The sequence below is a fragment of the Mya arenaria genome, chromosome 6, assembly GCF_026914265.1.
Source record: "Mya arenaria isolate MELC-2E11 chromosome 6, ASM2691426v1".
Classification (NCBI taxonomy): domain Eukaryota; kingdom Metazoa; phylum Mollusca; class Bivalvia; order Myida; family Myidae; genus Mya; species Mya arenaria.
The window spans coordinates 69,926,223-70,347,524 of NC_069127.1; the positions used below are offsets into that span (position 1 = coordinate 69,926,223).

General features: G+C 34.9%; 15 protein-coding genes, 2 long non-coding RNA genes, 23 other non-coding genes and 1 pseudogene across 45 annotated transcripts; 27 read left to right on the plus strand and 14 right to left on the minus strand.

Moving 5' to 3' along the window:
• Positions 1 to 9,081: 9,081 nt before the first annotated feature.
• Positions 9,082 to 11,805, minus strand: LOC128238008 (zinc finger MYM-type protein 1-like). Its single transcript, XM_052953578.1, has 3 exons — positions 11,246 to 11,805; positions 10,124 to 10,343; positions 9,082 to 9,351 (listed from the first exon to the last, which is right to left on the minus strand). The coding sequence occupies exons 1-3, from the start codon at positions 11,803 to 11,805 to the stop codon at positions 9,082 to 9,084; spliced, it is 1,050 nt and encodes a 349-aa protein (XP_052809538.1).
• A 22,523-nt stretch (positions 11,806 to 34,328) lies between these two features.
• On the minus strand, positions 34,329 to 110,973 carry LOC128238356 (tyrosine-protein phosphatase 10D-like). Of its 4 annotated transcripts, none has more exons than XM_052954202.1 (45): positions 110,571 to 110,973; positions 101,550 to 101,799; positions 86,811 to 86,981; positions 85,436 to 85,609; positions 83,951 to 84,013; positions 77,192 to 77,362; positions 76,421 to 76,591; positions 75,650 to 75,820; positions 74,879 to 75,049; positions 74,109 to 74,279; positions 73,338 to 73,508; positions 72,568 to 72,738; positions 71,751 to 71,900; positions 68,026 to 68,319; positions 66,528 to 66,842; positions 66,061 to 66,342; positions 65,448 to 65,777; positions 64,858 to 65,109; positions 64,435 to 64,737; positions 58,713 to 58,970; positions 57,894 to 58,208; positions 56,300 to 56,508; positions 54,556 to 54,727; positions 54,020 to 54,328; positions 53,551 to 53,853; positions 52,627 to 52,803; positions 52,285 to 52,428; positions 51,888 to 52,033; positions 51,628 to 51,702; positions 50,204 to 50,270; positions 49,504 to 49,683; positions 48,797 to 48,937; positions 48,359 to 48,485; positions 48,021 to 48,088; positions 46,940 to 47,042; positions 46,581 to 46,682; positions 45,969 to 46,056; positions 45,536 to 45,626; positions 41,394 to 41,470; positions 40,573 to 40,707; positions 39,811 to 39,933; positions 39,057 to 39,208; positions 37,888 to 38,023; positions 37,328 to 37,412; positions 34,329 to 35,490 (listed from the first exon to the last, which is right to left on the minus strand). In XM_052954202.1, the coding sequence occupies exons 1-45, from the start codon at positions 110,577 to 110,579 to the stop codon at positions 35,417 to 35,419; spliced, it is 7,647 nt and encodes a 2,548-aa protein (XP_052810162.1). In that variant the 5' UTR covers positions 110,580 to 110,973; the 3' UTR covers positions 34,329 to 35,416. The 4 variants fall into 4 exon arrangements, with proteins under 4 accessions (XP_052810162.1, XP_052810161.1, XP_052810160.1 ...); XM_052954201.1 differs by lacking the exon at positions 39,057 to 39,208 and adding an exon at positions 38,474 to 38,637 and having other exon boundaries at positions 46,581 to 46,673; positions 110,571 to 110,970; XM_052954200.1 differs by lacking the exon at positions 39,057 to 39,208 and adding an exon at positions 38,474 to 38,637 and having other exon boundaries at positions 110,571 to 110,969.
• A 10,106-nt stretch (positions 110,974 to 121,079) lies between these two features.
• Positions 121,080 to 142,552, minus strand: LOC128239459 (uncharacterized). Of its 3 annotated transcripts, none has more exons than XM_052956099.1 (8): positions 142,234 to 142,552; positions 139,516 to 139,594; positions 138,554 to 138,616; positions 137,719 to 137,750; positions 136,691 to 136,757; positions 133,393 to 133,584; positions 127,876 to 127,946; positions 121,080 to 125,964 (listed from the first exon to the last, which is right to left on the minus strand). In XM_052956099.1, the coding sequence occupies exons 1-8, from the start codon at positions 142,318 to 142,320 to the stop codon at positions 121,699 to 121,701; spliced, it is 4,857 nt and encodes a 1,618-aa protein (XP_052812059.1). In that variant the 5' UTR covers positions 142,321 to 142,552; the 3' UTR covers positions 121,080 to 121,698. The 3 variants fall into 3 exon arrangements, with proteins under 3 accessions (XP_052812059.1, XP_052812060.1, XP_052812061.1); XM_052956100.1 differs by lacking the exon at positions 142,234 to 142,552 and adding an exon at positions 142,001 to 142,101; XM_052956101.1 differs by lacking the exon at positions 139,516 to 139,594 and having other exon boundaries at positions 142,234 to 142,310.
• Positions 142,553 to 143,068: 516 nt separating this feature from the next.
• Positions 143,069 to 150,595, plus strand: LOC128239460 (serine-rich adhesin for platelets-like). Its single transcript, XM_052956102.1, has 7 exons — positions 143,069 to 143,087; positions 146,873 to 147,119; positions 147,885 to 147,997; positions 148,286 to 148,696; positions 148,808 to 149,524; positions 149,748 to 149,853; positions 149,983 to 150,595. The coding sequence occupies exons 3-7, from the start codon at positions 147,976 to 147,978 to the stop codon at positions 150,449 to 150,451; spliced, it is 1,725 nt and encodes a 574-aa protein (XP_052812062.1). The 5' UTR covers positions 143,069 to 143,087; positions 146,873 to 147,119; positions 147,885 to 147,975; the 3' UTR covers positions 150,452 to 150,595.
• An 826-nt stretch (positions 150,596 to 151,421) lies between these two features.
• LOC128236965 (uncharacterized) lies at positions 151,422 to 170,581 on the minus strand. The gene is made up of 16 exons (XM_052952109.1): positions 170,512 to 170,581; positions 167,301 to 167,483; positions 166,881 to 167,042; positions 165,959 to 166,046; positions 165,361 to 165,478; positions 164,482 to 164,602; positions 163,586 to 163,729; positions 162,693 to 162,890; positions 161,904 to 162,038; positions 161,016 to 161,183; positions 160,508 to 160,672; positions 158,752 to 158,975; positions 157,776 to 157,896; positions 156,181 to 156,342; positions 155,626 to 155,808; positions 151,422 to 154,892 (listed from the first exon to the last, which is right to left on the minus strand). The coding sequence occupies exons 2-16, from the start codon at positions 167,473 to 167,475 to the stop codon at positions 154,528 to 154,530; spliced, it is 2,529 nt and encodes an 842-aa protein (XP_052808069.1). The 5' UTR covers positions 167,476 to 167,483; positions 170,512 to 170,581; the 3' UTR covers positions 151,422 to 154,527.
• Positions 170,582 to 170,703: 122 nt separating this feature from the next.
• Positions 170,704 to 176,789, plus strand: LOC128236667 (uncharacterized). The gene is made up of 2 exons (XM_052951679.1): positions 170,704 to 170,837; positions 172,988 to 176,789. The coding sequence occupies exons 1-2, from the start codon at positions 170,754 to 170,756 to the stop codon at positions 173,984 to 173,986; spliced, it is 1,083 nt and encodes a 360-aa protein (XP_052807639.1). The 5' UTR covers positions 170,704 to 170,753; the 3' UTR covers positions 173,987 to 176,789.
• Positions 176,790 to 183,999: 7,210 nt separating this feature from the next.
• Positions 184,000 to 188,227, minus strand: LOC128237002 (uncharacterized). Its single transcript, XM_052952173.1, has 5 exons — positions 188,119 to 188,227; positions 186,962 to 187,064; positions 185,815 to 185,852; positions 185,074 to 185,161; positions 184,000 to 184,182 (listed from the first exon to the last, which is right to left on the minus strand). The coding sequence occupies exons 1-5, from the start codon at positions 188,162 to 188,164 to the stop codon at positions 184,116 to 184,118; spliced, it is 342 nt and encodes a 113-aa protein (XP_052808133.1). The 5' UTR covers positions 188,165 to 188,227; the 3' UTR covers positions 184,000 to 184,115.
• A 3,835-nt stretch (positions 188,228 to 192,062) lies between these two features.
• Positions 192,063 to 196,524, plus strand: LOC128238597 (biogenesis of lysosome-related organelles complex 1 subunit 3-like). Its single transcript, XM_052954678.1, has 6 exons — positions 192,063 to 192,187; positions 193,223 to 193,364; positions 193,517 to 193,607; positions 194,357 to 194,376; positions 194,747 to 194,868; positions 195,171 to 196,524. The coding sequence occupies exons 1-6, from the start codon at positions 192,080 to 192,082 to the stop codon at positions 195,390 to 195,392; spliced, it is 705 nt and encodes a 234-aa protein (XP_052810638.1). The 5' UTR covers positions 192,063 to 192,079; the 3' UTR covers positions 195,393 to 196,524.
• A 1,800-nt stretch (positions 196,525 to 198,324) lies between these two features.
• On the minus strand, positions 198,325 to 216,236 carry LOC128236718 (splicing factor 3A subunit 3-like). Its single transcript, XM_052951786.1, has 17 exons — positions 216,079 to 216,236; positions 211,915 to 211,962; positions 211,521 to 211,573; positions 210,838 to 210,943; positions 210,038 to 210,107; positions 207,120 to 207,211; positions 206,472 to 206,554; positions 205,809 to 205,881; positions 205,084 to 205,149; positions 204,583 to 204,651; positions 203,931 to 203,998; positions 202,690 to 202,800; positions 201,661 to 201,892; positions 201,037 to 201,147; positions 200,498 to 200,588; positions 199,159 to 199,214; positions 198,325 to 198,852 (listed from the first exon to the last, which is right to left on the minus strand). Exons 1-17 carry the CDS (start codon positions 216,172 to 216,174, stop codon positions 198,775 to 198,777), a joined length of 1,503 nt encoding a protein of 500 aa, XP_052807746.1. The 5' UTR covers positions 216,175 to 216,236; the 3' UTR covers positions 198,325 to 198,774.
• A 198-nt stretch (positions 216,237 to 216,434) lies between these two features.
• On the plus strand, positions 216,435 to 216,506 carry Trnaw-cca (transfer RNA tryptophan (anticodon CCA)). The gene has a single exon. It is a non-coding gene; the product is annotated as a tRNA-Trp (tRNA).
• Positions 216,507 to 217,294: 788 nt separating this feature from the next.
• On the plus strand, positions 217,295 to 217,366 carry Trnaw-cca (transfer RNA tryptophan (anticodon CCA)). The gene has a single exon. It is a non-coding gene; the product is annotated as a tRNA-Trp (tRNA).
• A 184-nt stretch (positions 217,367 to 217,550) lies between these two features.
• Trnaw-cca (transfer RNA tryptophan (anticodon CCA)) lies at positions 217,551 to 217,622 on the plus strand. The gene has a single exon. It is a non-coding gene; the product is annotated as a tRNA-Trp (tRNA).
• Positions 217,623 to 217,807: 185 nt separating this feature from the next.
• Trnaw-cca (transfer RNA tryptophan (anticodon CCA)) lies at positions 217,808 to 217,879 on the plus strand. Its single transcript has one exon. It is a non-coding gene; the product is annotated as a tRNA-Trp (tRNA).
• Positions 217,880 to 218,065: 186 nt separating this feature from the next.
• Trnaw-cca (transfer RNA tryptophan (anticodon CCA)) lies at positions 218,066 to 218,137 on the plus strand. The gene has a single exon. It is a non-coding gene; the product is annotated as a tRNA-Trp (tRNA).
• Positions 218,138 to 218,334: 197 nt separating this feature from the next.
• Trnaw-cca (transfer RNA tryptophan (anticodon CCA)) lies at positions 218,335 to 218,406 on the plus strand. Its single transcript has one exon. It is a non-coding gene; the product is annotated as a tRNA-Trp (tRNA).
• Positions 218,407 to 218,995: 589 nt separating this feature from the next.
• Positions 218,996 to 219,067, plus strand: Trnaw-cca (transfer RNA tryptophan (anticodon CCA)). The gene has a single exon. It is a non-coding gene; the product is annotated as a tRNA-Trp (tRNA).
• A 2,505-nt stretch (positions 219,068 to 221,572) lies between these two features.
• Trnaw-cca (transfer RNA tryptophan (anticodon CCA)) lies at positions 221,573 to 221,644 on the plus strand. The gene has a single exon. It is a non-coding gene; the product is annotated as a tRNA-Trp (tRNA).
• A 1,159-nt stretch (positions 221,645 to 222,803) lies between these two features.
• Positions 222,804 to 222,875, plus strand: Trnaw-cca (transfer RNA tryptophan (anticodon CCA)). Its single transcript has one exon. It is a non-coding gene; the product is annotated as a tRNA-Trp (tRNA).
• A 395-nt stretch (positions 222,876 to 223,270) lies between these two features.
• On the plus strand, positions 223,271 to 223,342 carry Trnaw-cca (transfer RNA tryptophan (anticodon CCA)). The gene has a single exon. It is a non-coding gene; the product is annotated as a tRNA-Trp (tRNA).
• Positions 223,343 to 223,533: 191 nt separating this feature from the next.
• Trnaw-cca (transfer RNA tryptophan (anticodon CCA)) lies at positions 223,534 to 223,605 on the plus strand. The gene has a single exon. It is a non-coding gene; the product is annotated as a tRNA-Trp (tRNA).
• A 184-nt stretch (positions 223,606 to 223,789) lies between these two features.
• Positions 223,790 to 223,861, plus strand: Trnaw-cca (transfer RNA tryptophan (anticodon CCA)). The gene has a single exon. It is a non-coding gene; the product is annotated as a tRNA-Trp (tRNA).
• Positions 223,862 to 224,053: 192 nt separating this feature from the next.
• Trnaw-cca (transfer RNA tryptophan (anticodon CCA)) lies at positions 224,054 to 224,125 on the plus strand. The gene has a single exon. It is a non-coding gene; the product is annotated as a tRNA-Trp (tRNA).
• Positions 224,126 to 226,231: 2,106 nt separating this feature from the next.
• Positions 226,232 to 228,769, minus strand: LOC128239368 (protein CEPU-1-like). Its single transcript, XM_052955989.1, has 2 exons — positions 228,631 to 228,769; positions 226,232 to 227,886 (listed from the first exon to the last, which is right to left on the minus strand). Exons 1-2 carry the CDS (start codon positions 228,665 to 228,667, stop codon positions 226,976 to 226,978), a joined length of 948 nt encoding a protein of 315 aa, XP_052811949.1. The 5' UTR covers positions 228,668 to 228,769; the 3' UTR covers positions 226,232 to 226,975.
• A 4,541-nt stretch (positions 228,770 to 233,310) lies between these two features.
• On the plus strand, positions 233,311 to 233,382 carry Trnaw-cca (transfer RNA tryptophan (anticodon CCA)). Its single transcript has one exon. It is a non-coding gene; the product is annotated as a tRNA-Trp (tRNA).
• Positions 233,383 to 233,998: 616 nt separating this feature from the next.
• Trnaw-cca (transfer RNA tryptophan (anticodon CCA)) lies at positions 233,999 to 234,070 on the plus strand. Its single transcript has one exon. It is a non-coding gene; the product is annotated as a tRNA-Trp (tRNA).
• A 1,160-nt stretch (positions 234,071 to 235,230) lies between these two features.
• Trnaw-cca (transfer RNA tryptophan (anticodon CCA)) lies at positions 235,231 to 235,302 on the plus strand. Its single transcript has one exon. It is a non-coding gene; the product is annotated as a tRNA-Trp (tRNA).
• Positions 235,303 to 235,698: 396 nt separating this feature from the next.
• Positions 235,699 to 235,770, plus strand: Trnaw-cca (transfer RNA tryptophan (anticodon CCA)). Its single transcript has one exon. It is a non-coding gene; the product is annotated as a tRNA-Trp (tRNA).
• A 187-nt stretch (positions 235,771 to 235,957) lies between these two features.
• Positions 235,958 to 236,029, plus strand: Trnaw-cca (transfer RNA tryptophan (anticodon CCA)). The gene has a single exon. It is a non-coding gene; the product is annotated as a tRNA-Trp (tRNA).
• Positions 236,030 to 238,136: 2,107 nt separating this feature from the next.
• On the minus strand, positions 238,137 to 242,064 carry LOC128238800 (hemicentin-2-like). Its single transcript, XM_052955053.1, has 2 exons — positions 241,938 to 242,064; positions 238,137 to 241,185 (listed from the first exon to the last, which is right to left on the minus strand). Exons 1-2 carry the CDS (start codon positions 241,972 to 241,974, stop codon positions 240,275 to 240,277), a joined length of 948 nt encoding a protein of 315 aa, XP_052811013.1. The 5' UTR covers positions 241,975 to 242,064; the 3' UTR covers positions 238,137 to 240,274.
• LOC128238799 (uncharacterized) lies at positions 241,726 to 244,693 on the plus strand. The gene is made up of 2 exons (XM_052955052.1): positions 241,726 to 242,454; positions 242,766 to 244,693. Exon 2 carries the CDS (start codon positions 242,859 to 242,861, stop codon positions 244,242 to 244,244), a length of 1,386 nt encoding a protein of 461 aa, XP_052811012.1. The 5' UTR covers positions 241,726 to 242,454; positions 242,766 to 242,858; the 3' UTR covers positions 244,245 to 244,693.
• Positions 244,694 to 255,246: 10,553 nt separating this feature from the next.
• Positions 255,247 to 264,212, minus strand: LOC128239416 (uncharacterized). The gene is made up of 4 exons (XR_008261877.1): positions 264,078 to 264,212; positions 261,554 to 261,712; positions 261,125 to 261,312; positions 255,247 to 260,425 (listed from the first exon to the last, which is right to left on the minus strand). It is a non-coding gene; the product is annotated as an uncharacterized LOC128239416 (long non-coding RNA).
• Positions 264,213 to 269,456: 5,244 nt separating this feature from the next.
• On the minus strand, positions 269,457 to 271,140 carry LOC128237061 (uncharacterized). Its single transcript, XR_008261491.1, has 3 exons — positions 271,016 to 271,140; positions 270,307 to 270,377; positions 269,457 to 269,646 (listed from the first exon to the last, which is right to left on the minus strand). It is a non-coding gene; the product is annotated as an uncharacterized LOC128237061 (long non-coding RNA).
• A 17,577-nt stretch (positions 271,141 to 288,717) lies between these two features.
• LOC128239255 (opioid-binding protein/cell adhesion molecule-like) lies at positions 288,718 to 293,454 on the minus strand. Its single transcript, XM_052955819.1, has 2 exons — positions 293,331 to 293,454; positions 288,718 to 291,105 (listed from the first exon to the last, which is right to left on the minus strand). The coding sequence occupies exons 1-2, from the start codon at positions 293,377 to 293,379 to the stop codon at positions 290,195 to 290,197; spliced, it is 960 nt and encodes a 319-aa protein (XP_052811779.1). The 5' UTR covers positions 293,380 to 293,454; the 3' UTR covers positions 288,718 to 290,194.
• A 13,399-nt stretch (positions 293,455 to 306,853) lies between these two features.
• Positions 306,854 to 306,925, plus strand: Trnaw-cca (transfer RNA tryptophan (anticodon CCA)). Its single transcript has one exon. It is a non-coding gene; the product is annotated as a tRNA-Trp (tRNA).
• A 181-nt stretch (positions 306,926 to 307,106) lies between these two features.
• Positions 307,107 to 307,177, plus strand: Trnaw-cca (transfer RNA tryptophan (anticodon CCA)). Its single transcript has one exon. It is a non-coding gene; the product is annotated as a tRNA-Trp (tRNA).
• Positions 307,178 to 322,722: 15,545 nt separating this feature from the next.
• LOC128236938 (hemicentin-1-like) lies at positions 322,723 to 327,052 on the minus strand. Its single transcript, XM_052952075.1, has 2 exons — positions 326,972 to 327,052; positions 322,723 to 326,098 (listed from the first exon to the last, which is right to left on the minus strand). The coding sequence occupies exons 1-2, from the start codon at positions 327,018 to 327,020 to the stop codon at positions 325,203 to 325,205; spliced, it is 945 nt and encodes a 314-aa protein (XP_052808035.1). The 5' UTR covers positions 327,021 to 327,052; the 3' UTR covers positions 322,723 to 325,202.
• A 7,792-nt stretch (positions 327,053 to 334,844) lies between these two features.
• Positions 334,845 to 334,916, plus strand: Trnaw-cca (transfer RNA tryptophan (anticodon CCA)). Its single transcript has one exon. It is a non-coding gene; the product is annotated as a tRNA-Trp (tRNA).
• Positions 334,917 to 342,167: 7,251 nt separating this feature from the next.
• On the minus strand, positions 342,168 to 345,352 carry LOC128238009 (hemicentin-1-like; annotated as a pseudogene).
• Positions 345,353 to 361,178: 15,826 nt separating this feature from the next.
• LOC128238942 (hemicentin-2-like) lies at positions 361,179 to 365,983 on the minus strand. Its single transcript, XM_052955280.1, has 2 exons — positions 365,862 to 365,983; positions 361,179 to 363,757 (listed from the first exon to the last, which is right to left on the minus strand). The coding sequence occupies exons 1-2, from the start codon at positions 365,908 to 365,910 to the stop codon at positions 362,802 to 362,804; spliced, it is 1,005 nt and encodes a 334-aa protein (XP_052811240.1). The 5' UTR covers positions 365,911 to 365,983; the 3' UTR covers positions 361,179 to 362,801.
• Positions 365,984 to 391,161: 25,178 nt separating this feature from the next.
• Trnaw-cca (transfer RNA tryptophan (anticodon CCA)) lies at positions 391,162 to 391,233 on the plus strand. Its single transcript has one exon. It is a non-coding gene; the product is annotated as a tRNA-Trp (tRNA).
• An 18,254-nt stretch (positions 391,234 to 409,487) lies between these two features.
• Trnaw-cca (transfer RNA tryptophan (anticodon CCA)) lies at positions 409,488 to 409,559 on the plus strand. Its single transcript has one exon. It is a non-coding gene; the product is annotated as a tRNA-Trp (tRNA).
• Positions 409,560 to 421,302: the final 11,743 nt, after the last annotated feature.

Consider the following 421,302-nt stretch of genomic DNA (forward strand, 5'->3'; position numbering starts at 1 on the left):
TCCCTTCGTTGAACACCCGGCTGTCGTGGACCGAGCTAGGCCATTTTGTGACGAGGTCCGAATTGAAATTGTTGGCCTCACAAACAATCTGTAAACCAAATTGTGTTTTATGATTTCTCGCTGTCATTTTGAGCAGAGTTAACATTTTTTCAAAAGTTTCCATTGATCAATTTCATCACCGATGTTAATTCTATCTGTCATGTGTTTCCCTTCCGGATAAAAAAATCATTAAAAAAGCCTAATTATGGCGTTTCTTCTTAATGCCATGCACAACACAGCGCAAATAATCTGAAATTCAAAAGCGCATTCATTTTCATTCCCGTATAACTTTTTGTTGTCTATTACGAAACTCTTAAAGCCATTTTTACGTGACCTAAATGGAGCCCATGTCCATTAAGGCACCACCACAGTGCCTTTGCAATGCAGCAATCATCTCGTTCAAAGATCTAACAATATGATTCGGTGGCGATTATTAATATTATAATGGTGTGTTGCAAATGTATCAACTGTTAATGGTCCCCATTTTGTGTCTACAAATTTAAAAATATTATCGGTAATTGACCAATCATCTGAATCCATGTATCTACTTATATGATCCGTTTCAGCCTTTCCTTGTCTTGGGACCCATTCTACAAAAAGAAATATATAGTTGAATAGCAACACAAATACGGTGAATATAAAGACATAGTTCGTTTAAATCATATCAAATTGTACATTGTAATTATCTGTGAAATGCTTAACATATTTTCCAACTAAATTATGCAAGTAACTATGCATGATTCGTAAAGCTTCTAATTCTCGACAAGTAACACTTTTTATCATCTCTGCATCTGACCAAGACCCGTGTATCTTTGACACTTGTGGATTCATTCCCGGGAGAGTCATAGGCTCACGTCCGGGAGCCTGCCTTTGTGACAGAAACCGTCTCTAGCTAACATATCGAACAAGCTTATTCCTGGGAGCATGCGTCCGAGACTCAACCGGTTTCGCGTTATCTAAGCGCCTTGACCACTTCAGGGGGCTATGTTCAAATGAACAAACTACTGTTCTAGCTATATCTCTTTTGCGAGAGCAAATAGTCACAAACACTGTCTATGCGTGTGTTGCAATTCGTTATGTCATGCGATTACGTCATTTCCGGGTCCCCTTGTAAACCTGAGGTACAATTACTTTTATGATATAAACCTTCAAGTGATCGCTTATATAACGCTACTTCGCTTACCACCCGCCGTAACCTACACTGCTTGCGTCTTACTAAATACTTAACTCGGTTGTGACTGTGATGTAATTGTGAAGTAACAGCCTGATTGGTTAACGAGGGGTAGATAACTGTGGTGTTGAGCGCATTTAAGTAATACGTTTGCCACAATAGAGTAAACACTTGCTTAGGTTTGATTTAAGGCTGAAAGCAATATATACTTAAAGAGTATACTTAATACTTAAAGATTGAGAAAAGTTTTAGAATTTGTGGTATTAATTCAAAGCAGAAATAGCAGAAATAGTCATATTGGTCAAACGAAAAGCAGTCATTATTTCCTTTGATAAATGCATTGTAAGAATGAAATCATTTTAGGTTTGCCGAGTAGATTTCAATGGTGTCTTTGCACATATACAACTGGCTCTTTAAAAAAAAAATTCGATTTAGCGAAATTAGATTTTTCCACTTGTTAAATCAGCTTAAATCTTAACGTAAAAGATGACAGAGTCAAATTAGATGGATTCAACTTGTGCGCTTCTAAGATTCATTCATATACATATTTAACAGAACTGATTGATTTCACAAAATGTCAAAATTTATAATTGTTCTTAGACTATATGCCAAATTCAATATGTTCTCGGGCAAATGGCGCAAGAAGTGAAATGAAAAGAAAGCACACAAAATGAAAGATTCATTATAACAGCTTGTGCTGAATGCTAGATTTGGCCTAAATATTTAAGATAACAGTACTTTCCCTTTGTTTATATGATGCTAACTAATATGAACTAAGGCGCTGCCTCTACGGGCTTGAAGTGTTATTGCCGGAATCGTAGTTCTTTTTATGAAACACGTGTTCTACAATACATCGCGGCCGGCATATTTGGCATCTCGGGCCATCAACAACAACTAGCTGTTTTATATAGACAAGTCGAAAAACATTTCAGTACATGTTCTTTAAAGTTAAGTACAGAGCCTTAAGTTATGAATATTCATGTGGCAAGGACGAAGAGGCTTTTTTGAATGTGCTTTTCAGCTGTATAATTATTTTGATATCGGGTCTACACTCCAGTTACCAGAAAAACATTTTTTTGAAGAAGTAAAAGATACAGACCATTATTTGTCCATGATTTAATGAATACTAGTATGATAATACAGGTACATATCTCTATTGTTCGCCATCTTCCTTGCCACATACTTTGCATGATCTCTCAGTATTTTGATTAGTAATTAAGACCATAGTGAAAGAAATCGGCTAAGTAGTGTGAAGGAAATCATTCCTATTACCAGATGTAAATCCTTATAAGTATTGGTCTTTCACACCTTCCATAAAGCAAGCAGTAAGTGTGTCACAGTTTATTTATGAGTCCTTAATTTACATAGATACACTATCTACATACATTTATAAACTAAAGCTATAAAATATGAGATAAATATGCACATGGCCATTGTAAATGAGTAATGTGATATTCATACAGTTATGTTGCAGTAGACAAATCATTAATTATTATAAACAAGAACTAGGTAGCATATAATTATAATGAGGATAAAACATGAGCATTCAGCTGATACTGAAGACATTTTTAAAAAAAGTAAAAGATGAGTATATGGTCACCTTAGTGCAAGAACTCAAAATCTGCTTCTATATCTATATGCAATTATTGAGTTATTGCACTAAGGTAATTTATTATATTCTTGTAACAATAACATTCAATACTCATATTTGAAGATTTAACTTCAACACTATCCATTTCATAAAATATGTCGATTTAACTGCAACATCAGTAAAACATTCCTTTGACCAAATGCATGAGTATAATCCCTGATTAACAGTAAATAAAACAATTCATTTTAATATCACATGTCAAAAGCATTATCACATTTGAAAAATAACTATATTGTTTACACAGAAAAAAATAAAAATAAAATAATAGTTAAGAAAAATATGAATGCAATAAATGGCCCATTGAGGTCATACATAAGAACATTACTCAACTTTTATTAAAACTTCATTTTTTCAAACCAAAAGAGTTAAGGGGTTTACTTCCAATTTCAAAAACTAGTAACTAGTATTATTTTTTAAAGCACATTTCAATATCTGCAATATATTTCCATCACGTAAGTGTTTTGTTTATAGTAAGTATAATTGTAGAATAAGTCTGTAATTAGAAAATAAATATATAAAAAAGTAACAGAAAAAATGCATGGATTTTTTTTAATTGAAAATGAAAACAAAAGTGAGCCTTACAATTTTCAACAAAAATGTTTTATCATTTGAATGTGGAGGGCAACATAAGTGAATGAATAAGTTAATGCTAAAATATATTTGAGGCTTATACTAAGAATAACTGATAATCTATTGAAAAATAATGGATTGAAAGTAAATACATGGTCTTAATTAAGCAGTGTAATGTACATGTTTGTTAAGTTTAGAAGTTATTAATAACTTTCATGTTTGTACATGATCTAAAGCAAGTACTTTTTGCTTTTGATTGTTTTCCTTTAAAGCATTGATATATAATAAAGAAAAATCCACTAATTTGAGGTTGTCATTTCTGCACACACTTGATTATGGAGGAAAATATCAAAATGCCATAAAAGTTTTGCTGTTACTTAAAGCTGCACTCTCACAGATTTACTGTTTTGACAACTTTTTTTATTCTTTGTCTTGGAATTAGATTTTGTTTTTGTAAATATCTGCTTACCAGTGATGAAAGACTGCTGACAGAAGATCAGATCGCAGATTTTCATATTTCCATTCCAAATTTAATGTTTTATGACTTAAACCGTTACTAACGGTTTAATAAAAATCCATAACACATCGTTTTTTGGTCGGAAATATGAAAAGCTGCGATCTGATCTTTTGTCAGAAGTCTTTTATTATTGGTTTGCATATATTTATGCAAAAACTTGTTCTTTCAAAGTCAAAAAATAAAAAAAGTTGTCAAAACGTTAATCTGTGAGAGTGCAGCTTTAACATCAGATATCACAATAAATGGAAAAAAACAGGTATCACACATGTCAGAAAATAAATTACATAAAAAGCTGTTTAATTTCTGATAAAAAAAGGATAGAAACTCTATTATTTAGAATTTCTAAATTTAGAAGTTGTTAATAACTTTCCTGTTTGAACATGAACTAAAGCAAGTACTTTTTGCTTTTGATTGTTTTCCTTTAAAGCATTGATATATAATAAAGAAAAATCCACTAATTTGAGGTTGTCATTTCTGCACACACTTGATTATGGAGAAAAATATCAAAATGCCATAAAAGTTTTGCTGTTACTTAAAGCTGCACTCTCACAGATTTACTGTTTTGACAACTTTTTTTATTCTTTGTCTTGGAATTAGATAATTTTTTTGTAAATATCTGCTTACCAGTGATGAAAGACTGCTGACAAAAGATCAGATCGCAGATTTTCCTATTTCCATTCCAAATTTAATGTTTTATGACTTAAACCGTTACTAACGGTTTAATAAAAAAATATAAAACATCGTTTTTGGGACGGAAATATGAAAAGCTGCGATCTGATCTTTGTCAGAAGTCTTTTATCATTGGTTTGCAGATATTTATGCAAAAACTTGTTCGTTCAAAGACAAAAATAAAAAAAGTTGTCAAAACGTTAATCCGTGAGAGTGCAGCTTTAACGTCATATATCACAATAGATGGGAAAAAACAGGTATCACACATGTCAGAAAATAAATTACATAAAAAGCGGTTTAATTTCTGATAAAAATAGGATAGAAACTCTATTGCTAAACTATGACAAAACAGTGCTATTACTTTGATATAAAGTCTTCTTGATGTTTTTGTTCTGAGTAATATCCCAAAATATGACATTATATAAATATTGCATGGCTTCCAGTGTGACAGTACAGTATTTACCCGAATGTTGACAATATGTACTGTCACACTGGAAGCCATGCAATATTTATTTTATTATACCGAATCCAGTTACATTTATATACATATATAAGATTTTTACCATAACACAACTTTCAAGTTTAATCAATTCATTCTGTAATTATTGTTGGTTTACATTAGCTGTCATTTTTTTGGAAATGTCGTTTAGAAATAAGTCAAACACCATTTGTAACCAGATTCACAACACATTTTAATACATGTTAGCAATTTTCACAGTTCCACAGGCAATGATTTTTCCACTGAAAACTATCAGTTTTTGCAATACAGTGTCAAATTATGTTAAGCTCTATGCCACCTGTTTCTTCTCTTTCATTCAACTTTAATAAAATATTGATACTTAAACACAAGCACTTTTTTCTGTATTCACATCCGGATCTTGGTCAATGGGGGGCAGATAACTGTGGTCTTGAGCCTATTGAAGCAACATTTTTTTTCAGAAACATACTTCAAAACTCCTATAGTTCAACTTCAGGCTATATACAGGCTATATGCAACACATACTGAAAGTTTAACAATGATTAATTAAACGCTAAATGAATGAGACAAATATTAACACCTGTGGTATTTTCATAAAAAAAAACAGAAACAGCCATTTCCCTCAAATGGTAAGCCGCAAACCTTTGAAGAGCCATTATTTCCTTATGCATTGGAATAATTTGACCAAGTAAAGTTTTCATTATAGCTTTCAATAGTGTCTATAGACAGGGCCAGGTGACTGCGGAGATTGGGCCTTATATAGAATCTCTGGGGTGCGGGGGCATTTGGCCGGGATTTAACCATCAGTTTGTCCTCGCAGGCCGGGATTTTACCCGGGGTTGGTTGGACCAAAAGTCAAAGTCCCGGATATTCCCCGGACCTGGGGGGGGGGGCGTGGTAACAATTGACTGGTGCATGAAGAAAACATCATGCTGCATCAAATGTGTAGTAAGTTTTGATTAATGGCTGATAGAATTTGCAATTAATGTAATGTTTGCTTAAAAGAGCAAACAAAATGTGCGAATAGATGCACAATACAGACCAAAGACTAATACAAGTCAGCCGTTACATTAGAAAATAATATTATTTATAATTATCAAAGCCGCACCAGAAATGATTGACAAACAACATGAAAGAAATTCATTAGGAATTGAACAAACAGTATCAATGGTCTTATATGACCAAACTTACTCACTTTATACTTCAGTTTGGATACAATTTTCCATTATAAGATCTTGAAGTGCTAACAAATTTTAAATCGGCATGTTGGCATACACCAAGTACAGCTCGGCCGGGTGGCGGGCGGGCTGTCTGGCTGGTTCATCATCGTTTCCTCCCGGGTCTGTTTAAAATAATAAGAATTGAAAATAAATAACCGCACAACACCTACTCGAACATACAATCATTGACACCCTTATAGCCTATACAACATACTCAATCAACACATTTCTGGCAAACCAGTTTAAATTGATGGGATTCAATATCTATTTGAGAGCTGGCTTTAATTTCAAACAGTAAAAAATATATCAATATGTTTGAAATAGTGAAAGATTGTTTTTATTGTTTATAAATGTCTATAAATCACCACAAAGCATATATAATAAAAATGTTTTAAATTTTGCTATGCCTATGCTTTACTATATTAGAGCTGGCATTGTAAATGTCTTGTTAATTTTACATGAACAATATTGCTTTTTTAGTAATTCATATAGACTGTGTTTTAAGAACAAATTGAGAAGAAAATATTTCTCTACCATATTCTATCTCAAGTCAAAACAGCTGTTAGGAAGAGTAAATTGCACACCTACAAGCATGTTAAAAACTTCTGAAAAATATTGCCAAAACCGCCACTGTTTTTGTGCTGAACTGATGACCCCGCATTTTCTGATTATATGCAGGAGAAAAAATGTTTATTAACCCACCCCATTTACAAAATTAATAACTTAACTGTCATTTTTTACTTTGTAGGAAAGAGTTTGTCTAAAACTGTCTTGCATGCTTATACATGCCTTCAGCTGAATGATTTTAAAAAGAGGTAAACTTAAAGTTAGAAATTCTGTGCGGAAATATGAGCCAGTTTAAGCACGACATGTCAATACATTTCATCTCGCCTAAAGATATCCTTCTGAAAACCTTTGTAAAAAAATCACCAGTAAGACACTGTAGCTCTAGTGTTATCATGTGTTATCATGTAATTCTGCCAATAAGAAACACTGCCTTTTATGCTGAAGCCTCCCCTGGGTTCATAACCTATAATACTCACATTATAATGCTTGCTGAAACCAGGTCAAACATGCCAAATTTGATGGTTGAACCCTCCCCTCTAAAACAAATTATGAATTACTAAACTTTTTTACAGTAAGCACCAAAATTTTTTTTTTTCTATAACGAATCTCAGGACACCCACTAGCTTATCATGCATAAGGAATGAATTCTACCTGGTATTCTTTTTTAATGGAAAAATATGAAATATCTCCTGAACTTAAATAAATTGTAAACTATGTGATACTTCAGTAAGTAAGTTTCAATGCATTGTACACATTGATGCCAAATTTATGATATTTTCGAGAATTTTCATTTTTTTTCCGCTATTTTATCATCTGTGAGGCAGCCCCTTTAATGGGCGGACGAGTCTAGTTCTGTGTGAGTTGAAACCAGCTGCCCATTTAACTCAGTTGGCAAGAGCGCCGTGCTAGTGTTCCTGCGGTCGTGAGTCTGACTTTTCAGGCTCACTTTTCTTCTCAGGTTTACCATAAGCATGCACAATGATTTTTAATGGAAAAGGAATTTTTTTTTAGATTTATTTTCACTACTTATATTTTAACATTTTTTATTGATTACTTTAATTTAACAAAACAATAAACGAAGTAAACAATCGCACAGTTAACAGTTAGTTTGGCATGTATAGTGATGAGTCATAAATTATGACATGAAGGTCATATCTGGACACCGATTGCATCAACTTAGCTTGTTCATCCGTAAAAACCAACGTTATGTCATTATGGTGTCCAAACAGCAACGTATGAATGATTGAATTTACAATAACAAGTATAATTCTTAGTACAACTCACCGTGAAAGCAACGTTAAATCCGTGTTATTGCATCATGATGAAAGTTTCTATATAATAGACACATTGAAGGAAGACGTCACGCGCACCTGCAATGTGCCTATATGCAAATCATTGTTTACATCAGCTGTCGTAAAATGTGCATAAATACATTTAACTTAATTATTTAGATATCCAGATTAAACGGTATTTTTTAAGATGTGGGGTATAAAAACACAATTGTTATGACAAACGCTGTTCGTTTTGTATTATTTTTGCAGAGTTATGAAATATAATTTCCGGTCAAAAGAAGTACTCTTTAGACGTGTATTCATTATATGTGTTATCCACACCTTTTATGGAAGTGCCGAAGGTGGATTGTACATGTACCTCGGGTATTTCCGTATTGTTTTTCATTGGTTAACGGAGGTCAAACCCCGCCCTAAACATGTACAATTTGCTTGCCGGCATGCACGCGCTTTATATGAACAATGTATGACGAGCTTTTCTGGTTCTCATTTTCACGGTTCAGTGGTGCCCAAAATTTTTAATGCCTATCACTCCGGCAAAAAAAGAAGTAGTACCTTGCATACACGTACCGTAAGAGGGCTTGTACAGACAAACGCTTCGCTTTTGTCTTCAAGCCCGTATTAACCCGTTCACTGGCAGGCAAGTCGTGTACATGCGCGATATTTTTTCAACTTCCGATTTTGTTTTCTCACACTTCCTCGACCTTTTGGTAATATCATTGTGAAAATGTCAAACAACTTTGATCCAAATGAGACGCCGAGCTACTCGGCGTCTCATTCGGATCTAAGTTGTTTGAATATATAACGATACTCTGGGTAAGGCAGTGAACGGGTTAAAACCTACATGGTATTACCAATGTAGTTTTATGATTGGTGCATTGCAGCACAAATTATTCGTTTTATTCCTTGATTACACTACCTTTGGAGGCAGCAGATACTGTGCCTTGTACCGTCCATTGCCTTTCAACAGCCGTGCGTCTAGATCAACAAGCAAATGGTCTACGAACGGCAGGTACATGTTTGTCTTCCAGTACTGGGAAGGGGTCTCTGCTGGGGCGTTCGGTCTGTGAACTTGACGTCCAAATCGCCGTGGGACCGACGACTCTACATCGACGTCGTGTGCAGTTGATACTGACTTGTCGTAAAGCGCATCCCATACGTCGGCATAGTTACGTTCAGCCTAAACAGGAATATATACAGGATGTACTACACAAAAACAACCGTAAACGCATATTTAATAGCTGTAGAAAATGGCAGCTCTGAATATCTACTAGATGAACAAAATGACACCTTGTGTCAGAAGCTGTGTAAATGCTTATTAAAACTATTTGAGAAAATACGATCCGTCATGGGTTTTCTTTGGAGATCAACATTTCTTAAATGGGTCTAGAAATTAACAGCTATTAACCGAGACAATTTGCGAGGTAATAAATGTCTTTCTCGAGACGAACTTAAGAAATCTGGATCTCAAAAGAAAACGAGTGACGGATTATTGTTATTACCTAAACAGTTTTGTGTCTGAAATGCGGTGCGTACGAATTCACTTCGTTTTTTGTTATCACACATGTTCCGTGAATGGTTCTCAAATCGAAGATAAGAGTATTTATGTGATAAAAGGGCATCTCAAAAGTAGATTGAAGGTCTTGCAGGGCACACCACATGCAAAACAAACAGCCACCCAATCAGATCAAGACCAGACGGCACAGAAAGGCGGTGCAACGTGAATACTCTGGTCGCACATAGCAAACGGGCGTTCCTGCTGCGCTGCGCATAAAACTATAACTGGTAGCCCTTTAAAAAGTATATAATCGTTTAAACCCATTCACTAGAAGTTTGACGCCTTTGCCGTTTAGCTTGTTGTCGCTCTTTCTGCTAGATAGTTTTCCTTGTCTTCATATATGTTATTGTAAAAGAGTCTAACAATGTTTATGAAGAGAAGGTTTAAAGATTACCTGTAGCATCGCTATGACAACACGAGCTTCACTGGCAGCTTCTAAGAGGTCACACGACTTGTCATGCAAAAGCTTAGACAGGCGTACCAATCCGGACAACACATGCTCAACAGCAACCAAGGTGACGATGAAGCTGAAATTCTGGATTGAATGGTTATATCCTGCTGCCTTCGAGTCACCATAGTTGTTAGCTAGCTCTTCGACGGATGTCACCACAGTTCTGGAAAAAAAGCTTTACCATATACATATATTCACGATGTAGCTTGTGTTGAAACACTAATGTGGATATGGTTTCGTTTTTGGTTTCGCAGCTTTCAAAATTATTTCAGTTAATTTTTGGTTGGTTAGTGATACTAGAAAATTTGATCTATAATTAAAAATGAACTATAATTGTATTGACTATTAAACAGCTGTAGATGGCATAAACACAATAATGCGTATCCTGTTAAGCACGACTTTAAACGCAATAACAAGCCCTACGCTATGAAGACCGAGATCAGCCTGCTTAACCCTTTCGCCACCGAAGTTGCTTAAATGCGCATTTGGACAGGTGCAGTCACAGACCAGACACCGCCATAAAAGGTGGCGTCTGATCGGGGACTGCACTAGTTTTCAACAACTTTTATTCCCGCGTTAACCATTTCGGAATGGTCAAAGTTAATTTATTCCTCCACGTTTCAGAATAGTCAAAGTTTATTTATACATCCCATCATTTATTTTCGTTAAAATATTGTATCTAAAACTAGTCCCGACCGCAACCTTAAAATATGTCAGCGACAGAATAACCATGTAATTTATTCCTCATTGTTCCAATAACAGTTTTAAGAGATGAGCTCAGACATTGGTAAGAGATAAGCAGCTATGATGACATATCTGTTTTTAATTCAAAAGTATATATGGGTTATGTCATATGAAAAACCAATTTCGGAAATTTGCGAACAGTGAAGAAACAGATCAGTTGGCGGCTCATCACAGTTTGAAAAATATATCCCCTGTTCTTCATATAGATTTTAAATCGTAATTTACGAGTATTAAGAATGAGTGTGACCAACATTCAGCGATTGCCTCACTAAGTGTGTGTGTTTGTTTAATGCGGCTGATAACAATATTAGCAAAGCGTACCTGTAAGAACAGAGGAATGTATGCAAGGCGTCGGATCTGGCGGCCCACCGAGTCTCGCACAAGGACTGCAACTTCGTTCGTCTTTCCAATTCTTCACGGCACACGTTGTCGTTGTTGAGGTTTTCATTGAAATGAAGCAATCTCTTTGCCGAGTAATTGAAGGCGAACGCTATCGTCTGTACTACGGACATCATGTTTCTGGCAAATACCTCTTCCAACGCATGTATGATGGCCAGGTTAAGGCTGTGTGCCTTGCAGTGAGTATATACTGCACCTGGAATACGGGCACTAATCCTGGCTTGAACCCCTTTGTGAATTCCGGACATGTTTGCCGCTCCATCATACCCTTGACCTCTCATTTTCTCAATCTGTACGTTTGCGCCAAGCAGATTGGCAATAAAGGCATCTGCCAGTGCTTCCCCTGTAGTGGACTGACACCCTCCGAAACCAAGAAATTCTTCACAAAGCTCATGTTTTGACGAATCGTAAAACCTTAAACAGAGCGCCTTTGCTCCATCGTGCTGGCATCTGTGGCTTCGTCGGCGATAAACCCGAAACATTGGGACTTGTTGCAGGCAGACACGATTTCATCGGATATTTGTTTACCACAGATGCTTATTAACTCGTTCTGAATCTTTGGTGAAAGGTATATTGATCTTGGGTCCCCATACTCAAGGTGTTCTCTGAGAACCGAGTCGTGTTTTGCTTTGAATTTGAGTAATGCAGTGAAGTTCCCCTTTTCGTTTTCATGTCCCCGTAGTGCAATGTTCTGTTTGCCGCAGAAAATTATAGCCTCGACAATACTAACTAGAATTTGTCGATTTTTCTCAAAAACGGAATTATACTGACTGGACAAACAGCGCTCTATATCTTTCTTCTGGCCACTCATGACTGCGATGAAGTTATCAGCCGCCTCACATTGAGAAAGGTGACCCTCTGACTTGTCGTGGTTTCCAACTACTTTACGACATTGCTCCAGTCCATCAGCTGATGTTTTACTAGAGCTTTACTCTGTGGATCTGGCCCAGAAAAAACGTGGCATGGTGCACAGTAGAGCCCGTCGTCTTTGACGGAGTATCTCAGCCATTGGTATGTGGAAAAATACTTAGCCTGAAGAGATCTGTATCTTCCTTGTGCATATCTAAAACACAAAAAGGGAATCCATATAGTTGAGCAAATTCGTTTTAAATCTTAATTTACAGTAAAAGGTTCCAGTTTACTTAACTTCTTGAGCAGAGAGCTTGCTCAATCTGAACTTCTTAAAGTCAGAACATATAAAATGCACCGGTAGTCAATACTTTGACTAGAACAAACGGTAAATGAAATTCAGGGATTAATTCGATTTTTATTTTAGATTGAACAAGAATCTTAGCTTGAGATGGGCAAGGTAAAAGTCAGACATGGTCCGACTTTTACAAAGTTACTCGAGTCGTAATCGTGCTGAAATCACCATGATCAAAGAAGTTATGATGAGCCCTGTCATCTGGATTTAGCTTTTTACATTACAATATTATGATTTGGGTTTACTAGCAATGTATTTTATCACATGACATCGCTTATCTCCGGGTTTATAGTATAACGAGTTCGTATTTCTTATACGTAACACGTTTAATATAAGATGACGTTGACGTCATCGCGTATGCATATTGACGTAGTTAAAGGTAGCATGCACGACGGCGCGTTTAGCTGTAATGATGACGATAGTTTATGTTGTATGTGTTTGTTTTGTCATGTGATAACAAGAATCTTACACTCGTTGTCAATTGATATCAAGGTTTATTAAACTCGTTCTGGAAAATGTAATTAAACCCGCCAGACGCTCGTTTAATAACCTTTTCCCGAACTCGTTTCATATAACTTGATATCAATAGACAACTCATGTAAGATCCTCTATTTATCTGTCGTCATTTTAGTATGTCATTAGGTTCGTGGTGTAATTATTATGACGTCACAGAAAAACCGATGAGTTACTAAGACAGACAATTATAGAATGACGCAAAAAACACACCATGAAACAGCTTTTTTATATAACGTTATATTCATGCTTAGTAATGTAAGATTCTAAAAGGTGAATATCAGGTAAGCTATATAGATATAATGTAAAGAATACATACAGCTCAATTTATCTAAACAACCAAACTATTCCCATCCATGACGTGAAATAATAGTTTTTGGCTGACGAATTTGAGTGATCAGCACGTAATTGAATATATGAATTTTAGAAATATATGACTTTTAGAAATGAGGGAGACGAACAATTGCGCATGCAAAAAATTGCTATGACGTGAACAGATCACATTTTCTCAGTATATTAGACATAATTGTGATCGTATATGAAACAAGGATTTAAACGGTGTCAGACACGACTATTGCATCTTATGCTAGGTTGATGACATTTCTTATTTAAATGTGTTGTATCTATTTTAATGGGGGGGGGGGGGGGGGGGGTAGCCTTGCCAATACATTATGCTTGCGTTTTCTTATAGTAAATTGAAAGCATCTCTTAAATACATACCAGTTCTAATAATAAACTATTACACTGAATGCCCAGTTGTTTTTATTTATTATTTACATAATCATTGCATTGTTTCATAAAAATATCATACATAAATGTGATCCTTGATTTTACATTATGTTTCCTTGCAAATTGTTGATAGAGGGAACCTTCCAATCTCACTGTCGACATTAGACAGCTATTCTACAACAATGAGTGTCGCGTCACTGTGGGCTTTCCCAGCTATGATGTCAGTTAATGATGTCAGTTAAATGACGTCATACTAAAAATGACTCTGCGATGACGAATCTACTCCTCGAGCCGAGATAGTAAACAAACGGTTGTGGATAAGCTAAGAGAAGAATTTCGATAAGGATGTTTTAATAAACCATGCAAGATATATCATAACATTATATAGTACTGACCTGGAAGGGAACTTATACTGGTGAACGTTGTTCCAAGTTGCGGTTAATAGCTCTTTCTTCTCACTGTCGTCTAGTTTTTGCCCGAAAATATCACCGTAAGGCGGATTAAATGTCTGTTCAGTCATTTTTAAAAGTCCCGCCTTGTAAACATCATTCGGATCATTTACCAGGAGGTCAACAGGATCCACACCGATTTGGCAGGTTATGGGAAAATAACGCGTGTATAACTAAAGTTGAGATCTACATCGTGATCACCTTTTTTGAATTTAGGTATTACACTATAAAAACCAACAAACGATAAAGTTCTGACGTAATTATTTCTTATACCCCCCCCCAAGCCTTTACTTTTTATTGCATTTTTGGACCTTTTATTTTTTCGCTTTTTTTCTGACGAAGTGTACGCATTGGCGTATGCCTGGGTACACGCCTGAATTATTATGGATACCGATTGCATCAACTTAGCTTGTTCATTATCCGTAAAAACCAACGTTATGTCATTATGGTGTCCAAACAGCAACGTATGAACGATTAAATTTACAATAACAAGTATTATTCTTAGTACAACTCACCGTGAAAGCAACGTTAAATCCGTGTTATTGCATCATGATGAAAGTTTCAATATAATAGACACATTGAAGGAAGACGTCACGCGCACCTGCAATGTGCCTATATGCAAATCATTGTTTACATCAGCTGTCGTAAAATGCGCATAAATACATTTAACTTAATTATTTAGATATCCAGTTTAAACGGTATTTTTTAAGATGTGGGGTAAAAAAACACAATTGTTATGACAAACCCTGTTTGTTTTGTATTATTATTTCAGAGTTATGAAATATAATTTCCGGTCAAAAGAAGTACTCTTTAGACGTGTATTCATTATATGTGTTCTCCACTCCTTTTATGGAAGTGCCGAAGGTGGATTGTACATGTACCTCGGGTATTTCCGTATTGATTTTCATTGGTTAACGGAGGTCAAACCCCGCCCTAAACATATACAATTTGCTTGCCGGCATGCACGCGCTTTATATGAACAATGTATGACGAGCTTTTCTGGTTCTCATTTTCACGGTTCAGTGGTGCCCAAATTTTTTAATGCCTATCACTCCGGCAAAAAAGAAGTAGTCCCTTGCATACACGTACAAACCGTAAGAGGGCTTGTACAGACAAACGCTTCGCTTTTGTCTTCAAGCCCGTAATAACTGCTTTGATGTAATAGTCACTCTTTTGAATCATTCAGTCACAAATAAGTCCTACAGGGGTGACTAACATCTTCATTCTCCTGAAACATTGGGTACTCATCTCATTGTCTCAGGTTGCTCAGACAGCTTTGTGGAAAAATGTCGTAGCTTCTTAGCTAGAATTTAAAGAGAAGACAATAGAGCATTGTTTTACACAGACGAAAACTACTGTTAAAGAATAAAATAATAACTGCAAACATTCACTTGAGGCATAAACTACTGAATATGTAGCCATACATTTGATAAATAGTCCAGAAAAGTTCCTTAATTCAAATATTTTGAAGATAAAAATCATGAAATGTATAATATTTTAGACGTATTGTTTTTAACAAGTCAAAGATTAGACTCCACTTATCAACTACAAAGAAGTATTTTGGACGAGTCATAAATACACATGCTTCGAATCTCATCTTGCTTAGAGACCAGATTTCATTCTTGGAAGCCCTTGCAATAAAGAGGTATGGAGTAATGTACCTGACCACTCTTTGATCAGCAGGTTCTTGTCATTGAAAGTCTCTGCAGATCAGCAATCTGGTAGGCTATAGATATATACAGAACATTCGTGTTTTATGCATTTTGAATGTATCAAAGTGTCATTAAGATATATGGAGAAAAAGGTCACTAATCATAATGTAACCGGCACACTTTTGATACCCTTTGCCGTGAAACTTTTCAGGTAATATAATGAAAAAAATGAAAGTTCAAATATGTATTTATGATTGGAAATGTATGAATAATTAAATTTAAAATAATGTTCACCTGAAAAGAGAACACAAAATATGTGAACAGATTCTAAACACAGACCAATGATCAATACTAAGATTACATCTTCTCCAGTAATATTAGAAGATAATATTATCTCAAAATATAAATTAACTTTGAGGTTAGGAGTTAGAGTAAGGGTTATCTTAAGTGCTCTAGTTTGCATACAATAGGGTTACATGAACTGTGTTTTGAGCCCGGAGTTTGTGTTTGACTCGAGTGGATTTTTGTATATTCTAAAATCACAAGGCGCAACTAAAAAGACACATGATTTTATAAAAAAATATCATTTCGATGTCAAACTATTTTGTTATTAACGTCATTTTAATATCACGCAATGATACGTCTAAGGCGGTTTATAATGTGGCATCAACAAAGTGGAATACCGCCGTATTGCACTGGAGGTGAATACAGACTGTCGTATTCTGTGACATTTATTTAGTGTGAATTTATAATGGGTATATATTACAGTTCCTTACAGCTGTCGTGAAATACTAAATACTTACCACAAGTTATGTAACACCAGTTAAAGCTCGGGCTGGATGGTTCGTCGTTATTTCCCCACGGGACTTTTCAAAACAATAAGGTAGTAATATATATGGATATTACATAGATGCACAATCACAAAATAGTACCATTCAAGCGCTAATGGCAATACCTTCTTAATACATATCTGGCATTCCAGGTTCAACTGATAGTGCTCAACACTAAGACACAAAATGGCTCATGGCAACTCTAAACCTGGCTAAAAAGCCTGAATTTGGAGATGAACCAATTACCTCAACCTTTGAAATGTAAGTCATGAAACTTGCTGTTGTGAGATAACGTGGACTTGACAACAAATACCTTATTGGAACTCACACGAGATTACTAAAACATATGCAGCATCGATTGACGTTTGGCCGTGATTTTACATCAATTTATTTAATTTTGTTTAAAAGAATCCCTCCGATTTTACTGTGGATTTGAAATTTAGGCTTTTTTACATTACTAACAGGTCTTTGAACCTATTTCCAACCTTTAATTAAAAAGAGAAAGAAGTCCTTTTCGTAAATGACACTATATATAAGAACATTATATAGTTTAAGTTTATTTCATGAAATGTTCAATTTACAAATTTCATACTCAGATCAAACATCAATAGTCAATGGTATAGCAATGTAAACTGGCCAAATTTCAACCAGACTCTATCCCAGTTATAGTTATAGTTAAAAAATCATAAGGAATTAAAATTGATCACCTCTCCACAATTTACGTCTTTCTTTCTCATGCTTCTTCCATTCGATGTTTCGTTTGTGAATGGTCTCCTTGGGGTGTATCATTCTTGTTTGACCTCTATCTTTTGGCATCTTTTAATTTTGACCCAGGAAGTGGACTTTTCTATTTTTCAAACGACAACTTTCAGGCAGGACAAACATAGGTCGAATAAAAAAAGCCAGACAATCCTTTCTGCAAGTGTAAAAAAACAATCAGAATTTAGAAAAAAACATGTCAACCATAAGTAATTTAGTGAACGCTTTTTAATATTTGCAGTAATTAGCTATGTTGTTGTAAGATTAAAACAAGGTTAGAAGATACAGTCAAAAGATTTTATCAATACATTCATTTTCATTTCTTTTTAACTCATAACAGTCAATAGTTAAGTTTTAAACTAATGCTGGTTATTTCTGCCAATATTTGTCTTCTTTTCGCGGCTGGTTTATTATGAGTTTGACCTGAATACGGCAGCTTTTCTCTTAGTGGTATGAAGGTGCGTACTATTGCCGGTGTAACAGGACCACTCCAAACAGGATCAGGCTACTAATCCGTAGGTTGTCCTGCGAAGTGCTTGAATGCATCGTCACCTTGGTGCAAGAACCCAATATCTGTATTTTCTATATGCAGTTATTAAGTTATTGCACTGAGGTTATGACATGATGATATTCCAAGTTGAACTTAAAACACAATATGAAAATAACTTCTCAAACGCATTAACTAGGTGACGTAGTGTGTCTTAAGAACAACCTGCCCGGTTAGCTCAGTTGGTTATTGTGCCGTGATAGTGTTCCTGCAGTCGTCGGGTCGATTCCTACTACGGGCATCCTTTTCCTCCCACGCTTACACTAATGGTGACAGCAGTAAGCAGCATGACTGCCTCTGCTTGCCTAAACCGGAGGAGGAGTATAGTGTTTTTGGGTGAGAACCGGTTAGCTCAGTTGGTAAGAGCACGGTGCTACTGATCTGGCGATTATCAGTTCGAGCCCCAAACCCGACGTAATTTTTTTCCCGAGGTTACTTTAAATAAATAACTTTGTAATATAATTTTGATTTGATTTGACTTTCGATCAGGTTCTATAATGTACAAACAATAGCAATTGACAATTCCAGGATAGCATGCAAGTAAATTTACTATGTTCATCTCTGTACATTTATCTTTATCTCAATATCTAGATCTGTTGAATAACTCGGTACACTTGACGGCATCAAGTACACTAATAACTATTTGATAATTTAGTATTACCGAAAATGCACCGTGAAAAAAAACATATCTAGAATTCATCTGGGTCGAAAAAATTGGCTACATGTATGTTTACATATTAACATATTTGGAAATAAGCAAGATGTGGAAGGACGAAGCCGCTTTGCAATTGGTCCCTTATGACCTCGAGGATTCTAAAATTAATATCAAGCACCACTCGAGATTGAGTGTATACAAACTGCACCGTATACCTTGATTCACACAACCCATATGGTAGTTCCCGTCTATGTTCTGTACTGTACATTGGTTGTTCAGGGCTACCGCTACCCTTGACCCACCGCTTGCATGTTAAAATGGACATGTACCTCGGGTGCTTCCGTATTGACTTTCATTAGTTAACGGAGATTAAATCCGCCTAGAACATGTACATTTGCTTACCGGCCTGCACGCGCCTCATATGAGCGATAAATGACAAGCTTTTCTGGATCACATGTTATGCTTTATGATTCCCAAACAAAATATACCTATCACTCCGGCAAAGAAAAAAGTATTCCCTTTCACACAATAACCGTACGGGATATTGTAGTCGAACGGTACGCGTTCGACCTCAAGCCCGTACTAACCTTTATAACATTATTACACTTAATATACATAGCTTGAAGAAATATTTAACCTCATGTGAGATTATCAAGTTTTGTTCAAGGTATGACGTAATAAGTTTCAATGAAACAAGACAAATCTCAAAAACGATTTTAATGATTAACTCGATTGCTATATGAGAAATTACTTTGTGGATTGTGTTATACTGCATATGTCTGATACCTTATCTTATCTCCAAAACGAGATTATTCTAAATGTTCACGTATGTTTTATCTGAACTATCACATATGAGACTGTGAACGTAAATGGCATTTTACTTTTAAATGATGAGGTGACGTTCATTCTGTCTGACTTTCCTACGGCACAATATATGATACCGGGTGATTTAAAGGTACGCATAGGAATAGACGGTTTTTATTTGATAATGTAAAAATATACAGTGGATATTTTTGAAGCATAAGATCTGCTCAACACAAGGATTGGCCATGGAGTGTTTCCGCCTGAATGGAAGAACATTATATAGTTACCTCGATAAACAAGAAAGGTTAAAAAAGGAAATGTTATAACTATAGCGCTATAACATTATTGAACCTTAATAAAATATTCGCGACTATTCTGCCAAAGGGACGGACATCCTGGTGTCAATTTGATGAAATTATTGATAATTCGTAAGCAGGCCTTAGAAAAAGTACTCAACTGTTTTTTTTTAATTTACAAGTGCTGATACAAAAATATCTATCTTAAAAGTGCGGTCGTTTCCATGTTATTAAGGTCGTTTTTCTTAAAACATTTGATGGTTGCTTGTACGATACATTATGGTAGTCCATGTACAGAGCGATGATTTGTAGAAAATGTATATAAATTTTTAAAAGCAATGTATGGACAACATAAATCGTGCATAAAACTCTCAGAGTGCTTCCCTTGTCAAATATGACAAGAATGCTTCACATCGCCCGGTTTTGTTTTCATTCTAAATGAATTAATTATAAACGTTCTCAAAGAAAATTTATCAAATTGAACCGATGTAACAGAGGAGAGGGGGACGTTGCATGCGTGTATGTTTGTCGATGATGTTGCTAGATTTGTTGATAGAGTCCGAATCCTACAAGCTTAAATACACCTTATCGATTGTTTTTGTAAAACACTTTAATACGGACAAATCAAAAGTAATGGTATTTCGGAGCGGGAGCCCGTCGCGGCCTTATGAACGTTGTTTCTACTGGGAAATACAACTTGTAGTTGTATCGTCATATAAATACATTGGCTCATTTATTACGCATAAACTAAGATGCACTATGGCAACATACTTTCTTTTAAAACAAGCAATTAAAGCAATTTCAGTTATATTTCGCTACCACAATCATTTCATTCATTTTCATATCAAAGATGCGTTTAAAGTTTACACGCATATTTGATATGAAAATGACCAAGATGATTTTCAACTATTCGACTATAAAGTAACGCCAATTCTCGCTTGCCTGTCCAAAATTTGGGGATACAAATACTGCCAAAACATAGAAAGAGTGCAACTTCGTAAGAAACTGTTTGGGCTAAAAGGAACAAAGACTAACGTTATTGCTCTGAGCAGCGAGACTACCAATACTGACAATTTATTTTTCAATTGTGTAAGATATTGGATCAAAATTATACACGGATCAAAATCATACACATTACCAGTACTAGATATCCACGGCAGTATTACATAATGCTTTTGAATATGGATTATGAAGGTCGTTATGAAGGTCGTATTAGTTTGACAGACAACACACCTTAAAATATCATATTTTAACACGGCTTCGGATACGCATGGATAGCACTTCCATGATGTTGGCCACCAGACATATTTATGACATTTTGCACAAACAGGCTGAATGATTGCTATCAGTTGCATGCAGATATAGAATCGATACCGAAAGCTGAAAATTATAAAATCTATAAAACTCTCCTTGGTCCAGAGTGCTTTTTATCAATAGACTTACCATATCCTCGGAAGAGGTGTTTGGCAAACTTAAGATGCTCAGATACAAGTATAAGATAAGAAGGAAGACACTTAATTATTTTATGAAAATATCGATTATGTCAAATATGTTCAACAACATGAATAATGTCACAGAAGACTAGTACCACTTGCTACTCGTCTGTACCTCTTACGATGGTGAACAATGTCAGTTGTTCCGGAATACCTCGCTCACGCTTTTGATTTTTAAATAATATGATGAGAACACATGCTTTTATCGGTATATTATTTTTTATGTAAAGTATTCGATTTAAAAAAAGCAACTGATGTAACACGAAAAATATATGTATATGTGTGTGTATGTTTGTATGTAAATAAAGATACTTTATATGAAATAGAACCTGATATATTTATAGCCACTACATTAATTTGTTTTATTTATGTTACAACATAGATGCATGTTTTGTAAATATGTAATACACTTTATTTTTTATGTAATTAATGCTACGATTTGTAATATGTATTCTGGGCTTGTGGCATTTAATTATAGTACCAATATGTATTGTAGTGTTGTTTTATCATGTATCTTGCATTTACCGTATGCGTTCAATCGTCTGACATTTTTCCTCTAAAACATCTTGTTATAATCAGATATGAAAGAGGTAATTTTTGTTAAGCGGAAGAAATTGCCGTGGTCGTTTTCTATATAGATACATAGGAATGTCATAAAAACTAAATACACTTTGTTAGTCTATTTTTCATCAATTACGCAAACTACTTTGAAATGTTTTCTTTAGTTTACAATGACACAAATTGATTTCTCAAGACATCTTTAAATTGAGCAGAAATTATGCAATTGGGCATTTTTAATACAAACAACATACTAGTATTGGGCATTGAATTTGTAGCTAAATTGTAGAAAAACTCCAATGTCAAACAATAGGGCCATGATGGTCCTAGATCACTAACCTATAAAATGGTCTAACAAGGTTTTCCATATTTGGGCTTTGTGACCTTATACATGACCCCAGATGACCCATATTCCACTTGAGCTAGAAATCAACGAACCAACCTATTTGACAAATTTCGAGGAATAAGTCTAAGGTGAGCTAAAAATCCAATGGGTTACTCATTTTACCAGTATTCATATCAAACTAAGTCATATGAAGTTTGACAGACAATAATTCTATAAGTTATATCAACAGAAAACTTCCTTTTCAGCCATGTTCTGTTTGTAAGTTCAGAGCCTCCACAAATGGGGAAAGTAGCATTAAACATGAAATGCATATTAAAATTGAGTCAAAATTGCACTCAAAAGATCCTTGTATTTTTTTAATAAAGCTTAGTTTAATGTGTGTTCCTTCTGCAAACCACTATAAACTAATGATAACAAGTCAGACTGAACAATATTTGGTGTCCTCAGTACAATAATTATTCCTTATGTTCAGATATGTAACTCTTGAGGAGAAATTGTGTGCTAAAACAAATCTTTACATTGAGTGGTATTACATATTGATTGTCAACTTTAAAAATGCATCTTTATCTAACAAGGTTTATCTAGTTACATGTTATTGAGTTTTGTTCTAGTTTAAGCCAAAGATCTTTTGGATAGTTTGGCACAAATGTTTTAACAATGGATTAAGTCTGGGTTTTTTCCACTTGTCCAAACCCATAAGATAGCTATGGATTTTTTCTGAAGAATAGTCTGTTCAGTATTGAACCATCTCTTCCTCCTACCTGAAATTCAAAAAAGAAACAATTATTGTATTGGCTTCTGGCTTACAAGCTGTATACAGAGATCATCTAAGTTTTTACTCATATTCCTTAAGAAAAATAAAGTGAAAAACAGAGGTAACAAAAATGGGTCACTTTTCACTACTGTTACAAACATTTTTGGTGGCATTGCATCCGAAGGTTTAAAATGGCAGCCTTATAAAATATTTCCAAAGAAAATAAAATTGTTTTAAGGTAAATGTAAAATAGTTCATTTTTAGGCTATCCTTGAAAATAATCTGTTTTTCACTGTTTTGTGAATTGAAATTTGACACAACGAATAATTTTAATATTTAATCATAACCAACATCAGTCAAATTTGGTAAGTATATAAATATAGCAGGAACTCCACAGAGCGGGAAATATACACTGGACACAGTATTATAAGGTTTGACCTTTGACCTCTATTTGTGACCTTGATCATATCATCATGGTCAGGATTATTTTTAAGGAGATTTTAAAATCTTTCAGTGTGTGAGATATACGCTGGACAAAGTATAATACTATTAATGACCTTGACCTTTGATTACAGGCATGCAAGTTGCACTAATACACCATCCTATCATGATTATGAATTGAGTCTGGTGATTTTTAAATCAAGCTCATAGGAATGTGAGAAAGTAACAGCCAGGACAGAGAATTGTCCACTAGACTGGCCACTGAAACCATAACATAATATGAAACATTATGACTCAGGCTTTAAAAAATTGCAATTTAAATACAATGAACAAAGAAAACTTACTACAGGTGGAGCAACTTTGATAATTTGGAGCAGAGCCACTGTTGTATGGGGTTGGGGCCACTCAATTCCAATTTCTTTTTCAGGATCAAGTTTGAAGGTTCCATATCATAGGTTTAATCATTAATTGCCAACACAATTAATCAAACCTAAAAGTAAGACAAAGGACCAGAACGACCCAATGCTATTAGTGTTATAAAAATCACCAAGTATGTCAACAAAAGTTATGGCTACATAAAATGCATCACAAATATGAAAGCTCTAGACTGGCACTAAGCTTTCTGATAAGAATTTTAGAAGATATCTTTATACTAGATATTCAGTGCCTTACAATAAAAGAAAGACATATCATGTTGTATGGCCTTAAAGGATAAAATGCTCATTTTTAGGATAATTGAAAAATAAATCATTGGGGAAAGAACAAACTCATCACTGTTTGTGGAATTGAAACTTCACAAATATAAATTTCATTAATAGTTACCACTATCTGTAATTAGTCAGTATCAATTTAAATGTATCTGAATTTTAATCCATTAAATTGATTTCATGAATGCATATTCGTAAAATGTTTGAAAAAATAAAACTCCAAGCAGGATGGGATTCTGACTCAAGTCTGAGGAGCGTGAGCAATTTCAACGCCATCACTTTACCAACTAAGCTATGTAGCTTTGTGACTTCACGAGAGCTTAGTATATCCATAATTCTACAGATAACTCTTAATTTAGATGTCAAGATGTAAATAATGAAAAGACCAAACAAGCATGACCCACTGTATTAATTGAATTTCAACTCAAAAAGTGTTTTAAAAGGCAGTGATTGAAATGGTGAACTAAGCAATGAACAACCTGATTTATAAAAGAATTTAGTTGTGAATGAATGAGAGTATTACCTGACTAAATATATGCAGTTGTTGTTTTACAGTCAAAGAAATTGTACAAATCAGCATAATTATTTTGTGGAGGAGGTCAACCTAATGAGTTTTGGGATCATTACCTAAATGAGTAGCCAACATTTTAGTCAAGTTAAAAGACATGTCCAGAATCTGAAAAAAAATCACAAAAAACGAGTCATATTAGTTACTTATTGCTTGATATAACCAAAGCTTGATGCAGAATAGCACAAGATACAGCTTTCATGGAGCTAGGCAAAAATAAGCCAAGGACGAGAAAGATGTAAATCTGTAACGCAGGCCCTAAGCCGACCACAGGTGATACAGACATATTTTCTTTTGCCATTTCAATTATGTTTGGATACCTTTCTAAACACATTCTTTCTTCTGTCCTTATTTTCAACTCCAAACTTTTTGAGAGTCCTCATAAATTGAACTCACAGGTGTTTAACCCATTTCATTCTGAGACCCAGATATATATGATACCTTGAATATCTTGGCGTTTTCCAATTACTGATAAGCCATCTGGAAGTGTATGACCTGTTGTATAAACACATATAAAATCTTAAATATCGGTAAAATACCCAATAAAGTATACATACATGTATTTGGAAAGGAAATAGCGGCCTACCTACTAAGATTGCCAATACCAACAGTGATAGCCATAAAACCAATAGCTTGGAAACAATGTTTCAGTTTTAAAGAATGTTTAGCTGTAACATATTTCAATAAATTCACTTCCACGAATATGTCTGTTCAGAATGTAGGGCATTGCGGTCATCGAAATTAGACTTTTTGATGAACGAGCCTGAATTCTTATATTCTTTCTTGGCATCAATTTTTTTAACAAGCCCTGCTATAAACAATTCAAAATTTATCCTATAATAATTAAAACCATGATTGGACCCAATATGCACATGTAGTTGTATGAACATTTACTGGACCAAATATGTGAGTGTATGACACTTTACTGGACCAAATATGTAGCTGTATGAACATGACTATAAATTGGACCCAATAGGTTAATGAACACCATTCTATACTGGACCCAAGATGTAGGTGTATGAACACCATTTAATATACTGGACCCAATAGGAAGTTTAATGAACAACATTATATACTGGAACCAATATACATTTATTATATGGCGGGGCCTTTTCACATTCTTTGCAAGGGGCTGTATTTCGACTACTTCACAATTGCGAAAAATGGTAATTTTTCCCCATTTTCCAGATATTTTTTCCAAAAAGAAAATCCTATTCCAATGCCCCTGCAAGCGTTCGTTAATATTTCGCCTGTTGGAAAAAGTCAAAAATTGTCACCTTTCACCCTTTAAATTATACCGTGTTTGAAATTATTGGCCCTTTGATGACGTTATGTGAGGATCGCTGAAAACAGAGTGCTAGTTCTGCGAGATGATCAATTTTCAGAGTTGGAATGTGATAAACGGTACAAATAATATTTAATGTCTTTTGAAATATATTAATTTATAGAAGTAGAATACGTTTCTTATATTAATTAGCTGAATAGCCACGCTTTCATGCAAATAATCAGCTTGTCACTTTTTTTGCAACTTAGTTTATTGTTTAGTATTAAACATTCATCAAGGCCATTGCAAATATATGTTTCACACCATATTCTAATTATATAAAATAATATTTGACACATATCTAAAAATAAGGTTTGTTGCTTTTCTTCATTTTTGTCTTCTGTTTGCCATCAAACAGAATCTGCTTTGTTCCTGAAAGCCATACGACATGATAAAATATCTGGTAAATAACTAACATTGAAGCGAAAAGGACCAGAAGTATTGCAGCTGAAATGATTAATTTGGAAAGAGCCAATAATAAATCTAATAGCTTTTACGTGTGATTTAATTGTCACCTTCGGTTGCCGCAAACAGATTATGAACATGTTTATATACCGGACTCAATATATAGGTCTATGACCAAGATTGCATACTGGACATACTGGACCCAATATCACAGTGTAAACTGCAGTCATTGGGAATGTCGCATAGTCGAAACTTCTGTTTTGGTTGGTCACAATGTCTGGTGTTAAAAGGTCAGAACCGTTCAGTTTTTCACAAAAAAAAATACTTTTATTTTCTATTTTTTGTTTTCAATAAAAGTTATTTAACTACTATATCATTATTATTATAATATAATTAAAATCATGATTTAGGCTGATGTTATTAAATTCTGTTTTGAAACATAGGGACAGGCAAAACATTGTTGTGACACCAGCCGCAATGTCCTGTAAAGATATTTTTGCGTTCACTGATACTGGACCCAATATGTAGGTGTATGAAAAACCATTATATACTCAACCCAATATGCAGGTGTAAGAAAACCATTACTAGTTTATACATATACTGGACTGAATAGGGAGATTAATAAACATCATTATATGCTGGACCCAATATGTAGGTCTAACATGGTTATATATATATATATATATATATATATACATGTACAACTTCTATTCCTTCAATGAACGGCCTTTTGGTTACTGCGTTTATCATCAGATTAACGCAACACCTTTTGATGTTCGAATCGCAATTCATCGCATAGCAATATACATGAAAATTGTTCATCTTATTAATATTTGTTTGTCTTGTCTCAGCGGGTCCCATAAAATATAAAATCAACATTTAAGAAAGTGTTTATTTGTGACATATGTTAACTGTATTGTTGCCAGTGTTTCAATTTAAAGTTTAATTGGATTTCATGTGGTTGATATTTTCCCAAGTCCTTGTGGAGTCATTTGACAAAATGTATCCGGTTACAGTCCGGTCGTTTCATTTACAGAATGTGTAAGAAAATATTACTGAAAGCTTTTCTTATATGAATTAAAGTATTGTTTTAACAATTCTTGAATTAAATATTGAACTATTGGTTTAAATATAACTAATGAATTGCTGGTTTGATGTCATTAACGGGGATATGAACGCAATTGGGCTGGTCAAAATACGCGTGAAGTCCTTTGGACTCCACACACTTTGGCCTGCCCAATTGCGCTCATATCTCGATAATGACATCAAACCCGTAATTCATTCCTTAAATGATACTAGACACAATATGTAGGTGTATTAACACCATTATATACGGGACCCAACATGTCGGTCTATGAACCATTTATATATTATACAAGACACAATATGTTAAGTGTATAAAAACCATAATATACTGGACCCAACATGTAGGTCTATGAACACGTGTATATATAATACTAGACCCGATATGTAGGTGTATAAACACTTTTATACACTGGACCCAATATAAAGGTCTATGAACATGTTTTTATACTTGACCCAATAAAATTAGGTAGGTGTATGAACACCATTATATGCTGGACCCAAGAGGACCCAAAATTTAAACATGACAGAACGATGCAACGCTGTTTGCGCTTAAATTTTTGCGTTTGATTAAAAATGGAGTACATCCATCAATAGACACACAGTACAATTCGAAAATCGAAGACCAATAATGTTCCCCTTGCAGAAAATGCCCAGGCAGGCGATTGTACAGCTGACATGCCTACTTGCTAAACAGCAAGGATACAACTCAAAGGCAAAAATCACACGTGGCCCCTAGATAACTGGATTTTCCGCTCATTTCCCTACTAACTTAATATCAAACATGCTGAAAATGCAAAGTTGCGGTACTGGAAAACAAATCCCAAGTCCGGTATCCCTGTACTGTATATAACAATGCCAATCTTCACTTAAAACATTGACATTTTGTCTGATTTAAAGCCAAACCTTTGATCGATTCATTATCATGTTACATGACAGTACCAGCTGTAACTTAAATACTTTTCAGGAGTTAAAACAAACCTTTTAAGGAACATTACACAAGCTTCAAACAGGCAATGTTTCAAATTTTAAGAGCCAAAACTCTAGTTGTTGGTCCAACACAATAATATGCAAAAACCATTAAACCTGGCCGACATGCATGTAAAGTTTCAAAATAAAATGCATTTGGACTACGAAAAACACAATTTTAATAGGGAGAGATGGATGTACAAGTGATTTTATTTTTAAACAAAATGGAGACAGAAAATAGTGCTAGCTAGAAGTTTGGTTATATTTGAATAACAAGGAGGAAAATGAGCAGCTTGACCTACCTCCCTATTGCCATATCAGTTGACTCTATAGGAAAGATAGCTAATTCCTTATCTTTCTGAGTGACCTCCACTGACCCACATACCTTGCCTGAAAAACATAAATTACCTTTTCAGAGTTTTAGATGAACCCTTATCATTAATGGTTTGTTTTTTAATAAATCTTTCTTCCTAGACAGGCAAAACTTATTGAAACGGGACAATAGAAAGTATTGGCTAATGAATGAAAACGAGGTATTGAACATAAAATAATGTAGGAACACCTGCTTCGAAAGTGACTGCTATAAAAAATATTTTCGATCAATATAGATGCTCATGTTAACAACGTAGTGTACACAACTTATAGTAGGAAGCAAACCAGTTTTTATCTATTTTTTTGACAAATGACATTGGGAAAAGCTCAAAATCGCTAGTGGTGATCAATGTTATAAAGCATGATCAATATGCAGGGGCCTCGTTTTCATGATTTTTAACATTTAAATATCTTTATTGCCATAAAATCAAAATCAAAAAGCAACTGCATATACATTAAGAAATATGTGCTGTAGAACTACATTAGAAGCATTGAAGTAATAGGGTTATATAAGCCATAACCTCCCTGACTCAAACACCTTGGGCTGACAACTAGGCCCTGGTAGATGTCACTGCTATTCATGCTTGATGCCGGGTTTCTGTCTGGGGAGAATATATGTTCATTGCCGGACACTAACAAGATAGTCACGCTGTACACAAAATCCTGTGACTTCAGGTTTGTGTGCGCAATCATGTGCTGATGGAACATTAGGCGCAGTTGCGGTGACAGTATCTTGTCGCTGGGAGATCGGGGCATTCCTGTAGACACACAAATTACTCAGGCTGCTCTTCTGAGACAGATCTGTTCACAGACAGAAAAGTGTGTAATACACACATTACACACTATTAATGTATCGTTGTATTATTATACAAACAACAATTATGCTTCAAAATGTATCAGTTGTTGCTCCTTATATACATATGCATACAAGTTTGTGCATTGCATGTGGGTTAAAAATTGAATTATAACCCAATTGATAATTCAGCTGGTTTATGTTCTATGAATGGGAAAAAAGTAATATTTTAAAAAATTCTTGATTTGCAGGTGACATAAAAGCTTATTTTTTGAACTGATAAAAGTCCCATTTGTATGTAAACTTATATAAAAGCGATGATTTTTTTTTATCAAAATGACATATTAAATATAGTTAAACAATAACGGCAATTGTTATGCAGCAGACATGAAGTGCTTTCTGACATTATCAACAGTTAAAAGTTAGTCAAGATAAAATGACGCTTCAGAGTATTTGACAATTTTTATTTTAACGACTCTACGTAACCATATCCCACACAATACATGTATATGCATGAATATTAAAATCTCACCTTTCTTTTTTTATTTGAATTGCCTTTCGGCATTTGGGAATATTTTTCGATGAACACAACATCTTCGGATATGTTCGGATTGCGAATCATCTCTAATTAAGATACATGTAAATTGAAAATTGCTGACCATGTTATTGTTTGTATTGTGTCTGCAGGCTATAAAAACTTCAATCAACATGTTGGAAAGAATTATATGACGTTAAAACGTGATTTAAAGTGATTACCTTTTTTCTGCGTTATTGTGACGTTGTTTAATAAACTGTTTCCGGTTACGATCGTGTCGTTCTATTGACAGCATGATGAGAAAGAATTACTTTAAGGCTTTCCAAAAGGAAATGAAGTATTTTTCAAACAATTCTGGAAATAAATAATGACCTTTTAGTGTACACTTCGGACTCCACACACTTGAACACTTGAAGCAGCCCAATCACGTTTATACCCTGAAAAAAACATTAATCACGCAATTAATTTCTTAAATAAACGCCTTCTACCTATTCAGCTCGTGCCATTGTCTTTTCCGTCTCATAGCAAAACATCACTATTGATCGATAGGTGGGTTAAAAGTGGCCAACGGTACGAAATTTCACGATGACCGAAAATTAAACGGTACAAGATGATTAGGGTACTAAATGACTAAGTTCCACTATGAATACTCCTCTTTATGGAGGTGACTTAAACAAAATTTCGCGCCTATTCCGTGCCATATACCAGCTAGGGCATCACTTGATGCCTCACTGGCGGACACGATCAAAGGAGGGGAAGCAGATATACTGGTCTGCCGTGCCATATAACCTGTCCAACCTGTAAGCATACTCTGCTGACTGTTGGCATGTCATAGGTTGACAGTGTCACCAAAAGTCGACTAGAATGCTCCGGTTGTCAAATAGCGCATATATCTGGAAACGCACAGCACCAGAGGTATGGCGAGACTTGACGCTACCTGACACAACGCCTATAGAAAGTAAATCGTACCCGACCTAAAACGATACTTCAAGGTTACTCCTGTCCTGAAAGACCCGGGGACGTTGCCTCTGATTTATTATATTTTGCATGACTGCTCTATGTTCAGCATTTTTGATGGTTGCTTTAGCTTCTAAATTATCGATTCAGCATTTGAGACTCTGATTTTGGACACAGAAACTTAAGTGTCACTCGTTTTTCCTGCCCTGAGTCTGAGTCCTGAGTCCAAAGTCTAGATATGAGTCTAAGACATTTACATAAACACGGCACCAGGGCCAACAATTTTCGTAAAGGACGACTACATGAGGCTACATACCAAAATTGTCTGAGCCTTGCGGTTTCAAAGAAGTATGTTTTCAAAGATTTTTCTATAAAAGTTCAGGGAACACCTAAGACGCTCGAGTAGGTACCATCCTTAACCCTAGACCATAATTTGAACAACCTAGGACCATTATGAGCCTGTATACAAATATCGAGGGTGTGTGTCTTGCGGTTTCAGAGAAGACGGTTTTCAAAGTTTTCACTATATAAGAATAAAGAAAACCTGGGAACCCCGGAGCAGAGCCAGCTACAACCCCAGGGACATACTTTCAACCATGTTCAGTAAAGGGACAATTTATACCAAATATCAAAGTATTTGATATGCGGTTTCTGAGAAGAAGACTATTTAAATGTATACGAGTCCTGAAAGCCCTGTAGCGGGGCCACATTCCACCGCAGGGATATGATTTGAACACTCTTGGTAAAGAACCATAAAAAGATGCTGCATTCCAAATATGCCCTGCGTTCTCAGAGAAAAACAAACAAACTTGTTTTAATATAAGTATAAACAAAACGTGTATCCCTGGGGCGTGGAACGTATGACCATAGGGACATCATTTGAACAATCTTGTTAAATGACCGTTACATAAGACTAAATTACAAATATCAAAGGTACAGTCCTTATGGTTAAAGACAAGAATATTTTAAAGTGTTAAAATTTTGACGACGGACATAATCACTTTTACTATGTATCAATATTTTAATAAAGAGGCAGTTTCCGTTCTTTGGTTATCAGTATGTATACATTTATACAGGTCCTATTCCAAAGTGTCAATATTAAACATTATTATTAAGTTTCTATTTCGAACAGAAAATATTTAGATTTCTGACAATCAAAAAACGGGAACAATCGACATTTGTAAATGCCGACATTCGTTATTCCGGAACATTCTTCACTTTAAAATGTTGACATTCGTAATATTATACCTTTATTTATGTTTATATTATGGCATTGGCTATACGGGAATATGGTTCATGTTTAATGGGGACATCGGTAAAGCTCAAACTGGTTAATGTGAAATGAATACATATCTTAAATGACAAAGCATTTAAAACTTCAAAACGTGACTTGTTAAAGCGGAAACTTTGGTCATATATAAATAGAGACTTTTGTAAAATGGGTATGCTTTTGATGGTTAAATTTTGTTTAACTTAATGTTTAGATATTGACACTCAGAAACTTAGAATTGTCTGAATATTTAAATATTGACATCTGTCTTAGTATTTAATTAAATGGTGACATTCATAAAAGAGGTAACATCTACTACTAAAAGAGGTACTTTTATAAAATCTAAATGCTGACTTTCATTTAACAAGAGCTGTCTGGATGAATAAATGATTATATTTAGAAAATGACAATCGTATAATCATTATATTTTTTTATGTCATTCATAAAACGGTTATTATCAAAATGTGTAGATGTTGACACTCGGGACCTAGGAACTGTATTGATGTTGAACAATTTGACTCATAAAACGGAGCTATCTCAATATTTAAATATTACCACTCGGATAAAGGGAACTGTCTAAATGTTTAAAAAGGTATATACATAAAATAAAAAATAACAATTTAATGTGAATAAATTCATGAAGTTTGAAGTTGGTACCTTCAATGATTTTAAAACAGTTAAATAACAATAAAAACACAGATGACCAATATTCAAACTTGACCTAAAAATTAACAAAACAACCTTTCTGATAAATTTACGGGATATTTGGGCTGAAAATGTTACCTCTAGAGTGTTTACAAGGTTTTTTCTATATTTAGGCTCACTGACCTAGTTTTGACCCCAGATGACCCATATTCGAACTTGAGCTAAAAATCATTGAAACAACCGTTCTGACAAATTTCCAGGATATCTGGGCTGAAAATGTTACTCTAGAGTGTTAACTATGGTTTTCCATATTTGGGCTCCGTGACCTAGGTTTTGACCCCATATGACCAATATTCAAACTTGAGCTAGAAATCATTGAAACAACCTTTCTGACAAATTTCCTGGATATTTGGGCTGAAAAATTACCTCTAGAGTGTTAACAAGGTGTTTCCATGTTTGGGCTCTGTGACCAAATTCTTAACCCCAGATGACCCATATTCGAACTTGAGCTTGAAAATATTAAACCGACGTTTCTGACAAATTTTGAGGATATTTGGGCTGAAAATGTTACCTCTAGAGTGTAAACAAGGTTTTCCATATTTGGGCTCTGTGACCTAGTTTTTGACCCCAAATTACCCATATTCGAACCTGAGCTAGAAATCATCGAAACAACCTTTCTGACAAATTCCCAGGATATTTGGACTGAAAAAGTAGCCTCTAGAGTGTTAACAAGATTTTTCTATTTTTGGTTCATGTCACCGAGTTTTTCATCCCAGATGACCCATATTCGAACTCGTCCGAGTTATTACTGCGAGAAACATCCTGACCAAGTTTCGTGACAAGTGATTTAAAAACGTGACCACTAGAGTGTTAACAAACTAAGTGTGGACGGACGAAGGACGACGGACATTCATCGATCCTTATAGCTCACCCTCATCCTACGTCTTAGGTGAGCTAAAAAGGGAACTGTTTAAATGTGGAAATTCATGGGTTCTGCCTTTACGTTAAAATCTTGATAATCCTAAATTGGGAACTGTCTATATGTCATGGAGCATTATTACAGTGGCATCATGTTTATTTTGTGCTTTGTACACAAATCACTACTTAGTAACAAAGTAAAAAAGCGGTATTGGAAAAAATGCCCAGCATAAACGAAACAAACCTTTTATTTGTTTGTTATGTCAAGGAAGGAGAAGAGAAATTTGTCATAAATGCTTGCTTATTCCAGTGACTAACAGACTGTTTGACTTGATGTATCAAATTGACAGATGTGTGCTTCGTCATTTGGATATACAAATCCAAGTGCAATATTAAGGATTGGAAAAATGTCATCAATGACTCTTCTGTCTGTTTAATCCATTTATTATGCATAGGTTAGAGTATATTTCATTATCATTATATATAGCGACAATAAATTCGAATTAAATTAGATATCAATGAATCACATAAAGAGGCATTTACAGTATGACCAGAACAAAGCAAAACAGAAATGAATTTTATCTGCGTAAACTATAGAAAAAATAATATTGTCATTAATAAACACACAGAACTCATACAATAAAACAAGACAAATGGTAATAGAACATTACAATGATGGATCTTATTTCGGAAAAATAAAACATGTACGCGTTTTCATGATGTAAAAAAAGTCACAATTTACATGACAAAGTTGATAGATGAATGCTGAATAAATACCATTCCGCTTTGCATTGTTTGTGTATAAGACAAACCGCACACAGAGTCTTTCATACTTTTAGTCTTGATTAATTTGGAGCAATTATATCAGCCCCTTCGTAAAAAACGGAAGAGTAAACTCGAATACATTTTTACAGGATGAAATAAAATATACAGTCGAACTGGTTTTCTTCTTATTTGCAAATTAATGCTATCTTTTAGAAGAAAAAAATGCATGTTAACGTTTTGAAAAAAATCATATATTGAACTGATTGTTTTCAAATAAACAATCATCGAGTTGACTTGTATGCTTCTTGAGGTCACACGCTCCCTTTTCCTTAACCTTACATGAACAAGGCGTGGTCAACATCGTATAACTTAGCTAACATCGACACGGTTCATTAATGACACATCACATACGATCATACATAAAGAAAGAATAAAATAATAAGTCGTTAAGAAATAAATGTACATAGTAATATTTTCATGGAATGTGTTGTTTTTATCAAATGAATGTCATATAAGGAAAGAAGCATAACACAGTTTAACAATGCTTAATACATCTCGTAGAAAAGTTGATCCATAACAGTATGTTAATACAAACGAAACAAATGCATTTCAAATGTCAAAATATATCAAATTGTAAGCCGATATATCAATGTAGAATGGATAGTTGATGTGTCAAATTCGAACATGTTCTCATTACTGTTTTCAAGTTTTGACATTATCTCAGCTTATGCTGCCGAACAAGCCAAATGTAATTATAATGAATCGTTCTGATATGCCGTGTTTTCGTAGATATTGTCTTCCCCCATTCGTGTATTTTCGTATAGGTCTGAAAAATAACAATATCAAACACAACATGAAAGTCATATTATTCCAATATGTTTTATGTCAGAACGCACAACAGTCTCAACTCCGCTTTACTTTTAATATTATTAAACAGAAATTTCACGGATGCGAGCAATGTTAAGCTCAGCTCCCACTGTCACGAAGAGAAATTACGAAATAACTACACTCGTTACTCGGGTAAACAATTTAGGCATTCGTACAGCAAACAACTCTACCCCCGAAATCATGTCGGATTGGTCTCGAAACGATTTTTACCATGCTATATAAAATATGTATACTTATCTTCATTAAAATATACTTTGGGCAATATCACGATTTACCATATGTGGATACGATTGTTTAAATGGTGAAGACTATTAAAGTTTATCAACGACAAGTCGCTTTAAACTGGGCACAATTGTTTAATACTTACAAAAGACGATCGGACGACAACTAAAGAGTGATTTAAATGAATGATAAAAAAATCATCCACAATTACATCAATTGTAACTTTCGTACGCTAGGATACGATTGTCGACTATTGCTGACGGGAGTCAGTGACCTGTTGACTATTTGCATTCGCATGTTTTCCCATCAAACCGGCTAAGCATGATGCTTTAATATTATCACGTTTTATTAGGATTTTTTTAAAAATACGGACAGTCTGTGGCCAAACAATCGACAGTGAGAGTCAGTCTTTAACCCGTTTTTATCCTAAACGAGAAGACATCAACAAGAAAATTCGTTGAATTGATATCCCCTGCCAGATAAGGCAAACTAGAGGGCATTGATAAATGTGTTGGTGAAATATTCCAATAAAACCAAGCAATACGGCTGCAGAGTGATAGAATCTTATGAACATTGGATTTGAGTTGGTTTTCTTGTAACTGTTAAAAAATATCGTTCATAGTGAGATTTGACCTAGTAATCTACTTTTTTTCCACACGTTACCCAGATTTAAACTAAAATAATATTTCCTTAAGACCAAAAAGGACCAGAAATATTGCAAAGATATAGCCTTTAGAGTGTTTCCAAGTTTTTTGCAAGATTTGACTTAGTAACCAGGTTTTTGTCCTAGTTTCAAACTCAGCCAAGAATTCATCAAGGCAAACTCTGATTAAGTTTCATCAAGATTGGGGCGGAAGTATTGCAAATGTTTGTTGACAAGTTTTCTTTAAGATTTGACCGTAAGACCTTTTTTGCCCCATGTGACCCACTTTTATTTCTACCAATATTACATCAAGGGAACCATGTTGACTATAGTTTGAACAAAGTTTGGAGAATCAATACCAATACTTGGTTTCAGACAAGGTTTTTGAAGATCGAACCATAATGACCTAGTTTCTGACCTCATGTCAATGTTTTCTTACATAATGCCTCTAGAATGCTCCTAAGACAAGTTTAAGATCCGACCTAGTGACCTAGTTTTTTGACACCACGTGACCTAGTTTCAAATAATTCATGGAGTTCATCATAGAAAATATCCTGAAAAGTTTCATAAATATTGTATATTGAGTGTTTCGAATATTTTCATAAGATGTGACCTATTTTCTGACCCCATTTGACCCACACTTACAAGTGGTCGTGATTTTCTTAAGGCAAGCATTCTAAGCAAGTTTGATAATCATCTGACCAATGCGTAGATCAGTATGGTTCTAGATAGAAAAAAAATGTGACGGGCGGGCGGACGGATGGACGGACGACCGAGCGGATGGAATGAAGGACGTACGGACAACACCAACAAACAATACCCTCCTCCCGAAATATTTGATTAGACGGGGGATGGCAAACAGTACCACGAACAAACATTCAATATACGTTACTTAAAGTAGTGAACTTACGTTCATCTTCCGGCTCCTCCTCTTCTTCATCCTCGTCCGTGGTTATAAACGCCTTTAGACACTCATGGATATAAATGAACTGGTCCTAGACATTTAAAGGAAAGGAAATAGTAAAACCTGTTGAATTATTTAAATGTTTATATCTAAAAATAAACTTGACATACAGGCACTATTAAGTTCACACACACACACACACACACACACGCACACACGCACACACGCACACACACACACACACACACACATATATATATATATATATTGAAAACGTTGCACATAAGTTGCGTCATGGAGACAGAGTGTTGAGACACCAAGGGTAGTATAGAGCGACCCATCACATACATTAACCCACTTTCTTGCTGCAGAAATTCAACCACGTGAGTTAGAAACAAGAGCATACGAAAGCCCACCTAAGTGTAGACCATGTTGCTTAAGGTGGTCAACCACAGGAAGTATAGACAGAGCATGCGCATATGTTAATCAAGCCCAGTTTAGGCAATATTGCTTCAAATGCTTTATCACGGAAAGTAAACCCAGAATAAGCATATACATTAACAAACCTCAGTTTGGACCATGTTGCATCGATGGTTCCGCATATCAAGCACGAGTTTGTATACGTCCACTTCGTCATGATCACGGATGTGCTGCAGTACGTGGTCCACCACGATAAACGTCCCCGTCCGACCCACACCAGCGCTGTAGGGAGGATGTTGATTAGAGTTTGAAATTGTATGACTCTCAATAATAAAAATATAATGAGTATATAGCATTGCAATGTTTATCGTAAATTGTACAGAAGTGTTTTACAGCATCCCTAATGTCAGTATAATAAAACAATCCAGCAACTGCTTCAAAGTACACTATAAGTTAATCGAGGTGTTATGCACGTACATAATTGTATTGATTTAATCACAGAACATGATTGCGAAAAGCAAAATGGACATTTTCTAACATGGAAATTTGCATAAAACAAACAAAACTATAGCTATAGTAAAAGCTATATATAAGTCACGTTTTGGGGTACGGCGTGATGCATGAAGAGGGGGGTTCAGCATACTATCAAATGTAAGAGAAATATTTGGAGGAAACAGCGCATTAACAAGAACAAAACATTATTTATATTTCCCTTATCCGATTCTTCCCAACCTGCAGTGCACAATCATAGGCCCAGCATTCTGAACACCGGGTGGACGCTTGTTGTGCTCCTTTACCGACTTCACAAACTCCAGGAGCATTTCCGGATCCTCAGGGCAGCCCATATCTGGCCACTTCAGGTAAGCAAACTGACGAACAGAACGCTGTTCACCCTTCTGAAATGGGAGCATGCGGGATGTTGACATGCGGAGATCAGGACAAACACTCATGCATTGCATTTACATGTTTATTGTTCCAACAAAGGCATTCATGATAACTGGCTCGACACGTACCGAAACTATTTGTCTACTTCATTAAGTGTTTATTGCATGCCATGTCCTATAAAACATGTACAAGGACATCAGCTCTTGGTAGAGTACAAATTGGAACACTTCAAGTACGTAATGATACACTTTTTTGACTTTACTGAAATGTTTCATTCTCGACAACCTACAAACACCTACAAATTAAAATCCTACATGCTATTATACTAGGTAGATGCACTTGAGCAGACTTTGGAAACCATGAAACAACATCAATACACTATATCGGTATAAATGACAAGTATAACCAATGCATTTTGACATTCCTATACCTGCAGTGTACCAACAAAGGGCCAGTTGGAAACAGCGGCCTATATTGGCGGACCAGGATGACGAAGTTTATCAAGAGCCAATGCCGCTCCGGACACCCAAAGTCAGGCCATTGAAGGTAATGGAAGTGCTTTAACTTCCTTTTTTTACTTCCCTGTTGTTTGTACAGTTTATGTTTTAGTCAGATTAACTTGTTTAGTGATATAGGCTTCATGTCTAGTAAATCGATTTTTTTTTTAATTCCGAAAAAATGTCTTTTTAAAAACATGTTATTCTTTTTGACAGATTGCAAGTGTCAGGTTCCCATTAAAGGGGCTGTAATCCGTATCATGAAATAGCGGAAAAAGTAAATTGTCAAAAACTGACATAAACTTGTTGTCGATGTGTACAATGCATTGAAACTTTCTTACTGAAGTACCTCATAGTTTACAATTTATTGTTTATTCGCAATTTTTTTCGTATATTTCTAATAATAAGATTGCTAGGTATGCCATTCCATATGCGTGATTGGCTAGTCGATGTTATCACGTGATATTACCAAGTATCATAAAGCTTAGATAATCCAACTGTTTAGAGTAAGCATTCGTAGCACAGTGGATACAACACTGGATTGTAATTTTGGCGACACCGGTTCGAACCCGGTCTCCGCCAATCTGGTGTACAGTCCATTTAACAACACATTCTGAAAACTACTTCCAAAATAACATTTGACAACTGACACATTGTTTCTACGAAATGATAAATGCAAAAACTCACCATTTTGATTTCGAAGATTCTAAGTGTGTAGTCTGAGAGGTTGGACTCTGACGTTATGGAGACAACCAGGTCCCCGTAATAAACTGGTTCGTTTACATCCGGCCAGTACTTATCACACTTGATCTGCAGAAAATAGAGTAGTTTTATGTAAATAGCTAATGTTGCCTCTAAATGAAATCATTAAAGCGTTAATGCCCGAAAAGGGGAAGGAATGATACACGGTGTAGTTATGATTTAAGCAGAACGTTAATGTAAATATGGTGACAATCAAAGATGGCGTACAACACAGCAGCCTTGAAATAAACATGACACCAATATTACAAGTATTTTTATAGTTTAAAGTGTAATTTATGTGTAATAATTGTTTTATTGGTAATTAAATACACGTTATTTGTATTTAATTTTGAAAATCAAATTTAAATTCATTGGTGAATATGACCTCATTTTCACAGATACACATATTTCTAATCACATTTGATAACTTGTATATATACCTGGAAAACGTGAGCAACCATACCCCCCCCCCCCCCACTGATATATAACAGAAGAAAACAAGTGTTGTGGATGTCAACCAGAAGAAACATTTAATTAATCCGTCAACCAGTATCATCAATGCTTATACTTATAAAAATCCACCTTTCTTTTTAGATTTCAGACCAATGAAGAACTTTTAGATTAGCGAAACTATTATTTAGAATGGGGTGAGTCAACTCAAGCATGATGTGATGAATAGGGTTCAAATAAAAAATGTGAATATGTTACCCTTCCTTTTTCCACGAGTTTCGTCAGCATAACAATCGTGTCAACATTTTGCTCCCACACCATTCGCCAGAAATCGTCAAATGTCGCCTGCATCGGACCCTGGGTGGCAATATACTCGCGTGGGGATGTGTAGCCCTGATAATAGTTACAGTCATTAGAACCTTTTCTCCAAATTTAATAATAATTTTATAAATATGTACCGTACTGTTAATGGATCTCTTTGCGCCCGGAAACGGAGATTTATTTTGAAGAAACTCGAGAAATACTGAATATTTTAAAATGAAATTACGTAGGGAAAATGTAATGCCTCTGATCTAGAACTCAGTATTATAAGGTCTATAATGTAGTTTATTATTTAAAAAATAACGAATTCATGTGCCAATCATTCTCAGTAAAATATACTGAAGTGTACTGTTACATTGATTTACCCACTTAAGAAGCATATTATTTAAAATAGAATAAAAAAATGTTCTAAACTATTTTGTTTCCTTTTTTCTATGAAGTTTAATATTTTATTCTGTTAAACGTGTAAGTTGGGATTGAATATTTTCTATTTTGTTGTGTGGTAAAAATCAATAACCCCCGCTGGAAGAAACATGGCGCAACCTGGTGCGTTTCCAATATATCTAAATTTTATTGCTAGTATTTCAGAGAAAAATAATAGTTTTTCCAATTTTGAAGCTACATTTCAACACAAACTATCGCTTGTATGAAAGAAATCATAAAATATTTGGTAACCATAGGATTTGCAGTGTGGGCAATTAATTCGTATTGGTCAGTGGTCCCGTACCAATACATGTAATTTAATAAATTTGACGTACCGGTATGTAGTTTGCATTTATAAAGTCGGATCCGTCAACATCGTCGGACGGCCGAAGTTTTACTCGAGAGTGGTCAACTGCAAATATAATTAACCAATGGAAGCTTTAGGACAAGCCGAGAAGCCTAAAATTTAAACAAGATCCTGTTCAAAACTGCAAACACGATTGTAAATGTGTTTATTTACTTTTAAAGAAATGAATTAAGCTGGTTGCTTAACATTTTCAAGAATTTGAACTTTATTCAAAAGTTTGATCGAGAAATCTACAAAACATAAACATAAATGGGTCAATAAAATGACGTTTGCTCCTATGTTTAACAGTTTTCTGAAATTGGGAAAGTGTGTTGATATGTCTCATTACATAAACTCTTCTTAAGGCATCGGAGTGTATGGTGTAGAGGTTATACTCTTTGTGTGTAGACCGCAAAAGCTATGGTTCGATTCCTGCTGCCGACGTATCACAATGGTATGTTTTTTCAATATTTTAAGATATATTTTATATTTGATCATATTGCAGCTAATGTTTATTTAAAGACACAAGAATTAAAACCAAACAAGAGACAAAACGCTACAAGACAAAACATCTTAAACACATATCAAAATATCGTAATTTATAAATGTTGGTGTAACCGCATTGGTACGGTCAGCGAAAGGGCTCACAAGGGGTGTAAGCCAAATTGCTGTTACTTATCTCCACACTTGCCTCATCATTTTTGAATCAGTGCACACCTATAAACATTAAACTTGAAACTTGTTTATTTGATTAAACGCCTAATTTTGTAAGTATGCTCAATGGCGTTGTACACAGTAATGTAAACAAATATAAAATCAACATCAATACAATTTCATAAAACACATGAAACATACTTAAGACAGGTAAATGCGACATTATAAAAATAAAATGCGATTGTGTACATATAAAAAGAATAAGTTAAATTAAAACTTATGTGTGTCTACTATAAAACATGAAAGCGTCATACACAAAAGCGTCATATACCACTATGTGAGTACCGTGTGGCCCATTTTTAAGATTATCATATAATATATTTTTAAAATATGCATAAAGGAATTAAATAATATAAAAATAAATGTTGAACAAAACAGAAAATGATTTGGGTTAAAACAGTCCGCCCACCAACACTGTGTTTATTTAGAATAATGCATAGTAGTCCCTGAAGTAATGCGTTTTCAAGTTTTTCTTAAAACAGTCTGAATATACTGAGTTCCTGGTGTTACTTGGAAGCTCGTTCCAGAGTTTCGGACCAACGGTACTGAAACTCCTATCGGCGAAAGTCTTTCTTTTATTGGATGGTATTTTATAACATCCTGAAGTTTGTGTTGTGTTTGAAGATTTCGCTTAGGTCGTTCTTCAAGAAGTTCGGTAAGGTACTCTGGAGCGTTTCCAACTGAGCAGCTGTACATAAAAGTTAAAATTTTGAACGTGATTCAAGCTTTCACAGGTAACCAGTGCAGAACGTATAAAGCTTGTTTGGAACTATCATATCGAGAGCGAGATAGAACGAGTTTTGCGCACATATTTTGTATACGCTGCATTTTTTGTATGTCGCACTGGGCTATTCCATAGAGAATGACGTTGCAATAGTCAAGGTGGGACATGACTGGCGATAACACTAGAATTTCTGTTGCTTCTTTCGTCAAATATTGTCTAATGCTCTTTATTCTCATGTAATTCAAAATAGCAGTGCGGCATTTTCTTTTCAAGTGTTTTTTTTAAAAATTCAATGTTTCGCCAAGGAACGCCACTAGGTATCTTACACATTTAACTGCTTCGATGACAACTTTGATTGAATTTGTTTTGCATTAACATAGTTGAGTATGACTACCAAACTTGATAAACTCCGCTTTGGACGCGCTCATCTTTAATTTGTTCTGGTTCATCCATTCATTGATTATTAAGGAACATTGTTTGAGTTCGTGTTTAGCATTTGCTTCGGTGCTAGGATCGCTCGGGAAGAATTGTTTATCGGCAGTGTGATCAATTGCGAAACCACGCACAGTGATAAATGGCGGTATGACGTCGAATAACGTCCCCGCATATGCTAGGTACAACCAAGGGCCGAGACAGCTTCCTTGTGGGACACTACATTCAATTGCACGTGACCTGGAATAAGCTGAACTGACATTGACCCTACAACTTCGAGGACGCAAATAGGAGTCGATTCAGTTCAGTGCTGCAGAACAGATTCCATACTGTTTGTTCAGTACCTCTGTTAGAATGTCGTGATCGACTGTATCGAAAGCCGCACTCAGATCGATCGCTATTAAGGCTGTAACTTCTTGTTTTTTCCATACCACCAAGTATGTCATTCACCAGTCTCAAAGGCGCAGATTCGCAAGAATGAAAACGTCTGTAAGCACTTTGGTTTTTTGGCAATAAATTATGTTGGTTGACATGAAAATTCAATCTCAGTAGCGCAGCTTTTTGATGACTTTAGAGAGAAAGGAGAGATTGCTTACTGGTCGATAGTTGGAGTATATCTGTTCAAAACCAACCTTCTTAAGTAAAGGTCGTACAACAGCCCGCTTCTGTTTCTCAGGAAATATGCCCTGACTGAGTGAAAGGTTAACAAGCTTGGTTATTAAAGGCAATAGTTTATTCAGGAACATTATCAAGATATTGGTTTGAAGAATGTCAAGTTCACATGATTTTGATTGCATTTGATTGATCAGTTTACGTATTTCATCATCAGTAAGATGTTCAAAATTTTCAAAAGATTCTAAAAATTTTGGTTCTGGTTTGTAGCTGTCAAACTTGCTTTTAACGTTTTCCTTTTGAACTTGTGTTACGATTTTAACAACACAATGATCCGAGATGAAGGGACATTGTTCACATGAACGTACTTGAACACCATTTTCTACTTCCGAGATGACAGAATCGACAACGTTTCCTTCTTTATGTGTACTGAAATTAACGTGTTTTTCAAGTCCAAGTGCATATAAAGAGTTTGTGGATTCAGATGTTGCATGGGTTCCATCATTTAAATGTAAATTGAAATCTCCCATTATCATCAAGTTAGAATGTTGAGATATTATTTCTTCTAAGAACTCACAGAACTCGGAGACAAATCGAGAGTCTGTGTAAAGGGACGGTGGTCTATAAACGCCAACGACGGTCACTGAGATGTTCTTAAATATGACCTTCCATAGCGCATGTTCCAAAGAATTTCTGACCTGACTAGTAAATCTATGGACATTTACCCCGGACCGATAGACTAGACCGGACCCACCATCTGTTCTGTTTGGTCTATTTACAGCTTTGAATGTATAACCATTTTGCTTCAAATCAGACGTATAAATTTGATATTGTTTTTCGTCATTGTTTCAGTCAGCAATGCAAAGTCTATATTTTCTTCTCTAAGATATTGGCCAACAATAACATCTTTTCGGACAACTGAATGGCAATTTAAAGTCATACTTGTTATTTTTCCATTGTATGTATTTAGTGTTATGGTTTTCTTTGGATATGTCAAACTATTAAGATTTTCCCCTCAAGGTCTATCAAAGGCCTTTAATTGTCCACATTGTTTACCCCTAGGCTTTCTATACTGAGCGATGTTTAATCCATTTATTTTACATGCCGCTGAAGGATCAAGTGTGTAAAGGTTTCTATTGTTTAATACGTTTTGTCCAATTTCCAATAGTTTTCCCCCAAGGGTAAATGCGATTTGTATGCGAATAATCAAGTTTAAAAATGTCCGATCGATTTTCATGTAAAAAAATGTCTAAAACCTTCACAATTTTCTTTTGATTTTACCCAGTCCACCACCGATATTGCAAATAAATAAACACACATGAAGATGCACAGTAACTTCATAGTTCCATTTGTTCAATTTTATTAAAATACAAATAGAAACACAAAAGAAATATATATAAATCCGAGAGCTAGGTTTAACACGTCTACCTCATACGGCGACTATCGAAATCTTAAACATTAGTTATATCGTCGTGATTTGGAAGTATTAGCATGACGTGGTATGAATTATGACTGAGGTAACTCAAAAAATGTATTATGAACACTTGCATGATAGAATGTTTGTTTAGCGAGTTTTCAGGGAATTTCAAACTTAAATGAGAACTTATATTATATCGATATATTGATCGGTCAATAACATACGCACTTACATGACAGAATGTTGGTATATCGATTTTTCGCTCTGCAGTTCTGAGATTCAGCAGTTGTACAAGGATGTTTAGGGCTCTTTTCCTTGATAGCCTGGAACGTATGAAACAAACGTGTTGTTATATTTATAATAAACTGAAATTGGATGATAAAAAATTAACAATTTTCTTAGTTTTGGTAAAAAATTGCACTTGTGTGCTTTGTATGTTTTAAAAAGTAATTATATGCAAAACGGATGATTGTATCAGACATTTACTCGTCGGTTCTATTAATACCTTAAATACACATTGTATATAGAAATTATTATGATATATACTACTATCTAAACGGTTTATTCAAAACATAACGATAGTAATTGAGAGATATGTGTGAATATGATGTTTGTAGTTTTAGTTTGCGATATGATTAATGTTTGTGATTCAAAAGGAAATCAACCTTGTAAGCATCAGCAAAGAGAAGATCACTGTCTTTGTGCATTTTCTCCACAAAGTCTGGAAAATTAGTTAGTTTAACTGGACCAGGTCTGAAATAGAGTCAATGAGAGGCTCGTTTGCTTCCATCTCAATTACAAGAATAGTCGAAACACAAAATTGACATAAAATATAAGTGTAGTTAAATTAATTGACAGTGCATTAGGGAATTATTTTTACAAGTACCGCCTTTAGGTCAAAATATGCCTTGTTGCGGCACATATTATTCTAAATGCTCAGCTGACCCAATTGTTCTCGAAAAAGACATTGCTTCACGTGCTTAATTATCTTATTTATAGTTAGCCAAATTCAATAACAAAATTCTTTTATCATTATTATCTTCAAATTATACAATATAATCATTTTGAACTGTACCCAAGCTTTAAAACCTTATACCAACACAACAAAGAGTATACGTAGCTTCATCTTTGTTTAAGAGACTTTGTTTGGGTAACTGAGGCCTGCTCGGACCAAAGTTAATACCCTATCACGATATCCATCAAAATAATACACATCTAAGAACTAGTTAAAAAGGATATATACAGTATTCAAAAAGCCAATAGCAAAGCAATATTACTTGTAAACAGCAACCGGTTTTTCCTTTGTTTGCAATTTTCCCATTTCACCGAATTGTTCACTGGAAGTATGTGTAATGCTTTCTGTGTCCTTTCTGAAACACCTTAATATAGGAAATTGTTTCTTATGTAAAATCTATATCATATAGATAAAGAAAACATAGATTAATCTTTGAGTTTGGCGTGTGCGAATCAAAACCCTTACAACCATGAACAGTGTGTCGTGTGTTCAAGCTAAATGGTTATAATTATGATCAGTATCTAGTGTCGTAGAGTAGCAACTTGTCTAAATGATGGAATTGGGGAGTAAATGATTTAAAATGTTCAGACTAAAACATTAAACGCAATTAGATTTTCTTACGCTGCCTGTCTCCGTCTCATAAAGAAGATAACTGTTATAACTAGGACCAGCACAACGACACCTGACACCGTTCCGCCCACAAACGCCGCAGTCATATTAGGTGCTACAATTAGAGATTGTACAGTCCTTGTTATCTTTGTGAATAAAAAGGCTACCCATCATATAATAAAAATGTTATTGAAATAATTATACATTAAAACTATCATTTTAAAATTCATTTCAAAAGCTATAAATGAAACTTCAAACAAACAAACATTGAACATCTAACACAATAAATTTTCATCTTAAGAAGCAGTTTTCTTTGATTTAAAGTATTTATAATAATTGAATTTATTTAAATATGTGCTGCATGAAAAATTAAATATGCCAATGCACCTTAGAAATAACTTCAGTATTGTACCATACATGATTGCTTTTGATTGAAAGTAATCGATATAAACGATATGTATTGATATGTCTTTAATAGAGAAAACATGGGTAGAGCGTTCCTCGTGCACTCATGAAATTATTTGTAAGTGTAGTTAGTATAGAGACCATATATCAAATCATAGTAATGATATTGTCTTTGTTGTCACAACCCATCACTGGTTACGTGTATGTGATAAAACTATGTATAAACTTCATAATGTGAGTCTACGGATGATTTAAGTGGATGTTTACATGCATATGTTAATACCGTTACAAAAGCATCGCTGTGCATTGTATATTTTGTTTTAATTAGTTATATACAGTTCATAATCATATATTATCAGATTCAATCAGACCCATTTTGTTTCAAACAACAAGAAAACTATCTATAGTTTTAAGCAATACTGTGGGTTTCCATGCAGTGAAAAAGCTTTGTCGTCATTCACTTTACCTTTTAACGATAAAGAGTTTCTTTAATGTATATATGCAGAAGAATAAACATTCACGTTCATAGCGCTTGTTAAGACATTCAGTAGCAAAACAGTATTTAAATAGAATATCATTTTTCATTCATCTTTAAACACAGTGACTTATTTTTTGAAAACAACACATAATTTGAAAATGCTTTAATGCTAAATGGAGACGAAGGAATATCTCGTAATTATTTAAATACCTGTTTCTATCGGTTGTGAGTATACGGATTCACTGCAGCCGTAGTCCGTACAAACAAAGGATTTTACTCTGAAAGAAACCCAATCGCATTTGTGAATAATGACGAACATTGCGGCATGCGACAAATTTACTTATAGAAATGTACCTGCATAGGGTTTATCATTGACGTTTGAAGCGTATGAAAGCAAAGGAATCGTCCCCGAGAATGCAAAATATGAGTATTTATTTCGTTTAAACTTATCATAAACGATATAATTAGTTTAAACTCGCATTCGCCCAGGCGGATAATTTAACGTATTGAACTGTTATAATGGCATTGAAAATTGAAAAGCTATGTACTTGAAAGAGCGTCCATCGGGTAAAGGCCCATTGCAATATTCGTTCAAAGTAGAAGAACCATGGCATGCTTCATTTCCAATAACAAATATGTTCGAACCATCTGTTGCAGAACGCTTACGCCGATTTCCTGAATAAATTTAAACATATGTTTGAGCATTGAAACTCATGATATTATTGATTAAACGAATCAATGAAAAGTTTAACTACTTCATATGTTTCATAACAGGAGGTCAAAAGAGTAATTGTCAATATATGTTTGTGTCTTGTAATGGAAAATTGAAAAAAAAAGTGTTTGCTTTTCTGAGCTTTCTATTAATACACTATGACCTTCACGTAATGGCGTTAACAACGATATCGTATTCCCAGTAGGCGTCCAGTCCATGCACATTGCATTCAGTCGCCAGCTTGTATGTTGTATATAATATTATTTTTAGTTACCGTTTGTGCATGGTGGCTTCCAATTTAGCTTTGTTACAATATATGGAGGAATATTGTTTAAGCCGTCTACTTGAAACCAGTTCTTGTACGTGTCATGGATCTTCTTTTGAAAGTCGTCCTTTTTACCAGCAAATTGTGTATCTTAAATGCAAAACAATGGAATTTGAATGTATCAAGCAATGCAAGTTTATGTTATAACGATATGCTATCTTTGCTATTAGATATGCTTATAAAGCATGGACTTGAGTTAGTTAGTGTAAAGGATTGGTTAATTTAAGAACTCATTAAAGCCAAAAAATTAACAGTCTAATTCAACTGATTTGTTACACAATTTATGTCGTTGCTCTGAACGAATAACCTGTTAGTTGCAATAAGAAGGTGGTAAAACAGACATATTAGTGAATTAGTTTTGCCAAGTCTGTATTTTAATTTTCAAACGGATCTTTTACGAATGAAGATGTTGTTCTTTAAAAAGATAATTCTTGAATGGTCTGTTCTTTTTTAGGTTTCGCTAAGGGTTTTATAACAAAAACAAACGACAGCACAAGGTAACGAAGTCGGCAGAATTTCCGTCAAAACAAATATTACAAATTTTTGGTGAACAGTTATATGTTTATGCACTTTCATTGTATCTGCGAAACAGCATATATAAAAAGCTATATCACCACAAACACATATTTATGAAAGCTTTATTGGAAACCGTAAACCTCTAGCTGCCTCATCGGCTTCTGCAACTACAATGCCCCACATAGTTGGTGGTCCGTTACTGCTATTGCAGAGAAACTGTGCAAGTGGAAGAGCTACTGCTATCTGCTTCTCATCATTGTCAACAGACACGGACGCCTTTAGCATCAATGGATTCTTGCTTTCGTCAACCTTTATCGGAGCTGTAAAAGAGTTATATGTATGTTTTCCATGCGTAATTTAAAACTGTTATAAAGTTATGATATATGATATATTAAATTGATCACTTATCTTTATCAGGCTAGTTAATATCTTACCGTTGACATATTTATATATATTATTATTATTATTTTTTGACACTGAATATACAAGCATAAACAATAAATACGTAATTTCAAACAATGAGTTTGACTTTTCTTAATAATTTACAAAAACATCAGTTGTTACATGTACATGTAAATTAAATTAGTGTTTCATTGGTTGGTTGTTTGGTTTCATTGTTTGATGAACTAGATCCATCTAAGGGAATAAATCTGTACACAATTATTTAGTTAACTCGTTCTTGACGTGTCGGCCTAATGGCCTTTTTCAAAGGATTAGAAAAAATGTAACATTTATTAACTTTGCATTTCAAACAAAAAAAATGCAATGGAACACTCCAAATATACATAATAGCTCTTACTCAGAATCGAACTCAGGTATACTTATAAAGACATGTTTTACCTCCAGGATTCACAGTAATCTCTTTATGGACAGGTGCACCAGGCCCTACACTTGTACGAGCTTGTATCTGTGATGGCATATACTAGTAATTTAAGTTAAGTTTGTTAAACGATTTAATGCAGTGAAAATAAAAAACAAAAAAAGAAATCAGATATACATCGAGCTACAAGTAGAAATTCATATAAAACCAAACTCTAGTTGCATCATCGAGACATACGTAAGACAAAAATATAATTTGTAATTTAATGCGTACTTTTCACGTTCTTTGGCACGATGTTGCGCGATAATATATATAGGATATTTATTGATTTTAGAGTAAGATCGTATTCTATTTCATGAGTGGTCAAAATTAACAAAATTTCTGTTTCTTTTATGCTTATTTTTGGACATTTATTAGAACTTTTGTTATTTATTTTTCTAAATATCCCCGTTTTGAAAAAGAGGTTTTCTACGCCGCTACTCGTGGGACGCCCCTCACTCAAAATTATAGCTGATGACGCATCTATCTTTTTTCTGTTCCAGTTCGTGGACAAAAAGTTTTCCGATATTTTCTTTTATAGTTAATAACTAACTTGTTTGTAGTGCAAACGTTTTATGAGCAGTAATAAATGAACCTTTATAAATGCATGTTTGTTCCAAATAATAACAGTTGGTGCAAGAAAGCACTTTTCAGATAAACAGGGCATGAATACATACCGAATAACCTTGCGCCATTTATTGAATGAAAATATGAAAGGTCGAACATAATAGCAAATTAATTGCGGATAGTCATTGGATTAAAACATGTGTATTTAGTTTTAGAGTTTGCTTCATGAAACATGTATAATTCCAGGTAAAAAGTGAAGACCACGCTTGGTTGTTGGCAATTCTTAGGCGTGTTTGGAAAACAAATCATCAGTTAATCTGTTTATTGTTGAGTTAATTTTCCGGGAAGTTCGCATAACGTTTTACCACGACAAAGAGTTCAAAATATATGTGAACGCTGATATAACATCGTATTTATGTTTTAGTAGTTGTTTTCATCTGTAATGTGTTGTATGAAAGCAAATGTTCGAACATTCAGATTCAAAGTTCAAGAAAACGTTTGAAAAGAGGATTTTTATATTCATTTTAAACAATATGTTGTTTATTTCCAAATATATCTTTATTTGAACTAATGCAACATTTTTTATAATATCCATTTTATTTGTTTGGCAACATTTACTTGCTCAAAAGTGGCGTGTTTAGTTTTGATCAAGAGGAAGTACCTACAATGGATTTTAAAAGTAGTTTTAAAGTTGATAGGTTCAAACTTTAGTTTGCAGTAATTATACCAAATAAATATTTTCACTTTTGTTATTTCACTGAAAAAAACCTCCTTATTTCACCAAAAAGCATGAACGAAAGCTTTGTATTATGAGGAAAGAATGCTAAATCAAACATACCGACACATTGTAGCTACCAATTACATCGTGTAATACCGTCTTGCTCCTTGTGTTTGGACCAACAGTTACCTCTATCTGAAACAATATGAAATGATGTGTGCTTTGCACGATTACCAACTTTTTTTTATTACAAATCCCGGTCAATACTTTTACAAAACAATCACTGCCTTACAGTTGTCGAGCAAGTTTTTCTGGGTAAAAGCTTATATAGGAAGAGTGAATAGTATTTATTCGTTTATAATATGCAAACGTTTACTTACCTTTTCACTTTGATAGTGAATAACAAATCCTGTTATGACGCCGTTTAAATCCCGTTCTGCAGGCTCAGTCCAGTCAATACGAAAGTTCCTTTCCTCCAACACGTCCTCTTCCGGTTTTACATCGAAATGCGCTACAGGTCCAGGAACTACGATGTTTATAAATAAAAATTCCATTCACGATTTATATGTTTGCTATGCAGATACAGATTACTTAAGCCTTAACTATTTATCATATAGCTATTTTATCAACATACTACGTTACACACACAAGCGAGACCGCACACACGCATACTGGTACATATTCCATATTATGATATAAACAATAACATGTTGAGGACTTATCTGTATGAATGTATATTTTCACAAATACACACCGTCGTCAACATAAAAACCTCACCTGCCTCGGCAGTTCGAAATGTTTGCTTTTCTGAGCTTTTTATTAATTCACCATAACCTTCATCAAACGTAATGGCGTCAACAACGATATCGTATTCCCAGTAGGCGTCCAGTCCATGCACATTGCATTCGGTCGCCAGCTTGTCTGTAATATATAAAAATGAGCTTGATATGCATTTTATACATTTTCCCGCAGTCAATATTTAATATTATACTACATTTGAATAACACGTAGAAGTTGATTTAATTGTCCCTTCTAATACACTTCATTTTTATTTACTTTCTAGATCGCTACTTTAAATGTGATCACATAACGTGTGTTTATATAAAGATTGAAACTCACCAGTCCAATTAGCAACATCAGTTGTGCATGTCTCAATACTGATGGTACTATTAACTGAATCGTTTATATGAACCATATATTTAGTTGGACCATTAAAATCGGCAGCCTTCTTCCATTCAATCAGGAGAGATGACGAGGTTTTATCTCTTGTGGAAACGTTGGTTGGTTTGTCTGGATCTTTAAAATATCAATAATAATAATATTTAAAATAAATCATCCAAATAAGGATGATGCTTTGTTGGAAAAAATACATATTTGCATGGAAAAGCAACTTCAGGAACTATGTCAAATTTTGGAAGTTTCGCTATATAACCATTTGTAAGAACAAAAAAACAAAACCATATATACATGTTTGTAAGTAAGGGAATTGAGCATGGCTTACAAAACAAATCTTCATCAACAGGTATTCAATAATACAATGGAAACTAAAGCGACAATCCCAGTCATAGATAATTCAAAAGTAAACCCTGTTAAGAGGTACAAGGTAAGGGTCATAACTTGTTAGCATCCAAACGAAAGACTCCTCTACCAATAAACATACATTGTTTGATTAAATGTTTCTGACCATCAGTTGAACAAAAAAATAATTGGGGCTTTTTTTTAGTATGTTTTCAAAAGAATAATAATTTGATTTCAATTAATGCTACAAAGCTGAAAAAACCCCATATGAAACGAGAAATGCATTTTGTTTTATAACTTTGAATTGCAGCCAACATGCGTTTGAATGCAAATTGTTATTCAAATTTCTTATACGTATTACTGTCCAAACGCAAAACATCCTACACTTTCAATCACATTTAAACTTATACAAAAACGAAACACTATGGTATGCTGGAGATGAGTATACATGTTACATGGATTTTAAATTACAAGTTTTGTCCCTTCAAAATCCATATGTATTTTGAGGATATTCCATAAACTTACAGTCAATTTTCGTCCTGAACGAAACATTCGATGATTCGCCATCACCTGCGCTGTTTAATGCATATACTTCAACCTTATAGTTTCTGTATGGGAGTAAATCATATATGGACATTGACTCGTTGGCTACATCTATTTCGTACGTTTTAGAATACGAATTTTCTTCTTGTCCGTGTGATAACCACTGTTTAATGTTAACTGAATAGCCTGTAATTATTCCATTTCCAAAACAAGGCTCCGTCCATGACAAGCCGACACTTTTTGAAGAAACATCTTGGTACCGAAGTTGTTGCACTGATCCGGAGTCTATTAAAAGAGAAATTAAATGATTATTCAGAACTTGTTAAGTAACGAAATTTGCTTTTCCTACTGACTTCTTCAACCAGGTTGACTATCGTTTGTGTTTGAATTTCAGTTTACAACTTAACCGAATCTTATTCAACTGCTTATCAAATGTTAAATCTATACATACTCGTTTCCTTTGTCATAACTGATATTATATCAGACGGTTTTCCTGTGGCAATTGCGTTAGTTGCTTCTACTGTAAGATTGTATTGCCAAAATGGATACAGATCGTTCTGACTGAACTTTGTTACCGGATCTAATTCGACACCATAACTATGCCTTTGCAGAGCGCCAAAACCTCCGCAATCGTGTTCATAGTAAGTAGCCTTAACAGTGTAATTTATCACTTTGCCATTGCGTTCCTCAGGAGGATTCCATTGAAGCGTGAACGAGTCGTGGGTCGTGCTTGCATTGAGTTCGACTGGCTTACCGGGAACTTTTAGTGAATAGAAAAGAAGTTGTATACACTGATTTTTCATAGTTGTGTGTTAGAGGTAAACATATGACTGCATATAAATAAATAAGTCGTACAATGCAATAATTCAAAATCGAAATAATTATTTTGTGCAATAAAAATAAAACATCGCACTATATACTACATATAATTTGGCATATTTTTTATTCAATTGTTGCAAGATACGTGTGGTCGTAGTTAAGCTGTACCGTCTTCAAGTGTCTCAAACGTAATTGTCGAAACACTCCCTGGTTTAGTCGTGTAAATAACAACATGCGCTGAGTAATCTCGGAACGGGTGAAGCTGCTCGATGTTCCAAGAGAAAGTCGTGTTTGCTTTAGAAAACATCTCATAATAAAAATTGGTACACGTGTCTGGAACCTAAAAATCATATTTGACAACTTTATATTATCACTTTATATTAAAAGACATGTATTTCACAACAAAAAAGGCATTCAACATCAGTCAAATCATTCATGGTACTTACAGACTGAAGATACGTTTTTTTCATGGTTATGTATAGCACAAACGAGGGACATTTAATATTTAATAATATCGACCCTTTTATTGTCGGACAGTTTTTACTGTAATACATGTATAATCTTCTATGAAAACAATCATGAATGTATCACGAGATAACAAAAGATTGGATATCAAGTAATCATTTGTCTAAACATATCGGTGAACAATCACGGGGACAATGCGATTTTGTCATTTTCATGTAGTAAGTATAGCGTCATACGTTTTTGTATTTTTTTGTTAAATCATATGTCTTGTCACGGGAGGAAATATGACTGAAACATAAACATTTACTAAAATTTGATTCGCCTAATTTGAATGATTTGAGCTTTCTGAAATGGATTTTTTTGGCTTAAATTGGTTATGCACTGTTGGATGCGATCATCCTTTATATTCGTCTGGTACATGTCATTAATAAGAACAACACATAAATATGTCAATACGACTTTACGTTCTCATAAATTTGGTAAGGTAAAGTATTTTTTTTCAATAAGTATAAAATTGACGATTTTCCCGGTGTAGAAAATGTAAGGATATTTCCTTTTTGTTTCGTTCTTGTACAGTAAATGGATTTCCGATATATATAAAGGTAACTTGGTAAACTATTTTTCATCTTGTTTCAAATCTCTGGGTTGCTGAACCAGTTTAAATTTGCTTTCTTTGTTTAAACAAGAAATACATCAAAAACATAACTTAGTGGTAATTGAGTGGATCTACAAAAGCCGTCCGAAATTCCTCACTCATAGGAAAAGATTGGTAGTTTACATTATTAAAAGAGAGTTCGAGAAGCTGGTAGCAATTCCAAATTAGTTTGACAATTAATTACATAATATAACGTATCATCTTATTGAACGCATCTCGTTGTTGATGTGGTCAGGTACAATCAGTGAAATAATAGTGAAGATACAAATTATGCCGAAAGAAAGTAGTTTTTTTAATCAAGTTCCTATTTACATTGTTAGCCTCGTTTGTTTATTATATACTTATTTTTTTGTTTTGTTGCTGTTGGCTGATAATGTGCAAACCACTTAATAATGTTTTTTGATAAAAGGTGAATGTCAGAACTGCATTCAAAACCAGCAACACATTAACTGTGAAATCCAATAGCAATTATTCAGCTATTAAAATATAGTGTTAATTGGATAAATGGGTTTCACCAAATTTAAGTACATTCTTAGCAAAATGTTTAGTTTGTTAGAAGTACTGCTTTCATAGATATACAAGTTCTTTGAAATATCATGAATGTTAATGTTATCAAATGTCTATTCGATTTCAACAAAATAGAAACATATCCAACTCAATTTCACAAGACATAGGGATTTTTTAACTTTTAACTTTTACTAAAAGCCTACAAATATCTTAATAATTAACATACTGCTGTATTTTCAAATGAATGTTAATTTCATCGTTTTACTAATATGCAAAACAGCGTACCGAATCTGAAACATTTGGCGAAGATCCTTCACAATCCTTACACTCGTACGTCATCCATTGCTCACATGTGGTTGTTTCATTTTGTTGTTTCATGACCCAAATATCATATCTTCTAAGAATACCATTTCTTTCCGTCGGCTCTTGCAACTCAATTTTAGTTGTCGTTGAGGTCAAATCTGTGTTTTCTAGGGTCTCTGGGATTCCAGGAGCTGAAAGGTAATCTGTATGTTAATATGTTTTTGTCTGCCAGATATAAGTAGTAGTTACATATTCAGAACGTTGATTTTGATCGAACGAAGGCCAAAGCATTGTATACTGGTTAAATTATTATATGATTGAACTCCCGCCATATTGGTCAACACAACACATGTTTAAAAACAAAATATTCATTTTAAACGCCTTCTAGAAAATATATTCCATGTACGAGAGCCATTCAAAAAACATGAATATTTGTGCGAAAAACTACAGAACAAGCTCAGTAGCAAAATGTTAAAACATAAACAGGTTTATTGGTACTGGGTTAACGCCAAAGACATATAACATTATAACAAACAATCACAAACAAGAAACATTGACGAACAGCACAAATCTCCACAAACAGCACATTGCATACATACTTTATATAAAAAATAGGTATGTTTATCAAGGATTGTTAGGAATACTTTATTTATAACTTATTATGATATTCACGACTTCATAAACTATTTTGTAAAAACATAAACTAAGGTATTATTTTAAAGAACCTTCAATAAAAATAGACAAAAATGCTTTTACCAATTGGTTATTTCATGATATTTTTAACAATAAAATGCTAAGACTGAGTGAATGTTTAAAATAGGTTTTTAGGTAGACGTTTAGTAACATATATACATGCGTATGATGCTCCTAAACTTTACGACTAAAAGCATGTATGTTCAAATGCTCAAACGTAGGAATAATAAACAAATTTAATAAAAACTGTCTGTAAATCAGGCTTGTCTTACCGTATTGAGTGATAGAAAAGGATGACGTCGAAATATGTACTGACAAACAAATGCTAAATGTATTTTTCATAAGTGTTCCGTTCCACTGAAGTATTCCAATCAACTAACAAAGAGTGGATGTGTGGGAGGTTAGGTTTTCCGAATAAGTTATAATAATACATTTAGTGAGCGTTGTCATCTGCCATTTCCTTTGCCCAAAATCTACGTTATTACTCAAATACATATTATTATTTTTTTAAACTTACGGCAACTGCTAGTAAATTACTAAATTTTGACTTTCTTAACGAAGAACCTACGTTAACTAATAAACTTATTAAGGTTTAATCTGCTAGCTTATAAGGAAGAATATGATTATGCATTTTCAGTAGAATAGGACGTTAATTCCATAAAATGATCATTGAAAATGTATCACAATTACCATGTTTTGACAGATTCGCAAACAATGAGTAAAAAAATCAGCTTGAAAAAATCCCCAACCCAAGAACCATTGAAAACGAGGTTGCAATCAAATGTTAAAGGTTTTAAACTTACAAAGTGAATATGCTATTAAAAAACAACAACAAACCATTGATATCAAATATCAGAAACATGCTCATGCAGCACTCTCGTACCTTCTTCAAATGTGCTGCTAGAAATCTCTTTAAAAACACTTGTTGCTTGAAGAGTAGCGTTATCATAGTTTGTTATATATGCCGTTATCGTAACATTGCAAAATGTCCCTGGATCAAGATTTGAAGCAGTAGCTGATAGCAACTGGGTAATTTGAGTCTGATCTTTAACGATACTTGTGCCAATATTTGGGCTTTCACAGTTCCATCGTATTTCGTATCCATCCGTGTGTGCTATCGGTTTCTCCCAGACAACAGTGAGAGTTGAGTTGGTTACCGCATGAATGCCTATTTTATCCACCTCCACTGGATTAGGCTCTGAAATGTTGTCATAAAAATGAGAAATAAAACCTAGACCCGATGACATTTAATTGAATAGGTATTACATATTTAACAAAAAAGGGTCCAAAGCAAATGTTGTTGTTTTTCTAAAATATCATTGTTTACATTTTTAAGTTTATAACGCAGGCAATTAAAACACAAAACAGTCTTAAACTTTAAAGTCCAGGCATGCATATTTTTGTGTGCATGTGTCTTTGTCTTTTATGGTTATAGACGTGTCATAATTCTCTGAAACATTTACACATATTGCAACGATTAATTTATTGGTAAAAACCCTCAGAGCAAGCATCGTGCTTTCTCAAATAGTTCATCAGACTCATTTTTTTTATCTGATAATGGAATAATTGGATATATAAAGAACGTGCCATGTTTGTTTTTGTGGTTCTTGTCTTAATTTTTGGGGCGATTCTTCTTTTTGACTTAATGACGATACGTGGAAGGCGAAAGGAAAAAGCTATTAACAAACACTATTTTACTTACTAGTAAATGTCTTGATTTCTTTAAACCCTTCACTTTCAATTTCATTCCAAACTGTATAAACTTTCAGGGAATAATTTTGACCAGCATGTAGGTTAGAAACAATAATGATTCCAGGCGTGTCAAGATCAATCTCATAGCAACTCGATGAATTCAATTTTATGCAGTACTTGTCAAATGCTAGATCACTGTTTCCAGTCACATTTAACTCAATCCTAGTTTCCTCTACAGATTTCAAATCAACACTTGGAGGATGGGGAGCTGAAATATAAATGTCATTCAAATAAGATATGTAATAAGTGTTGTGCCAAGCTATTTAGTTCGAGTGAGAGTTGTTTCGTTGGTAGAAATTAGTACTAGTGACCTTTATCATGGGTCCCCTCTCACATTCATTTTGTTGCAAGTACAATAATCACCTTAACATAAAATGTTACAAAAGAGAGTTATTTAAGGAACCTTACGAGTCTTTATCATTATATATAATACCTTAGATAAAAGCGTCCCTTCTTTGTGTATATAAAGTTGATCGGTCAGTATATTACTGTATTATAATAAAAATGCAGTTTTTATGACGACAACGGCTAATATCATATTTTGGCCGGTCCGGACATCGCCAAAAATATAATATTGACCGCTGACGTCATATTACATGGACCGCTGACGTTATAAAACTGGTCAGTGCGCCTTGATTTTTCACAAACTAAGGAGAAAATAATTCTGAAGTAAACATTATAAGCTTTGTTCAATGAAACACACCAAAAGCGTTTTAAAAAGATTAAGTGGTAAAATATATTAACTAAGGCGCTGCCTCTACGGGCTTGAAGTGTTATTGCCGGACACTTTAAGTTTACTTAATGACTAAGTTAAACATACTAGGAGCAAAAGGGAAACGTTTTTTGTATATGTTAATGAAACTTTTTAAATAACAAGCAGTTCTGTTGCTGTTAGCAATTTATTTAGTATATACACAACCAACTACAATAATGTAGTAGTGTATACAGTATATATAATGCATTACGATAAAATTTAAAATTTAAGTTTGGAGTTGTTCTTCTTATTTAAGTTAAATAAAGCTACTATGCATTTGAGATCAAGTACAAAAACACATTTGAAGAATATTTTTCAAACAGAAAATAAACAAAAATGATCACATACCAATAATGTTTCACTGAAGTATACTACAATCAGGGGTATAGCTATCACTATAATTGAATGGGCAAAATTCTATCTAAATATGATGGTAAAACATGGCAAAACATTTACTCATTTACTAATAACTATCAAACAAAACTCCAAAACCAAAAACATTGTTGAATTATTGATTGTACATGCAGCTCCAGCAAATTGTCTGCAAAACATCTCAGTGAGAATACAGAATAAATTCTGGTTTGTTTGTTACAGAAAAATACCCCCCCCCCCCTCAAAAAAAAGAAAGTTGCAATTTGTTAATGATGAACAAATGTGTTGTTTAGATTTTAAGGGCAAATACAAATACTGCTTTCATTATAGAATTATCTAAACGATGCTTTCAATAAACTTTAAAATAATTTGTGTCATTATGTCTAATGATCAACATTATCTAAAATTCAATTAATTAATATTTTAAACAGCTTTGCTGAACTTTTAGCAATCAGGTTTACACGAAAATAGATCTGTTTTAGACCTTTTACAGTTAAAGATGCAAGTACACATGTATTTTTTACAGATCACCAACAGTGGTTTTGTTTTATGATAAAAGGGTTGTTGTCTTTTTACATCTGGTGGGAAATAAAATTGTATGAATAAAAAAAATGTTAAAATTTTCTAGACTTTTAAAGGCCCAATATGTTACGACCTCTCATAACATTTTTGACATGAAGTATATTTTAAATTAAGCATGGAAATAGTCAAACCAAATTTCCTTATCATGGGACTTTCATAAAGACCCAGGATGTTAAAGTAGTTTAAACTCATCAAGGTGCAATAACAAACAAATGACTCGTAACCATTAAATAATATTTTAACCAACAGAGTGATCTTAAAAGAAATGATAAATTGCAATTACATTCAACAGAGCTGAAAATATATTCTAAACTTAGCGCATATATAGCATATACAAAAAAGTTATCAAGTCAGTGATATTGTTGGAACACACTGTCAGCTGAGTGTACCAGCATATAGAGCAAGCCCAAATTTCCATTCCAAAACCATTTCAATATGAAAATAATTAAAACAATTAAATTGATTATATTACATTATTTATACAGAATGCCATCATAAGACTATTAAATAATTCACATATGCTAGTATGCACAAATTAATGCTACAGTTATCTTCTATTTATTTATATAGATTTATCTGAAAAAATGCTTGCAATATGTACAGTGTCAAATTATGTTAATAAAATCAGTGTTCTCAAAAGCACAATCACTGATTCTGTACTGACAGCTGGATCTTAAATATTTAACATATCAATTCAATTATATACAAATAGTGATCTTTGAATTTGATTCATTGACTGTCAAAACACCATAACTACTATATACTGAACTGATTGCTTCATGCAATAAAAGTAACCGAACAAACAAGCAAAAACTGATAGTTTCTTGTTTTAAATGCTAAATTTGGCACAAATAGTTTTGCAATTGTCTATATGTTGCTCAATTATTACATATTTGCTGTAAATGTCACATTTTGTATTATTTACACTAAACAAGGGGTGACTAACATCTGCATTCTCTTGAAATGGGATTCTGTCACTTCAAGATTTAGATGGTTTGACCACTTCAGGCTGCTGGCACATCAAGATCTGCAAATAAAATAAATGCAATGTTTTAACAGAATAATAATACTAACTACTACTGTGAAGGTACATGTGTGCAAGTTAACAATCATTTGAGGCATACATAATTCTATATGTAGTCATAAATTTGATATAGGCACATAGTGTAATTTCATGGATTCAAAGATCAAGAAAAAATGATGAAATATATTATGTTTGAATATATGGAATGAGTATTTAACTCTCCAAGGTAATTGACAACAAAGAAGCATTTTGGAGGAGTCAGAAATGCACTTGCTTAGAATCTTTTCTTACTTGAAGACATTTTCCATTCTCTGGAGACGGTATGGAATTCCAGAGAGAACTATCTTGAACAGCATTTTTGCCCATTAAGGTCCTCTAGACCTTCTGCAACCAGGTGGCTATAAAAAAAGAAACAATACATTTGTGTTTTTACAGAATGTTGAAATGTATTAAGAAGTATTGAGTTAAAGGTAAAAAACCTTGATGTTACTGACACACTTTTAATCCTATTTGCCTTGTTTCAGTCATCGAAAATAGACTTTTGGATGAACAAGCCCGAATTCTTATACTATTGCTTCAGCCTTGGTATCAACTGTTTGAACAAGCCCTGCTATATAAAATTCAGAATTTGAGCAAGCCCGAAAGACATTTTAGCAGTGCAGGGCTTGCGAGCTTGTGCTAGCCTAATTTCAACCACTGTTGGTGACATTTTAAGTTTTGTTTAACTGCTTATAGAATCAGTTCTTAATGTAATGCTCCAACAGAAGAGCAAACAAAATAGAAAAATTGACAAACACGCAGAGGTTGTTGTTTCATTAGAAAATGACATAATCTCATGGCCGCGACCGGAAATAATTTATAGCTGGCATGAAACAAAATCATTTAGGAATGAAACAAACAGAAAAGATAAACTTAAAAGAATCAAATCTGCTCAAACAATGCTTCTGTTTGGATACATTTTCATTAAGTGATTGTGAAATACTATTAAATTACCGCATGATGTCTGCTCCAATTTAAGTTTGGCTGGGTAGTCTGTCATCATCCCCTTCTCCAACCTCGCAAACAATAACAATTTTTTAAGTTACTTAAAAGATGCACTATTCTTGGTTGATGGAATTACTAAAAACTTATTCTTATAAGGACATTCACTTTTTAAAGTCTTCGAGTTGGGTTGGTGAAGCTGGCGCTTACACCTAGATTGTGTTTGATGGAGGGGGATGGATATTAAATATATGTGTGGGGGGGGGGCGCACAAGAGCTTTAAAAGGGTCTCAATGGAGCGGTTACAACTGACTAGTGCATAAATTGTTTATATAAGATCAAAAAGGCACTTGAGTATTCTATAAATACAACATACATGTATAAAATTAGGTCTAAATGAACGCTTAATAGTTTCTCTTTCTCTATCACATTTTGCAATGTTTACCTGTCAATTAAAAACAATACAGCAATAAGTACGACTAGCCCAATCACTGTTAATTTATAGCATTCAGTAATACATTCAATCTTAAAAACATCATTGTGACTCACGAATTAAAAAAAATGCAGAAAGTAACGTTTCTGGTTTGTTATTGTGTGTTATGGGTCATAATGCAGATCGTTCATAATATTTAAAATGGCCGCATGACATGAACAAATACTGTTTCACCAACTTTTAGATTTATTTAGCAGCTTAATATCCCAAACAATCGTTGTAAAACCGATACTTAACCGTTTAATTTGATGCTAACAAACAAAAAATAATAAAACCCTGAAAAATAAAAGTAGAAATGGCATTATTTACATAGTGTCAGAAGCGTTAACGAATGATGGAGAATTGGTACCCATTCAATATCGTACCGGTATTACTAGTTAGAGGAAAGTGCACTTTCCGCGGAAAGTACGAAATCGGTGAATGCTCCTGAAACGATAATTTAGTGGTGACTGGTACTAAATCTCCATTAATCTGGGAAAACCCGTACCTCGATTGGAACGCGGAGATAGATGAAACGTGAAGTTCCTAGTAAACACATTTAAAAATATGAAATTCAATAAAAAAAACATGCATCTCGGATAAACTCACCTTTACAATTAAATCAGACTCATTTGCTCTCCAAAATGGCATTAGGATTTGTTATGGCTCCATTCGTTGTTGTTTTATATTAACAAAATGGCGTCCAATGCTCGCTTGAAATCTTCATCAAGTTTATTGTAGCGTGAAATGCGGATGAATATATTCAAGTTTGATTCCAAAAGCATTTAGTTTCAGCAATACGTAGTGAATTTGTTGGATGTAATAACTGCATAAATGACAAAAACCATTTTGCTACTTACTGCAATTCACAGAATTGAAACAGGCTTTTCTATTAAATGCAGTACTATTTTTAACGCATATCCAAATATGGAAATTCCGATCCAAAAAGTACATGTACCTAGGGCGTTTCCGTACTGAATTTTCATTGGTTAACGGAGGTCAAACCCCGCCCAAAACATGTATAATTTGCTTGCCGGCATGCACGCGCATTATATAAACAATGTATGACGAGCTTTTCGGATTCTCATTTTCATGGTTCAGTGGTGCCCAAATATTTTAATGCCTATCACTCAGGCAAAAAGAAGTAGTCCCTTGCATACACGTACAGACCGTATGAGGGCTTGTACAGATAAACGCTTTGCGTTTGTCTTCAAGCCCGTATAAAGAGTTCGGTATAATATAAGAAATATAACACTTTGGGCCATATTGCATGATAAGGACCGGTCAGTCAGCCCCCGAAGGTGAATGGACCTCGCTTTATACCTATACATATTCAGGGGCTGACTGGCCGGTCCTTATAATGTCATATGACCCTCAGTGATGTTATATTTCTTAAACATATCATTGTTATTCATATTCTTGACATAGTTTAGGTATAGTGTAAAATACTGCAGGCAATAAGGTGTTATCATCATGTATACGTTTACCTGTATGCATGTAATATATCGATGATGCCATGCTTCCTACGTCGCTGGTCAAAGCGGTTTTAGCAGTAATGCTGTAATTTGTTGCTGCTGATAAATTCTCAACAGATAAAAGCTTCGTTACATTTAAGTCAGCATTACAATATGTGTTGGTAACAGCATTGGTTATGCATGTCAAATTTGAAACCCCACAGACAGTAATACTCAAATTGTAGAATCGCTGATCTGGCACCGTGACCTTAACTTTGAAGCTCATCTCTTTTATATATTCCACCGGAAATTGAAGGAACGAAGGTGTTGAAGGCACTAAAATTATGAATGGCATTATTATGTAGTCTTATTATAAAGCATTAAAACCATATTTATAAAAGAGACACACGATATTCATACGATTAACCACCTATTGCTTTATGTTATAATACTTACAAGTGAAGATGGTTTCTGAATAATTCTCGCTTGAAATGAAACCATCTACTTCAGTGAATATGTCGAGATCATATTGGTAACCCGAAAGAAGGTTTTCAAACCTGTAAGAAAGGTTAGATCGCGGTACTTTGAAGGAAGTTCCGTTAACACCGATTATATTCCACCAGAGAAAGTGTGTTGGCATCTCGTTAAGACCCACAACAAAACCAATCGATGAAATATTTTCGACAAAGAAATCTGGTAGGACAGGCACTATCAAATAAGCGTAAATAAACATTGATTAGAAAGTATAAAACATAATATAATAATAAGGGTTTCGCATTTTAAATTCAAGTATACTATGAGACATGAAATAGGTTAATCATTTAATTAAATTTTAGCAATTTTAATATACTAGGAAAAATGTAAATACAATTTTGTTAAAGGTGTAATAATCTTCAATAAAATTATACGAGTAACGGAGATTAAGAAAATATACGATGAATAACAAATAACTTCATGGTTCAATATTGCGTATTGTTTTGTATTTTTGCAATTTTTTCAGGCAATGGACATTCTTAATTTTGAGTACTATTTTAAAGATCGTATACCTGTGTACGAGGACAAATCTTGTGATTCAAGGCTTGGTAATCCATTAAATCTAGAATAAAGATGTAATGGGTAAAATGTTCCGGACGTTAGGTTTTTTATTGTTATTTTCGTTGAGAAATTTAAGGTTCGTTGGAAGGTGCAGTTATCTCCGCTTTGCTCACAAGAAACATTTGAAGGGCCATCGAGGGTAACACGCGCTGCATCTGAACTGTTAATTATCAAAGAATAATAATCAAAACGCTCTTCTTCATCTTCCAGTATGAATAGCATGATCTCACTTTCTGTCACATTTGCCTTCATCAGGTGACCACTGCTTGATTGTCGAGGTCCTGCAAATATAAGATGGTCAGCTATATTATAACACATGTAAAAACGTGTATTCGTTATATAATGATATCATGTGTAATCCAATTATAAAGAGTAATTGTATATTACTTTACATCACTTTTTAATTTCTTTTTATCATTATTATTATTATTATTATTATTATTATTATTTATTATTATTATTATTATTATTATTATTATTATTATTATTATTATTATTATTATTATTACTTTAAGGAAAGTTAAACATGGAGCATTGTGTACATATTATAATCAATAAATTTACTTGTATTAAATGTTTTGTTGAACATATCGCTGGATTGCATTGGAACATGTGTCTGGACCTGAACCAGGTAAAACGTTGAAGAAGTGATATTTGTTGATATCTGCATTGATTTTACATCAGAGTGACGAGTGTCTTCAGCTACCCATTCCCCTGTTTTAAAGTTGGTCACAGACACACTCCAATAAGAGAATCTTTTGTTGCTGTTATTTTCGAAGGAAACGTTAAAGCTGTCATGGGTAATACTACCAAGAGGAATTTCAATATCAGCAGGCAGTTCAGGAACTAAATCACATATGAGAAAAAATCAAATTAATAATCGTTTTGGAAAATAGTAACTTCGATTATATCGTCAATAAATTTCTAGAAAATGTTTTTATTTTTTCTCCAAAGGAAAAAAAAACAAACTTTTTTTCTTTTACATAATTATTGTTCTTGGGTGTAATAAATGTATAAATTGAACAAGTTACCTGTGTATATGACGAAGCGCTGGAAGCCATTGCTTCTTATATCTTTTGTGTTGAACTTAATTTGAGCAAATATTTGTATCTCATAAGAACTGCCTGAATTGAGTTCCAAAATGTTAAAATGGGACTCATTTCGAAGTATCGAACATGTTGCTTTGTCTGTGGTTTTTGATAAACAGTTTGCTGAAAACTTAGCATCCGTTGTATTAATTTCAACACTAAACGTTTTAAATGGATCGACAATTGTGTCATTGTTTTGGAAAGAAAACGAACTGATAGTAATAGCACATAAACTCCAATTTGCTTCCATGACGGGTCCTGAAAAAATATATGTGTTGATATTTGTATTTGAATATGTTACTGGTGTCATATAATGGTAAATTTTGTTTTAAGTTGCATGAATACATATCCCATCTAATCTTTATTGTTCTTATGCTTAACAAAGGAAATTGCCGAGGATCGCCTTTTAAGCCTTCATTGCAAAACATATGGGTATAATAATTCGACGAAGCTCTTCAAATACTAAACAAACGAATTCATGATCGAGCGGATACAGCGATTTCTATACATGACGATGAAAACGACAATGAAAGCTGTACCACTGCTTCCATATCATCTTTATTTTGAATATTAGAGCGGGTTAAACGTGCGCTTTGACATTTATTAAGTTTAGTTTTGACAAATACGCTCCATTTGAACCCTGTTTGATACTGGTATATCCTTTAAATTGCTAAACACGAAAGCATCATCGAGTTATTTTGAAAAGTAGAAAAAACTGCTGACTTTCTCTTGGTCGTTTTTAACTTAACTCGTGACCATAGCAAAAAAAAATCAATGACACTCATGGAATAAAGTACGATCCTACATCTATACCGTCGGTTGGCCTGCATCGGATTAATACACAGTCTGTATCTGAATGATTGATGTTAATTTGTCATCCCTTGGTAAAATCGTCGATATAAAACGCTGCTTCCGCTTGTTGATTCAATTCGTTTGTTCAGAATTTTCTTGGAAAAGTTAATATGAGTTTAAAAGTGAACAAAAGTAAATTGCGAATGTCAACATACAAAATCGGGAACAGGGTAAGCGCGGTTAAAAAACGAACTAGTTTACTTATTGTCAGAACACCTTGGACACAAACAGGAGGTCCAACGTCTTTTGTGTTTTCCGAATTTTAAGTCATTTTAGAAACATAGGATAAAAAAACTGAGAGAAGCTTACACGTGTGGCCTCCGGGTAGGCGTATTTATATTGCGAGAAAGTGATATAACTTACTTACCAGGTGAAAATATCCTTCTAAAACACCGCCATTTCATACCGCATCACACATTTCCCTCACTTAAAATTCGGAAAACACAAAACACGTTGGACCCCCTACACAAAGATATGATTCCGTGTATGACATTGAAGTTCTTATTGCAGCTCGAACATGGCCCAATAGAAATAGAATATGTTCGTGCATTGATCACGAAAGAAAGGGGATATATACATATCAACTTACTTGTTACACCGTGAAAAGTTTTCTTATTTATGCTTGGAATAGAGTCTTTTGTGGCAAAAATGTCTATTTGGTATATTTCTCCTGATTTTAAATTATCTAATGTATAGATAAAATTGTTCGCTCTGGTGAAATTCCATTCCCTTGCACTGTTATCGATGCGCACTTTATAGCCATCGAATATATCTTCGTCGATCGAAGAAGCAGAACAAGTTATCTGTATTAAATCAGGAACAGGTCCATCTTCTGGATTTTCACTTACATGGCATTTTAAGTCTGTAAGGCTTATATTTAGACCTGAAATATAAGTACAAATGTCGTATGTTATCATAGTAAGTTTTACAATGATTATATCCGTATATTACTAATACTTAACTGATATTGAAATCGCATAAATAAGGCCATCATTTTTTTATAATGTGGTTTACGGGAGCGCCGACCCTATTTTTTGCTAAAACCCCCCAAAAAAAGTTCAATCGTTATCTTTTATTTTTATTCTGGCCGCCGACTGTCATTATTTCCTGACTTCGAAAAAAAACATTGATGACGTCAGACGATTCGGAGACGATTTGTCAAATTTTATACTATTCCGCGTCTATAACGGTTATTTTAATTGGATGTTCACTGCGCTTAGATATGATGTAAGCCAAACAGAATCATGGTAATTGCGTCGTCATAGACCTACCAAACAAGATGTCGGCATTGATGTTAGCAACAATACGATAAATGTGTTATTAAACATTTTAAATTGATTCTAATTGTCAAAACCACTTCGAAATCGTTGGTACGCAAAGAAAAATTAACGTTATCAGTTGGTGAAGTTGTGGAAGAATTTAATGCTCAGTTAAAAAGTAAAACGTTAAAATAAAGAAAGTACTTGTCGAGAAACTGACAGACGGTTTGCGGATGGAGTTTTCAACAGATTGTTCTCATCTGAGAGGGACAAGACGTTCGAACACATCAATGTTGCAAGTATGTCCCTTATTAGCTCAAGCTTGGGGCATACTAATGTTTAAAGTGGTCTTAACATTGCTTTATGTGCATGTAGATAGGGTTCAACTGAAAAAACAACAACAATTGAGCATCAGCATTTTGCAGAAACGTTATTCTTGGTCCATATGAAATATATATTTCAATAAGGTACTCATTGCCGAAAGTAATGCATAACTGAAATGATAATGGACAATAATTCGGCAATGACAGTTAAATTTTAAAACATGTCAAAATACTGTACTGATTTACTAAAACTTTATTTCTGATATTCTACAGAAACATTTTGTGCACCTATCTATAAAGGATAATATAGATTCCAGTTTTATTTTTCATTTATGTGCATCTTTAAATGATGTTTCAGCCAAGGTCAAGGCATTCATTATGTGCCGGGAGTGGGGTAAACGTAGGATTGTGTAAGGCCCAGCAAAATTGACATCATCTGAGGATCAGTCAGTCACCGGAGTTGAGAAAGAGCTTCTTTACAAATGCGGGGATCAGCTCTTCCACGCAAGGACTTACAGGTACCAAATCATTGTCAAGGAAGGCTTGTCATGCAGTACTTAATAGGCATCTTATTAAGAAGGTCAGCGCTCCTCCCTTTTTCTACCCTTTTTCTTACCTATTGTATACCTCCTATTTCCTTTTCTTAAAGCCAAATTACCGATGAACAGGTCAGTGATGTTTGTTATAAGCTAACATTTTTATACAGGTTACAACGCTACGTTTTAGTAAATTCAGTAAATTCAAACACTACCGAGCTGTCGAGTGATATTATTGCAATAAAACTATCAACAACTTTTAAACTGTCATAATGCGCTAAATTCATCAAAATGCTACTAAACAAGGTCAATGGCAATTATAAGTGAATGCTACCAAACAAGGTCTATGGCAAAAATAATTTAATGCTACCAAACAATGCCTATGGCAATACTAATTGAATGCTACCAAACAAGGTCTATGACAATAATAATTGAATGCTACTAAACAAGGTCTATGACAATAACAACTGAATGCTACCAAACAAGATCTAGGACAATAATAATTGACTGCTACTAAACAAGGTCTAGGACTATAATAAATATATGCTTCCAAACAATGCCTATGACAATAATAATTGAATGCTACTTAACATGCCTATGACAATATTAATTGAATGCTACCAACCAAGGTCTATGACAATAATAATTGAATGCTACCAAACAAGGTCTATAACAATAATAATGGAATGCTACCAAACATGGTCTATGGCAATAATAATTGAATGCTACCAAACAAGGTCTAAGACAATAATAATTGAATGCTACCAAACAAGGTATATGACAATAAAAATTGAATGCTACCAAACTAGATCTATGACAATAATAATTGAATAATACAAAACAAGGTCAATTACAATAATAATTGAATGCTACCAAACAAGGTCTATGACAATAATAAATGAATGTTACAAAACAAGTTCTATGACAATAATAAATGAATGCTACCAAACAAGGTCAATGACAATAATGATTGAAGTTTACCAAACAAGGTCTATGACAATAATGATTAAATGTTACCAAACAAGGTTTATGACAATAATAATTGAATGCTACCAAACAAGGTCTATGACAATAATAATTGAACGCTACCAAACAAGATCTATGACAATAATAATTGAATGCTACCAAACAAGATCTATGACAATAATAATTGAATGCTACCAACCAAGGTCTATAACAATAATTATTGAATGCTACCAAACAAGGTTTATGACAATAATAATTGAATGCTACCAAACAAGATCTATGGCAATACTAATTGAATGTTACCAAACAAGGTCTATGACACTAATAATTGAATGTTACCAAACAAGTTCTATGGCAATACTAATTGAATGCTACCAAACAAGGTCTATGACAATAATAATTGAACGCTACCAAACAAGATCTATGACAATAATAATTGAATGCTACCAAACAAGATCTATGACAATAATAATTGAATGCTACCAAACAAGATCTATGACAATAATAATTGAATGCTACCAAACAAGATCTATGACAATAATAATTGAATGCTACCAAACAAGGTCTATAACAATAATAATTGAATGCTACCAAACAAGATCTATAACAATACTAATTGAATGCTACCAAACAAGGTCTATGACAATAATAATTGAATGCTACCAAACAAGGTCTATGACAATAATAATTGAATGCTACCAAACAAGGTCTATGACAATAATAATTGAACGTTACCAAACAAGATCTATGACAATAATAATTGAATGCTACCAAACAAGATCTATGACAATAATAATTGAATGCTACCAAACAAGGTCTATGACAATAATAATTGAACGCTACCAAACAAGATCTATGACAATAATAATTGAATGCTACCAAACAAGATCTATGACAATAATAATTGAATGCTACCAAACAAGATCTATGACAATAATAATTGAATGCTACCAAACAAGATATGACAATAATAATTGAATGCTACCAAACAAGGTCCATGAAAAACTTTTAATTTTGCCGTAAAAACTGTATGGGATTGCTGTAAAGTTGATGCAAAACTATCTTTTTTTCTACTTTGTTTCGTCAAAAAGGCTCATATATCTTACTACCTTCAAAAAATCATGACCGGAAAGCGTTCAGTTAGAATCAGCGGTATGATAAAAACACCGAAAACTACTTATATGTGTGATTTCGTTTACATTGAATGAAAATCAAAATGTTCTAACTTACCCGCAATACAAGCGTCGTTGTAAAAATAAGGAAATGTCTTATTGCATAGGCACCTGTTGCCCCTATCCGCCTCTTCCCTGCATACTGCATGATCAGTGATGCATGGATTGTCCCCATCAATTGGTGTGCATGATTCATTAAACTGTATTTCTACATATTAAAGAAAACATCTGTTAGATACAGAAATAATCATACATAAAAGCTTTTATTAATAATAAGATGGAAAAAACATAATGTAAACGTAAAGGTGAAAAAAACGACGGGAGACAGAAATAACTGATGCATGCATTCTCTTTTTATGGGTATAGAAACAAAATAGCAACACATGAATAAATGAGTTATAATTATTCGCAATATATTATGTGTGGCCTGTTGGCCGGGTCCACACGTCTATAAATGTTAATGACTTCTCATTTTCAGTATCGATACTAAAAAAACCCATAATTTGTATGATATAATTTATTTACAACTATGCTTATGCTACATATAAAAAGCAATTAATGTGGTTTTAATATTTCCATTAACACCATTATAACACATAACACATGACATTAACATTAACCGTGTACAAATGTTAACTTTTATAATCACACCCAATAAAAGCGAGGTCCAATTTCGGTTAACACAATTATTGGAGATAACATTTAAATCCAAATGGTTAATAAAGGCAACTCTTCATTGTAAACAAACAACGAATGAATGAACAGTAAAATTAAATTTGAATTTTAAACTTGATTAGCATTGCCAATATTTTAGAATGAATATGCAAAATCTTAATTGAACAGTGATGAATACAAATTAATGAACTAAGACCGACCTTTAATCACACACGTTGGAACCGTAGTCCAAGTTTTGTTTGCTTGGCAGGTGATAGTTCCATTACCGCTTAAGTTATACCCAGTGTTGCAAGAAACTGTCTCAGTCGAATTAAATTCTGTGGTGGCGTTACCAGAAACAGAGCCATGTGAAATTGTAGGTGTGTTGCAAACTGTAGTAAAATAAAATTATTTTTACCTAGTTAACGTTTAGACGAATATGCGATCCTTAAATTTATCATGAATCAGAAAAGTATATTCTGAATTGATTTGTTGCTAGTTTGATATGATCAAACTGCTGTATTATTCAGTTATTAAATGCACTAATTTGGGTCACATTAGCTTGAGTAAACGAACGAACATTTTAGAAACTTAATCGACGTAGGCTCATTATAATTCCAGTAAATATTTTGTTTAGTATATCGTTCACAATCGTTTGAAGCAAATATACAGTGAAAATTAGGCGAAGTTCAGATATGGCATGCGTAGCATAATCTTTCAATGTATATTACGGAAAAAACATGTCTTCTTTCTGAATTTAACGTCGTAGTCCAAACAAACTGTTTTTATTACAGTTTACGCCATTACTGGAGATAACATTTAAATCCAAATGGTCAATTAAGGCAACTTTCAAATGTATAAAACAATAAATGTATAATCGGTAATATTAAATTTGAATTTTAAACTTAATTAACCTTGCCAATATATTAGAATGAATACGTTAAATCTTAATTGAACAATGATGAATACAAAATAATGAACTAAGACCGACCTTTGATCACACACGTTGGAACCGACGTCCAAGTTTTGTTTGCTTGGCAGATGATAGTTCCATCACCGCTTAAGTTATACCCAGTGTTGCAAGAAACTGTCTCAGTCGAATTAAATTCTGTGGTGGCGTTACCAGAAACAGAGCCATGTGAAATTGTGGGTGTGTTGCAAACTGAAATAAAATAAAATTATTTTTACCTAGTTAACGTTTAGACGAATATGCGATCCTTAAATTTATCATGAATCAGAAAAGTATATTCTGAATTGATTTGTTGCTAGGTTGATATGATCAAACTGCTGTATTATTCAGTTATTAAATGCACTAATTTGGGTCACATTAGCTTGAGTAAACGAACGAACATTTTAGAAACTTAATCGACGTAGGCTCATTATAATTCCAGTAAATATTTTGTTTAGTATATCGTTCACAATCGTTTGAAGCAAATATACAGTGAAAATTAGGCGAAGTTCAGATATGGCATGCGTAGCATAATCTTTCAATGTATATTACGGAAAAAAACATGTCTTCTTTCTGAATTTAACGTCGTAGTCCAAACAAACTGTTTTTATTACAGTTTACGCCATTATTGGAGATAACATTTAAATCCAAATGGTCAATTAAGGCAACTTTCAAATGTATAAAACAATAAATGTATAATCGGTAATATTAAATTTGAATTTTAAACTTAATCAACCTTGCCAACATTTTAGAATGAATACGTTAAATCTTAATTGAACAATGATGAATACAAATTAATGAACTAAGACCGACCTTTGATCACACACGTTGGAACCGACGTCCAAGTTTTGTTTGCTTGGCAGATGATAGTTCCATCACCGCTTAAGTTATACCCAGTGTTGCAAGAAACTGTCTCAGTCGAATTAAATTCTGTGGTGGCGTTACCAGAAACAGAGCCATGTGAAATTGTGGGTGTGTTGCAAACTGAAATAAAATAAAATTATTTTTACCTAGTTAACGTTTAGACGAATATGCGATCCTTAAATTTATCATGAATCAGAAAAGTATATTCTGAATTGATTTGTTGCTAGTTTGATATGATCAAACTGCTGTATTATTCAGTTATTAAATGCACTAATTTGGGTCACATTAGCTTGAGTAAACGAACGAACATTTTAGAAACTTAATCGACGTGGGCTCATTATAATTCCAGTAAATATTTTGTTTAGTATATCGTTCACAATCGTTTGAAGCAAATATACAGTGAAAATTAGGCGAAGTTCAGATATGGCATGCGTAGCATAATCTTTCAATGTATATTACGGAAAAAACATGTCTTCTTTCTGAATTTAACGTCGTAGTCCAAACAAACTGTTTTTATTACAGTTTACGCCATTACTGGAGATAACATTTAAATCCAAATGGTCAATTAAGGCAACTTTCAAATGTATAAAACAATAAATGTATAATCGGTAATATTAAATTTGAATTTTAAACTTAATTAACCTTGCCAATATATTAGAATGAATACGTTAAATCTTAATTGAACAATGATGAATACAAAATAATGAACTAAGACCGACCTTTGATCACACACGTTGGAACCGACGTCCAAGTTTTGTTTGCTTGGCAGATGATAGTTCCATCACCGCTTAAGTTATACCCAGTGTTGCAAGAAACTGTCTCAGTCGAATTAAATTCTGTGGTGGCGTTACCAGAAACAGAGCCATGTGAAATTGTGGGTGTGTTGCAAACTGAAATAAAATAAAATGATTTTTACCTAGTTAACGTTTAGACGAATATGCGATCCTTAAATTTATCATGAATCAGAAAAGTATATTCTGAATTGATTTGTTGCTAGGTTGATATGATCAAACTGCTGTATTATTCAGTTATTAAATGCACTAATTTGGGTCACATTAGCTTGAGTAAACGAACGAACATTTTAGAAACTTAATCGACGTAGGCTCATTATAATTCCAGTAAATATTTTGTTTAGTATATCGTTCACAATCGTTTGAAGCAAATATACAGTGAAAATTAGGCGAAGTTCAGATATGGCATGCGTAGCATAATCTTTCAATGTATATTACGGAAAAAAACATGTCTTCTTTCTGAATTTAAAGTCGTAGTCCAAACAAACTGTTTTTATTACAGTTTACGCCATTATTGGAGATAACATTTAAATCCAAATGGTCAATTAAGGCAACTTTCAAATGTATAAAACAATAAATGTATAATCGGTAATATTAAATTTGAATTTTAAACTTAATCAACCTTGCCAACATTTTAGAATGAATACGTTAAATCTTAATTGAACAATGATGAATACAAATTAATGAACTAAGACCGACCTTTGATCACACACGTTGGAACCGACGTCCAAGTTTTGTTTGCTTGGCAGATGATAGTTCCATCACCGCTTAAGTTATACCCAGTGTTGCAAGAAACTGTCTCAGTCGAATTAAATTCTGTGGTGGCGTTACCAGAAACAGAGCCATGTGAAATTGTGGGTGTGTTGCAAACTGAAATAAAATAAAATTATTTTTACCTAGTTAACGTTTAGACGAATATGCGATCCTTAAATTTATCATGAATCAGAAAAGTATATTCTGAATTGATTTGTTGCTAGGTTGATATGATCAAACTGCTGTATTATTCAGTTATTAAATGCACTAATTTGGGTCACATTAGCTTGAGTAAACGAACGAACATTTTAGAAACTTAATCGACGTAGGCTCATTATAATTCCAGTAAATATTTTGTTTAGTATATCGTTCACAATCGTTTGAAGCAAATATACAGTGAAAATTAGGCGAAGTTCAGATATGGCATGCGTAGCATAATCTTTCAATGTATATTACGGAAAAAAACATGTCTTCTTTCTGAATTTAAAGTCGTAGTCCAAACAAACTGTTTTTATTACAGTTTACGCCATTATTGGAGATAACATTTAAATCCAAATGGTCAATTAAGGCAACTTTCAAATGTATAAAACAATAAATGTATAATCGGTAATATTAAATTTGAATTTTAAACTTAATCAACCTTGCCAACATTTTAGAATGAATACGTTAAATCTTAATTGAACAATGATGAATACAAATTAATGAACTAAGACCGACCTTTGATCACACACGTTGGAACCGACGTCCAAGTTTTGTTTGCTTGGCAGATGATAGTTCCATCACCGCTTAAGTTATACCCAGTGTTGCAAGAAACTGTCTCAGTCGAATTAAATTCTGTGGTGGCGTTACCAGAAACAGAGCCATGTGAAATTGTGGGTTTGTTGCAAACTGAAATAAAATAAAATTATTTTTACCTAGTTAACGTTTAGACGAATATGCGATCCTTAAATTTATCATGAATCAGAAAAGTATATTCTGAATTGATTTGTTGCTAGTTTGATATGATCAAACTGCTGTATTATTCAGTTATTAAATGCACTAATTTGGGTCACATTAGCTTGAGTAAACGAACGAACATTTTAGAAACTTAATCGACGTGGGCTCATTATAATTCCAGTAAATATTTTGTTTAGTATATCGTTCACAATCGTTTGAAGCAAATATACAGTGAAAATTAGGCGAAGTTCAGATATGGCATGCGTAGCATAATCTTTCAATGTATATTACGGAAAAAAACATGTCTTCTTTCTGAATTTAACGTCGTAGTCCAAACAAACTGTTTTTATTACAGTTTACGCCATTATTGGAGATAACATTTAAATCCAAATGGTCAATTAAGGCAACTTTCAAATGTATAAAACAATAAATGTATAATCGGTAATATTAAATTTGAATTTTAAACTTAATCAACCTTGCCAATATTTTAGAATGAATACGTTAAATCTTAATTGAACAATGATGAATACAAATTAATAAACTAAGACCGACCTTTGATCATACACGTTGGAATCGTAGTCCAATTTTTGTTTGCTTGGCAGATGATAGTTCCATCACCGCTTAAGTTATACCCAGTGTTGCAAGAAACCGCCTCAGTCAAATTAAATTCCGTGGTGGCGTTACCAGTAACAGAGCCATGTGATATTTCGGGTTTGCTGCAAACTGTAATAAAATAAAGTATTTTTACCAGGATGGCGTTTAGACGATTATGCGATCCTTAGATTTATAATGAATCAGAAAAGTTAGGATTAGGCGTAGTTCAGATATGACATGTGCAGCATATCCTTTAAATTACGGAAAGAAATATGTCTTTTTCTGAATTAAACGTCGTAGTCCTAACAAACTGTGTTTATTACAGTTTACACCAGTATTGGAGATAACATCAAAGCCCAAATGGTCAATTAAGACAATATTTAAATGTAGGAATAAAATAAAGGTATTTTCAATCAATCAAAATAAAAATCTTTATTTCCTGCTTACATATATACAAATATATAGATTGTTTTAAAGCATTTCAATGAAACATATCATTAATCTGTAGTTAAAAAAATGAAAATAGCATATGACCATACATAACCCTAATTAATGGGTCGTCATCACACAGCAATACAATATGTGTGTTACAATTAATATACATGTCAGACAGTCACTAAAAATTGGTACGATTTTCAAGCAGTTGTGCTCAAGACGCACCCAACAGTTTCATAGCAAGCATAGATTCGTCCTATTGAAATACTTTTGATACAAACGCAATGCCGAAGCATGAAATAGCACACACATATTTACTCCGCAATTCAGTTGTTGCTGCACATCCATTGACCAGGTGAACATTTCTTTCCGTAAGCAATTTTAACAAAGTGATATAGAATCAAGTCGGCAGCTGCGACACCATAGTTTTGAAACATCGTACATAATATTTCTCTGAGAAGCATGTCTACACATCCTATACAAAATTGACGGAGAGATAGTTGTAATAAAATTCTGAAGCAAGCAAAGTCAGAATCTGTCTTAATTTTGTACCTCCACAGTTCTGTCTCTTATGAATATACTAAATATATGGAATATAACCGTACCTAATGGTAGTGTTACAAGATATGAATGACAGATATCTGCTTATAAAATAGTTTGACATGAACTTTAGCAATCAAGGCTCAATACTTATGTAAAACACATGTACTTAATAATCACATCACAGCTAAGCTTTTGCAGCCCAACCATTGCTTCACACATATCTGATCTTGTCGAAATATGAAAACCCTGTATTTTTAACAAAGAAATGCTGAAATGTGTCAATAATATACATGTAATGTAATTATACTGACCGTTCCAAGGCGGTACTTTACCTTAATAAACACACCTAGTTTCTATATAGTATATTCGCACTGTGCTGTTTGTGGAGTTTTTTGCTGTTGCATGTCTCTTGTTTGTGATTTTTTGTTTGTGTGTTCCATGTCTAGGATGAGCCATTAAACGGGGTTTATTTTTAGACTTTTGGATCTACTAAATACCAAAAAGCGCTAGAAGGTCCTGGCACTTGAGGAGTTCGTTTGCAACATTGTTCCACTCTGCAAAAACGGCTATCCTAGATTCGACGAGTATAGACAAGGTCTGGCCCGGGCACGCAGCTCGTGAACCGAAAAAATCAACACAAGCGACAATATAAAATGAAAGCAAAAGTGACTGTTTGATACTCAATGCTTTTATTTGTTGTGAACAGTCCAGTGAAATTATGGATATATTTACGAGCTAGGGAAACAATGGTATCATACTTGTGAGCCATGAGTGTTCTCTGTGAGTGAACTTCAAAGGACATTACAACTGAGCCCGACAAAGGTGCTCTGCTTATGAATATGAACCAAGAAATACTCTCGAAGTCTCTGCACAGCAGGCAAATGACTCAGTATTCATTTTATCAATTCAGTCTGATATGGCTCAAAAAGCAAATAACCACAGAGTACTAAATGTGTGTTGAGATGACTACCCGAAACAACCTCTAATTTGGAGCTGAACAAGCTACAGTATACGTTAAGCGGATGGGATCACTGCGACCGTTAATCAATTTGACAGCAGCGGTAGCAAAAGCACAGCGTCCTCAATGCATTAAGGCACGAAAATCAATGATACAGTCACAATTATCAACTAAGGTGGCAAATCATATGCGGGCCCGATATGACTATATAACACTCGTTAACTCACAAGATAACGGAAATCACTCACGGCAGCTCAGAAATGACGATAATGAATCCTAGCAAGATTTTTATACTTGCTGAAAATACATGAGTGGCATCACAATCGCAACGCGCAACAGATGATAAGCACGTACAACTAAGTGCGCCGCCCGGTGAAAGTTAAGGTGCGCGAGCGCAAATCGCGGTAACGCCCTTGGGAAAGGTGTCAATGCAGCGCAGACAAACACTATCAAACCATCGTAAGAACCCGAGGATAAATGTATTGCGGTACGCAGATGTCGAAATGTCTCATACAATATCTCAAACATTGAGCGTGACGTGGCGTGGAGAAGGACTTAAAAAAATGCTTCAAAATAATAATGTGCACCTCTCATATGTCGGTGTGTTTTATGGAAAAAGGGCTCGTCAAAGTGGGTCTTTAAGCAAGCCTGGGAGGAACAGCGCCAACCTCCTCGCAACGTTTACAGTCTGGAGCGCCGTGACAGACGTCATTACCGCACTGGATACAAAAACAGGAGCGTACGGCAAATGCGCATGAATCGGACTCTATTAGGGCGATACTGGTTTTGATGATCGCTACCACAGAGACAATATGGAACCAAGGTGGGATCTACGCAATGAACCGATGCAGGAAGACGCTCGAGATCCCACGCGTGATGCTATGGAAGATAAATACTAGCACTGTTACTGACTGTTCATACTGTTTATAACAGTGTTCTTAAAGTGCTACCTTTTATTAAAAATGGTGTTGAACTTATTAAGTTGGATCTGTAGTGGTACTTTGTCATGTGCCTATCCACTATCTGAAATGCTAGATAGTATTGATGTGTGTTTAAAACTGTTCTTATTACCAGCATATGGATGTGTATCAAACTGTTTTATCCGATTTTAAGTCATTAATATCACATACTATGCCAAAGGCCAAAATACACACTTTAGTTTCTCAGGCACTTAGGGAGGGAGCTCTCATTTTTTTAGTTTTCCTATTTTATATTGAAAACAATGGAAACAATGGTAGAAACGTTGTATTTAAATGATTTATTGTACAAAGAACTTTATTTCAGTATAAATATAGTGTCCAACATCGTTTAAAATTGCAAAATGATTCTAAAAATGTGATTTCGATTCATATACAGTCTTTATAAATGTTTATATTATTATTCAAACTATAATGTTTTACTACGTTTGACCAATATTGAAAGACATGTTACACAACCATTAACTGCGTATCTTCAGGTTGACTTATACTAATAAAATTGTATGATTTGAAGACGATGTACTTTTTACAAGTTAGTCATAATAAAATGTCTCTTCTGATCTATTCTTAACATACATGTGTTTAATGAAGAATTAAATTAATGAATACATAAATTTAATTTATATTTCTTTAACTGCCCTAAATAATATTAAAGTCTCGTATAATGTCATATAAATTACCCGAAGTTCTAACCATGCTTAAGTTAAAATATATGTTCCGTTCACTATCTCACTATATGCTTATGAGGTCGATAAGGGGGCGGAGCATAGCGCTTTGCAAACAGAACAGTGTATATGTGTATGTTGTAAATGTTCATTTGCCATATAAAAGATAATGTTTAAACCATACAGAACCGTTGCCGAAATAGACAGGATAAATAACTAGAGAAATACTGATCATTTTCAGATTAAATTGCGCATAAAGAAATTAAGCTCCTATTTCTAATTTACATGTGATGCATGTATTTTCGAATGAAAAATTACCAATAGTGTTTAGTAAAAAACCGATGATACTCGCTCATATTTCTTTTTGCACTTTTTGGGGTATGACAAAATAAATAGTGGCCAATCGTTAGGAGCGTTAAAACTAAAATACCAAACGCTGGAACCATTCAGCAAATATTTTATTTGCTCAAATATCGTCCCTGAAGAGCTCAATTTTCATTTAAGTGTTAACAGCTTTGACGTTGTGTAATTGGTGGATTGACATTGTCACGTGATGTTTAAAATGTATGGTTAACATGTTAAATTATCGATGACCGTTATGAAAGTTTTGGTGCTGTAGGGGGTAGCTAGAGTTAATACTCATGATTTGTTCAACGTGGGTTTGCTAAAACCAAAATACTGTTTTATATTGAATGTCTTGAAAAACTATTAGCCAAGGCTTTGAAAACCACTCAAAGGAACTGAAAATGGCCGGTGAAACAGTAAAGAAACTTGACAAACAATGTATTTTCCTTGATAACACAGTGAACAGGTTAAGGAAGAAAATGAGACACTTAAACCCAAAGTGCTTGAACTAAATACCGGTCAATGAGAAATAATTTGATGTTTTGGGGAATCCCTGAATTGTGACAATTTAGTAAAAACCTTCATATCAGATGAGCTTGAAGTCGATGCAACAACAAACATTTGAACGGGCCCATATAATCCCGGCGACCACAGGTCCAAACCCAAACCCCCGGGCCAATGGTTGAGAACTTTCGTTACTTCCAGAAAAGAGAAAAGGTCATGGCAGAGTCTGCAAAGCGTTAACAAACACTACGAGGAAATTGTTATGTTGTCGGGCCCCAGCGTCCAAAGGAAATACGGGATGCACGTAGAGCACTTCGTGACGTCATGGACAATGCTCGCCACCCACCCCCCGTGGTCAGAATGTAAGATTGTATGGCGACAAGCTATACATTAACAACAATCTTCATCGCCCAGAACCACGAATGGAAGGAAAGACTGCGGCAGCCACTTCCGGGAAATAGGAATGCCAAGAGAAGCAACTAAAGACTATGCTTTTAAAAAGTGTAGTGATAAAATAGGGAAATATATTTAGTAATTTGAAAAAAACGTTTATGCATTTCGCATAGATAATTGCATTTCCCTGTTGAATTATCCGCATTAAGCGTTCAAAACACGTGTTACTATATATAGTAACATTTTATTATAGAAATGCGTTTCTGCAAAATTGATCATCGTTCTCACCCGTGAGATTATCAGGGCGATTATGGCATAATTGCCCCACAAAGACGAATACGTACAATGTGACGTCATCTTCACTATTTAAACATGACCGACCAATACCTGGTAAGCAAAAATTTACACCAGCACAACATTTTAGGGGATTTAAACGGAACTATCGGTGCAATGAAAGTGAAATAAGTTTTACCGTTAATGACACATTCCTTGTTTTAGTAACGAGTACTACCGGGAACCGCAGTACGTTTACAGTCCGCGAAGGTGAATAAACAAGTGAAGCAAGGAAGTTTTTTTGTTGAAATGTTTTGTTTATTCTGCTGAGAAATGAGAATTATTCCAGCAAAATGGCAAGGGTCATTTAAGCCCAGATTCTTATGAATCTGCTCCTAGGATTGATCGACCCTAGCTGTGTACACATATTGAGATGAACGTCAAAATCAGCTTATGTAAAAACAGGAAATATATTAAGAATGGAATTATTTCCATCTTATTCCTAAAACACATGATAAGATGTTGTTGTTCCTTTTTTAATATTCAATTTCTTGTTATTATTTTTAGCTAATGCCATTCGAAACCATTTTTTATGTCTCATTGTTTAACCTGACAGACTTCAACAAATCATTTATTATTACACAACATGATTTTCAAAAACGCTTCAAATCACTGACGAATGACAAAAACATGCGTACTATACAGGATACTACATGGCTTTTGGTTGATAATTGCCTTACTGAAAACGTGTATTATTATCACAGAAAATAAATGGTGCCAAAAGGATAACGAATCCCTTTAACGTAATCCGATATTTCTATACTATTTCTAACACAGCTAAAATGCAAAACATTTGTTTGGTACCTACTCGGTGAAATATATAACGAATTAACACTGAAACAAACAAAAATCCTCTAAAACGCATATAATGGAACGCATGTTCCATATGTACATAATCAAGGCAGACAAGTAGGCAACATCCAAAATAAAATAAGATAAAAAAAAACATTCATATTTCAAACACTGATAAAGCAGCAGTTCAAATACGTTGGACAGCAATCAAGCAATAAATCCTTTACATGTTTTGATTATCAAAATATGATGAAGTACTTTTTTTATCAAGAACAAGAGGTTTCTGTCAGACTTTTCCGTTTTGCCCAATTGTTGACAGCCAAATAAAAATAAATTACATCAGAAAATCTCTTTCCAAAACTGAAATAGTGTTTCTTGTATATAAAGGTTTGTTTTGGATAATTGTTTTGCTACATATGCATTCAGGAAGTAAAACGGATGCTGTTTTGGTGTTTATCAGCCTAAAACGCGAAAAACAACATAGTACTTGTTTTTTTATAATTCCTCCAAAATCTTATTTTAAAACTGTTTTCATGAACGTCAAACTTTTATCACCTTTTCGTTGGTGGTAATTACCTTAAACTAGGAGATTCACAAAGTTAGCCTAAACAATGTTTAAACATGAGAGACGCATATAACTAGCTAAAGGAAAGCGATTCACTTGTACAAAGATAATGTATATGTCATGGGCAACCATGTTGTAAGCGTTCTGTGTGACTAAAGCGGGTAGGATAAACGTTTGAGGTACATAAGCAGCCACAAGTAAACTCACCGATAGCCGGTTCTGTTGTGCTATTCTGAGCACGTTTTGCTCGATACTCAAGCAGTATCTCATCTGCATATGCGTTATTTTAGAAGATGAAATGTTAGTATGTGAAGCATCTAAAACTACTCATTTTTAAGCTATTTATAAGACCAACGGGAATTGAATTACCATTAGAAAGGTATGGAATTTTAGTAATTAGTCTGTATTATACACAAATATCATTTAACGAGTAAAACATGCATCATAAAGAAGCAGATTTGTAGGTGGTTTACACAACAACAGTGAGCTATTATCGGCGGTCTTCATCGGGGTTACAAGTAAAATATCAAAAGATTCTTCTGATGTACAAAATACGAGTTGATAAATTCCGGTCATGTGACAACTTTTCTGAAAATAGTATGTCAACAAAGGATGTTTCTGTAAGTAGAAGAAATTCTTAAATCAAAAGTGTTCAGAGTGTTACTATTTGATTTAAAGGTACTTTACAAAGTGCAACAGGGGGTGAAAAAGACAAAAATTAAAATGTTTTAAAAGTTCAAGTTTTATTTAGTTTTGAGGAACAGTTGTTGTTGTTTTTTCAAGAGTAAAACAAACATCGTTTGCGACATCTTAAGTGGTAAAAAGAAGTAGACCAAATTATGAAAGAAGATTTGATCAGAGTTTGGATAAAAGAGCATTTCGGAAAAGTCTGTTGACAATATTAGTATGTTTTTATGTCAAAATACCCAAGCCTACCTAATCAACAATGTCTTATGGATTATTGATGATATATGTTCAAATAAGAAAGATATTCAAAAAGTAGTAAAAGGTAGTGGATAAAATTCATTTCCTAGTTAAATGCAAATATCTTTCTTAAAACAGCTGCTATCACCGCAAAGCCACAACACATTGTTGTTAGATTAGTGTTGACTATTTTGACTCAAATACATACTCATTTCCGAAAAACAGCATACGCATTTGATTGAAGATCTGATAAAATCTTTCGTAATATTTCTCAACTCCTTATAACACCTACACATGTTGCAACGGATGTATGTATTATGCTTGATAAATCTTGAAGCTCAAAAGTTAATGAAAACTGATTTTTATTAAGCATTTTATGTTTTGATCCTTTAAACAACTTTTGCACCGCGTAAGGTCCTTAATGGAAGGTCCAATTATAGTAATGTTTTTGTGTACAATATCTTTATGGTTAGGAACGTTGTTGATGAAATCGGAAAGGTACATGTGTATGTCATACGGGAGCCACGTGTTAGTCTTCAGATTGAAGTAGGAATAGGGTTTCTCGGAATGTTGTGATATAAATTTATGTTAATATGAATAACATTTCATTTTTTACCCAACTGTGCGATTGATGTGACTGGTACATGGGGCATGGTTAATTAATAAAAGATAAACAGCTCACTGTTGTTGTGATAACGATCTTCCTACCATATTCTTTTAAGAAAACATTATTAAAGATATGAGAACATAATACAAAAAATCAAAAACCTTTTATGACACAACTATCATTTGTCCATTGACCTTTTTCCAGGCAATAAATGGTCCCATTTGCCGCATCGTAACCAAGATCGCACGTGGTTTTTGCTGTCGCCCCAAATTTTGTGTTGTTTAAAATGTCAAGTTTAAAAGTTCCATGTTCGAAAGTTGGCGGACTGTTACAATCTAAAACGACACCAAAGGCATTACTTTGCACGATAGTACATTGAAAATAGAATTCTTCCAATCGGATGAATATCCAAAAGCATTAAAAAATATATATATTCAAGTATTTAAAGTGACACTCCTTTTAATATTCAAAACCAATACATACACAATTGTAACAAACATAAATAAGTGATAATCCTTTAACTACTTACTAAATAATGCATTTACGGAAAATATCAATTACTGATAGCAAAATTGGAACCGTGTATTTAATAGCTGAAAAGGCAAAAATCGTATATGATTGGTGAGTGCTGAAAGATTTACTGTGATCTACTATCGCCTGATAAGTTAATACCATGTTTTCCGTTCCTTTCTTTCAATCTTTCAAAATATACCCGATATCCTTCATAAAAACCATCGTTTTCGAAATTCATTGATCCTATTTGGTATGTCAAAACAATTGTATTAATTGTGATAAATCTTATTTGGGAGTAAGAGTGCATCTTTAAATCATCAACACTGTAGTCATTTTTGCATTTGAAGCCAACACAGTGTATTTGAAACATCTAGCGAAAAGAAAATTATTTTGGGGAAAAAATATATTTGCCAAATAAATATATCAATAATGGTAATGAATAGATCTCAACATTGGCGAAAGAGAGGTATGTTGGTCACCAGAATATCGAGTTTACTTAACCATATTAGTCATAAGTGTTATTAGTGACATTTCACTTAGGGATATTGACTGGTCTTCACCTTGCTGAAATGCTTTAAAGTGCATTCACACTATATCCAAATTATATAGTACACTATTTTATCTCTCTTGTTCAATATACCTAGTGTATAGCAAGATACACCATAAGTACTGTCTTATCTTGGGGTAAAAATGTACTGTTCATATTAAGCAGTGATCTCGTTTAACATTCAAAATAGTGTCAAACAACGTCAAAAGACCGACAATTTAAACACACACACACACACACACACACACACACACACGCACACACGAACGCACGCGCACGCACGCACACGCACGCACGCACGCACACACACGCACACACACACACAAACACAAACACGCACGTACGCACGCGCGCACACGCGCGCACACACGCACACACACACACACGCACACGCACACACACACACACCTGCCTTTCTGGTGTTGTGTGAAACAATTAAAGGAGCATTGACCATAGACATACACTTATTGGCTTACCTCTAAGTCTGCAGGTTGCATTTTCCCAACCAGTGGCCGTACAGTTTACTGTTGGTGTGTCCGTAATAAATCCAACGTGACACTCCAACGTAGCATTAGACCCTATAGTTGTTGTATTTTCTGGATTCAGTTTAAATGTTCCATTCGCTTTCTCGTGAAGAGGTCCACAATCTTAAAAGAGATGTTATGATTCGTTTTAATCATGTGTGGCCTTTCGGCGCATTGCTATAAATTTAGTGAGAACGGTTATAACCTAGTCACGTAGCAATAAAACATAGTGTATAATTAACGTTTAAGTGTTTCATATTCAAAAGTATGTACCATACTTGTACTAACTCAACGTATATAAGAGGATGAAATAAGACTTTTTAATCGTCAACTGTGATTTGAAGATGGATGGTTGTTGTTGTATTTTTTTTATAAAAAGGCTTTTCAAATAATTAGACTATTATAAATGAAACATTAAGAACTATGTAAGGCATAATTTTTATTAATTATTAATTGAACAGCTACTTTTAGAAATGACGTAGCGCAGCTTACATTTGAACAAATCATTGATTTGTAGGACTTTCTTCCAGTGGTTACTTTGCTGTTTAAAAGATGACGGTAAAGTTGGGTGGTAGTTGTTAGCTGGGATTCGAATATCCAACTTCTTCTACTTGGCAGTTGGTTATTCGAATATTTCAATACCTACTAATTGCCAGTTGGGGAATTGAATAGTCAACTACTTTTATTGAATAGTCACCTACTTCCAGCTGGCAATTTGTTATTCGCCACCTGCTAGTTCGAATGGTTAACTTCATAATAGTTGAATGTTAATATTGATACTTAGCTACTCGACCGTTTCCAGTTGGTTATTTGCGGCAGTTTGGGATTCAGATGGTGTCTTGTTGTACGTTTGAAAGGTACACATGTGAATAAATCACATATGGATCATGGTTACAAACACGTTTTTTATATTATTTTTAATTCGCCAGATAGTTGTTCGAAATTGCATGCTGGTTATTCGCAAATATCAAACCACCGGTATAGTAATGGGGATTTACATTTTATCTATCTATATGGTCTAAAGGTACGCATGTGAAGAAATCACTTTATTAATAAATCTTTTAATTAATGGGTTTTTTTTCCTTACAATGTTTTTAATCACTATTTTTATTTTGCATTCGCAAATTGGTTATACGACAATGCCCAGTTGATTATTCGAAATTATCCAACTAACAACCAGTTGGTCTTTGGGGATTCATATAATACCTTGTTCCCAGGTTAAAATTTGTTAATGTAAAGACATATGACGTTTTTTGTCTTTTTACAAATATACACATATCGTACACGCACTGTTTTATATCACTGTGTTTCGTACATTAGCGAGTTGGCTATTTGAACATTTAGTTGAATATTCGAATAACCCACTATCAACTATTAGGTATTGATGTTCAAATCACCAACTACCAACTACCTACAAACTTTACCGTCATGTTTAAAAGAGAATCTTTATTTGACCAGTCGCGGGCGCGAATCCCACTTAAAGTTTCTTTTTTTAAATTTCAATTACTTTTCCTAATATTAGTTGATTAATATAAAATAAATATCAGAAGCGATTGGTCTTGTTTATATTGCATTTTATATCTACATTATATTACCAATTAATAGACTACTTTAAATATTTGTCGTCGTTTCATTGTATTCAGAGATATTTTAAATTATATTTTCTTGTTCTATGTGAAATATTATGTGCGTGAAGTTAGCACCGTAGCACCGTATCACCATATCACCGCGGGGATGCGGTGCTAGCACCGTATCATCATCAAAATCAATACAATAAGAGCATTAATCTCGAAGAAACATGTAAGGCTCGTTCTCGCAGAAACGAGCAAGGGGACCATAGGGACCTATGTCACTGTGTAGCCGAGACCTGGCCCTAGGTGATGGCACATGTGAATACCCTAGGATTTTAGGCAGGCTATGCGGGATAGGGACATGAACTCGATCCCCCATGCCAATTTGGCCAATATTCAGACACTGTTATGGTGCGGATGCCTTAAAAACGAGCAAGGGGACCAATGGCACTGTATCCAAGGGTTACCTGGCGGTGTGATGCATTCGGGGAAACTGTTAATACTACGAGGATTTTAGTCTGGCCCCGTCCTTAGCCCAACATTGTGCGTATATGGGCAATATAAGCCCTACTGACCCCTACCATACATGTAAGGCTCGTTCTCGCAGAAACGAGCAAGGGGACCATAGGGACCTATGTCACTGTGTAGCCGAGACCTGGCCCTAGGTGATGGCACATGTGAATACCCTAGGATTTTAGGCAGGCTATGCGGGATAGGGACAAACTGACCCAAAAATATTACCTAGGAGACATAACGATAAGTGTAGGGATGAACTAGGCCACGAGGCCTACTTTATGATCAATTTATTTCGCTGGAGCTGTTGTACTGAATAGCCGAAAATAGAGCTCGAAAATTGAACTTTGCTGCTGCAAAAGCCATTTTTGGGACGGACTGACCCGATTATTGGACTAAGAGGTCCTTAACAGAAAGTGTAATGATAACTAGGTTCAGGGCCTATAATGTGAACTATAGATAATAATAATACTCTTTCATGGCTCATGTCCTAGGCATTGATACGTTTGCTTAAAATTATCATGGCTTTTGCCACTATGCTAGAGTGGTCGGCATTTGGAATCTCTTCAACCTCAAATATACCATTGTATTCGGAAAAGTCTGGTTTGAGCACATTAACATGTGAGCATTGCCTTATGCCTCAATATGCTGTGATGGCTCATGTTCGAGGCATTCACGAGTTTATGTTCAATTAACATGAATATTGCCAGAGTGGTAGGAATTTGGAATCACTTCAACCTCACATAGGCCATTGATCTGGGGAAACTCTGGTCTGAGCATAATGAACGAACACATGAATATACATCGCTAAGGTGTTTGAGCACACAACATGAAAATCCCGTGTCAATAGAAAAACGTTATTTTGGTAAATGAAATGTAAATTATTGAGAACACTGCGTTGGAGATTGATTAACACCGGGTTGCAGACATCAGGTTTAAAGCTGCCCTCTCACAGATTTACCGTTTTTCCAATTTTTTTTAAATTTTTTTGTCTTGGAATTGGAAAATAGTGCGTAAATATCTGCTTACCAGTGATTAAAGACTGCTGACAAAAAATCAGCTCGCAGATCTTCATATTTCCATTCCAAATTTAATGTTTTATGGCTTAAACCGTTACTAACGGTTTAAGAAAAATGCATAAAACATAAATTTTGGGACGGAAATATGTAAAGCTGCGATCTGATCTTTAGTCAGCAGTCTTTTACCATTGGTTTGCAGATATTTACGCAAAAATATTCTCGTTCCAAGAAAAAAAAAATTGTCAAAACGTTCAATCTGTGAGAGTACAGCTTTAAAGCTTAGCTTCAGATTTGAAATGTAGGGTGTTTCTAGCACAGTTTCGAATTTAAATTGGCCCTATATAAGAAACAGTCGGAACATAGTACCTGTTTAACAAAAACAACAGCTTTATATTTTTTAGAGACAGATATTGCCGAAATTTACCTTCAATGCCTTATAGATAGAAATTTGGGATCCCCGATTCGCATCTTACGATGAACAATCGAATGATGACTAAACGATTGACTGCTACCGAGCATCCGTATTAACGGAGGGTACACAGGGGTAACATTTTGGATGGTATAAGAGGTGCAGGAGAGAAAACAGTGATTACTTACAGGGGAAAAGAGGGCTTTTCGTTTAGCAGTGTTGTTGAGTATCCAATATGTTTACTTTTAGATAAAGATAAGTAGCATTATCTTTATGTTTAGGTCTATAAACGTATGCTACATATATACAATATATTTTTTAATGAATTATATTTAAAAATATGGTAACATTTTGTAAACTTATGAATGTGTTAGTATCCTTTCCTGAATGTGGCCATTTGAAGCGGTAATTTATCAAAGCCTGTCATCAATAAACATACATCAAGTATATAAATATGCATTTATCACAAATCAGCATTGCTTTCCGGGATACGACATTATGTAACGGCAAACATCTTCACCGTATTCCGGGATAGTTCCAAGCCTCTGTCATGTGTATGTATTACAAAATGCACAGTTTTAGAATTATTTTAGCCGCGCATTTGTTTAGGTGTTAACATATTTTCGGCTAACATGGAAGACGTCACATTCCCAATGTGACGCCATAAAATTAATGTTTTATGTCCATATAAATTAACAAATATTACACCAAAGTGCACAGTTCAAGACTGAATTTAGACATAGCGATATTATTGCGTAAGAACCCTCAAATCTCCTTATTTATTTATGCCGCATATTCTATGCTTCAAGGGGAAGACGGATCAAGTCTAAGTTGTGATCCCTAGGAAATATCAAATCGTGGACCGCCCCTTACTGCAATAGCAAATCTTATTAGGGTACCCTAGGCCTCAACCCCCTTTTGGCTTTATAAGTTTAACAACATACTTTGGGATTCCATGGAAGACGGTGCACACCCAAAGGTGTTATGTCAATGTTATGATCGATATGACAGTGTATTTATGTTAATTATACAGCAGAGTCCACAGTTTAGGGCTTCATACATTTTGACCAGCCCAATTGAGTTCATACCCCGATAATGACATCAACCCAGCAATTCATTCCTTAAGTAAATACTAAAGTCCACTATTGTTTACGGCCATCACACAATAAGGTGAAGACATCGTAATAACCCTAAATACAAATAAAAGCTGGACCTATTTATTTATTTAACTGCCTATGACAGGCACATTTATATACACACATTAAACACGCATTAAGAACCAAATGTATGTCCTTATCTCGAATAGCCTTTCGAAAAAAATATTCACATAAGGCCTCACCAAGAGCCAGGTCTCAGTTACACTGTGATATTGGTCGATATGGTACCCTTGGTCATTGTAAGGATTCCGCAACATAAAGGGTAAGTATGTGGGTCAGGTAGGTGTTGGAAGCTTATTTCATGTCCCTATCCCGCATTATCACCCTAAAATCCTAAGTGATTCACATACAGAATGTGTAAGGAAGCATTACTGAAAGGATTTCTTAAATGAAATGAAGTATTTTTTTAACGATTCTTGAATGAAATAATGAACTATTGGTGTAAATATAAGGAATTAATTGCGGGGTTGATATCATTATCGGGGTATGAACGCAATTGGGCTTGTCAAAGTGTGTGGAGTCCGAACCTTGCAATTCATTTCTTAAGTAAATACTAAAGTGCACTGTCGTTTACGGCCATCACACAATTAGGTGTTAACACCGTAGTAACTCTAAATACAAATAAAAGCTGGACCTATTTATTTATTTAATTGCCTATGACAGGCACATTTATATACACACATTAAACACGCGTTAAGAACCAAATGTATGTCCCTATCTCGAATAGTCTTTCGAAAATCCGAAGTTATTCACATAAGGCCTCACCAAGGGCCAGGTCTCAGTTACACTGTGATATTGGTCGATATGGTACCCTTGTTCGTTGTTGGGAGCTTATTTCATGTCCCTATCCCGCATTATCACCCTACAATCCTAAGTGATTCACATATGCCATAAACTTAAACCAGTCTCGGCTATACAGTGGCAATGGTCCCTATGGTTCGCTTGCTTGTTTTAAGGTTATCGCACCATAACAGTTGTATATTGGATATGAGGTATTGGGAGTCTTATCATGTCCTATCCTGCATAACTTGCCTAAAATCCTATGTTATTCAAATATATGCCATCATTTGGTGCAAGGTCTCGGCTGAACAGTGACATATGTCCATATTGTCGCAGTGCACGTTTTAATGTTTCCACACAATAACAAACAATAACGCTGCAAGAATATCGGGTAAATTACTAATATGCATAATGGGCATATTTTATGTCCCTATCCCGCATAGCATAGGATATTTTCATGTTTCAACACCGAGTATGGCCAGGTCTCGGCTAAACGGTGACATAGGTCGCTATGGTCTCCTTTCTCGTTTAAAGGTTTCCGCACCATAACATGTTAGTAATGCCAGGTAGGCATTGGAAGTATTTTTCATGTCCCTATCTAGCCTAGCATAAGTTGCCTAGGTTGATCCATATACCATCACTTCAAGCCAAATATTGGCTACAAAGTGTCATAGGTTACTACTCATTGTAATGTTATCGCACCATAAAAGTTGTATATTGGCTAAATAGTACTTGGGATTCTTTTAAATGCCCCTTTCCCGCAAAATCTGCCTTAAATCCTAACTAATTCACATATGGAATCATCTGGGGTAAAGTCTCGGCTACACAGTGACTAAGGTCGCTATGATCTCTTTGAGTGTTGTAAGGTTTCCGCACCATAACAATGCCAGAATATAAATAACTAAATATCCATTAGGAGCAAATTTCATGTCCCTATCCCGCATAGCCTGCATAAATTCCTATGATATTCATATGTTCACTCACCGTGTATGACCAGGTCGCGATTTGGGACGCCATGGTATATATGTTCGTGTTCATGTTTTCTCTGTTTGTTATTAATGCAATGAAGGCATTTGGAGCTTATTTCATGCCCCTTTCCCTCGAAGCCTGCCTAAAATTCTTGGTAATTCAGCGATGTTATCACTTAAAGCGAGGTCTGGGCTACAAAGTGCCATAGGTCCCTTCGTGTGCTTGTTCGTGTTAAGGGTTTCGTACCGTTTTAGTTGTATATTGGGTAAATAGGAATTGGGAGTCATTTTCATTTCCCTATCCCGCATAACCTGCCTATATATTCACATAAACCATCATCTGGGAAAGGTCAAGTCTACTTAGTAAAGTAAGTCACTATGTCCCCTTACTCGTTTTAAGGTTTCCGCGCAATGCCAGATTATGAGGGAAATAGACATTGGTAGCCTTTCCATGTCCCTTTCCTGCATAGCCTGCCTAGGACTAGGTCTTAGCTACACGCTGACATAGGTCGTTATGGTCCACTTGCTCGTTGTAATGTTTCCGCACCATAGCTTGTAATGAATATGTGGCAAATAGGCATTGGGAGCATTTTCCATGTCTCTACCTCGCATAGCATGCCTACAAAACGAGGTTATTCATATGAAGTATCACATAGGACAAGATCTCGTCTATAAGGTGACATAGGTTGCTATGGTCCCGTTTGTCGTTTTAAGGTTTCTGAACCATAACATGTAACGAATATGTGTCAAATAGACATTGGGAGCCTTTTCCATGTCCCCATCACACATAGCCTGCCTAAAATCCTGTTATATCACCTAAGACTAGATTTCGGCTAAACGATGACATAGGTCGCTTTGGTCCCGTTTCTCGTTTGTTTTAAGTTTTCTGCACCATAATATGTAATGAATATAGGTCAAAAGCCATTGGGAGCATTTTCCTAGTCCCCAACTCGCATAGCATGCCTAATATCCTAAGTTATTCATATGCACTATGTCCTAGGACTAGGTCTCGACTACATATGGCATAGGTCGATATGGTACCCTTGATCGCTTTAATTTTTCCGCGCCATTACCAGTTAATGACTATGCCGCAAATAGGAATATGGAGCCTTTTCCATGTCCCTATCACGCATAGTCTGCCTAAAATCATAGGTTACTCATATGTTCTATCACCTACGACTAGGTCTCGTCTATAAGGTGAAATAGGTCGATATGGTCCCGTTTCTCGTTTAAAGGTTTCTGTACCATAGCATATAATGAATATGAGTCAAATAGACATTGGGAGCCTTTTCCGCGTCACCATCCCACATACCCTGCCTAAAATCCTAGGTTATTCATATCTAAGATTAGGTTTCTGCTAAACAATGACATAGGTCGTTTTGGCCCCGTTTCTTGTTTTAAGTTTTCTGCATCATAACATGTAATGAATATGAAGCAAATGAGCATTGGGACCCTTTTTCCATATCCCCATCTCGCATAGCCTGCCTAAAATCCTAGGTAATTTAAATGCATTATCACCTAGGACTAGGTCTAAGATACACGCTGACATAGGTCGGTATGGTCTCCTTGTCTGTTTCAAGGTTTCTGCACCATAACCTTTAATGAGTATGAGGTAAAATAGGCATTGTGAGCCTTTTCCATGTCCCAATCTCGCATAGCCTGCCTAAAATCCTGTGTAATTCATATGTACTAACATATAGGATTAGGTGTGGTCCCCTGGCTCGTTTTAAGGTTTCAGCACCATAACCTTTAATAAATATGAGGTAAAAATAGGCATTGGGAGCCTTTTTCATGTCTCTATCTCGCACAATCTGCCTGAAATCCTAGGTAATTCATAAATACTATCACCTAGGACTAGGTCTAAGATACAAGCTGACATAGGTCGCTATGGTCCCCTTGCTCGATTTAAAGTTTCTGCACCATAACATGTAATGAATATTAGACAAATTGAAAATGGGAGCCTTTTCCATGTCCCTATCTTGCATAGCCTGCCTAAAATCCTAGGTAATTAATATATACTATCACCTAGGACTAGGTCTACGCAACGAACTGTCATAGGGCGCTATGGTCCACTTGATCGTTTTAAGGTTTTTTCACCATAACATTTAATAAATATGAGGCAAATAGGCATAAGAGGCCATTTTCCATGTCCCTATATCGCATAGCCTGCTTAAAATTATAGGTAATTCATATGTACTATCACCTAGGACTAGGTCTAATCAACAAGCTGACAAAGGTCGCTTTGGTCCCCTAGCTCGTTTTGAGGTTTTTGCACAATAACATTTAATGAATTTGGCATTGAGAGCATTGACCATGTCCCTATCACGCATAGCCTGCCGAAAATCTTACGTTATTCATATGTACTATCATCTAGGACTCGGTCTCTGCTACATGGTGACATAGGTCGCGATTGTCCCCTTGCTTGTTTTAAGGTTTCTGCACCAAAACATGTATAGTATATGAATCAAATATACATTGGGAGCCTTTTCCACGTTCCTATCTCGCATAGCATACCTAAAATCCTAGGTTATTCATATGTACTATCACCTAGGACTAGGTCTTGGCTACATGATGACAAAGGGCGATATGATCCCCATGCTCTTTTAAGGTTTCCGCACCATAACATGCAATGAATATGAGACAAATAGGCATTGGGAGCATTTTCTATGTCCCTATCTCGCATAGTCTGCCTAAAATCTTAAATATTCATATGTTCTATCACCTAGGACTAGGTTTAAGATACACGCTGACATAGGTCGGTATGGTCTCCTTGCTCGTTTGAAGGTTTTTGCACCATAACATTTAATGAATATGAGGTAAAAATAGGCATCGTGAGCCTTTATCATGTCCTTATCTCGCACACCCTGCCTAAAATCCTAGGTAGTCCATATGTACTTTCACCTAGGATAAGGTCTATACACGCTGATATAGGTCGCTGTGGCCCCCTTGCTGGTTTTAAGGTTTTCTGCACCATAACATGTAATGAATATGAGGCAAATAGGGATTGGGACCCTTTTCTGCCTAAAATCTTAAATATTCATATGTACTATCACCTAGGACTAGGTTTAAGATACACGCTGACATAGGTCGGTATGGTCTCCTTGCTCGTTTGAAGGTTTTTGCACCATAACATTTAATGAATATGAGGTAAAAATAGGCATCGTGAGCCTTTATCATGTCCTTATCTCGCACACCCTGCCTAAAATCCTAGGTAGTTCATATGTACTTTCACCTAGGATAAGGTCTATACACGCTGATATAGGTCGCTATGGTCCCCTTGCTGGTTTTAAGGTTTCTGCACCATAACATGTAATGAATATGAGGCAAATAGGGATTGGGACCCTTTTCCTTGTCCCTATCTCGTATAGCCTGCCTTAAATCCTAGGTAATTCATATGTACTATCACCTAGGACTAGGTCTCGGCTACACGCTGACATAGTTCGCTATGGCCCCCTTGCTTGTTTTAAGGTTAATGCATCATAACATGTAATAATATGAGGCAAATAGGGATTTGGAGCCTTTTCCATGTCCCTATCTCGCATAGCCTGCCTAAAATCCTGGTAATACATATATACTATCACATAGGACTAGGTTTAATCCACGAGCTGACATAGGTCGCTATTGTCCCTTTGCACGTTTTAAGGTTTCTGCACCGTAACATTTAATGAATATGGGTTAAAATCAGGCATTTGGGGCCTTTTCCATATCACTTTCTCGCACAATCTGCCTTAAATCCTAGGTAATTCATATGTACTATCACCTAGGACTAGGTTTAAGCAACGACCTGCCATAGGTCGCTATGGTCCCTTTGCTCGTTTTAAGGTTTTTGCACCATAACATGTAATGAATATGAGGGAAATAGGCATTGGGAGCCTTTTCCATGTCCCTATCACCCATAGTCTACCTAAAATCCTAGGTAATTAATATGTACTATCACCTAGGTCTTGGTCTAAGCTACACGCTGACATAGGGCGGTATGGTCCCCTTGCTCGTTTGAAGGTTTTTGCACAATAACATGTAATGAATATTAGGACAATGGACCTTGAGAGCATTATTCATGTCCCTATCTCGCATAGACTGCCTAAAATCCTAGATAATTCATATGTACTATCATCTAGTACTAGGTCTGTCCTACATGGTGACTTAGGTCGCTTTGGTCACCTTGCTCGTTATAAGGTTTCCGCACCAAAACATGTATATAATATGAATCAAACATGCATTGGGAGCCTTTTCCATGTCCCTATCTCGCATAGCATGTCTAAAATCCTAGGTTATTCATATGTACTACTACCTAGGACTAGGTTTCGGCTGCATGATGACAAAGGTCGATATGGTCCCGATGCTCGTTTTAAGGTTTCCGCACCATAACATGTAATGAATATTAGACAATTATACATTGGGAGTCTTTTTCATGTCCCTATCTCGCGGAGCCTGCCAAAAATCTTAAATATTCATATGTACTATCACCTAGGACTAGGTCTGAGAAACAAGCTGACATAGGTCGGTGTGGTCTCCTTGCTCGTTTAAAGGTTTCTGCACCGTAACATTTAGTGAATATGAGGTAAAAATAGGCACCGCGAGCCATTTCCATGACCCTATCTCGCATAGCATACCTAAAATCCCAGGTTATTCATATGTACTATCATCTAGGACTAGGTCTCGGTTGCATGATGACAAAGGTCGATATGGTCCCCATGCTCGTTTTAAGGTTTCCGCACCATAACATGTAATGAATATGAGACAAATAGGCATTGGGATCCTTTTCCATGTCCCTATCTCGTATAGCCTGCCTAAAATCGTAACTAATTCATATGTACTTTTACCTAGGACTAGGTCTAAGCCACACGCTGACATAGTTCGCTATGGTCCACATGCTCGTTTTAAGGTTAATGCACCATAACATGTAATAATATGAGGCAAATTGGCATTGGGAGCCTTTTCCATGTCCCTATATCGCATAGCCTGCCTAAAATCCTAGGTAATTCATATGTACTATCACCTAGGATTAGGTCTAAGCTACACGCTTACATAGGTTGCTATGGCCCCCTTGCTCGTTTTAAGGTTTCAGCACCATAACTTTTATTGAATATGAGGTAAAAACAGGCATTTGGAGCATTTTCCATGTCCCTTTCTCGCAAAGCCTTTCTTAATTCCTAGGTTATTCATATATTCTATCACCTAGGATTAGGTCTATGCTACACGCTAACATAGGTCGCTGCTCGTTTTAAGGTTTCTGCACCATAACATGTAATGAATATGAGACAAATAGGGATTGGGAGCCTTTTCCATGTTCCTATCTCGTATAGCCTGCCTAAAATCCTAGGTAATTCATATGAACTATCACCTAGGACTAGGTCTAAGCCACACGCTGACATAGTTCGCTATGGTCCCCTTGCTCGTTTTAAGGTTAATGCACCATAACATGTAATAATAAGAGGCAAATAGGTATTGGGAGCCTTTTCCATGTCCCTAAATCGCATAGCCTGCCTAAAACCCTAGATAATTCATATGTACTATCACCTAGGACTTGGTCTAAGCAACGAGCTGACAAAGGTCGCTATGGTGACGTATGGTCCCCTTAATTATTTTAAGGTTTCTGCACCATACCATGTAATAAATGTGAGGCAAATTGGCATTGGGAGCATTTTTTATGTCCCTATCTCGCATAGCCTGGCTAGAATCCTAGGTAATTCATATGTACTATCATCTAGGACTAGGTTCAAGCAACGAGCTGACATAGGTCGCTATGGTCCCCTTGCTCGTTGTTAGGTTTCTGCACCATAACATTTAATTAATATGAGGTAAAAATAGGCATTTGGAGCCTTTTCCATGTCACTTTCTGTCACAATCTGCCTAAAATCCTAGGTAATTCATATGTACTATCACCTAGGAATAGGTCTAAGCAACGAACTGGCATAGGTCGCTATGGTCCCCTTGCTCGTTTTAAGGTTTCTTCACCATAACATGTAATGAATATGAGGCAAATAGGCATAAGGGGCCTTTCCCATGTCCCTATATTGCATAGCCTGCCTAAAATCCTAGATAATTCATATGTACTACCACCTAGAAAAAGATCTAAGCAACGAGCTGACATAGGTCGCTTTGGTCCCCTTGCTCGTTTTAAGGTGTTTGCACAATAACATGTAATGAATATGAGGAAAAAAGCGATTGGGAGACTTTTCCATGCCCCTATCACTCATAGCCTACCTAAAATCCTAGGTAATTCATATGTACTATCACCTGGGACTAGGTCTAAGATTCACACTGATATAGGGCGCTATGGTCCCCTTGCTTGTTTGAAGGTTTTTCACCATAACATGTAATGGATATGAGGAAACTATACATTCGGAGCCTTTTCTAAGTCCCTATCTCGCATAGCCTGCATAAAATCCTAGGTTAGTCATATGTACTATCACCTAGGACTAGGTTTCTGGTACATGGTGACATAGGTCGCTTTGGTCCCGTTTCTCGTTTTATGGTTTTTGCACCATAACATGTCATTTATAAGAGGCAAATAGGCATTGGGTGCCTTTTCCATGTACGTATCTCGCATAGCCTGCTTAAAATCCTAGGTTATTCATATGTACTATCAACTAGGACTAGGTCTCGGCTACATGGTGACATATGTCGATATGGTCCCCTTGCTTGTTTTAAAGTGTCCGTGCCATAACCAGTTAATGAATAAGCGGCAAATAGACATTGGGGGTCTATTCTATGTTCCTCTACCGCAAAGCCTGTCTAAAATCCTAGGTTATTCACAAATACTATTATCTAGGCCTAGTCCTCGGCTACACGATGACATAGGTCGTTATGGTCGCCATGCTCATTTTGAGGTTTCCGCACCATAGTTATACCATTTTATGCGATAAATAGTCATTTGGAACCTATGTCATCTCCTTATTCCGCCTATTCAGCCTGAAATCCTAGGAAATTAACATGTTCTATCACCCATGGCCATGTTTTGGCTACACGGTGACATTGATCGCTATGGTCCCATCGCTGATTTTAAGGTTTCCCCTGTATATGAGTTACTGACTATGTGGTTAATTGAGTAACACAAAAAATAACACGTATACTTTACTTTTAATTATAAACCAACGTTTCGGCGTGTGTTTTTACTGACTGTGGCAAATAGCCATTATGTGCCTATATTCAAATACGGAATTGCCGGCCTAAAATCCTAGGTTATTCACATGCAACTTTTACCTATGGTTAGGTCTTGCCCCCACAGTGTTATAGGTGTCATATCCCGGAATAAGAGACTCTTAATACTACTAGTATACTGATCTGACAATATATGGAGATACGGTGCTAGCACCGCATCACCGCGGTGATATGGTGATACGGTGCTACGGTGCTAACTTCACGCACATTGAAATATTGCATACAAAATATGTAATAAAATGAGATCAAAATGATTAATGAATTTCTTAATCATGTTATGAAAAAAAACGGAATAACAATGTTTACGAATTATAACCATTACCAGCTTTGTGATCAATGAATGCGTTACTAATTACTATTTTGTACCATTTGTAACATAGTGTTTTTCAAGAGCCCGAATGAGACTATATATCGTGTGTTCAATATAGAAATACGTCTAAGCAATTCTGATAATCTTGGTCAACATAAGGTGTCCGATATAGTTAAGGCTGGGTAAAAATATGTTTGAATTGGTAAACATTTGATAGAAAATTCAGTTTATTATACGTATATAGAGCCTATCCTGTAGGTGCAGGTTCTAATTCCATCCAGGTTTTCTTCTCTTTTTTATAATTTAAAAAAAAGAAAGCTTACAAGACCGGAATAATATATAAAATGTTCGTAACAGACGTAATATAGAATATATATTTATATTTCTATGCGGTTTTTACTGAATAATTCGAGTGTTTATGTGTTATAGTAATAAAAATGAATTTCATTATTAGAATAATGTCATTAAATAAGTAAAAAAACTAACTGAATTGATAAAAAGTTACAACTCTAATAGTATCATTGATCGGTAATAAAAATGTCATACATTGTGTTGATGTTTATATACGTAAGGGTTCGAACCCGGAATGTTTTAACAATGTGAGCGAAAACATTAAAATTGCAGACATGAACATTAAAGTATATTCACTGATACACTCTACAATGAAGTGTGTATGTTTCTATTTATAAATATAATAACGCCATCGGCATTGAAAGTATAAGTACCTCAGTATCAAGGTAAATGGAAATATTGCCCAACAATGTTTCTGTGAATTGTAAAACAAACAAAGCTAGCATTACCAGGTGTAACAGTCGATGTGGATGCTGTTGTTATTGTTGTTGTTGTCGGCGACTCTTTTGATGTTTCTATTGTTTCTATTGTTGTTATTGTTGTTGTTGGCGACATTTCTGAAGTTTCTGTTGTTGTTATTGCTGTTGTCGACGACTCTGGTGACACTATTGTTATGCTTTCCTCTGTTGATGCTGCTGTGTTTGGCTCCGCATTCAACACCAATATTGATATACTCAAAGTCACAACCATCAAAGTAGTCTGTAAAAAATAAAACAAAAAAAGTTTAAATGCATGAAAGTGTGTACTTTTAACTTTGCAACAATTTGTAAATATATAGTTTGTGTAAAGGATAGTCCTAGTACATTGGAGGATGCATTTAAAGATCGCACGACAGACAGACAGGCATACTGACGGATAGATGTTCATTTGTAAACACGGACGGACGGACGGACGGATCGACAGACAACAGACAAACATACAGACAGACTTGTTCATTATCGTAAACATGCTAATTAAAGTTTTTTGACAAAACACGATGTGCATCAGAAAATAATGAAAATGGGCACAATGACACATGGCATACTACAAGAACATTTATGGACAAAAAAGAGAAGAAAAATGTTAAAAAATACAAATGATTAATTATAAAATTGGAACGTAAATGAGACATATCTTAAATAACAGGATCATAGGGAATTGGGAGGCAAATATCGTATATTGTTTAATATTTTAAATCCTAATATTTATCTTATAATAATACAAGAGGAAATGCTTGGTTTATAATTCACTTAGATTTCTTGTCATGACGATGTTTCACGATTTCATTAGTTCAATAAACTTGTACACACTTGAGTTGTTATATAAAGTGGTTTGATCAACTCCTTTCTGGTATTGTTATACACAGGGCATATTGTAAAAATGTGGCTAAGTTTTTATCTCCTATATATATCGTTAGAGTTACACAAGGTACAGTGATGATCAGCCCTATCTATTATATTGGTTCTTGAACGATACAGCAGCACTACCACGTAAGTCTCGACATTTCTCGAACCAGACAAAGGCAAAGCCCAAACGCTGCCAATGGTGGCGGTGTTATATAGAAAAACTCAACGACACAAGAAAGTATACAGTTGTTTTTTCATATTACTAAAATGTATTTAAATCGCTAGGCTCACTCAAAATCAGAGGTCGGAGGGGGATAGACTTTTGCGAACAGATGCATCGCAAGCATTTGTTGAGGAATTCTTTGATTGTGCCAGAGTGACTATAAATAAACTGTTGCATCGGTATAACACGACAGAGATAGTAGAAGACCGTCAAAGAAGCGGCAGACCAAGGGTTTGGACCCCGCGACATGACACCTATATCGGGACAATTCACCTCATAAACCGGTTTAAACCAGTCACAGAAAAGGAACTTCATATTGCTGGTACACATGGGTAAGATCGTTCATATCACAGATTGATCACTTTTTTTCTCACTTTTAAAAGTTTGATATATTTTTACAAATCCAAATTTAGTATTGTCCGAAATACCTTGTCATTGACTGATAAGAAGGCTTTGTTTTCTATGCATTGATGGCTAGGGATGACATATCCCATATTAACTTAGTCTGTGAATGTCAGTTTTGACGGTAGACCTTATGCACCAGTCAATTGTAACCACGCCCCCCCTCCCCAGGTCCGGGGAATAACCGGGACCGTGACTTCCGGTCCAGCAAACCCCGGGTAAAATCTCCGCCCTGCGGGGTCTGAGTGATGGTCAAATCCCCGCTAAATGCCCCCGCACCACAGGGAGGCCTGGTAAGGCAAATTCCCCGCTATATTTTGCGCGAAGACAAAACCACCGCATTCACCCGGCACTGCGGGGCCACCTTAAAGGTAAAAACACGACCCATTTCCCCGGCTAACCCCGGCATACCCCCGGACCTGGAGGGGGGTGTGGTTACAATTGACTGGTGCATTAATGCAACATGTTTATCCTTCATCTCTCTATACCTTGTTGAATTTGACAGACAATATAATCACCGTGTCCAATCTTTACGTGGTAAAGAGGTGGAGGTAACGTTGGTTATTGGCGGGTAACGCTGGGTCGTGTGGTAAACACAACAAGAGATAAAAAAAAAACATTTTTAAAGTAATCGAGAAAAATCTTTAAAGTAATCGAGAAATTGAAATGTTTCTATACATGGATATGTGCAAGATGACTTCCTGGTAATATTGATTCCATGTTTGTATATGGTCTCTTCTTAAAAGTTGCGGTTTCCCCAATCTTTTCGGGGTCAGGCGGCATTTTATCAGGGAATTATGGTCCTGCATTCTTAAAAGTTAAAAAAATGTCCTTGAAGGTGACTTTTCATAACAAAATATTGTAACGCTCTAAGATGTGATGGACCTGTCAGATTTTGCTGGGTAACGCTGGTTGCACGTTAGTTTTTAATTCTGTTTTTTTAGCGGTATTCCAACATATGTCGTTCACTTTGACACTAAATCTCTTCTTTTTTTGCTGTATTTAAATTATAGCAGCTAATGTATTAATCAAGTGTCCCTGATGTACGCATATTGATGCAAGTGTTTCTTGTCTTTCTCAAGTAATCATTCACACCCGTATGCATAAAAATTCAAAACAAAAATCATGAGGTTGTTGAATCAGCCGTTTAGAAAACAAAGCAACTCTCATGTTCATACAATTCGATGAATCACTTGATTGGAAGTTCATGCAGCAGCATTGTCATAATCTATATTGTACCCGGAACAAAACACAGCAATACAACAATACATGCTGTCAAACTGGAGGAATTCGGTTGTCGGTGAATGGCTTACTTAAACGTCCCGGGCGCTACTTTAGGCCATTGTGGTATTGTTGCGACATCGGAAATACAGACAGAAAGCTTAACAGGCAAGTTACTTTTTTCCAGGGTCCCATCTGTGCCTGTCACACTCATAATGCGCTCATAGTTTAATTGATCAGTTTGTTAATGTTTTGTAACGTGCGAGCCAACCAAACAAACACCAGATAGCCGAGCTTTCTGGCGTAATGAAACACCAACAGATCCCGGGCGTTGCTAATTTGCATATTGCCAACCAAGTTTACATCCGGTATGAACGTACTTCCGTTTTAACGGAAGGTTTTTATGAACGCACATCCGCCGCCTACAGCGGACCGTTACACTAATCCGCCGCCCACAGCGGACCGTTACATTTTTATAGCGCCTTTAAACGTCACAGGACAAGTAGCTACATACACAGTGCGTATAATAGGTGAACAACCAAGTCTTAACGGTAGAAAATGCATGGTCAGATATTTAATTGTTATCTTTTTACTTTATATGTTTTGAATTACATGTGTTTGATACGATAAGAAAATGCCCGTGCGTTTGTTTCAAGTGATGAAACTACGGAAGCGTCATGTGAACATCCAAAAGTCTACTTCATGATATCAATGTGGTGCTGCTTTATATGTTTGTCGAAAAACTATTAAATATTGCCGATGTATGGTTGCAGTATAATTAGGGCAACATACTTTGTTTTCATTTTGTCTTTTAGTCAAAATAGCTCAGAAAAACAATGGATTGTGTCAAAATGTGTCCATAATATTAGCAAATGCGTTTAGACGAACATTCAAACTCGTAGTATGTGGCATTGTTTTTATGATTTGTTATACTATCTTGAAAGCCCTTACCAAAGACAGGAAGTATTTTGCCTTAGACATAACGCAAAAACCACCCCGTATGTACATACAGAAGCCATGTCTGACAATAATCAGTATGTAAACAAATACATGTTTGTTTTATAATTGTGTACTTTCGTGGAAAAAGTTTGACCGGACAACATGCTTGGAAGTATGTACATGTATTAAAACAATTACAAAAAAAACAATGCATGGAGTATAAAGTCCGAATGTAATTTCGTGGACGTGAAGTTTCTGTTTACTAAATTTAGTATTTCAATATAAGTACTATATTATATATTTAAAAGTATAAATAATTCTTAAGCTATTAATCTGTGTTATGTATTGTCACCGGATGCCATCTTCAAATTAAGTGTTTTATAAAATCTTCACTTATTTTTACTTCGGTATTAGTCATTGGCGTTAAAAACAATTCAGAAACGAAGCCTCTAATTCAAAATGGACAAAAAAGGTCCTGTATAATCAAACAACGATGTATTTTACAATTGTCGTAAATCGGAAGACGGATTTTTTAAGGACACCGAGAAATCATCTAAAACTTCCTGATCATACAGTAATTGCATTATTTATTGCCTACATGTACTAATATAATATTTTATATGTATAGCAAACTTTTGTTATCTCTAAATGTGGATGGTTTTGTCATATTTCTGTTAAATTTTACCAAGGAAATGATTGGGTGGGTTATAGAAATGTCGTCTTGATGTGGGTTACAAAATTGTTCGGTAATGTGGGTACAATGAGTGTTGGGTTATGTGGGATACAGAAGTGTTGGGTTATGTGTGTTACAGAAGTGTTGGGTTTTGTGGGATACAGAAGTGTTGGGTTATATGGGTTACAGAAGTGTTGGGTTATGTGGGTTACAGAAGTGTTGGGTTATGTGGGTAACAGAAGTGTTGGGTTATGTGGGTTACAGAAGTGTTGGGTTGTGTGTGTTACAGAAGTGTTGGGTTTTGTGGGATACAGAAGTGTTGGGTTATGTGGGTTGCAGAAGTGTTGGGTTTTGTGGGTTACAGAAGTGTTGGGTTATGTGGGTTGCAGAAGTGTTGGGTTTTGTGGGATACAGAAGTGTTGGGTTAGGTGGGTTGCAGAAGTGTTGGGTTATGTGGGTTACAGAAGTGTTGGGTTCTGTGGGTTACAGAAGTGTTGGGTTATGTGGGTTACAGAAGTGTTGGGTTATGTGGGTTACAGAAGTGTTGGGTTATGTGGGTTACAGAAGTTTTGGGTTATGTGTGATACAGTAGTGTTGGGTTATGTGGGTTACAGAAGTGTTGGGTTATGTGGGTTGCAGAAGTGTTGGGTTATGTGGGTTACAGAAGTGTTGGGTTATGTGGGTTGCAGAAGTGTTGGGTTATGTGGGTTACAGAAGTGTTGGGTTATGTGGGTTACAGTAGTGTTGGGTTATGTGGGATACAGAAGTGTTGGGTTATGTGTGTTACAGAAGTGTTGGGTTCTGTGGGTTGCAGAAGTGTTGGGTTATGTGGGTTACAGAAGTGTTGGGTTATGTGGGTTGCAGAAGTGTTGGGTTATGTGGGATACAAAAGTGTTGGGTTATGTGTGTTACAGAAGTGTTGGGTTTTGTGGGATACAGAAGTGTTGGGTTATGTGTGTTACAGAAGTGTTGGGTTATGTGGGATACAGAAGTGTTGGGTTATGTGTGTTACAGAAGTGTTGGGTTATGTGTGTTACAGAAGTGTTGGGTTATGTGGGTAACAGAAGTGTTGGGTTATGTGTGTTACAGAAGTGTTGGGTCATGTGGGATACAGAAGTGTTGGGTTATGTGGGTAACAGAAGTGTTGGGTTATGTGGGTAACAGAAGTGTTGGGTTATGTGGGTAACAGAAGTGTTGGGTCATGTGTGATACAGAAGTGTTGGGTTATATGGGTTACAGAAGTGTTGGGTTATGTGGGTTACAGAAGTGTTTGGTTATGTGGGATACAGAAGTGTTGGGTTTTGTGGGATACAGAAGTGTTGGGTTATGTGGGTAACAGAAGTGTTGGGTTATGTGGGTTACAGAAGTGTTGGGTTATGTGGGATACAGAAGTGTTGGGTTATGTGGGTAACAGAAGTGTTGGGTTATGTGGGTAACAGAAGTGTTGGGTTATGTGTGTTACAGAAGTGTTGGGTTTTGTGGGATACAGAAGTGTTGGGTTATGTGGGATACAGAAGTGTTGGGTTATGTGGGTTACAGAAGTATTGGGTTATGTGGGTAACAGTAGTGTTGGGTTATGTGGGATACAGAAGTGTTGGGTTATGTGGGTTACAGAAGTGTTGGGTTATGTGGGTTACAGTAGTGTTGGGTTATGTGGGATACAGTAGTGTTGGGTTATGTGGGTTACAGAAGTGTTGGGTTATGTGGGTTACAGAAGTATTGGGTTATGTGGGTTACAGAAGTGTTGGGTTATGTGGGTTACAGAAGTGTTGGGTTATGTGGGATACAGAAGTGTTGGGTTATGTAGGATACAGTAGTGTTTGGTTATGTGGGTTACAGTAGTGTTGGGTTATGTGGGTTACAGTAGTGTTGGGTTATGTGTGATACAGTAGTGTTGGGTTATGTGGGTTACAGTAGTGTTGGGTTATGTGGGTTACAGTAGTGTTGGGTTATGTGGGATACAGTAGTGTTGGGTTATGTGGGTTGCATTGAGTGTGGTTAAAAACGAGAATTAAATGTAACACTGAGAAGTCACTTCCGAATTGGTGTTTTATGCCCCGTTTGTAATACATATATATTATTTATTGACGGGTATAAAATAAAGAATGCCATTAAAATAACATAAGACGAGTATGAAAAATTATTGTGATACTCAAAAATTCAGATAAACCAGGTAAACTGTATAAAATCTTATGTTTGACTTAATATCACTAAAATCATTCTGGATCATGGCTGCCCTAATTAAAATACACCAATAATGCTCAGATTTAGTGTCTAAGTGAACGATAGATGTCGGAGAAATGCTAAAAATGCAGAAAACCACCGTGCAACAAGCGTTACCCAGCAAAACCTGACGGGACCACTACACCATAGAACGTTACAATATTTAGTTATGAAAAATCACCTTCAGTGACAAATTTACACGTTTAATATACCAAACAGTATCAAAATACGCGACTTATATGAGATTTTTGTACGAACCGAAGCTGTCTTGTCATTCTATGGTCGGGTTTTTCGATGTGTTTTTTACCTTTAAAGCTCGCGGATCATACTTTCCATACAAACTAGTTTCATTTGCCCGAATGATTGGGGAAACGGCGCATTGGAGAGGGAACCAAATACATACATGGCAACAATACTAACAGGAGGTCATTATGAACCTGTGTTTGTAAGAACATTTCAATTTCTCGAATACTTAAATGGAATTTCTTACCTCCGGTCGTGTTTACCAGCACAAACCAGCGTTATCCCACCACCAACCAACGTTACCTCCACCACTTCTCCTCGTAACGATTGGTCTCGGTGATAATGAAATATTTACCCCGAATATTTCATAACCATTATGCACCAGTCAGTTGTAACCACGTCCCCAGGTCCGGGGTATACCGGGGATAGCCGAGGAAATTGGTCGTGTTTTACCTTCCATGTATCCCCGGATTGCCGGGTAAATGCGGTAGTTTTGTCTCCGCTCCAAAAAGAGCGGGGGATGGGCCTTACCTAAGGTCCCATGGGTGCGGGGGCATTTGGCGGGGATTTTACCAGCAGTTCGTCCCCGCCATGGGAATTTTATCTGGGCCTGGCTGGACCGAAAATCAAAGTCCCCGCTAATTCCCGTATCCTGGGGGGGGGGCGTGGTAACAATTGACTGGTACATTAGTTTACTACTGATTGAACTACCAAATAAAGTTTACACTGTATACTTGCTTATGTTAAGTGCTCTTATGGAGAGTGTACTGAGTGCATTGGTTCTTACTAGTCAATTTGCGCTTATGAACAAAACAGCCTCTGTAGCAGAAAAGGCTATCATCCTATATTTTTACCTTTACAGTCTTTATTCAGTCTTTTAATTACCCTTTTCAACAATCAATATGTCATAAACTAATAGTCCCATATATATTGAAAATATAATATCATGTTTTAAACATGTTTTTCCTTACGCAATATTCACCTATTTCTGTCAATAATTAGGTGGGACTTGTCCACGCCCTTCCCCAATTTCTCGAAAGAAATTAAGTCTCTTAAAACAGGATTAAGCTAAGCTCACATATTTGTTTTTCTTAAATCTCTGTTATATTTAATTCTTAAAGGTTGTTTAAACTTTAAATAGGAATTATCTTTATGATAATAACAATAATTAGGGCAACATTTATCAAAATAAAATTTAAGTAAGTATTTTGGCTTTAAAATGAGCTACTTAAACTTGTTTACCTTAAAAAGTTTCGAGAAATTTGGGCCCGGCTTTCAATAATATCGGTATTGGGCATCCCCCTACACATATATTTACAGATTTTTTTTCTGTTTCTTCAGGTTCATTTTGAGTTATTTACAGCTGTTCCATATTAATAAATACAACCAGGTTTGTTAATATGTATGTACATGATGATGATGTGGTGTTGGTGGTGATGATGATGGTGGTGATGATGATGATGATGATGATAATGATGATCATTATGATGATGATGATGATGATGATGATGATGATGATGATGATGATGATGATGATGATGATGGTGGTAGTGGTGGTGGTGGTGACTGGTTGTAGTGGTGTGATGATGATGATGATGATGATGATGGTGGTGGTGGTGGTGGTGGTGGTGGTGGTGATGATGATGGTGGTGGTGGTGGTGGTGGTGGTGGTGGTGATGATGATGATGATGATGATGATGATGATGATGATGATGGTGGTGGTGGTGGTGGTGGTGGTGGTGATGATGATGATGATGATGATGATGATGATGATGATGATGATGATGATGATGATGATGATGATGATGATGGTAGGAGTTAGAAAAGAAGCGTTCTCGTTTTTAATACCGAGACTTATACCATAACATTTATAAAAAACACAATAATTTATGTTCAAAGAGTTGCTAAAATCTAAATCTTTTCATGATCAGCTTTGAAATTGTCGATCTATTAATCTGATTCAATATTTTTAAACTCTGTGAAGATATTTTATAAAAAAAAAATAATAATAACGGAAGTACCACGTCAACACTAAAACATTTGTTCTCACAACAGCTTAGCCTTCTTGGCCTTCATGAGATTGCATGACGACGATTTTGAAGTTCGTGTAAATGACAATTTATACTATTTTCTATTAACCAAACACATGCACGTATTTGTTTTTAACAAATGCTGAAATTCAGCCTATTGAATATTCAAATAACAATTTAAGTATACTTACGAAGTTCATCTTGGCTGAATTTGGTAAGATAATCCCTGACGAGAGATTATTTCAACAGGCAGAGCTTCAGTTATATAAATAATTACACGTTCCTTTCATTTCAAACATGAGAAAATCCTTTCTATTTTACTTCGCTTTACTAACTTGTGAAACAATTGTCTATAAATTTGTTAAATGCCCACACTACATAACATGTTTTTCACTATTTTGATTCATATGAACACAATATTACTGATAACGGCGATTCAAACTGTTTCAACTGATATGATAAACACTCCAGTGTTAGTAGATGACAATGCGTATCAAACTTCAACGACATTCGCAAGGCGGAAGATCATTTTATACATCCAAACCAATAAACTTACACAACTTGAAAGTGACGATAGAATTATAATAATAACGAGGAAGCTAAAACAATCATTTACTTTTTCATCTCAAATTGCTTATTTTTTGGCAAACAATTTCCCTGTTGAAATTGAACTCTTACACAAGGCACTTAATACCGAGTGCAGCGCCTTCGAACAAAGTGCCTGGCAGAATTTAGATTTCCGGTGCTCCTCAAAGGGCCAACATTGAAGGCTTGACTGCAGCCCAATTAAGAAACAAACCTCACCATATAGACCACGCAAAGCAGGAAGTTCGTGGTTGACATGTTGACATATAGCAGAATTAAACTGAAAACATAATTTACAGCGCTATCTTCCTTTATAGTAACTTTAAATGTTTAAATCATCTACCACATATCGCTACCGCTACTGCTGCTGCTACTACGTCTACTACTAATAATAATAAACAATTTCATAGAATTGCTGCCGTTCCTTACTGCTGGTGCTGATGTTGCTGCCAACTCTACTACCACTAGTGTACAAGTCAATTGTAACAACGCCCCCCCCCCCCAGGTCCGGGGAATAGCGGGGACTTTGACTTCCTGTCCAGCCAAGCCCAGGTTAACTCCCTGCCCTGCGGTGACGAACTTGAAGTAAAATCTCCGCAAAATGCCCCCCGCACCCCACAGGGACCCTAGGTATGGCTCATTCCCCGCTATATTTAGTGCGAAGACAAAACCAGCGCATTCACCTGGCACTGCGGGGCCACCGGAAAGGTAAAAACACGGCCCATTTCCCCGGCTATCCCCGGTAAACCCCCGGACCTGGGGCCCCTGGTTAAAATTGACTGGTGGATAATGCTAGTAGAATCATGGGAAACTTTTGAAAGGATAGCTATTTAATTTTGCTTATTTATGCTTCCCTTTGCCTTGATTTTAAACCCCGTTTTTTAGTTTAAAAGAAGATAAGATTTGAAAAGTGTTCCCTACAATGTTATCTTGAAGAGCCACAGGCATTTCAATAGATCTATACATGTGTCAACTAACAGGGTTTCGATTTGTTGATAACGGCATTGAGTTTTTCACTTCCTGATGTAAGTTTGATTTCGTAAATGTATACACGTATACTGTATGCATGTATCAAGCTATCAACTGCAAGCCATGGCGTATACTTGACAAGAACAGAACTTTCAGAATACAACCTACATGTTCAGCCAATGAGATTGCAGATTGCAACCATTAAGTAGTAGACTTTAAAATTTAGAATTTCAACGTTCGCGCGTGTTTAAAGGTCCGCCTACTGTCAATCATCCGATACACACTCCCTGCGTCAGATTTTGTGTCGACAATGTATTAGCCAATAAGGTTGAGTTCTTAGTCATCTTATGGACCAGTCAATTGTAACCACGGCCCCCGCAGGTCCGGGGGAATAGCGGGGACTTTGACTTTCGGTCAAGCCAACCCCGACTAAAATCCCCGCCCTGCGGGGACGAACAGATGGTAAAATCCCCGCCAAATGCCCTCGCACCCCAGGGACCCAAGTTTTCTTTTTATTTCAATATGGGAGTGAAAACAGTAATAAAATACGCTTAAAAAAAGTCCCTGAATACTTAACTAGAGGGAAAGTGACAATGAAATTACAGTTTTGCAGAAAACAAGATTTGAGAGTCTGAACTCAGACTTGAGAATGTTCGTTGCCATGGTCAATGTGTTAACGAACACTCTCATGTCTGAGCTCAAAATCAGTACTCAAAACCGACAAACTTAACTCGATTGAAATGAAAAGATATTTTGTAATCTCAAGAAATATTTTATAAGTCATAGGCCTGTGGGCCAAACTTTATAATTAATGTCATAACTTTAAGATGTATTTCTTAAATCGTTCTTAGAATACAACCTTCATTTTAAGAAAAAAAACTGCAGGAAGACATTCATTAAGTACTTAAGAATTTCGCCTTTCGCGGATGTTTAAAAGTCCGCCTACTGTCACTTATCCGATACACAATCTCTGCGTCAAATTTTGTGTTGAAAATGTTTTCTTAAGATGCTCTAAGAATCCCGATCCAGACCCAGACTTCAAACCGTTTGTAAGTAGCGGATTAGGAGGGGGCGCCCCCGGCGCGCCCCCCCCCCCCCTAAATTCGTTCAAGTTTACCTTTCATGTCAATATCGGAGAAAAAAAGTAATAAAGTAAGGTTAAAATTACCATTTCTGGGTGAATTGTTAACCAATTCGTGGGTGATTACCCTCAACACCTCCTTGCCAACAGTTTAAACCATAGAAAAATCCGTTGAGAGGGAGGGTAGTATGTCAAAGGGTTGCGCCCGTACGTTACGCCAATTTTTATGTCAATTCCTGGACCCGCCCCTGATGGGCATAATGTTAGACACATATTGGGGTGAATAGTTCAGGTAAGATTTCATGATGTGCATTTCCTAAATAAGAATAAAGTTACAATTGTGATGTTGAAAGTTGATAAAGTTGAATTTTGCGACAAACCATACATACGAGTTTCATGTGTTTAAAGTGCTCGCAGTTCGCTTTATTTAGGTTTAAACGTCTGAGAGTAAATCACATATTCGGAAGTGACTATTTAGCGTTATGCACCAGTCAATTGTAACCACGCCCTTCAAAGTCCGGGGATAGCCGGGGAAATGTGCCGTGCTTTTACCTTCCAGATGGCCCCGCAAGGCCGGATGGATGCGGTGGTTTTGTCTTCGCGCCAAATATAGCGGGGAATGGGCCTTATCTAGGGTCCCTGGGGTGCGGGGACATTTGGCGGGGTTTTACCAGCAGTTCGTATCTGCAGGGCGGGGATTTTGCCCGGTCTTGGCTGGACCGAAAGTCAAAGACCCCGCTATTCCCCGGACCCGGGGTGGGGGGGGGGCGTGGTTACAATTGACTGGTGCATTACACGTGCTATGTTTTTTTTTCTTTCTATGGTACATGGCAGTGTATTAAAGCAAGGTCATACCATCTCAAACCAAGGACTTCTTCCCATATGTGTAGGATTGAGGGCTGAATGGTTTGTGCTTCAATAAGAAATTCTGAACACGCTGGACATTCTTTTTGTTTTCATTCACACCGCATTTTGTTCGTGCTCCTACGCCGGACTGTGTAAATACTTTGTGTTCATTAGAGTCACGTTCAACTATTTTTTCTAACGTTGTTTAATGTTTAGTACACAAGTGGGTCTTCCCGTGGGGGGAATTAGGTGACTGTAACCTTATACGGATAATACCAAAAGAATGGAGAACCCTTATAGTTATACCTTTCATTTTTATAGTTATGAGATACAAACATCTTTTGAAATAATGTTCTCTGTGTGTAGAAATCAATGGAGCAAATTTTACACACACACACACACACACACACAATATTCGAGATGTTTTGAACTTCTGTTGATTTGCTAACGGAGAAGTCTTTCGGACAGTATGACTTAAATATGCAATCAATATTTTCTTGTGGATTTTTTTATATCTGTTCAAATAAGAAAAGTATTGATTTAGCGACTGAAATTCACTTCCTTGTTAAAAAAAGGAAATACTGGCCTTTAGATCTTATCTACGCTGGCCCACGCAGCAAAAGTCACTGTTGAACGGATAGTGTCAACATTTGGGCACTTGTATAATCTCGATACTCTTGTATTTTGTTCGTATGTAAGAATCTGATAAAGTATTCGATAACACTCCGCGTGTATGAAAATTTCTAAATACAGTAGTGAGCCTAAAATAAGTGTGTGTTTTTTACTTTTTGACGATGTTTGTGTGTTTAGGTCCTTCTCACCCACTTTTGCACTAGAGAAACTCCTTTTAATTATAATATGCTTTCCAATGATTTATAGGGATTTATTAGTGAAATAAAAATAATATTTCGATCTTTCAAATAGTAAAATAACATTTGATATTTTTCACTGTTTTGAAATGTTAGCCCGCTCTCGATCACAATCAAACGTCAGTGCGCACAGCGCTTGGACACAGTCACATAATTTCAACGACAATATTTCCGAAATGAACACTAAATACTGTGAACACAAACGTAAATATTTCACTCGTGGCTAGGCCACTCGCAAAATATAGCTTTTTGTGATATTTCGGTAAAATATATCACGATCTTGCACTGATACAAACATTATTCCTAATGTAATACATGTACTATACATATGGCAATTGTCAACCAGTATTCGATTAGTTAATTTTACACTGACCAATATCATATAATTGTGGATTTTTTTGCAAATAAAAACATGTAAAAAATTCAATGTCCCTATAGAAACAAAAAGATTGAGGGGCGTAGCCAATTTCATTCTATAAGATGTATGATTTTTATACGAACTTGTTAAAGCATCTCAGGCTTGGCCGCTACGCATATCAAATATACAAGCTATGTGTGACTTTGTCGTAGATCGTGACACTTACATGATAGTTCTGGTGTAGTACTTGATTTTACCTGAAATGTACTTTAAAACGTTCTTTAGTAATTTGTTACAGGAATGAAATGCCTTTTGGATCTGATCGAATGTTTCATACATCATAATTATCTCATATCACAGTCATTTATATTGTTTTTAAAGTATTTTATCAGTTTCATTCTAGATTATGGCACGCAGAAAACGAGTGTATAGGATTTATTATTGTGGGCAACTTCGTTTTTAGGGGTCTTATTTACAAAAGTTTTAATATTTTCCTCAAAACAGAAACATTGCTGAAATGTTCTGAATATGATATCACAAAACTAAGGCACTATAGTAAGTAGTTTGAAAAAAAGAAAGCTTGCATTTCAGGTGTAATATTTTACATTTTAAACAAATAATCGTTTGTTATAATTGTCCAATCAATTGAGTCTCTTGGGTGGAATTGAGGAAGATTTGAGCTTTTAAGCAAACATATATCTCAGCATAAATCATTGTATTTATGTCCTGATAGTTTATCAAATAAACAGAAAAATATGTGTAAACGGAAATAAATTAACCTTAATGGGGATTTCATTTAGTTAAAAAGATTTAAAACTGCACTCTCACAGATTGAACGTATTAACAATTTCTTTTATTTTTTTGTCTTGGAACGAGCCATTCTTTGCGAAAATGCATGCAAACCAGTTTTATAAGACTGCTGACAAAAATTGATCACATATTTTTATATTTCAGTTAAAAAATTGATGCTTTATGCATTTTTTCTAAAACCGTTAGTAACGGTTTAAGCCATAAAACATTAATTTTCGAACGGAAATTTGAAAATCTGCGATCTGATCTTTTGTCAGCAATCTTTTATCATTGGTTTGCAGATATTAGCGCAAAGATTTTCTCTTTCCAAGACCAAAAAAAAGTTGTATAAACGGTATATATGTGAAAGTGCAGCTTTAAAGGCTGGAAATAAAATAAAATAATACACTATAATTTCCATATGAAAAAATACATGTTTTTTTCTGTTTCTCTTTAATAAATTTCTCATTAATAAACAGAAAAAAAACACATGTCAGGAAGTTATTGGTGACGTTAGGATTATTTTTTGTTTTTATATTTGAAGTAAATTAAATTTTGTTTGAAATTTAGTAGCCTTTCTCGTTACAAGTAATCTAATTTTAGGAAAGACACCCTTGTAAGGAAATTAATCAGTTATCGTATTAAAGATATAGCTATCAAAGTCCTATTCTGATAAGAACATAATATTATAAATCTTGCTTTAAAATTTGATGTGTCACCAATTTCATTTTACAAGACATAAAGTCATGATGGTTCATATTTCAAGAAACACATGCACGCCCTGCCACTGCCTTGTGTACATATTTCTTGAGTAACATGTTTTTTAATACCTGCGATATGATTCAATTCACGTCCATCAACCTCACCCCTCACATCCATATCAACCGCACCATTTACATCCATCAACCGCACCATTTACATCCATCAACCGCACCCCCACATCAATCAACCGCACCACTTACATTCATCAACCTCACCCGTCACATCCAACAACCGAACCATTAACATCCATCAACTGCACCCCTCACATCCATATCAACCCGCACCATTTACATCCATCGACCGTTCCATGTACCTCCATCAACCGCACCATTCACATTCATCAGCCGCACCATTCACGTTTAGCAACCGCTGTATTTACATCCATCAACCGCACCATTCACGTCTCACAACCGCACTATTTACATCCAGCAAGCTCGCCATTCACGTCTAGCAGCCGCATCATTCACGTCTAGCAACCGCACTATTTACATCCAGAAACCGCACTATTTACATGCAGAAACCGCGCCATTCACATCAAGCACCCTCATCATTCACATCCATCAACCGTACCCTTCAAGTCTAGAAGCCTCACTATTTATATCCAGCAACCGCGCCATTTACATCCGTCAACCGCATTTTTCACATCCAGCAACCGCGCCATTTACATCCGTCAACCGCATTTTTCACATCCAGCAACCGCGCCATTCACATCTATCAACCGCACCATTCAAATCGATTTACCGTACCATTCACATCCACCAACCGCACCATTAACATCCATCAACCGCACCATTCACATCGATCAACCAAACCATCCGCATCCATCAACCGCACAATAAACATCCATATTAACCACACCATTCACATCCATCAACCGCACCTTAACATCCATATCAACCGCGCCATTCACATCCAGCAACCGCACCATTCGCATCCATCAACCGCACCATTCACATCCATCAACCGCGCCATTCACATCCATCAACCGCACTATTCAAATCCATCAACAGCATCATTAAAATCGATCAACCGCACCATTCACATACATCTACCGCACTATTCACATCTATCAACAGCACCATTCACATCGATTAACCGTACCATTCACGTTCATCAACCGCACCATCAACATCCATTAACCGAATTATTCACATCTTTCAACCGCATCATTCACATCGATTAACCGTACCATTTACATCCATCAACCGCACCATCAACATCCACCAACCGAATTGTTCACATCGATCAACCGTACCATTTATATCGATCAACCGTACCATTCACATCCATCTACCGCAACAATCACATCCATCAACCGCACCATTCACATCCGTCAACCGCACCATTCACATCCATTAACAGTACCATTTACATCCATCAACCGCACCATCAACCGCACCATTCACATCCAGCAACCGCACTATTTACACTCATCAACCGCACCATTCACATCCAGCAACCGCACTATTTACACTCATCAACCGCACCATTCACATTCATCAACCGTACCATTCACATCCATCAACCGCACCATTCACATCCATCAACCGCACTATTCACATTTAGCAACCGCACTATTCACATCCACCAACCGTACGATTCACATTGATCAACCGCACCATTCACATTCGTCAACCGTATTATTCAAATCCATCAACCGCATAATTTTCATCCATCAACCGCACTATCCACATTTATCACCCGCACCATTCACATCAAGCCATCACACCATTCACACCCAGAAACCGCACCATTTTATGTTTTAAGCCAGTTTCTAACATGTGAAAAAGTTAAAATGTTCTTTCTTAACATAATTAGTGTAATATCTTCTAATTTATCTTTCATGCCCATATCGGAGACAAAACAATAATAAAATACACTATAAATCGACCATTTCGGACTAAAAATGACAAAAAGTTATTTTGGGGAGTTCCTCGAAAGGTTGGGCCCCAAAATTCCGCCTCCACTTAAGTCAACTCCTGGATCCGCCCCTGGTAGTTATTGCTGTTCATTCGTATTTAGAAATCTATCATACATACGTGACACGAAACTAGCTAAATTTTGCAATTGTTAAGCAAAACATATTTTTATTGACGCTTATGCCTATGAGATATGTTTGTTAAAGATCTTTAAAAAGATTTACAAGTTATATAACTGGTACAGTGAACACTGGTTATCATTAAATTCCTCTTGTCATTGTCAAATTTGATAGATTACGAGGGTGAAGAAAGATAACGATCAGGGCAGGTAGGCACAAATATGCACTTGGCCGATAAAGAGGGCAATAACAGTATGGTTCTTCCTCGTCCAAATAAAAATGACATTCACCAGAAAGCAAACTTTGGGAAGATTAATAAACAAGACAAAAACACGAAACATGAAAAACACAGCCCATTTCCCCGGCTATCCCCGGACATGGGAGGGTGTGTGTGGTTACAATTGGCTGGTGCATAACATTCTGACCAAGTTTTATCAATAATAGGCCAAATTATTTTCATTTTTGATTCGTATCAGATTTTATTAAAACAAACTTTGGACAAAGTTGCATCAATATCGGGCCTGTATTGTTGTCTCGAGCTTTTAAAAATATCGATAGAAGGAAGAACTTTTAGTTCAATGTAGCCGGATATTCGATAAATATATAGCGGCACTTATACCGTCTCGCTATAGGGCTAGCTTCTATAGCGACGCGGTAGAGTCCGCCTGTAGAGCGAGAGGTCGTGGGTTCGAACCCCAACAGGTTCACATAGCAATTTGTGCAGTCCGTTACAGTATCACGAAGCACACCCATAACATTTCGTTATTTAAAAAAAACACGCGCCTGAATAACTATTTTAAATGAAACCTTACAAAACAACCCGTGCGTAAGATAAAAAAGACTCGTGTTAAATTTTGAACTGCTCATACACGAATTGCCAATCCGCATCGTTTTCTCGAGCGACTGTAGCTATCAAAGTGGTGAATGCCTCCAGGACACACGAATGATTCAATGTCGTGTGATGAGCATTTCCTTTATGAAACTGACCCAACATTCCTGTACGGTTTCATGGGTGAAGGTGCAATTATGTTAAGTGTACATGCTACTCCAAATTAAAACAAAAATACCCATGCTGTCAAACATTACTAGACAGTCGAACCCCGTTGCGTCGAACAACCAGGGTCCGGCGAAAATACCTCCAGCCTCTGGAAATACGAGCCAAGCGGGAATGCTTACCTTCAGTATATAGAAATCAGACCTTTTAAATTACATCCAGTTCGAGCCAACGAGGAATTCGAGGCAAGCGAGTTCGAGCACACGGGGTTCAACTGTATGTATAGTTTTATAGAGTGTATGTTCAATACTCTTTGAGGTACATGCGACATGTGTTTCAGTCATGCATTTCTTTATATAATCAAGACCCATAACCTTTGTGAGACCGACCGAAGATTTTAATAAAATCGCTCGTGCAAAACTGCCCAAGTTGTCTTGAAATTCATGAGTGTAAGTGCAATACTTTTGGAGCTACATGCAAAAAAGATGTTTGCATACCATCTTTACTAAGTCAAGGGACATAACTCTCGTAAGAAAAAAATCAAATTGAAAAAAAATCGCAGATGCATAGCTGCCCTTGATAAACAATCAACGCATGTTTTTTTTCGTGGCGTGACACGAGACACGCAACCCCTATATAGTCAGATATATCCATTACTGAAAATGTTATGAAGGCCATTGTATGTGCATGTTCAGGTGAATGACACGTCTTTTCCCCAGCTAGATTGTTGAATGTGCATTTTAGCAAACATATTTACAATTACACCAATTTCCTTACATTTTACTTAAAGCTGCACTCTCACAGATTGAACATTTTGACAACTTTTTTTATTTTTTTGTCTTGGAACGAGCAAATTTATGCGAACATGCATGTTAAGCATTCATATAAGACTGCTGACAAAAAAGTGTCACAGATTTTTCTATTTAAGTTCAAAAATTGATGTTTTATGCATTTTTCTTAAACCGTTAGTAACACTTTAAGCCATTAAATATTAGCTTTTGAACGGAGATATGAAAATCTGCGCTCTAATATTTTTTCAGGAGTCTTTTATCACTGGTTTGCTGATATTTACACAAAAATTTGCTCATTACAAGACAAAAAATAAAAAGTTGTAAAAACGATAAATCGATGAGAGTGCAGCTTTAAGGGCTTATAAATTTGTCTAGATTTTTTAACGCAATTTGTAGGTTAGTAATTGTAGGACGCCGCTAACATGGCCTATATAAGGTTATCTCCTTATTTATCTACTTGGGAGTATAATAGTAACATGAAAACATGAACTTCAGGTTCGATGTACATACTTCAGTGACACCTTAAATACACTAACTGTAACTGGTAAACTGTATATATGTTTTGATAATTGTTGAAGACGACTTTTTTTACATTTTTACACAGTTTATTGATGTAAAATCGTGTTTCCAACAATTCATTTAGTTTCAGTACATATTTAAACTCAAATTTTTCACATAATAGTGGATACAATAAAAGAAAAGAACTTCCAATGAGTTATGTCTATCATCAATAATGTAGGGAAACTAATAAAATCAGATCTTATATCAGTGTAGCCATTGAAAAAAAAATAAAAGTTTAAACAGGCATACCCAGTTTCCTAGTTTTAAATATTAAAATAAAATTTGTATTGTTTTTATTACAAGTTTTTAAACAAATTACTGTGATATAATAACAATCTTAAACAAGGATAAAAAGCAAATATGTATGAATTTTATTGGTGAATGAAATATATTAATTCAACTTATTTCCTCATAAACGTAAACATGACATTTTAATAAACGCGAAACAACAACTTACATTCCTCGGGAAGTTATTTAGGAAGATTTTCATAAATTTCAACCATTCAGTTTTCATTTTTGTTAACACTTTGGTAAATAAGGAAGTATTTACAAAATATTTACTAACAAAACATCTCTTGAACCTCTGATGATAACAATTACCATGTTACAAGTATCCTTCATTAAAAAAAAAATTGTACTTTTAATGTATGAACAAATAAACTGTTAGAGATTCCCTTTAAATTAACACAACTTCCTCATTGTGTTCTGTCTCATTATGATGTTCGTCAAATCCCATAATAGTTGACATTGACACGTCCATTGCAAGCTTCGACCCAGGTTTTATAGGCGTACTCTGTGCATATGTGTCTTTTGGCCTGGCTCCAGCATTGTACATCAAATGACGCCTTAGCTGATCGCTATTGCTCAACGGTTGAGCTTTGGTAAAGCATAGTTTCTGAGATTTTCGATTATTTAAAGCTTCATTCTCTTTGTTGCCCTTTTTTATTACATTTCCCGTCATAACAGGTGGGCTCACAGGAACTTTAAAGTCATGAGCAACCTGGCCGACCCTTGAAGTGGAAGGTATTTGAATGGTTTCTCCTTTAGCACAGAACAAATCCTTCCTGATAATCTTATGTTGGTTGTTAGGTAGATTTGTGGATGCCCTGTGACCTTCAATCCTATCTGTACCCATGACACAAACTTGCTCATTTCTACTAGGTTGATTTATAACCCTCCCTTCTTGTCTTTGTACTCTGAATTGATCAGAAATATCCGACACACTATCTATACTAACAAACCCAGGAGATTTTTCTCTTCCTCTGTTGTAAAACTGACTCTCCATACTTTCTCTACGACCTTGGCTGTTTCTTCTTTCGGTATCACCTTGGGAAATTCTAGCATTTCTGTTTTGTCGCAGGGTATCTATTTGTCTAACTACACTCACACTCCCTTCTGGTTGAATAAAAACACCGGATACCCTTCTTTCATTATCAATTCTCTGCCTAACTGTGTCATCAGTGTACCCAGAACTAATCGACATCCTGCGGTTGTCAGGAGGATTTACAGTTTTATAGGCCGAGTCTGCCATATAAACATGTGTACTTGCACTAGCATTGGCTTCCACCTGCGTGTCCAAATTCTGACCAGACCTGTTCTGAACAAGACTTTCAAATCCGTCTTGTGGATGATCATACCTGTGTTGGGGAACATCATAGCCACCTAATGGGTGAGCAAAGCTATCTTCAATGATATATTCATCTTTATCTACATTCTGTCTTTGTCTGTTGAGATTCCTAGCCATGGACCCAGGCGTATTAAGCTTAAGTTTACTGAAAGAAGTGCTTGGGGAAAAATCTTCTTTTTCATCATGTCTGTGTCTATGTATGGTAGGTGACATCAGGTCTTGCTGTGATGATTGTCTCTCACTCATCATATTATGATGTCTTTGCCTATTTTCAAACCCTGCATTATTTCGGATATTACTGGGAGAGTAAACATGTTCTTTTGACACATTTGCATTATTTGGGAAGTTACTGGGAGAAAATTGTTGCCACCTGTTTTCTTTTGGTTCAATTTTCCTCTGTTCAACACATGCAACAGGTCTAACTCTATCCCCAACATTGAAATTCACGTTTGGCTCATGTTGTCTTACACTGACATCTCCAAAGGCAGGTCCAATTTTCTGATTATCAGCATTATAAGATGAATTCCTACCAGTTTGCTTCATAAAAATATCCAGTGAGTTACGCCTGTCATTTTGATATTTTTCCTTAAATTGTCCACTGGTCAAATTTTCCACATGCCTTGAGCCTTGACTTAGCTTCCTAGCTTTAGGGGGAGTAGGGACAACCTTATCATTTACCAGTCTCCCGCTATGGTCAATATATTCATACTCACGGCTAGTGTTCCCACTCAAATGCCTCTTTGCTTTTCCCGTCTCCCGATCTTTTCTTTGCACATTTGGTCTACTATCATGCTCAGTATTCATCATCATTTCAGCCACTTGTTGCTCATTAAGTCTAGTCTTAGGGGAAACATTCTTTGAATTTCTCTTGATTTTCAGTCTAATTCTACCGCCATTTTCAACTGACACAAGATTGTACGTATTTCCGGACTCATCCTGAATGTCATCAACATATTTCAGACTAACATTTTGTAGATCATCAGCAGAATTGCTTGTCACATCTTCAACTTGACCATACTGCTCATTAATGTCAAAAGACTTACAACTTTCAAATGACTCCCTTGCTTTCAAATCCATCTTGTAAGGTGATGCCTTATGACCGGATTTGGCCCAAACATCAAAGTCAACAAGCTGTCTACTCTCTGGATATTGATTCTTGGGAGAAAAGGCATTTCTTTGTACACAGTTCTGATTATAATTCCCTGCCATTTGTTTTGGAGAGACAAACTCCTTTTGTTTTGGGGAAACACCTTTCCTTTCTTTCCCAGTACTGTTAGGTGTTGATTTCTTGGGTCTATTGCTTTTAGTCAACACTTTTTGAGTGTATCTTTGCACAATAGTTTGATCATGTACACTCCTATTCAATTTTGAAACTAGCCCAGCCTGTCCATCTACACCCTGGTCTTGCTTTTCTCCATGGAAGTGCTTATCTGGATTTCTCGACTGCTGGGGCGGACAAGATACTAACATTGTACCCTGAGAAGTTTGTTCCTGAGCATGTCTGTCATCACTTAGACGAAATCGTTCTTGATTATCCTCATTTGCAGTATTGATTTTAAGAGATCTCATATCACTGATCTGCTCTTTGGAAATGTTTGCACTGTTAGGAAGCTGAAAGGACATACTTTCATTCATTGTGGTATTATTGAGTTTCTTGTAATGGACTGAGTCTGGATCAGAAATACCAAACAGCCATTTTTCTACCCTATCCACAGATTCCTCTTCGAAACTCTGTTCAGTTTTCTGAGAAGTGTTCAGAGACACATTCATTAATAACGAGTGTTCACTCATCACTTTATCAAACTGTTTTAAGTTTCGAATCGTTAGCTTCCCTGAACCTTCATTTTTATGTGATGCATCAAAAGATTTACTTGTGCTTTCAACAACTGTGTTTAATGCAGATTCCTGTTCGTTGAAACCTTTAATATCTGATGACTGTGCTTTGACCTCATTGAAATGTGGTACAAATTGTTCTCTAGCCTGTTTCAAATGGAATGGTGTATTGTTTTCCCTGTTCACAAGCTTACCATGAACATCTCTTGGTTTACAATCAATATTTCTTGGTTCAAAACTGCTGTCTCTAGGTATACCATGACTATCTCTTGGTTCACAACTGCTGTCTCTAGGTATACCATGACTATCACTTTGTTCACAATTGCTGTTTCTTGGTTTAACATGACTATCTCTTGGTTCAAAATGACCCTCTCTTGGTTTAACATGGCTATCTCTTGGTTCAAAATGACCCTCTCTTGGTTTAACATGACTATCTCTTGATTCAAAATGACCCTCTCTTGGTTTAACATGACTATCTCTTGGTTCAAAAAGACCCTCTCTTGGTTTAACATGACTATCTCTTTGTTCACAATCACTCTCTCTGGAATGACCATGACTATCTCTTGTTTCACAATGATTATGTCTTGGATTACTTGGACTATCTCTTGCATTTTCGTAACCTGCGTGTATCACCAATTTCTTCCTAACTGAAGGTGAAAGGTCATTAGCTGAAGAATGCTGCAATTTCTGTCCCCGAGGACTTGAAAAATGACCAACAGGGGGCTGATTGGTTGGTGCATTGAACTGTGATGGGATATTATGTCCTGGTGATGAGAAATGTCTTTCATTCTTGTTGGTTCCTGCATTGGAATGAGACTGGAATATTTGTCCAGATGACATAAAGACTTTTTCGTTATTCTTTTGCAAGGTGTAAGTTGCATCCGACTTTTTTGATGAATAGCCAGTCTTGTGCCCTACTGGCTGAACTTCCTGACTAGTGTATGTGGAATGTTCTTTTGGACTTTGAAACACTGGATTCCCTCTAAACAATTTGTCTTTATCACTCAATCCACTGAACGGTGTGAAGTGTGTACTGATTCTTTTAGCTTGTTTCTCTCTCACTTTTTCAATTTTAGTTCTTTTGTCTGAAAAAACACTATGTAACAATAGTCTATTTGTGGACTGAGGTTTTCTGACATCAAAATCAGTTCTCCTAGTGCTAAGGTTGTCATTTGTTTTCAACGAATTAAATATTTCATTGATAGTCTTAGGTGATTTCAACTGTTCAGCCTTTTCTTCACCACCTCTCTCCACCCTGCTGCTACGTTTCATAGGAGATTGACCATGATGCAAGTTGCCACTAATTTCATCTGCATAGTGCATATTGTTATTGATTTCACTAGGTATTTGCTGCATGTCCTCAGGTTTAAAATTCTTGTACTGATCTGTATGTTGTGACGTGGGCTCATGCAATTCCCCCCTGCCACTAGAGCTCTCGTCTTCATAGTCACTAAGGTCAAGGTTAGGTCCTCTCATTGACATCTGAAATAGGTCAGTCATTGAAATTAAACTTTTGAATGAACAAGCCTGAATTCTTACACTAGTTCTTTGAATCAAAAAAATTTAATAAGCCCTGCTATATTCTATAAAATTTAGAATTTGAGCAAGCCCAGGTGCCATTTTAACAGTGCATGGCTTATGGGCTTATGCAAATTTTGACCACAATATGTTAATCTTTTACACAGAACACATTAAAATAATACCTTATGAATGTTCTTCATATCTTAAAGCTGACCAGTTTTTAGTCAACAAAGGGCAAAACTATGTTATTAACTATTAAAGCCAATAAGGTATGTATCTTGCCAGACGGAATAGAAATGCATTAAAAAGTAGGCAATTTTTTGGCAAAATTGAAGAATTAAATTATAATTAAAGGGGCTGTAAACTTAAAAATTGTCGAAACATACATAAACTTGGCATCGATGTGTTCAATGCATTAAAAGTTACTAACTGAAGTACCACATAGTTTACAATTTATTCAAGTTTAGCAGTTATTTCGTATTTTTCCATTAAAAAAGATTACTGGGTATGTCTACCAGGTAGAATTCATTCCTTATGCGTGATTGGCTAGTCGGTGTTATCACGTGATATTACCGAGGTAGGTGTAAAGCTTAATTAAGTCACCTAATTAGAGTAAGCTGTCGTGGCTCAGTAGATACGACGCTGGACTGCAATTTTAGCGATACAGGTTCGAACCCGGTGAGACTCCGACACAATTTTTTTTTTTACATTTTGGTACTTTTTTTACAATTATGATTTCAAAGCGTAACACATTCTATTAGATAATTATCCTAAGATTCGTTACAGAAAAACAATTTTTTGGTGTCAATCTGGTGTACAGTCCCTTGAATGAATATTAGTATCCTTTTTTTAACAATCTTCTATTCTTACAGGCAATTTTCGATGTACTGAACCCATCTTATTATTAAAACTTAAATGAAACTTAGCTCTTGAGACCAATTTAAAGTTGTTGAAAAAATTGTGATCAGGACAGTGACACACATTGCTTTGTTCTCACAAGTTAATTCATACAAACTTTAATAGATGAAATGGAAAATTATCGATATATTTTTTTTTAACTGGAATTCCCTGCTGGGAGCACCTACTACATATTAAAAACACTAAAGGATGCACTCTTATTCCCAAATAAGATGTACCAATTTAAAGTAATACAATTGTTTAAATTTACCAAAAAGGATGAATAAATATCGAAAACAATGGTTCTCATGAAGGATACCGTGTTTTATTTGAAAGAAATGTGCAAAAACATGGTATTTCTACCTTATGAGATGATAGTTGATTACTGTAAACATTTTAGGACCCACAAGACATTTAATCTATGTGCGTGTTATCAGTAATTAATATTTTACATCAATGGATTATTTAGTAAGTAAATAAAGGTTTATTATTCAACATATATATGTTTGTGTATGTATTGATTTCTAAATACAAGTGTCACTTTATTTTTTACCAACTCAGGGTTCTCAATAAGTTTAGGTTTAACCGTCTCAAATGGTAAAGTAACCGACCAGCTTCTACTTATTCTACTGAAAATTCATTTAGTTTTCCAAATTTGAACCGGCCCTATTGCCATTTGAACCGTCCATTTTGGCCGGCAGCCGGTTCTTATTGAGAACACTGCCAACTGACTATAAAAATGGTAGGGTCGGTGCCTATTTCTGAGGTAGGGTCGGGTAACCCGATCCAAATGAATATTTTTTAGGCCTATGTACCATAAAAAGTAGGAATACTAACAAAGTAGGAAAGCTGGAAAGTCTGATATGGCAACACCAAGGCTTTGACAATGGTTCTACCCTTTCATCAGCAGACAAAGAAACTATATCTTATAGCTTTGACCCTTTACTCACTTAACTCTTGTTAACAACTACTTACACTGGCCTGGCCTACCGTGCCGGCTGTAACACCTCCGTCCCCATAATCACCATCCACACTGTCCTCTCCATCTTAAAACACACAAAAGATAAGATACACTTTAAGTTTGGGTGTGAAATAAAGGTCAGTTTAGCCACACATGCAGATATATGAAATGAATCATTTTTTCTCAATTGTTTTTAATAAACTGCAAGTCTAACACAAGATAAATCCAAGCCATTTTTTATAACAATTGTTCCAAGACACAGGAATTTCTCGACAAGGAAAACATTCCTTGTGACTGAAACACTAGATATAGTGTAAACATTTACCAACATAACCTTAATAGAGCATATACAACTACAGTAAAAACCTTATATGACTTTGTGACCACCCCGTTTTCACAGCCACCCCGCTTAAAAGACTTTTTTTTTTTCCGAACACATCTTTTTCCTCTATAAATTCAATGGTCGTAAACCCCGCAAAAAAACGGGCACCGCATTTTTCAGTAATACAGTAAAACTGCAGTCGTTCGAACAAGCGGTCGTTCGAGAACCGGCGTTCCCTCAAGGTCGGAGCTTGGTCCCGAACTTTTTTCCTTCTATTTTCATATAAAATATACCTACACTGCATCGAAACCTAATTATGTCCAGAAGTCGAGCAATATTCTCGGTCACAAGTACACAAATCATGCACAAAACCTTATGGCTCGCTCAAGGTCATAATTTCACACTTTTTCCCGAATGCGTGTTCCAAAATAAACAAAAAATTGCTAGGTATTAATATTTTCGCAAGTTGTAAAAATTGCAATGACAGTTGAAAAGCAATTGATAAAGTGTGAAAAAACGTTTAACGCTGTTAACACATGATCGATATTAGTTGATTTGGGCATTTTAGAAGATAATTATGACAAGTTAATGACGAGAAGTTAATTGTGAGAAATGTAATTGAGTAATAAAAATTAGAAGAAACATTACCATATCGATCCAACATCGGAATCTCTGAAAAGAATTCCGTTTTGTCACTTTGCTTTGCAATATGGCCATTTTGTAAAAAAATCGAATTATTGATTTGTTATTATTTCTTTTACATTTTATTTAGTATACATATAGTAAATGACAGCCTTTGAATATATGAGCGATTTCCACAACGCAACACATAATCGGTGTCTTAGTAAACAGACTACTGTAGGACCACTTTATCCAGTCCCTTTAATCAATCACATGTTAAATTGATTTGTTAATGACACCACAGGCAAATTGGTGACAGGAATACATGTTTGTGTTCACACCTCGACTGATAAGCAATATAAACAAGAGCTGTCACAGTATGTGACGAATGCCCCTGAGTGTGACATTGACCTATGAACAAGGTCAGTACATGAAAAGTTGATCTTGCCTTTACATGTCAAATACATATGGCAAGTTATTTTAAATTGCCTCTGAACATAAAAAAATACCACCCATATTTGACAACCTACACTCTTATGACCTATATTCAGCATTCCATTGTGAATAAACACTAAGTGTGACCTTGACCTTAGAGGTAAGGACACGGGTCTTGCACGCGACACGTCGGTATGTCGAACACATACTGTGGCAAGTTATTTTAAAATCTGTCCATACAAGAGAAAGTTACAGCCTGGACACGACAACCTATGCTTATATGCAGCAGTCCATTGTGAATTAACACCTAAGTGTGACCTTGACCTTAGAGGTAGGGACACGGGTCTTGCACGTGACACATCGTCTTGGTATGTGGAACACATGTGGCAAGTTATTTTAAAATCTGTCCATACAAGGGAAAGTTACAGCCCGGACACGACAACCTATGCTTTATGTCCTTATATGCAGCACTCCATTGTGACTAAACAGTAAGTGTGACCTTGACCTTAGAGGTAGGGACACGGGACTTGCACGCGACACGTCGTCTTGGTATGTGGAACACATGTGGCAAGTTATTTTAAAATCTGTCCATACAAGGGAAAGTTACAGCCCGGACACGACAACCTATGCTCTAGGTCCTTATATGCAGCACTCTATTGTGAATAAACACTAAGTGTGACCTTGACCTATGAGGTAGGAACCCGGGTCTTGCAAGCCACACATCTTCTTGGTATGTGGAACACATGTGGCAAGTTATTTTAAAATCTGTCCATACAAGGGAAAGTTACAGCCCAGACACGACAACCTAGGCTCTATGTCCTTATATGCAGCACTCCATTGTGATAAACACCTAAGTGTGACCTTGACCTTAGAGGTAGGAACACGGGTCTTGCACGCGACACGTCGTCTTGGTATGTGGAACACATGTGGCAAGTTATTTTAAAATATGTCCATACAAGGGAAAGTTACAGCCCGGACACGACAACCTATACTCTATGTCCTTATATGCAGCACTCTATTGTGAATTAACACTAAGTGTGACCTTGACTTTAGAGGTAGGAACACGGGTCTTGCACGTGACACGTCGTCTTGGTATGTGGAACACATGTGGCAAGTTATTTCAAAATCTGTCCATACAAGGGAAAGTTACAGCCCGGACACGACAACCTATGATCTATGTCCTTATATGCAGCACTCCATTGTGAATAAACACTAAGTGTGACCTTGACCTTAGAGGTAAGGACACGGGTCTTGCACGCGACACGTCGGTATGTCGAACACATACTGTGGCAAGTTATTTTAAAATCTGTCCATACAAGAGAAAGTTACAGCCTGGACACGACAACCTATGCTTATATGCAGCAGTCCATTGTGAATTAACACCTAAGTGTGACCTTGACCTTAGAGGTAGGGACACGGGTCTTGCACGTGACACATCGTCTTGGTATGTGGAACACATGTGGCAAGTTATTTTAAAATCTGTCCATACAAGGGAAAGTTACAGCCCGGACACGACAACCTATGCTTTATGTCCTTATATGCAGCACTCCATTGTGACTAAACAGTAAGTGTGACCTTGACCTTAGAGGTAGGGACACGGGACTTGCACGCGACACGTCGTCTTGGTATGTGGAACACATGTGGCAAGTTATTTTAAAATCTGTCCATACAAGGGAAAGTTACAGCCCGGACACGACAACCTATGCTCTAGGTCCTTATATGCAGCACTCTATTGTGAATAAACACTAAGTGTGACCTTGACCTATGAGGTAGGAACCCGGGTCTTGCAAGCCACACATCTTCTTGGTATGTGGAACACATGTGGCAAGTTATTTTAAAATCTGTCCATACAAGGGAAAGTTACAGCCCAGACACGACAACCTAGGCTCTATGTCCTTATATGCAGCACTCCATTGTGATAAACACCTAAGTGTGACCTTGACCTTAGAGGTAGGAACACGGGTCTTGCACGCGACACGTCGTCTTGGTATGTGGAACACATGTGGCAAGTTATTTTAAAATATGTCCATACAAGGGAAAGTTACAGCCCGGACACGACAACCTATACTCTATGTCCTTATATGCAGCACTCTATTGTGAATTAACACTAAGTGTGACCTTGACTTTAGAGGTAGGAACACGGGTCTTGCACGTGACACGTCGTCTTGGTATGTGGAACACATGTGGCAAGTTATTTCAAAATCTGTCCATACAAGGGAAAGTTACAGCCCGGACACGACAACCTATGATCTATGTCCTTATATGCAGCACTCCATTGTGAATAAACACTAAGTGTGACCTTGACCTTAGAGGTAGGAACACGGGTCTTGCAAGTGACACGTCGTCTTGGTATGTGGAACACATGTGGCAAGTTATTTTAAAATATGTCCATACAAGGGAAAGTTACAGCCCGGACACGAGTTATTGAGCCGGACACACGGACGGACGGACGGTGCGATTTTAATATGCACACCTTCCGGGGCATAAAAAGTTTACAACACCTGTCCATGTTTAAGGACACTTTACTATGTAGCTGCTTTAAGATATAATTCAAGGTTAGAGTAAAAACCACAGAAGTGTGATAATTGATGGGTTTTTGATTCATTTAATGCTTTTGATTGGATTTTCAGGGAGACTTGTAACTTTGTCAGTAATGATGACTGTGAGGCTACTGAGCCATTGTTGATAAACACTCACCAGGATGCACTTAAGTGGTTGTTGCAATTAAAATTTCACTGCATGAGGAAGAACTGGAGTGATCTTTTTCAGGATATTGTTAGAGTGAAAGATGAACTTGAAAAATGGTCTGTCAAGGTTAAGTCAAATAGTAAACAGACCACTTGACTAGTTTTTTTTTAAGTAAAACCTCCATAGAGACATGGTTCAGAAAATGTATACATGTAACTGACACAAACTTTCATGTATTTTAAGGGTTATGTGTACATTGAAACTGCGTTGTTTTGATACATGTCATTCATTGAATAATTTGTGATGTTATAAATAAATGACAAAACTTATTATTTATTTTCTCTGCTTGAATAGTATTCACTTAGCCACAGATAGCTCCATATTTATGAAATATAGTAGCACATATTGCCTGGTACATAACTTAAGATAATTCATTCCATTCTCTCTATTAGTCTGAAAGTCATCATTTATGATCATAGGCAGCAGATTTTGTAACCAATTTTAGAGGAAGGTAAGCCCATTAAATTGTCTCTGAAACATATTTTTCTGTGAAGTATTCTATTTTGCAAGTGAGTGCCTTTATTATGCAATATGGCTGTGTCTCATAAAAATATAGATGAAGTGCTGGAAAAAGTGGTAGACAAGGTGAATTGGCACGTGTGTCATGCCCGTAATGCTACATGGCGATGATGAAAATCCCCTGGTATGTGACCCAAATCCCCTTAAATTCTGGACATAATCCCCTCCGGAGCCTTTCTAAATTATGGCAATTTGTTATTTTTGTACTTGCGTCTTAAAATACTTTGAAATTTTGCCAAATTAGATCTGCTAAAAAATCCCCCTGAATTACTACCAAAAGTCTGAATTTTCAGACTTGAACAAATCCCCCTGAATGGTCTCCAGAAAATATGGCATGTATGGATAAAACCAAAAATAAGATGTGTACGGTGCAATACCAATACATAGTAAGAATCCAATGTATTCCACCACTTGACCATTCACAACACTAATCAGCACAAACTCAGTAAAGAGATCACCCCGCTATTAAGACCATCTTCTCAAAGTCCCATAGGTGGTCTGAATAGAGGGGTTTTACTGTACATGCAGCATATCTAGAGATAGCATATCTAGGCACTTCTGAACATGTTGCCGAAAAACATGAGCACTGTGAAGCAAACACCAACACAAGTCAGTTGACTCTTCCAGCCAAACAAGGGGCAAAACTCAACAATTTTATATTCTAGAGTTGTTGGCCTTGCCAAACATGCGTGTATATACCGGTCGTTACTTGCAACATATTTACAGGTTCATCAGGGTATATTAGGTTTATGAGGTATTGCGAAGATTTTGCACCATGACAGTACAATGAATGCAGACCCCAAAGCTATAACAATATTAAACTTATTTTCTTTGCTAAAAATCTTCGAATATTGACTTTACTTTCTTTACAATCCTTATAGTTTACCTGAGCCAACATTCACATAATTCCCCTGGCCAGGTCTATCCCTCTGAACATCAACTCCCAAGCTCCCTTCTGTTTCTGCTTCCTCGCTGTCAACTGTTTCATACGAGTCACTCGAGTTCAGAGTTTCCGCGTCACTCGGCTCACCCTGTCCGCCCTCTTCCAGGAAACTTGCTATCAGCTCTGTTGAAACATCTGTAGTATATATGGAACAAAATGCAATTAGTGATCAAGTTGAAGGGTGACTTAAGATGCAAAACAATCTTATCAAAAGATCACTTGAGTTGAGGTTTCATCATCGGTTCACCCTGTAAACCTCCACCTGGAAAAAAGTTAATCAGGTCTGTTGAAACATCTTTCAGACATATGGGACGATATGAATTCTGCAATCAAACTACGGTGTGATTAATTGCCATGTACACAATTGATCTATTCCTAAGATGACTTCAATTGAGCTTTACCTTGTCACTTGGTTCATTCTCTTTAAGGACATAAGTTATAAGCTCTGTGGACACATCCCTAGATTATAAATATGTTGCAGAATGCTGCAAAAATCATCCATCTAGAGAGACGATCAGTGTACATAAATAATTAAAATTTTATAAAGAAAACACTGTAAAACACTGAATCTATAAATTAAGAATAAATAGTTTTAGTGTTTCTGACCCAAACAATGACATTGCCTGACAAATTCTGATTTAATAATCTAAAAAAAGCCACTGACTATATACTGAAATTAGATCTAGTAATTAATTTAATAAATATTTATAATGTTTTACTTAAACGTTTGAAAACGTGCAACAGCTAGTTATTTCTGTTCCGCTAAACCGTCAAGTTAGCAGCCAGGCTGAGCCAGCCCACACTTGACTTTTTTGTTAAATTCAGCAAAAATGAACACAATATTAACAAGAGCTTTCACAAAAGTGCTTAGGCCAAAAAAAAAAATAGGTTCGTTTCCGGTCTCCTTCCCAAAAAAAAGAGGGTAGGTAGGTAGGCATTTTTTTTTTTTTTTTTTTTTTTTTTGGGGGGGGGGGGGAAGTGATCTAGAATAGAAGGCGGCTGACTTTTATTCAAAAACAACCATATTAACTGCGTATGAGACAATTTTAAAAGGTACTAAAGCATAAAATGTAAATACAAGTCCATTCATTTATTAAGAACTGTATAATGTGTATTAATTATAATGTATAGATATACATTTTCTAGAATATAAATGCATGTATTGTTGAACATGTTTGTCTGTATGACAGATGTCGAAAAAGAGTGCCTCAGATTTGTCATTTTTTCATATTTACCAATTTCACATTTGTGCTATAATGCTATTCTTATATTTGATAGAATATTAAAATTCTAAAACTCTCCTGAAAACTTTGGGAGAAGTGACTTCTCCCTTCAGTCAATTTAGGGAGAAGTGGGGAGACTTTAAGGAGAAGTGATACTTTCGTAACACCTGATACAAAAACTATGCCATAACACACACCTCAGTTTATATTCACATTCAAACTGATTGCTATAACTATATAAAATGTTCATAAAAAATGTATCATTTTTGGCTCAGCAAAAGTGTATTTGTCAATGTCACATAGTTTATCTCCAAATAGCATCTAAAAATGAAACAAAAACCAAGACAGCTAAGGATTTGAAACAATCAAAATGACTAATAAATGACCTGTCAATATAGTAGGGGGACGAATCTTATTTTGGTACGTTCGGGATAGGGTACGAATGTCACATTCAGCTATGCTGTTATTTACTTGTCTCTGGCTAAATAATATGCTGACATTTAAGAACCAAATGACATTTAAATCACTGTCCTTGATGGAAACTTTACCAATACATAATGGGAGGTTGAGAAATTAACTCGGAAAATTGTTCTGACAAAATGGCGATCTCGCCGATATTTTTGACATCGTAAACAGGAGAAAAATACTGTAAGTATTAAAACTCTACATAAAGCAAAAAAAAATAATATGTTTTTGTGTTTACAAATCAATTTTTTATCATGAACATTTCACGAAAACCAATTAAATATTTGGTGATACGTCATGTTTTTGATTTTCTTAGCGCCACCTTGCCGATGGCCCGAGATGGCTATGACCGTCTGCTTCAAAAACATCAATGTTTAAAATGTCTGGCATTGTTTGTTCAATACATATAACAATTACTTTTTAACTTCATCAATGCTTGACACGATTTTTCATAATTATGTCGCCTTTTCTATCTCATTTTAATGAACGTATATCATATTATCAGGTTCTTCTCAATGTACATTCTGATTGGTTAACTTTCAATAGCTCCGCCTACCGGCGATGTTTTGGTAATTGGATGACACGGCCCAATTATCGGATTAGGGGATTACCCTATGGCTAATTGCGATGTTTTGACTAATGGGACAGTGGCCAAATACTCGCTGATTGACAGATTTACAATGTGTTAAAATTTCGGCGAGGTCAATGTCGCTTTGATGACACAAATGGGCGATTTATTTGTTATTTATCATCAAAGGCGGCTCTGTCAATGAAAAGGGCACAGCGGGGCGTTTGAAAAGGCAGCAGGGCGCCATAAAAGGGCAGCGGGGCGCCCCGCCACGCTAATTATGCTTAGCTGGAGCACTGTGACCAAAGATAAGAAAATTAACGGAAAGAAAGTACCGAAAAGTACTAAATATGCGCGCAGTTAACTTTTACACCAATAAAAAGTATAGGGTCGGCGCGGAAATAAGAGGGTCGGTCGGGCGACCGGAAACAGACCTATTTTTTTTTTTGGCCTTAGTTTTGCTCATTATAGGAAAATTGGATTACATGCAAAACCAAAACAGAAGTCGAAATATAAACGGCATTAATTTATGCAAACTGGAGTAATCTAACTTGGTTAATGAAGTAGGTTGGATGGTTGTGTATTATAGTATACTGTCTCAATGCAATCAATACATCCAGTAGTTGCTGAGATATTTACCAATGTGTGCTTACATGCAAAACCTTAACCAGAATTTTTAAGTAAAAAAAATATATTCATTATATTCAAAATGGTGTTATCTGACTTCATTAATTAAGTTAGTTGGTTAGTTGGGAACACATATCTCTTAAGTTTCAATGCAATACATAATGAATTTGCTGTCAGAGACGTTAAGGTGCTTACATGCACAACTTTAACCAAGATGTGAAGCGGACGCCAGGGTGAGTAGTATAGCTCTCCTTATTCTTTGGATAGTGGAGCTAAATACTTGCTGAATTTAAAAATGCAATACATTCCATATTACAAGAAATTTCATTGTCAAGGTCACAAGCAATGCTTTACAAACCATTGAGCAGGTTAAATGTGGTGTCAAACTCTTCATCTGTGTACACTAAGCCAGGAGATGCTGTCTTCTGAAATTAAAAATTACACATTTTCCTCGCTACCTTTCTATAGTAAAAATATAACGAAACAGTATTTTTCGCAAATATCTTCTTCTTGAATATATTATTCTGATATTCATTACTGATGAGACGCATATATACAATGTTATAACAGTCATCGAAATTCGACTTCGGGTGAACAAGCCCAAATTTGGACACAAGGGCTTGGCATCAACATTCTTAACAAGCCCTGCTATATAAAATCCAGAATTTGAGTAAGCCCAGAAAGCATTTTACCAGTGCAGGGCGTGCGGGCTTGTGCTTTTTGTGACCACTGTTATAAACAAGACAATTGTTTCAGTTGTAGTTGTTCATATTTAAATATTAACATTCGCCTAGTAGTCCATTGTATAGATAAAACTTGACGTTCATATTGCATAACACGCAATGTGTTAAGATGTCTTTGTTTATTTCAATATTGCACTACGATTGGATAAGCGCAACATCATTTAACCAATGATGTAAGACATTACAAATAACAGCTTTTCTTTTATACCAACGTATGTTATCAGTTACATTTCTTTAAAAACTAATACTCAAGTGCAGAAGAAACTGCCAATGTTATCATAATGAATAATTATTCAAAATGTAAATATAAGTTTTGATGACATTTTTTTCTTGGATTTATGCTGTAAGAACGCAGAAGCTCGCTTCACGGAATTTGCTTGCGTGATCTTCTGTGGCCATTCAGCATACACTTAAGAAAAAAAGGGATCAATTTTTAAGTATATTAGCACATCATGAACCATTTCATGCTTAAAAGGAAACAACAATGTTGTTCATGATGCTGTAAACTTTAACAATGTTCTGAACAATTGGTTAAAATTTACATGACTTCTGCTGACACAACTTCATGCTTGTTACTGAATATCGTAACTTCAACACAGCTGCATTACATTCACAATGTGGGATGTAAGTTGTGTGGCCATACCTTTCTGCCTGATGATTTGTCCTCAGATTTATCTGAAAATAACAGACTTTCAGAAATGACATGATTCCCTATAACAAATTAATATTGATGCACATTCTAACAGAAAGCTGTCCAAATTTACTAACCCAAAGCTACTCTCATTTGCCTGAACACATTGTTACCATGATGTTTTTTTTAAACATTTTTAACAAGATCTATTTCTAAAAGCATTGTTGTTTTTTCCCCCTTTTCCATGAAAAAGACAGTTTGGCATGATCATTGCTATTGCTTTAATAAATAAAATGTATAAATAGTTTAATTTAGGACCAAAGCCTCGTACTGTTTTTACTATCTTTACTTTGATGTTTGTTTCTGCCTTCACCCAATCTAATTTGGCTTGCCAATTCCATTTTTTTTTTACTTGCCCTTGTCCCGGGTTTCGAGGGGTGAGGAATGCAATAATGCATGACTTGCAAATTATAACTGTGTCTTTCATGTATGGTATTTATAATAATGTATACAATGCTCATTGATCATGACAAATACTTTTCGGAAGTGAAACTGAGAAGATTTTGGCACCAATATCTAGGGAGTCAACCAGTTGTGATAACTTTTTAAGTAAAATTTCAAGTACCTTGTGACTTCATAATATGAGATATTCTGCCTACTAAAGAATGATATGAGTTTATATATATATATATATATATATATATATATATATATATATATATATATATATATATATATATATATATATATATTTCAATTATAAGTATTATTGACATAAAATGGATATGACTGATTAGTTACAATCCTTTTGTAACAACCAGCTTCCAAGAGTTTATCTATTTTGTACCTGCTGGGTTCCTTTGACTCATGCTGTGTTTCCCAATAGACATGTCATGGCTTGCGAACGTTCCTGAAACAAAGAGCAAGGTACGGTTAAACTATTCAAAACTTCCAGGAGAGGTAGTATAAAGTCTTTAATACATCTCATTTTTCAGTGTGTGTATACCATGTGATACGTTGCGTCATAAATGCTACGTCGGAAGGCAATATTTTGCTTCTAATAAAGGCTTTGAACAAAGATAACTTTACTATTTCTTCACCATTTGAAATGAAACATAGCGCAGTCTACGCCGCTTATGATGAGACAATATGATGAGTTTAGTTTCTTAAAACACTTTGACAAACCTTTTCACAATACGGCCGTCTGACAGAGCACTGTCAATACATTATTTTGGAAACAGGTTTGTTGAAGTGTTTGATGAAACTAATCACTTTATCAAATTTCGGTAATAAAACAAAGGAGGGGCTCTTTAAGTGGCATAGACTGCCCTTTGTTTTATCATATGGTATACACACACTGAACTTTGAAACATCAGAAAGCATGATGCCAAAAATGCTCATCTACTTTCTGTTAAAATACATAATAGATTTACAAATATTTCAGTGGCCAATTCTGCAAGGGCTAACCAAGGTATTAGCCAGGGCTTAAAAAGAAAAGGTGCTGCAGAAGAGGGACAGGGTGCTTTAGGAGAAAAACGCACACTGTATGCAGCTGTAAAGTTCTTGGACGTGATGATTCTGACCAAAAATATTAGGAACTGACTATAATTGCAGTTATATTAGTTGTCAACTGCCTAATTTATGCGATGATGGTATGTATATTATCTCATTATAAGATTTAAGGAAGAAAATATTAACCTTTTGTCATCATGAGGCCTACCCAAATTGTCCTTATGGGGCCCGGCCTACCCAAAAACATGCCTAGACTATAAAGAACAAATTTAACAGAAAAGCCCAGAAGAAGCGTACCATCTCTGTCCCTAACAATATTGTAGTTAGACAGGTTAAAAACTGCACCAAGTTCCGACTCCTCATCTAGACCCTCATACTGAAACATATTATATACATGTATTAAAAATAGATAATACAAATTTAAATTCTATGGTTCAAACTTTGAACTTAAAATATTTCATAAAACTGTCGATTCCTATAGTTGGCGGCACAAATTTCTATACATGTGCATCTGGTGGAAATCAAACCAACGACCTCTCATTCCACAGGTGGGCACTATGCTATGTTCATATGTAACATTTTAGCCAAAACACATGAAAGTCGAAATGTCACATTACCTAGGTCAATATGTCACCAAATTTGACCAAAATGGAGACATTTTGACTTGCTAATGTTCCACAATAATTCATAATATTTTCACATTTGAGGATGTTGACCAATCGTGGAAGGCTTGATAAAAATGGGGATCTTTTAACTTTGGTAGGGGACAGTTTGACCTATGTGCACAGCAAGTTATCCAAACAAAAAGACAGTGAATCACTGTGTGTATATATATATTAAAGTGAAGCTATAAAATACATAATGTACATGTGTGCCTATAGCATTTAAGTAAAAGATTTAACAAAGGGTCCTGCACCCTGTCCTTTTTTAGTAGCACTAATCTGTTCTCATGTACACCAGCATTCTGCATTCATATAATAAAATGCTTAATGCTTTTGTTTTATTTAAAACATATAGTATAATTATCAATCCATACAAACTAAGAGTTTGAAACTATACATTTAATAATTATATAGTTGGCAGTAGAAACCTATATTAGTTCTATTACCGTAAACTCAATTCATAGCATTTTCAGTCAAAATAATAATGCTCCATTTCCTCCACAGCCTGATACAAAAATGTGTCCCTTTTTCTCTAAGCACCATGTGACCTGTCTCTTTTCTGCTTTTTAAAACCTAGCTAAAGCCCTAATACCTAATAACAACTGTATAAACAGCAATAATTTCTGTTTGTGTTCAAAGGACGTTATTAAATAATATATCATTAAGTCCAGAACACTGAAAGTTTGCAGATGATTTGATCTGATTCTCAATTACAGTTTTTAAAAATTAAGCTGTTATCTGAAACTAGTGATTGACATCAACAATTTTCAACATGCCCTGCTTGATAAATCCAAAATTTGAACAAGCCAAAAAGCAATTTCATGGCTTTCAGGCTAGTGCTTATATCGACCACTAGATTCTTTCATAAATGTTTTGGTGATAACAGTTTTTAATCTTGAAATGTTTGTTGTCCATGACTTCACTTACAGCGTTAATGCTTTTACCTGCAACTGTCTAGTAGGCTTCAGTATTCATCATATTGAAACTCTTAAAAACTGCCAACACAAGAGTGCTTTCTAAACTAAAGCTTAAACCCATGACCCCCATAAACACTAGCACATTGTTCTAACCAACTGAGCAACATGGGCGGCTGGTTCTTACCAACACACACCACACTCTTCCTCTCATTATCCATTTAGGCTGAAGGAGGCACTTCAGCCGAGTACAGCTGCTGCCATTAAAGCAAACCTTGGAGAAAAAAGTGTGGAGTTTGAACCCATGACCGCCGAAACACTAGCACAGCACTCTAACCAAGTGAGCTAGCGGGACAACTGGTTCTTACATACACACAATACAATTCTTTATTCCTGTGTAAGGCAGCACGTTAGCCTGACATTGTTTTGGGTAACAGTGGTATGAACAATATAATGTAACACTTGTGTGTGGGTAAGAACCAGCCTGGTTAGCTCAGTAGGTTAGAGCACGGTGCTAGTGTTCCGGCAGTGGTGGGTTCAAGCCCCACACCGGGCACACTTTTTCTCCCAGGATTACTTTACTGGTGGCAGCGGTAAATGGCAGCATTGCCTCCTTCGGCCTAAAAGGTTAATGGGGGGAGGAGTTTAGTGTGTGTGGGTAAGAACCAGCCGCTTGGTCAGGTCGGTTAGAGCGCCGTGCTAGTGTTCCGGCGGTCGTGGGTTCAAGCCCCACAAAGGGCACTCTTGCGCCCAGGTTTACTTTAAAATAGCCACAATAATGCAGGGAATTTCTTTAACATTTGGATGTTCATTTTGTTCCCTAAATGCCACAAGTCGACTGATTCATACCAATGTAAAATCTATTTTTCAACTTGAACGCCACAATATTTAACACTGCATTGTTTAATAAAAACACAAAATCAAACAATTATTTTTGCCAATACCTTTCTCTTATTACACTTAAGTGTTTTATGACACACAAATTTAGATCGATCTGTCAACAAAGCATCGCCATTTTTTAACTATCTAGCAGGTGCCCGTTATCTTTCTGCGCAATATACTTAGAGCTGGGATCTGTCATTCTTGGCTAGGAAAACAACAAGTGGGATATGGACGCGTAGAGTCACCAAAACAAAAATCATCTAAGACTCTGAAGCAGCTGTTTACATGGACCAACTTTAATAACTCATTCCACAATCAACTTACATTTGTTTCTGATCCTAATATTAACTTTATGTCGGTAAATGGCTTATTGAGCTAATGTTCCTTGTTATCACATACCCGACTTAAAATAAAGAATATTGTACCTGTATCTTTATTTTAAGAGTTCAGATGGTATCGCGAAAACAGATGATTTATGTGATGTAAGTTAATATCGCAAAGAATTTGGTGTGTCATGCAACAATTTACAACTATGCTGTTTATTTTGCACGTTTTACCTTTTCGAGTAGCGATTTGGTGGCTGATAAGTAACGAATTTCACTCTTTCTTTGATCTGTAATAAATTGATTTAAATCACGCGCCATATTTGTTTTTATTTCGACTGAAAACTAGATACGTCGAAACACTAAATATGAGTGGTCATTAAAGGCTGACTAAAGAGCTGACCATTATGACACAGAAGGAAAAGGCTGACCAAGTTGAAAAAGGCTGACAAAAAAAAAAAAACGGAAATTCTTCCTATTGAAACGAGTTTGATGGGTTGCATGAATAAATGAATGAATGATTGATTGGATGAAAAAAATGATTGGTTGAAGTATGAAGGAAAGACTGTTTTGGCATGTTATTCATGAATTATATATGTACAGTTACAGCAACAATACTACTGGTCAGCGGTATAAACTCAAAAAAGGTTGACCTCGAAAAAGGCTGACCGGCTGGCCAGCAAAGTATCAATGCATTGATTTCTAGTTACATTATGTGCTTAAGTTCGATAGCTCAGATCAAAAGTATTCAACTTTTGCAAATCATATATTCAATTAAACATAATAACGCTACCAAAAATATGTTATTCTTGATTATATACAGGTACATCGACTATGTTACTAGTCAGCAGTATTGACCCGAGAAAGGCTGACCTCGAAAAAGGCTGACCAGGCTGGTCAGCAAAGTATCAATGCATTGATTTCTAGTTATACTATGAGCTTAACAGATCGGTAGTATTGAAATGGAGCTATACATATAGAAACCGAAAAACACTGCCATAAAATTATTCTTTACTCCTATAAAATACACTTTCATCTTCCATGTAACACTGGTCAGCAGTATTGACTCGAAAAAGCTCACCCGGCTGGTAAGTAAAGTATCAATACATCAGCCGTAAATGTTATAAAGAATTTGAACATGGTTTACACTGTCTTTTATTAGTATTTATGAAAAGGACAGTACGTTAAATTCTTGAACAATTTATCATTCACTTGTAAATCATTACTTTATTACTGGTGGCCGGATGGTGGTTGGGGGTGGGGGTGGGGGTGGGGGTAATCGGGTAATACCCCATTCGGCCACCTCTATCTACTTCTGTTATCGCTATTGCTTTAATATTTATCACATATTAACATAAAAAGGCAATCATCATTAAATTAAGATCTACTGTACTCAAGATTTACAGTTAGTAAAAGCGTAGGATTCTAACGGTACTGTTAACCTATTAATCCATTTAAATTTACTAAAATATACGTTAAAATCAAACTTACTTTTCCGTTTGTTTTAACATATTCAAAGTCATAGTAGATTATTGTGGACACGGATACCGGGATTTCTTAACATAACATTATATTACCCGGTACCAACTGTGACGAAGAGCCCGGTATCAACATGTTAAACGTGTACCCGGTTTTAGAACCGCCCGGAAAATATATGTCTTCCATTAACCCCTTTAAAAGTTACCGAAAAATTAAGTTTGCCTTAATAATTGGCTGAATAGGAACACTATCACGGGCGTTTAAATAAAGACTGTCCGATTATTCTACATGAGAACTGATGCAATATGATTATAAACCCTATAAGGTCAGTGTCTTTAAATTGCTCTGATCGTCGGTGGGGCTAAATTTTAGATGTGACTATAAGGTTGGGCAAGAAAAATTCATGGCGGGCCAGGCTCCAACCTTTATGCCCCATACAGTCTTTTGATCGATCGAAAGAGTTGGACCCACTTTTTCCTAACGCAGCCTTTTATGCATGAAAAGAGAAAAAAACACATCCTCGAATGTAAAGAACGTCATTTTCCTCAGCGTACCCAAAGAAAATATAAGTCTAGTAAATCGAATTGTTTTACATATATGCGCTGTGCTCTTTTAAAATATATACGGATTTCACCTTTATATGGTATAAATGTTTTGTAAAAAAAGAAAAACAATTTTAATCATAAAAGAATATGTGACTGGCCTGGGTTACTATCATTGGAATGACAATGAAATGTCAAGAGATTCTTAATAGCAGGCCGCTTGGCATACCATAATATTAACTATCTCTCCTTTCATCAAAGAGTCGTTTAATCTTTATATAAATATTAAAGGCCACGAGAAACAAAAACAAACAGTGCAGTTGACCCTACTTCTACGTTTGTTGAAACCTGTATTTAACAGTCCATTCCTTGTTTGTGTTTAACGCGCCTATTTCGTTGCATATTTTCTTAATCTTCAAAATCCCCCTTGGTGTGAGTAAGAAGACACTTATCAATTTCTTAAGTACAGAAATGATTATCAGTTTTACTTAATAAATCTTCCCTAACCCCACAAGACCACATTATGAATGCAACATTGATACGCCAAATCTCATAAATCATACTGAAATGATTTGGTTGTATTTGATCGCTTTCACTCACTATTAGCATGGATTTCGTTTGGTTAATGCTGATGTTTATTATATGTGTCACATCATAGAGCTCATTAATGTCGAAAATTGAGTAATAATTAGATATTTATTTACGTTTTATAAAACTATTTATACCATGACTTTAAACACAATTAATAAAATGAATTTTCTTGAAAAAGGACAGCTCAAAAGACAATTAATTCGGTTCATATAGAATAAAATAGAACAGAAAGGAATACAACAGAACAGAACGTTTATTAAACAGAAGGCAATCATCATATACATGTTTTTATGGAATACACTTAATCAGCTTGCAAAAAGACAAACTAGCTTATACACTGGGTATTTTGAAATTTAGAGTTTAAAATTGCCACAATTTAACGGAAATGTATCTAGAACACTCATAATTATAATTACCTTTCGCATACTATTTTTATTCAAACTATTTATATTTCTATGTGAAAACATTTAGAGATATAAAAAATGGTACATAATTACGCGCTTCTATCTGTCCATGCCAATGACAGCTAAATTCTAATGATTTAATATATTTTTCTTTGGTTTTTGAGGTTTTAAAATGATTTCTAAGCTGACAATATTATATTCTTTAAGTACTTTGCGATATGTTTTTGCTTTGTGCATGTGTTTACTATTATATCTGAATGTATGGCATGATTTTTTGTCGATGCATTATATGATAAATCATATTATAAGTGTATCTTTATTGAAATTGTGCATTAGTATTCAATCCCACGAGATGTGTTTAAAGTGACGACAAAACTTGGCAGCACACTTTCCAGCTAAAATTATGTAAATACAAACAAACTCAAATATATGGGTTTTTTTTCTATTTTATGAAAATAATATTTTCATAATAGAATATATCACTGGATTTGTTAATTAAAACTCAGCACAATTAGGACTTAATAGAACTATGTACGACGAAAAACTAGAAAGAGCACTTTCCAGCTAAAATATGTAAATACATATTAATTCTTCTATGAAGCGTAGAGTTTTGGTCTTTTAATAGTTTTGTATATATTATTATTATCGATCTTAAATAAAACACGTGATTGGTGTTCGTAAGAATTGTACACTAAAATTTCACCTCATAATGACTTTAATAAACTACGACGAAGAAATAATAAGGCACTAAAATCGAGCTAAACTCTGTAATGACCAAACAAACACAAACGTAAGAATTTGGTCTTTTGATACTGTCGAGTATCGATACAAAGCTGGGGGAATTTTAATCCAAAACAAAGATGCGCATTCCTGATTTGTAAAACCGTTACTGTCGTACCCAATCGAAATCACAATTTCTCTGTACCAAATGTTTTGACCAGTTTAATTGCAAAATCGAAGTCCGTTGAGTGTATGTATTACATTCCTTAACATTTTAGGAATCAAATCAATTACTGTTTGAAAAATTGCAGATAAACATGAGAAAATTCTACTAACAAAACTGATTAAGGGACTGTCCGGCCAACCTCTTGAAGATAGGGGCATGCAACTCTTAGCTGGCTATCTTAACTATTGACACAAGAAATTCGTTTGACATTTCATCGTATCCATTTAGTATCAAGGTGCCAAAAGTCGCGGTTGCTGCAGATGATGATATGATAATGTTATTAGTAAATACTGACTATTTAATTTGTGAATTATACATTATGTGAAATGGCATTCCAATTATGACAAAATGACTTGAGTATTATGGCAATGATGGTGTTTCCAACAAATTTTAAACTCCTTTATTTATGCATATGTTTGAAATGGATAATTCTGGTAACATTTTGTACAGGTTAGTAGAAAATAAAAATAAAAATTTATAAAGGAATTAAAATTACGATTATGATGTTTGAAGCAAAAGCAACGAATGGTTTGATGAAGGTGTTTGTTTTTTTTAACTTTAAGTAGAAGAAACCTACCGAAAAACACCAACGGCAATGACTCTCATTTTCGTTATAAAATGTTATAATATTTTTTGTATGTATTCACTATTTAATTTCTCATCACAAATATGACATTAATTACAAGATGGTTCTGTCGCGACACATTAACATATTTTTTTTCTTATATCTATAATTGCATCACGTTTAGCATTGCTAGAAAAATAATAGCGCATTTAAACATAAAACTGAATTCACATAACTTTTCTTAGCGATTTCATTTAATTACATTTAATAACATGACATTGTCAATGAGTGTAGTTCATGATTATGATGCTGATAATTAGACACGCTATTGTTCTCTTTTATCAAGAAGTACCACCGCTAAGAGATGGATGGCGGACGGCCACAGCGTGTTTCGGCTCGGACATCAAGTGTTCCCAGTACGAGCTCCAATGTCCTCCCGGAAGCCGCATCGCCTTAGGTCGTCTTTGGTACGGCCGGAAGACAGGCATAGAGGTCTGCCTATTTGGAGTCTCGAATTGCAACACGACAGCCGCGAGAGTCTGCTGTAACTATAATTCAAGAGATGAGTTTTGGGAATTTACCGAAGCCAACAGGTATTCTAGTACTTGGCAGTAATTAAGGGTAATGCAAAACAAACAGAGAAAGTATAAATACTCTTTAATAGGACTTTCCTTTTCAAACTAAATACTATAAATAGAAAAAAAATGTAGTATACCATTTTCCCGCGTATCCTTTTTTCTGCAGCGTTTTTGGAGATGTTTTACTAGGTGGTTCTATTTTGTTCTGTTAATCTACAAATTAGGCTGCTTTATTATGTTCTGTTTCTCCGCAAAGTTGTCCGTTCTTCTACAAATGTTGTTCGCTCTTATTTTCCGTTTATCTGCAAGTTCTATCAATTGATGATTTATTTGATTCGTTTAATTCTCTGCAATGTCGTCGCTCTACGGGCGTTTCTTTATCTGCATTTTTCCACTTTATTTGCTCCGGCGTTGTTCAGCAAAGAATTGTAAACTTATTATTTTCATAGATGTTGGGAAGTTTGCGTTCCATTCATTTTCAAATTACTCCGATCCTTACTTCCTTCAGCAAATGCTGCCGTTTGTCTTTCCCCATTCGTCTAATCTTATAATTTTCATGTTATTATATTTGTTTTTTTAATGTCGCAGCTACATTTCCCTAGTTTCATGTCGAAATAGTTGCTGTTCTATTGCGTTCCTATTTTCTGAGTATTATTATCGCTGTTGTGCTCACATATTCCCAGCATGCGTATTCTTATCAACTTTATTCCCGTGTCACCTCGAATATTTTTGTGTTCATCTGATGCCTTATTAAACATTCTACATCCATGATTTTACCAGGTCTAGCGTGGTTGAAAGATGCGAAGGGAAGCAATCGTGCAAGGACTGGGCGCCTCGCTCATCGTCGACCCCGTCATCACATTACGTCTACATGACATACGCATGTCTTACTGGTATGTGTTGCGCAAATGTTCCAGCTCCTTCGATTGAACATCGCCGTTGAAGCGCGCACCATAGGCAAACAAAGGCCTGGTGTATAATAATGAAAAAGAAAATAATCATCGAATGTTAATAACGCCTTTTTCATAGGTGTGTCCATAGAAAAATATGTTCGTTGGCCTTGTATTTGCACTAAAATGTCTTAACAACAACTTAATAAATAAAGAGTGTAACAATGTCCATTGTTCATATAGGATGTAATTTATGGCAATAAGAAGTAATGGTAGTTCATTATATTTCAGTGTCCAACTCGGTAGGAATGTGTACACAAACGACACTTACGAGCAACAGTCTCTTTCTGGAGTTCAACCTTTCTCAGGACTACAAACTACCAAGTCTCATAAACGGCACGAACGACTGTAGTTGTAGAATCACGACGGAGAATTGCCATGCTAAACTAAACATGACGGTCGTTGATTTAAGGCTAGAAAAGGCTTTCAACTTGTCCAGCCTTACTTCATATTGTTCGCATTCCTATTTGCAGGCAGTTAAATCAAACAAAACACTCCGTTGCTCTGAGCCGTATAACTCATCCAGAATTGAAAGAATGAAGAGTATCACAATACCGTCCAGTATAGAGATTATTTCTCTGAGGAATTTATATCAAAGTGGCAGCAGTGACTCTCCAAGCTTTGTTTTATTAAGCTTTCAAGGTACGTGAATAAAATAATACGTTTACACGGTAGTCACACAGGATTCACAGAATATTCCTTGTATTAGTCATTGACTCCTTACATTAATAAAGATGTTGGTTTTCATTTCAGCCATTCCTGATGGGCCGGTCACTGTGAAATGTTTCGCACCGGGAATTAAAGCATCAAACAATGACCCTCAATGTTTAACCACCACAGTCTTTCCTCAGAGTCGGACAACAATCGCACCACCATCAGTCACCACGTTGTCATCAAGTACACACAAAACTACTTCTACATATAGCACACCGTCGACTCAAGGTATCAGACAAACCTCTGGCACCACAACAACAAATACTGATTCAGTGGGTCAACGCACGACAGTCTTTGGGCATTCCACAACGGATTTTGAGCATCACAATACGCAACTAACTATGATTCCATCCAAAATCGCACCGTCTGCTGCAATATCTTCTTCACCATTTTCATCTCCAGCAATTACTCCATCATCACCTATATCACCAAAATCATCACTAACAACGCCGTCCAATATTTTCACGTCAGATATCACCATGACCGGTATTCCACATACATATTCTAAACCACATATAGAACAAACATCAGACAGTGCCTTGACAAATACTTCAACAATACAAACATTTACCAGTGCGATTCCAAGTTTCACTGCAAGAGTTAGCGATAAGGACAATTCTCTTAAAATAATTTTATCCACAAACACACTGCAGACATCAACTAGTTCTGCCTCATCTGATATGTCTTCTGAAAGTAGGTCGACGCACTTTGTTTCAACAAACGGAGCAGATGAAACAACGACTATTGTTACGAAAGGTAATACCCATTCAAACGTTTCACTTGCTCATAAGTACATACAGTCTTAAGTTTTGACTGAGGACTTAATTGTCTCTGTAGTTTTTATTATCTAGTTTATGAATGGCCTATAGTGTATACTGATGTTGCTTGTTGTTGGTGTTTATTGTTTAGTCTTAAATGCCATTGTTTTAATAGAGATACAAATATATTAAGGTGTTTTATGTATCTGTTTTCCCTTCAGATACCAATGGAGGAAACAAGGAGGGACTTATTATTGGAATAACCGTCGCTGTGGTTTTAATCATCCTTATTCTTGTTGCTATCGCAATGTTGTGTCTATGTGTCAGGTATGTGATAATTCTCGATTCCATTCCTCCAAATATGTTGACGAAAATGACTGAAGTTTTAAATTTTCGTTTTTAATTCATAACTTAATTGTTAAGCTTTGTTTAAGAATAAGGACTCAATTATTTCAGAATCAAAAGAAAAGAGGCTGTACGTAGAGATTCCATCAGAAATACGAACATATTTTACTCTTTTCCACAAGATCTGGAAGACACAGAAAGTATACAGTCTAGCAATGCAGTGTCCACTCCGAGAGAAGCAACAATGTTTCCCGCGGATTTGTTTCAGCCAGATCCGGGAACAAACAAAGCGCCTAAAGAGAGTACTGTAGGTCGTCTGCAGTTTGAAAGCTACACAAAGGAACATGTAACCAAGGACCTAGGTATTTACTCAGAAAGTAATGGTGAGTTTTCAAGAATGCCGAACGACAGTTTTGCAAGTGAGACAAGTGAGGAGACTATTGCTTTTGACAACGAAACAGTGCACATAATGCCTGAAAATGGAGACGTAAAAACAAGCATGAATGGAGTGAAGAGCGTTAGCTTTGATCAGAATGCTTTATACGCGAAAGTCATCAAGGAAGGGAAGACCAAGTTATAGAAAGTTGGAAAACTATGGCAAACAATATCAGACAAAGCACCGATGTTACCGGATCTTCTTAAGATATATAGATGTTTTATTAAACAATGCGTATTTGTAAACTGTTTTATGTGTCAGTAATTTTGGTAAAGTATTAAATATTTACATTGACGTTCGATGTTATCCTGCGACACCGCCTATCCCAAGCGGATTGTAGCATCTTCAAGACTTAACCTTTGTAATAGATGATACTTTGTCCCAAAACAACCTATATACAGTATTCCACAGTATTAGCTATTTCACTAAATGCACACATGCTGCAGCGACAGGGAGCTGATCATTTTTATTGAAAAATAGTATGTGGTCTCTATAGCTGTCTGATATCTCAACATTCGGAACTCCTCGGCCATTTTATCGAAAACAACCTCGAATGTATTTGGACGGATTACATACTCAAAAAGTGGTACGTTTAAGTCCGCTGCAAATAGATCGCGTAGTAATCTTATTTAGCAGTTAAACTGTATGACTTAACTCTTGGGAATCTTAATTATGTTTGCAATAAAACACTTCACTGGCAATCAATTTAAACTGTGATCAATAAATACAACTCTTAAACACTACATTTAATGAATGATATTATTCAAAAATTTACGAACTACTTCAACTGATGTACCGGCATACATCCGAGGTTGTTTTTGAAAAAATGGTCGAGGAGCTCCGAATGATATCTCAAATGTACAATCTTAACTTCAGTCGAAGTTACACACTCTTAAGAATTCGCGACTAAGTATGTAGATGCTCGACAGGGAGTGCCGTGAACTGGGTCAATGTTTTGCAAATCTGTATAACTGTTTTCAAGATCACCTTTTTAGATTCCTAAACAAGACATGATCAACCACTTTCTTTGTGATCAGTTACCACAAAACACACCCATTTACATTTTAACAGAGGTCTGATGTTTTGGCAAAACAAATTGTTAGGTATTCGAAGATTTATTAATCAATAACAGGTAGGTATACATGGCAAAGGTTTCTTACTAACCATAAAATAATTTATGTTATTATGAAATTATGAATTTATCAATTTATGAAATATAATCTCAGAAATGCAGTGTACATTAATATAAATCGGAAGTCCGATTGTTCAACATTTTTTTAAACTATAACATTGCACAATATAAATAAAAAAAAAACCCATCCTAAACAATATCGCTACGGTTCATCCATTTTCGTTTTTAAAATGACCATAGACGGCCTTTGAACTTAAGTAACATTCTATAACTCAACATCCAAATAATCGATTCTTTCACCACACATGAATATAAATGATGCAAGAAAAAAGGTTTCTAAAATACTTACATATTAAGATGAGACAGTTAAAATTTATGATTGTCATAAAATATTTACTTTTCTATGTAATTACGAACATACAGAATACTTTCTATACAATCAAACTATACATATCCAATTTAAACCCTTGAAGTTCACTTCTAATGATAACTTAATTGACTTTGAGAAATTGGAATATACAATGCAAATACTGTGTTTAAAGTATGCAAAATAAACATCTATGTGCCATGATGTGGGGACATTGAGATGATTTATTGCGTCTACCACAATGTATGTAATATTATTGATGGTGCTTTATAGAATTTGCTTGCATGCCATCCTAAATTCATAAACACACACAATCTGGTCAGTTGTTTAATGAATGAATAAAGTTCTACCATTCTTATACTACAAATGAACAAACAAACAATGTCCATCTTGCACAGCAAAGACAAACTACATGAACTTCTTCTTTTGTGCTTTTTTCAATCTTCTTCATTTGTTCTTAGGGAATCACATCACATATTAAGCTGAATAAGTTGAACAAATGAAATCTGAGTGTAATATAAAGTTGCTCATGAAAAATGAAAATAGCTTACTAGAAGGTCATGAGAAAATGTTTCTGAATGCTATAAGTAATACTGTTTAATACATACATACTATAAAATTGACATTAAAAATATCTTGGAAGAAGCAATTGAGCAATGATTAGAATGACACAAAAGAACAGTTGAAATCACAAAAATGGCATCTTTAAAAAACAAGAACAAAAAACTCTAGAATAGTTTCTGTTTTATTTTTCTCAAACCATACTGTAGCTTTCTTGAAAAAAGGTACTTCAGTTGTTGAAATGTTTTTTTATGCTCATAACACTAGAATGTTGAGGAGTTTTTCCTTTTTATGGACACAACTTACAGTTTCCTTCTCTTTTTTTTTGGTTTCTGTTTTTTATTGCCCAAATGTTCATTCATACAAACATTTATAAATGACATATATATGTATACCATTTAATACAAACCGTTGTACTAAATAATATCAATGTGAACAAATAAATATTGATCTAACTCTTTGTTTGAAAACTCCTATTAGCGTTTGGGACTTGTTTTCTAAAAAAAAAAGGTAGACAAAAACATAACAGTACACACTGGTAATTTTCTTTCTTAGCATTAAATAAATAATAGTATATATAGTACAAAAGTTAATTTCAAACATGTTATTTTATCATTTGCATTATATTATGATGTACAATTAATAACAATATTAATGATAACAATTCATATAATCAACAACACTTGAACCATGATTTTGTCGCAGAATGGTCTTTAATGGTATTTGAGAGACAATTATTACATGTATATATGTATGTTATGAGTCTCATGGCACCAAATAACATCATAGGACTAACATCTTGTCTGATATTGTTGTTTTAGTCTGTTTTAATTTTGATCCCAAATATTCGTTCAAATCATTTGTTATTATAATAAACCAAAGAGTGAGACGAATTCTTGTGTGTTAAACTGAATGATTACTATAATTTGGGGGGGCTGTTTCAATTAATGGTTTTAGTCATAACTTCAACTATCTTAAATGTATACAAACGTCAAAAATGGCAACACATTGATTTATTTCCGAAACTGTGCATTCATTTTTAATAATGACTTAAGTTCAATTCACACAAATAAATAGCAAAATAATGAAACAATGACACTAAGATAATTTTAATTTACGACTAAATTCGACTAAGATCTTGATTGGCCCCCGGGTCATAAATCCATTGAAAAGTGATATATGATTGTAGCTATGTAACTACATAACCATGCAGTCAATTGTTACATATATTGATCAGAAAAGACCAGGACATCATGCAAAAGATGTCTTTTTTTCCTTACTTATATGTTTAACAGGACTATGATTAAAATGAAAATGATTTACTTGGACAAATTAAGGCAAAAACCTCATGATTTCATTAGAAGGTTAAACATTGTAGTTATAACAATTGTTATCATTTCACTGCCTACTATAGAAAATGTTGTAAGAATTAGCAGGGGCGGTTCCAGGATTTGATATAAGACGGGCATAACTTAGGGGCATACCTTTAGACTTGCACCCCTCCCTCAGAACCGAAATTTATTTGGTTAAAAGTCTTTGCAGGGGGATTTGAGGGTACTTTCCCAAAAAATTCAAACAATTCCTGATAAAAAATCAAGCATTTGAGACGTATCTTATTACTTTTTCTCCTATATTGAAATAAAAAATTAACTTGGATGATTTTAGGGGGGTGCACGCAAGATGCACCCCTCCTTTGATCTGCTAGTGAGAAGATTTTTCAGTAGATCATAATGACATAAAACAGCATTATGCATGTTAACACAATATTAAAATAGAATGTGAAAAGGAAATGACACTTCACATTAGCTGATCATAACTATCATACAAATGTGTGATTACAAAAAATCATTAAAATTAGATTTTTTTATCAAAATCAATTGACACATAATTATATTATACAACAAAATATCACAGATTTGATCTTTGGACATTCTGAACTTTGTACAAGCGGAATTGTTAAAGGAATATACATTACAACCATTTGCAGAAGTTCACATTTATCAATTATTGCTTAGCGATTGGTAAAAGGTTCAATTTTATTGATAATTTTCATATAGGAAATGTTTTCCAAATTATAATTTAGCTAAACTAATAATGATAATCTCATCATATATTGAAATGATGTGCTGTTTATCTATAGCAAATATTATAAATCCAACATCACAAAATGGCACAAGCTTTTGAACCTTCGGGACCTTGCTTAAATGTTTTTACAGCTTTATGGACACCGTCAACAGCTCTTGCCTGAACCACCGCCCGGTACATTGCATCCCCGCCTCCATTTGTTTTGGGCTTTGATGGATCTGATTCTGATTTTTTACTATTTTCCACTATTTCACTAGGAACTGGCTTGAACAATGAGCTGTTGTCTATTCCCAGTGTATCAATGTCTTTTCCAGCACGTATACACTCAAGTTCTTGGTCGTACAACTCGTAAGCTTCATTGAGCACTTGTTCAATGTAGCTGTCTGTAAGGGGATGTTCTGTGATTCTCAAAGCAGAGAAATCAAGCTTGACTTTGTTCACTGCAAGGTAAGAAAAAACGAAATAAGATTCTTTAAGGTAATTTGACAAATTTATCTTAAAAAAGGCATTCTTTTTTCATGATATACAAACTGTTAAAATATTAAGTTTGATCTTCATTACAAAGTTCAAAAGGATGTGTTCAAAAGTGACTCTTTCTACACTTCACATGTACAACTTCCCATAACCATCTCTTAGCATTCAAAGCCTTATTCACATTCTTCCTGTACTTTCTGAGTCGCCTCAGACAAAACTTTTTTGAAGAAAATCAAAGTTCAAGGGCAGATTATTTTGCAAGAAAGTGTTCAAGAATGAAAACTCCTGTGTTGAATATGACTTCACATTTCTATCTATCAATTTTTTCAAGTTTGATCAAGTGTGAAAGGCCTTGCTACACATACTAAGTTTCATGAGTAATACCAACATTCATTATGACAGCTCTTCTAAAGCCAAAAAGAAAAAAAAACAACGGTTTTAAGCAGAAATAAATGTGATAGTTTACGCAGAAAAAATGTGCTTAAGTGTATGAATGTGCTTTAAGTCCGAAATAAATACACTTCTGGTGCAGAATAAATGCGTTTCAGTCACAAAAAAAGTGCACTTCTTTCTAGTTTTTAATTCACTTGGTGAGAAAAATACGCTTCAAATATGCATTTTATGCAGATTAAATGGGCTTTTAATGTGCATTTATGATACTTTTTTGAGAAGGGGAAATGCATACAAACTAAATATTACCTCCTTGTGGCAGTACTACACATGGGAAAAATCCGCCTGGAGGCTCAAACAAAACACGAGTGAGGGCAATGTTGCGGTTTACTGTGAGGTAGCAGACAACAAGTCGTTCACTGAGATCTCTCTGGCTCTCTGGAATCAGCATCCCCCAGCCCAGTTTGTCCCCGACTTTCATACTGGATGCCACTGTGTATAACAAAAAGATTGAGAAAATGTAAATCAAAAGATTGTGAAGAAAGCTGAGCACTACATGTAATTGTAACACAACCCTTAAGTCAGTCTCCTTTTCTCCTTAAGTCTGTGTTCTGTTTAAAACAAGAACGGATGAGAGATGATGATAAATTATCCCTGTTGGGGATCAAACTTAAAACCTCTGCAGCACCTCGCCCATTGTGTCAATATCAATGATATCCAAGTACCGTAAATAAAAAAAAAGATTCAACTAAGAATCATATAAAGAAATTATTATAAATTACAATTGTCAGCTAACTATAAGATCTCAGTAAGTGGGTATGATTTGTATAAGTAATAAAAATACATAATAATGCACACTCTTACGTTCAGCAACTGGTGTGAAGCGAAGAACGTCGATGCGTAAGTGTGAAGCACTATCTGGTGTTTTGGGGAAATTTGATGCCCCAGCCAAAGCAACAATTGGGGCTATAATCTTGGCACCTTCCTGTATTTTGTCCAGCCAATTAATTTCATAATGGTTGAAATCTGAAATAAAAACAAGGTTACCATTTCTACAACCATACAATTAATGAATCCCGGACAGGGCTTATTTTGCCTACTTTAACACATCAAGGGGAGATAACTCCAGTCAGGGTCATGTGACCTGTACCAAATTCACAGAGGCGAAAGTTTACAACATGGCCATTAATTTCTGAAAGTTTGATAAAGATTTGTTGAATAATAACAAAGATGAATCCCGGACAGGGCTTATTTTGCCTACTTTAACACATCAAGGGGAGATAACTCTGGTCAGGGTCATGTGACCCGTACCAATTTCACAGAGGCGCAAGTTTACATCATGGCCATTAATATCTGAAAGTTTGAAAAAGATTTGTTCAATAACGACAAAGATGAATCCCGGACAAAAAAAACGGACGGACAGACGGACAGACGGACAGACAGACAGACAGACGGACAGACGGACAACCCGATTCCAGTATACCCCCCCAAACTTTGTTTTGGGGGGTATAATAAGGAGTAGGGGAGTATCAAAACCATCATTAATTTTCGATCAATACATGGCTGTGCACTGCCAATGATTAACAATAGCACGGCAGGCTGATTATCATGGATGTTTCAGTAAGATATCTTAGTTATAAACCTTATGCTAATTATGAGCATGCAAGTACAACTGAAAAGTTACGGGAAGAATCTATGTGATAAATGTCCTTACAATATATTTATTGAAACGCAGTTTAGGCCAAAAACAAGGTTACCCCTGAAATTTAAGATCTTTATTAAAATGGAGCCCAGAACTCAGGGCTGAAGCCCAAAGATTATGATTTACTGCCTGGGTTATGGTAATTAAATGGCAATGCACCGCCATTTATTAAACTGCTTCATACACATGTTCATATTTCTTCTAACAACCATTCTTAAATGTCTTTTGCATGGTAGTTTAACGTATCCATCTTTCTTTTTGTTCTTTAACATACAAGACAAGCCTTTATCACAGTTTACACCTTGTTTCAGTTTAATATGACCATGGGAAATGTATTTTATATTACTAATGTGTAATGTAACTTTATGCGTTTTCTTTTGGTTAGAAAATATATCACACATATTTGTAATAAATTTAATAGGAAGAAATAATTGCTGAAGTGGTAATATAACAGCAATTCATGTTTATTTCTCACTTTGTGTTCATGATAAAAGGGAAGTAGTTCAATTTTCATCTTAATCATGAGAGAGAAACCCATATTTTTGCTCTTGATTTTCCTGAGATGATTATTTATGAAAACGTCAAACGTGACATCACGATTTAAAAGAAAACAATTTTTATTAGTATTTTACTGCTTATATTGTGAGTCTTACTTGATATCATCATAGTATTTATTTTACACATTTCCTGGACAAGTGAACTAATTATGTGTATCACAAGATGACTCAAGACAGATCTTATATATAAATTCACTTACATTCATTAAATGGCTTTGGGCTCTGTATAAAGAAGGAAAACTGGTGTTCGGGGACTGTAACAATGTTGCTGTCTTCATCTACCATTGAGTCGCTAGGAAGACACCAGTGACTCAGCTTGCTCTGAAATAAATATGCATGTATATCAAGGTAAAAATAGTTTGCATGAATATCAAGGTAAAAACAGTTATTTAATGGGATATAATATTGGAGAATTACATATGATGAGCTTTTCACCTTATTTTCACTGATAACAATACCATTTTTTGCAATTTTCAAATAAACATGACACATGTAGAATGACACATGTAGACTTGAGTCACTGATATGAATAAACATAATAATTTTTTATGTGTAAAATGAAAAACTGAAAGATATACCATACATGAACTAATTTACTAAGTATGTATTATGTCTTCATAATAAGCCTACGACAGCTAAAAATGCCAAAGGGAAAATTAAAAATTCAATCAGCTCGTCAATGGCAGAAAAAAAAAACATCAAAATATTAGGATAAAAATGGTATTATACTCTATACTAAAGATAAACTAAAGCAAATTTATACATTTAATTTTAGAAATAGCATTAGTCAAATTACTGTGTTAAAATAAAAATTAAGATTTAAGGTATGCAAGAAAAATATTGTTCACATGTACGTAGGGCAGTTGAAAAAATCTGACCCTCAGGCACGCTGTGTCGCCGGTAACTTGGCAACCCTCATAACCAGCTTCTGCATGTGAACTCAGTTGGAGTTTTCAATATAACCATGTTCATGTGAGAGATACTTATAATTCAATGACAAGTGATGCAGGACAGAACATGAGTTTATTCTTTGAAATCAAGTGGTCTTTTTCATCAAGAGTCCTACGACAGATCTTTTCCCAGTACAACTTAAGTGCTGAAAATATTTCCTAGATATGAAATTGCTTCTATGGTTCGTGAAAAAATGGCTCCTTTACCAGTCTATCAACCACTTACAACAAGTAATGGAGGTGCTTGAGCAATGCGATTCTGCCAGAACACGTTTAGTTTGACCTCGTAACCATTCCCGCTAAGGGACAGAGTAGGGTAGAGCTCGTGAAGATTCTCTGCGGACATGTACACAGTATCGACAGGGCTGCCGTTTTTGTGGAAGAGCACCACAAGATGTTTCTGACTTGATCGATGATTCACAAAGAGAACTTCTACTCCTACAGTATCACCTACAAATAAAATAAAAATTGTCACAAATAATGTGTAATACTCACAAAAGTGTTGGGAAGCAAATGAAAATGCTCGTCTGTCTTTACCGTTGAGTATGTATCTCAACAATAATGAAAGGCAGAGTTACAGCCCTTGTTACACATGTGTGTATTGTAAGTACATGTAGCAAAATCTTGTGAATATCTGGATCAATTTTTCAGCTTGGACCGAATTTAAGTACTGCACTACAATGAGGTAATAACTAGATATTTCTTTCTTTGAAAAATAAGGAGTTAAAAATAAAACCAATTAACATACAGTCAAACCCCGTTGGCTCGAACTCGCTTGGCTCAAAGTGAACATTTAGGACCGAATACATTATGGGGAGCGTAAATATTTCCGCTTGGCTCCAATTTTTCGAGGCTCGAGGTATATTCGCTGGTCCTTGGGAGTTCAAGACAACGGAGTTCGACTGTATATGTTTTTGAAATGTTTTACTATATGTTAATGCTATGACTTCATAAAAAGAAATTTTTGAAACAAAAAAAGGTTCCAGAGTTCTGAAAAATAATTATAAATACAGTTGAACATCCCTATTCCGAATACCGTTTATCTGAAATTATCGCTATTTCGAAATTATTTTTCTGTCCCAATTTTACTCCTTTGTTTAAATTAATTTTTGGTCTTTAATTCGAAATCGCTATTCAGAAATAATCGCTATTCCAAAGTAAAAATTACGGTCCTGATTTGGTATATCACACCTATTAATCAATTCTTATTTCGAACCTGAGCATGTCATAGTTATTTACACCATACTGCGAATGCACCCGGGCATCGGCCTGGGGTGACAATGGAGCACAATTAGTGATTGTTAAAAAATGACATTGAGCACGTGTATGTTACAAACATCGATACCGAAGATCCCATATCCAACCACCAAGCGACATCCTTCATCACCAGAATGAGATGATATTTGGAGCAGCAGACAGATGGAAGCGAATTCTACGATTTCATTGACAAACTTGACGGAAATGTGACTAAGAAACACATCAACGGAATCAACAGGGTTCAGCGAGACATTACATCATTCTTTAAAAATAGACCCAACGATACTGAGTAAACAACATGTAAGTTCAGTGCTATTTAAACATGTTTTTTATAAACAGTGCTATGTTTCGAATGCATACATGTGCTGTCATTTGGTTTTAAATGTTTTATGTTGTTTTATAATTATTATAAGAATTATAATAACGAATTATTGATTAATCATTAAACACTTAATCAACAAATATTTTTGTATACGAAAAATAACTCAAACCGACATTGCAATTTTCATAACTTAGCATTTCACGTCATCTATAATTCGCTAACGCTGTCATTTGCGGAAAATTATTAATCCGAAACACCGCTATTCCGAAGTAATTTGTTGGGTCCCTACAATTTTGGATTAACGGTGTTCAACTGTATTATGATATGTGAATAATATATTGAAAAAAACAAACATAAGAGAGTTTAAAATGTGAAAGAAATACAAGTACGATCATACACATACCTTCTGCAAAAGGCACAGGTAACATTCTGTTATCTGCATTTAATGTGTTGGTGTATGTTTTCCCATCCCGCGAGATGTAGCCGCAGGAGTTTGGACATCGACCCGGGTGTTTGCTTAGACTAAACTGTGATGTTCCGATACCTATACCAATCACTGAATCCTCATCTGTGAATAGAGAAGAGGGCTTATGAACCCATAATGCTTACCTTCTGTTTGGTTTTTATTAAGCTTTACTGGTTTGTGAAAAATGTTTAATGTAAAGGCTTATGTACAACACATTTGTTTTTGAGGTTGAAAAAGGGGCATAACTCAACAATTAATCAAGCCTGAGTTATGAGCCATGCTGATAATGTGAGCATTGTTACTAGTTACAGTTTCATATGAATATAGTTTTAAAAGTTTTTCCCAAGGTAAAAGTCCTTGCACAACAACATCAACACCGCCGCTGTTGACAACGACACCAAGGCTATGACGTTACCTTAAATATAAACAAGTAGCTGTATCTTACTGAGTTTTATTATTTCTATTGCAAAAAATGGACTCTCTTCATTCAGTGACTTGGTAAACTGGATTCCATGTATTCGTTTTTTGTCTGCCTGAAGTCCAACAATACATCGAGAATCTTCAATCTCAACATCGATGTCTGCTGACTTATGGAACATCGATGTATTCAACTCTGGAATAGTTAAATATATATGTAATAATGGAACTTATTTACTTGCCACACTACATACAACGAAAACCAGCTGTACAATTTGTGCTAATGGAATGATAGATGGAATGGATAGGCATACAGGCATTGTCGGATACCCCCGATACACACTGTACGATACATGCTATGCTTCGTTGTGTACTGTGGGCAATTTAGCTAGAAAAATCTCGTCTTCATGAATAATTAATGAGGCAGTTTCATTGGTTCTGCAAAGTACCAGATGCTCTATGGTTAAAAAAAATCCTGGAGATTGCTGGAGTTGAACCGGATCCGCCTTCTCAGCACAATAATATTTGACAGTGATTGTAGATTTTCATATTTCCGTTAAAAAAATAATGTTTTATGGCCTAAACCGTTACCTCAATTTTTTAACTTAAATATAAAAATCTGCGATCTAAGTTTTTGTCAGCAGTCTTATATAACTGGTTTACATGCATTTACACAAAAACTGGCTCGTTCCAAGACAAAAAATTGCCAAAACGTTCAAACTGTGAGAGTGTAGCTTTAAGTCAAAGTGGGACCTTAACCTTGGCATGCACACATGGATCTTTAATGACATAGGTCTCTAAAAGTGTTATTTTTCTGTGTAACATGTTTAAATATGATGAATGTAAGCATTATCAAGATAAATAACTATATATAAATTAACTATATATAAATAACTAAGTGTGTTAACATATTCACCCCTTGTTCTGGCATCAGCTTCTAAAACAGCGAGTGCCGCTGTTGCCTTCTCACGAAAAATCCCGTCCAATAGCTCCTTTGTCTCGGGAAGACCCAGATCACGATTTAGCTGTACATCGATCTCTACCTTGGAAGCTGGTATGAGTAGAAAATGGAAAATGAAATGGCCTGCCTGATTTATACTGACCTTATCATTATAGTTAAGCTTACTGGTTCTTAACATAATTACATTCTAATTAAGTAAAAGATACAAGATATAATGCAGTATGACTAAACACAAGAACAATTCATCTGATCTGACAATCAATCAATTTCAAAACTGTTGAATGAAATTGTTTCCCCCTTGTCATACCAAGACACCATCTAAATCAATTTCACATAAAAATGTTAAGTTTATCAATATCAGTGTTAAGTTTATCAATATCAATGTTTAGTTTACTGATATCAATGTAAAGTTTATTGATATCAATGTTAAGTTTAAAATATCAATGTAAAGTTTATCAGTATCAATGTTAAGTTTATCAAACTATATCAATGTTATGTTTATTGATATCAATGTTGAGCTATTCAATATCAATGTTACGTTTATTGATATCAATGTTTAGTTTATTGATATCAATGTTAAGTTTATCAATATCAATGTAAAGTTTATTGATATCAATGTTAAGTTTATCGATATCAATGGTAAGTTTATCTATATCAATGTTAATTTTATTGATATCAAACTTATGAATAGACAGTTATACCCAGAAAGCCCTTCAACATATCATCTAAAATTATTCCTCTTACCCCCTCTAGTAAGCACAATAAGGGGATAAAACCCGCCAGATGGTTGCAGCATCATTCGGAAGAATATAATCTGCATATCCATGGTAACGAAACACAGAACCAGCTGCTGTTTCTTGTCATCAAAGTCTGACTTGTTAATTTCATCAGGATTGTAGTGGATACCGAAACCAATGCGCTGGCCCTCGAAGGATTTCAACTCTGGAAAAATGTGTACATTTTGGTAATTTGTTACATTATGATTTTGTTAGGTTTTAAATGACAAATTGATTATATCTTAATATTCATATTCACACACTAATCTATATGGGTTCATATACTTAAAATAAAGGGTGAGAGTTATCTACAGTAGTTGTAAAGGTTTCCACCTCTCAACCCAGAGGTGGTGGTTTTGATGTGGTATAGTTCTTCACTGGACTCAGAGTTATTCATAGAAGCTCTATTAAGATACAAAAAAATAATATATACCAGATATACATTTCAGGGCATACTTAAAATGAAGCAGCATCAAAAATTGAATGTTCAAACCATAAGAGATTCATAATCAACTCCATTTGTTTATGAAGCTCATTGTATGACGCTTCCGGGGTGGAAATAAGCACAGCTAATATTACCTACGGTAGCTGTCAATTACTAATTACTAAATTAACTGAAAAGAAAATATCATTGTATAGGTAAATAATAGATATAGTTAGTAAATAATAACACGTTGTTAAACTAATTTAAAATCTCAATCAGAACCCCAAGGAAAATAAAATTGAGTACAATTTTCTAGAAAATGACTGGTTAATTTGTTAATAACATCATTAAATTATTAATAACATACTTTTCTAGAAGGTTGACTGATTTTAAATTAATAACATACACTTGTACATAAATATACAGAGTGAGCATACCAACACCATCAGCCTTCCATTTGAAGAAGTCTCGCAGTAGAACACTGGTAGGCGTCGGCCATAGGGGGCTGCATGTTGCTATGCCAACAGCTGGACTCTCCCCTTCCATAGCCTCCCGTAGTACAACTTCATAGTGGACAAGGTCTGAGAAAAGAGATATAATACTTGCAAAGGGATTACAAATGAAACCAGATCAAAATACCCATAATGGAGTATGTGTAACATTTGAGTGGTTTTCTTTTGTTTTCATTCATTCATTAATTCTCATATCAGAACTGTAGACAGCATGCAGAGCTTTTACAGTGCAATTAATAATATGCAGATAAATAATAATGCTCTTCACTTATACTCACACTAGTAATTGAATGTTAGGCTTTAAAACATAATACAAAACATTATAAAATTCTGCCACAAGCCTTTTGCTAAAAAATTTACAACCTGTGCTTCGTGCTCATTTATAACTTCACTACTCGAGTAGCAAGAGCAGTAACTATTACTAGTACTGAAATCCTATAATGTATGTAGTGCTATTTGCATATACATTGACTGCATACTGTGAAATAAATTACATATTCTATCACCTACAATGTACATTAACATTTTGTGCTACAGGTACATTGTATATATTACATGAGCAGTCCTTCAATACAGAATTTCAACATAAATGTGAAATTATATTTATATCATAAATATCCAGTGCTACTTTGATGATTTAAAGAGTTCAATACAATACATAAAGACTTTTTAATGCTAATTATTAACAAAGTCAGGTGATGTCAAAATTTATTACACTAGTTATATATGATAAATATGTAATAACATTATTTCATGATTGCGAAGTCATTCATGATACATCTGTGTATAAACTAAGCCATGATGAAAGAACATAACTATACCTTGCCGTAGGGGGGTAGGGCTCTGCAGTATAACCTCTGGTAGGGTTTTATCGTAGTGGAACACGTTATCAAGCACATCATATTCTGCCCCGGAATCCTTGATCCAGTTCAACATGTTTGTCTGAAAAATATCTCTTAATGACAAATATACCGGATATAATTATTTTTCGCAGATCCACTGTAGTATGTTTTCTATATAATGTACCAGTAATTTTGTTACTGACATGACTTTGATTTACAAGGATGGATATGAGCTAATAATGATTATCCTCAAGTCTCGTTCCATGGCTAGAAATAAGAATTGGTGTCCTTTTCAGCAGCCATGAGAAATTGTATTGGTATGGGTTGAACTAACAAACTCGTTGATTTATATCCAGAAAACAAACATCAGAGTGAAATCATATCAATATATATGGCTGCTGTTTTCACAATAAAGCTATACAAAAATTAGTACAGTCAATCCTCATTGGCTCAAACTCACTTGGCTAAAACTTGTTTGGCCCAATTTCCCCGTTGGTGCAAACTGAATGTAAGGCCCTATTTTTCAAGAGGCTCAAGGCTCATTGGTCCTTGGGAGTTCCAGCCAACAAGGTTCAACTGTATATAAACCTCTCAAGAGTGCTGAATGGCGCAATCGCCAATGTCTCTTGTTTTTCGATCAAAAAGGGGCATATGAGTCAACAATAAATATGGGCCTTGCTGTATATTCGAAAATTTGTCTCTTGCAATATTTTGTACTAAGGCTCATTTGAATATCTTCTTTCTTTTCCGTAGAAGCAATAAAAATAACTGGACTTTTTTTCTTTGCAAAATAGCTGAGCTACAAAGATATTTCACAAGATCAATTAAATAATATGCAGCCAACCATTGAAGTCCTACCTCAGTAAATTCAGGAATGTTGAGAACAGCCATAGGCCAGGACACAGCCAGATCAACTGGTCCATTTTCAAGGCATATTGTGGGCAGAAATTTACAATGGTCCTTCTCAAATATATACCTGCAACAGAAAATAAATAACTAAAACAAAATCAAACATGAGGAATACATGCATATTTTATTCCGTATGTTCTTAATATCCTTTTCATCAAACATGGATAGGGGAAATGCCAATGCTTGTATGTTTATTTGTTTTTTCATTCAAACAAGGGGCATAACTCAACAAATATTTAGGGCAGAGGTATGGGCCTTGTTATACATGTGTGTATTTTCTCTGTTAACATGAGTACCAAGTTTCGTTTGAATATCTTGAACTGTTTTCAGATACGGCCATGGTTAAAGTTGTAACAACTTGTTGATGGTGACAGCAACAACAAGGCTATGCCTGAACTATATTTTTCAACAAATTGATGAGTTAATCAAACTGACATATTTAACATTTACCAGACAATTCAGGAGAACAAATGCAACATTTGGTTTTAAAACAACCAAATATGGTTTGATACAATGATCGTCATGGAAAAATCCACAATATTTCTACCTTGTTGCGACTGGTATTCTATTTTTAAGGAAAGTCACTGTGGACATTTCATCACCAAAGTGGGTCACCAGAACTCCAAATTCATCACCTTGAAATATAAACAACATGAATAAACATCAGCCTGCATCAAAAACACAATTATTAAATCCTAAAACATTAACTTTTATTTTTCAACTTGCCTTTACATAGTTAAGGTTTGTTCTAATTTATTTCAGCTTGATTGTAAAGACAGCTAGAAGATGTCAGAAGCTCAAGTCTATATCCTGGGTAGAGACCATTTCTTGTGGCTATTTTGAGAGGTCACTCAAGAGAACATGTGTCAGTAGTGGGGATCAAACTGAAGACCTCATGAGTGTGTGGCCGACACCTATACCACAATAATTTTTCACATTATTTTATGCTTTTTAATGAATATCATGTTATTTTCACTACTATTATTTACGATGCATTGTAATTTTGTTATTTTCACTGCCCTTATAGATTTTGATTCCCATGCTGGTTAATAACTGTGATGTAGCGTTCACTATGCCGGGTCAAGTAACGTCATCAAAACGACATAAGAATTTCCCAATTAACCCCAATTTTATAACCTTTTTCTCTTAATTAATATAAGTAAAAGAGAAAAGTCATTAATTTTGGTGAATAATTGAAAAACAGTTCACTTGTGATCATAAAAAATTATATCTTCTCTCGTGGCTGTGCAATTTTTTTTTAAATATTGCTTTATGTGATCACTTGATGATTATTTTTTTTCCATCTTACACTGAAGAACTGAAACAAATATCTTCTACATAATGCACAAAATGATGTTCAGATTTAAAAAGCCAGATTTGACAATGACATTGACATCAATTTACTTCACTCAATAAACCAGAGTGTAGACCAATAATGTCAACCTTACAAACAGAATAAATGTACACACCCATGACACATTTTTGTCCTTTGGTGTTTGCATAGTTGAGATGAGAAGAGAAACATCGCCCTGTGTTGATGTTGTACCCGACTGTATGGTTCCATTGACCTGGGTGGCTTTCTGAATCAATGTCTGGACCAGCAATGCCAAAAGTAACCTTGCTGTTTTGACCTGATAATAACAACAACAACAAATGTATATGCAGCACAATTATAAGTCTGCATTCATCTTGATTTCATTCCTTTTTAAAATAGAACATAGGAGGAACCAACATCACAAATTTTGTAAATAGTACACAAAGTAACGGTGAATGTCATTTCAACGATTTGTTTAAAAAAGATATAATTGATAAAAAATGAGCAAAATAGTGACTCGAACCTTCAACGCAGAGATTTATTTGTTCTATTTATAGAGCAGAAAGATTCTTACCAAGAGCTTGAATTTTTGCACAGAAGTAAGGCTGCTGTGGTGTGAGAGGTACTGTAAGTTGGAGAAAATTGCTGGTCTCAGCAAACTTTTTCAGCTGAACATTGCTGATTTGACCAGGTAGGGGTTGGAAGTCATCGAAGATTATGTCCCCCGCACAGCGAAACAGGTCAGACATGTCTGCTCCTGAAATTAAACAGGTCAATGAAGAAATATAAAGAAAAACTGACATCAACAAAAATATACAGGTATGACCTTTTATTACTAGTGAAAAATAGTGAATATTTGGTCTAAAGTGTAACTGGAACAGAAATAGAAATGTGATTTTCAGATTGACATATCTTTTGTTTCATTGATATCTTTTGCACGTAATTAACACAAATTATAGATATCTATTGTAAAACTGTTTTTTTAGCATAATGTATAAAGAATTTGAATTGTGAACCTTAATGCACCAGTCAATTGTTACCACGGCCCCCCCCCCCGGTCCGGGTGTATACCGTGGATAGCCGGGGAAATGGACCGTGTTTTTACTTTCCAGGTGGCTTTTACCAGCAGTTCGTCCCCACAGGGCAGGGAATTTGCCCGGGCTTGGCTGGACCGAAAGTCAAAGTGCCCGCTATTATCCGGACCTGGGGGGGGGGGGGCATGGTTACAATTGATTGGTGCATTATATGGACAGGAGACTCAGTATGGTAATTGGTTTGGTCACCGATTCAACTGAGTCAATTTCTAGAAGAACACATGTTTGATTTGGAAAAATCCCAAACGAAAGAATGCTGACTTATGTACAAAAAGAATTGTTTTGCACAGGTACGTCCTGAATGTGGTACATTTCATGCAGATTTAAAGGCCAGGAATCATTTCAGTAATTTACTGGTCGGCAAGCAAGTAAGCATAATTTGGTAGGGAGAGAGGTGTTTAACTGTTGCAATAGAGTGTCCATAATCATTGAAAAGTGATCTGATGAAAACACATCTCAGACCATTTGCTTGTTCCTGGATGAGTCTCACAGTGGTTACAACAGTTAAACTGCCAATCATCCTTGAGATAAATTTGAATTTAGAATTTTTATTCAACTGACTTTCAGCAAGGATAATGACAACTTAATGTATATCTGTATCTCTATTTTGCAAAAAAATTGTGTGCTTGGCAGTGTAAGTTGGAATATTTTTGTCATATTGGATTATTCAATAGTTGTGATACGAATAAACTTGTGAAAAGGATAAGGAATATGTCCCTTTTCAGACCAACCTTACATGGGAAAAAATGCTTGGGATGTATTCAGCTTTATATTGCCCTATGATACATGACATATTTCTGAAGACCTCCCCAGGGCATTTTGGTCAGAAACCAGGGGATATGACATTTGTGAGCCCAGGGGATTTTTAACACATCTAACAAATGCATCAAAATCTCAAACAAGCCATATTTTAGAAGGCTTTTAGGGCATTTTGCTCAGAAAACCAGGGGATTGTGCCCACAACTGGAGAGTTATTGTTATAAATCACGCTGAACTATTTTATTTAAACTAGCAGATTTTTTAACTGAAAAGCAAGGCATTAAGTATTTATGTTGTATGAAAATGTATTGTTCAAAGCAATCTTGTCTACATTTTTCCCAACCACAAATAATTACGGAGGAATACTCATCCCCTGCTTGACAACCGGGAGATAGATTGGAATTCCAGGTGATTTTTCCCTGCTTGGTGATATGGCATTATGTCCTATCTCAAAATAATATCTTTTGTTTAGTCCTACAGCATGCAACTGACACTGGGGCTGACACTGCACATAGCCACAATAGGTTCAGGGAAAACATTATAACATTTAGACAATCAACTGCAAAATCAAGGATTATTTAAGCTTATTTTTCCATTTTATAAACATAATCATTTTCCAATACACATACATGTAAATATATATTAACACAGCAAATAATAAAGTATCATTTTTAACATGACTGTCTTCATTGTTCACCATGTACAATGTAGGTGAACCTCATAATAGGAATGCTTTGACTAGCACCTACCAACCTTTTCATGCGGTATATTAGATTTGGATATTAATTTTTATGATTTTTCCTGAGGAGACATTAAGCCAAAGGGTCAACTATCAATATCAACTTTAAATACAAATTAGCTTTAATGGCTGCATTTAAATCACTGCGCCAATACCAAAATTCGTAAAAGGATTTCTTCTTCTTCCATGTACTGAGCTCACTCTGGGCTCTTGATAGGGCATATGTACTTATCTCAACAAGACTGTGTGGTGGTGGGAAACGTGATGTCTCAAAAAATTTAATACTCATAAAATTAGATACAAATCTGTGTATCACTGGTGTATGAAGGTGGCTCAATCAAGAGAGCCTTGAAGGTATCCTGCATAGGAGCTTAGCTGATACCAATCTAGTTGGCATGAGGTTCCAGTCATTCACAGTTCTTGGAAAGAAGGTGCTGGCCAATGTCTGGTCAGTGATACACTCCTGGTACAGACTTTGATGGCCTCTGGTGCGTGAGTTGCCTATGCGTGGTTAACTGTCAGTGTTGATGTTTAAAAGGTCTTCATGGATCTTGTACATTATATTTAGACAGCTGTGTTTATGTCACTGTTCAGGAGTCTAGTCTAAAATAATAGACGTGTTATACGGGATTCTTCCATTCCCTGACGTCTAAATGGCTTTATGCGAAAACCGGGTGGGTTTTGAAAAATATCGAAATTGTATTCAGAAGGATTTTCCATGTCAAAAATCGTAAAAAAAATCTGTTAAGATACAATTATTTGGACTATTCAGGAGTCACCCAGTTGAGGTCTTAGATTGTCTTTGGAGACACATCCTGGAGTTTTTAACGAGTAAAGACTGTTCAAAATAGGTTTAACAAGGGCCTGTTTGTAAGGGTCCAAGACAGTAGAGGCATTTTCTACAATTGGTCGGACCATGGCTTTGTAGGAAGATTCCTTAAACGGTTGCATGCATTCCTTAACTTATTGACATAGGCATCTACTTCTTTGCACTAAATGACTTATTACACTTTAAATGAGCTGTTAAATTGAAAGTTTTGCAACCACAACATTAAGTCAGGAAAATTTTAACATGACTTTTTTTATCAAAAATTGCAACCACAACATTAAGTCAGGAAAATTTTAACATGACTTTTTTATCAAAAAGAAAAAAAAAACGTGTCATTGTTGTTATATTTTACAATTATCTTTACCTCGAATCTAAAAAAATAAACCAAAGTGTCGAGATTGTTGACATTTGTTACCAAAACAAGCGGAAGTGCGTATCGCGTTTGATTATTTTCTTCTAGTTAATCGAGTAAGATAAGGAGCACACAATAATTATGTCAAGTTCAAGCAGTTTTCAAAACCGGTTTAATAACTCATCTACTATAAGTCAATAAAAGCAACCATTGAAAGACTTCCTGTGCATTGAAAAACGATTATTTTAAAAAATATGGTCAAAAGTCATTCGTACTCTAGCAGTGAAGAGGATAGTGAGCATACTCACAAGAAGAAACACTCAAAGAAACGTCACAAGGTAAACTATGTAAATGGTTATCAGTATACATAAATATAATGAATTCCATTTTCTGATTACTATTTTTGTTGAAATTTGAATAAATGCCAACCCCTTTACTGTATTATTTGGTAATTTGTCTTCATTCTTAAGGCTTTTAGGTGTAAGGTGACATTAAGTAAGAATTACATTAAAATAATTATTACAAACAATCTTTTTTGGCCTTGAAAATCTGTCGTTACAATTTTGAAAAAAACAACAACAAATATACACTCGGAACTAACCTTATCCTTAAAGGTATTCGGTCATTTACTTTACATATAAATCAGCAAGCAAAACTCTTTATAATTATTCCAAAATTTGTGGATTAAACACTTACAAAAGTCATCACCTTTTAAAATGCCTGTATTAAATGAAATTACCCTGTAGTGAAGTAAGTCATTATTTAGTCCATAAACAGCTGTTTCAGAGTCTTTGACAATTTTTTATTTGGCAACTCTACACGTCCGTATCCCACTTGTTGTTTTTCTAGCCAAGAATGACAGATCCCAGCGCTAAGTATATTGAGCGGAAAGATAACGGACACTAGTCCAAATAATTCTACGTTGACGGATTTTTTTTAGATTTTTGATATGGCAAATCCTTCACGTACAAATTGTTTAGTATCAAAAGTGGGTAGTTGTTCCGATCAGGATTCTGGGTTAAAGCATATAGCATCTATAAAATATCATAAAAACAAGAAATATTACCAGATAATGTTATTTTATATTAGTTCCGTACACAAAAAAATATCCAACTTATAATTATGAGTTTGACAGCTTTTCTTCATTTCATTCTGTCAAAACATAACGATATATACATGAAGGGCACCTGCAAGGCTTTAGGGCACAGTTTTAAATCGCTCGGAACATTTCGGCTATGGCCGAGTTGTTACGATTGTATAACGAGGTCTATCTCGAAGCTTTGTCGGAGGAGGCCGAGCTATTACGATTGTATCGAGTTGTTCCCCTTCACATAATTGTTGTCTGTGTCAGTCAACTTTCGTTTTATTGGAAAGGTAAACAACTTGTTTTAATGCATTTAATGCTTGTTTAATACAAAATAACATTTCACTTACATGGTAAAATATCAATATAACTCTTTATGATCAATTTCAACCATAAAATACTTCACTTAAAACAATTTCAATATTTTTAAAACACCCCCGTTTTTTGCACATTCCCGTTTAGACATTAGGGATTGGAAGAATCCTGTATAACACGTCTATTATTTTAGACTATAATAGACACCTGCTAGATGGTTTCAAAATGGCGATGCTTTATTGACAGAAGTCGATCTAAATTAAACTAAGTTTTTCCACTTTAAATGTTAATTCCCTTCCAATAAAATTTAATTTTTCATTGTGGATATGTAAAAATCGGCTATCATCTTTGTCAGGGAAGATAAGTCATGCTTGTAAATTTAATCAGTTAAACTTAATATCCTACAATGTCATCTCCCTTGATGCGAGTTATTTTATAACATCCCAATTTCTGTTCTTTTTTTATCATAACTGGAGGCAAGAAGAAAATCAGAAAAACTGACGCAAAGAATACTCCCAAACTTGACTCTTTCTGTACCAACTGTGAGTCACCAGGTAGTCCACTGGCTCACAAAATTTGACCCGAGCCAGAACCGTCTAAACTGAGTGAGTGAGTGAGTGAGCACAATCCTGAACATTTTGCTGGAAGTAAAATGAGTAAAATATAACTAGAACTCTAGAATTGTAATAATAAGGTCCACTGATCAGCCTCGGAGGGTGAACGAGTGAAAACACCGAGGAAAGCAGATTATGCTAAATTGAATGTTGTGTCCGCGATGACCTAAATCTGCCGAGGAAAACGGAAAGTGGTAGTTCCGCGTGGAGAGTAAATGTGGAGTATATATGTAACCTGTGGAGCAGTGCTTGAACACATGTATCCTTAGTAAATATGAAAATTCTGGACACCATAATGATTCTGACCCCCCCCCACCCCCCCCCCCCCAATTTGAAGGCCCCTTCCCCCTTTTCAGACAAAAACCAAGCAAATAAATGATATTATTAAGTGCAACTTTTGGCATGTTATAAGATCTTACAGAATGAAAATCTTGCTGTATGATCGTTGATAAGTATAGCTCTTAATATTTTGCAGGAATCAAAGCGCAAACGACAGCATGACAGCTCCCCAGGAGAACAGTATGAAAGAAAACTAAAAATAAAAGCAGAACCTGTTTCTGATAATGACTTTGGTGTGGAAAGCAGATCAAGGGTAAAACATGAACGACATCGTGCAACCAAGCGTGAACAGGCTGATTCTGATGATGAAAGGTACAGTAGACAACACATGAAAGAAGAGGAATCTACTGGTACCAGTAGACACAGGGATGGGCATCGAGGTGGAAGAAGGGAGAGAGACAGAGGTCAGCATTATGATAGACACAGTCATCATGGGCATGTGCGAGTTAAACAGGAACCTCCCGACAGTGACGAGGAAATGAGGAACCAACGGGAGGAGAGACGGGGGCATGATCAGAGACGGAGGGAAAACAGACAGAGAAGGGAGGAAATGCCAGAGAGTCAGAGGTTTGGGAGGGGTGCCACTCAGGCAGAAGAGGGTAGAGACACTCAGGAGGGGGCTGCAGGGCAAGACAATAATGATGCTCCTAATTTTGAACTATCTGGCAAGCTCACTGAAGATACAAACACTTACAAAGGTGTGGTGATTAAGTACAACGAGCCTCCTGAGGCTAGGAAGCCTAAGAAAAGATGGAGGTTGTATCCATTTAAGAATGATGAGCCTTTGAAACCATTTCACATGCATAGACAGAGCGCTTTCTTGTTTGGGAGAGATAGAATAGTTGCTGACATTCCTGTTGATCACCCTTCATGCTCTAAACAACATGCTGTTTTTCAGTACAGGATGGTACCCTATGAAAAGCCAGATGGCCGGAAGGCATATAGAATTGCCCCATATATAATTGATCTTGATTCTGCCAATGGAACATTTGTGAACAATAAGCAGATCGAGGGGAGGCGGTATTTTGAACTCTTTGAGAAAGATGTGATCAAGTTTGGGTTTAGTTCCAGGGAATATGTTCTACTTCATGATAAATCGAACACTGATGAAGTGGCTTCAGATGAATCAGATTAAAGTTTTTAAAATGTAAATTCAAACTGCTATAATTATATTTATGCTACCAGGAGTAGCTTTAAATATGTACATGTAGCAAATAAAAAATAAAATAGTTCATTAGTTTTAAATAATAATAATATGTAATTAAAATAGTTCATGAGTTGTAAATAATAATAACATCTGATTATAATTAATTTGCCTTAGTGGTCACATAGTTTTGTTAACACACAGATGAATTAATTGTACATACTTTTTCTTTTTTAAATGAATAATTTTCAGTATTTTAAACAACTGAATTAAACTGCAACATGCTTAGTTGATAATGTAATAAATTCATATAATCTTACCAAAATGATAATGTTATTAAAATAAATTGAATATGGTGATTTTTTAAAAGGAATACTTATTACAAAATTTTGTCCAAGTAAATAATATTATGACACGCGACTTTTTTTATACCATTTATTTTAAATCATATTTGCTGAACTCATCTGTTTAGCAAACATCATTTCATGATATATAAACAATGTTGCTTTGGTTTTGAATTAATTTAATACAAAAATAATTTATTGACTTATAAAATAAAGGGAAACTCTTATTTGAAGACTTAAATTGAATAATCACTCATGTTCGATGATATTGTTATCCTTACAGCATTTAACTTACACACAAAAATGTGACTCGATGTGTTAGGGTTCTGAAGAGAACAGGGTGCTGCAAAAGAGGGTCTGCCGGGGCTAATGGAAAAAGGGCACATTGTATCATGTGGTGAAAAACTCGAATATTATGAATCTGCTAGAAATTGTTTGAAATTGTGTTTAATTGTAAGTAATATCATGTTTCAACTGTCAAATATGTGAAGTTTGTATGTATTTACAGTGATTTTTTTTGGTGCCATTTACTGCCTTCTTAAGGCTATTTCCCCTTGCGAAAAACTGTCCATTTTTCCCAAATTTTAATATTTTTTTCCCAATTAGATAAATGTAGATTACAGTAATAAATAAAAAGCAATGAATTTCTTGAAATATAAACAAAATCTTGACAAGACTTACTCTTTCACAGCATAATGTATGCATAAAAAAGTTAAAACATGTATATTTGCCATTATTATTATATATTAGCTGTTTTGTATTTTTCCGAAAGTCAACTTGTTTTCCCAATTTCCAAGGCGCAGGAGGTAAAATAATTTCCAAAAAATCACTGATTTATAAACATATTATAAGTTGCAAACTTGCAATCAAAACAAAAGAAATGCTTTACAGTCTTAAACATTTAATTCTATGAAGGCAGAAGGGTGCTAATGCTGGTCTCCATGAGGGCAGAAGGGTGCTAATGCTGGTCTCCATGAGGGCAGAAGGGGATATAAAAAAAGATCAGGGTGCAGCACCCTTCACCAACTCTTTAGCTAAAACCCTTGGTACTAGAGCTACTAAAGCACATGTTCTATTTTAGTTGTAGCAGTTTATTTTAAAGTTGGTTATCACTTTTGAGAAAAAATATGCCATTAAATTCATGTTGTTTTCATAAATAATGATTTCACAAGCTGAACATTTTTTGTATTGTCATATATCAAACATTATTTGTGTAGTCATGTTCATATGTGTTTATATTTTTATAAATCATTTTGTCACATCAAGTGTAAGGCAATTTCAAAATAATAATGTATGATTTTTCAGAACTTGTTTAAAGCTAATAATGTTGTTAAAGTCATTGATGTTTTATATTTCAAATCTGTATTGCCCCAAAACTAGCACTTGTCAGAGTGCTCTGCAGTATTTTTATGAAGGTTTGAGACCACTGTTTCATCTGTACATGTTTTATTTAAATACATGAGCTTATCATTTATCATTCAAAGTTCATTATCTTGTCACCTGTTGAAGTTATCAATGATGTTGTTAACAATGTTGTTACTTCAAAGTTCTGAACAATCAGGCCAATGTAACATAAACAATGTTCTCTTATTCATTTGTCAAAGGAAATACTTGATGGGGATATTAAATGTGTTTATAAATGGATATATTTTCGACAAGAAAACAAAAAATAGTACAAAAATATTCAAATTTTCCATATTCATTTGTTTAAAAAATCATATTTTTTTATGTTTATTTTAAGTAATTAGGGTTTATCCAGGTTATAAAAAGAACAGGGTGCTTAGGAAATGAGACAGGGTTAAAAGAACACATTGCATAGCCCTTTGGAAAACTTTGATAATATATATTTGACAATTATTTTTTTTAGAAATGTGTTAAATGAAGTAGGTCTAGTCTTCAACTTGAAGATAAATTAAGTTTATATGTATTTATAATCGTATAACAAGCTCTTTACAGTCATCGAAATTAGACTGGAGTATGAACAAGTCCGAATTCTTATATTATAATTAATGCTTGGCATAAAGATTTTGAACAAGCCCTGCTATATAAAATTCAGAATTTAAGCAAGCCCAGAAGACATATTACCAGTGCAGGGCTTGCGAGCTTGTGTTAATTTCGACCACTGTCTTTAATGGCACAGGAAATATTTGAATTTCTAAACCTTACAATTTTTAATTAAAAGGAAGAAGGGTGCCCACATTGGTCGTCAAGAGGGCTTCAAGATAGGTGCTACCAAAAAAGGACAGTGTCCAATAAATTATAAGTCCTTAGCTAAAACCCTATAAGTTGTATGAAGATTACATTTTTACAATTTGTCAATGATGTATTGTGGAAATAAATAAGATAATATGACAATATTCTTATATTTGTATTCATTCAATCTGGATGGATAGGTTAGCTGTCTTGTTCATGTCAAATTTATTCCATAGTAAACATTAGTCAAGGTGCAGCGTTCTAATGGAACCAGTTTTGTCAAGCAATACCTTCGTTTTAGCGTGTCGGTTTTAATTGGAAAAAGTCTTGGTTTGGTGTCGTTGTCAGCGCCAGCCTAGGCCTCATTGTGTAAAAACTTAAAACAACTAAAGCTGCACTCTCGGAGATGAAACAACTAAAGCTGCACACTCGGAGATGAAACAACTAAAGCTGCACACTCGGAGATGAAACAACTAAAGCTGCACTCTTGGAGATGAAACAACTAAAGCTGCACTCTCGGAGATGAAACAACTAAAGCTGCACTCTCTGAGATGAAACAACTAAAGCTGCACTCTCGGAGATGAAACAACTAAAGCTGCACTCTCTGAGATGAAACAACTAAAGCTGCACTCTCGGAGATGAAACAACTAAAGCTGCACTCTCGGAGATGAAACAACTAAAGCTGCACTCTCGGAGATGAAACAACTAAAGCTGCACTCTCGGAGATGAAACAACTAAAGCTGCACTCTCGGAGATTGCCTGTTTTGACACTTTTGGCACAAATGTCTGGAAACAGTGCTATAAGTGCTAAAGGTTAGATCGCAGGTCTTCATATTTACGTTAGAAAATTGATGTTTTGTGGCTAAAAGTTTTACTAATGCGTTAAGAAAATTAAAGTTCTTAGCCTTTTTTGAAATAATGAGGTCTGTTCTTTAGTGAGTTATCTATTATGACTGAATTGAAGGCATTGAAACCAAAATCATCTGAGATAAAAAAATAAATGAAAAATTGTAAAAACCGTTTATCTGTGAGGGTGAAGCTTTAAATAAACTTTCAAAATATTCAAATTGAACAGATTAATTGAAATGAGTTGTTACTTTATGGGCCAGTCAGTTGTTTATAATATAACATAAAATTTAGGGAGCCGTTTCAATGAATATCTTTTTCTGCTCGACTATTCGAAGAATAAGGAGAGCTATCCTAGTCACCCGAGCGTCGGCGTGACCACTTACCCGGTATGTTAAAGTTTGCGTACCACCTCAAATATTTTCATTGTCCATTGACATATGGCTTTGAAACTTTGCACACTTGTTCACCATCATGCCCCCAACCTTTACACAGGAGGAGGTAACTCTATCAAGCATTTTGACAACATTATGCCCCTTTTTCGACTTAGAATTTATATTAAAATTTGAATACCACCTCAAATATTTTCAAAGTCCATTGACATCTGGCTTTGAAACTTTGCGCAATTGTTCACCATCATGCCCTCAACCATTACACAGGAGGAGGTCACTGTATTGAGCATTTTGATAGAACTATGCCCGTTTTTCGACTTAGAATTCACATTAAAGTTTGTGTACCACCTCAAATATTTCAATTTATGCAAATATCTCAACACATCATGTATTGCATTGAAATCTAATCTAACAGTGATCCATGCATGTTTCGCCAAAACTTTTCAATCCATACACCGAAAAGCGGCGGAATAGTTGAGCGCGCTGCCTCCATGACAGCTCTTGTTTTGATGTTTTGTAATTTGTGGCAGTGTTTATACAGATTTAAGATTATTCAACTTAAATCTTTTATTGAAACAGCCCCAAGCCATTTGTGATAATGTAGCATAGAGGTCCTCTTTCAGATATGTTCAAATCATACCCTTGGGGTCAGGATTCACCCTGCCCCATTGCTCAAAGTGGTATGCATTTTTGCTTCCTTCAAAACAGTATGAAACAAGAAAATCTTCACATATTCATGAAATAATAAAAAAAATAACTTAATTAAGTTGTTTCTTAACTTAAATTGATTTCCTGAAAAATCATGAGATTAAACATCAATTTAATTTTTTTTAATGAGAGGTACACATGATTTTAACATAGAAGTGTGTACCGGTATATTATGTAAAATTAATGAAAAATATAATATTTTACATGTTATTAAGTTGGAATATCATATTACCAGTTCGATACTTAACTGCTGCTTCTTGGACACAAATCTTGGACCTACTTTTTTCCATGTGTATGCACTTATAAATGCAAGCTGGTTCTCAACAGTTTTTAATCATTTATGATAATCTTTTATCGGAAAGTTGCCTCATAAAATATCATTGCTCATTTTATGGGACTTAATTATTTAACTTTATATTTGCTTTATACTTCTGATCAGAATTTAATTGGCTATTGAAAATGATAATTAAATTGTTATTTGGAAATAAAAGACTATAATTTTGATGTGAAATTTGGCCTACTGTACTCTTCAGAAACCTGATCTGAATGTTGCATTTCACTGTACCATGGTCTTGTTTGAGGACAAGATTAAGTAAACAGTTATTTGCATGTATCTTGAGCTACTTTGCGCTATTTGATTTTTGATGTTTCTGTTTTAGTAACTCAGATTGAGTGTTTTTAGCTCGACTATTCGAAGAATAAGGAGGGCTATACTACTCGCCCCGGCGTCGGTGCCCTGTTAACATTTTAGGGCAAGTTGGCCTTTTCACTTTTAATCCAGTACCCTTTATTCAATTCCCACAATTCTTCAGGACCATGACACAATTAGGTAACATAACTCCATATCATCCTAAATACAAAATATGGCCCCTGATTGACTAGGTAAGATGTGGCGCACATTGTGTCCAGTTTATCTTTTAGGGCGAGTTAGGATTTTCAATAATAACTCCTATATACCTTTCATTCAATTGACTTCATACTTCACACATTTGTTGCAGCAATTATGCAATTAGGTTACATCCTATTCTAGATACAAATTATGGGATTTTATCTAAGATCTCTGATACTATTCTTTCAATGGACATCATACTTCAAACAGTTGTTCACAGCCATCACACACACTAAATTAACCTTAATACAAACTATGGCCCTTGATTGACCGTTTTGATTTTTTAATTATTATACCCCCCAAAACAAAGTTTGGGGGGGGTATACTGGAATCGGGTTGTCCGTCCGTCTGTCCGTCTGTTGTTTTTTTGTCCGGGATTCATCTTTGTCGTTATTGAACAAATCTTTTTCAAACTTTCAAATATTAATGACCATGATGTAAACCTGTGCCTCCGTGGATTTGGTCAGAGTCGCATGATCCTGAGTGGAGTTGTGGCCCCTTAATGAGTTAAATTGGGCAAAATTAGCTTTGTCCATCATTCTTCTTTGAAGCTATTGAGCAAATCTTTTTCAAACTTTCAAATATTAATGGCCATGATGTAAACCTTTGCCTCCATGAATTTGGTGCGAGTCACATGATCCTGAGTGGAGTTGTGGCCCCTTAATGAGTTAAATTGGGTAAAATTAGTTTTGTTCGTCCTACTCCTTCGTCATTTTTGAATGAATCTTTTTCAAACTTTTAGCCATGGTGAGAACATTTGCCCCTGTGATTGTGGTTGGAATCACATGATCATGTCTCCAATTATGGCCCCTGAATAAGTTAAAATAGGCAAAAATTATACAGCTTTGTCTAGTTGTTGCTAAAAATAGAAAAACGGTTTCCGGACGATAACTCATGAAAGGCTAGACAGATTTGAAAAATTTTTGGTACACAGGTGTAACATCAGAAGATACAGGTCAAGTTCGATATTGGGGCTGGTGGGGCCAAGGTCAAGGTCATTGTTACTAAAAATAGAAAAACAGTTTTCGGACAATAACTCATGAAAGGCTAGACAGATTTGAACAATTTTTGGTACACAGGTGTAACATCAGAAGATACAGTTTGGTACACAGGTGTAACATCAGAAGATATAGGTCAAGTTCGATATTGGGGCTGGTGGGGCCAAGGTCAAGGTCACTGTTACTAAAAATAGAAAAACGGTTTCCGGACGATAACTCATGAAAGGCCTGACAGATTTGAACAATTTTTGGTACACAGGTGTAACATCAGAAGATACAGCTCAAGTTCGATATTGGGGCTGGTGGGGCCAAAGTCAAGGTCACTGTTACTAAAAATAGAAAAACGGTTTCCGGATGATAAATCATGAAAGGCTTACAGATTAGAACAATTTTTGGTACACAGGTGTAACATTAGAAGATACAGGTCAAGTTTGATATTGGGGCTGGTGGGGCCAAGGTCAAGGTCACGGTTACTAAAAATAGAAAAACGGTTTCCGGACGATAACTCATGAAAGGCTAGACAGATTTGAACAATTTTTGGTACACAGGTGTAACATCAGAAGATACAGGTCAAGTTTGATATCGGGGCTGCTGGGGCCAAGGTCAAGGTCACTGTTACTAAAAATAGAAAAACGGTTTCCGGACGATAACTCATGAAAGGCTAGTTTTTCTTGTCAGCAGTGTAACTTCTAAATTACTCAACATATTTAAATAAAACAGTACATGCATGATAAAAGAAGATGCAGTTTGCAGTAACCTTGGAGTTATGGCCTCTTTTCAAAGGAATGGTTTGCCATTCCTGTGTCCAGGCGGCATTTGGGGGTATTCGTCACTACTGTGACAGCTCTAGTTGATTTTGACAGGCACATATTTTTATGCCCCCCTTCAAAGAAGAGGGGAATATTACTTTGCACATGTGTGTCGGTCGGTCCGTCGGTAGACCAAAGCTTGTCCGAGTGATAACTCAACAATGCCTGCACCCATGGGCCTCAAACTTGACTTGGAGGTTGGGCCTGACCAGTAGATGACCCCTATTGATTTTGGGTGTCATTGACCAAAGGTCAAGGTCACAGTGACTGTTAAAGTTTGTCCGAGTGATAAATCGACAATGCCTGCACCCATGGCACTCAAACTTGACGTTTTAGGTTGGGGGTGACCAGTTAATGACCCCTTTGGATTTTGAGGTCATAGAGTCAACGGTCATGGTAATAACTCATATTCATCTTCAAAATTTGCCATATTTCCCTGCTGCAAAGAGGATACATTTTTATCTGCAAATATCAGTCATCATCTGAACATGATTAAAAACTGTACCTACTATCCTCACACTTTGAATGCCATAATCTTTAAACTGCCTCAAAGGCACCCAATGTCAATGACAAATCAGCTGTCATTTCGCTCTATGCAAATTTTATTCAATTTCATTCAATTGTCCAATCAACATGGCGCTCAAGGGGGGGGGGGTTAGGGGGCATAATGTTTGAAAAACATCTCTTGTTTTTTGAATACATCATAAATGCATTCAGTTCTTAGACACTGTAGCTTTAAATAGAGCACCCTGTCCTAGGACAGCTCTTGTTTTCTTTCCGGAGGTTGTATTTTGTAAACATTAATATGTGGGACAGCAATGAATGCTTATACATTGTTAATTATTAAGGAATTGTTACAGTTATAATACGAATCCGTTGTCATTCAAACATTCGATTGATGAATAAAGTGACTATAGTTTGAAAATTGAATAATAGCACGTTGTTGTATAAATAATTTAATCCAATGAAACACTTTGACCATCTCTGACAAACAAACCCCTGTCAACTGACCGGGCAGAGCCAGGCTCCAATACCCGTCATGTTCATTTGCTTTAAAAGGCGTGTACCGGTATGTGATATGAAAACATTCAGTTTAGAATATTATTTTCAGTTTAGATGTAATTACTTTATGACAACGTACCCGTATTCAGATCATATGACCCTCAAATGGTAGTCAAAGGTTTAGTAAATGTGTGTTTGGTAGCTATTGGTTAATCATATTTCTATTGATTTTTTTTCGCAAAAAAAAATGCAAAGAATATGTTGAACACGCATACACTGCAGGAGACCGAACCGAACCAATCGTAACAACTCGGCCATCTCCGGCAAGCTTCGAGATCGACAACTATGTTGGATACTGGTCGAGGTGTTCCGAGGTTGGCGATCGAATTTAACTGGTCGTTCGACAGGCTTTACTGCATGAAATCACGGATTATTTACTACCATGGAACACTTTTGCCTTGGCACCGAGCAGGACACGTTTGTGGCTTTGCTTACGCTGCTATACTTCTTTAGTCACAGTGAATATTGAATACAACTTTTGACAAACGTTTAAAGTCTAAAACACTTTGTTTAAATGATCATGAGAGCATTTTGGATGAAAGGAATTTTTAATATCATTTTTGCCAAAGATCATACACAAAGACCAAATCACTTTTTCAAGGTTTTGAACATGAGGTCAGTTTTGGTGTCGCCTGCAAGTTCAGCATTAATATAGGTTTTACTTTTGGCGGTGTCCGCAACAGCATCAGCATCAGCATAAACATCATGAAACTTGGTGACAGTGTTTGTTGTCATAATGGCTCATTCGAGGTCAGTCAAGAGAAAATCCATCACAGTTAAATTATCATTCTGCACATTGTAAATTGAAATGTATTCACGTGTTGTATGTGTGTTTTGTGCAGACAATTGCTTGAAGTGTTTATTACTAGTATTCAAACATTATACAATCTGGTGACAGTGTTTGTGATCACATTCGATCGACAGAAGGATCGCCCAAGTAAAACTCGAGTTATGCGGCTTATGTACCTTTTACAAACACACTCTTGCGCACAGTGGTCAGAAATTGGCTCAGTGTGAGCATTATTTGATAAGCTCATAGAGAGCTGAATTTTCTACCATCTGTACCCTGTGCGTAGGATTGAACAATATTTTTTGTTGGGAAGTATAATAAAGTAACTAGTCCTTTATTATGGAGCGAACTACTTAAATGGTTTGGTACGACTTGTTCTGATTATATTGTTCAGATTATTATCACGATGTTTGAAAAATTAGCCTGATATTGTTTTCGTGGGCCACAGCCAACTATTTCTTATAAAGATTTGACACACGAGTTCGCACGAGTTCACAACAATTAAAATGATACCCGACACAATCAAGATGCATGCGAGGGAAGAATGTGATGGCCTATGTGAATATATAATGCATCTAAACTCGATGCCCTGTAAATGTCTAAATCAAGATTTCAAGATTTCAGAATACTTGCCCGGAACGCAATGGTGGCATTGTAATAGTAGTATATATTCATAATGCATAAACATGTATATTCACACACCAGTGTGATAAAACACACACACAAATGCTTTTAAATATTTATTGCATGAGAGTACACAAAGAAAAAAGATATAGATGCATCTGCTGAAGGATTATAAAGAAGAGCTATTATATGTGACGTCGTCACCAAAGCAAACAGTCCTGTTGAGTTCAAAATAACGTTTTTTATTCGCGATATGTCGCGTCTCATTAGCAGGCAATGACAGCTGTTTTTACATATTTTCGAATAGGTTTTTTCATTTAATTTTACTCATTGTTTTAAATATGTGAATACCTCAACAAGACTCTTTTTCGTAGGCAACGACACATATAAATATTATGTGAGTAGTATTATTGAAAGTCCATTAATTCGTATTCCGTGTTTTGCGCCGTTAATTTAGTGTGCTTGTCAGCCTAGAAATAGTCCACCGGGCTTGGCCCCACACCCTTCTTCCTTCTTGTCTAACTTGACATCCCTGAAACAATATTAGGAGACATGTACACATATGGAAGGATATTAACGTAACGAAATCACATCTTGCTCAAATTTGGCGACATGTACACAAATTGCTCAAATTTGTTTGCTGCATTGATTTTGTTACCCGACCTTGACATACTATGCTTTCATTCAGAGCTCCTCGGCCATTTTTTTTATCGAAAAGAACCTCGGATGTATATGGACGGTTTACAAAGTCAGAAATTGTTACACTTTAACTACTCTGCAAGGAATTTCAATTTAGAATTGAAACTTAATGACGTAACTCTTGATAATCTTAATTATGTTTGCAATTATACACTTCACAGGCAATCAATTGAAACATAGATCTACAAATACAAGCGAAAACACGAGGAGCTCCGATTGGAATGGATTGTTCGTCATGCTTAGAACAAACTAGTTGGTGCACGTTTACAAATCCATGGAGCGCGTTCATATAAACGTGCAGGAAATAGAACCATTTCTTATATCTGCTCTCATTTTTTTTTATTGTTTTCAATACAAGAACTTATGTATTAAAGGTAAAATAAGTTTGCATTTGCTAAATGACGTCGAGCTTGTCAAATAGAATGCAGCAATGAAATAAAATATTGACTTCAAAACGCCGTATTAACGTCATTTTTTTCTCAATGCTAAAAGCATTTTTTTATGCGAATGGTTTGAAAGGCTGACGTGACCTTATATGTTCTAAATGTCTTCGATTGTAACATATTCTCTGCAGGCGGGGAACCAAATTCTGTCGCCATAGACTCATTGAAGGCTTACATTATATAAATGCGATTTTATTGACTGGAAATGTTGGTTATACTCTGAAGTGTATAGTGAATACCAGCCGTTTGCACCTGGAAAATTTTAGCCGGATTTTACTTACTTGTTGCATTTTAACGCACATGGGTTGACATACCATGTACCATCGTCCCCACATTGATAGTCTAACTCTCTAGTACATTTGCATGCAACTATGAAATTAAAGAAAATGGTAGTTAAATATTGTAGTTTAGTGTTTTAAGATAAAAGTAAGGGAAACATAATTACGACAGTCCAAAATAAAGGTATTGTTGGTATCGAAACCATAATATGTTTGATATGATATTATAAGACTTCCTGAACCAGTATGTTATATTCTACGTTTTATCTGGAACCCAGGTTTATATATATATATATATATATATATATATATATATATATATCAGACTCTGATAGCAAATATGACTCAAATGTATACCAAAGCCCGAAATAATAGCCTTCTCATTGGACAAAAGTAACTATTGACCACTAAAAAAAAACTGATGATTGTACAATCTTGTATTTTGCTACTGTGTATTACCTCTATTGTATTTTTACTATTTATTTTTGAAATTCTGGTTTTGAATTATTCTTATGAATGTGTACAATTTTAAATGTGATTTAATTAAATTCATTACAATTAATACTTTGTCGTGGAATAACTTGTAAGATTGCAAAATATATTTCACCTCATGAACACCAAAAGTGAATATTTTTTTATAAATTTTAGGGCTCACTAGGTGATTTGAATTACGATCTACACTAAAACTCTATTTTAAATATCGTTTTATATATAGCGATTTGAAATGTGATAAAAAAATCTTACCGCCGCAAGCGACCAGGTTCTTTTGCAATTTGGCGCCCCTGAATATTAATTTTAATGACATTGCCATTTGAAGAATACAGTTCAAATATAATCCAAATGTTAATCAAACCAATGCAAAATGTCAATGTCTATTTTTTAATATTCACAAGCTTTTATTTAATTGTTCATCTTTTAGAATGTAAAACTACGTTTACTGTTGTATTCCTCAAACTAAATATTCACTGTAGTGAACAATATTTGACATAACAACATCCTAATCATGTCCATTGTGAACTACTTTGTAAGTCCCATGAACACGCTCATGATCTGACGAATTAAAGTACAACCTACACTTACAGCCAATGAAATAGCAGATATGCATCATTAAAGGGACTGTGTCACAGATTGGCACCAAAATTATTATTTTCTGTTACGAATCTCAGGACAATTATCTAATAGAATGTGTTGCGCTTTGATATCATAATTGTAAAAAAGTACCAAAATGTAAAAACAAATTGTGTCGGAGACCGGGTTCAAACCCGCGTCGCCAAAATTGAAGTCCAGCGTCTTACTCACTGAGCTACAAAGGCTTATACTCATCGAGTGACACAATTAAGCTACACACCTACCTCGGTTATATCACGTGATAACACCGACTAGCCAATCACGCTTAAGGAATGAATTCTACCTGGTAGACATACCCAGTAATCTTTTTTAATGGAAAAATACGAAATAACTGCTAAACTTAGATAAATTGTAAATTATGTGGTACTTCAGTTAGTAAGTTCAATGCATTGTACACATCGATGCCAAGTTTATGTCAGTTTTCGACAATTTTCTCTTTTTTTCGCTATTATTTCATACGGAGTACAGCCCCTTTAAGTACTAAGCACAATCATTAAGAATTTCAACTTTCCTGAGTGTTGAGGTCCGCCAGTTGCCATTCATCCGACACACACTCGATGTGTCAGATTTTGCGTTGACAATGTGTCAGCCAATGAGGTTGTATTATATGTCAGTTACATATGTACATATTAACCTTAATTAAAATCTTAGTGATTAAGAAGAATTATACTCATAATACTTAAGATTCTAGTTATATCATATAACTATTACATAACTAAAATTACAGGGTTCACCGAAACGACATAATATAAGGTCTACTTACGCGCACTTCAGGAGACAGGTGTTGTCGTACTTCTTGCAATTTTCATCATAAATGTCGAACTCAATACCTGAACCGCATTTTGCACAGTCTTTGTCGCCATATACTGGAAATACATTTGTATATAAGTCAGGTATTCCGTTCAGATTATATGACTATGGCGGCCATATTGGGAACCATCTTGGATGCTTTGGTCATATTCAATAACTATAAACGCCTTAAGAAAAAGGGAAATAGACAATATTTCAAAATATCTTAATCCATGATATGTTGTTGTTTATTCAAGAAATCTTGAAACATAATTTAAAATGCTATTTCGAATCGTGAAAATCTCTTGTTAATTTGGTAAAGAAGTAAGCTATTAGGTTTACCAAGTTGCTGTACTCCCTTCCCTAACAGAAGGGGCTACATATATGTTTCAATAATTTTAAGATAAATCAGCTATAAATGAAATCGAAAATACTTCACAAAGGCCACATCTTCAACGAACGCCACAACAGTTTATTAAAGACTGTGAAAGAAGACTTTCAATAAGACTAATTGAGCTCACAAGAAAAAAACAACATAGGTATGCATTTGCATTTATAAATACATATCTAAAAAAGTATTCCAATTATAAAACCATGATTTCATGTAATGTATCTTATTTTTACACTGAATAAATGTTAAGCATACATGTAATATTATCGACTCTTAACGAAGCACTCTGACTCCCCAAAAAGTTATTAATTCAATTGCTTTGATATATAAAAAAGAATGGAGACATTTAGGAAACAATGGTTCTTATGAAGAATACCGAGGTTAATTTGAAAGAAAGGTGCAGAAAACACGGTATTTCGACCCTTGAAACGGTATTTTTTTTAACACTCACCAATCATTTTTTTTTGCATTTATAGCAATTAAATACACGATTACAATCTTGGCATCAGTAATTAATATTTTCCATAAATGCATGATTTAGTAAGTAGTTGAAGATTTATCACTCAAACTTTATATTTATTTCTATTTAAGCAAATTACCAGGAAATTGGTCCATACTTTGGCATCAGTGCAAATAACAGGAAATGCACAGCAGGGGATTGCCATTCCAAACCCTCCTTAAACTAGTCCTTTAATGCAAATGAATCAAATTAACAAATTAACATTTATAAAATGACTTACCGGCCACAGCGCAGACCAACAGCGAGATAACAAAAAGAGTCCTCATTGTCGCAGAGTTCAGATTTTACAAAGGCTTCGGAGTTGTCAGATGTTCCGTGGGCTCGTTGGCTAGATTGTGATGAATAGCAACCAAAAGGGCTGTCTTATATCCGCCGGAGCCTTGGTGCTCGATTTCTCGTTAAAATTATAACTGTACTTGAGTATGCAAACTAATGCAAATGTTGGTTGATTACGTCAATTCAAGAGTTTTTAGTTTTATGGGGGGAGTAAAAGTTCATGAAATGGTATTAGTTCTGATGACCCAGTCACTTGAAGGTTTTCTGAACGTAAATGGCTAAACAGTAAACACATTGTCAGATGCACATGACTGACTCTAATTTTCTGTTTGTCTCGTTGTTGATTGTTATTTATATTATCTATTAGTAAAATGCATCTTCAAATGCACTGACCACGTCATTCAAATTTTGAAAGTGACCAACCATATAAAATTATATACTTATCACAGCATGACTTGTCATTTTAGGACTTGGGTTGGTATTCAATATACAACTGAACTTAATCGTATGATCATACATCATTGATTTCATTCACACTATTGGTCAGTTATAAATAACAAGTAATCCGATTAGCTCCATCGTTCTTACATCCAATTAAAACCAACATTGATTATGATTCTATTTTGCAATATTCTTGATTAAGAGCGTACGATGTTAAAACTAATGAACGTTTATCCACTGTTCAAAACTTTGATTTTATGTGCATCACTCTTGACCAAGCATATGCTGTTTTAAATGGTAAATTACAGTCGAACCCCGTTGACTCGAACTCGCTTGGCTCGAATTCCTCGTTGGCTCGAACAAGATGTAAAGAACCGATATCTTTAAACTTAAGGTAAACAATCCCGCTTGGCTCGAATTTTCCGACAAAAAATGTACAGACAAATGGGCATCGTCTCTATCTGAGAGAGCAACATCGATAAAGGTAGTATAGATGTGGATGTGTATGTACATAATATATCATGTTTAATCTAATGCGTTTGGTACGGTTGAATATTGCAAGTCCTTTATTTTATCTAATTAGAGTGATCAAAGTATAACGTTATCATTGAGCTCGTTTTCTTTTTATTCTCATATGTTAATCATCTGTTTCTGACTTCCCGTTAACCTACGTCACAGAGCATATTCAATAAACAACTTAGATCAATCTTGAATTTAAGAATAGAATCTGTGTGTTTTGATTGGTCTGTGAAATAAATTGACCAATCAACTGAACGGAGTCACTGAGGCATGTCTAAGGATAAGGATAAGAACTATATTGAATACCACAAGACATAATGACGTTTTTTTCGTCTTAATTTTGCGCCGGAAACTGCTATCTACGAGTTGTTACGTATGCAACAGCGGTGTACCTCTAAAGTTAGAACTGCATGTCTTATTACGGAGAGCACATGCACTTCCGAATTTAAATCATAGGTAGAGCTGCACCTTTAAATGAAGAAATGTAACTCTGTCAAATAAAACATAGAGTTGCGGCTATATATAAATTTAGACCTGCACCCCTACCCCATTATGTATATCATTGATGTAAGACCTTAATAATGCATTTGTAATAAACTATAAACACTAACAGACCCAGGGGTCTCACCCTTAAAATCGCCCAAGTTTAATTTTTTACTTCAATATAGGAGAAAATGTTATAACGTACGTCCAAAAACGCACCGATTCGGACTAGAAATTGCTAAAATTTTATGAAGAGTACCACCACGTACGCCAATACGTTAAACAAAATCAATTTCATACGGAGGGGCGCAAGTCAAAATATTACACCCCTAACTTACATCCCCTCTACCATCAAATGCTACTTCCGCCCATGAAATTCTACCTCATAAATAGACGGGCACTTCCGCCCATGAAATTCTACCTCATAAATAGACGGACACCTTTATATTAAACAGAGGTGCATCTCTTTCTCGGCCCTTCTGTCGACTTTAAGCGAGTTTTTAAATAAGAATGCCTCTATTTGTCTTGAGCACTTTAATAACTTCTATTGACAATGATCAAGATCTGAAAATAGACAAACACTTAATTATATATCAAGTAATCCTCTAGTTTTGACCTAAATGGTACGTCATAGAAAATAAAGTAGAGCAGTCGCCAGGTGACCTTGGTTTACCTGCCTGGGTTGTATCTAGTCAAGCTATTGAAAGAGAGACACATTGGAAACTCGGAACATCAATACTAGACTTGTAAATACCACCAAAGGTACTTCTGAACACTAATTAATATTCAAAAGTATTTAATGCATTTTAAGAAGTCTCAACGAGAAATTGAATGGCCGCATCCGTTTTTAACTATCATTACAAATTGCATAAATTTACATGCATAATTTACATACTAGTTTTTTTAATAAAGGCTCTGTTGCTGGGTGTATTAGCGCACGCGAGATAAATAAACAAAGCAAGCAGCTATTATACACAAACAACGATATACAAATATAGAAAAAAACAACACATAATGGATTGTGATCAAACAGTGTATATACATTTATACATAAAACATTTGTTGATGGTAAACGGAGAATGAGCTAATTATCGTCGTCGCCATCATCATCATCATCATCATCATTATTTTTCGAAGTCTGTAGATGTTTCAATGAAAAAATATGCTCTTTTCTACGGTATTTTTTTCGTTCCCCGTTAAATAAATTATGATTTTCAAGGTATACATTTACATTGTAGATAATTTCCCAAAATATGTAACTCAAAGTAATTATCTTTCAATGTTATACTTGGATAAATAATAGGCATTGCTACATGTATTTGTATCATGAGAACATTAGAAAGAAATAGGTTAAGTTCATTTAATATATTATCTGTTCATTGAAGCAACTATAAATCATAAATGCTACCGAGATGCTAGATGACCGAAACTTGTCACTTAAAGGGCCTGTACTCCGTATGATGAAAAAGCGAAAAAAAGAAGAAAATTATCGAAAACTGTCATAGACGTGTTATCGATGTGTACAATGCATTGAAACTTATATAATAACTTAAGTACCAAATACTTTACAATTAATTTATTTTTGCGTTTTTTTTTTCAGTATTTTTCTATAAAAAAAAGATTACTAGGTATGTCTACCTAGTAGAATTCGTTCCTTATGCGTGATTGGCTAGTCGATGTTATCACGTGATATGACCATGTTAAGTATATAGCTTAAATATTCCATCTGCGTAGGTTAAGACTTCGTAGAACAGTGGATACAACACTGAACTGCAATTTTGGCGACAACGGTTCCAACCCCGTCTTCGACTCGATTTTTACATTTTGGTGTTTTTTTTTTTACAATTATGATATCAAAGAGTAAAACATTTTATTAAAGCATTGTCCTGAGATTCGTTACAGAAAAAATATTGTTGGTGCCAATCTGGTGTACAGTCCCTTTAAGGACCTCCAAAAGTGTTATGCACCGGAGTAGATGTACTTACACTAGAATCAAGCGCTCCGTGAGAACAGTTACTAGTACAATGTTTTTTTAAAAACACTTATGAAAATATAGGCCAAACACGCAGTTGATGTGTGTGTTAAACCCGGGACAGGCTACTCCCAGGCTTAATCTAATAAAACAAACAAATAAAAAGAACAAAAACAAATTAATGTTGAATCTATAAAAGACTGCATACTGTGCTCAAAAAGGCAGCCCTGGGTATACTGTATTAAGTTAAACTTAACGGATTGTTAATACATTGACCAGGTTTGGAAGACCAAAAATAAACACTTTAGTACCTATAACATAAATTGTAAGCAGGTGAAGATATTATGTACATTTTATTTAACTTGTAAGGTAATTCCAGTATTCTTTGCCCATATTTTATTTTGATAATTCTCTGTGTAGAATAACAGTTTAATTATTGATTTTCAAAACTGTTGTCTGCTGCCATTTGTCAGACTCTCGAGACGCTTAGATGTCAAAAATGGGAAGCAAAACTGAAAATACAGTAATTGTTGCGGGGGAGGCTTCAGAATCGGATGACGAAGATGATACTTTGGTGGAAAATAACCAAACAAAACAGGTTTGATACTCAATTTCACTATGCCATGGATGAACATTATGAATGTACAATTATTTTGAATCTTCAATCTGGGACCGATAACAAATCCTGTTCGCAGTTATAATGCACCAGTCATTTGTAACCACGGCCCCCCAGGTCCGGGGAATAGCGGGGTCTTTGACTTTCGTTCCAGCCAACCCCTGCTAAATTCCCTGTCCTGCGGGGACGAACAGATGGTAAAATCCCGACATATACCCCCGCACCCCAAGGACCCTAGGTAAGGCCCATTCCCAACTATTTAAAGCGAAGACAAATCCACCGCATTCACCCGGCACTGCGGGGCCACCCAAAAGGTAAAAACACGGCCCATTTCCCCAGCTATCCCTGGTATACCCCCGGACCTGGGGGGGCCGTGGTTATAATTGACTGGTGCATATAATAGTCCAAATAAATGGCCGTCAACGAGTATTTTGACGATTTTTTTACTATGGCAGACTGGTGAAGTCCACAGGCCCCCAAAAAAGGAGCGATCGGTCATTGCGCAGAGAATCTTCGCAGCCACAATTTTTAATTTATCACCGTTATACATTCTAATTTCTACGAAAACAGTATTTCCTACTATTTAAACACATACTTATTTATGTTATTATGCGAAAAAACATGTTGAGATATCATAAAACACTTACATGTGTTGATTGTTTATCAAGTATCCCGATATCTGTAAATCTGGGACAAATCTGACAGGATGTGTACATGCATAAAAGGTATTAGTGACCCAGAATATATTCATGTGAAAATAACAACTATCATGTTATAATTCAAATGGAATTGTCGGGACACTGTCAGGTTTATATTGAACAATTTTGTCATTATCATTCAACAACATTGCATAATATTACTATACAGTATATTCTTTCTTGTAGAGTTGTAGCGTTACAGGGATAAGTAAGAAATGTCAAAATAATAAAAAAGTATCCCTGATCGCTCATTATTGTAGCTATAACTTATAGGTAAGTTACATGTGTTTGATCTTCCTGACTTTTATGTTCTATATAGACCCTGAGTGGTGCTCTGCCTGTGTCACCTGCCAGTCAGACAGCTGACCAGACAGGTGCTGTTGTGTCTGGAGAGGCGTCGGAGTCAGATGAAGAGTATGAAATCATCACGCATGAACAGAGCGACCTACCTCCCCTGAATGGTATAGTTGAGTTCTGGTATCACTTATCTTTATATCTGAAATATGTCAATTTTAATTTTAAAAGAAAGATGAAAAAAATGCCTATAGTAAGGCTTACAATAATAAAAATTATATTAACAAACATAAATATACTATTACCTATTATTTGACAGTTAATCTGGCAGAGCAGGGTGACACAGAAGAAAGTGCCCCCACTTCACCACAGCTGCAACAGAACATGCCTCCAAAGTCCAAGTATAACTCGTAAGTAATCAGCCAGGTAGTGTAACTGTATTTGTCAGAATATGTTTCTTTTTTTTATCTGTGAAGTTAGGTCTGTTAATTAAACTTACAAATGCTATTATTATTATTATTATTATAAAAACAAAATGAAGCAGAAAGTATAGATTGTTAAGGGACCGATTTTTTCGCCCGTACCAATTATTTGCCAACCATGTAAAATTGAATCCCATTATGATTGTTTTTCTTACAATTGAGGTTTTGTTTAAATAAGGAAAACTTATCATTTTCTCTGAAAATTAGCAGTTTAAGTTATCAGCAATATCAAAATTGCACTACATTCGGCCATATTAATTCCAGCAGGAAATTACTGATTGCTTTTTACCACTTGGCAAAATGAAAAATATTTTTCATTTCAACACAGCAACTTATTTTATAATAAAAATAGGAAGAATTAACATATTCTGTTGTCAATCAGGAACATTGTTTAAAGATGTTTTTAATTATCTTAATTTTCAAGTGGTACAGTTCACTGCAAATTATGCAATTTCTGTGGTTTTACTAAATATGTTCAGCACATAAAATTTAATCTTAAAGTAAGCATACATTATAAAACTTATCATAAGGGGTTCAACATTCTCCCTGTGAAATTTCATTTTAGCATATTCAGTTTTCTCAAGACAAGTTATTCATGTTGGTCATGCGTCTTATATCATGTAGTTTCATTCAAAATATGTATTTGGCTGTTTATTATGTGAGCATCAACATTTCAGACTCCTGAACAGAAAATTGAGTGAGTATTATTAATCAGCATTTTATTTTGCCTCTTTTGATTTTCTTAAATAATTGTTTTATTTTAACTATAAAATATCTAATTATACACCTCCAATATTTCAAAGATTACATTTGGTCACTTATATTAAATAATATTTAATGAATTCTGATTGACTGTTTCATCTGGAGGCAGATTTGTAGTAAATATTTCCGCGCTAAAAATTTCATTCAATCTTTGTTTGTCTTGCCTGCCAGTTGACTTTCGAAGTAAATTGGTTTTATATTTTTATTTTATTATAAACCCCTGCTACGCATAAGATGTTACATTTTTATTGATGACAACTAATGATTTGTCTAAAATTCACGCCACATATGAACGCTGATTCTAGGAGAGCGTAACATTGCCCTGCGTCGTCACATTGTCGAAACTATCCATCAGAATTACACGATAGCTGGCAAAGACATCCACAACCTCACATTGCAGCTGCAGAAGTCCCATATCGCCATGCAGGTTAGTTAAGTGGTAAATGTGAAGGGTGGCTGACACATAATCATCAATTTAGGCATTATAGGTATCACCAAGTATACAGCTACAATGAAAGGCATCACAATATGAGTTGTCTTCTGTAACTTTTTCCTTTTTTGGAGAATGTTGAAAATATTTACACTGCTTTTTACTTTTGTGCAATTTTGTTTAAAGTTTATAGTGTTACATGAACATGTCTAACATAGTCATATTTTTATGTCCATAGTCCTTTAATACAATTACTGTTCTGTTTAGCAACATTAAACATATGTAAATTTTTCATTCAGGATGTTTCCCATCACATGAGAGATACAACCAATAACCTGTTTAACCTGGAAGACCGAGTGGACATAGTCACTTCATGTAATCTGCTTCCCAACATCAACATGCCACAAAAAACCATGGGGATTACCGGGTCTAATATCAGTGTTCCTGGGGGAAATACTGGATCAGAACCAAACATCAATATTCAAGCGGGAAACACAGAAGAAATTAATGCAGAAAGCTAAACGGTCTTTGAAATCGGTTTAAAAAAGTTTGTGATACTGTTACAAGTAGTGATGGTCCAATGATTCGATATATAAGCCAATAATCGATGTTCGGCACAGTGCAAAACATTACAGATAATCGATAATGATTATCTATAATAGATTTTCATAAGCTATATCATTGTACCATAAAATACATATGTATAATATCAATTGTTGAGGCATAACACCATATATCCAAGTTATAGCTATGATTGTACAAAAAATAATTAATTTACTCCTTTTTCATTTAATACGTCAAACCCATTTGAAAATATGTACGACATAGAAGTTTTCAAAATAAACACAAGTGATATTTTCATACCAATAGAAATACACTTTCAATTATTTCAGAGATGATGATGGATTATGGGTGTACATTTATTGAATTATTTGTCTGACTATGAAACACATGTAACATGATCAATGTATGGTGAATTCTTTGTAATAGTTAAGTATGTATGGAAAAAATTGACAGCAATTAAATATGGTTGATATTTTTTTGTATTTCATATTATACCAAATAGCCATACAGACAGACAGGCAGATAGACAATTTATTTATATGAAATATGTCAACATGTTAGTGATATTTACAAATGAATATATACACACAAATAAAGTAAAACACAAAAATGTATATTACGGTTCATGGTATGTTTAACACCCTCTATATCTCTGATAGGTTGAACTAGTTATGTTAAATAACCGATATTACATATATACAATTTGTGTTAATTTTTATCATGTACAACAATTTCATTGTTTATTTTCAGTAGCACTCATCAGTGTTACCTTTCACTGAAATTCAAGGCATCTTTCAATACAAACAGTGCACACTCATGTATTTGAGGGTTAAATTCCTTAAGATGTTTAAAGTAAATTTTAAAACTCAGTTTGTCTTGTGCTGATGTAGCATGACATTACAGTAACTTGTACATTCCTATTAACAAGTTTAAAGTGTAAGTTTAGTTTATTTTTGATGAATTTAAACACTGATGAAATGCAACCACACTTTCTACAATATCTACAATGTGTGCAATATGTCTGTTATAAATAGTTTGTAATAAAATTTGTATGATACATTTTATTCAATTAAAAAGTTTTTTACAGGATTTAGTCCATTTTGTTTCTTCTTCAACCATTGAACAAGCGCTGTCACAGGAGCGTGACAAATGCCCCTGAAAGGCCGCTTGACAGAGAGCCATTAGTGTTTGGGCTTATATAGACAGATAGTATTTAACATATTTTTAAGACTACTTTCCCATGCAGTTTGGAAATACTGATCACTAACGTTTTTAAAATGATGATGATAAGTCACTGCAAGATGGAGCAGATGTCAATTCATGTCTGCTGTACTTTAAATGAGATTGTTGGTCATTAATGAACGGGTAAATATGTGAACATGATCCAGATACATTTTCCAGGATACAACTTTTTGATGAAAAACCTAGAATAGTAATAATTGGTATGATTTTTTTTAAATCTTTGATGTTCAAGAGAATGAAGAAACAAATTACTGGCACTTGATAATTTGTAAGTGAATGCTGCATGTTAATGGCTTGATCTTGTTTGCCATTTTAGAATCCTGCTATCCATTATTCACTGTCAAATATAACTGTTGTGATGATCTAGTTATGGTCACTTTAATAGCAGTTAATTGTTCTACAAAAAACATTGGAAGGCCCATGACTCACTTTTAACCTTTTGACCTCAGAATCAATACCATGACCCTTGACCCACTTACCGTACCTTGGGGTTATCTGCTAGTCATAACCAACCTGCATACAAAGTTTGAGATTCCTGGACCAGTCTTTATTAGTTTTGATCAAAAATGGATTTTCAGCTCAATGTCACCCCAACCTTGACTTTTCACAACTTGATCCCTTTCACCCTGTGACGTGACCAGTAGATGAACCCTATCAATCTTGAAGTCAAGGTCATAGCTAATAAAACAAACAGGATATTTACGTAAAGCTTAGATATGCTTATAACTCGTACACATCATGGAATGAAAATCTTAAATCATAATCAATCTTCAGAAATAATAGATCAAACCATTTAGATCATTTTTGATTATATAATTAAAGTAATAATAATATTAACACTTGCTTCCATACTATACATACAGAGAATGTAGCCAAATTCCGAGCTTATGCAATCGTAATTGGTAATCTCAATTATAACTAATAATTTTTTTACCATATTCAATAATTATTTTACCCTAGATCATAAGACCCACAATTTTTACTTCACATATTGTTGAAGGGTTTAGGCTAGAATCATGGAAGGATGCTGCACCCTGTCCTTGTTTGGTATCATCCTTCTGCCTTAATGGAGACCAGCATGTGCACCTTTCTGCCTTATCAAGTTATAAGGATAATCAAATATTTCTTTTGAATGATTGAGCCTATAATGTCGTTATAAATAGAATAACATCTTCATATATTTGTCAGTTGAAACTGGATTAAATTAAATTTAAACAATTCTTAACATTTCCTGTCATGTTCCAAATTCTATCAAACCCAATGCTATGTGCCCACTTCTCCTTTTTTAAAACCTGGCTTAAACTCTATCCTTTTCTTCTGAATAACTGCTGATAAGCCAGTGTTTTTTTCCTACTCTTTTAAGGGCTTAAATTCCGGCCATTATTTCGGCCCCGTTTCCTCTTTTTTATTTTTTTGAGGACAGTGACCTCTTAACATTTAATAATTGTAGCAATCTAGAGGAATAAAAGGTTTGTAACTAAAGTTGGACATTATAGGAATCATGTTAGTATTATTCCCCTTTTTGTCAAATCAACGCTATTTCCCATTAAAGTGGAAAAAATGTAAGCATTGGCATCCACTTGAAGTGCTCATGTTTAATTTGACCTAGTGACCTGATTTTAACTATTAGAAATCAAAAGAAGTGACTTAGATAAAATCATTTTATTACAAAATTCTCACATGACAAATGCAACATGTACATAAGTAAGTAACAGGAGTAATCTTGCATTTGTTGTTAAGTCGCTGAGCAATCAAAATCTTATGTTTTTAAAATTGAGGAATCAGTATGAATTTTGTCAATGAAAAACAAAATTAATTTGCTCACAATCACAAATATCTTGTAACTGTCTATAACTGAACAGAAGATGTTTTGTTTTTTTAAACTGAACCAAAGAAATGTCCCTGACATAGTGTTATTTATTGATGAGAATCAGAAATATATTCATAACATACATGATATAATTAAATGTCTGTGTGAGAATCCACAAAACGACATGCTGCCACTGAACACACCTCTCTTCACCATCAATGACCCCACATGACCCCGAAATGAAAGCGATGAAACCACATGACCTTTCACTCAAAACGAGATGTTTTCTAGAGCAACCCTTGTCTTTTCATGTCTTCATACGTCTTCTTGTTGACAACGTTGCCTATTGAGTCTTCAAACTCCTCCTGCAATGTTTAAAATGTTCAATATCATAGGAAGCAGCTATAATTAAGGGCTATTTCATTATCAAACAAACCTTCGACACGCACCATCCTGAATTTATTCAGTGTTGTTGTTTTTTCATCTTTTGTGAATGGGGCCAGGGCCTCAAAAATTGTGAAAATAGCAACAAAATGTCTAAAATTGCCTGTATTTCAAACAAAAAATTGAAGCAAAGCCTGCTTTCAGATCCTGTTGTGAATAATTTTAAGAAAAATATAATACAGTGGATAATGGCCCTTTAACTATTCTCACTTTACATCACCACTCACCTCAGTATCTGGTCTCCATCTGTCTGTTTCTTTTGTGACCTTGATCTTCTGCCATACTACAATGTAGATACAGAACATTTGGATACTGAGTCAATATATTAATACAATCAGTTTGTTTCTAAGAGTTTATGAAGGTCTGACTGCATTATGGCTTGACCCCACTGTGACGTCATCAAGACTTATGAAGTGTTTTTCAAAGTTATAAGTGACATGAGATATAAACAGAGTTGTTGAAACTGAGTGAGATACAAGGAGATCCAGGTTCAGTACCATAGCTGCTAGAGACATCTTGGTTCTTCAACCTGCACGGTGTAAAACACACATACGTGGGATACCGAGTTTAACCAGTTCTGAATACTACCAAATTTCACATTACTACCCCCTTGTGCTGAGCTTCAGACAAGGAGCTACTTTAAGCGTTTTAAGAGTCTTTTGGAAGACAAGTCCGCGAATGAACCCAGAACTCTCTGCACTTGATGCCGGCACCCTAACACTGAGCTATAGGGGCAGCTTATACAGTGAGAACAAGTTTGAAGAATTAATGACTTTGATATGGTTTACCTGACATACATTACCATATGAAGTAAATCAACATTAATGTGGAGTGTTAATGAAAAAGATGTACATATATGTATATATATATAGAAATAGGATGACATTAATTTACAAGAAGCAGTTAAGTAGAGTAAAGTTCGTGCTATATTACCAAGTGCACAACAGAGCAAACACCAATGCTCATCTGTTTTGTTTTCTTTCTTCATTCGATCAAGAGTCTGCAGCATAACTTAACAATTATTAAAGCCAGAGTTATGGGCCTACCTTAAAATGTGCATATTGTCTCTAGCACAATGTGTACCATGTGTCATTCAACAATTATTAAAGCCAGAGTTATGGGCCTACCTTAAAATATACATACGGTCTCTAGCACAATATGTACCAGGTGTCATTCAACAATTATTAAAGCCAGAGTTATGGGCCTACCTTAAAATATACATACGGTCTCTAGCACAATGTGTACCAGGTATCATTCAACAATTATTAAAGCCAAAGTTATGGGCCTACCTTAAAATATGCATATTGTCTCTAGCATAATGTGTACCAGGTATCATTCAACAATTATTAAAGCCAAAGTTATGGGCCTACCTTAAAATATGCATATTGTCTCTAGCATAATGTGTACCAGGTATCATTCGAATATTTTGAACACATTATGAATAATGGCCATCGACAACAACACCAAGGCTATGACAATATCTATATTATTATTCCTCAAAAAAGAGAATAGCTAAAAAGAAAATACCATGAATTATTCTATGAAACAAATAGTAAAGATACTCACAGGCCAGTGCATCCTCTATTGATGTGACGTTGGCAAAATGGGCAGTGTTGGGGATACCCAGACATCGCATACCGTGGGCGTGGCGCCACTCCTGCTCAAAGCAAGAATACACATGACTATTGTTTAATTTACCATAGTTTAGTATGGATCATTTAATGACTACACAACCATAATGCAATTCATGGTCAAGGATCTATCTATACATATAATCACCTTAATCTATCAAGCTAAAAGACATGAGGATAAATTTCTAATTGATAGATAAAGAATTCAAGTTTTTAATATTCGAAAAATAATATTAATTACTAAAGAAAATGCATCATGATCAGCAGCTCTTGAAAGAAATTTCAATCAAAGCTAAGTGTCTCTAGAAAAGCATTGGGTCCCCTGTATTTGATGCTACCGCAGATCTAACATGGGTAGTTGATATATTACAAATGTAATCATGACAAAGTTTCTGGGAAGCCATGCGTCCCTTCTTTATGACATTACAGCAGATCCCACCCTGGTATTTAATATAATATTATAAATGTTCTTACCGCGAAGTGTCTCTGGAAAGCCTTGGGTCCCTTGTATATGACGTTACAGCAGATCTCACACTGGTAGCTGATATTCAGTCCATGTAGCTTGTACAACCAGTATGGGATAGGCTAAAGAAACGTCACAGTAAATATGACTACCAGTATTCTTTTATGATTATTTGTCTTCAATCCATTCAGTGAGTAAGAAACATCACAGTAAATATGAGTACCAGTATTCTTTTATGATTATTTGTCTTCAATCCATTCAGTGAGTAAGAAACATCACAGTAAATATGAGTACCAGTATTCTTTTATGATTATATGTTCTTCAATCCATTCAGTGAGTAAAAGAATGAGCTAGAAAATTATGAAAACAAAACTGTTAAATGGAATGCAACCTATGGCTTTTGATGAATAAAAATGTATGCCTTAATGATCAATTATATATATATGAACACATTTGCATGTAAACATTCTTATTAATCAAGCTCAAACGAATGTCAATGTAAGCTTTTCTTGAAGAAATATCATTAACATTCAAAATATAAACTTCATAGTCTGAATAAAGAATCTTTGGAAAGACAGTTTTTCTCAATGCTATGTGACATTTAATACCGAAGCAGATCGAATACTTCACCCTACCTTTCCATCCCAGCCGAGCGGCAGATTCTTTGGATTGTATGGCACATCATCATCATCATCGTCACTGTCAGCCATGGTGTCCTCATCGTCGGACTCCTCTCTCTCCTCCCCTGTCCGTGCCTGTTTGCGGATCACGTTTTCTCGTGTGGCCGCCCGCTGCTCAGACAGCAGTTCGGAGAATCTGTACACTTGGGCCTCAAGACCTGCAATCTCACGCTGCTTCTCACTCTCTCTGTAGTAAATTTAAAGAGGTTTTTGATCCACTTTTTATCATATCGTATCAAATAGAACATTTTTCAAAGCATATAGCCCTGGCAATGTAACTGCTTGGTGAAGTTTGAACCTTCACTAGTGGCATAAAAACAGGATTTTTTTCACAAATTTTGACCCGATCGATAATTTTATTTAACTTGAGATTTGAACCTATCATACTTCTTAAGCATCAAGAGTATGGCATTGTACACTATTTAGTACATTTACAATAAACAAAAATTGAGGATACATACTACTTAAATGAAACAGATGAATTAACTGTCAGATGTGTTATCATACAAATGGCACACTGAATAACAAGTATTTACCTTTTAAAAATATCCTCTACTATTAAGTGTTATCAGTAGAATATTGACACTTTGGGGCCACTCCAAAGTACAAGACCATACATGTTTAGTTTTAATGTCCATAAAATCGACCAAATTATTTCATATTCAGAAAATAGAAATACCATTTATATCATATATATGTAAGTTTAAATGTTACTTTGCTTTGTTTGTATATGTTTGTAATGTATGTTCTGTTTAAACACTGAAATGTTTATAAATTGTAATTCACCGTTAACAAATGATCAACTATACATGAGAACTTGTTTCTTATCTTAATAACTATCATTTTTTTTAAAAATATTAAAAATAAGTATCCCTTATTCGACATGTTCATTGCATTGAAAGAGAAACACCTACTTGTACTTGTATTTTTTCAGTTTTTACAGAAACATTACAAAAACTTTTTTCCCCCTAAATAGAATTTTACCTGGCCTTTCCAGCCCTTCCTGGTTTTGATTTTGCGAACATGGCTGGATCTAGGTCCTCCAGACGCTTGCCTTTTGTGCTGAACAGTCTCTGGGCCCTCTCCTCAAGGGTGCTGAGAGAAAAAAAGACCAACATAAAGAAGATATTCCGGCAGATTTTAATGTTTCATATAAATTAAATTATATTTTACATGTATTCATCAACATTTCTCTATCTAAAAGAAGCACAAGCTGTATCTTAGATAGACGATGGTTGAAATTAGCACAAGCCTGTAAGCCGAGCACTGGTAAAATGCTTCCTGGTGTTACTTACTCAAATTCCCATTTTTACATAGCAGGGCTTGTTGAATTATTTTATATGGCATGTAAAGTGAAATGATTTGGACTTCAGTTAATCAAAAAGTTTTATTTTAGTGACTGGATGGAATTACCACCTTTAAGTTCTTGTAATATTAAAGGGACTTGCTCATGTTTTTGGACAAAATTTGGTTTCCTAATCTGAAAACAAATATATTATAATTATTTTTCCTCGTTGATACTGAAATTGCAGAAAAAATACAAGTAAAAATTAAAAACACACGATCTGAATCAGGTTGTAGTGGGGAGCTAATCCATGCCGGTACAGTCAAGAATAAATTAGAAAACTGATACTTTATCCACTAGCACACAGGGACTCATAATAAGCTGATGAATATTTAAAACTTCATTTAAAACACTGGTAGCATCACGTGATAATTTCAATCAACCAACCATGCTACAGCCTTTTGTTCAATTGCGCTAGCAGTATCAGTATCTTAGTTAAAAATAAAAAAGGGAATTATACAAACAATGGACGTAAAAATCAAAATCTGGTGAAAAAATGCAAATAACACGAGTCTTGATTTTCTTGCGAAACTGGATCCAATAAATCGGCTGCGCTAAAAGATATAGGCCAAAGACAAATCTGAAGGCCCCAATTTTTTTTTAATCATACAGTACTTCCTAAAGAGAAGAGGATCTTGGTAAGTTTTAGCTTCCTATCTATTTTGTAAGTATTTGTATTGAAATATAGGATTTCATTTGAACCTTATCATGAAATAAAATAAGTTTTATACAAAGAGAACTTGACCCTTATGCCTATGGTCCTTAAATATCGTGAGGCCCTGAAGATTTTTTACTAGCTGTGAGCCTTGGGCAACTGCTGTTAGACAGGGCACTATAAACCCCTTGATGATAGGTCCAAATTATTCAGTTTATCACCTACCCTCCACATTTCAGTCCCAAGGCCATCAAAGCAGACTTGAGACGATCCAATCCAAGTGACGCTAACTCCTGAAATGTATTAAAGTTAGATTTAACACCTCATTAATATGACATTTCATTATTTTCTATACTGCTTTTAGAATTGTGTCCATTTTATCTGTACTTTGCTAAAGAATGTCTTTTTCTATATTTTTCCCCAAATGTTTTACATTTTGGCAGGAAAAAAAATCCAAATCAGTGTTTTTTTTACATTTCTGTGCCAAATTGGAAAAATATAGCATGACAAGTCACAATTTTTGCAAACAGAGCATTATTAGTCACAAATTTGGGAAAATATATTTTGAGAGAAATTAAAACTTCTTTGTTGGTGATACAGTCTGTCAACGGCAGTGAATTTCCCCAAAAGCTACCATTCCAAATGTATGGTAAAATGTTTCATGTGTATATCCATATTTACATAGTTTGTACCATGTTCCCGATTGTAACAGTAAACACAATGAACATATCATCTCTGTAGTAAATTGCTCCTAATCAAAAAATTGATCCAGACAGTCAGTTTTTTGTGATTTAAATTGGAAGACATACTATAACACAGTCATGTAATTCCCATCCAGCTAAAAATAAATTAATCTAAGAAATCCTGTGATACTAACCTCCCATGAAGAGAACGCGGACAGGTCAAGATGGGCTCCGGTGTGAGCCAGTGCTCCCAGTGTCTCTTTCTATAATATATGTCAACTTACAGTTAAAGAGATCAAACTAAGCACATCAGTTCCGCAGTCCCCTTATTAAGCCCGGGCTGGTAATTTATTTTTTTTACCTTGTTTGAATATACAAACTAGTGAATTATAATTTTATAATAATATACACACATACTAGAATACCTTAATTTTGATAACTGCAGTTAAGTATTATTTAATGACCTATAGACATATGAGATGTTCAGTCCAATGTATGATCGACCAATTTATTTTATGATGAATTGTTCTGAAGTCATATGGCTAACAAACTGGCTGATGTTTCAGTCATAGGCTGCAAGCATTTTCAATGTAAAGTCTTTTGTTAAAATATGCTCGGACAATGAATTCAGCTAAACTAAACTAATACCTGTTTACCTCCACCCTAAAAACCAATCATGATTAGCAAGTACTTACTGGCCAGCCAGGAAAGTGACCCTCGGAGAACTGCTGCTCAAACTCTGCCAGGACAGTCCTCATCTCCTGTGGATAAAATCATATCAGGAATGATAAACTTTAAATTATTTTTAAATTCTGATAAGCATACAGTACTGACGTGCCCATGCCTGACACATCCCCAACACGGTTTTATATATGTATGAAATATCGGCCAAGTTGAGGTGATTTAAACCCAGGGAAATGGTGTCAAAATTTAAACTCACAACATCGTTTTTTAAATTGAAATCACAAAATAAAATAAGCCCACTCTATAGCTATTATCAAAATGAATTTTGGATGGAAATCCAAAAATAGTATTTCTATAACTATAGTAATATTTATCATTGTGTAGATACTTGATGTTCAGAAAACTTTACAACAAAAGCATTTATTTATACAGGCACTCAAAAACACTTGGAACTAACATCAAATATCCACTATATGCCATGTTAAATAACTTTAAGGTCCACACACTGAGTTGTTTTATTTTGAAATGTATAACTTTTTCTCAAAATTTTGAAAAATCATTTCAAAGTGACATGAACAAAGAAATATAAATATAATGATAAAAAGGTAAATAAGAAAAAGTAATATGAGAAAACATCATGCTGTGGTGATTCAGTTTGAAGATAAAGATATTTACTTATACCTCGTGAGCCAGCATACAAATACTTATTTTGAACTCAAATAATATGTGCACATACCTTGTTAATATCCAGGATAGGTTTTATTCTTTGCACATACATCTCTAAGTACTCCAATAAATACTGCAAATATCTGCAAGAAATACAGGAAAAAACTGATTTCATGAACACTATGCAGACTATACAAGATATGCATTAAAGGAAAAAAACAAGACTTACATTTCAATACACAGCTGATAATATTTGAATAATTCATAGTCAAGATTTATAGCTAACAAACAGTTCATTTGCAAGAATTTTTAGATACACATATATATATCTTTTTCTAAAATTGTGAAACAAGTTATTGCAACACAAAACTAGTGAGGCTTGTTATGAAGTGTGTGGTCTTAGCGTTAAAAGGGGAAACCAGAGTTAAAAAGTAACCACAAATCAAACTTGAATAAACATGGCTTGGGCCCAGTTTCAATAAAGTTTATAAGGATTAAGATGGTAAATTTCCAGGCGTAACCTTGTTTTAGGCATAAACTGAGTTTCAATAAAAATATCGCAAGGACATTAATCATATAGATTCTGCCGGTAACTTTGTAACTGTCAGAGCAATATTAAGCAGTGTTTCTGACTAGGAATCCAATGCCTTTGCCTGTACACCTATCCCTTTACAAACCAGAAAACCATTTTAATGATACTGGTATATTTTAAAAAATTTCAACGAATACCTACTCTTTATAGGCTGCATTTTTTCTTTCCTTCGGGACGTCAAAGAGATGATCAAATGTGGATAGGTATGAGATGTAGTCAATTTTCTGAAATGACAAATCAAGCATGTTAAGTCTCAAATGATAATCTGTACAAGCAGCATTTGAAAGAATTTGCCTTAATTAGCGTTCAAAAGGATATCTTACCACATAGAACATGAACTTTTTCAAATTTGACGTACAATTATTTTGGTTAATCAGCAGGCAGCTTTCATTATTTCCAAGCATACTCTTATGGCAAGTTTCTTTATGTTCAACAATACTTTATCCTTTTTAGTTTACACTTTATTTATTTATTCTACAACCATTGTGAAAAATGTGATATTAACTTATACTAAGTCACTCTCATGGGCACGATGTTGCACGAGAGTGTGGTCTTGTGTGGTGGGGGAAACCCGGAGAAAACCCACTTGTCCAGCTTGGCACTTGACCAGGAATCAGACCCGGGTTGCCTTGGTGAGAAGGGAGTGTGCTGACCACTGTGCTAGCCGAAAAACCATGTTTACTTCTCACATAACTTTTGTAGCTGGTGTTAATGAGATCATTTTCATGCCAAGATTTTTCACCAAATCAGGTGACAATATAAACATCTAACAACAATTTGAACCCATACCTCCATGCCTTTAAGGTTGATGAAATGCGTGTGACATTCATGAAGATCAAGGTATTTGCCGTACCCTTCCTCATCCGAGAACTCCACCATATCTGTAAACAGAAATGCATACATCACAAATTATTCCATACAGAGCTTGAAAGGCTTATAAGCAGTAATTGACATCTCAGCAGCCAAACAATCATTTCTTAGCCTTAAAACTTCTCTGCAGCCAAAATAACCATTTCTCAGCAGCCAAACAATCATTTCTTAGCCTTAAAACTTCTCTGCAGCCAAAACAACCATTTCTCAGCAGCCAAACAATCATTTCTTAGCCTTAAAACTTCCCTGCAGCCAAAACAACCATTTCTCAGCAGCCAAACAATCATTTCTTAGCCTTAAAACTTCTCTGCAGCCAAAACAACCATTTCTCAGCAGCCAAACAATCATTTCTTAGCCTTAAAACTTCTCTGCAGCCAAAACAACTGTTTCTCAGCAGCCAAACTGTATAAAACTGGTTGAATTTTTGATATATTTTTTTTATTTGCACCTTCTTTTGTCTCATCCAGTTGGGGTCGAAATTCGGCCACAGTCCTATCACTAAAACATATACTTTTTCTAAATTGTGGAAAATAAAACTCAAATTTAATATTTTGAAGAAAAAAATCTGGGCCCACAGTTTTTGAACAGAAGACAGAGCTACAGATAAGTGTCATAATTGGCATAAATATCCTTTTAAATGTGCCAAATAAGATATAATATCAAACATCTGTATGTATTGGTACGAATACAAATTGTTATAAGGGCATACCATTACTAGGATCAATTTACAACGGTTTTGGTATAAACTGTTTTTACCAAATCGAAGATGGCCGCTGAACCTGTGTAGAATCACTTCAACTCCTATGCAGTGATTTCCATTGACGAGTGTTATGTTATTTTTATCATGCAAATTAAGCACTGTCTTGTGTTTTTAATTGATTGAGTTATGCTTTAAGGATCAAGCCTACCAGTTTACTTGTAAAATACATGCAACTTGGAACTTGTCTTCAATACAGTCTGTACGAAAGTCATTATCACACAGTCTACATTGCAGGACCTGACCAGTTTTTGCAGGATCGATTTAGGTATTTTTTAGTGTAAGTCTTTCAACCGTGCAAAAAGGCAAGAGTCTATGACTCTTGAGATCTATTGTTTAAGAGCCAAAATTTGATCTACAAGAGTCATTGGCGGGTTTTTTCTAAATTCTTGGTCTTTCTTCATAAATAATAGTTCTCATCTGTCATAAAATAGCATTGCACTTTTAGGTACATGATTATTTATACTTTGTCTATATGTTTCCAAAACTTAAATAAAAAAATACGATTTCCATTGTTCATAAAGATCAGCTGTATTAATCCACTTTTCATCCTAGAAAATTTTCAAGTAAGAAGAAAATTGATCAATATTACTTAATAGAATACCTATATATATATATAATTGTCTTATTTCCTTCTCTTAGGTGGTTAAAAAAATCCCAGAGTCAAGACTTGGAAAACTATGTTCTCACTCTTATTAACGTATTATTTATTTAATGCATGTTCAGTGAAACAGGAATTATGCATGTACTATCCGTTATGTAACCCTATGCATCCTTGTCAGAGTCCTATGTACACCAGCGATTAATAAGTTGCAATGACATTTTTCTAACTTTCACGTTTTTCATTTTTTTCCGGAAGTAAACAAGTATTCAACGTTTCTATTGTGTATATTGTTTTTATTTTTCATAAATGGCATAACAATAAAGCTAGTTTGTTATATAACTTAACTGTAAACTGACAACGATTAACACAGTTCTCCTACGCAGTTCTCCTTTCACTTTCATTAAAATTGACAGGAAGTAAGCGTGCACCTGTTTTCCGTGCTTTTTAGACCTTATGCAACAAAAAATGTTTATTTTTTTTCTATTACTCATTAAAAACTAATACAAATATATATTCTTTTGATTTTGAGTAAGACAATATATAAAAAGAAAACTAAAACAATTTTATTTAGGCATTGTAGCGTTGTTTTTTAAATCATCGTACTTAGCGAAAAGGCCAAAGGTATCCGTTAATTTGCATAATGGGCGGAGTAACCACGTCACGATTTCTATGCAAACCTGAGCACTCGGTTCAATCACGGACCTATAAACCATAGGTCCGTGGTTCAATTAAAAGCCCTGATTAAGTTGGTTTGATAAACATAGGTTAGTTAATATAATTAACAACATTCACTTTTGACACATTTTATTTTATAAAATAATAGATTTTCCCCTAAACATTATTGCCTGACAAGCGGGCCTACAATATACATGCGATTGCCGGACCTCGCCATTTATTACCGGCGGGAGCTGAGGTTCCACGAACTTTCGTACAGACTGTCAATATGCCAGTAGACTTAAACATTCTCCATTTATAACACTTTATTGATTGAAACCAAGGTGTATACTACACTTGACAAAATTACATTTGGGCAAACAATACACCATAAAATTTTCTGCAGCTCTAGGAAGAGTTCATGAATTAACTTTATCACACTCTTCTATCTGTTCTGTCTAATTTTTTATAGCTTTCTTGTTCATTTCTATGCAAATTGGAATTCTCAATCTTAGTCAAATGATGTATTTTTCCCAATCCGGACGGCCACAACCCCATTTCCACAATTGTAAAAAACACACTAAATTGGTCAATAGTTATCCAATGATGATTACAAACTAATAATATCGTTTGAATGTGCAAACTTGACCAACATCACCAATGGACAACTTGTCTAGGTTTTATTCAATAGGCTGCTGCTAATCAAATCAAATCTGAATGCTGCTTTTTATGGCGTTGATAAAAGTCTAACCATACCAAGTATTTATTTCAGTATCTCCAAACAATTGGAGAGATTAATAGAAACTTATGTTATCAACTTACTGGTGTTATCATCAGCATTTTCCCGCATCTTGTTGATTTCATCAAACTCCATAGACATTGGAACACTAATCTGAAGGAATAAATACATGCGCTACAGTACAGGTAAGACATGATGGTATGATTTATTTTACATCTTCATGATAAACATGTTATTTGAGCTGCATAGCAATGAACATTAATTGCTATGTACATAAGATTAAAATCATTTACCATTCCTACGCAATAACATTTTGGCCATTTCGACTGATACAGTGTGAAGATATGGGCAAAGCTATATCAATGGCACCAAATTGAAAGACAGTAAATGAAAAAAAAATATGGTGTTTTCAGGACAGACAAAAACTAAACAGTGAAAATCCAGCACACTAAATTCTGGGTAAATGAAAAACTGATGTAACTCCATCAATTGTATACAGAATTGAAACTGTCTTGTACTAAATCTGCGTAAACAGGGATTTCATTCATCCAATGCATTTACCACCTTATATCACATGGTGATTTTTTTTTTTGCTTTGTGATAGGCTTTGGGAATGGGTGTTGTTTTTTTCTCAAAAGTGCAAAAAATAGTAAATTCAAGAAAGTGAAAAAATGTTTTTTGCACCAAAATGCATAGGTATACTGTTGTTGTTTTTTTTTCATTCAGTGCCACTGATAAGAATTTCATATGTCCTATATTTCCAAATAGTGGTGTCCACAAACAAACCTACCATTATCTTTCAAATGCCTCATTTCTTAAGACTTCCATGTACACATTTAACTGAACAATACCTTATCAGCTCTGATCAGAATAAATTGCTTACTTCATTTGGATGTTTCCTGTGGAAATCTTTCAGCTGCTTCAGCCTAGAGTAGAACTCTTGGAACTCATTTGGCCCGTACAGTGCCTGCACCTCCTCTTTACGCAACCTGTACATTTACACACACCTATTATTGTGGGACGTCATTATCCAATTTAAGCTGAACATTTATTATGGATAACATTATGCTAATTTCAGAAACAATGTTTTGTTATGTTCAGTTGAACTAAGTAACACTCAGTTATTCATGTACCAAATCAATACAGTTCTTTTGATTTCCATTCTTACTATGCTGATTCTTTTAATTTAGTTGTGTGTAACCTTGGCTATTCGGCACAGTTTTTTGGAGTTTCTGGTAAATTATACCACGAGGCTTTTGGTTTCCTTTCTACCGAAAATTCTAGTCCTATTTGGCCTTAGATGCTTGGACGTTCACAACAATGTATGTATTTTAAACTCCCTGCCTGTTGTTATAAATGTCTTGCTTCATTCGTCTTGATATTTTTTATAATCGTCTTTTTTCTGTCGAGCGCATTCTTACTCAAAACTTTCGCATCATTAGAAAAATGTTTATTTGTTTGGAATAAACGAAGTTAATCCACCTCTCGTTTTATATTTTCCACCTTGGGAAATGGTTAATACTTGCTGCGAGTATATTCAGCATATATATGAGGCAGTACACTTACCCATCCTTGTCTTCATAAAGCTCTTGAAGTTCAGTTGTGCATTCTGTGTATCTCTGAAATGAACAAAGTGTACAATAAGCCATGCTTTTTTTATCATACAAAATATCCAGCATAGTTATACTACAGACCAATAAGTTTTGAATCAACTTCTAAACAATTTTTGAAATATATACCAAAAAGAAATCTTGTACTAATTTTAAGAATGCTGTGAAATAAACTTAATTTGATACTTATTTGATTACAATGTAAGCCTATTGACTATTGTACAAATAGATTAGACAATAATGGTTGTCTTATTTTCGGTTAATCATAAAATCTTATATCATGTTGTACTATATTGTACATGCAAACACAGTTGCAAACCTATCAAAAAAACATTGGCAAACCTACTTACATCTAACAAATTTCTTGTCCTGTGATCTTTATTGATATGATCTCTACCCTGAAATACATTGAAAATCAAATTAGTAAGTTATAAAAGGCACTTGTACTGGCATAAATTTTTACTCTTCAGAACAGGGGGGAGGGGGGGGGGGGGACCAAAAGTCTTTAAAAAGGCATTATATTTAAGAAATCGGTAGAATTTCTAATTCCTCTAATTTTCAGTCAAAAACAATGGTGGAAAGAAAGTAAACAAAAAACAGATATTTGTTACTATTTTTAGATTTTTGGAAAATACATATAACATATGTCATGATTCAGGGTCTTGTCAAAAGTGTTGTTTTTGATTGAGAAACAGAAGGAATATTACCCCTGACTTGTGAAAACTAGTTTATATTCAGTAGAGCTGCTGATAAATCTAATTAGACTGCCAAAACAGGTCGGAGTGTAAGTGCAGATGACTGCAGAATTGTGTATGTAAATTTTCGCGCCAAGATGTAGAATTTTTTTTATACACTGTGGATAATTAATATTACACTTTGGGAATGTTGTTTTCTATGATGTTTTGACAGTTTTATAGCATCTTTGAGATTAACAAAAAAATGCGGATTCGTAGGATGCCAATTAACAAAGAATGCTGATTAGTGGTCTTTTGTTCCATAGTGGAAACTTTGCAACGATCTCGGCCGAAGTTTTAAGTGATTTGACAAGTTGTTTATTCACCATGTCCTTTAAAGTGACAGATTATTGGGGTATTAAGCCATGGTTGATATAATTTTGAGGTTTTTAAAGAAAATTTTAAGACCAATTTGATAGAATCATGAGGTTTTTTAAAGAACATTTTTTGGCCATTTTTTTCAAGAGCCGTAGATTTCCACGGGAAAGCAGTATAGTGTTAGAGGGGTCTCAAAAGTGTAATATTTTACCTACAGCCGGTATAGTCCATATGTATGTTACTGTCTAAAGTCCAAATAATATTTTGATCTCAGGCCCTTAGGATGATCTTAAAACACAGCACCCTGTCCCAAATATATCACTAAAGAGCTACAATATAGCCAAACAAAAAGGCTGTTTTATAGACAAGTGGTTGACATAACTAATACTTCTTGCAACAGCCATCTGGATCAAGATTAATCAAGTTAAACCAATTACATGAAGCATGTAACAAAGTAGCTAAAGAACTTCAGCGAACACATTATATATTACCTTTTTGGACGTGTTAGCTGAAGAGAACGCCGTATCAAAACCCTACCAGAATTCGTGACATTTTTACGTCACGCTGTTATTTCACTTGTACAGACAAAACAACTATATGCTCAGGTAAATGAAGTAAAATGTAGTTCACAAACACATTTTCAAAACCAAACAAGAGCTGTCACAGTATGTGAAGAATGCCCCCGAATGTGACATTGACCTACGAACAAGGTCAGTACATGAAAAGTTGATCTTGCCTTTACATGTCAAATACATATGGCAAGTTATTTTAAATTGCCTCTGAACATAAAAAAAAAATACCACCCATACTTGACAACCTACACTGTTATGTCTTCATATTCAGAATTCCCTTGTGAATAAACACTTAGTGTATCTTTCACCTTAGAGGTAGGGACATGGGTCTTGCACACGACACGTAACAAGGGAAAGTAACAGCCCGGACACAACAACCTATACTCTATGTCCTTATATGCAGCATTCCATTGTGAAAAAACACTAAGTGTGACCTTGACCTAAGAGGTAGGGACACAGGTCTTGCACGCGACACTTCGTCTTGGTATGCCGAACACATGTGGCAAGTTATTTTCAAATCAGTCCATACAAGGGAAAGTTACAGTCCAGACACGACAACCTATACTCTATGTCCTTATATGCAGCATTCCATTGTGAATAAACACTATGTGTGACCTTGACCTTTGAGGCAGGGACATGGGTCTTGCACGCGACACGTCGTCTTGGTATGTGGAACACATGTGGCAAGTTATTTTAAAATCTGTCCATACAAGAGAAAGGTACAGCCCGGACACAACAACCTATACTCTATGTCCTTATATGCAGCACTCCATTGTGAATAACCACTAAGTGTGACCTTGACCTTTGAGGTAGGGACACGGGTCTTGCAGGCGACACGTCGAATTGGTATGTGGAACACATGTGGCAAATTATTTTAAAATCTGTCCATACAAGAGAAAGTTACAGCCCGGACACGACAACCTATACTCTATGTCCTTATATGCAGCACTCCATTGTGAATAAACACTATGTGTGACCTTGACCATTGAGGCAGGGACACGGGACTTGCACGCAACACGTCGTATTGGTATGTGGAACACATGTGGCAAATTATTTTAAAATTTGTTGATACAAGAGAAAGTTACAGCCCGGACAAGACAACCTATACTCTATGTCCTTATAAGCAGCACTCCATTGTGAATAAACACTAAGTGTGACCTTGACCTTTGAGGTAGGGACACGGGTCTTGCACGCGACACGTCGTATTGGTATGTGGAACACATGTGGCAAGGTATTTTAAAATCTTTCCATACAAGAGAAAGTTACAGCCCGGACACGACAACCTATACTCTATGTCCTTATATGCAGCACTCCATTGTGAATAAACACTATGTGTGACCTTGACCTTTGAGGCAGGGACACAGGACTTGCACGCAACACGTCGTATTGGTATGTGGAACAAATGTGGCAAGTTATTTTAAAATCTGTCCATACAAGAGAAAGTTACAGCCCGGACACGACAACCTATACTCTTATGTCCTTATATGCAGCACTACATTGTGAATAAACACTAAATGTGACCTTGACCTTTGAGGTAGGGACACAGGTCTTGCAGGCGACACATCGTCTTGGTATGTGGAACACATGTGGCAAGTTATTTTAAAATCTGTCCATACAAGGGAAAGTTACAGCCCGGACACGACAACCTATACTCTATGTCCTTATATGCAGCACTCCATTGTGAATAAACACTAAGTGTGACCTTGACCTTTGAGGTAGGGACACGAGTCTTGCACGCCACACGTCGTCTTGGTATGTGGAACACATGTGGCAAGTTATTTTAAAATCTGTCCATACAAGGGAAAGTTACAGAGCCGGACAGACGAACGGACGGACGGTGCGATTTTAATATGCCCACCTTCGGGGGCATAAAAACGCTTTATAGATAGTTAATTTATCATTTTAATAAATCTGATTATAAGCATTCCTTAACTAGGTCATAGTTGTGTTCAAATTTAATCACGTGACACCAAGATTTTTAGAAAATACCCATGTGACCTACATTTGACCTCACAATTGTAGTGTTTATTTTGCTGTTATTTTTTCTATTTTGAATAATTGGTAAATAACTAAAAACAAATTTGGAATAAATCAATTGTTTTTACTTATCAAAAGGTATTTTCAGCCTTACTGCAGTTGGATTCAACTAAATGAACAATGTGAATCCGATACTATAAATAGAATCCATCGACGTCATCATGGTCATGTGATTGCATTGCAGCATCACACTCAAATTGATTCTGGTTGACTTTACTATGGGGGTTACGCCATAACTTTAATGTGTTGTAAACATCAAAAAAATAAATATCAACATTAAAGTTATGGAAGCCAGAACTAGTAACAAAGGACACAAGTTCTGTAACATAAACAATGTTACCAGATCGAAAACTTTTACAAACAAAAATCACAGTTTTGAAAATTTCTGTGTATTTCAAGGGATGTCTTTTACTCAAAATCTGTTAGTCATAATTTAGATTGAAATGTTTGGAGTAACAAACGCAACAATCATGTAGTTCTTGTACAATGAATTGTTATGCATTCTGTTCATGACTGGTAGTATGGACATTATGAGTGTAACAATACAAAATAATAAAACATATCTTAGACATCCTGGCATCTATATCAGTACAGTATAGTTACAGTACATGAACAGAATGCCAGAAATCATCAAAATCTGACAGACGCACAAGACAGAATTGTGTAACCTTTATCTATGATTCTAGGTAAAAGGTGTATAGCGAATCATTATCTGATAATAAACAAAACAAAGATCCGTTTCCTTGGTTGGATTAACATCATTAATGAAAACACATTGATCAGAAACAGCCAAACGGGTCGCGAAAATATATGACAACATATATTTTCATGCAATTTCGCTAAAAATGCGCACCGGTTTTGCTGGCTGGAGCATTTCTTTCGTCATGGAATCCATAAGTCTTTCCCTTTCTTCATGGTATCGCCTCTGTTGTTCTAAAAGTGTTTCCATTTTCGGTATGCGACTAAATTGTAAACATCCGGGGCTTTCAACATACGGAGCTAGCAGTCATCAACGTTGAAAAACGATTAGCGCTATCAAATTTGAATAAACTATAATCGATTTGATACTAAATATTTTTCAAGAAAGTCATAAATATAATTACGGAAACACTTCTCTTCAATATCTACATAAAAATGTTTATTGTAATACCGACGATACGAATATCAGGTCTGTGGTTATATAAAACCTTTGCAGCACATAATTAACAAGGCCCTGTGGCGCAACGGTAGCGCGTCTGACTCCAGATCAGAAGGTTGCGTGTTCAAATCACGTCGGGGTCATTTTTTTCCAAATATTTTTTTCTCCCAAACTTACAGAATATCTAGTATTCTCTACTTCCATTTCGTTTCACTTAAATGAAAATTCTGAAACTGTTCGAACTACCTATACTGGGTGAGTACCTAAATCGGAACACTTTCGGCACTATTTTTGAAATATTTCTAGTTAGACTTGCACCACAACTACAAAATTTTCCATCAGCATACTAGGATTCAAGACCAATTGGTTGATATAAATGGCATTGTTCAAGATACTACCAATCTGCATGAAACGTACTTGATTAACCGCACAGTCAAGGACTGCCATTTTTGTCCTCGGAGTACCTAAATATGGAACAGTTTGAATTCGTTTTTTATTTTTATGTATTATTTTAAAATCATTGCTCTATGTTTTGTTTTAGTAAATTAATAATTTATGTTATTTCTAGCTTGTTTTATTTTGTCATTTTTGTCAGTTATATTTGATGATTTCAGTAAAATACAGGCTGAACCAGTATGCTGTGATTGTGGCAAGCATGAAGTCTTTTGCACGAGTGCCATGTATTGACATTTGAACATGAAAAACTTTAAATGATAGCAGTATTTGAAATTCTTACCGGAGAATCATGTTCTTTGGAAGTTGTATCTAAGGCAAGCGTCTTTATTGATTAAAATCATAATTAAACTGATCTCGATTGGAAAAACAGTTTTATAATGGGTGTTCCATATTTAGGTAAAGTGAAAAACAACGCCAATATAACTGTTCGGACAAGACACAATACTCCTAAGACAAATTAAGACATTTAAATCAAGGCCCTGTGGCGCAACGGTAGCGCGTCTGACTCCAGATCAGAAGGTTGCGTGTTCAAATCATGTCGGTGTCATTTTTTTCCAAATATATTTTCTCCCAAACTTACAGAATATCTAGTATTCTCTACTTCCATTTCGTTTCACTTAAATAAAAACTTCTAAAACTGTTCGAACTACCTATAAAGTGAAATACAACGCCAATATAACTGTTCGGACAAGACACAATACTCCTAAGACAAATTAAGACATTTACATCAAGGCCCTGTGGCGCAACGGTAGCGCGTCTGACTCCAGATCAGAAGGTTGCGTGTTCAAATCACGTCGGGGTCATTTTTTCCAAATATTTTTTTTTCCCCAAACTTACAGAATATCTAGTATTCTCTACTTCCATTTCGATTCACTTTAATAAAAACTTCTAAAACTGTTCGAACTACCTATAAAGTGAAAAACAACGCCAATATAACTGTTCGGACAAGACACAATACTCCTAAGACAAATTAAAACATTTACATCAAGGCCCTGTGGCGCAACGGTAGCGCGTCTGCCTCCAGATCAGAAGGTTGCGTGTTCAAAACACGTCGGGGTCAATTTTTTCCAAATATTTTTTTCCCAAACTTACAGAATATCTAGTATTCTCTACTTCCATTTCGTCGTTTCACTTAAATAAAAACTTCTAAAACTGTTCTAACTACCTATAAAGTGAAATACAACGCCAATATAACTGTTCGGACAAGACACAATACTCCTAAGACAAATTAAGACATTTACATCAAGGCCCTGTGGCGCAACGGTAGCGCGTCTGACTCCAGATCAGAAGGTTGCGTGTTCAAATCACGTCGGGGTCACTTTTTATTACAAATATAATTGTTCTTCTCTCAAACGTATAGAATATTTTGAATACTTCACATTCATTGGGTTTCACTTCAAATAAAAACTTCTAAAACTGTTCGAACTACATATAAAGTAAAAAAAAACAACAACCACAATATAACTGTTCGGACAAGACACAATATAATCAAGAGAAATTTACCTTTTTCATCAAGGCCCTGTGGCGCAACGGTAGCGCGTCTGACTCCAGATCAGAAGGTTGCGTGTTCAAATCACGTCGGGGTCACTTTTTATTACAAATGTAATTGTTCTTCTCTTTTCAAACTTACAGAGTAATACTATTTTCTACGTTTGAGTCAAACGAATTAAAAGAAAATTAGTTTCCCTTGTTTATAATGGAATAACCACAAATGGCATTTTATAAGCACAAGTGATTCACCGACTAGTGGTACAAGACAAATCCTGTAAATCTGGGCAGAGGTTTCTGAGTTATACCCAGAATGAGGGTTTTATCTCAGTTTCTCCTCGGCCAGTCGACCACGTCTGAAAGCTCCATTTTTGTCAAGCATGTTGTTACCTAGAAATAATTTGCTTATGTTGCAAGTTCATGCTGTATGTGTTAATCGGTTCCCCAAGTGCTTTTCTGCGACTTCCAAAATAATAACATTGAAATAGTATTGATTCGGTTATTTTCTATAGGAGGTTATAGAACAGTATTCAGGGAATTTCTTTTCTCCACTTTCATTTCGTTTCACTTCAAATTAAAACTTCTAAAGCTGCTTTAACTTCCCATAAAGTGAAGAACAGCGAACATATATCTGTTCGGACAAGACATAATACAAAAAATAAAACTTTTGCACGGCGTAGGTCAGCAAGGCCCAGTGGCGCAGTGGTAGCGCGTCTGACTCCAGATCAGAAGGTTGTATGTTCAAATCACGTCGGGGTCACACTATTAATATCAAAACAGATTTACTGAAAAGTTTAGGATGTTCTTTTTTCCACATTCATTTACGTTTCACTCATACAACGTGACATGCTTAAACAGATAGAACGAACCTTAAGGTTAACAAATATAAAAAAAAACCCTCCTAAACGGCTATAACTGTTTCAACCAGGCAATATTATTGTATACAACTTTAGCTTATTTTTGTCCATGTGATGCAACGGTAGCGCGTCTGACCCCAGATCAGAAGGTTGCGTGTTTAAATTACGACGGAGTCACCCTTTCAACGTTTCTTGTACAACAGTATGTTTCGTCTGCTTTTAATTTAAAAATTCTTCAACGTTTTAAACTAGAACAGCAAAACGCCAAAATGTGTTCAACCCGTCACTGGATAATATACACTGGCATTGTACTATAATCTTGAAAGTTATTTGTTAAAGGTCTAACAGTGATGTCCACACTAAGCCCAGAAGAGGTAGTTCCCGAATTGGAAGTTATTTGTTAAAGGTCTAACAGTGATGTCCACACTAAGCCCAGAAGAGGTAGTTTCCGAATTGGAAGTTAAAGGTCTAACAGTGATGTCCACACTAAGCCCAGAAGAGGTAGTTCCCGAATTGGAAGTTAAAGGTCTAACAGTGATGTCCACACTAAGCCCAGAAGAGGTAGTTTGCGAATTGGAAGTTAAAGGTCTCACAGTGATGTCCACACTAAGCCCAGAAGAGGTAGTTCCCGAATTGGAAGTTAAAGGTCTAACAGTGATGTCCACACTAAGCCCAGAAGAGGTAGTTCCCGAATTGGAAGTTATTTGTTAAAGGTCTAACAGTGATGTCCACACTAAGCCCAGAAGAGGTAGTTCCCGAATTGGAAGTTATTTGTTAAAGGTCTAACAGTGATGTCCACACTAAGCCCAGAAGAGGTAGTTCCCGAATTGGAAGTTATTTGTTAAAGGTCTAACAGTGATGTCCACACTAAGCCCAGAAGAGGTAGTTCCCGAATTGGAAGTTATTTGTTAAAGGTCTAACAGTGATGTCCCCACTAAGCCCAGAAGAGGTAGTTCCCGAATTGGAAGTTAAAGGTCTAACAGTGATGTCCACACTAAGCCCAGAAGAGGTAGTTCCCGAATTGGAAGTTATTTGTTAAAGGTCTAACAGTGATGTCCACACTAAGCCCAGAAGAGGTAGTTCCCGAATTGGAAGTTAAAGGTCTAACAGTGATGTCCCCACTAAGCCCAGAAGAGGTAGTTCCCGAATTGGAAGTTATTTATAAAGGTCTAACAGTGATGTCCACACTAAGCCCAGAAGAGGGAGTTCCCGAATTGGAAGTTATTTGTAAAGGTCTAACAGTGATGTCCACACTAAGCCCAGAAGAGGTAGTTCCCGAATTGGAAGTTAAAGGTCTAACAGTGATGTCCACACTAAGCCCAGAAGAGTTAGTTCCCGAATTGGAAGTTATTTGTTAAAGGTCTAACAGTGATGTCCACACTAAGCCCAGAAGAGGGAGTTCCCGAATTGGAAGTTATTTGTTAAAGGTCTAACAGTGATGTCCACACTAAGCCCAGAAGAGGGAGTTCCCGAATTGGAAGTTAAAGGGGCCTGATATTGGGGCCGCTCCAAAGACGTTTTATTTTAACATGGTACACTCTGGTGGATTGTGTCGACCTAATTGACATTAAAAGTTCACTATCTGACCAGTCAAACCAGCTTAACCTTTAGTTTATACCTTTCTGTTTTGTCTTGATGGTGACGAGAGCTGACAGCTTATAGAATCAAGCTCGAATCCGTTTCCTGAGCAGAAACCAGTAGTGAAGTCAATTTTGAACGGCTATGAGAAAGTACCTCCGAAATGGATCGACCCCCCCCCCCCCAAAAAAAAGGGATGGAAGTCGACCACATTTACCACTGAACCAACCCTCAACCTTTCTTGCGATTCATTCTTGCAACTTCTTTTTTTCAGACCCAAACGCACACCAGAATAATTCAGTTTGTCCAACCGCGTCGGGTTCTTGCCGTCCCTTGGTGGACTGGAAGTCCGCAGTGCCGAGTGAATGCGATGGTTTTGTTTTCGCACCGAAAATAGCGGGGAATGGGCCTTACCTAGTATGTCCCCGAGGTGCTAAAGCATTTGGCGGTGATTTTACCAGCAGTTTGTCCTCGTAGGGCGGGGATTTTACCTGCGATTGGCTGGATCGAAAGTCAAAAGTCCCCGCCATCCCCGGACCTGGGGTGTGTGTGTGTGGGGGGGGGGGCGGCGGCTAGATTGACTTGGGCATAATCATTAATAATTTCAATTTTCGCGAGTGTTTAAATGTCCTCCTACTGCCACTCATCTGATACACACTGTGTCATCCAATGACGTTTTATTTTAAGTCAGTTAGATAATCTGAAAAAAAATCTGAATGATTTAGAAGGGCTTGTTAGCTACGCTCACTCAACCACCAATTTATCATTAAGATCATGTCATATAACTATTACTTACAGTTAAATAAACAATAACCGACTTTTATCATCAAGGCCCTGTGGCGCAACGGTAGCGCGTCTGACTCCAGATCAGAAGGTTGCGTGTTCAAATCACGTCGGGGTCACTTTTTGTTTGGAATATTTTTTCTCTCCAACTTACAGAATATTCGCTTACGTTCCAATCAAATAAAGCAGCTACATTCTCGTTCACCAGAGTAATGATGCTATGCGTACCATTTATCATTTTCAAACCTATGATGAATGAGAATGAGCAACGAGAACTACCTGAAAAATATGTCGGGGTCATTTTATTTTCATTCCTTTAAATATTGTTCTGTTACAACATTCGTTTCGTTTGTGTTTAATTTCAAAAATGCTTATACGCAAAAAAATGTTAATCCCGTTACTGGATAAAATAAACTGGCATTGTACTTTGAGCATAAAAGGTATTGGTTGAAATCCTAACTTGACAGTGATATCACGCAACATGCCAGGCAGAGGCCGTTTCTGGATTGGAAGTAAATGGGGCGTGATATTTCATGACCTGACTCTAAAGGCATTTTGACTAGTTTTAGTATAGAATAATGCATTCTAGCGTAATTTGCCCATATTTCTCTACTGTATTGACAAGTTCGCCATCTGACCAATGTTATCCGCTTAACCTTTAGTTTATACTATTTGTTTTGGGGTTATCTTGGTAAGTTGACGAAAGCTGACAGCTTATAGAAACACAATGGAGCAGAAACCAGTACTCAGGTCCATTTTGAAAGCTATGAGAAAGTACCCCTGGTAGGGATCCTAGCCACAAAATATAGGGTGAAAGGCGGACACCACTCTTAACCTTTCTTGCTTTCCATTCTTGCAACTTTTTTTATTCATCTTTCAGCAAGGAAATCAGCCTACATGTACGACTTCTATCCAACATTCATCGTTCTCTGGAACCTGCTCACACCAGAAGAATTCATGCATAGTGTCCAACCGCGTCGTGTTTTAGTCGTCCCTTGGTAGAATGGAAATCATTTAAATCCAATTATATAGATTAACTCACGGACATACTCGTACACCGTACTGTCGTTATCAACAGAAGTAGTCAGCCAGGTGCAAGTCGGCCCTTGGTAGACTGGAAGTCATATACAACGATTTAGATAGATAAGCGCACGGACATAAGACAGTAACGCTGTTATCTACATATATCTATGTGCAGTCTACAAAAATAAAAATAATTTAATGTCATCTAACTATTACTTACAGTTAAATAAGCAATTACCAAACGCTTATCATCAAGGCCCTGTGGCGCAACGGTAGCGCGTCTGACTCCAGATCAGAAGGTTGCGTGTTCAAATCACGTCGGGGTCAAATTTTATATGACATACATAATTGTATTTTTCTTAAACTTTTACAGTGTTGTTTTTCGTCTGACTCCAGATCAGAAGGTTGCGTGTTCAAATCACGTCGGGGTCACTTTTTTATTCAAATATTTTATTTCTCTCAAACTTTAAGAATATTTCTTTTTCTCCACATTTCATTTCGTTTTATTTCAAATTAAAACTGCTAAAGCTACTGGAACTACTTATGAAGTGAAAGAAACAGCTAAAACATGACCGTTCTACAAACCATAATAAATAATTACAACTTGTGCTTATGAGATATCAAGGCCCTGTGGCGCTACCCTATAACCAAAACAGCTCATACTGTTCGGACCAGCTGGGCAAAATAAATAAAATAAAACCGTAGCTTATGTCTATTATCAAGGCCCTGTGGCGCAACGGTAGCGCGTCTGACTCCAGATCAGAAGGTTGCGTGTTCAAATCACGTCGGGGTCATTTTTTTCCAAATATATTTTTTCTCTCAAGCTTACAGAATATCTAGTATTCTCTACTTTCATTTTGTTTTACTTCAAATATAAACTTCTAAAACGGTTCGAACTACCTATAAAGTAAAAAAAAACAACGACAATACAACTGTTCGGACAAGACACAATACAATTAAGACAAATTTAGACACTTCTTGTCAAGGCCCTGTGGCGCAACGGTAGCGCGTCTGACTCCAGATCAGAAGGTTGCGTGTTCAAATCACGTCGGGGTCATTTTTTTTCAAATATATTTTTCTCTCAAGCTTACAGAATATCTAGTATTCTCTACTTCCATTTCGTTTCACTTAAATAAAAACTTCTAAAACTGTTCGAACTACCTATAAAGTGAAAAACAACGCCAATAAAACTGTTCGGTCAAGACACAATACTCCTAAGACAAATTAAGACAATTAATCAAGGCCCTGTGGCGCAACGGTAGCGCGTCTGACTCCAGATCAGAAGGTTGCGTGTTCAAATCACGTCGGGGTCATTTTTTTTTTCAAATATATTTTTCTCTCAAGCTTACAGAATATTTAGTATTCTCTACTTTCATTTTGTTTTACTTCAAATATAAACTTCTAAAACGGTTCGAACTACCTATAAAGTAAAAAACAACAACGACAATACAACTGTTCGGACAAGACACAATACAATTAAGACAAATTTTAGAGTATCTTGTCAAGGCCCTGTGGCGCAACGGTAGCGCGTCTGACTCCAGATCAGAAGGTTGCGTGTTCAAATCACGTCGGGGTCACCTATTATTTATTTTTGTTTTTTAAATTAAAAGTTGAATATGTTTATACAGCTTTGACTTTTTTCATTTGACCTTTATTTACAAGGAACTACGAGGTTTATTCAAGAAGTTCCTGGACATTTTTGATATATTTTAATAAATGAAATTGAAAGAAGACACTAGTTCAAAAATAGTTGTCATAGCGTCCGCACTTCATTTGCAATATTTCGTGTTGATATGTTGACTATCCATATATCTATTAATTTATCAATAATATGGGGGGGGGGCGGCGGGGGCGGGGGCAAATTAAGTGGCGCACTCCAAAAATGACATCAATAGATATATCCCGGCTTTTGATGACGCGAATGCATCTGATCAATCTTTAAATCAGTTTTATTGTTATCTATTTCTATGTTATTTTTTTTCGAAGAAAAAACGATGGTTTAATAGGAACGTCCACATCGTTATTACATAAACATTACCTCACTGAAAAAGCAGTGTATCGAACACCGGTATACACTTCAAGTAGAAATTGTCTATATATTTTTTGAATTCTATATGGCATGTATTATTTTGGCATAATACTTGTATATTGAAGCTCTTTTATAACATAATCATATAATAATTATATGCCAAAATAAGATATCGTTAGGAAATTCAGGTGCACAACTGGATTTTAAACGTGTTTCGACGTCATTAGTTTCATAGAATAGACCAATATTTCATCATTTTCCTTAAAAAGACACACATGTTTAAAATTTATACATACACATGTATAACAAACATTAATTTTGAGTGATAAACCTTCTTCTTACTAAATTATGCGTTTATGGAAAATATAATTATTGTTAATAAGATTGTAACTGTGTATCTAATGGCTGAAAACGCACAAATATTAAATGATTGGTGAGTCCTTAAAGATTCACAGTGATCAACTATAATCTCATTAATAGGTAGAAAAACCGTGTTGTCTCATGCCTTGAATTATTGTCTATCATACAAAATATCAGTGCAATATTGCCCACGAGCACGTCGGCGTTTTTTCTTTTAAACATTTTATATAAATACGTCATCACATTTAGAATTTATTAAAGAAGTCAACGAAGGCCTGGAACTTTTTCTTAAAAATATTTGAATGCATCTTCAGGAAATAGTGATGATTAAATTTGTTCTCGTGTTTACAGTTTTCGGGACCTAAGTCCTCATTTCTAATACGTATTCCCAGGAATCGTGTGGCCCACATGTTCAGTGTGATAATCTATAAAACCTATCATATGCCACAGTCTTGCAGTGAAAGGAAACATTATTTTGTGACTCCGCCGCAGAGAAAAGAGATCCATTCCACGGGACGTTGTGACCACTCACATACAGTAATTGAAACGCAAACCAAATAGCAAACATATATAGAATCATTTCGGTAGATATAATTATACTAAAAGGGACCAGACACCTAACGTTTTTTTGGAATGAAAAAAAATATGTCAAAATTACAAAAACAACAACAATAGGATATCGTTGTGTATAACGCATTGAATCTTAGTAAGTTACTTACTGATGTACCACATCGCTTTCGACACATTTATCTTTCGCAGTTTTTGTGCATTTTCCCAATTCGAAATCTACTGGGTTTGTCTGCCCAGTAAGATTAAAAAATAGCGTCAGTATATTTATCAAGTGAATTTTTACATGTTAAATATACATAAAACAGAGTTTCTAAAAAGGACAGACTGTTTCGTGAAGCGGAAAGCTACTGCGAAACAACGTAGACACAGAGCCCGAGAGATAAATATCGGTGATGAAATTGATCGGTTAAATTTTTGAAAGAGATCACTGCTAAAAATGACAGCGCGTTGGCTAAAACGTGTTTGACTGGTTAGTGAGTGAAACGATCACACGACGTGCAAGGTATTCAGAAAAACAACAACATTCCGAGCTATTTATAAACGGTGAAACTTGCCCGATAGCGTGTGAGACAACATGACTGTTGCGCATATTCTTTAAATCGATCCTGTAAAATAATTTGTTATAGGCCACATTCTAGCTAGTATTGACAATTCTAGGCTTGTTTTGAGAAAATACTGTATTTGCTGATATAGGGACCATCTGGTGTCTAGTGTCTTAAATAGGTTAAGAATTATATACTCATTTTATCAATTCAAATCATCAACAATTTACATCAGATTTCTGTTAAAATAAAGAAGAAAAAGTCAAACTGCATTAACTTTAGTATTAATGTATGTTCTTCTATTTCCCAAATTTATGAGTAATCAGCAAGCAAAGCCTTTTCTATTGATACCAAACATATATTGGATCACAAGGCATCCAAATTTAACATTTATGCCAATACTGGTTACATGCTTTTAAAGTGACACTCTTATTCAAAATCAATATATACATACACATGTATAACACACATCAATTTTGACTGATAAACCTTTTACTACTTACTAAATAATGCACTTATGGAAAATATTAATTACTGATAACAAGATTGTAACCGTGTATTTAATAGCAGAAAACGCAAAAATATTAAATGATTGTTGAATGTTAAAAGATTTACTGTGGTCCAATATAGTCTCATGAGGTAGAAATACCGTGTTTTATGTGCATTTCTTTCAACTTAAACTCAGTATCCTTCATAAGAACCCTTGTTTTCGACATGTATTCATCCTTTTTCAAATATTAAAACAATTGTATTAATTTAGGTAAATATCATTTGGGAGTAAGAGTGCATCTTTAAAATATATTTACACATTAAGGCAATATATTTCGCAAGTCCCAATCATAGTTCTGCTTATTTCGAAAGCGTTATGATTTTCGATTTATTTTGTCGTAATTCGCATCAGGGACATATGATCCGTTGGCGTTAAATTAGTTGAGTTCCTTAAGTTCAACGACATTCACAGTTGCTTTGGCAACGCGCCCATCTCCCTTCGCTTCGCACGTGTACGGTCCAAAGTCGAAAACGGTCAAGGCACCCGTGCGAGAAGCCAAGGTGACGAACTTAGCCGGTATATGTGCACCTGCCGATTCCATGTTAAAGTCATATTTCCATGTTGTAGACATCACTTTGTTACCATGAACGTCAATCCAGTATGTTTCGTATAACGGAGCCCCTTGCGCGATACACGCTAACGTAAATATACCTCCCCTCTTGACGTAAACGGTATTTTCCATAACGTCTACCTCGACAGGAAACCTCACGATAAGATTGATCTGATGATCCTCGTTACTAACAGAATTCTCTCCACGACACGTGTAGACGTCGGTAGCGTAACGCTTGACGTCAGGCAGAACAAGTTTGCTCCCCGTGATGCCGGTAGGCTGTTTGTCGGCACCCCTAAACCACGTTATGTTCGGTACGGGTTCGCCAGTAAATGCGCACGTAAGTTCCACTGTGCCGCCTTCATCGACGTTCACTTCCGGTGAGCTTGTACCGCCATAGTCGATTTTCGGAGCGACCAAGATCAGAAGCTGTACGTTGGACAGCACCACTTGTTGATCTGACGTGCACGTGTAATTCGCCGCGAATGTGTCCGTGACCGACTTAATCAGAAGATTCCATTCAATTTTGGATGTCTTGACGACCTCAATCTGGTTCGTGTATTTGAGTACACGTACACCGGAAGTGAGGTAAGAGTCTTTTGATGATTTCCAGCGGACCCAGACCGTGTCGGGGTCCAAGCCAGGAGCCAGGCGGCACGGCAGCAACACGTCCTCCCCGCGCCGTCGGTAGAGTTTAACTTGCGGGGGGTTCGCATCGCCGCCAGTAAGTAGCAGACCTGTAAATAGACGTAAATATTGTGTGTTTTACTTACTGTAGAACAAAGGGATCAGGTATTAACAATTTCTTTCCATACAAAATCATCAAAGTTGACTGAACTGTATCCAATCGGATTTCACTTCATATTAAATTTAATTAAAAGGTGATTTGAATGTCCTCGAAATTATATTTGGTGGTAATTTGATACAATGTAAAAATCCAGTCTCCATTTTAATAGTAAAATGATAAATAAACCTTCTCCATAACTGGCTAACCAAATCATTTAGGATATCTTAAAGCTAATTATGGCAATAATTCATTTCAGTTATATTGGAAGTCATAATTTGTCCCCTTTTTAATACTTCTTTTATCGAGTTATCTGGTATATTTTAATGAACAAACAACAACCGGTAACTAATGGATATTTACTTAATCAGAAACTCGTAAATTGTAAGTAAAACAGCGTTACTTGCGGTTTTCGGCACAATGAAGTATTTTCTGCCCTATTGTCAAATATTTAAGCCTTATTTGATTTTTTTAAGACGACTTACCATGCTGCATGAATTTTGTTCACAATTCACACAACATTAAATCGTTGATTTTTAACTTCGTAAAATGTAAAAAAGGTGCTTTAAAATTATTTGAAATGGATGAGTAAGCTATAGAGGATTTAGAGGCCACGCCAAATTGTTAATAGTTAAAGACGGATATCGCAGCCGCTTATTAATTATAAAAGTGTAAAACAATTTGTACTTTTTCTTACCAACAGACATAAATCCAGCCAACAAAAACATCTTCATATTAAGCACTATATTTCTTTGTTTCTAAAACGTCTGATCGTTCTTATGACTTCGTGTTTATATGAAGCCGTTTTCACCCCTGGTGTAGTGGCTTCTTCCGGGATGCTTCATTACTGGCTCCCTTCAAGTGTTTGTTACAGTTTGAATAGATTACTGACTAACACCATATGTTCAGGCAGATTGTTTTAGAACAAAAGGGTTTTTTGTTCTGACCGAACAGTGTAAGGTTAACATGTTTTTCTATATATCGTACCGTCTTCGTTTCAGTTTATACATTATGTTTCATTACATTATTTTTTTATTACGCTCAACACATAATACAGGTGAATAGAGCTAGACATAACATCATATTATTCTATATACCTAATTTATACGTCCAATCGTAGACGCTCTTTTAAACCACGTGACCATACAGTATTATTTCCGTATTGGGACGCACGCGCGTACAAAAATTCCATTTTTTTCCGTATTGTACAAATCACAGGTCCCATGCATAAATATAACATAATTATAATATAAAAAAAACAACAACAAATAATGAGCCAGGTTTTTTGGGTCAGATGTTAAAGCATAATATGTTTTAGCGTTCGTCGCCGGCATCACCTAGATAAGTTTCAGCACTGTCACTACATCTGAAAACATACCACGTTATCCTGGTTCCATGCATCTGATAGCTTTTGGTATGTGTTGTACTATGAGTTTGTCGATGTCGTTCAACGTGTTCGCAACCTGTACTGATTCCAACAGTGTATACACTAGCGTCGTCTCGAGGCCGCCCATGTAGAATTTTTACAGCATAGAAAAACACGTCAGTATATACCATGAATCGCAAATGATAACAATTAAGTTTTGTATTTGCTTCGGACTTTTGAAAGTCAATTAAGGAACTGTTTTGGACACCTAATATTTACGAGCTATTGTCTATGTTTTCTAAGCAGACACCTATCTTAATGCTCCATCGGAAAAAAACAATACCCGATATGACTGTCACCACAACGGCATCATGTCCTATTATCGATAAGAGGTAAAATCGATGACGGACATTTTGTTTCGAAAGCAAATTAACCCCATGGATATTATTTGAAAACAACAACACACTTTTGCCGCCACTGCCGACCCAGCTTAAGTGCCTCTGTATACTACGCGTGTACAAACAGGAGCGGGTCCAGGATTTGACGTTAGAGGGGGCGGAATTTAAGGGTGTAACCTTTTGACTTGCACCACTCCCTCAGAACCGAAATATATTTGGCTTAAAATATTGACAGGGGGTAGGGGTATCCCCCAAGGAAAATATAACACTTTCTAGTCAGAAACTGTGCATTTTGGGCGTATTTTGTTACACTTTGCTTCTATATCGAAATGAAAAGGAAACTCTGACTATGTTAGGGGGCGCGCGACAGGTGCGTCCATCCTGGACCCGCTAGTGACAAGTATACTATATTACACATGCCATGTGCATATACAACCATACAAGTATATTGAATGATTACTACTAAACCAAGACTGGAGAGGCGGAAGGAGATATCAAGAGGTTATACGCGGAAACACCATGAATACATTAACTGCGTTCAGACCACTGTCAGAAAATGATGTTAAGAACCTTGTGTATGCATCAAAATCTGCAACATATAAACTTGATGTCATTCCAACCACACATTTGAAATATTATTTTCACAATTTTCTCCCATTGTTACTAAAAATATAAATCGGTCTTTGACATCTGGTGTGTTCCCTGATGAGTTGAAAGGTGCTGTGGCTAAACCTTTGTTAAAGAAGAAAAGGCTCCCTCTGTAACTATCGGCCTGTCTCACTTATCATTTATCACCAAGATTATTGAAAAAGCTGCAATAAACCAAATCAATGAACATATAGAAGCTAAAAATCTCCTTCCATCTTACCAAAGTGCCTATAGAAAATAACATGGTGTTAAAACAGCAATGGTCAAAATGTATAGTGATCTCTTGGAAACCATCGATAAGAATCAAGTTACAATTCGAGAGGTGAAAGCGAAAAGGTTGTATCTTCTGTTTTATTTAATGACACTTAGAACCTTATCGCATTCACCCCTCGAATTGTAGTCATGGTTGAATTGATTGCGGCATTTGACACCATCGACATTCCGATACTGATTCGAATCCTTCAAAACGAATTTGATATTCAAGGCACTCCCTTGAAATGGATCGAATCTTATCTCATGAACAATGAAAGTCATGGTTGAACAGTCTGAATCCGAAATCGAGTCCCACAGTGGTCTTGTGCTTGACCGGTGATCTTTATCCTGTATATATCGGCTCTTAATAGAGTGGTGCAGAAATATCCAGTCGATCTGTATGGATACGCTGATGACCACAAATTTGCATAAAAATTCAAGCGGGAAAGGCTTAAAACGCGTCAATTGCTTATCAACACCTCAACAGTTGTCTCAAAGAAATAATCGCATGGATGACTACTTACAAATTCAAAATTAATAACTCTAAATAATTATGAATGGAACCAAACGTCAATTAAAAAAGTAAATATTACAAGTGTCAACATTGGTGGTTACAGCGTAAAATGTGTTGGTCATATCAGAGATCTGGGTGTTCACATGACCAATACGCTCAATTTTGACCATCACATCCGAAAACAAAATCCGCTGTCAAATAGCGCATGTGCAGTTACGGAATCTTAAAGCTATACGTAAAGATCTCACAAGAAAATCAACGGAAGCATAATTGCATGGATTGGTTCACTCTCACATTGATTTCTGCAACGGTCTCTTCACCGAAATTTCAGCCTACCAAAACAACAAACTACAACGACTCGTCCAGAACGATACCGCTAGAGTGGTCTTAAATGCTTCCTATGAAGAACTAAGTGCTGAACTGGAGGGAAATGTTTGTACCTATTCGAGGAAGATAAGACTTAGATCACATAGTGACACTCAATTTATCATTCCAAAGCAACGAGCCAAATTAGCTGACAGATCAGCCGTCGTCATTGGTCTCAAATGGTGGAATGATCTACCTAGGTATCTGAAAAACATTGAAGCTGAAGCCACTTTTAGATCAAAATTGATAACCTATCTGTTTAGTCAGTTTTATGGGCAATGATAGTTAAGATGTGGACAATTTTACTTGTAACTGTTTTCCGTAATTGTGAAGCGTAATAAAATAATTTATTATTTTTTGCGCTATATAAATGCTTTGTATTTTTATTTGTATATTGTATATCTTAAACCACAGGATCTGTTGAGTTGGGAGTCTGATATATTTATAAGCTCGCTGTTGGTTAAATAAGATAAGTTTATCATAGGAACCAAAAAAAAAAAAATCAAAAAAAAATCTTTATCGTTAATTATCTTAATCGTTCTTTATCTAACCAATTAAAAATGCAACATATTTTAAAAATATTTAGTTTTCTCTGGAAAAAATACTAGTAGATAAAACAAAAACCATAATCTACAACAGTTGACATGATAACAAACAAAAAAAATGAGTGATAAACCTTTTACTTCCTACTTCATAATGCATTATCCAAACTATCAATTAATGATTACAAGATTGTAACTGGGGTTTGATAACTAAAAACGCACACATATTAAATGACTTGTGGGTCCAAAAATAATTACAGCGATTAACTTTAGTCTCATAAAGTAGAAAAACCGTGTTTTCTGCACCTTTCTGTCAAATTAAACTTGGTATCCTTCCATAAGAATCATTGTTTTCGATATTCATTTCTCCTTTTCGGTAAATTAAAACTATTGTATTAATTGTGGTACTGCTTATTTGGGAGTAAGAGTGCATCTTTTAAATTTGATAATTACATATATTTTTGTTTTAACACAACATATTTTGTAACACAACTTGTTGTTGAAATAATCAACAACAAAAAAAAAACAGCAACAACAAAAACAATGCAGTATACGTTTACTTAAACTGCTATCTCATAGATATACCATTTTTACAACTTCTTATTTTTTGTCTTGGAAAGAGCATTTTTTGCGTAAATATCTGCAAACCAACGATATAAGATTGTTAACAAAAAATCAGATCGTAGATTTTCATATTTCCGTTTGTAAATTAATGTTTTATGGCTTAAACCGTTAATAACGGTTTAGGAAAAATGTATAAAACATCAATTTTTGAACTTACATATAAAAGTCTGCGATCTAATTTTTTGTCAGCAGTCCTATATAATTGGTTTCCATGGATTTTTGCAGAAATTGGCTCGTTCCAAGACAAAAAATAAAAAGTTGTTCAATCTGTGAGAGTGCCGCTTTAAAGTGACACTCTTATTCAAAATTAATACATGCATATGTATAACAATCAGAAGTTTTGTATGATAAACCTTTAACAACTTACTAAATACTGCAATTATGGAAAATAATTTCTGAAAACAAGATTGTAAACATGTCTTTAACAGCAGAAAGCGCAAAAAGGTCTACTATAGGCTCCTTATCATAAGGTAAAAAATACCGTGCTTTATGAGCATTTCTTTCAAATTTAATTCGGTATCCTTTATAAATACCATTGTTTTCGACATTTATTCATCCTTTAAGGGCTGTTAAAACAATATTATCAGTTGTGGTAAATCTTATTTGGGAGTAAAAGTGCATCCTTAATTTTATGTTATTGTTTCCATTTGATCCGTAAAACTATCAAGGCCCTGTGGCGCAACGGTAGCGCGTCTGACTCCAGATCAGAAGGTTGCGTGTTCAAATCACGTCGGGGTCATTTTTTATTTTTCATAATTTTTACTCCAAAGATTAGATTATTTCTTTTTGACATTCCTTTTCGCTTAACTTTAATTTAGCGAGAACTCCAAGGGATATACAAAAATGTTGTGGACATTCATTTTTTTCATTTAATGAATTTTAAACAAAGTTCTTAATTTCCCTAGATATTTGACCGGGAATCTCGTCTACATATGCAATATTTCGTGTTGGTACGATGACCTTTCAATAACATGGCGAAATTCTAAGAAAGCGTAGGTTATAGTCGGATAAGAGGGTGAGAGTAGTCTAGTGGTATAGGTATCCGCCTCTCACCCAAGATGTTGTGGGTTCGATCCCCACCAGGGTTTGTCTCTCATAGCCTCTCAAAAAGGATAATCATTAATAATTTCAATTTTCGCGAGTGTTTAAATGTCCTCCTACTGCCACTCATCTGATACACACTGTGTCATCCAATGACGTTTTATTTTAAGTCAGTTAGATGATCTGAAAAAAAATCTGAATGATTTAGAAGGGCTTGTTAGCTACGCTCACTCAACCACCAATTTATCATTAAGATCATGTCATATAACTATTACTTACAGTTAAATAAACAATAACCCGACTTTTATCATCAAGGCCCTGTGGCGCAACGGTAGCGCGTCTGACTCCAGATCAGAAGGTTGCGTGTTCAAATCACGTCGGGGTCACTTTTTGTTTGGAATATTTTTTCTCTCAAACTTACAGAATATTCACTTACGTTCCAATCAAATAAAGCAGCTACATTCTCGTTCACCAGAGTAATGATGCTATGCGTACCATTTATCATTTTCAAACCTATGATGAATGAGAATGAGCAATGAGAACTACCTGAAAAATATGTCGGGGTCATTTTATTTTCATTCCTTTAAATATTGTTCTGTTACAACATTCCGTTTCGTTTGTGTTTAATTCCAAAAATGCTTATACGCAAAAAAAATGTTAATCCCGTTACTGGATAAAATAAACTGGCATTGTACTTTGAGCGTAAAAGGTATTGGTTGAAATCCTAACTTGACAGTGATATCACGCAACCTGCCAGGCAGAGGCCGTTTCTGGATTGGAAGTAAATGGGGCGTGATATTTCATGACCTGACTCTAAAGGCATTTTGACTAGTTTTAGTATAGAATAATGCATTCTAGCGTAATTTGCCCATATTTTTCTACTGTATTGACAAGTTCGCCATCTGACCAATGTTCTCCGCTTAACCTTTAGTTTATACTATTTGTTTTGGGGTTATCTTGGTAAGGTGACGAAAGCTGACAGCTTATAGAAACACAATGGAGCAGAAACCAGTACTCAAGTCCATTTTGAAAGCTATGAGAAAGTACGCCTGGTAGGGATCCTAGCCACAAAATATAGGGTGAAAGGCGGACACCAATCTTAACCTTTCTTGCTTTACATTCTTGGAACTTTTTTATTCATCTTTCAGCAAGGAAATCAGCCTACATGTACGACTTCTATCCAACATTCATCGTTCTCTGGAACCTGCTCACACCAGAAGAATTCATGCATAGTGTCCAACCGCGTCGTGTTTTAGTCGTCCCTTGGTAGAATGGAAATCATTTAAATCCAATTATATAGATTAACTCACGGACATACTCGTACACCGTACTGTCGTTATCAACAGAAGTAGTCAGCCAGGTGCAAGTCGGCCCTTGGTAGACTGGAAGTCATATACAACGATTTAGATAGATAAGCGCACGGACATAAGACAGTAACGCTGTTATCTACATATATCTATGTGCAGTCTACAAAAATAAAAATAATTTAATGTCATCTAACTATTACTTACAGTTAAATAAGCAACTACCAAACGCTTATCATCAAGGCCCTGTGGCGCAACGGTAGCGCGTCTGACTCCAGATCAGAAGGTTGCGTGTTCAAATCACGTCGGGGTCAAATTTTATATGACATACATAATTGTATTTTTCTTAAACTTTTATAGTGTTGTTTTTCGTCTGACTCTATATCAGAAGGTTGCGTGTTCAAATCACGTCGGGGTCACTTTTTTATTCAAATATTTTATTTCTCTCAAACTTTAAGAATATTTCTTTTTCTCCACATTTCATTTCGTTTTATTTGAAATTAAAACTGCTAAAGCTACTGGAACTACTTATAAAGTGAAAGAAACAGCTAAAACATGACCGTTCTACAAACCATAATAAATGAATACAACTTGTGCTTATGAGATATCAAGGCCCTGTGGCGCTACCCTATAACCAAAACAGCTCATACTGTTCGGACCAGCTGGGCAAAATAAATAAAATAAAACCTTTGCAGCATGTAAATTATCAAGGCCCTGTGGCGCAACGGTAGCGCGTGTGACTCCAGATCAGAAGGTTGCGTGTTCAAATCACGTCAAGGTCATTTTTTTCCAAATATATTTTTCTCTCAAGCTTACAGAATATTTAGTATTCTCTACTTTCATTTTGTTTTACTTCAAATATAAACTTCTAAAACGGTTCGAACTACCTATAAAGTAAAAAAACACGACAATACAACTGTTCGGACAAGACACAATACAATTAAGACAAATTTAGACACTTTTTGTCAAGGCCCTGTGGCGCAACGGTAGCGCGTCTGACTCCAGATCAGAAGGTTGCGTGTTCAAATCACGTCGGGGTCATCTTTTATTTGTTTTTGTTTTTTAAATTAAAAGTTGAATATGTTTATACAGCTTTGACTTTTGTTTTCATTTGACCTTTATTTACAAGGAACTACGAGGTTTATTCAAGAAGTTCCTGGACATTTTTGATATATTTAAATAAATGAAATTGAAAGAAGACAATAGTACAAAAATAGTTGTCATAGCGTCCGCACTTCTTTTGCAATATTTCGTGTTGATATGTTGACTATCCATATATCTATTAATTTATCAATAATATGGGGGTTGGGGGCGGCGGGGGCGGGGGCAAATTAAGTGGCGCACTCAAAAAATGACATCAATAGATATATCCCGGCTTTTGATGACGCGAATGCATCTGATCAATCTTTAAATCAGTATTATTGTTATTTATTTCTATGTTATTTTTTTTTTCGAATAAAAAAACGATGGTTTAATAGGAACGTCCACATCGTTATTACATAAACATTACCTCACTGAAAAAGCAGTGTATCGAACACCGAAATGTCAGTATACACTTCAAGTAGAAATTGTCTATATATTTTTTGAAGTCTATATGGCATGTATTATTTTGGCATAATACTTGTATATTGAAGCTCTTTTATAACATAATCATATAATAATTATATGCCAAAATAAGATATCGTTAGGAAATTCAGGTGCACAACTGGATTTTAAACGTGTTTCGACGTCATTAGTTTCATAGAATAGACCAATATTTCATCATTTTCCTTAAAGTGACACACATGTTTAAAATTTATACATACACATGTATAACAAACATAAATTTTGAGTGATAAACCTTCTTCTTACTAAATTATGCGTTTATGGAAAATATAATTATTGTTAATAAGATTGTAACTGTGTATCTAATGGCTGAAAACGCACAAATATTAAATGATTGGTGAGTCCTTAAAGATTCACAGTGATCAACTATAATCTCATTAATAGGTAGAAAAACCGTGTTGTCTCATGCCTTGAATTATTGTCTATCATACAAAATATCAGTGCAATATTGCCCACGAGCACGTCGGCGTTTTTTCTTTTAAACATTTTATATAAATACGTCATCACATTTAGAATTTATTAAAGAAGTCAACGAAGGCCTGGAACTTTTTCTTAAAAATATTTGAATGCATCTTCAGGAAATAGTGATGATTAAATTTGTTCTCGTGTTTACAGTTTTCGGGACCTAAGTCCTCATTTCTAATACGTATTCCCAGGAATCGTGTGGCCCACATGTTCAGTGTGATAATCTATAAAACCTATCATATGCCACAGTCTTGCAGTGAAAGGAAACATTATTTTGTGACTCCGCCGCAGAGAAAAGAGATCCATTCCACGGGACGTTGTGACCACTCACATACAGTAATTGAAACGCAAACCAAATAGCAAACATATATAGAATCATTTCGGTAGATATAATTATACTAAAAGGGACCAGACACCTAACGTTTTTTTGGAATGAAAAAAATATGTCAAAATTACAAAAACAACAACAATAGGATATCGTTGTGTATAACGCATTGAATCTTAGTAAGTTACTTACTGATGTACCACATCGCTTTCGACACATTTATCTTTCGCAGTTTTTGTGCATTTTCCCAATTCGAAATCTACTGGGTTTGTCTGCCCAGTAAGATTAAAAAATAGCGTCAGTATATTTATCAAGTGAATTTTTACATGTTAAATATACATAAAACAGAGTTTCTAAAAAGGACAGACTGTTTAATGAAGCGGAAAGCTACTGCGAAACAACGTAGACACAGAGCCCGAGAGATAAATATCGGTGATGAAATTGATCGGTTAAATTTTTGAAAGAGATCACTGCTAAAAATGACAGCGCGTTGGCTAAAACGTGTTTGATTGGTTAGTGAGTGAAACGATCACACGACGTGCAAGGTATTCAGAAAAAAACAAAAAACATTCCGAGCTATTTATAAACGGTGAAACTTGCTCGATAGCGTGTGAGACAACATGACTGTTGCGCATATTCTTTAAATCGATCCTGTAAAATAATTTGTTATAGGCCACATTCTAGCTCGTTTTGTGCCGCGTGGACGACTCTTAATGACTCCTTCCTGAGATCTAAAAAGGATCAAGAAATGTGTCTATTTCCTCGTTTTATTATGAGATGAAACACTTCGAAGTCAACAGTAAAAGTGCAGTACATATACATGTATCATAAGTATTAACAACATTTCATAATACAGAATAATAATGATTTCAATATTGTCAAATAATAAGTTTCTCTTAAATTACAAATTAATCTTGATTGACAATTAGCAATTAGATGAACCAACAATGCATTGCAAAGTCTCACATCAATTTCTGAGTTCGTTGGTTTCAAAAGTATACAAAGAAGCAATATACATACATGTCAACATCTTTTGCTGTCTTAAAAGAATCAGATAAGCTTAAAACTTTTTCACTGACAAATTTCTGCTTTTTTCTCAATCGCTTCCTGATCATAGAACGACTAAGTTAACTATCTAACGAAAAGCTAACAATGGAGCCAAAAGAATGACCGAAAAGTGTACAGTGCTTAGATGTGACTTGGGTGTATAAGCCATAGACAATAATATGCTTCTTACATAAATCAGTTATACATAGTCAGTACATGATAATTATAAGGAATGTATGAATACATTTATAAACATATCAAGACTGATTTTCCATTCTAAATTATCTTTAAATACTTAATACAATATCATTGAAATAACTTTATAGCATGTTTCTAAAACGGAAACATTTAAGTCTCAAATACAACTGTTAATCATTAAAAAAGATAGAACAACCTTACACAAATAAGCAAAATTCTTACCTAAAAAGGATCAAGAAATGTGTCTATTTCCTCGTTTTATTATGAGATGAAACACTTCGAAGTCAACAGTAAAAGTGACTCGAGCGAGGAAAGACACAACTTTTTAGAGAATTGCCAAAACTATCATCATCCAATGACAAAGGACATGTTACAAAAAGTCATGCCAATACATGGCCAATGAAATTGAGACAATTAATCCAGACGCAGGGGACACTAGGGGCTGGGCCCTAAAAATGTCATTGTCTGACTTAATCTCAATTATCAGTTAAGCCGGGCATTCTGTTTATATTACAATCTAAAGTTTCGCAACAATCTTTAGACGTAGTGATAGGTTGTCAAGAAAAATAATTTCACAGACTAATTGATAATAAAAATGCTATACGCTGTGTATACTATAATATAAAGTTTGACAACTATGTTTGAATAGAGTAATAAATGTCATGAAACCATTTGGCTATTATCAAAATTCACTTTAAGCACCAGGAATGTGTTTCTAACAGACAAAATATTCTAAAATTATGAAACATGAAAAGTATTAATGACATTTCGTAAAACTTCATTACACAAAAGTACTCGAAATTTTACAGCATAACACTAGTATTGACAATTCTAGGCTTGTTTTGAGAAAATACTGTATTTGCTGATATAGGGACCATCTGGTGTCTAGTGTCTTAAATAGGTTAAGAATTATATACTCATTTTATCAATTCAAATCATCAACAATTTACATCAGATTTCTGTTAAAATAAAGAAGAAAAAGTCAAACTGCATTAACTTTAGTATTAATGTATGTTCTTCTATTTCCCAAATTTATGAGTAATTAGCAAGCAAAGCCTTTTCTATTGATACCAAACATATATTGGATCACAAGGCATCCAAATTTAACATTTACGCCAATACTGGTTACATGCTTTTAAAGTGACACTCTTATTCAAAATCAATATATACATACACATGTATAACACACATCAATTTTGACTGATAAACCTTTTACTACTTACTAAATAATGCACTTATGGAAAATATTAATTACTGATAACAAGATTGTAACCGTGTATTTAATAGCAGAAAACGCAAAAATATTAAATGATTGTTGAATGTTAAAAGATTTACTGTGGTCCACTATAGTCTCATGAGGTAGAAATACCGTGTTTTATGTGCATTTCTTTCAACTTAAACTCAGTATCCTTCATAAGAACCTTTGTTTTCGACATGTATTCATCCTTTTTCAAATATTAAAACAATTGTATTAATTTAGGTAAATATCATTTGGGAGTAAGAGTGCATCTTTAAAATATATTTACACATTAAGGCAATACATTTCGCAAGTCCCAATCATAGTTCTGCTTATTTCGAAAGCGTTATGATTTTCGATTTATTTTGTCGTAATTCGCATCAGGGACATACGATCCGTTGGCGTTAAATTAGTTGAGTTCCTTAAGTTCAACGACATTCACAGTTGCTTTGGCAACGCGCCCATCTCCCTTCGCTTCGCACGTGTACGGTCCAAAGTCGAAAACGGTCAAGGCACCCGTGCGAGAAGCCAAGGTGACGAACTTAGCCGGTATATGTGCACCTGCCGATTCCATGTTAAAGTCATATTTCCATGTTGTAGACATCACTTTGTTACCATGAACGTCAATCCAGTATGTTTCGTATAACGGAGCCCCTTGCGCGATACACGCTAACGTAAATATACCTCCCCTCTTGACGTAAACGGTATTTTCCATAACGTCTACCTCGACAGGAAACCTCACGATAAGATTGATCTGATGATCCTCGTTACTAACAGAATTCTCTCCACGACACGTGTAGACGTCGGTAGCGTAACGCTTGACGTCAGGCAGAACAAGTTTGCTCCCCGTGATGCCGGTAGGCTGTTTGTCGTCACCCCTAAACCACGTTATGTTCGGTACGGGTTCGCCAGTAAATGCGCACGTAAGTTCCACTGTGCCGCCTTCATCGACGTTCACTTCCGGTGAGCTTGTACCGCCAATGTCGATTTTCGGAGCGACCAAGATCAGAAGCTGTACGTTGGACAGCACCACTTCTTTATCTGACATGCACGTGTAATTCGCCGCGAATGTGTCCGTGACCCACTTAATCAGAAGATTCCATTCAATTTTGGATGTCTTGACGACCTCAATCTGGTTCGTGTATTTGAGTACACGTACACCGGAAGTGAGGTAAGAGTCTTTTGATGATTTCCAGCGGACCAAGACCGTGTCGGGGTCCAAGCCGGAAGCCAGGCGGCATGGCAGTATAACACTATCCCCGCGCCGTCGGTAGAGTTTAACTTGCGGGGGGTTCGCATCGCCGCCAGTAAGTAGCAGACCTGTAAATAGACGTAAATATTGTGTGTTTTACTTACTGTAGAACAAAGGGATCAGGTATTAACAATTTCTTTCCATACAAAATCATCAAAGTTGACTGAACTGTATCCAATCGGATTTCACTTCATATTAAATTTAATTAAAAGGTGATTTGAATGTCCTCGAAATTATATTTGGTGGTAATTTGATACAATGTAAAAATCCAGTCTCCATTTTAATAGTAAAATGATAAATAAACCTTCTCCATAACTGGCTAACCAAATCATTTAGGATATCTTAAAGCTAATTATGGCAATAATTCATTTCAGTTATACAGTTATATTGGAAGTCATAATTTGTCCCCTTTTTAATACTACTTTTATCGAGTTATCTGGTATATTTTAATGAACAAACAACAACCGGTAACTAATGGATATTTACTTAATCAGAAACTCGTAAATTGTAAGTAAAACAGCGTTACTTGCGGTTTTCGGCACAATGAAGTATTTTCTGCCCTATTGTCAAATATTTAAGCCTTATTTGACTTTTTTATGACGACTTACCATGCTGCATGAATTTTGTTCACAATTCACACAACATTAAATCGTTGATTTTTAACTTCGTAAAATGTAAAAAAGGTGCTTTAAAATTATTTGAAATGGATGAGTAAGCTATAGAGGATTTAGAGGCCACGCTAAATTGTTAATAGTTAAAGACGGATATCGCAGCCGCTTATTAATTATAAAAGTGTAAAACAATTTGTACTTTTTCTTACCAACAGACATAAATCCAGCCAACAAAAACATCTTCATATTAAGCACTATATTTCTTTGTTTCTAAAACGTCTGAACGCACCGTTTGGCCGCCATCTTGGAGGGACAGATAAATGTAGCGTACAAGTAAACAAGTGATTATTATTAAGATTTGAAGTGATAGCAGAGTTATATGAACATTTATAGTGCGAAGTATGAAGCCTATGGACTCGCTCTCCGAAAAGAGACTCTATAGAGAGACTTTGAGTGCGATAGAGAAAGCGAGGTACCTAGAAAAAATGAAATCAAAGACCCGTACGAGGCAACATTTGTAAAGGGATTTTTTTTGACGATAAATCCTTACTGCCGACCATCAGCTACCCTGACATTGTGAATTATTTAATATTCACACCCAGCCCCTACTCCAAGGATGATCTAAAGGCCTACAAGGGTCTCAACTGCTATGTGCAGGCCCAGTGTGGCTGGGTATCTGAGGTGAAGGCTGCAGTTGTTGGAGACAGGCATGTCGTGATTGGAAAGGTAAATCAACTGTATTCAATAATTTTGTCATGTTTGATGTACATAGAGAACAAATGCCAAGTAGCATTTAAATTAATATTTAGTTGTTTTATTTTTGAATACATTTAGGCTGGCTTTGTTTTGCCTAACCACACCCCCACCCACCGCTCCCTACCCCGGTGTGTTATGCCACTTCAGGCCCTTTACTGCTTTCACGCTGAAGTTAAAAGGCTCCCGACCCATCAAGGCCAGACCCCTCCGCACCATTGTTAAAGACTACTTTAGAGTAAACTTTAGTCTTAGTACAATTTTTATGTTTATGTCCTTTTCAGGTTCTACATTCCATGCGTTTGAAGGAGAAGCCGCTCAACCCATGGCTCATCTCAGAGAAAAATGGTTCAATCTTGGCATCCCATTGTGACTGAATGGCTGGCTTAGGCGAAGTTTGTACACATGTTGCTTCCCTGATGTTCAGTATAGATGAAACTGTCCGTCTCCGTGATGCTCGCACTAGAACAGAAGATCCAAACTGGTGGATAATACCTTCAGCTGTGAAGGGGGTCTCATACAGCATGATTAAAGACATTGATTTTACATCAATGCGTTCTCTGAAGAGAAAGTATGAGAATGTGGGAGGAGATATACCTTCCTATCCGCAGTCGTCCACAACCCAGAAACATCTGAAAGATGTGCCAACACCAACAGATGCAGAACTGAATGGATTCTTTTCAAAACTAAGTGCTACTGGGAGAAATCCAGCCATTTTGTCTGTAGTTAAAGAATTCTCTGATGACTATGTACCGAAACAGGACAAAATGGACCTACCAGCTCCTTTAGGGAATTTGAAGACAAAAGATGCAATGATGATGAATTATGGACAACTTGTAAATCATTGTGCTGGCATACAGCTGACTGTGTCCAAGGACCAAATAGCGAATGTCGAGGATGTGACAAGAAACCAAAGTGAAAGTAAACTGTGGCAAACGTATCGGGCAGAGCGTATTATTGCGTCAAGAGCAAAGCAAGGCTGCTCGACTGATCCATCAAATCCATCACAATCACTGATAATGGACATCTGTTATCCTGGGAATAAAACATTTCAAACAGCAGGTACACAATGGGGGACAAAGAATGAGCCTGTTGCCAGAAATGACTTCCAAACGTACATGGAAGATAAACACCAGGGCTTCTGTGTTAAGCAGTGTGGGCTATTCATTTCTGAACAATTTCCCTACATTGGTGCTTCACCTGATGGACTTGTACATTGTCATTGCTGTGGGGCATCACTCTTAGAAATCAAATGCCCATACACTCTGAAAGAAAGCCTCCTTGACAGCTACTCTGAAAAATATTGTTTGACAAGGAACAGTCAAGGAATAATGGTGCTTGACCATAAACACCCTTATTATTATCAGGTTCAAACACAGATGGGTGTTACTGGCATAAAGGCAACACATTTTGTGATTATGACTGAAAAGGCAGTACATATTGAGCTTGTTCTGTTTGACATAGATGTATGGACTGAAATCTGTGAAAAGGCGGAAACATTGATGAAGGTGGCAATTTTGCCTGAACTTGTTGGCAAGTTCTATTCAAAGCTTCCTGGATGTGGTTTGCCTGTGCAGCCCCTAAAAGAAGTCCAGCCAACCCTGTCTTCTCAAAATGAGACTGAAAAGACATGGTGTTACTGTGACCAAGTGGAATCAGGAGAAATGATTTGTTGTGATGATGAAAACTGCCATATTGTTTGGTTTCACTTCACATGCTTGAAAATTGAGCGAAAGCTCAGGGGAAAAATGGTTTTGTCCTGACTGCCGAAAGTCTGGATTGTTGAAGAAAAAGAATTCAACAAAGAAATGAAATAGTGATTTACGTTAATGTGTTATGATGTATTAACCTGATTCCATACGTATCTGTATTAACTGCAAGTCAAGGAAATTTTATTTACAAAGTTGGATTGTGTAACAGGACAACCTAAGCTCTAAAGAGCTTTTAGCACCGACTTATACATATCAAGCAGTTTTCATCATACATAGTTATAATAATTAGCACATATAAGTTATTATAGAATAATAAATGCCATAGACTATATTGTCAACTTTGTGACATCTTTATGTATTTTTGTGTTATCTAAAGTTATTTGGTTCTATTGAAGTAATTTTCATTGGCATTTTGCATATATATTCAGATGATACCGGTAATTGTGCCTTATAAGAGCAAATGATCAAATATCATTGAATAATAAAACTGCAGAAAAAAGGTTTCATGTTTGTTACAACAATGGGAGTACTCTGTACTCTGGTAATCGGGTTAAGCGAACCAAGTCTCAGGGCTCAGTGCTCTGTTAACTATAATGAACCAGCACTCCTATGATGAACCAGTACTCTGTTTATGTATAGAGTATTTTGTATATAGCAATTAAAATCAGTGCTCCATGTATTACCCAGCACTCAATGTTTAACAAACCACAACTCATTGTTTACCGAATCTGCACTCTGTGTATACTAAACCAGTGCTCTTAGTATGTCAAGACCAGAAGATTTGTGTTAGATATGAAAATCTATACTCTGTCTACATGCTAACAAAAAATGTAACATTGACTAAGGAGATAAGTTTAAAAACAAATTTATTCATTTAAAATTAATTTAACAAGCATTTAAATATGACAGCCTGCATATTTACACAATTTAATACAGTTCAAATCAAGACATTTAATCAAAAGCAACTACTGGATCACATAAATTCACCAATGCACAACAAACAGTTCCAATTTTGTCAATAACAGGAAGGTCTTGTCCATTTTCCTTTAAGAGAAATTCTACTGGTAATGGACCATTCAAGATAGTATATTTTTGCCTTGTTAATCCTATGACTCGTTCAACGTGAATTCTCACATTTGCAAGTTTTCTTGTGGACTCCAGGTCTAGTGGAGACATTTGGCTTTTTCCTTTGGTGAACGCAGGAATTTTTACTTGGGCACACAATGTTCCAACACTTGCAGCAATATCAAAGCCCCTGTCTGCTATCACTAGGTCCCCAGGTAAAATGTTGTCTAAAAACCCACTGTGCTCAGTTATATGTTTATCTGTGGTTCTACCGCCCCAGGCATTTGAAATGTATGAAATAACTCCCTGTGGTGTAATCCCTATTAAAAACTTAACAGTATTGTGGTGTTTATAGGATGACCATGTCTCAGCCCGAGCTAGCATATTGGATGGTTTATCTATGAAGACTTCAAAGCAATCTATAATCACTGCACATTTTTTCCCGAAATGTTCACGAAACTGCATTGGCATTGTCTTTTGGAGAGATTCTCTATCTGGCCAGTAAACTAATGGTTTCATACGATGGTACATGACATGTATATAGTCTTCAAATGTTCTGGAAATAGTAGATGTCGATACACTAAATTGATAAGCTAAAAACACATTTGACAAATCAAGTCTCAATTTCATCAGTGTCATAATGAAGCATTGAAACTTTGATAGCAAGACTTTTGCAGGCAGGTGACCTTCAAGGTAACCGAATAGTTCCATGAGAACAAGAAAACTTGTCAATCCTGTGAAATATTTCACTTTGTCATCATTGTCTTTGAAGAACTCAATACAGTTTGGCGTCTGGGTCTTGAGTTGTTCCCTAAAGGAGTCATTTTCTTTTTTTACATGTGCTAATTCATTAAAAACAGAATCAATCACTAGTGAAGATAAATCAGTTTGTGAGCTTGTTCCAGCCTCCACTTCAAGTGGAGGTTCACATGATTCACCGGTTGAAAGAAGCACGCGTGCAGCCTCACACTTCTCGGATCGAGCCCTACGCCATGCGAAACGCCCTGTTGCAACTAGCGGGGATGGTGTTGAAGCTGTAGATCCTAGGTTGATTGATGGTGCCCAGTCTGGATTTTCTCTGTCGTACAATGCTGACTTCTGCCCTGTAAATAAATACTGTATAAAATAAAATATTGTTCGGCTAAAATGATGAGCATATGAAACAAATTATATCGTTCCTTTAGCACATATTGTTTTTACGTTCTAGCCAAACAGGTGAATCATTCAATGTTAAAATTCTCAGACATTTGACATCGACATTTTGGTCATAATTTGGGTGTGAAGAACTTTGAGTACGAACATTCTAATTCATGTAAAAGCATCACTATATATCACAATCTGCGTACAAATACCTCTCGATTATTTAAGTTGGCATACATATTTAAATTAACGTAATAATATCAGCGAAAGCTAGGAAGTACAATTTTGAAGTGCTGTACAGTAGGTTCATAACGTATTAACGAATGAAATCGGGTACGAATAATGTTGTTGCCGGAATATTGTTAATCTGAATCAACTGAATAAAAAGGAAAACAACAAATTAAGAATAATAACAAACATAATTAAGTGCAATTATTGTATATTACCTAAAATAAAATGATCGGAGCACACTCTGATGGGTTAGCCTAAGGTACAGTACGGATTGTAGTATTGCCAGATAAACGACAGTACGGATTTCAGCAGGTGCTTGGATGGTCTATTTACGTCATAGATATTTGTGTAAATAGAAAAATTTCGGTGCGGGGTGATACAGGAATCCAGTGGATTTCACGTGAAATCCACTCAAAACGTGAAATCCACTCAGAACTCAGTTATTTTAATTAATAATTTAATTTTTTTGTATACATATTAGAAAGTGCCTCATGAAGGGTTTATATTTCAAATTTTATTGAAATTGGTCAAAAAATAAAGAAGTTAGAGCAATTTTTCATTTTTTTCCAAAAATAGATCGGAAATCGAGGTGAAATCCAGATTCCGATAAGTGAAGTCCACTCATAGCTCATTAATTTTAATAAATAATTTTCTGTTTTTGTATATTTATTAGAAAGTGCCTCATCAAGGGTTTATATTTCAAATTTTATTGAAATTAGTCAAAAAATAAAGAAGTTAGAGCAATTTTTCGAAAATAGAGGTGAAATCCAGTTTTCGAGAAGTGAAATCCACTCTTAACTCAGTTTTATTAATTAGTAATTTTTATTTTTTGTATACATTTTGGAAAGTGTCTAATGAAGGGTTTATATTTCAAATTTTATTGAAATATATCAAGAAATGAAGAAGTTAGAGCAATTTTTCGGAAATCGAAGTGAAATCCACATTTTGAAAAGTGAAATCCACTTTTTCAGACGTGAAATCCACTCATAACTCATTTATTTTTAACAAATTAATTTTTCTGTAGAACAAATAATTGAAAGGGCTTCATAATGGGTTTATATTTCAAATTTTATCCAAATTGATCCAAAAATAAGAAAGTTGTAGACATATTTTGAAAAAAGATCGGAAATCGAAGTGAAATCCACATTTTGACAAGTGAAATCCACTTTTTGAGACGTGAAATCCACTCATAACTCATTTATTTTTAAAAATTAATTTTTCTGTAGAACAGATAATTGAAAGGGCTTCATAATGGGTTTATATTTCAAATTTTATTCAAATTGATCCAAAAATAAAAAAGTTATAGACCTATTTTGAAAAAAGATCGGAAATCGAAGTGAAATCCACATTTTGACAAGTGAAATCCACTTTTTGAGACGTGAAATCCACTCATAACTCATTTATTTTTAACAATTTTTTTTTGTTGAACAAATAATTGAAAAGGCATTATCATCGGTTTATATTTAAAATTTAAATGGAATTGGTCAAAAAATGAAGAAGTTAGATAAATATATTGAAAATAGATCTGAAAGCGAAGTGAAATCCACATTTTGACAAGTGAAATCCAGTATTTGGGAAAGAAAAGTGTAAAGAAATAAATTCAATCAAGTATCTTAATATTTATACAGTAGTTGCTTGTGTCCGATGATTATATTTTAATGTTTTTATGTTTTATTTACTTACATTAGTACCATTTAATCCGTTTTAGTCGAGATCTCTTATATAACATTAGATCTAGTATCTGAATCAGTTGAGATGCAATATATTGGTGTGTTTTTACTGTAAGTAACCACTATCCAATATATTAGTTCTATAATATCGTTTAATAATTACTCTTGTCTTTGATCTATATCTATCAAAGACGAGGATCACGACTCTCACGTGCCGTTACTTTCGCATTTAGCGGTTAAGGTGATACATCACATATCCGAGAAAGTTGACATAACATACTCGGCGGTAAAATTGTGGAAGTTTAGTACAATGGCAGTAATTATTTTATGCCGAAAAAGAATTTGAGAAGATATGGTAAGTATAAAATGTATCAGAAATGGCAATTGTCATTGCTATGTTTTTATTTTTTATGCTATGAACATGTAGTGTTGGATATACGTATTATTTGATATTTAAACGGATAATTAATTGTTTCTGTGTATTTTGTTTTATTATATTTGGATATTTAAAAGGATAATTAATTGTTTCTGTATATTTCTGCTGTATTTGTTCATAAAATGGGAACCTTTCCGTGTAGTGTATGCCTTGAGGCATGTGCACTTGACTCAATTTATTGTGATAATTGTAAGTTGTGGTGCCATCGTAAATGTTGTCAAATGGGCAAGCTTGAGCTTAAGTCTTGGGACTAACGTCATCTCAAGTTTGCGTGTATAAAGTGTGCTTGTGTCGGGGATGAGTACAACTACACAGCAGCACTGAATCGGTAAGTGTAATATATACTTAGCATATTTTATAAATAAATATAAATAACAACTATATAACAACAATAAATTAATAACTACGTGTTTTTATAAGCACATTTGCGAACTACTACTACTATTACTACAGCAATAAGCATATTTATAACTAACATCACAATAATTGCTTTTAGCTCGTATTAATCTGTGAAATTACGTAATATGTTTCCTGATGGCGTGAAAGTATTTAATGTGTCCTTTGTTTTTGTAGTGCACCATGTCACTGTGATAGTCCTTATGAAATCTTATGTCCTTCATTTCAATGCATTGTGCACTTTTTCGAACAAGATTATTGATGCGTTTTCTCTGTGCGTTGAAACTTTTTTTGCTTAGAAATTTGTCTTTGAAGTTTCCCCTTTCTGTTTACCTGTGTATATTTTTTCATATTTTGCTATTGTTTATTTTGTGTAATTATTTTCCTTAACTGTTGTGAACATACCTTTTCATTATCTCTCATTATTGTAAACCAAGTTAAACATATGATTTCACTTGGTGTAACTTTGTTCTGTTGTATTTGTTTGTTTCTTTTTTTAAATTTTTTATGATTACGTATATCAACCAATGTACATGTATAAATAACCATAAATAAATGTCTGGCATAAACAAATAATACAAAACAATTTTCGGATTATTTATTAAATTTTTAATATTTTCAAAATTCGAAAGTAAAAAAGGGCCATGATTGAGGGCGCCTCCACGTGGTATGGCCTGGATGTGTATGGATATTGTGTTTATCATGAAAAAAATTAAACAATTATGCATACACAACAAAACGCCCTCACAATATAACTTCAACTTTCTTATTTTTGGATCAATTTGAATAAAATTTGAAATATAAACCCATTATGTAGCCTTTTCAATTATTTGTTCAGCAAAAAAAAAAAATTTGTTAACAATAAATGAGTTATGAGTGGATTTCACGTCTCAAAAAGTGGATTTCAATTGTCAAAATGTGGATTTCACTTCGATTTCCGATCTTTTTCCAAAATAGGTCTACAACTTTCTTATTTTTGGATCAATTTGGATAAAATTTGAAAAATAAACCCATTATGAAGCCCTTTCAATTATTTGTTCTACAGAAAAATTAATTTGTTAAAAATAAATGAGTTGTGAGTGGATTTCACGTCTGAAAAAGTGGATTTCACTTGTCAAAATGTGGATTTCACTTCGATTTCCGAAAAATTGCTCTAACTTTCTTGATATATTTCAATAAAATTTGAAATATATACCCTTCATGAGGCATTTTCCAAAATGTATACAAAAAATAAAAATTACTAATTAATAAAACTGAGTTAAGAGTGGATTTCACTTCTCGAAAACTGGATTTCACCTCGATTTCCGATCTATTTTCGAAAAATTGCTCTAACTTCTTTATTTTTTGACCAATTTCAATAAAATTTGAAATATAAACCCTTTATGAGGCACTTTCTAATAAATATACAAAAACAGAAAATTATTTATTAAAATTAATGAGTTATGAGTGGATTTCACTTATCGAAAACTGGATTTCACCTCGATTTCCGATCTATTTTCGAAAAAAATGAAAAAATGCTCTAACTTCTTTATTTTTTGACCAATTTCAATAAAATTTGAAATATAAACCCTTGATGAGGCACTTTCTAATAAATATACAAAAACAGAAAATTATTTATTAAAATTAATGAGTTATGAGTGGATTTCACTTATCGGAATCTGGATTTCACCTCGATTTCCGATCTATTTTTGGACAAAAATGAAAAAATGCTCTAACTTCTTTATTTTTTGACCAATTTCAATAAAATTTGAAAGATAAACCCTTCATGAGGCACTTTCTAATATGTATATAATTTTTTTTAATTATTAATTAAAATAACTGAGTTCTGAGTGGATTTCACGTTTTGAGTGGATTTCACGTGAAATCCACTGGATTCCTGTATCACCCCGCACCCGAAAAATTTGCCTTTGCAGCAAAGTATTAAGGTTGACAATGTTTTAAGGTTGACAATGTTTATCATAAATCTCTCTTGTCAAAATGAACTCAATTTTGATTGTGTTTATATAAAATAATAATGTAAGTAGTTGCCACATTTTCCCATGATTATTTTATGAAATAATTTGGGTAAATCAAACAATTAAGAAATAAAGGAAGATCTACACTGTACTTTATCTTTGATTTAGATTTAGCTAATACAGTATAATTTAGTATTTTAGTACTCCATATAAACAGCTGCTTCTGAGTCTTTAACGGTTTTTGAATAGGCGAAAGTTCCCTATAATCGCATTATTGTGCCTAGTATTTTAGAAGGTGTAAACAAAGGTCCATGCCTTTAATTTTAATACCTATCAATCCTTTATTTATGTTCATCATGAAAAGCATCCAACTTTGACACTGAAATTTAAGACATCCATTACGTTTTGAAGTATTTTGACTGTAAATCATATGACTGTAGCAATCATTGCTTTGGAACACGTTCAAAAGCACTGTAGTTTATCAAATGACCATATATCTCTATGCTGGTGGTCATAGCTGGGGGACACGTTCTAAAGCACTGTAGTTTAACAGTTGACCATATATCTTTATACTGGTGGTCATAGCTGGGGGACACGTTCTAAAGCACTGTAGTTTATCAAATGACCATATGTCTTTATACTGGTGGTCATAGCTGGGGGACACGTTCTAAAGCACTGTAGTTTATCAAATGACCATATATCTTTATACTGGTGGTCATAGCTGGGGGACACGTTCTAAAGCACTGTAGTTTATCAAATGACCATATATCTTTATACTGGTAGTCATAGCTGGGGGACACATTCTAAAGCACTGTAGTTTATCAAATGACCATATATCTCTATGCTGGTGATCATAGCTGGGGGACACGTTCTAAAGCACTGTAGTTTATCAAATGACCATATATCTTTATACTGGTAGTCATAGCTGGGGGACACATTCTAAAGCACTGTAGTTTATCAAATGACCATATATCTCTATGCTGGTGGTCATAGCTGGGGGACACGTTCTAAAGCACTGTAGTTTATCAAATCACCATATATCTCTATACAGGTAGTCATAGCTCGGGGACACATTCTAAAGCACTGTAGTTTATCAAATCACCATATATCTTTATACAGGTAGTCATAGCTCGGGGACACATTCTAAAGCACTGTAGTTTATCAAATGACCATATATCTTTATGCTGGTGATCATAGCTGGGGGACACGTTCTAAAGCACTGTAGTTTATCAAATGACCATATATCTTTATACAGGTAGTCATAGCTCGGGGACACGTTCTAAAGCACTGTAGTTTATCAAATGACCATATATCTTTATACAGGTGGTCATAGCTGGGGGACACGTTCTAAAGCACTGTAGTTTATCAAATGACCATATATCTCTATACTGGTAGTAATAGCTTGGGGACACGTAATTTGATAAGTGTTAAATCATAAGGAAAGGAGTGTTAAAACAAAAATAGCAAAAGCTGGAACCCTTTAGCAAAATAATGTTGAAGACCACAATTTCAAACGTGTATTCAAAATTAATTACGGCTGATGTGTTGTTTGATTGGTTGATTGACAATGTATCATGTGATATAATGAATGTTTCCATAAGGGGCCAACATATCCACCATTTTTGTTAAAGTCCCGGTGGCTGTGTTGACTAGCCGGCTGTTTTTTTTACTGTTTACTTGGTTTTTCCTGGCGTGGGTTTGAACCCCACAAAAACCAAAATAAATTTTTATGCACTGGATTTTTTTCTGCATTATTCATAACATAAAAAAATGATAAAAATAGTTTTTTTCAGATGCATTACCGGGAAAACTAATATTTGGTCCAAAAACAAAAGCGAGTCACTTTTAAGTACTGCATTCAGTTTACTTGGTATATGCCTTCCAGATGCGTAGTCAGGCTTTACTGAATGTTACGCACGAAAGGGGGATGGTGTTGAAGGAGGAATATCCCTGTAGCTGTAGGGGGGCTCCCCAAGGAAAAAAAATGAAATATAGAACTAACATGTTGGGCACTGATGTGTATTTGGAGGGATTTATAGGTTCAGGGCCGCCGACCTTGTAGTAACCAAGTGATTGATTTAGGCTCAGTAAGCTATCCAACACAGAGAAAAAATGCTTACTATAGCTGATCTTCCCTTTATTCTGATATCAATATTTAGCTTAGCCCTTGAATTTGATGCCATTTTTTGCCATATTTATTTTTTCATTTTTCAAATTGATGTTACACACATGCGTAAGTGCATAATGCTGGCTACGCCCCAGCCTTCAATGCTTCATATGAGTAGTTATGGCGGTGACAGCTGATGTGAAGTTCTAAATCTTAAGCAATGCAGTTTATCAACTGATCACATGGAATCATGACTTGAAATTGGATGTTCACCTGGATACACTTGAGGAGCAAAGAGGTCATGTTATGTTTGGAAAACTATGAAAAAAAAAGTTGTTTGATTTGAAGTCTACAGATAAAACTCAGGATCTATACAAGTGTAAGAAATGTGGTTAGAATCAGTAAAGACTTAAAAGAAAGTCTTCACTGGATGTGTTAAGAAATAGGTAACTTTTGGTTTAATGAAGACATGGAATTAGAGAAAAAAGGTCACATTGGATTAAGAAAGTGATCTACAAGAATAGGTTTATGTGAAGAAAACTACTAGCTCAACAATTGGATTCACCTGAGGAGTTACAAGAACATTGGATTAAGAAGATATACAAAAATAGGTTGGATTATGTGAAGCAACTACTAGTTAAACGGATTTGGATTCACCTGAGGAATTACAAGAAACTATATGATAAAGGTCTTTTTTACTGTGCTTTGAAAAAAGTTCATCTGAAATGGGCCAAAGTTGAAGAGAAGATTGAAAAAATATGAAAGAATTGTGTGGATTTTAGATAACATGATTGAGTCTGTGACAAAAAACACTTCCATTGTTGGTAGTTTTCTATGCTTGGTGAAATTGAGAAATAATTTTTCATACAAGTATGGTTACTTATCTGCATGGAAAAATCAACATAAGCGGAACTTATGTGAACTGTGCCACAAATTAATTCTCCTGAAAGTACACAGTAACTATTATACACTTTCGTTTGCAAATCACCCTGGAATACATAGATCAAGGGTCTGAAGCATTGATTGATCTTGGCTTTTGTTCACGCTTAAACCACCAAGTGAATTTCCTTTCAAGTCTGACAGCTATGGCCTGTCATTTAACTTCATGCATCATTTTGCTAACATCATCTGCAATTTGACCTGTTGTTTAACTAATCACATAGAACTTTCTACCAAAAAAGTGGGCTCATTTCCACACAAACCATCCATGTTCAGTTTGCATTGATCTCCCCTTCACCAGGGCTTTAAAGTATGCTTGCAACAACTGCATGGTACAAAGGGAAATCTTTAAAGAGTTGATCACGACTACCTGGGTTATCTTTTAAGAGTTGATCACTACTACCTGGGATATCTTTGAAGAGGGTATCATGAATATCTGGTATATTTTTTAAGAGTTGATCATGACTACCTGGGATATCTGTGATGAGGGGATCATGACTACCTGGGATATCTTTTAGAGGTGATCATGAATATCTGGGATATCTTTTAACAGTTGATCATGACTACCTGGGATATCTTTGAAGAGGTGATCATGACTACCTGGGATATCTTTGAAGAGGTGATCATGAATATCTGGGATATTTTTAAAGAGTTGATCATGACTACCTAGGATATCTTTGAAGAGGTGATCATGAATACCTGAGATATTTTTGAAGAGGTGATGATCATGAATATCTGGGATATTTTTAAAGAGTTGATCATGACTACCTAGGATATCTTTGAAGAGGTGATCATGAATAACTGGGATATCTTTGAAGAGGTGATCATGAATAACTGGGATATCTTTGAAGAGGTGATCATGAATACCTGGGATATCTTTTAAGAGGTGACCATGCATACCTGGGATAACTTGAAAGAGTTTATCGTGACTACCTTTTCCTGGGATATCTTTGAAGAGTTCATCATGACTACCTGAAGGTGGTATAAATTAACCATCTGCTTTTTGCAAAATGGAAAAATGATTTTAATCATGCCTTAATACATGTAACAGATACTTTTTCAAGCTTCCTGTTGACCTTATAAGGATTGTAGTAATCACTTCATACAAGAAATCAACATTTTTAAATACTTTATTTGAAATCATAATATGAAAATGAAATAAATCCATTCAAACAAGTGCTGACACAGCAATTTGACAAATGTTCTGGACAGGGTTTACTTTACACAGAAAGCCAATTGTTCAATGTTCTGTTTGCATACATAAAAGCCCATATTAGGGAGAAACATTTACAGATGTGCATCATGATGAACCCACTGGTTCAATGAAATTTTAAAAGTTTGAAGGCAAAAGCTGTTACATTTGAGATGAACAGTTACCTTAAATGGAGCTTTAAGCAAAAATCTTAGCAATACACAATCTAATATAAAAGTAAGGTAAAAAAAGTTCTTAGTTTCAGCTAACTTCTAAAATAAATAGGGTTGGTCAGTATGCTTTTTTTCTAAAAAAAAACAAGAGGCCCATGAGTGCCTATGCTCTAGTGGCATGGCTCATGTGGTTATTTTTGATCCAGAGCATGTATGTATGAGTAATAGCCAACAAACATATTGTTCACGTTTTGTGTTTGAGTAAGCTTAAAACGTTGCACATTTAACATCTGAGAACAGAAAGTGTTGTAAGCAGATAAGTTGCATGAACTACTAGTATTCTAATATGTGCCAAGTAAAGGTCATCTGAGGAGAATAAAATTTGCTACAAAATGTACTATTGGTCAAATTTTCATTTTTGTAGCTTTAAAAGGACAAAATGGATGGTGGCCCCGGCCCAGGGCACATAATTTCAACTGTTTTGCTAGACGGTCTACATATAATGCTCCACAACAAATATCAAAGATATGAGCCTTGTGGTTTGAAACAAGAAGATTTTGAAAATATTTCTTAAAAAACTTGTGACCCCTGGGGGCAGTGCCAGTTTTGACCCTAGGGGCATAATTTGAACAACCATGGTAGCAGACCAATAAAATAATCCTTATTCAAAATAACAAGGGTCTGCATAGTTGTTTCAGACATAAAGATTTTCAAACATTTCCCAATTTAGTATACCAAACCGGTGAACCCAGTGGCGTGGCCAATAATGACCCCAGGGGCCTAATTTGAACAATTTTTCACATGAATTTGTGACTTTACATGTAAACTTGTCTAAAAATAGACTTCGCTCATGTAGACTTGGCTAAAAATAGCATTTTTTTTTACTTTTGAGGCCCATATGATAATCTAGGTATGCATGGGCAGATCTGGTTTTCGAAAGGAACCAAGCTCTAATTGATATCTTAATACTGTACAAGTTTCATCTATATACAATTAAAACTGAAGACTGTACCATGTTCACAAGGAATTGTTTACAGTCGCACAGACGTTCAAGGCCTATAATCTAGGCATGCATGGTCAGATCTGACTGGTTTTCGAAAGGAACCGAGCTCTATTGGATATCTAAATACTGTTTTATTGAGATACAATCATAACTAAAGACTGTATGGTGTTCACAAGCAATTGTTTACAGGCGCTAGGAAGCACATACTACGTACACATTACCATCACATCAGATATTCTGATCTTTGGCCAGTAAAGCTAAAATTAAAACCGTGATAATGTAACAAAACTACCTATATCAGGGTATATCACTATTGTATTCTTTTTAGGATATACAAGAGCTGTCATGGGGCAGTGCCCTCAACTATATGCTGCTTTGTCTTAGAAATGAATACAATAATGATAAAGGTAATATGCAATAAAGAGACAAAATAAAAACAAGAGATGTTTGTCAAACATTATGCCCCCCCTGAGCGCCATGTTGTCAGGATTATATGGACAATTGAATGAAATATGCATGGACCGAAATGACAGCTGATTTGTCGCTAACATTGTATGCCGTTGAGGCAGTTTTAAGATTATGACCATTCAAAGTTTGAGGATAGTGTTTTATGACCATGACCTTTGACTTTATGATCTCAAAATCCATAGTAGTCATCAGCTGGTCACCAAAAATCTAAATGTTAAGTTTGAGGGCCATGGGTGCAGGCATTGACACTTAGTTATCACACAGACAAGCATTTTTCGTTCAAGGTCACTGTAACCTTGACCTTTGATCCAATGACCCCTTAAATCATAAGGGGTCATCTACAGTCAGACACAACTCCAAGTCAAGTTTGAGGGCCATGGGTGCAGGCATTGTCCAATTATCGCATTCAAGGTCACTGTGAACCTGACCTTTGACCCAATGACTCCTAAAATCAATAAGGGTCATCTCCTGGTCAGGCCTAACTTACATGTCAAGTTTAATGATCATAGATTCAGGCATTGTTGAGAGATCACTGGGAAAAGATTTGCGTTAAAGGTTACTGTGACCTTGACCTTGGCCTGATGACCCCCAAAGTCAAGAGGAGTCATCTACTGGTCAGGCCCAACCTTCATGTCAAGTTTGAGGGCCATGGGTCGAGTTATCACATGGACAACCTTTTACCATTCAAGGTCACTGTGACCTTGACCTTTGGCCCGATGACCCCCAAAAACAATAGGGTTCATCTACTGGTCAGGCCCAACCTCCAAGTCAATTATGAGGGCCATGGGTGCAGGCATTGTTGAGTTATCACTCGGACAACCTTTTACCATTCAATGTCACTATGACCTTGATCTTTGACCTGATGAGCCCCAAAAACAATAGGGGTCAGCTACTGGTCAGGCCCAACCTCCAAGTCAAGAATGAGGGCCAAGGGTGCAGGCATTGTCAAGTTATCACATGGACATCTTTTTACCATTCAAGGTCACTGTGACCTTGACCTTTGGCCCGATGACCCCCAAAAACAATAGGGGTCATCTAATGGTCAGGCCCAACTTCCATATCAAGTTTGATGACCATAGGTCTAGGCATGGTTGAGTTATCACTCGGACAAGCTTAAAATTATTTTATCATTAAAGGTCACTGTGACCTTGACCTTTGACCCGATGAGCCCTAAAATCAATAGGGGTCATCTACTGGTCAGGCCCAACCTTCATGTCAAGTTTGATGACCATACGTCCAGGAATTGTTGAGTTATCACTCGGACAAGCTTTGGTCTACCGACGGACCGACCGACCAACCGACCGACCGACCGACATACAGACATGCCTGTGCAAAGCAATATACCCCTCTTCTTCGAAGGGGGGCATAATTAAGCATGAAATGCTGCAATGCAAAAAAAAAAACAAGTTTTCAATGATTGACAGACAAACCTAATTAATTAAGCCTTTGTTGTGTGATTAAGTTTCAATATTTTTTTGTTTTAGTGACCTTGATCCTATGGGCCCCGAAAGCAATTCTATAATACTTTGTATACCAAGTTTGTAGATGTATTTGATGCTGCCCTCCTCCTGGCCTGCCAACACAATGACACAGTCATGTCATTTTTATAACCAGGTTTCACTTTACAGGTTAACAAGAGCTGTCGTAAAACAGTGCGCTCTACTACGCCTCTTGGAATTGGACGTAAATACAATAATAGTGTGATATGTGCCTGTAAAAAGCAATAAAACAATCAAATAAAAAAAGTGAATAAGAATCACAATGTGACAAAACAAGGTTTGATTTGGTTAAGATTATAAAAATGTGCCTGTCAAAATAAAAAATTAACAAGACGCCAACGCGGCAACGCCGCATAAAGCTTGATTTTTTATTTGACAATGCATTTTTGCAAACCTAGGATTTGAGCTAATGACCTAGTATTTTTAACCAAAAAGACCCATATTTATATTTATCGGAGATATCATTCATACAAATAACCTAATCAACAGAAACTATTCCATTTGTGTGAGGAAAAACGAACATTTTATAAATACATCAGCTTTTCCAAAAAGATCTGTCCCAGAGACCTAGTTTTTGACCCTAGATGACACACTTTATCATCTAAGATTTCATGTACACAAATATTTTTAAAGTTAATTAAAATTTAAATTTTTGAAAAATATGGTTAGATCTGAAATTCATGATTGGGATGTGTGTTTATAAAATAACAATTGAATTTAGTTATTAACTGATATGGATAGCTTTGGTAAGCATAGATTTTTTTTATGACATCAGGAAAGTATTTCCTAAGATTTGACCTAGTGACCTAGTTTTTGATCTGAGGTGACCTATATTCACAAATGATTAAGACAACATGTAGACAAATATTCTGACCAAGTTTAAAAAAGATTTGACTAAAATTAATGAATTTTTATGACTGTGGGATTCTTTCTTCTAAAATTTGACCTTGTGACCTAGGTTTTGACCGGGGATGACCCATATTATAGAACTTTTAAGATATTATGCAGACAAATATTCTGACCAAGTTTCATAAAGATTTGACAAAAATTGTTCAATTTATGATGTGGAATGATTTTCCTAAGATTTGACCTAGTGACCTAGAATTTGACCCGGGATGACCCATATTAAAAAACTTTCAAGATAGTATGCAGACAAATATTCTGACCAAGTTTCATAAAGATATGAAAAAAATGTTGAATTTATGACATGGAAATATTTTCTCTAAGATGTGACCTAGTGACCTAGAATTTGACCAGGGATGACCCATATTCATACATCTTCAAGATAACATGCCGACAAATAGTCTGACCAAGTTTGATTACCATTGGATAAAAACTCTTGATTTTATTACATAAAATGAAAACTTTAACGCAGAATTGTTAATGATAGAAATGAACAAATAATAATTTGCAATGCTAATAAGCTCTTGCTCAATTTCATCATGTCCCTTTCACATATGAGTTGGACTGATATATCAATCACTAAATATTAATGGTCCTAGGTCAAAGAATTCAAGGTTCATTGTGCATTAGCCATTACCTTCACCTTCGACCAAAAAACTCCGAAAACAATACTTGTCATGTTCTGGTCAAATATAACCTACCATTAATGTTTCATGGTGTGAAGTCAACCTACAAAATGTATTTTCAAATTATTCAAAAATATAAATGTGTCTGTTTGAAATATAAATGTGTCTGTTTGAAAACATATGCTAAAACATATGCCCATTTGTTTTTACAATAGTGGCATAATACATATAAAATACAATAAATCAATGACACAATGCAGCACAAAAGAGGTCTTTTATGTCACAGATTCTCTGCAAGCCAAGGTAGGGTAATTCCATCCAAAGAGCATGCAAACTGACAACAGCCTGTTGAAGAGATTTTCCTGAGGAACAATCCTGGGTATTCATTCCCTTCCTTCTGTCAGAGTAGAGACGTTTCAAACTGACAGCCTGCAATTTTAATGTACATATTTGAAAACTGTTTATATTCACAGTGACTTTTTATAAATTTTTTTACATAAAGTGATGTTACATAAAATGTTGCCCATATACAATAAAATGATTAAACAGACTATCATAAACAATAAGTCTACAAGTACGGTATAAGGCCTTAAAGGGACTGTACACCAGATTGGCACTAAAAAAGTTTTTTTTCTGTAACATATCTCAGGACAATTATTTAATAGAATGCGTTACGCTTTTATGTCATAATTGTAAAAAAAGTAAAAACATGTAAAAAAAAATGTGTCACCGAAATTGAAGTCCAGTGTTGTATCAACTGTGCTACGAAGGCTTACTTCAATCAAGTGGTATATTAAAGCTATACACCTAACTTGGTTATATCATGTGATAACATCGACTAGCCAATCACGCATAAGAAATTAATTCTACTAGGTAGACATACCCAGTAATCTATTTGAATGGAAAAATATGAAATAACTGCTAAACTTAATAAACTTGCAATTTGATCATCTGGTGCACACTGTTGCTTTAACAGCAATTAAAAAAACAACACATTCATGAAACAAATTATATAATTTACTTTGCCTGTATATAATTATTTGAAACTATATTTATTTATTTTTTAATTATTTTTCGTTTTAAATACAGAAATGCTTATGCTGAGGACTTGGAAAGTTCTATTCTTACACATGGAAGTGGTGCAGAATGTATCCATTAATAGCCACGGCCGCAGATGTAATTCTGTAGATGTTTTCATGGCTGCTACTGATATCATGGACTCAACGGCATGGTCAACTGTTGGTCCAGGCAGCGATATATCTGCCATCTCTGTGGAAGGCTCTGGATGAAGGGCGGCAAAGGTCCATGACCAACTCCTAGTAGCAAAATGAATTATTATTCAGAGTATGAGATGCACTATTTATTGAACATGTAAATGTACATGGGTATATCATTTTTGTTCTCACTCATCAACTCAATACTCTTTAAATCGTTGTTTATATTTCAATCCTGTACTTGTGTATAGACCTGTACTTGTTCATAGACATTTCCTTTAGGCCTGGCGGAAACAATAAATGTCTTATCATACAAAATTACAAACACAAAGCACAGTCTTACCAGTTGGCGTTTCAACACAGTTTGTTCTTCAACATTCCAGAAGCAAGCACGTGTAGACAGACACCAAGCACACACTTTAGGGTGATAGTGGTGGTGGTCATTTTGTGCTATTGTGCATCTAATAGCTTGTTAACTGCTACAGGTCTTTTTAGGCCAAATCTAAAAAAAATGAACATCTGTCAATTGACCTACAGTGCATGAGAAAGTCACCTTTATAGAGTTATATGGTAAGAGAATTTAATAAAAAAACAGAGCTTTTAAGGTAAAGTCCAGTCAAAATCTCTAATATAAATGTGTATGGTCAGTGGAATAAGAACACAGCTGAAGACAATATACTTCCTGCCATATAAACCAGTGTTAGGTATAGATATGTACCGGAGTATATACAGTCATCTGTTAACTACAGTGCTTTAGAACGTGTCCCCCAGCTATTACTACCAGTATAAAGATATATGGTCATTTGATAAACTACAGTGCTTTTGAACGTGTCCCCAAGCTATGACTACCAGTATAACGATAAATGGTGATCTGATCAACTACAGTGCTTTAGAACGTGTCCCCCAGCTATGACTACCAGTATAAAGATATATGGTGATTTGATAAACTACAGTGCTTTAGAACGTGTCCCCCAGCTATGACTACCTGTATAAAGATATATGGTCATTTGATAAACTACAGTGCTTTAGAACATGTTCTCCAGCTATGACTCCCAGTATAACGATATATGGTGATTTGATAAACTACAGTGCTTTAGAACGTGTCCCCCTGCTATGACTACCAGTATAAAGATATATGGTGATTTGATAAACTACAGTGCTTTAGAACGTGTCCCAAAGCTATGACTACCAGTATAAAGATATATGGTCATTTGATAAACTACAGTGCTTTAGAACGTGTCCCCCAGCTATGACTACCCGTATAAAGATATATGGTCATTTGATAAACTACAGTGCTTTAGAACGTGTCCTCCAGCTATGTCTACCCGTATAAAGATATATGGTGATTTGATAAACTACAGTGCTTTAGAACGTGTCCCAAAGCTTTTACTACCAGTATAAAGATATATGGTCATTTGATAAACTACAGTGCTTTAGAACGTCTTCCCGAGCTATGACTTCCAGTATAAAGATATATGGTCATTTGATAAACTACAGTGCTTTAGAACGTGTCCCCCAGCTATGACTACCTGTATAAAGATATATGGTCATTTGATAAACTACAGTGCTTTAGAACGTGTCCCACAGCTATGAATACCTGTATAAAGATATATGGTCATTTGATAAACTACAGTGCTTTAGAACGTGTCCCCCAGCTATGACTACCTGTATAAAGATATATGGTCATTTGACAAACTACAGTGCTTTAGAACATGTCCCAAAGCTATTACTACCAGTATAAAGATATATGGTCATTTGATAAACTACAGTGCTTTAGAACGTGTCCCCCACCTATGACTACCTGTATAAAGATATATGGTCATTTGATAAACTACAGTGCTTTAGAACGTGTCCCCCAGCTATGACTACCAGTATAAAGATATATGGTGATTTGATAAACTACAGTGCTTTAGAATGTGTCCCCCAGCTATGACTACCTGTATAAAGATATATGGTCATTTGATAAACTACAGTGCTTTAGAACGTGTCCCCCAGCTATGACTACCTGTATAAAGATATATGGTCATTTGATAAACTACAGTGCTTTAGAACGTGTCCCCCAGCTATGACTACCAGTATAACGATATATGGTGATTTGATAAACTACAGTGCTTTAGAGCGTGTCCCCCAGCTATGACTACCCGTATAAAGATATATGGTCATTTGATAAACTACAGTGCTTTAGAACGTGTCCCAAAGCTATGACTACCAGTATAAAGATATATGGTCATTTGATAAACTACAGTGCTTTAGAACGTGTCCCCCAGCTATGACTACCCGTATAAAGATATATGGTCATTTGATATACTACAGTGCTTTAGAACGTGTCCTCCAGCTATGTCTACCCGTATAAAGATATATGGTGATTTGATAAACTACAGTGCTTTAGAACGTGTCCCAAAGCTTTTACTACCAGTATAAAGATATATGGTCATTTGATAAACTACAGTGCTTTAGAACGTGTTCCCGAGCTATGACTACCAGTATAAAGATATATGGTCATTTGATAAACTACAGTGCTTTAGAACGTGTCCCAAAGCTATTACCACCTGTATAAAGATATATGGTCATTTGATAAACTACAGTGCTTTAGAACGTGTCCCCCAGCTATGACTACCAGTATAAAGATATATGGTCATTTGATAAACTACAGTGCTGTAGAACATGAGGCCCAACTAGGACTACCATTATAAAGCCAATTGTCATTTGTTTAACTTGTTTAGGTTAGTTTAGGTTAAATGTCAATAAATTTTGTAAAGGTCAAAATTCAGCTCATTCCCACCAAATCACTGTGTGCTTTGCTGAAAAAAATGATTTGCAAGCATCAATAGTTAAATAATGCATAAAATTATGGAAATATTTAATACCGTCTTCCCAAAATTCTTCGTACTAGAGTCAGGCACAAATTATTTTGCATTTCCAGCTCCTGGATTTTCCTTAAAGCCTCTTCCAAGGTTTTACAAACCAGCAATTTTGTTCGCTGTGGTGTACTCATGTGTTTTACACAGATATCAATGACGTAATTGTGTAAACACGCACCTGCCTAAATCCACACTGTCGTTTATCAAAATCCATACTGTATTTAATTTTTACGACTCTGATGTTGCTAAGGTTTTTTCCTGTGAAATCTTGACCGAGTCTCGCCAATCGTAACAACTCGGCCATCTCCGGCAAGCTTCGAGACAATCGGAACTCCTCGGCTAGTATGTTTAAGGTGAAGTAAGAACATGACAAATATATACAGTTAACTTAATACTAAATTTTTATTTTATTTTTCATCATTTCTCTACATACATGACACATACATTTGATTAACATCGAACATGGAAGGCTGCATAAAACATAAGTCATACACATAATAAAATTACATGAAATATTGAACGCTGCAAATACAAAATAAAATGATTAACTTACAATATGTATTTAAATCATTGACAAAGACATATACATGTTAATGACAAAAGCTATGGTAAATGTACATTGAAAATTCACATTGTGTTTCAAACAAATGTGTCAGACATACAAACAATAATGTTTTATTATTATGTGCAATATTTATTATTAACTATGTAGATATCTTCATCGTTGAAATCAAACAGTTAAAGTTAAAATACTTTATTTTTTATGGTTTAGCATGGTGCATTAGAAATAATAGCCTGCATTTCCAGTGTCTGCAATGGATTTGGACTTGTCTTCTGACGTACGTGTCCCTACAATGGCAGACCTTAACTCTTTGAATTGACCTTCAACTAGCTCATTGGACAGGTGAACAAACTTTGTGAATGGTTGTGACCTCCAATCCACAGTTTGTTTTAGGACATGGTTAATGGACTCACAATTGTTGTTTGTCCAGTTTGGGGGAATTGCCTCATTCCTTACAGGGTCGTTAAATCTGGGAAACTAGATTCAATAGCCTTGACCAAGGCCTTTTCATCGTCAGTTCCAATGACCAATTTGTCGGAACTGACTCCTAACTTGAGCTTCAGGTGATGAAAAAAGTGACTATATGTTTCAAAATCACTGTGGTCGTGTATGAACATGGGGCCTAAGAAAATTGGGGGGGTCACCAGTGCAGCGGCGATTGACGGACAGTTGTTTGTTTCAAGTAACTGTCACGTGTTTACAAATTCAAACTCAGTGATTTGGCTATCATTTACTAAAGGTACAAAATGGTTTGGTACAAAGTTGCTTATGTCAACAGACATCATCGTCCACATGACGGAAAATTGGGGTTGTGAGTTTCCGGCATCATATGATAATCCACTATATGCACACGATTTACAAACAAATTTGAGGTTTTTGGCACTCCATGACTTAAGCTCGGACATTTAGCATGAACCCAATTCCTACAAATAGAACAATGTATGCATTGATCACTACTACAGTCAACAACACATATAGCACAAGGAAAGTCATCCATCATTAATTATTTCAGAGTGTAAAGTTCTATTAATTTGGACTTCTTTAAAACTCACAGCAATAACTTACCTTTTTACTCACGATTGTTATTTATGAATCTTCAAATGAAGCCGTCAATTTGTGTGAAAATCACCCGCAATTATAAATGTACACGTAATGCGTTCCTTTAATGCGTAATTATTATGGTATTTACTCAACACGTGTCACAGAGCCGAAAAGGGTTTACCCAAATTAACACACTTTCAATAATACCAAACTGTCCCCCCAAAAACGTGCCGCTACTTTGTGGGGTGTCATATACCGGGTGATAATTATGTTGTTTTAAACATCGCCTGATTTTGTGTATTTGGTGTGGTCTGGTTATTAGTGTCCATAAGTAAGCTAATTTATCTGAAGATGAGAACTTCGCTGTTTAAAAACTTCTTTTTTAAACAAAAATTAAAATTTGAAAGCCCTGAACTATACCGTAGATCTAAGTTAGTTTAAAAGAAAATGTTTTTTAACGACATTTTCGACCTATTTCAAAGGCAATGTTTCAAGTATATTCCAAAATACTTTCAAATGCTGTTTTTTGATCTAACATTTCCATAAGAATATAAATTCTATTATTTGAATCCAAATTCATAATCATTTTCATAATACAACAACTAATAAGTTATTTTTACCTGCGTTAAATCGTCTTTCGGTTGGCGAAGGGAGACAACTATTTCACTGACATATTGTCTTTATTCAATTGAACAATAAGTAAATATTTTCATGAACTTTTTCATTTTTATGAGTGTGTTTTAGTTATATGAATATTATGAGATCATCATTAATTGGAATAATTGATTATTTTGGAAGCTTTTATCTGTCTTTCGGTTGGCGAGTCGGCACGCGGAATTCGATCTCGAACACTGAAATTTCAACTGCCTATTTCATCATTATATTTTAATATTTTTCTCTCAAATTTTGTTTGGTAATGTATTTGTATAATATTAATATAAAAACAATAAAATAAATGCATTAGAAGGCGTCTTTCGGTAACTTTCATGCGTCTTTCGGTAATTTTATCCGTCTTTCGGTAAATAATCGTATTTCGGTAAGTCTAGGGACCGGGCTAGTATCAAGATATGGCCTCGGATATAATACGGGTCGTAAGAAAATAGTCCATCATGGCCGACCAAGAAGATCTATCTCGAAGCCAATCGTAACAACTCGGCCATCTCCGGCAAGCTTCGAGATAGACCTCGTAAATAGTAGTAAGGATATACGAAAGTGCGATGCGGCTGCCGGCGATTAACACCGTTTTCAATCCGCGTAAAGAAGGCCCATTGTAACAACAAGGAAATGGATTGTGTTAAATTAAATGTGCTTGTTTAAGAGAAAATATTTATTCTAACCTCAAAAAATGTTCGTTTTATGAATATTTAGATGTTTTCTTATAGTTGAAGCACTCTATTTCCTCTAGAAAAATCGTGAGCACACAGAAAATGTACTTGACAGTCATTGAAATGATCATACGGTTCATGGCATGCATGAATCATTACATCGGATTAAATGCATGCATGGACTAAATGTCAACATTTTCTCAACAGTTATAGGAATACCCTATGAAATGTAAGTTTTAAGTCATACTTTGCCGTGTTATTTTTCACACCATGCCTTGCCATTAAAACAACATTACTATTCTGTAAAATCATTGATTGCATATTGTGCAGACTTTTGTGGATTGTGGTAGGATGGGTGTGAGCTTGGCACCCAGTCAGCTTTACCAGCTGAAATCTATGCATGCCTTTACTTCAGCATTGTTGGGTTTGGGCTGCAGATTGTTTTTTGTGTAAACAGTTCTGTGGGGTTGGGATGGGGCGGTGACTATCCACGCAGTAAGCTCAATTGGTAGAGTACCAGTACAACGTTCATGTGGATATGCACCAGACAATTGTAACCACGCCCCCACCCCCAGGTCTGGGGAATAGTGGGGACTTTGACTTTCAGTACATCCAACCCCGGCTAAAATCCCCACCCTGCGCGGACGATCCAATGGCAAAATCCCTGCCAAATGCCCCCTCACCCCAGGGACTCTAGGTAAGGTCCATTCCCATCTATATTTTAAGCGAAGATAAAACCACCGCATTCACCCAGCACTGCAGGGCCACCTGATAGGTAAAAACACGGCCCATTTCCCCGGGTTAACCCCAGTATTCCCCCAGACCTAGGGTGGGGGGGGGGGGTACAATTGACTGGTGCACTAAGTTGACAGAACTGGTCTTAAAATTGTATTTGTTCAAGGCAGATCATGCTTCACTTTACCTCCTAAGCTGTGGATAAAACCCACTCATCAGAAGTTTCCTTTCACATTATATTTGTCTTAATCTATAATTATTAGTCTCAATATCTTTGAGTAAATTGTCATTTTTTATTAAAAACAACAACACCAAAAGAGTAACTGATAAGATACTCAACTGATTTCATTTTTTGTAAATAAAAGCCTTAAACAAATATTTAGCCAGGTTACTAAGCTTTTCAGCAATGTATACCAAACTTTTTTCAATAATACTTTATCTATTTTGAATAATTAGCCTTTAGATCACTCTTCACCAAATGACTCTTTTATAACTCCATAAAATGCAAACAAGAATAATTACAGTTTGGATCAACACGTCTCTTAATTTTATTTTTAATATTAGTCCAGTAATAACAGAGCCATCTGTATGCAATCCAATGTAAAATTAATGATAAATTAGGTTTTGCTCCCATTTTTACTTTCATTTCTGTGCCAAGCCCTTTTAAGTGCATTGAGTCTTTTGGGAGACTTCACAATATTTCTGGCGTTTAATCCCCATATATGGCTTTAAGTTGCCATACAAATTTAAGTCTTCATTATAAAAAATACTGTATGTCTCCACTTTAACCATAAACACACAATGAGAGGACTATTTAAAGCATTACCATGTGTCAGAATTATAGATCTTTCTTTGCATTTTATTTGTCTAAATGTATTACCGGTCTCTTTAGCAATATCCTTGTGCCTCTTTGAGTACTTGGCTTGACAGTTTGGTTTTTATTACATTGTTTTAAATGTTTTATTTGTACACAACAATGATGATGATGATGATGATGATGATGATGATGATGATGACACTATGCTATGCCAAAACCTCAACACATTTTCTTCAAACAAAAAAGGACAGTCATTCAGAATAACTTTTATTACATCATTTGAGAAAATAAACTCATACAATCACAAGTCATGTTATGTGTTCGTTAAAGTTAACTTAATAAAGAAAATAAATATTGGTTGCAGTAAGCAATGCGCATCACTTCTAATAAACATTCCAACAGACTGAAAAATATATCAACACAAATGGAAAAACTGTTTGCAAGTCAGCTAGTATCTTATTTTATGCCTTATCAGATTGCTATGCAAGCTGGAAGATTACAAAATCACTCTTAAGTCTGTTGCCTAAGTAGAAACAAGAATGGACATCCTTTTCCTGAGGTCAAGAGAAAGTATCTTGGAGGTCTTGAACTCACAACCTTGAATTTGGGGCTTATCCTCCAGACCACTTTCACCTTTTCACATTTTAATTTAAAGAGCCCAGTTTACAATATGGCATTTAAAAGGATGTGCCCTATCAACGGATTTTCTGAAGTCTTAAAAATTGAACTGAACAAAATAGTTCTCCTTAATTTGGTCTGCCGATGCCATCTGTTTCTGTTTTTGTAGTTATCTCCCCTCCATAATATAGGAAAACCACTTTAAGCGTAGATAAATCCTTAACCATATTACCCTTTTAAAATATATGTTCGGATTTATTTAATAATCACGGACCTACAGATGACTTTTATCTTCAACTTCACATCAGTATGTAAGTCATCAAATATTTGAGATGACAAGATGTTCCACTGAACGCTTTGTTTCCATCTTGCACTCATTTTTCCAAGGTAGGCGTTGCAGTTGTGTTAGATGATTTCCATGCATTGCAGGTCAATCCTCATACAATGGCATTTTTGATTACATTCGGATTCCAGCGCCTGAAATAGAAAACAGAAAATACAACAATAATAGAAATTATATTTTCAGATCAATTATTTTAAAAGCCTGTACAACAACAGAAAAGTATTCACAAAACATTAAGTGCAACACCAATTTAAAGCAGCATCCTCATGGTTTTACTGTTCTGACACCTTTTTTATTTTTATCTTTAAACGAGCCAATTGGCAATTATTGTGCAAATGTATGGAAACCAGTGATATTAGTCTGCTGACATAATATCAGATCACAGTCTTTCATATACAAGTTTGAAAATTTGGTAAAAATTCCTCCAACTAGTCATATAAGGTCACACATAATAGAACAGATTTTAATTGTTTGGAAAATATTTTTTTGCTATTGCTTTAAGCCATATAATTAATTATATGTGTAAATTTAATTTAATTACTCCTTTGGGCTTTTGAAGAACGACCAAGAAGAACTGTCAATCTGTGAGAGAGCAGCTTTTAGCTCTGGACTACTGGTAAATTAAAAAATATGAAATGAAATTCATGTTTAATTTCATCTACAATGTTGATATTTTAATACTGTCCATCCTTGTTGGTTAATTGTACAAACATGCAGGTACTTTTGGGCTTAAACCAATAGGATACTTGACTGTTAAATAATTGTCCGAATTTCGAAAATAGTACAACCATTACCTCATCTGACTTTTTTCATTAGAAGAAGCCGGGAATCAGAGTCAGCTGCACCCCTGGTACCATACTCTTCTCTGAAAATGACAATAAGATTAAAATTTAAATGTCTGCATTTCATTGGCACAGTAAAAATGTCAGCATTTTTCAATGTTTCTGCATCACCACCACTGGTGGATATCATGGAATTTAGTCTTGAAAGAAATGTGTGCTGGTTTATGCGTTCAAACTCATTTTGTTCAACCGATAGAATGAAGATCTAATTTATTTAGAGAACTATATTAGTGAACAGGGCCGTGGCATTTAATTGTGCCATTACTTTAAATTGTTCGATACCAACACTCACGGACATATATTTACCATACATCCTTGGATAAAAGAATGTAAATTTAAAATTATAAAAAATTTAAGTTAATGATATGAAATGTATGAGATAAATACACTGAGAAAGAAAGTCTAACCTATTATCGATCTAAGTAAAGTCAGATTCAGACTTATTTGTTATTACAAATAGAGTATTTGTTTTCTTAATTTTTGCCACTGATCACTGGAGCTTCAAAATTGTTATTTACTATATTAGAATCTGTCAAATGAAAGAAGACTTTACCCCACCCACTAAGAATTAATGACATTTCCAATTAGTTTCTCATTAGGGCTCTTTTAAAACTATTTATATATTTTATTAAAATACAATAAGTATAAAAATAACACTTACACACAAATAAGTGGTAAAAGTTCGCTCCTCATTCTGTCTTTGGACTAACATATCTCTTGGTTGTTTGAACATCTTCTTGGTCGGCCATGATGGACTATTTTCTTACGACCCGTATTATATCCGAGGCCATATCTTGATACTAGCCGAGGAGTTCCGATTGCGAGTCTCGCAAGCCACGATCTTCGCCTTTCCGTTGATAATTCTCGGGTCCTGTCATCTTGGTGAAGAATAATTTCCGGTAACCGAAAAAACTTTCTGTTGTCTGATTTGTTTGCCTTATTATGACATTTAAACACACTGCATGAATTTACCATTTTCAAATGAGTTCTGACTTCTCTCGTCTGGAGGTCAACAATGGCTGCGCTTATCAGTCTGTCCCTCCAAGATGGCGGCTATCGATTTGATTACGTAACGTGCAACCTCTCTATGACTTCGTGTTTATATGAAGCCGTTTTCACCCCTGGTGTAGTGGCTTCTTCCGGGATGCTTCATTACTGGCTCCCTTCAAGTGTTTGTTACAGTTTGAATAGATTACTGACTAACACCATATGTTCAGGCTGATTGTTTTAGAACAAAAGGGTTTTTTGTTCTGACCGAACAGTGTAAGGTTAACATGTTTTTCTATATATCGTACCGTCTTCGTTTCAGTTTATACATTATGTTTCATTACATTATTTTTTTATTACGCTCAACACATAATACAGGTGAATAGAGGTAGACATAACATCATATTATTCTATATACCTAATTTATACGTCCAATCGTAGACGCTCTTTTAAACCACGTGACCATACAGTATTATTTCCGTATTGGGACGCACGCGCGTACAAAAATTCCATTTTTTTCCGTATTGTACAAATCACAGGTCCCATGCATAAATATAACATAATTATAATATAAAAAAAACAACAACAAATAATGAGCCAGGTTTTTTGGGTCAGATGTTAAAGCATAATATGTTTTAGCGTTCGTCGCCGGCATCACCTAGATAAGTTTCAGCACTGTCACTACATCTGAAAACATACCACGTTATCCTGGTTCCATGCATCTGATAGCTTTTGGTATGTGTTGTACTATGAGTTTGTCGATGTCGTTCAACGTGTTCGCAACCTGTACTGATTCCAACAGTGTATACACTAGCGTCGTCTCGAGGCCGCCCATGTAGAATTTTTACAGCATAGAAAAACACGTCAGTATATACGATGAATCGCAAATGATAACAATTAAGTTTTGTATTTGCTTCGGACTTTTGAAAGTCAATTAAGGAACTGTTTTGGACACCTAATATTTACGAGCTATTGTCTATGTTTTCTAAGCAGACACCTATCTTAATGCTCCATCGGAAAAAAACAATACCCGATATGACTGTCACCACAACGGCATCATGTCCTATTATCGATAAGAGGTAAAATCGATGACGGACATTTTGTTTCGAAAGCAAATTAACCCCATGGATATTATTTGAAAACAACAACACACTTTTGCCGCCACTGCCGACCCAGCTTAAGTGCCTCTGTATACTACGCGTGTACAAACAGGAGCGGGTCCAGGATTTGACGTTAGAGGGGGCGGAATTTAAGGGTGTAACCTTTTGACTTGCACCACTCCCTCAGAACCGAAATATATTTGGCTTAAAATATTGACAGGGGGTAGGGGTATCCCCCAAGGAAAATATAACACTTTCTAGTCAGAAACTGTGCATTTTGGGCGTATTTTGTTACACTTTGCTTCTATATCGAAATGAAAAGGAAACTCTGACTATGTTAGGGGGCGCGCGACAGGTGCGTCCATCCTGGACCCGCTAGTGACAAGTATACTATATTACACATGCCATGTGCATATACAACCATACAAGTATATTGAATGATTACTACTAAACCAAGACTGGAGAGGCGGAAGGAGATATCAAGAGGTTATACGCGGAAACACCATGAATACATTAACTGCGTTCAGACCACTGTCAGAAAATGATGTTAAGAACCTTGTGTATGCATCAAAATCTGCAACATATAAACTTGATGTCATTCCAACCACACATTTGAAATATTATTTTCACAATTTTCTCCCATTGTTACTAAAAATATAAATCGGTCTTTGACATCTGGTGTGTTCCCTGATGAGTTGAAAGGTGCTGTGGCTAAACCTTTGTTAAAGAAGAAAAGGCTCCCTCTGTAACTATCGGCCTGTCTCACTTATCATTTATCACCAAGATTATTGAAAAAGCTGCAATAAACCAAATCAATGAACATATAGAAGCTAAAAATCTCCTTCCATCTTACCAAAGTGCCTATAGAAAATAACATGGTGTTAAAACAGCAATGGTCAAAATGTATAGTGATCTCTTGGAAACCATCGATAAGAATCAAGTTACAATTCGAGAGGTGAAAGCGAAAAGGTTGTATCTTCTGTTTTATTTAATGACACTTAGAACCTTATCGCATTCACCCCTCGAATTGTAGTCATGGTTGAATTGATTGCGGCATTTGACACCATCGACATTCCGATACTGATTCGAATCCTTCAAAACGAATTTGATATTCAAGGCACTCCCTTGAAATGGATCGAATCTTATCTCATGAACAATGAAAGTCATGGTTGAACAGTCTGAATCCGAAATCGAGTCCCACAGTGGTCTTGTGCTTGACCGGTGATCTTTATCCTGTATATATCGGCTCTTAATAGAGTGGTGCAGAAATATCCAGTCGATCTGTATGGATACGCTGATGACCACAAATTTGCATAAAAATTCAAGCGGGAAAGGCTTAAAACGCGTCAATTGCTTATCAACACCTCAACAGTTGTCTCAAAGAAATAATCGCATGGATGACTACTTACAAATTCAAAATTAATAACTCTAAATAATTATGAATGGAACCAAACGTCAATTAAAAAAGTAAATATTACAAGTGTCAACATTGGTGGTTACAGCGTAAAATGTGTTGGTCATATCAGAGATCTGGGTGTTCACATGACCAATACGCTCAATTTTGACCATCACATCCGAAAACAAAATCCGCTGTCAAATAGCGCATGTGCAGTTACGGAATCTTAAAGCTATACGTAAAGATCTCACAAGAAAATCAACGGAAGCATAATTACATGGATTGGTTCACTCTCACATTGATTTCTGCAACGGCCTCTTCACCGAAATTTCAGCCTACCAAAACAACAAACTACAACGACTCGTCCAGAACGATACCGCTAGAGTGGTCTTAAATGCTTCCTATGAAGAACTAAGTGCTGAACTTGAGGGAAATGTTTGTACCTATTCGAGGAAGATAAGACTTAGATCACATAGTGACACTCAATTTATCATTCCAAAGCAACGAGCCAAATTAGCTGACAGATCAGCCGTCGTCATTGGTCTCAAATGGTGGAATGATCTACCTAGTTATCTGAAAAACATTGAAGCTGAAGCCACTTTTAGATCAAAATTGATAACCTATCTGTTTAGTCAGTTTTATGGGCAATGATAGTTAAGATGTGGACAATTTTACTTGTAACTGTTTTCCGTAATTGTGAAGCGTAATAAAATAATTTATTATTTTTTGCGCTATATAAATGCTTTGTATTTTTATTTGTATATTGTATATCTTAAACCACAGGATCTGTTGAGTTGGGAGTCTGATATATTTATTAGCTCGCTGTTGGTTAAATAAGATAAGTTTATCATAGGAACCAAAAAAAAAGAAAAAAAAAAGATTTGCATGTCTGTGAAGTTAGCCTATGTAGCCGATGTAGCCTATGTAGCCTGTGTAGTAAACAGGCTGCAAAGTGCAGCCTATGTAGCCGATTTAGCCTGTGTAGTAAACAGGCTGCAGCGTGCAGCCTATGCAGCCTGTGTAGCCTGATTAGCCTGTAGCCTGATACAACATATTTAGCCTGTATATCCCACATATGATTAAAAGCCAGGATATCTCATGTAGGAAAAGATAATAATGAATGGGTTCTACAATAAGTATGTTGTGTTTAACAAATTGGATGTTCTGCTAACTTGTTGTTGTTGTTTTTTGTAATAGAAACAACATGTATAAAACGACTGTGTTTATATTTTTTAAGCTTGACTAATCGAAGAATAAGGAGAGCTAAAATACTCACTCTTGCGCCGGCGTCGACGTCACGCCTTGCTTAAGGTTTTGCGTGCAAGTACTGATGGCATTTTATCTTAGCAAGTACTTGATGTATAATATTAACCCTTTTTACAAGGCTTCCAAACCATCACACCAACTTAAATAGGCAAATTAGATAACTCTATCTTGCATTCAATACAAATTATGGCCCTATATATTTGGACATAGAATTGATGGTTAACATGTTCGTACAACTACAATAAAGTTCATATCTCAGTAACCACTGAATGTTTAATATTAATATTAATAAGCTTTTTACAGGGTTTCCTAAGGAGCACACCAGCTGCAATAAGCAAGTTGGATAAATCTATCATGCATTTAATGCAAAGTATGGCCCTTTGTTTTTTACTCAGAAACTCTGGTTAAAGATTTCCGTAACCAATGTAACCAATGTATAAGGACATGTTCTATTACTGTCCAGTTCTTTACAAAATAAAAGTACTACATTAATCTACATTCTTTGTACTTTCTTTTATGTAGAAAAACTATATCGATCTATAATAGTAAATTAACAGCCACAAGTTGAAAATTTGTATATGCTTACTTTTACGTTGGGTCACCTTGCTCTGTTTGCACTGGGTCGGTTGAATTACCGGATAACCGGGAAGGCTGGGGTTAATACTATATTGTGAGTGAAGAGGGCATATCCAGAGTGAGGTTGCTTAGGATGGTTGGGGAAGCTGGAGGAAGGAGGATGATGGTGACCCATCGAATTTATTATATGCTTATGCTAAAATCATTGAAAAAAGATATGAGGTGATCGGTTTCTATAAGACCAACGAATAAGTATTGCATTCGGGCGATTTATTTTCATATGAGAAAAATACACACTTTTATATATAGCCTCACCTGGGACCATTTAAAATTTAATCCTACCCCAAGGCCTAACCTGAAATAAAACAATCATTATGTAAATATGTGATGGAATGTAAATACCTAAAAACACCATTTCGTTTTTCAATACCTGTACATCAAGCTATTTCTAACAATGAATGTAGTTAAAATGTTTGTTCACAAACAAAATAAATCTTATGATATATTTGTAAATTAATATATGTGGTGTTCAGTCACGCTTATTCATATCATGTTTTTTCATGATTAATGTAGTTAACCTAGTTAGCTTCTGATAAGATATTGGTCCCTTTCTGTGACATATCAGTAATTACATCCCACTTAGCTACATTCCGACAATGTGGTCATTATTTGGACCGCTGCTGTGACTGGCGGTGCCAGGGTGCATTGTCAGTTCTTCTTTCATCAGACCTTTAAAGTTTGTTTTCAAACGAAATGATACGTATATATGTCATCTATAAAAAATGAAATAACAAAGCATGTATTTCATTTGCCTATAGAACCTGGCGCATTATCAAAGTGATCAACCGAGTCATCTTCTGGTGAAATATTGGTCCTACCTATTAGCTCTGTGTTTCTATGGGGTGAAATAAAATAGTAGAGTACGCAATACAAACGATTCCATACACATTAACACTTTTCGTTGATTTGCAATAATGCCCCATCAAATTATGATAGTTATTCTGAAGTACGTTATCAGTGGAAATTTTGATATGTATAGAAATCCATTTCGGTCTGGCCTTGTACCCAAATGATCACATTTTAATATTATTGTGAATAATTAAGATAATTGCACAAAACAGTCTTAACGATGCATTGAACCATGTAACTGATACAGTACGCAGTGTTTTTGATAAAACAGATGTAAACATAATATATGTATGTGATCGCAAGATTTACTACATGTATAAGAAAATTGCACGTACAAAAGAAAAGTGCCCTTTACAAACGCATAATGTCTGAAATAGAAAAGTAAATCAAACAAGATTCCAGAACTTGATCGACCTATCAATGTTAACGAAAGTGTAAAGGCTGCTTATTGTCTTTAAATTGAAAGGCACATGGTAGTGATTGTTTACCAAATAAACATCTTATCGAAAGTATAGGTAACTTATCAACGCATTTATGTGATATATTCAACTTTATTTCGAACTCGGGCTTATATCCCGATAAATGGGTGGAAGGTATTATCATCCCATTGCATAAAGAGGGTAGTCATTCATATATGCATTAGTTAAAAAGTAGTGAAATGATAAAAAATCGATTGTATGCTATATTAGTAGATATGATGATATAGTTTGATTCTGTTTATAGAAATGCCTTATGGATGAAAATGTATAAATGTGGTATCCACGGGTAACTACTTCGAACTATTTGTGTACTAAAAAATCAAATTGTGTGTAAAAACATGTTTTGACTATTCTGAATATTGGTTTAAAGCATTGGAGTTAATTTCAACTCTTTTTTTTATCTCTTTGTCGAAGATCTTGAGTTACATCTACAAAATAATGTTGATTCAGGTTTACTATTAATGATATAGTACTATATGGCTATTGTAGGAAAAACGCCTTCCGAACATTTAGATACTTCGGACGATTATTGTAATACATGCGGTCTTAAAGTAAATACTTCTCAAACTGAAATTGTGGTGTTTCGTAAACGTGGTGGGCTTTTAGCCACTGAACATTGGACCTATGATGGGGATGCCATCGACGGAGTGAATGATTTTTATCTCAGGAATGTATTTAATTATACTGGGAACTTTTCCCTTTGATGCATTCGTTTTACCTGTTTTGAACTATGCATGTGAAATATGGGGAAGTTCCAAATCCAAAGAGATCAAGCGAATACACCTTAAATATTGTAAAATATTGTGGTAAATCCAAATACTTGTAATGCCTGACTTTATGGTGAACTCGGAAGATATCCGTTATATGTTAATATATTTATATATATATAAATTATGAAACATTGGATTAAAGTAATACATACTAATATTTTTAGCATTTAAACTGTGTATGAACCAGCTTTAGCTGATTGTAGTTGAGGTAAAGGAACTGTGAATCCAATGTCAAGAAAGTATAAGATGATGATGGTTTCATTTATATATTCGATCATGTTGTCAATACATATCATTATGTATGTTTGTAAAAAGTTAAATGTTGAGTGGTAGAGACCTTTAAATAAGATTGGTTCTGTTAATTAAATAATAGTTCTGTTTTAAGTATGTATACATTATTTAAATATACTTTATAATATGAAAACTATACATATATTTTGTTGAGAAGCCTACGTTTATACTTTACTTAACTTAGATTATCTGCGTTCATTTGTTCGTACTCAAAACGTAGTTTGTTTCTTGCAAATAATGCTTGCAACTGTAGAATTATTTAAACTATTGCCACCTTATTCGCAAATAAAATCTAAATTTAGAATGCCCACGTAAAACTTGTGTGATTGTGAATAAATGCAATATTGAATAAAACTGCGCACGTTCTTCAATCGTTTAACTATTATTTAAGTGCTGGTTGTGTATTAAGTATTTGCAAAAGAGCGATGCGATTGCTTACCTTCGCAATTGAGTGAAATCCATTCTGCAAGCACGGTTCAATTTAAATGTACAATACTCTGTTTGTACCACATTTACCTGTCAAAATACTTGCATATCGCAGTTAGCCGCATCGCGGTGATATGCCGCGCACATGTATTCGAAATTCGTACACACTCGGCATCAGATGAACGTGGTGATGACACGCACCACCGAGTTGGCTACCGCGGAATATATCGCCGCGATATTCCACGATGACAGCATTTCTCCCACGGTGATTACGCGTGTCTGAAAGACGTCAGAAGGCAGGGAACACATACGCAGCAGACACTTAAGACTATTCCCTATACGCATTTCATAAGGGTATACTGGAGTCGGTAAGATCATATGTATTCTCAAAGACGGTGTCAGTGCATGGCTCACGAAGAAAGGAAATTGGGTTGTCAGTTCGACAATAAGATGCCACACCCAACTCCTTGGGATCCCCTGTTTGGATGGAACAGGCATACTGCCCTACTTTGGTGTGGCTGGTACGACCGGAAGGAGGTAATGTGACTCCATAAGACCGGGGACTGGCATCTTAGAACATTTAGGTTATCTCCTGGTACCACCAACGGACTTCCATCTCGGACCAGCTTGGCCAAAATTGACCCCCAACTTCTTGGGACCATCTATCTTGGTTGACCTTCTTTTGTGTGGCTGGTACGACCAGAAGGAGGCCATGTAATGCCCTTAGACCAGGTTTTAGAATGTATTGGACATTCAGGAATATAACTTAGCAACGCCCAATAACTTCAACGTCTTTAACGGGACCTTTATGGGTAAAACAAACACAGTGAACTACTTTTGGTGGATGGTACGACCAGAAGTAGGCAATGTGACGCCCTAAGACCGGTGAGTGGTATAACATGAACACCATATGTTATTACGTAGCACTGCCCAATAATTCCACCTAGGGCTCAGCTTTGACTCAAAATTGACTCGAACGTATGGGAAACTCATATTTGGTTAAAACGAGCACACAGATCTAATTAGGGTTGCTGGTACGACCAGAAGGAGGCGATGTGACACTCTAAGACCGGATAATGTCATGTAGTGGTCATCCAGGTAAATCACCTTGCACCACCCAATAACTTCAATCTTGGGGTAAAGTGACCAAATTTGTCCTCCAACGTCCGGGGACCCAGTATTTGGGTGAAACAGGCATATTAAACCTGTATTTGGTGGCATGTAATACCATTATGAGGCGATGTGACGCCCTAAGACCAGGCATTTGCATCTAGAGGACATCCTCAGCTATCACCTAGCACCAACCAATATCTTCCATCCAGGGGTCAGATTGACTAAAATTTACCCCGAACGTCTTGGGACCCGCTTTTGTGTAAAAACGAGAAATGTTAACTACAATTGGCTGGTGGTACGACAAGAAAGTGGCTATGTGACGACCTTTAACAGGATATTATCATGTAGGATACATCCAGGGTAATCACCAAGAACCGCAAAATAACTTCCATCTTAAGGTCAGCTTGACCAAATCGACCCCAACGAAACCTCGTTTTGGGTAAAAAAGCGAAATAAACTAATTTGGGTGTGAGGTACGGCTAAAAGGAGGCAATGTGACGCCCCTATTCCGGATATTGACATTGAAGTGACAACCAAGTGTCAACTAGCATCCACTTAGCATCGCCTTATAACTTCCATCTTGGTGTCAGCTTGACTAAATTGACCTCAAACGTCTGGGCTCGTATTTGGGTGAAACATGCACACCCATTGACCTACGCTTGGTTTCTGGAACAACCAATAGCAACCCATAGCAGCCTATTTAGCGATGCATAAGGCAATGTTTACGGGCTTAATGCGCCCAAACCAGAGTTTTCCCAGCACAGTGGCCTATGTGAGGTTGAAGTGTTGCCAAATGCCTACCACCCTGGCATAGTGGCGATACCCATGATTGTTTCACGTGCACGTGCCAATGCCTCGAACATGACCCATAGCAGCCTATTTAGCGATGCATAAGGCAATGTTCACGTGCTTAATGCGCCCAAACCAGAGTTTTCCCAGCACAGTGGCCTATGTGAGGTTGAAGTGTTGCCAAATGCCCACCACCCTGGCATAGTGGCGATACCCATGATTGTTTCACGTGCACGTGCCAATGCCCCGAACATGACCCATAGCAGCCTATTTAGCGATGCATAAGGCAATGTTCACGTGCTTAATGCGCCCAAACCAGAGTTTTCCCAGCACAGTGGCCTATGTGAGGTTGAAGTGTTGCCAAATGCCTACCACCCTGGCATAGTGGCGATACCCATGATTGTTTCACGTGCACGTGCCAATGCCTCGAACATGACCCATAGCAGCCTATTTAGCGATGCATAAGGCAATGTTCACGTGCTTAATGCGCCCAAACCAGAGTTTTCCCAGCACAGTGGCCTATGTGAGGTTGAAGTGTTGCCAAATGCCTACCACCCTGGCATAGTGGCGATACCCATGATTGTTTCACGTGCACGTGCCAATGCCTCGAACATGACCCATAGCAGCCTATTTAGCGATGCATAAGGCAATGTTCACGTGCTTAATGCGCCCAAACCAGAGTTTTCCCAGCACAGTGGCCTATGTGAGGTTGAAGTGTTGCCAAATGCCTACCACCCTGGCATAGTGGCGATACCCATGATTGTTTCACGTGCACGTGCCAATGCCTCGAACATGACCCATAGCAGCCTATTTAGCGATGCATAAGGCAATGTTCACGTGCTTAATGCGCCCAAGCCCATTTGCGACACCCATGATTGTTTCACGTGCACCTGTCACGGCAGGCAACATCGGCTATTATATAAGCTGCATCCTGTTTTCTACACAGGCTAAATCGGCTACATAGGCTGCACGCTGCAGCCTGTTTACTACACAGGCTACATAGGCTAAATCGGCTACATAGGCTAACTTCACAGACATTTGATTTGCTGTTTTCTCAGAATGCTATTCGTTTATGGCATATACTACGATATATTTCCGGTGAAGGATAGTCGGGGGCGACTTCTATCAGTGTGTGTATACCACGTGATACATTGCTTCATAAATGCTACGTCGGAAGGCAAACATTTTGCTTCGAATGAAGACTTAAAACAAAGATAACTTCACTATTTCTTCACCATTTTTAATGAAACATAGCGCAGTCTACGCCGCTTACGGAGTCCCGTCTTCAGTGTTTTACCAGGGCTCTTTAAGCGGCATAGACCGCCCTATGTTTCATATAAAATGGTGTGGTAAAAGAAAAGTTATCTTTGTTTTAAGTCTTCATTTTAAGCAAAATGTTTGCCTTCCGACGTAGCATATATGACGTAATTTATCAAGTGGTATACACTTTGTACCTCGCCTATGGACTTTGATCCATCATCTTCATCGAAAATTGGTTCCCGCAAAAACGAACAGTGGGCTTATGTAAAGCCCTTCATACATGTAGTCAATATTGTCCACGGCGGCTCCAACGACATTGTTTTGATTACCCCAAGTAAAGAGATGCACCTGAATATAAAAACCGGCACCTCTAAATGTAGGGGTACACCTCTATTTTGGGTTTAGCAGGGCGGATCCAGGATTTTGCATTAGAACGGGCGTTATTTAGGGGCGTTACCTTTTGATTTGCCCCCTTCCACAAACCGAAATTTATTTGGTTTAAAGTGTTAGCAGAGGGGTTTAGGGATACTGTCCGAAGAAAAAAATATTGATTTCTAGTCTGAAATGGTGCATTTTTGGCGTATTTTATTACTTTATATTTCCTATATTGAAATAAAAAGGATAAACCTGGATGAGTTTAGGGGGGGGGGCACACCCCTGCATCCGCTAGTGGATAGGGTTAGTGGCACACTTCACTGTATATGCTCTCGAACAATATCATATAATAGATGAAATGCATCTGTTTTGTAAATTAATTAACAAGACTTATTAATATTTATTAATTAATTGATACTAATTGAATACAACGTTATTGTCCCTTTTTAAAACCAAATAATGCGCAGCGGTGTGTATTAAACACAATTTAATATAATATATAAATAGTAAAATCTAGCTAAATCATCGTACATTATATGGTTTTCAACGAGACTAATGCCGATTTATTTATTAGGCCAATTTTATTATTACAAACGCAATTTTGCCAGGTGTGTATATCAGGGCAACTCTCCTCATTTCAACGTCGTGGGACGACCACAATCAAATCAAAAGATATTTTATATCCAATGCGAGTCTTATACAGTTCAAACAGACAATTTAATGATATTTCAACGTTGAAACCCCCCAGTATGGTTTGATTTTTACTCAAATTTCAATATATTAAAGCTGCACTCTCACAGATTTACCGTTTTGACAACTTTTTAATTTTTGTCTTGGAATGAGCAAATTTTTGCCAAATATCTGCAAAATAGTAATAAAGGACTGCTGACAAAAAATCACATCGCAGAGTTTCATATTTCCGTTCGAAAATTAATGTTTTATAGCTTAAACCGTTACTTACCGTTTAATTTTTGAACTTAAATATGAAATTCTTGGATCTGATGTTTTCTCAGCAGTCTCACATCACATGTTTTCATGGATTTTCGCAAAAATTAGCTCGTTCTGGGACAAAAAATGAAACAAGTTGTCAAAACGTTCAATCTGTGAGAGTGCAGCTTTAAATTAGCAAGTAACTTTCGTGTTATCGACGACGCGACGTCAGTTTGGGATAGGTCTCAAAGTTGTACCATGAAGGATCACGTGATCAAACTGGACCAGCCAACATTTTTATTGTAAAATAAAGATATAGAATATATATGATAAAAACATCACTTATAAACTAACAATTGCATAAAGTGATTCAAGAAGAAGGCAACATTAAGCTACCAACAAAGAAAACGTTTGTCTTTTACAGTTATTACAAACCTTTGGGCACATTCAATGGGTATTTAATAACTTGTCATCAAGCTCATAGGCTTCGTTTTTGTATGCTTCTGTTTCCGATTATATCGGCTAAATCTAGTGGTATTTAAATTACATGATCAATACAATACACCCTCTCAGGTAACACCTTCGAAAGATTTTTCCAATCAAGCTAGATAAATTATAACATTTTTACCAACTACACGACAATGTACCTTGCTGTTATTCCCATGTATATAATGCTACTTACAATTTTGCTATTTAAGTGTATTCGAGTACCCTTTTAGATATAACCTTGAAAGAACTAACTATTTAACAGTGGTATGTCAACTAGCGGAACCGTGCGTATGTGGATTGCCCGTACAGCCGGGAAAACTAGTTAAAGTTATCACTGTGTTCAGTGCTCAAATCCTTCTTACTTTTTGTAATTGTATGCATGGGTATAATAAGGAACAGGTTTTATAAATACTTCTTCCATGTTTGTACCTATTTTAAACTATATGCTTTTACTTACAGGTCACAACCTGATTGTTATGTCTTTATATGTTATGTATGTTCGTTATTCATGTCGGAAAAATAGCGCTTTGAGCTTTGGTTCTCATATACCCGACTTAAAATAAAAACTATTGTATCTTGTTTATTTGTGCTAAAATTAAAGGAAATTCTAATTGATTTAAGTGATATTTACTCAAAAAGAGAAATATAGATATGTATAGATACATGTGTGTAAATTTGAGTCTAGTGCATTAAATTATCAATGATTTAACTTTTTTCTCACATTGGAGTAAAAACATTATTATAAATATACACTACGATCCAGTGGCGCCCCCCCCCATCCCCCCTAAAATTACCGAAGTGATATTTTCATATCAAAATGGTATTGGACCACTCCCGGAAAATGGGATATGGTCGTCATATAGACCTATAGGGTCAATGTCGTGGTTACATTTTGTCTCACTTCAGCCACAAATCGTTTTCCGATCATTATATGAAAAAACGCTTGAGCCTAGAGACCTCGAACTTGGTAGAGATCCCTCAAACATAACCAATATCCTAACTATTGTTAGGTTAGTTGGTCAAAGTTCAAGGTCGTGGTCTATATCCGATTTTGTTTAATAACTGAAGGTTGGTTTTATCCACCTACCTCAAACTTGGTATCCTGATTAAATGCATCGGCTTCCTTTAAGTCATGTTTAAAAAGAAATTCGCGACGTCTTTGATGCTTTGGATCAAAATTAGTCTTGCAATATACCATACATTAAAGTGTCCCTTCTTTGTGAATATAAAGTTAACCGGCCCATATATCACAATATTTTGATAAAATCCAGTTTTAATGACATCAGCTGTCCATATCATGTTTTTGGCTGATCCTGACCTCGCCAAAAATATAATATTGGCCGCTGACGTCATATAATATGGACCACTAAACGTTATTAAACTGGTGAGTGCTGATTGCAATTTTCACGACGACATTTTTTCGCAAGTAAACCTTATTAGATTTGCTCAATAAAACACATAAAACTCATTATACACACCTTCAGGGACTGACTGCCCGGTCCTTATACTGTCATATGACCCTCAGTGGTGTGTAATATTTCTTAATTATCACATGCTACTCGGACAGTAATTAGTGGTAATACATTTTGCATGGTTTTAAACATTATCGTACAAGTTAAGATAATTTTGACAAATATTGTATATGTATTTCACGGGACGTAAGAAAACAATATGAACACGTAAACGCCGTGCCTGTACCAACACCAACGTCGGACATCTATTTATAGCACACCGAATAGGCATTTTCAGTTAATTCAGCCGTGCTGTAAATCTATATCTGTCACCCGCCATGCTAGATGAGTCACGCGCTGTGACGCAATACGTTTTATTTATTTTATTACACACTTTATGTAAGCATAATTATGATATTTCATTCAATATATACAGTGTGTGTAAAACACGTGATAAATTACGTCATACATAAAAATAGAACTGCTAATGTTTGACCTGACGCAATGTGAGAAAGTTCCTTTAAACTAATTTGAAAGGATGAGTAAGCTGCAGCCACTATACGTAATATGGTTTAGTAGGCCAGGCCAACTTTTCGTATTTGACGAGGGATATCACAGTAATTTTTATAAAGGGTAACAACAATTTTTTCTTACCAACAAGCAAAAAACAGCCAATAAAGACATCGCCATTTTTACCACCATATTTTTGTTTCTAAAACATCAGCTCGTTCTTTTTTTGAATACGTGTGATTTGAAGCCGTTTTCGCTCGCCTTCTCATGGCTTCTTCCGGGACGCATCATTATTTTTTAAGTCTCATCAATGCAACATTTATTCATTTCATGATAATAAACACACAATATAATTCATTTCCACTCAAAGTATGAGTTTAACGAAACTATCGTTACAGCATATTGCTATAACAACAAACGAATAATACACATACAACATGGAGTTATGTACTTAAATCATGATATACATTATATTTACACGATAAAAACCATGAGTGAATGCCAATCCTGGTTTAAAAAATAAATTGAAACAAGGATTTTAAATAACTCGCACTATCATGCATAATTAAGAAATGGAGGATTAATACCATCTTAGTAAGACAGGAGATGAACTGATAAGCAGTTATTACTAGATTTACTTTAAATAGCATTACTTTAAGTTAAATTTACTTAAATATTGTTAGATCCTTTGGCACACCATCTTTACAACATGTGATTTGATAGTATTAAAGACTGCCAATATAATTCAGACATGCTTTAAAATAATGGATTGATAGTATTCGAGTTTTTTAACAATGGCATTCTGATAGTATCGTAAAGTCTACAATTTCTGACTCACTATTTTCCCCAAAAGGCAAAGAAGATCGTTCAAGGCAAGATTTTCATATTGAATTATGACTTTAAACAAATATAACTTCACTATTACTTTATCATTTAAAATGAAACATATCGCAGTCTATATGGAGGCTATTCGTTGCCAAAAGTCCGGACGTGTAATTCCCACAATGTGCTTCTTAATCGTACTAAATATCTCTTACATTTGTCAATGTAGACGTGCTATTTGTTGTTTCTATTCGTCAGTTGTTCCGTATTGATTTGTCATTTGTCATTATAGTAGTCAAAATGTATATTTGTCAGATCGACCCTGTATAAACTCACTAAAACATAGATCGTATAACTTGCCTTTAACAATATGATGATGTAATTTAGAAAGCCGAATCATGCATATGTAAAACTGCAATCCTACAGTCGAAATTCGCATTCGTAAAATGAACATTTGCAGTCCAACAAGTCCAGCTTTACAAAAGTGAATTGACAAGTTCAGAATTACAAGGATAGACGATTTCGCCTATACCTTATATGGTAAATGTCACCGAAAGAAACGAAGGTGAATGGACGGAGCTAACGAATCAGATTTTCTTTCGTTTATTTCCGTCGAATCAAGCAAGGGAGATAACATCTTCGCCTACCTCCTGTAAATTCCCGGTTGTAAGTCCGAGTACTCTCTCTTATTTCACAATAAAAACTAAAATTAACTTCATCTTTTATTTAATTTTGACGATCAATGTTCCTAAATGGGTTTTAAATCACCATATTATTTAGTCAATTGCAGTTGGGTGTATCTGAGCTGGGCTCACGGACCCAGATTTATACTGCCACTGTCAGTTTTTTTTTACTTATATACCCAAGCAAGCAAAAATTGTTCATTTATTTTATTTACAAGTGGACCATGGGCGGGTCGTTCAGTGTGTGTGTGGGGGAGCTGTAGGGCCTGTGCCCCCCCCCCCCCCAGTTGGCCCGCAAGTAAACTTAAAGGTTATTTTTTTTGTCAATATTTCTCAGAAAAAAGTACTTAATTACGCCATAATGCACCAATTCAGACTAAAAATATTTGATATATTCTATGGGGAGTACCCCTTAACCCCACTTCCCACATTTTGAACATATTAATGTCATGCCCACTCGAGGGATCATGTCCAAAAATGTGTGCCCTTAAGTAACGCCCCTCTAACGCAAGTCCTTGTTCAAAACCTGCTCCAGCAAACCCACGAAACTTTTGATGAACATCATAATGATATCCACCTAGTTTTGTCTGATGTTATACATTTACTATCTTAATAAGCATGTATGGTGTAAACGTGTAATTTCAATACATCATTGAAACAAAATATCCATGTGGATGGAAGAACAGCCCTCCAACCCATTTGTGTCCCCAAGTTATGAATTACGGGATCTGCCACTGTGAACCATAACAAGTGGGGGATTTCAAGAACATGAAAAAATAGATATCGTGAGTCTTAGATTAGAAAAACAAACGCGCGATTTTTCCCCTCCAAAGGGGCTAGGTCCGCTTCGCCTCAATGTAAAAAAAGCCCTGACTGTTGAGTGTGGGTGGGGTATAAAAGCTAGCAGCAAGTAATAATTGTTTATTAGCAATAAATTGACTTCATCATTAAAATACTTTATTAATTACCTATAAAATAATATTCGTTACAGTATAATGTACGAGTTATATGAAGTTATAATCTTAGTGTATTTTATCCATACAGTTCCAGCTACCAGGTAAGGAACCTCTGGGGCATCTTAGTGAATAATTTCCACTTAATGAAAATTTAGATTTTTTTCTTCGTAAATTTTAAATTATCTAATATTACTTGCAATCTTAAACATTGCAAAAAGGCAAGAAAGTGTCCTCTAATGGTTGAATTTAAAATAGTGTTTATAGTAATTTAAAGCTGCACTCTCACATATTGACAGTTTTGACAACCTTTTTTTGTCCCAGACTCGGCTGATTTTGGCAGCAATGCTTTCTATACAAATAATAAGATTACTCACAATAAAACAGATCTAAATTGTTTGGAAAACTGCCGACATTTTTCATTTTTCTTAAAACGTTATTGTTGTATCACTTTTAGCCATAAAACATCAATTTGCGAACGTAAAACTGAAAAACTGTATCTGATCTTTTGTCAGCAGTCTTATACCACTGGTATCCAGACATTTACGGAAAAATTGGCTAATTCCATAACAAAATATAGTTGTCAACACGGCCAATCTGTGAGGGTGCAGCTTTAAAAGAAAAATAAGACAATGGGACTTTTCATTTTTGAAGTATAATTTAATGCTAATGGCTTATATTTTGTTGTGTTTGAGTCAAGTATCATTTTGCATACATCTCATTTCATGTCATATGTGCGTATTAATTACTATCATATAGACAAAAACATGTTGTAATATCATATATTATTTTATTCGACATGAAATAATTTATAATCCATCCTGTTTCCAAATCATAGTCCATAGTGTCATAATATAGATGATTCGTAATGTCCATAATAAGGTTCGCAATGTCCATGGTCCAAAGTATCCATAATTGGTTTAAATAGAGCCGAGTGATAGCGGAAATTTCCGAAAGACGTAAGGAGGAGTTAAGACATGGTTAAGGCGGAGCTATCTATAAATAAAATTAAATTCATCTCATGTTCAACTGCGAATGAAAAGTTACCACCATACAATGTATTTTGTAGAACTACGAACTGAAATCTGTCTTCTACACACCGCAATGTAAAACCCGGCATGTGACTTTCACAGAATGACGTGTGTTTTAACATACACAACTTTATAAACACGACTGAATCGTCTGATGAATAGATGCAACGAGAATAAAACTCCAATCGGTACAATGAAAAATGAAAATGTGCAGTGTAAAATGTAAATATAAACCGATGAGTTGGCGGTTGTAAAATGTAAATTGGTAAATCATCAATGATACAAACCTAAAATACACACATACACGTCTGGACTTTTGGCAACGAATAGCCTCCATAAGTCTACGCCGCTCACGGAGCCCCGCCTTCTGTGTTTAACCAGAGTTTGATTGAGAGTTTAGTTTCTTAAAACACTTCGACAAACCTTTTCACAATATGGCCGTCTGACAAAACATTTTCTTGGAGAAAGGTTTGTCGAAGTGTTTGTGGAAACTAATAACCAAATCGAACTCGGTAATAAGGCGGGGCTCTTTAAGCGGCATAGACTGCCTTTTGTTTCATTTAAAATGGTGTCGAAAAGGAAAAGTTATCTTTGATTTAAGTCTTCATTTTAAATATTCCATTCCGATGTAGCATATATGACGCAATTTATCACGTGGTTTACACACACTGCTATGTTTTGCGTCCAATTTCAGTAGAAACAAAGAAGCAGAGTTCAAACTGCAAGAATTGTATTTTCGTTCATTTCCTTAACTTATGAGTAATCAGAAAACAATACCTTTTCGATCAGGCCCTAATTTTTCAAAACTTTTTAAGGTTAACAGGCTTAAGAAGCTGATTTAAATAAGCCAAAATACATACTTATATTTGATTTTGATCAGAGAAAAATGGTTAATTGTGATTTTGATAAAACTAAATCCAACGTAAAGTCTAAAAAGTCTTAAAGATTAATAGATAGAACACAATTCATAGAAAACCAAAAATAGTGAAATTAGCTAAATCCTGTTATATAAGACTTTAGAAATTTCGAGAATTTGGTGCCAGGCATCAAAATCTAACATTAACGCCAATACTTCTATTGGCATATAAAAATATTTTATACATCGGCCGTATCAAGTCGGTATCTTTCACAAGTTCCCAGTCAGAGTTAGTTCTGCTTTATTTCGAAGGCGTTATGATTTTCGATTTATTTTGTCGTACTTCGTATCAGGGACATTTGATCCGTTGGCGTTAAGTTAGTTAGGTTCCTTAAGTTCAACGACATTCACAGTTGCATTGGCAACGAATCCCTCTCCCTTCGCCTCGCACGTGTACGTTCCAAAGTCGAAAACGATCAGGGTACCCGCGCGTGTAACCAAGGTGACGAACCTAGCAGGTATATGTGCACCTGCCGGCTCCATGTTAAAGTAGTATTTCCATGTTGTAGACATCACTTTATTCCCATGAACGTCAATCCAGTATGTTTCGTATAACGGCTCCCCTTGCGCGATACACGTTAACGTAGAAATACCTCCCCTTTTGACGTAAATGGTCTTTTCCATGACGTCAACCTCAACAGGAAACCTAACAATAAGAGTGATTGTATAATCCTCATAACTAACAGAATTCTCTCCACGACACGTGTAGACGTCCGTAGCGTGACGCTTGATGTTAGGTAGAACAAGTTTGTTGCCCGTGATGCCGATAGGCTGTTTGTCGTCACCCCTAAACCACGTAATGGTCGGTACAGGTTCGCCAATAAATGCGCAGGTAAGGTTCACAGTGCCGTCTTCATCGACGCTCACATCCGATGAGCTTGTTCCGCCATAGTCGATTTTCGGAGCCACCAAGATCAGAAGTTGGACGTTGGACAGCACCACGTGTTGGCTCATCGTGCACGTGTAATTCGCCGCGAATGTGTCCGTGACTGACATAATCAGAAGATTCCATTCAAAATTGGTAGTCTTGACGACCTCAATCTGGTTCTTGTATTTGAGGATACTTACACCGGAAGTGATGTAAGAGTCCTTTGATGATTCCCAGCGTACCGAGACCAAGTCGGGATCCAAACCGGAAGTCAGGCGGCACGGCAGCATAATCTGCTGCCCGCGCCAAACGCGGAGTGTAACCTGCTGGGGGTTTCCATCGCCACCAGAAAGAAGCAGACCTGCAATAGACGTTTTTGTTTGTTCAACATTCTTTAGAACAAAGGTATCTGGTATAAACGATTTCCATTAAAAATATCGAAGTTGGCTGAAATGAATCCAACCTGATTTTTGCTTCATATTTGGTTTAATACAGGGGATTCGAATTTCCTCGAAATTATTTTTTGATAGTATTTCCTACACAGTAAAAATCCAGTTTTCATTTTCAATTGTAAAATGATTAATAATTTTTTCTCCTTAAATGGAAAACTCAATATTTCAAAACATAAAGATGCACACTTACTCACAAATAAGATTTACCACAATGAATATGTTTTTTTAATATACCCAAAAGGATGAATAAATGTCGAAAGCAATGGTTCTTATGAAGGATACCGTGTTTAGTTTGTTAGTAAAGTGCAGAAAGCACGGTATTTCTATCGTATGGAATGATAGTAGATCAGAGTAAGACTTTTAGCACTCACCAATCATTTAATATTTTGCGTTTTCATCTAGAAAATACACAAATTCAATCTGGTACCAGTAACGTTTTTTCCATAAATGCATAAGTCAATAAGTAAATAAAGGTTTATCATTCAAAATTTATGTTTGTTATACATGTGTATGCATTGAATAAGAGTTTCAGTTTAAGAAGAAAATTTTCTTATGACGACTTAGCATGCTGCACGACTTTTTTCGCAAAACATAACATCGTCCATGTTTAATCTGGTGAAATGTAAGAAAGATCCTCTCAAATGTTATGAAAGAATGAATAAGCTACAACCACTCCGCGTAAGAGGAATAATGTGGCCAAGACAACTTTTCATATTTGACGAGGGATTTCAGAACAGAACTGAACAGATATTTTATTAAGACGTGTACAAAGTACATCATCTTCTTAACAACAAATGCATGATTAATAAACAAACACATGGTATGGCATAGGTTATACATTATATGAAATAGAATCATAAATGTATTCAAAAATATATATTCAAATCAGGTGAGGATGAACACAACTATTATAATTTGAAGTTGATCTACATATACTCAGAGGTTGCTTGACAAATAAAGATAGTTTTTTTTAAGTTCTTGTTTATTTCTTGTGTTTAACAGTTCAATGAACTTATAAACAGACGGACTTAAATAAATATACCGTTTTATGTATTTCTTTCTTATAGTTTCAAAACGTGTACATATACAAATAAAATGAAATTAATCTTCTATATCTCTTGAATTACAGCATTAACAATATCTTTCTTCACGTTGTATACATTACGATTACATCTGCACGTTTGAACCCTAAACGGGTGTGCAGAAAGTCTAAGCCTACAGAAAATAGTCGTAAGCTTTTAGGTAATAAATAAAAATAATTTTCATGCACAAAAGTAGTCTTAAGTTCCTTATACAAAAATTTAACTGGTTTATCAAGGGATCTATACCATTCTTGCTTAAAACAATCAATTATTCTTGTTTTAAATTCAGATAAAGTACTTTTCATTGATAATATTAGGATTATTGAATACGTATGCATAACCATACTGGATCGACAACTTTTTAACATTTGAAACCCAGTTAATTTTTCCATTATAACAGTCAGAAAATGCATACTTATATACAATATTTATTACAATGTTATCGCTATTTGAAACCTTTAACCAATGTTGTATAAATCTAACATATTCATGTACATAAATAGGATATCTACCAAGCTCCTAATACACACTTGCTGTACATGTATTTTTTTCCAACGTTTAACAAACGTTAACAAAACTTTAAATGGATTTTTTCAATTTCCTTAGACACAAAAAGTCCCCAAATTTCGGAAGAATAATTAAAAACGGAGGCAACAAAAGCATTAAAGAGTTGACAACAATTTTTTCGTTTCAGGTAAAACTCCTTACATATTCAAAATAACACATTTAATGCCTTTACAGCTTTGCCCGTTAAATGTTCCTGGTTCAAAGAACAATTACCAGTGTAATTAAAAACAGTTCCTAAGTAATTAAAATCAATAACGACATCAATAGGCCGGCCATTGTAGATCCAATTTCCTGTTGTCAGTAGCCCTCCCGTTTTACGAAAGAACATAAGTTTGGTTTTAAGTGTATTTACTGATAAACCCCAATTACCACAATTTTCTGAAAGTTTATCTAAATGTTTCTGAGTTTCAACTGGTGTTTCACCTTCAATAGCCAGTAACTGTTAAATTCTAAAAAAATAAAAATGATTTTATATTTGTTCTTACCGACAAGCAAATATCCAGCCAACAAAGACCTCTCCATCTTTACCATCATAGTTCTTTTAGAACGTTAGATCATTGTTTTAAACACAGTGTTTACTTCAAACCATTTTCTCTAGCGGTGTTGTTGTTTCTTCCGGGATGCTTTATTTCCTGGTTCCGCTTTATTGTTTGTAATAGTTTGAATGGATTAGTCACTAACACCATATGATCAGGCAGAATATTAAAGAACAAAAAGTTGTTTTTTTCTAATCGAACAGTGTTACATGCTTTTCTACACATTTTCCCATCTTTGTTTTATTTTATATTTAATAGTTTATTAAAGGCTCCTCTACATTTACAGATAAAGCATTCACGGACATATAAAACACGTACACCATGTGGTCATTCTTATTTTTTTTACAAGAGACTGTTACAATAACAATTTGATATCGCACAATAAAACTATATGCAGTAGATAAAACCATCGATATACTCTTCGTGCTATATTGAATTGCAAAAATTAATCATATCTTATCATATTATGTTATATTTAAACAATATCAGAGAACTGCATATTAGTCCATTTTTATCGAATTATTTTGACTATGGATATTTTGTATAGATGTATTACATTTACACATTTACTGTACAGTTTTAAACATATTTTATAAAATAATATCATATAAAAATCGTCCGTATACTACATTCTTCTAATATTTCTTTTCTCAATTACTCAACCTATGTTGGATACAAATATTTTATACAAATTCTTACATAACGGAACTGTTACCAGGATGCAGCTTCTAACATTGCATACAAATTAAGAACCGTGCGGATAAATTACAACGAATATTTAATATGTACTCGCTGTTTATGGAACGGCAAGCTTGTCATTATGATATATAGCTAATACTGCACCGACCCGCATGATTCAAGTATATATATAGCTCCTAAAGGAAAAAGAGAGAGAAAAAGAGAGTTAAAAAACAACAACAACAAAATATTGAATGCTACAGTTGAAATGATAGCAAGTATTTTTTTAAAACAATAGAACTTGTAGCACTATTTTAGTATCGTTTTCTAAATTCATGTGTGTTCACTCAATTTCTTAAGTCACACTACATCCCTATACTGTATATGGATAGTAAAGGGTAACTCCGACGAAAGCATCAATTAGTTGTGTCAGCTCACATTGCTACTACGCTTTAGTCTGCATTATTCAATTTGTTTGATACATATGTACATTATTTTTATTTTTTTTAAGGTTTTCTGCTACCAAATATGTTATTTTAACAAAAAATAAAATAATTTACAAAACAAATCACACATTAATAATTAGCGAGAATGTAGATAACGGGATTATCCGCATCATTGTAGCCCCTCTTCAGTTTTACCACCATGAAACTCACTAGACGCCTCCAGACACATGCTTCCTCGCCTAAGAACTTTGGTCCAAAATCTTCAGCGAAAATATCCAGCTTGGCTTCCGACGAAGCATCAAAGTATTCCGACCGGATGCCCTCATACTTGACATGTTGCTGGCTGATATCGATATCAACAGTGGGCCCGTGGAGACTTATACTCAATTAATCAAACGCGGTCCCACGGATTGCATGATTCGAGACGCTTGCGTCCGGAACTCGCGCCGCTTTATGAATCCAAGATCACGATCCACCCTGAAGCGTCTGGCAAATATATCTTTAATGTGGGAATTATATAAGAGACAGAGATATCCATAATCAGCTGCGGAATATCTCGTGATAATATGCGCCTTGTTTTCCTGAACGTTTGTTTATTTCCTCACCAGAAAACTCGTGCAGTGAAACTCGCCGGCGATACTTGGTGTTCGATTCTTCGCCATCGGTGCCGACAACTGACCAGGACGTGAAACAAGCCATATTACTCCTGAGTGTTTTGTCTTCTGACAGAATAAAAGTTTAGTTGTATTTTATTTACCATTAAGACGATTGGCAATGCACGTCCACGTCGATGTTCATATTCGTATTACAAAGCGCAATGTCATTGTTATATATATAAGAAACCGCATTAAACCAAAGGTGGATTCCTGACGTACTCCTGATGATATTGTAAGCAAGCCAGACATTATGTTTCCGACTTTAACTAATTGTTTTCTATTAGTTAAATAGGATTTGAAAAACAATTTTGTCAATGCATCTATTAAACTTGTTAATAATGTACATCATTAATTGTATTGGCAATCTCCACATGTGACTCCACTACCAAAGGTATTTCAGTCCATAATCCTTGATCACTCCGTGTCAATAGTTGAGCATGAGAGCTGTTGCTCGTTCGCCGGGTTGCAGGTTTGACAATGCACAGTTTTGCATCTATGGTGCGAACAAGTTAACTCGTGCCCCTTTAACTCAGATCTATCCCGTCTGAACACAAGTAGCCATTTCCATCTGTAAAAGGCGTGAATACGTCAATGACATGTGATTGAATTTTTCTGCATTTTTGTGCACTATCGCAATTAAATCAGGAATGTTTTTGATGTGAATGTCCGATCGCGGAGCTACTTTGCAGATATAAATAGTGCATGCTGTGAAACGCAACGTCTCAGTATTAAAGTGACGTTATTTCTCCATCCAATGTGCTTAATAGTCTTGCGCGGCTGACTTATTTTCGGCAACATAAACGATGACTGGAATGTGTCCATATCCATTTCCTTCACCTTTTTAGATATTTTTTTCCACCAGGGTCCCTTTAAATGTGCATATTCCAACATTTTGTTAAGTTCTTTTTCACAAATATCTTTGGTAGCTGAGTCACCAATTATTAATGTTTTTGATCATTGAACGCTTGAAGTGCATGATTGTAGTTGAGGATCGGAAGTGTTTTTTTCACTTTCAATACTTATGTGAAAATAACCGAAGTTTTGGCCCTTTTTTCACTGTTATCACATGGTTTTTAGGTAAAGAAACCTTATTTTTGTCTGTCAATTCTAACAATATTTTTTTTTTCTGCCGCGTGTTGGTGTATTAATTTAACTGTTTAATAGCATCAGATATAATTTCATAACATGAAATCCGTGTATTTTTTTACAAGTTGATTTGAGTGAAATATTGCTTGAATTCACATCATCGAGGTGTCTGCATGTATGCTCATTGTTAGTTTTGTTTTGCCATTTTATGCTGCACAATTCGTCACGGACCTGTGCAAAATTCATTTCTGTCTGTGAAATTTGACAGCCGAGCGATAAAGTGTGAGGCAAAAGTGCAGAAGTGATAATGCTTTTGAATTTTTTTAGTAAATATCCGACTGTGTGTGATTTCCTTGCATTGTTGTGTAGATTTAATCACAGTTATGCGATTTTACGCTTCTGTGTACAGGTGATTCAATTCCATTCCGAAATACCATAAACAAACGTATGATTTGAGGAACAAGTGAATCGGGCTTCAAATTTTAATTGACTTCGTATGTAGTGGCCATTTTCCTGACAAGCGCTTAGATGATGGCCTTGACATGTACAAATTAATGTCAACACAAATATCTTTGTACCGGCTCGAACGTGACCTATATAAGCGAGGTTGGGTCCAGCGCTCTTGTTCGCAGTTCTCGTAGCTACCCGGCAAATTCCGTTTAGCGTATTCGCCTTCGTTAGGAGGTGTGTCTAACTTAGAATCAAGGCCATCATATGAGCGCTTGTCAGGAAAATTGCAAATACTCAGTTGCACATAAAGTATAAGAGGACACACGGATTTTCATGTTATGTAGTCTCTTAGTTCTAAGAGAACGCAAGGTGGTCACAAGGATGGTCATTTAATTCAGAAACCATAATTTTATGGAAAGCTTAGTGTGAAGCCGAATGCTCAAATAATTTGCCCGCCCAATTCAATGTCAACTCTTATTGACAAACTGGATTTTCATTTAAGGAATGAATTGCGGGGTTGATGTCATTATCGGGGTATGAACGCAATTGGGTTGGTCAATGTGTGTGGAGTCCGAAGGACTCCACGCGTACTTTGACCAACCCAATTGCGTTCATATCCCCGATAATGACATCAACCCCGCATTTCATTCCTTATATTTGCACCAATAGTTCATTATTTCATTCAAGAATTGTTAATAAATACTTCATATCATTTAAGAAAACCTTTCAGTAATCCGTTCTAACCCATTCTGTAAATAGAACGACCCTACTATAACCGGAAACATTTTTTTTTCAAATGACGTCACAATAACGCGGGAAAAGATCAACCACTTGAAATCACTTTAAAGCGTAAAATTAAAACACTTCTGGTACCAATATATTTAAAATATAATAAACTAACACTTTTAAAAATGTTGATTTATATTTTACGGGACCTGCAGACACAATACAACCAATAACAAGATCAATAGCTTTCATGTATATTGTTATGCAATGAATTACGATCCGAACATATCCGAAGATGTTGCGTTCATCGATTGATGAACGCAATTGCCGAAAGGCAGTTCATTTAAGGAATGGAAGTTGAGGTGTAAATATATAATCATAAAGTCCCATTAGTGGATATATTGATATTCACTGCATGTCGATACTCGTTTTTGCAGGAAAGCATAGTAGGCAACGAAATGTTCAATATTCAATAACCTGATTGCTAGTAAAAAGAGTCGCCAAAAATTAATGTTAAGGCTAATTGGCCAACTTGATATAGTATAGTCTTTGTCTTCTGGGAATATTTTGCTGATACTAAGATGTACATTCAGTAACGTATAGTCGTTGTTGTATGACTTAATTGTCCAGTTAGCGCACTCGATTCCCGGCCAGGTCGCATGTGAGTTTGGTTTGTGTTCACCAAACCGGACAAGTCGGTTTCCTCCGGTATCTCCGGTTTCCCCCACAGCACAAGACCACATTCTTGCATTACATCGCGCTAAACGAGAGTGATTAATATAATGTTGAAATAACTTGTTTCACAATTTTTGTAAAATAAATCTTTTTATTTCTATTATTGTATGGCTTTAATAGGAAAAGTTTATTTTGCCATTTCAATGAAGCGCAGTCAAAAGTATTAGTATGCAAGACTTTTAATTACAATTGAAAATAAATAATCGTAAAAAACGCGACGTTTAGTGGAACTTTTGACTACAAAAGTGATTTTAAATTAATCCGCTTTAGGTCGCCAGTAAACAACGTCGCATGCGCTTTTTGGTGAGAGTACATAAGTGCGTCTTCTGCGTAAACTTTTCCAAAAAATGATATTTTAGATACTAGTATGCAAGAAAAATTGTTTATTCCTTGTTCTGATCGCAAAATCCGTTCCGGATACACATGCTAGATACTTGTATTCCCACATTTCCTTCAAACGTGAAACTATTTATAATTAACATATAAAGTATTTCAAAAACACAAATAGTTAACAATGACATATAATTGTAAAGATTATAAAGAATAAGACATTTTTTATGCCATGCCTTTGATTCTACTTTAACAAACAAGTCTTCTTATTTAATATTGCCCAACGTTTTGTTCAATCAGGTAGCTCGATTTCCAATAAACTGAAGAGTCTGATTAACGAACACCGCCAAGTAAAATATCGAGGCTGAAATACAATTAACATTTTCTCCGCCTATCTTAAAATACACAACTCGCTTAGAAGTCTTATAGAAACAATATACTGACGTGAACGTTCTCTTAGTACTTATCTATATTATTTTTTGCCAATGTCAGAGAACGCAGCACTTTCGGATAAAAAACAAAAATATATATCAAGGAAATACCTACTTCATGCGTCCTTATGGATTGAATGAATACAATTCATGAACAAAAATGAAACTGAGATCATTACCGATCTCTGCTTAATCATGCGTTAAACATCTTAATGCAAAAAACGCTATTCAGTTGTAATAATGCATCTTCTTCATCAAGAAAAATGAAAAGCAAAGAAAAAACACAAAAAACAATGACACTTAATGACAATACGTTCGTTAATTCACTATTAATCTATTATATTGCTCAAATAGAAAAAATACACAATTAATTTAGAATAAAGCTTTTGTATTCGCAGGACCATCTTAACATAGACATTGGAATGCTGCATGGTCACAAGCGACAAACACCGCTGTCCCTTTCCTACATTGTTCACCACGTTCAATGTTCGGCCGGGAACTGCACATCAAGTACCAAAACTTATTTGGCAAAAATAGCTGTAGCGAAACTCTTTCATATTAAAATAAAGATGAAACAATTAGACCTGACAACAAAATAAATGACCATATTCATGCCAAGAGTAAATTGTCCATGAAAATAGACAACGTAACTTTAGTAAGGACGTAAAAATAGGAAAAAATCTACATGCGGGATAAAAATCTGATAAAATAAAGGTTTGGAAGGTACTTTAAATGTATCAACTAATTTGCGACATATTAAACAACTGTCTTTATCAACTCATACACATCCTCAAATGACGTATTAAAATGTGTTTAATATGTCCCCTGACACTCACGGTAAAATTCATTACACATTTTAAACGATAGCAAAGGATGGTGCGAATTATGATGCGGAACAGAACGGCATACAAACGGTGTTGCCACCCTAAAAATACATTAACTGCACTGCATCCGTTGAAGTAATAGGAATAGTTCATTTATATTAATTACTAAATACCGATGGAAAACCAACACCGATAATAGTATACCAAATTAAGTTGTCGCAATGCATTAATAACTTGCTATTCTCAAGAAGCTAACGACAATACATTATGTAAGTATCGGATGATTAAAACAGTATTAAAAGGCACACCAACCCCAGTATTCATCATTACAAATACACTACAATATCAATAAATGAAATTTGTACTGTTATTACAAAGTCGCTTAAACAATGACAGAATGTCAGCATATCGTAACAACATTTTTAGAAAAAACAACAACACAAAAGTATTTATCATTACAATTACACTACAATATCACTAAATGAAAATGAATTGTTATTACAATGTAGCTTGTAGCTTAAACAAAGACAGCATGTAAGCATATTTTAACATTATTTAGAAAGACAACAGTATTCATCATCACAAGTACACTATAACATCACAAAATAAAATTCTTGGCTTTCGAGAATCATCCGTTACACCGCAAGTATTATTTCAAGCTTACACTATTTATCAGCACAATATGTATATACCGTTATTACAGAGAAGCTAAAACTAAAACAGTATGAAAACATATATAAACAGTATCTAAAAAAAAAACTAACAGTATTCATTATAAGATGATCATTATAATATCGCTAAATAAAAATAAGATATTGGCCGGCCGAATGCGTCTTCGTCCAAAAAGAAAAAAAAAACAACAACAAGAGATATCAAAGCCATTGACATTTCGTGCAACTTTTTTGCTTATTTGCTTCTTTAGAAGTATGATGTAAAATAAAAAAAAATCTGGATGCACCGACGATAAAAAAGTATGCTTAAGTTCATCGTTTAGCATATTGTAGTCTTAATCATGTGTATATCTGATCTGTTCAAGTGGCCTTGGAGGTGGACGGCGAGGCAGACGTTGTCTCTGTCTCTAAAAGTGCTGGAAAATACCGCATATTTCTCGTGCACTAGATGGACTACTTTCCTCGTGCACAGGAAAAAAATTGCGATGAAGAGGCCCTGGCACGTGTTGAATATAACAAACAAGTACCACATGAACTGCGACTTTGCCACATTTGCAACAAAGGCAAACACCCATGTTAGACCCATGACTAGAGAGAGCATGATGTTGATCAGCAACGAGCAAGTATTCTTCTTTCTCCTAGCAACGGCTTCTTGTTTCCTTGCCCGGGCTTTGTGCACGGCGGTAAAGATAAAAAACGTTATGTCAAAGAGCTTAAAAATGGCAAGAGGTCCAAGAAAGAATAAGATTAGACTGTTGCCCGAACTTACCCAACAGATGTTTCGCCCATAATATGGTTTCATACTTGTATCGATACTCTCAAATTGTCCAAACTCTAAGATCAAAGCCACACAAACAATACACATTGGAATAACCAAGCCATAGATACTGTAAAATAACAATGTTTTCCACCCACTTTCGATGGAACTTGGAGCGCTAACCTTACTTGAAGTTCTCCACAAATCGAACGCAATAACATTCATCCAACAAGAGGCTGCCAAAAAGAAATAATGATCGCATATTGCCAGTATTTTGCAAACTAAAGGATAAGAAGACACTTCTGAAGAAATTAAGAACACACTTGCGCTAGCAAAAGAGATACCACCATAGACAGAAGGATCTTTCCTGGAGTGTTCAGAAGCTGAGGAAAAGCGAGATAAATGATCACTGTCGAAAGAAGAGAGAGGATTGAAATAGCATGTCCAATCGTTGACAAGTACTGCTTTGACTCATCGAAGTTGAACACAACATGGACCGAATCACATTGAAAACAGGTACTGAGGCAGATAAAAACATCTGTGCCATTCTGGTGCAATTGAGAGTCGTTGTAAGTTTCCTGTGCTGATAAAACGAACAGGTTGGAATCGTTTGTAAATATATAGTCAGTTGGATCTAGTTTTGTCCAGGTACAGTTATGTCTGCTGGAATACTGTTGCATTTGGTTTTCGATTATTGTCTGTAAAACACAGCGACCTTTTCGTGGAAATGTAGTTGGTGGGCAAATAACTTCCCGACATTTGTCGTACGCTATATCGTAAATTTCATTATAACTGCATTTCCTTGTATTGATAAGTTTTCCATCTTTGAAAAATGTACCGAGATTTGGGTTTTCTAGAAGGGTTAGACTTACTTTACGAGCGCCGGTCGTAGCAGGTGGTTTTGGTTCAATATCGGGTGTCATATTTTCGCAATAAACCTTGCTCATGTCTACTCCATTGCATTGTGCACAATGCTCGTTTCTATACATGTTACCATATTTATCGAAAACAATGTAATAATGGCCTTGTTCACAAAAACGAGTAAGCTCCGCTTCTGAGATATTTCCACAGGTCGAAATCGGTGGCACCATTCAACATTTTCTTGTCGTGGAGTTTGACATCGGTGGAAGGAACAAAAGCCGGCAATCCGGTATTTGATGGACATCGTTAATATTTTCATAGCATTCATGTTCCGGCGGCCAAAATAAAATGTTGTATTCAAAATTGCAGTATGCACAATACATATTTTTGTACATGATTTGCAAATAATCCCCCGAAACAGGCGTTTCTTAGTAAGATCCTCCTCCAAATGAAAGTCACTTTTGCAAAGGGATTTTGTTCGTGCTTCAGTCCAGTTTTGTGAACACTTGGAAACTATCAAAACACCGAAATTAACGTTCGGAGTAAGTCCGTTCACCGTCTCGCATGAGAAGTGGTCTGCGTTTACTTCAAAAGAGATACTTTTGAGTGTCTGCTCAGTTATAAATCCTTTGCAACAATCGTTCATTAGAACACAGACCTTGTCACAATGACAGTTTTTGTCCGGATAAGTGATGCCTCTTTCACACGTCCGCCGGTCCACACACGTGTCGGAGTCGTATTTGAGGGCGCCGAATGGATCGAAGTCGTATGTCGGGTAGTTCTGCCATGGCGTCGTTGGAGCCATCTGTGCAAGTATCACATATGGTGACGTAAAAACCATTAGAGAAGCTACGAACATTATGCCACCATAACACATTGTGTTATTTTATTGAGAGACTGAAAATGAATCACAGAAAACATTTTGTGAGTCTATATAAATATCTTTCGATTTCGAATTAATATACTGAAAATGGGTGGAAGAATGTTTTTGACGTCGTGTCCTTTCTTGTTTTAGACGCCAACAGAAATACAGTTAAAACCATAAGGTGTCTCATTTGAAAAGATCGCATTTCACATATAATTGTTGAAAGAACATCGGAAATAAAATAGCGAGAACAATAACAATGCCCCTCTTTCGAGTATAAGGCCTAACATACATTTATTTAATACACCACGCTTAAGCCTAACATGCACTTTAGAAAGGTATTTTTTGTAGGGAAATTGCTTAGGCCTTACATGCATTGCAAACAGGCCCTGTTTAAGGCACATGGCTAAGACCTTATACACAGATGCTGTTTACCGGAGCATTGATTAGGCCAAACAGGTACAGAACAAGGACTCTGTTAAAAGGCACATGACTGTGTCCTAACAGGTATTGACTATATCTACTGTTTAAAGGCACATGGCTGTGTCCTAACAGGCTTATACTTAATCAACTGTTTAAAGGCACATGACTGTGTCCTAACAGGCATAGGCTAAATCTACTGTGTAAAGGCACACGGCTGTGCCCTAGCCGGCATAGATTTTATCTACTGTTTAAAGGCACATGCCTGTGTCCTAACAGGCAAAGACTATATCTACTGTTTAAAGGCACATGACTGTGCCCTAACAGGCATAGACTAAATCAACTGTTTAAAGGCACAAGGCTGTGTCATAACAGGCATACACTAAATCAACTTATTTAAGGCACAAGGCTGTGTCCTAACAGGCATAGGCTTAATCTACTGTTTAAAGGCACATGGCTGTGTCCTAACAGGCTTATACTTAATCAACTGTTTAAAGGCACATGACTGTGTCCTAACAGGCATAGGCTAAATCTACTGTGTAAAGGCACACGGCTGTGCCCTAGCCGGCATAGATTTTATCAACTGTTTAAAGGCATATGACTGTGCCCTAACAGGCATAGGCTTAATCTACTGTTTAAAGGCACAAGGCTGTGTCCTAACAGGCATACACTAAATCAACATTTTAAAGGCACAAGGCTGTGTCCTAACAGGCATACACTAAATCAACTTATTTAAGGCACAAGGCTGTGTCCTAACAGGCATAGGCTTAATCTACTGTTTAAAGGCACATGGCTCTGCCCTAGCCTGCATAGGCTTAATCTACTGTTTAAAGGCACATGGCTCTGCCCTAGCCGGCATTGACTAAATCTACTGTTTAAAGGCACATGGCTCTGCCCTAGCCGGCATAGACTAAATCCACTGTTTAAAGGCACATGACTGTGTCCTAACAAGCATAGACTTAATCAACTGTTTAAAGGCACATGCCAGTGTCCTAACAGGCATAGACTAAATCTACTGTTTAAAGGCACAAGGCTGTGTCCTAACAGGCATACACTAAATCAACAGTTTAAAGGCACAAGGCTGTGTCCTAACAGGCATACACTAAATCAACTTATTTAAGGCACAAGGCTGTGTCCTAACAGGCATAGGCTTAATCTACTGTTTAAAGGCACATGGCTCTGCCCTAGCCTGCATAGGCTTAATCTACTGTTTAAAGGCACATGGCTCTGCCCTAGCCGGCATAGACTAAATCTACTGTTTAAAGGCACATGGCTCTGCCCTAGCCGGCATAGACTAAATCTACTGTTTAAAGGCACATGACTGTGTCCTAACAAGCATAGACTTAATCAACTGTTTAAAGGCACATGCCAGTGTCCTAACAGGCATAGACTAAATCTACTGTTTAAAGGCACATGGCTGTGTCCTAACAAGCATAGACTTAATCAACTGTTTAAAGGCACATGGCTCTGCCCTAGCCTGCATAGACTAAATCTACTGTTTAAAGGCACATGGCTGTGTCCTAACAGGCATAGGCTTAATCTACTGTTTAAAGGCACATGGCTCTGCCCTAGCCGGCATAGACTGAATCTACTGTTTAAAGGCACATGGCTGTGTCCTAGCAGGCATTGACTAAATCTACTTTTTAAAGGCACATGGCTAAGACGTAGCCTTTTAAGCGTTGAACTCGAAACACACAACGTACAAATTACCCAGACAACCCATGAATATTCATCTTATGTGTAAATTCAATTTACTTTTTAAACTCATTCATTTCTTCAGTAATTAAACCTGTATTTGTGTTTTCAATAGGCAATTATTAAACAAAAAAATATTGCTTTTAAATTCGAAAATAGTCAAAACGATTTACCTGAAAATTAAACTCGTCAGAATTTTCTCTTGAAACGAATGCTATCGGATGTTTGGTAAACAAGCGTCTCGAAAGTCAATTTTAGTGTTAACAAAAATACTCCGTAAACATCTTATATAACTTCGCTCGTTTAAACTTTTAATAAGCAGAGTATTACGTTGTTGCTCCTATCCAAAGATAGCCCTTGACTTCTATGCAATCACCAATTGTTTCCCTATCAACACTAAAGACGATGCTTACATATATTATACTGCTCCAATGTGAGCGCAAGCAAAGCTTTGAATATGGTAAACAAGTTGAGGTGAAATATAAGACGTTTCCGAGTTTCTCAAAAACTCCTGTCAGATACTTCAGCAAGCGCCTCCACAAACGGAACTCTCCTGAATTGATCATTGTTGATGAGGTACTGTTTTTTAAATATTTTATTCTGATGAAGGAGAAAGTTTTACCTATGCAATAATATTGTTTAAATAGTTTGTTGTCCAGTGATTGTTCATTATCATTAACTATTACCAATTACCATACACTTCTGGATGTTTTGCTTGACAACGATGTTTTTTGTTAATTGCAGCATGTTATGTTCCCAACAGAAATTTTACCAAAACCATTGAACGTATAATGCAATTAATCAAATATTAACAGAGGCCATTTATATCGACTGAAAACAAAAAAGGTGCATCCGTTCAACCTGGTGCTTATGACAAGATAATGAGGAATTCAGATATTTCAACCGAACAAATACTGGAAACGGTTTGTCTAAACAAACGAAATTTCATAAAAAGAATATCTTGAAAAGGGTTTGTGTTTATAGTTCAAAGTCGTTTAGGCCCCTAAACAGGGATTAATTTTTATTTATTTTTTAATATTGGGTTTGTCACCGTATTTTGTATTGTGTGATGAATACTTAAATAAATATTTATTTTTTATGAAAAGAAAACGTATCTGTATTTCCTACGTGGATGCAGATATATTTCTGCTCGTCTAGATATATCATGTGCAGGAGATTGTCTTCTTTGATTGTCACTGAAGTACACTTATAATATCCGATTTAGATCCAGTCACCTGCTATTTTACCGGAATGTTCAATTCCAATCAGCATCATTCATACCAAGTCATTATGAATCTGACAAATAAACGTGATACCTGGAAATGGCAGAATTGTATACTCAGTGTTCTAAAAAAAATTTCTGAAGTATATAATATATACGTATATTATGATTATGATGTTAAGATATTATGTTTATCCTTAAATGCGTTGTTCATTTATTATTTTAAAGCCATGTTTTGGCTTTACATGACAATAGATAATATATTTTACATGGTACAAAACGTTTTTCAATCATTTAAAAAAGAAGGAAGAGAAATAATAATAATAATAATAATAATAATAATAATTATAATAATGATAAAAAAGATAATAAAAGTAATGATACTACTACTACTACTACTACTACTGCTGCTAGTACTACTACTACTACTACTACTACTACTACTACTACTACTACTACTACTACTACTACTACTACTACTACTACTACTACTACTACTAAATTATCATTATAGTGACACAAATCAACTATGTTCTGGAAAACTAGAACATTATAGAAATTAAGATATCGGTTTAATATTTATATTTATTTGCAGGCATCACACATCTGATATTATTGTGGCCCTGTGGTGCAACGGTAGCGCGTCTGACTCCAGATCAGAAGGTTGCGTGTTCAAATCACGTCGGGGTCACTTTTTATTTAAAATAATTTTCTTCTCTCAAACGTATAGAATATTTTGAATACTTCACATTCATTTCGTTTCACTTCAAATAAAGCTTCTTAAACTACCTGTAAAGTGAAAAACAACGACAATATAACTGTTCCGACAAAAGACAATAATATGAAGACAAGATAAAATGCTTTGTCATCAAGGCCCTGTGGCGCATCGGTAGCGCGTCTGACTCCAGATCAGAAGGTTGCGTGTTCAAATCACGCCGGGTCATTTTTTTGTATCTTTTAAAGCTTTTACTTCTTTTCTTAAATCAAATGATGAAAGTCTGTTTACATGTAATTATTGGCATATCATTAAAGCTTATTTTCCGGTTATCAAATGTTAAGTCAAGTCAAAATACAAACGGAAGTGGTTTTATTGTTAAACATGCTAAGACATTTTCTTGACAAAACATAAACTATATCATTTAAATAATCCTAATGTTTTCATTTAAACGAATATTTGGCAGGATACATTAATTCGTTGTCAGTTTACTTTATTTCTACGGTAATTATAAACTGATTACGGCTGTCAATGTCAATACTTCGTATCATGCATTATTTTATATAAATTTATTAAATAGCATTTGTCAATTTCCAGTTGGCAAAAGGCAATTGACAAATAGTATGTTACAATCAGCTGTTGGTAAAGTTTAAGTGGAAAACGGAAATTAGCTATGAACAAATAACACCCTTTACGTCCGACCTGAAATACAAGCGTAGTCTGCGTGCATATAGTTTACTAAAGGGTGCAGATGACTACTTAAATGTGTTAAAACCATATTCTGCTCTAAAACAGAAGACATCCTATCAATAAACCAATATAAAGTTGGCATGTAGTAACTGAAATAAGCCATTTTCCTGGATCCGTGTGCCTTATGTGTTACATACGGTCTATGTTAAATGTAAGGTTACTGTGCCCTTCCTTTTTGTAAAATATACACAGTCTATCATATCACGGTATCATTATTGAGTAAGGGATGTCATCATTTCTTTTACCATCACAAATGAATGTTAAAGTGTCAAACATTGTGACAATGACAGGTCATCCTGTATTCAAAAACTAATTAACAAAGCGAATGTCATATGCGCGGACTATATTGTAAGTGCGGACCTAATAATGCTCTTCTCATATTGCAATGTCTGCTCTTTTCTTTTTAATGTTGATTGAAGCATGCTTTTCTGGAAGAATAAAATCAACTATAACACTGCATGGCTGATTAACCTTACAAAACAATTGCGGGGGATGAAAGGTTATCAATTTCCCATCTGAATATAGTTAGCTTCCCAACAGCGCAGTTTATGGAATAAAATTTCCCCGAAACGTTGTTTGAATTACGTCAAATGCATATAGCAAGAAATTTTTAAGTATTCAATTTAGATAAACAATGAAAAAAAGGGAAGTTGCTTTTCCAATTTAGAATGTTTAAGCGACTTAATCAGATTAACTTTTCATTTCTTTACAATAATGAGAACACTGAATGAAATAAACATCGTTTTCATGATAAAAATGACCTTGAGCATACATTTAGGTCAAAATATTGACAAATCATCTGTTTACGTTAATTGTGTTTAAAACTCTATTCTCCATGAAGTTATTTATATTTTTTAGCCAAATATAAGACCAATAATTTTCTGAAAAAAGTTAACTCTAATAAAAGGAAACCTGATACCATTTTTACGTGATACTAGCCCTAAAAGCACCTTGAATATAAATACTGAACCCCGTATTATTGAATATTGGGATTTGTGCGCTCGACGTATGGTGTCAATATATACATTTACATGGTGGCTGTATAAAAGCTTTAGTCTATTATTGCCTCTCTGTGGCCTGACGCCAACACAGCTTCTTGTCTTCTTGTCTTTGTTACCTACATAGCATCCTCGGAACGCAGGTTATGATACGCTGGGGTGCCCAGGAGGCTTATGTAGATAAACTCCATCAGGCTGTACGTACTAGTGACTGCACATAGAATGAAGAATATTGAACAGGCTCACGTGATAAATGTTGGGATAATTTGTGGTTGAATAGTCGTAAAGCAGTTAAACCTTTAACTTTTCACGGACCGTTACAATGTGTTACGATAAGGATATTTGAATGTCTATGGAATCTGTGTGTGCTATCTTGCTGCGTTGTGAGTTATGGTATTTGATCTTTGTGCTTTAAAACAGGCTCAAAGATCATGTTTTGACTGCTGGGCTCGTCCATGTAGGCTCGTAGATCGTTTACAGTAATTATATATTCAGTATTGTCACTATCATCGTTTTCATCTTATTTTCGCTTGATATCAAACATAGCTTAAGTGTTATACGGAAGTAATTTGTGATTTCGAATGATCTCTGAACTACTTCGAGTCTGTTTCCTGCGTAAAATCAAATTATGTTGTCCGTTGAGAGAGAGAGAGAGAGAGAGAGAGAGAGAGAGAGAGAGAGGGAGAGAGAGAGAGGCAAACCGAATTCCATTATATTTGACTTTACCTTAATGTTGGCATCAAAATCAACCGTTTAGTACTCAAAATAACTGAAGTATTTAAAAGTATGTATCAAAAATGTTTTAGTATAACTAGACTTTGATGTATGTCCTTAATTATAACCAGCATTAACTTAAGCTCCATTATATAATGAACACCTCTCGTAGTTTTGCAACAATGGAACGTTATTGACATCAGCCACAAAATATGTGTCCAACAGGATTCTAACTTACGACCACAAAAGCTCATGTTCTTTGAGGAAATTAAGAACAATGGAATATCCATATCATTGTCTACACATCGGAGTGGAAATATATATTCCATTCATTTGTTCATATCGTTTTTCTGTACCCTTGCATTAAAACCAGACAGACAACAGCATCATAAAGTATTATTCAAGCGCCTGTCGCATGCTTTTGGAGACGAATAATGCGATTTCTTTGATGTAGGCGTTTTCAGAAAGGTCTAATTCATAACTTACGACTCCTTATGCGTTAAAGATTTTGAAAGGTTTTGCTTTGTTTCTCGTTTTTTTTTTCTACTTTGATGCCTAGCCTGTAACTTTAATCATTTCTGGAATGGATATGCTTTTACTATTAGAGTGTAAGCCATGGATGACAGAAATACAATTGTATATCATAATGTAATATTTGTATAAAAGAGATGTTTATCTGAAGTTAAAACTACATCTTAAGTATGAAAAGTCGGACCTCGTTTGATTTTGACTGTTTATCTTGCTTATTATTTAAGAATCAAGTTTCTTGCTGATTATGATGTTTTTTTGTTTAGACCTTAGACACTAATTGTTTCCAAAATGTGTAGTATAGTTGAACCCCTGTGTAACAAATGTTTAATCAATTATAGTACTGAACATGAAATGATATAGTTGACTATACATTTTGAAGATCTAAAGCAGGTGTTAAATCACTTTCAAAAAGAAAAGTTTTATATAATGTTAATTCATTCCATCAAATAATTAAACGATGCTTATGCTCCTCGTCGAGCTAGGTTTGCATTAGATCCAGACAGACGTAAGCAGTTAAAGTGTTAAACGCCTTCAACCTTATGACGCATGGTTTCGAATACAATTAAAGTAAAGCCTTATTTATGATTTAAAGGTTTCCGACAAGTTTGGTTTAGTGTCTCGTTTTATTGCAACTAAGCTGTCTAGCCACTGAATGCCATTATTTCTGGAATATGAATGCCTACCCTCGCATTTTTGTCAACATACAAAATATAAACGTACTCCATGAATGGCAGAGAGACGTGTGTGTATATTGCACTCAGCCTACATGAATGATACGGTTGGTATTCTCAATGATTTTGCTTAACAAATGTTCGTTCCGCACTGTAAACATAATTTCAAATAAGTTTTAGCTGAAATGTCGCTTTTTTACCTACATATTAAAGTAAATCTTGTTTTCATTACCAGAAATATTAATCGGCATTTTCAACACATCCAGCAGACATATCAACAGCATTATCAACACCAATACTCGAAATATATATATGAATTTAGGTACTGTCATGCATCTTTTGTACTGAGTAGAGTTGTATAAATGAACTATTACAAAATGTACTACAATGTGTTTTGATAACTAATTACAGTAAAATGGTAGGGTATATCTGTTTAAACCCATCGCTAAACCATCATTGATTTGCTTTGCTTCTGTACCACTATTTAAGTTTTTAACAAGAAATACTTAATCAAGTACTTCAAATCACAATCTATAATTGGAATAAAAAAGAGATAAGGGAAATTGGTTGTGGGCATTTGACGAAAAAATCCATTATATTTGACAGTATCTTAAAATTGGCATCGAAATCAACCGTTTAGTACTCAAAATAACTATGAAGAAATATAAGGTAGTCGAGGATAATTTCCATTAAGTGACCTGAATCAATGTGTCATTCATGACACTCAGACCACACATTCGAGCAAACTATTCAAGCTTACATACACATGTTAAAATCGTGTCTGTTTTCCATTGGCATAGTATACTGTCCGTCTTAGTCCTTTTAATTCGAAGTTTGAAATGCATTATCAATAACATCACCGGTCTGTATTAACCAACTCTACGGTTCAAATTATTTAGTAAATTCCTATATAATGTAAACTTATGATGAATACGCATTCTAATGAATTTAAACACGTATCAAATGCGTAACCCAAATGTTTTCAAAAATTGCAGAGCTCATGCCTTATCCTTGTCAATAGTTTGGCTAAATTCACATTGTCCACTCTATCACTTAACCATTTTTATTCCAATCCTTTCGAACTTGGTAACCGTGTTTATGGGCATACTAATTCGGATAAATTTGATTACATGCCTGATCTTAAGTTTTGACTCATTGTAAACATTTTACCAAATTGACACAACCCACTATCTAACTTCTACCATTGTAATTACACTCTCTACCTTAGTTAGGTAAAATATATTGGGCAAAACAACTTGGGCACATTTCATTACAAGCCTGGTGGCTAAGGTATTAATAGTTAAATGGAAACTATACAGACAATATCAGTACAAGAACTATTCAACTAATACCCTGTTCATAGCCTAAAAAAGCAATCAGAAAGAAAAAGGAAACATTTCGTCAGATATAAACTTGATCGGATAAAAATATAGAATTTCATTATATGGCGAATAGGCTTGTTATTATTCATTATTCGCCGTAAAGAAGTAACATAATATACATGTTTATTCAAGCAAACCATGCCAAAATACATGAAAATGTAAAAATAATGACTTCCATTTTTATTAAGTTTTCTTGATACGTAGTTTGAAACACATTAACAACACTGATCTACATTAACCGACTTTCCAGACTAAATCATCTTTATTTCCAGGTCACCAGCTCTATTATGTTTTGATATGTTAGTCTGTTTGTTTTTCATGTAGGAAAATAACACTCTGAGTTAATGTTTCTTGATAGCATATGACCGACTTTAAATAAAGATTCATGTATCTTGTATCTTTAATCTTGTCATTAAATAGTCTAATCATGTTTAATGTGAACACAGGATGTGCACGTTTGCGTAGGGATTTAAACGTACCAATTGCGAAAGTGGCATTTCTTTTCTCAATTTCAACATGTAAATGCTCCACCATTTTCTAGCCTCGAGTTAAAGACTTCTCATTTTGAAAGGTTTGGCCAAATGAGCCCTGTCCAATCTCTTTCTTTACCAATTATCTTCATATCAATACACAATTTGGTAACATTGTTTATAGGCATACTATAGGATAATTTTCAATTATCAGTTTGTTCGCTTCAATAACAAAGTTCAAAGTTTATTGGAAAATCTCGGCATACAAATTGCCTGTGGATATTAAACACATGGCCATGGTGATAATACACCACATATACAAACACACACAAATTAAGTAGTACAGTTGAGAGATAATATAAATAACGCTAAAATATAATCAACAACATAATTATAAGACAATCAAATTATAAATCATTTAAACTTAATTATTACAGTATATTTAAGAAACAGTTAAAGCTCCAGGGTAGATTTTGATTAGTTTCATTGCAAATGTAATACAATTTTACAATAATTAGTAATTTACTTGTTGATTTGCTTAGTAATACAGATTTTAACATGTTTATAGAAGGCCAGGATGTGTTGCCTAAGTATGCATGACTCAATTTATTGTAGAGTGTACAGCATAGCGTAAAATGATACTCGTCTTCTACATTATTTGAATAATACCATTTACATTTTCCATCAGCTCTGGCAGTACCAGAACATTAAACAGTTTCAATTTCAAGGTTATGTGTTGATATTCTAAAACAGATCATACATATTCCATATTCTTTTCATTAATTTAAAATTGTACTAGATCATTTTCAAAACAAAAGTTTACTTCAAATTTACAATTCAATGAAAGTGTTGATATATCATCAATAGAAGCATTCTAATCTTGAACTGGTCACGAATTCAACATTTAAGTAAAGGAAGATAATTTATATTCACATCAAAGTTTTGTCTGAAATCCATCAAAACTAAGATGATAAATAATATAATTTATTCTCTTTGTCCAAGAATATTTTTTTACATTGACATTCTAATCATTATACACCATATTAATTGATTATATATTTTCATAATTTTAACACAATTTTAACAGCACATTCTTGTTATCAAATGAATAGCGGAAATCTGCCAAGCTTACCATATACATCAGAGTTAGGGTTTTGTTGCTTTACACCCAAAATGATTTTCAGACACCTAATATGTATCTTGTCAACATCCTTAAATGTATATACCCCTCATACTGCTGAACTGTACCATAAATTGGAACGATCATAGCGTCAAACAAAGACAATTTAGTTTTAACTTCAAGATGAACTTTGTCAATCAAAGACAAGAGACTATGGTTGGCCTTTAGAGCTTGATCATATAGCAGTTTTACTGCATGAGACATATTGCCTGTAAAAATGAAAGTTAACAACGGGATAATTAAAATGATCTACTATATTCAAAGATATTCATCGTTAAAATATAACTGTACACTTCTAGCTTGCTTTACTAATCAAAGTTGCATATTCATTGTTTTTTCCCGATTTTACAGAATAATGGTAAATGGCATCCATCTGGACTTGTAAATCCGCTGGTTCTGTTGTAAATAGTACAATATTATCAGCGAATAAAAACATATACATGGATACAATTCTGTGTAGTATATGTTTGAAAGTATCAAAGATAAAATTTATAAACAAAATAAATAAAAGAGGAGCAAGTGGTTCACTTTGTGTTAGACCGACTGTTACATCGAAAAATTGAGATAACTTCAATTCGCAAGCACAGCATTGTTTAATCAATGCCTGTACGTCATTATAAATACATATGATCATGTTAGTCATTTTACAGCTTATAGCCGTTTGGATTAACTAAATCCATAATGCATCTCTTTTTACGGTATCAAAAGCTCGCTGGTAATCAATAAATACACACTAAACACTTTGCGTTGCTGTTTAATATAGTTTAGATAATAGCATGTAGAAGAACAATGGCATCAGCTGTGGAATGTTTATCACGGAAACCGAACTAGCAATCATTCAACTTATTATTCAGTTCACGCCAGTTATTTATTCTTTTTCTCAAAATTAAAATAAATAAATAAAACTAACATTAAATAATGTTATACATTTGTAATTAGCAGGGTCACATTGATACCCCTTCTTCAATATATGGACAATAGCTCTCGTTGACCAAGATTTAGGGTAAACACAATTCCATATTTATGTTATAAATAATACATAAATATGGTGAAACAAAATCGTCCGCGACTATCAACAAGTCCGCTTTGTTATTTTCATAGTCACACGTGACATCAGTTTTACTTATCTCGACAATTGTAATAATCCGATATTTTTTCTTCCTCTAATCGCCCATTTAAATACACAAATTGTTCTCTATAAAGAGTTCATGATTTTAAACCAAAAGCATTACATTGTTTATCGGAGTTTTAACGTACAGGTAAACTGATGACTAGTAAATCGTATTCTAGCATGTTGACATAACGGTTCATGTGTATCTCTGGGATAAAGTCCAGCTGATACTCAGACCGAGAATTAAGGTCACCAGTCACCAGTCAAGTAAACATTCCCACGCTCACCGTATTTACGAATATCTTAGGATAGTTGCTCAACAACGTCAAACTGAAATATTTTCTTGTAAACTTTGGAATCATGCGGAGGTATATGACAGACACAATAATAAGAATCTTTAAAGGATAAGTAAATTCCTTTTTAACTTTAACCATATATTCTAACTCTCAGTCCAGTAAATATGGTCTTAGTAGCATTTTTTAAAATACACAATAACGCCCCCGCTTGATCGTTTATCTTTGCGCGCGGACAATTGAAATATTCATATATATCAATGTTAATATTGGATGTTTAACTGTATGCCATGTTTCTTTTTATAACAGAATATCAAAATCAGATATGAAGTTTAAAAAAAAAACAGGGTCTTCATGTTTAGAGCGAATACCCTGGACATTCCCTTCGAGATTATTTAACAGTTTCTTTTCACAATTTTAGTTATAACCAGCAGTGTTTACGGTGTTTAATGTATACATTTTGTGATAAATGTACATATTATCATACGACAGGTACTCTGTCTTGCCGTCCTTTTTGACATTGATCATTGCTGGAATAAGGTGCTTCCGGCGCTCCTGGGTGACGGGCGGGAACTGGTCACTTCACCTGATTTTGGTTGTGTTATGGGAGCCATGGCCGCCAGCCGTCGAAGAGACGCCTTGTTCACAGATTTTCTGCTTGCCAGGCAACTTGTCTAGGAAATGGCTCAACATTGCTACGATCAGGCGTTTCTTTAATACCTCATATCTTTCAATGCGATGTGGCCGAATTTGATTGAGTTCTGAGGATTTCAATTTTAAGAACATCCCAGAATTGGTTATAGAGCATTTTTGAACAATTCCCATTTTTCCGTTCATCAGGGGAACTTTACTCAGGAATACCTGAAAAAATTTTTTTACACATTGATCGATAATTCAAGTCGATGATATCATTTTACACCCAGTTAACGTTTGCAAGGTCTTTTTCAAGTATAGCTATTTTATCTCGTTCGACCTTTAGCGTGTTATTAATTGCGTGTTATTTTGGCTTTATCATCATTAACGCTTGACCCGAATGCAAGTGTCGCTTCAAGTTATATTAACCGTTTATTGACATCGTGGGAAGCATTTCTTTTACCATCAATTATGAATGTTAAAGTATCAAACATATTGACAGTGGCAGGTAATTATGTATTCAAAAACTAGTTTACAAACATATGTAAGTCCTATGCGAATAAATACGCACCTAATAATGATCCCTTCATATTACAACGTCTGCTCTTTTATTTTCACTATTGATAAAAACGTGCTTTCCGGGAAGACTAAAATCAAATTATAACATGGAAAGGCTGATTAACATCACAAAACAACTGCGGGAGATGAATAACTTTTGATTTCCCATCTGAATCCAGTTGACTTTACAACAGCACAGTATATGCAATAAAATATCCCCGAAACCCTGTTTTAATTACGCCCAATGCATATTTCACGCAAATTTAAAAAAAATCAAATTGAATCAACAATGAATAAAAAACGAAATTGCTATTTTTATTTGGAATGTTTTAATGATTTAATCAGATCTAACTATCCCTTCTTCACAATAATGGGAACACTGAGAAATAACATAAATCAGTCGTATTTGTGATAAACTTGACCTTTAGCATACATCTAGGTCAAACTATTGACACATCATCAGTTAATGTTAGTTGTGTTTTTAAAATATATTCTTCATGAACGAAGTTATATTTTGTAACAAATTATTTGACAAATCATGTTCTTACAATGTGCATGGAATGTTTATTAAAGTTACAAAATAACGTAATACTCGTCCAGAATGCACTGTGTATATGAATAGGGATCCCTTTTTATATTAATGGTGTGATTTGTAAGTTCGTAACAAACGTTAACGTATGTTATTAATATATAGTTGGTACATGTCCTAAAGTATCAGTCTATTTTGAATCTTGACCGTCTGCGTATGAGCTCTCAATTATATCCTTGCTCAGTTGGACATGAGTTGGAGCGTTGCCTGACGCCCTCAAAACCTGATATTAGCTTCTCCTCTGTGTAAATAATGTAGATAAATACAGACTGTCCGTGTTCTGCACCTGGAATGCGATTAAGTGTATTCTCCTGATAAATGTCGGGACTTGGTTGAGGTTTTCGCAAACTGGTTTAACCTGTATTATTAACCGCCCGTTATAAGGTGTTAAGCATTTATTGATAATGATATTTGAATATCTATGGAATATGTGTGTGTTATCTTTTGGCTTTGTGTGTCTCAATTAGTGCCTGTTCATAGGTGCATTTGTGCGTTTAAACAGGCTCATAAATAACTCCTTGAAGTATTTTTTTTATTTGTTACCAAAAATCTGTTATAGTATTGACTTATATTTTCGCTAGTGTGCATCATTGTTTCTTTTTATTTCGCTCGACAACGAAGACAGCTAAATTGGGATCCGGACTTTGTTTACCTTTTTGATTGATCTCCCTTACACAATGTATGAACTGCTTCGGGTCTGTTTCGTGTCCTATTTGGGAGACCAACAGACGGCGTCTCTTACGTGAGTGAACCCACGATACGTTTGGGCATACGCTGACACTCTAAGATATATTATTGTGCGTATTAATTGTATCAAAATGATAAAATTCACCATTCATTTGTAAAATAGAAATCAATTTACACATATTCAGGTGTGAGATTAAAAAATCATACCTTTACATTGTTATTGATTACACTTGTAGTTTGATTGCTCTGTAAATGACTGGGTGAACGGCAGGCACATCCATTTCAACGAAAGAAGTACTAGAATATCTCCTTTATGCACAAAGTATCACTAGTATATGCACTAGTATAAATTGTTTGAATCAGATTTACTGTTTCATTTTACTGCAATTCATTATCAGAATTGTACTTTTCAAATTTACAATATCGTAATATACATATTTTGGAAATAAACTTTTAAACTTAAGATTAAAAAAACAACCAACACTTAGTTTTGAAATTATGTTTTAAGTGTTAAACATATATTTATTTCCTCAGCAGATCCTTCATAATTAAAAAAGTCCGCTGAGTGCAAAAATACACAACCGTCCTGTTGCCATTCATGAAGAGCGTTTTGTATATTGACAACAATGCTAGAGTTAGTAATACTTAGTATTCTAATTCGAGAAATTATGGCATTTAAAGGCTAGACAGCAAAGTAGCAATACAGAGACTCTAAGGAAAACTTGTCTGATGCTTGAACGTAATAGTCTTAAATTTTGTATTAGGCTTTCTTTGCTCTCTTTGAATAGAGACACACATTCTGGGGAACTCACAGTCTGTCTTCGAAAGCACGCCTCATGAGGGCAAAAGGCTTTAAATTAACACTTTATGATGCTTACATATGTCCGGATCTAATGCAAAAACAGTAGGATGAACCGTTTCAGCTTTGTTTGATTAAATGATTGGAATATATTTACATTAAATTATATAAAACTGAATTAATTTAAAGTGAAATGACATAAATATGTTTATAATATTGAAATGTAAATTTTTATATGTCATTTCAGGTTAAGCACTATGCCGTTGCAAGCTCAATACTATTTAGTAAACGCTTATGATGTATACATAGGTTCAACTATACCACATATTTTTTATTACAGTTATTGACAAAGGTCAAAACACAAAACATTATAATCAGCAAGATAATTGTCCTAGATGCATGCAGTCTTAGTTCGCCTACAGTCTGATCCTTATGGGTTATACAACGTGCCGTTGTGATTTTTGAAAACAGCCTTCAGGTTAATTGATATTAAGCAGTAGCTAGTGGGCGTTGACTTTCCATCGCTACCAATAAGCAGTCAAACTACAACGGTGTCGGACATCTAAAAATATACATAATATATATAACTTGCAATGAACCTCTCTATAATACAAATATTATAATAGAATATTCAATCATCTTTCTGCCATCCATTAAGTGCACTTTAATGGAAAAAGCATTCTTATTCCAAAAAATATCATATTTCCAGGCAAATAGAAATAAAATGAGAAACATAAGGAAACCTTCCAAAAACTTTAATGTATTGGTAGTCGTAAATTATGAATAAGACCTTTCTGAAATTGCCTACATCAAGAGAAATCGCACATTCCGTCTCCAGAAACATGCAGATGAAGTTAAAAAAGAAGTTAGATTAATAATCTATGATGCGTATGTCTGTCTAGATATAATGCAAATACACAGTTAAAAGAACGATATTCAAAACTGACTAGACTATATTTACACTCGGATACTATACATGCCTCGTTTTGTTGGTCACTATTGGACGAAGGAAAAATGTAAACGTTGACATAAATATTTGATAGTTTATAATTGCCTAAAAACATTTGAGCTTTGTTTAAAACTGTGTTTCGCAGATGAAAAATATTTGTGATAAGACGGACACATCTGAATTTAGTAAGCATACTATATATTTTAAATAAATGAGCAAGCTTTTCAATTGATCTTAAATATACTTTCAAATATGTTTCTAATTTACACTGAACAAATTTAGACCAGTTATTAAATTATCATTCAGGATAGGTGGGAAAATGCCACTTGGTCAGTAGGTATTTGTATTATTCATATAAACATATCCGTGTTGTAAAAAATACAAATGGCAACTGCAAACTCTCCTGATATTCTGAGACTGTTACGTTGAATTAACTAACAGTGGCCCTGGTGACATTTACATCTTACTTCAATATCAAACGCAATAGAAGAAACAACTATTTCCATTAGATTCCACAGAAGAAGCCCGTAGCTTTAGAGCATTGCCGTTTCATATTGATAATATAAATCGAAACAGAAAATTGCCCTTCTAAACCTAAGATTTCATTCTGCCCTCTCTTATGTTATTTTTTCGGCTGGTTCGATAACATTATTGCTGTCTGAGCGGAATACGGAAAATATACTCAGCAAAAGAGCCTAATTCACATTCACTTTACACGGTACTTTTTATAAAATATACACTCAGCACTTATTTGGGAACAAAAATATTTACAGGATGGCCCGTGCCCTGCCTGTTTTTTTTTATTTTTCGACTTCAGGGCTGGTCCATGTAGGAATGACGTCACCATTACCTCATATGTACTTCCGTTGTGTGGAAAATTCTCAATAAAAAAAATGTTCTTATGATTGATAGACATGTTTTCACATGCTCAATACACTGTAAATCAAAACTATCATTATTCCTGAAACTTTTATACCTTAAGTATCTATTCTTGCTTGATTTATCATTCAGAGTAGAGATTAAAGCATAAACCGCTGCCCTATAGTTGAAAGGTTATTTTGGAAGATCTGTCATGGCGGACGGTGCAATTTTTAGAGTTTGTTTTTCAAGTGGAGTGATTTTTCTTAGGAATAACTTGACCCCCCTTTTTTATTGGCTTAAAAGGTAATTTAAAGCTTGTACTTTCAGAATATATGTGGTTATCATAGCCTGCATTCGCTCGAAATGCCTTTAAATGTTGTCTGAAAATTATAATTTTACGTTGAATTATATAGGGAATAACAATGGTGGTGTGTAACCTGTAGTGTTCAATGTTCTATTATATGCTTTTAGTTTTAAAACTATCTATCAGCAAATCCTGGAAATGCTCTTGTTTTGAGAACCAATTATATATATCACAAAGATACTTCTGAGTTTGAAATATTTGCAAGCAATAAAACAGATTACACGCACAGTTTCTTGCTTACTTCAGAATTTATTCCTAATTTGCATCTGATTCCTGTTGAGAAAATTCCATATAATTCTTTAACAAGCTTTTGTCTTGATCTTTTACTCTCACTAAACACTAAGGAAATTATGCACGGATGATGTGTAAGGGATGATGTGTAAGGGATGATGTGTAAGGGATGATGTGTAATTAAATCAGCAAAATGTTGTTATCGAAAAATTGAAATGTTATCTGGTAAAAAACCAGACGAAAAGTCAAGAATAAGAAAGAAACGCGCGTAATATGATTGTCTGTATAAACACTTGTGAAAATTTAAGGTATTTGATATGAAAGGATATATTTTCATTATAAAGACAATTGAAGGGAAACTTAATATCACTCCATATAATTATCATGATTTCCGCTAAATACTTATTTAGGAATAAATTGCGGGGTTGATGTCATTATCGGGGTATGAACGCAATTTGGCTGGTCAAAGAGTGTGGAGTCCGAAGGACTCCAAGCGTACTTTGACCAGCCCAATTGCGTTCATATCTCCGATAATGACATCAACCCCGCAATTCATTACTTATATTTACACCAATAGTTCCTTATTTCATTCAAAAATTGTTAAAAAAAAGTACTTCATTTCATTTGAGAAAAAAACATTAATTAATCCTTTCTTACCCATTCTGTAAATAGAACGTCCCGACTGTAACCGGAAACATTTTTTCAAATGACGTCACAATAACGCGGGAAAACATCAACCACTTGAAATCACGTTTAAACGTAAAATTTAAACACTTATGGCAACAATACATTTAAAATATAATTATTAAACACTTTCTAAAATAATGATTTATATTTTACGGGACCTGCTGACACAATACAAACAATAACAAGATCAATAGTTTTCATGTATATTGTTATGCTATGAATTGCGATCCAAACATATATGAAGATGTTGCGTTCATCGATTGATGAACGCAATTGCTGAAAGGCAGTTAATTTAAGGAATGGAAGTTGAGGTGTAAATATTTGCCTTTGGTAAAGGTTTGCATCGCATGAAATGTTTAAGAAATGAATTGCGTAGTTATCGGGGTATGAACGCAATTGGGCTGGTCGAAGTGTGTGGAGTCCTCATTCCTTATATTAACACCAATAGTTAATTATTTCATTCAAGAATTGTTAAAAAATACTTCATCGTTGAGAAAACCTTTCACTAATCCTTTCTTAACTATTCTGTAAATAGAACTACCCGACTGTAACCGGAAACATTTTTTCAAATGACGTCACAATAACGCGGGAAAAGATCAACGACAAATCACTTTTAAGTGTAAAAATGAAACATTTAAAATATAATAAATTATTAATAGATTGTCTACTTTAAAATTAATAAAAAAATCCCCAAGAAGTATGCATAAGTGATGCAGAACAAAATCTGTCAAATGTTCTCCGAAATTCTAAATCTGTATTAAATAAATACCAGAATGGATGTATGTTATTATATTTAATGAAACAAAACCTATGATAACACAATTGTCTATGTCAAGACACAACAGGAATGAATAGACCTTTATAGAAAAAATCAAAGACATTTTAAGGGAAACTTACTATCACTTTACAGGTTTAAATAATAATTTGGCAAAATACATATTGCCTTTGAAAACGCTGTCATCATGTATCGTAATTTAGTAGAATGATCAACTTACTAGTAATCTTTATAAATATTATATTCCGTGAACAGAACAAGGGACAAAAACAGCTTGGGCTCAAGTGCCTAAACTTCTTTTACCTAGACCTCTTATTTTTTTTTGTGCCAAACCGTACTTTTAAGTTGTTGCACAATCATACAGGGTTGAAAAGTAAACACCAAAATTGATTAGACACAAAACTTACATCCTGGTACTAATGATTATTATTTTCTATGTCTGGCATGTTCATGGACGCGAACTCTTAAATTGTTACCCAGCCTTTTCTGTGCAAATCACCACAACTATATTATCGTAAAAAGAAAACAAGTCACATTTTATTTTTTTATCACTGATAAAGCAATTAGTACATAAACAAATAATACACATTTCAAGCTAACTTGAAGCGTCAGTGTAATTAAAAAAAGTTAGTATGTAACTATGAAAGAGTCTCCTACAATGCCTTATAAACTCCCGAGGTCAACACGACGCTTTATGTAGAAGAAGAAGAAGGTTTATTCAAGGAAATATAACACACAATAAATATTTGAAATAGGCCAACATGACCCGTGATCAAATCAGTCATAGAATATGTAATGGTTTACGTATAGAAATACAAATAGCGAACATGTAAACTATACAACAAGTATGTTTGTATCAAATAAAAAAATAAATAGCAACTGCATCTAATGAGTTCGACACATATCATAAATAATAAATAAATGAATTAAACTCTAAAATAGTACATTTGTACCATATTATTAACAACAGTATTTATAGAATTTGATAACTTTTGAATTACGTCCCATTCACTATACAGTAGTCTAAATTTGAAATCGAAAGCGAAAGTTCTATTACAGGACTCGATTAAATAGCTTATTTTGTCGGCATTGAAGTTTTGCCTTACTGAAATAAAAATTTGTTTTCCTAATATTTTTCTATAAATTAAATAGTTGTACAGTGTATGATTTATTCTTTCATATAAATTTCTGATTAACAATCAGTTATCTTCGACCTTCTTTTCGTAAGTATTTCTTTGGGTTACATAGTGTGTTTATATTTACGACGTTGACACACGTGTGAAAGTAAAGATTATTCAAAACACAACAAATAATACCAAATAATAAGACAAGTGTCATGTGTATATAGTAGATACAAACATACGGAAAGTGTAAAAATAAATTTCAGATATAGTTAAGTGACATGTGCAATTTCGTTTAAGCAATGATTATTACCGATTCGAGACCGTAGATACAGTTCAGTACACGATGGATAATCAGATAAGTTATTAACTGATTAATAGCGGATAAAATGATTTTAGTACAGTTGTCTATCATTTAATGCAACATTTAATGATGAGATTCTTCAGAATTGAAGGATATGGTAGTCAGAGATAAATGACATAAATTTAAATGGATAATTTAAAAGTTTCAGTGATTATTAATAATAAATTACCAGTATTTATTAAATGTTAATTTGGAGTACGATTGGTCCCAGATGTTATAACCAGTAAAAGAACAAAATATAATGCAAATACTATTATTTTGTATAAGCAAATATTTTTATAAAATCTAATTTGAATTCGATCTTTTTGTCTTGTTTTCTTTTCAGTTCCAGTCCCTGTGTCTGCTGTCTCATGTAATTATACATTTATAGGTAATTAGTAGTTTATTGTTTTGTTGCATCAATTGTCAACTGTAACAGTAGTAGCTTGCCGTCGTAATTGGAAGGCGTTATATGCATAAACAGCAAGATTTCGAAGTATGCATACATTGTTAGACTGTAACATATCAGTACATTTGAACATGCTCGGTCTTAATCTATAGTACTTCTTAATATATATTTACACGTAATTCATCATATAACTTGCACTCAAAAAAATGATATTCATCTTCTAATTTGTTACATATACTACAGAGTCTTTCATTTCGTGGAATGTTAGACCACCTTCCTCTTTCAATATTTAGTCTATGTAAGAACACTAACAATCGTGTGAGGGCAATTCTATATTTCTTCACATTAACATTCTTCAGGGTAATTACTAAGCTCAAATTTTGTAAATATCTTGTAAAAGGAGGCCCTAGTTGAACTTTCAATTCTACTGTACCAGCTTTGAATAAATGTATCTTTAACATGTTGTTTAAAAACAATAACAAATTTATTAATGTTAGCAACTCCTTGTGCTAACCACACAACATTAAAACCAAAATTACATAGCATATTTCGTAACATAGATACCCAGTTGATACATCTAGGATTGTTTTCAAAGTCTTGTAGTTATAGATTGTACATAACTCTCGTATATTTTCTATCTGCACATTGTAATATCTTAAGCCAGTATTTAACTATAGAAGTAAGTCGATGCGAGTACATATCAGTTCTACCTAACTCTCCATTATAAAGTCATTTTGCGTCGTTATTTTAATGCACATCAGGCTTTTACAAAACATAGTATGAATTCGTTCAATAGCACTGGCCTGCGAAAAACCCATAAGGAAGCTAATTAATGCTATCAATTTCGATTGAGTTTTATTTCATTTGTTGTGTATTTATGAATAACTGATTGATGTATATGATGATAAGTTGTATATGCTTAAATCAAAATGAAATTTATGTTATGTTATATGAACATATACACCAGCACCAGCTATCATTATTTAATATAACCGCTAATACCGTTACAAGCTAAATTATTTGTACATCGGATAAGTCAGGATCTTTCTACAAGTTCCATCATAGTGAGTTAAGTTTGTTTTTGATAACGCTTTAATTTTCAATTGTTTTTCCGCACTTATCTGTTGAGTGACGCATGCCATTTAGATTAGTTAAGCTCAATGACTTCAACGGTTGCCTTGGCAACGCGCCCCTCCCCCTTCGCCTCGCACGTGTACTTTCCAAAGTCGTTTTGCGTACCCGTGCGTGTTTCCAAGGTGACGAAATTGGCCGGCACATTAGCACCTGCTGGCTCCGTTGTAAAGTTGTACTTCCACATTGATGACGTCACTTTAACCCCATGAACGTCAATCCAGTACATGTCGTATAACGGTTCCCCTTGCGTGATACAAGATATCGTAAACATTGCCCCCCTCTTGACGTAAATGGTCTTTTCCATGACGTCAACCTCGACAGAAAATTTCACGGCAAGATTGATCGCATAGTCATAGAAACTGACAGAATTCTTTCCTCGACACGTGTACACGTCGGTTGCGTAACGCTTGACGTGACGCATAAAAAGTTTGCTGCCCGTGATGCCGATAGGATGTTTGTCGTCACCCCTAAGCCACGTTATGTTCGGTACAGGTTCACCAGTAAATTCACACGTGAGCTCCACTGTGCCACCTTCATCGACGTTCACTTTCGGTGAGCTTGAACCACCATATTCGATTTTCGGAGCGAACAAGACCAGAAGCTGCACTCTGGACAGCAGCACATTTTGGTCAGCCGTGCACGTGTAATTGGCCGCAAATTTGTCCGTGGCTGCCTTAATCAAAAGATTCCAGTGATTGGTGCTTGTCTTGACGACCTCAATCTGGTTGTCGTATTTGAAGACACGTTTACCGGAAGTGAGGTAAGAGTCCTTGGATGATTTCCAGCGTACCGAGACCGTTTCGGGGTCCAAACCGGAAGTAAGGTGGCACGGCAGCATAATGTTTTCCCCTCGCCGGACGTACAGTTTAACCTCCTGCGGGTTTGCATCGCCTACAGAAAGTAGATTACCTGAAACAGACACAATGATAAAAATCAACGCCAAACTAATGCTCTCAGAAAAAAACAAAGCCAAATGAAAAATATATATTTAATTTGGCCGAAATATTAGGCTGCTAGATTTAAAATGATATCAACATAGATAGATATTTTGCTTATGTCAAAAGCAGCCATAAATCCTTCATCTAATGATACATCACATCAGAAAGTATAATAAAGTGAGAACATAAAACAATATTCAAAATCCTAAAAATAGTAGTGGAAAGAAATTAGAATTAACATCAATAGCAAAGTTGTATTTAAGAACGTGTCCGATAAACAAATGATAATATAAGCTCAGGGTAGGAGGTAAGGAGACAACACACGTCGGACCGAACCGAATTAAAACTGAATTAAAGAACAAGTGAGAAAGGCGCCAAATAAAGAAGGGCGGACAATTGAACCTACGGCAGTGAGAAAGAGTTCTCTCCCTTAATAATTATTAAATTTCTTCAATTTTTTTTAAATTATTGTGCTCAGGAAAAACAAAGCAAATGTTAAATATATATTTAATTTTGCCGAAAAATTGGCTGCTAGATTGAAAATGATATTTGCATAGATATTAAGCTTATGTCAAAAGCAGCCATAAATCCTCCCCAAAACGGCCAAAACCTGTATAAAAAATCCAGAATCTTAGTAAGACCGCCAAAGCGACAAACAGTGCCGCGTTAATCCTGCTAGATAACGAAAATCTAAGGTAGCGTAGGTAACAGTCGGATTTCCAGTTACCAAACAATTGAAGGTCCCGGCACCTCACATTTAAAATAGAAGGAAGCTCCTCCGCGTCGGAATGAGTGCATGGTGTTATTTTTAAAAGAGTAAGAACAGTTTTGTATTTTTTCTTACCAACAAGCAAAAATCCAGCCAAAAAAGACCTCTCCATCATTACCACCATATTTATTGTTTCTAAACTATCTTTTCCTTGTTTTGAATAAGTATGCATCTTAAATTGTTTTCGATTACGGTCTAGTGGCTTCTTCCGGGATGCTTCATTGTTTGTTAAAGTCCCATCAGTACAACATACATGTATAAACAAGCAATACAATTTACTTCCACTCTAAGTATGAGTAATTATATACATACAACATAAAGTTATGTACTTAAATCGTGATAAACACTATGTTTACACGATAACAACTAGAAATGAATACTCATCTTGGTATAAAAAATGAATAAAAAGAAGGCTATAAGATTACTGAAAATAATGAAAAATAAAGAAATTGAGGTAGAAGATTGTTTATGGTCGTGGTAAGACAGATGGGAGATGAACTGATTAACACTTATTTGAAGATTTACTTAAAATCGAAACATTAAGGTTAATTTTACTTAAATATTGATAGATGTGTTGATAAACAATCTTAGCAACATACTATTTGATAGTATTAAAGACAACTTATATAATTCAGACATGCTTTAAGATAATTGATTGCTGGTATTCGCATTTTCTAACAATTTCTGACTCAACATTATCCCAAAAAGGCAAAGACGATCATTCAAGGCAAGATGTTCATATTGCATAATTTCAACTCGAATTGGAGCGACTAAACATCTAAACTTACTTAACGATGACCTATGTTTTGCAACAATATCAGTTTGTATTAATTTTCAACATAAAGGCTGATTTGTACATGTAAGAGTTTCTTAACGTTTCAACTTCTACTTATACCTTCAGACCTATTTATTGAGTCGTGCTAATCACTAAAATACGTTGACTTTATGTTATCACATATCTGGCCAAAATATTTCTCAATACAAAATAAAACCAAGATTTATATTTTCTACTTGATTTGCTGTTTTCTCAGAATGCTATTCGTTTATGACACGAGATAAATATTTTTAACACAACCATAAGACCAGGATACTACGATATATTTCCGGTGAAAGATAGTTGGGGACTTCTATCAGTGTGTGTATACCACGTGATAAATTGGATCATAAATGCTACGTCGGAAGGCAAACATTTTGCTTCGAATGAAGACTTAAAACAAAAATAACTTCACTATTTCTTCACCATTTTTAATGAAACGTAGCGCAGTCTACGCCGCTTACGGGGCCCCGTCTTCGGTGTTTTTTTACCAGGGCTCTTTAAGCGGCATAGACTGCCCTATGTTTCATATAAAATGGTGTAGTAAAAGGTGTTGTGACATATTCGTCCCCCTTTTTGCACTACCTGTTAGTACTAACGAAATTCACACATTGCGTTTATCGCTCGTTTCTTAAGTTTAGCTAATAGCCGCCATATATTTTGAGTGAATATCAGTTCGCAAGTGTATCCTAAACTTAAAAGGTTAACCTATATCAAAATTAGAGGTGCACGTTCTAAAAACAGAGGTGCACCTCAATTTTTTAAATACAAAATAGAAGTGTACCTCATGTTTTTGATTACCCCAAATAAAGAGATGCACCTGAATATAAAAACCGGCACCTCTAAAATATTAAAATGTAGAGGTATACCTCTATTTTGGGGATAGCAGGGCGGATCAAGGAATTTGCATTAGAGCGGGCGTTTCTAAGGGGCGTTGCCTTTTGATTCACCCCCTTTCTCGGAACCGAAATTTATTTGTTTTAAAGTCTTAACAGGGGGGTTTAAGGGTATTGCCCGAAGAAAAGTATTCTAGTCCAAAATGGTGCATTTTTGGCGTATTTTATTACTGTATGTTACCTATATTGAAATAAAAGGGAAATCTGGATGAGTTTAGGGAGTGGCGGAGTGCACCCCCCCCCCCGGATCCCCTAGTGGATAGGGTTAGTGGTACACTTCACTATATATACTTTTGAACAATTTCATAGAATAGATGAAATGCATCTGTTTTGTAAATCAACTAACAAGACTAGTTAATATTTATTAATTAATTGATACTAATTTAATACAGCTTTATGGTCCCTTTTTACAACCAATTAATGCCCAGCGGTATGTATTAAACACAATATAATAGAATTTATAAATAGTAAAATCTAGGTAAATCATCGTACATTATATGGTTTTCAACGAGACTAATTTATTTATTTATTATGCATATTTTATGATTACAAACGCAAGTTTGCCACGTCGGTATATGAGGGCAACTCAATTTCAATGTCGGGGAACGACCATGTTCAAATCAAAACATATTTTATATCCAACGCGAGTCTAATACAATTCAAACAAACATGACAATTTAATGATATTTCAACGTTGAAAACCCCCAGTATGGTTTGATTATTAATCAAATTTAAATACCTTAAATTAGCAAGTAACTTTCGTGTTATAGGGGATAGGTCTCAATGTTGTACCATGAAGGGTCACGTGATCAAAATGGACCAGCCAACATTACTATTGTAAAATAAAGATATAGAATGTGTTTGATAAAAAAAACACTTATAAACTAACAATTGCATAAAATGATAAGAGAAAAAGAAAACATCAAGATACCAAAAAACAAACAAAAAACGTTTGTCTTTTACCGTTATAACGAACCTTTGGGCACATCAAATGGGTATTCAATAACTTTTCCTCAAACTCGTAGGTTACGTTTTTCTATATCTTGGTTCACGAACCTAAGGACCCGAAAAACGCAAAACATTTTAATGTTCATAAGTATATACATTACAATATGCGAAGGGGTTGGTGCGGCTGGGGTTCAGACTTTAATGTGTTGGACACATTAACACTCTTACACAGTGGTAGGTGCTTTTATTGTCAGAACAGTGACCGGGCAGAGGTTTGGGTGGTTACATGTGGGTAGGGATGGACCTAATCATGGGACAAATCATGCTTTTGTACGCTACTGTTTCTGATTAAATCAGCCAAATCTAGTGGTATTTAAATACCATTATAAAAACAATACCCCCTCTCAGGTTACACCTTCGAAAGATTTTTCCTATCAAGCTAGATTAATTATAACATTTTTACCAACTACACGACAATGTTTCAAGCTGTTATTCTCATGTAAATAAGGCAATTTACAATTTTGCTATTTAAGTGTATTCGAGTACCCTTTTATTTATAATCTTGAAATTACAGTGGTATGTCAACAAGCGGAACCGTGCGCATGTGGATTACCCGTACAGCCGGGAAAACTAGTTATTGTAATCACATGTTCAGTTGTGTTTTGATATGTTATGCATGTTTTTTATTCATGTCTAAATAGCACATTGAGCTAAGGTTTTCTTGTAATCATATAACTGACTTAAAATAAAAAAAATGTATATTGTATCTTTTATATTTATATTATAATTGAAGGTAAATCTTATTGATTTTAAGTGATATTTACTCAAAAAGAGATGTATAGATATATATACATACATGTGTGTGTAAATCTTTGTTTAGTGAAAGTCCATTAAATTATCAATGATTTAATGCTTAGTGTTTTTTCTCACATTGGAGTAAAAATATTATTATAGATATACACTACGATTCAGTGGCGGGTCCCCCCACCCCCTAAAATTGTCGAAGTGATCTTTTCATATCAATATGGTATTGGACCACTCCCAGATAATGGGATATGGTCGCCATATTGACCTTCAGGGTCAATGTCGTGGTATCCGTATGATGACTTCAGCTGAAAATCGGTTTCCGATCAATATATGAAAAACGCTTGGGCATAGAGACCTCGAACTTGGAAGAGATCCCTGAAACATAACATGTACCATAACTATTGTTAGGTCAGTTGGTCAAAGGTCATCTTGGTATCCTGATTAAATGCATCGGCTTCCTTTTAGTCATGTTTAAAAAGAAATTCGCTACGACTTTGATGCTTTGGATCAAATTCGATCTTGCAATATACCTTACATTAAAGTGTCTCTTCTATGCGTATTTGAACTTAATCGGCCCATATATCACAATATCTTAATAAAAATCCAGTTTTAATGAAGTCAGTGGCCCATATCATGTCTTTGGCCGATCCGGACCTCGCCAAAAAATATAATATGGGCCGCTGACGTCATATAATATAGACCGCTAACGTAATCAAACTGGTGTGTGCTGATTGCAATTTTCTCTACGACAATATTTTCGCAAGTAAACATTTTAGATATGCTCAATAAAACACATAAAACACATTATATACATCTTCGGGGGCTGACTTCCCGGTCCTTATACTGTTATATGACCCTCGGCGGTGTGCAATATTTCTTAAAGGGACTGTACACAAGATTGGCACCAAAAGAAGTTTTTTCTGTAATCTCAGGACAATTATTTAATAAAATGTTTTACTCTTTGATATCATACTTGTTAAAAAAATATACCAAACTGAAAAGAAAAATGCGTCGGAAACCTGGTTCGAAGCGATGTCGCCAAAATTGCAGATCAGTGTTGTATCCACTGTGCTACGAAGGCTTACCCTACACGGTTGAAATATTTAAGCTACCGAACCTGGTAATATCACGTGATAACATCGACTAGCCAATCACGCATACGGAATGAATTCTTCTGGTTTCTGTTTTTATTGCCCAAATGAACAAATTCATACAAACATTTATAAATGACATATATATGTATACCATTTAATACAAACCGTTTTACTAAATAATATCAATGTGAACAGATAAATATTGATCTAACTCTTTGTTTGAAAACTCATATTAGCGTTTGGGACTTGTTTTCTAAAAAAAAAGTAGACAAAAAAAATAATAAAAAATGGGAGAGGTGGTGTGTATTTGATGTTTCGGAATAGTGTTTCTAACATAAATGTTAAATTTAAAAATGAAAAAAAAAAACTACTAACTTTAAAAAACCTACTTACTTTAAAAAATGGATCATATAAAGTACAGTTCTTTGGTGGATATTTTAATCAAATGCGCTTTACAATACTACTATATATTAGAGCTGTTTTACTAAGATAATAAGTGTTCTAATTGTTGCCATCGTCTATTATAGGTGTTGATTTTATTCTTCATTGTTGCTATTGTTTTCTTTATTTAGTCGTTTATTGAGATATTGGACAAACATGGCACATGTTGGTATCTTTCCTTCACATTTTGATTTAAAAATGAAATATTTTCCTAGAAGTATCATAAAATTTATTTGATAACCAAATTTTTCTTTGTTTGGCATTAAATCACAAAAGGTTACGGTTTTATATGATAGTTCTCTAAAGCTCACTTCATTGAAATAATTTGTTATGAATGTTCTAAATTCACCCCAAAACGTCTGCGAAATATGACATTCCCAAAACATATGGATGTTTGAGTCTATGTTCATTACACAAAAATCACATAACCTTGATGCAACAATATTGTACGTGTAAAGCTTGTCATTGTTTGGAAGGATATTCATTATGTATTTATATTGGAATTCCCGAAGTTTCGTATCTATTGTTAGTTTGAGCGCCTATGTGTACACATTTTTCCATTGTATAGAGTTAAGATCAAATTGAGATTCCCAGTTTTCTTCTCTTCTATTTTCAGGTTTAAGTTGTATAATAAGATGCTTGTAGACTATTTTACTAATTTTTGTATTTTCCTACATTTTATCTACAAAATAAGTTGGTGTGTTATATGATATGCCTTCATTTTTCAACCGGGTTTTCCAGTCATCAGGAATACTGCTGATTGAAGCATGGTATTTCAAAAAATCATGTGTACCAAGATCGTATTGTCTCGATAAGTCGTTGAAGTCATAATTTTTTGTTTCTGTAGTCATACAAATGTTCGACATATTTTAGACCCATTTTATGCCATTCTTTGTAAAAAAATGTTTTATTATTAGGGAGTTTTATTTTGCTGTTGTTCCATATAATTTCTTTTGCTACGATCGCAGTATCCGTCTTATATGTAAACGATGCCCATGATTGTATGACTTCTAGAAGAAAAACAGTCTTTAATTTAAGACTTTGAGTGCTTTTCGGATCCAAACAACTTTTAAAAATTAGATCTTCTCCAAACTGTTTGGTCATTTGCATATATAATTTAACCCATATAGATTGTTTGTTTAAAACAATTCCTTTTACCCAGCTTGCTTTAATTACTTTGACAAAAATAGATATATTGAGCATTTTTAAACCACCATTTTCATATTTTTAAATTATTTGATTTCTTGATATTTTATTGGGTTTTCCATTCCATAAGAATTTGTACATTTTGTTTTGTATCATTTTTAAACACGTTTCAGATGGTGTTTCCAAAACAGTTATAGGGAACAGAAGTTTTGGGAACGCAAACGTTTTGATTACAGTGATTTTGCCAAGTAACGAAAGATTCCCTTGTTTCCATTTTTCAAGACATCTCAACTGTGCCGTTGGTAAATGTTATGCCTAGCGCAGATGTTTGGGTGATTTGCCAATTATATTTCTAACACAACGGTATGTCAGCGTATTTAAGTGGACCTAATCGTAAAACTTCACATTTAGCTTTATTTAATGTTAACCCTGAAACTTCCAAAATCGTTTAGACTAATCATAAGTTCTTCGAAAGATTTTTGTGTTCCATCCATAAGGAGACTGGCATCATCAGCAAATAAGGTTTGTTTCAGTTCTGTATTATGTACATTTATACCTTTAATATAGTAGATAAAACAAAAACCATAATCTACAACAGTTGACATGATAACAAACAAAAAAATGAGTGATAAACCTTTTACTTCCTACTTAATAATGCATTATCCAAACTATCAATTAACGATTACAAGATTGTAACTGGGATTTGATAACTAAAAACGCACAAATATTAAATGACTTGTAGGTCCAAAAATAATTACAGCGATTAACTTTAAGCTCATAAAGTAGAAAAACCGTGTTTTCTGCACCTTTCTGTCAAATTAAACTTGGTATCCTTCCATAAGAATCATTGTTTTCGATATTCATTTCTCCTTTTCGGTAAATTAAAACTATTGTATTAATTGTGGTACTGCTTATTTGGGAATAAGAGTGCATCTTTTAAATTTGATAATTACATATATTTTTGTTTTAACACAACATATTTTGTAACACAACTTGTTGTTGAAATAAAACGACAACAAAAAAAAAGCAACAACAAAAAACAATACAGTATACGTTTACTTAAAGCTGCACTCTCACAGATATACCATTTTTACAACTTCTTAATTTTTTGTCTTGGACAGAGCATTTTTTTTTGCGTAAATATCTGCAAACCAACGATATAAGATTGTTAACAAAAAATCAGATCGTAGTTTTTCATATTTCCGTTCAAAAATTAATGTTTTATGACTTAAACCGTTACTAACGGTTTAGGAAAAATGCATAAAACATCAATTTTTGAACTTACATATAAAAGTATGCGATCTAATTTTTTGTCAGCAGTCCTATATAATTGGTTTCCATGGATTTTTGCAGAAATTGGCTCGTTCCAAGACAAAAATTAAAAAAGTTGTCAAAACCTTCAATCTGTGAGAATGCCACTTTAAAGTGACACTCTTTTTCAAAATTAATACATACATATGTATAAAAATCAGAAGTTTTGTATGATAAACCTTTAACAACTTACTAAATACTGCAATTATGGAAAATAATTACTGAAAACAAGATTGTAAACATGTCTTTAACAGCAGAAAGCGCAAAAGGTCTACTATAGTCTCCTTATCATAAGGTTAAAATACCGTGCTTTATGCGCATTTCTTTCAAATTTACTTCGGTATCCTTTATAAATACCATTGTTTTCGACATTTATTCATCCTTTAAGGGCTGTTAAAACAATATTATCAGTTGTGGTAAATCTTATTCGGGAGTAAAAGTGCATCTTTAATTTTATGTTGTTCTTTCCATTTGATCCGTAAACCTATCAAGGCCCTGTGGCGCAACGGTAGCGCGTCTGACTCCAGATCAGAAGGTTGCGTGTTCAAATCACGTCGGGGTCATTTTTTATTTTTCATAATTTTTACTCCAAAGCTTAGATTATTTCTTTTTGACATCCCTTTTCGTTTAACTTTAATTTAGCGAGAACTCCAAGGGATATACAAAAATGTTGTGGACATTCATTTTTTTAATTTAATGAATTTTAAACAAAGTTCTTAATTTCCCTAGATATTTGACCGGGAATCTCGTCTTCTTATGCAATATTTCGTGTTGGTACGATGACCTTTCAATAACATGGCGAAATTCTAAGAAAGCGTAGGTAACAGTCGGATAAGAGGGTGAGAGTGGTCTAGTGGTATAGGTGTCCGCCTCTCACCCAAGAGGTTGTGGGTTCGATGCCCACCAGGGTTTCTCTCTCATAGCCTCTCAAAAAGGACACAGTGTTGGTTTCTGCCCAGGAAACGGACTCGAGAGTAATTCTATAAGCTATCAGCTTTCGTCGAGCTAAAATAAATTAGTATAAACGAACAGTCAGATTTCCAGTAACCAAACAATTGAAGGTCCCGGCACCTCACATTTTAAGTCGAATGAAGCTTCCCCCGCGTTGGAAGGGGTGCAAGGTGTTTATTGTAATAAGAGTAAAAACAATTTTGTAATTTTTCTCACTACAAGCACAAATCCAGCCAACAAAGACCTCTCCATCTTGACCAACATGTTTCCAAAATATCTGATCCTTGTTTTGAATAAGTATGCATCTTAAATTGTTTTCGATTATTGTCTAGTGGCTTCATCCGTGATGATTCATTGTTTGTTCAAGTCCCATCAGCACAACATACATGTATATACAAGCAATACAATTTACTTCCTTTTCTAAGTATGAGTAATTATATACATTCAACATGAAGTTATGTACTTAAATCGTGATAAACACTTAGTTTACACGATAACAACTACAAATGAATACTCATCTTGGTATAAAAAATGAATAAAAAGAAGGCTATAAGATTACTGAAAATAATGAAAAATAAAGAAATTGAGGTAGAAGATTGTTTATGGTCGTGGTAAGACAGATGGGAGATGAACTGATTAACACTTATTTGAAGATTTACTTAAAATCGAAACATTAAGGTTAATTTTACTTAAATATTGATAGATGTTTTGACAAACAATCTTAGCAACATACTATTTGATAGTATTAAAGACAACTTATATAATTCAGACATGCTTTAAGATAATTGATTGCTGGTATTCGCATTTTCTAACAATTTCTGTTTCAACATTATCCCAAAAAAGGCAAAGACGATCATTCAAGGCAAGATGGTCATATTGCATAATTTCAACTCGAATTGGAGCGACTACACATCTAAACTTACTTAACGATGACCTATGTTTTGCAACAATATCAGTTTGTATTAATTTTCAACATAAAGGCTTATTTGTACATGTAAGAGTTTCTTAACGTTTCCCCTTCTACTTATACCTTCAGACCTATTTATTGAGTCGTGCTAATCCACGGGTGCGAAACAGTGGCTCCAGCTCTTTTAGGAGCTGTGTATAAAAAAGAGCCAATGACACTTCCGAGCTAGAGCAAAAGAACGGATATCATCGTAAAACGTAAGTATGACTCGTTATTTTATCTAATATCACAATTATGAGGGCTTATTTGAGGAATCGGGGAATGCAGTGCCATATAAATATGTTTAATCTTCACACGTATTTCGGTTATTTTGTAAACATATTGTTTATGGAGTTATAAAACCGATTCTCCCATCAAACACATCAATGTTTACAAACGAAAGTAGAAAATTTTCACCAATTTAATCGGCCCATAAATCTGTTATCTTAATAAAAATCCAGTTTTAATGAAGTCAGTGTCATGTCTTTGGCCGATCCGGACCTCGCCAAAAATATAATATGGGCCGCTGACTTCATATAATATGGACCGCTAACGTAATCAAACTGGTGTGTGCTGATTGCAATTTTCTCTACGGCAATATTTTCGCAAGTAAACATTTTAGATATGCTCAATAAAACACATTATATACATCTTCGGGGGCTGACTTCCCGGTCCTTATACTGTTATATGACCCTCGGCGGTGTGCAATATTTCTTAAAGGGACTGTACACAAGATTGGCACCAAAAGAAGTTTTTTCTGTAATCTCAGGACAATTATTTAATAAAATGTTTTACTCTTTGATATCATACTTGTTAAAAAAATATACCAAACTGAAAAGAAAAATGCGTCGGAAACCTGGTTTGAACCGATGTCGCCAAAATTGCAGACCAGTGTTGTATCCACTGTGCTACGAAGGCTTACCCTACACGGTTGAAATATTTAAGCTACCGAACCTGGTAATATCACGTGATAACATCGACTAGCCAATCACGCATACGGAATGAATTCTTCTGGTTTCTGTTTTTATTGCCCAAATGGACAAATTCATACAAACATTTATAAATGACATATATATGTATACCATTTAATACAAACCGTTTTACTAAATAATATCAATCTGAACAGATACATATTGATCTAACTCTTTGTTTGAAAACTCCTATTAGCGTTTGGGACTTGTTTTCTAAAAAAAAGTAGACAAAAAAATAATATGGGAGAAGTGGTGTGTATTTGATGTTTCGGAATAGTGTTTCTAACATAAATGTTAAATTTAAAAATGAAAAAAAAAACCCTACTAACTTTAAAAAACCTACTTACTTTAAAAAATGGATCATATAAAGTACAGTTCTTTGGTGGATATTTTAATCAAATGCGCTTTACAATACTACTATATATTAGAGCTGTTTTACTAAGATAATAAGTGTTCTAATTGTTGCCATCGTCTATTATAGGTGTTGATTTTATTCTTCGTTGTTGCTATTGTTTTCTTTATTTTTAGTCGTTTATTGAGATATTGGACAAACATGGCACATGTTGGTATCTTTCCTTCACATTTTGATTTAAAAATGAAATATTTTCCTAGAAGTATCATAAAATTTATTTGATAACCAAATTTTTCTTTGTTTGGCATTAAATCACAAAAGGTTACGGTTTTATATGATAGTTCTCTAAAGCTCACTTCATTGAAAGAATTTGTTATGAATGTTCTAAATTCACCCCAAAACGTCTGCGAAATATGACATTCCCAAAACATATGGATGTTTGAGTCTATGTTCATTACACAAAAATCACATAACCTTGATGCAACAATATTGTACGTGTAAAGCTTGTCATTGTTTGGAAGGATATTCATTATGTATTTATATTGGAATTCCCGAAGTTTCGTATCTATTGTTAGTTTGAGCGCCTATGTGTACACATTTTTCCATTGTATAGAGTTAAGATCAAATTGAGATTCCCAGTTTTCTTCTCTTCTATTTTCAGGTTTAAGTTGTATAATAAGATGCTTGTAGACTATTTTACTAATTTTTGTATTTTCCTACATTTTATCTACAAAGTAAGTTGGTGTGTTATATGATATGCCTTCATTTTTCAACCGGGTTTTCCAGTCATCAGGAATACTGCTGATTGAAGCATGGTATTTCAAAAAATCATGTGTACCAAGATCGTATAGTCTCGATAAGTCGTTAAAGTCATGAAAAGTTTTTTTTCTGTAGTCATACAAATGTTCGACATATTTTAGACCCATTTTATGCCATTCTTTTTAAAAAAATGTTTTATTATTAGGGAGTTTTATTTTGCTGTTGTTCCATATAATTTCTTTTGCTACGATCGCAGTATCCGTCTTATATGTAAACGATGCCCATGATTGTATGACTTCTAGAAGAAAAACAGATTTTAATTTAAGATTTTGAGTGCTTTTCGGATCTAAACAACTTTTAAAAATTAGATCGTCTCCAAACTGTTTTGTCATTTGCATATATAATTTAACCCCTATAGATTGTTTGTTTAAAACAATTCCTTTTACCCAGCTTGCTTTAATTACTTTGACAAAAATAGATATATTGAGCATTTTTAAACCACCATTTTCATATTTTTAAATTATTTGATTTCTTGATATTTTATTGGGTTTTCCATTCCATAAGAATTTGTACATTTTGTTTTGTATCATTTTTAAACACGTTTCAGATGGTGTTTCCAAAACAGTTATAGGGAACAGAAGTTTTGGGAACGCAAACGTTTTGATTACAGTGATTTTGCCAAGTAACGAAAGATTCCATTGTTTCCATTTTTCAAGACATCTCAACTGTGCCGTTGGTAAATGTTATGCCTAGCGCAGATGTTTGGGTGATTTGCCAATTATATTTCTAACAAAACGGTATGTCAGCGTATTTAAGTGGACCTAATCGTAAAACTTCACATTTAGCTTTATTTAATGTTAACCCTGAAACTTCCAAAATCGTTTAGACTAATCATAAGTTCTTCGAAAGATTTTTGTGTTCCATCCATAAGGAAACTGGCATCATCAGCAAATAAGGTTTGTTTCAGTTCTGTATTATGTACATTTATACCTTTAATATTTTTTGTTTGTATTGATTTCAACAGCAAGCGCTTCTATACAAATAAGGAATAAGTACGGAGAGAATGGGCATCCTTGGCGTACACCTTTTTAATGTTGAAAAAGTTAGAAAGATAACCGTTGTTGGTAACACAAGCCATTGCATTTTTATAAAATAATCGAACCCATTTAATTATATTTTTACTGAAATTAATTTTTCTAAGACATTCAAACATAAATTTGTGATCTAAGCTGTCGAATGCTTTGTTAAAGTCTGAAAAAAATATGAGGCCATTTATATCATTTTCATTTACAAAATTAATAGCTTCTTGTAAAATACGAACGTTTCCCCAATATATCTTCCTTTTAGAAATCCTGTTTGTTCAGTACCGATTATATTATTTAGCAGGGTTTCCAGTTATTGATGTTACTTGTGTCCTTGTCTTTTTTTGGAAGAAGTGTTATGACGCTTTGTTTTTTGTAGCTGAGTAAGATTGTCGTTTTCTAATGAAAAATTGAGTGAGTCTTTTAGATATGTTTTTTTTTATTTCATTCCAAAACATTTTGTAAAATTCTGCAGTCAAACCGTCAGACCCTGGGCTTTTATCAAGTTTCATATCTTATAGCATTCAGTTTCTGATAAATGTTCGGGGTGCAGGTTTTCGTCAGTAATAGTGATTGTTATGTTTGTCAGAAATCGTGAATTAATTAATTGATTCTTCTATATTTTCGTCCTGTCTGTATAAAGATTCCTAATACGACTTTACATACTCTAATATTTTATGTTTATCAGCTTCAATATTTTCATCAATATTTAATTGTGTGATTGTTTTATGCTGTGCACGTTTCTTTTCTAAATTAGCGAAACCTTCTATCCATTCTGCTTTAGACCGTAGTAATATACCTTTTAATTTTTCTTCATTAATCTTATCGAGTTTTTCTTTTTCTTGATTAAGTTTATGCAGTATTTCGGCGTTGTTCGATTCCAGAAGTTTTTGTCGAATTTCAGTAATGTTTTTCAAAATTTCTTTTTCATGTTCTATTGTTTTTTGTTTTTTTATTGCTTGAATACTTTATAGTTTCATCACGGATGCAGCCTTTAATTATTTCCCATAGGGTATTTGGGTTTGATTCTCTATTCTACGATCTCTGTTATACATCGCTTGATTTGATTTTGAAAATTGTTATCTGCAAGGATTGAGTTATTCAATTTAAAATATCCTGGACCTCGGTTATTTTCATTTAAATTAATTTGTATGCTTACTAGTGAGTTGTCAGATTTAAACCCGGGTTTTATTTTGCATGCGATAACTTTATTAAAGAGTTCATTTGATGCCAAAAAGTAATTAAGTCTACCAAAAATTGTTGGTTTGTTATTAGAGTGCCATGTGTACCTCCGTTTGTCTTTATTTTTGACGCGCCATATATCACACATATCATAACTTTCTGGTATCATGCTAAGCTGTCTCCTGCAATTTTTATGCGCTGTTATGTTACCGTTAAGTTTATCTACTTTAGGGTCTAAACAGTATTAAAATCACCACCTATTAAAAGAGTTTTATCCTTGTAGAGGTCAATATGTTCTTCTAAAGTTTGTATAAATTCTATATCATCTGAATTCGGACCATAAACATTAATAACTATTATACTCATATCATTTATTTTGATATTTAGAGGCTGTAATCGGCCTGGTTTTATTTCCATATATTCCCAACTGTGTAATTGATGTTTGTATTTAGGAAAATTCCCACGCCCTTACTATTTGTACTGTCTCCACTAAGAAAGCACTTGCCTGTCCAAGGTTTTTTCCAGTTATCAACATTATTTACTGTGAAAAATGTATTTCTTGTAGCAAGCATATTGAAAAGTCATTTGTTTTTAACCAGCTTAGAACTTCTTCGCGCTTAGATCGAGAACCTATGCCATTAACATTAAAAGTACATACATCTACAGGCATGGTTGTTATAACTGGTATTCATGTTCACAATTTGCTCTTTTATACGAAGTATACTTACGAATGAAACCCACTTAACAATACAAAATAAACTGTGCTGGTTATAATATTTAAAAAGTAAAGACCAAAACGTATTAATGCTACCTATATAGAAAGTCAAGTACAAAGCACGCTCCTTTAAACGTAGTTTGCAAACGAATGAAAACCACTTAGTACTACAAAAAATACTGTGATGACTAAAAATCATATTAAGTGAAAAACAAAAGAAAAAGCACAGAAAATGTACTTCTGTAGATAGGAAATGAATTATTATAGGTAGACATACCTAGTAATCTCTTTTAATGAAAAACATACAGAAAAAATTCAGTTATTAAGTTTCGATGCATTGTACCTATCGATACCAAGTTTATGGAAGTTTTCGAAATTTTCCTTTTTTCGCTATTTCATCATACGGAGTACAGCCCCTTTAAATATCACATGTTACTTGGACAGGTATTAGTGTTAGTACATTTCAAATGTTATGTTTTTAAACATTATCGTACAAGTTAAGATATTTTTGACAAATATTGTGTATGTATTTCACGGGACGTAATAAAACAATATGAACACGTAAACGACGTGCCTGTGCACACACGAACGTTGAAATAACGTCGGAGTAATATTTTTAGCACACTGGATAGGCATTTTCGGTTAATTCAGCCGTGCTGGAAAACTCCAGTCTGAGACGTCAAAATCTAATATTAACGCCAATACTGGCTTATAAAACTATTTTATACATCGGCGATATCAAGTCGGTATCTTTAAGTTCCCAGTCATAGTTAGTTCTGCTTATTTCGAAAGCGTTATGATTTTCGATTTATTTTGTCGTTCTTCGCACCAGGGACATTTGGTCCGTTGCATTAAGTTAGTTGGGTTCCTTAAGTTCAACGACATTCACAGTTGCTTTGGCCACGCGCCCTTCCCCCTTCGCCTCGCACCTGTACGGTCCAAAGTCGAACACGGTCAGAGTACCCTTGCGTGTAGCCAAGGTTACAAACTTAGCCGGTATATGTGCACCTGCCGGCTCCATGTTAAAGTCATATTTCCATGTTGTTGACGTCAGTTTCTGCCCATGAACGTAGACCCAGTATGTTTCGTATAACGGGGCACCTTGCGCGATACACGCTAACGTAAATATACCTCCCCTCTTGACGTAAACGGTATTTTCCATAACGTCTACCTCGACAGGAAACCTCACGATAAGATTGATCTTATAATCCTCGTAACTTACGGAATTTTCTCCACGACACGTGTAGACGTCGGTAGCGTAACGCTTGACGTCACGCAGAACAAGTTTGCTCCCCGTGATGCCGGTAGGCTGTTTGTCGTCACCCCTAAACCACGTTATGTTCGGTACGGGTTCGCCAGTAAATGCGCACGTAAGTTCCACTGTGCCGCCTTCATCGACGTTCACTTCCGGTGAGCTTGTACCGCCATAGTCGATTTTCGGAGCGACCAAGATCAGAAGCTGGACGTTGGACAGCACCACTTGTTGGTCAGTCGTGCACGTGTAATTCGTTGCGAATGTGTTCGTAACCCACTTAATAAGAAAATTCCATGCACGTTTGGACGTCTTTACAACCTCAATTTGGTTCACGTATTTGAGGACACGTGTACCGGAAGTGAGGAAAGATTACTTGGATGATATCCAGCGTACCGAGACCGTGTCGGGGTCCAAGCCGGAAGTCAGGCGGCACGGCAGCATAATGTTCTCCCCGCGCCGAACGCGGAGTATAACCTGCTGGGGGTTTCCATCGCCACCAGAAAGAAGCAGACCTGCAAATAGACGTTTTTGTATGTTCAACGTTCTGTATAATAAAGGTATCTGGTATTAACAATTTCCATTAAAATATATTGGCTGAAATGTATCCAACCTGATTTTTACTTTATATTTGGTTTAATTCAGTGGATTCGAATTTCCTCGAAGTTCTTTTTTGATAGTAATGTTTACATTGTTAAAATCCGCTTTCCATTTTTCAATAGTAAAATGAATACTCAATATTTCTCCTAAAATGGAAAACTCAATGTTTCAAAATATTCAGGATATTTTAAAGATGCACTCTAACTCACAGATAAGATTTTCCACAATGAATACAATTAGTTTAAAAATTACCAAAAAAGGTTGGATAAATGTCGAAAGCAATGGTTCTTATGAAGGATACCGAGTTAATTTGTTAATAAGGTGCAGCAAGCACGGTATTTCAGTCGTATGAAATGATAGTAGATCAAAGTAAGTCGTTTAGCGCTCACCAATCATTTACTGTTTTTGAGTTATCAGCTAGTAAATACACAGTTACAATCTTGTTATCATTAATCATTTTTTCCATAAATGCATTAGTTAGAAAGTAGTTAAAGGTTTATTATTCAAAATTTATATTTGTTATACATGTGTATTTATTTAATTTCAATAAGAGTGCCACTTTTAGAAAAAAATAACCCTTATTACTTTTTTTCTTATGACGACTTAGCATCCTGCAAGAGTTTTGTTCACAACATAAAACATAAAGTCGTTGATGTTTCACCTGGTGAAATGTAAGAAAGATCCTCGTTTTGAATAAATGAATAAGCTATAACCACTTCGCGTAAGAGGAATAATGTGGCCAAGACAATTTTTCATATTTGACAAGGGATAACAGAACAGAACAGATAATTTATCAAGACTTGTACAAAGTACATCATCTTTTTAACAACAAATAAATAACAAACACATGATATGAAATAGGTCATACTTTATATAAGATAGAATCATAAATGTATTCAAAAATATATATTCAAATCAGGTGAGGATTATTATTGTAAATCAATATTAAAAGTTGATCTTCTAATACTCAGAGGTTGTTTGACAAATAAACATAGTTTAATAAATCTTGTTTATTTCTTGTGTTTAACAGTTCAAAGAACTTAAAAACGGACGGACGTAAATAAATATACCGTTTTATGTATTTCTTTCTTATAGTTTCAAAACAACGTGTACACATACAAATAAAATGAAATTCATCGTCTATATCTCTTGAATTACAGCATAAGCAATATCTTTCTTCACGTTGTATACGATTACGATTATATCTACCCGTTTGAATCCTTAACGGTTGTGCAGAAGGTCTAAGCCTACATAAAAATAGTCGTAAGCTTTTAGGTAATAAATCCAAATAATCTTCATACACAAAAGTAGTCTTAATTTCCTCATACAAAAATAAAACTGGTCTTTTAAGGGATCTTCACCATTCTTGCTTAAAACAATCAATTATTATTGTTTTAAATTCAGATAAAAAATCATTTTTCATTTATCAAATTAGGAGTATTGAATACGTATGCAAAACCATACTGGCTCAAAAGCTTTTTAACATTTCAAACCCAGTTGATTTTTCTATTATTACAGTCAGTAATGCATACTTATATACACTACTTATTACAATGTTATTGCTATTTGTTACCTTAAACTAATATTTAATAATTCTAACATATCTAGTATGTACATAAAGAGGTTATCTACCAAGTTCCCCCTACACTTGCCGTACATGTATTTTTTTAATATCCTTAGACATAGTTAATACCCAAATTTCGGAAGAATAATTCAACAAAAGCATCAAATAGTTGGGAAAAATCTTTGGTTTCAGGTCATACACCTTATATTAACCCAATAACACATTAAATGCTATTACAGCTTTGCCAGTTAAATGTTCCTGGTACCAGTGAAATTAAAAACAGTTCTTTAATAATAAAAAATCAATCACGACGTCAATAGGCCGGACATTGTAGGTCCAATTTTCTGTTGGCAATGGCCCTCCCCTTTTACGAAATACCATAATTTTGGTTTTAAGTGTATTTAGTTATATAAGAATATTGTAGTAATTGGGGTTTATCAATAAATACTATTTTCTGATAAACCCCAATTACTACAAGATTCTGAAAGTCTATCCAAATGGTGTTGCATTTCAACTGGTGTTTCACCTACCACAGCCAGTAACTGTTAATTTCTAAAAAAAGAAAACTGATTTTGTATTTGCTCTTACCGACAAGCAAATATCCAGCCAACAAATACCTCTCCATATTTACCACAATAGTTCTTTTTAGAACGTTAGATCTAAAAAGATCTAACGCTGGCTTGGTCAAATGAGTGTTCAACAACGGGTTTCGATGTTCTATAGTTCATTTGTTCGTTTCGTTTCATCTCCATAAACCGTAGATGTGTACCGTAAACCGTAAAAACTGAAATTATAATAAAATGACTCATAATCATTAAAGTTATGACAAAAACAAACTTTTCACGACTGAGACTAGTATTACACATGACTATTATTTCAAGTATGACTATATATGACTGCATATGAGTGTATATGGCTGTATATTACCTTTAACAAATAAACTATAATAGAAGCATGTCCAGATCTACATTGTGATCGTTGAGATTGGGTGCAGTGTATAACAAACAAACTCTAGACAATACAGCCAAGTAATATTTAACTGTTCACACAATCACACAATCCTGATTGTAGCAGAGGGTGAATTTGTCAACAGAAAAACCATAATTCACAAAGTATAGATCTAGCATATTTCTATTACATGGTTTTACAAAGTACAGAGTATTTATCATACCTTGGACCCTAGAATATTAAACATATATAGCAATTAAACCAAACAGCATATCAATTGAATGACTAGATTTGCAAACACGTGTTGTTAATGGGCAAAGAGAGACAACTCATGTCTGACCCGCACTGTAAATTACGAACGACAACTCTTTCTAGACGCAATTTGCGGAATACCAAAAATGACTCTGGCATTGCCGGAATCATTTAATAATGCAAATAAAATATACACTCAATGCATAAATTATGCTATCAATGCAAACTATAGATCCATCTAAAGGTATTAATCTTTGATCAATACCGAGTGTTATTTATAGCCCCACGCGGTCTCAGACCATGCCATTTCACGGAGCCGTTCGCAGAGCATGCTCACAGAAAATGCATGTTTACATTCTAGATATCAAATCGTTTTCACTTAAACTGTGACAAGTACGTTTCAAAATGTTTAATTACCTTGCTGCTCCGACCAAACTGCTAAATATGTATCGTTAACTTGAAAAATTCGTTATTCGTTTAAGTTTTATTGACGTTCGTTTGTTCTTCGTTCGACTAGAAAGTGAAAATACAAAGTGCGCATGCGCAACAAAAGTAGCAGGTTCTGACTAAATCGCGGACTAAACCATGTACAAATACTAGCGTCGCAATAATCAAAACGGAAAGGAACTAGCTAAAACTTAACAATTGTTGACTAAGAACTACACAAACAACACGTGTAGGAAAATATTACTAAAATTTTACACCGACAGTTACACACAATGATGTTTTTAAGAGTGAATGTATTACTGAATGCTATAAATGAACAGTGATTGGTTTAGTCTTATTTATTGCTGTATTGTTTTTAAATGACAGGTAAACATTGCAAAATGTGATAGAGAAAGATAAGATATTAAGCGTTCATTTAAACCTAATTTTATACATGTATGTGGTATTAATTGAATACTCATGTGCCTTTTTTGATCTTATATAAATTATTTATGCACTTATCAATTGTAACCACTGCCCCCTTGAGACCCTTTTATAGCTCTTGCTCCCCCCACCCCCCAACACATAATATCCATCCCCATCCCCCCAACACAATCTAGTGTAAACGCCAGCTTCACCAACCCAACTCGAAGACTTTAAATAGTGAATGTCCTTATGAGAATACGTTTTTAGTAATTTCATCAACTAAGAAAAGTGCATCCTTTTAGTAACTTAAAAATTTGTTATTGTTTGCGACAGGTTGGAGATGGGGATGCTGACAGACCAGCCAGCCAAACTTAAATTGGAGCAGACATCATGCGGTAATTTGATAGTATTGTAACAAGGTCCAAGTTTCATTATTATTACATTTTTATTTTAAAGTGATTTTGATTTAATGTAAGGGAGAAAACAAGCAAATCAGCTTTGATGTTATTGACAGAGTTCTCATTCTTAGTAAATTTAAAATATAATTGCTGTGTGGTCATCTGTGACCATAATCCCTAAATTGACATTTTTGGTGGGATCATTTTGTTCTTTGTTTTCAAGGCGAACACATCATATTTTACTATATCTGTAATTGTTGGAATTGGCGGGAAAAGATAGTGAAGGTTAGTCAATTAGTTATACTTCTAGAACCTAGTATTTCTAGAATATTATTTAATAAGAAGGGTAATTGTTTTAACTACATTTGAGCAGTTGTATCTAAGTATTTAGTAAGTTGGAAATATGATAGTTATAATATTTCTAAAACGTCAAGATAGTGAATCAACCTTGCATGTTAATATTATAAGTAATATTTATAAGTCCACTTATTTTAGATTGGCGGCACCGGTTGAATGTATGTGTCAGGGAGAATATAAAGGCAGTTTGGCCTACAGCTGGTGAGTTAGATTATATGTAAAGTGATATAAAATGTGTTTGTACATGTTTTGTATATGATGTTTGTATTGTTTTAATATGAATATATTACGTAATAGTATGGCCGCTGGAAAAAAGTATTAATTATGAGGAATATTGATTCTCAAAGTATTATAGAAATATACTGAATTAATTGTTAACTCTAGTGTGATATGCTTAAGTTGATGTTTATATAGTTTCAGAGCTGTGGATTTATAATATATGTAATAAAAGCCCCTAAAGTTTTCCGACGTGTTATCCAACTACACTGAACCCTAACTACTGAGTTAGAACGTTATTATAGTTGTGGCTATAAGAAACCACCATATTTCAACGTGGCGCCCATCGAGGGACTTTTAGGTATTAGAACGAGTGTTAGGGGTACCGCTAGTGATATTGTAAGGAGATTGGGTACAGGGGTGAAAGTGGTGGAGGTTTTAAAGAAGTTGAATGGAACTTTCGGAAACATTGAATCAAAAGAGTCATTGATAAGAAAATTGTACTCCTGTTCTCAAGGATTGGATACGGTAAACATATATGCATCAAAGTAAAAGAGGATTTATTTGCACAAGGAGTTGAACTTGGAGCTGTACTCAGGGGGATAACATCTTATTGAGAGAACTTTTGTTTCAAGGATTAAAAATTGATTTGAAACATGTTGCCCAGTTTAAGTTTGAAACCATCAAAGATTATGATAGATTTAAAATTGAGCTGATGAATCTTGAAGCTGAAATGAATATTTATGCAAAAAGCTACAGAAACATGCTCAGTAGCAAAAAGTTTAAACATAAACTCGGTTTAGTGGCAATGGGCAAACGCCAAAGACATAGATCACAAAATCACAAACAAAAAACATAGAACAGCACAAAGCTCTACAAACAGCACAGTGCATAAATACTATAAATATATATAAAAAAATTGGTATGTTTATCAAGAATTGTTAGGTACCGCTTTGGAACGGTCAGTAAAATGTAAATTAACTGGGGGTTTAAACCAGTTTATGTGCACAAACCTCACTCTTATCCCAACAATCCTTAATAAAGATAAAACGCAAAAGGTAAATATTTTCAAAGTATGCATTAACTTGAGGAAACTTCAGACCAATCAGACAGAAGTAAAGAAGACTTGTCATGTGGCACAGAATGCTCCGTCAAAACAAGAAAAGGACTTATAACAGCTCAAGGAGGACATGAGTAAGAAATTTAATGACACTGACATACACAAGCAAATCAACAAAAAGATTGATCAATTGCAGCAGCAACAACAACAGCAGCGTGATAGTCCAGAACAACAACAAAATCAACCCTGTTTTTATGGAAACAGGAGATATAGACGACAGTCAGGAAGCTTCCACAGAGGTAGTGTTAGAGGCAGAGGAACTTACAAACCTGGACGCCCAATAGGAACAAACAGTTACAGGGGGTGTTGTCACAGATGTGGTGGACATGACCATTATGTGAAGGACTGCACATCAGAATATCCTCGGACGGAGCAGACAGGGAATTATAGGGGCTGTTGTCATAGGTGTGGTGGCAATGATCATTATATAAAGGACTGTACAGCAGCATACTTACGGGCGGGACAGACAGAGAATTTAAACGCGTAGGTGCCTTGTTTGATGGACCGAACCAGGGCACAAATAACATTAAGGAGGGTCCTGTATTAGTAGGGGAAGCGAACATAACAAAAGTTATTATAAATGAAAAGGAAGTAAATGCTTTACTGGATACAGGTTCTTCAGTAAGTGTTATTGCACAATCATATTTTGAAGAACATTTTAAAATATTGAATTAAAATCAGTGACTGAAAATTAAATATTGAAGGTGCAGGTGGATCTATGCTTCCATGCTCAGGATATATTTAAGTTGAAGTAAATTGAATTGGAATTCCGGAATGTAAGAAGCAATTAGCATTATTTTTGATATCACTAGATACAAAATTTTCCAGTTCAACACCAGTCATTATTAGAACTAACATTTTTCAAGAATTTCAAGAGGATTGTAGACAGAATTTTGGAGAAAGATGTTTACAAATGGCAAAGCTAACATACCCTTGGTACTCTTGTTTTAGAACTATAGTGATTAGAGAAAAAACATTGAAACAGAATAAGAATAGATTAGGAATCATCAGATGTGCTTTACCACACAAGTTGACATTGAATCCGAATCACACCATGGATATTAAAGGTTATATTGACAAGAAGATTGACCATTAACCTACATCAGCCATTGTATGTGGGACTGATAAGGCCAGCCTGACAGATGGTTTGGAGGTTACAACCAGCATCATACACTATTCTTACACAGATGTCAATGAAGTTATTATTACCATTTCTAATCATTCAAGTTGTCCTATTCATATTTCACCAAAGGCAATTGTATGTGAGATACAGCCGGTAACAGTCACTGATGAAGTTTTCATTAAGATAGAAGAAGAAGACATAGATCAGAAGAGAGGAAAAATAGCTTAAAAATTGAAGATAGATGAAGGTAATGTACTTAATGAAGACCAGAAGCAGAAATTGAATACCTTACTTTTCCACCATCGTGATATATTCAGCACTAGTGATACAGACATAGGCAGATGCAATTTTTTTAAACACCGAATTAAACTGATAAATCCTTTACCATTTAAGCAGAGGCACCGTCGGATACCACCTGCTATGGTAGAAGAGGTCAGATCCCATTTAGAACAGTTGTTTTCATGTGGCATCATACGACCATCAAAGTCACCATGGGCTTCACCAGTAGTCTTAGTTAGAAAGAAAAATGGAAAATTACGGCTCTGTGTGGATTACAAGATGCTAAATGAAAGGACAGTTAAAGATGCCTATGGTCTTCCTAGGATAGAAGATATGTTTGACTGCTTACACGGGGCACGCTACCTCACCCCAATGGGCATGAAAAGTGGATACCATCAACTAACAATGGAGGAAGAACACATAGAGAGGACTGCTTTCACAGTAGGACCACTAGGACACTTCGAAATTCAGTTTATGCCTTTTGGATTAACGAATGCCCATGCCAGTTACAGTAGACTGATGAATGAATGCCTAGGTGATATGAACATGTCCATCTGTATTATATATTTAGATGACCTAATTATCATCAGTAAAACTTATGATGAACATCTAGAACGCTTGAATAAAGTTGTGGCAAGATTAAAGGAATGCAATCTGAAATTAGCCCCTGAGAAATGTAGTTTCTTCACAGAGAGAGTCAACTTCCTTAGTCATGTAGTAAGCAAAGACGGAATTGAGACTGATCCCAGTAAGATTGAGAAAGTTAAAAACTGGCCATCACCAAACACACCAGTAGAGCTCCACAGTTTCTTGGCATTTGCGGGGTATACCAGAAGATTCATTAAATATTTTTCAAAAAATACCCGTCCCTTAGCTGAGATGATTCCAAATCCCACCTCCAAGAAAGGCCCAAAGAAGAAAGCAGAACAGAAGAATTGGAAATGGACAGAAAATGAAGAGAGGATATTTCAAGATTTGAAAGAGATTCTGACCAGCCCTCAAATATTAGCCTACCCAGATTTTAGTAAGCCATTTGAATTGCACACTGATGCATGTAATACTGGACTGGGAGCAGTACTTTATCAACAACAAGAGGTTAAAAAGAGAGTTATTTCATATGCAAGCAGAGCAGTTAGTAAATCTGAGAAGAATTATTCAACCTACAGATCAGAATTTTTGGCGTTGAAGTGGGCAGTTACTTTAAAATTACAGTTACAGGAAACCATTTCATAGTATATACTGACAATAACCCACTGACACATATACTTTTTAACCAAACCTTGATGCTACAAGCCCGAGATGGGCAGCTGCACTGGCAGATTATGATTTTGAAATAAGATACAGACCAGGAAGGAAAAATGGAGACGCAGATGCATTAAGTCGGTATCCATATGAGAAGATTGAGGTCATGAAACAAGATGGGAATGCAATTGAAGAACTTTTAGATAGTGATGCGGTAAGAGCAATTTGTAGTACCCTTACACCACCATACATAGACACTCTACCCACCATGAATATGAACAAAGTAGAAATTACTGAATACACTAGTACTTCAATGGACCAAGTAGAGTTAAGGGAGATCAGAAGGAAACAAAATGAAGATCCCCTGATAGGAAAATGGAGAATTGCAGTGATAGATACAGTTAGATTAGAAAAGACATAACTAAAGAAGGTACAGTTATGAACAAGAACTGGAAGCATTTCAAGATCAGAAAAGGTGTGCTGTACAGAGAGGTACAGAGATGATGAAAAGATCGAACAATTAGTGTTACCAGAGTGTTATAGAAGAGATGTGTTGACAGGTTTGCACATAGATGTTGGCCATCCAGGTATAGACAGAACAACAAATCTCATACGAAGAAGATTTTTTTGGCCGTGTATGTCAGCGCAGATAGAAGGTTTTGTGAAGAATTGTGACCGTTGTGTGAGGAGGAAGTCTTCAACAAACACACGTGCACCATTAGTAAGTGTGAACACGACCTTCCCCTTAGAACTTGTTTGCTTTGATTTTTTGACATTAGAACCATCCAAGGGAGGATACTCAAACATATTAGTTGTCACTGACCATTTAACCAAGTACGCACTAGCCAACCCGTAACCAGACAGCCAAAACTACTGCTGAGGCATTTTATAATCAGTTCATAGTGAATTATGGAATTCCACATAGACTCCACTCCGATCAAGGTGCCAACTTTGAAAGCCAACTTATCAAAGAGTTATGTGAACTTACCAACATGAAAAAGAGTCACACTTCAATATATCATCCCCAGGGAAACGCAGGCCCGGAAAGGTTCAACAGGACTCTAATAAGCATGCTGGGGACACTTGAACAAGATCAAAAGAAGGATTGGAAAAATACATTAGTTCCCTAGTGTTTGCCTACAATAGCACGCCTTATGAATCAACAAAAGTCTCACCATATGAGCTCATGTTTGGCAGGAAGCCACGTCTTCCTATTGAGGTTACGTTTGATGTCGTGAAAGAGAAAGAAGAAAAAGTAAAGACTCAAGAAGAATACATAGCAGAATTAAGACAGATCATGGAAAATACAAAATATATTGTCAATGAACATGTAGAAAAGGCAAAGCAAAGACAAAAAAAATACTATGATATGAAGGTGAGAGGTGTACAAATTGAAGAAGGAGATCAGGTATTGGTGAAGATTCTGGCTAGAGGAGAGGGTAAACACAAATTAAGCGATAAGTTTGAGGAAGAGGTTTACACATCTAGAGGGCAGAAAGGAGAAGTACCTGTATATACTCTAGAAGGTAGCAGTACCAGAAGAATATGGACCCTACACCGGAACCATCTATTCCCAGTGAACCATCGGGTGAGGGATGAACTTGTTAAAGATGAGAATATTGAGGAAAGAGAAATGATAAAAGATGCATCTAGAGCTGGAGAAGAATCGGGTGGAACCACCAACGACAGCCATGATGATGAAGATGGTGTGATTTATGTCCCACAGACATATCTTTACGGGGACGCCCGTACGCCAGTAAATCAGTGGGAGGCAGAAATTGTATTTAACATAGATGATGAAGACAAGAATAAAAATGAAGTACTTCAGTTACAGTCTGAACTTGAGAAGGAACAGGTGGAAATTGAAGAGAACACAACAGAAGTTGATGGTGAAGAATAAATAAAGGATGTTGCCAACGCAGCATCAGGTGGTGCTAATATAGATGGGAGCCCAGGTGAATGGGAACAAGGTGACACTGTTGTTGAAGATGACATCAGCAACGAAACAGACTCAACACTTCCTGTAACAGAAGATACAACACTTGAGGAAGTTCCGGAAACCACAATTTAGAAGAGAAAAAGACAGTTACCGCATCCACCAGTCAGAAGATCAGAAAGGGAAAGGAGAGCACCTGAAAAATACAGCGGCTATGTGATGTATGGAATGAATAGTCCGTTTGATGCCAGATTCCAGGCATTACAAACTATCATGAGTTCTGGAGTATTGGGAAGTATGGACAGTGAAATTGCCAGGGGATTAGTGACAGAAGTTATGAAATAATTTTGATGTATCATTTTTTTTTTATAAAGATTTCTATGTCAGAATATTTTAATTACAATTTTGATCATGTTTATTCTTATTGTTCATAAACATACTACCCAGTAATTGGTTATTTTATGTGGACACTTTTTGTAGAAGGGGAGGAAGATGGCATGAAATTTATTTTTTGTATGTTGTACTAACTAAGTGTGGCATATTTATTTTTTGTTTGTTTATGGTTTTTGGATATAATATTCATTAATTTATGGTTTAAGTGACAAGCGTGTAATTGAGATTTAATTGCCAGGAAATATTGGTTATTAGATTTTTTTATTTTTTTTTAAAAATTATTTTTGTGACGATTAGACAATGACGGGACGCCATTTCAGGAGACAGGGACATGTGTAACAAGGTCCAAGTTTCATAATTATTACATTTTTATTTTTAAGTGAGTTTGATTTAATGTAAGGGAGAAAACAAGCAAATCAGCTTTGATGTTATTGACAGAGTTCTCTTTCTAAGTAAATTTAAAATATAATTGCTGTGTGGTCATCTGTGACTTTAATCCCTAAATTGACATTTTTTGTGGGAACACTGGATCATTCTGTTCTTTGTTTTCAAGGCGAACACATCATATTTTACTATATCTGTAATTGTTGGAATTGGCGGGAAAAGACATTGAAGGTTAGTCAATTAGTTATACTTCTAGAACCTAGTATTTCTAGAATATTATTTAATAAGAAGTGTAATTGTTTTAGTTCGTTGAAAATATGATAGTTATAATATTTCTAAAACGTCAAGATAGTGAATCAACCTTGCATGTTAATATTATAAGTAATATTAATAAGTCCACTTATTTTAGATTTGCGGCACCGGTTGAATGTATGTGACAGGGAGAATATAAAGGCAGTTTGGCCTACAGCTGGTGAGTTAGATTATAAGTAATGTGATATGAAATGTGTTTGTTCCTGTTTTGTATATGATGTTTGTATTGTTTTAATATAAATATATTACGTAATAGTATGGCCGCTAGAAAATAGTATTAATTATGAGGAATATTGATTCTCAAAGTATTATAGAAAATATACTGAATTAATTGTTAACTCTTGTGTGATATGCTTAAGGTGATGTTTATATACTTTCAGAGCTGTGGTATATGTAATAAAAGCCCCTTAAGACTTCCGACGTGTTATCCAACTACACTGAACCCTAACTGCTGAGTTAGACCAATCATTATAGTTGTGGCAATAAGAAACTACCCTATTACAGTATTTCACAATCATTTTATGAAAATGTATCCAAACAAAAGCATTGTTTGAGCAGATTTGATTCTTTTAAGTTTATCTTTCCTGTTTGTTTCATTCTTAAATGACTTTGTTTCATGCCAGCTATAAATTATTTCCAGTCGCGGTCATGAGATGATGTCATTTTCTAATGAAACAACAACCTCTGCATGTTTGTCAATTTTTCTATTTTGTTTGCTCTTCTATTAGAGCATTACATTAAGAAATAATTCTATAAGCACTTAAATAAAACTTATCAAAAATATCAACAAGGCAAATAGGATTAAAAGTGTGTCAGTAACATCAAGGTTTTTACCTTTCCCTCAATACTTCTTAATACATTTCAACATGTATTGTTTCTTTTTTATAGCCACCTGGTTGCAGAAGCTCTAGAGGACCATAATGGACAAAAATCCTGTTTAAGATAGTTCTGTCTGTAATTCCATACCGCCTCCAGAGAATGAAAAATGTCTTCAAGTAATAAAAGATTCTAAGCAAGTGCACTTCTGACTCCTCCAAAATGCTTCTTTGTTGTCAATTACCTTAGAGAGTTAAATATTCATGAATTCCATATATTCAATCATCTTTGAATCCATAAATTACACTATGTGACTATATCAAATTTATGTCTACATATATAATTGTGTATGCCTCAAATGATTGTTAACTGGCAAACATGTACCTTCACAGTAGTAGTTAGTACTTATTCTGTTAAAACATTGCATTTATTTTATTTGCAGATCTTGATGTGCCAGCAGCCTGGAGTGGTCAAACCATCTGAAACTTGAAGTGAATACAGCACAGAATCCCATATTTCAAGAGAATGCAGATGTAATTCACCCGTTGTTTTATGTAAATAATACCAAATTTGACATTTACAGCAAATATGTAATAATTGAGCGACATATCGACAATTGCAAAACTCTGTTTTGTTAATTTTGTGCCAAATTTAGCATTTAAAACAAGAAACTATCAGTTGTTGCTTTTTTTTTCGGTTTCTTTTATTGCATGATTTTTTTCAAGCAGCAATCAGTTCAGTATATAGTAGTTTTGGTGTTTTGACTGTCAATGAATCAAAAATCACTATTTGTATATTGTTGCACTGATATGTTAAATATTAAAGATCCAGCTGTCAATACAGAAAACATTGACTGTGCTTTTGAGAACACTGAATTTTATTAACATAATTTGACACTGTACATATTGCAAGCATTTTTCAGATAAATCCATATAAATTAATAGAAGATAATTGTAACATTAATATGTGCATATTAGCATATGTGAATAATCTAATAGCTTTTGATGGCATTCTGTATAAATAATATAAAATAATCATTTTAATGGTTTTAATTATTTTCATAAATAAATGGTTTTGGAATGGGATTGGGCTTGCCCTATATGCTGGTACACTCAACAAATATATGAAATATGGCTTAGTAAGCTCAGCTGACAGTTATTGTTGACTGTGTTCTTATATGGGTGTCTTCCAACAATATCACTGACTTGATTACTTTTTTGTATATGCTATATAGGCACTAAATTTAGAATATATCATCAGCTCTGTTGAATGCTGATTGTAATTGCAATTTATCATTTCTTTTTAGATCACTCTGTGGGTTGAAATATTGTTTGATGGTTACAAGTTTGTTTGTAATTACACCTGGATAAGTTTAAACTTCTTTAACATACTGGGTCTTTAAAAAAGTCCCATAATATGGAAATTTGGTTTGACTATTGCCATGCTAAATTCAAAATATACTTCATGTCAAAAATATTATGAGAGGTCGTTACATATTGGGCCTTTAAAAGTCTAGAAAATTTTAACATTATTTTATTCATTCAACTTTATTTCCCATCAGATGTAAAAAACAACAACAACCTTTTTATCAAAAAGCAAGACAAAAAGGCCACTGTGGGTGATCTGTAAAAAATACATGTGTACTTGCATCTTTAACTGTAAAAGGTCTAACACAGATATATTTTCGTGTAAACCTGATTGCTTAAGATTTAGCAAAGCTGTTTAAAATATTAATTAATTTAATTTTAGATAATTATGATCATTAGACATAATGACACAAATCATTTAAAGTTTATTGAAAGCATTGTTTAGATAATTCTGTAATGAAAGCAGTATTTTTATTTGCCCTTAAAATCTAAACAACAAATTTGTTCATTATTAACATTTTGCAACTTTTTTTTTTGGAGGGTGTTATGTTTTTGTGACAAATTAACAAGAATATATTTTGTATTCTCACTGAGATGGTTTGCAGACAATTTGCCGGAGCTGCTTGTACAATCAATAATTCAACAATGTTTTTTGGTAAGGGAGTTTTGCTTGATTATTATTAGTAAATAAGTAAATGTTGTGCCATGTTTTACCATTATATTTAGATAGTGTTTTTGCCCATTCAATTATAATGATAGCTTTACCCCTGATTGTAGTATACTTCATATTCTTCAAATGTGTATATGATACATACTTGATCTCAAATGCATAGTAGCTTTTTTTTAACTTAAGTAAGAAGTACAACTCCAAACTTTAATATATATTATATCGAAATGCATTATATATACTGTATACACTATTATTGTAGATGGTTGTGTATAAACTAAATAAATTGCTAACAGCAACAGAACTGCTTATTATTAAAAATGTTTCATTAACATATACAAGAAACGTTTCCCTTTTACTCCTATGTTTCACTTAGTCATTAAGTAAACTTTAAAGTGTCCGGCAACTACACTTCAAGCCCACAGAGGCAGCGCCTTAGTTGATATTATCTATTAGTTAATTAAATGCTCATCCGTTTTTAGAACGTCAGATCATTGTTTTAAACAGTGTTTATTTCAAACCATTTTCTCTCGCGGTGTTGTTGTTTCTTACGGGATGCCTCATTTCCTGATTCCGTTCAATTGTTTGTTATAGTTTGAATGGATTAGTCACTAACACCATATGATCAGGAAGAATATTATAGAACAAAAAGTTATTGTTTTTTTCTTACTGAATAGTGTTATATGCTTTTCAACATATTTTCCCATCTTTGTTTTATTTTAGTTATTCTATTAGTTTATTAAATGCACATCCGCATTTACATATAAAGCATGCATGGTCATATAAAACACTTACATCATGAGGTCATTCTAAAAAGAATTACCAGAGACTGTTACTATTACAATTTGATATCGCACAATAAAACTATATGAAGTGGTTATAAACATACATCGTATATGCATATTAATATATCGAATTGCGAAATATAATCATATCTTATCATGCTTTATACTTTTAACAATGTCAGAGAAATGCTTATTAGTCCAATTTAATCAAATTATTTTGAAACGGTTGAAACGGATGAATTTGTGTATAAATGTATTTCATGTACACTTTTATGTTTTGATATACATTTTTAAACATATTTTATAAAACAATATCATATTTCTTTAAAATACTAAATTTCTCATACATTTCTTTTCTAATTTACTCAAGCTATGTTAAATACAAATATTTTATACAAATCTTTCATAATGGAAGTGTTACCAGGATGTAGCTTCTAACATTGCATACATTTAAAGAATCATGCAGATAAATTACAACGATATTTGAATATGTGCCTGCTGTGTATTGAACGGCAAACTTATCAATATGATATATAACTAAGTGGAGTTGAATAGAAATGAGCTAGGAAATCGGGGGATAGATGTTGATGTTGATGGTATACTTGCCCAGTTTATCAAAACCATTAAGGATTTGACATTACCGTTTATAACTCGATTATTCAACCGTGTATTTGAGTCGGGTCTGTAAACCGAGCTGAGAAATATCTCGTTATAACGTGCGCCTTGTTTTCCTGATCGTATGGTTTTTCCTCACCAGAAAACTCGTGCAGTGAATTTCGCCGGCGATGCTTGGGGATCGATTCTCGGCCATCGATTCCGACAACTGACAAGGACGCGGAATAAGCCATATTACTCCTGAGTGTTTTGTCTTCTGACAGAATAAAAGTTTAGTTGTATTATATTTACCATTAAGACGATAGGCTATGCACGTTTACGTCGATGTGTGGATCCCTGGATTCCTGACGTACTCCTGATGATATTGTAAGCAAGACAGACATTATGTTTCCGACTTAAACAAATTGTTTTCTATTAGTTAAGTAGGATTTGAAAAACTTAATCGATTTTTAGAAAAAAAATGAAACAAGTTCAGTTGTGTAATTTCATGATCCACTTAATCAAATGCCTTTCGTAGATCCAGAAAGATAACAGTAACAATTTTGTCACCGTCAATTACTTTTATAAATGCGTCTATTAAACTTGTTAATAATGTACACCATCACTAGTATTGGCAATATCCACTTGTGACTCCACTACTAAAGGTATTTCGGTCCATAATCCTTGATCAATCCGTGGTAATTGTTGAGCGTGAGAACTGTTGTTCGTTCGCCAGGTTGCAGGTTTGATAAAGCAAAGTTCTGCATCAATATTGCGAACAAGTTAACTCGTGCCTCTTTAACTGAGATATATCACGTCTGTACACAAGTAGCAATTTCCATCTATAAATGACGTTAATACATCAATGACATGTGATTTATTTTTTCTGCATAGGTGTGCACTATCCCATTTAATTCACGAATGTTTTTGTTGTGAATGTCCGATCGCGAAGCTACATTTCAGACATAAATAGTGCATGCTGTGAAACGCAACGTCTCAGTATTAAAGTGACGTTATTTCTCCATCCAATGTGCTTAATAGTCTTGCGCGGCTGACTTATTTTCGGCAACATAAACGATGACTGGAATGTGTCCATATCCATTTCCTTCACCTTTTTAGATATATTTCCACCAGGGCGCCTTTAAATGTGCATATTCCAACATGTTTGTCCTTTTTCACAAATACCTTTGGTAGTTAAGTCACGAATTATTAATATTTTTGATCATTGAACGCTTGAAGTCCATGGTTGTACTTGAGGATCGGAAGTGTCTTGTTACTTTCAATACTTGTGTGAAAATAACCGATGTTTTGGCTCTTTTTCACTGTTATCATTTGATGTTTTAGATGAAGAAATCTTATTTTTGTCCGTCAATTCTAACAATAAATCTGTTTTCTGCCGAGTTTTGGTGTATTCATTTAACTGTTTAATAGCATCAGATATAATTTCTTAACATGTAATTCGTGTATTTTTTCACAAGTTGATTTGAATGAGATATTGCTTGAATACGCATCATCGAGGTGTCTGCATGTATGCTCATTGTTAGTTTTGTTTGCCTTTTTATGCTGCACAATTCGTCATGGAGCTGTGCAAAACTCAATTCCGTCTGTGATATGTGATAATTTTCTTTTTGATTTTCGCTATCTCACCATACGGAGTACAGCCCCTTTAAATATCACATGCTTCTTGGACAGATATTAGTGGTAGTACTTTTTAAAAATGTTATGTATTCAAACATAATCGTACAAGTTAAGATAATTTTGACAAATATTGTATATGTATTTTCCCGGGACGTAATAAATCAAGATGAAAACGTAAACGACGTGCCTGTGCCAACTCCAACGTTGAAATAACGTCGGACATATATTTATAGCACACCGGATAGGCATTTCTGGTTAATTCAGCCGTACTGGAAATATATCTGGCACTGCAATGCTAGATGAGTCAAGCGCTGTGACGCAATACGTTTTCTTATTTTAGTTTTATTTCACACATTATGTAAGCATAATTTTGATATTTCAATATATACAGTGTGTGTAGAACACGTGATAAATTACGTTATACATGAAAATAGAACTGCTGATGTTTGACCTGATGCAATGTGAGAAAGTTCCTTTAAACTAATTTGAAAGGATGAGTAAGCTACACCCACTATACGTAATATGGTTTAGGAGGCCATGCCAACTTTTCGTATTTGACGAGGGATATCACAGTAACTTTTAAAAAGGGTTACAACAAACTTTTCTTACCAACAAGCAAAAAAACAGCCAATAAAGACATCGCCATTTTTACCACTATATTTTTCTTTATAAAACATCAGCTCGTTCTTCTGAATACGTGTGTATTTAAAGCCGTTTTCGCTCGCGTTCTCATGGCTTCTTTTGGGACGCATCATTGTGTTTTAAGTCTCATCAATGCAACATTTATTCATTTCATGATAATAAACACACAATATAATTCATTTCCACTCAAAGTATGAGTTTAAGGAAACTATCGTAACAGCATATTGCTATAACAACAAACGAATACTACACATACAACATGGAGTTATGTACTTAAACATGATATACATTATATTTACACGATAAAAACCCTGAAAGAATGCTAATCCTGGTATAAAAAATAAATTGAAACAAGGAATTTAAATAACTTGCACTATCATGCATAATTAAGAAATGGAGGAATAATTATCATCTAAGTAAGACAGGAGATGAACTTATAAGCACTTATTTCTAGATTTACTTTAAATATGATTACTTTAAGTTAAATTTACTTAAATATTGTTAGATGCTTTGGCACACAATCTTTACAACATATGAGTTGATAGTATTAAAGACTGCCAATATAACTCAGACATGCTTTAAAAATAATGAATTGATGGTATTTGAGTTTTTTAACAATGGCATTCTTAAAGTATCGTAAAGGCTACAATTTCTGACTCACCATTTTCTCAAAAAGGCAAAGGCGATCGTTCAAGGCAAGATTTTCATATTGTGCCATTTCAACTGGAATTGGAGCTACTCCAAGGCTAAACATACTTAACAATTACCTATGCAGTGTGTGTATACCACGTGATAAATTGCGTAATAAAGCTACGTCGGAAGGCAACATTTTTCTTCGAGTTATGACTTTAAACTAAGATAACTTCACCTTTTCTTCACCATTTAAAATGAAACATAACGCAGTCTACGCCGCTCACGGAGCCCCGCCTTCTGTCTTTTACCAGAGTTTATTGAGAGTTAAATTTCTTAAAACACTTCGACAAACCTTTTCACAATACGGCCGTCTGACGGAGCACTGTCAAAACAGTTTTTTGGAGAAATGTTTTTCGAAGTGTTTGTGGAAACTAATAACCTAATCAAACTCGGTAATGAAAATAAGGCGGTGCTCTTTAAGCGGCATAGACTGCTCTTTGTTTCATTTAAAATGGTGTCGAAAAGGAAGAGTTATCTTTGATTATAGTCTTCATTTTAAGCAAAATATTCCATTCCGAAGTAGCATATATGACGTTATTTATCACGTGGTATACACACACTGCTATGTTTTGCGTCCGATTTCAGTAGAAACAAAGAAGCAGAGTTCAAACTGCAAGAACTGTATTTTCGTTCATTTCCTTAACTTATAAGTAATCAGAAAGCAATACCTATCGACCAGGCCCCAATTTTTCAAAACTTTTTAAGGTTAACAGGCTTAAGAAGCTGATTTAAATAAGCCAAAATACATACTTATATTTGATTTTGATCAAAGAAAAATGGTTAAATGTGAATTTTATAAAAATAAATCCACCGTAAAGTCTAAAAACTAATAAATAGAACACAATTCATAGAAAAACCAAAAATAGTGAAATTAGCTTAATCCTGTTATTTTAGATTTTAGAAGTTTCGAGAAATTGGTGCGAAGCATCGGTACTAACATTAACGCCAATACCTGGCTTATAAAAATATTTTATACATCGGCCATATCAAGTCGGTATCTTTCACAAGTTCCCAGTCAAAGTTAGTTCTGCTTTATTTCGAAGGCGTTATGATTTTCGATTTATTTTGTCGTACTTCGTATCAGGGACATTTGATCCGTTGGCGTTGAGTTAGTTTCCTTAAGTTCAACGACATTCACAGTTGCATTGGCAATGAATCCCTCTCCCTTCGCCTCGCACGTGTACGTTCCGAAGTCGAAAACGATCAGGGTACCCGCGCGTGTAACCAAGGTGACGAACTTAGCCGGTATATGTTCACCTGCCGGCTCCACGTTAAAGTAGTATTTCCATGTTGTTGACGTCACTTTGTTTCCATGAACGTCAATCCAGTATGTTTCGTATAACGGCTCCCCTTGCACGATACACGCTAACATAGAAATACCTCCCCTTTTGATGTAAATTGTCTTTTCCATGACGTCAACCTCAACAGGAAACCTTACTTTAAGATTGATTGTATAATCCTCGTTACTAACGGAATTCTCTCCTTGACACGTGTAGACGTCCGTAGCGTGACGCGTGATGTTAGGTAGAACAAGTTTGCTGCCCGTGATGCCGGTAGGCTGTTTGTCGTCACCCCTAAACCACGTAATGGTCGGTACAGGTTCGCCAATAAATGCGCAGGTAAGGTTCACAGTGCCACCTTCATCGACGCTCACATCCAATGAGCTTGTACCGCCATAGTCGATTTTCGGAGCCTCCAAGATCAGAAGTTGGACGTTGGACAGCACCACTTGTTGATCTGACGTGCACGTGTAATTCGCCGCGAATGTGTCCGTGACTGACATAATCAGAAGATTCCATTCAAAATTGGTAGTCTTGACGACCTCAATCTGGTTCTTGTATTTGAGGATACTTACACCGGAAGTGATGTAAGAGTCCTTTGATGATTCCCAGTGTACCGAGACCAAGTCGGGATCCAAACCGGAAGTCAGGCGGCACGGCAGCATAATCTGCTTCCCGCGCTCAACGCGGAGTGTAACCTGCTGGGGGTTTCCATCGCCACCAGAAAGAAGCAGACCTGCAATAGACGTTTTTGTTTGTTCAACATTCTTTAGAACAAAGGTATCTGGTATAAACAATTTCCATTAAAAATATCGAAGTTGGCTGAAATGAATCCAACCTGATTTTTACTTCATATTTGGTTTAATTCAGGGGATTCGAATTTCCTCGAAATTATTTTTTGATAGTATTTCCTACACAGTAAAAATCCAGTTTTCATTTTCAATTGTAAAATGATTAATAATTTTTTCTCCTTAAATGGAAAACTCAATATTTCAAAACATAAAGATGCACACTTACTCACAAATAAGATTTACCACAATGAATATGGTTTTTTAATATACCCAAGAGGATGAATAAATGTCGAAAGCAATGGTTCTTATGAAGGATACCGTGTTTAGTTTGTTAGTAAAGTGCAGAAAGCACGGTATTTCTATCGTATGGAATGATAGTAGATCGGAGTAAGATTTTAGCACTCACCAATCACTTAATATTTTGCGTTTTCATCTAGAAAATACACAAATTCAATCTGGTACCATTTTCTTATGACGACTTAGCATGCTGCACGACTTTTTTCGCAAAACATAACATCGTCCATGTTTAATCTGGTGAAATGTAAGAAAGATCCTCTAAAATGTTATGAAAGAATGAATAAGCTACAACCACTCCGCGTAAGAGGAATAATGTGGCCAAGACAACTTTTCATATTTGACGAGGGATTTCAGAACAGAACTGAACAGATATTTTATTAAGACGTGTACAAAGTACATCATCTTCTTAACAACAAATGCATGATTAATAAACAAACACATGGTATGGCATAGGTTATACATTATATGAAATAGAATCATAAATGTATTCAAAAATATATATTCAAATCAGGTGAGGATGAACACAACTATTATAATTTGAAGTTGATCTTCATATACTCAGAGGTTGCTTGACAAATAAAGATAGGTTTTTTTTAAGTTCTTGTTTATTTCTTGTGTTTAACAGTTCAATGAACTTATAAACAGACGGACTTAAATAAATATACCGTTTTATGTATTTCTTTCTTATAGTTTCAAAACGTGTACATATACAAATAAAATGAAATTAATCTTCTATATCTCTTGAATTACAGCATTAACAATATCTTTCTTCACGTTGTATACATTACGATTACATCTGCACGTTTGAACCCTTAACGGGTGTACAGAAAGTCTAAGCCTACAGAAAATAGTCGTAAGCTTTTAGGTAATAAATAAAAATAATCTTCATGCACAAAAGTAGTCTTAAGTTCCTTATACAAAAATTTAACTGGTTTATCAATGGATCTATACCATTCTTGCTTAAAACAATCAATTATTCTTGTTTTAAATTAAGATAAAGTACTTTTCATTTATAATATTAGGATTATTGAATACGTATGCATAACCATACTGGATCGACAACTTTTTAACATTTGAAACCCAGTTAATTTTTCCATTATAACAGTCAGAAAATGCATACTTATATACAATATTTATTACAATGTTATCGCTATTTGAAACCTTTAACCAATGTTGTATAAATCTAACATATTCATGTACATAAATAGGATATCTACCAAGCTCCTAATACACACTTGCTGTACATGTATTTTTTTCCAACGTTTAACAAACGTTAACAAAACTTTAAATGGATTCTTTCAATTTCCTTAGACACAAAAAGTCCCCAAATTTCGGAAGAATAATTAAAAACGGGGGCAACAAAAGCATTAAAGAGTTGACAACAAATCTTTCTTTTCAGGTAAAACTCCTTACATATTCAAAATAACACATTTAATGCCTTTACAGCTTTGCCCGTTAAATGTTCCTGGTTCAAAGAACAATTACCAGTGTAATTAAAAACAGTTCCTAAGTAATTAAAATCAATAACGACATCAATAGGCCGGCCATTGTAGATCCAATTACCTGTTGTCAGTAGCCCTCCCGTTTTACGAAAGAACATAAGTTTGGTTTTAAGTGTATTTACTGATAAACCCCAATTACCACAATTTTCTGAAAGTTTATCCAAATGTTTCTGAGTTTCAACTGGTGTTTCACCTTCAATAGCCAGTAACTGTTAAATTCTAAAAAAATTAAAATGATTTTATATTTTACCGACAAGCAAATATCCAGCCAACAAAGACCTCTCCATCTTTACCACCATAGTTCTTTTAGAACGTTAGATCATTGATTTAAACAGTGTTAACTTCAAACCATTCTCTCTCGTGGTGTTGTTGTTTCTTCCGGGATGCTTTATTTCCTGGTTCCGCTTTATTGTTTATTATAGTTTGAATGGATTAGTCACTAACACCATATGATCAGGCAGAATATTATAGAACAAAAAAGCTTTATTCTAACATGTACATTCTTTTCAACACATTTTGTTTTATTTTATATCAATTAGTTTATTAGTTTATAAAATGCACATCCGCATTTACATATAAAGCATGCATGGTCATACAAAACACATACATCATGAGATTATTCTAAAAAGAAGTACGAGAGACTATTACTATTACAATTTGACATCGCACAATAAAACTATATGCAGTGGAAAGAAACATCAATACACTCTTCATAATTATTTGCATATTACTATATCGAAATAATCATGTCTTATCATGCTTAATACTTTAAACAATATCAGAGAATTGCATATTAGTCCAATTTAATCATATTATTTTGAAACGGTTTAATTTGTGATGTATTTTATGTACACTTTTAAGTTTTGATATACACTTTTAAACATATCTTATAAAATAATATCACATTTCTTTAAAATACTACATTTCTCATACATTTCTTTTCTAAATTACTCAATCTATGTTTAATACAAATTTATTATATAAAAATATTTCAAAATGGAATTGTTACTAGGATGCATCTTCTAACATTGCATACAATTTCAGAACCATACGGATAAATTACAGTGCCCGCTGCGTATGGAACGGCAAACTTGTCAATATGATATATAACTAAGTGGAGTAGAAAATGAGTTGGAAAAATTAGGCGAAAGATGTTGATGTTGATGGTATACTTGCCCAGTTTATCAAAACCACTAAGGATTTGACATTACCGTTTATAACTCGATTATTCAACCGTGTATTTGAGTCGGGTCAATTTCCTGATAAATGGTCTGATAGTATTATTTGTTCTATTCATATGTCTGGCTCATTGTTTGAGCCTTATAAATACCGAGATATATCATTGATAAATTAAATCTGTAAAATATGTTCTTCCATATTTTACAGGGGGTTATACAGTTGGGCAGAAATCAATGGTAAAATCGATGGGGCACAGGCAGGCTTTTGATATGGTTATTCAACGATTGATAATATCTTTACTCTTAATGCAGTTATTCAAAAAATCTTTTTAAAAGTAGGGGTAGGGTATAGGTTCTATACGCTGACTTAGCCAAAGCCTTTGATAATATCCATCATTCTGATCTATTCCATGTTTATCTCGCAAAGGTATTACTGGCATCATTTTTGTTAACATTTTAAACGATGTATGGAAACCTTGTCGCGCAAGTCAGTAGTCATGGCCTTACACAAAGCTTCAGATGTCTTAAGGGAACGCGCCAGGGTGAGAGTTATAGTACTCTGATTTTTGTTTTGTATCTAGACCCCTGTACATATTTAAGAGATGACTGTAACTCGGGGAAACTTTGTATCGAACGAAATACCTGACATACTAACGCTAATGTCCGCTGATAACGTTGTAAACCCAGCTGAAACAATAGTACAACTTCAGCAGCAAGTTAATGCAATTAAAACATTCTGTGAAGACACCGTAATGACAGTCAATGTAAACAAAACTGTGATTATAGTATTCCGTAACGGCGGACCTCTACGAGGCACGGAAAAGTAGTCATTCTGTGTTAGGCCAATAAATGTTGCTTCATTTTATAAATACATGGGCTTGATATTTACTAAAAAGCTGTCATGGTCCAAAGCCTTAAGTGAATTAGCTATGAAAGCTCCCAAATCGGTTTATTGCATTTAAGGTTTTCAACGTTAATTTGAAAATCTTAACTATGCTGAAAGCTAAAAAGTATTTGATTCTATGGTGGAACCTGTATTGCTTTTTTGGATCCGACATATGGGGTATAAAATTTTCTCCTTTAGTAGAACGTGTTCAAATTCAATATTGAAAAAGGTTTTAGGAGTGAATAAGTCTGTCAATAATAATGTTGCTCTTGGGGAATGTGGTCGTTAAGTATTGCTGTAAATTACTTATTATGCCAAGTTATCGTTATCCCCAAAACTGTTATTAATTGTTAAAACGGCTAGATGACATAGGTAGGCGAACGTTGGCTTCTGACGTTAGGTAAAACCTTGTTCAAATTTGGGTTTGGCTTCGTATGGGTTAGTCAGAGAGTTGGCGATATACAGTTGTTCATTGAAACGTTCAAATATCGTGTATCAAATAGATTGCATGATTCGAGAAGCTTGCGACCGGAACTCGCGCCCCTTTATGAATCTAAGATCACGATCCACCATGAAGCGTCTGGCAAATATAACTTTAATGTGGGAATTATAATAGAGACAGAGATATCCATAAACCCAGCTGAGGAATATCTCGTGACGATATGCGCCTTGTTTTCCTGAACGTTGGTTTTTTTCCTCACCGGAAAACTCGTGCAGTGAATCTCGCCGGCGATGCTTGGGGTTCGATTCTTCGCCATCGGTGCTGACAACTGACAAGAACGTGAAACAAGCAATATTACTCCCGAGTGTTTTACCTTCTCACAGGCTAAAAGTTTAGTTGTATTATATTTACCATTAAGACGATTGGCTATGCACGTCCACGTCGATGTTCATATTCGTATTACAAGGCGCAATGTGATTGTTATATATATAAGAAACAGCATTGAAACAAAGGTGTATTCCTGACGTACTTCTGATGATATTGTAAGCAAGTCAGACATTATGTTTCCGACTTTAACTAATTGTTTTCTATTAGTTAAGTAGGTATTTCGGTCCATAATCCTTGATCACTCCGTGATTGAGCGTGAGAACTGTTGTTCGTTCGCCCAGTTGCAGGTTTGATAATGCACAGTTCTGCATCATTTGTGCGAACAAGTTAACTCGTGCCTCTTTAACTCAGATGTATCACGTCTGTACACAAGTAGCAATTTCTATCTATAAATGGCTTGAATACATCAATGAAATGTGATTTAATTTTTCTGCACTATCCCATTTAATTCACGAATGATTTTGTTGTGAATGTCCGATCGTGGAGCTACTTTTCAGACATAAATAGTTTCTTCATCCAATCTGCTTAATAGTCTTGCGCGGCTGAATTATTTTCGGCAACATAAACGATGACTGAAATGTGTCCATATCCATTTTCTGCACCTTTTTAGATATATTTCCACCAGGGCGCCTTTACATGTGCATATTCCAACATGTTTTGTCCTTTTTCACAAATACCTTTGGTAGTTAAGTCACGAATTATTAATATTTTTGATCATTGAACGCTTGAAGTCCATGGTTGTACTTGAGGATCGGAAGTGTTTTGTTCACTTTCAATTCTTATGTGAAAATAACCGAAGTTTTGGCTCTTTTTTCACTGTTATAACTTGATTTTTTAGATGAAGAAACCTTATTTTTGTCGGTCAATTCTAACAATAAATCTGTTTTCTGCCGCGTGTTGGTGTATTCATTTAACTGTTTAATAGCATCAGATATAATTTCATAACATGAAATTCGTGTATTTTTTTACAAGTTGATTTGAGTGAAATACTGCTTGAATTCACATCATCGAGATGTCTGCATGTATGCTCATTGTTATCCCCCGCCTTTAAAAGGCGAGGGGATATAGTAATGGTAGGCGCGATTCCGTGCGTGCGTGCGTGCGTGCGTGCGTGCGTGCGTGCGTCCGTCCGTCCCACATTCATTTCTTTGCATCTCCTCTTACGTTTTTCATGCGATTTCTACCAAACTTTCACAGATTGATGATCATAAAGTGAAGCAGCGCATATTGTCGGGCTTTCCCGATTCGACCATTTTTAAAAGAGTTATTGCCCTTTGCTTATTTTACATTTAAAATTGGTTTCTTCGCAACTCCTATTACGTTTTTCATGCGATTTCTACCAGACTTTAACAGATTGATGGTCAAAAAGTGAAGCAGTGCATAATTTCTGGCTTTCCTGATTTGACCATTTTTGAAAGAGTTTTTTGCCCTTTGCTTATTTTACATTTAAAATTGGTTTCTTCGCAACTCCTCTTACATTTTTCATGCGATTTCTACCAAACTTTCACAGATTAATCATCATAAAGTGAAGCAGCGCATATTGTTGGGCTTTCTCGAATCGACCATTTTAAAAGAGTAATTGCCCTTTGCTTATTTTACATTTAAAATTGGTTTCTTCGCAACTCCTCTTACATTTTTAATGCGATTTTTACCAAACTTTCACAGATTGATGATTATAAAGTGAAGCAGCGCATATTGTCGGGCTTTCCTGAATAGACAATTTTTGAAAGAGTTATTGCCCTTTGCTTATTTTACATTTAAAATTGGTTTCTTCGCAACTCCTCTTATATTTTTCATGTGATTTCTACCAAACTTTCACAGATTGATGATCATAAAGTGAAGCAGCGCATATTGTCGGGTTTTCCTGATTTGACCATTTTTGAAAGAGTTATTGCCCTTTGCTTATTTTATATTTAAAATTGGTTTCTTCGCAACTCCTCTTACGTTTTTCATGCGATTTCTACCAGACTTTCACAGATTGATGATTATAAAGTGAAGCAGTGCATAATTTCTGGCTTTTGCGATTTGACCATTTTTGAAAGAGTTATTGCCCTTTGCTTATTTTAAATTTAAAATTGGTTTCTTCGCAACTTCTCTTATGTTTTTCATGCGATTTCTACCAAACTTTCACAGATTGATGACAATATAGTGACTCAGTGCAAATTGTCGGGCTTTTGCGATTCAACCATTTTTGAAAGAGTTATAGCCCTTTGTTTATTTTACATTTAAAATTGGTTTCTTCGCAACTCCTCTTACGTTTTTCATGCGATTTCTACCAAATTTTTACAGATTGATGACATAAAGTGACGCAGCGCATATTGTCGGGCTTTCGCGATTCGACCATTTTTGAAAGAGTTATTGCCCTTTTTTACATTTAAAATTGGTTTCTTCGCAACTCCTCTTACGTTTTTCATGCAATTTTTCCCAAACTTTCACAGATTGATGACTATATAGTGACGCAGCGCATATTGTCGGGCTTTTGCAATTTGACCTTTTTTGAAAGAGTTATTGCCCTTTCTTAATTTCACGCATTTCTTATGTTCCTGAGAAACTACCCTTACCATTGATTGGCTTTCGTTACAAAAATTCCCCCATGAGGCGGGGGATATAGCTGCCTGTGATCGCTCTTGTTAGTTTTGTTTTGCCTTTTTATGCTGCAGCTGTGCAAAATTCATTTCTGCCTGTGAAATTTGACAGCCGAGCAGAGACAGAGGCAAAAGTGAAGAAGTGATAATGCTTTGGAAATTTTTTAGTAAATATTCGACTGTGTGTGATTTCCTTGCATTATTGCGTAGATTTAAACACTGTGTTACTGGTGATTTCAGTTTGACTGATGCAAAAATAGGGGTGTCTAAAATAGCAGCATTTTATAATGTCAACTTTGATGTTCAAGAAAATGTTGATTTTTTGGAAGTTTCATCAGAATTTATGTGAAAAGTGGTAAGTATTTGTTCATGGAAGTTCATACCAGTAATCAAGTCAAATGCGAAACACAGACACTCGCAAATACATTTGACTTGCTCCACAGGAGATTGGCTCACTGGTACGTATAATGAGATAAACAACACATGTGAAGATTTAATGCCTTTAATATACAAGAACAAAACAAGATATTTATCTCAAACGTACCGGTATTCACAGATGAGGACAGTTTTTTTACTCAATTTATATAATCAACATAGAAACAATCCATTGCAGAGGCCATGAAAAGAGGAGTCAATGACCTTTAAAATGGAATGCAATATGTTGGTATAACAGGCCAAATTCATTGTCGCATTCTCGTCTTTTTCTGCAGTCGGAAACTGTATAGTGATTTCCAATCTTCAATGTTTTCCGTGTAAACAGCACTACACACAGAAACAGTTATGCGATTTTACGCTTCTGTGTATAGGTGATTCAATTCCATTCCGAAATACCATAAAAAGACAAACGTATGATTTGAGGAACAACTGTATCGAACTTCAAATTTAAATTGACTTCGTCTGTAATGGCCATTTTCCTGACAAGCGCTCAGATGATAGCCTTGAAATGTACAAACTAATGTCAACATATATCTTTGTACCGGCTCGAACGTGAGCTATATAAGCGAGGTTGGGTCCAGCGCTCTTGCTCGCAGTTCTCGTACCTACCAGGCAATTTCCGTTTAGCGTATTCGCCTTCGTTTGGAGGTGTGTCAAACTTAGAATCAAGGCCATCATATGAGCGCTTGTCAGGAAAATTGCAGATACTCAGTTGCACATAAAGTATAAGAGGACAAACGGATTTTCATGTTATGAAGTCTCTTAGTTCTAAGAGAACGCTAAGTGGTCATCAGGATGGTCATTTAATTCAGAAACCTAATTATATGGAAAGCTTAGTGTCCAGCCGAATGCTCAAATAATTTGCCCGCCCAATTCAATGTCAACGCTTATTGACAAACTGGATTTTCATATAATCATAAAGTTCCATCAGTGGATATATGGATATTCACTGCATGTCGATACTCATTTTTTGCAGGAAAGCATAGCAGGCAACGAAATGTTCAATATTCAATAATCTGATTACTAGTAGAAAGAAATTAATGTTAAGGCTTATTGGCCAACTTGATATAGTATAGCATCTTCTGGGAATACTTTGCTGATACTAAGATATACACTCAGTAACTTATAGTCGTTGTTGTATGACTTTGATTGTCCAGTTAGCGCACTCACTTCTCACCTACGCGACTGGAGTTCGATTCCCGGCCAAGGCGCATGTGAGTTTGGTTTGTGTTCACCAAACCGGACAAGTCGGTTTCCTTCGGGTTCTCCGGTTTCCCCCACAGCACAAGACCACATTCTTGCATTACATCGCGCTAAATGAGAGTGATTAACATAATGTTGAAATAACTTGTTTCACAATAGTTGTAAAATAAATCTTCTTATTTCTATTATTGTATGGCTTAGGAAAAGTATATTGTGCCATTTCAATGAAGTACAGTCAAAAATATTAGTATGCAAGACTTTTAATTACAATTGAAAATTAATAATCGTAAAAAACGCGACTTTTAGTGGAACTATTGACTCCAAAAGTGATTTTAAATTAATCCGCTTTAGGACGTCAGTAAACAACGACGCACGCATTCATTTCTTTGCATCTCCTCTTACGTTTTTCATGCGATTTCTACCAAACTTTCACAGATTGATGATCATAAAGTGAAGCAGCGCATATTGTCGGGCTTTCCCGATTCGACCATTTTTAAAAGAGTTATTGCCCTTTGCTTATTTTACATTTAAAATTGGTTTCTTCGCAACTCCTCTTACATTTTTCATGCGATTTCTATCAGACTTTAACAGATTAATCATCATAAAGTGACGCAGCGCATATTGTTGGGCTTTCCCGAATTGACCATTTTTAAAAGAGTAATTGCCCTTTGCTTATTTTACATTTAAAATTGGTTTCTTCGCAACTCCTCTTACGTTTTTAATGCGATTTCTACCAAACTTTCACAGATTGATGATCATAAAGTGAAGCAGCGTATATTGTTGGGCTTTCTCCATTCGACCATTTTTGAAAGAGAAATTGCCCTTTACTTATTTTACATTTAAAATTGGTTTCTTCGCAACTCCTCTTACGTTTTTAATGCGATTTCTACCAAACTTTCACAGATTGATGATTATAAAGTGAAGCAGCGCATATTGTCGGGCTTTCCTGAATAGACAATTTTTGAAAGAGTTATTGCCCTTTGCTTATTTTACATTTAAAATTGGTTTCTTCGCAACTCCTCTTATGTTTTTCATGTGATTTCTACCAAACTTTCACAGATTGATGATCATAAAGTGAAGCAGCGCATATTGTCGGGTTTTCCTGATTTGACCATTTTTGAAAGAGTTATTGCCCTTTGCTTATTTTATATTTAAAATTGGTTTCTTCGCAACTCCTCTTACGTTTTTCATGCGATTTCTACCAGACTTTCACAGATTGATGATTATAAAGTGAAGCAGTGCATAATTTCTGGCTTTTGCGATTTGACCATTTTTGAAAGAGTTATTGCCCTTTGCTTATTTTAAATTTAAAATTGGTTTCTTCGCAACTTCTCTTACGTTTTTCATGCGATTTCTACCAAACTTTCACAGATTGATGACAATATAGTGACTCAGTGCAAATTGTCGGGCTTTTGCGATTCAACCATTTTTGAAAGAGTTATAGCCCTTTGTTTATTTTACATTTAAAATTGGTTTCTTCGCAACTCCTCTTACGTTTTTCATGCGATTTCTACCAAATTTTTACAGATTGATGACATAAAGTGACGCAGCGCATATTGTCGGGCTTTCGCGATTCGACCATTTTTGAAAGAGTTATTGCCCTTTTTTACATTTAAAATTGGTTTCTTCGCAACTCCTCTTACGTTTTTCATGCAATTTTTCCCAAACTTTCACAGATTGATGACTATATAGTGACGCAGCGCATATTGTCGGGCTTTTGCAATTTGACCTTTTTTGAAAGAGTTATTGCCCTTTCTTAATTTCACGCATTTCTTATGTTCCTGAGAAACTACCCTTACCATTGATTGGCTTTCGTTACAAAAATTCCCCCATGAGGCGGGGGATATAGCTGCCTGTGATCGCTCTTGTTAGTTTTGTTTTGCCTTTTTATGCTGCAGCTGTGCAAAATTCATTTCTGCCTGTGAAATTTGACAGCCGAGCAGAGACAGAGGCAAAAGTGAAGAAGTGATAATGCTTTGGAAATTTTTTAGTAAATATTCGACTGTGTGTGATTTCCTTGCATTATTGCGTAGATTTAAACACTGTGTTACTGGTGATTTCAGTTTGACTGATGCAAAAATAGGGGTGTCTAAAATAGCAGCATTTTATAATGTCAACTTTGATGTTCAAGAAAATGTTGATTTTTTGGAAGTTTCATCAGAATTTATGTGAAAAGTGGTAAGTATTTGTTCATGGAAGTTCATACCAGTAATCAAGTCAAATGCGAAACACAGACACTCGCAAATACATTTGACTTGCTCCACAGGAGATTGGCTCACTGGTACGTATAATGAGATAAACAACACATGTGAAGATTTAATGCCTTTAATATACAAGAAAAAAACAAGATATTTATCTCAAACGTACCGGTATTCACAGATGAGGACAGTTTTTTTACTCAATTTATATAATCAACATAGAAACAATCCATTGCAGAGGCCATGAAAAGAGGAGTCAATGACCTTTAAAATGGAATGCAATATGTTGGTATAACAGGCCAAATTCATTGTCGCATTCTCGTCTTTTTCTGCAGTCGGAAACTGTATAGTGATTTCCAATCTTCAATGTTTTCCGTGTAAACAGCACTACACACAGAAACAGTTATGCGATTTTACGCTTCTGTGTATAGGTGATTCAATTCCATTCCGAAATACCATAAAAAGACAAACGTATGATTTGAGGAACAACTGTATCGGGCTTCAAATTTAAATTGACTTCGTCTGTAATGGCCATTTTCCTGACAAGCGCTCAGATGATAGCCTTGAAATGTACAAACTAATGTCAACATATATCTTTGTACCGGCTCGAACGTGAGCTATATAAGCGAGGTTGGGTCCAGCGCTCTTGCTCGCAGTTCTCGTACCTACCAGGCAATTTCCGTTTAGCGTATTCGCCTTCGTTTGGAGGTGTGTCAAACTTAGAATCAAGGACATCATATGAGCGCTTGTCAGGAAAATTGCAGATACTCAGTTGCACATAAAGTATAAGAGGACAAACGGATTTTCATGTTATGAAGTCTCTTAGTTCTAAGAGAACGCTAAGTGGTCATCAGGATGGTCATTTAATTCAGAAACCTAATTATATGGAAAGCTTAGTGTCCAGCCGAATGCTCAAATAATTTGCCCGCCCAATTCAATGTCAACGCTTATTGACAAACTGGATTTTCATATAATCATAAAGTTCCATCAGTGGATATATGGATATTCACTGCATGTCGATACTCATTTTTTGCAGGAAAGCATAGCAGGCAACGAAATGTTCAATATTCAATAATCTGATTACTAGTAGAAAGAAATTAATGTTAAGGCTTATTGGCCAACTTGATATAGTAGAGCATCTTCTGGGAATACTTTGCTGATACTAAGATGTACACTCAGTAACTTATAGTCGTTGTTGTATGACTTTGATTGTCCAGTTAGCGCACTCACTTCTCACCTACGCGACTGGAGTTCGATTCCCGGCCAAGGCGCATGTGAGTTTGGTTTGTGTTCACCAAACCGGACAAGTCGGTTTCCTTCGGGTTCTCCGGTTTCCCCCACAGCACAAGACCACATTCTTGCATTACATCGCGCTAAATGAGAGTGATTTACATAATGTTGAAATAACTTGTTTCACAATAGTTGTAAAATAAATCTTCTTATTTCTATTATTGTATGGCTTAGGAAAAGTATATTGTGCCATTTCAATGAAGTACAGTCAAAAATATTAGTATGCAAGACTTTTAATTACAATTGAAAATTAATAATCGTAAAAAACGCGACTTTTAGTGGAACTATTGACTCCAAAAGTGATTTTAAATTAATCCGCTTTAGGACGTCAGTAAACAACGACGCACGCATTCATTTCTTTGCATCTCCTCTTACGTTTTTCATGCGATTTCTACCAAACTTTCACAGATTGATGATCATAAAGTGAAGCAGCGCATATTGTCGGGCTTTCCCGATTCGACCATTTTTAAAAGAGTTATTGCCCTTTGCTTATTTTACATTTAAAATTGGTTTCTTCGCAACTCCTCTTACATTTTTCATGCGATTTCTATCAGACTTTAACAGATTAATCATCATAAAGTGACGCAGCGCATATTGTTGGGCTTTCCCGAATTGACCATTTTTAAAAGAGTAATTGCCCTTTGCTTATTTTACATTTAAAATTGGTTTCTTCGCAACTCCTCTTACGTTTTTAATGCGATTTCTACCAAACTTTCACAGATTGATGATCATAAAGTGAAGCAGCGTATATTGTTGGGCTTTCTCCATTCGACCATTTTTGAAAGAGAAATTGCCCTTTACTTATTTTACATTTAAAATTGGTTTCTTCGCAACTCCTCTTACGTTTTTCATGCGATTTCTACCAGACTTTAACAGATTGATGGTCAAAAAGTGAAGCAGTGCATAATTTCTGGCTTTCCTGATTTGACCATTTTTGAAAGAGTTTTTTGCCCTTTGCTTATTTTACATTTAAAATTGGTTTCTTCGCAACTCCTCTTACATTTTTCATGCGATTTCTACCAAACTTTCACAGATTAATCATCATAAAGTGAAGCAGCGCATATTGTTGGGCTTTCTCGAATCGACCATTTTAAAAGAGTAATTGCCCTTTGCTTATTTTACATTTAAAATTGGTTTCTTCGCAACTCCTCTTACGTTTTTAATGCGATTTCTACCAAACTTTCACAGATTGATGATTATAAAGTGAAGCAGCGCATATTGTCGGGCTTTCCTGAATAGACAATTTTTGAAAGAGTTATTGCCCTTTGCTTATTTTACATTTAAAATTGGTTTCTTCGCAACTCCTCTTATGTTTTTCATGTGATTTCTACCAAACTTTCACAGATTGATGATCATAAAGTGAAGCAGCGCATATTGTCGGGTTTTCCTGATTTGACCATTTTTGAAAGAGTTATTGCCCTTTGCTTATTTTATATTTAAAATTGGTTTCTTCGCAACTCCTCTTACGTTTTTCATGCGATTTCTACCAGACTTTCACAGATTGATGATTATAAAGTGAAGCAGTGCATAATTTCTGGCTTTTGCGATTTGACCATTTTTGAAAGAGTTATTGCCCTTTGCTTATTTTAAATTTAAAATTGGTTTCTTCGCAACTTCTCTTACGTTTTTCATGCGATTTCTACCAAACTTTCACAGATTGATGACAATATAGTGACTCAGTGCAAATTGTCGGGCTTTTGCGATTCAACCATTTTTGAAAGAGTTATAGCCCTTTGTTTATTTTACATTTAAAATTGGTTTCTTCGCAACTCCTCTTACGTTTTTCATGCGATTTCTACCAAATTTTTACAGATTGATGACATAAAGTGACGCAGCGCATATTGTCGGGCTTTCGCGATTCGACCATTTTTGAAAGAGTTATTGCCCTTTTTTACATTTAAAATTGGTTTCTTCGCAACTCCTCTTACGTTTTTCATGCAATTTTTCCCAAACTTTCACAGATTGATGACTATATAGTGACGCAGCGCATATTGTCGGGCTTTTGCAATTTGACCTTTTTTGAAAGAGTTATTGCCCTTTCTTAATTTCACGCATTTCTTATGTTCCTGAGAAACTACCCTTACCATTGATTGGCTTTCGTTACAAAAATTCCCCCATGAGGCGGGGGATATAGCTGCCTGTGATCGCTCTTGTTAGTTTTGTTTTGCCTTTTTATGCTGCAGCTGTGCAAAATTCATTTCTGCCTGTGAAATTTGACAGCCGAGCAGAGACAGAGGCAAAAGTGAAGAAGTGATAATGCTTTGGAAATTTTTTAGTAAATATTCGACTGTGTGTGATTTCCTTGCATTATTGCGTAGATTTAAACACTGTGTTACTGGTGATTTCAGTTTGACTGATGCAAAAATAGGGGTGTCTAAAATAGCAGCATTTTATAATGTCAACTTTGATGTTCAAGAAAATGTTGATTTTTTGGAAATTTCATCAGAATTTATGTGAAAAGTGGTAAGTATTTGTTCATGGAAGTTCATACCAGTAATCAAGTCAAATGCGAAACACAGACACTCGCAAATACATTTGACTTGCTCCACAGGAGATTGGCTCACTGGTACGTATAATGAGATAAACAACACATGTGAAGATTTAATGCCTTTAATATACAAGAAAAAAACAAGATATTTATCTCAAACGTACCGGTATTCACAGATGAGGACAGTTTTTTTACTCAATTTATATAATCAACATAGAAACAATCCATTGCAGAGGCCATGAAAAGAGGAGTCAATGACCTTTAAAATGGAATGCAATATGTTGGTATAACAGGCCAAATTCATTGTCGCATTCTCGTCTTTTTCTGCAGTCGGAAACTGTATAGTGATTTCCAATCTTCAATGTTTTCCGTGTAAACAGCACTACACACAGAAACAGTTATGCGATTTTACGCTTCTGTGTATAGGTGATTCAATTCCATTCCGAAATACCATAAAAAGACAAACGTATGATTTGAGGAACAACTGTATCGGGCTTCAAATTTAAATTGACTGCGTCTGTAATGGCCATTTTCCTGACAAGCGCTCAGATGATAGCCTTGAAATGTACAAACTAATGTCAACATATATCTTTGTACCGGCTCGAACGTGAGCTATATAAGCGAGGTTGGGTCCAGCGCTCTTGCTCGCAGTTCTCGTACCTACCAGGCAATTTCCGTTTAGCGTATTCGCCTTCGTTTGGAGGTGTGTCAAACTTAGAATCAAGGCCATCATATGAGCGCTTGTCAGGAAAATTGCAGATACTCAGTTGCACATAAAGCATAAGAGGACAAACGGATTTTCATGTTATGAAGTCTCTTAGTTCTAAGAGAACGCTAAGTGGTCATCAGGATGGTCATTTAATTCAGAAACCTAATTATATGGAAAGCTTAGTGTCCAGCCGAATGCTCAAATAATTTGCCCGCCCAATTCAATGTCAACGCTTATTGACAAACTGGATTTTCATATAATCATAAAGTTCCATCAGTGGATATATGGATATTCACTGCATGTCGATACTCATTTTTTGCAGGAAAGCATAGCAGGCAACGAAATGTTCAATATTCAATAATCTGATTACTAGTAAAAAGAAATTAATGTTAAGACTTATTGGCCAACTTGATATAGTATAGCATCTTCTGGGAATACTTTGCTGATACTAAGATGTACACTCAGTAACTTATAGTCGTTGTTGTATGACTTTGATTGTCCAGTTAGCGCACTCACTTCTCACCTACGCGACTGGAGTTCGATTCCCGGCCAAGGCGCATGTGAGTTTGGTTTGTGTTCACCAAACCGGACAAGTCGGTTTCCTTCGGGTTCTCCGGTTTCCCCCACAGCACAAGACCACATTCTTGCATTACATCGCGCTAAATGAGAGTGTTTAACATAATGTTGAAATAACTTGTTTCACAATAGTTGTAAAATAAATCTTCTTATTTCTATTATTGTATGGCTTAGGAAAAGTATATTGTGCCATTTCAATGAAGTACAGTCAAAAATATTAGTATGCAAGACTTTTAATTACAATTGAAAATTAATAATCGTAAAAAAACGCGACTTTTAGTGGAACTATTGACTCCAAAAGTGATTTTAAATTAATCCGCTTTAGGACGTCAGTAAACAACGACGCACGCGCTGTTTCGTGAAAACACAAAAGTGCGTCTTCTGCGTAAACTTTTCCAAAAATTGATAATTTAAGATATGCAAGAAAAAATGTTTATTCCCTGTTCGGATAGAAAAATCCGTACCGGATACAGATGATAGATTCTTATACTCCCACATTTCCTTCAAACTTGAAACTATTTATGATAAACATATTTGTAGTATATTATATATATAATATAGTATTTGAAAAGCACAAATAGTTAACCATGACATATAATTGTAATGATTTCAGAGAATGAGGCAATTTTTCTGCCATGCCTTTGATTCTACTTTAACAAACAATTCATCTTAGTAAATATTGCCCAACTTTTTGTTCAATCAGGTGGCTTGATTTCCAATAAACCGAAGTGTCTGATTAATGAACACCGCCAAGATCGAGGCTGAAATGTGAACTCGCTTAGCAGTCTTATAAGAAACTATATACTTACGTAAACGTTTGTTTGCGTTAATCTATATAAGTTTTTGCCAACGTCAGATAACGCAGCACTTTCGGATGAAAAATAGAATATATATATAAAGGAAATACCTACTTTATACGTCCTTATGGAGTGAATGAATACCATTTATGAATAAAAATGAAACTGAGATTATAATCGATTTCTGTTATATCATGCGTTAAACATCTTGATGCGAAAACACTCTATTCAGTTGTAATAATGCATCTCATTCATCAAGAAAAATGAAATTGTAAACACGTTTTTAATATCTACCCAAGCAAAGATAAAACGCAAAAACAATGACACTTAATGACAATAAGTTCACTATGAATTCATTATCGTGCTCAAATACAAAAAAAACAATAAACAATTATGAATAAAGCTTTTGTATTCGCAGGACTATCTTAACATAGACGTTGGAATGCTGTATATGAGCATGGTCACAAGCGACAAGCACCGCTGTCTCTTTCCTACATAGTTCACCCCGTTCAATGTTCGGCTTGAAGCTGCACATCATGTACCAAATACCAAAACGTGCTTGGCAAAAATAACTGCAGCGAAACTAAATAAACTCTTTCATATTAGAATAAAGATGAAACAATTATGCCTGACAACATAATAAATGACCAGATCCATGCCGAAAATAAATAGTCCATGAAGATAGAATTTAAGTAAAGATGTAAAAAATAGGAAAAACCTACATTCCGGATAAATAAATAAATGAAAATAAAGGTTTTGAAGGTCCTGAAATGTATCAACTAATTTTCATCCGACATATTGAACAATATTAAACAACTGTCTTTATCAACCCAATACACAACCTCAAATGACGTATTAAATGTGTTTAAAATATCCTCTGACACTCACGAGAAAAGTCGTTTAACATTTTTAACGATAGCAAACGATGGTGCGAATTATGCTGCGGAACAGAACGGCACATAAACGGTGTTACCACTTTAAAAATACATTAACTGCACTGCATCCGTTACAAGAATAGTTCATTTATATTAATTACTAAATACCGATGGAAAACCAACACCGATAATAGTATATCAGTTATAAACAAACTAACAGTATTCATTATTAGATGATCATTGTAATATCGATAAATAATAAAAAAGTATTGGCCTGCCGAATGCGTCTTCATCCACAAAACAACAACAAGAAGTATCAAAGCCATTGATATTTCGTGCATCTTTGCTTAGCTTTTTTGCTTCTTATATGATGCAAAATAAAATTCTTCTGGATGCAATATTTCACCGACGATAATAAAGTATGGTATAGTTAATCGTTTAGCACTTTTTAGTCTTAGTCATGTGTATTCCTGATCTGTTCAAGGGCCTTGGATGTTGACGGCAAGGCAGACGTTGTCTCTGTGTCTGCGGAGGATTTAAAAGTGCTGGAAAATACCACATATTTCTCGTGCACTAGATAGACAACTTTCCTCGTGCATAGGAAACAGATTGCGATGAAGAGGCCCTGGCACGTGTTGAATATCACAAACAAGTACCACATGAACTGCGACTTTGCCACATTTGCAACAAAGGCAAACACCCATGTTAGACCCATGACTAGAGAGAGCATGATGTTGATTAGCAACGAGCAAGTATTCTTCTTTCTCCTAGCAACAGCTTCTTGTTTCCTTGCCCGGGCAATGTGCACGGTGGTAAAGATAAAAGACGTTATGTCAAAGAGCTTAAAAATGGCAAGGGGTCCAAGAAAGAATACGATTAGACTGTTGCCCGAACTGACCCAACATATGTTTCGCCCATAGTATGGTTTAATACTTGTATCGATACTCTCAAATTGTCCAAACTCTAAGATCAAAGCCACACAAACAATACACATTGGAATAACCAAGCCATAGATACTGTAAAATAAAAATGTTTTCCTCTCACTTTCGATGGAACTTGGAGCGCTAACCTTACTTGAAGTTCTCCACAAATCGAACGCAATAACGTTCATCCAACAAGAGGCTGCCAAAAAGAAATAATGATCGCATATTGCCAGTATTTTGCAAACTAAAGGATAAGAAGACACTTCTGAAGAAATTAAGAACAACACTTGCGCTAGCAAAAGAGATACCACCATAGCCAGAAGGATCTTTCCTGGAGTGTTCAGAAGCTGAGGAAAAGCGAGATAAGTGATCATTGTCGAAAGAAGAGAGAGGATTGAAAAAGCATGTCCAATCGTTGACAAGTACTGCTTTGACTCATCGAAGTTGAACGCAACATGGACCGAATCACATTGAAAACAGGTATTGTTTACACTGAGGCAGATAAAAATATCTGTGCCATTCTGGTGAAATTGAGAGTCGTTGTAAGTTCCCTGTGCTGATAAAACGAACAGGTCGGAATCGTTTGTAAATATATAGTCAGTTGGATCTAGTTTTGTCCAGGTACAGTTATGTCTGCTGGAATACTGTTGCATTTGGTTTTCGATTATTGTCTGTAAAACACAGCGACCTTTTCGTGGAAATGTAGTTGGTGGGCAAATAACTTCCCGACATTTGTCGTACGCTATATCGTAAATTTCATTATAACTGCATTTCCTTGTATTGATAAGTTTTCCATCTTTGAAAAATGTACCGAGATTTGGGTTTTCTAGAAGGGTTAGACTAACTTTACGAGCGCCAGGCATAGCAGGTGGCATTGGTCCAATATCCGGTTCCATATTTTCGCAATAAACCTTGCTCATGTCTACTCCATTGCATTGTGCACAATGCTCGTTTCTATACATGTTACCATATTCATCGAAAACAATGTAATAATGGCCTTGTTCACAAAAACGAGTAAGCTCCGCTTCTGAGATATTTCCACAGGTCGAAATCGGTTGCACCACTCTACAATATCTTTTGGTGGAGTTTGACATCGGTGGAAGGAACAAAAGCCGGCAATCCGGACTGAACGGTATTTGATGGACATCGGTAATATTTTCATAGCATTCATGTCTCGGCGGCCAAAATAAAATGTTGTATTCAAAGTTGCAGTATGCACAATACATATTTTTGTACATGATTTGCAAATAATCCCCCGAAACAGGCGTTTTCTTAATAAGATCCTCCTCAAAATGAAAGTCACTTTCGCAAAGGGATTTTGTTCGTGATTCAGTCCAGTTTGGTGAACACTTGGAAACTATCAAAACACCGAAATAAACGTTCGGAGTAAGTCCGTTCACCGTCTCGCATGAGAAGTGGTCTGCGTTTACCTCAAAAGAGATACTTTTGAGTGTCTGCTCAGTTATAAATCCTTCGCAACAATCGTTCATTATAACACAGACCTTGTCACAATGACAGTTTTTGTCCGGATAAGTCATGCCGCTTTCACACGTCCGCCGGTCCGAACACGTGTCAGAGTCGTATTTGAGGGCGCCGAATGGATCGTAGTCGTATGTCGGGTAGTTCTGCCATGGCGTGGTTGGAGCGATCTGTGCACGTATCACAAATGGTGACGGAAAAACCATTAGAGAAGCTACGAACATTATGCCAACATAACACATTGTGTTATTTTACTTAGAGACTGAAAACAAATCACAGAAAACGTTTTGTGAGTCTGCATGAAATATCTTTCGACTTCGAATTAATATACTGAAAATGGGTGGAAGTATGTTTTTGACGTCGTGTCCTTTCTTGTTTTAGACGCCAACAGAAATACAGTTAAAACCATAAGGTGTCTTATTTGCAAAGATCGCATTTCACGTATAATTGTTGATAGAACATCGAAAATAAAGTAACGAGAACAATAACAATGCACCTCTTTGGACTCTAAGGCCTAACATACATTTATTAAATACACCACGCTTATGCCTAACATGCAATTTATAAAGGTAATTTTTAAAGGGAAATCGCTTACATGCATTGAATACAGGCCCTGTTTTAAGGCACATGGCTAAGACCTAATACACAAAGATGCTGTTTAAGGGAGCGTTGCTTAGGTCAAACAGGTACAGAACAAGGACTCTGTTTAAAGACATATGGCTGTGTCCTAGCAGGCATTGACTATAATTACTGTTTAAAAGCACATGGCCGTGTCCTAACAGGCATAGACTAAATCTACTGTTTAAAAGCACATGGCTGTGTCCTAACAGGCATAGACTATATCTACTTTTTAAAAGCACATGGCTGTGTCCTAACAGGCATAAACTATATCTACTGTTTAAAGGCACATGGCTGTGTCCTACCAGGCATATACTATATCTACTGTTTAAAAGCACATGGCTGTGTCCTAACAGGCATAAACTAAATCTACTGTTTAAAAGCTCATGGCTGTGTCCTAGCCGGCATAGACTATATCTACTGTTTAAAAGCACATGGCTGTGTCCTAACAGGCATAGACTAAATCTACTGTTTAAAAGCACATGGCTGTGTCCTAGCCGGCATAGACTAAATCTACTGTTTAAAAGCACATGGCCGTGTCCTAACAGGCATAGACTAAATCTACTGTTTAAAAGCACATGACTGTGTCCTAGCCGGCATAGACTATATCTACTGTTTAAAAGCACATGGCTGTGTCCTAGCAGGCATAAACTATATCTACTGTTTAAAGGCACATGGCTATGTCCTAACAGGCATTGACTATATCTACTGATTAAAAGCACATGGCCGTGTCCTAACAGGCATAGACTAAATCTACTGTTTAAAAGCACATGGTTGTGTCCTAGCAGGCATAGACTATATCTACTGTTTAAAAGCACATGGCTGTGTCCTAACAGGCATAAACTATATCTACTGTTTAAAGGCACATGGCTGTGTCCTAACAGGCATTGACTATATCTACTGTTTAAAAGCACATGGCCGTGTCCTAACAGGCATAGACTAAATCTACTGTTTAAAAGCACATGGCTGTGTCATAACAGGCATAAACTATATCTACTGTTTAAAGGCACATGGCTGTGTCCTAACAGGCATTGACTATATCTACTGTTTAAAGGCACATGGCCGTGTCCTAACAGGCATAGACTAAATCTACTGTTTAAAAGCACATGGCTGTGTCCTAGCAGGCATTGACTATATCTACTGTTTAAAAGCACATGGCCGTGTCCTAACAGGCATTGACTAATTCTACTGTTTAAAGGCACATGGCTAAGACATAACCTATTAAGCGTTGAACAAGAAACACACAACTTACAAATTACACAGACAACCCATGAATATTCATCTTATGTGTAAATACAATGTACTTTTTAAACTTATTGATTTCTTCAGTAATTAAACCTCTATTTGCGTTTTCAATAGGTATTAATAAAACGGAAAATTAATGCTTTGAAATTCAAAAATAGTCAAAACGATTTACCTGAAAATTAAACTCGTCAGAATGTTCTCTTGAAACGAATGCTATCGGATGTTCGGAAAACAAGCGTCTCGAAAGTCAGAGAATTTTCCTAAGTGTTAAAAAATACTCCATAACCATCTTATATAACTTCGCTCGTTTAAACCTTTAATAAGCAGAGTATTATTGCTCCTATCCAAAGTTAGTCCTCGACTTGTTTGCAATCTCCAAATGCTTCCCAATGAACAATAAAGACGATACTTACATGTACTCGTATATATATATATACTGCTCTAGTGTGAGCGCAAGCAAAGCTTTGAATATGGTAAACAAGTTGAGGTGAACTATGAGACATTTCCGAGTTTCTCAAAAACTCCTGTCAGATACTTCAGCAAGCGCCTCCATAAACGGAACTCTCCTGAATTGATCATTGTTGATGAGGTACTGTTCTTTAAATATTTTATTCTGATGAAGGAGAAAGTTTTACCTATGCACTTTTATTGTTTAAATAGTTTGTTGTCCAGTGATTGTTCATTATTATTAACTATTACCAATTATCATACACTTCTGAATGTTTTGCTTGACAACGATGTTTTTTGTTAATTGCAGCATGTTATGTTTCCAACAGAAATTTTACCAAACCCATTGAACGTATAATGCAATTAATCAAATATTAACAGAGGCCATTTATATCGACTGAAAACAAAATAAGTTGCATCCGTTCAATCTGGTGATTTAGAATTGCATCCTAAATGTTTATGACAAGATAATGAGGAATTCAGATATTTCAACCGAACAAATACTGGAAACGTTTTGTCTAAACAAAAGAAATTTCATAAAAAGAATAGCTTGAAAAGAGTTTATGTTTATAGTTCAAAGTCGTTTAGGCCCCTAAACAGGGATTAATTTTTATTTATTTTTTAATATTGGGTTTGTCACCGTATTTTGTATTGTGTGATGAATACTTACATTATATTTATTTTTTTATGAAAAGAAAACGTATCTGTATTTCCTACGTGGATGTGGATATATTTCTGCTCGTCTAGATATATCCTGTGCAGGAGATTGTCTTCTGTGATTGTCACTGAAATTATACTTATGATATCCGCTTTGTATCCAGCCACATGCTATTTTACCGGAATGTTCATTCAAATCAGCATCATTCATACCAAGTCATTATGAATCTGACAAATAAACGTGAGACCTGGAAATGGCGGAAATGTATACTCAGTGTTCTAATGTTGTTTTCTGAAGTATTTAATATATACGTATATTATGAGTATGATGTTAAGATATTATGTTTATCCTTAAGTGCGTTATTCATTTATTATTTTAAAGCCATTTTTTTGGCTTTACATGATACTAGATAATATATTTTACATGGTACAAAACGTTTTTCAATCATTTAAAAAAGAAGGGAGTGAAATAATATAATAATAATAATAATAATAATAATAATAATAATAATAATAATAATAATAATAATAATAATAATTATAATAATAATAATAATAATAATAATAATGATAATAATAATAAAGATAATAAAAATATTGATACTACTAAACTGTAAATATCGTTATTTAAATAAAACATGGCATAAAAAAGGGGTAAAATCATTTTACAACACAGGTACACTCCTACGCACAGGGTACAGAAAGTAGAAAATTCAGCTCTCTAAATGCTTATCAAATAATGCTTACCATGAGCTAATTTCTGACCACTGTGCGCAAGAGTGACCTTGGTTTTGAGTGGTAAAGATTATATTTTTGATATTCAAGGGAGATAACTGCTTGTCAGACTGACGGTTTGCTGATTTGGCATTTGCTACGTGTGCGACTTGCCAATATAAGCGTACATGTTTTGACCCAACACTTGTTTATGTACTTCACATTGCATTATTGATAAAAAAAGAGTACAGCTATATTTTATTGTAATTACAATTTTGACCTGGAACTAAATCAATACCGTGAGTGATGTCATGTGTGCTTTGGAATATTGGATTTTGAGGCGATTTGCGGTGTACGTTACTTACAAGAGATTTTTTTTATTTTCGTAAAATTAGTCCAAATACTGAATCAAATACTGTGTTACAATATCATTTTTGAGCCCGTATTCAATACAATTTGTGGGCATATATTTTTTAAGGCTAACTGGTTTAAGCCCCCAGTAGAGCCGAGTTCCAGCGACTCTTGTTTCACTGACCGCTCCAAGGCTCTTGGATCAAAGGATTATTTAATAGTATGTGGGTATAGTTTGTTTGTGCTGTTTGTATTTGTGTATGTGGTGTTAGTTTGTTTTTAGGGTTTGTATTAGTGTTTGTGATATTAATATGTTTGTGCTTATACTTCATTGTCGTTATTGCCCTTTCCACCAGCCATTAAACAGGGCTTGGGATTGAATGTTCATCTACAAGTCTTGTCCTTGTATTTTTCATTGTATTTTTAGCAATCTATTTTCAAATAACTATTAAACAAGGTTTATGTTTTAAATCAATTTTTATTGTTTTTATTTATTTAAATTTAAAGTCATTCGTTCATCATCAATAGGTCTAGACGACCAAGCAAACAAAGTCATTTGAGATGCTTACAAAATGCAACAATGATTACGAAAGACATCATCAAAACTTAAATAAATTCAATATTGTTAACAATACGTTAAAGAATGAAGCCAAATCCCTTATTTCCCTCATCTTAAAAAATAGGTGGATAAATGGGGATGAATTATATGATAAATATCACTGAGGCAAACGTGTGAAATTTTCCGTTTGTCTTGCTCAGTTTAGCAACAACGAGAAAAGCAAAAGCACTTGTTTGATTATAGCAATGATTCAGATGTTGATGTCACTCGTTCTAGTTCAGGAAAACAAATCAGAGCGGCTTGATTTGTGAGATATGACAAGTTATTTAATAAAAACCAGTCATCCTACTGCAGTTATTATATAAATATTCATATTGTGCTATTTTCGTATAATCTGTTATTATTTGTCAACTCTGTCATGGATTTATGTTGACATAAATATTCTCTATACCTTACTGCAGAAACATGCCCCTTAAGTAAAATTTTATTAGAAGAGATACCTTCAATTTATATCATGAAGAAAGAGTTGCGGTATTTTCAAAACTACTCAAACACCACAATAGACAGAAGGCTAAAATTGCATTACTTCCTTTCATCATAATTTCTATTACATGGCTATTTAATTGTACAACATCAGTATACAATAAACAATAACACATGTTAATTGGATTTCACACAGTAAACATGTATAGAAGAACAACAAAATACCTAATTTGATTTTGGTATGTTTAACACCAAACGAGGAAACATTCATTGTATTTGTATGCACAATTTTCTTCTTTTAAAAATAATTTTCGTTAAGTTTGTGTCATATATTGTTGCAGAAATGTTGTTGTTTTTCTTTTGTTTTCCATTAAAAAAACAAATATTATACGGTAAACTTTTCAGATGATTTTTTAAATCTGCAGTCTCACTTATTGACTGATTTGACACTTTCTTAAAAAATGTCACAGAATCGGCTCATTTTGGCATCAATGCCTTCAGTTCATTCATATTTGATAACTTACAACAGATCAGGTCTTATGTTGATCTATGTAACTAATCGGAATTTTGTTATAAATGACTGACCAATAGAGTGAATGAAGTCAATGATGTATGACCATAATATTTACTTAAGATGAGTATTGAATACCAGTCCAGAAAATGACACCCTTATTCAAAATCAATACATACACATTAATGACAAACATAACGTTTGAGTGATGGACCTTAAACTACTTACAAAATAATGCATTTGTGGAAAATATCAATAACTAATAACAAGATTGTAAGCGTGTATTTTACAGCTGAAAACGCAAAAAATATTAAATGATTGGTAAATGCTAAAATATTAACTGTGTACCACTATCGTCTAATATTTTTATATTTTTTGCACCTTTCTTCCAAATTAAACTCGGTGTCCTTCGTAATAACCATTGTTTTCGACATTTATTGATCCTTTTTAGTATATCTAAACAACATTATTAATTTGTTAAATCTTATTTGGGAGTAAGACTACATCTTTAAGTGCTTGGTTTAACTTGCCGAAAAACATCAATTTTTGAACGTAGATATGTTAAATTGATATTTAATCTTTTGTCAGCAGTCTTATTTCACAGATTTCCCGACATTTACGCAAAACTTAGCTCATTCAAAGACAAACACTAAAGAATTTGTGAACGTGTTAACCTGTGAGAGTGCAGCTATAAATGCCATTACAAGGTACCACAGGTCGTAAAAAAGTTGCTGTTTTAGTTGTGTTAGCATAAGTGGGTAACACTTAAAAGTACAAAAGCATGGTATGTATCTTTTTCACAATGTGCTTCATGTTAGCATTAACTACTGAATTCTTCAATGTCATGGTCATTGGAAGGTAAAAGTTTGTTTTTGATTTATTTAAGTTTGCTTACAGAAGCTTTACAAGTTTCAAAGGTTTGTGGAAGTATGTGCATACTACGTGATGAATTGCGTCATAAATGCTACATAGGAAGACGACAGTTTGCTTTGAATGAAGACTTTAAACAAAATAACTTCACTATTTCTTAACCATTTTAAATTAAGAATAGCACAGTCTACGCCGCTTACGGAGCCCCACCTTCGATCTTTTACCAGAGTTTGATTGAGAGTTAAGTTTCTAAAAACACTTCAACAAACCTTTTATCCGAGAAGACAGAAGACGGAAAGGTGGATAGGTTTTCGGAACATAACGGAACATTGAAAAAAATAAACGTTGGATCAAATCATAAGGCGCGTGAACTAACCAAAAATCTTAATTGTGATACATTATTCACTGTTACTACTACTACTACTACTACTACTACTACTACTACTACTACTACTACTACTACTAACTACTACTACTACTACTACTACTACTACTACTACTACTACTACTACTACTACTACTACTACTACTACTACTACTAACACAAATCAACTATGTTCTGGAAAACTAGAACATTATAGAAATTAAGATATCGGGTTAATACTTATATTTATTTGCAGGCATCACACATCTGATGTTATTGTGGCCCTGTGGCGCAACGGTAGCGCGTCTGACTCCAGATCAAAAGGTTGCGTGTTCAAATCACGTCGGGGTCACTTTTTATTTCAAATATTTTTCTTCTCTCAAACGTATAGAATATTTTGAATACTTCACATTCATTTCGTTTCACTTCAAATAAAGCTTCTTAAACTGTTCGAAATACCTATAAAGTAAAAACAACGACAATATATCTGTTCGGACAAAAGACAATAATATGAAGACAAGTTAAGATACATTCTCATCAAGGCCCTGTGGCGCAACGGTAACGCGTCTGACTTCAGATCAGAAGGTTGCGTGTTCAAATCACATCGGGGTCTTTTTACATCTTTAAAAAATTACAATTCTTTTCCTAATTAAATGATGAACATCTGTTTACGTGTAAGTCATGTACAGCATGAAAATATATACATGTAGGTAAATTATAAGGACAATGCAATGTATAAGAGCACATGAATTATAAAAAATACCATATTAAAATACTGAATTTGCTAATTACAAGTTACTTTATTGTGAATTTCTATTTGCCAATTCTGTCGCACTGTATTGCCATTTTCTATATGCCAATTGCAATGCAATATATTGACATTTACTATTTAGCAATTGCTATTTTCAAAGGACAAACAGAAGTGGTTTTATTGTTAAACATGCTAAAACATTTTCTTGACAAATCATAAACTGTATCATTTAAATAGTCCTAATGTTTTCATTTAAACGAATATTTGCCAGGATACATTAAATCGTTGTCAGTTTATTTTATATCTACGGTAATTATAAACTGTTTACGGCTGTCAATACTTCGTATAATGCATTTTTTATATAAATATATTAAATAGTATTTGTCAATTTCCAGTTGGCAAAAGGCAATTGACAAGTAGTATGTTACAATCAGCAGTTGGTAAAGTTTAAGTGGAAAACGTAAATTAGCTATGAACAAATAACACCCCTTTACGTCCGACCTGAAATACAAGCGTAGTCTGCGTGCATATAGTTTACTAAAGGGTGCAGATGACTGCTTTTTGTTAAAACCATATTCTGCTCTAAAACAGAAGACAAACTATCAATAAACCAATATAAAGTTGGCATATAGTAACTGAAATAAGCCATTTTCCTGGATCCGTGTGCCTTATGTGTTACATACGGTCTTTGTTAAATGTAAGGTTACTGTGCCCTTCCTTTTTGTAATACAATACACAGTCTATCATATCACGGTATCCTGTATTGACAAAGCGAATGTCACAAGTGCGGACTATATTGTAAGTGCGGACCTAATAATGCTCTTCTCATGCTTTTCTGGAAAAATAAAATCAATTATAACATTGCATGGCTGATTAACATTAGAACAGAATTGCGGGGGATGAAAGTTTTTTAATTTCCCATCTGAATACATTTAGTTTTCACAAAAACGCAGTTTATGCAATAAAATATCCGCGAAACACTCTTTAAATTATGTCAAATGCATATATAGCAATACATATTTAAGTATTCAATTTAGATAAACAATGAAACAGATGGAAGTTGTTATTCCAATTTGGAATGTTTAAGACATCTAGGTCAAAATATTGACAAATCATCTGTTTACGTTAATTGTGTTTAAAAATATATTCTTCATGAACGTATTTAAAAATTTAAGCTAAATGTAAGACCAATTATTTTCTGAAAAAAAGTATATTTTAATAAAAACAAACCTTATATAATTTTTGCGTGATTCTAGCCCTAAAAGCACCGTGAACATAAATACTGAACCCCGTATTATTGAATATTGGAATTTGTGCGCTCGACCTATGATGTCAATATATACATTTACTTGGTGCCTGTTCAAAAACTTTAATCTAATACTGTCCCTCTGTGAGATTTTCAGGACGACTTTAATCCTGGGTCAGTTGGGTATAAGAGTGAGCGTGGCCTGACGCCAACCCAACTTCTTGTCTTTCCTCGGCACCCCAGCGTATCATAACTGATAGGGGTGGGGTGCCGGGGATGCACATGTAAATAAACTCCATCAGGCTGTTCTGGTGACTGCACATAGATTGAAGAAGATTAAACGTGCTCACGTGATAAGGGTTGGGATAATTTGTGGTTAAATAGTCGTAAAGCAGTTAAACCTTTGACTTTTCACGGACCATTACAAGGTGTTATTTTAAGGATATTTGAATTTCTATAAAATCTGTGTGTCCTATCTTGCTGCGTTGTAAGTTATGGCATTTGATCTTTGTGCTTTGAAACAGGCTCAAAGATCAAGTTTTGACTGCTGGGCTCGTCCCTGTAGTCTCGTAGATCGTTTACAGTAATTATATATCCAATATTGTAACTATCATCATTTTCATCTTATTTTTGCTTGATATTAAAGGCAGCTGAAGTGTGACACGGGAGTAATTTGTGATTTAGAATGATCTCTGAACTACTTCGAGTCTGTTTCCTGCGTAAAAACAAATTATGTTGTCCGTTGAGAGAGAGAGAGAGAGAGAGAGAGAGAGAGAGAGAGAGGCAAACCGAACAAACGCATCTCTTATTGGAAACGAGCCTACGATACTTATGGACTTGCACTATATATTTATAAAAACAATCAAAATACTCATGCTTTAGTATAATATTATTCAATCTACAAATATTCAGATGTATTTAGTAAAATAAAACATTTGCATTAGTATTAAATTTACTTGCAGTTGATTATTCTATGAATGTGGATCGTTCTTTCAATGATTTTGGGACCGTTGCTTAAATCATTTCGACTGAAGTACAAGGATATTCTCTTCATGAAATGTACTAGTAGCGATGGTTTTAAACAGATATATATACTCTACCATTTGACTGCTATCAAAATACAATGTAGTACATTTTGTAATAGTTCATTTATACCTGTACCTTCTCAGAACAAAAATGCATGGCAGTAATTAAATTCATATTAATATTTCGAATGTTGGTGTTGATAATGCTGCTTATATGACTGCTGGATGTGTTGAATATGCTGATTAATATTTTTGGTAATGAAAACAAGATTTACTTGAATATGTATGTAAAGAGCGAAACTTCATTAAAAAAAAATGAATTTATGTTTCAATTGCGGGACGAACTTTAGTTTAGCAGGCTCCCTGAGAGTTAAAATCGTATCATTTATGTAGGCAATATACACACACCTCTTTCTGCCATTCATGGAGTGCGTTTATATTTCGTATGTTGACAACAATGCGACGGTAGGCATTCATATTCAAGAAATAATGGCATTCAGAGGCTAGACAGCTTAGTTGCAATAAAAAGAGACACTAAACCAAACTTGTCGGAAACTTAAATCATAAATAAGGCTTTACTTTAATTGTATTCGAAACCATGCGTCATAAGGATAACGGAGTTTAACGCTGGAATGGCTAACGTCTGTCTGGATCTAATGTAAAATAAGTTAGACGAGCAGCGTAAGCATCGTATAAATAATTTAGTATAATAAATTAACATTACATACAACTTTGTTTTGAAAGTGATATAACATCTGCTTTAAATCTTCAAAATGTATAGTTAACTATATTATTTCATATTCAGTACTATAATTGATTAAACACTTGTTACACAGGGGTTCAACTATACTACACATTTTGGACACAATTAGTGTCTAAGGTCAAAAAAACAAAACACATCATAATCAGCAAGAAACTTGATTCTTAAATAATAAGCAAGATAAACAGTCAAAGTCAATCGAGGTCCGACTTTTCATACTTAAGATGTAGTTTTAACTTCCGATAAACCTATCTTTTATACAAATATTACAATATCATATACAATTGTATTTCTGTCATCCATGGCTTACACTCTAATAGTAAAAGCATATCCATTCCAGAAATGATTAAAGTTACAGGCTAGGCATCAAAGTAGAAAAAAAACGAGAAACAAAGCAAAACCTTTCAAAATCTTTAATGCATAAGGAGTCGTAAATTATGAATTAGACCTTTCTGAAAACGCCTACATCAAAGAAATCGCACTATCCGTCTCCACAAAAAATACGACAGGCGCTTGAATAATACTTTATGATGCTGTTGTCTGTCTGGTTTTAATGCAAGGGTACAGAAAAACGATATGAACAAATAAATGGAATATATTTCCACTCCGATGTGTAGACATAGATATAGATATTCCATTGTTTTTAAGTTCCTCAATGAACATGAGCTTTTGTGGTCGCAAGTTAGAATCATATTGAACACATATTTTGTGGCTGATAACATTCCATCGTTGCAAAACTACGAGAGGTGTTCATTATATAATGGAGCTTACGTAAATGATGTTTGTAATTAAGAACATATATCAAAGTCTAGTTATACTAAAATATTTTCGATACATTCTTTTAAATACTTCAGTTATTTTGAGTACTAAACGGTTGATTTTGATGCCAACATTAAGGTAAAGTCAAATATAATGGAATTTTCCGTCAAATGCTCACAACCCTTATCTCTTTTCTAATTCTAATTATAGATTGTGATTTGAAGTACTTGATTAAGTCTTTCTGTTTTAAAACTTGAATAGTGGTACTGAACATATAACATTCATACACTGTACTTACCAATATGTGGTATTGAAAACTGCCACACCTCCTCTCACTCACAGTGAATGTAATAGTTAGTCTCTAAAAAGTAAGTTAAAAGAATAGTAAGTGTATACAGATTATATTATAAGTGAAGAGATCAATTGTTATGTTATTTTCAGAATAATATACCGCTTTTCGGATAACACCTTATTTCGGAGCCGGATACCTTAAAACAAACCTCCAAAAGACTTTTGCATTGATTTTAAGATTAATAAAATAAGACTGCATGAAACACGTCTTGACTGCAGAAAATCGTGGAAAACAGTGAGCGAAATATCCACGAACCAATCATAAGAAAGGTTACATAAACCTTTGACCAACTAGATGCCTTGAAAGTAAACCATGTTGAACAGAAGTATTCCAAATACTATCAATAAGTAAAAACGGTAATGCACAGTCCGGTCAGATAATTATCGGCCTGGTCACATAATTATGATCACTAACTTGATATTTATATACTATGATAACTATGTTACCAATGCCACACGTTCCAACATGATAGTAGTTCTGATATAATATAAATGGCGGATTTTGTAGAGATTATCGGGGGTAAGGTAAGAAACGTGTTTGAAAACAAATGCTAATATTTCATTGTGAAATATTAAGGTAGTCGATGATTATTTCCATTAAGTGACCTGTATCAATGTGTCATTCATGACACCCAGACCACAATATTCAAGCAAACTATGCAAGCTTACATACAAATGTGAAAAACGTGTCTGTTTATCATTGGCATACTTTACTGTCCGTTTTAGTCCGTTTGATTCGAGGTTTGAAATGCATTATTAATACCATCACCGGTCTGTATTAACCAACTCTACGGTTCAAATTATTTAGTTAATTTCTATATAATGTAAACGTATGATGAGTACGCATTCCAATGAATTTAAACACATATCAAATGCGTAACCCAAATGTTTTCAAAAAATTGCAGATCACATGCCTTATCATTGTCAATAGTTTGGCTAAATTCATCTTGTCCGCTCTATCACTTTACCATTTTTATTCCAATCCTTTCGAACTTGGTAACAGTGTGTATGGGCATACTAATTCGGATAAATTTGATTACATGCCTGATCTTAAGTTTTGACTCATTGTAAACATTTTACCAAATTGACACAACCCACTATCTAACTTCTATAATTGTAATCATACTCTTGACCTAAGTTAGATAAAATATATTGGGCAATACATCTTCGGCACATTTCATTACACGCCTAGTGACTTAGGTATTAATAGTTACATGGAAACTATACAGACAATATCAGTACAAGAACTATTCAACTACTATCCTGTTTATAGCATAAAAAAGCAATCAGAAAGAGAAAAGAAAAAAAATCGTTAGATATAAACTTGATCGGATAAAAATATTAAATTTCATTATATGGCGAATAGGCTTGTCATTATTTATAATTCGCCGTAAAGAAGTAACATAAAATACATGATTATTCCAGCAAACCATGCCAAAATACACGAAAATGTTAAAATCATGACTTCCATTTTTATTAAGTTTTCTTGATACGTAGTTTGAAACACATTAACAACACTAATCTACATTAACCGACTTTCCAGACTAAATCATCTTTATTTCCAGGTCACCAGCTCTATTATGTTTTGATATGTTAGCCTGTTTGTTTTTCATGTAGGAAAATAACACACTGAGTTAAAGTTTCTTGATAGCACATGACCGACTTTAAATAAAGATTCTTGTATCTTGTATCTTTAATCCTGTCATTAAATAGTCTATACATGTTAAATGTGAACGCAGGATGTGCACGCTTGCGTAGGGATTTTAACGTACCAATTGCGTAAGTGGCATTTCTTTTCTCAATTTCAACATGTAAATGTTTCACCATTTTCAAACCTCGAGTTAAAGACTTCTCATTTTGAAAGGTTTGGCCAAATGAGCCAATCTCTTACTTTACCAATTATCTTCATATCAATACAAAATTTGATTAAATTCTGTATAGGCATACTATCGAATAATTATCAATTATCAGTTTGATCGCTTCAATAAAAAAGTTCAAAGTTTATTGGAAAATCTCGGCATACAAATTGCCTATGGATATTAAACACATGGCCATGGTGATAATACACCACATATACAAACACACACAGATTAAGTAGTACAGTAGAGAGCATAATATACAAAACATAATAATAAGACAATCAAATTATAAATCATTTAAACTTAATTATTACACTATGTTTAAGAAACAGTTAAAGCTCCAGGGTAGAATTTGATTAGTTTCATTGCAAATATAATAAAATTTTACGATAATTAGTAATTTACTTGTTGATTTGCTTAGTAATACAGATTTTAACATGTTTATAGAAGGCCAGGATGTGTTGCCTAAGTATGCATGACTCAATTTATTGTAGAGTGTACAACATAGCGTAAAATGATACTCGTCTTCTACAATATTTGAATAATAACATTTACATTTTCCATCAGCTCTGGCAGTACCTGAATATTAAACAGTTTCAATTTCAAGGTTATGTGTTGATATTCTAAAACAGATCATACATATTCTTTTCATTAATTTAAAATTGTACTAGATCATTTTCAAATCAAAAGTTTACTTCAAATTTACAATTCAATGAAAGTGTTGATATATAATTTATAGAAGCATTCTAATCTTGAATAAACTGCTCATGAATTCTACATTTAAGAAAAGGAAGATAATAATTATTTATATTTACATCAAATTTTTGTCTGAGATCCATCCAAACCAAGATGATAAATAATATAATTTATTCTCTTTGTCCAAGAATAGTTTTTTTTTACATTGACATTCTAATCATTATACACTATAATCATTGATGAATTTATATTTTCATAATTCTAACACAATTTTAACAGCATATTTCTGTCATAAAATGAATAGCGGAAATCTGCCAAGCTTACCATATACAGCAGAGTTAGGCTTTTGTTGCTTTACACCCAAAATGATTTTCAGAAATCTAATATGTATCTTGTCAACATCCTTAAATGTATATACCCCCAAACATACAATAAATTGGAACTACCATAGCGTCAAACAAAGACAATTTAGTTTCAACTTCAAGATGAACTCTGTCAAGCAAAGACAAGAGACTATCGTTGGTCTGTAGAGCTTGATCATTTAGCAGGTTTACTGCATGTGACATATTGCCTGTAAAATGAAAGTTAAGTTAACACCAGGATAATTAAAGTTATACTATTTTCAACGATATTCATCATTGAAATATAATTGTACACTTCTAGCTTGCTTTCGTTTTTCAAAAACACTTATCTTAGTTTCATATTCATTGTTTTTCCCGATTTAACAGAATAATGGTAAATAGCATCCATCTGGACTTGCAAACTCGCTGTATCTGTAGTTAATACTACAATATTATCAGCGAATAAAAGCATTTACTTGGATACAATCCTTTGTAGTATATGTTTGAAAGTTTCAAAGATAAAATTTATAAACAAAATAAATCAAAGAGGAGAAAGTGGTTCACTTTGTGTTAGACCGACTGTTACATCGAAAAAATGAGAAAACTTCAATTCGCAAGCACAGCATAGTTTAACCCATGCCTGTACATCATTATGAATACATTTGATCATGTTAGTCATTTTACAGCTTATAGCCGTTTGGATTAACTAAATCCATAACGCATCTATTTTTACGGTATCAAAAGCTCGCTTGTAATCAATAAATACACACTAAACGGTTTGCCTTGTTGTTTAATATAGTTTAGATAATAGCATGTAGAAGGAAAATGACATCAGCTGTAGAATGTATATCACGGAGCCCGAACTAGCAATCACTCAACGTATTATTCAGTTCACGCCAATTATTTATTCTATTTCTCAAAATTAAAGAAATCATTTTAAAACTAACATTGAATTATGTTATACATTTGTAATTAGCAGGGTCAGATTTATACACCCTTTTCAAAAAATGGACAATAGCTCTCTTTGACCAAGATTTAGGGTAAACAGGGTCATATTTATGTAATGAATATAAATATGGTGAAGCGAAATCATCCACAACTATCAACAATTCCGCTTTGTTATGTTCATAGTCACATGTAACGTGATATCAGTTTTACTTATCTCCACAATTGTAATGATCCGATATTTTCCTATATATAACTATTTAAATACACGAATTGTTCTCTTTAAAGAGTTCATACTTTTAAACCAAAAGCATTACATTGTTTATCGGAGTTTTAACGTACAGGTAAACTGTTGACTAGTGAATCGTATTCTGGCATATTGACATAACGGTTCATGTGTATCTCTGGGATAACTTGTGGCCCGACCCTTTTGCATACAACTTTGATAACATTTATTTCAAACTTTTATATATACATGTATACATATATGTAAATATTTTGACAATTGTAATAATGTTTATAAATATGCAATAAAATATTATTAAATTAAATCTCTGGGATATAGTCCAGCTGATACCCAGACCGAGAATTAATGATTGGTCGCGGACAATTGAAATATTCATATCCATCAATGTTAATATTGGATGTTTAACTGTATGCCATGTTTCTTTCTAATATCAAAATCAGATACGAAGTTAAAAAAAGGGTCATCAAGTTTAGAGCGAATACCCTGGACATTCCATTCAAGAACATTTAACTGTTTCCATTCACAATCCTAGTTATAACCAGTAGTGTTCATGGTGTTTAATGTTTACATTTTGTTGTAAATGTACATTTTATCATACGCCAGGTATGCTGTCTTGCCGTCCTTTTTGACATTGATCATTGCGGGAATAAGGTGTTTAAGGCGCTCCTGGGTGACGGGCGGGAACTGGTCACTTCACCTGGTTTTGGTTGTGTCATGGGAGCCATGGCCGCCAACCGTCGAAGAGACGCCTTGTTCACAGATTTTCTGCTTTCCAGGCAAGTAACTTGTCTAGGAAATGGCTCAACATTGCTACGATCAGGCGTTTCTTTAATACCTCATATCTTTCAATGCGATGTGGCCGAATTTGATTGATTCCTGAGAATTTCAATTTTAAGAACATCCCGGAATTGGTTATAGAGCATTTTTGAACATTTCCCATTTTTCCGTTCATCAGGGGAACTTTACTCAGAAAAACCTGAAAATAGCAAATTATTTCGCATTGATCGAGAATTCAAGACAATAATATCCTACTGCACCCAGTAAACGTTTGCGAGGTCTTTTTCAAGTATTGCTATTTGATCTCTTTCGACCTTTAGCGTGTTATTAATGGCGTGTTAGTTTGGCTTTATCATCGTTAACGCTTGACTCGAATGCAAGTGTCGCTTCAAGTTCTATTAACCGTTTATTGACATCGTGGGAAGCATTTCTTTTACCATCAATAATGGATGTTAAAGTATCAAACATATTGACAGTGACAGGTAATTATGTATTCAAAAACTAGTTTACAAACAGATGTAAGTCGTATATTGTAAATACGCACCTAATAATGATCCCTTCATATTGCAACGTCCCCTCTTTTATTTTCACTATTGATTAAAACATGCTTTGCTGGAAGAATAAAATCAAACTATAACATGGAAAGGCTGATTAACATCACAAAACAACTGCGGGAGATGAATAACTTTTGATTTCCCATCTGAATCCAGTTGACTTCACAACAGCGCAGTATATGCAATAAAATATCCCCGAAACCCTGTTTTAATTACGCCCAATGAGTATTTCACGCAAATTTAAAAAATTCAAATTGAATTAACAATGAAAAAAACCCCAAACGAAATTGCTATTTCTGTTTCGAAGGTTTTAATGATTTAATCAGATCAAACTATCCCTTCTTCACAATAATGGGAACACTGATAATTAAATAAACCAGTCGTATTTGTGATAAACTTGACCTTGAACATACATCTAGGTCAAAATATTGACAAATCATCAGTTAATGTTAGTTGTGTTTTTAAAATATATTCTTCATGAACGAAGTTATATTTTATAACAAATTATTTGACAAATCATGTCCTTAAAAGCTATTACAATGTGCATGAAATGTTTATAGAAGTTACATAATAACGTAATACTCGCCCAGAAAGCACTGTGTATATGGTGTATTACCAAACATCTGTTATAGTATTGATTTATATTTTCACTACTGTGCATCATTGTTTCTTTTTATTTCGCTCGACAACGAAGACAGCTAAATTGGGATCCGGACTTTGTTTGCGTTTTCGAATGATCTCCCTTACACAATGTATGAACTGCTTCGGGTCTGTTTCGTGTCCTATTTGGGAGACCAACAGACGGCGTCTCTTATGTGAGTGAACCCACGATATATTTGGGCATACGCTGACACTCCAAGCTATATGAATGTGCGTATTAGTTGTATCAAAATGATAAAATTAGTAAAATCAATCTACACATATTCAGGTGTTAGATTAAAAAATCATACCTTTACATTGTTATTGATTACACTTGTAGTTTGATTGCTATGTGAATGACTTGGTAAACGGCAGGCACATTCATTTTGACGATATCCCCTTTATGCACAAAGTATCACTAGTATATTTGTTTGAATCAGATTTACTGTTACATTTTACTGCAATTCATTATCAAAATGGTACTTTTCAAATTGACAATATCGTAATATACATATTTTGGAAAAAAAACTTTTAATCTTAAGATAAAAAACAACCAACACTTAGTTTTGAAATTATGTTTTAAGTGTTAAATATACATTTATTTCATCAGCAGATCCTTCGTAATTAAAAGCGTATGGCTCATGTCCGCTGAGTGCAAAAATACACAACCGTCCTGTTGCCATTCATGGAGAGCGTTTTGTATATTGATAACAGTGCGAGAGTTAGCATTCTCATTCCAGAAATTATGGCAGTTAAAGGCTAGACAGCAAAGTAGCAATACAACGAGACTCTAAGGAAAACTTGTCTGATGCTTGAATGTAATGGGAGTCTTAAATTTTGTATTAGGCTTTCCTCAAATTGCTCTCTTTGAATAGAGACACACATACTAGGAAACTCACAGTCTGTCTTCGAAAGCACGCCTCATGAGGGCAAAAGGCTTTAAATTAACACTTTATGATGCTTACATATGTCCGGATCTAATGCAAAAACAGTAGGATGAACCGTCTCAACTTGACTTGTTGAAATAAATGATCGAAATAATTAATTACATTAATTTAAATAAAACTGAATTATTGTAAAGTGAAATGACATATGTTTATAATATTGAAATGTAAAATTTTATATGTCATTTCAGGTTAAGCACTATGTCGTTGCATGCTCAATACTATTAACTAAACACTTATGATGTGTACAGAGGTTCAACTATACCAAATATTTTTATTACAGTTATTGACAAAGGTCAAAACACAAAACATTATAATCAGCAAGATAATTGTCCTAAATGCATGCAGTTTTAGTTCGTCTACAGTCTGATCCTTATGGGTTATACAAAATGCCTTAGTGATTTTTGAAAACAGCCTTCATGTTAATTGATATTAAGCAGTAGCTAGTGGGCGTTGACTTTCCATCGCTACCAATAAGCAGTCAAACTACAACGGTGTCGGACATCTAAAATAGACATAATATATATAAATTGCAATAAACCTCTCTATAATACAAATATTATAATAGAATATTCAATCATCTTCCTGCCATCCATTAAGTGCACTTTAATGGAAAAAGCATTCTTATTCCAAAAATTATCATAGTTCCAGGCAAATAGAAATACAATGAGAAACATAAGGAAACCTTCCAAAAACTTTAATGTATTGGTAGTCGTAAATTATGAATAGGACCTTTCTGAAATTGCCTACGTCAAGAGAAATCGCACATTCCGTCTCCAGAAACATGCAGATGATTGGAAAAAGAAGTAAGATTAACACTCTATGATACGTATGTCTGTCTAGATTTAATGCAAATACACAGTTAAAAGAGCGATATTCAAAACTGACTAGACTATATTTACACTTGGATACTATACATGCCTCGTTTTGTTGGTCACTATTGGACGAAGGAATAATGTAAACGTTGACATACATATTTGATGGTTTATAATTGCCTAAAAAAAATTGAGCTTTGTTTAAAACTGTGTTTCGCAGATGAAAAATATTTGTGATAAGACAGACACATCTGAATTTAGTAAGCATATATATTTTAAATAAATGAGCAAGCTTTTCAATTCATCTTAAATATACGTTCAAATATGTTTCTAATTTACACTGAACAAATTTAGACCAGTTATGAAATTATCATTCAGGATAGGTGGGAAAATGCCACTTGGTCAGTAGGTATTTGTATTATTCATAAAAACATACCCGTTCTGTAAACAAATACAAAATGCAACTACAAACTCTCCTGATATTCTGAGACTGTTACGTTGAATTAACTAACAGTGGCCCTGGTGACATTTACATCTTACTTCAATATCACACGCAATAGAAGAAACAACTATTTCCATTAGATTCCACAGAAGAAAACCTGTAGCTTTAGAGCATTGCCGTTTCATATTAATAATATAGATCGAAACAGAAAATTGCCCTTCTAAGCCTTAGATATTTTATTCTGCCCTTTCTTATGTTACTTTTTCGGCTGGTTCGATAACATCTTTAATGCTGTCTGAGCATTCACATTCTGCAACTTTACACGATACATTTTATAAAATATACACTCAGCACTTATTTAGCACTCGTGCCCTGCCTGTTTTTGTTATTTTTCGACTACAGGGCTGGTCCATGTAGTGTTCAATGTTCTATTATATGCTTTTAGTTTTAAAGCTAATTATCAGCAAATCATGGAAATGCTCTTGTTTTGAGAACCAAATATATATCACAAAGATACTTCTGAGTTTGAAATATTTGCAAACAATAAAACAGATTGTACGAACAGTTTCTTGCTTACTTCAGAATTTATTCCTAGTTTGCATCTGATTCCTGTCGAGAAAATTTTATATAATTCTTTTACGAGCTTTTGTCTTGATCTTTTGCTCTCACTAAACACTAAGGAAATTATGCAGGGATGTTAGGACATTATACAGGGATGTTAGGACATTATGCAGGTATGTTAGGGCATTATGCAGGGATGTTAGGACATTATGCCGGGATGATAGGGCATTATGCAGGGATGTTAGGACATTATGCAGGGATGTTAGGGCATTATGCAGGGATGTTAGGACATTATGCAGGGATGTTAGAACATTATGCAGGGATGTTAGGGCATTATGCAGGGATGTAAGGACATTATGCACGGATGTTAGGACATTATGCAGGGATGTTAGGACATTATGCATGGATGTTAGGACATTATGCAGGGATGTTAGGACATAATGCAGGGATGTTAGGGCATTATGCAGGGATGTTAGGGCATAATGCAGGTGTTAGGACATTGTGCAGGGATGTTAGGACATTATGCAGGGATGTTAGGACATTATGCAGGGATGTGAGGGCATTATGCAGGGATGTTAGGACATAATGCAGGGATGTTAGGACATTATGCAGGAATGTTAGGACATTATGCAGGGATGTTAGGGCATTATGAAGGGATGTTAGGACATTATGCAGGGATGTTAGGGCATTATGCAGGGATGTTAGGACATTATGCAGGGATGTTAGGACATTATGTAGGGATGTTAGGGCATTATGCAGGGATGATGTGTAATAAAATCACCAAAATGTTGTGATCGAAAAATTAAAATGTTATCTGGTAAAATACCAGACGAAAAGTCAATAATAAGAAAGAAACGCGCGTAATATGATTGTCTGTATAAACACTTGTGAAAATTGAAGTTATTTGATATGAAAGGACATACTTTAATTTTAAAGACAATTGATGGGAAACTTGATAGCGCTCCACGTCATTATTATGATTTCCGCTAAAATATAATCGCCTTTGGTAAAGGTTTGCATCGCAAGCCGCATTTTTTCGATTGTATCACATACAATATTTATGGAATCAATTGCGGGGTTGATGTCATAGTCAGGGTATGAACGCGATTGGGCTGGGAGGACTCCAAGCGTTCTTTGACCAGCCCAATTGCGTTCATATCCCCGATAATGACATCAACCCCGCAATTCATTCCTTATATTTATACCAATAGTTCATTATTTCATTCATGAATTGTTAAAACAATACTTCATGATTAAAAGAAACCTTTCACTAATCTTTTCTTACCCCTTCAGTAAATAGAACTACCCGACTGTACCCGGAAACATTTTTTCAAATGACGTCACAATAACGCGGGAAAAGATCAATCACTTGAAATCACTTTAAATGTAAAAATGAAACTCTTATGGCAACACTATATTTAAAATATAATAAATTAACACTTTCTTAAATATTGATTTATATTTTACGGGACTTGCTGACAGAATACAAACAAAAACAAGATCAATAGTTTTCATTTATATTGATATGCGATAAATTGTGATCCGAACAAATCCGAAGATGTTGCGTTTAGCGAACGCAAAAACCAAAAGGCAGTTATTTTACAGAATGGAAGTTGAAGTGTATATATTATGTAATAAATGAAGTATAAATAGTATTCCAACTTTTAACGTAATAGAGTGTCCACTTAAACATTAATAAAGAATCCCCAAGAAGTATGCATTAGTGATGCGGAACAAAATCTGTCAAACGTTCTTCTAATTTCTAAATCTGTATTTAATAAAATACCAGAATGGATGTATGTTATCATATATATTGAAACAAAACCCATGATAACACTATTACCTATGTATAGACACAACAGGAATTAATAGACCTTTATAGAAAAAATCAAAGACATTTTAATGGAAACTTACAGCTATTAATAATAATTTTGCAAAATACATATTGCCTTTGAAAACGCTATCATAATGTATCGTTATTTAGTAGAATAATTAACTTACTAGTAACCTTTATAAATATTATATTTAGTGAACAGAACAAGGGACAAAACACATTGGGCTCAAGTACCTAAACTTCTTTGATGTAGACCTCTTAAATGTTATTGTGCCAAACCGTACTTTTAAGTTGTTGCACAATCAAAAAATTATAAAGGCTTGAAAAGAAACACAAAATTTACATCCTGGTACTAATGATTATATCCTATGTCTGGCATGTTCATGGACGCGAACTCCTAAATTGTTACCCAGCTTTTTCTGTGCAAATCACCACAACTATATTATCGTAGAAAGAAAACAAGTCACATTTTATCTTATCCAGTTTTTTATCACTAATAAAGCAATTAGTACATCAACAAATAATACACATTTCAAGCCTACTTAAAGCGTCAGTGTTATTAAAAAAAGTTAGTATGTAACTATGAAAGAGTCTCCTACAATGCCTTATAAACTCCCGAGGTCAACACGACGCTTTATGTACGTACATACCAACAGAATCCCAATGAGGTCCACTGACTTACTATATGCTAATAAGGTAGATAAGTGGGTGGAGCATAGCATCAAAGTCGGTTAGGGAAAAATCGCAGATAGATACTCGCTCAAGTTTTTGAAAAAAAAAATGTTTATGACAAAATCAAGTATGGCAAATCATTAGGAGTGTTAACACTAAGATACTTAAAGCATGAACGTTTCAGCAAATGTTGATCCTTGCTAAAATATCGTTTTTGCAGACCAAAAGGTCAAAAAGGTTAGGAGAGGTCATTTGGATACGCAAACAAAGTTAACATCACTAAAACACAATTCTAAGGCCAGACAAAATAATGACCAGAAACCAAAGCTGATTCGGGGCTTATGCTGCATTATGATGGTTCGAGTCAGCAGGTTGAACTGGAAAACGTTATGTTAAAACAACATGTGACAAGTTCGCACCGTGTGGAAGGCCTGCGTTAAGGTAAGACGAGATTATTGAGAGTTTTAGTACGTTAACGTAAAGCTGCATCAAAACTGAAATGAAGGCAAAAAGAATGGCAGCTAAATACACCACAATGTAAGTCGGATATTTTTGCCAAACATAACCAACATACATGCTTCTGTTCTCGGGTTTCAGCGGAAACGGACCTTATAGATAACATGTCGTTGTAAACGTTCTACATAATTAACTAATACAGACATTTTGGTAAAGTAAAAAATCACTTTAAGAAGAGTGGGTTATAACTGTTTCCAAAACATGACCTTATGATTTTAAATAGTCTTTCTTATACGAACTTCAGGAACAATCATAGGCAATTATTGGCTACAAAGTGATCAATAAACTTTAAATTAAAGTCTGACAACTTCCCTAATTCTGTAAGCGAATAAACGTAATCATCCAACGTGTTAAAGCCATTTGTACAAATTGTACGTGGGTTTCACGTCATGAAATAATGTCTATTATAAAGAAAAATAACGTAATTCCTAGATATTGGAGCAAATGGTTACCATGGAAAATGAATAAATACGTACAATTTAAGTTTCAATTGCTCCGAAAAGCTTTATTTCGAGGAAAGCTTTGTAATGGTGATGAGCAGAGGCCTTACAATTATATCTTAATACAAACTGCCAGGGAATATTTAAAACCAAAAACCTAATGAAATGTCAACTTTTATTCGTTCAGTAGACATATGCAATGATCATACATTTATCTTTCTTCTCATCAACTAAGTACCACGTCACTTAAAGATGAAGGGTTAATGCCAATTTTTTTACAATTGGGATCTTCTTTAAATTTGATCAAATTAAAATATTAAAATATTATGAAAGGCCAACAACATGTCATATCATGTTGATTGATTTGTACAATTGAGACATATGATAACAAGTAATTATCACAGTATAATGATATGATTTAATAATTGCAGATAAAATGTTTTGTTGAGAAAATAAATTATTCAGTGGCATTATTCGTAAAATGTGGATTTGCTTCAATCATTTTTTGAGGCTGACTGTTTTAGTTCAATCTATTTTTTTAATTCTACAAATACATTGTAATATTGAGATTTGGAAATTGCGAACACTGAACGGGAATAAATGAATAAAGGCTCATCCGGGTAAACAATTGCCCTGTCCTGTTTCCATATGGACATGTATAGAAAAACACACTTATTAAATACTTTTTATCTGAATCCGTAATCAGGGTTAGGAATTACATGACTTCAATTGAGCTCTCACATAGGTCACCACGGGTGGAACCCTATGTAAACATACAAGTAAATGTCGTTAATTTCTAAATAAATTTTTTAACAGATAATATATCAAAATATTTCTTAGCCTATAAAGATTATCTTATATTCTGCTTCTACGCGTGTGAAATATTTTAAATTTGCTTGTTTTTTTTAACGAAGCAATCCTTGGCCAAAACTTGGCGGACTTTTGCAGGACGATGTGACGATGTGTGTGCCGTGATTCTTTGTTTAGTAAGCATATCTTAGTAATGAGAAATGATTTAGAAGTCACACATGCGTTAAAAAGTTAAGTGTTTTTCATTATTTTATGAAACGAATTCTTTGTTAATAGTCTTTTAATTCTGGCAATAAATTTCGGATTTTTAGAAATGCTGTTGTTCACGTGAATGGTAATATATAGAGCTCATATATGTGGTAATTTGCACCTAGATGTAGATGGTTTTGATCGATTAAAAAAGCAATTTAAAGTTGTAGGTCAAATCATGGCTTTCCTCCTGGTACCCTCCTTAAAACTATTGCTATATCGCTTGTCATTGAAACTTAAATCATGAAGTTATAATTCAAAATAATTTGTACTTTATTGACATTCAAAAGTATAGTATACTTTGGATCATAAGGCAAATTGCGAATATTAGTGTTATGTTGATATTAAACTTTTGAACATAATTGGTCAGCAAGGCCCTGTGGCGCAACGGTAGCGCGTCTGACTCCAGATCAGAAGGTTGCGTGTTCAAATCACGTCGGGGTCACGTTTTATATCAAGTTTCTTTTTCGTTTGAATTTAAGTTATAAATGTTGAGAACAGCGAAAACTACTGATATAAATAATGGTTACATGCATCCAATGGTCCCGGTACAATGGCAATTTTAGAGCTATTTATCACATTCAGGAAATAAATTATTATTTTAAATGAAAACTAGGAATTCACTGAGACCTTATATCGGTTAATGAGCACTAAATCTTATACTAATATTTATGCAAAAAGCTAACCTTGAGCAATTGAGAGATCCAATATTTGAAAATACCTCTAGCTTCACACCAAATGTTGCTTGCCAATTAGCTTGGTAAATGTGATTTTAACGAACAGTGTTTCTAAAGATTTGAAAGAATTTGTTTTTAGCAATAGCGGTCATAATATTCTGAAACTATTTTTATAACAAATTAATGAGACCAATGATATGAAGTTTTAGGCAATTTTCGAATGAATCTACGAAGCGATGTAAAAGCAATTGGCCAAGACAATCTCGTAATCATGAATAATTAATGAATCAGTTTTATTGGTTCCGCAAAGTACCAGATGCTTTACGATTGAAAAAATACTCTGGCGATTGCCGGAGTTGAAACGGGTCCGCCTTCTCAGTACAATAATATTTGGCAGTAGCCAAGACCAGACGGCCACGGAGGGTACTGACACTGAAATGTTATTGAACAAAATTTGAGTGTAACCCATGCATATTTTTTAAAACGAGATTTTGTCAGTCAATTGTCCCACAGTATGTATGCAGTGTAACGGAAGGAAGTACCGTGGTTGCCGACGATGCAGTTCAAGGTGTCTGCTTTAGATCTAGGTCTCGTTTCAATTAATATCATACTCAGTGATGGACATTCGTACATTACCGCAGGAACAATCGCCCTTAAAAAGAAACAATAAAAACTGGCAACCTTGCTAAACCTTTCTCAATAATGTCATCGGACGTTTGTCATGGTATTTGAAGATTAAACTTGACAAAGACCCTGTTTTGTCCAGGTTTTGTTGTCCTTTGGTAAGACACAGCGGAAACCCGGGGAATCGAGTCGTAATGTTAACGAATGTAATGGAGCAGGTGTTTTCAAATTCGAGAAGAAAATCTGTTAATTCTAAAAGATGAACTTTAATTATTTAGGCATTTTTTTTAATCGTGAATTGTACAATTATATCGAGTTATAAAAATTCGTGCCTTTCGGCTTATCAGTTATTCTCTGTCAGGTTCTCACCTTCAATACACATTGTTTTTACTTTCAGGACCTTACGACGACATTAAGTTAAATCAGTAAATACTAACAACGATCTTTTGTCATAAATGTATATAAGTGCTAGTTTTGTATAATAATATTTATATCAGAAAACAGAAAAAAAGTTATTTCTTTACTTATAAATAATTATCTTTCCTATGTACTGATCTCTGAATGTTTGCTGTTCGATATACTTTGTTCATCAAGTGCCAGAAACCTTTATTACTTAAACATATATATGGGATCAGTCATTTACTGAATCTATCATCTAAAATATGTTAATTAGTTTAAAAGGTGACCCAATAAATTAATTTTTGCGACCTACATTGAAATCGAACTTTCTGAACACTCACTCATAACATTGAAGAACTGTTAACGGAATACAGCACAGTAGTTATCATCACGTCACGCCTTTTAACAAACTGAACATGAGAAGAATTCGAACATCGTCTTTCATTGCAAATGATCCCAGCTAAGGAATAAACTAACAAAGGTGTCAATTTCACATTTTACACACAATGAAAATTGAACCGACATTTACAGCAGATTCTTTTATCGAAACTCTTCGGCATATCCCTAGTGGTTCGAAAAATATAACGGAGTATGCTCCAATTAACTTTGATCAATTCTCGGCATGATTTGTTGCGTATCTTTGAACGCATTTTGTGATTAATGCAACCAGTATCAAGTTATGTGAACTGAGTCAAAGCCTATGAAAAACAGAAAAAGGATTGCAGCTTGCTTGCGATTACTTTTCCGTCAGTTTTTTATCGACAAGCTGTCGTCTGGTCATATTGCTCATCACCGAACGCGGACCTGAAAGCAAATAGAAGGAGCACCATTATTTACAGAATGTATCGCAGACTGGCAAATGTAAATAAGTTTGACAAATGCAAATAACTTGTGTTTTCCGCTGACGAGCCACGCCAACCTTAATCGGTGCTGGATTTCATTATGTGTTGAAGGTACCTCCTGTTCAACCACGTCTGTAAAATACCATACTAATATAATCTACATGCACAATGCTGATAATGCTTGCATTAAAGTAACAAGACAATGCATGGAAATGCATACATCACGTTTTTCGTCTACAATTTATGCTTCTTGTTGTCGTTTGTTACATAGAAATAGCGAACATTTAACAAATGTAAAGTTAATGACAAAATCTTATTCGATTCGACTTACTTTCACAGTTTAAAAGAAACATCTTTTAACGATGTTTCTTAGAACTATTATCTGTGTATCCGGCGATGTTTTGGGAAGTGCAAAGGTCACTGTAAACTCTGTAAACTTTAGGACCGGAATCTTCACTCTTAGATTGAAAATATAAACGGGACCATTTATCCAATATTTTTTCGGCGACCTTATTAATATCTCGAAGTTGGCTTTCATTTAAAAGGCTTTTCCTTTTAAAACATTTCAATTACTTCGACAGTTCTATGACAGAAAAAATAATGTCGAATCCAACTACGAGATATAGATAGATCTATATGGCAAAAGTCGAATTTCGATATAAAATGGCCGTCCCGAAGACATTAGATTGTTCTATTAAATACTACACTATGAAAGTAATACTTGCTTAATCATAATCGGACTAATTTACGGATACAATTAAACATTTTCCTCGAGGTACGCATTTTAAATTCAGCAGTGTTCTCTCGTTATGGCTATATATTGCATATACTAGATGAGGTTACCTTAAATAATAATATCCACCACTGTGCTTTCTAGCTACTTTTGTTGACTTCTTCTATAACTTAATATTAACCTTAAAATAAATCTCAAGTTTGCGTTGAGCCCATTGGTGTCGTCCGTATATCTTTCGAAAGATTCATGAAACATTATACATAACTTTGAGTTAGAATTAGTGTCGAAGATACTAGAGTCCTTTATAATACTTTCGGAAGTCTTCAACAAGCTTCATGTACCTTTTTATGGATTTAAAATCAGCATTGAGCTAATTAGGGTCGTGCATGTCTCTTGTACAAGGATGCGACAACTGTTGTCTAAAATTTCAGGAATCTAGCTTTTGCATGGTACGTATTGGCGTAACACATATATCTTTCAAAATACTTTGTAATATATGTTTACCTTTTATGAAACTATATAAGCATTTGACGCATTGGCTTCGTTCATGACTCTTGTACAAGGCTTCAACAAATTGATAGTTACCTGTTATGAATCTAACATTAGGCCCATCGTAAATACTATTTCAAAAGGTTTCGAGAATTTTGTCTCACCAATTCATGGGGAGACATATTGTTTTTGCCCTGTCCGTCTGTCAGTCAGTTCGTACGTCACATTCTGTTTCCTCTCAATAACTTGAGAACGCTAAAACCCATCTGCATACCCTGTAAGCTAAACTCTTTGTTTTTTATTGTTTTCTTTTCAAAAAAGTCAATTTTTAATGATCCACAATTTTACCATTAGTGATAAGAGTTTAGTCTTCATCAACTCGAATGATCAACACGTAGCATTAGAATACAACTTTTTTAATATACTTAACAACATCGTCTTTATTTTATTATCATTTCAATTAAAATGTCAGCTGTCTTAGTTTGGCGTCATTATGTTATATTCACACTTTATAATGCTTATGTATGTCTAGTTATAATGCAAATCAGTCAGAATATATATGTAATCAGCGTATGCATAATTGACAACATTACCTAAAATCTACCTTGACACATACATTTAACTTTTGTGAAAGTTAAATGACACCTTGTTATATTGTTCAAATGTATGTTTACTATGTTGATAGATGCCTTTGTATTCAGAGGCAAAAGAGGGTTTCAAGAATACAATTAAAACAACAGGGAGGGAATATTCCAATAGTCACAAAGGCACAAGCCAAGGGCCAAATTATCAATTCATAAACTATTAACAGTTTGGTTCCAATTATTTTATCATTAAAACCGAAAGATAAATAGTACTAATTATCAGACCAAGAGCTTATGCAGTCTTAGTTGGTACATGGTCTTATCATTTGAGGTTATTAGAATTAGGAGTGATTCTTGAAAATAGTAGACCGGTTAAAAGAAGAAGACGCTAGTGGGTGTTGACAGTGGTGCACTTTCCATTGCCATGAACTGTCAAACTCAAAGTGAGGCTGATATGTTTTGTTTTGTTTCATATTAAATTTTTGCCTACGTAATACCTCTTATGGAGAATGTGTGTAGAACAAATAATACATTTGAATGATAATATACAGGTGTATTTCCGCTATCCATGAAAAGCATTTAAAAACAAACAAACACACATTTTGATTCTAAAACTAGTACGAAGCAATATCGCGAGAAACAAGTAAAATCCGACAGAAATGCTAATGTATTAGAAGTCTTCAGTTATTTATTAGACTCTTCTCAAATTGTTCCACTTCAAAGGCATACATTGGTGAGAAACGCACATTCCGTCTCTAAAACCATGCGACATGTTTTGAATATGTTTAGATTAACACTTTATGACGACAATGCCTGTATGGTTTCAAGTACACAGTTTTAAAAGTTTATGCGACTTAAAGCCGCTTTGTTCGTATGTACCGTTCATATAATAAAATACACAAAAGTAAATAGTAGAACGTGGAATGCACAGTATTAGCCTATAGCCGTGGCGCATTGCCTTTGATGTAGATATCTAAAATTGCATCGGAACATCGCCTTCCTAAAGCAATAGATTCTCATTAGGTATTCATTGTGCCATTCTCTTCTGGTTTTCGGCTAAGCCTGAAAAGCAGAATGCGTATGAATTTTCCATTAGGGGAAGCGAAAATTGCACATTTTGTCACTTATTGTCTCGTTCGTTTCATCTACATGTTTACCAAATTCGTCCCATAGATGTCAAGTCGTTGGAAGGGTTTGCTTTTAGACGATGAAAAATCACTTTTAACGCTGTTTTGATCAGCATGCAGTTTTCCGAAATGTTTTAGTGTTAACAATCATGAATATTTATTTTATACAAAAATAATTCTGAAGGTAAAGTGTATACTAGCAATAGAACTGATTGTTAAATTCAGAGTATATTTTGTTTTTCTAATTTGCATATGATACCGGATGCTGATATATTTTCTTGTTCTTTTATGAGCTATCATCTTGGTCGTTTGCTCTCGATAAAATGTGTTACTGTCATGGGAAACGTTGAAACATTAAGTAAACCAAGTGTGCAAGGATACTGTATAATTTAGTCAGGTAAATTTTCTTCGAAATATTTAACTTAATAATTATATCGCAAGAAACAAAAACGCACGTACTATAATAAGACACCGAAGAAATTAGTTTCATTAGGTAGTAAAGGAAAAACATTAATTTCAAAGACAATTGTGAATACCCACTTAATTCTCACCACATAACTATGAATAGTTTAGCCTCTGGAAATGTTTTTCATCACTAGCCGTTTTTCGTATAAATGCACAAATTTGAAAGTATTTTTATAATTATGTAAATGTAAACTTTTAAATATCTAAAATTGATCGTATAAGAGTGTTCTCCTAAAAAATTACCTACCCTAGGAGAAGCAAATCAACGTGTTAAGCATTACTAAAAAAACTTAAATCTTGCACGACATGAATACGGTTTAAGGTGAAATACTGGTTTTCTTTGGTTTTTCATATACATATTATTTCTATAAGGTGTGCATAAAAATAGTAACATTAAAAGTAATTTAGCATTCGCCACTTAAAAGAACTCCATCATGATCAATTTGTAAGTTAAAATGTTCTCATGAATGAAGTAATTCAAATTTTACAAACACAATCATATACCAAGACACAATTGAAGGACATGATGCAAACATATAACCTTCAGGACACCACGACCTTAAACATTTAAAGAATTATCGTACTCATTATCCGTCAGAAATTGAGAGGAGAAATAACTGGCTGCGCATTGACCCAATGTCTAACGCCTTCATGGAAGCTAAGAAATAAGCCAAGATCTGACATTATTTAATCCTTTAAAGGCTTTCCAATCCAATTAACTAAGTTGCCATTAAGTAAAGACATTTATGTAATATATTCGGTGTTTATGCTCTTATGCCTTTTATAATGCCACTTATGATTGAATTGCCCCAATCGATTCTGATAATAAGTCCATATCTTTGTGTTAAGGCCGTGGCCGTGAATTAACCATTTTAATCACCCACTGCAAGGTTGAACTAAAAACTGTTTTTATAGACCGATTAAAAGAAGCGAGGTTTCTCTTGTTATATACCTATAATAACATGTAGTTGGTATCTATTTAGACCACATTTTATTATCCCCCTCATTGTTGAGGTTCAGTTTAAATTCTAATTTCATTTACTCTCAATGTTAATACAAAAGAGCCTCAGTTTACACGTAAAAGGATCTCTTCAAAACAAGCGGTGTATTCTCAATAAATATGACAGATTTATTCGAATTCAGGTATCATCTTTTTGTGTCGTATGCCTTACCATGACGTTCACAAAATTCGATTCTTATCGATGTAGATACACACCGTCAGGCTGTCCTTAGGACTGCATCTAGATGGAAGAAGGGTTTGCGTTAAAGTATACTTATACTGATAATTGTTGGGACAAGTTTGAGGTTGAAAAGTTGTTAACCGGTTAAACTTGCGGTGGATTCCACTTTTCAGACACCCCTGATAATGTTAATTTAAACATGTGCAACCTGTGTTGTCCTATGACGTTTTGTGTCTCATTGTCGGCTGTTGACAATTGTGTTTTTAAGCAGGCAAACAGGTAAATATTGAACTGCTGGTCTTTTGTATGAAGTCTCTGTTCGTATAATATAGGGGTAGCATAATAGGAAGCTTTTCTGGTGATTGTATTACGCCAACATTGTTGTGTAAACACATTTCCGTCGAGACCGCAGGTTAATGTACTAAGTTTGGAACACACATTTTATCAGCAAGATCAATTGTATGGTTTACAAAGGATGAAAGCTAACATACGCATTGGTTATTCTGCCGCCCATGAAATGATGTCATATTTTGTTTATTTACAAACGTGCGAAAGCAAACATTTATCTAGGAACGATGACCCTGATACGCGAGCCAGCGAAGTAGCAATACAACGAGAAACAAAACAAGCTTATCAGGAACTTGAATGCAGTAGGAGTCGTAAATTATCAAGGTAGATTTTTCTCAAATTGCTTTGTTTTAATATAGGCAAATATAATGGGTATCTCACAGTCAGTCTTCGAAAGCATGTGCCACGAGGGCAAACGGCGTTAAATTAACACTTTATAATGCTTATATCTACCTAGTTCTAATACACATACAGTTTTAACAGTAATAGGTGTAAAGTTTGAATGCATTGTAGTCGTAAATTATCATAGACTTTCCTCAAATTGCACTGTTTATATATAAAGTCAAACATAATGGGTTTCTATCTCACAGTCCGCCTTCGAAAGAATGCCTTATGAGGGCAGACGGTGTTAAATTAACTCTTTAAAATGCTGTCTGTCTAGATCTAATGCATTAACAGTTAGAAAAACAGTTCTAACATCGTATGAATAATTGATTTGAATAAATTTACATAATTTAATAAAACCGAAATATTTACACCAATAGTTTATTAAATCAGTGCTTGTAGATTACTATAAGTGAACTATTTTTAAGGTAAAAAGAGGTTCAAATATATTTTAAACAAGTTTAGATACAATTATTGGCATTATCCAATACTCAGATAATCAAAATATTTATGCGAAAAGCTACAGAAACAAGCTAAGTAGCAAAATGTTTAAACATAAACCCGGTTTAATGGCACTGGGTAAACGCCAAAGACATAAAACATAAAATAACAAACAAGAAACATGGAAGAACAGAAAAAAACTCCACAATCAGCACAGTACATTCATACTTTATATAAAAAACTAGTTATGTTTATCAAAGATGGTTAGGTACCGCCTTGAAAGATACTTATTTATTAGTTCTAAAGCTCATACAGTCCTATTTGCCATCGGTACAGACAGCCGAAACTAGCCGGCGTTAAAACTGTTGCACTTTCCATCTCTGTTAAGGACGGGCAAAATAAAAAACGAGCTGACTTTTTATACTAGTGATGTAGTTCCTGATCTTAAAAATTCAAATACTTAAATTTCCATTGAGTGCACTTCATTTGGGATGCATTTTGAATCCAGATAATATGTTCAAAATATATACAAGCTAGAGAGAAGAGCTCGAATGAAGAAGTAAAAGCCCTTAATTTACTCGTCCTTCACTGACCCCTCCATGGCTCCAAAATGTATTGATACCTTTTTTATTAATATTTAGTCGGAAGATCGTGTTTGTACATCTTGTGTCTCTCGTTTCGTTTGGACCTTCGCCTTGTGCCTCGTTAGAGGGTTTTTCCTTAACTATTTGACTTCTGGGTTTGGTCGTTTTGCCTCCGTTGTATTATAAGTAATAATAATGTTATATAGGGTATCTAGTATGCAAATACAATAACTGCTCCATGATATTATTTGCTAAAAGACGAGAGCAATCAAGTTTTACAACTGTTCAAGCAAACGCGAGCTTTTGATGTTGAAGATTTAAATTGAAATGGCTAAGTGTTATTTTTGTGTTTTAATGAATCAATATGTTTCAATGTTTGAAACGATCTGAGAATTTCTACGCTGATTTTAAAGAGCACTGATCGTGATCATATTGCTCTTCAATATGTCACAAAATAAAGGAAACACTCTTTTTTAATTGATTTAATTATATCAGTATTTGTCTTTTATGTACATAATAGAAGCGGATCGGAAAATCGACCCCCTTAAACATAATTCTCATAATATATTCATTCTGCCTAAGCTTTACTAAGTCTTAATTTCCGGCTAGATCAATAAAGGCATTAACGACATCTGAGCAATATGCGAAATAATGCTTAATACTACGCATATTTTATTTTGGGAAAAGAGAAAGATTTTCAAATAAATTTCAACGTAATATACACTCATAAAAGAGTTTCATATGCGCCGTTGATATCATTTTATGGCTATACTGATGAACAAACATTTTTATATTTTCAGAAATATGGTTTAAATTTATGATACCAATTAAAAAGATGGTGACCAGATGATAAAGTTCCTCACTGCTCTGTAAGGATCTATTCTTTACATTTTGCTTTCCTTAAGACGATCCAGGATGGAAATCGTTGAAATGTTTAGCTAAACTCAGGCAATTACACAGGAATAACGAGAATTTGGTCAGGAAAAGCTTCTTCGAAATTTCTTCGTGATTTGGGTTGTTTAATCACCAGACGAAACGTAAATTATGACATATTAGGGAAACACGCTCATGATATCATTGTCTGTATAGAGATATTATGACTATAAGTGTTATTAAACATTTCAGGAAGATATTGAGTCCGGGTCTGAGTAAATAAATGCGGTATTTTGTAGACGCTTTGGTGTGAAACTTGTAAAAACATTGTTTAGAAACCGTTTTACTACTTTATTACGCCCTTAAAATGTGAAAAAATGCAAAACCATTTCAGTAAAAACATACATTTATTCTAATTAGTATGTTTTTCTTTCCCAATTAGTGTTCCATTAAAAAGATCTGAAATTTACTCTATTTTCTAACTTTTATCAATGCATTGAACCAATTCATTAATGAATGCAATTAACTATCGCAATGAGTAGTCTTAAGCTAAAACGCTAGTTAATTGCCCTTTTCCTGGCATGCCCTCATCACTTTAGAACATGCATTACATTGTCTTATATTGACTGGTCTTTAAGTTTCTTAATTAATTGATCCCTATCGGTTCAAGATTTTGATAGCTGTAAACTCTCCAAAGGCAGAGGAACAAAGAACAAAGAATCGAAACACCCACTAACAGCTTTATATCGACAAACGCTGTAGGATAGTTTGAGAATGTGGCATCTTCAAGAAGACTACCAGTTTTGTTTCAAACACAATGCCGAAGGAGGCACACAATGTGTTAGGAACCACACTCTGCCTGAGGAACATCACAATGCCAGTGGAGACACATACTGCAAGAGGAGGCAAAGTGAATATTTTAATTATGAGGGTGAGGTGGTGAGAATAAGAACAGCCCATCTACTAGAGCTATTATTTCAACGATTTTAGTATTGTGCGCCTCGGCCACTATTTTCTTCTGTTTGCGACAATATATAAGTCAACGAGGAAGCGTTCTATAAAAACTTGAATAATACTCAATTCTCATTGGTCTACACATTAGTGCGTGCATAACTCAAACAAATCACTTGACTTATGTAAAGAAATCTTTATCTATGAAAACTAGTATATTCTATTATATTTAATACATTTCGCTCAGCAATAGTAATTTTGTGACCACCCAACGTCGGCTTCCATTTAGTGACAAATTATCAACGTTAAGGAAAATTTGCTTTAAAGCAAAATCCTTACATTTTACATTTTTTACACCTGAGTAGCAATGCAACTTACTGTTCCTCTTCGAGAGCATGCGTCATGCGAGCAAACGGCGTTATATTCACATTTAATAATGGTTAATGCTAGTCTGGTTATAATGCAAAACTGTCCGAAGATATATGTATTCAAAGTACGGGTAATTGACAACACAATCCATAATTTACACTGAAACATACATTGAGCTTTTCTAAAAGTAAAATGAAACCTTGTTAATATATTCTTCAAATGTATGTTTATTATGTTGATAGATGCCTTTGTATTCAGAGTCAAAAGTGGGCTTCGAGAATACAATGAAAATTACAGGGACAAATCCAATAGTCACCAATATTAATGCAAAAAGCTACAAGCCACAAGCCAAGGAACAAAATGTTAATTCATAAACTTTAAACAGTTGCAATTAATTTATCAACAAATCAAAAAGATAAATAAAACCAATTTATCAGTCCAAAAACTCATGCAGTCTTAATTTGTACATGGTCTTATCATTTGAGGTTATTAGAATTAGAAGTGCTTATTGGAAAAAGGAGACAGGGTTAAAGTTTATTATGTTGATAGATGGTTAAAGTTAGAAGCGCTAGCGGGAGTTGACAATGATGCACTTTCCATTGCTGTCAATGAACAGTCAAACTCAAAGTGAGGCTGAAATGGTATTTTTTTATTTCATATTTACTTTTTCATATTTACTACGAAATACCTCTCATGAAGAATGTATGTAGTACAAATAATACAATTGAATGATAATATTCAGGTGTATTTCTGTATCCATGGAAAGCACTTTGAGAAAAAACAAAACATATTGATTCTAAAACTATTCCGAAGCAATATCGCGAGAAACAAGTAAAATCTGACAGTAACGCTAATGCATTAAAAGTATTCAATTATTTATTGGACTCTTCTAAAATTGTTCCATTTCGGAGGCATACATTGGGGAGAATCGCACATTCCGTCTCTAAAAGCATGCGACAAGTTTGGAATATATATCTATATAAGGATAATGTCTGTCTGGTTTTAAGTACACAGTTTTAAAACTTTGTGCGACGTAAACTCGCCTTGTTCGTATATATAGTTTATAATAAAACAGAAAAGTAAACAGTAGAATGTGGATTGCACAGTATAAGCCTAT

What these genes read in the sequence shown, in the direction of transcription:
- LOC128239255 (XM_052955819.1), bottom strand. Translation starts at nt 293,379, where the DNA reads ATGATGGTAAAGATGGAGAGGTCTTTGTTGGCTGGATATTTGCTTGTC. An exon ending in GGCTGGATATTTGCTTGTCG is followed by an intron (nt 291,106 to 293,330) that starts GTAAGAACAAAT and finishes CGTCTATTGCAG; the next exon opens with GTCTGCTTCTTTCTGGTGGC.
- LOC128238799 (XM_052955052.1), top strand. Translation starts at nt 242,859, where the DNA reads ATGGCTGGCTTAGGCGAAGTTTGTACACATGTTGCTTCCCTGATGTTC.
- LOC128236938 (XM_052952075.1), bottom strand. Translation starts at nt 327,020, where the DNA reads ATGGTGGTAATGATGGAGAGGTCTTTTTTGGCTGGATTTTTGCTTGTT. An exon ending in GGCTGGATTTTTGCTTGTTG is followed by an intron (nt 326,099 to 326,971) that starts GTAAGAAAAAAT and finishes TGTCTGTTTCAG; the next exon opens with GTAATCTACTTTCTGTAGGC.
- LOC128239460 (XM_052956102.1), top strand. Translation starts at nt 147,976, where the DNA reads ATGACATACGCATGTCTTACTG. An exon ending in AACGACTATTGTTACGAAAG is followed by an intron (nt 149,525 to 149,747) that starts GTAATACCCATT and finishes TTTTCCCTTCAG; the next exon opens with ATACCAATGGAGGAAACAAG. An exon ending in ATGTTGTGTCTATGTGTCAG is followed by an intron (nt 149,854 to 149,982) that starts GTATGTGATAAT and finishes CAATTATTTCAG; the next exon opens with AATCAAAAGAAAAGAGGCTG.
- LOC128238356 (XM_052954200.1), bottom strand. An exon ending in AGTTATGACAAAGGAAACGA is followed by an intron (nt 53,854 to 54,019) that starts GTATGTATAGAT and finishes CTCTTTTAATAG; the next exon opens with ACTCCGGATCAGTGCAACAA. An exon ending in TAAATGCAAACTACATACCG is followed by an intron (nt 40,708 to 41,393) that starts GTACGTCAAATT and finishes AACTATTATCAG; the next exon opens with GGCTACACATCCCCACGCGA.
- LOC128236718 (XM_052951786.1), bottom strand. Translation starts at nt 216,174, where the DNA reads ATGGAAACACTTTTAGAACAACAGAGGCGATACCATGAAGAAAGGGAA. An exon ending in ACAGGAAACATCCAAATGAA is followed by an intron (nt 210,108 to 210,837) that starts GTAAGCAATTTA and finishes TTATTCCTTCAG; the next exon opens with ATTAGTGTTCCAATGTCTAT. An exon ending in TTGGGACTGAAATGTGGAGG is followed by an intron (nt 202,801 to 203,930) that starts GTAGGTGATAAA and finishes TTTTTCTCTCAG; the next exon opens with CACCCTTGAGGAGAGGGCCC.
- LOC128238942 (XM_052955280.1), bottom strand. Translation starts at nt 365,910, where the DNA reads ATGGTGGTAAAGATGGAGAGGTCTTTGTTGGCTGGATATTTGCTTGTC. An exon ending in GGCTGGATATTTGCTTGTCG is followed by an intron (nt 363,758 to 365,861) that starts GTAAAATATAAA and finishes CGTCTATTGCAG; the next exon opens with GTCTGCTTCTTTCTGGTGGC.
- LOC128238008 (XM_052953578.1), bottom strand. Translation starts at nt 11,805, where the DNA reads ATGTTTCGGGTTTATCGCCGACGAAGCCACAGATGCCAGCACGATGGA. An exon ending in ACATTCCTCTGTTCTTACAG is followed by an intron (nt 10,344 to 11,245) that starts GTACGCTTTGCT and finishes CTTTTTTTCCAG; the next exon opens with AACTGTGGTGACATCCGTCG. An exon ending in TTGTCATAGCGATGCTACAG is followed by an intron (nt 9,352 to 10,123) that starts GTAATCTTTAAA and finishes ATTCCTGTTTAG; the next exon opens with GCTGAACGTAACTATGCCGA.
- LOC128238597 (XM_052954678.1), top strand. Translation starts at nt 192,080, where the DNA reads ATGTCAAAAATGGGAAGCAAAACTGAAAATACAGTAATTGTTGCGGGG. An exon ending in CGACCTACCTCCCCTGAATG is followed by an intron (nt 193,365 to 193,516) that starts GTATAGTTGAGT and finishes ATTATTTGACAG; the next exon opens with TTAATCTGGCAGAGCAGGGT. An exon ending in ACTCCTGAACAGAAAATTGA is followed by an intron (nt 194,377 to 194,746) that starts GTGAGTATTATT and finishes CGCTGATTCTAG; the next exon opens with GAGAGCGTAACATTGCCCTG.
- LOC128239459 (XM_052956099.1), bottom strand. Translation starts at nt 142,320, where the DNA reads ATGGCGCGTGATTTAAATCAATTTATTACAGATCAAAGAAAGAGTGAA. An exon ending in TTATGTGAATGTTGGCTCAG is followed by an intron (nt 127,947 to 133,392) that starts GTAAACTATAAG and finishes GTGTGTTTTAAG; the next exon opens with ATGGAGAGGACAGTGTGGAT. An exon ending in GCACGGTAGGCCAGGCCAGT is followed by an intron (nt 125,965 to 127,875) that starts GTAAGTAGTTGT and finishes GACCTATTTCAG; the next exon opens with ATGTCAATGAGAGGACCTAA.
- LOC128237002 (XM_052952173.1), bottom strand. Translation starts at nt 188,164, where the DNA reads ATGAGGACTCTTTTTGTTATCTCGCTGTTGGTCTGCGCTGTGGCCG. An exon ending in GTTGGTCTGCGCTGTGGCCG is followed by an intron (nt 187,065 to 188,118) that starts GTAAGTCATTTT and finishes ATGTATTTCCAG; the next exon opens with TATATGGCGACAAAGACTGT. An exon ending in GAACCTGGTCGCTTGCGGCG is followed by an intron (nt 185,162 to 185,814) that starts GTAAGATTTTTT and finishes TTAATTTCATAG; the next exon opens with TTGCATGCAAATGTACTAGA.
- LOC128238800 (XM_052955053.1), bottom strand. Translation starts at nt 241,974, where the DNA reads ATGAAGATGTTTTTGTTGGCTGGATTTATGTCTGTTG. An exon ending in GGCTGGATTTATGTCTGTTG is followed by an intron (nt 241,186 to 241,937) that starts GTAAGAAAAAGT and finishes GTCTATTTACAG; the next exon opens with GTCTGCTACTTACTGGCGGC.
- LOC128239368 (XM_052955989.1), bottom strand. Translation starts at nt 228,667, where the DNA reads ATGAAGATGTTTTTGTTGGCTGGATTTATGTCTGTTG. An exon ending in GGCTGGATTTATGTCTGTTG is followed by an intron (nt 227,887 to 228,630) that starts GTAAGAAAAAGT and finishes GTCTATTTACAG; the next exon opens with GTCTGCTACTTACTGGCGGC.
- LOC128236965 (XM_052952109.1), bottom strand. Translation starts at nt 167,475, where the DNA reads ATGTCTGACCTGTTTCGCTGTGCGGGGGACATAATCTTCGATGACTTC. An exon ending in AGAATACCAGTCGCAACAAG is followed by an intron (nt 165,479 to 165,958) that starts GTAGAAATATTG and finishes TTTCTGTTGCAG; the next exon opens with GTATATATTTGAGAAGGACC. An exon ending in ACCTGTGCCTTTTGCAGAAG is followed by an intron (nt 158,976 to 160,507) that starts GTATGTGTATGA and finishes TTTTATTTGTAG; the next exon opens with GTGATACTGTAGGAGTAGAA.
- LOC128236667 (XM_052951679.1), top strand. Translation starts at nt 170,754, where the DNA reads ATGGTCAAAAGTCATTCGTACTCTAGCAGTGAAGAGGATAGTGAGCAT. An exon ending in ACTCAAAGAAACGTCACAAG is followed by an intron (nt 170,838 to 172,987) that starts GTAAACTATGTA and finishes AATATTTTGCAG; the next exon opens with GAATCAAAGCGCAAACGACA.